Raw genomic sequence first — 576,716 nt, 5'->3', positions numbered from 1 at the left:
CTTTTTTGAAACCAGTCACAAATGTACAGCTGCTCTGGCTTGGAGACCCTACACAGAGCTTCCATGCAATGTTTGTTAAACAGATCTTCAATTAGCTCTAAAATCCCCAGGCTTAGTTCTGGAAACACTCAACTTAGTAGCTGAGTTTTCAGTTCAGTCACCTATCACCTGTACTAATTTTTAAACCCCAATCTTTCCCTAAACTCTTAGCACTAGAGGAGGGTCTCGCTTTCCACATCCACCTTTGCTAAATTGCACAAGTGCATGAGGGACATTTCCTGCTTCCTAAGAGGCCAAAACACTATTTTGTTATAATATTATAGAATCATAGAATGGTGTGGATTTAAAGAGACCGTAAAGATCGTCTAGTTCCAACCACTCTGTCATGCTTTTAATGCTTGCCACTTTCAGGTTCAAGTGAGTTCAGAATCTATGCCTATCCATCGTCTGTCATCTGAGTCATTATATTAGGCCCATCACGGTGATACCAGAGAAATGAGGTCACTTTCCTGGAAGGATACTAACTGCTGATTTATTTAATAAAAAAATATAATCTGTAAGCACAGAAAACTGCATAATGCAGTAGGATAGCATGAGTGCCGCCTCCTGCTTGCTAGATATTCTTCATTTTAAAAGTCAGTGATTACTTTTTTCCCCCAGGAAATCCCTTTTGCTCATTTATTGCTTTTATATGACAAGACTAAAAGGAAAAACTGAGGTTCATATTCGTATATGACTGTACTCAAGATTTGACTGTGTTTTACTGTGTTGCTATGTCCAAGCATAGGTCCTCTCCAGTCCCATGTAAACAGGTCTAATCAATTAAATATGGAGCAGGAATTCAAGCAGTCTGGAAAAAACAAGACTTTTTGGCAGTGTAGAATATTGCAGAGTGTCGAGTGTAAAAGGCAAAGTAGTAAGGTAGTAAAGGAAAAATTGCTGTAAGATATCACTCTTTGAGCTATTTGCTTTCAGAAATGCACGCTGGCAAGTATTTTATTTTGTCATTTAAAAAAAAAAGAAAAAAAAAAGCCTAAAATAGTTTCTACAGCCTACAAACTTGTTTATCTGAGTTGCACAGTCTTTCTAGACATTCTAACCTGCTAATGTTGTTTCCTGCAAACTCCGAGGCTTTAATGGTTCCTCTATCCTATCAAGCAGTAGAAGGATATATAATAATCTGCAAATTTCTAAAGGAAAGCAATATGAAATCACCCTTTGTTACAATGAATATTTTCTTTCTAAGATTCAACATGCTTCCTTCCTCTGCACACATCAATGACTGTGTCCTCATGCTAAGCAGGGTGAAACAGTTGCAGTTCCTGGACAGCAGATCCACACAGCATATGAACGCCATGAGATATCTGGAACATTCAAAGTTTATTTAAAAAAAATATGGGAGTCATCATGAGAAATGTCTGTTTACTTCCCACTGGAGGAATTTGAGACAGTTCTGGGGAAGTAGCACTTAATAACAGTGCAACATTTTTGCAATCACTGTGACATGAACTCAGCTTTCCTTGAGAAGTTGCATAGTCTGGAAAACTATCAATGCAGTGAGAGACGATATATCTTTTCCTGTTCAGAAAATTATGCTTTTTGGTATGGCAGAACTGCTGTATCACAGGGATACTTTAAGAGCAGAAGGGATCTTTTAACAGAATTATAGTGAGGAAAATCGATCTAATTCATCATGGAAAGGGCAACAGTAAACGGAGTCAAACTTTTTAGAACTCTAAAACAAAGTATATTCCATGGGGAAACTTACTTTATTCCCTTTCTTTATCAGTTAAATATAGCCTTGAACACTGTAAAACAGCTTATTACAGAAAAAAACCCAAACATACTTGTAACAACATATTGTCATCTTCATGTCTAGACAGTAATGCAATATATCCATACAACTTGATTCACGATTAACATCTTTGTTGTATTTAAGTAAAGTTCTGGTGGCTTGCAGAAAATTTGCAGACAGAAGATGCCAACCTTGCTGAGTAAGCTGTGGTATGACTTAGTTATTAAGCTCCATTGAAAATATTTATCAGTCTTTTTTATTTAGACATTTTGTTACTTTAGTATCTGAGTGCTTTACATCTTTGTATTTCTTGTCTATACATCTCTGCACAGTATGTTGATTTTCAAAATGAGGAATTAAAACAGAGAGATTGTGGCTTGCCTTTACAGAGAGCTCGGAGGCTACCATGGTCAGCACTGCAGGATCTTATAGGCAGGTGCATTAACTCTTGCAAATAGGAGCCACAATAGTTTTCTGCTACCGAAATTCTCTAGACAATATGTCTGAAATTATTTCAGTGCTATGATGTGGGATCAGTTAATTTCAAAGCCAGTTCACTTGGGTGGGAAGCCACCTAAACTAGCATATAAGGAAAAGCCCTGGAAAGCAGTAAGCTGTAAGTCACATCCAAGCACAACTGACATTAGGGATGGAGAAGGTGCTTTCCTTTATAGCCCTGAGCCTTCTCAGGAAGAGTAGGTACAAATGTGCAGCTGCTCTGGCCTGAAGACTTTACACAGAGTCTTTTCATTCAAACCTGATGATGGGCTACTCTTTCCTGGGAAAGGGCAGCTGGAGGATGGATATGCAGTCACTGTGGTACCTTGTGTCTCTTTGCATACAGTAACCCCTACCTGAGGGGTTTCAAACTCTATCTCCTACTTTCTGTGAGAGTTACTTAATCACCAGTCTATAAACTAACTGTTGGGAAGTGAAAGGGCATCCCAAGCTCTGCTGCAGTAGCTGTTCCACTCTGATTCATCGCTCTAGAGGAAAGGAGATGAAGCAAAGTTCAGACTTCCCAATAGGCTATGGATTGCTTGGGAAAGGAGAACTCTTCGTTCCCCTGCTAGCTGATAGGTTTCTCCTTATACTTTTTATCTAATATAAAATATAATCAGTAAACAGGCAAACAAAGTAAATGTTGATACTCTGCATTTGTATACGTATCTCTGAGCTCAGTGAATCTTGAGTTCTTTGCTATGGACTGGCATAGCTTTGCCAAGAGCATTTTCCTTGTCCTTGGAAAGCTATACACAGCTGGATGATTAAGATACTCTGCTAGGAAGTTGCAGATAAGGGTCAAATGCTGTAGGGCAAACAACAGAATTCAGCTTGGGGTTTCCACATCAAGGGGAAGCTCTAAAGCACTAGAGTCCTGAACTGAAACAATAAGCAGCAGAATTAACAAAATGTGTTTTGCTATAAAATACTACAGCTACACCTTGTCACTATAGTAATTTTAATTCTTCCCATTCTGTTCTGTTGCCTTTCAAAGCAATTCTGAACTTTTTTTGGTACATGCAAATTACCTCCTTTATTTTGACATGTGAATTGGAAATTTTTTAGTGGGATAAATTGATCAGGACTAATCAAATATCAGAACAAGTACTATTTATTTTTCTAGTTTAGAAGATGAGTCACCTTTTTCATTTAATGATCAAGTTGAGTTGTAAAACCCTGACTCATATTAGAGAAATCTGACTTGAGGACAACCTTTTTCCTCATTAAAACTGAGACTCAGCACACAGAAAAATAACTTTTAAAAGTGAATAAATAAATCAGAACAATCAGGTTGATGAACATAATATATTACAAAGCTTGGAAAAGATAACCTCTTCTTAATTATAGGCTGCAAAACATCACCTTGTGGTTATAAAGAAGGGTGACATTTGACCTTGGGTCTGAAGGAATATAGCATCTGCAGAAAGTGTGGTAGGCATCTATTTTTCTTATTTATTTTTATTCACTTTTTCTATGACTAGTAAATCAGATCTTGTTTATTCTCAGGCTTCATTCCTATTCTCTTATTTTTTTAGCAAGTTTTCACTGTCTCTTTCAGCTTCTACAAAATTCCTCAGAGACAATTAGGATTGGCTTGTAACAAATATAGCATCTTAGAATTTATATAGATGTGTGTATATATGTGTGTCTATACACATAATCTGTCTGACTTTGTAATTCTGAATCTCACTTTCGTATTTCCTGAGTAAGGCCAGGCCATTTGTAGACACTGCAGCAGCAATGGAGGGAGAACCATGCAAGCCAAGGGAAGCTTCAGATACTGTGATTTATTAATGCAGTAAGGCTGTCATTAACCACTGTCAGAAGATTTAATTTCAATAGTTGTTTTTACTTTGTGTCAGGAAAGCTTTGGTGATGGGGAAACTCTTAAGTTTTTTCTATTCAGTTGTTGAAAAGAATTTGGTCTGCTAGTGGCCAAAGAACTAAAAATTAGTATCTCAGGAAAGGAATTGGATATGATTATTATCTGTCAGGTAAGAAAAGAAATCCATCTCCCATTGATTCTGGGGCATCTATAAATGGACTTTTGCTATTCTATGTAGTGCTGAGTGTTAACCATTTGAATGTTCACTATGCTGATTGTCAGACTAATATGATATTGCCAGGCTGGTGAACTGGCAGGATCTCACACCATAACTCTACAGTTCAAAAAAGTATTCCAGAAAGTGGAGGAAGGCACAAGATGAAACCAGAATCCCAGGTGCAGAAAACCAGGGGAAGCGGTAAAACATGACCATCAAAGAAAACTTCTGTAACTCAAGAAAACCAAGTGACAGAATTGTATCTTTTTAGAAAACAAAACAGAACAGATTAACCTTTACACTGTAATTAAGAATCTCGGCAGTATGTTTTTGCAGATAAAGCAATCAACAACACAGGCACACTTCTTCATTCAAAGAAAGAGATGACTGAAAATTTAAGTAGGAGGTTGTAGGAGTGGGAAGACCAGTGGAAGCTAGGGAAGGACCAGAAGGAGGGACTACAAGCCTTCCTAGGCATTCTCAACATTGATAAAGTGTCTGGTATTATTTTCCAAACCTCATTAAGAAGGAGAATTTCCCAATGTACTAACAGAGACCACATCTTTCAGTAGGCAGTGCCTTATCTTAGATTTAAGTTACATTGCTGTATATTGATTTGTTGACTCTAATCAGGATGATGTTCTGAGCAATTAAATCTTATTTGAATATGTAGGAGTTGCTGCTTGCCTTTACTAATCATTATTGACTTACAAGATTCCACCACTACTAGACAGAATGTGCTGTGACTGTTCATTTAAATGGACACTGTCTATTGTAAGACGTACGCACTGCCACACAAACTCATACTTTCTGATGTAGTTTCCTGCCTTGAATCATGCTCTGGAGAAACCTGTCCTCCTCCACTGACCGCAGAGGGAACTTGCACTGACTAGTCTCTGATTCTAGCACTTGGTTTGATGTTAGTCATGCCGCTTCTTTTCACCCCTAATCAGACTACCCGGAGCAAGTCCAGATGGACAGGGATGAGAGGGAATCTTTTCTTTCTTTGGCTTCTGGAGCATGGAGGCAATATTATCATTTACATCTCCAAGGCACCAGCAGAACATCAGTACCTTCCCTGGCCAGAGGAAGGGAAGGGAGAAATGGTGACTCAGATGCACATCTGAGTCACAGTCCTCTCAGCAATCATCAGGGTGAGGGTGGTGCCGCTTTCACCACGCTCCTCTCTCAGAGCTGCACTTATGCGCCCAGCCTCACTTGCTCCCTGTCTGCACGAGACTGCTCTCATGAAGGACTGAGGTACCTACCCTTATGTAACAAATTTTAAAATTTGGATGACCTTCTCTAAGCCATGGAATAATGTATCATCATTTCTTTGAAATAAAAAAGAAAGAAGGTACCAAATAAATGCTTCTAAAATATCCAAGTCAGCCCTTAATCTCAGTCTGGCTAGACTTCAGGCACTAAACAAATATTTCTGCATGCCAAATAATCATCTTTCAAATTGGAAAGAGAATGCCACGGAGGAATCTTATCTAAATTTGACAGCAAATCCAAGAACAATACAGAGCTGGAGGTTTCCCAAACTCTTCTTTTCCTTTCTTATATCAGAAGCAGAGAGTGACATAGTGATATTCTTTGACACCAAATAAAGACCAAGCAGGTGGTCATCCTCACACCTTCTGCAATCGCATGTACTACAGCTACCACAGTTTTCATAGTAACTAAAGGCAAGAGCTCTTACAATTACTCATAGAATATTATCTTCTTTTCAGGTTGAGTAAATTACAAGCCATTGAGAAGCTATAGGCTGGGCATGAAGGACATTTATGCTGCCTTAAAAATTGTACTGTTTCTACAGTATCCTTATGAGCAAAGCTGGGAAGGACTTGGACTTGCATCAGACCTCTTAAGGTGAGAATTATGTTTAATGCAAGATGTTCCCATTTGCCATTGAACTCAAGGCTTTCAGACCCCTATGCAGAGGAATTAACTTCCAGCTTTTCCAGAGCCAAAGCAGCCATAAGACCCAGGAGTGAATTTGGGCTTTGTATGAAGATTCAGGATGACAGAAGTAACAATTATTTGAGGGCCTTCTGCAATTCAAAAGCATGGGTGTGGTTCTGGTGTAGTCTGAGGATTAATTTCTGCCTCAGAAGAATTCTCTGTGTATTCTGATATCTGAACAGAAAAAGGAAAACACTTTCATGCGAGCATCTTCACTAGTAATTTTCTCTATTTTAATTGAAATTCCCTTTTGGAATTTACATGATTGTTTTTTTTTTTAATTAGTCAGCTGTCACCGTACCCCCACAGTAAAGTCTGTATTCTCTCACATTTTTAGATAGTTCCTTTCATTCGCTCACATTTTGTGATAGTCTTGAACCAACACAAACAAGAAGTAAATTTAAAATAAAAATTCTGCTAAGATACCAGATATGTATATGTGAAAAAATGCTGTGTTAAATGGAAATTGTTCACTTCATCAAACTATTTTTTTTTTACTTCTTGTGTTGTTGCTGACAAATATTTAAAAGAAATGAGGAAGGAAAGCTTAGGTTTATAAGAATCAATCTGTTGCACCATCATGTTCAGAGTCATGATGTATGGCTTTTCTTTTATACAGTGCAACCACATTTATAGTTAGGTCATCCCTGAAATACGTATTTATTCAGCTGTGCCCCCTTTCTTATTAGAGTAGTATCAGTTCACATACTAGTAAGAATGTGTATTCTGAAAAAGAAGTAGAAACACAACAGATCCATGTTTGGGCCATTTGGACCCAATAGAAAGTGTATTGAAAATGGGACTGCCAACATGTTGGATTTCCAGAGTCATCTGAAGACAATTTTTTAAGTACCTGAAGGGTGATGTGAAATGTTCATCCTACTGAAAGCAAAGGCAACAGCCCTCCAGCCACTTTGGAATTCTGGCTGGTGCAGAGGAGATGCACAACAGTGCTAGTATTGGCTCCAAGTGTGCTGCCTCATGTAGATGTCACCACACGCTGCTGGGTCAGGAGGCTCGCTCATCCTGTGGGCAATGTACCAGCAACAGTGCAGCACAGTTCCATACCCCTGGCACTCTTTGCAGCGGGGCGCTGCCCTGCTGACACAGCTAACTTACTCCAGCTCTGGATACCCATTAGTCAGAGGCAGTTTAGGGGTCTCTGTGGGGCACTCAGCAGGAGGTGGAGACAAGAACCTGGTGCTGCACAGGATTGTCACCATCAACTTAGGCCATATAAGGATTAGGCTTGGGACAACCACTTGAACAGCAGGACCCTTGTCAAGCAACTGATGAGCCAAGATTCAAGACAAGCCATATGGTGGGAGGGGTGGCCAGGCCTAGGAAGTCTGCATCAGATCACATTTGTATCCCTCCTAGTTCAATGTCCTATTTATGACTGCAGGCAGTGCTAGATATTTCAAAAGAAATTCAGCTGTAGACTGTTACAATTTATCCCCAGGGAAAGCCTAGTATTATATTTATGGCTTGTGTCCTGAGCAGAAGATTTATATCTATTTGAAAAAAGAAGCTTGATAAACATTTAGGATTTTGGACAAGACACTTTCCAGTCCCGGGGGAGAAGCATTTTGAAAAGCCCTGGAAGGGGTGATGGGGGCCTCAGACAGGCTGTTTTAGACTCAAGCCTCTGGGGTATGGGAGGTGCTTATGCAAAGCACAGTCACTTCAGGCTTTGCAGGCTTAGGCTAGAAACAGGATCATTTCCAGGGAGATGTGAAATTCACATCTTCTGCCATGTTACAGGAAAGCTTCTTTTTCAGGCAGCATTTACTCCCTTCTGAGTACTCCAAACTGAGCACTGATAACCACCTCTGTTCCCACCAGTGTGAGGTGCTCTGCACTTCCCAGCAAACACCCAGCTGCTCTCCCTAAGCTTGGTTCACCAGTCCATTCCTCTCTCCCCTGCCAAACCCCATCTGCCCCTGTAAAGCAGCAGGTCCATTTAATCCACAGCGGGATGAATGGTGATATGCCTCAGATTAATCCTCTAAACCTGCTTCCTCCTTCAGAATCACTCAGCTAGGTAAAGATTTACTGGATTGTCAGGGGAAAACAAGTCATTCTGGAGACCCTCCTGATCCCATCCTCAATCTCATTAACTTTCTGCTTTCCCATGTGCCCTGGTGGCTGTGTGTTAATGAAGAACTGTAATTGGTAAATGAAATTGATTACACAACTGTTTGAATGAGGCAAATTGTCCATCTCTAGAGAAAAGGTATAATTTTCTACTGCACGTAAATCAAATGCAGGTCTCTTAAAAGCACTAGGTAAGTAGAGAGCATTTCAAATTGTCTACAAAGTGCTGGACAAAGCACTTGGCAGAAGGAAGGGCATGGGCAAAAATGACCTTAGTAGCTCTTTTCTATCTCCAGTTTCTGTGATTCTATGAATTTTAATTTTATGCTGCACAATTTAATTACCACTTGCAAAGAGCTGGAGAAAATGGATAGCCATTTTCTACTGCAGGCAGATCCTTTCTGTCATCTGTTAGCTGTGAGGGTGCTCAATTGTTCGTACAGAAACGTGGACATAAAATTGATTCGTGTCTGTCCAAAGGACTGTACATTAGGGCATCACAGCTAAAAAAATCTGTCAGAGGTAGTCCTAAAAACCCCCAAATCCCTTTTCAGTAAAACAATATGAATCCTGCTGCATTGCAAGGCTACTCAATATCTTGTCATTTAATCATCCTAATATCTTCATACGTCTGGTTTTGAATTGCTTCAGAGTAAAGGAATCAAAAGGGAATCAATTCCTTTACCCACTTACTCCAGTTATAATAGCCATTTTACTAATGCCTAGCTTTTCTTTTTCCTTAGTTAGAAGAGAAATGTGTTTCTAGGCTATTTTTGGAAACCGTGAATGATTCCTTCCTTGTGAGATGCCCTTGCCGCAGCATTAATGTCACACCTTCCACTCTCTACTATCCTTAGAGACATCCTCCAAACCTGGTGTCACTTTTGCTCTGAATAGTCTTCATATTACGCATTTGTTTCTGAAGCTGTGGTGACAATATAGAGACAAAAAAGTCTTAGTGTCTGGCCATAAAAATTCATAAATTATTAGCCTGTGTAGTCACGAGTTCATATAGTTTACAGTTTATTGCCTTTGCATCCCTTTGCATGCCTTTGCATGCCTTTATTGCCTTTGCAAACATTTTGGTTTGCTGCATCACAATTTTCTGATTTTTGGGGTAATTTTTACTGGTTTCAGAGTTTCAGATATTGCTCTTTCCTGTTGCATATGTGGTCAACATCTGCCTGGTACATTCCAGTGCTTCAAACCTGGCGCATTCTAGTGCATGAGCCTGATGTAGTATACGAGCAGAGCTTCCATTCCTAGGCTATCCAACATTTCTGTTACAAGTGACAGGTTTAATGATTCAATATTTCTTGTGCATAAATATGCACCCTATTCTCATGCTACATCTGGGCAGTTTCATACTACAAATTCTCTGTTATTGCAGGAATTAAGGAACTGGTGGCATCTTTGATCTTCCTATGGCAAGTCATACTCTGGAGGTTTGGTCTGTGCATATTGTAAGGTGATGGAGTGCTCTGCAATACGTGACAAATAGTGCTTGGTGATGGATGTTTAGGATGCTATGTTCTTTCATCCCCACTAAACTAAAAGCCTATCGCTTGTGACAGCTGTGAGACAGGTTTTACAGCCCAGATGATACCCCCAATTATTTTCTTATTTTTTCGAAGTGGGGCTATTACTTTTAGATGATTAACCTGTGTTCAGCAACAGCTTCTTATATTGTGCTTCTGTTGACCATTTTTTCTTGATTGCGTTGCATTGATTTGTTTATGTAGTGTTTGACATGTTATAAAACCTAAAATTATCCTAGACATAAAGTCCCTTCATCTTCCAAAATTTCTAAAAATGCCTAAGGATGGCAGGTGTCTAAGATTTTAATTAGTATTATGAGTTTAACCCTATTTGATAATCTCAATAGAAATGATTAATTCAGCATGGTTCATTAGTCCATAAAGGTAACTACCCCACTATACATTATAACATTAATTTAGACAAGAGTATTAGGACCTTAAGTAGCTCAGATTAGCTCACAGGAAGGTAGAGTGAATAGTTTTTTCGATAAGGCAGCAAATAATCATTTGTATTCACATTCTTTCACTTCAAGTAGCCTGATTTATTGCAACACCCTGCGCCAGAAAGTAAAGCACAACATCTGTGAATGTGCTGAATAATGAATTCTCCCTAAAAACCTGGTGTAACAGACAAATACACACTTTAGCCATGGGAAGGCAGCAGCAGAAAGGTGTGGAGACTTGCCTAAAGCCATAAAGGGTGTTAGTGTCAGAGGCCAGATTAGGATTTTGCAAGTCACTCATCAGCAATCTCACTTGACTCGGTATCTGGGAGTTACAAAGAAACTTGGCAAGCTTTACTAGTGCTCCTACCATTGGCACTGTGGTAGGATCTGAGGACAAGTGTGTCTAGGATAAAGATTCTGCCACAGCTCCCTTTCCCTGTAGTGTGTATATGAAGACAAAATGGATCTGCAGAAAGGTGCAAAAACTTTAGGTAGAGGATTGTAGCATATATTCTGTGAGAATGTGTAGTAAATTGTGTTTGTTTGGTACTATGGTTTGCTGAAAAATCACTGTGAGCAGGGAGGTGGCCCTGCAATATGTTACCACCACCACCCAGTTGTTTTGTTTCATTTTTTTGGTCAGAAAATGGATGTCCAGGGTCGATCTGAAAAAGGCAAAGCTCACCATGTGTCACTCACTCAGGATAGGATCCTGAGTTCTACTGGTCTAATAAGTTCCCTGGAGCTAACTAATGACTGCGATCTCAATCTTACCAGTACAGTTCCTGTCTCCTGTACCTCTTTTGTATTTGGGACATCTATGCCCTAGCTGCCTTTCAGGAAGACCCACTGGTCTGGGCTTGCTGAATTGGTTACTTAGTTACTCAGACAATCCCCTCTAACAGAAGGGAACCAAGTGAGTTAACTCTTTTTTTTTTTTTTTTTTTTTTTTTTTCTAGTTACTTTCTTTAAGGATTGTGTGTCAGGTAAAATAATGAAGGTAAGAATTTCTTAAAAGGAGGATCATATCCATGTGCCTTCAGATGCATATACCATACCATTCCTAGAATCCCTGCAGAGAATTACAGATAGGATGTACAGGGATAAAGCAAAACTTTAAGAGTATTTCATAATTCTTGTAACTTCACAGCCTGTGGATTTTGATCAGTATCTCCAAGACAAAAGGCACAGTTTCCTTTTCTGTTCACTCTCCAGCATTTGGTAACAAGTTCAGTACTTGTAGCTGAAGAACATATGTAATTTTTAAAGCCTATTGCAATGTCGTTTTTCTCCCCACACGAGTTTGTTTTCCCTGGCTCCTTGCATGGATGGATGGGCAAGGATGGACAGCAACAGTTAGCATAACTAGTGGCATTACGCACTGTCACACCAGTACAGCTTGTGGTTCATGAGGCACCATTCCAGACACAGGACTTTGAGACCTGCCAGTTTCATGCTGTTCAATGACTGATTTAATTCACAGTAATTGCAACATCTAAAACAATCTTCCCTAACCCAAGTGGAATTCATAACTGGACACAGACGTATTCCCCCAGCTGCACAATTCCTACAAAAGCACTATTTAAAACTAATGGGTCAAAGACATTCTCAGGGTAATTCCACTGAAACTGATGATGTGAATCAATCTGAAATTCAGTAAGTGGCGTCTAAACCCTTTCCAGCTATGGGCATCAAAGCCTGTGGTATGGTACAGCAAGTGGGAAATAGAGGCAGCAATGAGAGTATAAGCAGAAAGTCTAAATGAGGAAAACCTAAGCCTCATCAGCATTTCTCCTTGTCCAGGAAGGTTTGTCACACATGTATCACACATACATATTATGTTTGTATGCATACAATGCAATTATACTGTTGAACATAAATATTTGGAGGAATTTTTCCTTCATTTCAAGGGTTTCCAAAATGCAGACATGGGAAATATTGCAGATATGTCAGGCAGATTAACATTCAAAATCATTGCAAATGCCTTTATGAAACAGGGGTGGGGTTTTTGCTACATTAGATCAAGAGCAATAATGGAGATGTAGACATAGATAATCATAGCACATCTCAAATCACAAACATTTTGTTACCTCTGCTGTGGCACCTATGTGCTTTGACAATATTTAGTTTGTTGGGAACTACATGCATTTTTCTCTGACGGTACCTAGCCTGTGCACTGACACGATGGGCACATGCACACGTGGAAGAGAAAAATGAAGGTGTTTTAACCACTAAAATCCTGATCCAGTGAGAAAAACAGCTGAAGCTCTGGAGCATGTAGAGTTTTGTGATTCATGCCCAGGGACTGACACAAGCAGCAAATGACCCAAAGAGAGATGGTGGGGACTACGGGGAGATGGTGGGGACTTAGAGGGTGCTTTTCCTCAGTCATTCCACATGTGAGGACAAGAAATATCAGCAGCAATTCTTTAATCACTAAAAATCTACTGCCAGCTTTCATAAGACTGAAGCTGGCAAATATATTAATTTTCAATATTACGGAGTATTATGTTTCTATGAATTGCTGTGTATTCATTTTACAAACAATGAGGAGTGTCAGTTGTCACTTATAAGTAGAAATAATGTTTGTACCTACAGCTGGCCAAAACCTGCAGAATATTTTTTAAATTATATTTTGATTTATCATTGTAGGAGCAATTGTCTATTCTTAGAGAGGACGAAAGAAACAAACATATAGTTGCTCAGATGTATGCCAGGTGAATATTTATATTGTTCTTTTACAATTTATTTCTTTTTCTGCTTACAGAAGTTTTCATTGTCTGGCCAGGCAAATTAAGTGCACAACAGAAAGAGATTAACACCAAACACTTAGACACAGTTTTGCAGAGTTTGCTGGTAAGTAGATGCTTAAAAAAATTCTCACATCTTCATTGAACAATTATGAGTGAAAAAAAAAAAGAACTATAAAAAACCAATATGCAAAGGCTGCTTTTGTCCACAAAAACCCACAAGATTTGTGTGCTTCTTTCCAAGATGATTTTGCTCTGCTTCTAATGACTGTAGGGATTCTATGGGGTCAAAGTTATTACGTAACTCTGAGGATATGAATTAGAATTAAGATTCTAAGATGTTTTGTTTTAAGTGCTGCAATGTGTCAGTGACAGTAGTAAGTACAATATCTGCCTCACACAAAGACTCAAAGGATCCTCCCACAATAGTGTCACATAGAAACACAGCATTACTTCTTACCATTATGTTTGCTGTCTGGAATCTTGCCACAGGGAACTGGGTAGACTTGTCATTGCCTTAGCTTTGACCTTAGTAATGAAAGTCACTGCTGTCACATACATGCTCAGTCCTACCAATCAATCAACTGAATTAGGAGCATGCAAGCTACTTAACCAGTTTGGAGTTCCAAGCCTGCACAGCTGCTCCACTGGATTTTTGTTTTTTGTCACACTGTTCATAAAATGATTATAACTTTCACCTGATTTGGAGCTTTCCTGTGCTGGATACTAAGCTTAGCAGTTTTAGCTAAGTTGTATCATTACATTACACTTTGTGTTGAATGCACCAGGGTGTCAGTTCAAACACACATGAGCAGCTACCTGTAGTTCTACCTTAAGGATGACCATTCTTTAGAAGGTTTGTGAAGGCAGATGAGGCACTGTGCTTTGAACTATTTCTTTCTTTTGTAGACTTTTGAGTTTTATGTAACCTACAGTGAAACACCAAGCAAAGCTGAGTCCTGGATAGAATCCTTACAAGCAGAAACTGGAAAATAGTGCCTTTGAACCAAACACGACTTTGCCCTGGTGCATTCAAAACCTACACATAGGTTGGTGTTTTGCTTTGGACTCCTTTTCTTTGTCGATATGGAAACAAAGTCCCAAGTCTACACACTCCAGAGTGTTACCTTTTTCTGACTTCTATTGTTTTTAACTTTGGCTTGTATCTTCAAGACTGGTGTATCATCACGGATTGTTTCCTCTGGGAATTTGGAAGTGGAATAGTTAACTGTGTAGGTAGGTTGGTAGTAGATAGATAGATTGGTTGTCACAGTATTCAAGATGTACTTGAGGAAATAGGGAAGGTTATAAATAAAAACAGCCCAGGACACTTGCCTTAGAGACATATCATGGCTGTAAACTACTCAATTTCCAGTGAATGTAGATTTCTGCCGTTTGGTCCTGTAATCTAGGTCTACCTTGAAAAGAGTTTGCTGTTAGGAAAACTTTCTATCATCAAACTGCTTGATCCTTTTCGTCTTCTCTTTTGCTGCTCCAGTCAAAGTTGGTTTTCATTTAAATGTGGTAAACATAACAAGCCCTTTCAGGAAATGTTAGAGGTCAAGTACACTCCCTGTTTTGTTGAATATATGCTTCTTTCCTTAATTTAAAGTAACAATAGCAAAACCACAAACTGAAACCAAATATCATCAAGCACTGAAAACAAAAGGGTGCTTACAGGATTGGAGTGCTGGAAAAAATATATAATTATTTCCCAAAGCATTCAGAAAAGCTTATTTGATCTAATTTCATTCTTTGGTGCCTGATATTTTAGCCATCCTTCCTGGGTTTAAATCTGTGTGGTCCTACCAGCAAATCTGGCCTCTATTCTTGATTGTACTGTTTACCTGCTCTGTGACATGCACATATCCTTGTGATGCTTAAAAACACCTGCATTTAAAAGGGCTGCAGAGGTGTATTTAAGAATATAGGTTGACACCAAAAGGCTTACACATATAACATTTTTGTTCTGTTCATAGCACCTAAATGGGAGATAAAGTGGGTCCACTTTGTCTCAATTGCAATTTTTTGGGTTTGCTGGAGATGCAAGGTATGTTCTGGGATTGTCCAATGCAAGTTTCTCTGCATCCACCCTTTGATGTTGGATAAAGAGCTGCCTGGATTAAGAGCACCACTTCTGTAGATTCTCCATCAGATGAGACCCCACTCCTACTGCACATGGAAGGCAGAAGGCACCCCCAATGGCACCGAGCTCCTTATACTATCACAGTTACTCAAAGATATTCTGCTCATTCTTTCTTGATTTTTCCATCCTCAATGCCTGAGCTTAGACCTACATTTTGATTAAAGTACTTTATCTGGGGTTCCTTTGCCTTAACCTTCCTCATTTTTAGACTGTATCAGTTTTGGGGGTCCCCTAAATATTTCTGTCTCCAGACATCATCTCACACTTCAAACCATTTATTTTAAAGAATAATTCTAAATAAAATATAAAATACAGGCCCCAGGAGAGGGAAATAAAGAGAAATCCATCCTCCTACACCACTAATTCCTGTCCTTTTCTCGTTCTGTGCTTCATAAGATCTCTCTCATGTCTGGACTCCATGTTCTGTCTTGTGTTTTGTCCTCTCTTAAATATGGCATATTTATTTGTTTGAGTTTTGTCACGCTAATATTTTTGGCAATACTTCTTAATTTATTTTTTTATTTTCTTTTTACAGCCCCCAGTTCTGGAATGTTCTTTGGAACTATTTATGTGGGAAGGACTGCTGGATTGAACTGTTGTCTCACATCAAAACCCTCTAGGAGATATAGTTACTCCATAAATTAATAAAAAAATAGACAAGATGAAAGAGTTTCTGTCATAACTGTTAATTAGCATGATTTACCTTGCTTGATGTTTTATAGTTTTAATTTTTGATGACTCATATGCATTCCTATACTTTATAAATTCAAGGAAGGAACATTTATGGGTTTCTGTAATTTTGTACTTTTTAATAAAAAGACATTAATTCATAAACTTCCATATTTCAAATGTTAAAATACCTTCATTTTAAAAAGATACACTTTCATGGTTTTTAACAGAAGTATATCTTTAAAAAATAGAAGCATTTCAATTATCTGGTATTTTCCTCTATAATTAGCCCTAGAGGCAGTGAGAACATTAAAAGGAAGACATTAAATCTAAGTCAATTTCCGTACTTTGCTTGGTGAATATGTATGTTATATCCACAGAATCAAGAATAATCCAAACTTTTTGAGTTAATAGTAAGGTGGAATTATTCAGCATCATCATAGTTGTAACTGTGAACCATTTCTATATCCTTGCTCAGGTACTGCTTGGTGTGCACCACTGCAGGAAAGAGTTTTAAATTTCTCTTGGAGGGGTAAGCTTAAATAACCAGGAAAGATGAACTGCATCTTGATAAGTTGCAGTGGAGAGATACTAGGTAGCATCAGGGACAGCAAGCCCTTCAGAGAAAAAATAGCAGAGAAAAACAATAGAGAAGAGTTTGTCTGGCCCAGTAAAACAAAGAGAGAGAGGGATTTTATTGTAATTACTAGCTAGAAATATAAAAGGAGCTAGAAGGCTTGCAGGGGGAGAAGAGGTATCGGAGCAAAGGGACAGAAGAATAAATGTTAAAGTATATTTTTAACCATTCAAGTACTTTAACTTTTTACCATGTCCAGTAAAGAAAAGTAGCTGTGAAAAGTGAATTATTTTTGAGCTGGACCATGGCTAATTTAACGTAGAGTATTATATGTAACACAGTTGCTTGCAGTAGCTGCTGGGCCAACATTTCTATAGACTGTGTCTACAAAAAGCTTATAGCTAATAATGAGAAAAGATGTGGAGTTGAATGAAGAAACACCTGAGGAGTCAGGTAAGATGCTAACAGCCAGCTACTTCTCTGTTGTAATCAAGTGTTTCCCATTTAGACTTTTCCTTAGATGACTGCTGTGGAAAAAAAAAAAAAAAAAAGGAAAAGGATCCCTCACAGCCTGGTAATCACAAATTAAGACCAAGAGCACCTTAGTATTCTGCTGTAAAAATATCATAGTATGCCAGTGCTATTTTCCAGTAGCTTCAGTGCCACATTCATGGTGAAACAGTGTTTGTTTAATTTTTACCTACCAGTTCTACTGTGTATCAACTCTTACGTGTGCATATGGTCAAGAGGAGAAAAACCCTGGAGTCCGAGTAGCCAACAGGAAAAGAAAGCCAAAATGATCAAGCAAGAGGGTGCAAACTACTCACTTAGGGTACTGGCATATGCCAGGAGTTACCCTGTAATAAGTACTGAGTCTGGAAAGATGCTTTCTCATGGGGAAGGAGTTGCCTGCAAAGAAATGTTGGCAATAGCAGCTGAAGCATCTGTCAAATCATTTCCAGGAACAAGACTAAAAGACTCACAAAGATTATAGGTCCATTTTTTCCAAGGAAAAAACTACACTATAAAACAACACATTTTTTTAATGCTCTAAGAAATTATATTATAATTTTTGATAACCTAATTTCTTAAGGAAATGAAATGCAATAATATGTATTAGGACTTGCTGAATCTGGCAGCCCAACAAAGGCAAGCCTGTCACAACTCCATGTCTCCATGTCCAGCTGACGACTCCATGTAAGGCTGAGCATTTGTTCCCATTAGGCACACACGCGCACACATGCATGATATAAACATACAGACAAGCACATACACACATATACTGATGGCTGGCCACACAGATCAACACAGACAGCATCCATACAAGTGCAAACAGCACCAATGGCCTCCTCAACTTAGCTGATGGAAAAATTAATAAATAATTAATAAATAGTCTGCTGGAAACACAATACAGTGGAGAGGAAACAGTCTAGGAAGTTCCTGCAGTGTGTGGAAGATAACTTCCTGACACAGCTGGTGAGAAGGTGCCCTGCTGGACCTGTTGTTTGTGAACAGAGAAGGACTTGTGGGTGATATGATGGTTGGTGGCCGTCTTGGGCATAGCAATCATGAAATGATAAAGCTTTTGATTCTCAGAGAAGGAGGGGTGTAGCAGAACCACCACCTTGGACTTCCAGAGGGCAAACTGACCTGTTTAGGGGCCTGGTTGACAAAGCCCTTTGGAAGACAGTCCTGAAGGGCCAAGGGGTCCAGTAAAGGCTGGACATTCCTCAAGAAGGAAGTTTCAAAAGCACAGGAGCAGGCTGTCCCCATGTTCCAAAAGACAAGCTCACAGGGAAGACCAACCTGGGTGAACAGAGAGCTTTGGCTGGAACTCAGGGTAAAAAGGAGAGTTTATAACCTTTGGAAGAAGGGGCAGACTACTCAGGAGGTCTACAAGGATGTTGTGAGGTTATGCAGAGAGAAAATGCAAAGGGTCAAAGCCAAACTAGAACTTAGTGCGGCTACTGCCATAAAAGACAACAAAAAAATATGTTTCTATACATATAATAATAATAAAAAGAGGGCTAAGGAGAATCTCCACCCTTTATTGGATGTGTAGGGAAACAGTGACATAGGATCACAAAAAGGCTGAGGTACTTCATGACTTCTTTGCCTTGGTCTTTATAACGGTAAGACCACATTTTTTCTTTCTTTCTTTCTTTCTTTCTTTCTTTCTTTCTTTCTTTCTTTCTTTCTTTCTTTCTTTCTTTCTTTCTTTCTTTCTTTCTTTCTTTCTTTCTTTCTTTCTTTCTTTCTTCCTTTCTTTCTTTCTTCCTTTCTTCCTTTCTTTCTTTCTTCCTTTCTTTCTTCCTTTCTTTCTTTCTTCCTTTCTTCCTTTCTTTTCTTTCTTTCTTTCTTTCTTTCTTCCTTTCTTTCTTCCTTTCTTTCTTTCTTCCTTTCTTCCTTTCTTTCTTCCTTTCTTTCTTTCTTTCTTTCTTCCTTTCTTTCTTCCTTTCTTTCTTCCTTTCTTTCTTTCTTCCTTATTTTCTTTCTTCCTTTCTTTCTTTCTTCCTTTCTTCCTTTCTTTCTTCCTTTCTTTCTTTCTTCCTTTCTTCCTTTCTTTCTTCCTTCCTTTCTTTCTTTCTTTCTTTCTTCCTTCCTTTCTTTCTTTCTTCCTTATTTTCTTTCTTTCTTTCTTTCTTTCTTTCTTTCTTTCTTTCTTTCTTTCTTTCTTTCTTTCTTTCTTTCTTTCTTTCTTTCTTTCTTTCTTTCTTTCTTTCTTTCTTTCTTTCTTTCTTTCTTTCTTTCTTTCTTTCTTTCTTTCTTTCTTTCTTTCTTTCTTTCTTTCTTTCTTTCTTTCTTTCTTTCTTTCTTTCTTTCTTTCTTTCTTTCCTTCCTGACCTTTCTGCTTCCCCTCTAAACAAAAAACTTTCAAACCCAAGATTAAATCTCAACCATATTTTTCAGAGGACCAGAAATCTCAAAAACGCAAAATCCTGAAACATTTTGTGAAAATGATCTGTTGGTCAGCAGAAAGAGACCCTATTAGTTCTTTACTCAGGGGGAGGATGGAGAATGAGTTAAAACTTTTCTAGCTACAAGAAAATCTGCACCAAGGATCAAGCTTAAAATATAAACCTACGGGAAATTGGATTGTGTTAACTTCATTATAAATAGAATGTCTTTGAGCAAGTTAAAGACTCCTTCACAGATTAGAACATTTCATGCTTTATGCATGAAGTTAGGAGCTCTGGAGCCATTATTGTCATAGGAAGCACCTTTTTTCTTACAACTAGGAATAAGAAACATGAACATAGATAATGTGATAAGTAGCACATTGGCTGGGAATCTCATTGCTTGGGAAGCCTGGGATTGCAGCAAGAAAAGCACAAAAGCTGTAACTGAAAAATGGGATAAAGTAAATGTGTGTGTGTGTAATAATATTAAAGTAAACCTAGGCAGATCTAATAAAAGTATTGAACACTGAAAAGAGAATTAGTAACTTAGTCTGATAACGTTGCATGTGGGCTTCAATGTCACACGACAATAGACCAAATAGCATGTCTCTTACTTGACTTGAATCTACATAAAACAAGTATTGCTTTTAAAACTTAAATTCTGAAATAATCAGTCTAATACTTCAGTCTCCCTTTCAGTTTGTGTAAAATTATGCCTGTGAGTATTTGCGTGTTCATTGATGATAATTATTATAATATACTCTTTTAATTTATATGTCTTCTATGCATTTTCTTTCTTGTTCCATTCACACTGTTTGGAAAGACTGAAGGGAATAGTACAGGATGGCAAAAAGCTGGGGTTTTATTATGCTATTATTTTCTCTGAAGAAGGAAGATTTGCTACAGTAAACAGGATTATAGTAACAGGAATTTAGAATCGAATTCAGGAAGGGTGTGTACAGGTATGCTTTTATGAATTTGATATTTAAATTTGGTACAAGTTCATGTGAAGGTTTATATTGGATTCAAAGCAGTGCTTGCATATCCTCATATTTCAGTGTTACACCACCACCCCGCTACCCCCTGATGTTTTCCTACCACACAGATCTGATAAAAAAAGCTGAATGTGGTTGGAATGTAACAGATGAGAAGAGTAGTTTTTAAAGGCTGCTTACTATATGTTAAGTGGAAAACAGCAGTTTTTCATTTATTCCTTGGTAGATCTGCAGTGAAGATTCCAGGGAAGGATACCGATTTAGCAACAAACAGATGAAGTGGTTGGGACATCTTGGCCTAATGATATTTTGCATTATTTTTTAAGAAAATGGAGGAGCTTATTCCAAATCCTTATCCTAACATTTATTTGTTTAAGCAGTTTCCACAGTACTTGGCTGTTGCAAGCAACAAGAATCTTATAGGGCTGGCATAATGGGCCTGCTCTTGATTTGTAATAATAAATCACATCTTAGATGTCACTTTGCAGTTCCATGTAGCAAACTAATAGCCAGCTGGAGAATATTAACAACATGGTAGTTTACTCTTTTTTTTTTTTTTTTCATACAGTGGCAATGAAATTTCTTTTCAAGGTTGACCAAAACCTAAGACAACATAACAACGTCAATACTGGTTAGCACAAACCAATAGTTTGGGTCCTCATTGTTTCCAGTGTGGAAAACGGCTTATGGAGAACTGTACATCACAGAACTCTTCAAATTACATACACACAGATGCCATATAGTTGGATATCTTTCCAATGTAAGGTTATTCCCTGCTCTTAATTTCCTGAAGCTGTATGAACGTCTTCCCCCAGACTGGCAACAGGCACCAGCTAGAGCTGCCCGGAAGACAAGAATTTCCATTTTAATTAACATCTCGGAGGCTTCAGCATTTGTTTTGTCCTGCTGATTTTGGAAGAAAAAACACACTGGAATAAAAATTGCACTGGAACAAAATTTCTCCCTTAGGAGAAATGCGAAAGGTCAGTGCCATCATGGCAATACATATTGAGGGACAGACAGCACAACTGTGCCATAAAGGGACACTAAGGTTCAGAACCTTGCTTTATCTCCTTTGGCTACCTGGACGACTGCTGTGGCCTCTGGGTACAAAACCATCGTGTTGTCCTCATTAATAGACTTTAAATTATTTATATACTAGCAAAACTCTCTCCATCATTTACCAGCAGTCCTGCTAACTGGGGAGGTCCAGAAGACTGGAGGTTAGCCAAGGTGATGCACACCTACAGGAAGGACAGGAAGGAGGATCCGGGGAACTACAGTCCTGTCAGTCTGACCTCAGTGCCAGGGAAGGTTATGGAGCAGATCATCCTGAGTGCCCTCACACGGCACATGCAGGACAGCCAGGGGATCAGGCCCAGCCATCATGGGTTAATGAAAGTCAGGTCCTGCCTGATGAACCTGATCTCCTTCTACAACAAGGTGACCCACCTAGTGGATGAGGGAAAGGCTGTGGATGTTGTCTACCTGGACTTTAGTAAAGCCTTTGACTCTGTCTCCCACAGCATCCTTCTGGAGAAACTGGCTACTCATGGCATGGACGGGTGTGCTCTATGCTGAGTAAAAAGCTGGCTGGATGTCCAGGCTGCATGAGTGGTAGTGAACGGAATTACATCCAGTTGGCAGCTGGTCACAAGTGGCATTCCCAGGGCTCAGTAACGGGGCCAGTTCTGTTTGATAACTTCTTCAGTGATCTGGACAAGGGGGTTGAGTGCACCCTCAGTAAGTTTGCAGACGAGACCAAGTTGGGTGGGAATATTGATCTGCTTGAGGGCAGGAAGGCTCTCCAGAGGGATCTGGACAGGCTGGACTGATGGGCCAAGGCCAGTTGTATGAGGTTCAACAAGGAGAAGTGCCAGGTCCTGCACTTGGGTCACAACAACCCCACGAAGCACTACAGCCCTGGGAAAGGGTGGTGGGAAAGCTGTCTGGTGGAAAAGGAGATGGGAGTGCTGGTTGATGGCTGACTTGTCATGAGCCAGGAGTGTGCCCAGGTGGCCAAGAAGGCCAACAGCATCCTGGCTTGTGTCAGAAATAGTGTGGCAGCTAACCAGGGCAATGATCTTCCCCCTGTACTTGGCACTGGTGAGGCCGCACCTCAAATCCTGTGTTCAGTTTTGGGCCCCACACAACATGAAAGACCTTGAGGTACTGGAGTGTGTCCAGAGAAGGGCAGAAAAGCTGGTGAAGGGTCTGGAGCACAAGTTTTATGAGGTGCAGCTGAGGGAACTGGGGGTGTTTAGTCTGGAGAGGAGGAGGCTCAGGGGGGACCTTATGGCTCGGTACAGCTCCCTGAAAGGAGACTGTAGTCAGGTTGGGGTAGGTTTTTTTTCTCCCAGATAACAAGTGATAGGATAAAATAAAATGGCCTCAAGTTGCACCAGGGGAGGTTTAGATTGGGTATTAGGAAAAAATTATTCACTGAAAGGGTGGTCAAGCATTGGAATAGGTTCCCCAGGGAGGTAGTGGAATCACAGTCTCTGGAGGTGTTTAAAAAATGCGTAGACATGGTGCTCTAGGGACATAGTTTAGTGATGGACCTAGCAGTCCTGGGTTAATGATTGGACTTGATGATCTCAAAGGTCTTTTTCAACTTAAATGATTATATGATTCTATGAAAACCAACCAAACTAAACATTCTTTGTTGAAGTAATAATTTCCAAACTTACTGGAATACCTCCGCAACCACAGTAATTAGTAGAACCACAGAATCCATGATCCCTGTACTCGTGCATGTAAAATAAGACAAACTTTATCCAATGGAATAAAAGCTACTTAAAAAAATAAACAACTATTTTGCACCACTTTTCAAAAGGTAAAGGATAGGAACATCCACTGACAGAACAATTTTCACTAAATTAGTTGTATTTCTGAGGTGATTTTGCAGGGAAGTACATCTTTAAAATATGCATCTGGAAAACAGACATTTGTTACTCTATTAGATATTAAAACACAATGGCCTGATACAGATATTGGGTTTATAGCTCATTACAATCTTGTCACCCACCTGCTGATCTGTGTCACGTGCATAGCAAAATAACCCTCTCCTCCAAAAAAATTAACAACTCTTTTTCATCTTGATTCAACTAAATTGTCAGTCCAAATGGAATAAATTAATGTGGCGTATTGAGAGAAATATCCACAATTTAAGATCTTTAAAAATCTATATTTAGCTTCAAGTTTCACACTTTAACTGAACTTCTTGTATGATTTTTTTTTTCTCCAGTGGCTTGTTTCTCTTTTCCAACTATGCCTGCGGGACTAAGAATGTACTACATTTCACTGTTACACTTGCTTTTCTTTCTTCCCAGGATATTAGTTACAACATTCCTACTATTAAGTTGTGTTCTTCAAGTTTTTCATTTCAATTTCTGATTGTTAGCAACGAAGGTGAAATCTAGTGTTTGAAGCAGGTTATTCTGTATCATCCTCCTGAAAGGCTCTTGCAAAACTTTTCCATCACTGTTAGTAGTTGCTGTCTCATTTAAGATACCAGAACATGCCACATAACCTTCTTCTATGTAATGCCTTTGTACTTGTTTAAGTAAAATGGTCAAGAAAATCAAATTAAAGCCATCTGCCATTCTGCTACTGATCCAAAGATGCTGTTCTCAGCTGTCTCTCCTCCTCTCACTGCATGTGACGTACTATTGCTTGGAAGGCACCCAGGCAACACCCTGTTGTGATGCTTGCAGGGAGAAAGAGACATCTGCAAGACAGACTGGAAACAGTAGGTCTGTGGATTTTAGCGAGGTGAATGAGAAGGGATGCACTAGAAAAGACTGGCATAAGGAATGCAAACCATGCAGTTTTGTTTATTTTGATGTACAATTCAAAGACAGAGGGAAAGCAGTAGAATTAAACATCAGTAAATTTAAAACTGATATGAGGGAAAGGATATTTCAGCCAAAGTCCAATTCTGCTACCTTTTATCTGTATCTATTTTGCACAGCTAAAAAGAGTGAAAACCAGTAACAGAATACTACATTTTCTTCATGCTAGAACATATATACCCCAGTAGTTGCTATCTTGAGTGAAAATGTATCAGACTTTAAAGCTTACTAAGACAGTTATTAACAGAATCGTTCAATCTTTAAAATACTAATGTATACATATTTAAAAATATATATTGCACAGTTTAAAGTTACTATGAAAGGAGAAGTCTAAATCTAATATAACCTTTGAAGTCACTTGTTTCTGGACATAAAATGTTCAGAATAATGAATAGTCAGGATAATAATCAGTCAAAATAATAGTTTGCATGCACTGATGTGCATATAAGTGGGAATACTGTGAGGAAACAGATTAGGCCGCATTCACTTTAAATGTATTTTAAAAGATTGAAAATTGTGATTTTAAACAATGGTAAAAAAATCACTTGCTCTTTAGTGTAATTGAGATAAAACTAGGCTGTCATAAACTTTAAGAGGCCATCCAGTCCATTCTCCTACCCCAGGCAGGGTTACATATAAGCAAACTTCAGTCTCATAACTCACCTGGCAAATGTTTATCTAAATTGTTCTTTAAATATCTAGTGAAAGACTCCACAGCTTCCTGAAGCAAGCTAATCCACCACTTCACTATCTTACCATTAAAAAGCTTTTTTTGCTGATGCCCAACCTTATTCTGTTGAAGCAATTCAAACACATCATGTCTTGTCCTGTTCATAGTGGCTATTATCATGTCTCTCCACATTCTTCCCTCCCCTAGACTAAACAAACCCAACTCTTTCGGTCTTTTCTCACAAGTTGTGTTTTCTGAACCTCTATTAGTTCTTGTTGTTCATTCACCTCTGGATTCTTGCCAGTTGGTACAGACATTTCTCGAACTGTTATCCGCCCTTAGCTGGACACAGTATCCCAGATGAGGCTTTATTCATATGGTGAAGAGGTATTACTCCCCATACCTTATACAGCATCCCCCTATTTATATAGCCTGTATGAGGATTCCTTTTTAGCAGCAGGATAAATCTGCTGACTCACATGCAAATTGCCTTTTGCAGATCTGCCACCTACTCAATTGTTCCCCACCTTGTATTTGTCCCCATGACTGTTTCTAGCAAAGTACAGCACTTGTCTTTCCTCATATTTTTCTTCGCACCAGGGAATTTCTTTGAATTCTTTTATTAAAAAAAGGAGCACTTTCTGAGTTCAAAAGATGAGATGCTTCAATCCAGAAGAGGAATTGTACGTAGGTTTATAATGATAGAAACACAGGGGAAAAAAATGTTGCCGTATATAAGATTAGATGCAGTTTCACTACTCCACAATTATGACTAATACAGTCTCTAATCTCTTATTATAAATGATGACAGTAAAATGACCTCTGGTACAAATTACTCCATTCTGGCCACCTATGAAAAGGAATCAATAACTTCTTATTTATCATTCATAAATAAAAAGAAAAAAGTATGATCATCAAGCAAATGAATGAGTAGATGGACTTCAGAGAAAGGTGAATGGGTGAGTGGGATTTCCCATGTTGTCTCCAAAATTCAGAGAAAGAACACAGTTTTCTTCAATTTCTGTTAAGTTTTTAGAGTAGAAGATTTCATTCTCTTCAAATGAAAGCATGTGAAAAAGTCTGTATCTACAAAGAAATACTTCAGTCACAAGCCATCTTCTTTCCTAGGAACATGAATTGTTCCATGATCAGCAGAGTGCCTGAAATCTGATGCCCTGGAGCTCCAGGTTTTGTGGTTGAACTCTCCTCTGAATAACAAATTCTGGCCAAAATTTGTTTCCTGACTAGAGCACTAACATTGGCTTGCCGCTCTGTTACCACTCTGGTTTCTGGTATTACATTTAAGCTTCTGTCCAGTTTTTCTCTCACTAAAAAATGGTTTGGACCTTCTGTCCCAACTACCAATTTATTGAAATTTGCTTTCTAGTGTCTCTGAAAACTGAAGCAATCTGTCAGGTCTAGCTGAAATTGAAAAAGGTTATCAAGGTTATGAATAAAGAGGACAGTAACAGACATCAAGCCTAGTTGTTAACATGAGTCATATTTCCATAGGAAATCAAGCTAAAGCCTGCTGCTGTCTGTGCACTACCACATGCCTTCCTACAAAATACAAACTGCTTTGTTCAGGCTTCCTAGAAATAAATGGGACCAAAAAGATGGTCTTGCTATAAAAGAAACTTTTGGAGGATCTGGGTGTGAGATGAAACCGAGAAAAAGGTTCCTGTTGGCCAGAGAGAGTTTGGGTAAAAGTTGTACGAGCACTGGGGCAATGGGTAAAATGAAAACTGAAATTTCATGCTTAATTGCAGCTGGCATCAGTGAAATCCCCCCTCCTAATTCACTCTGCAGCAACAGCAAAGACATTATAGTGACATTACCATTTAAATACCAGTAATAATAATGCATAAGGACAGACACATTAGAATTTGAGCTGGGCAGAGCTTTTAGGTTTTACATTTTAAATAATTTATACATTTCTGTTACTTTCCTCTCTTCATTTAGAGGCATTGGGAATTCTCAGGTGTCAAAAGCAAACTGTGGAAAAACTGTGGAAAACACAATGAAAACTTATGAGATCTCAGCCTAGATGTTTTCTATGGTCACGTAGCTGAAAAGTGAAGCAATAGCCTGCTTGTCAATGTTCAGTTCTGATGTGTTTTCTTTTTCAGAAAGTAAACAAAATCCTGTCCTCCTTTCCTTCCAAACCAAAGTACTGACAGGGTCATAATTACATGTATTTCCACTTAAACATTTATTTCTGAGGAAAAAGATTTGTATAAACACACACAGAGAGAAAATAAACTAGCAAAAGTATCTCTGATCTGTTTTGAACTTGATCATTAAATTGATAATTTTTCCTACCTTCTTGCTTTTCCAAGGTCCCTTCTGTCTTTCCTTCGGAAATTCCTTGCATTGTTTCAACAGCAGTTCCTAGTTCATTAATTCAGACTTAGGCATCCAGTTCTTTTAAACGGGGTTCCCTCAATCATTTTCTAGTCATGCAAGTAACCTTCTTCTCAAATAGTATTTTTTTTCTCTCAAAAGCAAACCCACCAGTATTATATTTCCCTATCAGAGAACAAATATATGAATTACAAATTCTTCCTTCTTCCCCCCCTCAACAGCCCATTGATTTCATGCACACTTTCCCAGAAAATCCAGCAGCTTCACATTCTCCCTGCCCCCAAATCCATCAGGTTTCCCATTCCCACAGTCTACTCCAGCCCCTCTGAACACACTATGCTTCCTATTCCCAAGGACTCAATAAACAGCCCAGAAGCGAGGTGCCTTCTCTGGCAGCTCTTCCGTACAACAGCACCAACGGGACAGTGGCAGCAGATGGGCTGCCTCGCAATCCTGCTAACAGCACAATGTGTCAGACCAGCTTCCCGTGGGGCTCTGCTTTGTGGCTGGTTGGCAGGCTGGGAAGTGGGAGAATCTGACCTCCCTCGCTTCTGTACACTAGGCAGGAAACAAAAGCCTTCCCCTCCCGCGCTGCATTTCGGAGAGAGACAGGCTTAAGACCTTCACATTGTGCAGACAACATAGACTGCCCCATCCTCCTTTACGGAGCTGGAGAAGGTAAACGTTTCCCACTGCTGCATCACCTGCCTTCCCATGGCACGTCAGAAAGGTGTTTACTGCTGTACCCACCCGCCTCTCCTGCTTTCACACCAGAGAAAAAGGACAGATCGCTGTTCCCTTGCCTCAGAGATGAGCATAGTCTGTGTGTGTGCATGCGGGTGTGTTAAAGCTCCTCAAACCTTTTGGAAATACTCTGAACGTAATAGTAATTTCTATCATGATACTTTGACTGCAATTAATTAGTGAATTTCCAAGTATTCTATTTCTTCACATTTTTCACTTGTTCAATTGATTAGGTTCAGCCCTTTAAACATTTACAAATGTTTTTACGTTACTAATGTTATTATATGGAAATCAGTCCAGGGAAGTTCACGCAAGTCAAAGAGAAAAGGTGTTAGGAAACTTGACTGCAAAAATCCAAGGTTATTGTAATGAAGAAGAAGCTCTTTCCTTTACCTACATGGCAGAAACAAAATTAAGATCATAATTTGCAAAGTTACCTTGGGAAAAAACTCCCAAATGCTCTCCTTCAATACTCTTTTAAGGTAATTAAATCACCTAAACATGGCAAATGGAATGCCATAATAAACTCAAAGTGGTTTATTCTGTTAATAAATGTAACTTAATTATAATTTTAATCACAATAACATTAAATACCTGCAACATGAAAAATCATTTTACTTACAGTCATATCCTAAAATAAAAATAACTGATTTATCACAATAATTGATGTATTACAAATAGCAATTTGTTTTTTTCTTTCTCTGCTGTGGAAACACACTCCAGTTCTGAGAAACTGACAGACCATAAAATAGTTACAAGCTAATCCTTGTGGACTGAAAACTCTCAAGATTTCTTGTTCCCCTCCCCCTTGTCAAGAATTAAAGACTTCCTCTTTCACACGGCAAATCTCCTTTTCCCACATATTTGCTGTCAGAGCCGTTTCACTTGGCCTTTTACCTTACAAATCCAAATTCTTTCAGTTCGGGTTTGGTTTTTTTTTTTTGACTGAAATCATATGTACAGGCAATAGGGGTAGTAAGTGTGCACATCTCCGCCTCCTGTCCTCTTCTTTCAAGGCACCCAGCTCTCCAATGTTCGGAGGTAGCTGGTTCCTTTCCTTGCATCCAGTACCACACAGAAGACAACTGACAGCCTTATATTTGTAAGTTCATATGTAACTTGCATATGTATAGGAAAAATGCTGTGATTCCTGTTCAGATTGCTCATCCATGTCACATCTTCCTCCATGGACCATTCACCTCTATTGCTTCCTTGCTGTTAACCCAAGGGAGAACAAGCAGCAAAGAGATGAGTTGCGGAGGCAGCACAGATGTGAAAAAATGTGGGGTGGGGTGTGTTTTGCCCTGATGAAGGAAGCACAGGAAAACCAGCATTATCTCTAGTTTTACATTACTTCATAGCTGCTAGAAACTGCCTTGGTTCCTCAGCTGACATCTCCTTGCATCAGCGAGGCTTCAAACTGTAACTGTCCGCCTTCCACGTGAAATCCATCTGCAAACACTAGTGTTTCTGCATGAACGTAGCTCAGCAGTTTATTTAGAATGGTTCCCATCCTCTTCCCTTGGAAAATATGCTCGTGTGTTACCGCTACCACTGCACATTCACAATTCTCCAACTGCAACCTTTAAGAATCTGATTACGTACAGATCTATGTAGCTGCATTATATGTGGATTCAATACTCCCCTATAAAGTTGATCACAGTGTTCATGATGGATTTGCAAAAGTTTCTGTCAAATTAATGGTACCCTGACTTTTATAGTGTGAATTGTACAGTAATTATTTGTTCCATTACCCACCTCTGTTACCTTTGGTGGGATGAAGCTGGATAGAAGTTGAAAGCTTGCTCCTTCTGCAGCTAGCCTAAAGAGAGGGAGAAAAGTCCTTCCAAAGCAGCTTTCTGAATGGGAGTCATGAGAAGTGTTAAAAGGCGTGTCACAGGTGTCACCTCAGGTAGGAGATGTTACCCTACCTGATTTTAAATGCCAGTCCTAATGTGGAACCAGCCTTGCCTTGAGGCTTTTTTCTGGGCTGCTACTTACCTCTTCAGTAGCACCTTTGAAGAGGATTGACCTGACGTTGAGACTGCACTTCTTTCAGAATGGGTCATCATGTCCAAGGTAACAATGGATTTTGCTGTAAGAAATTGTCTCGTGTCCCACTTTCTGCTTGAAGACCCTCACGACCAGCAGCTTTAGAGCACCTCAAACCTCCTTCTGGCAGCTCTGCCACACCAGGGCTGCTCTGTGGATGTGTCCTGCTACGTGCAAAACATGCTCTATGAACTGTGAGTGAACTCACTCGCTGTAACGTAAAGATGTTGGCAGGGAAAAATCTTCAGTTGCTCTTTCTAAAGCACTATGGCTGTGCCAGAGCAGAAGCCTTAGGATGGACCACACAGTTTAATCTGTCTTTGAAATGTTTGGGTTTAGCCCAGTTGTTTCTTATTAGAAAGCACTTTCATTTCTTCTTGTCCTTCATCAGCACTTTTGTTTGAACACTGTTTAATAGTACACTATGACCATCAATTTAAGACATCGGCCTTTTTGCTATCAAAAAAAAAAATATCTTTCTTTTTTGAAATAAACAGTATGATGTCTGAATCCCGAGGATACATTTTTAAAAGGACCGTTTTGTTTTTATGTTTTTATGTGCCAAAAATGCTTGAAACCCTGATTTACAACATACATATTTATGCATCTGTGTAAGTAAACAGACTCAAACACTAACCTACAGACGTCTACACTGAGTGTTTAATGAGAAGCGTACTCCCCAGCACAGTCCTGGCTCAGGCCAGCTATCCCTGGTGTGGTTCAGGGAAGGTCAGAGCCCAAAACTTGCATCCAATAGGCAGTTTCGATGCAGCCAGCCTGTGTCAGGGAGGAGGGAAGTTCAGGCACATGGACACAGAGCCATGGCACGTGGCCTGTCAGCCCAGTTCGGGGCACCAGTCTGAGGCTGTTTTGTTTAGTAGTACAGAAATCTACATGCCCTGCACCATGTTTTTGATTTGTCTTGCAAATAATATCATATTGAAATAGGTGGCTTTGACTAAAGTACCAATTAAAAAAACCCATAAGTTTTTCCTGTTTTCCTACTCTGTTCTTCTGGCAAATTGTACAACAGATAGGAGCAAGAACGTATGAAAATATCATTTTTCCATTTGGGGGTGAAGAGCTAGCAAGGAAAACCGTTACTAGCATTAAAAACAGAAAAGTTTTTTTCTTTTAATACTAGTATTAAAAATCAAAAATGATCAAATAAAAGTAATCTAGTTATTCAATTATTTTTTCAAATTGAAAAATAATCCCTTAACAACAGGCTGTTGTATGCAAATTATAATGCAGGACAGATGCTAATTATTGATGATTTTTTCCCCATTACTTTTTTGACTTTAGTTATTCCAATATTGAATGGAACCCAAGACCATGCAGTTAATGTTCAATTGATTACATTTTGCCTCTGTTCACTTTTACAGATACTTTTTTTGCAAGAGGCTTTAGCAACATCATCAATCCACCACATTTTCGGAGAATGTGGGCCAAGTTCTGCACTGATTTACACACTGCAGAGCATGGGGTCCATTGGCATCAGCCAGGTTACACAAGATCTCATGGAGAAAGATTTAGAACCAGTATATTCTTACTGCATGCTATCTGTTAGACTTCTTAATGTCCAGAGAAAGAGAATATTCTTTCCTCTAGAACAGTTTTATCTAAGTTTTAAGTAAGTTTTACCTTCAGATTTTCTATAATGCATTTTCTTTCTTGTGTACAATATAAGAGCATTAGAGAATCAATGGTAGTATTAAGCAATATTTCTGGTGTGGGTTTTTTTGTTTGGTTAGGTTTTGGGTTGGTTTTGTTTTTTTTTTTTAAAAAGCACTTAAGACAAAACCTTCTGAATACAAGGCATGACCATATGCTCAGCATTTTCTGCAGGAAAGTACTTTGGAGAAATAATACCCCTGAGTCAAATTGCATGGGTGGCAGGAAAGTCCTTTGGAAATGTGGTAATGACAATTTGTGAGGGCCAGGCTTTCTTTGTTCTCCAGCTTTGTCCCTTGGTCTAATAAAAACATTATCTGTCCCTGCAAGGTTTTCTGCAATTAAAATACTGAGATCACTATAAAAGCAAAGCTGATATACACTGCACACTTTAAGTAAAGACTGCCATTGGCGAATCAATATGATGGCTGAGATAAGAACAATTTAGACTTAACTGAAACTATCCAGTGTCTAAATTTTTGAACCACTAATGGCTTTGAAATAAAAAAGCCAGCTAGTCCTACAAATACATCAGGCAGTGGTCAGTATTTCTACTCCTGGTTTTGATAGGAAACAAATCTAGCAGTGTTCCTGGAGATGCACAAGGCAGCTTTCTCATCAGGAGAAACAGGGTATTAAGGTGATAATGAACTACCCATAAACACATGAAGAATGCATTAAGGACTGAGACAACTTTTGATATTCCTGTGCTCATACCTACTTGTACGTGCTTTTATGGCTTTACTTGAAGGTTTCCTATGATACCAACTTATACATTGCAATGTGTGATGAGTTTAAGTTTTCAGGCTTCATCTGGAAAAGAGTTAAGTTTAGGATGTCAGATAAAGTTCTCTACCAACACTGAAATTTTGAACTCCTCTGAGGATATTTTGTGTGTCACCAAAACCTGTATCAGCCTAAATCAGTGTATCAATGTTTACATGTAGGTATACCTTAGGACCTCTTGTTATCACTAGAAACAAGAAAAATCTTTCAGATTTTCAGCCCCTGCCACACGCTAGGGAATATAAGTGTTTCCTAGATTGAAGTGTTACTTACCTTACTCAGTTTAGCTAACACTCCAGGTAAAAAATACTTTCATTTATCAATTAGCTATGATGTTTATTGCCTAAAAAACCCAACAAAACAAACAAAAACCCACCCAAACACCAACCAAAACAAAAAACAGTATTAGAACAACACCAGTAATTCAGGGCTTTTTACTAGGCAGGTAGGGCTTGATGAAATAAGTTTAAATTTCACTAGTCATCCTTCTGGGATAAGTGTTTGGGTATCCTTCAGATGCTGCTTCTGATTTAGGTTTGGAGACTTCCCCTTTTTTAAAGAAAAACAGAGCAAGCCTGAGTCTGTTCTTAACCCTGTGCTAGATCTCCTTTTCCTCACAGACACACACTGAAGTATATGAACACAGCATTATATGCACTCCTGTGAGTTCTGAGATCGGGTTTTATACCTGCATTCACTGTGGCTCTCTTCTCAGTTTGTCTCAGTGCTTCATACGTAAATCAAAGGCTCATCTTTACGTACAATGACTGCTACCTTCTGCTGACTGGTCCCATAGAGGAACAGAGCACTGACTCTACCACCATTCCCTCCCTTCTTTTCCAATAAAAATCCATAGAGGAATAAAGCAAATAGTGCATGCACTCCTAAAACGTATCCCTTTCACTTTTATGTGGGCTGCCTGTTTTGTGGGATCTCCTCCCTCACTACAGATCTGCCTGAAAATCAAGAAGCATTAAGCATGGTAAAAACAAACCAGTTGACTCCTGCTGCCTGTCCTCCTCCTCCAACATCTCCCTACCTCCTGCTTCATGCTTGTGGCACAGATCTGCCATTTTTGTTGGGATTATGTTTTCTCAACCATGTATCTCAAGCATCAATTGCACATGCCAGATTCCTAAAGGTGCTTGATCAGATAATGTGGATAACTGGCTAGCTGAAAAGGGTCACATAGACATAGTCCAGCTGGCTGGACAAAAATGCACATCGCTCTCAGCTTACCTGAAGTAAAGCAAAAGTTACAAAATAACAGGAAGACTGCGGTGGGAAAAGAATGTTGCAGGTGGGAACAGATAACTACAGAAGAGAAACTAGGGGCGGGCTTGGTAGTTAGGTAACTAACCAATAATGAGCTTAACTTTTGTAATATGTATGAGCTGATTATAACAAGGCACAAAAGGTGACTGTAAGGGACAATAAATGAAGTCTGCTGATCACTCATATTGAGTGACTGTGTCTTCCCTCCGTCGCAACAAGATAATGTATACCCACTTCATGTATTGCTCTCTTAAGTGATATGTATCTTCACTGGTTCAGGTCTCAAAAGTGAGCCAAGAATCCTACAGAAATCCAGACCTTACTCCAATTGCTGTCAAATTAGTAAGGACTTATCTGGATGAGGATCAGGCCACTTTTGCAAACTGGTGCCTAGATTCAGAAGAGTATTATCTAAAGGTATAATTCAGAAAAGATTTTAAACCATGTTTCACTGTACGCGTGTAGGCAGTCTCAAAGAAATCAATGGGTTTATTCATGTACATAAAGTTAAATGCACCCATAAATCTCTCTGAAGCTATGACCCAAGGGTCCAGTCTTGCATTTATCTTCAATATGGATTTTAGTACTAGAGACAATTTCATTGATGACTTAAATATGCTCATACATAGTAGTATGTCATATTCATGGCTGCAGGTATCTGGTTCATCAGGTCCATAGATAACATGTGGAGTGGCCGAAATAATTCTTTTTTTCAGTCTGCTCACTTTTAGTATTGTAGCACCAACCAGCTTTAAATACTTATTTTTCCTTGCGTTTTAACTCTGAAAAGACAGAAAATATTCCTTAATACTAAGTTAATCCATTTCCTCAGTCTTCATCAGGAGTCCTGATGGCCCATGGTTCTTAACTTTAGTTTATAATTAGAGTAGTAGGGATAAATTGGTCTCCCCCTTACCCATGTTTGGAATAGATCATATTTGATTCTTTTATTATGGCTGGTTTAATGCTCCCTTTCATGTAGGAATTTCCTTTGCTTTTAGGATATTTAACAAATATGATTTACCCTCATGTAACTGCTTTATTTTTGACCCTTTGGCACTCATTGATGTATATTCAAGCGTCTTCAATTAAATATAACTGGGCTAAACAGAGGGCTGATTTCCTATTTTTACAGCTGTATCATTATTTCTTCTCCCAAGGACTTCAAGTTGTATTTGCTACTATTCATCACTTCTCATGAAATATATATTAGAAAAATCTTTGTTAAACTTACTATGGACCTCCTGAAGTTTACACTCATCTGGACTAAAATTTTTAAATTTCCACTAAGTTATTAACTACCTATCTTCAAATAATTAATTGGAATATGATCACTCACCTTTGAAGGACTGTTCTTTGAAAATTTTATGTCTTCAACACTCTAATTCTGTAAACAGGAAAGATAATTTTTGCTAATGAGTTTCTTTGTTAATAGTGATTCTCCACTCTGCCATAGAGCTCTACAGACTTCAGTAAAATTACGTTGATATGGAAACGTTGTAAAAGTAGAGGAAAAAACCACATCAATTTAAATCATATGGTTTGGAACCATGATTCTGGTTTTCCTTCATGAGTTCCACAAAAAAATTACATGTATTAACTGAGAGCAGCAGCATTATATTGGTCCAATACCTGTAAAAGATCAGAATCAATCCTTGCATAATATGACCAGACAGATCAAATCTGGAAGAAATGCAATCTTTCAAATTTACAATTATCCACCAATCACTTTACATTGCTGTGAAAAACAGGTAGCAGCTGTAACCTGAATTTAACCAGTTAATAGACCCCTGTATGAGTTTGGACATACAGTGTCCACAATGCTGTAATGCAATGACATATTCTATTCTCAGTTAGCAAACATTGACTTTGGTAACATTACTCATCACTTTTAGTTAATCCTTCCATCTACCAGCCACGTTCTGGGTTTACTCTAGCAAGGAGGTTGCTAGCTATTCTCTCCTGTGAAGGCTGTGCTTGCGCTGCATATGCTGTATTGCAACAATTTGGGGTTGTTGCACAAGAACGTTGATTTCATGTGTTCTAAAATCAGCCCACAGGCTTGCATTTTCCTGATACCTCCTACTTACATGCAAGTGGGTGACAACTGACCCACAGCAATGGTTTCCTGAGGCACAGACTCCAATATAAAACAAAACTCCCTGGATGGTCTACTGCCTTCCTTGCTGGTTGTTTTGGCTCATCTGGGCTCAGCCAAGTGCCCCTGCCATGCCCACTCTGTTCCAGCTTTCCAGCATTTGTTTCAGCTGCTCCAGAGTCCACGTGTCCTTCAGGAGAAGCCACGATAAAACAGTGTAAGTTTGGATGATAAATGTCGAGAAGAAACAAGCTGGAAACAACACTTACAGCAAGCTTATGTGGTGTGTTCCCAGACAGACCACTGCCACGGTAGCGGGATGGTTTGAGGAGATGTGCTGTGTTCACTGGTTCTGGGCCATAAGCAAAACCCTTAGGATGAACGTGCCACATGGAGAAGTGATCTACTCCCATCCTGGACTCTATGTAGATGCATTGCTAGAGGTTTTCCCTTTAGATTGGAGGCATCTAAACAGATGGACCCTGACCCACTTGTTCTGCAGGGCAGCGAGACCCTCTCTCCCTGTGGAGTCAGTGGACAGGAATGGTCACAGTACCTGGGTTAGGAATGGACAGTGGGCAGGCTGGATGCAGTGCCTACATATCTTCAGTGGCTACGCCAGGATATGGGGTAGTTCATGGCCTCCTCCCATGCAGGCCACCCCTGCTGCCCCCGGGTACAGACACCCTGCCTGATGCGGGACCCAGTGCCCACTTTATACACATTTCAGAGTGGCTTCGCTTCAATGAGCTCTAGCCTGGTCCCATGGGCTGAATTTCTATCTGGTATGCATTAGGTATGCTCCTGGACTTTTCCTTCCAAGCTAATTTTATCCAAATGAAAGGCACTTCATGTGCTCAGAGAAAATCCCATGATACAAACCACAGCATGGTATTAAACTTACTGAGGCCAAGAATCTCTAGTACTATTTACCATAATCTGACTTAAGAGAGGGAAAAGACAGGTCCACCTAGAAATCAGAAAATGCCTGTCTTCCTACTGAATGTTTTAGATGCCTTAATTATTGCTAGTTGTGAAGAACAGTATTCCTTTCTGGTTAAAAAAGAAAAAAAGAAATTGAACAAATTGATCAGCGACCAAAGCCCCAACCCTTTACAAATGCACAATTAAGTCTGCTTAGCAGTTCAAATCGCACAGTACAGCAAAACTCCAGCCCACAAAAGCTAGGAAGCTAAGACTGATGGCACGGCTGCAGTTTTGCTGGTCCCAAACAATCTCCTAAAATGCCCAGATGCATGTAACTCTCCCTCAGACTTGGTATTGACCAGACAGTTGGGCGTATGACCACAAAGGAGGGACCTAGCATACAGCACCTTCACTGTGCTAAAGCAAAATTGGTGTTTGAAAAAATGTGGTACACTTTGAGTACATGCTCAAATAAGAGTTACTTACCTGCTCCATTTTAGCACCCTTTCATGCAGGTTTCCATCTTTGCTTCCTCCCAGCTGACAATATTCCTGGTAAAATAACCCCAGGTATCACTACTGAAATGGACACCAATTTAGCATTAAAACACAGTAAACTGAACCTCTTGAAGTACCCATGCACCTGGTGCTTTTCATTCAGTAGCAGTGAGGGGCTGCTAGACGTGATCCCAAATAACCTTCACTCACAATTCAAGCACTGTCAGGGTTTTGCAGCTAATGCTTCCCTTCACCACTGGCCCATTTACACTTAACACAGTGGATGCAACTGGATTATATGTAGGTAGTTTTTAGTAGGAATTGATACCTTCTAGGTTGGAAGAACTGTTACGGTTCAAGGAATAGTTCATGGATATAATATTGCACTCCCTTGTATTCAGAAAGCCTACTTTGAATTAATATAGCTGTTAGGTCCTTAAATTAGTATGAAAGGAAGGAAGGAGTAGGTGTTTATTTTCTTCTTAGGAGAAAAAAAACTTAGGAGAAAGACTGTGGAAGAGACACTAGGATTTAGAAGAAGACACCACGATTTAGGAGAAGGTACCTTTATGCTTGGTTCTGCTGTGGTGTTTTTGTAGTTTGCATCATTTACCTTCAGGGTCACTACAGCCCATCTTCTGCCTGTTATGTCTGCTGCTGACAAAAAAATATAATTTCCATCCCTAACAGCCAGTTCATAGTTCAAGATTTGTTTCAGAATCTCAGTGAAGTAATAACCTGATGAAACAAAATCTCTGAAAACTGTCAATTAAGAAAGAGTCCAGTGTTTCACTTGGTTAATGTCAAGTGCTTATTTCCCAAAATAGTCAGTAGAATCACATTAAGAACTGAATTCATCTCACATAACTTCAGACGTATAGATGTATAACTTCAGACCTATAGGCACTTAGGGCACACTGGCTGCCAAGACTTGTTCTGCAGCTGATGGAGAGGATATCTAAAGAGGCAGCTTATCCCATTTTCCTGGGATGAATGAATATGTTCCTGGAGGTGCTGCTGCTTTAACTACAAGGGGTGCCTAAATATCTATAATTGACTGGATACCTGTAAGGCACCAGTGTGAAATACTGTACAATGTACAGCAGGGGGACTTAAAAAACTTATGAAATGAAATATAGCTAGAAAATGAACCCCCCAAATTTTGATGTTAGAAAGGAACAGGAAAATTGAAGGGTTTTGTCTAGATCTGAAATGTCATGGACTTGCTTAATTTTTAAAAAAATAAATGCTGCATGTTGTTCAGTCAGGTTGCCAGAAATGGTTTTCACAACATTTTTTGGCTAATTATAGTTATAGCCATGTGTGCTGGCTTGACAAAGATCTCTGTTCCTTTGATGCTCAGCATTTGAAGAGTGCCTAGTCCCAGGAGGGCTATTGTCCAGCAGAGTTTGTAGGGCACTCTGGTCAGCCAGACAACGGTAAATAATTTACAAGCTGTGGACTTACAAATTTTATAAGTTCCATGAGAACAAGGTTTACAACATGCAGAAGCTTGCAGACACTGAAGAAACCACTCCCTATGCTCTGTGCAGACTCTATCTTGTGATTTATTTTTACTGCTAAAATGTTACATACTGAACTTCTTAAGCTCTTAAGGACACATTATTATATCCATATTATTTTCATTTTCTCTTTCTTTCCAAGCGTCTAATAATATTTAGTGTTCCACAGCAGGATGCAAATTTTACTTTTCAATTTGCCAATAAATTTCAGAAAGTGTCTTCCATTTGTCAGAGAAAATTTCTATAGCTTAAAAATACTACTGAAATTTTATGTCATTGCTTCTTTAAGCAAGTTTTGGATGCTGTAATGAGCCAGGGAGGCAGATGACTAGAAATTTCAGAAAAAATCTCACATTATGCAAAGTTTTCTGACTCACTGTCTTACTAGACTGTAGTTGAGGTTTAATCTGGTATGCTTGTTTGTCAGGCCAGCTGTATTACTGTTTTAAACAACTATTTCATAAAACTATCTAACACAAATGTCCTATGAATCATTAACAATGTTGTTTGCAAGATCACTTTCAGCTTCCTCATGTTTTGTTCCAGTAAATTTCCACTTTAATACAAGCCACAACTACATCCTTAAGTGGAAATTCATTACCCTTAAGCTGAGTGGAGATACCTGCAAACAGAGCTTAGCTTGTGCACTTGTTAACTGCTAACGTTTAACAGGTTCTGAAAATGTGTTCAGCCAAACGCAAGACAGAACTGAAGACAGCCCTTTGACTCTTCGTGATTAACACAAGTGTCAGTAGCAGCATGTCAATTCAGACAGCTAGGGACAGAACCTGGAGTGATGAGTACCTGTGGACTTCATTCAGATACTGATTCTGCAGGTGACAGGATCCTGCCAGAAGCATGGACAATAAACCCCTTACAGATCACTACTTTCGTGGGTACCTTTCTATAGATCCAAAACGTGAGCAACAGTGTGAGTAAACCTCTTTGATAGCATAGAGGAGGAAAACTGGGATAGGGGCACAACAGGAACAGAGAAGTCTGTGGCTGTGTAGGAACTGACCCGTTGAATTACTGGTTCTGAGGTGGCCGCAGTCGTGTTTTATAGATGCTTGGACTACCAACCATGATTGATGGCTACGCATGAACTGCACAGAGAGTAAGCTATGACTGTGAGCTTTTCATCTAAAAATTTGATGGCTGAAGTCACAGCCATCACAGATAGCTGCTATTGTGTTTTTGCCTACATTGATTCGTCTATCTTTTGCCTGAATCATACCATCCTTTCATTTTACCCTACCGACTGCATTGTAACAGAACACCCAACTTCGACAAGCCCAGTAAAGGCTGAGTGCTCCCATTCTTAACCCTGAAGAAAGATCCTGAACACTGAAAAGAAGAGATGGTGAGAAGAGAAATTGGATATGGCAAGTAAAGGAAATTGTGTTGAGGCCACAGCAATTCTATATTTTTGAAATGTTCACATGTCTTAACAGAGAACAAAGGACATAACATAATGGCAGATAGCTTAAAGCGATGATCAAACTTTGCAATAGGCAAATTTTTCAGGCATTTCTGCAATTTCAATAAAACATGAAATGCAAGCAAATCTGTAATTGGTTAAAAATACTTTCTCCCATTTATTTTTCTGAACTTGAAAAATCAGACAAAATTTAGACAATTTGAAAGTGTTACCAGCTTTCACCAGTACTGTTATTGATGTCCTTATTATTTGTATTACAGCACTAGATAGGAGTTCAAATTATGGGCCAGACCACACTGTGCAAAAACAGCCCTACCCTAGCCCTATTGTTTCTGTGTAACACCAGAGAAAACATCAGTCAAGAAAAACAGGGTGCCACAGGGAAGCAATGCAGCGATGCTGGTTAGGGTAGCAAACAGGTCAGCACGTTAACCACTAACTTCCCTGTAAGCATCACAGCAAAGGAGAGGCTAAAAGGGGGATGTGAAGAAAAGTGGCAGTGTTTTGCTAGAGGTAACTCCACCAAAAGGGAGGAAAGTTTGACAGAAGGGTTATGGATGACTGTCAGCCAAATTTGATTAGTGATTTGTGGAGGCTGGCATAAAGGAGAGATGGAAGAGGAAGCACCTACAAGAAAAGAAGAAAAGAGATTCTGAATGGGAGTAGAGCAAAAAAGGCACTGAAAAAAATTAAATCAGCACCTTACTTAGAAAAACGGGAGATGAAAACAAAGAAACAACATTCTGAAAGCATCTTTTGGGGATTGAGGAGCTCCAGAAAAAGAGCAAAGCCAAGCTCTCCTACAACTCATTCCCCCCCAAAACCCAAGTAACTTAGTGCTATGAGACACGGGGTAAATAAATGACCCAACAGAGTATGTGCACTCGGTGGTTAGTGCGATAAAAAGGGCTGTTTTGCCTTAACCAAATGCATTTATGGAGGGGAACATTTATTACTTCTGAGAGAAGTTCTGGGAAGGGTATCTGACAGCAACCATTTCTTTAAGTTGGATAGCACCTTCCAGGTGTTCGTAGCAGAACCAGACAGGTTGTGAGATGTTTTTTCATAACATCAAGGGGCAGAAAGGAGCACAGGCAATGTAACACTACTGAGCTCAGTTTGTCACGTGGGCTAACAGAGGGATAAGCTGCGTCAGGAGGCTTTACACGCGAGCACATCCACAGCTGCAGATAGCTGAGACCTTCCACCGCTCCAGCGACCACACTGCCAAGCCTGAGGAAAATGTGACGTTCTGACTGGTCTTAGTGTCAGGATCCTGGATGGTGGCTTCACCCTGACATGTGGTTCCACTTTCACCATCACCATTGCTTCTACTCAATGTCAGACACCTAGGTAATGATGTTCCCCCTGCCCCCACTCCCAGTTGCTATTACCCAATATATTTTACTAGTCTAACTGGTTTCAAAGAGCCATTAAAGAAACCCACACACACTTTAACTTGTCTTCTGAGTAGAGCCTTCCTTCTAAGCTGTGTTAGAAAAGTTGACAGTCCCTCTAATTTTATGAGCCACTGCACAGTTGCAACATCATGAGGAAAGTGACAGGCAACACTCAGAAGAATCCCTCAAACTCAAAGGCCCTGACAATCCCTAGTAACCCAGAAAGAGTAATATGAAAACAAAATTTGCAATATACCAAACCTCAGGGAGAAAAAAGATTAACCCTACATGATGGGATATTGTGTGTGGTACTGCTGATTATCCACAGCCACATTATCTCTTTGCCTGCTCACATTTGACTACTTCACTTTCCAACTGTCCTTAGCTTCGTCTTCTTCTTGCTGCCTTTCCGGAAGCAAGGAAGCTTTCTGAACAGCTTCCTTTACCCACCCTCTTTGGCATGCCATTTCAACTTTACTGTTTCATTAAGGTCCTGAATATGCAGAACTGTTTTTAAGTCCTGTCATTCAGTAGAATTTAGAGAGGTGTGATGCTTCAGCATGTTGGATTCATTAGGAATGAATAGAAAATGTATCAGAAAGAAGAACCTAAACCGAAGAGCTCTACTTTACTTCAAACAAGATGTTTTGACAGGAACCCAATCCGGTTCTTAAAAACACATTGTTTAATCATTTATGATATTTTGTAAAAGTTCCCCACAGTCACTTTTCGCACTTCAGCTTGAAAAATTTACCGTGATCATCCGAATGTTTCTTAATCATTTTAAAGTTGTATAGTTATGCAAAATTTTGGCTTCTGCATCTTTCTGTGTAGTTATCATTCTTATCTAAGGGTAAACCAGGTAAAATAAGAACTGTTCCACTTTGCATACACAGGACAGATAGAGGAAGATAAAGTTATGGTCACTGAAGCTGTATAGTTTGGGCTTTTTGGCCAAACAATCATACTTATTATTCTTTTTATCAGTTGCATTCCCTCTTTTTTTTTGCATTCACTTGGCAAGTGTCAGAACAGTGATGCTTCTGCTACACTTGGGAATGATATAATTCTGGGTGAGATCCACATTTATTGCATGCACCATTTTTAGGGTCTTGTGCTGTAATTCTTGTTCACTCCAAGGCTCCATTCACTGCAATGGATAGTTTGACTTTGCAAAGAATTTACTTTCAGGTTATAAGTGTTTAATAACCTACAGCAGAGTGATGACAGGCAGTGGATTCTGCAGTTGCCAGTCACTTCCAAGCTTCAGAACAGCTAAACCACAAACCGTCTGTCATAACCATGTATTTGGGAGTGAATGAAGGATAGATGGTTTTTGCAGGTTTTAAATCTTTGGAGCTGAAATTCTAAAAATATCTAATTTAATCAGAAGACAAAATGATTCCCAGTGGAAAAAAAAAAAAATTAGGAAGAAAAGACAACTTCTTCTCTCTGGTCATGATGTCAATTACTCAATCACGAAGCAAATTAATCAATTAAGTTAGAAGAATCTTTGAAATTTCTTGAATCATTGGCAAATTCCATGTGTTCTTCGGAAGAGGGGAGAACAGAAGGGAAAAAAAAAGTCTCTTTAGTTCCAAACAATGGTTTGAAACTCCGAGGTGTGCAACATTTACTGAAAAAATTAGCTGAAAAACATTATTCTGATGTGTCTCTTGGATGTTCTATAAATTAATATATTTCAGTTAAAAACAATACAGATAACTAACACCCGGATCTGTTTCTTATTCCATGAAAGTATTTTGGTGAATATTTATTACTGAAGCATATATTTGCTGATGTAAATACTTTATAAATACTTCATGAGTGTCCATAAATCAAATCAAGCTAGATATACTTTTTATACTTATTAACAAAAAACCAAAAAACCGGTTATTTTTTCAGTAAATTTGGTAAAAAGAAATGCTACTCCTTCATGCTACTATTTAATAAACAGAAAATTTTAAATCTTTCTTTTGGAAAATCTTTAAAAACCTGTTTCCATATTTCAGAATTTTCTCATGAGGGCCTTAATAATGTTATGTTTCTCTCCAAAGTAATAATAATAAAAAAGACATAAAATTGTAGAAAGAAAATTTTGAATTTAAAATACTTTTAAAAGGCTCTTAACAATTCTACATAGAAAGGTCTGTGTCTGTCAATTTTTAATTTGAGGTGCACTTTTCAGTACTTTTCAGCCAGGGATATTTGTATTCATATAAAACCTGTGTGCCCTGCGTTGAGTTCTACGTAACCTGAAGGATGAGGTGTCAAATTTAGATTTAACATTCAAATGGACCCTGTATAATGGTCTTCTTTTATACTATTTTTTTGTCTAACATTTCTACTCTGAATTTGAATGTAGCATGCCCAGGTTCCCACTTATAATCAAGAAACAATAATAACTGTAGTTTCTGAGATTAAAAGAATTCAGACAAACTTGTAGGATGGGATGGATTCTTTAACTTCTGGTAAGTTCCAGCACTGGTCATTCTCTGTAGGCGAGGATAGGTGTTGGGATAATTTCAGTGGCACTACTTTTAATTTAAAACAGTGGGTAAACAAAGTTTGGTCTCTGTGCAATGACCCACCACAGATGTCATAATGCTTTATCCTGCAATCTGCCTGTTAGGTCAACAGAGTGGTTATTGGCTTCAGTTAAACAAAGAGTCAGAGAGGTCCTTACTGAACTAAAAGCTGTTGAGTGCTGTCCTGGTTTCAGCTGGGGCAGAGTTAATTTTCTTCTTAGTAGCTGGTGCAGTGCTGTGGTTTGGATTTGGTGTGAGAGCAGTGTTGATAGCATACGATGGTTCTGGTTTTTCCCAGGGAATGTTTGTATTGTCAGACTTTTCATTTCTTAGCACCTGCCAGTGAGAGGCTGGACAGGCACAGGGGACTGGGAGGGGACACAGCCACAATGGCTGCCCTGAACTAGCCAAAGGGATATTCCACAGCATAGAGCATCATACTGAGTATGTGAACTGGGAGAAGAAGGAAAGGGGGGACATCTGACATTATGGCGTTTGTCTTCCCAAGTAACTTACACCTGATGGAGCCCTGCTTTCATAGAGATGGCTGAACACCTGCCTGCCTGTGGGAAGTGGTGAACGAATTCCATATTTTGCTTTGCTTGCATGCGTGGCTTTTGTTTTACCCATTACACTATCTTTATCTCAACCCATGAGTTTTTCCCTTCTATTCTTTTGACCCTCTCCCCCATCCCACTGTGGGGGGTGACCCTCTCCCCCATCCCACTGTGGGAGGAGTCAGCGAGCAGCTGCGTGGTGCATAGTCGCTAGCCTGGGTTAAACCATGACAAGTGCTTTTAAGAAAAGCATATGATAGTATTTAATATTACGGAAAACATCATGATAGAAAGAGAGATGAAGAAACATCCAAAACTTTTCGCATGGTAAATTTCTTTCATTCATTCATTCATTTGTTCTTTGTTTTAATGTAGTCCTCCTGCGTTTAATTATTACTTGATTTAAAGGCAAAAACCCACAAATAACCTGCAGCTGAAAGCTATATTTAACCTGGAACTTTATATGAAATTGGTCATGAAACATAAATGAGTATTATTTAATAGTTTTTACAAATCACCAGCTATATCCAATGAGATTACTGTCCTCTCACATTAACTTGTGGTTTGACTATAATCTGGTTCTACTATGAATGTCCAGTGGCTTTGCCCTGAAGGAAATTTTGTTCACTGCCATAGACAGTAAGCCTGAGTCTCCTTGATTTTTTTTTTTCCACAGAAAATTAGAGAAAAATAGAGCCTCTTTTCTCCCTAGTTTCTTATAGCTTGCAATCAGCTTTGGTGTTTGTATTTAAAAATGGGAAAATTATACTTTAAAACCTAATGCTACAGCTTTTGTACATATGAATAGACTAATGTTCATGCAGAGATGAGCACTGAGCCCTGTTCAGCCTGAATATTTGGCCAGAGGTAGTTAAACGGAGAAAGAGAATGGGACACTGACTCAGTACACATAGAGAAATCTCTTCCATAAACTACATCTACCTGCTGAATGGCAGAAGGATTACTTGCATGAGTAAAGGCTACAGTAAATAGACTCTAAATTACATATAAAACATAGGAAAGAAAATAAGAAGAACCTGTTAGGTTCTGGCTAGAAGGGTCCAGGACAATGATAAAGCAGGGACTGAGTGAGTGCACAGTGTGTAGCAGCAAGAAAAGAGACAGCCTGGGCTCCCAGACATATTGCAGGATGCCTCAGCCTCCAGGCATCCAGACTGGCCTCAGCAGATCACAGTCTACAAATAGGATCACCATATTGTTAGCTTGAATGCCTATATATTATATGTTCAAATTAAAATGTTTCCTTGACTACAAAGTCTACACTTCAATTTTAAGAATTGCCTAGTTTTGTTACAAACTGTTATTGTCATGTTTTCACTTCATCCTGGGGGAAACCTGTTTAGGATTAACTCTTCTTGGAAAGTCTGTGTGTGCAGATTATGTGTAACCAATTTTGAGTTCGTTGTGTATAAAGAAAAACTATGGTTTTAATACTGTGCATAGCCTGACAAATTGTTTCTTTGATAACTGCAAGAACATTGAATGTGGAAATATGGAACTGAGCTTGCTTATAGTTCTCAGAGGTATATTCATAACCAAGCTAGAAAAAAACATTGCCTAGGAATTACAAAGTTCTGACTGTTTCAGAGCTATGTGCTGGGTAGTTACAGCAGGAAATGTTATTAAGTTTGAGAATTTGCATTGGAAATACCATTAACAAGAGGTGTTTCCATTCAGCTGAGTGTAAGATGTGGGGATAGTCTGAGGAGGACCTTCTTGGGGTTGTGTATGTTGACTCCAGGAGTCAAAAGCAGAATTTGGGGGGCAGAGTGTTTATCGAGTCAATTAAACATGACGCTCACACAGTAGCACACACATTATACCCAGCTAGAACCATAGCACATGTAGTGCTCCATAAATCACCCAAGGCACCAGAAAGAGAAAACTGTTTCTCAATCCACTTTGGGAAATGAAACTGGCTACTGAAAAAGGACCAGGCTTAAACTGCCAGAGCTTTGAGAGAATGGATGTACTACTCTGAAGTATCAAATTGTAGATAGGAGCTGGCGTCTTCACAACAGACTGACTGGTCCAATCTTTCTTGTCCCAAAAGGCTGGAAGCCCTCAGTGTTTCCTCCAGCTGCCCCGATGTTTGTTTGTGTTCAGAATGACCCTTAGGATGTGCCAAGGTCAGACAATCTCTTTCTGCGAACCAGTACTCTTGTCTTCCTGAAAAAGTAGCTACAACATTTGTTTACTCCTCAAACCCAACTGCCAGCATATAAAGCAAGGGCAAAACAGCTGATTACCCACCATAAATGTATAAAGTTTAACAGCATCACATCACTTCTGATTTTGGAAGTGCTTAGAGCTGCTAGCAGCCCTTTACCATGTTCCCCAGGCACAGTGATGTTGGAATTGCTTTTCAAGTTTTCGGTAAATGTTTTCTTTCTTTCATTGGTGAAAATAAAAACAGGGTGAGGGTGCAGCCAAAGCTAACTCAAAGTTCTTTGTGAGATCAGTTTACCCTGTACTTGCCTTTCACAATGGAGAAGAGCCATAAACCTTACCTAGAAAGCTTGCCTGGGAAGAAAGTTTTCTAAGAATAGTGTTCCCTCACAGCTTCCTCAGGCAAGGCTGGCTGCAGTTTTCCCAGTGGGATGTAAAGTTGTGGTATTGCCAAACAAATAGGACTAATAGTGCTGTGTGTTGCATCGTGTGTCCAGTAAGATTTCTGTTCTGCAAAGTTCAGAGGCTGGATTCTGATTCAGCAGTCACTGGAAAAATGCAACTGATGCCCACAAATGCAAGCAGATTCTGCCTGAAGAGAAAATGGCTTGCTCTGGTTGGATGTGAAAAATTCCAGTCAGCAACAAAATTAATATACTCCAGGGACAACAACAGCAGATATCATAAGGAAACCTGTGTGTCAACCACAACAAATACAATACACCTGAGGGGAAAAATTACTTTTATCAGCTAAAAAAGGTCAATTGGATCACAACAATCCTGGTAGTTGGAGGTGATGATAATGCACATGAAGTCTGAAGTAATAATATGCTTTAATCACTCCTCCGATTCTTTATTGTGTCATTTCAGTTTGGATTGGGTAAGTTAAGTTTCTAATATTGACAGCTTTATAAACTCACTTGACATAAATCATCATAGCCTCACTAACTTCCAAGCAGTGAAGTTGTTTTACACAAACCAAGGTGCTGTCCTAGACTTTTTTAGTGTGTTCACATAACTTTATTCCTGCACGTCTCTGGTTTTTGACTGGTTGTCCATTTTACATACACAATAGCTTTCAAGCCTCCAAATAAAGATTTCTTGAGAGTACCATGGAAAGGTTTATTAACTTAGAGCTTGAATTTGGAAATGGTAACCACAGAGTGCCCCAAAAATGAAATAATCAGTGGAACTACATCAATTTAGAGCAGTGAAAAATCTGACAAGCAGTGACCTCTTTCTTAAAAAAATTCCATTTTCTTTTTTTTCTCCATTGAGAGATCTGTTTGGTTTCTGTTTCTACTTCTTCCTTTAAACATAAATTCCCTGAGGACTGCACAGTAGAGAACTCTGTTATGTTACAGAGATTGACCTTCTTTTTCTTTTCTTTTTTTTTTTTTTTAATTCAAAAGTACAAAGGCCGAAGTGCTAAACTTTATGAAGCCTGTAATCGGTCCTTGGCCTGAAAAATAGTAAAGAATAAAAATAATTGATAATCATCTAATACCAAGCACTTATGTCATGCCTTTCATCTAAGGAAGTCAAGCCACTTTATAAACAGCAATGAATTAATAGAGGAATGTTTTGCCACAGGCAAAAAAGCAAAACAAGAAACTATCCCTCTACTCCCTGCTGCCTCCTGAACTCCACAAAGGCAATAATTCTGCAAGTGAAAATTATACTGCTTTTTAGTGCTTATTTCTTAGCACTTCTGGAAACTTGGATCGTGCTGTTCCTCTACACAAAGTCACTCAGTATGCCAGGAGCCACGTGGCAGGAACGGTTCAAGTAAATGTCAGGTCTCTGTAATTTTCTTTCCCTAGTTTTTCTGCTGTGCCATCGAATACCAGGGAAGGAGATAGAAATCACTGATGCATTGATTTGTTACTCCTTTGTTCCTTTTTTCCCTCTTAGTTACAAATGGGTGAAAATAACTATTTTGTGCTCATGAAAGAATGTGTGGCAACTGAAGACAATCCAGGGTAGAAAAATAAGAACTTGGTGCCTACAAGACACAAAAAGATCAAAAGAGCTGAGGGTGTTCATCCTGGAGAGTAGTAAGGGCAATCACAGCAGCAGCCTTCAAGTGTAAAAAGGTTACTGCAAAAAGACAAACATAACTTGTTCTCCCTGGGCATTGTAACTAGGATTAAAAATAATGGACTTCAGATACAGCCAAGGTAGAACACTATCAAAACAATGATGAGCTGTACGACAGCTAAGCCCTACAACAGACTGCATTTACTGTGAAGTCTGCATTATGGGATGTTTAGGTGGCCTCTTCCAGGACCTGCTTTCTAGGAATCAGCTTTTAGGAGAATTGTGAGTTTTGCTTCCAGGGTTAAATCCACACAAGGACTCTAGAGGTTGTAATCCTCCAATTCCATAGTGCTGAAGTAAATTGGACGATAATCAGATGCCAAGTCATTAGGTGTTTGGGGAGATTTGCACCTTTTCCTTCTGTAAGTGCTTAGAAACAGCAAATGCTATTTTTAAAACATTGAATGAGGTTATATTTATAAAGCAGAGCAGTGCCTAAGTTTTCCAAAACAGACAAGGTTTTTAGTTAATAGTTTAACAGCAAGACTCTGAACATTTTGTGTCTATGCAAATTCCAAGAAACAGTCAGTAGAATGTTCAGCACATTTTGTCCAGTATCCTGGCAAAGACTAATGAGCCAAACCTAGGCAGATGACCAGACTCATGTAATGATGCTTCCTTCTTGCATCGTCACAAAAACAGACACATCGGTTTCACAGAAGTATTGCTCTTGGTTCAGTGAAAGTCAAGTGAGTTTTGCTTAATTATGCCCTCCATGTCTAGTGAGGCTCTTTTAGAGGTGGACAACGATCATCTTAGTAATGATAGATAGTGAAACTTTAGGTGTAGTTTTTGCTTGAGATAATATATATCTAAAGCATTGGAGGCAGCTGATTACACTGTTAGAGTTCACTCAGGTGGTTCTCTTGAAAACAAATATCTAAATTATCCCTAATAAGCCATTTAAATTCTGCTGAAGCTGGGGGGGATGGACATACTGTCTCTTCATTGTACTTGATGTGTGTTAGATACGCCACACAATTTAGAAAATAACAAAAGGAACAGTACAGGGAAGAAAATAGGTTGAGAAATGCTGGACATAGCAAAAAAGCTGTTAAGCTAAATGGGAAAGAAATAGGACATGGTATTATGCTACTTGGGTAAATATACAGGATCCAATCTTCTGACGGAGTCCAGTCCTTTTCCTCCAGTCTGCTTAGAGAAGGGCAATGTGGCAAGAGGGTAACTGAAATTCATCACTGCAGAGTCTGCATATGCTTAACCTGTCAGGCACCAAGAGTCAAATGCATTGTGCACCCGGCATAGAGCAAGGCTCTAATGAAGTACCACTTGTTTCTCCCTAAGCTCTCTGCCTAATGTGGTGGTTTAATCCCGGCCGGCAGCTCAGCCCCACGCAGCCCCACTCACTCCCTGCCACAAGACCGGGGGAGAGAATCAAAGGAGTAAAAGTGAGAAAACTTGTGGGTAGAAATAAAGGCAGTTTAATAGGTAAAGAAAAAGCTGCACACACAAACAAAGCAAAACAAGGAATTCCTTCACCACTTCCCATGGGCAGGCGGATGTTCAGCCATCTCTGGGAGAACCAGGCTCCATCATGTGTGACAGTTACTTGGGAAGACAAACATCATCATGCTGAACGTCCCCTCCTTTCTCCTTCTTTCCCCAGCTTTATATGCTGGGCATGACACCGTATGCTATGGAATATCCCTTTGGTCAGTTGGGGTCAGCCATCCCGGCTGTGTTCCCTCCCAGCTTCTTGTGCACCCCCAGCCTGCTGGGGCAGATTTTTGCCTCCACAAGCCTGGGACACCAAGCTGCTTGCAATGCATGGAACCAAGACTACAATAATGTAACTTGTGTTTTAGGGGGTTTCCAGTCCTGAAATCAGGCCTGCTCTTTTTTGGAGTCTTTTATCAGCTCATAAAAGCAAGAGGAATTTAAAGCTGCATTTACAAAATCTTTTACCTTGCTCAGAAAGGTAAATGTGCTTTCATATTTGCAACTTTGTGCTATGCTGTTTGCCATACACAGACATTTGGGAAACTCCAGATGCAAACCTCAGTGGTATAGAATTTTTTCTGCTTACATGTGAGGAGTACAGCCCTGATCCTTTCACTCAAATAGTAGTTCCTGACATATCAGCTAAAGAAGAACCTTTTTAGACACTGACAGCTCATAGACTGTGAAATGCTACTGAAATATTCTAATTCAACAGTAGATTGCATACATTTTATCTAAATAATTTCCATCTTGTGTAGTTTCTCAGCTCATAGTTTTTTTCTTTGAGTGATTCTAAGAACTTGATTGTGATTTCTAGCACCTTTAATTTCCAGTGCACACATCCCAGCACTTCCTACCAGCCCAGAGACAGTAATGTTTTCAGAAGTGCTTAAAAGTACTTCTAATTATGCTGACACATCCATATTTTCAATAGAAATGGCAATTTTTGATTCCTTCTGCTGTTGCGTGCCTTACACCAGACATGTTAGAGCCCAGCTTTCAAGACGAAGACATGCCTTCAAGACTGCCATTAATTTCCATGAGAATAAAAGGTAGAGTTAATAAGGGAGTTGCTCATGGAAATTAACAAAATGTTCTTTTTTTCAGTATTTAGGGGATTTTCATTTTGTGTAAAAAGTGCATGACAAAAATCTGTCTTGGCAGGCATGGCAAGAACCCCACCTAACCTGAAGTTGAATTCATCTCTACCTTTTTCTTTGAGTGGCCCTGCTGAAAACAGTTAAAAGGATTTTGAGATCTAAACTTCAGTGTTAGCAGAATACATAACTGTATGTATATAAAATCAATTTTTTAATAGCACGGGAAACTCTCTAGATAAGACAAAATCAAAACTTAATTCAATGTGGATAGAAACCATCCATTAGCCAGACTAACGTGTCAGTGTAGGACTAGGAGTCTCTAGAGTCTTGTTCCCTCTTGTAATTGCACATCCTGAACCCTAAAACCCTCTGTACAATTACAGAGCTTTAAGAGAACAGCAAAACCACATTCCTTATAACCTAAATAGTGCCCTTTTCTGAGCTTGCTGGGTTTGAGTCTTTCATGCTGAAGCAGATCTTGGAGACAAGTCTTTGTTCCTTGGGTCAACTTGTCCATGCCACTGCCTTTGGCTGACGTAACGTTTTGAGAAGGGGACATCCACTGCTGTCTGTGTTTGGAAATGTGAGCTGTGGGACCCACACTGTATGTTAACTGGACCTTAGTAGTGCTCTGATGAGGGCCGAGTCCAGGCTGTGGCAACTCCAGCTCCATGCAGACAAGCCATATGCATTGGGGTGTTTAGGAGATTCACACAATTTGGCATCTGAACACCTGCACCCTAAGCTTAAAGTAGTTGTTTTTCATCACAGCCAGATGAGGTCAGACAAACACACAAAGGTATCCCTGCTGATATCACCTTTGTAACCACAGAATATTTCAGTGGTATTTTCTGGCTCTGTGCCCCAAAAACACTCCTCATGCCACAGAAAGATAATTTCATTCTGCCATCAGTAAGATGTGCTTGTGGTTTTTCGTCTTCCAAGAGTACCAAAGCCTACTAATCAGGAAGCTTTGTTCACCTATCCCTCAAGCAGTGAACAGAGGTCAGATCTGAAGCAGAATATATTAGGTACAAGATATCTGTCATTGAAAGACAGCCTTAACATCACCCAGACAGCCAGGATCTTGAATTGACTAAAGATAAAAAGACATTTTACTTCCCCTCTAAATCTCCTTTAAGGCTCTTACTCAGCAAAGCACTGAAGCACGGCAGCAAACTTAGGGTTGTGCTTGATCCCATTGACTTCACTGGGATTAGTCAGGTGCTTAACTCTTTGCTCATGGTTGAGTACTTTGCTGGATTGACAATTAATTCCTTGTAAGCACGTCAAGAGCTCACAAAATTATGTTCCAAACTGGTGGGGAATAGAGTGCAGAAATATCATCTTTTGCATGTTAGCAAAAGTGAAAAGCTTCATAAACTAGTCATGGTGTCCCTGAATAATTTCTCCAGGTTAGTTGCATGGGTTATGAATGGTCCTGTTTAATGAGCTGACTTCCTGGGTTTGTGCTGAGGAAAAAAATAGATTTTGTTTTCCTCTACCTCAAATGATTATTTTTTTTTAAATTTTCCCTTCTCCCTAAAAACCCTGAAACTTGTTTACTTTAGTTAACCTAGCCTGCTCTGTTAATCCTGAAGTAACTGATTTGGCTTCCAGTTTGGATATTTGACCATTTTAAAGGCTAAATTAAAATCAATTTTGAATGAAAAAAGCCTTTAAAAAAGCAAAAATATTTTTTATTTAAAAAAATCTCAGTAACAAACATTTAAAAACAGTATTTAATTTTCTTCACTCAAATCTAGTTATTATGTATTATTGTATTTATATGTTACTATGTACTCTATTTGAAGGAAAAAATCCCTTCTTTGCCCTATTTTTGTGTGTAGTCCTCATTATAAGAACTAGGAATTTCTTTAATGTTATTTTAATTCCATATAAACAAATACATTTCCCCGTACACGTAGATATTTACAAAAAGAGAGGCTGCCATTTATGGTTTTTCTTTTGCCACTGTTTGGATGGCTTCTAGAATTCCATCTGCCACTTCAGTCTCTGCAATAGAATTAAAACCTTTTATTTTTAATAATTATTATGAGATTATTACCTGCCATTCATGGACATTCAGATTAGAATTGTTTTCTTATGAATTTACACTGGCATTTTTTAAACTATAGAATTAATCAGTCTGCAAAATTCCGTTAGTACTACAGATTCAAGACATGTTTTATTGGTTTTTTTGCTCACTTAGGTGATCACATTGAAGCTAGAAGGGACTGCTCATACAAATAAAATTTCACAGCACCTGGCTTTTATGAATAAGGCACATATAAAACTGTAATGCAAAGAACTAGTGAGGTTATTTAAGAAGGTAGGGGAAGACTAGTAATAAGGCTGATCTATCAGAGTTTTTAGGCAATGCCTCACCATGCAATAGTGAGCATGGCTTCCATGGTTTTCCTATAGTGGCAATGAATTAGATCATTTCAATGTAAATTATCAGATACAGAACTTCTTATGCAGATATCTTGACAAGAGAAAGGGTTAAATAAGGTCTAAAAAGTAAAGATGTTTTCAATGTTTTGTCCATGTTTGTCAGAGGTTTTAAAACCACTGGCTTTCATTTTAAATTGAACAAATATTAGTACGTGTTTTCAGAAGTCTAGTTTGTTCAGTGTTTATTTTTTCCTTGATATTTAAAATGCAGTTTTCTAGAAGAGATGTAAAAAAAAACCCCTAAAGCTTTTGAAAATATCTTAAAATTTTTTTTGGTTTTGTTTTCACTTTGTCACACTCCACTGAAAAATAAGTTGGGAAAAAATAGACATAGAACCATAGAATGGTTCAGGTCCGAGGGAATCTTAAAAGATCATCTAGTTCAACCCACCTGCTGTGAGCAGGGAAATCTTTCTAGACAAAGTTGCTCAAAGATCCATCCAATCTTGCCTTGAAGACTTCCAATATTGGGGCATCCACAGCTTCTTGGGGCAACCTGTTCCAGTGTCTCACCACCCTCACCATAAAAAAATTTTTCCTTATGTCCAATCCAAATCTACCCTCTTTCAGTTTGAAACTGTTGCCCTGTCTTTCTTACAAGCCAACTGTATTTTGAAAGGTTGTAATAAGGTCTCCCTGGAGACTCTTCTCCAGGCTGACCAACTCCAACTCTTTCAGCCATTCTGCCTAGGAGAGGTGTTCCAGTCCTCTGACCATATGCATGGCCCTCTAGACCTGCTCCAACAGGTCTATGTCTTTCCTGTGCCAAGGACCCCAGAACTGGATGCAGTACTCCAGCTGGGGACTCATGAGAGCAAAGTAGATCAGGAGAATCACCTCTTCTTTTTTCTGATCACACCTCTTTTTCTGAAGCCCAGGATACGGTTGTCTTTCTGGGCTGCAAGTGCACACTGCCAGCTTGTGTCCAATTTTTTATCCACCAGTACCCCCAAGCCCTTCTCTGCAGGGCTGCTTCAATCCCTTCATCCCCCGACCTGTATTGATATTGGAGATTGCCCTGACCTGGGTGCAGGACCTTGCACTTGGCCTTGTCGAACTTTACAAGATTCACATGGGCCCACTCCTCAAGGCTGTCAGAGTCCCTCTGGATGACATCGCTTCCCTCAGGTGTATCAACTGCACCATTCGGCTTGGTGTCATCTGCAAACTTGCTGAGGGTGCACTCGGTCCCACTAGCTCTGTCATTGATGAAGATATTGCATGTATGCATTGGTCTCAACCAGATCATTCTCCGTAGTCAAACAGTTACAGGAATCCTTACTGTACTGTACAAACCTTCTGTCTGTATCTTGCCCTGTCTTGTGTGTGTGTGTACATATATGCACATGCACACAAATATAATGCACAGGGGAATATGTAGAGAAATGAATAGAAACTCACTCTATTTCTCAGATGTTTTTAGATTTTGTATCAAGTCCCATAGACGCATTGCATATTTCAGCTGCATGTAAAGTCTTACAGACATTTCATAGTTTCCTGAAGGAGTCAAGAGGCATGTGGGTACAGGACGCTACCAGCAGAGTCACTAGTGCTGTGCAATAGGTTCAAAAGTGATCCAGAAGTGAGAAGTTTGAGTGGGAGAAACGTTGAAAGGAAATTTTGGTAAATGCAAAATAATGTACATAGGAAAAATTATATTCAGGAATCAAGGTAGATTCTGACTTGATGTGACTGGTATCCCCTGCTCCTGACCCCAGGCGAGATACCTAGATGACACTGAGGGCATTACCTTGAAAGCATCAGAGGGCACTGAGAAGGAAAGAGAAACTTTATCACGCTGCTGTGCCCACATCTGATACACTGTGCACAGTTCAAGTCACTGCACCTCAGGAGGAACTCCACAAAGACCAGAAGAGAGAAGGGTGGTCAGAGAAACCAAATGGCTTCCACAAGTGTAAAGACTGAACAGACTACAGCCTTCAGCTTGGAGAACAGATCTTAGAAAGGAGCTATGACTGACATCCACAAAGTAATGAATGGGGTGAATAAGGTGACTGGGGGATGATCATTCATTATTTCTTATAGAACAAGAACTCAGGAATACCAGAGGCAGGATTCAAATGAGAAATAGGAAATGGTTTTGCACACAATACACAATCAAATTACAGAATTTATTAGCGCAGCAGATTACATACAACAATTATTTAGACGCACTTAAAAAGCCACAAGAGAAGCTCCTGGAGGCTAGGCAGGTATTAAACACCATCTTATAAAACTACAACCTGCAGATCTGGAAGTTTTTACTTATAACTGTAAAATAATACAGCACCTCAGAGTAAAGATTACTGTACACACCCCTGTACTTAAACGCTTTCCCTGTATATTGGGCCAGATGGATCTTTGGTCCCCCCTAGCACATCGTATCTTATGTTTCATTAATATCTATAATCTACTGTCCATTAGCCAAAATACAACTTCTGGGCATAACTGATGCTTGAAGACTCATTACCTAGTATTAGAGACAGTATATTTTATTTGTTCAGGAATAATCTATATCCTTTTATAGATTTTATGTAATCTTTCAAAAATTCCATGACACCTTATGAAAATCTTATCAGATATATCTTCTTTTCTGATCATGTTTCTGTCATCAGAAGATTTTTAGAGTAGGTTAAATCACCATGCAATAGAAGGACCACTAATATATTTTTATTGCAAGATAAAGTTGTGATTCAGGAAATTGCTTCCTCAATAAATAAAGGTACTATTAACAGTGATACACCAGAAATTAAGTCTACCATTTTCTGGGCTATACCTCAGACAGCAAAAGAAAAGTCATTGCCATGGCAAACCATTAGAAAAAACCCACAAAAATAGCTAGGAATATCTCAAGACAATTAGACTGCAAACTGGAAGACCTGAAGTCAGTTAAAAAGAAATTTCCTAGTATTATCATCCGAAAATAACCTCAAAAGAATTTGTTCCAGACTGAGCAGGAACCCAGTTTTCTGTATGATTGTACTTTGATAAGTGACGTGGCTGGTGCTCAGCATCACTTCCTTTTAAAAGACCCAAGGTAGGCGTAGAAGTAAAGAGTCTAGTAAGAGTATTGCAGCTTCTGATCTGGTTTTATGATCTGGCATTTTCAGTATCATTGTACACAAATGGGGCCGCCACACAATTAAAGATAATAAATCTGTCTAGGAAAACTAACAGCATGGGCTTGCCTAAACAGAACTAGAACTAGGTCTCCTGACAAATTGGGATCTAAGGAAGATCTTCAGCATGTTCGTTACGTGCCTGCAAAAATGCTGTTCTAAACAGCTGCAGGCACAAAACCGCATGTGCAGAAATGTAAAGAAAATTCAGAAGCTTTTAAAAATAAAAAGAAAGATGCTGAGACTGGCTCAGGCCATTTGATGCTCCTAGCACTGTACGAATCATTTTGAACAAGACCCATATTAGTACTGGGAATCTTTGCTGGCATAAAACCAGCATCTTTCAGCTATACCAGAAAGAAAAGAGATGTCTGAGGGAGAGGACAGGCATAGGAAGAAGTTGGTTGCATGTCACATTCTAGGTTTTATGACATGGTTTGGCAGAAATTCCCCAGCTGACCTCTCAAGTCGAGGTGCGTTAGATCTAGCCAAATGCATCAGGAATAAGAAATAAGGCAACAGAAGCTTATGCAAAAACTGGTTCAGATTTCAAGTCAAACCAAGGTCCTTTAAAACCAATGCTTAAAATGTAATTGGAAGTCACAAAAAATAAAAATACATCGAGAAGCAATATACAAAATTAAAAAGGAATTTAACATTTCTTAATGATTGGAATATAATTACTGCTATAAACTATAATTTATTATATATAAAATATATTAGATAAAAATAAATATACAAATAATATATAAATATGGAAATATATATTTCCCAAGCACTCATAATTGTTCAAGGAATGTCACCTCTGCTAACATTTATTCTTTTAGTTTATGAAAGACACATCAAAACATGTCAAATTAGCAGATATGTCCATTTCACACATGCAAAATGTACAGAGCCTTGTGAGCACTTGCACTATGATTTATCTATACCCATACAAGTAATCCTAAGGCGTTTCAGGGAATTACTTTAGGGAATAAAGTTAAGCCCTGTGTGTTTGGATGGGAGAGGCAAGTTTTAAACATCCTGCACACAAGGTAAGATACCATTGTTTATAGCTATTCTTAGCAAAATTGGTAATTTCAATCTTTTTTTCTGAATGTATTCCAGCTGCACAGTATTTAGGCAGATTTACAGAGCTGCAGTTAGATTCTTTTGTTGGTTGCTGGAACCTTGGTTTCTAAATGTACAAAAGAGACAAACTGGCTGGAGTACAGAGGGAAAAAATGTTGATCAAGGGGCTGGAGGAACTGGCACAAAATGAAGAGATAGAGAGCTTAATTAAACAGCTGACTATGGCAGAGGGAATGGCTGCCTGAAAACACAGAATTTACCAAACAGGGAAAAAAGCATAATTCAGGATGCTATAATGGAGGGGATCGTTCCACAGAAACAGATGTCAGTCAAGTTTCCTATTGCTTTGACTGTGTTATTCAGAGGTATCCAAGGTCTTCCAGAGATAAACATTAGATAAATACTTCTTACCCAGTTTTGGTGAAATTTCCTTACAAACAAACTTGCAATGATGTATTGTTTAACTAAGAAGTGAAACCTGTTATATTCTTTGTGACTATCGAAAACACGGTTTTAACAACTAAGTTTCAGATAATTTTCCCTTTTTTCTCTCTGTTTTATATTTTTCCAGCTGCAGTCTGCATCAAAAAATTGCATTTGGGGAGACAAAAAAAACCCACTAAAACAAGGAGAAAAATCTAGGTGATTTTTCTTCAGGTAAACAAAAGTTAGTAAAAACTCTATTTAAACATACACTGTCACATACAAAGAAAAAACAGGAAGTACAAAAAAGCACCAGAAATTATATGTAAAAAACAATGTTTTAATCCTTTCAGTATAATACTTTTGATTTCAATGAGATTTTCTCTTTCCAGTTTCCATGGATTCAGTTTTTGACCTGGCGCAAGCAGAGGTGCAAAGCTGTGACACTACCGGAGCAAGCCGAGAGCAGGTTTGGGCTTTTTAGTCATACTCTGCTCCCAGGTCTCCATCAGCTGTGATGGGAAGAGGACTCAGCACATCATTAACTACCCTGCATGCTGAACTGTATATACTTGCTTCCCAGCGTGCTAGGGAAAGAGAAGCAAAGCTTTGCCTGTACCATATTCCACATGATGTCCAATATCTAGGAAGTGATATAGGTCAGCTGGATCCATTTTCCTTTCCACTCTATGCTGCCCAGCAAGCAGTAAAATATGAAGAGACTGTGGTCATCACATGCAGTGAGTGTCTGATGTTGATACCTGACTTGGTTTATGCAGACCAGCGCTGCATTTGCTCCTGACCATCAGCAGAAGCTGCAACACCAGAAAACAGAGTGACTCAAACCGCTGTAGGAAACCATGGTTCAGCTCTGTTATGAGGTGTAGGCCTATAAGATCAATTCGCTATTCAATACTTTTAAAAACTGTTTGTTCCCTGAAAATCATGTGGACCAGTAATAACTTGGACAACAGCATGCACAACATTAAAAGCAAAAAAAGCAAATAAAGTCTATATAACCAAAATACATTATTAACAAAGGTGTCTTCATTTTTTTGCCTAGAACAGGGGTTGTCAAGCAGTGATTTTATTGTTTTGAAGTATGTAAAGCCTTTTCTTTAAAATGCAATTTATAAAGAGTAATCCAATGTATTTCCAAGGCAGTATTCTCAGCCTCCCTTCCTCCTCAGCCCCCCTCCTCCTGGCTAAATGGATCTTTACAGCTATAGAAGAACTTTGGCTGTTATGTGGTAGGTGATAAGGTTAATGGAAAAATCAAAGCCTGATACATGCCCAGAGGGTACAGTAGTGATGTTGGCCAAAAAGTTCCTCCAGTTGCACACAAGCAATTCAAGCCATAGAAATTCCTCTGTGTGGCTGAACATGAGGATTGAACTCTTCTTCCCTATGTAGCACCTTTGACAAGCCACTAGCTCGATGGCGTGGCACTTTCATTACAGCTTAGCAGCATTTACAGAGTATTTAATTACTTTCCTACACCCTGTCCTGTTTTACAATTTGTTCAATCATTTCTGCCCCTATTTCTAATGAGGATTTCAGTTTCAAAATGGGCTTGAAGCCAGAGATGTAAATGGAAGGCACAATATATTGCTTCCTGAAAGATGACATGGGGTAGAGGGAAGGAAAAGAGGAGAACGCAGTATGAGAAAGGAGGAGGGGTAACATTAGGAAAAAAATGTGTTCTTAAGATTCGCACTAATTGAACACACCAACAGAAGAAGATAAATGATCCTCCTGGGCAATTAGCAGACTAAGCAATATTAATAAAAAGAGTCTCTTAGAGGAGACCTTCAACAGAGATAAAATGGCTCGGGTGGAGGGGCTGAAAAGAAGAGCTCTGGCTAGTGATGTGGGAGGGAAGCGAGATGCACAGAGCAGCCATTAAATCAAAAGAGCTAGACATGCAGCATTACAGTGAAATAAAGAGAAAGGTGATTCTGGACAGACAGGGTGGCCCTTCTGAATGGTACAAGGATGCAATTCAGGAGGGCTTAGCTCTCCTAGAGACGAACAGTTTCTGACATGCTGGGACAAGATACAATGATAATGATAGATGCAGAGTCAGCACTGGGTCTCTTTACCAAGCAGTTCTTCCAGCAGCATTTATGCCAGCCTGTAGCCCACAGGCTGCTGGCACAAATCATCCATCCTACAAGAAAAAATTGGTCAGAGATTGACAGCTAACTTCAACTTCTGGACTAGTTTTTCATCTGGTTGGGGTTTTTTTGTTTGTTTTGGTGGGGTTTTTTTGTTTGTTTGTTTGTTTTGTTTTTGGGTTGTTTTTGGTGGTGGTTTTTTTTTTTTTTTTTTTAAACTCTCAGTTCCCTCTCTTTAGAGCCCTAGGACAGAGAATTGAAAGGGTATTTCCAGGGTCATTGAGCCCTAACTACTGTCTTCTCAGGGAACATCATACCATCCTGGTAACAGACCCACAGAATTTACCTTAAAACCAGCTTGGATTATTGCCTCACCTCCCCTTTGCTCTGCTAAATGTCTGTTGTAAGAAATGGTGTCCCTGAAAACTTATGAATGCTTATCAAATTTTCAGCCTAGATGTGTTCCTACCTAGGTTATACCCATTTGTTCTTGTGCCAACGTTTTCCTTTAGTTTAATCACTCCTCTCCCTCCCTGGTGTTTACTTAATTGCTTTTATCTGTTTGATTTAAGAGCTTGTTGTGAAGTGGGTTTAACTGTCTTTAAGTTTGTCTCTAACTAGACTGTACAATGCCCCAAGGGGTTTGGCAGGGGCTTTCTGTTGTCATAATTCGCTGATTATTCTTAATCCTGTGAGCCATTCCCTTATCAGGGATGGTTTTGAGGTAATTAGAAACAGCACTGTCATAGTATCAGTACTTGGACCAGGTTACTAAACTGTGAATATTCCATTAACCAAACCCCAGACCCATTTACAGCTGTGAAAATTCAGAATGCAGAGTTATTGGGGTATGTGGGGTCCCATCAAAATGATGCTAAAACTTTTTAAATTTAGAGAAATTTAACTACTTGTTGGTCCAAGGAATAATTGGACACTGTTCAAATGGCCAGGGATATCATCCAAATATGACTGGTGTCTAAGTAAAGTGTTAACTTTCAGCAGATATTCTAAGAAATAATAAAATTATTTAATATATTATTTTATAAATATTATATATATACTATAATATATTATAATATATATTCCCACAGCTGTTTAAACATTTATATAAATAAATATACACTTAGATGTCTTAGTGTGTACGAGAACCCCCTGATCTTTTCATTCTCCCGTATATTGCTATTTCTTTACCACGCAGGCTTTGTACTAGAAGATAAATACCGTCCCTCCTGTTGACCCACATTTTGAAATGTAGTTCCTACAGCTAGATGGAGATGACCGTGTCTTTTACACTGCGAGTACCTAAACCCATGGAAGTGTTTTACATGTGGAAAACATCACTCCAGTAACGTGTCTGCAAGAATGATATTATGCATTGAATTGTTAGAGCCGTTCCCCACACAGTAAATCCCTGGTTGCCTCCCCTTTGTTGGGACCCTGCAGCCTGCCTGCACCCAGCTCGGCAGAGTAAGTAGGTGAGAGGTAGCTGCAAGCTTTCCACAGACCTGTTTGCTGCTTCTGAGCCAGCAGACAGCATAGGCATTTGATATATTTAATGAATGGAAGTCTGATTTTAAAGCAGAGGAAATCATCAAAGCATGAATTTCTGGGGTCCCTGAGGTCACCTCACGTGTCAGAAATTAGTGGTGGGAGTTAATGTGGCAGCAGCAAAGATACAAGGAAGAAGTAGTATACCTGCGGGCTTTCCATGGCTCCTGGGTGGAGAGGGAACAGGGCTGAGGCTGCGCCAGCAACAGGAGAGGCTCAGTTGGCAATGGCTTGCAAGCCAGTATCTCCTTGAGTCCAGGATGTTATGACAAGTGAAATGTGGAGACTTGGATAAAACGTCCAGCATGTTCTGACAGCAGCCTGTCCCACTGTTTGGATATAACATGAAAAACTGAGTCATAAAGGACTGAAGCTATACAGTACAACTTTGTGCCCATTTTTGGCTACATCTTGAATTATCAAAATTACAATGACTTCTTAGAAAGGAAAGCCTTGCCTTTCTACTAATACGTTGTAATATTCCTGGAAGGGAGCCAATGTGTCAATTTAAGTACCCTCTCAAAGTGCGAGGGACTGTGATATTTCCAAGTCACAATGCCAGCTCCAGCCTTTCTGGAATGTGTGCCAAAGTCTTTCCACTGAGAAGAATGCCTCACATTAAGCGTATCATCCCTGGGCTGGCCCTCAGCTCCCTCCCCAGCTCTGGAGTCTCAGCTTTAACCTTCATTCCTGTATCCCATTTCTCAGCCCCATGGAAAAAAATGCCATGGAAACACCCCCATCCTCCTTTTACACGTCAGTGTGAAATGAAAAATTCTCATGACTGGCTGTTGAACAAGAACAAGGCAATCCTGCGTGGGGAATTTTAATGCCACATTTTTGTCATAACCTGCATGCTGCTAAGTGTATGAAGATTGTACTCATCAGTACAGCTTATAATTTGTCAGTGGCTAAGGACCCAGCCCTGCAGAGGCATTCATGACTATGCAAAGGTCCAGATTTGAGCTGCCCCGATGGAAAGCACCAGAAGTTTTGTCTGGGTACAACTTGGTTCAGAAAGACTTACTGAGACAGGATATCTCTGTCCACAAGAGCATCTCCAGACTTGTGTTATTTCCATTGATACACCAGGTTTTTAGAAATCCAGATAACCATCATGCACTTCTAGTTTAATGCAAATAAAAGGGCAGCCTGATTAAGGTCTGACTGATTTAAACTCAAGTCCTTAGAAGAATACAACTAGATATATTTTCCAATCAAACCAAAATTTTTATGAGGTCAAGCTCCCAACAACTGATGATTTCTGAGTTGGACATCAAGAAATTTGTTCTACTTTGTATGATTATTTTAATACAGCAGGTTATTATTCTGCATCTTGCCTTCTTTGGGCCTCAAATATTTTCCATGTTCTCAAAAACATTGGAACCAAGGGGGGTGGGGGTGTGTGTGTCAGAATAAAAGGAAAGAAAGCACTAAAGAAACATCTCCTTCAGAGTACACAGCAAGGGTATTTTACACTCATTCTGTAAAAAGAGGAATGGCAATTGCCCTTCCAGATCACAGAGATGAAAAGATGGAAAAGCACAAAGGAAAGAAGCAAAAGCAACCAAATCAAACCACTGTCACAACTGATTTTTCTAAAGCGCCCCAATGCCCAAGCTGATCCTTGGCCACTGTCATTACAGGCATTGCTTATTTCCCTGATTTCAGTTTCATTTTCCCTGACGTTCCAGGTGTCTCTTATAGTAAGAAGATGAATTTGAGAATGCTTTCATTCACAATTAATTTTAGGTGACTTTCTATAGTACTAGAGTGGGAAAAACTCCAAATGAGCTCAAAGAATTAAACAGCAATGACTAAACCCAACAGGTTTTTAAAGGTATACATTTTAACTCAATTTACAATTTAGGGAGCAAGTTTTAAATTATTTTTCTTTGACAGTGCTGCAAGACCAGTAATTACAGAAGAGAAGAAAACCTTAATAATTTTTTATCTAGATTTGTAAAACAGATTTGGGCAGGAAATGACTTTTCCATCCCAACACATCAGTGTGAAAAATGACTAAACAAACAAACAAAAACCAACCAACCAACCAAACAAACAAACCAAACAAACAAAAAACCAACACCCCCTGCCACGCACACACACAAAAACAAACAAAAAAACCCCACCACCACCACCACCACCACCACCACCACCAAAACCAAAGCCCTGAACCCTATTTGGTATTAGGGAAGAAGTTCAGATTTTTCTTGACTAAGGTGAGCTGCATTACTCACTACCTTCTATTTAGAATGCTCATCTGAAAAGCAGGAAACTTCAATATGAAATCTGTGCAACTCCCACACTTCAGGAGGGTCCCCTAACTAATGGGCTCTGGGCTGTATTGCATGTTTTGATAGTATGGATTGCATTTCTGTTAGAGCCTTAAAGATGCCTATCAGTAATCTGCTTTTTTTTTAACTATAAAAAATGAAATGTTCATCATACCTTGCCATTCTAGGCTTTGGCAATGACATTATAAAGAACTCCTGTTTGAAAGTAGAGTACACAGTTGTAGGGTTAAGGTTTCTACGATGCATAGAGAAGCTCCTGTTTCATCAGGCAGTTTCGGCAGACTTGCTGCCAGATTATAGATTTGAAAAAAGTCCAGGATATCACAACTTAATAGCAATGGGAAATTCCCAGGAACTTCACATTGGTGTGAACTTGTTAGATTAATAGAAGTCCTCCAGGAAAATGGGACTAATAATACTAGTCCTGTAAAACTTAATGGTTTAATAACCCGTTTCCCCCCAAGAATGCCCACATACATGCTGTGGTACAGAGCACTTATTTGCAGCTTGAGTTGTATGTGTTCTGAGGTCTGAAAGGTGAGACCCATCACTGCCAGCACCATGATATTTTACCCCATACTTGGCCATCATTTTAAAGGGATATGCCTTGTTCTTTAGTGGTTTGGGGGGGGTGGGGGGGTGGGTTTATTTGGCTTTAAAAAAAAAATTATTAGAGAGAGAAAGACTTAAGTACCCTGGAGCTCCAATGCCACTGTAGTTGTACATCTCAAAGGCAGTGGTTATTTAGGTGAGATGAGGAAAGAGGCAGTTCTTGCTTAGTTCCCAAGTTCCAAACCTTGAATCCTGGTCAGCTAAATCCCACCTAGAAATGCTGTGCTGGGGAAGAGGGGTCTCTGTGGATCTAACCAGTATTTTTTCTTCTCAGATTTTTTTTTTTTTTACATATGGGAAAAAAGCTAATTCTATAGTGGGTTTTGCCCATGCAGCCCAGAAGAACTGATTTCAGGTGTTATGTACAAGATTAACAATGCTAAATCTCATTTAAACACGCACATACCATATAGGCACTGTCACACATCTCACATATTCACTAAACTCACACCACTTTTACCACCTCTCTTGAAAAAGCTGTGAAATCCAGGCAACTTGCATTATTTTTTTCTTTTTTGTTTTGTTATTCAGCCCATTGTTTTTCTTTTAGAATTAACATGGAAAAATCAATTTTCCTCCCTTGTTAGATCTCTGGAGATTTTTGTTTTGTTTGTTTGGGATTTATTTTTTTATTTTTTTTTAATTAAGAGGTACAGTAAAGGAGATCCTTCACTGCTGTAAGCCAGGATAGTGCCAGCAATGTAGAGCCTTTTGAGACTGACTTAGGATCTGTTGTTTAGGGCATGTTTTCTCTTTCAGTTGGATATAGGATACATTAACACAACTAGATTTCTGCAATTGCTTAACCTCACAGAAAGATAATGGAATAGGCTGAGAAAGAATAGATCTCTCTCTCTCTAAGAAGATCTATATACATATATATGATGTAAATGTTATCTATAGGTAATAATTATATTTGTTTTAAATAAATGTAATAAATGATAGTGTAAATACATTATTAATACATCTATGTTTATGTTTGAACTAAGTTATATTAATATTTACATTTATTAGTATCCGTATTCAAAGTATTTACATTAAGAAAGTCGCTTATTTGCTGGGATTTTTAGGACTTAAAAAATAATAATAATAATTTAGGTCAACTTTGTAGTTTTATAGCTGGGAGAAGCTAGCCAGAAGAACACAGATCCAAAAGTGGAAACCCCCATGGGCACAACAGGCTGACCATGAACAACCTTGGACTGCCTTTTGTCAAACTTTCCTTGGGCAAGATCTGTGATCAAGTAATGAAACGGAAAAAAGGTATGTGTTGTCAATGAGAAGTCTTTGCTTAGAGAGAAACAAGTCTTCCGTAATGGCTAACTTGGATCCTTCTTCCTAAGGGAAAAACTGGTGGGGACTCACCCTCCAATGCAACACAGCCCCAGGATCAGGGCCCCTGCAGATGTGTGGCTGGGACAGCCGCTTCTTTGCAAGCAAGAGGAACAAGTTGCCTGAAGCATCCACGGAGAAACTCAGTCCATTTCCCATACGGTTTCTTTGTTCCTATGCTATCTTCAACCTTAGACTGTCACAGACATCTCGCAGTCCCTCCAGGGAGGGTTGAGCTCTCCTCTCAGTTATGCTGGTAAAAATCCAGAGGCTGTTTTGGAAGTATCGTGGGTTTTAATCTTTGTTTGGCTTTGACTACCATGGGAGCTGATCTCGTCAGACTCTGAGTCCTGCTATTAAAATTAAAGGTCTTGGTTGTGATTTTACACGTGCTACTTCTTTACTACTGCAAACCCACTGGTTTCACTGGGGTTGTTCCTGATTTACATGTGCAAGGGACCTTCACACGGCTGGAGTGGCAGCTGAACGAAGTGACCTCGGTGGAGGACTAGGCCTGCTGTTTGTTGATGAGAAACCGATACGGGGATGCAAGTCAGAGCGGCGATTACACCAGTGGCTCGCCTGCTTCAGCTCTGTCCCCTGTGCCAACAACAACAGTATAACGCTCTGGCGGAGTCAAACCTGCTCATGAAAGCTGGGGGTGAAGGAGGCAGCAGTCAATGAGCAGGACTCCTGCCAGCTCCCAGCCAGCGCCGGGGGTTGTTCCTTTTTCATTCATTCAGGAGCCGGATTACACTTGTCTGGTGTTGGGTGCAACTCTGAGGTGCTGCAGGAAACCAGCGGGGATGTTCTGAGAGCTTTGGCACTGTCCCCACTGGCAGCAGAAACCACTAGGTGTTACCTCTGTCCTTTGCTCACCCCCGTGACATTTCCCAGATCCTTCCAGTTCCTAATTTAATTTTACCACTGAATAATGTATTGCAGCTTATTGAACTATGTCTTCACTTTTAACATTGAAATGGTTGAATTTCTTTATCTATATCAATTAATGAACTTGAGACACAGTTATTGTAGGGGGGAAGAGTCAAGAATACAAATAGTACAGACAGTAAAGATAGTATTAAGAATAGTTACCTTTAATATCTAAGTAATTTGTTTTAATATTGAGGGAGAGAGACACACATATATAAGCTACCTGTAAGCACTGTCTAGAGAGATTAACATTTTAAAATACATAAATGCCTGTTGAGGACCATACAACGCTTAGTTCTTCATCAGTGAAATATGTGATAGAAATGGAAATGAACCTTTGAAAATCATTGGGTAATTTATATGCTATACAGCTCACCGTAAAAGAAGACAGAAATCATTACAGTAACAATGAAAAGGAGTTAAGAGGCCAGCATGCTGGAAAAGCAAAGATGATAAAGGCTGCATCCTCACCTGCAATAAATCAATATGTCTTTGATTGAATCAACATTGCTGCTTTAATTCCATGCTCTTCCCTTGAAGTAAATAAGTGTTTCTTTGTAAAATTTTTCCAATACATCCAGGAAAAGGTTAGACAGTTTTTTATTTAGGGAACACAAACAAAAAGGTGTAAATTTTAATGCTATCAATTCTAGTAGGACCACTGAAGCAAAAGAAACAGCTGCTTACACCTGCTGTTGATCTAACACAGCTTAACACCTTTCTTAAACATCTTCTAATGTCTCCAAGCACTCACTTGAGGTTTTGTCATTTTGTTTTAATTAGATAAGCGGGGGAAACGCTCTAGAAAGAGAAAGGGAAAGGTTTAAAGGAACGGAATGCAAAGATCTGTGGGTTAAGAGGAAAAAAGTAAATTAAATTGAGCTTTAAGCAAGGACAAAAAGGCATATACTAAAATCTAACTTGTGATTATACTAAAACTATTCAGAAATTGCAAAACTTTTTAAGTGTAAAACTCCCTAAATCTTTGAAGTAATCCTGAAAGGGGATAAAAATAAATATATGTGGAGAAAGGCATCAGAATTACAACTATTTGTAACATTTTAAGAGAGCATATGATTCTGTAAATGGTATTAATAAGATTTGCTTTACATTTTTGTAAAGGAAAACACTACTCACCATCTCTCATAAATAGAAAACAAAGGCAGATAAATAGCATTTATTATGCTTCAGAGACTATTCAAAACTGAAATTCATGTGCTAATGTTGTGAAAAATGTTTGACCTACATTGAGATAAAAAGCAAAAATGTGACTTTTCCATATATATTTGTCATTTAACTTTCTGACCAAATAGAAATAGTTGCAAGCAAATTATTTGGGAACATATTTCTTTTCAGCTTTCCTCAACACAATCTCCCTTCATTCATGATCTCCTTAGGATTTCTAGGAACTGTGTTTTAAAGTCTTCCTGTCATCATTCTTTTGCAGTCTTGGGTTAAACATCCGTTTCCTGAGATACACTTTGCTCCTCTGATGTCTGTGACTGACATCTTTTAGACCCTGGGGCTAAACGTGATCCATCATGCAATGAGTTTGGCCTGCACAGGGAACTAGTACTGTGAGATAACCTGAGCTGCAGCTCCCAGGAATATTCTAGAAAAAAGAGAGAGTCTGGTTAGTGTGAAACTACCCCAAAAGAAATGAATATGCTTCAAAAATATCTCAGCATAACTAATATCAACCCAAAAAGTGTTTCTTACGTTTATGTTTCCCCCCTCCCCCCCCTCCAGTGCAAAACCAAAAAGTTCAGGGAAAAGTAACGTCCTGCCTAAAAGAAATACAGTAGTTTTCATAGAAACTCAGACAAGTAGTCCAAGGCAGGAGTCCAATTGATACTGCAGTCACGCCTGTATCACTCTGGTAATGAAGAGGAGGTATAACATGAGCAAGAAATTACTTCAGGTTCACCAGGTTTAGTCATTTTCTTTTCAGCTGGATGTAAAGCAATTTTATTCTTAGTGGGTTTTAAACACTTTGACATTACCTTTAGAGGATAAAGAGAGTTTTTGAACTGCCTAAAACCTGATAAAGGGACCATTTTACCTCCCTGCTGGTCACAAAGCAGTTAAAGGATCTGTATACATACTCTGCTTACAAAGCTGGAAGACTTTCATAATCATATCTAGTGGAAGAAAAAGGCCTTTCTGCTTCATGTCTTTCTTCCAACAACACAGACCAAAAGCAAGGACATTTCTCAACAGAACAGCCACCAGCCAGCAAGGGATCACAATGTTTATTAGCCTCCCTGGGGGCTGAAGTGTGCTTTTCTACTCTTGTTATGTTAACCCCTAACAGCAAATGTTAGTCTTGTACTCTTGCCTGCCTTGTGTATGACATTGGCAGGCACAGGGGAGTTAGTTGAAGAAAAAAAATATAATATTTTGGCACTTGACAGCAAAACAACAAAAACAGACTATTTGTGCATACTGTCAGATGCTGTCCTGCAATTGCTAAATATTTTCTGGCTGTGTTGTCTCAGTCATATCCATCCGTAATACAGGAGGTCCAGAACGCAATCTGTGCTTGCAAGGTTGTGGACATTTTGTTTGAATCCTAGCTGTGGAGCATCCCAGAGGAGACTTGTCATTACCATTCTGCTCTTCTACAAGGGGTTGAGGTCAGAACAATCACTGCATAATCCAGCAACCGCCAACTTGACTTTGGTAGAAGTCATTAACAAAATATTCAGGATTTCCAGATTTGTACTGCACTATGCCAGAACAGAGTCATCAAAGGGTGTTAGCAGTTTAATGCAAGCTGGGTGAAAATATATTAATCAAAATATATTTTTTGCAATAAATACATAAAAATAAGGTAAATATTGCAGTAACATGTTGTTCTCATTTATTTTTCCAATTCTTCAGCTTAAAATACTCACTGATCATTTTTGATTATCTGATCCAGATTGTTCTTACTGATAACTTGGTTTATAAGTGGACTTTGAAAATTGAAACCTTTCAAGTACCAATGTTTCAAAACCAAATAATCTTTTAAGTAGAGATTTCCATGTTTTTTTCTAATCAGACATAAACCTATATTTTTTCCTCTGATAAAATGTTAATAGAATGTTTTGGGGAGTTGTTTTTGGTTTTGTTTTTCTTTTCCCCAAAGAAACAAAACTTGTATATTTTTGTTACAATACAGTGATGTAGTGAACATCTCATTTGAAGTCTTGGAAACATTCAGTACCAGCACCAACTGTTCATAATAATCTGGGACCAGTGGTAAAGGACTCTGTTTTCATGTCAGAGCTAGACTCTGGGTGCATTTTTGAGTGTAGAGGATAACTATTCAATGGTAGCTTTTAATAACTGGCCTGAGTAGGCGGCATCGTGAAATAATTGCAAAAGTAATTGTGCCTCAGGCCATTGCAGAAGGAGCAAAGTAATTTCTTACCACCTTCCTCTGCCTGTTGACATGCTTTTGTAGCTTCAATGTGCACAAAGTACTACATTTGTTTCTTTAAATTCCTCTAACCGCAGTTATTCATGTGATTTTCAGTACTATTTATTTTTCCAACTAACTATTCCCTTCTCTTGCCTTCTGGTTTGCCTCCCACTTCCTACACACTACCACTATACTTTGCTTTTTTCATGTAAACCCCAGAATCAGTCTCATGAAAGGGTAGGTGATGTGTTAAGCACTTGGCTGGAACAACAGAGCTCGTGTTATACACACAATCCCACACGTGCAGAGCACAAGGAGGTGAAATTGTCTATAAATAGGCATCAGTGATAGCAGCCTGCACGCTGAACAGCAGTTGCGATGGTAGACCAGCACTCCAGAAAGAAGACACGTTAGGTCGCACAGTATTGGCATATCCAACTCTCCTCTGTTGAGATGTGAAAAAGAGTTCTGAACTGCAAAACAACGAGGAAAATTTAGCCCAAGGCACCAATTATGTGCAGGCTGAAATTCCTAAGTACAGAGTTGCCCCGTACAGACACCTAGATAGACAGACCGTACAACCCCACAGGCATCTGGGCAGTGAGGATCTCTGTTGGCACACAGTAGTACAACTTCTTAATAAATTCACACTTAAGTGCAAACCCCAATCTCTGAATGGTTTTTGTATTTCCCTTTCACAGGACCAGCTTCACTATCTCCTATTTTCCTGTCTTCCCTCCATCACTCTGTGCATCCCACAGAGCAATACACAAGACTGTGACACAAGCATTAATTGCTAACCAAGCTCCACAACAGTAGGGGGTGTTTCAACAGTGTTAGCCATTTATGTGTGAGCAGGGCCTTGTCTACTGCTTTTTAATAAGTAACCCAAGGATAATTCCACAGAGGTTTTGAATGTTCTTCATTTTATTAAGCTGATTCAGAGTATCATCCCTGGGAAAAACACAGTGGAGCATGGAAATTGCCTTAAAGAACTTGAGACGTGACTGCAAGAGAAATGACATGTGGCATTTCTCTCAGTGCAGCATAAGGCATGCTGCATGGTTATTTTTTTCCAAGTGAAACAATTACAACTTGCTGTAGGTATCACATCACAGGACAAAAGCCTGTGTGTGGGGGTAGGGCTTAGAACTGTGTTGCGTGCTAAGAAATGTGTTGGTTCTAGCTGGGCATTTTTAGGAGGATTTTCTGAAATTTACTGACTTGCTCAGTCAGATCCAAAATCTCTTACCTTTTTAGATACAAGGTTTGTTTCTTTCTTGAGATATTACAAAAAAAAAAAAAAAAAAGAAGTTTTCCATGGAAAAATGGACAAGGTTGCATGAAATGAGCTAATCACGGAGGATGTGGAGTTTGGTATGGACAAATTTAAACATGTGATTATTTAACATTCTGGGCCTAGCCCAGTATAGTCAAGTATCCATAAAGTAATCATGGATTCCTAGAGTTTTGCTTTACTGGGGGTTGATGTGAGACAAAATATTTGTCTTTATCAGCATGTTCTGACTGCAACACTGACTAGTGCCTTGCTGCAAGAATTAGCTCTAATTTCAGAGGAACTAGCCATGTAAAAAAGTTGTATTTGCTCTCAGGATGAAAATTTCATCTTATTCACCTCATAATGTTTAGGCAGAGACCATGATAATTAAGGGAAAGCCAAGATGCCTACTTAGACCATAAAGAGTGTCATTAAAATTGTCCTTAATACCATTAGATTGCAACTACATACACACATTTCAAGCCATTGTACAACATAATGATTATATTGAAATCAAAGCCTGCAGGGATAGAGCCTGTCTTTAACAAACACTGCTGGCTACTGAGAGAAGCCACCCATACTGGGGTATTACCTTCAGCAGGAACTTCTCAGCAAAGGAGAAAAAGCACTGAATTAAGTACTAAAGCAAAGACGAAAATCAAACACAGCATGTGTGTTAGAGAACATACATGCAATAACCTCATAACAGTTGTAAAGCTCCATAAAGTTTCCTATTGTTACTTGTGTGATGAAGCTTGCATGACTCATGCTTTAGGCTTTGCCAGTCATGGACGATTGTGTGACCATGCCCATCTTGCTGTAATAAACATTCTCTGTTGTCCTTTGCTCAACACATGGTTTCTTCATTTTCCTTCCTTGCAGGACATTAACCTCAGTTGCTATTCTGGTCCTCGTGCTGCTTGATAAAGAAGTGGCTCAGCTACAGAACTGGAACGAGCCACATGACAGACAACCACCACAGACATGGGTTAAACATTGATGATATTTGGGAACAGAGATTTGCCATGTAGTAGACCATGTAGTAGAACAATATTTGGTATGAACTGCCTTAGAGGCTAGAGAGAAGACTTAGTTATAAATCAGGAACTTAACTAACTTAACGTCAGCCATAGACAGCCTGAAGCAGTATTAACCTCAACCGTCAGTAGTACTATTCAATCAAAAGAACATGCTGGATTTTTCTATTCAGCCTCTTTTTTTCTTCACCTCTCCTCCTCTGATGAGAGATGGGGTCAAAAGCCTAGCAACGCCATGCCATAAAGTCTTCAGACTGGGAACAAATTATAATTTTAAAACCCTTTGTGCCTTTGCTTCTTTCCTTATTCCACTTGATTCCTTACAGGCTGAATTCCTCCTTCCTGTCCTACCAAATAAAAGTGGGGAAGGATGGATTCTGGGCCAAAAAAAAAAATGTCCAGTTACTTAGTCAAAAAAGAGACACATGACAATGAAAAAAAGGGATTCTCTTTCTTTGAATTGAGGTAAAAAAAAGCTCTGAGTGAGCAAAAAACCCTGCTGCCTGTTCACACTGTTCCTAAGGAGTGCTCTTGACTATAAGTGCAGTGCATCCTTGATCCGCTGTCTTCACAGATGTCTCTCAAGCTGCATGCAGACCACCAGCACATACCTTGCCTAAGCTCAGCACTGCACGATGCCTTCAGGCTCTGGTCCTTGGAGCCCCACGTGTTCCAGGGAGTAACCTGTGGCTGCAAGCTTGCTTTCCATGCAGAGAGCCAGTCTGAGTTTGAAAGCAGGCACTGGACTTGTGTGCTCCCACCGCATCCGTGCCACTCGCTCAGTCAGGACTCACCCAATAGTGCACCTTAATGAACTCACATTGGGGTCCTGCTCCTACAGTACATAGAAGACCCTGTCGAAATCACTGCTTACATTTAGTAGTGATAAACTAAGCATTTCTGGGCACTGAGGCCAATGGGCAAGGAGCAGCCCATGTCCATGCTAACAACCTGCCTAAAGAGGGTAGAGGCGCACAGCCTGCCTGCTGGGCACTGGGAACAGGCTGGGAAGGGCTCAGCTGCCAGGCCTGCCTGGCAGCTGCTGGGGACACCAGCATTTGAAACACTCCCAGTTCAAGATGGAGACTTCCTAACAGTTCACTAATTCACAGACAATCACACTGAGGTTAAACGTAATACTATAGACAGATGCATTAAATGTTTTGTCTATAGACCCCGAGAGACTACTTAGGCAGCTAGATGATGTACTGCCTAAGGTTGGGAAATATTTTGTTTTTTTAAGAATGATAGCTTAAGATTGACAGCCTATTTAGCCAGAACTGTTTAAACCCCCTGCCTGTACATCTGCGTTACCTCAAACGGGACCCGCAGTTTCAGGCTGCCTGAAAGCTGAGCCATGCCATGTTTGCTGCCCTGCCCCTCCTCTAGCAGATGTGATTTCCCACTAAGCTTTTAGAGAATTAAAATGTAGAAGCTCAGCCAAATGGGCATCAGCATCCATCAGATAAAAAATGTGAATAAAAATTGCTTTCATACAAATAAAAGTGCCATGTAAGGTCAGAACACACAAATACTAACTACAGGGTATACAAGCTAGTGCTGAGAAATGTCCCACTGACTTCAAAAGCCAACTTCTGCTATTAAACCCACCTCATTGGCTGTATTTTGAATCAATAATTTTTCTGTTCTACAAAACATAATCCCAGAATAAAAAAAAAAGAATCTTAACTAAATTAGTTTATGAAAAAAGTCATTGTCCAATTGTATTCCCATCGTTACCCTAACTTTCATTGTTGCTCGCAAGTGACCGAGCAAGGCTGTGGAGCATTTCTTTTCACAGTGTTTTATTACTTCACTTTCCTTTCTTTGCCTTATTTTCTATTTCTTTCAGTAGCGGAAAATGACAAATGAGGACAGCACCTATATTTGACACCATGACTAGGAATGTAAACACGGAAGTCAGGACATATTTCCCTATGGCTGGAGTATTATCAGATGTATTGCGCGGAACCGTGCCTTTCATTTCAGTGATAGGTTACCTGCTTGAATTTAAAAGACACAGCTGGTGCCATGCTGGAAAACCACCAGCGCTCTGAGGCCCTTCACTTTGGAACTCCTTGACTCGGTGGCAGATTTTTATTTTGTAAAAATTATGATTGTCTTCTCCTTTTCCTTCATTCCCTTTCAACTTGCTTCAGATATTATAGTTCCACTGGACCTCAAAGATACAGATGCATCAGCTCAGGAGAGAAAAACACTACTGAGGTTTACCTCCCTGCTGGGGAAATGTCGGTGTGTTAGTGAGCAGCTCTGATGTCTGTAGCAGTTGATTCCCCCAGTGATTAAGTCCCTTAGTGTCCCAAACCAAGGCATATGGATATCTAAAATTTCACTGGGGGGGTTTCTTCTGAAGCTAGTCAGATTTAAAAGTACATGACATTGCAGAAAATATTTGTTATCAAAGATGATGTAAGACATACAGTCATGGAAAAGATGGGCTGAGAGAGATTACCTAGCCCTTCCCTTGCCCCCGTGCAGGATCAATTAAAGCCTTGTGGGTCCTGACAGATTTCTCTACCCTGTTGATGCAGGCTTTCAAGGAAGCAGATATCACAGCAGCCCCAGGCAACCAGTTCTGGAGCTTGGGCTCTCCAGTTTTTCCTAATGCCTAATCTGAACTCGTCTTGCTGCAATTTATCGGTTCTTGTCCCAGTTAGTCAGGATGTGAGCTGGCCTTTTCTATGCAGGAGCTTTTCATGAGCTTGAAGTATTCGATTATAAAACCTCACAAATTCTCTCTTCTTTGGTAAGCAATTCCAATTTTTCATTTTTCATCATATGTTATATTTTAAACTATATTACACATTTAATCATTGCTTCTGTCATTTTCCAGGTCTTCTCTGGCTTGAACTTGGTCAGAACTGGATCCTACATCCCAGCTGATGCCTTACCAGAGTATCTTATGTGTCTGACAGGTGAGGCACCTCTTTATATGTCCCAGTGTGGAGTTCATCTTCCTTGCAAAAGAATGGCTCTGTGATTCCAGATAGCTTCTTCCTCATCTGGGATCATTAAAAAATGAAGGTTCCTCTTCCCAGTTCCAGCATAAGTACTGGAACCAAACTTCTTAGCATTTATGTAAGTAAGAAATGATTTTATTTTTTTTTTAAATAGTCATGCAAAGTCTCTTCAACTAGTTTGGTAATCATAAGAAATGAGTAGCAGATGAAAGTATGCCTATTGTTTACAAGGAAGGTCTTGTTTGTTTCCCAAAATGGTGCCTATCATCAACTAACCTTGTTCTGCTGCAACCGTTCTTCATTATTCCTGCAATAAAGGGTGTATCTGGCAAAACTGGATACCACCAGAAAAAGTCAAACATACATAACTCCAAAATATATGCTAAACTGGTGACATGTCAGTGTAGTAGAGAGATTTGTAATGATCCATAACTCTATTGCCAAAACATATTTGCAAGTGTAAGTCACCTCTTGTATATTACTTATTATATAGCTTTATTTTTATATAGGAGTACAGATCTCTACATTTCACTAAACAGGGAAACTTTGAAATGTAAAATATTTGTAAAACATTTAAAATTTTTTGGCTGAATACTGCTATATTGTGTGTGTGTGAAATATTTCACGAGCAAGTGCTAGTAGTTGTACTCAGAAGGTAAAAAATAGTCTGTTACTGCTTTCATTAATACTCTATTTATAATCCCATTTAATCTCACTTTGCTAATTCTCAGTCAAGACAATAGGTTTACATGGGGAACTACATAAAAGCTAACTCTGTAAAGTGCATTGCTCTGAAGAACAATGGCTTTCGGGGTGTGACCCTAATTCATGGTTATGGCCCTGCATTTTTTCCATCCTACCTCTTGGCATGTCTGAGGCTCTAGGTACATATTTTTCATCTTTGATCTACCATGTTAAATGTTACGAGCTGTTGTAATTATTTCAGGAATTTATCAGGTTATTTTTTAATGAAAGAGGAAAAGCTGCAGAAGACAACTTTCCAAGAAATGTGTATCAGAACCAATTTTGACCTATTTTGTGATTCTTGTTTGGAATTTCTTCTTAATACTTCTCATTTCTCTAGCCTGGGTGCAAGAATGTAAGGAAAACTCAAATGTGACCGTACACGATGGCTTGAGCTCAGCACTACTGCAAATGTATGGAAGGCCAATGTCAATGATGTTTCAGCAATTCTTTCAGCTCTGAAATAGTACCACTAGTACCCTTAAAATAATATTTAAATAACTTCTGAAATATTTTTTTTTCCAACACCATTCCCAGCAATTAAAGAAAACCATGCCTGAATTCATTTTCATTTTTAACAAAACATTTACAACACATGCCAAGGGAAAAAACATTTACTAGAAATGTTGTCAGATCCTTTATCAAATTTTGGAAATTTGAATAAAAGTGATTTTGTCATTTCAAAGGCGAACAGCCTTGTGAATTGAAGATCTTAGACAGACAAAATGTTCAGAGCTAATCTGCTTCCAGCTCTTCTTTGCCTTCAAAATTATCATCTCATAAATGGAGGACCATACGGATGAAAGCTCTTTCCATCACAGGTAGGTGTGTTTGTGGATGTCTATCAAAACCACCATGGGAACAGCGCGGACTTGCTGAAGTGCACGTGGTGTCCCCACCGACGTTCCCCTTCCAGTATCTGTTCAGGACTTCAACCACAAAGTGGTGCTGTTGCAAAAGTTAACGGTTAATGGGGAACACCAACTCCCTGCTTTGATAGTGACCCAAGGCATGCATTAAACCAAATCAAATTTTCATCTGTTTACTTACTCACTTGCATATCTTCTCTATAAATATTCAATTTTTTAACATCAAACGCAATTACAGTGGCATCTGTTAATATGTAGAGAGAAACACACATCTTCAAAGTATATAAAATGTTACGTATTTTGAAGTCTGATAAAAGTGCCTAATTAATCAGATCAATGCCTAGTAATTATTCAAATTAAAATCCCAAGAATTTAAGGATGCCTTTCTACAGCACGCTTTGAGCAACATTTAAAATTCTTCAAGACAGAACAGAGACTTGTTAAAAGTTGCAGTTTTATTTTTTTTTCCCCCGATCAGAACCTCAGATCTGAAGGTGGCACATAAAATAAGGTGACCATTTAGGAGCTTTATTGTTTCTCATCAAAAATTCAGAAATATGTTTGAAGTGTAAAATAAATCCACTTGTGCTAAGGGTTAGGATTAAAAATAACAATAATAATAAAATCAAAACCAAACCACCTCCAGAGTAACAGATGAAGATGTAAAAATACCTAGAAAAAAAGAGCTTCACAACAACAGAAATGCCTTTAGAGGAAAGGTTGGAAAACTGCAAGGACCCAACACGTCTCCATTTTCTATAGCTGTAAAAACACCCTGTCTACAATGCTTTTTACAGGGCACACATATTTGGCAAGATTAAGGTGTCCCATCTCAAATTACAAGGCTGATTGCCCACAGACCCAGACACAAGCACACAGCAAAACCCCTCAACTGGTGCAAAGGGCCTGGCTGGGACAGCTTTGCCTTCCATCAGCCAGGCAGCCCCTCTGCCTGGGACGCTTACTTGCAGCCCACATTCTTCCATCTTTTTCTGCTGGGCTAGCTGCAAATGCAAAGTTCCCGGGCTAGGGCTGCCTTCAGATGCTTAACCCTTTTCCTACCTCTGGAAAAGCGTTCACCAACCACAGGAAAATTTTCTATTCCTAGCACTGTTTGTCTACTTCAGGAGATTAAAAGCTGAGTCACATTTTAGGCATTTCTCAGATCTGACTACAGGGCTGGGGCTGCATGGGGGACAGGATTTAATTCCGAATCTCGCCTCAGCTGAAAAAGCTCTAAAAAGGATGGAAACTGCATTTAGCCAAATGGTGAAGACAAAAAGGCTCTAGAGTTATTAAAGGTTTGAGTGGTTTTTTTGATTGGCAGAGCAGCAAGTTTTAGTAGAGAATTCTTAGGAGGCAACGGTGGAAGATGACTTTCCTTCTCCATGTGGACAGTTAGAGGGAATAAGTGACTAAATCAGAATTTATGAGACTGATATGATTTGTAGAGTTCCAGGTTCCCTAAATAAGGTTTTTTTTATGGTTGAAAAAAAGTCGGATAAAGGACAATGACAACAAATGACACCAGCCTTCAATTTCAACTACTATTTCAATTCATGATGGAAAATACTTCAGTAAAACTGTCACAACTATCTAGGTAGATTAAAATGTCCTAAAGGAGATGGTACAATGCTTTGACAGCATGAGAGGTCTAATCATCCTCACACAGGGAGGGGAAAGAGGAAAAATTCCTTGGTTAAATAACAAAAGAAAACAACTTCATAAGCTAGAAAAGGAAGTGCTCTTTAAGGAAACAATCTGGCGACTCTTAAGATTCAAAGTGGTGTGTCCTATCTTACATGACCATGTTCTTATGGTTATGACTTTCTCAATCATGCTTGAATCAAATAGAAAAGAAAGATGACTTAAGCATGTAAATTTAGAGGGAGACTTAGAGGCATGCAGCTAAATTTATCAGCCATCTCTGTGAGCAATCACTCTAAATAAAAAGTTTGGAAACTAGTCGCTGCGGGTTGCTGATGAACTTTCCATGTTTTTGGCACTCGCCATCCTTTCCTTAATGGACTAATCTGCAAATCAAAACAGGAGGGATATCTGGACACAAATCCATCCTAAGGTCTGTTCTTAAGCAGTGGATATTTCTCCCAACACTTATTTTTGTGTCATGGAGGGTGATTTGGTTGACAGAAATGCTGGCCGAAGAACTAAATTTGTCTAAGATTTGGAAGGAATAAAAAAAAGGAAAGGGGGAAAAAAAAAAAAAAAAGAAAAAAAGGAGCCAGAGCACGAGGGAGCAGAGGCTTATGGCATTCTAGTTCTGTGTCTCTATTTCACCTGTTTTACATGTCCTATAATGACTTCTGAATATGGGTAAGAATAGCAACACATGCTGGCAGTTTGACCAAAGGGTGCGCGTGTGCATGTGTGTGAGTGTGCATGTGGGAGACAGAGAGAGTATGGGGGGAAGGCGGGGGACGGCGGCTGGGGGGGGGGGGGGTGGGGGGTAGATGGACCATTAGAGTGCAAACACAGAGACATTCCTGCAATAAAATACTTGTCTTCTGAGAATCGCGGTCCGGAAGAGATGGTTATGATTTAACAAAAGAATTCTCTAAAATGTTCCCTGGTGCTAATACTGTTCTTAATAATATGAAAAGATTTTGCCAGGAAGTGGAATAAAACCGTCAATTGGATTAAAAAAACGAAAATAGGCACGTGATGGTTTTTTTTAGAGCACACGGGGGGAAAATGACCTTTATGACAGTTTTGTCGTTTTCAAAAAAATGCCTTGTTCTCTGAAATTCCCCAACGAGGCAAGGTTATTATAAATGGTAGGTAGGGAAAGCAGAGCATGGCAATAAAGGGGTTAATGTGCAGAGCACAGAGCCATCTGGCTGAGCTGGTTTGTTATAATCGAGCAGATTATGTTCACGGGACTCAGAGTTTAAGGCTCCTCTCCCATAGAGCAACTCTGCACAACCCAAGCAGACCAACTTTGGGACTTTGAATGAACATATTTACATCCACCTTTCTCTTCATGTCGACTTTTCTGGAAACATTCACACGGATGCCATGGTTACTCCTACCACGGTAAGGGAAATTTGACGTTTTCTAATAGGGTCCTAAGAGGGCGGGGAGGAGGGGGGGGGAGAGGGGTCCTTTAAAGAAGTATAATGGGGGGGGGGGTGTCTTGTAAGCAGTAGATCTGTCCCAAATGTTGCCTTTCCTATTGTGCCTCCTCCTTCCCCCCCCCCCCCCCCACTTGCCCTATAGCTTGCTTTAGTCCTGAGGTTCCTCTCTCCTCCTGCTCTGCACACTGTTGTTCAGGTCCCTGGCAAGAAAACAGCGGAGGAGAAATATGAGGTGCTAAAAGAATCTGATTTAAGAGGCAAAAGTAAAAGAGACTCTTGGTTTTATTTTAAGAGCGAAACCAGCAACTTCAGATATAACAAAAGGGGTTGCAAATCTTGAGAGTGGATTGCAAGAGCCAGCCTCAGCATACATAGCATGCTTGCCCTCAGGGAAAGTTAGAGCCCATGACAAGCGAAGTCAGAATTCCCAATTTCTAGATCTTGCCTGTCTCAGGTAACTAACTCCACTGGAGCTTTCTTTCCTTTTTTTTTCTTTTTTTTTTTTTTTTTTTTTTTTTCATGTATCAGACACTGGAAACCCTATTCATGAGCTTTGAATCAATCCTCATTCTCCTTAGACCCAAACACTAAATCCTCTGGGAGGAACTGCAGATCAAAGGGTTCCCTGCACATCTGTGTCTAGGTGAAAAAGATACACTCACTCTGTGCTGGGATGGCAGGAAAACTATTCTTACGCTGCAGTTTCCAGCGTTTGGTAAGTGCCTTCTAGGAACGCAGCACACAACTAATCAACACAGATGCACGTATAGAGAGCAAAATAGAAAGCTGTTTCTCATCTAAACAGCTGAAATGCAGCTTAAAGCGTCAGTTACTGGCGAGTCCTTATGGAGACACCAAACTGCTATTAGCCAAGAGGGGAAAAAGTCCTTGAATGGTTTAGATAGTTTTCTGATCAGTTCTTAATCCTTCATTAAAATAAACGGGAAAGCTCTGTGTTGGTTCTATCTCTTGAACTATAAATATGCAGTATCCGGAGAGATGGATATTTTGGATTGAATAAGGCTGCTATGTGCACATTCTCTGGTTCCTATATTGCAAAACCAGTTATTTAGAGATGACTGTGTGTGTGAGGAGGGTTGACTCCCCCCCCCCCCCCCCTTTTTAAATAGACAGAGATATGTGCTACATGGTCCAGTCAATTGTTATGAGCTACAACCTTTCAGAAAGCACTCTTTGCTCTTAGGCTCATGTGATTTGTTGCATGAGGAGTGCAAATGGTATGTAAAGTTTGCCTTTACATTGTGCCTTCAGGAAAATACTCAGACAAATAGGAAAGACATTCTCAGGCATGGAAATACCTGATCTGTGCAAGCCTGTAAGTGGAGAAGGAGTGCAAGAAACATGTATAAATAATAGGAAAATCTAATAATAAAAAAAAAAAAAAGGAAAAAAGAAAAACTCACTTTGTGGCAAGGCAGACAAAAGCAGTACAGAGTGGAAGAGAATTCAGCTACAAGTAAGAGTCCTGGTCTTAGATACACGTGTTAGTACCAGGAGCTCTGTGTGTGAGCATGGCGGGGGAAGGAAAACTAGACAAGATTGCAGGTGGTGGACCCAAAATATGGAGGGAAGAGGATGTACCAGCAAAGTCAAGAGCAGAATGCTTTGTATAAAAGGGTGCTTATATGTTGAAGTATGTAACACGTGTAGGTTTAGGATTTCCAGCCCACCCCCCACCCCCCAGAAAGCTAAACTAAATGGTACATAGAAAGACAGATATAAGGAGTTCGGAGGGAAAGTGTTATATAGTGAAAGTAAACTGCTATGTATTAAGTGTTGTGTATTGGGGTAAATAAGGGCAGGTGAGCCATGCAAAGGTGGTCAGCTTAAAAGGGGAGCTGCTGCAGGTCAACTGGAAAAAGAGGATCTTTGTGGGCGGAAAAAGGTTTAGGAGCTCAGAAGGGGAAGTAACACTTCAGAGGGATGCGGCAAAGGTGCAGACTGGGGGCTGGGTAAGGATGTGAAAGGGATATACAAGGATGTTAGGGTCTGCAAGGGGGAGGCAGGGTATCGAGTGGGAGTGGAGGGAGAAAGGTGAAAGCACAGGGCACAAAGGATGTTTGGAGGAGGAAGAAAAATGTGAACTATTGTCTATTTGGAGAAAGGTATGGAAAATAATCAGCTACATGATGCTTGTGGGAGGCGTCTAAAGGAGACACCTTTGATTCTGTCAAGAAATAGATATGAGGATGTGTTTGCAAGGAAGGTGTTATGAAAGGGAAGGCTTGCATGGTGATGGAAACACATGCCAAGCAGAGGAATGCAGAGGAAAAAATGAGCTGGATGGAAATAGGGTGTGTTGATGGGAAAAGGGTATAGGGACCCATAAAGGTATGTCAGGGGGTAGTCGCTTAGCAAAATTTCAGAGAAGGTTGGAAGCTTGCTGGAGTGTTCTGCCTGGTTTCAAGGGAGAGACAGAACTGGGGGAAAAGCCGTGTGAAGGTGCTGTGAGGAAATGCAAGGTAGTGGAAATCATGGGGGCATAGTGAACTGTGACAGGAATATAAAGATGTTACAAGTCTTGAGGAGCTTGAGAATGGGGGGAAAGTGAGGAACATAGGAAGCATGAGGATGAAATTAAGAGCTAGGTTTTCTCTAAAGATGCCTAGGAAAAAGATGGTTTAGAGGAGCTATAGGGCAAGAGAGCACAGGGTGAGAGGAAACTGGTTTTGTGTTGCTTTGTAGGCAAACAGAGAATGTAATGCAAAGGTGCAGGAGTGGCTTGGCCAGCAGAAAGAGAGGTTTCCTCCTCACTAGGTAGTTGCAATAACATAGGGGAAGAACAGGCAATATGTTAAAGGGGAAGCAATCAAGGAAAATAGTGGAAAGTAAGGAATAATGTGAGGGGTGTGGGAGGAGGAGAACACATACATAAAAAAAAAAAAAGGATTGATTTTCTGTTAAGAGAGATGTAACAAATGTGCTTGTATCTCTGTGGTAGGTACTGGCTAAGTGAAGCAGCAAGAGGCAATGGAACAAATGTGCTAGTGGAGAAAAGACTAAAGACGTAAAGCTTTGGGTGGGAGGAGAAGGAATGGGAAGGGTAACTACCTGGAGAGCCGTATAAGCCACATGGCTGTACTAAGGTCGAAAGTAAAGTGTGAAGTGTGTGGGGAGGCAAGTGGAGTTAGGAGCTGTAGGGCATGAAGTGGAAGTGAATGGGAATGACAGTTCGCGTTACGAGGGGTGAGAAGCTTAGCGTAGGCTGACACACGATGGTGTGTAAGCAAGGAAGGTACCTGCCAGTTTGTGCCTGCTTGTAAGGGCTGTGGAAGGGCAGGTGAAAGGAGTGACAAGTTGTGCCTGATAAGAGAGATTTGTGTACACAGCATGCTCTAAGTAAACGAGGGAAGTACAGGTAAGGATTGCAGACCTGGGTGTGGGGCCTGGGAGAAGGAAAACAGCTTGTGGGGGAGGCAAGAGTGATGAGGAGTGAGAAAAAGTTTATGACGGCTTAAGCGATCTGTAGTTATCTGCCTCTTAGTTTAAGGAAGGCTGGCTAAGTGTGCAAAGGGCCGCACATGCTTGCAGAGCAGCATGAGAGCAGGCTGGGAGTGAAGTACAAGGGGGAGCAGGTAGAAGGCACAGGTAAATGCATATGGTCAGTGATGATAGGTGCATGGATATATGAGATACTGGTTTTGTGTGTGGGACAGAGACAGATGTGTGCAGTGAATGTTGTGCTTACGTGCCTGAGAGTTACAGAGGGAGGCGTGTGATAAGAACGATCCAGCCAGTCTGCAGGAAGAAGCTGAAATCCTTGAGGGGTATGAAAGAGCCCTGGGTTGCTGCTGTAAGGGACGTATGCCCGTGTGGCAGTTACAAACAGGCACTCAGGAAACCATGCTGATACGTAAGATGGCTATTGGAGGCCAACTGGAGAATCACGTGTCCACTGCACTGGTGACACAACGGTCTGTGTCGAAATAAATTATGTAAGACACACAACAGAGGTGAGTTTCGTGAGTGCTAAGGAGCAGTGTTTGCATTGAGAAGGAGGGTAGGGAAAGATGACTAACTGAGAAAATGGTTTGCTGCGTGGGCAGCAATAGTACCAAACATGCACTAGATGTGCCTGCCTTCTGCGTGACATGCACAGCAGGCAGGCTTTCCCTTTGAGATTTTGCAGGCTTTTTCTAAAGAACTACTGAATAATCCTGAGAAAATCCCAGGACGTCTAATTAAAAATACTTAGACCGTCTTTATTTGGAGGCATAGAAATGCACCTTATTTCCATACTTTAAAACTTCAGCATAGTACTTCTGGCACAATATGGCAGAGAGATTTCTCTACAAGTAGTTGACAGGGCTGTTGGATGAACAACCATTGGGTTGAAGTATACACAGGGAGTACAGATGTCAGTCAAAGGAAACAAGAAAGTACTAGCTTTCTCCATGGCTTAGAGGAGTACTGGAGTAATGTGCAGGTGGCGAAAGGCTGAAAACATAGGATACATCTCGGGTGTGAGAGAGAAACACTAAGAATGTCTTTCCCTTCAAAACAATCATAATGTTGTCAACATCTGTTCTTCAAATCTGTTCTATAAACAAATTCAGATTTTCTGGCTTGCTTACGGCTTCGGTGTCTTCTTAAGCGCTGTCCTGCACTGTGTAGAATAGTGCTCATCTCCGTCCGTAAGACTGATGGATCGGAAGACTGAATAATCTCGCAAGGCTTGCACTGGGAGAAGACAGTCTGATCACACTGACCTGCTGGGCTCAAAGGCTGCAGCCTCTGGGCCTAGACCTTACGTAGCATGAGTCACATGGAAGTTGATGGATCCCTTTCCAGTTTACTCCAGGGATTAATTCCTGCCAAAAAGATAAGTAGCCTGTAAAATACTTAGCTAATAGGCAGTTAGTGCTCATGCAGCCATGGGCTGTGTTAGGAACCTGTTGTCCTACTTGATGCACTGGTTTCCCACTGCAGAATCCACTTGGAGCTCCCCAGCTGGATATTTTTTCCTGACAGTGCTTGGAGCCGCTTGCAGTCATCAGAAAACCCCTTTCTCCTCTGATGGCAGTGAACTCCCCACCATGGCAAGTCGCAGGCCGTGGGGACAGTGAAGCGGTTGTCCATGAGGGGGAGACGCATGACCGCAGCCAGTGGTCCCAGCCACTGGGATTCAGATGGGCTGAAACCACAGACAGCATCCTTCTCAGCCCACTGCCACCAGTGCTGCCCGGGATTATGCCCTGGTCTCTGACACCTCCCCTTCCTCCCCACAGAGCCGCTGAAAAAACAGAAAGCAAATGTTGGCATCAACCTGTCAGCTGGCCAGAAAAAGAGAAAGGAGATGATGGGTACAATTAGTCCTAGATTGTTGCAGGAAGAGGATCAAACATGGGGTATTTGTGCCTGCCTGGACTCCTTTTCAGCAATGACACAGCCAGAGAAATGTGTTTGCAAAGGCTGGAACATCTGCATGTCCCTGCAGATGTTTGCCTGTGCAGGGCCATGTGTATGTCTTCTCGTGGTGACTAGGAGCACACAGTGGAAAGAAACAGCCTGTGGGTAGGGATGACAGAGGTGGCTGGCAGCTGTTTCTGTGTGGGAGACGATCATCCCTGTTCATGCATCTGTTGGTGGGGGAGGTGGGGATAAGTTGCTTTCTGAGTGGACAGATGGGATGTGTGTGCAAAGGCAGAAGCAGTAAGCGTGGATATGGAGTAGCTGCAAGATTGTAAAATGAGTCCTATAGGGAATATACAGAGCTATGTTCCTGATTGTATCATGAGCCTTAAGTCCATAGGGGAAGAGGATTCCTCCACAGAAAGCCTCAAGGAAGACTATACTTCCTGAGGAATTAAAAGAAAAACATATCCAAGCATCCAGCTCAGTTACATATCCAAGCATCCAGCTCAGTTAAGACTCTCCTCCTCTCCTTCACATGGTACAAGCATCTTGCTGCATGAGCAAGCTAAGCAAGGTAGCCCATTCCTTCAGGGCAGCAAGTATTTGGAAAGATCAGAACAGTCCATATACTCCTCCGTCTCTTACCTTTCTCTACCTCTCGCTGCTCTCCGCCTCTTCACACATGCACACAAAAGGGTCTTTCCCAGTTTGGCTTCTAAGTTTGTGTCTGCAGATATGTGTGATAAATGTATGTGTGAATGAGGACCGTGGTGTGTCGGGGAAGGTTGTGGGCCTGAAACAAAGTTCGTTGGTAGTCAGCTGGAGCTCAGTGAAGTAACATGTTGGTTGCATTTCAATGCACATGGAAAGGACAGCAGGTAATTCCACATTTCCATCAGGCAGTGCCAGGAAGCCAGCCTGCGTAACTCATCGCCACTCTGCCTGCACTTTAGAGGAAGCCATCACCTACCTAACCAGCTTCCATAGAACAAGCTCCATTTGTATTATCTATTACAAACCTGTGCCAGAGGTGATGGAAACATTTGTGGAGGGTTGCGTCCTACAGGGTAAGATTTGCAGCACTCCTCCAACATTTTCTGTGCTTCAGCTATGCGTGTTACTCATAATGGAACCACAGCAATAAATGTGCTGCTTCTCAGTTGCTCTTTCACACCCTCCAGCAATAAATTCCTTTATTTTAGATTTGTCCCTGCTATAGATTTTACTTGTTTTGTCCTATATTAGCTGAGTTAGCATGTGAGAAAGTGTTAATCTAGTTAACTCAGAAATATATATTTCTGGGCTATGCCCTACAAAAATTTACCCACATTTGCCAGAAGTCTAAATTGATATCGTCAGAGGTAACTGTCAGTTAATTGGAGAATTACAGAAAGAAGTACATTGCTCTCTACATGAATATTTAAAGGCTCATCTACACGTAGAAGTGAATTCAGGTTGTGAGTGTGAAATTGAAATCCAACAGCTGCTTCTGAATAGCTCTGTGCTTAGACAAGTTCTAAGATAGCATCCTCTCCTGTGGCTTCTGCTTCAGCCAGGAGGTGGACAAGCACACTCACAAGACGAAAGCAGCCTTTGTCCCCTTGAGAGATGGGATTTGGATAGTATTTGGTTTCTGCTCAAACCAAGATGAGATGTTATGGCTTTTAGCTATCAAATACAGACCTCATAAATCTGATGGAGATATTTGACCAGTTTGCCCAGTACGCTGTATTTGAGTTAACCTTCAAGTATCTAGATGCTATGATCCGTTATGAGCTTGGTTTCAAAAATACTAAATGATAATGATAAAACAAATGCCTTAGGGGAATATAATAGATAATGTACAGTCAGCTGAGTAAAAAAATTGTTCTTTACATGCAAGGGCTACAGTAGAAATACTTAAGAAATGGTTTTGAAGAATGTGGAAACATGACTCTGTGTGTCCTCTCTTTACAATTCCGCATGCTTTTCTACCCACTTCTAGCACACAAGCGGTATGCATAAAAACAAACTGCAAGGTAGCAGCAAAAATAAATGTCCAGTGACACCATCTTAGAAAAAAAGAAACTTTACTCTCCTCTGGATTAGGTAACAAAACCATGGTCATGTGCTGGGGCCTTTGCTGGATTTGTATATTCAAAAGTTTGAAACGATTTATGCAGGATCTTGTTTTCAGCACCTGAGATAAGTACACAGCTATTTCCTCCACTCATTTCTCACACAATTTGCATGGTCTTCTTTTACATGACCAGCTTTCCAAACAGATGATGCAGACATCTCCTTAAAAATCTTCTGAAAAATCTTCCTGAAAGGATATGGTTGGTTTTGGGGGTTTTGGGGGTTTTTTTAGCTCTTTATTGATATTTGCATGTTCTTCCACTTAGATCCCCCAACATCTTGAGCAATTTTCCTTCCTTGTTACTGTTTCTAAATATACTCTTCCAATACTTGACATGAGCTGTTGTCGCTTAAACCCATTCTTTGTTTTACAGAGTGTATAAGATTCTTTTTTTCTTTAAGCTTTTTTTCCCCACTTTTTTAATTATGATTTTTTCAGTTTTGTAACTTCCCTCAGTTTCATCTACATCTTTGTGGCACCAGAACATCCACAAATAAAGGTGATACTCCTAAAACAGGAGACCTCTTTCATCTCTGTCTGCCTTCTGTAATTATACTGACTTTCTACACTCTCTGGTTTTTTCTTCTCTTTCTCTATTCCACTATGAAAGAACTTCTACGTAATAAATCCAGCATTATTTTATTGTTTAAATTGTGGCTAGCTCATTTGCAGTATTATGCCTTTCCAACTTCCTCCCTGGCGTTTAATATAGGTGCTTTGAATTGATGTTCCTTAGACCTATTACCTTAGGCTTTCCCCCTCTGCCCATTTTCCCAACCCCTTTCTGTCCTTCTATATAACCTTTTTTTTTTTTTTTTTTTTTTTTTTGTCATTTCTATCCTTTCTATCTAGTTTCTGTCCATTCCTTCTCTCCTGTTCTATCTTTCCGCAGCTTTACCCCTTATGCTTTCAGACTGCTCAATGACACAACTGAAAACAGTGTTAGGTCACCAAACACTACCCCAGCCTCGACAGTCATCATTTACCAGTATCGTGTTTTATGGACTGCATCCAGTTTTCAGGCCAGGGGTATTTTGCAGAGGAGATGGGAGACACATATAAGCTGAATGTACATATGTGTGGGGATGGTGCGTGCATGCTTTTGTGCCAATGGAAGAGGAAAGGTCAATGTGTGACCGCACTGCCAGAACACTGCATCCTATTTCTTTGTCCTCCTCCTTCTGGCCTTCCTAGCACTGTCCTTGCCCTCCCTCCAGGCCATGTAATACTGCCATATAATCGCTCTTTGTTGCATTGACCAAGTCATTGTCCCTCTTGGAATTTCTCTACAAACTTGTGCTCGCTTTCCTGTCAGGGAGTCAGGCCTCTTGTCATCACATCGGCGTGCTGAGTAACTCCTTCTCCTCCCCAGCACTGCCACTCACACAAGCAGTATCTGTTCATGGGCTGGGCACCCTCAGGGTGCTCCCACCTCGTCCTTCCTGACCCCCGTGGACACCACCCGCTCACCCTCTACTCTCAATTCTCTTTTTAGCACCAACATCTTTTGTAACACAGGGAAAACAGCTGGAAGAAATGAGATCCCTCTACTTTAGACAAAATAAACTTTTTTTTTTTAAAAAAAAAGGAAAATAGATTTTCATCTGATGAGCAATGCATGTTATTTAAATATCTCCTGTGCACAGGGGTCTACCTAGCAGCTTCTTCAGATGTATATGAAGTTGAAAGCAGCTGTAGTTAAAAACTCCTTGACATTAGTCTCAATGATGGCAATTGCATTTTTAAACTAGCTGGCCCTAAGGCTCAGAAAGCAGGATTTTCAAGAACAGAGTTGACACTTCTTTTCACAAGTGAATAGGAGTTTTAGCACCGATAGTAATAGAAGCACAATTAATCCAATATTATGAGGGTCTGAAAGTCCTACAAACTAGAACACTTAAATATTCTCAGTCTTGTAAACAAGATTATGAATACTTATACTTTACGAGTCTGTGTGTTAAAGAAGAGTCACAGTTTCTGCTCAGGTGTGTGTGGCGAGTACCATATCTGCCAAACAGATCCCTCTGTGTGGCAACTGCACATGAAGCAGCCTACGCGACATGGGCTTTGCACGCCAGTGTTGGACACCGTATCCTGGCCCTGCTTTGTTTGTTAGTACAGGTGCCACCTGAGAGACTGTCTGCTGGTGGTGTAGAGTGGCTGGTGTAGTCTGGCTGCTTCTGTTAGTGGGCGTGATTTGCAACAGACAATTTTATGGAGTAAAACTCTAAGAGGGATGGCAAACAAACCGCTCACCACATTGGAACACCTTTAGGAGGTATTGCCTTAATATGCTTTTCTTCCTGGATGGGCTCTATATGTAATTGGAAAAAATGTTCTATCAATTTAGTAATACCAAAACTAGTCATGAAGCCATCTGTACAGAGACTATTTTTCTGCTGAGGGGCTGAATTTTCTGTATGCAAACTGCCTTTACAGGTTTGAAACACTCAAGAACAATGTCTAGCTTTTATGGTGAAAGAGTAATAATTACAGGCTCTGAAAAAAAAGCAAAACAATTTAAACACTACTACAAAATTAGTTTCTGTTTCTGGTTTGCCGTTTTGGGTTTGTTGGTTTTTTGTTGATTTTTTGTTTGGTTGTTTTTGGTTTTGTTTTTTTTTTTAACAAACCAAACCAAAAACTAACAAAAGATTCATGGAGTTAAATCTTACCCTGGGAAGCTAAAGCTGCTTTTCACATCTGTTAGGATAGGGAGTGGTCTCCCTTGGAAGAGTTAGCATTTTGGGGAAATATGTTTCTAAAGGCCAGTGAAATACTTTGATTTCTCTCATTTTTTCTGTCCTTACTAGGAAATCTTCCTGTTAATTTTACTTTTTTTCTCATAGCTTGTTCTCATTACCTCATTCCTCTGAAATAAAAGCTGGTGACTTTTCAGTGTTCACTATCCTCTGAACTACCTTTAACAAACCTGAGTGGCTTAGTTGCTCTTTGGTGAGTTTGTTTACCATAATGTTTCTCTGGTTCTTTGGTTCACATCATGCCTTTACTGACTCAGCCTCTGACGACAGGTTTGATACAAGCACCTCCACTGAATTCAATGCATTTATTTCTGATTTACACAGAAGCAGGAGTCCCCAGTTGAGCAAACGTGGAAATCTACCTGATTGCAGGCCAAATTTTGACCTCAGTTTCACCCAGGAGATCCTGCTAAAATTAGTGTGACTGTAACCAGACCTTAAATTTGTGTCTTGGTGTTTGTTTTTTTTTTTTTAAAAAACATGGATGCACATCCAAAACATTTTAGTATGTTGAATCAGAGAAGTCTGAGAGAGAAAGAGAATATGCCTATACTAGATAACTGGTATACTTGTTTGGAAAAAAAATATAGCACATCCATTTCTTTGATAGAATTTGCCAGTTCCTCAGAAACAAACCATTCCCGTTTGTTCTACTAAATCTCAAGTAAATTTCACTGGACATCAAAGCTGTTTAAAAACCTGGCAGGTTTCCCCCTTGCACAAAACCCTGTCTCCTTGCTGACCCATCTGTTCACTGCCAGAGACACCAGCCATCCACAGAGCAGGGAACTTGGACTTGCAGCTACAAGGAGAAAGCCAGTGAAGCCTGTTGACAGGGCATGATACTGTCCCCTCACAGAGGACTCTGAAAGCTGCTGAGCTTGGGAGGTCAAGTGGAATTCCTCAGAAATGAAGAAATAAAACCAACAAAATCCATCTCCCATTGAAGTCTAATATCTCCTAATATGGTTTGTGGTCCTAAGATTCTAGCCAGCCAGATAGCATATTCTTCAAAGCTCTGTCATGTCTAATTTTAAATTCATGATGTGATTGGGCTTCCATCACTCCAGTTCAAGTCTTCCTCCCCCATACCACTCGAGTGCCACTCATTACTGCAGTAGTGAGTGCTTTTTCCATGTAAAAGTTGTTCACAACAACACAGTTCTGGGTGGCAGCAGGACAGCTGGCAAATTTAAACTAGAGGTTGGTTTAAATTTTTCTTTTTCATTAGTTAACTTCTAGTGGTCATTTTTTATGATGTTATTCTTTGAGGAAGAAGTAAAAGGTATCATTGCTGAAAATAACAGAAATAATTTGATAAATAATCTGTCCTTGGAGAGCAACTTAGCAGCATCTCCCAAAGATAATTGAGGTATGTATACAGCTTGGCAGCAAGCTGGACAGAGGTCCAGAAATAAACTTTATACAAATTGGCATGCCTACCTAATACAGCATCTTGGTTAAGGAGAGTCTCCTGATCCTCCAATCAATGAACAAAACTGCACCAGGATAACTAGCCTTATTTCTGCCTGGATAGCATTGCAAAGCTCTCCAGAAACAAATTGCCCAAACACACTCTGTATATCGGTGTTAAGACATCCCGATGTGTAAAAAGACTCACCTGGAGTGGAAGAGACAGTACTTTATGAGCCAGCACCCTACAGTGCCTGCAGCATCAGCACAGGCTGTGCCATGCAGGAGATTGCTCTACCATGTCCCTGCAAAGATGCTGAGGCTCCTTTCAGGCATTCAGACTGTTTGATGGGGCACATGAACTAAGCTATAGCCTTTTTCCAGTTCCCTCAGGACAACATCCTCTTTTAGGATGACTGGAGTCAGGAATCTTCTTGGTCTTCTAAGGGAACTGTGCCAAATCAGTGGCAAGAGAAAGGTATGGACAGCTTCTTGCTATTAAAGATATTCAAATGTGTGCACGCATGGGTACTACAGCCTTCCTTCATCCAGGTCCATAAATTCGATTATTTTAATTTTTATCCATAAATATCCCTAGAAACTTGTTTATTCCTATTGCTTTCTGAATTTTCCTCAGATTAACTGGTATTTTTTAGTAACACATGGAAACTTATAGACTAACAAGTAGCATCCAAAATGATTTCCTGGTTAGCTGGCAGATTTCCATTGATGGATTTCACTTTGGTTTTTTTTCTGTCTATTCCCATCCATCAGCTTCTATCATCCTCCTGCTGAATATTCTTGAATAGTCAGTTGCTAGCTTTGCAGATAACTAGCTTAACAGAGGCTTAATTGTGACCCCTCTTACATGGAAGAAGCCCAATGGAACCCCAGGGAATAAGTTCATCTTGAGGCAGTGAAAATTTAGACCTGAGAACTCAACAGAGAAACGGTTGCAAATAACCAGGGAAATGGGAGTGACTGTTTCTGCACAAAACCTTTTCTTAATGTAGAAACAGTTTCCCGAATCTGAACTACCATAATTTCATCTGAAATTCTGCTCTGGCCTGTCTGCTGCTAGATGGCATCAAATGTTATCTGATCACAAGTCTGATACCACTTTGGTTTGTTTGCTGGCTTGCTTGCTTGTTTTGTTTACTCTTTTTTGCAAGTATGTGCTGATGTGATGACTCCAGCACTTGCAGTTTTTCCATCTGTGAATTCCATCCAGATGAATTGTCTCAGGCAGACCTGAAAAATGAAACCTGGCTTTATACCTTTGAACTGAGGCAAATAATTGTAGGTGCCATCACGAGCCTTCCACAGGAATGTGGTCCAGAATAAAGGACTTGAAAAGAATCTCAAAGATCCTTTCTAAAAGCCATGAAATGTTTTAGCAATTTCATTTTTTTCCTTCCTTTTTCTGACTGAAAAGGAACAGATGGGAACAGAAGTAAACTTTGCCATCTGGAAAGACGGAAAGATTAGTATGAAAAGGGCCAGGTGTCAAGTTTGTTCAGCACAAGCCCATCTTTGCCAGTTATCAACAACAAAACCTAGTCTTAAAAAGGGCTAAATTATGCTAAAGATAAATGATTTTTGAAGGCCATTTTTAAAAGTATCTTTTTGTTATCAGTTTGTGCAGCTATCTCGAATACTACACAGTCATGCACAGAAACAAAAAAGAAATTCATCTGAAGTTTTGCCTCTCATATCACAGGAAATTCTCTGCCTTGGTCTTTCCTACTCTACCTTTCACACTGCAGCCTGGATTCCAGTTAAAGACCATTAGCTGTGTCATAATCTTTCAGTATTATGATAATTAAAATTTATTTATGGGTAATTTCAACCTTGCTCTTATAATTTGAAATAGAAATGTAGCACCTGTAAATCTTCTCTGAGTGGGAAATCAGAAGCCTAAAATCTATTATGAGTCTCTAGATAGCATCTGATCTACTGACTTTTCCGCTTTAGATATTGGTATTTACATCTGTACATGTAATATATATATATATTTGTGTGTGTGTTATACATATACACGTCGACATGTGTATATATATATGTGTGTGTGTGTGTGCACTGGCTGTACATAAAACAAGTTGGAAGATGACCTGTTCCTTATTTATATAGATTTTCTATTTGTGTTTTTTTACATTTCAATTATGAGAATTCACAGATACTTTGATTTTAGTCTTTTGATTACATAAGCAGGTATTCTTGCTTTAAACTATCTACTGGACATTTGAGCAAATAATATAACTTCTGCATACTAATGAAATGGGTAATAGAGACCCCAAAAAATACAAAGAAACTACCTATGTCAGCCTAGGTCCAGATCTAAGCTCTGGGAAACCACCATCATTTGAGATGTGAATTCGATTTTTTAAAGCTTTTTTTTGATTGTGTTTCGGTCTCCCTACACTCTTTTTGAGGTAAACATATTGCATTTCTATCTCAATGTTTTCCACTTGTGTATACCTAATTATCTTTAAAAAAATACATACAGTATCTCTTAACTTAAATTTAAGGACAACCTTGGAATAAAACATTGTCACATAACACCATAACATTCTTGATGATTTCCCACTATTCCAAGTTTCTCTTTAACTTGGGTACAACAGGAAAATCTCTAAGTCAGAAAGTTTTAATTTGGTTTGAAGGTAATGTTCCATTTAATAGATGTAGAAAGCTACTCAATAGTTCCAACCAATACTTATTTTCTTCAACCATGCAAAATGCATACACACTGAGTTTCTTGGTAAATACCCTCAGCTCTGTTGTGGCATAATTTGCAGAACAGTCTTGCTTCTTCGTTGCAAAACAATTCTTTACAAAAGCTGGAGCTGCATAAGCTGGTGCTTTTTTCCATGCATAATGCAATCCTTTATGCTTCCTTCACAAGTTGGCTCTGATTGTCTTTTGTAAATTTGTGCTTGTAGTCCTTAATTTTCTCCTGTGTTTGCATGTTCCTATGGGTTCGTGGTTTGGTAACTCAGATGTGGCCTTCTCTTGCTTTCCCTCCAAAACATGCAATTTGTTTTGTTTCTGCTGTGAAACCTGGTACTTTTTCATAGATTTTTTTCTTTTTCTCCCCTAAACCTATATCAGGAGCTGGTAATACTTTGTTTTCTCAGTTTGACACAGTTGTTCCCCATCACCATCTAGGCAGATAGGGTCCACAAGCCCCCCTGAAATTACTTACTTGATTGAAAAAAATTAAAATATGTTTTGTAAAAAGGTTTTATCCCCATTTTTTCTTTCTTTATATGATGCTGATACCTTTCAAAATTTGTCACAGTCGGGTGACTGCCTCCTTCTTCCGAATGCCATGGTATGAAGCAAATCTAGGACCTCTGACCAAGCCCCCAAGACATAATTATTGTTGCTCATGTTCTTTTTCAATAGCTTTCCTTATCTTTGTAAAAAGAAAAATTCTTGTTTGAATCTCTTCTGCTTGACTTCAGGAAAGGTTAGGCTCTTTGAGGACCTTTGGCATCTCTAGTTTTTCATCATCTTCTTTCTGCTCTTGATATTCTGCACATACTCTTCTTTTCCTCATTTTTCTCCTGCTACAATGCACTGTGCCTTGATCATGGTTAGACAGAACTTGAGCAGAAAAAGGAATTAAGGGAAAAGCTATCTTTGCATCCCTCTCTCAGAAAGATAGAAACTAAAAATATCTTTTAATGGTTAAAATGAGTTTTTTAAAAAACTGTTTAGAGACACAGAAAAAGAAAAAAAGAAAAAAGAAAAAGAAAATGAGAAAAAGAAAAAGGCTGTATCAGGCTTCTGGACTACATGTCCACCAATTTCATCTGATGATGACTTAAGTGTTTTGTTTACTTGCCACCCCATTTCCTGAAAGGCTTTTAGTAACTCTGACACTTGCTGTGTTCCCTCCTAGATGTTATTGCTATGCAAATTTAGTGTAATAGTTATGTCTTCACTATAGAATTAGAACAATTATCCACAATCAAAATTTTGCCAGCTTTTCTTCAAACTTGTTCTTGGCAATACCTTTTCCCATAGGGTCAAAGTTCTTGTTTACAAAAAAAAAAAAAAAAAAAAAAAAAAAAAAAAAAAAAAAAGAGAGAGAGAGAAGCAATCTTTATTGTAAAGCCTGAAGTGTGAATTTAAAGCAAGTTACGAATTTACCAGCATATCTATATGTGCATAATCTGAGTCTGGTATAACAGTGTCTGGTTTTGAATTTAACATAACTTATTTTCCAAGTAATAATGACTAAACCAAAACAAGTTGTTTGTTGGCAGTTACGTGAATGAAACCTGTTTTTTTACGCACTTGTGTCCTGTGCCTATACTCCTTCCCTGAGCTTCACTCCTTTGCAGTCTGCAATACCTCAGCTTCCTCCTACTCCTGCTCTCACCTCCCTATCCTGTAAGCACCTACACAGTTTTTTATCTCTTTTCCATGTTCTGTGACTACTAGCTTGGCAGGAGTCAGTGTGTGCTTTAGCAATTTGAGAGCACAGCCTGTGCTCATGCACAGCCTAAAAGCTACTGAACTTGCAACACTTTGCTCTTTGAATGAGACAGTCAGTAACCTAAGTGTCCTGTTCCACCAGTTATCACAAAAATTGTAGGAACTTAGTGCTTTTGAGGATTTTGCACCTCTAGTATATTTGGTTAATATAAACTTGCAAATTTAGAAATTACTTGAAAGGATTAGCAGGTCATGTGATCATGCAAATTTTTTTCCTAAATAAAACAGGCTAAAAAACCACAGTAGGAGTGCATAGGGAAAGCTGCAGTGCAAAACAATACCTATATTGCTAACGAATATTTCTGTTCCACTAAATATTTTTATGTTTATTTTGTGATCCAACATAATTTTTAACAATTATTTAGGAGCAACTCAGGGTCAGTCCAGACTGTCTCTGTGTTGGGAAATTCTGAAAAGCAGTCACTTCAATATTTTTTTGTGTTTTCTGATGGTTACTGACCCCAAAATAATCAAAAAATGGCTTCCTGATGCTGGGTACTGACAGCCCAGTTTGTACAGTTGTCTTATTTAGTGTCCCTGTAAACATAGTGAATTCAAGTGTTTATACTGGTGCTGGGTGTTGCTCTGGGTCCTGGTACTGGAAAAGAAATGTAGTTGTCTGGCTTCCTGATCAGTACAGCCCTTTCAGAGGGATCAGCAGTCCCCAGGAGATCATAATCATGCTACTGGAGAAAACTAGGGCCAAAGCTTTCAGGCTTTTTCACTCACAATAGGTAGGAATCTGCACTAGCACTCAGCTAGAAGTTGGTAAATTCCTTGTATCATGTGACTGTAGAGGGGCATGCACCTGACAAACATCTCACAGGGATGGGTATGCATTTTTTCCCAAATTTGTGCATCCCAAAGAAAAATGTGCTATCTGAGAGGCAGCACAGTGTATATTATAGTGTGAGAACTTGTCATAGGACTTTATCAGTCAAACAAGTGCCAGCCAAGAATCCCTTACAACTGGGTGAGAGGCTTCAGGTCATGGGCTGAAGACACCAGGTTTTTTTTCATGTGTTTTTAACTCCCTAAGTTCTACTTGTATCAGTTCACTGGGATATGTACTTTCATGTTGAACTCTTGCATTACAAATATTTTGGGGTGGGAATTTGTCAGGCAGTGGTCTGCCAATGTCCTATCCATACATATGCATTCACATCCAGCCCAATTTGAATTAATGCTTTAAGGAAGATTTCATGAGCTGTGATTAGTAATATGTTGCTAGAGCATAGGTACTGCATGTTTTAGTGCTCTTCCATTGGCTTTTACTAGTAACACATTAGTAAAACCTAGCACAGACTTCCATCAGTCAGTCATTCTTTTTTCTTTGGGTCAGGTTGATCTCTCTTTTTTTTTTTTAATATACTTTTCCATTATTTTATTATATACTCAGTCTCTGGGGTATAAGCTGATTCACTCAGCTGAACAAAAAAATTTGAGAGATTTCAATTGGAACAGACTTCATCTTTCATATATCAGTCACAATATGCTCTTTGGCCTCCATCCACAAAGTGCCATGAATATAATTTTTGTGGACTTACTGATATGACTCTTTTTGCTTTTTAGATATAAAAATGTCATTTACATTGACCTGTGTAGTTTCAGGTTATAGGTGATGCACCTACTAAATAAATATTTAAATAAATAAATAGATAAGCTAACAAGTACAGTCTGAGGGAATGGAAATATTTTTCTTCTTTACAGAAGAAAAAAAAAGTGTATCAAAATAATTTTGCCAGTGTTCAGTACCCCTTTTTCTTGTGCCTTCCATAATCATTCCTACATAATCATCACTTCTAAAGGAATTTTGGACTTTGAACCCAGAATAGTTATTGCAAATTTGTGAAAATCTGCATGGGGACTTCTTGAAAGTGGCGTGTCTGTTGGGACAAACCCATTCCATATGTGAGTGATGCATCTAGCAGCACAGTTTGACATTTAAGCTGTATATATACAGCCAAATCAAGGGATATGGTCAGCAGGGGCATCACTTCAGAGAGGACCAGAAGGGACATGCTAGAGCTGTTGTCCTTCTCCAAAAGAAGGGCCTGCAGATCTCTGGGGATGCAGGAGTCTTTGCTGGCAGCAGCTGGAAGGAGCCCAAAGAAGAGGGCAGGGAGGGTGAAGTGTTGTCAAAACAGGCTCTGAGGTATCTTGCTGAGACTCTGACCACATGCTTACAACAAACTGTCCAGGAGTGAGTTCCAGCTCAAAAAAAGCAGTCATTTAGTGGAGGTTATTTGGCGTGCCTGCCTGAATAACAAATACACTGGGGTGGGGGCAGGGGTCTCATCATCCACTTAAAACTGATTCTTAAAAGCTGAAGCTCACCTCTTACAGAGAGCCAGCAATGGGCATTTCCACCATATTGATCACATTTATGGTCTGTTCCAAGAGCCAAGCCTGAGCCCAGCCTCCTTACTAGTCCTCTAAAAGTCAGTTTCAGTCAGAAGGAAGAAGGGAAACTCATGGAATATATTCCTTTTTTTGGAATTATTAATTCCATTGTCTACACCTTAACGTTCCGCAATCCCAGTGATATCTGGGCCATGTGTGGTGGTGCCACGAGTATCCAAATTTGTGCAAATAACCATGAAACATGGCTTGTTATGCATAGTTTGGCAGTTCAATGTAGGTAGTCTGCCAAAAGGAGACAGGAGCCTTATCAAGGAGACAGGAAATTCTCAAATAAATTTGGGAGTTGACTTTTGAGTTAGGAGTGTTGACAGGCACAGATCTCTCTGTCTGGCAATTATCAATTCTTCTGCTTATAGCTGCAGAGCAAATCCAAGTGTCTTCAGATTTTGGCTGGGCAGGAGGTGTGTTCAAGTCTTGGTTGTCCAGAGCTGTTGTAGTCCTGCAGTTCTGGTTCTGACTTTGGTCCAAAGGTGCAAGGGTCACATTTCCATGCTCCAGAAGTCTCAAAGCAGCATCTGTTGCTCATGAAAGATTTCCACCCAACATGGTAAAAATTTCAAAGCATATCTGACAAAATTGTGACATTGTCAAACCACAATATAAATTCAACACTAGACTACATTTAATCCAGATCCAGAACGCTGCCTAGGAAGTATTAGAGGTGCTGCTGTAAGTCAGTAGGCTCTTCTTCCTCTCAGGTATCTGTGGGGAGTTTTTTTCTCATCCAGGCATCACTTTCACATAACTAAGTAGCTGTGATCAACTCTAGTTGTGAGGATCCTCATATCTTTGTGTTGGTATCTTGAATGATTGCTTCAGCATCAGACAATACCTGCAGATGCTGGCAGGAGTATGATCAGACACAAGGTAAATGACAGCTTTTCTTGAAGTGGAAAACTTACTCCATTTTCCACTAAATTATTCTGTCCCTATCGGCAGTTTGTTATTTCCACAGACTTGGCTCATAAATATTGGATGTCTGCCTAGCTGGGAAATTGCATTTCCATTTTCAACACCTGCTATGCGCTAGACTTATATGAGAGGTCTAGCTAGTTTTCTGCAAGGATGGGATGCTTACAGTTAGTATTGTTACACATGACTATTGTTAAAAAGTGGTAAATGCTCATGTCAGTTTTACCCTTTCTTGCAAGATTACTTCAGCCTGCTAGCTATTAATTTTGAAATCTGTATGGTATTCTTACTTGACTTTTGCTGTTCTTACAGTGTAACCACGTAACCATATCTCATGCAGACATAAAAGATTCTACGTTCTTCCTTATAAACCCAGGCTATGATTTTTTGGCTGATATCTCCCTCCACACCCAGTCTTTCACAGTGTGTTTGTTAGGGGCTGCTTAGCAAGATGCAAGCATTTGCATTTCATGGCACTGTATGTATAGAGGCTGCAGAGAATTTGGCAGATCTGCTAAAGTGTTGTGTAAACAGATGACATTTTTGATAATTGTCTTATACAGGGTTGTACACAATTCTTCATGGAATCTGAAACCGTTGCTATATATTTTGTTTACCAGGTCTCAATAACCTTTTTAGTTTTAGTAAGACGGGCAGATCCAGGGCTAAATCTATTATCTGTCAGGCTGGCAAACCTGGATTTCTGCCCATACACAGCATGGGTACAGAATCAGTATGATATCTTGGGTTTTTCTTACACAATGATGCATAAATATGTAAATGCTGAACAATTTTCCCCCATCCTTGCCAGAGCACACAGAAGTACAGTGTCCCCTTAGTGCTATACACCACGGACATATCCTTCCCTGCCTCCTACTTACCTTTACCCTAAGGCTGAGACCTGCAATGGCAACAGAGGGTCATTCCTTTACAGTCTCAGTAGCCTCATCTCAATAAACAGATGGACACAGGCAGGTGTTATATCATTAACATGGCAGATAAGTGCATGCCTTGTAGCCTAATGCAGCCCAAGATGCTGTTTTCATTTCCTATAGTTCAGGAAATCAAGCAAACTTAATCTGGTTATTTTGGTTGTTAGGATTGGTTTGGTGGGGTGTTTGTTTTTTGTTGGGTTTTTTTTGTGTATGTTACCTTTTGCTTCACGGTGAGTTTACAAAGACAATGAATTCAGAAATAGACAATTATGCCTAACTTGGAATAACGTATCATAACATATCAACTGTGCAAGTTGTGTCATCTATTAGCCTTAAATTTGCAAACACCTTCTCATACATGAGACACACTCCCCTTGCAGCAGCCGTGGAGTTCTTAAAAATAAAAAGATCCAGTCAAGAAAATCACACAAGTTCATAAACGGACATGAAGAGATCACCATTCTCTTGCTCTTCCCTGTAAATAAATACCTTTATCTATCATGTTCTTGGTGGCCTTTAGTGATGAAAACTGTACATATTTTCTAAGCAATCTACTGCTGTGCTGTAGCATTCACAGCTGTTAGAAGGACATCATGTGCCTGCCTGATCCTTCAGCCCAGCAGTACTGACCTTGCTTCACGGTCACGTAAGAGGGTAAAAAATCTGTTCTGGCAATTTCATCTTAGCATCAGTGGGGGGAACCTACATGGCAAGATCTAGAAAACATGAACTATGAGTTCTCTCATGTAAAATACTTTTTCAGTGTCATATACAAATGCCATCGAACCATAAAGCAAGAAGATTAGATATAGGCTGCTCGTTGCAACCTCACTAGGATTCCTTTGCATGGACAGGCAGGAACAAATTCATTTTTCTGAATGTCTTAAGAGCCGCTTGAGATGGCTGAAACATCCATGCAAAGCTTGTCCAAGTTTACAAAGACCCATGCCCTCCTAGAGCAGTGCGCCTTATTGGAGTCTATGCAGAATTCTTTTGGGCATGTCAAATGGAAATAGACACCTGTGGCCAAACACCTTCTCTCCCTGTGGCAGTTACAAGGCAAATGGTCTTTACTAAACTGTCCTCTGTGTTGAGAGCCTTCTGGAAGTATCTATGCTTATTATCATGTTTTCTTGGCTTATATCTTACTTTTTTCCTCATGAAACAGCCACTTAGAAATACAGGTATAAATACAACTCTTAGCTTGAAGCCAGGTTATATTAGTAACAGAATTTGGCTGGAAAGATATTAAAAAGTTTTCTGGCCAGGTCGTTAATATCTTTTTCTGCATCTTATGAGCTCTTATTCTTAATTGCAACATTCATCTTCATCTTCAGGTATGCACTTGAGGTTCTTCTCCATTTCTCAACACCGTGGTAGTGTTAGTACGAACAGCACTGTGCAAAGCCTCACCTGCTAATTCTCACAGTTGCATCATGTAGGCAAGTCTCCTCATCCATACGGTACAACGGTGGAAAGTAGAGGCACAGAGCTAAAATGACCAACGAGCACAGTGGCAGGAGGTTCCTGTACTTAATCGATTTGTTGCTACAGCCTTCAAGTATGGGTTTAACTTACAGCTGGCAGTAGAATAAAGATGAAAATGCAATTTCCTGCCTCCCAGACTGACTGAAATACACCTGGGAATGAACAGGACTAAAGAACACAATTGTTTGGAGTCCTTGAAATGGAGGCTGGGTGGCACATAAGTCTTGCTGTGGCACTTTCCATAGACCACGTTTATCTGCTGTGTTCATTCCTCTGGACTATGCTAAAGGTTATCACTGTTCTGGCTTTTATACTAGTTTCAAACATTTATGCATTAATCAGAAGAGATATGGCACTGAACTTTTCCTTGGAACTTCTGCATATTTACTGTCTTGCATGACATATGTATATATCATTACTGGATGTTGATAAGAACAAACGAGAAGGAAATATTTAACAGACTCAAACAAGCACTATACTTAGCATATGATTTATAAGTTTGAAATGGAGTCCAAATGCTAGTGGTGAGAGCCTTGTAAACTGCATATGCAGTATTATGTTCTGCATCACCACTTAAAAATGAAAAATTAAACATTGCTTCCATTTAGTTAGGCTACAATGAATATCTTCAGTGCTTTATGAATTACTGAGATGTGCTTTCATGCCAAGCTAAAAGCAATAAATAAAAAATCCAAACACCTACAAGAAAATTCAAGTCTCTCCCCTTCACAAGACTTTTTGAGTCGGAGACCAACATGTGTTTATGCCATCACAGTGTAGTCTGGCCCAAGACAAGACCAAACAAAGCATTGCAGAGTACATGGAAGCAAATTAATTCACTGGGAAAGTCCTTTGCAAGTCACTCCTGGAAGGCAATTTTTTCTATTTTCAGCTGTCTCCAAAATAATCACCTAGGAGCATTTCAGAAGGTCAAGTCAAGTAGTCTCAGTAGGAGATGGAACCAACACTTTCCAATGTCAGATTTCGCTCTATGACAACTAAAAATGGGGGGGCTAATGCAGAATAACAGTGAAGGAGAGGAAAAGTTTTCACATAAAAGGAAAACATAAACAGAAAGAACGTCCTTTCAAAGAAGGCAAAGGAATATTTTTTTTCTTCCCGCCCTTGAAGTGAAAACATCAAAACCCCATAGACCAATCCAAATGAACTTAACGGAGAGATTCCTAATTACTTTGGTGGATCTTGGAGTTATACTGAAATTCTGTGTTTTGCAGACAGGCTGCTGGCATGTGGGTAGGAGGGATCCAGTCCTGCCTGCCTTATTCCAGAAATAATGCGTGCAGTTGATTAGAGACCTATGGGGTCATGCTCTGCTTGTCCCATGGAAAAAAAGAACTAGATAGGCTTTTGTGGTGGTGACAGTTTTCTTCCTCCCTCCCCTTCGCAATGACTGGGAACTGAAAAGCAGGCATGCAAAGCAAGACAACACTGTTGAGGCAGATAGAAATCAAGAGGTAGAACAAACTACACTAGCTGGTGAAGTTATGGCGCTTGGGGAGACATGAAGCATTGCTGAGATGGAGTGTTTACAGAAAAAATCCCACAGCTCATATTTGTATTATGTATTTATAAATTCCTGGAACTCAATTTTATAGGGCTTTTGATTAATGGCTGTACTGCAGTTCAGCTCCAAGCCTATTGAACTTACTGTACTGGAACTGAGCAAAACATACACTAGCCAAATACAAACACTACTACTGGACTGTGATTTTAAGGTGGTTCATTACTCAAAGGCATTGCTGTGGAAGCTCTGCTTATTGAACATGTAGTGATCAAAGCTAAAGGAAGGCCTCTCAAGAAGCGGCCTTAAAATCAGAATCAGATATCTGTTTGTCTTGGATACCTCCATGGCAGAAGAGGTGAAGAACAACGAAAAATGCTGTGGCGATTTCCCCATCACTTCTATAATAAAGTGGGTACAGCTCTTGTTGATGTACGGATTTTCCTAATTATATATTTATGTCACTTCAATCACAGTATCTTCCAGGAGCGTGGCCAAATGCTCGATTTTTTTACGCTAGTGGTGTATGCCAAGTGTTCCCACACTGTGGTATTTGACATTAGTGCTGTTTCTCCCACACTTCAAAGAAGACATCTGTGGTTATGGCTGGCAAATGCCGACTTAATTGTTGATTATCATAATAATATAGTAAAAGCAGTCTCATTCGGTTGAGGTGGGAGTCACTTCATTAAATACAGTCCTTATGGCTATTAAGATTTGTGAGGCGAAATCTGATGCCTGTAATCTTTTGGTGTGCCAAGTGGAGTCAAATGAATGCAATGTAAAAAAAAAAAAAAACAACAAAAAAACAAAAACCAACAAAAGAACACCAAAAAAAAATAACCTGGATGAGAAATCTGAAGATCTGCCAATATTGAGAGACAATTCTACAGTCCCTTGGGTTTTGGTCTTCCCAGACAATGCAGCCTTCAACTGTAAGCTGGAATCACTTTGTAAGGTGCAAACTCTACAAACCCAGAGCTGGTATGTGAGAACAGGATCACTGGGATATTTCACCTACTCGCTTACAATCACTTCTTATGAAAAATAAAACAAAAAAAAATTGATAATCATTGTTGATAATACGAATCTTTAGAAAACAGATGGAACATTTGTACATCCTTTAAAAATGTAGGAGTTAAAACAACTAAATATGTTTCATCTCACATCTTTCTAAGTACAGCACAAAGGTGAAGCTGCACATGAAATTTGGAAACGCTCACACTCTCTCTGCTAAGATAATAGTCTCTTCTTCATACACTCTGTTAAAACAACAGCAAACAAGCAGCTCACACCTCTACACACAGAGTAAATCCTAGAAAACTGAATTGGCAGGCAAAAATTATTACTGAAGAATTGTTTCTAAGAAATATTTTATCTTCTAGTAGTTTGGCTTTGTGTTTTTAAAAACATTGAACAGTCGCAATGATGCTGGCTTATTAAATAACCCCAGTCCAAAAAATAAAGAGGTATAGAGTTGTCAAAATACATTTAATTACACTTTTGCAGCGTATTGGGCTTGACATGAAGGCAAAGCTTAGTCTGTTTTTAATGAAAATGTTACTAGTTGTTATGATTGCTTGCATTTGGATGAATGTCCTTTATTTTTAAATCTAAAATATTATACATAGGTAATTAGCATGATCTCTTTATGGCAGAATTATATCTTTTTTTTTTTTGTCTTGTTTGTACTGGGTTTCTTCAGTACTCATCTTCAATTAACTTCATCTTTACTTAGCTTTTATTTCCTTTGAGCTTTGCAAGGCATAGTGGCTGTCTTTTCTTACCTAGGGCACTATTTTGAAAGATAACTATTTAGACTGACTTGCATGTTTCTTTTTAAAGAAAACTTTCATGCATGTCTGTTGAAAAGTCCTTGGTTTCCAGATGGTTCAAATACAAGGTAGCATTTTTCTTGCTGTGCCACACTGCCTTTTGCACTGCTGTGATGGTTTAGTCAAAACTAATGGCTGTCAAGCACATGAGACGCTGATTTATTATTTCAGAAGTCCCTGCTGCACGATTTAAGGGTGTGAAGTGGGTCAGCCACCAGTCAGACATTGCAGCAGACAGTCAAGCTCTGATAGGAGTGATAGCCAGTCATTAAGGTGCCATTTTAATGGGAGAATACTGGAACAAAAAGTTACAGTCTGAGTATGTTAACTGTGGAGAGGGAAAAAAAAAAAAAAAAAAAAAAGGAAAAAAAAAGTGGTGCTTTAAAAAGGAAAAGCAAAGGCATTAAGAGTGTGTTCATGTATCTATAGACCATCAAGATTTTAGATTCGTATACGTTCCCAGGCGTCCCAGGATTTCAGAGTAGGAATGATGTGAGGTAGTGTCAGTGTATTTGAAAGTACCAGAAATTAGAGCCGAGCCTAAGGATTTCGATGCAGAAGACCATTCACACTGGTTAGTCAACTTATTTACAAACTGGTGGTCCATGCCATCTTGGATGCAGTCATGTCTGGGAGTATCAGGGACCAAAAGGGTGGCGGAGCCATGAGTGACCTCACTCTTGATCTCCCAGAACTAACATCTCTTCGACACAGTACTTAGATGAATGATATAGAGGTGACAGCTCCCTCTGTTTGGTATAGCTGTGAGTATAGTGGATTTAGAGGATAAACTCTGGTCTCCAGTATCCTGACATACTGTATTACTGAAAATACGAAGGATTAGGGAACACCAGAGAGATCATGTATTTTCATCCTGACTCATTAGATAATTTTGAGTAAGTATTCCCAAAGTGTTTCTCACAGCTTTATCAGTCCAATTCCATCTCACCAAAAGGAGACAGACAGACTCCCACTGACTTCTTCTGGAGCTAGATTGGTGCTGAAATGTGCTGCATGCAGTATAGACAGCTATTTGCTTAGAAACCCCAAAATAGCTAAAAGCATATTAACAAAGTGCATGGATGCTCATTAATTAGAATTCTATATGCATAAATCGTATTCATTTTATGGTTCATGTTTTTGGTCATCAGATTATAAACAAATCACCGATACAAAAGTCATAAAAGATAAAAAAAAGCACAGGATCACAGCCTCTGTTAATGTCACATGACCCACTGAAAGGAGAACAAGGATAGTCTGCCTTTGGGATCAGTGAAACTGTGGCCACTTAACACTACTTGTAATCCACTTTTGTATGTCCATTTTTAAGGTGATACCTTTCCTTTTTTTCACTAACATACTTTAGCAACTAGACACCACTTCTATACTTTCTCGTGAATTTAGTGTGAAATTTGGTAGAAAAGGGCTTTCTGAAACATATTCTACACACTAACAAAAATTTGTTTTTTGCAGAACAAAATTATGAGCAGAATGTAGCTCTACACAAACTTCATGTGCTAAATCTCATAGTGCTACAGTTTATCTCCATAGGGAATATCATACTGGGTTCTAGTTTTTATCAATTCCACATTCCAGGAAAGATGCATCTTTGTCAGGCAGATTATCAGGACTTACCCAGATGAAGATGCAGAGCATAGAGGCAGATCACTCATCTCATTAATAGTCCCCAAATATCTGTACTGTTTAATAACATTGAGCCATTTTTCAAAAGCCATCAAAGGGCCAGGGTGGGTCTAAAGTTATTGTCACTTCCCAGAGTGTTACAGAGCACTTTGGTAATCTGTTCTGAGATCTGCAAAAAAACCCAAAACACTTGGCAACTGAAGGAGTGAGACCTTTAAATAGGTTTGAAAATCCTACTAATGGTGCTGGGTTTTCCTCTTTGTTTCCAGAGGCAATGACTCTCTGAAAGGAACTGAACATGTTTGTGCTCTTTCTTGAACTCCTATTTCAGCTAAGTCACCACTGTGAGATTTTACTATGTATAAGAGGTGCAGATCCACCAGAAAACTTCAACGATATTGTGACCACCACAAACATTTTCTTATCAATAACAAAAAGGAGTCAATAAACATTGTTCCCAGTGCTTATACAGAGTCATGTAAACACTGAGAATTAAAACGGACACATATTGATTTAGCTGAACTGGATTCTACATGGCTTTATGTAAAACTGAGTGTCTGGATAACTTTTATAAGCAAAATCAGTGTCATGGTTAACAAACAAGCACAAGGATGTGATCTACCACACCATTAGCAAAAGCCACTGTTAGTATCCTCCCTGGAGGAGGCGAGTGAGTAGGTTCACACCTTTCCTAAGCACTGTTCAGGCTACTCACAGACCATTTGATCACTGTTTACATCAATCATGAGTCTACCAGGTCTGCATCTAGCAATACCATTTACAGCTATATTCATATAAACTTTTATTACAGATATTCTGCAGCTAGGAAAATAGTGGCATGTCACAGCCCTCTCCAAAGTATCAAGCTGCAACAAGGTCTTTTACCATCTCATACCAACACACTCTTCATGCCAGTCCCTCTGCTACCTTCTCATCAACTCATCCAGGGCCTGCTCTTTCTTCTCTTGCTTGTTCCTCAGCTGCTCTCTCTTCATTGGCTCTCAACCACTTAACAGAACCAGCCACAGCTGCACCTTATCTACATTGGCCAACCTGATGCCCCTGAAGCCAGCCCACAGTTGTATATCATCAATGCTAATTAACCCAGCTTCATTCCTCTACAGTGGCAAGCAATAACCTAGCTTTCCCTGAGTTTTATTTTTAGTGTTTGTGACACAGATGAGTGAAATGCGCAGTTGAGAAATAGCTAAATATATTTTTGCCCATACATGAATAAATCCAAGAATCCTTGGCAACAAGAGCTGTCTTCCTCTCCCACAGCAGCTCCTACAACAACTACAGTCAGTTTTTACAGTGCATTCAACGGTATCATTGAGACAAAGCTAATTAGTAGTATCATGCTCCTTTCACAGGTAGAAAAGTAGCTTGAGAAAGCGGCATTCTTCTTTTACTTTAGGACAACTAAATGCACTCTAGCTACTCAAGGTCAAAGCTACAGTGAAGGTGAAACAAACAAAATAGTTCAGCTGTGCTGCTACAAGTCAACTTCAACAAGTACATCTCAGACTAAAACTAGTATGTTTTGTCTTTGTTGGTATAATATTGCGGCAGCTACATGCTCATCAGTAATGCTACAGTGAAAAAATGAAGTTAATTTTAGCGGTGTAAACAAGTCCTTAATGTCTTTCCCAAACTTATAAAGGCAATTCCCTAGGGAGTTAGGAACTGAACAAAGGTTAGGGACCCTAACCACTGGACACTCCTTTCTGACTAGTTGAACACTGAGAAGAAATCCTGCAAAATTTCTGTGAACCATCAGCTTGCAGTTGGCCTCCGACGTACTTGAAAAGTCACGAGCATTTGGAAAGCCACAAATATAGTCTGCACAATGTTGAAACCCTGTTCTGATAAGACCGTAGATGTTCGTTAACATTTTTCTAAAGCTGTATGAAAAGCCACATTTTTAATTTGTTGTACACTATTCAGTTAGTCATGATAGGGTTTTAATCATTATCGCTATTGCAATAACATCTGGAGGCCTTCATCACAATCTGGCCTCACTGCCCCAAGAATGTGTAAGACGCAACTTTTCTGAGTTGTAGTGAATGAGACCCCGCAGACTTCATCGTGTAAGGGGAGAGGAAGTGGGGACATGCTTCTGGCATCTGGGGCTGGCAGGCAACCAAGATGCTCTGGGATTGTCCGATGGGCACATGTCCAGTCAGGAGAAGGGCCATAGCACGAGGCTGCAGCTGAAAATAAAATCTTGTAAGGCTGCTTTCACACACAACCCCATGAGGTGAAATACTCAGCTGCAACACAGGCACATGACATTTCTCCTGCTCCATGACCTCAGTTAATCTAGTGTGTAGGTTCACAGAGCAGGAGAGAGGCCACGGTGGTGGTTGATAAAGACAAGAGGTTTGGCCTTCCCTGCTTGGGAGCAATGGGAGCCTCATGCTTAGTGCTCAGGATCTGACAGAGCTCACATACAGGCACGGAGTAAGATGTCCACCTCCATCCCACAAAGCTCAGGATTTGACAGAAAAGATTTAACGCATAGCTTAAGAAAACAAGGCGGGGAGGGGAAAGGCTGATGAGAAGAGGTATATTTATGTAGGTAGCTGTGCGCTCAATTCACAGACATGCCCTCAGGCACTCTATACCAGCAAACACAACAGTAAGCTGTAGTTGTAAATATATGTTTTTGCTTACTCAAACTGTAAACAGTGATGACAGCTGGGAGAAGAGCAAAAATGGATAGGAGGGAGGAGAGGAGACTTTATATATATATATATATATATATATATATATATATTTCTTATGAAGAAATAAATTTGTCAATCTCAGAACTAGTGAAAAAGTGCATTGGCATCAAACCATAAAACAGTTCCTGCATGACACATGCTGACAGTCCAGGTTTGTTGTTTTTTTTTTTTTTTCACTGAATGATATCGTTTCACAAAGCATTGGAACGTATTTAGTTAAGGCCCAGATCCTCAGAGTCATGCAAACCACAGCAATGACACTAGTCAGTGATACTATACTACAGAAGGTCTGGCCATCTAGGCAAAATTCAGATGCCTGTATTGTCAGGCAAAAAGGACTTCCAAGGCTTTTAAATACTTGTCCCTCAGATCCTTTGGACAATATTGTTAGTTCTTATGAATCCACTGTAATGATATTAACCTTCAGGTCACTGACTTGCTAGTATCTAGCCATCAGATGGGATTCTCACTTTGTAACAACTACATCATACATCTCAGTCTTCCCAAATTCCTGAAAAGGTTTTGAATCAGAAAAGTCCAATCAATTAAATTTAATCCTTGTGGAAGGAAAGCCTATTCACTTCAAACAATTAAACAATTTGTGTTTCTAAACATATTTTTTGTTTATTTCTTTTAAAGTTCAAGTCAAGCAAACTGTTTTGATCTGTTGAACCCAAAACATTTTCAGGTGGTCAACTTGTAAACTTTTTGACATTGAGTCATGTTTTTTCTTGCCAAATTAATGACTTTTAACTCTTTGAGATTCCCTTAGCTTTTGGGATTCCTCTTCTCAATGTTAAGTCATTCTTCAAGCCTCATTTCATTTCATCTTTGTAACTGAAACATGCTCCAGTGATTTAAAGTATTTTTGCTTTTTGAAATCCCAAGATTTAGCTTTAAGAAGAAGTTAACACTTGCTTTGTTTGTCTGTTTTATGTGTTTAATCTTGTTTCTTTCCGTAAGTACAGTTCCACTCAATGTAAGTTCCTACATTCTTCCCATCAGCAGAGTATGCGACTGCACTTTGATTCAGTGGGATTTTTTTTAATTTTCTTGTATTTCTACTCTTCTTGCATATTCTGCTTTTCTTCATATTAAAGAATACTGGTCAGTGAAATAAACTTTTTTTCTGGGTTGAAACAGGCTGACAGGGTGCTGCAGTCTACACAGAAAAGTTAGCATTGCAGTAGATGTTTCCACTGAATGTAAAGAGAGGATTTCTCAGTCCTTCATGAAGGGCTTTGAATTGAATGTCCTATAGAAATGAATCAATATAATGATAAAGAACAGAAAGACCAAAGAAGTAATTTGTGCAGGCTGTGATTATTACATAATTCAAGCTGGAATGAAAGTGCTAAATCAAAGCACAGGGTCTCCATTCCCTGCCATGCTGAGTTCAAAACTGAGATCCTGACATAAACTTTGGCTTTTTGATCTTTATTTATGCCAGACAGCCAATTTGCATTCAAATGCAAGACATACACTATTCCTGAACACTACAGAAGTGGTGCATCTGAAATCATGTTTGAAAGGATGTCTCACTGCCCTCTCATGACCAGAAAAATTCCAATGCAAGTAACTAAGAACCTAACAGCAATTTCTTCTGTACACTTTAAATAACACCATCTCAGCTTTGCATGCTCTAAGTGACTATAGAGCAGCTCAAGAACTGGAGTAGAGGTGTAAACCTCAATTGTTCCCTGCTAATTTGCTTAATTTTCTGCATTCAAAGCCTGGTCTCCTTTTCTCACCTAGGCTAAAGTTTTCAGGAACTTCTCTGGAGTCGGCAAGTACTGGCTTAATAACATGGGAAGGAGGGCCTATGTTTTGCAGCGCCTACCCCTCCCTCTGGAAGCCATTTGCAGGGGTGGCAGAGATGAACATTTTCTACTCTTGCTCAGGACTGTTGGTGGAATAGACATCAGGAGGTTCTGCAGACGCAGCAGAGAGAATGAAATAATAGTTTTGTGCTATAGACACCCAGAGGCTATGGCAATGGTAGTGGGGCAAAACCCAGAAGTGTTTCTCTATGTCTTAGCAACATATAGCCCATCTCACTGAATTTCCAGCGAGCTCTGTAATACAAGAGGCTTATGTAGTGATACAGTCTGTGTGTCTGTTCAGAAATCCCCCTCAATAAGTTTTGAACTTAGTGATTGTTGGGAGAGGATCTTAAGGTGTTTGGCTTTTATGAATTTCGTGGAAACAGGTGGCCAGAAAGAAAAGATGGGAGTGCTGTATTAGTGCTCCCACTGAGGGAAGTCTGGCCAAGAGAGAGAAACTTGGAGTCTTTGGTACCAGAGAATCCACACAGCACAAGAAGTTAAGCACCCCAACTGCTGCAGGAGTTTCAGTTGCAGTTTGATTTTTTAGGAAACCAAAGAATCTAACCACAAGACACTAAGCTACACTAAAACAAACTTCATTACCAGTACTACTGCAGACTGATTATAGCCAGCAAGAGTCCAGTGTGCAGTATCTCAGTAGGTTCAGACCCAGAAGCTGCTCTGGCTACTGCTTATGTTGGCTTGTTTCAGTCCAGCTCTCTCACACCACAGACCTCCTGTGGGCCTCGGGCAGGTCAGCATGTCTCTTTGTCAGGCAGTTTTTCACCTGCAAAACAGGAATAATCAGAGCACAGTTCAGCTTCATGGGAATATTATGAAAATAAATACTATAAAGATACCAAATGACAAGTTTTATGAAGTTGAAGAGAACAGAAGGGGTTGTCTAGAGCCACAGTCCTGCCAGTTGCCTCTGCCAGCAAAGCTCTCTAACGGGATGACAGCACATGACAAGAAAAGGGATTTAGCTACCAACAGGGCCATGCCCTTCCCCAGGCATAAGCTACACAACACTGGGACTTTGTAGCAGCATGTCTGTGTCAGTGCTATACAGGTAGAGCTAGTCTGACAGAGATTTTTATTTTTAAAAACAAAAGGAAAAACTCTGGTGTAGATCCAGTCTGGGCCTACAGGTGAGTGTTTGCCAGGTTGACTCCATCAGCCCAGTCCTCCTCGTAGGCAACAATCACCAGAGGCATAGCCATGTGTAGCTCTAGCTGCCTTCCACAAGCAAAGCAGACTAAAGGAGTAAAAATCCTTTTTTACCAGGACAGGTTCAGAGAGTCTTCTGCCCATATGGTTGTGTCAAAGGCAAGAAAAGAAGTAGTGCAGGCCCTGACTGATCCCGCTATAAAACAGTACGTCTCTGAGATAGGCTCTGTCAAAATTTTGTAGCTGACCTGGTGCAACTTTTCTATGAGGTCCATTTTAAAACCGTTTCTTTGATCCTTTTTCCACCAGTAGAACTAGCGCAAGCTAAACTCATAGCAAGCAGATTAACCCACTGAAAAGATATTGCATCAGGATTATAGATTTGAATATTTGAAGAATATGAATATCAGGAGAAGAGAATCAGAAGGAGAGGGGTCTCCTCCTTTGTCACTCTTGTTTGATTTGCGCAAGTTTAATTGTATCAGCTGCAATGGAGTTTCCCCCAGTCTAAACTAGTGTTAGAGAAAGAAACAAGGCACAGGGAACATCAAGAGTCCACAGTGAGAATTTTTGAATTAACTAGTGAATTGAACAATCTGGACAATTTTTAAGTGTGTACATCTTTTACACAGAAGCCTGATGGGAAAACATAAAGAAAATAATGCTTGTGAAGATGCTAAATGCAATTTATTCTAAGAAAAAATTTCAGAGGAAGTATTTGACCAGGAAGACATTTGTGTTGTATGCAAAACATAGAAAAATACTTGGGAAGCCACTGTTAACAAAATAAATAAATAAATAAATATCCTGTTTGGCATCTACACCAGAGAATAGCAACCAAGAAAAAAGAAGATAATAAGCTTCTGTGTTGCATTACTTTAAAAATTCACTTGAATGAAAGCAAGGAGTATAATAATGACCTGAGTCAGAGAGCACTGTTCAATTAGATGTAGAATTTAAGGGAGTTTATAATAGCAACACTTACAAAGAAAGACTTGGTTGGGATTATTGTTATGGAAAAGGGAAAAAAGTTGTGGTGAGTTAAATGACATTTATAAAATAGAAGAGTCTGATCAAACTGATCCAGATTAGTCCTCCACAGCAGTAAGACCTTAAAATTAGGTCACAGGGATGAAAGGAGAATTTAGTCTAAACCATTTCATACAAAGGCTATGTGACATATGGAACATGTTACCCTAAAGAGTAACTAAAGCAAGGAGCACGAATGCTTTCAAGTATGAAAACGACAGGGAACAGCATAAGGAAATTTCCAACCATGGAAAGAATACAATTCCTATTTATGTATTTATTTAGTGCAGTCAACCATTATCTGTGTTCTGAAGGGCAATTATGATAAGCATTACTTCTCCTTCATTCCTCTTTCCTAACTGCGGTGTTTGTGGGATTCTGTTTGTTTTGTTTTCATTAGAAGGACTGCAATTTTGCCTTCCCAGAACACAAAGGAAAAGAGCTAATAAAATGTTAATGGCTATGTATCTTTTTTCAATGCATAATGGTTTAAAATCTTCATTTTTTTGTATTCTCCTTTGCTTTCACTAGGAGTTTTATGACAGAAGATTTTTTTTAGTACAAAATGAGCACTTCACTTCTTTTTACATATCTGGAAAAACTTCATGTACTGAAAATGTTCTCATGGCTTAGTCTGTCTAGAATTAGACACCAGCCAGCAATCACCAGAACAAGCCATGGGACAATTTGTGGTAGTGCTGCTGGTCCTATCCTGTTATACTTCAGTTTCTTGAACAAGCTCTTACTCAGCCTCCCTGCTAGGTATCTCAGATACTGTCTCCTGTATTACACATTAGGCTGAAGGGGTACAGTGGTTTTTTGATTACTGTACATCGAGCACCAACCTGTTATGCAATGTTTTAAGACAGATGGAAGGACTAAACTAAACAGAAAAAGAGAAAAGCCAAAAAAAGGCCAAAATTGCAGCCTCTCACCTGAACCCTTTCAGCCTGTAGGAGAAACCAGATTTCAATCACAGCCTCAGGATGGACAGTTCATAGTTGTGCACCTCATCTAACACCAAGTATATAATTTAGACATCTCAGCACAGATAAGCAAGATGGGTACTTTCCTTCAGTGTGCACACTGGAAAGATTTAAAGTTAACCCACAGTGATGCAAGGGGTTTAAATCCCTTAACACAACTTAGGGGTTTTGGAACCGAAATAGAAGGAAAATGTTGAAAATTAAGCCAGAACTTAGATTTCAGACTTCAACCTAAAATGTTATTGTAATATGAAAATTTCTTTTCAGTTAGAAACAAATAAAAGAAACCTGAGAGACCGTTGTCTTTATACTGTGAATAAAACTCTCTTTTCCACTGCCAAAAAAATCAGGCTAGGAAGAAGGCAGTGAAATTACAATATACTTTTGTGGAATGATACTTGCATTTTAAGGTATTTCTTTCATTTTAGAGTGTAGACAAACTAGCCTTCTTTCTTGCAGTAATGTTATTTTCTAACTTTCACATAGCTGTAGACTATCTGAACCAGTAAAACAGATGACTCCAAGTTTCACAGCATAGACTGATATTTTCTTTGAATTTGAGGGAAAGAAAAGAATTCAGAGAAATTATGATCTTAGTTTCAGTTTGTTCACAGAACACAGAAAAAAGGACAAGATAGTTTGTTTTACCATCTTGTTGTTCAGAAATTTCCATGTACTTCCTTTCTTCACTTTTGTTAGAGATCTGACATGGAAAGATCTAAACAGAGAGTTGCATTTTCTTCTAACTTGTACCAAGGTAAATCTGAGTAGCAGGACTCAAGTCAATAGAGTTATTTTAAGTCTAAACAAGCAACTTAACAGGAAGAAGCAACATAATTTCTTAAATTCCTCCAATTTATTTGGAATCATGTTGATTGCGTGCATTAACACCTGACCCATTCCCTATTGGATTTCCTCATAACAACTTACCAGTACTGACATTAGCTTAATAGAAAACTGAGCCAGCTCAGACATTATGCCAGATTATGACCTCAGTTACATGCAACTCAGTCTACAGTCACCTGCCTTCTGCATGACCAAAAGCAGAATTTGGCCTCAAGCTTTAATTTTTAAGAGTTGCATATACACAATTGTCTCCAAGCATAATACCATTTAATAATTTAAAATGGAAATAAATGTTCTTTGTAATTTTCCTTCATTTTAACAGTCCCAAAATATGTGTCTTATCTTTTCTAAATAACTCTAGCACAGTATTTTGCTTGAAAATCCAACCTCTGCACATTGAGTCCCATAGCCCAAATCCCCTGGTCAACACCTGCCATGTTCTCTTCTGCTTTCAACTCACCTATATTTTAATTGAAGCTACACTTAAAGTTTGAAATCACAAACTGTACCCCCATATGTATGCTAACAAGAAAAAGGCCTTCGTGACATGGTCAAGGAAGACCTTTCTAAGGCTTGATGTGCTTTCAGCCCAGAGATGTAGGTTTAGGGTGAGATGATGGGAGCATGGGACAGAAAAGAGGTATGTGTGTGCTTTTGCCTTTTTCTGGGATGACACAGGAGATACTTTCTGAGTATGTGTTGTCTTCCCATCAGTACCAGGCACAGGAAAAGTTGCCTTCAACTGGAAAAGCCCTTTACTCCCGCTTGTAGCGCAGTAAAGCTCTTGGTGTTCCTATTGTCAAAAAGGCCTGAGAACTTATCCCCTTTACATCCAATTGTCCCAAGATGTTGACTGACCTCTCACATTCAGTAAAGTTTCCCCATGTGTTTTTCTCCCCAAAGTTCCTAAGGATGTGATTGCTTTGTTTTGCTTTTTTGCAGTGGGCTTCCTTCCATATTTTCTAGTAACAGAGATCAGGTTATGAAGATGCTGGTCTTTCACAGGTTTCAGGGAACATACACCCCCATTTTCCAGTGCTGCTAAATGTCCTGTATCATTTTAACATGGGTCTGTATCTCAGAATCTGTACAGAATACACTTGCTAGGTTAAACTCACCACACATTGCCAGGGCCAGTACCTAGTCAGACAGGAGCATAGTAGGGAGAAGTGTCCTCCCCTCTCACACCAGCTTTGCTCCCACAACTGTTCAAGTTCAGCTTGCTCAATGCCTCTGCCTGCAGCAAGGAGAGTACGGGCTGCTCACCCAATACTCCCTGCTGAGGGGAAGTGGGTGGAGAGAGGGTGTTAAGATGACAGAAGTGCAGAGACCCCAAGCTTCACCCCGCTCCACTTCCTTGCTAGCCAAAGTAGCTGGCTGGGAGCATGGGAGAGTAAACTGCTCCACGAAAAAAAAATGAAAAGAAAAAAAGAAAAAAAGAAAAAAAATGAAGTAATTGACTCATGTAGCAGAGCAAAGGGAGTGTGTGGTGGTGGAGGGAAGATGGGGAGGAACTGTGACTGACTCACAATATATTTGTACTCTGCTCCTGGGGAGATGCAGCTGTGCATCTCCCCTTCTATAGGCTACACTGTAAAGTTACACTGTCGTCCAAAGTAAGCATCCCTAATTCTCCCACTTCCTGAAGCACAACAACATTTGGCTCCTTTTTAATCAGGGATTTCTACTGTGTAAATTGAAGTCTAGGACCAGGCTTTTCCTATGTGCAGAATTAAAAATCTCTCCCTTGATTGCTTTGTTAGTTCCTGGGGAAAACTACTGAACTGTTACAGCCGATTTACATTGGCCTGCTCCTTTTATAAGGCTGATTCCAAGTTATTCTTAATTCCTCAAGGCACCTGAGATCTTCTGCCTGAGCCAGCTATGGACACCTTTGGCAATGTTTTCCACATCCTTTTCCCTCCCTCTGCTTGCTTCCCAGTTACTTCTGACTTCACTAGAGTAAGGACTGTTTCCCTTTTCTACCACTTCAAAAAGAAGAAATAGGGCATGGAAGTACTTCTGATTTTGGCCATCTGACTCAATAGACTATGGTTGGGGCTGACAGAGTGAAGAACCTGAAGGAAAAGGCTGGTCCAGTGGGTAGAACCAACCACAGCCTAGACCTCATGAGAGGAAGGTCTGAATGCCCACTTGACATTGGGCTTGCGTAACCTTGGAAAAGTTGCATAACCTTGGAAAAGTCACATAACCTGTCTGGGCTTTAGTTTCCAAACTGCAAAACAACACCAAAATCACTTGGTCACCAAAGCTATTTTTAATTATGAAAAAAAGCTTAATGCTACAGCATTGCCGTGCCTGCAGCAAGACTGCCAGCAGCCTTCCCTCACTCTCTGCTAGCTCTCATGCACTCACAGCATTGGCTCTTCCAGTGAGGGCTGTGTGTTTAAACATGATTTCTTGCTTCTAATAGCAATGAACACCTGATCTCTTACAAAAGGAGTAAACTCCTGCTGCATCATCTCCATAGCTTGCGTCTAGCCTGTGAGTGAATTATCCAATGATGTAACTAACATTTGTGGTGATCAGATATCTCAGATATCGGTAGGGTTCTTCCATGAAATGCATAAAGTCTGCATATGACAAGAGGTGAACAAAAGTCTGTTAAAAAACCCTACTGTTTCTATTCGTAGCTCCCATAACAAGACAGTTACTTTATTCCTGCCCTTCTATAGATAAAATTTTCCATAACTAGAATTTCTTCAGTAAGAACAAATTTTCTAAAAAGACATACTAGTTATTGACTGTATAAGGAGACTCACAGCCAGCTGCTGTACATGTCTTTTGTTTCCTTCCAATGACCAGTTTAAAACTTGCTTTTCTATCAAATATCTGAGGATCATATGCCTGGCGAGAGACAGCATGTGTTAAAGTACTCCCAGTTCTAAAGTTCTTCTTTCAAAGATTTTTGGCAAGGTGGAGGGGGAAGGCATTGTGTAACAACAGCAAAATGGCATCTGGATAGAAAGATAAGAAAAAACACCGTGGTTTCCAAAAAACTTGGCAGTTTTCAGATGAGGTTTGGACCTGGCAGAGGTGCAGAGCCTGCATTAGCGCGATAGTAGAACAGAGATCGTGCTTTGACTTTGGAAGGGAAGGCTCAATTCTGCAAATTAGCAGACAATTTGGATGCAGTTTAGCAGAGCACTCAGCCATGAGCTTCATGTGTGAGCAATCTACATTGCAGTGAGGCAAGTCACAAGCATGAAAATCATACAGTCTGCTAGGCTGGGACCAGAATACTCTCACCATCCTCGAGCATTAACCCCTAAATATAGTTGAACTCACAGAAAAGTGTTAATGAAAGTTAAAATTAGAAAACTTCCATGTTTCAAGAATTGCATACTGGAAATTTTAGCCACATGAACATTGATGAACTAGGGGACTCACAAACAAAGTTCCACTTCAGGCAAATTTTTACAAGGAAAAAAAATGCAGAGTAGCTAGATTTACTGGAACAGCCTTTACCCTCAGGACAGGCCTGCATGTAAACAATTTGCTATAAAGTAATGCCAATTAGTAGAATTACTTTTTTCTCTAAATGGGCAATGGCTCTTTTAAAGATTCAGATGCCATGGGAAAAAGCATAAGTCTTTCATGGGCACACATTGCATTTGTGAGCTCTTCTCCATGAGAAGGGTTGAGAGAACTCACTGTGCGACTGGGAGCAGTTCTAGGAGAGCCGTCACGGTTTCACAGTGCAAAACTGAGCAAGGTTGGTGGGAGAGGTGATGTTTGATATTAGGCCAGATTATTTAGCTTGTCAGAATATACAAATTTTTAGGCATAAAAGCTCTTTTTAATCTAAAAGCTTACATTTTTTGCAAGGAAATTAACTTCTAACCTTACATTTCCCCAAAAAAAACATTTACCTGTATTTTATCAGAAATACAAGACTCATTTTCTCTGAGAATGACTTTAAAAATACAATTTTATGCTGGTTGTGAGCAAGCTACTGCACCTGTGCAAAGACCGTGGGAAAGGTATTAATTACACACTGCAATGGTATCACTGTGTTCCTGATGAAAACAATTCAGTTGCATGCTACATGTACGAGAAAATAATGATCAAACATCGACTGTCTTTAATCACATTGTCATTCCTCCGCACCCTTTACTGTGCAAAAGTTTTGTCCAATTCATGCTGAATTCAGGGAGGTCCTACTGGTGGTTTTAAGGTATTTGGATCAGTCCTGGAGTCCTGCTCAAGAACTCTACATCAGATACTTTGCACTTGCAAGTCTAACAAGGCTTTTCTATGTGGAGGCCCATGAACCTTTGAGGAACAGGGAGAGGCAATTCAGAAAGCAAACTTTGATTCATGAAGTGGCCAGGGATGTGTTTCTGTAGAGCTTTAAAGAAACCCGGAGTCATGGGCTTTTACAAAGCAAACACAGGTGCAGTTTTGGATGGAATGAAACGGGGCTTGCCCACCAAGCCTCTTGCGCCATGGCTCGCCACAGCCCCAGTCCCCTGGAGCACGGCCGGGGTGGCAGTGTGCTGTGTGTGGAGGGACAGCAAGGCTCCTACCCATCGCTTGGGAGAAACTCTCAAGCCGCAGTGCTGTTCCTTCTAAGTAAATGGTACCCTGAAAATTTGACTGAGCTTTGTCAGAGGCATGGAGCTGACCACCATTTCTGCTCTCAAGGCAAATATCCGTATTCAGTGCTGACAACAGAGCTGTCAGAAAATCAATCAAAGAAATGTTTTTTCCCCCAACAGAAATATCTCAGGTTAACTTCAGGATTTTTTTTTTTATTCTAACCAAACAAAAGCTCATTTCATTTTGACCTAGAATTCCCTATTGCTGTATCTCTGTTTCCTTGTGGGTCTGTGTTCTGTCTGTAGCCATAAACTAGGTTTAAGAATTTTTCATGCTGAGACTAACATTTTTGACACTATAACTCTTATTTTCTTCTGTTGGCTTGCTTGATTTCATAAAAGAAAAAAGAAATTGGAAAGTATTAAAAAATATGGAAGAAGAAATTTTCAGTTTCTAAACTAAAACAAAACAGAAAGCTTTTTGTTTGCAATTTAAAATCCAGCAAAAGAATGATCTTGAAATTCACCATTTGAAACAGCTTTTCTCTTGAGTTTCCTAACATCAGAAAACCCAAAAAATATCAGTTTAAAATTATTATTTTTTTTTACATTTTTTTTTCCTACAAAATGAGTTCTCCTGTGGGAGTGTAAGTATAAAACCATGTCAGACAGTCCCACATTACAGGGTTTTTAGAAGGCTGCTCTATCTCTGCCTAGCAGGTTAGGGACAAAATTCTGATAATCTGAGAGGTGCTTTCCTTTCTCCTCCTGCTACCAAGCTAAACAAAACCCACCCCTGGCATTTAAACATAGAAAGATGAGAGCAGTCTGTTATAAATGTAGACCACTTCACCTTAACCATTTTCAAGGCTTCCCTTGCTCTTTCTAGAAGGTTACACCGAATATAGTCATGCCTTTAATATATCCAGAGACCTGGCTTGACCTCCCCCCCAGAATTGTGGGGAGGTGAAAGAAGTGAGTTTCATCTGGAAGACTGCTCTCAACTTTAATTATGGATAGCTTAAGCCCTTAAAGCATCTCTCTGACGAAAATAAGAGGAACTGCAACTATTGCCTGACTTTAATAGAAAACAAGTAATCTGCCCTGGCTGAGCCAAAGTAGGTCCAGGTTGACTTGAAAGGTTAATGGATCTTCAAACTGTTTTAAAAAAAGACTTAGATGGAGTTTCAGGGCTGCAAGGAAACATGAAACCAGGCTTCTTTGGTGTGGCTTTGGGTTTGTTACAAACATCTTGCAGAACTTGAGAACTGCTTTTGATGATCAGCCTAACTTCCCTTTCCTTAGTTTAATCTCATTTTTCCTGATTGCACTCCTTTGCCCCATCCTAAAGTGAATGCTCTCTTTCACCAATGCTTACGCTTTCCAGATCTTTGCACTGGGTTTTCTGCCATGCCCGTTCTGTCAGCTCATACCAAAGGCTTGCATATTCAAGGCAATTTCCTCAAAGCTCAGTTATACAACCTTTCTACTCATTTTTGTTGCTCTTTCCTAATTTTCTTTTCGTACAATACCTTCCAACTTTCAAGCAGCTCTCCCAATTTTTCTGCTGTGCTGCAAAAAGTGGCAGGTCCTTCCTAGCTCTGCAGTGTAATGCCTCAGCATTTGCATTTATTAAATACTGTGTTTTTCCAAAGTTCTAGATCTTTCCTGAGTCTGATCAGGTATTATTCCTTTCTGAATTCCTTTTCCTGTCTGTATATCATTGCACAATACCACTATTCCCCTAGCAGCTAGCTTGTAATTCCTACTTTGACTTTCATTTTGTAATATTCTGCCAATATTTTATGTCTCCATCTCCCCAGCAGAGACTGTATTTCTCTTTGCTCACTGCTGTTTGCATCCCCTCCAAATTCAGCTGCAAATTTAATTTGTTTGCTGCTTGGCCTTGCCGCTATTAACAAAGAGAAATGAAAAGATTAACTAACACACAAACAGTTTATCAGCTTAAATTATCCACTACCCTGAATTAGTTCCAGTGCTTTCTATTCTTCTGTTTGCAAATGACTTCCAAAAAACAAAACAAAACAAGGCAAGTACAAAGCTTTGGGCAAATCTTCTGGTTTTGTACAGTTAGCACATGTCTAGTCAAGTCATTGGAATTCATTAATTTAGCTAAGGATATGACCTTTATATTTCTTGTTACTTTGGGCAGTTTTCAGAGCTAAGCTGTAAATGATATGTAGAAATACTTCAGCTTTTGTGGAAATTGTTTACCCAACAACGGCTTTAATTCTTTGTCATGACTGAGATGTGGCTGATTGCTCATCTCAGATGGCATTGGTTTTATTTCCTTGCTCTTCATGCTTGTCATTCATCAGCCAGACTTCCATGCAGCATTACAGATAGACTTTCCTGATCTATTTCAACATGAAAACCCCAACTTGCAACAGAGTATCTGTATGACCTTGCAAACATATCTGACTTCGGTATTCCAGTTTCTGCTCTTTAAAATGGGAACAATGGCAGTCCTCCTACTTTGAAAGTATTAACTAAGAGAAAAGCTTATGGAGTGCTCAACTGTAAGTGACGTGAGAATGGTAAAAGAAAACAGAGGATGATTTACACCAAGAACATTTATGGAGATATATTTGTTATGATTCCTTGTTACTCTCAAAACAGACAGGCATCTCCCTTGCAGCATGCAGGGTATCATACTGGAATGCTATTGTGCCTTGTGTGGAGAGAGGAAATCTTTATTGTTGCTCTCAGTAGGGCTAAAACAACCAGATCTTTGAAGGAGAAAGCAAAGGATGTCAGGATATGTATACAGGCTAATAAAACCCCAACGTCATTCCATCAAGTTCCTTACTTTGCGGATGTAGGAAGTAAAGAACAGATTTTTGGACCTGACCAAACTCTTCCAACAAATCAGAGAAATCGGAATCCTAGCCCCAAAGTCTTGTTCTGATCTTCTCAATACACAGATTAATTAGTCAACTGGTTAATGCAAAACTATACCATAGCAATTAGGGCAAAGACAAACAGGTGTAAATAACATGTCACAAAAATGTCAGTGAGGAGAGGAATCAAAACAGAACAAGATCTATCTGTGCCTGAGAAAAGCCTGCCTACTTCTGGAGTTGATTATAGACCTGGGGATGTAGCTAGTACAGTTGATAATGTACCAGACATTATTAATAGTCAGGTCCCTCGGTGGGATTGCTAGAGGATGCTGGGGAGTGTCAAACGCCTCCAGGGGGGTCTCGAGTGCCCTGAACTCCAGACGATGTCGGTGGCGGGGGAGGAAGGTGCAGGGCCAAAACCTAACAGAATTAACTTTGCACAAGGTGTGAGAAGCAGCTGCTGTTCCAAGTAGTGAGGTAAGCACTGAGGAACTGCTCCTGACCTTTCACTTGGAAATGGGCAGGTATATGTAAGGCGATCACATTTTGACCTCCGAAAAGATACATTTCTGGAAAGATCAAATATATACACACTTGCCCTTGCAATCAGCTGTGTCCAATATCGCTGCAGCTCTACACAGCACATTTAATTGATCAGAAAGCAGATAGCTCCTCGCAGCACATGTATTATCACAAAACTGTCCCTCAGAAAGATGTCACCAGTTGGGAAAGCTTTCCTCAATGGCTAGTAGGGTCATGGTCACAGTGATAATCAGAAATAGTATTGCAGATTGGTCCAAAGTGCAGATGAGCTTTTCATACTTGAGTGAACAGCTGCCTTGCTGTGCTTTGCTCAGCCAGTCATTTAAAGAGGAAAAGGAAATGTCAGTGGCTCCGTAGGTTGAACTCTATTTCCATAAGAGATTAGGTATATACCATTCACTGGAGGCTATTGGGGCTCAGCGCTCAGATGTGTCTTCTCTTTTGAAAATGACCTTGAGTAATGCATGACTAAAAGCAACTGACCTGCTGCAGAGATTAAGAAACTTTGGTGGCCTCATCCTCAGAAACGGTGTGTAGCTGCGCTCCCCAGCCCATCTGCAAAAGGAATGCATTAGTTTCAAATTCCTTCACTCTGACTTAAAGTTTGCTTGGCCCTGAGGATGGGAGGGTTAACACTTAAATCTGCCACAACTCAGTCCCACTTGATTTTGTCTCTGAATTCTTCGGCTTCTTAGTGGGTCTGGCGCTTGTGAAAGCTTTAGTTTCAATCCGTATGTGTTGAAATTTCCATATCTTGAGAAGTGGAAATGTTCAGGAGGGTCATAGTGCCTCTTGGGGCATTCAGCACTCCACAGCAATCTACCTTAATAAATCCTTCTACAGGCACATATTGTACAGATAGTCAATTACTATTCTGAAATGCAGTGCAAATTTTCAAAGCCAGTTATTTCACACTCCCATCTTCCAGAATATTCAGTGTGCAGTGGTATTTTTCTTGTTCTGTACCTTTCCACTGTCCCACTAAGCACCGAGGAGAAGGGCTGAATTTCTTCTCAACATAGTTATTAGGATGAGGGAATCAACAGGGCATTCTGCTACTTGTTGCTTTCTGTGAGTTTGTGAAAACAATGCTTAGCAAGCCCTAAGAATAATTACACTGTCGTCTTTGGCAAAAGTCTGAATAAGCTGTCAGCCACCACAAGTGAACGTTCGTTGCTCAGTCTGAAGAACAAAAGCTGCTCTTAAATTTTTCAGAAAGTGCCAAATACTTCAAGCTGACTTACATAAATCATGTCGGGTATTACAATGCTGAATGTAAAATTCACCAGTCACTTTTCCCTCTATTCCAGTTCCTCTTAGCAATGACTTAAAAGTAAATACTTAAGCAGTATCTCACAGTACTAGGATTTCATTATTTTCACAGAACATATTAAATGACACTTCGCTCTTCAGCTGTGTAGGCTGTTCAGAGACTGATCAAAATAAAGCAATACTTTTTTTTTTTTTTTTTTTTTTTTTTTTTAAGTCACCACAAACAAAATGAAACTAAACAAAAGATTTTGAACACTACGGAAAGTGTTGAGTCTGAAAAGAGCAGAAAGTGGTTTGCCAGAGTCTGTTGGGGATTTAATTTATTAATGGAAGCAATGGGTAACCTTATTTACTTCTCCTAACTGTAGGCCTTCACTGAGACACCTAGATTGGACAGCATTAATACCCTGCTAACATCACAGTGAAAGGCAAGAATAAAAATAATTCAGAGTAAAACTAACATATAGTTGAAAGATCAAACAACTTTGCAGTGCATGAGCTTTTCTTTTTCTATTGTGTTTGCTTTTACCTGCTGTGCCACTAATGTCAGCAATCTCTAAGTCAAACATTTTTAGTGCAAATTAACAGTTGACTCTGTATTACCAGGATATGCTGGATTTCCTGCCGTGGTGTGATAACGTGCTCCCACAAACCCTCTGGACCATTCATAATGCCTAATTGTCAGTTCTACTCCTTGTTCCTTTAAGGGTCTTCTTTGCTTCTGTTGCCATGTTTGCAATCACTTTTGAAAGCCAGGGTAGTATCTCTGAATAATGGGGCAGGACTACTATGCAAAGGGATGAACTCAAAGAGACTAAAGGCTTCCTACCTTGATGTCCAGTACTTTTCCAAATTGCACACAGCAGTGTTTTCCAAGCACCATTAATGGCCGATTTGAGAGCCATGTGAGAGCACCCTTTTTAATTACCTCTAGCAAGAGCTCAAAACATCAAACATGTGTCCAGACATCACAAAGGGTACACAGAATAGCACAGCAAGCACACTAGCAGAGCTGGTCCAAAGCTTCTCAGCTGCTCAGGAAGAACAGCTTTCTGGAATATGTCAGCAGCTGTTGCTGAACTTCTAAGATACGGAATAAAAAAGGAATTGGGAGATACAGAAGGAGAGGCACAGAAAACAAGGTGGATATCCCAGCAGCAAGACCATGTGAGGCTGCTAATGCCCATCCTCCGTAGCTGCCTCCTGTCTTTGTGGCACAGTGCACAAAGTGAGACAAGTCGTCTACCATTATGTCCAGCCACTATTGTGTCCCCAGCCAATGATGGGTTTGCCATAAGCTGGTAGGTCAACAAGGGATACCTTTTCGTGTGAATCCAGATAAGGTGCTGGATCAGTTCTTCTGGATTCACACTATGTAAACTAACTGTGTTACAAACCACATGGCTTATAGGACAGGTATGTAGTAGGTACTGCACGGTAAGATGATTATAGGGGTTCAAATGGATGTGTCTATATCCAGTGCATACTGAAGACCTTATTTAAGTCATGTGCTGTCATACATCTGTCACAGCTGACCTGACAGCCCATGGAAATGGAAACCGAGCTCAAGTACCAGTGTTAATACTCATAGCACAATTAGTATCTAATTACTTCAGCTGATACTGGACTAGGGAGCATGCTACTGGGCTGTGCACTTATTCTGGGGTCACCAAGGAAATGCTTTCCTAAGCCTATTTGGGACTCAGACCCAGGCCCCAAATATAGAAATCTAGTCTGTACTGCCCATAGGAGTGTAAATGGTATTGTGTCCATTTCTAGGACCATTCACCACACTTACTTGACTGCAAACAGTCCACAAAGACAGCTAAAATGTAACATTTAAGGGGTTTACAGTTGGAAAATTTCAAGAAGAACCTTGAGGAACAACAAAAAGACCTCACAATCATCAGCTAACTAGAAAAAGGTTGGCTTGAACAAAATTATCTTTCTACCTGAAATGAATAAGTTTAATTTTAAGAATTTTTAATGAAAGAACAGAAAAATTCATGTGAAAGATTAAATTATTGGGTTTTTTTTATACTATTCTCCAAAAAGCTGAAGAAGGAGCTATTGCTACTTGTGCTGGAGTAACTTCTGCTAAGGGCCATACAAGCCTGTGCCCCAGGAGCCTGGAAGTTAGGTCAGTCTTCTCTTAGACAGAATACCTGTGTTGAAATCTTGCCCCTGAATGCAAGTTTCCTCTGTAGATAACTTACTCACTGAGCTATATGAGCAAGCATTTTTTCTGTTTTGTGAATTGCATTGTGTAACTTTTGAAGCATGTCCAGAAACATCAGAATGATTTACTTTGAAAATATGAAAATGTAAACATTTTAATGTTTTGCATTTTCTTCTCCTTTTTATTGATTTAACGACACACACAAAAAGGTACAAATTGAAAATTATCTTCAATTTAGACAGGCACAAAATTCCATTTTGGCAAAGAGCCATTTATCAAAAGCAATGTTGTCAACTCCTACAAACTAATACACATGTAAGGTGTCTCATACTCAAAATAGAGCCAAGGCCATAAATCAGCTGTGGCTTCCCAGTAACATCCCTTTCTCTTAGCTAGAATATTCTGAGGTGCTGGACTTCATGGACAGCTTGACAGTTTTAAGTCATGGACTGGAATTTCTGAACACACCACTTACGAACTTCCTAGGTGAAAATCTTGGAGAAACTCCCTGACAACTGTGATCTTACCAAGGGTTTTCATCTTCTTTCCAAATTTTGCACTCAGATACATTTCAGAAAAATGTAAAGATTGTTTCTGAAACATTTTTACTTTTGTAGCAAGTGATTTCCCAAGCAAACTACAAGTTAAGTTTCAGAGTAGTTAAACACCCTTCCTATCATATCCACAAGACGTTTCATGTTAGGTTCAGAAAAAATACTTTTTAACATTTTTTGCATTAGTGGGGTTCCTCCATGGGAAAGAAAAATAGCTTATTTGAACTGCTCTAATTCTGAGGTCCCTAGCCCTTCCTTTTTGTGTGCAGCATGACATTAAAGAGAATCTGCAGGAACTCCAGCCTTCCCACCTCATCACCTGCTCCAACTTGTGTGTTTTGCTAGTGCCACTTAGTTTTGAAACTAAGCAGACCAGTGATTACATGCAGCTGCATGTTGGCATGAATAACGCTTTCAGCTTCTGAGCTAAGCATTGTCAGAGTTTTGCTCACCATCCTATGGCCTTGTGTGTCATACTGCATGTGGGTTAGCTCTTCTGAGCGCTGCAAGAAATCAGCTGAATTACATCTGCTTTATAATATTTTTACTGGTTTTAAAAGCAAATAATTTACTGAGGGAAGACCAAATTGCACAGGAAGAGGTCTTTTTATACAGCATGGTCTGGGCTCTGAGAGCCATGTACATTAAGTTAGTATTTATTTAGGTATGACAGTAATTGTATGGTAACTGAAAATCTTAGATTTTTTTTTTCCTTTTTTTTCCAAAGCATAACATTGCTGTAAGCAACAGTCTAGATTTAGGTGAACTCATACTGTGACAAACTGAGAATGGAGAAAACACATTTCTTGTCCATAAAAGGGCAGATCACACATCCACAGAGGGTAGCTCTGATTTTGCTGCAGTTCCAAACTATGAAGTGGGGACTCACTGTTGCTAAAAGAAGTTTTACTTAGAGTGGGTAGAGGATTCTCCAGTAAAACTTTTTCCTTTTTTAAAATCCTTCTTAAACAGAAAATGTGACTTTTTTGAAGTAGGAAATTTTCTGTTCAAGAGGTATGATATTTCCACAATTTCTTCTGGGAAAAACAGAGTACCCAGAGTGTCACCAGAAGGTTGAGGGATGGGATACTTCCCCTCAGCTCAGCACTGGTGAGGCTCCATCTGGAGTGCTGTGTCCAGTTCTGGGCTCCCCAGTACAGAAGAGACATGGACCTACAGGGACAAGTCCATGAAGATGATTAAGGGAGTGGGGTGTTTGTCATATGTGGAGAGGCTGAGAGAGGTGGGGCTGTTCAGCTGGAGAAGAGAAGGATCAGGGAGATCTTATCAAAGTGTAGAAATACCTCATGGGAGAAAGTAAAAAAGATGGAACTAGGCTATTCTCAGGGGTGTCCCATGAAAGGACAAGAGGCAATGGGCACGAACTGAGATTTAGGTGATACTATCAAAACATGAGGGGCTTTTTTGGGTTTTTTGTTTGTTTGTTTGTTGGTTTGTTTGTTTTTTTGGTTGTTTGTTTTTTTTTTACTGTGAGGGTGGTTAAATACTGCAACAGGGTGCCTAGAGGGGTTGTGGAGTCTCCATCCGTGGAGATATTGAAACACTGACTGGGTGCAGCCCTGTGCAAGCTGCCCTAGCTGCCGCTGCTTTGAGCAGTGAGATTGGACTAAGTGATCTCCAGAGGGTCCTTCCAACTCCATCCATTCCATGTCCTGTAACTGTGCCTTCATCCCAGAGTGCTAATGGTCTGACACATGGTGGACATGTTTGCAGTGCAGAAGAATCAAGTTCAAGACTTTTCTGAGTCACCTGGGGCAGTACTACAGCCAGGTCTTACCTCACGGTATGAGAGTGCTCTGACATGAGTTTAACATTTTCTCCTTCAATCCAGTACTTGTGCAACAGTTTTATAGAACAGGTGTGTTTTGAATTGTGTGGCTTGCTTCTTTGATTTTGTATTTTACATTGAAAATTATTTATTTATATATATATGTATATAAATGCGAGAGCAAAATATACAGATATCCACAAGGAAAAAAAAACCCCACACCTCCTTAGACAGATGCCCACACTTCTCAACTACACAAACAAGATGACAGAAAGATTTAAAAAGAAATGACAAATGAGCTTCTAGAAGATGCTCAGAAGCTAGAATTACAAAGACACTACAGGAATCCATATAGAGCAGTGCATGGTAAAGTACAATAGAAAGAATAAACACACTTCTACATTTACTTTTCAAAATCTTGATCTTGAGTTCATTTTGATCTTTTTGAACAAGATTCTTCCATTTTTGGGGTGGTGGGGAGAGTGGGGGCATGTGGGAGGAGGAGTGTCCTCCATCTGTTTTTGAATATTTTTAACTACTGTCAGGTTTGTTTCACTTTATACAAATGTAATGAAGGCGCTTAATTAAAAGCAACAAAAAAACCCTAGGCCCTAACCCTGAAAACAAGTGGTACAAAATGATCTGTGGATCCATCTGAATTTCCCACTTGTAGTACAGAGGCCTCACCACTGCTTTCTAAAGTTCAAAATTTATTAAAAAAAACACTTTGCTGCTGGACTGCATCCTTTTCCTTCAAGAGTACTTTCCCTTATAGCACCAGAAAGAGAGTGAGCTATTGAAACACAGTATGTATTTCCCAGTGTATGATGACGCTTTTAGGGTACAGTTCAACACAAGCCATTTGATGGATCCAAGAAATCTCAACTCAAAAACTTGACAAGACTTAGCAAAGTCAGAATTTCATTTTATACCATTAGAGAGATGGCTATTCTGCATAATCTTGCAATTTTGAAACTAAACCACTCTAGAATAGACTCTGTGAAAGAAGCCTGGCCTCTCTCTGCTGCCAAGACCTGGACATGCTAACCCAAGAACTACCTACCTCTGTAGAGAAAGGACCTAAAATTGACATATGCATAAAACACTGTGCATGGTAAAAGGAAAGGTAAGGTCATCCTGAAAAGTGCATGAAATATAGATGAAACACTGGGGAAAAAAAAGTCAGAAAACAGTTGCACTCATTATAAAGTATAATGAAATAGTATCTTCAAAGAAACACATAGCCTATCTGCATCTATAAAGTGCAGATGCTTATAAAAGCAAACCCAAATTTTTGTGTTTACTGCTTCTAGTAATCTTCCTTATTTAATTGTTTTAATGTTAACTTTCTGTTTCTTTGCAGATCTTACAGGTGAACAAGGTGATGTCCATCTTGTTTTATGTGATATTTCTCACTTATCTTCGTGGCATCCAGTCTACCAACATGGATCAAAGGAGTTTGCCAGAAGATTCAATAAATTCTCTTATCATTAAACTCATTCAGGCAGACATTTTGAAAAACAAGCTTTCTAAGCAGATGGTAGATATTAAGGAAAACTATCAAAACACGGTGCAGAAAGCAGACACTCAGCAAGACATGGATGGAGATGAAAATGTGAAATCAGACTTCCAGCCAGTTATCTCAATGGATAGAGACCTCTTAAGGCAGCAGAGACGCTACAACTCTCCCCGCGTCCTCTTGAGTGACAACACGCCGCTGGAACCACCGCCGCTGTACCTCATGGAGGATTATATTGGAAATTCAGTGGTGGTGAACAGAACCTCTCGGCGGAAAAGGTATGCAGAGCACAAGAGCCACCGAGGGGAATATTCCGTTTGTGACAGTGAAAGTTTATGGGTCACGGACAAATCATCTGCGATCGACATTAGAGGACACCAGGTAACTGTTCTGGGAGAAATTAAAACAGGCAACTCTCCAGTTAAGCAATACTTTTATGAAACGAGGTGTAAAGAAGCCAAGCCTGTAAAAAACGGCTGCCGCGGAATCGACGACAAGCACTGGAACTCCCAATGCAAGACATCCCAAACTTATGTTAGAGCACTGACTTCAGAAAACAATAAACTGGTAGGCTGGAGATGGATAAGAATAGACACCTCCTGTGTGTGTGCGTTGTCAAGGAAAATAGGAAGAACATAAATCTGCATCTCTTTGCTATATAAATTATTACTTTAAATTATATGATATGCATGTAGCATATAAATGTTTATATTGTTTTATATATTATAAGTTGACCTTATTTATTAAACTTCAGCAAACCTACAGTATATAAGCTTTCTCTCTCAATAAACAAGAGCAAAGGGTGTGTGCCTCTGCTGTGGGCAACTTCGGGGTTTTTTAGACTATGTTTGTGACACTGCTTGTCGGCAGCATACCATAACCTTACTGTAAAATCTGTGTAAAATCAGTATTTTTCATTCAGTATTGTCAAGCCAGTGACTGTCATTTAGTAAACTTGTTAAAAATCAGATCAATGTCAAGAGTTGTGTACATATTTATATTCCCCATTCTATACATTCACATTTAATTGGATGCAGTGTTGACTCCTCACAGCCAAAAATATAATGGACCAAAATATGTGTTACAGCCTGCAAATGATGTAAGCAGGCATAAAATAACAATTTCTGTGTATTATGACAGCGTTGCCAGTGAAATGACCATTTTCCCTCTGTTAGCATTTCAGAATGACTGCTAATATTCCAGCAACTTTCGTTTATGTTTTTGAAGAACATTTGTTTTGCAACTGTTTTTAATGCTGCCAGTGCGTTGTAGAAAAAATATGAAAACAATCTGAAATATCTGTAGCAGAAACTTACTGAAGCCAAGAACCAATCTAAATGGATCGTTAATATAATACATAAAAGATGATTTATTCAGAATTTACTATTTATTGTGATCAGCCTCTTCCTCCTCACACAATCAATTATTTCTGCTTGCATTGTTGGATCATTCCTCTATGTCTGAGCTTTTAAATTAGAAACAAAGCTGATGGTGTCTTAACCTTTAAAGAGCCCTTGGCTTGCAAATTGTGGTAAAGAAAGATATGATATCCTGGCATGGACATCAAAGCCACACACCCATGTGAAGCCGTTCTTCTCCTCAGCAATCCATTCTTCATTTTTCACAGAAAGAAAAAATAATGTTGAACTGCTCAACAAACCTGGCACCTTTCATAGGCATGTGAAATAATAGAGCTTTTTGAGCAGTATGGTGACTAAAATCCTGGTAGTCCATAGTTATAATGAAGTTCTTCAGTTATACAGGTGAGTTGTTACTTAGGACAGACAAATGTACTAGCATATATATACCTCAAACTCTTCCTTGTATTGTCATGCAGCTCCACTGGGGACAGTAATAATTTCACTGCTTGAAGAGATGGTCTATTATATATTAGCCGTATGATGCCCTGGATGGGATCCCGCTTCCATAAAAGTAAACGAGAGTCTTGCCATGGCTATCAACAGAATTAAGGTTGGACTGCATATGTGTCTAGCTAGACCTTAACACAGTCAGGGATGAGAATCACCAGCCATTCAAAGAGCATTACAGCTGTAGTAGTCTTAGGTTTTTACACTACAGCTTTCACTGTTGTAGCATGTTCAGCATCACAAATGAAAATGAGATCACTCAAAACCATGGGTGCAGGATGCTTTTGTTCATACAGATTTCACTACTGGAGAACCAACCTCAAATCTGCAACAGGTCATCAAAGGCAGAAAATTGCATGGTGTCCCCTAGTCCCTTACAGAGAGTGTTACCATCATAAAACCACCGGAGAACTGGAGAGGTCACTCATGAGGCCAAGCACAGGAATAGCAGTGCCTCTGAGAGCCAGGCTGGAGCATATAGATATAATTCTGCAGGGGAGGCCACAAGCAAAAGTCTTGAGAACCCAGCCAGTTTTCAACATGAGGCCAAGGTATTTATCACACAAGATATACCATCACCTCACAGTACTAAATCCTGATTTTGTTTCAAGCAGTAATAACTTCAGAGGTTCAATACCAAGGCAACTGTTTAAAGGGAAGAAAAGATGTAATGTAGCAAGGAACTCAGTATCTGGTAGATCTGACTAGCATTTTTCCAGCATTCTCCTCCCTGGGCAAACATTTGTATTTTTTTTATCTTTACAGAGCTTTTGCTAGCTTTACTAGTAGGGAAATTTTTGTTTAAACTAAATTTTTCTGCTTGTGGGACAAGCATACTTTTTGGAACCCTGCCCCACTGAATTTTTTTGCAAGCTAAAAGCCTGCTTTAGCACCCTGAATTCACAAATAGAGATCATTTTCAGATACTGTGAGTAATTGAGAGCAGTATTGCCATGGATCATTAACTAGAGATCTCCGTGCTTCAGTATGGTGGATAGGTCTATCTCTGTACAAGAGGAAGTCAGTAAGAAGACTGACTCAGCTTGGTTAAATCACATTAATTGGGAACTACCTTGTTCCTACAGTGTGTATGCCACACTTGTTAACATCATTGTAAATCCAGAGGAATTCTATTGATGATGGCTGAGAAAACGTAGGTTTACAGTAATGTGAACAACATCAGAGTTGATCCTAATGTCTTTGTTTCTGCTCACTGAAGACCAAGGGAGGTTCATTCCTTATAGGTTCAAAGAAAACAAATTTGGTATTTTCCACTGTAAATTCAGCAGAGGAACTGGCCTTTGACTTTCAACTTTACCAATGCAGCAGGTACTTTATAATCAGCCAGCAAAAAAGTATCAGAGTAAGTACAACGCCTGTCATCTGAAACACATTAAATGAGAAAGAAGCATGGTGCATAAGGTTATTAGATTGGCTGCCTCTTTCCCACCCCAGTATAACAATGAACGGAAGTGTTACCCTCTGGATCTGATCCACTTTCCACTAAAGTCAATGGAAAAATTCTCACCTTCTCCAGTGGAAGCTGGATTGGGCCCTGGGTGAAGAAAAACCTGCAGATCTCAACCAGAGAGCGGAGCAATTGCACACATCAGTTACGCGTTCTTGTAAATCCTGTGTACACATTAGATGCTGTATAATTTTGTAACAAGTTTGTAAACAAAGCCTGTAATAAATTTGTTAAGGCCTAATTCTGTTTTCACTGTAGCTGGGGGTGGTTTTATTGTCAACTTTGGTCATAGCACAATGAATTCATAGTTCCTATCCAACTTCTTTGTATGTGTGTTAAGTAATTTAGCAAAATATTCAGCTCGCAACACTAGTTTAATTTAAACATTCTAAAACTCACTCCCATTAGGCAGCTTAGATGCTCTGTCAATATTGTTTTGCCAATAGATCATTATAAACACACATTTTATTTAGCTTTTCTCCCAAACGACCAAATGCTATTCTGAAACTGCCTGTCTCTGTCAAACTGTATTTTCTCCACTTTTTCCCTAGTTTTTTTACAGTCCATTTAGTAACAGTAAAAAATGCTCCACTGAGGTTTTGGGAAACCATCTGCATTTATTTTATCACCTTTGAACATGTGTTCAGGAATGAAGTCTGTGCAGCGAGTTTACTGCTACCAAGAGATTTGTGCGGCTGCACCAGGAAGAAACTTTGACTGGACTATACAGAGTGTGTGCTCAAAACCACTCTGCTCGTACTCTGTTATTTCGATGATTTAGCAATCAGAGTCTTTCTCTCGGCTATACATTGTGTATCTGCAGACAATACCAAACAGAAAACAAATCTGATTGGGAGTTCCAAAATTAAAAATTTTATGATAATGACCTGCTATTTCTGACCTTTCAGCAAACAGATTTGCACAGAGAAGTAAAGCACATAGCCATTCATTTCATTTAATAGAAACATTGTGGCAAAATCAATGGGATTCTGTATTCTCCACGCTTGGTACGAGTATATAATTCATCATGCATGTGGTAGGGGGGCTGAGGAAGGAGGAGGAGGAGGAGGAGGAAGAGGAGGAGGAGAGGATAATAAGCACTACAGCTTGTGAGAAGTAAAAGGCTGTGCTCTGGATTGGAGCATTTTAAAGTGTGGAGGGGTTGTTTTCTGAAATGCTTTGCCTGTATTTTGTTACAGCAGATGGCAGAATGACAAAGCAAGCACAGATGTGGTGTAAAAAAATCAAGCAATATAAGGATAACAGAAAATTTCCTGGGAAAGTCAGCCATTCACTGCCGCTGTAGGTCCATGCAGTTCTATGCAGGTTATTGCTGAGCTCAGCAATGACATTCCTAGCTTAATTATTTTAACTAACCTCTGTAGCAAAAAATTTATTTTTCCTGAAACTTATTACATTCATGAGCTGGATAATTTATTATATATATATATATATAAAATCATTAACTGCTTTGGTACCTCTGATGAACAGCAAATGGTAATGCTTTCCATGAAGGTCCCCAAATACAGATTTCGCCTTTATTTTACTGCTGAGCTTTGAAGCCAACGGCACCTGAAAGCCATACTTTCACTATCGACCTGGCCTTTTGATGTCATGACCTCATGTTTCCAGACATTTTGATCACAAGGACCTATTCTGGAGCCATTAGCCACACAATTAGGTGAGATCATGACCAGGCTGCTTTAAATCACACTTGAGAAGCGGCTGTATACACAGCAGCCAAGGAGCAAAGAGTGAGGCAGCCCTACACCATCTTTACATCCACCTTCTCAGATCGCCTGCTCTGCTTTTGGTCTTGAGCTGCAAGTTGCATGAGCAAGGGCTGCAGAATCAAGGGTTGCTTCCTGCATGTCCAAGGGTTGGGACACCTAAGACCTTTGACAGAAAGACCGTTTTTCGGTTCACATTCTTTGCCTGCCCAGAAGCACGCCTTACGTGGATCTGGATGGACCATCTGTAAAAGGGTGCTGTGGTTCCAGCGTGTCCCCTCTCTAAGACACAGCATGTTGTTACTGTTTATTTGTGTCACAGGGAGGAGAAAGCATTGTTGATAAACCAGCTCCATTATTTGTAAATTGCTTTGAGACCTTTTGAGAGAAAACACTAAGGTGTCCAGGGAAGGCCGCTAAGGAGGAAGGCAGTATGCTTTTTTTTCTCTAAGTAAAAATAGTTCCATGGAGGGTGAGAGAAAAGGGAAGTTAGTGCTGAAAAAAAGGGAGTCATAGCTGCTGGGTGGCAAACATCTTGTAGAGATTTAGGAAAGCAGGGGAGAGAGATTGTTCAGCTCTTAGCTTGGATGAAAGGCTTTTTCCTGCTATGATAAGGGTTAAAGAAATACCATTAGATCATCTGAAACATGAATTCAAAACGAAAATGAACCTCTATTAATTGGGGTCAATCCCACTGCGTTGATTAGGAATTAACTATGCTCACCGAGCAGAGATGATGAAGTCTCTCTCTCAGCCTGCCCTATGCAGCCCCTGTTGTCAGCACTTAGGACTAAGAAGCTGTTAAGTGAGGGCAGAATTTGGCTTAGAAGGTATTAAATCCAAATTGAATGCATAAGGGGGAGCCTGAGCTGAAAGCATTATCCACCACACAAAACAAGCCAAGGTTTTAACATTAGTGTCATAAAAATTGTTCATTACTTTGCCTAGTTCCAGGGATTTAAGTTTAAAATAAATTTTGAACGGTCTGATATAACCAGTACACATATTTAGCAGCAATTTAGAAAAGAAAAAACCCCAAACCTGTAAATGGAAGTATGCAGTAAAATACTGTGTCTAGCACTGTAAATAACTTCTGTTGATTCCTATTTATGTTCACAGTGTCTGAGAAAGGAATTTTAATACAAATCTTGGTTTTGTTTTACACATGGTATTTTGTATAATAAGCACCTCAATTTACTGCTTGTAGATGTCTGTTGTGTGGAATCTTTGTGGATAATGGAGCAGAAATACGGCTCTAAAGTTGCTGGGCAATGTAAAACTTTCAAGTCCCACATTTGTACAGTAGACAGCTAAACAACACGCGTGAAAGTGGCAGAATCTGATTCTCAGGCTCAGAGATTAAATATGTTTTAAAATATCGAATGGCAGCTTTTGTCAAGTTATTACAAATACTTTGAGTCAGATTTGTATGTGACACAGCCCACTGCTCATATGGAGTGTACCGTTTTTAAACTTTGCTATTGCACAAATCTACTAAATGTGATTCCCATTAAGTTCAGAAGATAGAAATTTGCTCATTTCTATGCTGCTGATAGACCATGCATCATAACCCCAATACACGAGCCAAATCACAGGTCAGAGCATGATCCCTGAATTTATGTCCTGAGGAAAAAACTTCCAGGAAGGAAATTTTTCTGTTCTGCTGAGAGTGAGAGCTCAGCTGCCACAGTCAGTGTCTATTCCACGATGTCACAAGGACCTGTATTTGAAGTCTTGAGGAGGCAGAAACTGGGTCGCCAAAGAGCTGAAGGGTAGAAGAAGTTGGATGGGTGGGGCAATAATTATTACATTGGCTCCTTGAAAATTAGACCCCGCAAACACATAAACTAAACTGTACAGCCATCACGATCCTCCTGATCTCAGGACCTGACTCAGAGGCACATATCCCCTAGGTCAATAATCTTGGCCGTCTTGGATTCCTGAGACTTGTCGTCAGGACATGGTACTTGTCCTAGCCAGGGGTGAAGGTGAAAAAAAAAACATTCTCCCACCATAATCAGATAACGGCAATTATGCAAAAGGGAGTTCTCGTGGGAACAGTTTTGTCTCAAACTCCCATGTGTTTTTTCTTGTTAGTTTTTTTTCCACAGAAATGGAATATAGGGGTTCCTGAGAAAGGCATACTGCGTGCATTTTTCTCACAGTGATACGAAGATCCTGGAGAACAGAAGTTAGAAAGAAAGAGAAAAAATCTCCTTTAGTAGAGTCATTCAGTGATGTATTTTCCCTTCAGGTTTCTTCCTGCCACATTGCTGATTCACTACAAGAATATGCAGTGAAGTAGATCCTGTTGCAGGGAGCATTTATACGTGAATGGAAGAGCACAGCAGCACCATGACTGGATAGAGGAGAGGGGCTCAGCAGTCTCTGCGGCTCCTTCCTATCGTTTTCTAAATGCCATGGAGATGGGGCACAAAAATGGACAGCAGTCACGGTATAGCTGCACAACACAGTTCCCCAGCCAGGCAAAGAGAGTGTGAGGTCAACTCCATTGCCTCACAAGCTGATGCTGGGACATCCTTCACCTCCTCCCATGGAATCTTTGAGGAGAAGGATCAAAACTGCCATTTCATAAACCAAGTTTAAAAAATATCAAGGCAACCCTGCAATGTTTTGGGGCTGGTTCACACGAAGTGAAAGACTAAAGAGGAAGGCAAAAGTGGGTGGTGGGTTTTTTTAGCAATATTTGCTCCTGAACAGTTTCACTTGCATCAGGAATGTACAGAAAAAGGCAATCTGAATAGTGGAAAGTGTTCAAGTCATCTGTAGAGTTTTAGGGGGAACCACTGCACATACAACTAATAAATACTTAACTATTCTGATCTCATGCAGGTTTAATGTCTGACTTCAGTAGGATTAGTCCCAGTTTTACTGATACAATAAAGCTGGGAATTAGGCCTGTGACATTTTAAAGCAGGTGGTGAGCTCTGTATTTGATGAACCTCTCAGTTTCTGTACACCACATAGCTGCTGCCTGCGCAGCTACATGATGAATACCAATCAAATTATTTAACGTGACAGGTTACAGGGGGCCTATACTTCTATGGTGTAGCAGCTTTAAACTACATCTGCCCTGCATAGAGGGATATTGTTGTCAGATCTCAGACTGATTCAGTGCAGCTCACCAGGTAAACCCAGGGGCTTTCTATGGCACCAGCTAAACAGCGTTCCCTGAAAACCACCATGCATTCAAAATTAACTTTAATTCTTGCTTCAGATGCAACTTCACTGAGCCTTGCTTTGTTTGAAGAAATGATAAGAAGTGAAAGTCAGATTTGCAGGTACTGGCATTCAGAATTAAATTCTGAAGTCCGTAACTGTTGTCAACACAAGAGACACTGGAAAATTAAAACAGCATGTGCATACTACAAGCTCAGTGAAGATGCTCTTGTTCAGAAACAAACTGCTTTAGACAAGAGCAATCTAACTTCAGCTAAGACAAGGTAACCCATTCCTGATGAACAGAGGTGTCCATGTGAGTTTCTTTTTATTTCACCAGAAACTTCATACTTGGCTTTCTCAAGCATTTTTCAGTAGGCAAATATTGAGTTTAGTTAACATGCTAATTTTACTTCATTGCAAAGACTTCAGAACTGCAATCTGAAATAAACTGAAATGATTCATCCTGGGTAAACCTCACATCCTGAATTTTGTAGCCTTTACCAACCTTCAGTAATGACTCAATTTGCAAACTGGGGCATACAGCTTGACTTTGGGGGCTTGGAAGTTTTCTTTGAGATTTTTCTCTTCATCTACTGTTCCATTAAGCCTTAAAAAATGGCAGAAATTTTACAATCCCTGAACATAATCTGAAGCGTCTGCTTCTGTCAGCCCTAAGGTCATTCATTATTTCATGAAGTGTTTACTAAATATTCCATCGCCCCAAGCAGTGACCTACTCAGTGGGAACAGTGCAGGCTCTGTAAGTGAAGAACTATAGCTCAGGAGGTGTGAATACAGCAAATAACCCAAAAGCTGATACCAAGAAATTCACTGGAAGACCAAAATTGGAATTTAACAAAGACAACAACAGGACAGAGGAGCAAAAGCTGAGAAAAAAAAATAAAAATCCAAGTTTGTAATCTTAGGAAAAAAGATCAGCTGGCCTTTGATAATAGCATTTTTTTTTTTCCTCTCATAAGGTTCATCCCTCTATGATTACTGCCTTGTAAAATCCATTCCTTTCCCATGAAGATAAAATATAATAGCTTTAGCTAAAATTCTGCTGTTAGGGAGATTTTCTTGCTTAAAATGTTTAGTGGATCTCTGCTAATAATCTCTGTGGGAGTAGCTTATAGATTCATTCTTCAAAAAAATACACAGCCAGGATGTACTGAGAGCCAGTTGCATAGCTCAGGCTGCACTTAACTGGATTGAGTTCACTCAGCCTGCTTGCAGAGGTCTTGATCCAAAATAGCCCGTAAGCATATGCCCCATTTTAAAGAGAAAAATAGCTGTCTCAAAGTTGGTAAGATTAACCCTGTGCTTAAAGCAAAGCGCGTGGTCAAATGTTTTTTATGAACCAGGGTAATAATAAGGCTTCTCAGTGATTTTATTACTGGAAATAATAGCAGTTCACTAAAAAAAGCAAACAGAACAAGAATATGAGCAAACCTAGTAGTTCCCAACCCCGTAAATTTTGCTTAAAATTCCCAGGAAAAAAAAGCACAACAGGTAATATGTAAGCATTTAAGACCTGATCCAAGGTCAATGGAAGTTTGTAAAAAGCTCCAAAAATTTCCAGTGGGTCCTGAATTATGTGCTTAATAATTGAACTATGATCAATAAAATACCATGGGTTTATAGGATAAAGAAAAGAACACACCAAATAAAACTATCTTTTTTTTTTTTTAAATCAAAGAACAAAATTAGCAGATAAAGTAATATCTAGAGTGCAGTAAAGCATTTGGCAGTACTTCACAAATTCTTACTTGAAAAAGTCATTCAAATAGACTTGGATATGAATGCAGTCACCTGGACAAGGAGCTGGGGAAACTAATATGAGTTACATGCAACGATAACTGGGAACGTGCTGAACCAGGGGAAGAAGTCACTCACTGTGTAACTGGAAACAGATTTAGATCTGGGGTGAAATTATCAAGACCACCTTACTGACTTAGGTGGCCAAATCACATGTTTGAAGGGAAGGACACTTCCCTTCAAATGATGAGTTTGACAGCAGCACTTTCTAAAAGGTGCTGAAGAAACAGAAAAGAAAATGTTTTGGGTAGTAATTTGAGATTACTTTTTCCTTAACCTAGTGACTCTTATTCACATAGCTACTTAGAAGGTTGCTACAAATGCAGATGAATATTCTGGTCCCATGCCCAAAGAGACTACCCTGCAATTTCTATGCATTTATCCCTCCTACCATTAATATGTCCTATCCAAGACTTAAGCAAGGTGCGACAATAAGGTCCTAAGCCCTTCTGAGTCCCTAGTATATTGTTCCAGCAATTTATGGAAGATTAAAGCAAACACATGGAAAGCTGAGGGATTCCTCCAGCATAAAACACTGCATTAAAACCTACTACGAAGAAGAAAATTATCCCAGCCAAAACCAGAGCACAGTTTCTCACATATGAGGGAATTTTCATGACTATTAAAGTAAATGCAGAGGTCCTTCAATATAGATCCACTGCTATCACCAAGAGGGGGACCCTGGCAAACATGTCCTAGAAACAAGCAGTGGTGTGTCACCATTTGCATTAAAAACTTCTGATGCCAGTTTCCAGTCTTGCTGGCAGCAAGTGCCATGCAGACGATGAGCACAGACTTCTGTGCCCAGTTCTTGCTCAGTCACAGCTCTTGACTGCTGAAAGAGGAACTTATGACCTGCTCTTTAGGAGTTAGAAGGGCAAGTACTTAATGGTGCACTTAAGAGATCTCCTTTCCACCCAGTGTAAAATACTCCGGTACAGACACTACTTCACTGGCAGCAGACGGAGGAAACATGCAAGGAAACTTTTCAAACATTGAACACAGAATTTGGTTAGAACCATGACAAGAGATCCTGGGAGATTCATGGTTTTTATCAGCAAAGGAGACTAGATACTGGGAGAAATGGATGCAGAAACATCCTCTTCTGTCTCGTGTGATCTGACTAGTACTCCAGATGCTTAAACTTCATAGGGATAATGAAGGGGCTGTTTCCTTCTGCATCTTCCCATGTGGCTCCTTCCTGCACTTTTGACTTCAAAGCTGTTTATCCTAGCTGTCAGGATAGGTGAGCATCCTTCACTGTGCAAATCCAGAGGTGTTAAAAGAAAAGGACTAATAGCTGTCACTGAAGCTGACAAATGCTGTTAAGATGGCACTAACACTTGCTTTCACATCTCTCTTCCCTCTACAGTTAATTTCTCCTTCTGGATGGAAGTGTCTGTGTTTACTGGCTGCCTTGGAGGGGCTGGTCAACTGCCACAACTGATATAGGGAAGTCTATGAGGTTGTATGCCACGTAACTGAAGAAAAAGTTACAAGCTAGGACACAAGAAACACTAATTGTCTAAAAAAAGCCAAACGATTCTAAATGACAGTGGAGCTATAGGGTGCTACTCAGGGTAAACAACATTGCTGTTCCTTTTCTTCCTAATTAGTTCTCCAGATTAATTTATTAGCCTGTCACCCACATGTGAGGGACTCTAAGGAAAGGTGGCCAAAACCAGACTGTGAGATTAATTATTTTGCCAGCTGGAAACAGCTTGTATGCTGCAGGCTGGGCATCCCTGTCTTAGGGAGTGATGGATTCCATCAGAGACTTAAAGAGAGACAAAATTAGGAGACATTTCTCTTCTGTCAGGATCACAACCTCATTTGCAGACCAGTTTGATTGTATTCCAGCCCAATGTACACTGACAGATTAAAAGTAGGAACTGCATATGAGCAGAAAGGGGATTGGGCTAATTGAGAGAGATTTTTGGCACTGTCAGAGTCAAGTGCTCAGAAAACGTGAATCTAGCCCATGAAAAAAATTTAGTTTTTTCTTTAAATAGTGAAAGATACAATAGTTCATCACAGGTAAATATACATTTACATGCTTCTTGATTCCCTTTAGCCATTGGTGCTAGACTGACTATGAGATGGCTGTGTTGTGTGTTGTTGCTTTTTTTGTTGTTTTTATTTTTACAGACCTACTGTGCTCTGTAATTTCAGAAGCCTCTCATGGGCTGGAAGACTTGTCCATAGTAAGGTTTACCTACAAATACCAGCTTGGTAAAGGAAAGTGTCATGGACTGAGAAGCACAAGACCAGCATTGTGACTTAAGGTGTTCTGTGAAGAGGAAGTCCCAGGTGTTTTCAGCACGTGTGAGCTCTGAAAATGAAGTTAAAGCTGTCAACACTGACCAAAAATGAAAGGGGTCATGCAACAGTGTATATAGGAGATGGAAATCCCAGGGCAAACAGCTTCAATGAGTGAAAAAAGAGAGGGAGAGGGGGAGAGAGCAAAGGAGGAAAACTTTGGACATTTGGCAGTGGGGACAAAATGCCAGTCCTCAAATAAAAATGTGCTGTTTACAATAGATGTGATGAATTGGGTACGAGGCAGTCAACCATTTCTGGGCTGGGCAGGGGACAGGGTAAAACAGCAAGAAGATTGACTAAGGTTAAGGAATAGTTGTGGCCAAGAAGCTGAAGGCCACCCACGCAGATCAAATGGGAAAGCACTAGTGGGAAAGACATTTTGTGAGTTAAAAATATAACCAATTCCTTAATCTGGGAACACAGAGCTGTAAAATAACAGCTGTACAGCAGGGCAGAACAAAGTTTTCTTCAGTAGTTGAATGAAAGGTGGTTGAATGGAAAGGCACCGTCTGCTTTATCAGAAATAGGCCCTGCCAGGCCCTCAGCCAGGCTGGCTTCTTGTGGAGAAAGGCAGGGTCGCATTCCTCTGAAATGGCAACCCAGCTCTGCCCCACAGGCCAGCGCAGCAGTCTTCAAAGTAACAATGAAATATTAGACGTTTTAAAAGGATTTCCCACTATATTGATGTTGTTCCCATAACGCAAGCCAAGGAGTAGGAAGGCAGCACATCAAAACACATTTGCATGCACTTGGAAACAGGCATCTCTTCTGTACCAGATAATGCTTTCTACTGACTGTAAAGGCAACATTTGGACAGTGAGTCCATGGAAAAATCTTCCTACGGAACCTGCACCAAAGGCAGGATGCTGAGAAAGCAGCCTCCATTGCCAACAGCGTTTGAAGTAATTAACAAAACCCACAGGCACGTTGAACCCCGTAGGGATGGACCCCCTGGTTCTGCCCTAGCATTCAGCCTGACCACTTCCACTGCTCTGAGGGCAACACCTGACCCTTCAGTTTAGGATTGCTGTCACTATGTAGAGCATAGACATGAAATATTCTATGATTCAGACTAACTGCATGGCACTGACATGTGCTTTAGTTCAGAAGTATAACTGGTGCAATGCAGGAAAGGTGTTGTTACGGCTGTGGCGAGGGGTTAGTTATTAATCTCTCAGTGGCACCTCTGCTTAAGAATAAGCACTGATAACACTCAAAGCACCACAGAAGAACCTCAGGTCACAAGATGGAGAAGGCTGCAAGATCAGGAGATGAAAACACTCTTTGCACTTCCCAACCATCAAATTTTGTAACAGCGCAGGCACAGTCATCGATGCTGTCTGCCTCTCCACACTCCTCTTCCTGCCAGCTCGGTGCTCCCCACTACTACAGCTCTTACACTTTTATTTCAAGCTGTGGTAGATGACAAACGCAAAACAGTGACAACTTCTACAGTTTTTCATCTTGCAGTCTTATCTTCCGAAATCCCCTGCAAAACTTGGAAGAGTCACAAAGCAGACAAAGACCATCATCTTGCAGTGTAATGACTGACTGCTTAATGACGTAGCAGCTACTACTCACATACTCCCCTGGCATAAGCTGTTGGCATGCCGGAAAAGCAGGGTAGCTTACTGAGCTTACTTACAAATTTCCTGCAGACTAATCACATTGATATGAAAAGACCATGTAGACCCCTTGCTGCTTCATCAAACGTTAATTTTTAGGCAAGAATGTCAGTTCTTTCTATTAAAACTTCTGAATTGTGATGGAAATCAGGCTTCCAAATTTATTTTCTTATCTTTACAAATACTATATTATTCCAATGTTTTTATTCCAATGTCCTTATTATGCCACTATCTTTATTGTCTCAGTATTATTCCATATTCTTCTTCAGGAGCTACTTGCAAAGCATTCAGTGGCATCCAGATTTTTAGCTGACATAATATGATATATATCAAGGGTGGAAACATTTACTGATACTATTTGGTGAATCAATGCATGATAGAGAGCTGAAAACGGCATCGATTGGCATCTTTTTGAGATGTAGCATATCTTTTAGCTACCATGCTTCTTTATCACGTTCAGCTGCTACCTCTGCCTTTTATTTTCAAATCCAAGAATAATGCACAATGAAATTTACTTATGCAATAAACAGGGGCACCTGTCTTGCACCTGTTTTAAGTGTATACCGATGGCAGTGAAGCACTGGGCTGCCTGAGCTAGAGAGAAAAACAAGAATATTACTTAAAATTGCGAGGGAAAGAGCCTACGAAAGACTGCTTAATCAATGTAATCTGGCAAAGTGCTGCATACTGGAACAGACCCTGCTCTTCAGTACTGGCTAAAGAATAGAGACAATTTTTCAAGGCTATGGACATTTTTTAATACTAGCAAATGATGTGTTACAGCATTTTCTCCATGATCAAACACACAAAAAAAGTCCGACTTACCGCTGGATGAACCTTTTTCAATCACATGTGTGAGATGCAGGGAAAAGAAGGAGAGGGCTGTGGAAGAGCGTAACAGGTACTAACCAGTTAGGAGTCAGAACGGGCACCCAGCAGTCAGCAGTTGCAAAATGGCTACGGTAAGACTGGAGCAGTTCGGCTCTGTAAAACTTAAAGGGCCAGATTTATACAGGCACACCGGGGGAAAAGCCTGTGTAAGAGCATAATTCTCCACTGGGAGAAGGCAGGCCCCAGTGCCGGAAATATTTAAGCATGTCCTTAACTCTAAGCATATGAGTACTCCTATTGACTTCAGTCTGTGTGTTCCTGTACAAACAATTAAGCATGTGTATAAAATTCTGCAGGACTGTGTTTACTGACATACAAAAAGTTACCCAGGAAGGTGATGCTCTAGTGCAATGCTTGTTACAGCTGTATCACAAAAGAAGTAGGGTATGGTCACAGTTACTTCCCCCTCTGGTGAACTACTCTCATCACTGAATCTTAAGATACAGTTTAGAAGTCCAGAAAGAAAATAAAAATAAAACATGATGTAAAATACACTCAAATTGTTGCAACAAACATTGCTCATGTATTCACTCTGATTTTTCTATTTTATTCAGTGTAATACCCATAATAACCCCCCATCTAACTGAAACAATCCAAAAGCACTTTGAACTGGTCACAGTAAGTGAAAGTAACCTTAATTACTGATTTACAGCTCCCCTGTCCTCTATAACCGAATCACAGAAATACAGGCAATAGAGTATCAATATTTTTGAGGAACAGAAACACCTCAATGATAGGGCACCAGGTATCTTTTTAGGCTTACTGTTGGCAAAGCGACCTTGTACATTCCTGTACTCTTGTTCAGTCTTCTGCTCTTTGTCAAAGGAATTACAACATTCTTCTCACCTGCAGCGTTCAGGGACTTTCGTGATTGATAAGGATTTCAAGTGTTAGCATTTAATCTTATCATGACCTAGATGGGAAGGAGATTTTAAAAGCAGAAGACACCAAAGCGGTATCAGGGGGTGGTAGAGAAGGGTTTCCTCTTATCCTTGCTGTCTAAAATCATCACAGTATGGTTACCTAGGACAGCTAGAGCCTCTGCATTGCACCCAGCCCTTTGTACACTACAAAGGCACCCTAAACACCAGTATCTGAGGTTTCTTTGGTGTTTTCACACCAGGTAGCATCATGACTTTGGGACAATAAGTAGGATATTTTTGTGGTTATTGGTACAAATAGTCAACAAATTTGGACCCAGGCTTGTTCTGAAGTGACTGTTCCATATGGCCACAGGGTTGCAGCTGTTGGGTTGCTGATGAGATTTATTTGCTTATATTGAATGATATAACTAGTTAAATGTTGACAGAATTGAAACCCTAGGTTTCTGCATATTTTCCCTCATGATTAGAAGCTAATCTTAGCAGTTTCCCCAATGCCATCATTTTCCTCCTGTCACTGAGTTTACTCTATGCTCTGCTCAGGTTTCCACAAGTATGAAATCAACATTTGAGTCTATTGGAGATATTTTACTTCATAAAATTTCATTAAATTTGTATCACCAAATAAAACTCTGTATATGCAATAACACTGGATTGCACAGAACCCATAAACCACTCATCTTTGATTGCCTCCAGACATAAGAGGCTATGACCTTCTCAAACATCTTAGCACCAGAGGAATTGCTTTGCAAGTTTTATTTTGCTACAGTATGTTTCAGGAAATGTGAGAGTTTTCCCCTCTAATTGAAATGTCCTGAAATGTTGTGATACTCATTCTGCTCTTACTTACACCACTGATTTGTATTATTTCTCAGTCATCTCAATGAGGATGATACCAGGCTCCAGTTGCCTATGCTTATTGCCAGTAGTTCCCACTTCATATTTTGTGTAGCTATGTGGGTTGTAGCTTTTTTACGGTGTGCCATTATCATGATTGATTACATGTTATTAACATGTCATAAAAAACTTGCCAGATATAACTTGAAATTGGAATCTTAATGAATATCTGGGCCTGAATCTGCTTTTTCTTATACTTTGTTCACTCTGGAACAGCAGCTCTGAAGGCAATGTGCATTGGCGTGAGATTAGACGGGATCTGAGGGCTGAATCCTGCACCCAAGAACAACTCTGAAGATAACAGGGTTGGGTGACAGATATTGAGCAGGTGGCAAATGGAACCTGAATTTTGCTTTTAAAATTACACAATGCAAACATTACTAATAGGGTAAGAGTCCATGTATTCTGTAGTCAACTAACTTAATTAGGTTTATCATCTCAAGACTTTTTAATAATAGAAATTCAAAGGCAACCACTTAAGAGGACTTCTTTATTCCCTGCCATTAAAACAAAGCTTCCTTGTAAGGTTTTAATACAGGTGGGAAGAATTTACCATGCAGAGATAAGAAAACTAGGCAGGAAATGTTCCAGTGATTTTTTTTTTTTTTTTCATGTTTCTGAGTGAGGTAGCAGATAAACAGGACTAAAATTTTCAGAGAGTTTGAAACCTTTTGCTTTCTGAGCTAGACTGCCCTTTCCAGAGACGTACACCTAAAAAATCAGGTACCAAAAGATTTATTAGCTGGAGAAGGAAAAAGATTAAAAATATTTCTCTTCATTGCTTTAACATGAAGCAACTCAGAGTGTGCATTCCCCTAGACATGAGGGCAGAATAGGATTATTCCATAATACAGCTATGCTTTGATACAAGTCACTTTATAGCTTGCTATAAAGTTTGGTTTAATTGTTTAAAAGCTGGATTTTTGCTCCCTTGAATATATGTAGACATAAGAATTTGCTTAAGTAAACATATACTTTTTTTTACTATATTGGAGCTTAATTTTTTTTTTTTTTGCCATATCAAATGCAGTCATATCCCACATTAGATGCTTATACCACACATATATATGCTGATGACTTGTGCGCAGCTTCCTGCAGCCAGGGATGTGTCAGGCAATGCTCTACCCAAAATGGAAATGTTATTTAGTATACAATTGTCTTTTTTTTTTTTTTTTTTTTTTTTAGATTATGTGCAATTGCCTCTTCTTGTTTCCAAAAGTAACAAAGGTTTCTGTAAAGGCTGTTGGCTGAAAAGCGTCATGATAAGGAAGATGATAAAGTAGCTGGCAGCAGAAACCTGTTATATTTGCAGAAGGAAAAGTGAGGAAGCAGGAGCAGCAGCCCTGATGGAGAAAAAAAGGGGAGACTATAGAAGAGATTTCCTGTCCAGTGAAGACAATAGGCACTTGCCTGAGAAAGCAGAGTGGAGCAGACAACAGCAGGAGAAATGTTTCCAGTGGTTCTCACAGAATTGGAACACAGAGTTTTCTTTGGCAAATGAATTAGCTGTAAGAGCCAAATGTCTTCAGAAACAGCTTATCCTCTGGTAGCTGTCTTTTTCTTAAACTCTCTAAAAAAGCATCTGTAAAGCACTGTGAAGCATGAAGCCATTCCAAATGCAATCAGTTAGATAAGGCAGTGTCCATTCTGACTCGGACACTTGTTCTAACAAACTTCGTAATTCTAAGCTCTGTGGAGAAGAAACTTCAGGCAGCCTGCTGCACGGCAGGACGTCATGGATTAGGTTATTATATACAGGCCAAGTGGTTTAGCAAGAACTCAGCCAAGATGCAAAGACCAAAGGGAAAATCCTGCTCTTAGATCTGCAGGCCTGATCTCAGATCCCCACGTCTGTGAAATCAGAGTGCAGGTCTACCACTGCACATTTTTTCTCCTGTCTGCATTCCTGGGAGAAAGCACCAAGTGGAGAAACAGCAGTCGCTTGCAAGTTTACCTGCTTGTTTTCTGCGTCTGATGTTTGATGGGAGGAGAGAAGAGGCTGAGGGACAAGAAACCTCAGTCTCTAATGTTCCACAAGGAAGAGCTCTTCAAGGCATACATCAAAGTGCCCATAGTCACATTTTAAACCCATTCCTTACAGGGCAATTATCTGATAGAAAAGGAAAGTCTCCAGGGACACAGTGGCTCATGAGAAGACTTTAATGACTGGCATGCAGCTTATACGCTGCTGGTTATGTCCTCGTTTGTAAGCTACCAGCAATACAAGCAGTTAGGAAAATTCAAGTCCATTTGAAGCCTGGATACTGGTTGCTAGCTTGGCACTAGCCTCCTTGCTGTCAGGTTTTAGTTGACAAAAGACCCAGTTTTAGAGTGACTCAAACGTTTTATCTCTTACATGTTTTACACAAGTTATGAAAGGCACCTGAAACAAACAAACAAAAATTGCTATAATGTCTTTATTATTATCTAAATGGACTTGGGATCAGGGTCATGTATTCTATTTAATTCAGCACTGAAGTATAGTTTCAAGAATTTAAGTGGAAATAAAGGAGAGTCTTCTGAACCGAGATCCTCAGGCTGCCCTTTTATGAAGACTTACACATGTGTTTAGCTTCAAACAGTGCAGAAATGGCAATAGTGTTCAAAGGTTTAAAATGATGCCTGGAGATTTTGTAGGATTAGACCCATCATTTGCTACTTGAAATGGAACTTCTGTAAGAGTGCTTTGTACATTGACGCATAAAAATGAAATACATTTTTAAAATTGTGAGGAATACTACAGTCCCCTAATGAGTAGAAGAAGTCTTTTCAAAGCAGATGAGCAATAAATAATAACTTCCTTATTTTCACATGTATTATACCTTTCTCTGAAATGGAGAAGTGTGAAATTAATTCTCCTTTTTAAGTTAGTGTTTTGCATCTGTTTTATTTCCCCTCTTTTGTCCATCTCTATGATAAGAATTTTTTTCAAATATGAAACACAATTATTTATGCTCTCTTTAAAGATGGAAATCCATGGAAGCTTGTTATTTATTATAAGGAGGCTAGGAACCCACTTGGGATTGATTTATGTATTTTAATTTAGGCCTGCCTAGCATTTCATGGGAAAGAGACAGTGGTATTCTTGTCAGGCAGGGCAAGGAGCTAGCTCAGGATGCAAGGACTGCCCCTCTCTGCACACCTTAGAAAACCACGTTTTCTGCCTTCTCAGCGTGTGCATAGTTATCAGAACAGAAGATGTGTTCCCACTTTGCGTATTCTAACTTTCAGCACTTCAGTTTGATTCCTTTTCCCCTTTCCCCCGGGGACTTATAAAACAATCATGACAATAATCATACATAACTATTGTTTTTGGATACCTCTGTTTCCAAGCCCCGACACTGTTTTGGTATATATTACAGTGTAATTGGAATGACTCCCCTGTAACATCATTGTGGTCAGATTTATTTATTCAGCACAGAAAGTGAGTGTTCAGCTCCTTCTTACCGTGCACAGAGCTGCCAAAGCTATTCCAAAAATAACAGAGGTTATAAGCACCTATATATGTTTCACTTTTAAGGTAAAGATACTCTGTAAAGGCTTTCATTCAGTGTTCTGCTTAATATCCTGTATGTTCTGCCTCTTGGAAATCAAACCAAATATTTAGGCCTGAAAAGAAACAACCGAGTATGCACATCCTGAATCACTGGGCCAGTTCCAGGTAACAGGGAAGTCAATGGAAAGGCTCTCCTCGGCTTTGGTAAGCTATGGGTCCACATGTAAGCCAAGAAAGAGTACAAAGGACTGCCATAACATGTCCTGTCTTCTGATAGCCAAGCTTCAGAGATGGTAAGGGGATTTGTGCAGATCTTTTGGCTTTCCTACTCTGTTAAAGAGTCTATATTTGGCAATGAAAAATAGCCCTATTTAGAGCATTTTGCAAACAATATTAGTTATAGGCAATTATTTTTTTTTCCACTGCCTATACATAGTTATCTGAAGCACTGTTCTGTTCAGGTCAAGAGGCAAAAAGTTATTTAATCTGACTTAGGTTTAATGCCACATTGAACTGCTTTAACTCACCATTGAAGAACAGTTGTACTCTGTGAGCAGTTTTAATGCGTGTGTTCCTACAGCAGTGCTAAGAGCACACCTATTTTACCAAGATCAGATTATCTATCAATAGTCAGCAAACCTAAAAGTGTAGCCCCAGGTACACGCACAGACCACCTTTGAAATACATAATTCCACATCCCCAATAAGCAGGATACAGCTTCATGGGATGCTGACTCTTGGTTAGGTAAGGCATCACAGGAACACCCAGACAGGCTACAAGCATGGTTCATCTTAGAGTACATGATGCTCCCCACTGCTCCTTGCACCTTGCTTGTACATACACAGCCAGGGAGAACACTGATACTTCTTGCAAGATGAGATATACCTTAATCTGTGTAAGGATGCTAGACTTAGTGTTTTCAAATGAAAAATTTTATCCTAAAGCAGATTTCAATGTTTCTGTATTCCACTGTCATGATACACAGTCGGAATTAACCTTGTCTTGTCTCTTATGTGAAAATACATAGAAAAGTCTTTTTAGTCAGTGTGACTTGTTTTCTTCGATCCAACAGGAAATATTTCATATGAATTACCAGGAAAAAAAGGGAAGGCAAGGAAGAACTAGAGCCACAAAACCACCATGGAAAGATATGCACCTGCTTTGGTTTTCATCCCGTATTCAATGAAGTACATACAGCTTTCAGCCAGGATGAGAAAACAAGGGTTCATTACTCCTTTTCCCATCCTAAAAGCATCTCACAGGGAGGGCCATACCCATTAGGTTACAGAATAATGAAGAGAGGAGGCAGTGAAGGGATAACAGTAATCCCTTTCTTAATTCTGTATTAATATTCAGGAGAATTTATGCAAAAAAACCCCAGATTTTTGTGAGCAACAGAGTCACAGCATTTTTGCCTGATTGTATACCGATGCAGTAGGGTGTTTTGGGTGCCATCCTGAAGAGTATAGCTGGGGAATATCTTCTGAATAAGAGAGTTTAATGATTTTTTGAAATCTTTACTCTGGGCAAATGTCCCAGGTGCTAAACACACAATAGCAGCTTCCAAGCAAGAAAATGCAGTTCAATTCCTGTTCTTCTACACCTATTCTGCTTTTCAAGCCAAGTTTTTTGAGAGTTTCTGATGCTAGGTCTCTTTGGTGAACTGCACCTGAATTTGCTGAATACTTCAGGGATTGTGGAACTGTATTTTTCACAACACTGGCTATGCTCAAGAGCAAAACCCCAGTTGTTTGGAGGCTTCTAGTAGAGATTTATATGCATTAATAAAATAATATTTGCTAAGGTTAAGGACCCTTGAATTAGCCAGTAATATAAAATTTTCATCTATGTTGGCCTGTGATACAGTAAACTCTCCTCCTCGCATGAAGTGCAACTGTGGCAAACACTTTCAAGGAGAAGTTCAAGATGTTTTTGTTTCTTTCTAATTTGTCTCTGTGTTTGCTCTGAGCATTGCATGTGTAGATGTCAGGATTTGCTATTTCCTCTCTTGCCTAATTCTGCAGTGGGTTTAAGGTTTACTTAAGGACATACTGAGCAGTTAGAAAAGATTGCTTGAGTTAAATTTTGTCAAGGTGCCCAGAATCTTTTAGAGCCATGGATGCTGGGAGGGGGGGTGGGGGGGTGGGGGTGGGGGGGGGTGGGGGGGTGGAGAAGGGGACACTGTTATCATTTACGCATGCACTCACAGCTCATTTCTGCTATGCCTTCCCTCAGTCTTTCATGTCTGAAATGGGCACACACTCATGGCATATCTTTCCTGGAGTCAACTGGGATGCTTGGCATGTGAGGCTTTAAGATGGACAGTTAGCTTGGACTGAAAACTCCATTGAACTGTGAAGCATGTATGCACATGGAGGATCACACCATCAGTTATAATGATTTGTAATTTAGCTTATGTCTGAATGCATAGCCTACTTCTTTGCACCCTGCCTGTGCAGGTAGTTATTCAGAACTAACCATTGCTCCCATACATGAACCACCCAACGCTCCTGCACTTATCTGCCTGTTAGAGATCTGAAATGTTTTGTACCAACTTCCATTTATGCTGCTGCATCAATCAGAGCAGACTGTTGGCTGAAACTGCAGACATGTTCATCCACACTGAAGCTCCCAATCAGCATGTTTTAAGTATAATAATAGTCAGATCATTGGGAATAGCTGAATCATGGTACTGTCCCTTTCGTGAGCTGGTGTAGAAAAACATAAAGGCAATCAAACAACAGTTTCTTGTAAAAAAAGTCTGAATACAAACCTTTGGAAGCCAGTTCCCCCAAAAAGAAGACACCAAGAGAGATGAGAAAATCCTGCTACCCTTTATCAGGCAGTTCAGCAACACTAAGAAATCCTTATATGCTAACAAAAGCTGCAGCTTTGGACAGGTTTTAAAAAAAGATAAAAGCAGACACAGCCGTATGGAAACACAAATGACATCCGTTCAGAATTAGCTCTGCCCCTTTTATCTTCATAAGAAGGCAAGCTGAACTCCAACCTTTGGATTCTCTCGAGGCATTAGCTTTTCATTATGAATGAATGGCTGATCACATTATGACAGACAAATGATAAGCAGCAGGAGGGTTTACCAACATACCGTGCACTCCCACAGTCACTGAGGGGGAAGTCTAATGAGCAAATAACCTGCTGCAACTTTCTACATATTTCCTGTAATTGAGAACTCTTCTGTACTTCGTCTGGAATGCAGATGCCTGTCAGTCACGGGGTCATAAATAGGATTAGGGGCTGTTTCTGGAAAGGCAGGCAACTAGCTTTAGATGCTCAGTTGAAAATACAGATGTTTTCTGGCTGCATGGCTGTTAGGCAGTGGTATCTCCAAGTCTGTTTAAGCAGGCTTGACTACTAGCTCTTCCCTCAGGCCCCAGTCTTGCAGTTGATGCCGATCCCTACTAATATTTGCTTATGCAATCGGTTGCAAGATCCAAGCATTGAAAGCTATGTTTAGAGGTATACAACACTGAACTGACTTTCTAGCCTCTGTTAAAATGACCACCAACATCTAATGGGCACTGAAATCTTTTTTTCCGTTAAATGATTAATTTCATACCATTGCACAAAAAGGGTTTAAAGTATACTCTCCCCTTAAGGAGAATCCTTAACCCTAAGTTACACTAGGAAACCTGATGAAATAATATAGACTTCTAAGAACCTTAACCTCCTCCATCCCAATTATAGCTGCTGGGTGTGACTGAAATGTCCGAATAATTATTTATCAATATTTAGTTATATTTTTTTTGTGGCACTGGCCAACACCTTTATTTCACCAGTACAGTTACAGAAAGCAAATATTTCAAGAAAAGAAAGGTGTTTGCCAAAAGAAGTGGGTGTTCTGGTTTGGGGTTTTGTGTGTGTGGTGTTTGTGGTTTGTTTTTTTAATACAATGTCTTATTACCAGCTGAACTGCTTGTGCAAAGACTGTGAAACTCGTAAACTTTTGTCAAAGTAACATGAACACTTATGGTAAGCGACAGGCTCTGCCTCACAGCTTTGCTGTTCTTCTGTTTGCCCCTCCACTTCCGTATCTATATTAGAACTTGCTTCTCTGGGTCATAGAAGCTATTTCTGTTGTCAGTAAATGTTATTTTAGGAATGTTACAAAGACCCTAAAGATCCCAACCACAATCAGGGCTGCTTAGCCACTTCACAAGCACACAGAAACAATCCTTGCCTTGAAAAGCACTTCAGATCTCAATAGCCAGGATACAAAATGCATAGGATGAAAGCTACTGCAGTGAAGCAACTTCTTCAGGGTCACACAGGAGATCAGTGACCAGACCAGGAATAAAAACCTTCACCTTCCCGTGCCTCTCTGCTGTACTCTCTTTTTCTATAGGAGTCAGTATTGACGCTTATTGGTTTCATCCAAGGCAGATTCCACTGGATCTCACTATAACGAAGGTAAGGAGAGGGTTTATATCCACTTTAGTCAGTCTACCAAAACTTACAAAACCCTTGCATGGAAAGCAGCTGGGTACAAACCCATCCCATTTCAGCAGCTTTTTCAGGATATGCAAACCAGATGGAATACTATGTATTACATGATTAAATGTCTTCTAGATCAGAAAGGAGCAATCACCAGAATCCTCCAAAGCTCCAAAGAAATGATATGAGAGAGGTCATTGTCTTCCATTCATATATGTTAAGGTCACAAAAGCCTCCACAGAGATAAGTGGATGTGGTCAGTGCCCTGAAAGGCTGACACACTAATTACAGACAGAACAAAGGGGCCAGGGGATAAAGCACAAGCTAGGGTAAAGGAATGACGTGGGGTGATGAGGATAAGGCCACAAGGTTATTCAGCAGAGACATGCTCAACAAGGCTGCCCGTGTCTCCTGCTAATGTTGGGTTGATCCTAGTGCAGACAAGGTTCTGCTTCTTTGAGGATATCATTGTGACGTGATCCCACCCAAATGCACTCTTTTCTCACAGGACACAGAAGAAGATTTCAGAGGAACAGTTCATTCTGCTGAACTGTGTTCCTATATTCTGAGATCACTGCCTATCTCTAAGTCACAGCCAACCTCTCTCACACACGCAGATCCATTACTGCACTTACAGTTAAAAAGATGTTCTACCTCACTTCCAGCCATGCTCGTGGATTTTATTTCCAGACAGCATATCATCCTCAGCACAAAATCATCTTTTTCAGGTAAAACACCCTTAACAAGAACGTTGAGTTAGCAGCTGAAAGAGAAGGTAGGTTTTACCATAAAACTTTTGTATTTTCCCTTATTACATTTTACATTATGAAACACAAAACTATTCAGTTTTGGAATCTGAAACATTTGGAGTTTTATCTTGAAACAACAACAGAAAAAGGCTGACATGCTTGCACGTTTTTTCCCTCACACTGGCTTTTTCCCATTTGTTATACAGATTCATTCAAACCACCATGAAGAATGGCTGTATTTTGTCCTGTAGCTAAGTTAAAAATTCTGTCAAGGATATACCAGTCAGAGCAAGCCTAGTTCAGTTTAATGTGATGTTTCTCTGCCTTCCCCTAATATTACATTTGCCTCAGCAACACCTTGCAACAATGAATTCCACTCGTCATATACACTTGTGCAGGCAAAAGGCACTCATAAATTAGTACAGAACATAAAGTACTTCATACAAAGGGACTTTACCAACCACTGGTCTCCTAGGTGTTTCCAGCACACAACCAACAACAAGCTCTAAGGTCTAAGACATATGAATTATTTTTAAGTTGCCAATAGCAGAATGGGATTGACACCTAGATACCTCAAGTAGGTAATCAGAGGCTTTGAGGCGTACCACAAGATGGGCAGCAGATCAGGCAGGACCATCTCCAGCTTCAGAAGCCCCCAGTCCTCCTTGCCAGATTCTCAAATTTCCCCAAATCTCAACATTTTCTTTTCTTTGCCCAGCTGAACTCTCACAGCCATGAGGATACTGGAAGCCTATTACTTTGGGTATGCCAAAGGCCAGTATCTGTCCCTTTGGTTAGAACATCCGTGGAATAAATATAGGTCATATTTGTCCAGTCACTTTGTGACCACAATAACACCTTGTGATAATGACCAGAAGATCTGTAAAAATATTTTGACACCTAACAACACATGTGTAATTGGCCAAAACTACCAAGTTATCTAAGATCCAGTGCCACAAAAGCCATATTCCTCTGTCCCTGACGAGCCAAATAACTTGAGAAGTTTGACTTAGAAAAAAGTCAAAGAAGATACACCTTGACCCTTGCTGATTTTCAGTCTTGAACAGTGTTTGAGTTCATTAAAAAGAACACACAGAGAATCTTTAATCTCATCAGTTTTGTCCTGTTTATGGAGTATTTGACTATAAGCTTTCTTCCCCCTTATTCTTTCCCTCAGCTTGCTTTATCCCATGTCACAGGTTTTCGATCACCCCTGCCTGTGCACCGCCTGGCTCACACCCACGCTGAACTACATTGACTGAAATCCCATAGGCTTCTCAAATACCCACTCTCCTTCTGGGGGGGCAGTTACCTGAGGAGATGTACTTGGGCAATCATTTAAATACCTCCTTCCATCTCTGCTGTGAAGCCGTATTTGCTGTGGGAGAAGCAGCCCCGCAGAGAATAGGTACTCACCAACCCCATATGTTTCACATCCCCTGTGGCATCAGGTCTGGAAAAAACAGTTTCAAGGGGCTTTTCTCCTTCCTAGCTCCCTCATCTTCCTCTTTTCCCTCTCATCTTATGGCAGAAGCAGCCATTCTGTAACTGCTCACCTGTAATGCAGTAAAATCCAGCTTTGGGCAACACTGTAAAGAAGCCCTCAGCTGACTCAGGCTGCAGAATTTACACCACTGTGCAGATAAAAAAATGGGTGAAAAGGAGAGACCACCGACTTGATTCAGTTGCCTTATCCAAGCATAGCCCAGCTCACTCCCAGCTGTCTTTATGGAAAGGCACAAGTCTCCCACCCAACTTGTGACAAATCAGAAGCCTCATGAGGATGCTTCCAATAGCCCAGAACACCTCCAGGCAGAAGACCTTGGTTGTAGGGTGGCAAGTGTATTGATCATGCAGCAGCTTTCCTCACCTCTCATAAGTTAGGTGTGAACCTGTGCTTCCCATGCCAATGTCTCAGTCGTAAGCCACTAGGCAAAACAAGAGCCCTGGAAAAAGGCTCCTTTAGAAAAGATGTTTTATTTATTTGTGTCAGATAGACAATGGAAATCTAATGAGTCAACCATCAAGAGGGATGGGTAAAGGTAGAAAAGATTGGTGATAGTCACAAAGTGAGTCATGAAAGTACATGAAGGAAAATAAAAGGACAAAGGGAAAATTAATAATTTATATGTTTGAATAGGAACAGGACCCAGGGGCAATGCAGCTCTTTCAGCAGTCCTACACATGTGTTCATGAACTCTCTGTACCAAGAGACTGGCAAATAGTAAATGCATTAAATCTCCAAAGAACTGAAGGTAACATAAACCTCACTGTGTTTCCTGGCCTCCAGGCAACACATTTTCAAAATCAAAAGTGTTGCCTGATGCCAGCCCTGCCTGGCTGTAGGCTCACTTAGCAGCCCATTGAATCCCTTTCACAAGGCTTTTCTGAGTGTGGGTGTGTGCCCTGGAAGTGGGTGACTGCTGTGTTTTCAGCTTTCCTACCTGTGAAGACCAAAACGTCTACCACTACTCTAGAGGCAACTGGGTTATCAAGGACATTTGCAGTCATACTCAGGAGAAGCAGGAAAGTCTTCAGGGAGAAGGGTGAGGGACTTGGAAGGGTATTAGGTGAAGCATGGTCTCTGTCATATCAACAACATGGAGAAAATACGTTTATTAGACTCATCAATGGACAATAATCAGTTTGGGGCTGTATAATTATTTTGAAAGGTCTATATAATAATTTTGGAGAATAATTCTCGCCTCCAGAAGAAAAGTCCATTGAAAAGTCACAGGGCAGCCCAACCACAATATACCATTTTTCAAATTACCGAAGGACAGGAAAAACAGCGAAGAAAGATCATAGACATCATGTTATGCTCTGGCTTCTTGCTAGTCTCTGTAGCTAGGGAAAATATATTGTTATTACATGAAAGAAGCACACTGCTTGTGCTGCCAGTGCAAAATGTGGCTAACATTAGCCTGCTGTTTCCCTAAGAGTTTGGGCCCCTGCCTCAGCCTTTTTCCCTCTAGCAAGCCCCAGCAAGCTCTCTGATTTGCACCACTGTTCTTTAATAAACACAATGTCAGCACCATGCAGACATGGTCTGTTGATCCTAATATCTAAGTGTTTCCATTCAGAGCTGGCTTGGGTACCTTTGCCCACCACTGCACCATATACTTGTACGTACAATTTCCTGTGGGGAAAAAACCTATTGTATTATTATTAATCCCCATTGCTTCTTGGTAGTAAATTCACAACAAGGAATTTATTTGCTTGTGAGCACAACATACTGCTAGGCTAAGATCACTGCTGCCAGAGAAGAAGTGGAAAATTGTCCCAGCAATGGATATGTGAAATATCACTCGGGGATCTCAGCTTCCCTGGTACTAAGATATAAACACTGAAGGCTTCTAAAACAAGTAGTTTTGGAGGAGGCTGAATGAGCTCATGAGAGGTAAAGTGAGCTGATAGAAGGCATGATATTCTACAGTGATGAGCGTTATAGAAGTGTGTAGAGAGGTTAAACATTCTGGAAAACCCAAACCCTAAGACCATTCTAAATGTCTACCTGATAGGGGATTTTTTTGACTATTTATATATATATATATATAAATGGACAGAGGAAGATACTAAGTTCCCCATGCCTTACATCTAAGGTAGCACATTTTACATAGCACTCACAAAATTTTTCTTTCTAGAACTGCAGTGGATATTCAGTTAAGCTCTCTCAAGTGGATGAAAATTGGTGAAGTACCACAGGTGATGAGAATATATCTGGTACTCTTTCAAACTAAGAAGCAGCATGTAATTAGCTACCAGAAAGGAATCAGTGTTCAGCTACTGCTTGTTAATTTTCTGATTAATTAAATATAACACATATTAATATTATCTGTACACTTAGCATCCAGTTAGATTTTGATCTTGGCTGCAGGGTTTCCCACATCTGTACCACTGCCTTTTCTTTTTCTCCCTGCTGTCTGCCTGCTCTAATAGCTGTTTAGAGTTGAAGAGCAGCTCAAAAGTTCCAGGCAGTTCTGTACCATTCTGCCTTTAGCCCTTATAATACTTCATCTCAAAATCCACAGAGGTGACTTTCCTTCCTACTGCCATGAAGGACATTACTAAACCAGAAGCCAAAGCCTGTATTCTTTTATACAAATGGACAATCAAGCGTGCTCTGTCTGGGTGTTTTTCCTGAATCCTGACGCATATGTTTCCCATTTTGTACATATCTTTATCACCTTAGCTCTGTTCTGGTCTTACCAGCGACTGTCACATATTCTAGCCACCTGGCACCTGTTTTCCTCCGTTTAGTTTCAACCTGGGTCACTTTACACAGCCATAATCTGCACGTATCTGGGGGAGGCTGGTGCTTGTGGGCGGCTGGGAGGACAAGACTGTAACTCAGGAGGAGAAAATCTTGCAGTTGTTTGAAGGATGGAAGGGCAGGGCTTTATCCTGCATCAAAGAGGATGGCTTTGAATGGAAACTCAACTTCTCATTTTAAATATTCCTTTGAACTGGAGAATGACACACATAGTCCATTTCTAAGAATAGCATCCTTTTGTATTTTTTTTTTTTTTTTAGTTCTGAAGAAATCTATTTCTGCCCAAGCACGGTATCTCCTTCACTTCTAGCACTGAAAATTATTTATATCAGAAATTCAGATCCAGGAAAGAAAAGGTGGAATTGATCTCATTGAAATGGACTCCTAGATGAATGCATCTACTGATTTATTTCACCCCTTTCATTTCAGTTCTGTGTAGAAGCTCCTGTCCTCATTGTCCTTGCTTGCTGCCCTTTGGTTCACACTGCAGTATGGTCTCACAACACACAAACAGGATTACTTTTGGAGGAAACTAACCTAGAAGAGGCATCCAGAACTATACCTGAAGGGCTCCAGACATTAATAGAATCAGTCCAGAGAACCTGGCTGGAAATAGTCTGTAGGAGCCCACCTCTCAAATGTGTGTAAGATGGACATCTGGACTACAGCACTCACTGTTTCTCTTTAGTAATCTGCTTCCATGGTCTGTACTGCTTGCTCATGTAGGCGTAAGCAGTGTGACATCCCATTCTTACAATATTTTAACATATTCATAACATTACAGACCTAATGTAATGGGTTTGCATGGCTTAATAAGTAGCTTATGGAATCAGATTCAAATTTGCAATAAGAAGTCACATGCAGCCTGTAGCAAGACATGAGAAATTTCTTGACCACAGAAGAAAAATGCTGAAAATGGCCTAACTAGAAAAGTTTCCAGTGGAAATGACTAGATCAACATGCTAGTACCAGTGAAATCTATATATGATAACAACATACAAATGCTTTAAGCATGTTTGTATTAATACAAAATTGTCCAGCTTTTGTGGTATATGAGTGCACTGAATGACCACATGGTCAAAATCTTAAAACTACAGTTTATAATAAATCATCATCCTCTTCACAAACATGTATGCATAAGGGATGCCTATTTTTTCTCATCACTCTGGTATATTTTAAGAAAATATGATGGTTAATTGAAAATAGATATTTTTTCCATATGGCCTGGAACAAAGTTTTGGATAAACAGAAGACTGAACCGTCTGGAAACAACAGATGGCAGTGTTTTAAAGATGAAGAGATGAAAGCTTGGATAACCATTGCTGAACATCAGTAGTAACATATGATGGAGGCAGTACACTTACATCTGGGAATTTAGCTCTGCCATAATTCTACAGGATGGACATGTGGTCAAAGTAGAGATATTTTAAAAAAAAAAAATAAAAGAAGGAAAGTGAGCTACCTGTCATATTCCAGCAGCCAGACACACAGTCTCCTTGCATTTGATTTCAATAGTACCACTTATGACTGTAAGTAAAGTTCCCAGATCAATTGGCAGATGCGGAAGAGTTTATACTACCAGTGCAAAGGCTTTACCTCTTTCTATTATCTGTTTACTTCAAATCCTGAGAGAAACATTAAAAAGAGGACAGGAGCGGGAAATGTAAAACGAACATGGAAAGATTCAAATGCATGTGATAACTATGGTGTGTGATAAAAAGGTAACTGTAAGACAAAGCAGGGCCCAAACATCAGGATTTACAAGGTATTACTACTCAAATGACATTCAGACTTTGCATTAGCATCAACTGTATCTCCTTTTCTCCACTAATTGTGTAATTCATTCAAACGAGCAACCAGATTGGTTTCATCTGTTACATGTTGTATGGACCAAACCCCAGGAAAATATTTCCCTTGGCTCATCCCAACAAAAACATTCACACATGCTGTTTATTTTTATATTCGCAGATACTACTTTTATCTTATGTTTTAGCTAGATATTCCTTTAGACTTACTCTTCTGATTCCTTGTCCCTTTGGTATCTCTTAATTAGACCTGATGACTAATTCAAAAGGAATTATTTAACAAATTTATTTAACAAATTCCACCCTTTCCTATCTCCAAGCATCTACATGCAAACCACTTTTTTTTTTTTCCAAATCAAAATTTACAGGCATTCAGAGCAGTATTCTTGTTCAGTAACTTTCCCCTTGTGCTTCTTTGAGATGTGCCATCGATGCTTTGCTAAAATATGCTCTGCAAGGCAGTGATGCCCAGATGACTGACATGAGTAATTATGCAACAACTTGGAATGGAAAAGGTTGATGTTCAAATGTAGACGCCTCTAAAAATATAGACTAATTAGTTGTGTCAGACATCTCTCTGTTCTTGACTCAAATCTTTTGCTCACTGTTTTGCTCTCCCAGTCCCGGACAGTCGGTATGGTCCTGTACAGTTTGGGAAGGTCTCCATGCAGTTGGTCTTTACAGTGGCAGCCAGCATATCTAAAACGCTGTGTGAGCATGGCCTCCGGGCTCCCTGACACTCTTCCTTCCCTGACACACCACTTCTTGTCACCAGGATGTCTTCTACTGTTACCGAAGGGAAAGAAGGAGGGAGAGAGTTGAGAGCAGAGCTTTGTTTACTCCCTTGTATCAGGTGTCCACACTCGTGTTGTCCCTGTGATGTATGAATGCATATGTGTGCATATCTCCGTATGTACCTGGAGTGTGGGATGGTATATGGGAACATCCCTACAGTTTTCCATTGACTTTCTCATACATCTTGCTCCAGCTGCAGCCGAAGGGGAGAACAGACTTCTTGGCTTTCTCTGTGCTCGTGGTGGATACATGCTGGAGGACCACATCAGACCTCGAGGGTACACCTGGGTGGTTTTGTGGGAGACAAGGGAGACGTTGCCTTTTCCCAGGGTTTTGAACCTGACTGAGGGGAAGAAATCACTACAAAAGCTGACTTTTTTCTTTTTATCAAAAAGAAGAGAAAATAGGAAACCATAAAAACCTGCTGGGGTTACCTGCAGCAGAAAGAACCACTGCTGCCTATAACACATTACAGGCACAGATCCTCCTATGCTGGAGCTGAGCAGGCCTGGCTTCACATGGACGTACATCAATGTATCCATACGGTCACAAATCACAGCCGAGTACCTTGAAGCTGAGGCCACCCTAGAAACATGTCACTGAAAAGAGATGACCAAAGGCTCCCAACAGCACCCCTGACAGCCGTGCAGTTTTACTGCTGGCCCTGGGATAGAAGCCCCAGCACAGGAGCCACGTTTCCACTACTCGTGTGCTCCACCTGAACGGCCAGTCGCAACCTGGCCAGCCGCGGCTTCGAGGCAGCCTTGCAACCAAGGACCAGTGCCAGCGTCTCTTCCCCTTCAGGTCCTCCCATCTAACAAGCATGGGCAGACAAAAAGTCTCTGTCAAAAATGTCTTTTAAAAAAGGGGCAGTTTTAAAGGAGTTTAGCATCTTTGCCATTTTTTTCTCGGGTTTGATTGGTTGGTTTTTTTTTTCCTAGATGATTTTTTAAGAGAATGAACCACAATTTTTAATGTAGTTCCAGAATAGCTTGTTCAACTCAAGTTTAGCAAAGAAACTCAGGAAACTGCAGAAAGATGAAGCTGGAAAGTGAGGTCAAGCTGAACATTGTTCTCAAAAGATTTCTGTGGAAGTTGCGTGGAAAATACTTGCCAGCGGGGATGATGACATAGGGCTTGGAGATTATCACGTATGACTGAATTTCAGTTGTTTTCAGAGTTAGGGGAGAATAAAGAGGAAGAGTGGCTGAGTTCCCCTGCGCCTACAAGAGGAAGGACACCATCCTCCTCACTGTCAGCAGGGGAAGAAGCCACGCTTGCAGATATTCCCCTTTCCCTTAAGCTGGGTGTCACAGACTTCCTGGGCTGGTGATAGGACACAGGCCTCGCGGATGTTGCTGGTCAGCTGCCGGAGGCTTCTGTGATAAATAGGTCTGGTTTAAAAAAATAAAAAAAAAAAAAATCACTGATTCAAGTGAGAGCTCTTCTCATTAATTTCACTAAAACAAGTGTTGTTTCGTTTTTTTTCCTAGAAGATGTTGACTTGGGGGGAAGGGAAAGGAAAAAGAAAGAACAATCATTTAACCCCAAATGAGGAGCTTGGCCTTATTTTGACTCCTGAGGTGCCGCAGCGTCTCCCAGAAGCTCCGGCTCCACTGCCTTGTGCCTGCACAGGGCTTCCAGCCGCCTTTCCTCCGCACGTGATGGCTGCCGCGATGCACGACACCTTTGTAAACACGGTAACGTACAGCACACACAGAGTCAGAAGAGAGAGGCTGTGGAAAATAAGAGGAAGAAGATCATATGGGATACGTAAATCTCGTCTCATGTAATACTTCTTCACAGCATTAGCTTTTGTTGAAGGATTAAGCTGTCCTAATCTCCACTAAATCCAAGAGAATAACAAGCCAGTTATAATTAATCTATTTTCTTGGCTTTGGAGAAAATCCCAAGTAGTTCTTATTCTTCATCTACTAAGCCAATTCCAAGGAAAAACTTCTGTCAGTGTCAGTTATGTGAAAAGTATCTCTGACTGAACTTGAATCCATGGAGAGGCTTTCAGAGTGTTTTCCCCTCTGATGGTTTGAGGCATGTTTTATGAACGTGTGTGCATTTCATGTCCTGCCTCATGAACATGTCCACCTCCTCTGAGTACCCTAGGTATGTGGGATTGTTTTCCTTCTGCTTTCTTGCTCCATCTACTGGAACCGGTTCTACATGGCATTTATATGAACAAATCATATGATGAGTATATTTATTTATCCTTGACAAAAAAAAAATATCCACAAACAAAACCAAAACCTTAATCCAATCTATACAGTTAATTTACTTTGGTTTTATAACAATGTGCACATTTTATAAACTAAATTTCTCCCTCTTTCAGGCTCTTAATCAGAACCCTGACAGCAAGAACACTCTTCTAGTTCAAAATGTTATAGGTTCATGTTCTAACTGACCTTCAGTGTTTACAAACTCTTATGAAAATATGTTATCGTTTCTCAAAAGATTAGATGTAGGGAAACAACAAGACGAAGTGAAATTCCCATCCCAGCATCAACCGAAGGATATTTGTGGAAATAGCTGAGATTTGAATTGTACTAGGCACATGTAAGTGTCTTTTTTAAAATAGTAATTTTTGAAAAAAAGCTTCAGAACAGATGTAAAAGAAGCTAAACCACTAGATTCTAGAGGAAAGTTTATATTGCACCTGTAAGACTCAGGATAAATTTATTGTCATGTTTGTTTGTCCCTTATTTAAAGAAGTGGCTGCTGGAAAAAAAAATCAGAAAATAATCCTGTTAAGAATTGGATCATTAGGACAGGACTAACTTTCTGATTAAATGCTGGGTACAAAATGCTAGAAGTTCTCTGTATTTGTGCAGTTAAAACTCCACAGGTTTTTTTTTTTCTGGAATTTCTGCTCTTTTTGCATAAAAATCAGCAAAGTAGTCAGGACTCACTCAAGAAACAGACTTTATCCTGTGGGTCAGATTCAGGTAGTATTGCAATTTCTTCTTGTAATTTCCCTTTAAGCAGAGAATAGTTTGTTCCCCTGTCTAGAAATGTCAAGTGAAACTATTAAAACTTGTGAAATAGCAGTATTTTTGTCCAGGCTCACCTAGCATTAGCATTAGTAGTCAATGAAAGAATAGCAATTTACACTGAATGGACCAAGACATTTTATGCAGTAAAATTCAGAAACACTAGCACTAGTGAGTCTTCTCCTCTGATCCTATTGTGGCAGTTGGAGCTCCACAAAAGGATGAGGTTATGGACTGGAATATGATATTGGTAAATTCTGAAGCGCACGTGTCTACAAACAAAAAATATGCAGGGACTTTTATTCAAACAAGAACAGTGTTATTCTCACAGCTTCATGCAGCTATTTTCCTACTCTCCCAGTTCCGCCTCCTTCACTAGCTTCTTTCTAGTTTTAAAGGCATGACTTTCATTCCCAGAACAGTCCTTCCCAAAATGCATGGTTCAGCTAGAGGGCTGCAATAGCCTTTCCAAGTTGATGGATGACATTGCTTCCCTGTTTATTCTCTCCTTGAACTAACTTACTGAAATGAAACACTACCGCATGAGATAACAGACACCCTGCCACCAGAAGTTGTGTATCTTGCATAAACTACATAGATTTAACTAGGTTATGGATCAATGTTCCTTATATATTTGAATTCAAGGATCACAGTTTTCGAAAGCGAGTCACAGTTGTGTCTGCCTTAAATCCATGCCACATGGAAGCACAGAGTGATAATCATTCTGAAAATCAAGTTTACTAAAGCCAGCCCTAACAAGACATCAGTATGAATGCAAACAAAATTGCTAGTCAGTTTTGAACAGTGAAATGATCTCAGGAAAATGCAGGGTCAAATCCCAAACTGGTGACTGCCCACATTGTCCATAGCATTGACATAGTGGGACTCACTGAAGACCACAGCAATGGAAGAGTTTGCTGTGGATGCACCTTTTTCACTGCCATCACATTTCACTACCCAACTGGTTGAAAGCTGTACGCAGAGCGGCATAGAAGAAACACTCTCTGATCAAGGGGATGCTGAAACCAAAAGAAAGACTTGCCCTGATTCCAGTGGGGTTTGACTCTGGGGATCTCATCTCAGGTGGCCACATTAGAGACAGACATAATATAATCCTGTGGTAGTAATAATTTTGCTCATTAAAACTGTATCTGTAGAACTAGGACATCAGTGGGAATAGCTTAGAAAGCGCTGTACATGTGAGTGGGAGTCATTGTTAGTGGCTGTCTTAAGAATCAGGAAAAGTAAAGCTGCAGAACTGTGCTGACAAGCAGACTGAAAATACATATAAATAAAAATATTTCATTAAATCATTATGCATGAATAAAATGTATTATCCTGTCTTAGGAGCTGTTACAGAATTTGATTGATTTTAACAATTCCATTGGTGATGTGAAAAAGGTGGTAAGGCAGCCTGTTAATACAGTGATTAATAATTTAATAATCAATTAATAATTGAGCACATTTGCAGATGATGGGTAAAAGATGGGAACTGTAAGGAATATTTAGATTTTTGGTAGTACTGAGGGAATTATGAAGGGCTGAAACACATTTATAAAAATAACTAAGGCAGAACCTTCCTTGAAAAAGTTGCACATAGGTCATAGAGAATCTAGAATAATTTTCTTGCTAAAAATATCCTTCAGCCTCTATTGTCTGTGGGCCTTTCAGGTGAAGCATGTACCAATGTCCTTACCAGGTAAGAGCTGGGAGTTCAAGTGTACATCCTCCTCCTCTCTCTGTACCTCCAAGTGCAATAAAGGCATTCTCTCTTGGTATACCTGAAAATCTTGTGCTACTGGACACATGAGATATTTTAACCAGTATATCGTGTAGAGGAATTCACCTACAAGAATAGGTCACAAACAAAACTGCTTTATATTTTCTTCTCAAAAGCAAAAGAATGAGACCAGACGGGGAATAGGAAGACCATCTGTGCCTAATTAAAGGGTGAGACTGCATAACAGCAACAGATGTTATATTATTGTAGTCAGAAGAGTTTATTGCTAACAGTGGTAAATATTGTGTGTGTTGAGTTGGGTATTTCCAAGCAATAATTTAACAGACATACTTCCACATAGGTTACCCTTTTCTTCCTGGACTACATTTCATTAGCTTTGAGTGTCATGAAAGGTCAAATTGCAGAAGAGGTCTAGATAGCAGTATTTTCTACATACTGAGAATGCTGAGGACTGAAAAGCCAACGACACCCATCACGAAAAAAGGCATATAGTGCTGATGATTTAAAAAATGGGCAAGTCTGCACGAAGAAGACATGACAGGAAAGGGTAGCATTCTTGCAACTTTACTCAGTTCCTGAAAGTGCTCTTTAAAACTAGAGATAACCACCGTGAGAGGGTTCATCTGGCTGTGTGGACTGGATGGATTCTGTAACTGATGGCATTTAGGCACAATGTGACTCAGGAGCAGTGACTTCAATGTGTGTCAGTTGTTTCTCCTGAAAAACTTCTGAAAGCTGTTTGAAACTCCCCTGCACCAGAGCCCAAAAGATAAGCTGTGATAAATGCAGCAGCAAACTCAGTCACCGTGAACTTCAGCTAGCCACAGAGTGGTGGACACACCTTACATTGCCTGATAATTACAAGGTCACACCCAATTATATCTGTGTTAAGGCTTTAAGCAAGCCTCTCTCCTCCCTTTTGTTACCTCCTATTCCCACCGTTCTGATTAGATGTGCAATTATGTACCTTCCTATTAATGCAACTCCACATGAGGCCTGGAGTGGTCGTTTGTGACTAGATGTGGTACTCAGTGTAGTATTAACTACTCACACACAAAGGCATGTGGGTTTTCATTTGTCTGCTTGTTTCTTTTAATTGGGCTTTTCACTTTATAGTTGGAACAGTCCAAAGGACTATGAAATTCTGAACTAAATGTGCAGAAACACCTATGCCATTTCTTCTCTGTTTACTTTATTCCTTTCTTTTGCCGAGATTTTAGCTCATTTTCATTGCTAAAGCAAGGAGTGACAATAGCTCGCGGGTTTTATTACCTCTGTGTTTCTACTTGCATCCCTGTTCTCTTCTTCCCTAGAGAGAGCTTTCCATGCACGTCTCCTGAAACAGTCATTCTCTGCATCTAAGACACAAGTTATGGTAAGGGTAGACTTACAAGTATCATGCTGATAAAAAGGGATCAGATAAAGTTTTGCTTTGTCCAAAAGAGATAAGTTAGAAACTGGGAATGAATGAATGCTGATCAGTGATCTACAGTTACAGGAGCTGATGGGAAGCAGTGTCAGGAGAATCCAGAGGTTGCCATAGAAATGTAACAAAGGATGCAATCCTCAGGGACTACACCTGAATCAAGTACCAAACGTGCAGGAATTCTCAGTGAATGAAACCCTCAAGTTTAAGAGAAAAATAGAAACCATATCGCAGATAAAGATAATTAAGCTGTCTGTCCTGTCTGTGGTATCATGGTAGATCCCATCTGGACGTCAGCCGTGATTGCATCTATGCCGCTTTCCCAGCCTTGTTTGGGTGAAATATATAAACCTCAGGAGAACTTTCAGAGCATCAGTGTACGTCTGCCAGCTTCTCTAGTTCCTTTCGCTAGGAAATCTAGAAACACATTATCATTTTTGGACCACAGCAAGCATTTCAGTTGCTTGTTATGGAAATTCTGTGTAACAACAGCCTAATGCGTTCAACTTTGGGATAACATTTTTCTGACTGTTTTTGAGTGACTCACAGTTTTTAAAAATACAGGATTATATTTCCTGGCTAAAGGGAGGGTGTAGAAAAATTGTTCTATTTTAAGAAGAGCCTTAACTCTGAATATCCTTCATCAAACAAGCCACTGGAAAAGAGGGTGCCATGCAACCTGTAAACCTCTTTCTAAACCCATTTCTGCATGCACTCCCACATACTTGGAAAAAGAAAGGAAGCGTTATGATAATCTAAAGGTCTGACAAGACTGATATTTCTACTCTTTGGAAGCACAGTATTTCTCCCCATCAGAGGCATTTTGGAGTGAAGAAAATATATTGTATTTGAATCAACTAGAGTTGTAAACAACAAACATAGAGAGTTTCAAACCCCCAAATCCACCACCAGAATCCAGTCTAAATGAAGGAATTGATGTCATTCATATTGACTGCCTTATTATGTTAGGCAGTGGAATCCCCAAAGGGGTTTGTCGGTCTTTTGAAAGTAAAATGAGACAATTTCGTTTGGAGGAGATACGGTGCCCTCATTTATATGTTAATCTTAGAGGAGGGAAACCAAGGTTTATGTCTCAGCCCTGTCACAGATTTCCAGCAAGGAAGCAAAATTCTTAAAAAAATATATTCACTCAAGCACCTAGCAAAATTTAAACAAAATAAACCAAGCATGATCAGTCGGGAATCTAGCCGTTGCTAATTCTTTCAGTGATGGAAATACATTAATCACTCTGACTCAGGAGGTTAGGTGCTGGTCTTTTGGAACCTAAAGCCCAAGTGCTCAAGCTAAAAGGCAGACACTGGGGCTCCGGCTCGGGGCATCCTCTGAGGAGACTCATCTGGGCATCTCAGAAAGCAGTGTGGAGATGGGATGAGTAGCTACCTGGCGGTGCCTTTCTCTCTCTGGTGACTGCAGAAGGAACCTACCTGAACTGTAATAGCTATGTTTTGGTAATACAAATTCATCATCTGAGCCTCCCCAAGATGCAACAACAAGACTTTCAGATCTGACAATGATTTAGGTCACACAACCACAGGTGACTGTGAGGTATTTGTACTAATAAAAAGTTTAAATTGTATTTAATAAGACTATTTTCCTATAATTTTCCTATCTACCTCAATGAACTAGAAACACCAAATATATACGCAGTCAAAAATTTATAAACAGTACATTTTGCCAGGAGCTTTTTAAATAGCTTGGTTTAGATATTGTATATATAAAAAGGGGAGAAGCATTGTAATACTACATTTCTGTCTATTTACAAGCTGTATTTGTAGGCTTGAGTGTATATAGCCAAACTGAGATCTGGGCAATATCCCTAGCAAACTGTTATTAATTAAAAAAAACCCCAAACAACAGTTTCAGAAGGGGGAAGAACTCTCTCTGAATTAATTTAAAATTCAGCAAATGAGTTTTGACAGGCAAAAAAAAAAGAAAACATTTGGAGAGGTCAGACTTTTTTCAACGAAGTTAAACATTTACAATTTTATTCAAGTTGATGGTATCATTTAAAATTTTATCTACTGTGTAGAAGGGATAAATAACCCTAAATGAAATATTAAAAATTAATCTCCAAAATGAAATTTTCAATTGCAGCCCATCTTTAAACAGTTTTCTCATTTTCATTTTCTTTAGTCTAGGCATTAAATTAAAAAAAAATAAAATTATTATTTTCACATCTCTCATTAGATTACCAAAAGTTCTCATGGAAAAACATTTTTCCATCTGAGAACAATGAAATTCTTAGGCTTCAGAAATATATAAAATACTGTTATGATGTTTAAAAGCAATCATCTTGTATACAATGCCTGCAACTGCAGCACTTCTTTTGGTTTGTGTTTTTGATGGTTTTGAAAGCATTGTTGAGAAGATAATGAGAAGAAAATCTTTTATCAAGACTGAATATTAAGCCAGGTTAGAGACAGAATTTACAGTAAAAGAAACAGATTTTTTTACGAAAGTTTTATTTTCATTCATAACAGAATAAAGTTATTCATTAAATGCTTGTAGATGAAAGCTTGGTTAGTGAATACGTTTATCTTCCAATGAAACACAGTTCTGCATAATATTTTACTTTACAGTAAATGCACAACAGCAGCGACTTTTGTTACTTTACGTGCAATGTACATGAAAATGCCACATGATTTACAGGGCTCAATTCCGTTCTTACTCATCAGCTCCACACTGGTGCTAATTTAGTGGCATGATTCCTCTGGATACTGGCTGAATTCCCAGTCTAAGTGAGAGGAGGATAAACATGCAGGGTTTTCTTCGTTCAGGACAATGACTAACAACGAGCTTTGTTGGGTCAGTGGCCGACTTGGCAGTGCTGGGTTAACAGTTGGGCTCCATGATCTTAAAGGTCTTTTCCAGCCTAAACTATTCTATTACTATGATTCTAACAGCTTTACTTCATTCTGATGCATATGCTGTGGCCTCTCTGCTCATTAGCACATACGTTCAAGCTCCTGCTAAGCAAAACAATATATTTGTAGGTGAAAGTGCTCAGTGATTCTCATACCTTCTGTTTCCACAGCTCTGTGCCCTTAACAACAGCCCTGCCTGCTCTACAGAGACAGCACCAAGTGGCAGTGTACATTAGGAAGGCACAATGACTCCTGAAGACTCTGCAAGTTTATAAACCATCGACTGGCGGCTACAAGACATGAGGCTGTGCATTGTGTGCAGTTTGCCATGGTCGGTCAGGTCTGCCAAAAGATAGATACTAGAGCAGGAGTGTCCCTTCTGTTCCCTGTGCCCCATGAGGTGTCTGCAGGGAGAGGGACAGTTGTGGTCCTGCAGGGACTCCATGAGCAAGGAGAATGCCTGCATGCCTACCCAACTCACATGCAACACCACAAGGACTAGCTACAGCCACAATACAGCCCTTATCTTGCACTGATAAAGTCTGAAAAAGCTGCAGCCGAGATAACATATAAAATGTAAGGGAGACCCTTGCATAGGGAGTTTCTAAGAGAGCAGAATCAGCCTCCTTTTTGCTCCTTGTCTCTCCCTTGACTGTCTCTCCCTTCCTTGCTCCAGGTTCAGAATCACATCACACGGTAAGCAGCAGAGGTAAGCATGGTATGTTACCCTTCTCTAAGGAGTCACACTTCTGTGTGCTGCGAGCTAAAGGAGGCAAAGCTGCCTTTCTGACTTTGGTTAAACTGGCAGAAGCTGGCAGCCCGGAACCTTTCGCCTTTGGTTCCACTTTTGTGTTCCTGCTTGTCGCGTGTGATAAAGTTTTCAATCAGCTTCAGTTTTTCATGCTCTTCCTTCAGGAAGAAGTCAACAAGCAGGCTCTTCTCCTTTTTGATCTGTTCACTGATGTCCTTGGGGATGTCAGGAATCATCCAGTCAACCAGAACACTGAGGAACATCACCAAGTTCTGCAAACACAGCAACAGATGTCAAGCAAATATGAAAAATCAAAACCACTCACACTAGAGCAAACCCAAACTTTTACTGAAGCTGTGAGTCAGGTATCAAACATATTTCACTGATGTTGTGTGTTATTAAGCATTTGAGTAAGGCCTTAGCTGAAAAAACAGCTCACGCTTGTGCACAGCTCCCCTGTGGTGGAAAGGCTCAGTTAAACACATGCTTCATTTGCAAACTTTGAAATTGGAAAGGACTTGGATTCATCAAATGATTCACAGTCTAAGTAGCTAAACCAACCTTATTCTTTACAGGTGTCCAAAGGTGCTCAGTTCTCAACATCAAATTCAGTGAGACTGAGTTCAGAATCAACTACTATAAGGGCAACATCAGTGGAAGCATCCTCCAATACAATCACATCCATGTGTTTCCAGTGTGGCCTGAGCAGACAGCAGACAACTGTCATGGTCATTCTGTCCTAAAATCCTTCTGTCTGTTGACAAGCAGGATTTTTTTTACACTACCGCAGCATGCAAGCCACATTCCTGAACCTCAGGTGTCAGGGTCATTACAGGTGATGCTCATAACACAGAGGCAGGAAGCAGACTGGGCAAAAAGTTTTGCTTGTTTGTGAAGTGTATAGGTAAATTATGCTTTGGGGTTTATATTAACATGATAATGCTTTGAAAACTGCTGTGTTGTGTAACGCCTCAAAATGTGTGGCAACATTTGCTGACAAGGCTACTAGCATGAACCCTCCGTCCTCATCCGAGACAATGGAGCTAATTAAGCAAGGAATGTACTCTGGCAGAACAGGCAGGCTATTTGAAGCCCAGCATGACCCGTTGGTTTCAAATGTTTTGCACCAGTGGTGGAAAATTACTAAAGTCAGAGCAAAGAAGCAGAAGAGGGCAATATAAACCAGGCAAGACTCTCAGTCACACTTAGAAACATTCGGCAGGTGAGGAGAAGAAACAGGCAGATTTCAGTATGAGGGATGGGACCAGTTTGACTTTAGAGGGATCCCAGATCATGGAGGCGGCTTCTGCCATTCGGAAGGCTAAGCCGTGGTAGCAAATTCCTTGCCAATGAAATCTTCACACTGGGGAGAATTTATTCCATGTATTTGTATAAAGTAGCGAAAGACCTTGGAGGATTTATTACTTCTGTTTATTTCTTTCTTTGGGTATAGAACAGCATTTAACAAGCCTACGCAGCATTTATGTGCTTTTTACAAGTGGTGCCCCTGAGAGTATAAAAGCTGATAAAATCCACTTAACTGAACCATTTGAGAGCCCAGGGTGTTTTGGGGATCACTGCTAGTGCCAGGGCCTAATGCAAGCTGTGGGGCTTCCCTTCCATGAAGGGGGAGGAAAGGTCTCCTGAGGAGCCATGCCGCAGTGCTCCGAAGGGAGAACCTGTGCCGCAGCCCCCTGACACCTCAGCAGGCTCGGTGCGAGCACATCAGGCTGGGTATTTGCAAACAGAAAAGCTCTATTGGACATGGGCTTCTTTGGCACATGCTTTTTCATCCATTTGTTATGATAACTCTATGACTGAAATTGCAGCAACTCAACAGGCTTACCTGAAACAGAATAACAAAAGCCAAGCGAGCGGATAAGACTGCCCAGTACTGCTTAGAAAACTCATACTGATTTGGGGACCAAGGTGGTTCTCTGTAGTCTTTGAACCTGCCGATGGAGACAGCTCAGTTATCACACAGTTCCAGCAATCTCCTTCTGCACCTATTGCCTTGATTTACATGATCTTCCAATAGCAAGACCTAAAGAATCAAATCCTCCAGATGTTCCTACTTCAACCCTTACCATGAAATACAACTCCAGAATTAGAGCTGGACTATCTCCACTAAATTTAGCAAGCTTAGTCTGGTTTTCACGGTTGTAACCAAAATCAGAACATTGTTCTAATGTTGGAAATTTCCAGATTTTCCAGGATTTACAAACATCCCTTTTTTTTGGTTAATGTTAAAATGATCTCAGAGTACAGGGAATAAAGTGTTGAAATCAAAGCAAAGACACAGTCCAAAGCATTTTCAGCCTAAAGGAGACAAGCCTGCATGCATCGCACCTAAACCTTGATTAATTTAGGAAATAGTTCAGCCCACATACAATCCAACTCACAGTTTGGTGGTCCCTCTCTTTACATTAACGACAGGGGGAGCCATGGGAAAGGCACTTCCTAAATTAACTGTCTATCCTTAGACAGGATAAAACAGAGCCTTAGTGGTTTGGTGTAAAGGCTGATGCTTTTAGTATTATCATCAATCACTTGGAAGAAAACAACAGGCTAATAAAAGTCACAGATGCTCCTAAATGGGAAAGTTTTGCAAATAGCAGGAAACACAGAAAGCAATAAGAAACACAGACAGGAAACACAATAAGAATAATCTGGGGAAATGGAAAATAATTAAAACTAAAACAATTGAAGGATCCTTGAGAGGATAGAGTTTGAAAGAAAATGCAATGAAAATAGCCTGGAGCTTACAGTGGCTAGCAAGTTAGCACAAGTTTGAAATATGGCAGTAGGACATTATCACTTCTGGATGTATAAACAAAATGCACGATGGTGCTGGAGGCATTAGCCCTTCTCTGAACAGCTCCGGTAAAGCCACACCTGGAATGCTGCATGCGGTCATTCAGCTGTGGGGATTTCAGAGGGGAAAAAAGGGGGGAGGGGGGGAAAAAAAAAAAAAAAGAAAAGGAAAAATATAGCAACAAATTGAAGGCAGATCAGCTAAACAATCCAGGGGCTGAAGAGACTGACTCACCAGAAAAGATTAAAGAAGAGCACATGTATTGCTCCACTTTGGTAAGTAACAGCCACAGTTGGACATGATAACCATGCACAAATTGTGCCCTTAGGACTGAAAGGGATAATTTAGTGCTGTTCAGTGTTTGACTAGGAGTAATGGGATGAAATTAAGAAAGGGAAAATCTGTTTTGAATACCACAAAACCCTTCCTGACAGTAAGATTCATTAGACTGTGGAAAAGCCTCCATTGGGGGATAATGGAGAAGGTTCATATATAATATCTGTCAGCTTCAGTTCGCAGGTGTGTTTACCAAAATTACCTTCAGGTTCTACTTACATGGGTTTGCATGTTAAATTGTACATTTACAATCCACAAATCCAACCTGCCCCACACACCCCCACCCCCCCAAGAAATCCAGTTCAAAATGCTGGATGTAATTCTGTGCTGCACCTTCTGGAGCAAAGGACACAAGGTACAACCCACGATGGGGAGAGGGAGGAGGAAGAGGAGGAAAAAACTACTTTAAATTGGGGGCTGTATCCATTTATGGAAGCACTGTCTGGTCTGTGTTAGACTCGGGATTATTTTGTTCAGTGGTGCATGCACCGCAGCCGAGCTCTCCGTCCTGTTTTACATGGGATTCCTGTTCGGTCCTGTGCTGTGCCTGCACTGTGCGATTCCCCCTCTGGTACCTTTCCATACAATGTGGACTCCTGCATGTTGCTCAAATCTGTGTATGAGGCTGCAGCCAGGGCCAGAGCCAGTTCCCTTGAATTTTATCTGCTTGAACATCAAAGCCAAGGAAAACCACTGAGTTTGTTGTGGATTTTTCCTAGCGCTATAAATCAACCTCAGTCTTGAAATGGAGCCCAGGTTCACCTGGAAGGGTCACCAACTGTGGTAGGTTTTCCATTTAATGTACTCTGAGCTTCACAAACTATGTAAGTGTTGCAGGACATCAGACCCCATGGAAATATCACCTGGCTCAGCTGGAAATCACGCTGCTTATGATGCCTGAATCTACATTCAGCAGAACACTACCAAATGATTTATGGTGAAGGGAGATGTTATTAGAGCTATAGACAAGGTAGCTGGGCCTCCTCCTCACCTCCCTTTTTAATTATTCTATTAGCACATGGGACCTCAAAGCACAATAACCCGGGCCTTTTCTAACCACTATGTTCTACAGGTAGTTTCTTTTTCAAAAAGACCATCTTTTCCCTCACCTCTTCAGTTCTTCATTCTTAATATATTTGATAGAGCAGGTACACGAAGAGCAGGAAATGACTGGTGCTGCAAGGACTATTGTGTTTCAAAAATAGCAAAGAACCCTAATTCCACTGAAAAAGGACAAGAATTTGAAGTAGTCAATGTACGTTAAGAATAGAGCACAGAAAAGTTTTGAGGGAAAAAAGAAAAATACACACTGAAAGCAGAGAAATGTTGGGGAAGTGAGGATGGATGGAGAAGACCATGAAAGACTTAGATGAAACTGAAGCCAGAGATAAGAGACGTACGCTAATATAGCTCGAAAGTATATTGTGTATATATAAAGTATATTGTGACGGAAAAGAAAGAGTGGTAGAAAAATGAAAATGTGTATCTAGGTGGAATTGCCAATCAGTTTAAATAAACTGATGTGTTTAATTTCCTTTTTCAGCTGGTCTTTGACAAGGTATTGAGGAAAATATGCCTGAATTACTAGGGAGTAGTGTTTCAGCAGTGCAGGAATATTTAGAGAATCATTCAGGGAAAATCATTATGATCTACCACTGATCACCAGGAGCAGATGAGATGAATCCCAGGACATTAATGAATTCATTCAAAGACACTTTATAAATTTGCTGAATATTGGAGCAGAGTTGTGCTAAGGGAAAAGTCTTTTTAATGACTCCCTATCTGCTGCTTTCTTCTTTGCAGTGCCATCAGCATGCTTTCATGTACTCCATTATCATACCATGCTATAAAGATTCAAAGGGCAACACCAATTTTAAAAAAAGTCACATAACTTAGCAAGGTTGGCATTTAACTTGCCTTCAGCTACACAAATGTTGTTTTTCTCTGAAAAAAAAATCATTACAACTAATGCTATGCGTCAGAATGTCGTTACAGCAATGTTTATTTGGAAGCAGTGTCAAAGAGTTCACAGCATTGTAGAAAATGCTGCTCAAAATATTCAAAGAATGTATTCTGGATGTTTGGTGTGAGAGTTGTTTCTGGCTTGTTACGGTTATTTTTAAGATACCTTAATCTCTGGCAATGCCCGTAAGGAGCAAAATGCAGGATTATTGTAACCACATTTATCTCCAGAGGTCACAGAAATCTAAGAATAAGAGAGGTCAGCTTGTTCCCAACATATTTGCCAGAAACAGAAAAACAGATTTTATTTCCAGCTTAAGGGACAGTGTTTGTTGCCTGTCTCTTGGGACACAAGCTAGATACCCCATATTTTATCACAGCCATAGTTTTGTCCAAAGCTGAGATTCTGATAAGATTCAAATGAGGCAGACGATAATGAGAAACAGTGAATGTGGATGCTGGCATCTCTTCCTAATTGTTTCCTGATAACGGAACAGAAATGCTCTCATGGTTGTTTCTCATTCGGACTAGTACATGGTCAAACATTTAGTATATGCTTCTTTTCAATCAATTACTTTTTTTTTTCTTTTTTGCTTGGTTTTTTTCTTTTTTTTCTTGGTGGCATAGGCTTGGTGTTATCAGGCAGGGACCACTTTTATACCTAGTGTGGATTATTCATTTCTCCCTGCATTTTGGCTCTGTTGAATCCATGCTAATCAGAAGAGTGCGTTTAATCACTGTTGTTAATGTACACATTTCCAAATACACTGGCAGTCATACACTATTGATAGAGGCCAGTGCCTGAGACCAGGTAAATAGTAGCAAAGTGAAGGCAGCAAAGTCACAGTGAAGTAGGAGATCCATATGGATCGACATGCTTGTTGAAGGAAAACAGGCTAATTTGGGGATACAAATTAAAAAGTGTTTGGAACTGAGAGCATAAAAGAATTTCATAGATTTACAAGTCTGTCAGAAAGTACAGAGATGCTGCATGCTCTTACATAGAACTTTATACTAAGAAATAACTCCTGGTAACACACTGAAATAGTGAATATAGCAGAGTTTACAGGGAACGATATTTTGAGCAAAGAAAGAGGACAAGCCCCATGTTTAAGGTGCTTTACCCTGTCTGCCACAAGCAGAGCAGCAGGTAGAGCACAGCATGTGGCTTTAAGCTCTGGAGAGCTTTAAGCAGCCTCAGCTCCCACCTGACCTCTTCCCAAGAGGCAGCAGGTCCCTTTAACAAAGTTCCTGACACAGGGACTTGGCTGTGCTGAGTAATATGTTCTCTCTTTACCTGCTTAAAGTTAGCAGTCTTATCTGTGCACTCATCTGCCCTCAGTTATAGTCAGGATAAGAGGGTGGGTGGGTCCCCAAGGGCATCCCACAGGCAGTGCCCGAGTGAGGGACCAGGCTTCTTCTCTCTGCATTCACTGTGCTTCCAGTGAAGGAACTGGGATGCATCACTGTTGTGGGTTGTAGTTGGGTGAGATAAATACCCTGCTTAAAGTCAGCGTGATCCTAAGTATGACTGAAGTTGGCTTGCACAGGAGCAGGAGATAAACATGCACAAACTACATTGAACAATGCCAACTTTAAGACTTCTCTCTTGTAAATAATTACATTATGATATTTAATATATTCTCTAAGATGGGTGTTGATTTGTAGGCCTCATTGAAGAGCGTCTGTCTACCCCTTCTCAAGATATTTGAGCAAAACATCTTATTCCCTGATAAAATCAGAACACAAAATCCCCACTGATTTCATGGGAGATAGGTATATAGCTTACGTGTAGAACTGTGTCGTCATTTAGAAGCAAGGGGAGGTTTTTGGCTACTTCAGGAACCTTGCTAGACTATGATCCCTTAAAGAGTCAGTGAAAAGAAGTGAACTGTCCTGAAGGGCAATTTACAGCACCTGTTACAAGCATAATCACGATGTTATTTTCTCTCTTTACTTTTAAGTGGCTGCCTGTTTCTAAATTAATTTATTTTTTAGAAGGGTAAAATAAGCTAATATTTAAAATTACCTGAATTTTGAGGATTTTCATTTTTAAAAAATCAAAACATTTCATTTATTTGAAATATTTTCTCTTCCCAACTTTAACAGGAAGACAAGGATATTGGTAGGACAAAAATGTGCATCCACTAGGATTACCTTTAGTTACAAGCCTTCTACGTCATGCTGAGAATTGCTCTTGCAAATTTATAGAAGAAACTGATGGTCATAACTTAACAGTAACCCTAAACAAATCTCCATCTGCCTTAGCTATCTCTGTCTACTCTATAAATACAATTTCTTTGAGAAAGTGAATGTCAGATATGCAGAAATGTAGGGATCACTGGAGAAATTTACCTGTTTTGAATACATATGTATCAAGAACAATGATTTCAAGTGAATGGGAGGAAAGAAGAAAGAATTCTGAAGCTCTAACTAGAAAACACTACTCAATATTTACTGTATCTACAATACTAGCAGTATTTTCTGGCTGTATCTGAGAATGCAATAAACCAGAAAAGGCCCATCTGATGATAGATGGTATGTGAATGTCACCTGTAAGATTTGTCTCATCATTCTGCTCTGCTTGGTATCTGATCTTGTGCCCTTGATTTGACACTAATGCTGAGAGAATACGGTGATAGATTTTAAGAATCCTCCCTTTGACACCTTAGCCAACATTTTTTCAGAATAAAACCACAGTACGAAAGCATGAGAGCCAAAACCTGTGTTTGAAAAAGGAGGCTGGGAAAGACAGAGGTGAAACTAGTTTTAGAACTAGGACAGCTTTAGCTGGCAACTTTCAGGAGCTCTAGATTCAAAAACCTTGCCACACATCAGAAAAAGACAGCAAACATATGCAAATATAGTATGCATCAAACCAAGGAAGGCCTCTTAAAGACCTGTGTGTAGTAAAATGCATATAAATGAAGGTTTGCTTCCAAAGAAAATGGAAGAGCAAGATTTGTGATGAATTCTTGCCATCGCAGAAGCTAAGCACAGTGTGATTTCAAAGAAGTCCAAAAGGAAGGTGGGGAAAACACTGACCTGAGGAGCTCAGTTTTGAACAGCCTTGGGTTGTATTGCTTTAAAACAGCTCTTTGAAGTTCTGTATATCTTTATAAAAAAAATCAAGGTTACTTTGAGAGCCCTGGAACTGTGTTAGTGATTTCTCATGCACTGGAACTACTCCATAGGCAGTTGCACTATGGGACCAGTGGACTAGATATCTTGGATGTATTTTACAAGAAGCTGAGCCTCGTTTCCCCAGTCTGAAAAGATTAATCTAAAATATAGGATGTGTAGATGGAGAATGGTGCGAGTTTTAAAGATGGGCAGAATATATTGTAAACTCAGATCTCATCAAGCAAACACTGAACTTAAAGAAAAAGAAAGCCTGGTTCTTAAATAGTGGGTGTCCATTTTTAAAAAAAATCATTGTTTTTAATGAAAGTTATGTATTTCAATAAAGAAAAGGGGTTTTATTTGAGTAAGTCTACCTAAATTGTTTATTTTGCCTTTTAATGCACTGGAAAAGAACCTTCTAACATAATGAGACTACTCTAAGAGCTGTACTCTTACAGCCACCTTTTTAAAGGCACAAATATTATCAGTTCCCACTTGGAAAAAAAAAATTGTCTGACAAAAGACCCAAAGACATTACTTTGACTATACAAACTGTCATTAGAAGTCATTTACCTGCAGAATAAAACATTCTGTGCAAACGGGGAGTTTTCTGGCTGTGTTCCATCCTTGAGATGACTGACATTGAAGTATGACAGCGTGTGATTGATGAAGCCATGCATGGTTCCATTTTGACTGTATGCATATCGATACATAAGGCGTGGAATGAAATCAGATGTGACAGCAATTACAAAAGCCTGAGAAGTGAAAAAAAAACAACCAAAAACCAACCAAACAACATCATCATGAATCTATGTCTAACGTGTTTCAGATTAAGTTAATTCAGGTGACAATTTTCTTGTTCAAGTACATTTGATGAATTGAGAGTTAAATGGCCAGACCTGGTACAGAAAGTATACTTATGTAAATGCACAGTAACCTGCTCTGTCTCCCCAGGGGAAGGTTGTAGTTAGGAAAGAGCAGTATTTCTTTGAGCATAGAGTAGCAAAAGCAGTTAATGTACTGTATATTTCTCTAACTCTTTCCATCCCTGGAGCCATTAAGAAATTTATAACTAGTTTAAAAAAAAAAAAAAAAACCAAACACAAGAACACATAATAGCTAGCTGGTATAATTTGGAGTATAATTCGGTGTAGTTACATGGTGTTATCTGAGATAAACCAGTTGAATGTAAGGTAACCATCCTCCATTTTCCCCTCTGCATCTGGGTTTACACATCTGATATCAGTGGATCTAACACTAGTATAAAACTGGTATAATTGTGAAGTGAATCAGACAGAATTATCTAGATTGTATCAATAAGAATTCATTAGATTCATTTAAAACTTCATTTTGCTAAATAGTTCTGCATCACTATTATCCAGATGGAGACGCAGAACTGGGCATTCAGTGGTTTTCTTTTTTAAAATCGGGTATGCACATATATAAACTTCTGTCAAGAAAAAGTAGCTAACTGATATTTAGTTGAATCACCAGGAATCCCCAGGAAATAAAAATGTCTGACACACAAAATGATCCAGGACATAAATCTGCAAAGTGTATTCAAATAAAACCGAGAGGCTACAGAGTTTTGCTCTTCCAGCACAGGTCAGTGCTGGAAACCTGAAATCTGTGCCTGACAGCAAAATTATGGGTATGTGCAGGGCTACACAGATTTCCTACCTTAAATCCTGCAAACTGCTAAGCCATAAATGAGTAATGCTCCACCCAAGTGAAACAACACTGCTTCTTTGGAGGCATTGTAGTTCTCCCAGTTGTAATGATAGCTTACATACTGCCACAGCATGCTGTTGTGCTGGAAGCTATTGTACTAGGTACATTGCATAACACCTCTGCACAAGTTTCCCCTTCAGTAGTGACAATCAGTTCCCTTTCTAAAGTTCCTTGGTATCTTTGGTATTTTACAGTTGCCCTTGACCTTAAAAGCTTTTTCCAACCTAAATGATTCTACGAGCTTATGATCTGTGGTTCAAAAACCCACTAGATAGTTTTATCATTAAACTCCTAGGACACAAGCCTTTTTTATCTTAAAGCATACACAGGAAAATTTTACTTAAGGAATACATGGAGAACAATAAACATAATATGTCCGTATACCAGACACTCGTGTTCATGTAATTATTCTTGTTCTATGAAAGAATATAATTTTCCATTAAGATTTTGTAGCTTGGGGAGCATGTAGCCCAAATAATAATAATAAAAATATTTTTAAAAACCTACCTTTACAGAAATACTCACTCTGTGAGAGAAATTATATTTAGGGTTATAGCCATAACTGTATATATCAGAACAAACGCTTATGCTATCTAGTCAAAGGACTTTCTGCTCCTGGAATCCAGGACGATGTATTTACATACTTTTCATTCATGAACAGATATCCCAGCAGAATAACAGTAAAAGGCATGGATGTGAATAAGAAGTAGATCTTTAATAGTTATCTGGAGTGTTGCCTGCTTATGTTGCTTTTATTCGTTGTTCTTGTATGAATTAGTCTTCCAGTCCTACATGATATGAGGACAGAGAATTGTTTCTAGTGAAATTGTGCTTTACACTTCCACAAGAATGAACTGGATAATTTAGATTTTATTGTATTTTATAGCAATTGAGAAAGTTAGACTTGACTTTTAAATTATGTCGGAGGGACAATATAAGCTCCCAAGATCATTGTTAGAAACTGGTGTAACCAAATACTTACATTAATGATAACTGAAAGCTTTCCAATACCACTCAAAATGTTATACCAAATTCCTGTAAGTGAAAAACATAACTTATTAAAGGATTTACTATCATTTTACTTCTTTCTTATTGAATTTTTCACTGTAATGTTTTTTCATTGCTTACCTATATCTTTTGCTCTTACTGTGTCTGGCCTCCTCAGTTCAGTAACAAACTTTTTTGCATCAAGCCGGACTTCTATGATGTTGTTCAGGAGAGCAAAGAGCGGTGCCAGGGGGAAGGAGGCAACAAAGAGTGTGACGAAGCCAAACTGGATAACTAGAAGAGAAATATGTAATGTTTTTTAATATCTTCTGAAGGGAGCTGGTAAATGTAGCTGACAGCAAATTGTTAATGAGCTTCATGGGTTACAAAATCCATACAACTCCACAGTTAGGTCCCAGTAATAAATACCACAAAGAAAAACTAGGAGAGAAAGGTTTGTGACTATGCTTTATGAATGTTTCTAATAATACTTCTAGTCTCTAGCACAAGCACAAGCCAAAGTAAATAATAAATCTGATGAAGACAAAGGGTTCGGAGTTTATTCTTCCGCCTTTGTACGTAATTAACTTATTAAGACTATGCTGTTCTTCCCTGTCCTTTTGCCTGTAAGGAAAACGATACACAAGCAAGCAAGAGGAGAAAATCTACAAGGTGTCACTGTTTCTTCCCAACTTCCTCTGGAAAACTTGGTAGCAATCCGTCAAGAGCAGGAACAGAGTAAGTATCTTTGTGCATGCATGAGCCTGTGGTGTCATATAGCATTTTCATCCCTCCTTATGTCACTGATACCCTCCCAAATTAGAAATCTTCCTCTTTAAGTCCTAGCAAAGGAAAATGCTATTGTCACTTTTTTTTTTTTTTTTGTGTGGGGTTTGCAATTTGGGTAGTTTGGGAAAAAGAAAGCACTTGTCCACTGGTTCTAAAGAACAATTAATATTACAATGGAGCACAGACCACCTGGATTGTCCATGCTTGCTAGAACAGATACACAGTAAGCCTGGCTTCTTCCACAGGGGAAAAAAACAAGCAACCAACCACCCAAGCAACCACCTAAAGAAACCGCTCTCACTTTGAAGTGGGTGGGTGGTACGTTTTGTATCATCTTGTTCCCAGTACTAGACTACTAGTATCACAGAGTTCGGCTCAGGACCCATAGTATAATTATATAAACAAAAAAGCCCATATTGTTTTCTGAGTGAATTATGCCTTTTCTAGGGCATAGGCTGACCTGTCTTCATGCAAGTAAAGTATCTTCCAAGCAGCTAAGGAACCAATGTCACCCTGCAAAAGCATAATGCTGACACAACTGTGTTTTTCTGACAAGTAGTGCTCTAGAGATGCTTGGAATAGTGAAGCAGAAAACCAAGTCTCTCCAAGCAAGCTTCTTAGATTTTTCAGTAAGCATAGTATCCTTAATTCCCCCTTCTATCAGTGGTGCTTCAGGATGTACCTCATCTGGGTAAATCTCATTTGGGTACAATTAGAGTCTGAAAAGGCTTGACTTTTTGGGTTGGTTTTTTTTTTTTTGTTTTGTTTTGTTGGTGGTGGTGTTGTTTCTCCTCCAAGGTGCTGAGGAATTAACAAATTCCCTAAAAGGTTGCATCTTCCATGGAAAGCAGGAAGCATAAGTAGTGAATGTTAAAAAACAAGGCTGGATCATTTCTTTGTAAAAATGCTACATTACTTTAGAGTAATACTTCAGGGAAGTGGAACGCTAATGAGGAGTAGAAGAAGAGGAAAGCGTCTGAAAAGCATGCTGCCCAAATGCAAAGGCAGTAATCCAAATAAGATTAAACTGATAAATCTAACTATGATTTACATTTCAGAATTAAATAAACAGTACAGAAAAAGGGTTGGTGTGAATGAGGTCCTATTTTTCATGGCTTCTTTTTTTGGCAAAACCCTATATAAGTTCTCTCTCCACTATGGGAGGAATCTATTGTACTTTTTGTGAAAGCCTGGGGGTTATATGTGGCACAACTGTTTACTTTAAAATAATTTGTTTAGGCACTGTTGTCACAGCCTACAACTAACTGATAGAACAGGGTTCTCCACGATCTTCTCTTGCATGCATCTTTTTTTGTGTGCAGATTTGCAAGTTTCTGACTGACATTCCTGCTCTTTTCTTCTCAGTGACAATACATTTGCACAGTAAAGTGTTATCTCTCTATTATATATATATGGCTTTTTGATTTTCATTGTCGTTGTTTGCTTTGAGATACAGAGTATATCCTAACACACACTAAGATGGAGCTTTTTCAGAGCATACAAACATCTTATCCTTGAAATCAAACTTTCCTGAATATTTTATGTTCAGAGTCAGGAAAAGGAATTAACAAGGAAATAAAAACAGATGTTAGAGTAACGTCCCAAAAAACTGTGAAATGCTTAGAAAAAAACATAGCACCAAAATATGCCTTATTTGGCTTTAAGTGAATTTAGCAGGAATAGAGCTGGGAGGATTCTGTAAAAAGAGAGAGAGAGAGAGATTTGCAATGCTTTAAGTATGAACCACACACACATTTGCTTTGATGTTGTTTGCAGACCCTTTATTCTTTGCCTGGGAAAATGAAATTTAATTTTTTTTCAAGTTCATGAAAGAATGTTCAAGGTATGCAAAGGACTTCTGGACAATTATATAAATATGTCTTCACAGAAAACTCTCTGCCAGAAGTGTTTGTGTGGCCATCTTGAAATCTCTTCAGTCTTCTAGCCTCCCTTTTATAAAAGTGTGAATGACGCAAAAAGCAGGTAAAAAACCCCCTGAAAACAAAACCAAGCACGCTCCGATTTAGATGGTCTTGTGTAGTAAACTAGCAAACAATCATTCAAAACAAGCAGTCTGTGAACAGCCTCAGCAGCTTAAAGGTGTTTGTTTAATTTGGTCAGTATTTGTAGAAAAAAAATATGTCAACAAAGCTGCATGGATTAAAAAGAGAAGAATCCCTGCTCGGGTCCCAGAATCAATGTGGTCACAGCATCTTGGAGTTCTGTGGATGCCTGTCCAATCACAGTGGAAACATCTACAGTACTTTTTAGGGACTCACAAAGACTGTTCCAACAGGGACAGTTGATGCCGAGACATCCTATTTTTGGCTAGAGGACTTGATGGCAACCCTGGAATATCCTTTTTACCTTCACACTTCCGCCACAAGGTCTCCATACAAAATGACTTTAGTGGTCACGTACAAACCCCTATGACCCCACATAGAGCCCTGCCTGATGGGGCACGGCTATTCTTCTGGGCTTTCAGGCAAAAAGCTAGAGAGACCTGTGCCAGCAGTCAGACCTCCGGACATCCAGCATCTTTCATAGATTTCTTACTTGCCTAGTAGGCCAGCCTGGAGGCAACAGAGATGAACGTCACCCAGCCTCATGGCACAAGCTAGCAAACATATTCATTGAAGGCTGTGTATCAGGGGAAGTCAAGGACACGGTGAATAACATCTTCTCCTGGGGCATCAAAGCAGGAGACTAGCTGTGCTGTCAGTGACTTTATTTCTGATGAGAGAAAAAACCCAAACCACATGCTATGGGTGCTCAGGACAAGCCACCTTTACTGTCTGACTGAAGCAGGAAAGAGACAAAGGCCTCAGAGCCAGCCCAAAAGGTTCACACCACCTCATGCCACATCTGCAACATCTTATCCAGGCTTAGGCTGCCTGGGCCCTGAGACAAAAACTATAAAAGACAAACAGCATCGAGAGAAGGCTCAGAAGTCTGCTTTTCATGGAAGCTGTTTCCCTGTGCACAGGGCCTGAACAGAACCCAGCCCCAACAACACCACGGCACATGCTGTCCCTCTAGCTGTGGCCTCCAAATTATAATTAAGAGCACAGATCAAGGCTTTTAAAGTATGGATTTGGAAGAGTGCTGGCTAGTGTTCTTGTGTAAGGCATACAGAATCAGTCCCCAGCATAAAACCCTCCATGGTAAATAACACACAGGTTGTAGATTTACACACTGAGCAGTACGAGTAACCCGGGTACCTTTTACATCAAAACCTAACCTAGAAGAAAGTTTTTTTTTGTTTTGGGGGTTTTTTTTATTATTATTCTGGGTTTTTTTTCTTACTTCTGTATCAATAATATCTGTGATGGGTTCATGTGTAACTGGAAGTAAACAACGGAACAATCACTCCTTTACAAAGCCACTTTTCCAAGTCCTAAGAAGAAACCTTTCAATACACAGCCAAGCCTGGCTGAGAAACTAAGGAAAAGGTGTAATTTACCACCCTATGGTGATAAACATATGCAACAAGCCTACACACAACAGGCTGAGTTGGTATTTTCAAATCCATCCTCATTATAGAGATTATAGAAAAATGCAGGTTTCTCTTCAATTATTCTCCCTCCCCCCCCCCCTCCCCCACTGCTGCCTCACACATTGCCTTTTTGACGGCTTTTCCTGCTTTAGGGGAAATTCTTCCAAACCTCCAAGATTAATCCTTATGGTAGTCGGTAGCTACAGACATTGGATCTAATAATTTTCTTCTTAAAATTCAAAAGGGAGTTTTGCCATTGATTTTTAACGGAATTTGGATGATGAAACCCTTTATTATTGCTTTTCTTCGAGAAAAAAAAAAAAGATTTAATTAATTACCACATGAACCTTGGACTCTTAGCAGTGTTAGATTGGAGAAGGGAAGACAAAATTAAATAAGAATCTAAAAGTAATTGCTGATGTCAGCTTCTTCTCAAGAAAACAGCAGTGGTAGAAATTTCACATGTTGACATGCATAATTTATCTGGTTTTGGAGCAAATTTCATAAAGCTTGTTTCATTAGAAATATCAATTTCAATATCAATAACATCAATTTCTTACCAACTCCCATCACTGCAGGGTAGTTACACATGATGCAAACTTGCTACAAGCTGGAAAAGGAAACTGCTATATATGCTGCCTGCTTCAGGAATGCGTGTGGTCTGGTATATTGGGCTGCATCAAAAATCATTGCACATTTTTGGAAACAGGAAGGACTGATGACAAATTTGATACATGTTAACAGTGACAATTTATGTTTCAGAGTTCCATCAGCAAAATTTTCTGATCACTCAGGAACATTAAGAGTGTCTCTGCTGCAGAGTGTCTGCTAAAAAATACAACTATATATCTGTTAATAATATCAAAATAAACAGTTATCAGAAATTTCACTGGTGCAAATCAAAACTATGTGCAGACAAGCTATTGGCTGACAAGGCCTGTTCGAGAAAGAAGTTCAGCGTAGCCCACTGGCTGTAATCAGATTCAGAATTTCTCTCACTGACAAAATAAATCACAAAAGTTTTCCCAAAGGAAAACTTGGAGTGTATTTGTGATGGTGAAGTATTGGCCTCTCCCTCCCATACTGCCAGTATCTGTAAAACACACTGAAGTCAATGGATGTCTACCTGACTTGTAGACTAGGTTTTACCCTCTTATGTTTCCTTTTTATTTTTAGATTTATATGTGACTTCTACCTTCAAACTAAATCATAGAATCACAGAATCATAGAATGGTTTGGGTTGGAAGGGACCCTTAAAGGTCACCTAGTCCAACTCCCCTGCAACAAGCAGGGACATCTTCAACTAGGTCAAGTTGCTCAGAGCCCTGTCCAACCTGACCTTAAATGTTTCCAAGTATGACGTATCCACCGCCTCTCTGGGCAACCTGTTCCAGTGTTTCACCACCCTCATTGTAAAAAGTTTCTTTCTTATAGATATGTTTAAATCTTTGCTCTTGTAGTTTAAAACCATTACCCCTTGTCCTGTTGCAACAGTCTCTACCAAAAAGTCTGTCTCCATGTTTCTTATAAGCCCACTTTTAAGTACTGAAAGGCTGCAATAAGGTCTCCCCAGAGCCTTCTCTTCTCCAGGCTGAATGACCCCAGCTCTCCCAGCATGTCTTCATAGGAAAGGTATTCCATGCCTCTGATCATTTTTGTTGCCCTTCTCTGGGCCCACTCCAGTCCTGTGTTGAGGACTCCAGAGCTGGATGCAGTACTCCAGTCTCACCAGAGCAGAGGGGCAGAATCACCTCCCTTGACCTGCTGCCCATACTTCTTTGATGCAGCCCAGGATATGGTTGGCCTTCTGGGCTGCAAGCGCACACTGCCAGCTCACATTCAGTTTTCCTTCCACCAGTACCCCCAAGTCCTTCTCTGCAGGGCTGCTTCAATCCCTTTGTCTCTCAACTGGTACTGATATTATTGCCCTCACCCAGGTGAAGGACATTGCACTTGGCCTCATTGAAGCTCATGAGGTTCACATGGGGCCACTTCTCAAGCTTGTCCAGGTCCCTCTGGATGCCATCCTGTCCCTCAGGTGTGTCAGCTGCACCACTCAGCTTGGCATCATCTGCAAACTTGCTGAGGGTGCACTTGATCCCACTGTCTATGTCATTGTGAAGATACTAAACAGTACTGCTCCCAATATAGACCTCTGAGGGACACTGCTTGTCACCAGTCTCCATCTGGACATGGAGCCATTGACCACTACCCTCTGGATGTAACCATCCAACCAATTCCTACTCCATTGAGCAGTCCACCCACCAAATCCAAATGTCTTCACTTTAGAAAGAAGGATGTTGTGGGGGACTTTGTCAAAGGTCTTACAGAAGTCAATAGACAACATCCGTAGCTCTTCCCTTGTCTACTGATGTAGTCACTCCATCACTGAAGGCTGGTCAAGCAGGAATTGCCTTTGGTAATGTCATGCTGTCTGTCTTAAATCATTTCCCTGCCCTCCATGTGCTTTAACATAGCTTCTAGAAGGATCTATTCCATGGTATTCCCAGGCACAGAGGTGAGGCTGACAGGCTGGTCATTCCCTGTGTCCTGTTCTCCACCCTTTTTAAAAATGGGTGCAGTGTTTCCATTTTTGTAGTCACTGGGGACTTCACCTGACCACCATGAATTTTCAGATATCATGGGGAGTAGTTTGGCAGCTACATTAGCCAATTCTCTCAGGACTCTGGGAGGCATCTTGTCAGATCCCATAGACTTATGTGTTCCTCAGAGGGCCACAAACTGGATCTTCTTTTACAGTGGGAAGGGCTTAGCTCTCCCAGTTCCTGCCTTGTGGTTCATCCACTCAAGAGGTGTGGGAAGAGAGATTGCCAGTGAAGACTGAGGCAAAAAAGTTACTCAGTACCTCAGCCTTCTCCTCGTCTGTTGTTACCAGTTTATAATCATTGCTCATTGTGAGGGGTACACTCCCTTTGATCTTCTTTTTCTTGCTCTCCAAGGCTTCAGGCTTCCTAGTATAAGCAATCAGAACAAAAGGAAATCCCAGCAGCTTTGAAATGGCTATTCCAAAATTCAAGTGGGATAGTTATCACCAAAAACTCCTTTACCTGTGTCATATTGTACTGAAAAACACATCCTGAGATTGTTCCAAACACTATGCAAGAACTGACTGTGATTAGGGTACAGCTTAGCAAATAGCAAACCTGGAGTCAAGACTCTTAGTTTGGGGAAAGGTTCTCTGTGTAGTCTTAGAGATGTCCGTAAAATACCCATCCTTAAAAATAGGAGCATCCTGGCAGAACAAACCTGAATGTAGTGAATATTCACACACCAATACGTTGTCTGTCCATGCCTGTTTCTGCATGAAAACCCATCCATCATCTGGATTGGGGACCCCAAAGGCTACATTAAGCCCAGTCTACAGTTTCTTATTCAGCTGCTTCATTCCTGGTTGAGCAGATAGCCGCTGAGACCAATGGGAGCTTGCCTGAGTAAATCAGTGGAAAATTAAGAACCAAGCCGTGAATCATCAGTCAGATTTCTTTCTTCTCCTTAGTATCACCTCTTCTTAAATCCCAGTTATTCTGCCTCTTTAAGCAACTCGGGGCGGGGGGGGGGGGGGGGGGGAAGCTTCCTCTGCCTTGCTGCATTGTTTCCTTTCCCTCCCCCTCTCAAATCAAATTTAGAAAGACAGGTAAATAAGCTGTGTAACTGCCTCTTGCCTCGCCATTCCAGCTTGATGCCCTTCACAGCAGTCCCAGCTGACAGGTTCACTGCTGAGCTGCACAAAGTTCTTCCTGTCGGCGTGGGTGGTCTGAGTCACTCCGCAGTGAATCTGACAGCTGAGCACCGTGATATGGACCCGGGGCAACGAGCGGGCTGGGGAGGTGCAGCTTGGGTTTCATCTGCTGCGCATTCGTCTTGAATCCCACGGGCAGGGCATAGCTCGCTGTGGCACACCGCAAGGCTCAGTGAGCCAGTCTCTTCACTTGAGAAGCTAATTCTCCTGCTGTAAGCAAATGTTTAGATTAGTATTTCACCCATTCATTTGCGGGGCATCTATCTAATTATCCCTGAGTGACTGCAGGATGAGACACCCCACATTGTTTATGATCTAGGCACAAGGGACTAATCTAAAACACAGGCTTAGTGTCCCGTGATTTATAACATCAATAGCTTAGACCCTGATACTACAGGTTATTCCAATAAGACAGACCTTTGCATATAAGTGGTGTCCTTATCAGTCAAGTCAATCAAGGGTGATATCCTACACAGACATCTTGAATCAGGGTGATGGGATCATCTCAGATGCAATGGGAGTTTGCCACAGGTAACAGAGAGTGGAAAGATTTTCCTTCCAAACCTGGGCACTTTACATTAGGTCCAACTACAATTAGGGGAAAGCACCAATATGTAATGTTTGGAAACTGGGATATTCTAGTTCCTAACACACTCAAGGCTCCATCCTGCTTCTGTATCAGCCAGCCACACTTCTTGGTTGTCACAAAGCGTACTCAGCAGCCTCTGGCCCACTATAACTGGGAAGAAGTCTGGCTCCTCCTCACCTTGCCAGGGGCTTTTGCTGTAGTGGGCCATTCATTCTGCAACCAGTCGCTTGCTGTAGCTCTCAGAATGAATAAGATGACCTACCACAGTTGTGCAAGAACAAGAAATTAAATATTTATAAACAGTTGCATTTATTCTGTTTGTTTATTACCAATAACTTGAAGTCCTTGTCCTTAGAGAGAGCTAGCTAACCAGAAAGTTTTGGATGTTAAAGTGTACCATTTCTGAGTTATGCCTAAGCATAAAAACATATGAAAATGTTTACAAGGGAAAATGTCTATATTTTTTTCACCATTGTTTAACTTAAACATTGCAAATAAGTTTGCTAAAAGTTTCCACGAGGAAAAATCATCTTGGGTTGAAGTAATGAGTGGAAAAAAGCAGTCCTAAAGGAGAATTTTTCAGCAATGTATCATCATGTACAGAGAGGGATAGAGGAGGTAGTAGAGGCTGCAACACACAGCCAGATGCTAAGGTGAATTGAAACAACTGTGAGGCAGATGATGGCAGGTGAGGGCTTCTTTATGTCAACTTAATGGCATGACAGAAGGCAAGGTTCAGATCCATAAACACATCCATAAAAGAGATCCCCAAATCTGCCATTATATGAAATACCTCACATACACTTATGTATTTATATATTACATAAATCCATCGTTATATAAAATCCCATATACGGATTTATAAATATATTATACATTATATCTATAAATCAATATAGCTATTTCTATACAGAGAGATAAACCATACATGGTACTATTTTTTTTGTCATAAAATGCATTCTGTTTCAGATGTTTTGAGAATAGTGGCTTGTGAAAACAGGAGTTGTCACATACAATATTTAACAGATGCCTGGGTTTAGACAACATGCCCATTGACAAGCTGTGGTTCTCTCCTGAATACTTTTATGCCCTAAAGCTTAGGTTTGCCTAGATTATTTCTCTCCTTCCCCACCCACACCATTTCTCCTTTCTCCTTCCCTGCCTCTCCAGGGTCTACCCATGAGGCAGCTACAGGGCTGAGGGGTACCCTGCATTTGTGGTTTGTATCCAGTGTGAAGAGCCTGGTTTCGTACTTACTCCCTAGCATCCCTGTGTGCTGCTTCCTCTCAGGTTCATTTCCCTGAGGACAGCTGAAGTTGGACTGTGCCCCAGGGCCGCAGGACTGAGTTATTTGGTGAATAGTTGCACCTTTGTCTTCCTGGGTCCTGTTGAGTCATAGAGATCCTCCTTGGAGTTTATAACACACTTTAGAATGAGAAAGAGGTCATGTATACATATCTTTTTGGAATTCTCTATCAGATGCTTGATATATGTCCTTGACTAACTCATCTGTAGTGTGCTCCTTTCTCCCAGTGTTTGAACTGCTCCTTTTGGAGCAGTGGCTGAGTCTAAGTGGATGCATGGACATGTATGTGATCCTGGATTCCACCTGGCAGAAAACAGGAACTGCTGTCCCCCTGATGTGATAGTGTGGTTACCAAACATATAACTGGTGGCACATTGCCACTTCAAGAAAGAATTGCTCCCAGTCCCACCTGGGTTTCCACCAACATACTTATCTAATGTGGAAAAGCAATCCGTGGAGAAACCTTGAAAAAGTACTGATCTCTGCCACAGCTTAGCAGCAATTTAAGTTATTGTGAAAAACAGCAAGCATGTATGAAGACAGATTATATACACATGGTGGGCACCAGCTTTACAAAATTAGAATACTATTGACTTTAATAGAGTTGCTCCTACTTTACAGGGGTTTGAAAGATGACCAGATGTCTGGTAGTGCACCCCACTAGTGATGTCAGCCACTCCAGCAGGGTGGTGCATGCCAAGGAAGTACTCACATGCTATTTAAAAAACCTGGAGAATGTGTTGGTTAAAGACCTGTCCTGAAAGGTGGGACACTGAGAAATAATTCCCAGGTGCACCCTAGATTTCCTTAGAAAGTGTGGCCCATGCAATACCTGCAGACTGCAGCTTTCCATAAGAAAAATAGGAATAACAATTCTCCATTCCACTGTTTCTTTCAGCTGACTGACAAGCTCTTATAGGCTGAAGGTTCTCTCCTGTTGTATATGCATGTGGATTTTAATTTAAGCATAGCTGGGAATGCTGTGTACATGATTCAATGTCACGTAACATTCAGTCATGAACTAAAGTAATTTCAAAAGATATTCCTACAGTTCTCTTTTGTAAAGTTTTCTGTTACTTCTACAAGAAAATGCACATTTGTATTTTGGAAGTTACATATTTCTGCTACATTTGAAACATTAAGGAGCTATTTTAATTTTGGGAGGAGTTATACCGATGTTTGTGCTGCCGTTGAGAAGGACCTCAACAGGCTGGATAAACGGTCCAAGAGGAATCTCACAAAGTTCAGCAAAGGAAAATGCAAAGTCTTGCACCAGGTGAGGAATAACCCCAAGTACCAGTAGACACCAGGAACTGACCAGCTGGGAAGCAAATTGGCAAAAAATGGTCTGCACATATGGTGAACAGCATGTTAAACAAGAATGAGCAATATTCCATATCTACAAAGAAGGCAAAAGTCCTTCTGGGGTGCATTAGGAAAAGCATTGCCATCAGGTCAAGAGAAGGGATCCTTTCCCTCTACTCAGCACTACTGTGACCACAGCTGTAGTGCTATTTCCAGTTCTAGGCTCCCCAGTAGAAGACAGACATGGACATATTGCAGTGCATCCAGAGAAGACCACTAAGACAATTAAGGAATTGGAGGACCTGATGTACAAGGAGAAGCTAAAAGAGCTGGGATTGTTGTACCACAAGAAGAGAAGGCTCAGGAGGATCTTGCAAATATGTTGAGTGGATTAAAGAAGACAGAACTAGACTCTTCTCAGGGGTGTCCAGTGAAAGGACAAGAGGCAATGGACTCTAACTAAAATATAGGAAATGCTATTTAGGATATATTTTTTTTTTTTTACTGTAAGTGTGATCAAATACTGGTACAGGTTACAAAGAGAGAGGGTAAAGGCTCCATCTCTGGAAATATTCAAAACCCAACTGGACAAGTCCTTGAGCAGCCTGCTCTAGCTGACCCTGATTTGTTCAAAGGAGTTGGACTAGATTATCTCCAGAGGTCCATTCCAACTTTAACTATTCTGGTTTTCTGTGGCTGAATGGTTTCTATGCACTTTTCTCAGCTGGGAACAGTGGACTCTCACAGTACAAGTATTAACAGATACTAGGACTCATCATTATTGCTATGCTGATAATGTGGTAGACTCATAGGCCTGCTGTCTTGCATGTAATTTCTGCAAACTACAAGTGTTTTGGTTTTTTTCCCCATTAATCATGCCAATTTATGACATACAGTCATATGATATACAGTGATTGGTCCTATGTAAAGCTATGGTTATTGCAGAAAGGGAATTCAGAAAACTTACTCATTTCCATGTATTCTGGAGTCAGCCCAGTGAAAGGTTCCAAGATGTAGTCAAGATCCCATTGCTGATGGTCCTTTGATTGGTTGGTGTCCATTTCCTTTGGCTCAGTTCTTTCATCCTTCAGCTTCCTGAAGAACTTCTTTAGCTTCCTGAGGAATAAAAGTTTGGATTGAACCAAGTCGTCTTTTTTTTTTTTCTTTCTTTCTTTTTTTTCCCTAATGATTTGGCCTAGGTTTTGCACAGCCACACAAAATAGATATATCGTGTTACTTTGATGCCCATAGGCTTAGTTTACGCCATGCTCTGAAGTTCTGATGCTGGTTATTGCCAGGTGACAGGTGGCTGGGGGCAGCAGTTCCTGTGTTCTTCTGTCAAGAGGAAAGTTACAACAGCATAACACTGTTAAAGTGGAGTTGAAACCAATACTTTTTCATAATTGTTTCTCTCTGGATATGTGTTGAATGGACATCTTCCAGAAGTTCAAGCACCTTGGACCTAAATAATACCAGTAATAAGTAATAGTCTCAAAAACAACACACTGAGCACCTCTGCCTTAAGAAAGAAAGAAAGAAACGAAATATCAGGAAGTAGTGTGATACCTCCATACCACATATCTAGCACAGGTGCACTTTCCTCTCACCATGAAACTTGGGAACTTCCAATATAGTATACTTTTAAGGTCAAAATGACTGGACATATTGCCAAAAAAAAAGAGGGTGCAAAAGCGTACTGATTCCTAAACCTGATGGACTTGTGAACATTTTAGCAGCAAAACTACCTGTTGTTCACAGTAAAAGGAAATGAACGCCTCTGCTAATAAACCTGCAGCACCAGAAAAAGAAGCGTCTCCAAGATACTGATATGTCCAAAGCCATTTTGGACTCCGAAAATTATTATTGACTTAAAGCCAGTCCTGTGACCACCAGAAAACACCTGCAGTTCTTCAGGTTCCAGTGCTTTCTTATCACTAGCACATATACCTGACTTTATCTAAGTAGACAAAAAAAGATGCTGCTTGTGGAACCTTAAAGGGGAAGCACTCTTTCCTTTAACCAAAAGGATGCTACAATTAATGAAAATAATAAAATACATACCTATGAAATGTTAAGTGTAAGCATTGTCTTAATTTTATTAATAGTCTTTCATCACAGAGAAACACAATTCCCTTTTTCTATTTGGCATACAAACAGGGCTCCAAGTAATGGAGAGAATCAGATTCATAGAGTTTCAGCAAGGTAAGCAGAATTTGGTCTCAGAGAGGTGTATCATTCCTGTCATGCACAGACAGAAATCCTACCTTTGTCACTTTGGGTTCAGTAACAAATTATTGCTAGAAAAGTGTCACTTGGGATATATGCAGAAACAGCCTCTTCAGTTCCCCACAATGCACCCCCTACTGGAACTCACTGCGGAAGAACTGGAACTCACTGGAACTTCTCTACAAGTTTATTCCTAAGTCACTGGAAAATATAGAATTCTATAACTACTAACATCAAAATTGAAACATTTATTGAATGCTTATGTGAAAAATACATATTTCTCAACCAATTATTTTTTTTCTGAGAGTTTACCAATCATGTATAAGGCAAAGTATGCAGATCTGTGTGGACCCTAAAAAACTTCACCAGGAGTTAGATGCTTTATGTACTTGCACAACTACATAATCTTCTTTCAGAGATTTTTCATAAGAGTTTTAAAGGTTCTGAATTTTCCTTCAGATATGCCACAGTGTATGCTAGTGCACAAACACTGTTATGGTGAGACTTGGAAATTCCTGATTTCAATCAGGAAATATTTGTGCTACCTGAAAAGTATGTGTCTTGCAATATCAACTATTCTGGTGAGTTTTCATTGCCTCTGAAGCAGAAAAGCAAAAAACCATTTCTCATCATTTCTTAGGTAAACACAGATTAGTTATGTCTCCCAGCTCCCACAGATCAGAAGAGGTTGTATCAGAGGTTCTAATTTTGATCACGTTTTACAATAACATTGTCCATTTTGGCCAGACTATAAATTACTCACATGGGTGAACAATTATTTGTGTTAAGTATTTCTTTGGACCTCAGTACGAGTATTAATATCAATTACTGTCCCACTGAGATGGGACACAAATTTCATAACACTAACAAATACATAAAATTCAGAAGTAGTATAATCCCAGAGTGAAATGAATCCATCTCTAAGAGCGAAGTATTCCCCATGCCCTCCACAGATGACATTTTAAATGCATATGCATCAATATTTTCATGCTATTTTACACATGGAGAAATTCCCATGGAAAAATGCAATAGAATGAGATATTTCTTCAAAATCAAGGAAGTGAAATACAGTTGAATTAACCTAAAACATTAAGATTTATACTTATGGTATGTCTTTCTTTTGTAGATTAAATTTATCTTTCACAAGTATGCATGACATTATTTTATAGCTCTTCACATATGTGCTGTATGAGTGAAAATCCAGATTAATTCCAGTGATGTTTTGCCAGTAGTGTAAGCAGGGCTCTCACACAAACGCTTCCCCCACAGCTTGCGATAAATCCTTTGAACTAGAGGTGTGTGGCCTGGCGACGGGAGTGTATGGGGAAATGGTAGTGGTTTTTGTTTGTACCTCCAGTTAAGCAGAACCGCTTTCTCAGACCCTAACTCAAGTAGCAGGGCAAGGGTTGCTGGCAAACACACTGAAGGCTTTGCTGGGTGGGTTTATTGCCTTGTTCCTGAATGTGCCTGAATGTGCACTGAGCCACACAGGAACACTGTGTCACCACAGAGCACAAGGTTTTATATATATATATGTATCAGCCTGGAAATGACTACAGTGGCTACAGGATTTCTGCACCAACCAGTGTTTACAGGGCCCATTCAATTTTATCACCAGTACAGAGGAAATGGGGGTTGGCAGGCACTCTTAAAAAAGATCTAGATTGCATCAGGCCCTGTCAGTCCCAGGATCACAAAGCTGCAAAAATCAACGGATCAGCTGCAGCTTTTTTTCCAGGTGCAGCTAAGACATAGCTCATAAGTCTGCTGTTAACATCCTCAGTACTTTGGCAATATCCAGATATATGGAAGGTAACTGAATACTTCTGGTACCCAGAACATACAGTTTACACAGTTTTAATTAAAGGGTGGGGAGATTTAAAATGCTCCACATGAAAGAATTAGATGGATCCTTACAAAGACATTTACCTCCTACATCATGCAAACTCAGCCATTTGAAGACACTAAAATTTCCTTTTCCCGCCTCTGCTTTTATAGCAACCAAGGGAACTTGTCTGTGACAGAGGTGATGTAGTATTCAGAGGGTAGGAGACTGGGGGCAGGATTTAAAACAATCAAAGAATTCCCAGGACACTCTTCCAGCATATCCTAATTAATTTCCTAATGTAAGGGGCTCTCAGAGGACAGTGAACAATAAGTTCAAGACAGTGCAGATTTCTGTTCCAATAAAATCATATGAGCTATAAATGTCCCTCGTATTTCCACGGGCAGATGAGATTGAAGAGCATCTCACTGTCACTGTGCAGCAGCTGAGATAAAATTTGGGTGTGTTTAGATGTGAAGTCTGTACATGTGTGATCTAATCCTCTGGTTATAGCACCACCGAGTCAAGTTATGGAGTTTAATGCATACACATAACTCCCCTGAGGATCCAGTAACTAAAACAATAGTTGTTGTTTTTAATGTTTATTTGGGAATACACTAAATCCAGGGCTCAGTTACTCAGAATAATTTTTAATTTTTCATCTGGCTATCTATAAACCAGGCATGAGGAGTGGCATCTTCAACCTTTTTGACTTCAGCTTTGAAGAGTCTTCTTATTTTTATTTTTATGGAATTTTTTAAAGGATCAACTAACTGAATGCAAGCCAAACTAATTCTTTCAAATTTTCCACAAAAAATGTACCTTTGTGTCATATCCAAGCATGTGAAGTTTGAGACCAAACAGAAATGTGTCAGAAAGTTAAAGGAACAGAGAACAGGGATTTGCACTGTTTTTCTCCAGCTATACAGCAGTAGAGCAATGCAAATTAGTTTTGCAGAACTCTATAGCTGCACATATGATTGTGATATTAAACCCGAGTAAGCTTTTTAAATGCACTTGTGTGTAACCTGTTTTTTAATTACTCAGATCAACATTTTCAAACAAAGCTGACAGACAGTGATAATCAAGAGCTATTTTAGCTTCTGATTTCTGCATGCCAGGCAGCTCCACCAGTAAGAAAGAAGTAAAATTTGCCCATTCAGGATGAGTGTCCAAGAAGGTTGGGCTGAAGAGGCACTGAAGAAGTCTCATGACCCCACTAGTAGCCACATGAATCTGGACAAACAGAGAAAACATTAGAACAGTAGAATAGCCATTATTTCTGGTCCTTTGGGCAGTGAATATCAAAAAGCAAAATACATTCTTAAGGAGACTGAATAGCACTAAATAAGAATGAATGTAGGATCAGGGAGAAAATAAATCAAGAACAGGTTTTTGTCAGAAGGCTACATCTAGAGTCATTAAAAATGATGCTGCAGTTTCTTACAGGGGATTGACACCAAACTGTTCTGTTAGATAAGAGGTGGGAACATGGTTTAATTATGCTGTTCATAATTCCTAATATAACCAATAAACATCACATTGTGCAAGATAATCAGCACATTTATGAAGACAGCATAAAATCACTACAGAAAAATGCCCCACCCCTGAAGAACCCACAAGCTTTTGTGAAAAAAAGATGAGGAAAAGAAGAGAGAGATCAAAACCAAAGTGATCCTGGCTGGGATGCAAGCACATGCTGTACTTACACGAAGTCTCTTAAAAAAAACCAGACGGATGACTCAACAGTTGCTCTATTTATACCTTAAAAAGGAGTAGGAGGATTTGGGGGATATAGGGGAAGACACAATGATGACTTGGGAAAAATAAGAAATTTGTGGAGTGAGACAGAGTGGAACAAATGGAGCCTGGAGAGGCAGGGCAGCTTGGGGCCAGGCTGAAATAAGACAGATGCAGGGAAATTATTTTGTTGGTGCAAGTCTTCAGTGTCTTCGGGGGCCGTGCAATCCTCCTGATGCGTGTCCACCAGAGCCTGACAGAAAAATTGAAGCCGAGGATCAGTTCACCAGTTTCTCAAGATTCTCAGTTAACAAATGTCCTTGGATAACTGCAAAGGCAGATCACCTGTGACAGTCATCAAGAACTTGATTAGAAGTATTGCAAGGCAGTGCTTGCTAGACTCTACATGAAAAGACAGAAAACCCCTAGAATACAGCTGCCATGGGTGAATGATTATTTATATCAGGTGGGTTTTAAGGTTATCCTTAAATAGTTTATTATTTTTTTCCTTTGTAGCATGGAAAAGTGTACAGGGAGAGCGCTAGACAGCAAAGACTATTAGGCTGAGTAGCTGGAGCACTTACGCATAGAGAAAAGGAAGGGCAGTGACTCAGACTCTTGTGTCCTTGCCTGCAATTTTGTTTGCTGCTTTGGGGAAGGAGCACTGAAGGTCCAGGCTTTTCTTCAGTCATATTCCTACAGTCTGCCCACATGAGGAGAGACCTTCTCATCTTCACAGGTAGGGGGTACAAGAAGGAGGCAGGGGAAGAACAGAAGGACTTTAATCTCTCATTCTGTTCCACAAATTTATGGTGTAGCCACATTTCCTTGGCACATTCAGACCTCTGAATTCTATGGACGTTTCAGTTGTGTTTGAGATGTATTGATTTCTCAAATAAAAGAAAACAATAAACAGAAACAGGAAAGAAAAAAATAAAAGGCACATCCCCCCCAACATTAAGAATAATGTATTAAAGCTGACAAGCTACATAAAAGATAATAGCTATGAAAGAATGTGTTTAAATTGATTTTACTAACTCTTAGTATTCTCATCCAGCACAGTTAAGTGTATTTTGAAGTAAGTGGTGGAAACTGATGTTGAATAAAAAAGCCAAAATCATGGCTCCACTAAAGTCAGTGGAAGTTTTGCCATTGACTTCAATAGGGCCAGGATTTCACCCTAAGGGTTTGTCACCAAGGTCAAAGACAGAGAGTAATAAAATAACCACACAGTTTTTTTTCAATAAGTTCAGAAAAACAGAACTGAAGAAAAGGAGTCTGAAAGGAACTCTAAGTTAAGGCTCTCAAGCCCTGCAGCCTTTTAGGGTCAATTCCTGTGGCAACAGTAAAAGAATTATGGTATGTGACACATCTGAGTGAACTGTGGCAGATTTACATCTGTTAAACTTGTGAATTCCAGTCTCACAGAACACACGTTTCAATTGAAGTACGCTTAGTTTTCCATAATTCAAGTATTGTTGCACTTACCTAGTGTTCTGATATTTGCGGGTGCAGAAACTGAAAAAGAAATCGCAGAAAGGTTTAGAAAACCAGCAAGTCACATCTGTTGTAGCTGTGCAGCAGACACAAGGCTGCCATCTGAAGTTTAAGTCCATAATTCCTCAGCCAGCACTGACCGCGGGTAAGCCAGAATGAAGAAATGGAATGATGGTTCCCAATTGTGGCAAAATTTGGGGCGCTAGAAACATAATGGATGGATGTTGTCTATAAAGTCAGTCTACCACCTACTTAGTAGCATTTTTTTAAGGGAAAGAGACAGCAAATGAGAGCAAGCTTTGTGATCTTCTGCAAAGCAATTAAAATGCCTTGGGGTTTATGGTGAATGAGATCAAAAGGTTTTCTGAAAATAATCCTGAAATCCTGAGATTTCAATAAGGAAGAAAACTCTGGATCTGGTCATCATATAACTTAGCAGAGAGATACTTCCACGTTACAGACATGTAAAGGACAGTTCCAGATTCTGAAGAGCAAATCACCATTTATGATAGTCCCTTCTGCCTTTCCATATGGGTAAGGTTCATTGCACCACTTGTACTCCACCCTCATGGGAAATTACAGGGAGCCAGTGGAACAAGCTGTGTAATTCACTCTGTCATTCCCTCCGAACAGGCACAAAGCAAGGGGGGTGGGGGGTGGGGGGCGGGGGGGGGGAATGCTGCTGCTGAAACTGGGGATAGAAAAAGTCGATCTGCCTTTCTGCCAGAGGAGGACTGTTCGCCACGGTGTGTAGCCTGTACAAAAGCAGACACCACAAAACAGAACAAGGGCTCGATGAAGACAGAGATCTCCTGGGAAGGAAAATAAAAAAACTATTGGTAGAAAAAGGACGATCTAACAGAGGAGGTGAGCTGATTGTTAGAGATTACCAAGGAATACAGGTAGCAGAACGGCAAGAACAGGATACAGTAGGAAGCCAGAGAAGAAGGCGGGAGGGCAGGGAGCAGGGATATATTCATCTATACATCTGTCACATCTAACAACAGTATGTATAGACCCAGTACACTAAGTGTGAGACACAGGTATGCCAGAACCACTACTTGTACAACACATGAGTGTCTCAAGTCCCTTTTGGTCTGGCTTTATCTGTGTGCAGCAGACCTGTGCACAGCCCTCTGAAGACTCACACTCACAGTGTGCCCGTGCGCCCGCGTCCTGGGGCAGGTGAGGTAGAATAGAGTATCGCTAACTCCAAACCAGTGGAGTGGTCTATGCAGAAATAGAAAGCTAACTCTTATTTAATTAAGTGTTCAGCAAAACACTGTGCTTCTGGTACAAACAGGTCCAGTCAGAAGGGCCGAGCCCTTACAGATATACACGTAATTTTCTTGAGAATGCAGACAAGCGAAGGGAAACCAGATGTGCTTATTTCAAGGTGACAAGATAGCATTGTGACTGAAATGAGGTATTTCTCTGGGAAGGAGAAGATGAAAGGAAGGAGAGGATTAAAGTTTGTTTGTTTTTAAACAGTTATTCAGTTTTCAAAATGGAGGCTGCCATTGGGTTGTTGGCAGAAGGCTGGGGGAGCAGAAATGAGGGAGAAAAATGGGATGAAACTGTCACATTCTTGCACCAAGAGTTGTAGTGCGGGAACTGAGAAATAATTTGACAGCGATTTTCTGTTTGGACTGGATCAGCCTCTGCTTTCATGAGTCAAAAATAATAAATGCTCTATTTCTAACATCATAAAACTCCCATTAAGAAAGTCCAGTAGCAATAAGTTTTTGGAAGACAGGGAAAAAAAATCAGACCAGGTTTACACTGAGAAAGCTTTAAGTCTTCAATGTGTCAGATATTTTGGGAATGATTTACCACACTTTCCTCAAAATAAACTGTAAACTCAATAAGAAGTAGACAGAAAACAGGCCTCCCTATTGAACTTTGACACAAGAATAATGAAACTCTCCATAACCCACATTTGATTTGTTTGGAATTTTTTTTTCTTTCTGTTTATATAAATTACTTTTTAAAAAAAATGTTCTTGCTAAGAAAAAGGAGGAAAAGAGCTCATTTAAAAAAATATTTCATAATCTTTTAAGCATCACTCATATTGGTGTTTCTAGTTAGCATCTTCAAGGCCTTCCTTGGGGATGTGATCTCAAAGCTACTGACACCAGTGTTGAAAGATTCTAACTTCAGTGGCGTTGAGACTTTTATCTAAGCCAGACTCTTCATCTAACACATTTCACAGACCAGTGCCACCAGCAAGGATGATTCAGTTAACAGAAATAAGAGCAAACCTCCCAGGAGGCAGAAGCAGGACACTATCAGTGGATTCTCAGTGCCTGAAGATCCCCTTGACATTGGAGGCAGACAAGAGAGACTTCTGGCTGTATTTGGAGCAGAGGACACAAGCATCCTTGTGGCAGGCAGTCACTGATGCAGCACGTCAGCATCTCTCCCATAATTCTAGCTCCTGCGTCATACGGTAACATACTGGCATACATGTGCCTTAGAAATGTGTGTCGTTCATCCGTAAGCCCGTAAAATAGTCATAGATCAAGCAATACATTTTAACGGCTTTTATGAGCTATTGCTTTTCTTCACACCATCTCTCCTCCACTTTATACTAATTTGTATTCAATACTGCTACCCTGAAAGCTTCTGTAAAACTTCCCAAGAGATCTATCATACCTTGCCTGTTTTCCCAGGTTTCTAAAATTAATTTAGATCAATTATTTAATATATTCAATCACTTTCTCCAAGCCATTTACTGCAGATATAGCCAATTATTCAACATAAAATACAGCCAGATCATTTCAGCACAACTGAAAATGTGATTTATCATCACATTCAATTAGAACCCACTGAAGGCAGCGGCAAAAATGGCATTTGGCTGAATAAGGATCAAGTCTTTAATTTACTGTGTCACAGGAGTAACCGTGGTAATGAAGAAGGCTAGGATACATACGGGATTCCAATTTCAAACAGATTGTTTTGAATCAGTTGTTTTCCAAGCATAATGATGCTCAGCTGAATACAGAGTTCCATCAAACAGCCTCCTGGAGCACACTGTAATTAAACAAAACCATAGAGTGTGAAGGGATTAAGAGAATTAATTTAAAAGCACCCACCTGGGAGAGCTAATGATGTCTATACGTGCTCATCGCCCCTGCCACCAATTTGTGCAGCACAGAGCTCATCGATCATTGCAATTCTATGCTTAACAAGGTATTTCATCTCCACTCATAAAACTGCATTATGGAAAATATGCAGAGCTCTGAAATAACTTACTGTGCCCTGGGGCTACTATATTTCCTTTTAAAATATTTACTATATAATCAATGTAATAAACATAATGCAGTATCACCAACCTGATGTCTCCCAAGGGGGAAGAAAGTCTTCAATCTTGTAAAGACTTATGTGCAAGCTTTATTGTAAAACCCTGAGTACATCTATCGATTTTCAAGGGAATACCCGCAGCAGTTAAAAGGAATTTTGGAAAAAAATTAAATGTTTACAGGTTTAGCACAAAATGGCTATAACTTTCTGATCTATTAAAATTGTTAGGCTTCCAGTGATCTACAGAATGATAAGCCAGAATCAGTTCTGGCTCTGCTATAGGTTCCCCAAAGGCATAAGTCATATTAAGGAATGTTTGTGCCTTAGTGTCCAGTAAAGCATAGAAATGGTGAAGCTTCACCTAAGAAAGACCATGAAGTGCTCAAAACTGCAGAAAGAAAGAAAATACAAGTGCCTCAGATGGAAAACTTGGGTTTTGACTATTTATGTCAAAGATTTAACATCTTGGCTTAACATGTTTTCTATTTTTCCTGTATTGTCTATATTCCACTGAAATGCCTGTACATGTATCTCTTTTTGTTAAGGTTTTTTTCATTTGAATTTCATATGCACTTACCTCTTCCATTCGATAACCATCAAATACATATACATAATGACCAGGACGGCCAACAAATCTGAAAGCAACAACAATATATGAAATGATACAAAAATAGGAAAAAAGTTAACTTCAAAAACATTACGTAGTTCATTCATATCAGCTAAAGTATTTCAGAACTAGCTACCTCATCATGAATTTTAAGACTGGAGAGCTATTCAACTTTGATTATTTCAAATTATTTCAAAGCAGTAGACCTCTACAAATATTTTTCTACTACACCTTTACAAAATAATTTTAATAAAGTATTTCTCTGTGATAAAAACATATAATAATCTCCCTCCTTTGACCAATGATCACAAACAAAACTGGGAACATGTATCCTAACTCACATGCTCTTGCATCTGAGTAAAGCCCTGAATGGAAATATTTACATATCTATACAGTAATTAGCACAGTAAAGGTTCTCCTGACTACAAGGGAAGAAAAGGAGAGGTGACTTTACTAAACCATGAAATGCAAAAATATGGTTAAAAAATAAAGGAATTGTGATATTTTTCATCGATGTCTTACAATATTTACAACTGCTGGTAAAATTTATCATTAATTCTTAAACCAATGATGCTGAATAGGATTAGTGAAGAGTACAGATTAATAAACTTTACAGCCCCCAAAAGGAGCAGAAAAATGGTATGAAATAGAATCCAGAGGATGTTTTAAACATTTTTTCCAAAGTTTTAGCAAACAATCATTTTAAGCTTCCCATTCAAAAGCATGAGTTATACTGTGGGTAACTGGGTCCCAAAAGACAATGATCCTGAATCCATAGGAAGTCACACTTATTCAGCAGTACAGCTGAATTAGCTTTTTCGTCAATCAGTTTATTTGCCAAAACATGCAACTTCTAGTTGACTATAACTATTTCTTAATTTAACTTGATACGGGCAAATAGTGCAAAATGTTGAGAAAGTAATAGAGAAAGTAGTTCTGTAATTTTAAATGAAACCAGAAAAACTTTCCTTGCTAAATGATGCTTTAAGTAAAATGTGGAAAATTAAGACCTGTAAGCACCACTATTCACTCAAAAATGCAACACCTTTTTTTAACTAAAGAGAGTTATTTTCTGAGGTGTAGATTATTCTTATTTTAGAACACAAACAAAAATGGTTGCATTTCAGAACAATGCTCTACGTAGAAGAGAGACAGGAAAGTACTCAACTTCATGCCCTGCCACATGAAAGCAAGCTTTATACAAACAACCCTCTTTATGTTATTTTTTAATTGCTGGTGAAAGTGGCCAGAGCCAGAACTTAGTTTGGTAGCCCTTGTGCCCATTTTTAAAAAACAGATCCACTAATATAGATACACACATAAATATATATATACATGCATATCTATATCTAAAGGACAATTATCCTACCTTCCTTTAAAAAACGCAACATAAAAAATTGGTGCATAAGAATTCACGAACTTCAGCAGGAATGCCTTCAAAACCAATCTCTCCTCAAAGGTTTTCTCTGTTTTTGGTACCTCTGAGCAGGGAGGGAGGAAAAAGCAAAAAGCAAACCAGAAACATCAGTTAGTAAATACGTAAACATTCCTGATATCCCCAAATACAAAACCAAACTGCAAACTTTGAGCTCATACTGGTTTTTCTTTTGTACTTTTCATTTGCACCAATGCACACCAGGTCTGTCACCAACTCCTGATTTCCAGAGCGTCTTTCTGAATTTCCAGATGGAAACGGAATATTCTTTGATAGAAACACTAATAATGACAACGAAATTAACCTGATTCTGTGACAGGCCTCTGACAGCTTATCCCAAGTTGCTTTTGGCTGTCTATCCAATACTCTGGAGGCAAAAACCCCAACAGATCCTGACACCTGGCCTGGACCTGACAATGCCCCACTTTTCCAGTCTCTTCCATTGCCTTGCTGAGAGACCTGGGCAGACCACATCACCTTCCTGTGCTTCAGGCCACATCTGTGAAACCTTAGCACAGTCGTCCACTGCCATTTACTCTGATATCTATTATATGATTCAATATATAATATCATCAAATATATTTTATTAACATAATATTTGTTATTTTTAATAATAGGATAAATAATTGTTACATATTTACGTGGTTCTCCATCTAGCTATCTGGAGTTTGAAGAAAAAAAAATTGGATCTTGATATTCAATTGCATAAAGATACAGTAGTATAAATGGCTTTAATGTATATAAGCATATGTTTATTCACATACATAAGTGTATCAGTTACACAGCTGAAATAAAAAAACATTCATATTCTCAATGTATGAATGATGAAAGCAAAGTACAAAGACTTTCATCCACCAAAAAAACCCCAACCTTAAAAGCTTTCTTAACTTTGTGTGCACAACCCTTTTTTTTTTTTTCTAATGGGACTGTTAATGTGCTTAAAGCTAAACACAAGACTAAGTACCGTTCTGAATAAGGCATTAAGTGAATTGTTAATTGCCATGCAAAATAAATGCACATTTTTGCTAACGCTTCTCCATTCATTTTATATATCTTACATTACTAGACTGTTCTAGATAACTTGTAAAAATGTGTCTTAAACATTTCCAGTATTCATTACTCTATTCCCAGATTTATGTCCAATTCCCATGGAAATTTTCTAGCAGCAGAACACATTGGTGCAAGACCAAGGCTTTTCAAACTGACAGTAGGATCTTCTTTTAAAAATTCTGTATGGGTTAAACCCTTGTGTTGCCATGCTCATCCTGAGCTGTTAACTAGTGTGAGAGCAGATAATTTTACTGTGGTCTATTCTTGACTGAATAGCATGTAGCTGAGATGTGTGAAATAATAAGGTAGATCCAGAGCTCTGGCTTTAAGGACTTGATTAAAAATATTGCTGTACTTGTACAGCTTTGTTTTGGAACACAGTCTGGGTGTTTTGGTTCCTTTAGTTGTTTTTTTTTCTTAGAAATAAAGCATCGTGTGATTTGAGCACTAAAGGAATAACAAAACTCTGAGTCCCCACTGCCCAGCTCTATTTGTGGTACTTTCAACAATATTTTCATAAAAGATCAACACACAATCTGTTGAGCCTTAAGTCATCATTCACCTATACGTATAAAAAAGCTTAAACCTTCAAATTATTTCAAAAATTTGCAGGTGATTCCATATGCTGGATAAATACTCAGGATAACAGATCACAGCAGCAGGAATATCGAATAACAGAGGTGCAGCTTTTAATTTGAGGGAGCAAACCCCTAGCCTTTGCCTTACGGAGAACCCCTCCAAAGATGATCTCAGCCCCTGGATGAGAATTTGCACACCATATATGGTTCCAGAGACTCACCCAGCACTTCACTCCCTCCCCGCACTCAGATACACTATACCATACCGACAGAGGCATGCATAGAATTCGTCCTTTAGCTAGTGGAGTCTGCTGCATGAGAAATGCATCCAGCCAGAATAGATGCATTAGTAAGAGAGAAAACTTCCCCCTTCCCCCCCCCTCCCCCCCCACCCCCCCCCCCAAATGATACACTCATAGCATATGGCTGGTTGTGCAGTATGTTACACCAAAACTGGGCAGCTGAAACTTTCCAGGTAGAGAACGAGCTGATACATGGGTGCACGGGACGTAGCTCACTGAAGGAGTTGCTGCCTTTATAAGGCACAAACACAAGTCATTTTGATTTTGTCCCCATTTGACTGATTCTTCCTTGACCTGAATGAAGTTACAAGTGAGTAAATAAGTCGTAAGCCAAGCCTGACACCACCTGATCACTGAAGATGACCTGTTCAACCTGACAACACCAGGATATAACCTGCACTTTTGTTGGTTGGATCTGTGACCATGTGGCATCAGCACCCCGCTTTGCTGGGTCCACTAGAAGCACATGGAGTCTTGGTGCATCTTGTACAATCTCTCTGTATTGATTACAGCAAAACTATTACTTTCCCCCACCCCCCAAGCACTGATTCAGCAGATATTGAGGCAGATCCATTACTTTGTTCCTGTGACAAATGCAATTGCTGGTTCTATTCTTGTGCTTACAGATGCATTTTTTCACTTGTACAAAGATTGAAGTGTTTGCAATAGAATATAGGTTGCAATAGCAACCTATAGTGCCATGAGCTGTGCCTCCAGCCCCAAAAGTGTGTTTCTCAGCTTGTCGATTAACTGCAGTGTGGAAAGAGAATTGTTTTGCTCTGCTCAGCAAAATGAAAGTTCACAAGGTAAAGAGCATTTATCAGCGTGAATGAATTGTAATTTTTAAAAACATTTTGATTACATTTGGCATCTGAGCCTAGCACTGGAGAAAGCTGCCTGAATGAACTTTCTAACTTATGTAATTTGTAGCACTAGAGGTTATTCAGACTGGATCCTTCTTAAACAAAACATCTGATGGCTAATTAGGAATGCTGCCTAAATAAAGATAGCTGGATTAGAATTAAATGCAAAGTGGCAGGGGGACAATAATCAGCAAGTAAGAAATCCTTGTTTCTTTGACGGTTCAGAGTGGAGCACTTTTCAAAGGGAGAGATTTTCCTTCTGTGCTTTCCCCAGAGAGGCAATGGCAGTGGCTTGTGTTCCCCAGCTCTTGCCTAGAAACTGCCACGGAGGAGAAACCTCACCTTCATCTCTTCCTACTCTTTCCACAAAGTACTATCATGCCTTAACAGTTGTGCCTTTCCTTACCTGGGAAGGTGCAGGGGACAGAATTCACCAGGTCACACACAGTTAGCAGCTTGTTAGTTACATGAAAGCTGAAAATCTGGGTACAGTTTTGGCCAGGACAGTAAGCCTGAGATTTTTTATGCCACTAGAACAGAGTTAATTTGTATAACCCTGCTACATTCTGCCCAAAGCAGAAACGAACAAACAAATTAACCCCACATGGTGGCCTTTTGTGAAAATGAATTGCTCTGTCTTCATTTCTTTCAAATATATTGCAAATTTAATCTAAGTTATCAGCTGTCCTTGCTGGTAAAGCTACAGGACCATATTTCAAAACAGCAGGATTAGACGTCTATTATGACAGCTACAAAACTTCAGTTTATGTTCTTCAAAAAAATAAGACTAAAAGAGATGTTTTCACTTGTGACTTTAAAAGTGTCCTGAGAAAGTGAGAGTAGGAAACACAACTATTAAAAGTTCCTAAGATATTAATCCGAAGTCTGCTAGTTCCAGCCAGCTTCACATCACTGTAGGGTTTACAGGGAATTCCAATTTCAAATGACTGAGTCATGCTCCAAGTGTCAAAAAGTTTCTAACTTGGATGCCTAAATTTAGATGCCCAAAATTGGCAGGTTTCAGTTGCTACAGTTAAAGGTACCTGTGATTGCTGAGTTATTTTCAGTGTTATGAATAATTGACTTTATGTTCCTAGACTTCGAAGCATCTAGAATTAGAGGTGATGTATAAAAATGTGGGAAACAAGACTTAATGAAAGCTATAAGGAGGTCATGTTAGGGCCCTGCCAGTAAACATGTTTGGCCTAATTTATATTAAAAAACAAAACCCCAGCCTAAATCCATGTTAATAATCAAAGGAAAGTCTCACCTTTAAAAGACTTAAATACATTGCCAGGCTTGTAACAACAGAATGACATTAAAAAGAACAATCCAAACTCTAACTGAAGTAGATATTATTATTAAAAAAAAGTGCAGCCCAGATATGTCCCCAGAATGGCAAAAAAACCCTTTGATTTGTAAGGACCTAGTGAAAATCAAATTAGCAAAATAATGTGGTAAGCAATTGCCAGGGTAGCTTTGCCAGAGCCAGCAACATCTTTGAAACAACCCAATGATTTTCAGCAAACCAAGCTCCTGGAGGTAAAGATACATATCAAAATACACACCAGGTCAAAAATTCTCAACCAGCTCTAGATAAGTGGATCTGGGTGGATCTTGGCATAGATCCAGTGCAATGCAGAAATACCAGCTGAGATCCTGGAAATAGCACAGCTGCCTTAACATGGCATTATGTCCAGGCTAATTAGTCCTATTAGTGGCACACTGCATGTTGCGGCTTAGACCCCTCGTTCACAGAGGCATGTCTGAGCATCTTACCCCATAGGCCTGAATATTTTCACTGGCACTCTGCAGTGGGAAATCTTCCTCTTAGAACCCCCTTGCATACTCTCATGTCAATACATGTAATGTACTAATGAGGAATGTGGTGAGATACTTTTACCAATTTCTGTCAGCCATTTGGCAACAGCTCCGTAAATTTCATCAAGCACAAGTATCACAATGAGGTTAATGATGACAGCAGTTGCAGTCACAGTCACTCGAACGTTTGACTTGGTTATCTCATTTGTGCTGAATGACAAAGCTGCTGCTGTAGTGATTCGGTACACAATCACACCAAACACTGCTGAAAATGTCAGCATAATCTGCAAAGAGATGTACAGATAGATTAGTTCAAGTTTGATAAGTTTGATACCAGCATTTAAACAGAAGCCTTGACTGATATGTTGGGTTTGTTCCATGAATTGTCATTGTGTGATTTCTTATTTCCACAATAATACAAGGATAGTCGAATTAAAATGTGAGAATTCAAAACTCTCTGACAGGGACGTAATGAAGAAAATGGATGGAAAACTGAACTGGAACAATACTTGAAGATGTGTATGTCCTCTCTAATTAAAACATCACACATTTTTCATGCAGTACTGGCAAAACTCAGGCAGTTTGGATTCAAATGCAGGTATTAAGCAAAGTCTTTTATCTGGCAATAGGTTCAGATGGCTTGGACTGAAGGGCGTACATGCATGTGCAGTCCAGTAAATGGGTTTTACTGGCTGAAAAAGCTTCACCTCTGCACAGCTGAAGTGGCACCTTACTCTCCAGTTGTGTTTGCTCAATTGTTGCCATGAATTAAAAAAAAAAAAAAAAATTAAAAAAATGTTTCCCTTGTTATTTTTTCTTTTAAGACTGACCTAAACAGGGACATTAGGGCTTCACTTTACATTTCTGTCCCAGAAATCAATTGGTATCCTGGCATCCTTCATGGGCTGGCTTTGACCCACGAGATGAGGAAAGTCAGCCCTGATACTTAAGGTCAAGTTCCCACAAGAAGAATTTTAATTTCACAAGGCTGTGGTATCCTGGCTTCAATAAAGACCTACCCCACAATGAAAAAAAAATCAATAAAATAACAATAAAAAATAGCAAATTTTCATAGCCATAGCATGAAAGGGGGAGAGGATGCATTTTCTTCTTTCATTTTTGCCTTTGGCAAGAATTCCAATGTACATTCATTATTTTAGGTAAAACATCTTGAGATCCTCAGATGAAAGAGACTACCTAAATGTGAAAGATTAGACTATTGCAATTATTTCAATGAGCCTACGGGCCCGGATTCACAACACAGGTTTAAGGAAATTTAACAGTTCATTTTAATGACCTAGCAATAGTTTATTGAATTCCTGTATACAGAGGAAGGGCGTCTCATGAAAAAGCACTATTGCAGAAGAATCAGAACAAGAATCAGAGCTGTATTAAAGGTTGGAGATGAAAACAGGGCACATTTTGTTTTAATGGAGAACTAGTAAACATACTAAAAAATAATGATTTGGAGAAACTTTTGGAGATACCAGATGAAATTCACAAGTATGTTTTGTGAGAAAATGATAACAAAATATTTGATCTAGTAAAACATCCATTTTTTACGTTTTAAATAGATGTTTCATTTACTTTAAAATGAAGTGTAGTTAAGCAATGAATTTTTGCTTCATGCTCATACTTTTCATTCAAATACCAGTCTAAAGAAAAAAAGTCTAAATATAAAATACTTTAAATGACAACACTTCAAATGTCATAAAATATTATTTCCTTTCCTTTTGTAGTTTTCATTGTGTTGAGAAAACAGGTCTAACTTTTCTGCCAATTTTTTTCTTTTTTCCTTTGACTTACCTACCAAACATGTAGACAACAATCTGATTCATGTTGAACAATCTGCTCCACTCTTACTATGGCAGAAGTAGTTCATGAACACAAAGATCAGAACTTTTTCCTAACTTGCCCATTGCTGAAGCAGTTACTATGGTAGAAAGTAATATCCCCAATAAAGAGAGAAAACAAAACAGCACCACTTGGCAGTAATCTATTTTTTATAATTTTACATTTAAAATTTACATTTAAAATTTAAAACATAATTTTAATATGGACAAGAAAAAACAGCAAAGTAAACTTGTATGGATCGTTCTGGAGATGAGCTCTCTGGTCCTCCATGGACCCCTATCTCCATGACAAGGTTCCGCTTAGAAATGATATCTCAACAGTACAGGAGGAAGAATCATCAAGGACAGTCGTCACTAAATAGAGAAAGGAAATTTCAGGCCATGGAAGTTGAATAGCAAACTCTCAAACCTGACCAAAGGATTTAAGGGATCCATGGCAATGACGAAGATGACTAAAGGATGAGATACTGTCAGAGGTTTGCATTACTGCAGGCTTTTCAATTCATGCAGTGCCATAGTAAGATATACGAAGTTACCAAACAAATACATTTTATTTGTTTAAAGAACAAAGATATTTGTTTTGCAAAAGCACCAGGGCTTCAGAAACTCCTTGGTTGCCCAGCTGTTTTTAAACATCTGCTTAGACACAGATGGAAAAACATTCCTTTAGGAGTCTTCCTTATATGTGCATCCAGCAACAAGAGAAAATTGAGGAGGGCTTGCAAGACTGCACAATAACTGAGAGCATAGTTCTCACTCCCCAGATGGCCACTCAGAGGGAATGGTTCCTGTATCTTCACAGCATTTCTCCCACTCCTGAAAACACCTCTTTTACCCAATTTCGCATCAGACAATCACCTTTCAGGTGACCTACTTAGGTTCTGGTACCTAATTTGGGCTTTGTTGTTATTGTCAACATTTCATCTGGCCAGTTCTATCCTCTACTATGGCAGACAGTTTCTTCACTGAATATCTAAACTAGTCTGTCAAGGACTGAATTGTTTAGAAACAGATGTGAAAATTGGCTGCAGAAAAGGTCACCTACTGAGCCTGGTATGAATGAAGACAAACAGGAAAGCATACGAGATCTGAGAAGGAAGCTATAAAACCCCATGGGCTAGACTGCTACCTTCATCCAAGTAGGATAACAATTTAATGTCCAAATAGTTCTTTGGCTCCCCAGTAGAGCTATTCTAGTCAAGTATTATGCCACATGAGTAAGAATAGGGCAATAGGGTTTAAAAGAAGGAATGGGCTGAACTCCTGCACCATGACACTGATAGGTTTTCTTCCTTGCTCTGAGCCAAACACAATGAATACCAAGAAAGGCTCCAGTGATGGCATTGCTCTATGCCACCCTGCTCTCTCCCAGCAGCTCCCAGTGTTTTCATCACATACTCAGAAATCTTTGCCATAACATGTACCTCCTAAAAGTGGAGTTTCTAAACAGTGACATATGTCATAACTAATCCCACACAAGCCAAACTTGTATATGCCCAGCTAAGCCTAGATCTCCTGCTACCACCAGTCTTACTAGGCAACAATAAGACTTGTGAACTTCTTTTCTAAAATCCCTGCAAAAGGCATTGCTTGAATCAAGGTTGGATCTTCTGCTCCTTCTGCAGTCAAGTGAGGCTTTGTGTACCACAAAAGAACTGCAACCAGATTTTAAAGCATCCGTAAATGTGCAAAACAATCCTTGAAATTATTTGGTGGTGTGAAACACCAAGACCAATTGGGCAAGAGAGCCAAACCCAACATTTTTTCCAACTTGCACTTTCAAAGAAACAAACAGCATGCCTAGCTTAAGAAAGATGGAAGAAAAGCCAGAAAGAAAAAGAAAGCAAAATAGAACATGGTTCTTGAAAGAGGATTTACGAAAGTGAGGTACACAAAAGAAGTACACAAATGAAAAATGAAAAAAGGATTTACAATAAGAAAGCCATTAGCAGCTTCAAGAATCATCAGGGGAAGTATGGCATGTAAAGCTGCAGGAAGGAGGGTCAGAACACAACAGCATCATTCTATAGCCATGTAGACATCTTCATGGAAAATTCATGTGGGTTTGTGCTGCCAGACCCTTTGGACCTGGAAAAAGTAGTATCAAAAATTCATCACTTCTGCAGCACTAGAAACTGCAGCACATGTGTGTGCATATCTGTGTCTGAGTCTTCTATGTCTGTGGCTGTATATGTGCACATGCACATACACACAAGATTTCAGCATCTATTACGTATGCAGTGCTTACTGCAGACTAAAAAAATCAGTCTGTGTGAATAATAACAGAGGTAGATGAGACTGATTTAGTTTCCCCAGTGCAATTCTATTGCACAGACTGACAGCAAACTTTAGTCTGGTGTTTCCAATACCTGTTTAACTAATTAGCAGAAAAGAAAGAAACATCATGTACAGTAAAGAGCAGACTGCAATCTCCATGTAGGAAAGCAGAGCTGGCTCTCCCTCATCAAGAGCTGACTTGAATTTCACGCATGGTTTGTAAGTTGTCGCCTGTAGGCGCTTACGTCTTACTAATGCTCAAAATATTCTAAAAAAAAATCATTGTGGCCACTTCTCCAAATGGTGACGCCAGCATAGTTCCACTAGTCACTAACAGAAGCTCAAGAATCTGAGCGCTACAATTTACCTTTATAAATCTCCCTGAGAGGTTAAAGTGAGCAGGGAGTGTCATACGTAGGCTATGACTCGGGAAAGCACGTGAAGCACATACTTAAAGGAGATTTAAACATGTGGTTAAAGTCAAGAGCACATGTAAGCACCTTGTCTGCAAAAGAATGACTTGTAAAAGCTAAATTGGGGCTATATGCTTAGTCACACTCAACATACCCCGCTTTAAGCAAAGTCCCAACTGATGCCAGTTAGAGGTTCTGTCTAAAAAGCGAATGCTTGGCATGGCCTCAGGACAATAAACTCACTCAAAATGTTGTAAGTACATACATACATGTATATATGTCTGAATGGCACACTTAACACGTACAGAAAATATACTTAATATACTATATCTTCATAAATATATACATGTATATTTATAAAAACGCAGACATTAATTTGACCTCAACATGAATGTAAAATGTTTTTGATTGTCAGGAAAAGAAATGAAATCTTCAAGGGACATCTATTGCAGTATATGCAAACTCAATTAAATTAGAAATACACTGATGTATTTTAAAATATTTTAGCCCCTAAGTAAATTTCCCATGTTAGATGCTCCTGTGGTGTAAACCAGCATATTCCATTACCATTTCACACCATCTCTAGATGTGAATATATGCTTTCATTCAGGAGTTTCTGTAAGCAGAGGGATAATGGGATCCTTGACAAAGTAATTTAAGGTTTGTTAGCCAGGCTTTCCTATTGCTGTTCACAAAGTTTAGCAGCTTGATGATGTGTTTATGGTCTCTTGGAAATTTCACTAGGACAGTGGTGTCCACACTTTACAGTTGGCTGACCTGCATACCTTACTCTTGTTCTCAAGTGAGGATTGTATACCGTGGTCTTCCTTGACTACAGTATAGTCCGTCCCTGAATGCGTGTTCTACAAATACTTCCCAGCAACAGATTTATTTCACCTGTACGTCACCTGTTCGGTAGGCTCAACACTTCTGAATGTCCTTCTGACAGAGCACACACAATACTGTGCACACAAGCAAATACATAGTGGGCTTGCCTTCATCAGGTGATGGAGGATGGAGCAGCAACCCTGTGGGAGATACAGCATCTAACAACAAGCTTCTGTCATTACAGCAAATCACCCAGCCAACAGCCCTCTTATAAGAAGTCTTTGGAAAGGAGAGTAAAGCTAAAGGCAGGCACTGAGCTCTACCAGTCATCCTAGTAGGATGTAGAAGAATGAAGGCAGTGGGTTGATTAGTATTGATAGCATGCAGCTGTGGCCTTGCCTTGAAACGCAGTGGTTTGATTTGCAGGGATGATGTGCAGGTGTAGTTTGTTCCTGCTCAGTGGTTAAATAGCCCTGAGGAATGTGGGTGGGGTGGTTGGATGGAGGAGGAGTGTGGTCTTGCCTTGCCTCTGGAGGAAGGAGAAACAGCATGGATGGTAGAACCTGACCTGTGGTAAGAGTCTTGTTGAAGCCTGCTAGTTTGTTTGTGCTGCAGTAATGGGTGCCCAACACAGCTGAGACAAGCAGGAGAACCTGCAACCCATAGCAGACACTGTGAGAGGTGAGCCATTGACAACTAATTGGTATGGGTGTATTGCAATATTTGTTGTCCATCTTAAATTGCAACTGTAGGACATGTATTTCTCACAAACTGTATATTATAACCCTGGATTTCTTTGGATTTTTAGCATCTTTGAGAACACTAATTCAGGATTCTGCTCAAGAAGCTTGTTGCAAAGCTTCTCACACCTAGTAAATCTGCAGAAATGCAGATTATGTTACCATAAATAGAATCAATCCGAAGTTTGCTGCATATCCAGGCATACGGTCACTGCATGTCAGCTTCTCCTGGTCATCCTGTGACAAAACACAAAGATAAAATAATGGACATTATAGAACTGTACAATAGCAAATATTAATAAGACCTGTTATGGAAAAACATTCTCAATTTCCCTAGTCCTGTTGTAATTTTGAAGATTATTATAATATTTAGGCCACAGATATTTTAAAGTAGACTTTAATTTGAGAGAAAAGAGGATAAATTAAACATAGAAAATGTCTGCAAAAATCAGAAAATCATATGCAACTATGGTTTTAACATTTGAAAAAATGTATTCAGGTCTTACTGAATTTCATAATATTAGGAGAAAGCCCTGAGACTCACCTCAATTTACATTTAGGCAATGCAAGAGTTAGCCATTTATTTTTAATTGCTTCTTGTAAACCTTCAGAAGAATAGTGTTTGGGATGGAAATCATGAAAAGAATACTTATTACAACTGAACCCTTATTTTTTGTTTAATGGTTAACTTAGCCAAATGTGGCCCCTAAGATAATTCTTGCAGACAACCCAATCTTTCTCCTGGTGCTTGGTCTACAGTAGAGAGAAACTACGAAGGCAATCCCCCTCTGTGATCTCTGCTGCTGACCCTGGCTTTTTCATGTGCGAACAGCATCCCTTGCTTCATTGCGTAATTTAAAGCAACTGTGATCAATGAAATCTAGTATGCTTTTACTCTCCCCACACAAACTCAACTCCATCTCTAGCAATGTGTACATCTAAAGAAGACATTTGAAGATAGATTGATATAAGAAATTTGATTCCCTCCTTTCAAAATAGGTTTCTTAAAATAATAATGTCATTACTTTAAGTTAAACTGAAACTATGTAATCAAATTAACTAAGGACACAGAGCCAGCTGCTTTTTGCTTTTCTGTGAACCACCCTTGCTATCCCATGGACTAGGACGTCACTTACATTGGAGTTAACCCAGAGTTATTCTAAATTTGAATGATTCAAATCAGATTAGAATTTGGGTCAAAGGTTTCAAATAAATGATTTCTAAGGCATGATTGTCCTCAGATAAAAATAAAAATCTGGGAGTATTATGCCTCTGCAAAAGGCTTTCCCTAGGCAGCACTAGGAAATCAATGTATATTCCAAGTGCAGAAATGCAGCCATGAGTTTTCTCATGGAGTTTACTGGGATGTGGACTTAGATCTAAGACATGATCATGCCTACACATCCATTGCCATTGTGGTGGTGCCTCAAGCGCTGTGGGAAGTAGTATTACTCAGCATCCCCTCTTCTCAGCTCAGCTGTTCAAACAGACAAGTTAAGCACGTTTCCTTTGGGAGAATGCTGGCAGGACTGGGTCATAGCAAACCCAAGCAGAAGCACAAATAATTTGGCCCAATATATGTACATAAATACTCCATACAGTACATAAATGGAGTCCATCATTTAGCTGGAAGGCTACTTTAAAAAGCATTTCTGTGAAAGCACAGATGCATTTAATTTCATTTTGGCTTTTACCACTCAGTAATTATACAGGACATAAAGAAGGCCTAAGTGATTATACTCCAAGAAGACCTGAAGGACACCATGTCTAACAATTTCACTAGGGGGAAAACACTAAAGAAGTAAACCAGTGGAATGAGTTAATACTAGCCAAAGCAGCTAAAGGGAAGAACAAAATAATTTGTAACCGTACTGAGATGGAAAGAGAAAACTGATTTACATGAAAGGGCTAGGAAGAGGCAAAAAATACTGGGAACAGTACTTCAAAAATGTCTGTAGCAGTAAGAATTTTGGAAAATAAGAAATAATAGTATCAAGATTAAACTTTCACATATCATGCATGAACCGTGCCTGCCAAATCCTGAGTACAAAGTGATTAAGGTTTTTCACATTTGGGTTTTTTTTTGGTCAATATTTCTGGTGATGTAAGACATTTACTGTATTTTGAAACATCAGCCCGGATTCTGGCATGATCTACCGGCTTTCCAAGTCAAGAAAAAAATCACATGCTGGGTGACTTTTGGTAACACCTCAACACTTTACAAAACTGAAAATTCGGGAAATACCTTAAGCAACATATGTCCATTATGAAAAATAAATAGCTATTTGCCACGTTTGCCCTACTCGTTTGATTTGATTTGTGTTCAGTTTTTTAGTAAAATAAAACTGAATAGCTACAGGAAAGAAGAAAAACTGGGAAATTTGAGCAGTGATTGACATGTACTTTTAGTGATTAATATCAGAAGCTAAGGTATGCCTAAGCCTACAATTTTAGGCATTAAGAGACATTAGGATTAATCCATTTAAGGGTCCCAACTTCAGGATACTTGAAGGATTGAAGTTATTAGTGTTTTCCTCCTTTAATCTCAGCACGTGCATTAGAATGCAGAGGTATCTAGCATCACCAGTCATTTAGGAAACCCTAGCTTTAGCACCTGAATACTTGTTTTACGTAAACTATTGCTTTTCAAAAGCACTTTATGCCTGATGGGTTCAATAAAAATAAGTTCTTGGAATAAAGATTTAGAAGTAGAACTGATTATTAAAATTTAAATTTATTACTAAGAATAACTAAATGAAATACAGACTGCCTCAAAAAAAAATTACCTTGCTAAACAGGATAAAAATAGTCCTTTCTGTTGTGGTGGGCTGACCTTGGCTGGCTGCCAGTTGCCCACCCAGCTGCTCTCTCACTCTCCCTCCTCAACAGGATGCAGGGAGAAAATAAAATGAAAAAGCTTGTGGGTTGAGGTAAAGACAGAAAGGTAACTTACCAATTGCTATCACAGACAAACTAGACTTGATTTGGGGAAAATTAATTTAATTTATCACTATGTAAAATAGTTCTGGAGGATGAGATATAAAAACAAAACTAAAAACTCCTTCCACGTCACCTCTCTCCCAGCTTCCCCCCAGAGCCAAGTTCAGTCCTTCATTCCTGACGACTCTACTTCCCTCCCCCAGTGGTGCGGGAGGATGGGGAATGGTGGGTTATGGAGTCAGTCTGTAACAGCTCCTCTGTGTCACTCCTTCCTCCTTACACTGTTGCCCAGCTCCAGCATGGGTCCTTCCATGGGCTGCAGTCCTTCAGGGTAAATCTGCTCCACTGTGGACTCTCCAGGAGCTGCAGTTCCTTCAGGAAACACCCACTTGCTCTGGCATGGGGTCCTCCACAGGCTGCAATGTGGGTACCTGCTCCATGGTGGCCCTCTCCACAGGGTACAGGGAAATACCTGCTCCACCACAGCCTCTCCAGGGGCTATAGGGCAATCTCTGTTCTGGCACCCTGAGCACCTCCTCTTCTCCTCCTGCTCTCACCTCGATGCTCACAGGGCTGTTTCTCACACCTTTTCCCCTCTCTCCTTGCTTTAGCCTTTCTTGCACACACTTTCCCAGAGATGCCACCACCTTGCCAAGGGGCTCAGCTGGGGTCCACTGGAGTGGCCTTGGCCTCTCCCCACAGATGCCACCCCTGCAGCCACCACTGCCACTCGGTACATCTATGGCACTAGTGGAACGGTGTAAGGAAAATGACATTTGGGTTTGAACACTGAACAAGGCAATGCAGGTTGAACAGATGCTCCAGCAGTGCTTTCCCAGTCTCTTCTCGCAATGAATGACAGAAAGGAGGAAATTCAGAAGAGGGAGGAGAGGGTGCACATGGGAAGGACAAGTGGATAAAGGAAGGACGATCAACATGCCATTTATTCAGCTTTTTCTTGCATGTGCTTCCATTAACCTTACGTGCCTTTGCCATGAGTTTGCCGTTCTCTGTAGCACTTAGCCAAAGGGAGCTCTGAACAACGTGCCTGAGTTGCTATGCCATTATGAGAAGGAAAAGCTGGGTGGCAATATTATTGAGTGAGTTAGCACACATGGCACAAACCAAGTTCTGAAATATAAATCGGGCACGGTAAGCAGCTGAGAGCTACTTTCTGTAGCTGCTCTTGCTAAGCGAACCAGCTCTGCGCAGTCGCTTGGTGTTTTCTAGCGCACCCAGACCTACTCTCTGGCAGCAGCGCCATCTAGGGGCCGCAAGCCTGTACTGTGGGGTGTAAAGACCACCTCGGCCGTGGTAACACGCTACGCTGCACGCTGCCGCGAGGGTGGTGGTTCTGAGTTAGTGGAATTCATTCATAGACTCAGACGGCACACAGCCCGTTCTAATCAATAACCTGCATTCCAGGGCATTGCCTAGATTTTAGGCAGGGGTAAGAAACGCTTTTCTGAAGGTTGATGAAAACTTAGCCAAGCGGGCAGGGAATCTATATGCAGTAGTCCAAGAGGTGTATGCATTTATTGATGTTACAAGATGAAACTGATCATCTGAAGAATAGTCTCAGTGACAGATATGTTACACTGTGGAGTATTCCCCAAGACAAACTATTGTAGGGAAATATTTATATGCAGACAAAAAAACTCATAGAGGTTATATTTTTGTGGTGAGCAAGACAACTAGAAGATATATTTCAGAATCTTTCTTTCAGTTTCTTTAAATACAGTGATATATTTGCAATTGTATTGGAGCAAAAAAATAGTTGTGATTCTGGGTGTAGTGATGCATTCCTGTTTTAATGTTTACTGTGGTGTTGATTGTGTTCCTTGCAGGAACACAATTTTTTCTTACTAGAAAATAAATAGATATAAAAAAAAAATAATCAGAAAAGAAAAAAAAACTTAAGCACCATCTAAGTTTTGCCTTATGAGTTACCTAGCATGGTAAAGATCCCACATTTGGAGCTCTGCATCCTCAGGTGGGCCTCTGAGCTGTGAAAACCTGGAAATATACTGCACTTGGACAGCACCAAGTGGCTTTGTGAAAACAGTTCTATGTTTCTCTGTAAATTAAACCGCAGCCAGTTTGCTCAGATCACAAGAATTTAAGTTATTTATTTATATTATCCCACAAAAGAACACCTTCTCAAAGCAGGTGTTTCTAACCATGAGCCATGCCAGCTCAGCCTGCACTTGGGAGTAAAGCCACATGCTTTCTCTCTTCTGCATCCTGCTTTGTAACTCCAGTTCTGAAATTCAGGCTTTTCAGTGTGGTTGCACCTGGGCAACCCCAATGACTTCACTGGAGTTGCATAGAGCTGCAATAAACGACTGGAACTTAGCGAGAGATGCTCAGGGAGGAACAGAGTCCAAGACCCCTCTCTCACCTTTCTAAGGTCTTGCACGCCTAACAACAGCAAAAAGCTGCAAAATTATATTTCTGATGACAAAATTTAGAAGTTGATCTCTAAGTGTGCCCAGAAAACATCAAACAAGTAAATGGCACTTTTATAAGTGCACTTTTCTTAGTAGAAACAAAACCTTTAATGTGTTTAAACTGCACTGTCCAAATGAGCATCTAAACCCAAGAATTATGATGTCAAATACAGCTCTTCTGTGTCTGCGTAACACCCAAAATACTGCATGTGTATTCAGGCTCAAGACAACAAATGAAATTAGCTTCTTTTGAAATATAGGTTCCCTATAATTTTACTTTGGACATGAAATGAGATAAAGGCAAGGAGAAAAGGATTTATCCTGTTTATCCCTGGAGGGTTTTTGTTGTTGTTTTTTGTTTGTTTGGGTTTTTTTATATAAATAAATATCCTGTGTTTATCCCAGCCTGAATCTGTCCCTGGGAGTTCTACCTTCACACTCTCACAGAATTTGAAAGGGCTTTTGGTTTAAGACTCATTAAAATAGAGAACAACATTTTCTGTTCTTCTCACTTAGAAAGCAGTAAGGGTATTTTAATAGCAGAGATGGGTCTGTTTTGCAAGCAATATTCCGTTTCAGGCTCACACATGGAAAACAAACTGCCTAGACTCATTTGAAGACAGCTAAAGGAATGCAAAACCTTTAATTAAAAACTTTTTGCTGTCTTTGAAACATGCAGAATAGCACAGACACTCTGATAGCTTTCAGTGGAGCTTAATGGACACACTAAATCATTTGCGGGAGCTGTGAGAAGTGTGTGCAAGGCTCAGTACCAGGATCATGGAATTTAGTGGAATTTAAGGCTAAGCAACATTATCGTTAACCATCCAGTGTCGGTCTTGTAACCACAGAACTTCCCTGAGATGATTTTTGCTATAAGGATAATAGATGTGTTTTAACAATACTTTTTTTTTTTACAGAAACTCTAATCACAGCTTCAGCATTTCTGTGATGAAATGCTTATTAAGTCTTATTAAGTCATTCCAATTGCTAATTATCCCAGCTGTCAAAAATGTATGGCTTATTTCCAAGCTGAATTTGCCTGTCTGCATCTTCCAGCCTGCAGCTTCCCCAGTTAAGAGCATCTACTAGCAGATTTGAGGTTTGGCTGTAGGTTCTTACAAACTGTGATCGGGCCACCTCTTGGCTTTTCTGCCAGCTTTGACCACTCAAAATGGAAACAGTCAAGCCCACAGCTGTGTTTCTTCCCCTGCAATGGGACTGGAAACAAATCTCCTACAGTCTACAGACCCAACACAGGCCAGTCACTTGGCCTTTGATATAACGTGGCTTATGAAAGCTTGTGTGAATAGCCAAGTCCCTGTGCCTCAAGACACATACATGCACATCCCTTCCACAGGACCAGACATATGATGCGATGGTTACTATGTTAGGCGGGGGCTATACTTCCAGTCATTGACCACAAGGAAGACTGGTGGAAAAGATGACACCAGCCTCTTCTCCATCAACAGATGTGCCGGAAGAATAGAGGAAAGGATCCGCTAATCCAAGTACTTGCTAATTCTTACCAGTTTTAACACTGTATTCTGAACTTTCTCGAAGCATATATGTGTGTGTGCATGTATATATAGACACACCCACCCCTAGATGTGTATGTATATGTATATCACATGCACACAATTAATACCTTGACAAAAACTAGCTCTGATTATTAAATTAGAACTGTGATTTGAGCTACAGTTCATAGATTAAATCTATTATCAAAGATCTCCAGCGCATGGTGAATGTGGCCATTTGCCCAACCATGCCAGTACTGCTGAAAAAAGGGTAAACTGCAACATGCAAACTAGATTTCCTACTGATTTTCCATCTGCAGCAACAGCATGTACCTAGGCTATAACAGGAGATAACTATTAGCTGTAGGGTATGTAGACAGGTAGGGTCAGAAGATCTCAAAATCACATATACATATGATAATGTTACTGAAAATTCTATCTATTTCAAAGATAAAAAAAATAATGCTCCTTGAAGTAGTTTCAGGGAAGCATTTCAGGCTGCTTCCTTCACTTAGAAATAATGACAAAAGGTGAGAGCTCTGCTATCACTGTAATTTAAATTTTAAGGCTAGACTTGTTTTATTCAGAAATAAAAATTGTTCCTTTTCCTGCTTTATTTAAAATTTATTTTGCCTTTGATACATATATTAATGCATCTAGTACATTGTCACATGTTGCAATCTTTATTGTGTAAATGGCATTAAGGTGCTTAGTCTTTATATCACTGTTTAAAATCAACTTCTTGATATTTACATATGGTTTAAGTGAAAACTGGCGGCACTTCGTTTTTTTACAATGACAGTTTAACATATGGCTTTACAAGTATGAATTATTTATGTAAACTTGAAGCCATTCAGAACATTACCAGAAAACCACTATAATTTACACAAACAATAGGGTTACATCTGTAGCATAAATATTCATTGTTTACCAATGCTTTTTGCAGATGATTAATAAATCATAATGAGTCTGATCCTGAGAAGGCAAAGGGCCAGATGTACAAATGCACTTAGACATCTGGTGGGATTTCCAATGCAAACTGACTGACAGTGGTAGCCCAGTCTATCACAGGAGGGAAGATGGTAGCGGAATGCCACAATTTAAGTTCATGGCATGAAGGGATATCCTGTCACCTGCCCAGTTTTTGGTTTTTAGTGTAACTCCTGAACTTTTTCAAACAAGTAATAAAAAATGCCACACATGGCTTTAAAATATGCTTATATATATAATAATGATGCATGAGGAAGACAGATTCTGAAAGAGACAAATGCCTAATTCAATTTACATGATTAGATCAATTTAATATACTTTGTTGTTGACTACGCACAGACCTATCTGACACTTTAAACAAAGGGAGAATAAAGTGAGTTTGGAAGAATAGCTTCTGAAAAAGATCAATTATCAGCAATATTCTACCTTACATTGTCCCGGATTTAACTGGATTTTCAACCACTTTGTACCCTGAAATCCAGAGCACCGTTACTCTAATAGTCAATCTGGTTTCACGCTTTCTCATGTAAACTGTGAACATCCGATGGAGTTAATGGAATAATACATGCAGCACATTTTAAAACAGTTTATCCAGTATAATTTTTCAGCAACAAACTGACCTTTTATTAGTTCCCATAATTCAGTACTGTTTTAATACTGGCAGTGATTTTAAAAGTTTTTCTCTGTAAATAATTTTAAGTATTGGACTATCTTCTTTGTGTAAGTTTAAAAGGTGTCGGTCAAATAATCAGACACCCAGCTAGTCGTAGTATCTCTCCCTAGAACATAAAAGGGTCTAAAATTATATTAGCTTTTGTAACTTCAAGTTATCTATTTGCCTCAGATAGATAACAGTCTACCTGAAATTTATCTGTAAAGTCACTCATTCAGTCACCATTATGCACTTTAATGTAAGCAACTTGGGCCCAGTGGAACTAAGCCAGCTGGCAATTTTGCAATTTGCAGAGTTCAAATTACAGTTCTTTATGTGGGAGTCTCTTAGCAACATTTAACAGCTTTGTTATTTTTCTAAACTGCATGTATTAGTTCCCTGAATGTGGAGGGAACACAATTAAAAAATTTAACTGAGCATATGATTTCAGTTCTGGATTAGACGCATTTAGTGCTAGACTTTGAGGAAATATGTCCTTTCTATGTTTTCTCAAAGCTTGTCTGGCCCAACTCTGGTCCAGTGTCCTAGCTTAGAAGAATCTAGGCTGAAATTCTTGCTCCTGTGAAATCAATCACAAAATTCCCAGTGACTTCAATGAAGCAGAATCTCACCCCAAGGCTTTGTCATTGCACACTTAAAACCAGATTCTCCATTGCCGTACACCATGTGAAGTCACTCATGTCCGCACAAAGCAGGAGAAAAAGGCGTGCAACATGTTACCAGTTTCCTTTTGTTGCAATTGCAAATTCAGCTTACACAAACTGTGAATGATCACACCAACAGCAGAGAGAGAAGTGGTGTAAATTTTAGTAACATTTCTGAGTTGGTAATGAAATGAAATGAAGCAGTGAAAGAATTTAAAGGGGATGTGGCTATGGCAGATTCTTTCCCTGACTCGAGACAATTTATTACCAGCTGTAAAATGTTAACTAAGTTTGTATTCTAACATTTGAATATGCTATAAAAATTGACACTTGACTGCAGAACACAATCTACAATGGCAAACTTTTGCCAATAATATATTGATGACAGCAGAGAAGAGTTCTGGGTAAACAGGCAACAAATGGAAGACTGGAAGGATGGGGAACGGCACAAGAGCAAAGCAGCCTTCAGCCCTCTCCACATTTGCTCTAAAAAGGGCACGTTGCAGAGGTACAAGAGTCCTGTCCACGCGTTTTCTCCAGCCAAGCCATTCTACGTGACTGTTTAAAGCCAGACAGTGAAATTTCTTGGAGCATTTCAGCGTCATCTCTTTAACTAATGCTAGATATGCATCACCACTCCATGAGCACACAAAATGAACGAGGACTGGGAGGTGGGAACCAGAGACACCAGCTGTGCTCCATGGACAGCAGTAGTATGAGGGCAGAAGGGGCTCAAAAGCTTTGCTTCGGTACAGCAGGAGTAATTGTTACCGAAGCCTCTGCAGTCAGCGCAGAAAGAGACACTTCCAGAGGGAAGAGTCAGAGTCCAACCTGGCTCTTGGTCCAAGCCCATGTCTAGGAATAATATCATACACACACACAAAGCCTACCACTGAAACCCAATACCAGAGTGGAAAAATCCAGACTAGTCAGAGATGTCAATGAAACACTGGAAGGCACAGACAAAAATCAGAGATTAATGGAACTGGAAGAGTAAGAAGACACAGCCATTATGGTACTATTAGCGTTATCTTTAGACTTTTGAGATCTGTGATTCCAGGGTATTACAACCATCAGAGTTTGTATGAATTTTCATTTTTCCAAAATGTAAATACAATAATAAAATTATTTTTATAAATCATATACATTTTTGACATTATAAAATTGGCAGTCACTTCTCATGGAGTACAATACTTTCCAGTGCTCCCAAAGCTGGAGTTCCAAACCACCAAATCACAATGCCTGGCCATTTCATTTTTTGGCAGAGTCTTGTGGGGGTTTTTTTTCAGTACGAGGGGGTAGAGATATTAGGCCAAAGTTGACAGACAGGCACATTTTAACTGCTTTCCACCAAGCCAACAACTTCATATAAAGTTGTTTAGATCTCCAAGATCTAAATATAAGATGGAAAACAAAAGTTCCTAGCACTTTAATTCCAAATCCTTTCTGCTTTCCAAACAGGGAAATAATAACTACCCATACGCTAGGCTGTACTAGGTAAACATTTATTCAAGTTATAGATACGTGCTAAAGCTGTAGAGAAAACACACAAAGACCTGCTGAGAGCTCCTTCCCACCAGCATCCCAGATAATTTACCTTTTTTTTTTTTTTTTTCTTTAAGAAATAGTTGTGTTGGTACTTGGCAGTAAAATATAGATTTATTGAAAGTTGCCTTGAAATGCCCTCGTTGGATTTAACATAAAACAAAATGGCAAAATTGAAAACAGTGGGAATCAGTGTTTCACATTTCATTCTCTTGAAAATGGTTGTCTGATTCTTTCTTATCATTAACAGAAATGGAGTAGGTATATCAATAAAATAAATTTCTGTAGCCCCGTACCACAAAAATGTTTGAAATAGTGACAACCTGTACATAAAACTGTGATGTAGTATCTAGTCAGAGATCAGTATACTGATATACGTACATTAACATAGCAATGACTCTGAAAATCATGTCCGTTCAATTTGTAGATGTAACTGAATTAGGAGAGGTTGAGAATAGTAAAGAGGACAGAGACTGAAATTCTGGGCTGTTAGGAAGTCAGAAAACAAGCATGAAATAGAATGAGATTCAAGTAGGACAAATTAAGGCTGATACTGCTAGGAAAATAAATAGAAATAACAATAATGCTCAGCAAAGAAAGAAGTGGTATTAAATACATTCTTGGAGAGCAATGAGTGACTGCATGAAAATTAATCTGGAGAGAATAGAAATGATGCTAATTTATACTTGGGTCATCCCAATAGGTAGTGAAGAGATGAATGTTTCAAAGCATGCACAAACTGCATGGGAATAAATTCAACATCCTTAATTTCCACAAAATGAACGGAGTGGCATGCAAAAAATCAGCCTTCTAATTAATTGGGTTGCAAACCCTCTGCATTCACATACAGCAAGGGATGAGGATGCATTTATAGCAGCTGTTTACACATGGGAGAGAGCAAGAATAGTATGGGTACATAAATACTACTGGGTGAGAACAAACCTGAGCCGACGCTACCGGTCCTATTTCTAGAACTAGAGAAAGGATCCCCAAGCTGACTGGATAGGAGGCCACCGAGAGGACTCCGGAAAGTGTCATGAATCAAATAAGGAAATTTGGGATGCTCTATTTTCCCTCAGAGACTTGCTCAAAGTCCCCGTACCATGCTGAAGATTTTCTGAAATTCCGGTGTTGTCACAGAAAGTGGACAAGATCTTGTTACTAAAATTGTTCATAAACTAGGTCATTTAGCTACGTTGTGGGAACAGGGACAGAAAAACTTCAGAGAAATATGTACCTTCCAGTGAGAGGCAAGGCTACAAGGGAGGCCTCTTGTGCAGCACTTTATTGACATGCACCTTCTGTGGTTTTACACTACTGAAATGGCTTTTACATCCTGAGGCATCACCACCCACTGCACCAGCCTGTGCAGAAGACTCAGAGCCCCTACTGCAGAGCACAGAAGAACGTAACAGTGCCACACAAACAGTGCTCATCCACATCTCTTCCTATTCCGACACTGTCACAACTACATCCCAAGGACCACAAAGCATTTACAGTGATACTGAATCTTGCATTTAAACCCTATGTTATAACCAAATTTCAACAAAAGTTAAGAAAAAGAGTTTCTTCTGGAGAACGGTTTTCAGTGTGAGGTCATCCATGTAGTATTTCCTCAAAGTTACCAGAAATATGCAGACTGATCCTCTCATTTGCTGCAACTACATTGCACTGGATTGCTGGAAGATTTTCAAGGTAGACTCTCTCCAAGGGAAAATTGCAGGGATTTGTTGGGAATCCTCTGTTGACACAGATCTGATAAAAAAGCTTCTATTACATGTCCCTTTCCTCTGACTAGCATATGATATGTGGCTGAAATGAAAGTGACAGATATTGCCCAGGCCACCTACATTGCTAGTTTGTCTTTAGACGAAGTTTCAGCTAAGTGGCCTGTGATTTGGGCAGCCAGACCTCTGACAGGCATCCGCTGAAATGTCAGAGATTCATATATCCTTACGTACACACACATGAAACAGGCATGTTCCCCAATGGGACAAAATTGTACCAAAATAAACAGTCTCTCCAAACTGTCTCATTGCGTAGCACAGTCAGTCTCTGAACTTCCCATTCAACCATGAGTTAACGGGAGGAAAGACAATATAGGGCAGAGAGAACTCATGGAGAGACCTCAAATTCATGTTTCGGTCTATGTGTCTGACCTCTTTCAAAGGCAAAGGGCATGTTTGTTTTTCACCCCTGATAGAACATGCATTGTTCACGCTTGTACACCTGCAGAGACAAGGGAAGGAGGAAAAAAGGCCTTTGAAACCTAGATTAACTGAGGAATTCTCCATTATTTGCAATTTTGAAATCAAGACCATATGCTTTTCTATAATTTTCTAATTTTTTTTTAGTTCGATAGCTTGTTACACATTTGTTGCAGGATTCATTTAGTGAAATTCTATAAAGGGTAATAGAGGAATTCAGATTATATGAAAATTATAGCAAAAAGGTAATTAAAAAAATTATGTGAAGTAAATAGATGAGTAGTCTTCATGTCTATTGCTGATACGGGTAAAAAGTAGGTAGGGGCTTAAATTACTACCAGGAAGACTTAGACTGAACATTAAGAAAATCCTTGGGATAGTAAATCCTTCAGTCCTTCAAACAGGCATAGGTAAGGCCTGGGACAAATTCCCTAAGGAGGCTGTGGCATCTGCATTACTGAAGATTTTTAAGAACAGGTTAAAGAACCATCTGGCAGACATGACGCCAGGTATAGCTGGTTCTACTTTGGAGCACAGTGAGGGAATGTGATGTTTTCACAGGTTCCCTTCTAAGCATAATTGCTGCATTAATTTTTTTTTTTTTTCTGGGATGCCTATGACCTTTGTGGTCTTAAAATCATTTGAACTACAGAGAACTTTTTCTATTTCTTTTTCCTCAGGAAAATAAAAAATACTGATAAATATCATGTATTTTCCTCAAATTACCAGTAAATGAAATTAAAAATTGAAGTGGTCACCAGTGGTTACTGATAGGATGTGAGCAGAGGTACTAAAACACATAAATGATTCTTTCATCAGGTATCCACACACTAACTCATGTGAGCAAATCTTACACCATTTCAGAGGAACACTGCCCACTGAAGACATGCTCCTGACTAAATGAAAGAGGGTACTTATTATATGATGATTACCTCACAGAAATCCATACCCAAAATATAAGCAGGAAATTTGGATAGACCAGACCAATGACTTCACGGCAACCAGCACCTTGGCACAAAGCCAAGGAGCAAGAGAGACAAGCTGGGCCAGCACCTCACAAAAGGAGTTTGACCTGTCCATAGCAGGGCGATCCAGCAGAGGTGCCAACCCACACAGTCCCAGCAAAATCTTCTATCTTCACATGACATAACTGGCAAACCCAGGAGTGGCCTTTCCCTTGACCTCCAACTGGGAAGTGTGACTTCCTGAGTCAACTTGTGTCCTTGACACCAACAGACAAAGCAAGGAAGGCTGACATGTAGACCTTACAGGCAAGCAAATATGCCTTCCAATAAGCCAAGATTCTGAATCAATGATCTAAAGCATCCTGTCACTTGGTATCAGGCCAAACCCCAGAAGTGCTAGGTCTACAAAGTTTTGCAACATAGAGACCACTCTAACAAAACGATTGCTCAGGAGCCTCAGAGGTCCATGTCCTAAACACAACCATGACTACCCGGAGGTTCAGACCTATTAATACCAGCCCAACAAGCTACAGTCCATCCAAATCAGCAAGCTCACAAAACTCTGTTTTCTGGCATTGGCTGAGGGAATAAAGGAAATGTCTGATGTCTCAGACACCAGCTCCTACTTTAGGAATTCTGTTTGCTGAGTAAGTTTCCCCTCCTTCTTCTTCTGAGGGAGCTGAATTCTCCCTTCATCCCACAGTTTTTCAGCAGTGCATGACTCCTCAGGAACTGCAGGACAGAGATGCTGAAAGTGATGATGCTCACCTAGAGGGTTTATGAGCATGAAGCCCTCCCATTGAGCCCTACACATGAAATATACACACACACAAGTCATTGAGTTTAATTAGAAGGCTCTGGTTTTAGATTGGAAATGTATTCTTTCCAACTTTTGGAGCTTGTTCTCGGATCTTTTTATGCAAGAAAATGTAGTATCCTTGCCCCAGATACATCTGATAACTAAAGCTGAATCTGCTACTACAATTAATTCAAGTTCCCTGAAGTCCTGAGGGCTTCATGTGCTCATTTTTTTCTTTTCTGTGAAATTGTGCTACTACCAGTTTCCACAGTTCATGGGATCAGCACTGTGCAAAATTCACCAACTGCAAATAGATGGAGGTATTATAATTGCATCACCTACTGCTTAAAATGCATTGATGCTGTTTTTCTCATGTTTATAGAAATGCTTATAATGCATCAATGACATTTTTCTCATATTTGTCAAAATATCTAACTGAATCTATAGGAGTGTAACAGAGCTATGTCTATATATTCATGTGAATAATAAGGTGGCATTGTTCCTTCAGAAATAATAAGTCCAGATAAGAATGAACAAATTAGTAACAGATTAAGCATCTGGAACCTTTTAAATAATTTGACTAAATGTGGAGGATTATTGAGAAAAGATGTTTTCTTCTATTGGGATTTATGTCTAATATTTATTTCACCACAGATGAGCTTCATCAGACAGCAGGAGAAACAGCCAAAAGAAAACAGTTTGCTTGTTTGCTCAATAAATGAACTATTTGTTCTGTGTTTTAAAGAAGGTGAAAACTAACACTGTGCTAATCCTGCCAGGCATGGCCTGTGTGTGGTTGGTCAACTGAACCCTGAAATCTGGGTTACATAGTTCTGGAAGTGATACATCACTGATGGGTTCAAAGGACACTAGTGAGCTCAGTGAACTCCAACTTCTAAGTCCAAATTTCTAACATTACATTTTGGGGTTTTCAGAGGCCCAGCAAGGAATTTCAGCTCCTACTTTCCTACTACTATCCCAAGACATGGAACTTGGCATATCTAAATTAGATCATCTTCAGGGAAATTACATGAACACCACCCACACCTACCCCTTTCTCTTTTGCTGAATTCTTCTGTTGTCAGTACCTCCAGGGATGCCAGGTGGCTACTTTTCATGCAAAACAAGTTAAGATGCTATTCAATATGGATTGCCAGTCTTTGAATCCAGAATGTCCTCTGGGGACAATAAGTGGGTGGGATGTTTCCCCAGCAATTACAAAAGGAGCCCTGTTACTATTTCAAGCCCTGTGGATTTCTGCTACTCTAGAAATAACCTAGGCGCCATAAGGCCCCTCTGTCACAGAACCTCTGGAGTGCACATTTTTCTATTCTTGCCTTATTCTTTAGCAAGACAGATATTTCCTCTGCTTGGTCTCCCACCAGAAGACTTCTCTGGAGTGAGCAGCAGGCATACAGGGATGCCTCCCAGAAAATCTATCAACGACCTTGTCTACATTATTCCTTTCTCAGAATTCTTCTTCTGGTCCCGTTTTTCCATATATATTATGCGGTCTCACCTTAAAGAACCTCCAACACATGCCTCACTCTTCTTTATCAATTCCTACTTCATTTGGAGACATCAGCCTCTGACTCTCTTTGCAAAGGTGTCTGCCTTTGATCCCTCTTTTGCCCAGTCTTCCTACTCTATTTGCAGACAGGAATTCTGCTCCTATTTCTTTCTTACTGCTTCTTTCCACATGTCCGTGTTGTTCGCCTTCTCTCTTCAAGCATTCATCCTAGACTGCAATCCCTCATTGATAGGGATGGTATTTTGGCATAGAGTTCTTTAAAATACTCTGTTTGTTTCCAAAATGTCTGTTAAAATGAATCTTAATGATGATTAGCAAAACTATCCCTTTTCTTTTCCTGTAACCTGCGTTGAGATCATAAGGATAAAAATAATGAAGAAGATGGACCAGAGAGTCAATCTCAATCTAAAAAAGAAGTCAAAAGATCTGTTCTGAACAGGTGGCAATGAAAAGTTAGGATTCATAGGCGCTTAAGCAAGCTAAAGAGGGCAATAAGTGATTTATTTTTTTCTCTAATGAACGTTTTATAACATTTCAGGAAAAGAAAAAATGAGGGAGATATGTCTCAAATTAGGATGAAAAGCTGAAGTGTTTGTTTTCAAAAGTGTTTTTAATTACTGTCAACCAAATGTTTTACGTCAACAACTTAAAATATTTTGTTTTGATTTATGCTATTTTTAAAAACCGTCTAACATAAACTGCATTTTGAAAAAGCCATTTAATAACAGCAGTTGGAAACTTCTTGCTCTATAAAAGTTGAACTAAGATATTTCATTAAAATCAAAACATGCTTTACAAAAAAATAGCTTCAGTAAACAATATTTTCCAGTGGAGAAGGGTTTTAATTCAATTTCATTTTTTTTAGCAGTTCTGCACTCAGTTTTCTTCCAACACAGTACCAACAGGTGTCTATAGAAGGAAAATGTCACAGGGGGATTTCTGGAGTTTCATGCTCTGTGAATACCCTGCTGTTAATGCTTGTCATGCATGCCGTGTGTTACCATGTCAAATGACTCCTACTGGTAACGGTAAGATTCTACATAGTGTATACTTGCTGGGATTGTAGACACTAAAAGCTGCTTCAGCTCGCTTTGACGCTGCAAGAAATGCTTGGCAGACCTGCAGTCTGTGCCTTCTTGCATGCAGACATACTGCACTCGACACACTCCATCTGCTTCCACAGCTGCTGATGAAATAACCACTGCAAAAATCAGTGAGGAACTGTGAGGACCGCTACATCCAAGGGGGTTCCTACCTGAATCCCAGCTCAAAACTCACTGGTGCAGCCCTGTGTCCCCTCATAGCCTGCAGCTTTGTGCAAGACTGCCTTGCCCTTGGCTAGGTCTCCCAAACGTAGAGGTAGTATGGCCCTGAGTTGTATTAATTTTGATGTTTATATCTGGATAGAAGAGTGATGAGATATTCTGGAATGGTGTTCAGATGTATCAATTGCTTCCTGATGTCTCTTTGCCTTGAAGAGACTGTTTGGTAAGCAGAGAATGGGGTAAGAGGAAGGGAAGGAAGATTTGCAAAGGCTTTCCCCCAAACCGGTTCATGTACGGGGACAACATACTGAGCAAAAAATCAGCATTTGAAAATACAGACATACTTTCTCAGAAGATCTTTTTCAATTTTTATCAGAATAGAAAAGTATTCTCTGCACCACCACAACATACGTCCGTATTTGTATAGAGAAGCTTGAGAGAAAAACAGCAAAAAGTCTACCTCATGCGATAGTAGTGAAAGACCAAGTATTATGTTTTTATTATAACTATATAAAGAAGAAACACCTTGCCAAATGCTTGTGATTACAGAGAGAAGGAAAATACAGTGATAAAGGCTATCTTTAAGTTCTGTGGATTCAAAGTCTATGTACATTAAAAATGGTACTGCGAAGGCCCCACTCTGGCTGAAATTCCTTATTGTGCTCTTGAATAGAGTTGTCCAGTCATTACATTTAAATTCCAAGCAATAGCATTGTTTTGCAAGAACTGGAACTTAACTTCAGTTGTTTTAAATTGGTAGCTGTTCCATGTAACATGCACTATTTAATAATTCAGCACTATCGTTCGGTTAATGCAAGTTCTAATTAAACTCAGAGAGTCCTGAACATTCAGTAGTTTACTCAAGATAAAGTTATTTTCAATGACACTGATACAACTCAGAAGGAGTACATTGGGACAAACCCTTTACCTGCAGAGGCACATCATACTATTCCATAAGCAGATACGCAGAAAACTCATTTGTGCCACAGTCATATTCCTCCCCGTGTTACAGTCTCTAAAAGCAGAACGACACAGCAATTCATCCAGCTGGTGCTTTCATTCTCTTCCACACTTGGTATCGGATCCTGTTCTGCTGCTGTCTGTGGGATATGGACTCCTATTTGGACTCCCCACATACGCAGACTTTGCCTAGTCTCTGCTCACCATTTGGCCATTATTTAGACAGATAGCCACAGAATAAAGCTACTCATCTGAAAGCATCTCCTTAATTTTTTAAATGTTTTCATAATTAGCAGAATCTGTAGCCTAAAGTAACAATTAACCGTCTGAAGAACCTCTGCTGTGGATCTCATACATATCACAATAATTGATACATTTCATGACCTTTTGGAAAGAGCACTGTGAACTATGATATCATACCTCTTCTGAAGGAAATCTTTAGTCCATGCTTAATAGTTTGATAACACTTGTATTAATAATGTACCTTATGCCTAATGCTTGACGTAGGAAAGGTGTAGAGTCAGCAAAATGTTAATTGTAATAATAAGTCTCTCTTCACAGTATCAGCTAGTTGCTCATCAATCTGCCTAATCATTACACTTCTCAATTGTACCAGATTTGTTTCTGCTTTTTCCATACAGGACTACATAAAAGCTAAGTGCTAGGTCACAAGTGAGAATACTTGGGCTGTTTAACACCTATGCAGAAATATTTGCATTAGCCGAAGAAACACGCCGAGTGCTCAAGCACAGGAGCAGCCTCCACAGCAGCATCACACGCTTGGGGAAGAGGCAAGAAACTGATACAGGGGGGTTAGAGTTGGGGCCTTATAAAGAAATGACCATGATACAGGAATTTAAGCATAATGAAGCAAGTGCCAGATAGCCACCTTCAGGATTGTCATTCACAGATCTTATCAGCTGCAGGCAAGTGTTTACTGAGGCAGTTAAACAAGGATGTAGAACTGCATATGAGGGCAGCAAGGAAGACCAGCAACTAGTACAGAAATGTAATATTAAAAAAAAAAACCCACAAATTTTCAAAACTTTCAAGTCAATTTTCCTAAGCACTACGAAATTTTGGTTTTATCACTTTCTGGTTTTACTTTCCTTCTGGGTTTTGAGCCATCACTATTTTTCCCATTTTATTCTGTATCAGGATATCTAAAAGTAACAATTTCAGAAAATAACACAATGTTTCTTATCTATTCACCTGGCTTCAGGAAACAGGGGTTTTGAAAAGTATTAGCTATTCTGAAGTGTGTAATAAAATTTCAAGAGTTCATAAACCTGGAAATTTATTGAAGGATTTTAAAGACGCTCATCATTCATGGGCAGAAGATTAGAGTATGCTTGGGTCCAGTGTTGCTGCTGACCCAGCAGCTCATTTCACCATACTGTCCTTAACAGCATGTAGGTCATATGAATGCTACAGGTGAGTTAATACTGGAATGTCTAACACACTGTTCTCTTCCTTCAAAGCTTGAACATGGGCTATGACTCTTATAGATGCTGAAGTCCTGGGAATGGAGCAAGGTCACTGGAGTACATCCTTTCCAGCCCAAAGTCTGGAACAGAAAACTATTTTTGTGAATGCGTTTTGTTGCTGTACTGGTGCTACTGAGCTTTATATGTCAATTTGATTTTTGCCTAATGTTTCAGATGGTACTGTTAAAAGGCTTCGTTACAAATGACTGAGCCTGGCTAATGAGATGGTCCTCACTGAGATGAACTGCAAGGAAAATGACACAGAGGTCCCTTGTGCACAGGAATGTAGATGAAGGAATTATAGCTGTCACCTAAAATCAGAGTTGAAGAGCAGGGAAAGTTTCCTTCTAGTTTCTCTCTCACTCTGCATTCATACACTTGGGCAAAACAGAAATTAGCTCACTGGAACTCTAGCTCCTTGGACTTCCAGTTCAATACTCAGATTACTACATGCTCCCCTGGATTATGGACAATGGGAAAAGACTTCTGACACTTTTCCACATGTGGGCCCAAGGGAGACACTATGCTTTTAAATACACATAAATTTGTTCTGAATATGTTCACTTTTTCTACTTTTATAGAGGAGAAGAGCACACCAGAAATTCAAATTATTCTTTAACATTCCTTTCCTGAATAAAAAAAATCTGGGCCATGCATGCTGTTTTCTCTATCTTTCTTCTAATTTGCCAAAGTCTGCTGTCAAAATCTTTGTTATCTTTGTTGCTGCAAGAGCCAGCTACTCCAAGTAAAGCATCTACAATTGGTTTACATTTTCTTTCTGAATATATAGCAACAGAGAATAGAAAATGTCTTTTGGCATTTGAATGTTATTTTCATGCCAAAATGTACAGTTTAATAATATTCATTTGTTTTTTTAATGCATCAGGGCTTGGGAGGAAATTTGAATTATTCCAACTTATTATAAGCGTAAGTTTGGTTTGGCTAAGTGCTGAAACTGATGCTGAATGCTGCTGAATATGGAGTTAAGAGTTGTTTGTGCTTTTCCTTGATATTTGAAAGCAGTACTGAAAGTGAAAACATAATTATAATTAGAATAAAAGAAGGTCCTTGGTGCTCAAACCTATTTTATCCTGCTTGGGAAAAAATAATACTTTACAAAAAAATCATCTTTAAAGCAGATGTATGTATATTCTTATGCTGACAGTAATGGGCGTATCTCTATAGACCTCTAAAGGCAAAACCTGTTTCTGACCCTTGAAATTCCATTCCATTGATTATAAATTAAGAGAAAGAAATTGTGATTCTCCCCAAGAACAATGCCATGAGGAAAAAGCCAGGGCAAGACGCTCTGGGACAACAGGGATGGAACATCAAAATAGCAGTTACCTAAAATAGGAACCTCCCAGTGTAACAGTGACAAGGAGTTGCTTAATAGTACTAGAAATCTCAGTCCCACAGTTCAGATATGATACTTGCTATGAAAAGTTTTGCAAGTAGATCTTTTTTGTATAATACAGAGACATCAATGATACTCTTCCTCTCAAATGAGGAGGCGTAGCACAGAGAACGCTCCCCAGCAGAATGACTCTGCAACAGCAGGATCACATCAAAACATAAGTTATTCAGGAGGTCCAGGAACCCTGCAAAGATCTGGGTGTCTGATCTAATGCTGCAGCCACATCAGGCCGTTAACAGTACAAAGGGATCAGCAATATCAGACCTTTTTATACATATAAGATCACAGAAATAGAGTTCCAAATCAAACAGTGGATCCTCTCTTGCAATGAAGCAAAGGGCATGATTTCAGGATACATATAGTTGCTGTCACTGAAAATAAAAAAAACGTCACTGTCAATGATCATCTTTTACTGTATTGTGTGACATTGATTTTCAGTGTATCATATTTCAGAAATGTAGATATATGCTAATATCTATCAATGTATATACCTACTCCTTGACTTTCATTGCTATAACCAAATAAAACAAAATCCAATTTTATTTAAAAACACATCCTGGTACAAGAAAGACACAAGGGGCTACCACATAATCAGGTAGACTGGGGACTGTCATCTGCTAGTAAGTGTGCTGTATCTGGTACAGTTAACCAAACATATTTACTTGTTTTATAAGAACACGAGAAAAGCATACCCAACGCACAAATTGAACCACAGCAGCTAGCTAGAAAAATGCACTACAGAACTAACCAGTGCACGTTTCTGAGCTGACCCCTTCTGTCTGAGCTGCTCATATGATTCAAAATTGATGGAATAATCTTGTATTGGAGGAATCACCTCTGCACAGCAGAGATTTCTCTCTGAAGATTCCTTATGCTTCAGAGAAGCATATTATGTTTTTATTCTTATATTATTCAGGCAGCTGTTTTAAGAAATGGTTAGCAATCTGATATTCCTCTGCCTAAGTAATACAGAATAGTCTGGGCATCAACGCCGTATTTTATTCTCATACACCTCTCCTATCTTAATTTAATGAATTAAGAAACAGTTATTAAAGTGGCATAATTTTCTAACTTTCCAGGATTATGTATGACAATCTTGTCTCTGTTTAATAGAGAATTACTGACATATATGTATTCCGGCAAATGCCTGCTAGTTTGACCCAAACGTAAAATGTATCATTAAAACATACCATGCAAATAGGAACATCTTTTGTGGAGCTCTGGACTAGCAACAGCATAACTTGCTAACTTGACTGGATTTTTATTAATGAAAAAGCTGATATGGATGATATCCATTTAATTGAGAAATAAAATAATGTTTAATTCAAGCTATTCAAATATGCTAACAAGATATCATAATTTAAAATCTTCACTCCCACATGTATAAACAGTTCTGGAAATTCAGAACCATGAGGGTGTTTATTTGGTTTTGACTTTTTATAAAGAAAACTCTTCCCCCAGAATATGAAAACTGAAGAATATAAGGCATAAAATGCAAAGTTCTTATGGGAAAAAAATCTTCATCATACACTGATAATTTTGTTTGGTTTGCTTTCTTTTCTTATACTGCAACATATGCAGTGGGTCAGATTTTTATTTCAGTTCCACGTATGTAAATTAGAAGGACTTTCAATTAGGCCTCATGAAGTACTGCAGATTTATACTAGTTTAACAGAGATTAAGGTCTTGTTCAGAAATGGTGGCTTGTATCAGTCAGGAACAGGCTGGGACAATTACAATTGATGAGACAAATACAGTTTGCATGCACATATATTAAGTATGATGACAGGAACCTGCAATTTCAGGAAAGCCAGTATATTCCTCATGTAATTTTAACCTTCATTACTACCGGAGTTTATGTTCGGTGGAGAACTCTGCAGTGGAACGATCACAGCTTTGACTAGCAGAGTGAGGCTAATGGCATGCACAAAAGGCTTAAACAGAAACAGAAGTATGAGCTTGAATATGTGTAAAATACAAACTCCATTTGCCAGAAACGCCGATCTGGAGACAGCATCTAGATTCAGACCATCACATGTAGTCCTGCTACAACAGCAGGGGTTGTCTTAACTTCTGGGAAACAAATGAGTATTTAAAAAAGAGGATCTTCTGCCAACTCTTTTTTTTTAGGCAAGAACCATCGTAAAACTGCACATCCCTCTCCTGCAAACACATACCCATGCACAAACATGTTGACACATGAGCACATATGCACAAGAGTATATTTCTAAGGATATCCCAGTGCTGTTTAGATGTGGCAGCAATGCTCTTTTTAAATCAGGTTTTTCATGCAGAGTAAAAAAACATTTCAACGATGGGGGAATTTTCTATACACAGTTTCTCTAGTGATGACATTCATAAGATAGCACAGTAGAGCAATTTTGCTTATATCTTCTACCAGTGAATAAAGGGTGTCTGACACTGTAGGCAGTCATGGTCAGCAGTTATCTCATATGTATTTCCAAGAGCAAGAAAAGGTCAAAGAGCAGGCCAGCAGCAGGTTTCCAGAAAGGTGGGAGTTTTGTTCTTGCTGTTTGGGGAAGGCAATGTGAACACTATTCCTATTCACAATATAGTCAAGGCTATACAAGCAACTGTTATTATCTTCCCCTTACCTGTCAATGAAAATATAGCTGTAAGCTTATTAATAGCCATTTCTATGACAAATTACACTTTGCCTGGAAGAGCTTTGGGGCATTAAAATTATTTCTATAGTTGCAATTTGACACTAGACAATTTGTTATGACTTTCATTGCAATAGATTATACTTCTCCTAGATCTGAGCTGTGTCTATCAAATTTTTATTTTACTATATATTCCTTGCAAAATAAGTAAGTTTACTCCAGCTACCAGGCATGACATAGCACAAAAAAAAGTCTGGAACGCTTGCCACTTGAGGGTCATCTCACACTGAAATTGTGTGAAATGGACCTTAAGGAGATTACAAGGGAGTGTCTCCCTCAATGTTAAATAAAAACTTTCTTCTTATAGAAACTTACAGAAAGTAAAAGGCAGATTAAGTAATGAATGGGATTCCTCCTATTTTCGTCATCATTTCTCTATTGTTAAATTCACAATAACACAAGTAAATTAGAGCTGTATGAAAGCACACTGTTGTTTCTGAAAATGACATCTTGAAGTTACACCTGACTACAGGTTTGTTTATGGCTCATTTATACCTTGTCTTTCAATCTTGCTATCATCACCACTAGCTATAAGCCAAATTCATCTTGTTCTTGCCTCTGATACAATTATTGCATATATCTCCACGTCTTATTCTAATTTTTATGATTCCTGTAGCTATAGCCTCCCCAAGTCCCTGTACTTTAAATCACAAACAAATCCATGTCCTGATCTGGGTTGGAATAGAGATGATTTTCTTCTTAGTAGCTTTCCATGCCCTACCAACAAGCAGGTGCACAAGAAGCCAGGAGGGAGCAGAGCCAAGACAGCTGACCCGAACTAGCCAAAGAGATATTCCATACCATAGAACCTTATGTTCAGTGTATAAATTGGGGGGAATTGGCCCAGAGCCACTAATTGCTGCTCAGGGACTGCCTGGGCATCGGTCAGTGGGTGGTGAGCAACTGTATTGTGCATCACTTGGGTTTTTTCTCCTTGGGTTTTATTCTCTCCCTTTCCTCTTCATTGCAACTATTATTGTTACTGTTGTTGTTGTTATTTTTTGTTGGGTTTTTTTTTCTTTATTTTAATTATTAAACTATTCTTACCTCAACCCACAAGTTTTACCTTTTCCTGATTCTCCTCCCCATCCCACTGGGGTGGGGGACAGTCAGGGAGCAAGCGGGCTGCTCTGTGGTACTTAGTTGCTGGCTGGGGTTAAACCACAACAGCCCTTCCTGGGCCCAATGCGGGGCTCAAATGGACTCCACCATTCTTATTTGTGCCACACCACTCAAAAGTACCACCAGGATCTGTATTGTAGATGCTGTTTTCCTCAGGATAATCTTTGCTCGATCTACATAGGCAAAGTTACACCTCCTAGTACTCAGAAGTTGTACTGAAGTCAGTGGGAGGCAGTAATACTCCCTTTACAATATGAATTCCATGATGTAAAATAGATTAGTTGAACCTGAACATTAACATGTTACCTAATTTCCTTCATGGTCTTGGCAGGAATATCAGAAAAAAACCCCAAAAACCACAGTCTACATTGACTTCATATTAATACCATGCTAATAAATATGGTAGGTTTTGTTTTTAAACTGGTGGCTGTCTTCTCAGCTAACTAGCATATAATATCTTAGGTAAGAAGCAAGGGATTTTTTGTGAATTCAGTCATAAAACCCTTTCCTAGCCAAAACAGTTCTCTTGAGTGTATAAGGCAAATAATATGAAACCTTTTGGTAAATGTTTACAGAAGAAACAAATCACCTAGCTTTCTTGCAATCTTCACCACAAGTCTACCTAGAGTCTGAAATATTTAACCAACATATGAAGAAAATGTTCCAACTGTAACTTGTAGGGTTCTTATGAGACAAAATAAACTTTTGCAAATATGCAAGTGTAAATATGCAAACCAGTTTACTATGAGCCCATGAAGGTAAAGCATTTATTTAGCACTGAGACACAAAGATGCATTGGGTGTTCCAGAAAAGAGTAGATACACATTAGTAATGTTTTTATATTTTGTAAAGCAATATATTCAGCTTTACTAAATGTGCATTTAATTATTCAGCCCTAGAATACAGTATAAATCCACATTACTTTAAATTTCTGGGGCCCTGACATAGCTTTTAAGCATGGATTGTGCAGCCATTCAGTGAGAGAATGTCAATGCTGTCTTGCATTAACACTGCCTAACCTTTCCAATAGTAGAATCATCTAAAGGAGATTTCAGCACAGAAATGGAAAACAAGACTCATTATGACATTAGGCATTACTTGGCTTCTTTTTAGTGTTCACTTGTATGAACTAGATGGAATATGATCCTTACAAACTTGTTCGCTAATGTTCACGTACAGAAAAAGGTAATTATGCACTTTAACTCCAAGATAATTCACTGCCAACACATTTTTAATATGAAATCTTTTAACATACAGACATAAAGTACTAATAAGAAGAACTATTCCTTCCCTTCCACTTCTGAAAAATTCCACATTCTCAGAAAGTCGCATAAAGGAAGGCCACAGAGTAAAAAGCTTACTTATCTAACTTTTAAAGGAAAATCTGAAATCAATACATTTGAAATCAAATGCATATTGATTTTGCCATTTTCCTCTTAAAAAATAAACTGATTCAATAAATTACGTGAAGCTCTGAAGACTTGACACAATCCTTAAGACTCACAGATCAAATTCCTTCTATATCTAGTTAATTTTACTGCTGTCACTAGTCACCAGTTAGCAAGATTGGTTCTGGTGGTAAAATCATGCACATGCAACCATCATCCCTAACGACCTGAGTCAAAGTCAGGTGAAATGAAACAATATCTCCTTATTTTGATGGACCTTAGTTATGGAGTAATTCCTACTGAACAATTAAAGTAAAGCCTGTAACTTCTAATATATGGATAATGGTGGGTTTAATACCCTGAAAACTCTTTATAAATATCTAATTTTAACACTGTGATAAATATAGATGCTATGTGTCTGCTTTCTAGGATAAAGCTTTCCTTAATGCTCTCTCATGCCAGGACCTTGTCTAGAAGCTTTCCATTTGTAGCTCTCCCTTTGACTTCAGCAAGAGCACTGGAGTAAGGAATAGCATAATCAAGCCCTTAATCAAATTTATTAAAATCCTGGTGATATACAACCCAATTAAGGAATACCTCTCCATTTCATAAGAGCTTTTTACATTCCCTATAAAACATTTTCTTCCTCACCACATAAAACTTACTGCATACATTGCCGACTGTCAGTATGAAGTACTAGCCTTAGAAATGAAAATGGGGTAATTAAATCTCCCAGCTATTGCTGATTTAATAATAAAAAGATAATGCTAATTGACGGAAGAACTTTCAGGCAACTTTCTATCATGCTATTAGCCACATTGTGAAAACCACAGCAATATTGTGATATGCCAGTTTCTAAAAGTAGCATCTTCCTTATCTCATTGGCTGGTACAGTACTTCCCTCAAGCGGTAGATGTATTTCTGCCAGTTTTGAAGTTTCCTGTATGATATCAAACAGTAAAAATGCATACCATGTTTCCTAATCATCTCACATTCTGTGTTATTATAGAGTCAACCTTTTTCTTCCCTGCTAGTTCGGGCTGCAACTGCTTCATTTCAGACACAAGACCTTTGAATTCTCACAGTTCCACACAGTGAACATTATCAGCACATCTGTCTCTCAAATGTATATGACACATTTCACAGCACAACATCCTTGCCTCTCTTAAGCTGAACCTCACAAGAGGAAGCTTGCCAGTTCTGACATGATCCCTAAATCCATGCCTCAAGCCACCTCCTGAACACCTGAATTCAAGACTGGATGATCCAGCGAAAATTCTGCAAGTTTGTGATAGAGCTGTGTTTCCATGGGGTGGGATGGGGGGGACGTTGCTTAACAGTTCAGCTTTGCAAAGTTAGAAATTTCAGATTTTCCATATTGATGTAGCCTACACTCTTCGTAAGCACACCTCTCATCTACGATCTTTTATTTTTCAGTTTTCAGCCAGACCACTTCTGCAGCTTTAAGTAAGTACCAATCAGATATGACTCAAAATGTATTCCCTCTCATGGAAATTATCCTGAGTGAAAGAATAATTCAATGTTTTCACAAACTGATTTACATATCTCTTAAACTTGTTTCCTCTTGTGGCACTGGGTTTTCCACTGCTTTGTATCTGATTGGAAATGTGTGAGCAGAAAAATACTATGAAAACACTAGCAAGGTGCAGTTTCTCTACCGATGTGTATTTGTAAAAATAGAGGTAAAAGGAAAAGGAAAAATGTGCTTCTAAGCCCTAGTCATCTAAGCTCTAGTCATCCATACAAAGTCTCCTTCAATAGTTCAGAGACTTCTCTAGAGAAAGACATCTTGTCTTATAATGAATGTAAAATTCTACCAGCAATCTTTATTAGGAACTCCACCAGTAACTTCCATTCAATAAAACCTTCAATGTAGAGGAATGAAGGCAGTGGGTTCGTTAGCATTGATAACATGCAGCTGTGGCCTTGCCTCAGCGGGAGCGGGTTGATTGACAAGGATGATGTGCAGGTGTAGCTCGCTCCTGCTGAGTGGTTAAATAGCCCCGAGGATTATGAGAGAGGGTGTCAGATGGAGGAGTAGCAGTGTGGTTTGACTTCTGGAGGAAGAAGGAAACAGCATGGATGGTAGAATCTGACCTGTGGTAAAGCATTGTTGCCGCCTGCTAGTTTCTTTGTGCTGCAACAATTGGTGCCCCAGGTGAGGCTGACTGAGTTGGACTCAGACTACAATGCTTCAATATACTCATACATGTCACTATTTCTCCAGAGATGTTCAGTATTGTACTCTCCCATGCAGCATCCTATCAGATTCAGGTATGTGATTCCTCTCAGACTTTGTTTCCGAATGTTCTGTTTTCAGCAGCAGATACCACATATGTCTGGCATAATCTGCTTAAGTTAATGAATTATTTATTCATTTTCTCTTTTAATTTTGTATATTTGATTATCAACATCTTAAATTTGCTTTACATCTAGGAATAACTGGCAGCCTGGGTAACTCCTGACACTCAGGGTATGTGTGTTTTGTGCTTGTGTGTTTGGGGGGGGGTAGGAGCTGGAAGAGAGTGGGGAGAGGTGGTTAACAGCTGTATAATAAGTTTTGACACAGTTATTGCAACTAGTTCTTATGGGATGTGTGACTAGGGACCGTGTCGTAAAGCTCTTTGAGTTTAGCTTCCTCCTCAGTTGTAGAATTTCCTCCATTAGCAGCCATCCTCTGTTTGCTCCTAATTCAGTTTTTTCACAACCAAGTAAACCACCACAGGATATATCTATATAGAGATATATCCCACAGTATCTTTATAGTCAAACTGGGCAGATATGGACTGATTAAGTAAATAAGGTGGGTCAAAATTGGAATGAATTGCTGGCTCAAAGTGTTGGAATCGGTATTACAAAGTCCAGCTGGCAGTGTTCTTCAAAGGCTGATACTCAGGCAAATACAGTTGAATGCATTCATTAACAGCCTGGATGTTGGGATTCTTCACAAGTTTGCTGATTATAACAAATTAGATGGTGATTCCCACCCTGAAGAGTGGGATTGCTATTCAGTAAGACCTCTAGGAGACTGTAGAAGTGCATTGATAGAAACTCATTAAGTGCTGCAAATGAAAAAGTGAAATCCTGTACTTGGATGGAATGCAATGGTACAGCCCGTGGTCCAAATGATAGAAAGCAGTTTTGGCAATAAAGATCTGGTGGTCCCCCAGGATGACAATTTGAGCACAACTCAGCAGTGCACTCTTGCTGCAAAGAAGGCCAACCATATAGCGTGCTGAATTGGCAAAAGACTAGCCAGCAGGTTGAGGAAAGTAATTGTCCCACTCTATTTAGCTCTTCTGAGACTGTATCTAAAGACCTATGTCTGGTTTTGGACTTCTCAGTACAAGAAAGGCATTTATATACTGGGAGAAGGTGAGCATAAAGCCATCAGGATGGTTATGGGGATACAGCTGTTACATAGGATGAAAGGCTGAAAGAGATGGACTTGTTCAGTCTTAATTAGCGAAGGCTAAAGATGTTATTGCTGTAGACAGCTGCCTAGATGGAGGGTATAAGAAAGAGTCGGTGTCTTCTTGGAGGTGCAGAGTGATAACAGACACAGATAGCAGAAGCAACAGACACAAGTTGCAACAAGGGAAACTCCGATCAGAGAAAAGCTCTTCACAATGGGATCGGTCAAACGTTACAGCAGATTCTGTAGAAAGGCTGGAAATGTCCATCTTTGGGCATTTTCAAAACTTGACTAAACAAGGCCTTAAGCAAACTGTTCTGAAGCTGGCCTTGCTTTGAGCAGAGGGGTGGACTGGAAGATTTCCAGAGATCCTGTCTAACCTATATCATCCTACAACTGTGTTTAATTTTAATACCATAACTAGATTATCTTTAATACCAGCACTGCGGAACAGTGCCCACGCTTCATTCCTTTTTCTTTTTGGTATATGTGTACCTACAATTCTTTGGGGGTTGTTGTCAAATTTTGCAAGGGAAATCTAAAAAAAAAAAAACTAACTCAAGCAGGACTTTTGGCAATTCTTGTTTACTCCTGTGTTTTCTGTCTCCCAAGATATGGTACTCTTTGAACAATCCATTTTCCTCCATTGCTTTTTAATATTCGGATTGCTTTCAAAATCCTCCCTAAGGGAAAACATTCAGTTATCTCAGTAATCTTTTTCAGTAATTCATAAAGTTTTTCTATACAAGTGTTTTCTGTATGATTTTATAAATTTAAATTCAAGAAAACTGAAGGTTTGCCCACCTCTTAGTTCATGATCACTTCAGACTACTTAGTTTTGGAAAAAAATTTCCTAAATTTCTCAGTATTGCTACTAAAATTAAAAACTTCAGCTATAGCCTGAGGAAAGTTTTGCCTACCATTTAACTTAAGGCAAAACAACTCAGAATTATTTGATCCAACCTTATCAACTTGTTTTAAAAGTTTTGCTACAACTAACGTAACCAGTTATTTCAGCTGTGGATATGCACTTCAGTTTGAGATTTGTTTCTAAGATAGTGACTTAAAAAAGCAGAGGGACACAAAAAAGGACCAGAAGTAGGGAAGTGAAAGCTTCCCTAGCCAGGTAAGCAAAAAATGGCAGGTTTGCCAGGTGAACAACAGTAGCAACTGTCCAATAAGTAAAGATAAGTTAAAAAAACCAAAACACAAAAAAAAACAAAGAATAAAAAGATTTCTGTAACTTGAATGATCTTAGATGACTATCAGCATTACTAGTTACTGGTTTATTACAGACAACAGGTGGTTGCTAAAGTTCTTTTCCCACTTAATAGTTTCTTTTCCCAGAATCTGCCTTGGATAATGCTGTCAAATTGTGACAAAGACATAGTTGTGTGATGGATGCCTAGAGGGGCACTAATCCTTTTTTCCTTCATTTAGACGGCGTCCTCTCCCTTTTCCAAAGCATCAGACTATGTAGTTCCTGATGCTGTCTATACTTTTGAAGGCATATATAACCCTTCAGCTGTGTATTTACTTTTTGCAAAGATGTAATGCCTGCCATCAGGCTTGGATCATACCAATCCTTTCATCAGGTTACCTCAGTTCCTTTTAGAGAAAAATGTCTTATTTTGCTGTTTCAAAAATCTGAGCTGATATATTTTCAGGGAAAAATAGAATTCCAGAAACTTTCATTGACAAATCTTGACAAACTAGTACTTGTTCCTTGATACAGTTTTCTACCTTTTTCTAGCTAAACATTATGAAGTGCATCATACTTATTTAAACAAAGCTAAGGAGTAATCTGCTGTCCAACCTTTTCCATAAGCAAATCACTTCATAATTTAGAACAAAAGAGAACTACCTGACTTCAGGAAAGCAAAAACAGAATAGCCTGTTAGGATGATTGGGCTGTTTTGAACATGCTTATAGAATATTGTATTTGGGAAGTCTTTCTATGCAGATGACAGTGCAAGAGAAAGCAAACAGTAAAGAGTTTATAAAGGTCTTATCAAGCCATTGTGAAGCTGAGCAGCATTGCTGGTATCACTGGGCTTTGCTTTAAGTTCTAGTTGGTCTGATTTACCTCTTCTTACAAAGTTCCTTATTCATTCACTGAAAGGTCAAAATGCAAGCGGATTTTTTTTTTCCAAAATACCAAAAAAAATCCCTTTCCTCCTAGCCGTGCTAGCTTGGCATGCTTTTTTCTGAAGTTAGCAGTCACCAAATGATAAGATAAAACAAAAGCAAAATCTAGCAGCTCATAATTTCAAAAGGAAAAAAGAAATCCCCAAAATGCACCAACCATGTTTATGGGCTTCCTTTCTCCTGTGAATTATCGTTTGCCTGCTGCTGTGGTGGTGCGCTGCTTTGACTGTTCATTATTAGTTCTCCATCAGAAGGTGTTACGGCACCAGTGTCCAGCTTCAAACAAAGCAGAACAAAAGAAGCAGAGCACAGTAGTTGGGAGAAGGGATAAATATTCTTTACACTAGCCAATTAAAAACAAAAGACAATATAAATCCTACTCTCAGGAACCATCAATAAGGCAAATCCACACAGAGGACTGCATCTAAAATGTGAGGCATTCTTCTGCAAATATAATCAAGATGTTCAAGACTCAACAGAAAACTATCAAAGTATTTTTTTTAATCTGGATTCTCATTAGCTGAGTTATCTGCAGCAGCAGTTTCTCAGCAGATCTGAGGGAAGATGCATAACCACAGACAGAAGAAGAGCAGGGAGTAAGAAGCTTTGTCACAGCCAAGATATTTTGATACTGCAGTTATGGCAGCTAGGATGTGCATCTACATAGCACAAGACTTCATGAATTCCTAATCTCCATCTGGAACACAACACCTAGTGCAAATTTGAGAAGGGAGGGAAGGTATCAAGCCCTAGGTGTTCCCTGTTAGTTATTTGCCATTCCTTCATATCTGCCTCCTGTCTGATAATCCAAAGTAGTTATTCACTTTGAACACTTGCACTTTCTATCAGACTCTTAAAGCAAGAGATGAAAACAAAAAAATATATACCAGGGCTGGTACTGCTGGGCAGCATCTCATGTTAGACCTCACATTTCTCCAGGGTCGGGTGGAGTGTTAATACTTGCTGCTTGGTCCCTGTGTTATCTACAGTCAAATAGCTCTTCAGACAGTGCTCCCTAGGTTGTCTCTCAAAGGAAATATTTTTTTCTTTTGTTTGAGGTGTCTAAGGCAGAGAAACAACATAGCCAGCCTTCCTCCCTCCTTTTGTTTCTATAGAGAGGAGCACTCAACCCCATAGTTTATCTTCCCTGTATGGTCTTAGTGGAAATAACAGAACCCTGAAATAGGGCTGGAAGGGCTACATTGAGGTATTTCATGTGAGCTTTGAACACTACTTACCTATGGGCACAGGAGAGCTGATACTTCATCCCTGGAAATATCCCAACCACCTTTCCTCAATGGCTCTGGAGCCTGTCAGTGATGTGTGTATGTCTTCACCTCACAGGGCCATAATCACTGGCCAGACAAAAGAAAGGCCAGTGATCAAAAATGATCCTGCTCCAGTTGTAGCCTCTCAGGTCTAAGTTTTTGAGAACTTGTTCTTTCAGTCCTTGCAAAAAAACCCCAAAAACCTTTAAAGGTGCTTTTTGAGAAGGCGCAGCTGGCCAGATTTTCAAAAGTGCTCAGCTCCCAACAGCTTTCACCATTCTCAGTGGGAGCTATCAACTGTTAAGCTCTTTTGAAAGCACAGCCATATATAAAATTAAACTGAATTGAATTTAATTTATTCTCTGGCCTGCATTCCAACAGCTGTGCTTAGTGTTATACCTCAAGCTTGTGGATCAGTAAGCATTATGCCTCCCATCCCCAACCTAAATGCAGACCTTCCTAGTCTGTAGGAAGAATGTGCTCCACAACAGCTCATCTCTTAGCAGCCACCTCTGCTGAGTACCTGGGCTCCGCCAGTGCATCTGGTAGTGACTCAAGGTTTCTCTTCCTTATAAAACTGCAGCCCAACGCACTTGGCTGGCTTGGCAGTGAAATGCTTTGGCATGCTGCATGAACTCCAATTATTTTTCAGCTGAAATAGAGCATAATCCTTAGTGAGTTTCATTGCATACTGCTAAATCATCGCACTGGGCCACTCTTAAGGACTGTTTCACATTTAGCTTGAGTGCATGCAGAACAGCACTGTGTTGGTACAAAACTCCAAGAGAAAAATGGGAAACCTGGAGAAACTTGCTTGCTGTAGACTTGGGACTCTCCAGATTTTCAGGCTAGGCTTGCCAGGGTTCCTTGGTTAAGTTTCATCTGGTTGGATGGTTTTTATTTTGCTTGCCTGAAATTTCTACCTCTTATACTTTCACCAAAAGCCATCCAGGGATTTAAAGTACTCTCCTAAACTCAATATGGTCGTTTTCCCTACCAAACACTTCTGAATGCAGCTGGCTGACCTGTTTCTCATTGGAAATGGTCTTGCCATTAGGCATGACATGAAAGATGATAGCTCTCCTTGCCAACAGTCAGCAGTTTCTCACAGTCCTCGTGGCTCTCTGAAACATCAAAATGAGGAGCTGTGCTAATGCCTTGTACTCTTTTGGGCATACCTTTATGTGAATATCGGGTAGAACAGCTGGGTACCACTAACAATTTGACCACCTAAGACCTTTCTGCCTTGGAATTCTTCTAGGGTGTCACAACTGTTCTTCCACAAAACAAAATATTTAGACAAATACAAGTGACTAATCACATCAGTCCAGCTAACACTGTAGGCAATGCAGCTGCACATTCATTTGAAATGTATTTAACCACATATCCCATTGCCTTTGTTTTCCTGCGATGATTGCCCCCAAACTCAGTCATAACTGACTCTAGAGAGGGGCAGCAGGATGGTCGGAATTAGACCAGAACGAGGGTTTAACATGTGCTTCTAAGCCCATCAGAAGACCTTAAAACACCTAATAATTACACAAATATTAGCCCTAAATTACACTACCACACTGAAATTGTAACATTCTGTGAGACACAGCTTTTGAAAACAATATTTCAATGAAGTGTTTATTTGCCCACTAGCAAGAAACAAGAATCTGAATTAGGCATTTAAGACAGTAATTAATAATGAGCAGATACAATCAGTGCTGTTGAAATTTGCCAGAGAATGAAATGTTCAGCTCTAACAATTCAAACCTACACAAATTGTTCTAAGACTCCTGTTTGTACTGAGTGGCCACACTAGGATCTAGTAGAAGAAACAGATTTGTCTCTTAATAGTTGGTAATGTCTTAGGGACAAAAAACCTTGGTCAAATGTTAAATACTATTGAAATGTTTGGAACTGCAGTTAGCTGTACTGGAATTGCAATGATAGCTTCATTTTTCATCAGTGTACAAGCTAGAACTGCATTTTATGATAGTTCTTTCTATTTTGTAGCCCCTATAAACTTTATGAAACAAAAAAATTTGTCCCACGCTGTTCAAAGACATGGCAAACACAGGCCAGTACCAGCCCATGTTGCAGCAACAGTGAAAATAGAATGAAGGTGAACTTCTGCCCTATAAGAATTAGGGAGTAGGAAAAGACTCAGCATATGCATTTTTAGGACTGAGATGTTTTCGCATAAACAGCTTTGATGCTTGTGTCCAATGGATTACATCAAAAAGTATGCTGAAGTTGAGAATTTGGACATTCAGAGGTTGGGAATTCCAAAATCTAGTCAGAAACTCATGACAGAAAATTCTCATCTGAAGAGTTATCGTTTTATACATCTGTAAACTACTGGAAACAAAAATTTACTAGACCCAACATTAGAAATGCCACCTATAACTAATGGCTAAAATACAATGGGAAAGAAATATCTAGAAGAAATGCACATACCTTTCATATGAGTAGGTTGAATTTTTTTTTGTTGCTTACAACTTGTATTTGCTTGCTTGTCAATGTATACATTATGCAATACCCAGATATTATTTAGTGCTTTAATTCTGAAGACAGTTAAGTGTTACTTTTAGCTTCACTGGTTAGTTAATTTTGACTCTACACAAAAGCAAAGGAAATGGCAGAAACTCTAAACACTGCTTAGCCAAACTAATACCAAAATCTGTATTTCATATATAGAACCTCTTAGGTCCAGGGGGTGTTTTCATCTCTGCAACCAGTGATGTTTATCTTCTCTATCAACTGCACTGCTTCATATCAGAATATCCCTGCAGGTCAGTGGTTTTATATAATTTGTATTGAATTCTTACATTTTAAAGAGCAGCACGTAAGCAGTCGTCCCAAAAGGTCTGTAATTACAATCTTTCTACCAGATCCAAGAGAAACTGTAGTAAGTTTTAACACTCTTTCAGTGCTTTCTGAACGAAGACCAAGCATGTAGCTCTTTCTAAACCAGGTTCCGTAAGAGTTTATGTACATGCATAAGATTTCAGGCATGCATAACTGCTTTTAAGGCAGATATTAGTCACATAGAATGGGAAAGGATGAAGGAACACATCATGCACTCACCAATGAAAAAGTAAATCCAAGACAGAAAGGAAGTGTTTATTCCTAGTGACTATGTTAGAACCCCATTACCAAAAAATACAAAGTGTGTGAGGAGAGGTGGAGTATAACATGAGAGTCTCACAACAAAACAGCTCTTAGGCAAAGCTCTGGTTTGGCACTATTAGTCAAGACAAAATATATGTATTATTCTGCTGTTGTGACAATGCATCAGGACCTGCATCAGCAGGCAATGCTGACAAAATCAGCGAACAAGGTGGTTTTTTTATTAGTTCAGTCTTCCCCTCTGCCACACCACCTACAAGTGTTTTGGGTTTTTTCTCCCTTACAAAAAAAAAAGCTGGCACTAGGAGATGGGGTGGAGAATGTTAGAGCAGGTTTTGTTCACTTTTCACTACTGACACAGCTATAGGTTCTGAACAGTTCAATCTACATTGCTTTTGGCCTTATATTTCCTAAATGAGTATCAATTAAGTTGTGTAAGTTGTTTGTAATTACTTTTCTCCTCAAAAGCCTGTGATAGTTTTTATTCTTTCATGATATCCTTTTCTCTCCTTAGATTTTAGCCTTTCTTCTAACTCTGCACTTTAATTACACAGGCTGGTAATGCTTCAACTTGATGCAAACACATTTAGACTATCTCTTATCACATAGTACAAAACTAGGAACATACAATTCTGTAAAAATCCAAATACAGTTTTTAATTTATGCTTAAATGTACACTTTATTATTTATTCAATATTAAGCATTCTGGAAGTTAGCCAAAACAGCAATTTTCTGCTTGCTTTCATCTACAATCTGTTAAAAAATCTATCCAAATTTCTGCTTTACTTCAGTTTTCTGCTTCAGTTTTTGTCACTGTGAATCTGCTCTAGGTTTCCAATTTCGTAAGGAGAAAGCAAACCAGAAAAGTGGTCTTAAACATCTGTGATATTCCCTGGCTTGGCACTTCGGTGAAAAGGGGCCTCATTTTCATCAATAGTAATTTTATACTGGAATAAATGAACAGATGAAAACTTGGCTTTTTAATATGTGAGCCTTCTAAACCCTGAAGAACAGAATGGCAGAACCCAGCCATGCTGTGCTTATTTCTGTAACTGAACTAACCTGGAGTAGGAATAGTTATAAAAAAAAAGTAAATTTGTTTCTTAGATCCATTGGGAAACAAAATCTGTTAAGAACAGGACTTACCTACATTCTAAAGCTTTAGACCCTCAAAAAATTTTAAAATTATCAGATCACTTGATTTCCCACATTCTCCACATTAGCTTTCTTCAAGCAAGCTATTCCCAACTCCATAGCACCTTTAAGTCCCTTTAAAGACACAGAGCAGGGAAGATGCATGTTGAAGTTCATCAGACATATTCAGCAGGACACTTTTTTCACTACTGCGTAGCCTGATACTTTATCTCATTTCACCTGAATGAACCAAGTATGCACTTAAACACATGGAAAGATGAAGCACAGAGCAAAAGAAGCCATGCCACACACAGCGAACCTCAGCTGCAGGTTTGTGTGTAAAAGGAGACTGGGGGGGGGGGGGGTGTATGTGTGCAAGAAATATGAGGATCAGAAGGAGCAAGCAGCAATGATAAAGGGGGGAAAGCCCTATGGTATACCACCTGAAATACAGTGAAAAAGCAATCACAGAAATAAATTAGAGAAGACCAAATGAACATGACCTGAGTTCTAGCCCCATGTCTTTCACAGGCGGTTCTGTACACTTTTAAAAACAATGAGAAATCTCCTCTTGCCCTGCAGCGATAATGATGTGCAATGAACTCCTTGTCCTGTGCCAGAAACGAAGGCTGTGTAGGAAGGCATGCAGAGCGTGTAGGACTCCCTCTTTGCCAGGTACACAGAGAGCTGCCTTTCTCTCTCCTTGGACTGGGTAAGCAGCTGCCCTCCTTACATCACACTGTGCTCTACATGTGGTTAATTAACAAAAGGAGTATGGAAAATCATCACACGAAGAACAGCAGAAAAGAATGAGGCACAAAGCAGCAAACAGCAGTGGCGAGAAGGCACTGTAACTCTATTGCCAAATCAACCATTTTAAAATCAGATTTTCTTTAAAATTTTAATAACCATTTTCCAGTCACTTCCAGTGAAATATATTGACTTATAACCTGTTAAATATGTGATACTACCCTTGTGGCACAACACTGTGTGGGTTTACTGAAGTACAGCTTCCCTGCCTTAGAAAATCAATTATATCACTAAAGAGACACCAGTTTGGATGGCAGGGCTGTTAATCTGCCTTTAGTAAACCCGTATTACATTTTGTCCTATTCCTCAAGTACTTCTAGTAAAGCTCCAATTACATTTTCTTTCAAAAGGTACTTGTTGTGGTCAAACCAATCTGTCTGCACTGGCCTGGATCATTTCTGTCCTGCATTTCACAGATTTGCACAACAGCTGCAGTTGGAAGGGACCTCTGGATAGCATCTTAGTTCAATACTTTATGCTTATAGGTATTATATATATATATCTTATAATACCAATGCTTGAATCGGGGTCGGTAAGAGCAGGTTTCTCAGGCCTTTGTCCAGTTAGGCTTTAATTATCTCTAGGGATGGAGACTCCACAAACTATCTCAGCACCTTGTTCCTGTTTGACCACTGACAGTTAAGAGAGTTTTTATTACATTTAAATTGGAACTTCCTGTACTTCAGTTGGTGCCCGCTACCTCTTGTCCTTCTACTGGACATCCATGATAGGAGCCCAGTTCCATCATCTTTAATCCCTCCCATTCAGGTAGTTGAACACATTGATAAGATCCTACTGAGCCCTCTCTTCCTGAGGTTCAACAATTTCAGCTCTCAGCCTTTCAATGCTCCAATACTTTAATCAACTTAGTGACTCTTCACTGCACTCACTGCAGCATGCACATGTTTCTCTTGTACATGGAGGTGCAGAATTGGGAACAGCACTCCAGTATTCCTATGCACCAGGAATGAAGAGAGAGGAAGGATGCCCTGTCTCTATCTGCTGGCAGCACACTTTGTAACACATCCTAGGAGGCTGTGAGCCTTTGCTGCAAGGGCATGTTGCTGGCTCGTGTTCCACTTGTTCACCAGAGCACCCAAATCCTTTTTTAGCAAAGCTGTTTTCCAGTCAGTCATCCCCTAGCCTGCACTGGCACAAATCTAAATACAGATTATACAGCTGATATCCTCCCATTCCTTTTTTCTAATTAGATTCCTGCCTTTGTCTCTTGTGCTAAAATCATTATCATCCTATAGAAAAAGTATTATCTTTGGCAACTAAAATCTTTTTTACTGCATAGATGTATTAGTTTGGAGGGAGTGGCATGGGGTGGTGTTATCATTACATTTAAAGACTTTTCAAGTATTTTTAACTTCCTTTTTAAAAGCCTAATTAAGAATTCCTTTTTACAACTTTTTATTTCAACTTTACAGCTACAAAAAATCTTTCTTAATTACTGTGTGCTGTCTTCTGATATCTGATGTGTTTTTTGAAGTGATTAGGGCTAATTATGTCTGGAGTACTTTCCTATTTATTTTTTTTTATGCATGCTTTGGATGCAAAGTCACAATAACTTTTAAAACTTTGAAATATTAAGCTTCTTCCATGTTCAACTTCCAAAGCTCTTCAATCCAACATACTTCACTAACTGACACCTTTCTTTTCTCAAAGATTACCTTAGTGCACTAAAAAACTTTATTTACAGACTATTTTTTATTTATGGGATAAGGCATATTTGCTGTCAGTATAGTTTGAAAAATAGCAGACCATTTCAAGAAATCTGAAACAGTCTTTTATCTAGAGTTTTGCTGGTTTGCTTTATAATGCCTGGTGATATGACTCACAAGGATGTAAGGACACTTCCACAAACATAGTCCACTTTGCTTTGTATGTACCAGTTAGTTGACAATGGAACCAGTGAAACGAAAAATTAAATCAATATTTTTGTTAAGTGTTTATAGAAAGAAGAGTTCTTTGAAACTCTTGTTTGCTTTATCTGCAAATTAAGAACATTCATTCCTCATGTCTCTATTTGATAGTCTTTCCCCTTTAAATAATGCCCCAGAAGATCACATTAATTTTAATTTTCTTGTTATTCAGCATCAGTTTTGTCAAGACAGTCTTTTCCATATAAAGGATGGTTTGCATAGTGTTTGGAAGATATCCATTAGACAAGCATAACTAAACACAATAAGCTATTTAAAATAATAATTTACAGTAAATAAAAGCACAGGTTTTCTGTGTTAGCAGTCATGTGGAAGGATGCGTAAGGTAGTACCTTATGATTGTCCCAAATCCACTGTCCCAAAAGGCCTTGTAAAATCTCCCTGTTGATCTACCTAAGTATAAGTTGCATACACAAGGACAACAAGTAAAATAACAGTAATGATGAGTATTTGCTTCACAACAAATTCAAGTAGCAAAAGGCTCTTTACTTACACAGTGTGTTTGGGAACATCTCAAACCTGAAATTTCAACAATATATTGCATTATGAATCAGAGAAACTGGATTAAATTCTTCCTCAGAGTTTCATTAGATCACTGGCCTTGGTAAAATTACACCTAAAAGCATTAAGAGCCAGTTAACTGAGCCCTTCTAGGGAACTTATGGATAGGCTGGATTTCCTCTATGAGAATTTTAGGATAATTTTACCATTATCACCATACTTAGCTTTAGAGAAGGCAAGGGACGTGCTAGGCCCCCCCTGTACATAGCGCACAGCTAGTCTGCAGGCTGCAGAGGAATCAAACTAGATCCTACCAGAAATGAAAGCAGTCACAGGACTGCCTAACCCACGCCACCCAGGAGCACTCGGTTCTTTCTCTTGATTTAAAACCAACAGCTCACAGTGAAAGATCTTGCCTCTTTTGTGAAGATTCTCTACTTTTGATTTTAGGTTGTGTTAACATTCAGCTAATGAGAGCTGACAACTGAGTCTGCATATTTCAACTTTAAAGTGTAAGCTTTCAGCGAGCTGTATCTGAACTGAGAACTGGTAGTCAGTGATTCCCCGGTAATTAAAGATGGGATCTCTTCCTCCTTCACCACATAGCCACTGCACCTTGCTGTACTGTGGGTAAAGGCACTAAGGTAAAACAGACAAAAAATATAGGTAGTGGTGTGAAACTACAAAATGCAAAATAAGGAAGGACAAATAAAGATGTATCTTTGGAGGTGGAGTAAAAGAGAAGAATCTGGGAAAGGAGGGGAATAAAACTAGAAGATACCATGACAGCAGCTGCAGAAAACAGGAATTGCTAGGAAGGAAGGAAGGAAAGGCTGAAACCAAGCAGTGTGGAAGTGACAGTAGAGGAGGAAAGAGATGTAATGCATGGGCCAGAATTCCGGGGGAGAGTCACCTGACTAAAGGATGTTTTTTGTAATGCATTTGGCAGGAAGACAGAACTGAAACTGTATTATTGATACAGCGTTTGTAAACAAAGCAGTCTGAGATATTAAATATTTTCAAATATTACACTAGGTTAATTTTTAAATATCTATTTGAAATGTGAGAGACAAATATCAACACTTTCAAAATGGTATTTAAGTTGTTTCAAGGAATGAGGTCCAAACTATTTTCCAGGCAATTAATGTCAGTAAGAAAATCAAGCACAGAACACGAAAATCAGATCCAAAAGAAGCAGAACACAGTGTAGCACTTGGTCTGCTGTTATCTGTGCTTTCTCTAAGCCACTGTACTTTGTTATGCAAGAAAGGATGGCAACTGGTGTCTATGGGTTAGGGAAGGTTTTCAAAGAACCATCCCATTTTAAAGCCACCAGGATGATCTTCACTGTTGTTTAGGAAAGAGGGCTTTGTAGGGGAAGGGATTACACAGACTGCCATGCCAGAAAACTGCCCATTTTAAACATCAGACTGATTTTAATCACAGGATTTTAGCTAAATTTGGCAATAGGGCTAAGGATAGAAATAAATTTTAAAACTGTTATTGTACTCTGACATTAAACAGTTGTAAAAGCTTTGTAGCATCCTACTTGATTTTCAGGTTTGAATTCATGGAACTTTAAGAAAGAAGAAAACCACGTGGAGGGTTGAATTTTGAATAATTATAGTTACCTACAAAGCAATAGGTAAAGGCACATACATACCACTCCGTAATCTTTCAGTGCACTCCTTAACAGAAGAGAAGATTCACTAGAGGTTTCTATTCAATGTTTAAAAAGGTAATAGTCCACCTTTATTTATATCATTAGCTATGCGCCAGTCTCTGAGGCTAGAGTTGAAGTATGCCATTAGAAGCTGTAGTAGTCTATGCATGCAAGCAAGCTTTACATTCTAAATACGTGAACAATAGATATTGAAAGAAGCAGTGAATCTGGCATTGTGTATTAGTCACTAAAAGCCTACTCTCACTAAATTCAGTTGTACAATACCCAGATAATATCAACAGGAGAAAAACTTGACTTGACTAACCTGGTAAGAAATCAAGTTTATCTATTATGTGAAATACCATGGTGTGAAGGAGCTTTCAAACATAATGCCATCTTATCCCTAAATTAAGTGTATCATGAAAATCAGCAGAGCAGCAGAGAGCGGTTTTTCAATTAAACATGGTAATAGCTGCAGAAGTTGAGCAGTTCAACCTGACTTCTTCAGCTCTTTAAGCTTGGAGTATGTGGAATTTCAATCTTCATGGGATGGATGCCCAAAGGAATATAATGTAAATGCAGTTTGTTTCTTTAGATTTGCAGACAGCATTGCAGTATGCATCAAATAAAAAATTCTTGGCAACTAGCTTTACTGACTGTTGTTTCCACAGCCAATTTGTGTAAATTTTGTCCCAAATCTGGGCTTCTGTTTTGACCTTGGAGATTAATAGAATGAAATTTGCCCTATAAATATGCTCAACAGAAGGTAAAAAAATATACTCCAAGATACAGGAGTTTGTCACCAGCACACAAGAAAGGGAAAACACTCTCGTTTTTCTTAAGTTGAAGTATCTGCATTAAATTAAAACCCAGAAGACTTTGGGAAATTTATTCTTCAACTTGAGATTTTACTGTAACCCTCGAACCTGTTATTACACTCTTTGACTGGGTACAAAGTGATAGTAAGTAATCTGCAGTAACTGCAGACTTAAGGACTAATACTTTATTATCGGGCAGAACTCCTATTAATTTCAAGTACTGATGAATAGGACCTGCAGGAATGAGTCTTCCCATTCAGTTTAATAGCAAAGAGACCTGCATCATCTTTAATGTCATCAATAAGAAGCTTAGACCTCAATTTAAAAAAGCATTTAATTGTATCTGTGTTCAGGATGCGAAGGCATGTGCTTAACTTTAATCATACGCTTAAGTCTCGGTTATATGATTAAACAATGCAAGCTGTAGTACTGCCCTAGAAAGAATGCTTCCTTGAGCCAAAATCTAAACAAGTAACACAAATAAGACCAACAAACAGCAGCCCTGCTTTCTCTTGTTTCTGGGTTCAAAGCTTTCTTCTGAAAAAGACCACCAATTTTTATTTTGGCAGAAAGAGCATCACAAGCGTAAGATACCTTTTTCTTAAAATCCTGGCTCTTATTTGCACTGTTCATCCTCCAACAGCTGCACAAAAAAGCATCCGGTATTCCTAGATAAGCACCATTTTGATGTCTAGACAGAAAAATGTTGATTTATTCCTTTAAAAAAGATAAGGAGTGATTTTGTTTACCTGTAACTTTGCAAAAGTGGAATGGAAGCTGGAGGAGCAGGCTGATGTTATTGCAAGGCTGATTTCTGTCACCTCTGGAAGGATGCTGAGATCAGGGAAGGGCCCTGACAACCACAGAAAGAACAGTTTTGTATCCATCTTCACAAAAAGGACAAAAGGATAATCAAGGCGTCAGCCCCACTTTGGTCTCTTGGAAACGCATTTCTGAGCACATGAAGTAGGTGACTGCCAGCAGTCATTAGGGATTTACCAAAGGTGAATAATGCCACAGGATCTGATGGCTTTCTGTGAGAAAATAACTAGACTTGTGGAAGAGAGGAGATTTGTCAGTGCCATTTGCCTTGACTTCAGCAAAATACAAGTTCAAAGGACTGGTTCAGAGGGTATTATCTAATGAGTGATACTCTACCTGGAGATGTGTAACAGCTGGAGTACTGCTGGGGTCTATGCTAGGACCACCCTTTTTAATGCCTTTAAGGAAGGATCTGGAGGAGGAGAGCTCATCAGGTTTGCAGATGACATCAGACTGGGGAGAGATCAGTTAATATGCTCAAGTACACGGCTGCCAATCAGAGGTGCCTAGACAGGCTGAAGGAACATGTCTATACAAACCTCATCAACTTCAACAAGGAGACATGTGAAGACTTGTCTTTGAAACGGAAAACTCCTCGCAGTAGTACAGACTACAGAAAAGGCCCTTTGGTGTCTGCACAGACAGCAAGCCGAACATAAGCCAGGAGTGTGCCCTGGTACCAAAGGCCAACAGCACCCTGGGCTGTATTAACCAGTGCTTAACCAGTGGATCCAGGGAAATTATTACCATTGCTTCTCAGCACTCATTGGCCTGCCTCTGAGACACTGTGCCCAGCTGAGGGCCCTCCAGTAGAAAAAATAAATCACTCGACTCATGGGAGTCCAGCACAGGGCCCTGGAGCACTTGTGCAGTGAAGAGAGGCTGAGGAACAAGGCTTGCTTAGCTTGATTAAGGAGGTCATCAAGAAGACAGAGCCAGGCTGTTCACAGTGGTGCATGCTGTGAGGATGAGAGACAACTGGCATAAGTTGAAACAAGAGATGTTCAGGCCGGAGGTGATGAGAAGCTTTTACACCATGAGGAAAGTCAGGCAGTGTCCAGAAAGGTTTTACCATTTCCATCCTTGGAGGTTTTTAAGACCCGACTGGAAAATACCGTGAGCAACATGGTTTGGTATCATAGCTGACAGTCTTTTGGGTGGGAGTTTGGACTAGAGAAAATCCTGAGGAGCTTTCCAACTTGAATTATTCTATGGTAGTGTATTTCTAAGTATTTTCTCTCTTCATATCAAGAGTATTGGAAGACCTACCTCCTCCTGAAGGCTGACTGGAATAGAATGCTAAATATTGGAGCACAGAACCGTGGCTAAACATTGGGTTCATTTATTTGATACAAATGAGAAAATCCCACCTATTTTCAGAGACGGGGAGCAAGTGGGACACTTTTAGCTGCATTTTTTACACAACTCAAAGGTAACCGAACTCCAAGACAACAGTAGAGATGCAGTTTGAAAACACATCGTACACCATATAGTGAAAGAACCCATACATCTAAATAAGAACACACTGAAAGACCAAGTCAACATATCTTTTTGATACAAATACTGCTTGTGAATACTCTGGTATAAAAACTGTACAACCCAGAACTCAAATATTAAAATAATCAGAATTATAACATTTACCCTTCAAATGTGACTTGATCCAATTAGCCAAACAAATATTGGTACAAAGAGAATGAGATTTCTCTCTAAGATTGTAATCATAAGTGTCCTCATTCTTCTTCACTCATTCCCCATTTTCATTTTCAAGTTAGTGATACAATAAATAAGTTGAAAAGAAAATAAAAATATCATTTATTATGTATTCCTTTTACCATCCCATATGCTTGGAAAATTACTCATTAAAGTAAAACAACGAAAGAGGCTGGAAAGACATGGGCCAATTTAAGACAGTGGATCAAAAGTGATGCTTTTATCACATTAATAATAAGGTCCAATAAATGCTAAAAAAATATTTTATCAGCATTAGTTCTTTAGGAACTCTGGGTTTACTCACAGTTCTACAGTTCTGATTAATCAAATTTTGACCAACTATCTTGGTTTCTTCTACAGACTTACAGCTAATATATAAAAAAGGTGTATTTTTTCTTTAGTTAATTTTATCAAAGACTTGCTTAATAAAGAGGTGGACTCTAACACCTACAGTGTTTCTTAGGCCCCGTGGGAAATTTGCTTATGCAAAACTGGGTAAGGAACCAACTAGTAGCAAGAATTACTATTTCATGTTTCAAAATGTTGAAATTTTTTAAAATATACAGTATTCATCAGCAATGTACAATTCTACTTTATATTTGCCTGTATCATCCTTTCATCAGAGACCTTCCTCTTCAAACCAGCTTGCTTTAATTTGGTTTTTAACCAAAACAATGCTTTGCAAATAAATATTTCTTTTGTTTCAATTACCAGCTGAATTAACAATTTAAATAACTTATTCTGCCACTTTCATATTTAAAATGAATTAAAGGCAAGATAGAATGCCAGATTCTATTATTCCCAGGGTTTGCTCCAAGGAAGGACATGAGCCAGGAGACAAGCTCTTTTTTTCTATAAAGAAAATTTTCCTTGAGAAATATGTAGAATGAGTTACTCTGTTTCCTGCCAAATAGGAAAGATAAGAATATATATGATGTTGCATCATGTTTGACAGATCAGCTGGACATTTAATGAAAGGGAGTCAGGGCCTGATCCATCTCTCCCAGAAATGACTGGAAGGCTTTCTTTCCATCAACTCCAGTGAGAGTTGGATCTAACCCCATCTGCATGTTTTTGGGCACAAGACCAATTTTCATTTCCTGATCTGTGCGTATTTCTATTGAGAACATTACTATTACACAGAGGGAGGAACAACTTATCAGAAGATTACAAATATCCAACACCCTTTTTAGCTAACATTCTGCAGATACAGTAACTTTACCCTGTTGGTTAAATATTTCTATCCACATCTTCAATATTGTATTAATAAGATTATTAATATTAAATAAGAACAACAAAAATTATGGATTGTTTTTTTACAAAAATTGCATCTGTCATAGTTGCATGAATGTATTATCAGACACATGCATTCAGGCAGACATACATAAGCTTTCATGCCTGCTGCAAAGACAGAGCCTTTTCACATGAATCAAGAATCTGTATATTGTGCAAGCCTTTAGTTGTGTGACTGCAAAGATTCAGATAGTGCTGCTGATCATAAGCCAGTTCACTGCAGGTTTCCAGGATGAGTCCCTTAGATTTTTTTAAAAATTTAAAAAAAATCCCTTGTCATTTTTTTAAATTAATGTCATAATTCATAAAGACTGTTTGTTTATGCATTTACTACTTAACCTGAGGCATTTCCTGTAAATGTTTCAACTCCTTTATCTTTAAATTAATTCTCTTCCGAAATAGTAGAACCTTCAGGTGTTATTGTATGACTAACTTCACACCAATCTTTTTTGAAGTTCTCTGAGCCCTCTTAGTTCCTTTCCCATTTTCAAAATAACCAATAAAATATTTATTAAAACAGCCTGAACCACGCAGGGTGGTGTAGGCTGAAATTTTGTTCTTTGCTGATTACAGTAGCGCAACTACCATAAGTAGTATTTGCATGAAGGCATATTCTATAACAGAAACCCCACTGGACAAGAAATACATTAGATCTGTAATACTTTCTATTGCCATATTCTATAACAGAAACCCCATTGGGCAAGAAATACATTAGATCTGTAATACTTTCTATTGCCATATTCTATAACAGAAACCCCATTGGGCAAGAAATACATTAGATCTGTAATACTTTCTATTGCCAGTCTCATCAAGATGATTTGGAATTTGTTGCCTGGGTAAAGTGACTCATATGTTTACTGGCCCTGACAGGTGTTGGGCATCTTCCATACTCATTAAAGTTAATGACTTCAACAGTAGACAGGGAAAAGTGCATGTTGAAGTAGGTTTCCTCTTAACGGGTATTCCCAAGTTATCATTTAAAGGAGTATGTAAGCAGTGTTGATTTTCTTCTGCAATCACAAAACCAGCCCATAACTAAACCCCTATCCGTTCGTTGCAAAAATAAGCCAATTAGCTTCACAGGGACTCCTTGTTGAAATAAGGCAAGGAAAAAACCAGCACTGTACACAAAGCTTTTCACATAAAAGCTCAGTTTCTTGCCATAAAACTAGTCACATCCTCACCGGAACAGAGGAATTAACATACTGGAAAGGAGCCAGTAATTTTATAGAAATATATGCCTTTACGTAAGCTCTAAATCAGTATTCTCACAATAGCCACAGCTCTGGCATCATTTCTATCCCAACAAGCCACAGCTGCTGAACTGGAGACTTTAGACTTCATTTTAGGTAAGTAATGAAAAGTTTTAGGCAGCGGTGCCAGAGCCTGTCCTTTGATATCTGCACAACACACTACAGTTGTTGACCAGCTACACACAAAAGATATGCCTTTAAATTACACTAGTTAGCTAAAAATATTCAGGCAAGAACTTCACAGAGACTTACGCCATGACATTAGACTGTCAACCAAGGTATGATGAGACTGAGACCTCACAGGCATCTGTGTATTCATACAAAACCAAGAAATTAAGAGGACTGAATCTTTGACTACAGAGAGACCTCTACTTTGATGCCTGTCCAGACACTAGATCTGCACTATTAAAACAACAAAGTCCTGTACCTTGGCTTCCACCCAACAAGACAGAAGTACTGAGCCAGAGACCTCACAGAAACCTGTGCCTTAATATTAACCTGCCATGCAAAAGCTCCTGAGCTAATAGTCTTGCAATGAGTGTAACATAAAGCCATCTGAAGGAGGAAAAAGAAAACATTAAAACCTCTAAAAAATAGGCAGATGAACTATTGCAGTCTTAAATACTCTTCACTTTTAATGTCTAACTTTCAGGATCTTCCAAAGCAAAATGTAACTACATTTCCACAGCTACGTTGAAGAGAACAGTTCATTTAAAGAACTGGCCTTTTTCCTCTTCAGTAGGTCTCACAGAAACGTTTCTTGCCCTTATAATATCATAAGACATTGAGGTACAAACCACTGAGCAACACATCTTCCAAACCCAGACAAATGTGCTGTTTGCTGGAAAGAATTTGAGGTAGATCAAAAAAGTGATTGCAACATATTTAGTAAGCAAAACGTTGACTGATGGAAAACTGCTTTGAAGTTTGGAATATATTTCAGTAATTTGGGGAGACGTGGTAGTTAGTAAGTTGCAGGATGAATGCATTCATTAGAATTTTACCTTAATCAATCCAAATGAAAAATTCTGACATATGAATAGCTGTTTGCTCCCTATCAGTAACTGTTTGATGGCAAATATCACAGTACTTTAATTTTTAATGAAGTTTAGAAAAGAGATTGAGATGACTCTGAGATTCCAGAAAATACTTCAATGACATAATGAACTAAAATATATATTTTTTTTAAATTGGTTCAGAATTAAATATTACTAAAAATCAGGAGGTTTGGAGTTCAAAATGCCTACATCAATTTCTAGAATAGGATTTTGTCTCCTTTAAGGACATTGGAGAAAATCTGCATACAGATGCTGCAAAAATTTGCCGTAAATATTTTCTTTCAGAGTGCTATTTTTCCATCCATATTGGCACAAAAAGTAACTGGAGAAAAAGTATTCCAGGAAAGCCTTTCCCTTCCTGATGTCTGAAAGGAGACCTTCCCGTTTTTGTAGTGCTGGATCTTTACATTGTTATTAGTTTCCACCTACACTCTTAACACTTTCATTGCTTTCTTTTACCTTAAATTAATTTCTGTTTCAATGCTGTGATTTCTGTGTCTCATTTAAGCAAGATAATTATCTAACTCTGCCTCATGACTACAAAAGTCAAATATTCTACAGCACCAATTGCTGACTTGTTTCCAGATTTCACTTACTTTAAGTCAGAACAAGCTGAACAGCAGCAGCTGCTTTATCCATCCTTTACAGTCTTTGATCCTCACTTGAAAGGCCTGTTTAACGTGTAAGGGAAGACCTCTCCATACTGCTGTGTGAGACCCCCTGCTCATATTGGGCAAGATCCAAAGCCTATTAAAGTAATTGAGAATCTTCCCGTTGTCTTCTGTGGAGTTTGGTTGGGCTCAACAGGTGAAATGCAGCCTCACCGAGAGCGAAAGATTCACTGGAAACGGTTCACAATCTTGACAGTGATCAGCAGAACAAAAGGGATAATTAATTTCTTTAATAAGCTGCAGAGCTAAATTTGTTGGACTAAACCTGAAATATGGAGTATTCTCCACTTCATATACTCAATGATTAAACAAATTAAACTCTTTCCTTTTACCTGGAAACTGGGCATGGTTTTGGAACGCTTTGGCTTTGCTTGCGCATGTGGCATGCAGGGAATAAGCAACAGTTAACCAGGCCTAATGGATCAGGTCTACAGGGACTTATGAGTGCTTAGGAAATAGACCTCAATCAATTTTACAAGAGGAGACTGAGAAAAAAATGTTTACTCTTAGGTTTGAAATAGCCATAGAAAGCCTAAACACACATCAATGTAAAAATGATATACCAATTATTATTTTTCCATTTATACTGGAAATGCTATCAAAACTTCACAACTGTAACTGTGACATGATTAAAGATGCCAATGGTACCTATGCAAATGAAACCACTATAGTAAAAGCTCTTTTCTTTATTGTACACAAAGTTCTGAAATTCTAGGTCATTGCTATAAGAATTCCTGTGGTGATTATTGTCCTAATCATTCATCACTCTACAGATTAGATCCTGAACCACCCATCAACCATATTCCTATGCTAATTGCTTTACTTTGCAGAGCTAACAAAGTAATGACCTCAAAGCCGCTCAATGGCACTGCAGGACTGCATAACACCAGACCTCTAGCAAGCAACTTACAAGACTGATTAAAAGCACCAAAAAGTACCTTTTGCAAACTATCCATCAGAGACAGACAGAAAGATAATCACAATATGACAAAACACAAATCCAATGTAAGTGAAAAGACTAAGTTGCATCTTACTGTATTTGAATTTTCTGTGGTGATGGTTTTATTTTTCAGCTTTTTCTGCAGCAGTTTGGTTTCATACTCTGGTCTGGCATGCTCCTGAAAAAGAAGAAAAAACAAACAAACAAACAAAAAACCAAAAAACATTAAGTGTGTGATTATGATTAAGAGCAAAGAAAAAAAAAAAAGTAATTTCTGTCACTTATGCATGATGCAGATCATAAAAATGATTCAGCACCAAAGCACCTTTCAGACTAGGGTGATCACTGCCTAGATGTATGGGATGCAGGGGAGGAGCATTTAGGGCTAGAATCTTAGGGGAGGAACCAAAGGTGGGGAAGGGAGGGAACTAGGTCACTTGGAATCTAGGTCATTTGGAGAGAAACAACTGTGGAGAAATAGAGGAATAAGGGGATAATAAGGGCTGGTCCCATGTAAATAGTTAGCTGGTCTGTATGGGGGTCTGACCACCAGCACCTGGAGCAAGTGCAGGTGTGCCACTTGCGTCACGTACTTGTGAGTATGTGAGCACTAGTGGAGATCAAGCTGAAGTAGCTGGCAAGTAGATGAAGTGCCTGGGACCCAGGGAGGTGTGAGTCTCTAAGGGTAAGACCATGTTGGAACTGGCTATCAGAGGGACCAGGGGAGTCCCAGCCAACTGCCAGAGACCACAGGGTCTGTAGGTCTCTAGGAGTGTGACCCAGTGCAGTGTGTGTGTGTGCGTGCATCTTCAAGGCCAAAAGCAGGGTGCTTCAGCTGCCAGGGAGGCCCCAGCCAGCTCTGGGTGAGTAGTATGTACGTGTGAGTGAGCAAATGGAGAGGGGCTGTAGTGTTGCAGGCTTGTATCTCTCTGGGTGCCAGCAACTGAGAGACTGGGGGCCAGGGGCAGCTACTGGGCAGACCAAGTGAGCCCAACTGCTGGGAGGACCCACACTGTACATATGTGCATATGTCCATCCAGCTCAGCCAGGGAGAGGAGCAGGATAAGTGCTGCCAGTGTTTGTGTGCCTGCTGCATGTCTGTCTGTGTGATCTGTGTGGCTGGCCATGTATATACACACATATGTGGGGTCTGTGTGTGCTCTGTGCACCTGTGACTACCGGGAATACATGCTTAGCCTCACTTCAGGTTGGACCTAGGGTCATGGAGCTGTGGCTGTCACCTCTCGTGGGCTATTGGATCTGGCCCAGTTTCCCCTATCAATAACCTTTTAATGTTTCCTTGCAAATTGTATTTTTCTTTTCCAAATTAGAGAATAAATTAAGCATGGTGGCACAAACTTACCAGGATTTTAAAGAAAGCAGCTCATGAAAAAGACAAATGCCACATATCTCACCATTTCCACCATGTTCTGAATTCATTCAGACCCTGGAATTTGGATTTGATGCCTCCCACAAAAAGGTTATTCCTAAAGCATTGGTCATACCATCCATCCTTATGACAATTAGAACATATGCCGATCAGCCCGATCACAAAATTGACTTTCTAACACTTTTTAATGAATCTGATAGCCACAAACAGAGTAAAAACCATTTCTAAAAAAATTATTTAATCCTAATGGCTAACAGAACAGGGGTTGCATGGAACTTCTGCAGTCTTCCTTGGAGGGCACGTGCTGTTCATCTTCTGTTATCTGTAACATTTTCACTACATCAGACAACATCCTGAGCATCCTCTGTTGCACACCAGTACATAAACACAGTGAGCCTTCCACTGTATTGTTTATTCTGATCATGAGATTTTCTTCATGCATTCATTTAAATATCATTTAACTAACTGCCTTTAAATTAATATTTCCTTATCTTTTTTAACTCCGTGAATAAGTCATATGTGTGTCTGCCCTAATGGTAGTCCCACGAATGATACGTGCATTCTGCTGCTCCCAGGGAGTCTGGTACTAACATGGGAAGCTTGAGGGAACTTTTTTACTCTAAAGCTCAAGTATGACTATGTCGCTGAAACTCTACCGCTACAATGCTATACCAAACAATTGAACCCTCCAGCATGACAACCTGTTTTACAGTTGTAATTTCATGTACTATTAAAATTAATAAAGCATGTTCTAAGGGTGCAAATATGACACTTTCTGCATCACAGAGTTCTTTTACATTACTTATGCCTCACATAAAAATCAGTGCCACAATAAGTTCAGAAATCACTGCAGCACTTCATGCCACAAGGGTCATTGTTGTTATTACTTACAATGTGCTATGAGTGTATGTGGAACTCCAAGAAATAATGAGGCAGGGATAATCTCTGTCATTACTGAAGTTGATTAGCAGCAAAAATGGTGGTGAACAGGATGGGAAAAGCAAAGACAAAGATACAGCTAAGTATTGAAAGATGTCATGGTCAATGCATGTGTCTTGAAGTTTTGTAAGTTTTCAATAGCTTGTTGATTTGCATTAATTTGTATCATGCTTCCTTAGGTAAGGTTCAGAGGTCAGATGGACGAAACATCTTTAGACTTAAATGAAGAAAGGATGAGGGCATCAGGCATGGAAGGCTACATGAGAGGAGACAGCTTGATGAAAGTGGGGAAATGAGATAAATGAAGCTGTAAGAAACTGAGGAGATGTAATCACACCATAGGAGCACCTGCAGAGCTGAATTGGCTTACTTCCTTTTTTTCTTATTTTCTGCTAAGCAAAGCATCCTGGGACACCAGGGGCAGCTGCCAGAGGTCAAAGCAGCTTTTGAAAATTGGCTTGAAAGGAAACAGTGAGAAAATAAAATGCCAAGCAAAACATTGTACTGTAACAATTTTTTGCTATTAAGAATTTTGCTTTGAGTGCATATTCTGTTCAAATTTGGTCAAGTTATGTTTAGTTTTCCTAGTAAGACATTTCAATGTCCTTTTAACTGTCTTTCATACACCTATATCTGGATTGAAAAATTAGTTGATCTGTCCTTGCTGAATCTGCCAAGTCATCTTACCATTGACTGAGCAGACCACGGTGCCTCCTGGAAGGTGTGTATCTATATATTCTTTTCTATGAGTACATTGCATGAAACATTTCTTTACAGTACAGATTTAGAGATATTTGATCCTGATCATGTCTACATGGATGTGAAGGAACAATTCCACTCTGCTGTAAAAAGAGTGTGATTCAGAATCAATTCTTTGTCTGAAAATGGGAAGAGTTCTACACTTAGGACAATAAGCTAGAAATAGTTGTGATGACTTGAAGGCAGCCAAATGTCCATGTAGGGATAAATATGAATCCCATGATGCTGGAAGTTTGCCAGTACAGCTGCCAGACACTTATTGAAAACCATGTGAGCCAAGGTACTTTGAGGCCAAATGAGTGCTCAGAGTAGAAAACGATAATTCCCATCCCGAAAACAAAAGAGTCAAATCATGAAATTTTTACTCAGACAAAACTCATATTGACGTCAGTGGGAATTTTCCTTGAGAATGATCTCCAGGATTTGCCTCAAACATACAACATGTGTATCCACTATACATTGCAAATTAAGGCTGTATAGGTAATGATCCAATTTGATAAGAATATATAACATGAACCTATCTCTCCTAATTTCTCTTTGATTTAGGAAGAAAGTGGTAATGGAATTTTACAAGGCATTAATGACAAACACTTCTAGATTGCTAAGAAAAAAATAGAAACTTAGAAATTATCCCAGATTAATAGACCAAAGGAGTTATCAGCAAAATATCAGACAACCTACTGCTTCATTTTTACACTTTTAAGAGAGTCACAGAAACACTGTGAATTCATTGAACAGCCTTATCCTAATATGCTGAACACGAGCAGAGCAGCAAAGCTGTACGCACTGGTAGGAAGGAAGGTTTCCACAAATGAGAAGTGGAATGGCCCAGGTGCTGCCCCAAATCGAGATGGAATCTTGGAATGAACAGAACAGAGAGTACAGCTGTTCTCTGCTGCAGGGGGGTTAATTATTACAAATCAAGGACTAAACCCCTTGGTTTCTTGTGATGATGACACAGTGGGGAGGGAAAGAAAGAAGTCTAAAGAACAGACATTCACACCAATAATCTCTTTAGACTGTCCCAGTAATCCCATGCTCATCCAAGAAAAAGTACTTTCATATCTCAGCATGTATGAAGGGATCACTCATAGATGTTCACGATCTTTTTAGTCCAGATCACTTGCATAATAAATGCAATTTACATAAAATTAAAACAAAAACTTGAATAAGTCATCTAACATTATTACAGGTTTAGGAGTATTAAAAGACAAAAACTACTGTACGAGTACATATGAACTCAACTATCAAAGGTGTTCTAAACCAACAGAAAACTGAAGTAGTTAAAACAAAAGAACCCATAAGGTGTATTATGGAAATATATTTGCCAGATAGATAGACCTTTATTTACTCCTTTTGAGCAAGAAATGTAGTAATGCTTTGGAAGATTACCTGCATAACTAAACTTTGAAATATAGCCTCAGATTTTTAAGCACCCTTAAGCTAGGACCAAACAACCAAATGCTGCCATTGCAATGTCAAGATACCATATTTTGTGAGGTGGCATCATTTATTCTTGTTGATTATTCAATTCAAATCCAACCCATTTAAATATTCCTACATTGGTAAGTGGAATTGTGCAAAGCCCTATGTCCCTTGAAGCATGGTATTGAAAATGTTGCTTAAAACTATTTTTTCTACTGCATGATAAGCCGTTGCTGAAACAAATGAACTGACAGACACAAAGAAGAAATGCAGCTGTAAAGCTGGATACCAGCCCATTAAAATGGGGCATCACCCAGCTTGTCAGGGGTGATACTTCCAGCTTACCTTATTGCTCTAACTTTGATAAAATATTAGCTTGACTCTAGAAAATTCAAAATGTCTGTGCACGGCACAGTTATATTTTTTTTAGTTGTCCTATGGCAGTATCAAGTACTTACAGTCATGAACTAGGACCTTCATTTTAGCCACATTATAAGCATAGAACCACTTCTACATAACATGTACTTAAAGGATGGATTTTTGCCCCCTTGGGCATCTTTGTCATCTTTGGTTTTGTCTGTTAATGTGTAGCAGTGGGAACACTTGGCTGTGGAGGCACTCTTTAGGGGAGCACGATTATGGAAATTTTTCTCTGTCAATATTTAAGATTGAGTATACTTTAAATGGATTACAAATTTGTAGCTCTCACAAAAAGAAATACAATAAACACTGCAAAATCCTTTAAATTTGATCTAAAATAGCTGTTTCACAAATCATAACATTATGGTCTCAAGATAAAAGACCTTACAAATTAACAAGGTTAGAATTCAACAGTTTCCTCCAACTAAAATAAAGTATTTTTCTTCTAAGATGAAAATGGCTGGGCCATTGAACTTGTCATTGGTCCAAGCCAACACTGCATATCATGCACCACAGTAATCCCAAGAAACTCAGAAGTTTAAAACAGACAATCACTGATGCATGAGAAAGGCAGATGTATTGTAGATTCATCCTGTTACAGCTGGTCAGAGGTCATAGATTTTAGATCTATGATTGAGTGGGCAAGTAGCTGTCAAAGTTGAATGCTAAATCAAACTTATAACATAGTACTTATATCAATCCTATGGATAGAACTACTGCAAATATCATTAATTTCCTTCTTTAGCAGAGATAAGTGAATATAAGGTAAGAACGTTTCTAGCAGGCCAGACCTCAAAGTCTCTATCAGTCTCCTCCATTTTAATAAGGATGCCTCATAAATCGACATTTTTCTGCCACACATGCAACTCTTTTCCAGATAATATTAGATAGGATTTTTGTTTATGAAATAATATTTTCTCAGCACTGGCTATATATGATATTTCTGGGTTTTCATTTCCCTGGAGTTTACTTCTTTTCAGCTTCTGTGCATGCGGAGCCCATGGCTCACAGGCAGCCTGCCTTCCTAGGTTAAAGCAATGGGACTCTATACAACATTCTAAGGTATACTTCCTAAAACATCTTAAAGCACATATATCAGAGACAAGCTACCAAAAGCTATATAATATCCAGAATTATCTGGTTCCAGAAGGCATATGTTCTGACCAACCACTGTCTTTCCAAAGCTTTGTGAACTTTTCAGGTTGAATGATGATCCAGATTAGAGCATTGACTCATCTCTAATGTGCAGAAATACAGATACTTAAGCTAATCCCAACTAAAAGATCTCTTTGACAATAAATAATTGTTCAGTCTTTATTAATTTGTTTCAGCCATACCAGTGCCTCTTTTAATTGTTTCCTATAAATGTACTAATGACTGGATTTACAGCCAGGGTTACTTGTAGCAAACACGAATGCTGAATTTGTATCAAAAGCTTTTATAATTGAGACTTGAGTTTAACGGCTTGAGTTTCATAGCAGCATAAGCCGATCTAACCCTGGATTCCCATGCTCTCAGATTTAATTGCACCTTGCACTAGCCACACGTATCCATTTCTGTCCTTGCACCGATACCAGTCTATACACAGCTGCACGGTATGACCAGGATAAAAATTCCTGCCCCTCGTACCCCTGGCTACCCTCCAGCTGCATCAACAGCCTGAACAGTTCACCACTCAGCTGTATGATTGCCAGCATTCATGTAAGGGAAGAACAAGATGACATGGCTGGGATAGAAGCACCAAAACAGTGTGGAGTTAGATTGGCTTAAGCTGCTATGCAGTTGCAACCTATGAAGTAGCATGCTACGGATGAGCTAATTTAATGACTCAACACTGCTAAAAGGGTCTTCCTAACCCACACATTCTTCTCTTCCCCCACCCAATGCCCTGATTGTGTTATGTGAAAACTTATCTGATTAATTGGTCCCCTCCATCACAAACACTCTGCACTTCATTTCTGGAATTACTTCTCCACAGGTTTAATCAGTAGGTTCAGGTGATGGACAAGATGCTAGAATTAGTAGTATAAAAGTAAGGAGGGGAACTGTACATAGTGGTATCAGTGAACTATCAAGACATTTTGTGCAGCTGTACCCTGTGAGCCTAGAGCTTCCAAACAAAGAGTTTAGAGAATAACAAGACCAATACATTGCGTAGGGGTGGGGGTGGGGGTGTGTGTACGTGTGTGTGGCACAAAACAAAACAAAATCTAGCCTCTTAATTTTGTAAACTGAGGTAAATAAATACATAGATAGTCATCTCAGCAAAAGTCATCAATTTTAGAAAAGAGAGAATCACAAACACCATTAAAATGAGAGGACAGGTTTTGATTTTCATCTAGAAACAGCACCACATAGTTCAAGTGCCTGAATATATATTTTGGCTGCATTTGATCTGTTAGGTCTAAATAGGCTTATCATCCACCTTCTTACGGAAGAGCCAATGGAATCTGGATGTCTAACTTCCAGACTCCTTTGAAAAACTTTCCTCAAGAAGTCTATCTTAATGCACTCATATTTGAAAATGCTGTGATAGGCATACGTTCAGAAATAGTGACAATTTCTTTATTGTGTAATGAACTATTAATGGACAAGCTGCAAATCAGAAGCTACACATAAAAGTGGCAAAAACTTTCTACACTGCCTAGAAGATATTTAATCTTGCAGTAGAAGTAGCAGAGTAGGATGGAAGCAGGAAGATGAAATCTGAAAAGTCAGTGGTATTTTACTGATCTGAATTTGAGATTGAGAACTCTAGAAAGGGCTCATATTTTCCAAGGGTTAGAATTATTTCTATAGCTCTGACCCAGAGAGGTATGGATAAGTCTAGAAAAAACAACAAAAAAACCCCAAAAAAACAAAACAAACAAACAAACAAAAAAAAAAAAAAAACAGAAAACAAACCCCACACTTAAAAGCTTTTGGAAAGTAATGAAGAAAGAAAGGCCATTTGAAACTTGTATCAATGAAACGTCTCACACCACATAATCACATATTTGATGGAAGTGTAATGAGGGAGAGTTTTTAAAACATGAGTTTGCAACAACATTGCACTACTCAAGTGTCCATATGCAAGTGAATATTAGGAAATTTAACAAAAATTAAAAGCCTAAAGCAAAATGAAAGAATAGGAATCAATTTTGCTGAAAGATGATGAGTTCTGAAACTCTGCATTCATTTTAAACGATTGGAAATTTTGCCTGTCATTAAACAATATTAGAAAGTATTGTTCTTAAATTTTAAAAGCCTTTCCCAAGTTCAAAAGTACTTTAGAAATAACTTCAACTTGATTTAGTACTTTGTGCAGATTGACAGAAAAGCTACTTCTCCTTTCATCTTATTTCAGTATTGATTAATCATCCTGTGTCAATGACAATTCATGGGAAAAATCACAGAATAAATAACCATGACCTAGCAATAAAAGACTTTACAGAAGAATAAATGACATTTAGGCCCTTTTATTATATTTCATTAAAATAAGAGTTTCTTAACACATTTCCATGTTATTTACATATGCAGTTGGGGTTAAAAAAATGGCAGCCTCCATTCATACACAGAGTAAATGCGAAATGCATTTTAAATTTAAAAGAAAAAATTCATTTCCTTAAAAATAAAGTCTTTGCCCGCACAAGAGAATACATAGTGATGTGGTGCTGAGGTTCCTGGAGCAACTGTGTGAACTAGGACCTGATTCTGATCTCCTTGTTAATGCCAATAGCAGGTTAATCTTGGAGGCTTTCATCGTATCTAATTTACCTAGTACTGAACCAACTCCAGAAAACTTCAGAGCACAGGAAAAACTGATTTTGTTAGGTGCAACCGAGGAGGACAGAAAGGAAGAAAAGTGGGGCTGAGAAAAACCGATGGTGTCTGAGAGATCTTTGTATAACGAACTGGGAGGGGGAGTACTGTGTCTTCAGGGGACTTGAAAAAGGAAGACAGGGTTTGTGAGACTGGGGGAGGGGAACGTCCCTCTCCACCTCCTCATAGCTGTCTCCCTTGGAACACACGCTCCCTTGCCAAATAAACTCCCCTACTTATATCTCCATATATAATTATATATAAACTCCATATCTTGCCAGTTCTTCAAGAAACACATTGCTGGCAAACCCTGCTTAGCCACCTCGATCTCCTAGGTCACTGGGAAGGAGGAGAGGAAGAAGGAAAAGCCTAGAGATGGTCCCTGTTCCTAGAGGAGCAGTGCTGGATAAAGACGCAGTAGGTCAAGGCAGCGAACTACTGGAAAGTAGGACTTCCCTTCCCTGTTGATCCTCTCCTCTATTCAGTAGCTCATTTTCCATCGTTCATGCCATGCCCATGCCCTGAGTAACAACAGCTGCAGTAGAAAGCTGCACTGCACAGGCTGGAAAAGCCCGTTCCAGATCCTCCTCCATAGCTTCACACTCCAAGCAACTGCCCACCAGAGAACGTGAAGATGTGAGCCTCCTCTCTGAACTCAGAGGACTGCAGGAGGAAAGAATACATGCCAGCCCGGGTGGCCCTGCTTCTGAGTTGCCCATCACAGCATCCTGAGGCATGAAGACTACCTCTTAAGGAATCAAACAGCTTGGAGGTTTGTAGACAATTCAGTCCGGGAAAGGACACAGGAGGTCAGTATAATGGAAAAGAAATAAAAGAAAGGAAACAAAAGCATGTTGCTCTGTCTGGTAGAAGGGAAGTAAAAGAGGAAAATTAATAGAGCCCCAGGATATTGTGGTGCATCTCTGAATCTGTGGAGTCTTGGAGTGAAAAAAATGTAATCATATATCTTTACACACTTCTTGGCAAGCAAAGGAATTATCATCTGCTTTGGTTCTTATAGTTTATGAATTAAAACATGTTTAAAGTCTGCCTTCATGTGTAATTTTTTTAATGGAGCAACAGCTGGTAATAAATAGTTTCCCTTAAGGCCTGAGGGATAACATCCACTTTTCAACATTCCTTCCTCAACTATCCTAACAAAACTCATCCTCCTAAACATAGCACTTAAATCTAATGTTGAAAGAACTTGTTCAGAAGATCAGGGCTATCCTAGGATCATTAAATACTTTGTGGTTACAGGAGCTTAATGAAGGTGAAAGAAGATTCACTGGAAGGAGTGATGAAACCCAGGAAAAGGTAGTAAAACACAATACAAAGACATCAAAAATATTTGGAAAATGGACACAACAAAGGAATTAGAATAGGCATGAGAAAAATGTAAGATAGTGCATCTGGGGAAAACAACTCAAACCAAAGATCTCATTGGCACGACTGATCTGTGGATGTATAGGGAACGAAGGAGACATTTGAGACAACACAAAATAGTGTACCTGCACATTCCCCTTTTACCATTACTGAGAATTTCTTTTTTTCCCAAAAGGGCTAAGCTGTGAATACATGTTTTTTCTATTAAAGTCTGATTCTCACTCCTCCATTTTTTAAGCACACAAAAATGTCTTATACTGCCTGTTTCACTAGACATTTCAGAATTTCAGAAACTTAGAATTTCAGAAAAGTTACTTCTCTTATTTGCAAGGTGGAAGACAAGGTGAAAACATCAAATTAATCATATCACAACAAATTTTGAAAATGTAGTAGAGAAGATCAAGTTAAACCAAGATCAAGTTAGGAGAAAATGGGATACATCTGTAAGCATATTTAATGCCACCAAGTCTGCTTGCTATTTAATTCTCTCTTACCCAATCTACCTTCCTAATTATTTTATCTTAACTCATCAATAATCCACAGGGTACCTTAAAATCTTCCCTTAAGGGTTCAGTATTTTTTTTTTTTTTTTTAAGTCATCAACTAGCAAAAGTAGGAACAAGACCTTGGGAATTAGTTCCAAAAAAAGTTTGCAAACATTTTACAGAGCGCAGGATTTTAACTTAAAATTGTAACTTACCAAACAAGTTTCTAATGAAGACAGACATCTAAGTTCCTCCTTGTTGCATTGAAATAGTATAGCAGCTTGACTATTTGAACAATGACAAGACCTCCACTCATTGGCATTTCAGTTAGCATGGACTTTTTGTCCATTTGTTCTTCCAAGTTCTGCTCCAGATTCTAAGATTTCACCTTTTATAATTGCATTTCGGTTTCAGACACAGGATTGTTAGCAAAGAAAGGTAAAATCTCTTCCACCCAGAAAACCTGAAGCAGGAACATCCTGGGTTCTAGAAATGTAATTTCTGAAGACTCGTGGGAGGTCCATAGTTTCTGCCCACATCATTAATTAGAGTCCCGCAGTATTTCTTCACCAGCTCCTTCACAAGCAGAAGAGGGTATGGATTTTCCCATCTCTATCCCTGCTTTATTGATGGCTATAATATTACACTATCTGAGAAACAAATAAATGCATAACCTGTTTGATTGGTTTACACAACACACATCTGCAGCATGACAAGCTGAGTGATTATTTATGGTATTTCCAAGATTTTGTCTGTTTTCATGGTTCTGGTCTGGGTTTTTTCTTTTCTTTCCCTCTCCCATTTAGTTACCAGTTGCTCAATTCCTTTTCAACATAATTATCTATTTTACAGCTAATACCCAATGCTACCTATTATTTTTGCAAATTTCAAATGTACAAACGCAAACCCTCTAAGTCTGTATAGCTGCCAGCTGCAAATATGCATGCAAGCCTTAGGGAGTCTGCTTTCTCAGACTGCCGTTGCCAAGTTATTTACAAATAAATGGACTAAATTAATCTCTCGTGTGACTCTTTTGAAGCAAAAGATTTGGCCCAGTGTGTTTAAAGAAAGTAATTTTACTGAAAATGTTATAGTTAAGAGTCCACAAAAGTTACACAGGAGGAATTTATTTCAATATAATTCTCACAATGTACTTCTCAGCTCTTCAACTTTTATGGTTGTTTTCCTCCCTGTTTTGGTTCAGTGGCTTCCTTTTCTAAAGAAATTGATAATAATAAAAAACTTAACCCCATCTAGTCTTAAAACTGTTAATCCTTCTGAACTTCTTCCTTGTCTTTCTCCTCCTTGCTCTGTTAAGTGATCCTCTGCATTCCACTTCTAGTTCCTTCTGGCCTAACCTGATCAGACACAATTTTCCATTTTCCAACATAATTTTCAATACAAGTAAAGACTTCATCACCACTGAAACATGGTGCCAGTACCTGTCCTACAGACAAATTTATTCTCATCTTTATGAATCTAATGGATAAAAGGTGAACAAAACCTGATCTAACTTTTACATTTTTGCTGAAGCATCAAGAGCTGACAGAAGATGATACAGTGCATGTCATTTTGCTTAAGATGTCAGGTCAAGAGACACATCCATTTTAAGAAAGAGCTGGATCAACTAGCAAATATCCAGAAGGGAACAAGAATAAAGAGATATCTAGAAAATTATTTAAGAGCAAAGACTGAAAGAGCTGATGTTAGTTCATCTAAAAAATATAGAGTGACAGAGAGATATGATATTATGTTGAATTTTGCTGAAAACATTCAGAGGTAATTTCTTCGCTTTATCTTTGAAAGAATGAACAAGAAAAAAAAAATAGCAAGGAGAATTAAGCTAAACTCTAGAAAAACCTTATTAGCAGTACGGATAGCTAAGTATTAGAATAGGTTGCCAAGGGAGGAAGTGAAATCTCCACTGCTGGATTTATTTAGGAACAAATTAGACAAACATCTTTTCATAATTATTTAAGTAGAGTTGATCCTACCATGCACAAGAGATGGCCCCTCAAGGTCCATTCCAGCTTTATTTTTATGATTCTATGTTCCTAATTCTTCAACTTGTGCTGAGATGTGTCTGGCACTCCTTCACTTGTCGTAAACAAAGGATTCTTGCTGATCCCACAGTTTCTGTCCACAAACTTATACCACTTCGGAGCTCTTCATCACCGGACCTCACAAATCTATAGATTCTTTCACAGCATTTTGCAAATACTAAGCTAAACCTTAGGATTTTGTACTAAAAGTCATGAACTTAAAATTCATTGAAATCTGGTGAGTTCATCAAATATGCTGCAGAGCCAAAAGTTTGCTCTCCAGCTTCTGTTTGTACTGTAATTAATACAAAATTGCTGTTCTCCCAGGAAGCAGTATGACATCCCACATAGAACAAGCAGTAATCTCTGATGTGCTTATGCACTTGATTCACATCACAACTTACAGACTGTGAGTACTGGCTTATACTCTGATCATCACCTATATCATAACTGGATAGAGAGTAGTGAAAAAACTGAGAAACCAGAGGTAAAATAGAGGAGTCTGTAGTCAAGTCATCAGTGAAAGAATACTTGGAAGGCAGTACTAAAGACATTGCTAAAGGCTGCATTATGGGATAGTGATGGAAGACAAAAACTGGAGTCTGCTGTCTGTGCTGCAGGTTTTTTTCATTTTATTCAATGATTCTTATCTGAGGAGCAAAATGGAATAACACCATCACCATGCTACCTCATGAAATGCATGTTGTCAGCTTACTTTTCTTCTAGGTTATTTGCACTCGACATCCTGTTTGAGCTGAGCTCAGCAGGGCTGGAGGTTTGCTGTTGCTTTTTGTTTAAGGAACTGTGCTGGAACATGAAGAAATGGATTTGAATCTTTCCATCAAACCAAGGCACACTTAACAATTCTCGTTCCAGGAACCTGACCACATTTTATTAAGCCAATGAAAAGAGCAAGGCACACTAAATTGTTCCATACAAGTATTCAGCTCACCATCAGCAATAAAAGAGAACCTAATTGCTGTGTTCCTGAATTAATGAATGTGACCCTATTCCAGACCCATGTCAGCATCTATTGCTAGGGGATACGTAACGGAAGGTCCGAAGTATACCCCTTCTTAGTATGATATTTACGGCTAGTACTGCACTCTTTTTAGTCAGAGTTAGAAATTAATCCTCTGGTGAGGTTCAGTAATTTAAACAGACCATAGGCCATGACAGGTGAAGCAATGCCCAAGAACAGAACTAAAAACAAGTTCAGGGACATTGTAAACACTGATAAGCCCATATGTCTCACTTTTCAGTCAAGTCAGGTCCAGCTAGAAGCCCCATGGGCTCATTGCGAAGCACTTAAAAACTGTTCTCAAGGAACCAACCCCATCTGTTGTTGGCAACAACTCTGTGGGTGAGTACCTAGAACTCAGGATCTTGTACCTAAGGCATCATAGGTGCAGCACAGACCTGGACACAAATATTATTTATGGTACCCTAACATGTTACAATCATTGTCACAGAGAATTTTTGTTATAAAAAATGAACTATCATCTATATGATGAAGTATTTATTCTGTATCATTCTGTTACTGCACTTTGTACAATCGTATATGGGCATTCTAAGCAATTAATGATCTGGTTTTACCTTTATAATCCTTTTCAACATTAATTATTAGAGTACTGACCAGTAAGATAGAGGTGATGATATCTTTAATGATACCTTAGTACTCAAAATTGTATCAGTTATAGTCATTTAGAAAAATATGGCTGTGAACTCCTTTGGGCTGGAAAACACTCAGGAGAAATCTAATTATCAATGCATATCTTCAGATATAGAATAATCTATGCAGTAAACTAACACAGGGAGAGGAAACTTACCTCTTCTTCCTCCAGTCCAGTTAGATCCCAAAAGTAACTCAATCTCATCTGCAAACGCTTCCACTGTTCAAGGAACATAGTAGCTTTAAAAAAAATAAAAGCATTTAAAAATTTTAAGTCCAATACACTATGGTGAATATTTATGTTACTTGAAAACCCCAACTGATACTTGAATCCCATTACGTTAGACCCCTTATAAATAAGCACTAAAAATAGCCCAAGGCCCAATTTTAAAGACAGAACACAAGCAAAGGATGGGAACAAGAATTACTGTATTTTTACAAATAAATTACAGAAACATGGGTTGCCCAAAGGCACTGGTAAATTCTTGTCAGAGAATGGAACTGAACCCATGGCTGCTGATATTCACCCCAAGAACATAATCTCTCTTAGTTTACCATGAGTCATTCTGTAATTCCTGAGTACAAAATGTGTATTGAAACAAAATCTAGTTGTAAATATTGATCTGTAACACTCTAACTGGCCAAGTGGATTTTGCTGTTTCGGTGTTCCTAATCAGTCAGAAACTGAAGATGGGTGCAGCCTGCTACTGAAATAAATCACTGATACCTCTATATAAACTAAGACCCTCAGTAATATGTAGAAAATAATGTTCTTTTGAAATATATTATAGTGATACAGTTGAATGTTTTTGTCCTGCATAGACACAGTGGTTTTGTTCTCAAGGACTGGCCAGTAGTTCAGCCTCCTGCTTTTCCTTTTCCATTAATATGAAGGAACAGATGTTGTACCGGTGTCTTCTATTTACAGTCTCCTGACCTTCCTCTCGTAATTGCTGTTTGCTCTAGATATCCCTTTGCCTAGCTGCTCATGATTTATGGACTTAAGGATTTATTAGAAATAGCACTTCTTACTCTTGACTTGCGGACATCTATTTTCACATGACTATATCAATACTAAACCTGTATATACCCATTAAAACACCCACTGTACCAATACAAGCCACTCCTATAAAGAACTGAGAGCACTGTTTTCCATTTTCTTATGCTTCACTTCACATTTTAGCTGGTGAAGAGGGGATTATTAAAAAGTCATTAGATCACAGTAGTATTTACAACACTTTGAACATCTCGTAGATAGCTCCACAAGACACAGCAGTGGAGAATTAGATCTAGCTTCCATTGACTGCACCTATACTTGGTGTAAGCTGTAAGATAGCACTGGGAAAAGTTAGACTGCTATTAAAATAACCTTACTTTTACAAAACAGAACCTATTCCAACAGTTAGCTGCAAATATTTCCTGCACATATACTCCCATAATGTAAGAAATAAATATCATTTAAACACAGGACTGGCAGTACAATGAAAGAAAATTCAGAAATTAAGCGATTAAGTTGCTAATTCTGCTCCTTCCTTACAGAGGAGAGGAAATATAAAAGCTACATTTAGCGTGTTTGAAAACTCAAGGCTTTTTAGATATTCTAAATAAAAAAAAAACCAAACATTTGGTTATTTTATAGGATGCTATTACTCATTCTATTTTTTCCTGTTATTCAAAATGTCAATTCCACATTTAGCTCTGTAAGAACTTATCTGGCTAGATGCAGTAGCTGTTCTGAAATCAGCAAGTTTGCACTGACTTACACGAGCAGAAAAAACATTCCTGATATGTTCAACTGCCTTTCTAATAAATGCACCTGACAGCTGAAATTCAGCATCCCAGAACACCAGTGACATTAAGCACAATTACCCAGACACTAGTCTGTATTTTGTAAATATGGTCATTTGCAAACAGTATAGCTGGAATCACAAAGATACTTTAAGAAGCACCAGCTCAGCTAGTAAAAGCATGATTTCTTTCAAGATATTAACCATAGTAAGTCATCTGCCTTTTACAGAATGAGCAAAGGCAAGCAGGAGGAAAGACTTCTTGTGCCAAACACCGTCACAAAATAAAGCCAGCTCAAATTACCACACTTTACTCTTTTAAGCACACAGTCGTAAGTCACACAACATGGCAGTTCCCACATCGCTGTACTATATTCTACCAAAAAGCATTCAGGCAACAAGACACTGTGAGGCAAGCTGATCAGGTGTGTGAATGAGATTTGTCATTCAGCAGGTTGAGCTCTAGACATAACCAGCACAGTCTCCTAGTAGTAAGGCAGCAAAATTTGGTGTAATGTAATACTTAATAGGCAAGCTGGGCAGAGTTAGTAAAGGATACTTTATTTCACTTTGCTGTTCTTTGTATATGACGGCTGTATTTTCTTGCTCTGACAAGCTCAGTATCATGGCCCCAAGAACAGACTTTTCCAATCTGTGGGATTTTTTTTTATTTTTTTTTGGGGGGGGGGGGCTGTTACAGCTCAAAGAATTTCGTTATTCTTACATGCCTTTTCTTTTAAAGCAATCCATATGGAAAAATTTGTTTCTTTCTATTCCTGTACAGATTCTAATTTATCTTAGTGAAAGGATGTATCATCATTTTGCTTTGTGCATTGCATTGTTGATACTAAAATATAATTGTTTAAAATATAATTGATTGTTTTCAATGAGGCTGCATGGATATGAACATTTGCATGGGGGCAAATTTATAGTACAGCTTCTCTGTCAGGAAAATTCTGTTTACCTATGAAAGAGTAAATAAACTACCATTCATACATATGCTGCTCAAACAGCTACACTGAAACTTGGACAAGGCAGCCTATTATGTGCTTCAAGGCAGCAGGTAAACTGTGACACCTTATCTGCCAGTCTAATCTGTAATTGGCAATGATCTGAAGTAGTAAAATAAGTTATTGTGAGAGTCTATAAATTCATCATCTTTTGCCATTTCTCTCAGTTACCGTGCTTACATATTCCCTAACTTCTGCTGAAGGGTTTTCCAGGAACTGGTAAAAAAAAAAATCTCTTACTTCCATGACCTGTTCTGTCTGCATGTTCCTTAAAAACCATGTGCTATCCATACCCAACACCAAGCTAACAACTAGTCATTTCTAAACCAAGCTGTAAGATTTTAATAGGGTTGCAAAATATTACACACTGATTGCTGAGGGATGGCTCTAATACAGTGATATATTTGCCCAATTTCATATTAAGAATGAAAAATTCATTTTGTGAACATTGAATAGGGAAACAAAAAATCATTTTACAGTAGCAATAACACCTTTAACGTTCACAATAAACAAGATCTAGAGTGACTGAGAGCATAGCAGCAGCAATAATACACGCAAGCACAGTACACACACCTTCCAGGGCAGAGGTGAGGCCAGAAACAATAAGAATAATACTACAATGCATTCATTAGTGTTTATGAAGTGTTTTGATATCCTCTAGCGAGACAGGGTATATTTGCCATTAAAAAACCCCAAGCTTGTTTAAATGGAATACTTTAGAACATATTATAATTAAAACGATAATAGTCCCGTTGTTCTTGGAATCCCATAAAGTTTTGATAGAATTATGTGACTAAGTTGGCCCACTTGGAAGTGCATTCTGTGCTCAAATTAAACCCTTTCAGCTGCCTGCACCATACCGATCCCCAAATACATTCTGGCCCCAAAGATTAGAAGTGCCATTAAACAAGGCAGTAGAGGGAGAAATGACCCATTTTTCTTCCCTGAACTGCCCAATTCTTCTCCATTGACTTCAAAGATTTTTGTTGACAGGGGAAAGGCCTATAATATTGCTTTCTTCAGTCTCAGCACATACAGCCCCTCACTGGCCTTCTGAGGCTTGCCAGCTTCATAAAGTCGTAGGTATCACATTCAATCTAAGAGCACGTTATTATATGTAAGGCTAGGATATGTTCTACTACTGGGCATTGCAGCTTTCGTTTGTCAGGAGTCAAAAGATTAACCACCACTGTTAACATGCAAAGTGATACTCACCCCAGAGAGCCATAAAGATGGAGAAGAAGACTGTAGCAGGGTTGTCAAACAAGTGGCTAGCTCGAGCAGTAGCACAAGCAGAGCTAAGGTTCCAGTAGTCACAGAACTTGTCACACAGGGGGCACATGGTGAAGGCATTGTGTTGGTCGCACATTTCTTTACTATGAATGACAAGTACAAAGCTCAAGCATCCTTGCCAGGATTGTGAGCAAAGGGAAGACTTGCAACATTGCTTCATGAGTAGCTGGCATACCCTGACTACGATGGTTCCCATATTGACCAACATTAAATAGCATTTTTTCTATGACTTCAAAAGAAAAAAGAACTATTCAAACTGTAATATCAATATGTTGAATATTATATCATTTGAAAGGTATACAGCTGTTTCCAGCTATCATATTGTTAAAGTAATGCTCTCTGCTATTTCAAAGAGCAGTAGAGGGTGCTGCAGATACATCTTAGCCATAAATCTCACTTAAGTTTAAACGTTAACACACAATGTTCCCACAGACAAGCACAACTCATCAACATTCATTCAGATCAAACTAAGAAAACAAACCCTAACACAGATGCCTTGTTATTCATCATTTACCTATCACTAATCATGTCCTACTGCAGTGATCCACTTTAAAAGTTGCCAATTCATTTGAGAGAATGCAGGAACTGCCACAACAAGTGGGACCAGCAGTATAAGTAATCCAGTATCTTATCTGGACCAGAGTCAGACACTGATAACAAAAGGGAAGTGTCCTTTTTCTTCACTGGGAAGCAGACATTAACATCACTGTGTGAATTTGGCAGGTTTTATTTAGTACAACACCCTCAGGGGACACAGCAAGAAACTCAATGTTTTTTTGTAACTGTCAAGGAGAATCCTGTGGATACCAAATATGCTAAGTCTGCCAGCTATTCTTCATCTTCCTTGTGCAAATAGCCTGATTTTACTAAGAATAACAAAGTAATCCAAGACTACTGGACAGTGTATTTGCATTAACTTCAGTGAGTTTTGCATGATGTCTTTCTGGGTGAGTGTGAAGATATGTGAATTCATAAAAAGCAAAGGAACATCATAAAAAAGAATTTACGATAATGCAGTAGACTCACTGAACGTTTCTGTTTCAGGAGCTGCAAAGACTGAACAGCCAAATAAATATGTGTCACTCAAAAGTCTTATCTCTTCAATGCATGTGTGTTTTCTGATGCCTACAGAGTTGTTAATGATACATCAGACATGTTAAAAGGAAATATTATCAGTAAGGATTACAAACAAAAAGCACAGTTTTACAATTTTCAAGTAACAAATTATTGATCACAGAAAGCTTACCTAGGAATGTCACTCTCAATGGTTATGCATCCGTAAAGAAATACAACAATCCCGACTACTGAAGATGGAATGAGGAATTCTGTATATAAACCCAGCCATGCAAAATAAAGTCCTATCTTTTCTCCAAAATACTTTCTGAAAAAGAAAAGAGGAAAAAAAAAAACCAACCAAATAAAAATATGTTGTCAAGGTTATAATTTTCAAATGTGTTTTACAATTTCTTACCAATCCCTTAAAGTTAAAATACTGATTTTCAAAGACATGGATGAAAATCCTGAGTATCTTGAAGTAAAACGAAGGGGGTCATTTGGGCAGTTTGATGTTCTTCATTCTGAGAAGTTAAAGAAGTCCTGTAACATTATAATACGTACTCAATATCTGCTCAGGGAAGACTGCAGCTTTTCCGTCTCTTAAATGAAGTCAGTGAAATACCCCTCGCTCCCATCAAGAGTAGCAGGATTTCAACCAAATATTTATCAGGAAACACTGGAAAGTATTTGCTCTCTGAAAAGTATCTAGATATGCCATCATTCTTTGCCTCTGTAGTCCTCCTGGATTCAATTGCTGAGAGTCATGGAAATGACATCTGTGGGAACATGCTAACACCCTCTGATATCTTAAAAGACTACTGATCTTGAATTGCTGTTAAAGAAGGAAGGTTTACTTGCACACTTAACACTGGCTTTTAAAAAAAAATATTTTTGACAAATTAACAGTCTCTGAACAGCTGGTTTGAAAAAACAGTTTCTGCTCTGAGGAAGAGTTCACTGTAGATGTTGATAAATATGTGCTAGTACTTATGAATCACACTGCAAGAAGTAAGCTAAACATAGATGAAACTCACTGATCACTCCAAAGTACTGTTAGGAGTGATTACAAATTCTGAAAAACACCAAGAGCTTCAGAGAGCTCAAGAACTCACCATAACTAAAATGAGACCAAATTTAGATAGAAAACAACACAGAAACATTTCACAAGCCAGAGAATAAGGTGGAGAAATGCTGGGCAGAAAGCAGCTTTGGAGAGAGCACTCAGGGCACGACACTGCGTTTGAATCAGTGAGACATTCACACTGTGGTGGCAGAAAGAACAAAAATTTCAAGATAACATGTCTAATAAACAAAAGGCAAGACTTGCTTCTCATAAAGGCAGAGTGCAATCCCACTTTGAGATTGATGCTGAACTCACTCACACTAGGAAAGTTACACCCAAGTTTAGTACCCCGGATTAATTTTTTTCCTAATGGAAATGGTTAAATGAGATTTTTGGAGGCCCAGGATTTCTTTTAACAGATACAGTTCAATTCTGACAGAACTTAATGACAAACCTGTATGCCTGTAAAGCTGAGTCCTTTCAGCGGCACAAGCAAAACTGGAATTTTTACTCCAGAATCTAGGTCTCAGGGCCAGGCTGCTCCTGCCACAGGAGAGACAGGGGCAGGAGTGCGACCAGGGCGGAGAGCCATGGGACACGCTGACGAGCCTCCACAGTCATTTCCAGCTCAGATGAAAGGAGTAAGGGTAGCAACACTGACAGGAGGTTTATTATTACAGTTCCTACTGTTCTTACACCATCACAGCTGCAGCTAACTTCACGTTCCTGGGCTCTCACATAGGGAAGCGGGCAGTGCCGTCATGCCTACTGCAGTGTTGCCTTACCTGAGTGCCTATATTTGCTTATATCTAACCAACATCACTCATCCTTTTAGAAAGGGCATGTGTAATCATCAAAGGGAAAAGAGAACAAAAGCACTCTAAGGTGATACACAGACAACATTATCATCTGTATAAGGGGATGCCATAACCTGGAGAACAAGCCCAAAAGCAGGGAAATTTTCAGGAATCTTCTAGGAAAGGAGTACAGCCCTACAACCGATACTTGCAAGGCTATCACAAGCAACACTGCGTGAAGTATCAAACAACGCAGGTGGAATCATGATAGGATGACTCAAATGGCAATAACTTCATCAGCTGTATAATTCTTTTATTGTTTTGGAAAGACAATTTGCAGAAGTCAGAATGGGAATACTATCTGCAGTATCCAGTCTTTAAACAGCATATATCAGCTTAGTAGCTCTTCATAACATTCGCACCACTATATGGTTTTTATGCACCATGGGACAACAGATTATCACTAGTGCACAGAAAATAAGGAAATATGATATTATATGATACACTATAGTTTATAAAATGATAAAGGTAAATATCTATGATGCAAATATAATCTGGATACTGTGGGACTACCCTGTAACTTAGCAAATGCCAGGTAATTTTGGAGGTAATTTTTAGGAGGTAGTTTTTCTTTATTTTCACATTTTTTGGTTTTGTTTTTTGTTTTTATTTAATATGAAATGAGGGAGGAAATACTTGATTAAAATATAGAAATAATCAGATGGCCTATAGCTTTTCTTCAAGCCTTCTATGTGAGTCTGCATACAGCAGCAATGGTCTTGGAGCAGCACAGAATAGAGGGAGAAGACGACTTAATTTGCTCTCAGGTTTCCTCCTGACTGGAAAGTGGCACACCTTGTGTTTGACAGTAAGGCAAACATCACTGAACACATCCTAACAACATGGAACAGGGAGGAAAGGGGAATTATTCTGATTTTCTGTCTTCTTACAGCTTCCTTATTGGTAGAATTGAGCAACATGCAGAGCTAAAGAGCTCCAAATAGGTCAAAGCAGACATGAAAAATAGTCCACAATCTGAGCTGTTCTAAACTGTCCATTGTTTTGATAAAAGGCCACAAATCAGCACAGAAAGTGTTCAAATCCCAGAAGCATGAGAGTGAAGAGCAGCTGACCAGGGTCAATGAAGTTGAAGCCTATATCTTATGAGGCTTTGTCTAGAATTTTTAAGCCTTCCAGCAATAGATGTGATCTGTAACCTACAAAGCAAAGGGTTACTACTTGCATCCATGCCACCAGAAAGTGAGAAGAGGTCAACAATGTTCTGGCAGTATGGAAAAAAAACAGTTGCCAAGAAGAAAACTACAATGTTCTGTGGCTTAACTGTTATGAAAAAGAAAAATAATTAAGACTGTTGTGCCCAAGTTCACCAATGTGCCAGAATATGAAATGATCTAAGAAGCAGCAATAACTGCTTGGAAGCATGATGATAAATGTAAATCTGTGTTTATCAAGCTAGAAACACACAGGACATGGACATGTCCTTCCTTTCTCGACATGTCCCAGAAACTGTCCTCCCAGTGCTCTGAATAGGAGTCAAACCTCTGAAAACACCTGTGACCACCTGTGATAAAAACTACTGCCTCCACAGCTGGATGCAGTGGGTTTTGGCTGAGACCTTAAGAATACCATGAGGTGAGTTTCTTTCTAGCATCCAACTAAAAATCTCTTAAACAAAGGCACACTGGCATAGTTTTGCAAAGTTTGAAAGCATTCCACTCCTACTCAAGTCAACAGTTACATGTTAGCAAACTGCAATGCTATTTCATTTTGAAAGCAGAATAAGGTTTCTCAAATGAGGACATACTAGCCCCTCTACATTCTCACACTAAAAGGAAAAAAAATCTTGGATTGATTGTAGTGAAGAGAGAAAAATAAAGTCTTCTTCAAGGGTAGAGTAAGATGTATGTAAAGAAAATGAATTTTTAGAAGTTTTTGTATATTCACACCAAGAACTTGGCATTTCTCTCATTTACATTGGGATAAAACCAGTCTTACTTTATTATACTCAAGCAATTACCCATGATTTATGCTGGCATAGAAAAAGAGAAATGAGATGAGAATTTTTCTCTCCCTCAGTAGCTAACTCACATCCAGTTCACGTATATCCAGACAAAGCTAAGGACTAATGCTTTCCAAAGTATGCTCATGGATGGCTCACTGCAGAGTGCCACAAAAAAAAGTATGCCCTCTGCGTTGTATGAGCTTTATTTCCTCTGTATTATTATTAGCTGTATTCTAATGTAAAGAAATGTCCCTTTATATACACATATGCAATGAGGACAGCAGTTCTCATCCAATGCAAAGGGCAAATGGCTTTGATAATGAGCATGTACTGCTCCTACCAGAAGCAGCAGCCAAGCATTTTGTTCTGTGGGTTGTTACAATATAAGGCAAAATTTTATGCCTTTCACTTTGGAAGACCTTTTGAATGCTAGTAAAATGGCCACCTACCAAGCACTAAGTTCCCTTGAGTAAGAATCATGTCTTTAAGGAGACATTTGTCAAAGTCATCCGTAATTCCTTCCAAAACTGAACAAAACTTGGAGATCAAGCAAAAGATCAGAAACAGCATTTAAAAACTGCAGCAACAACCGCGACCTGTAGAAAGTGTGTCCCCTCTCACGGCACAGTTAGAATAAAAAGGACTGAGAAGGACACAGTGAAAAAGTTTATTCAGTTCCCTCTGCTTAGCCCGTATAACACTTGAACCAGACATCTGCAGTGCACTTCTGTCTGTCTGGCTGCCAAACCAACATCAAAAAGAGTAACTGATAATTAAACTCTATGCTCTCATGTTGGTCACAGTGCTCCCGTGCCAAGCTGTGTGATTTATAAATAGGCTAAGAGTTGGGGCAGGGGGTGGAAAGAAAGAAGGAGAAAAACCCTTCGGTTTTAACTTTGTGAAAACAAGTGTGGGATACCTGGAATGTGGATAAAGCATGTGGCGTGTGATACACGCTGGAAAGAACTCTGGAGTCATTCAGGAACAAAGTTAAAAAAGCAAGGAAAAGATGCTGTGGACACTGAGTCACCTAACTGGGAAATCTGTTCAGAACTCTTCAGTATTTTAATTTCCATACCCCGTTCTAGGCCAGCTGTTATTTCATGTTTGCCACAATTCATTTCACCACCCCTACAGTGATGGAATAGTTTCTATGCAAAACTAAACTGATTTACAGCTACTTATTGGGTAGGCTTTTCTCTGTGCAAATGGTCAAACTAGTTACATCTATTACTTATGCCTTCAAAATAAAGCTATTCACACAGATTGTGGGCAAGATTCTGGTGTTTCAACTGCTGGGAGAAAGGACAAGCAGTCCTCTCAAAGCACAGTTTCATGTCAGAACATCTCTGCTACCAGAGCCAGTTCAAAAACTTTCTTCCCTCCCCATATTCCAGGCCAGGCGCACGTTCCCTTTGTGACCCACGGCAAGGCAGCTCGCCGTGTAAGCCTGTGAACAGCTGTGACAGACCAGCACAAAAAATGACAACTTCTTGCAGAGGGTCAGGAACACAATTAATTCCTTCATAGAGCTTTGTCAACAGAAGAAAATGTACCTTTAAACTGAAGGTAGAACAACGACTAGCCTTACAAACACAGAAGCAATTTGTAGCACGTATTAAGATCAGAACAGAGATTTTTCCTTGTTTCTGAGACAATAGGTCCCATCAAATCGAAGTGCCCATCTCAAAACAGTAAAGCTATTTCAGAAAAACTGCTGAAGTACAGAAAAAGCCCAGTCACTCTAACAGAATCAGGAAGAAGACATAATATACTTCTATATCCCACCATTTCACTCCAGGTAGAGTTGCTTACGTCAAAAATTTTCTGGATTTGTCATTTTGTCTTCACTTGAAAATTTTCTCAGGACAGGATTCAAGCATTTATTATAACCATCTGGGACACCTGGGGGGAATTACCGCTCAGCAGCGGCACTGAGGCTGCTGTGCATCCAGAGATCCTAGAGATTTCTACCATGTTTGTGCCTGACAGCATATATGCACATATTCTGTCCAGACAGTCCTAAGAAGAAATGTGTCAGTGCTAGATCCAGATATACAGAGAGTACACCAAATGGAGCAACATGGAAACCAAGAAAGGCTCCTGGCAGAAGACAACTCCCCTTGGAACAATTTGTCAAGAGTCTGAAAAAAAAAATTATTAAAATTTTAAGAGGGCAAAAAACCCACAACTACAGAACCTCAGATAAACTACAATGCAGCTGAGTCTGAGGCAGGAAGGAAAAAGCCCATTAGAAAGGGCAACTGGTTCTGCATACAGAAAACAAAGAAAAAAGCCTCTGTCCAAGGTAAGGGCACATGGCTTTCCCTAAACTGGATATAAAGATAAAGGTTATCTGATAAGCCCATGCAAGAACCCTAAAATAAACCCTAAATGCTGAAAGCTAGCTCTAATGTTCATGTTTGTTTCCACATCTGCAAATGTCCTTCATTCACTTTGGAACACTTGGTACCAGACCAGTCAGACCTGGAAACAAGTTCAGAGGCACAGCCTGCTTTTGTTTTCTATAAAAGACTTCATACCCTGTGTATTTTCTCTAACAAGTGATGCACCGAGTCATCTACAGTGCTTCTGACCAAAAGCATTCACCAAAAACCAACACAGAAACTACAAATCTGACTCCTTTTTTCCTGCAAGTAGAACAAAGCAAGATGCCACAAGAGCCATTTAATCAAGCACCTTTAGTTAAAGTTCTTATTTGGAAATATTAGTTAACAAGCATCTGCTATGTCCTCAAATGGTACCTGAAGCCAGAGCTAAACCTGCCTAAATTACAGATTATTCCAGCCACAGATACTTTTTCTTCCAAGGCACTGTGAAATATTACTTGTGATCCGTTACAGAACAAGAAACCAAACCAAACCAAACCAAACCAAACAAACAAAACCAAAAAAAACCCCACTGTCAAAATACTGCAACTCCTTAGTGAACAGAAATTTTGGAATTCACAAAGATGTAAACCAATGTTTTTCCCTAGTCTCTTGGCTCTTAGGAAATGAGTCCTATCCAATACAGTAACAGGGTGCTGTTTAGGGAGATGATGACGTGTGTGGAGGAAGAGAATATTCAAGTTCTCGAATTCTAATGCATAAAAAAAAAAGGAAAAATATCTAGAATAAAACCCACAGAATTTGTATATTAACTGCAATTTAAAACAGCAAAAAATCAAACCTTACCCCATAAAGGAACAAAACCAGGACAAGCCACTCACTGACCTTCAGAGATGCACAAACCCTATTGCTTCAATTTCAAGAAATTGTCAGAATGCAACTGAAAGGGCATACTTTGTGGTGATGGATTATAAAATGAAAAAAGCCTTTAATTAGTGATTGTAATGCAAAGAACAGCAGAGGCATAATAAGGAGACAAGTAATGTGACTGAGAGAGAAATTAAGGCTGACTACCTACCAGCTGTATAAGCAAGCAACGTGGTGCTGGTTAGTCAAAAGCACTGTAACTGCATTCTCCCCTCTGTTGTGGGAGAATATGAAGCTTCAATGCTTCTACAGAGCATTTTTTTCATTTCTGCATGGTCTTTGTAAAGTGTTCAGATCCCCCCAGTTAAAGAAAACTCTTATCAGAGAGCTAGATAGAAATGTGATAGAATGTGATTTGCAGGAACGTAAAAATAATAATGTACTCATACATAGATAACACCTTAGGTGCAGTAATAGCTGTCCTTAACCTTATGTAGTGTTTGAAAGTATTAAGTGCCTGATGACATTATTCTGTTGATGTCTGGATTTGCCTGTCATGTTCTTTGCCTACAAAAGTTCTACGTGTCTCTGAGGCTGCAGCAGCCACAGCACGTCTTGCTAAAGAGAGAGACATTTTCAGCAAGAGTAGTAATGCAGTGTTTGTCCTGTCACTTTTAAGAACTCATGCATAAGACAATCCACGTACACAGAAGTGTCTGTCTTGAGCTTGCTTTCTTTTATTCTCTAGCATACTTTAGCATTCAAAAATGTCAGTAACCCTCCAAACCTGGCAAATTAAAAATCCACAGCAGGTAGCCTGGATGCCTGAGGCTGTCAATACTAATGCAAGTCAATAGAGGTTGCCTATGAGGAAGGCAGTACAGTTCCAATCCATAAACACCTCAGCACACCAAGTGAACCTCTAATTAAGAAACAAGTAATTCATTCGGGTTTGCATATCACATTTTATCTCATAATAAACTCTACAAGCTCCTACAAATAAGGAGTAACCTATTTAATATGATAGAGTGAATCAGCCTTTTTTTTAGACTGGCAGGGAGGTTACCTAGTCCTTTTCTTCCTATTTTTAAATACCTAGTATTACTTCTTTTTCTGGGTTCCCTTAATTTGCAAATTAGATGTTTCCCCATGTTTTTGCTTTGAACAAATGTGAGGTCACTGATATGTATCACTTACCTAATCTTCAGTTTTCACAAGATGATTTGCACAATTTTCATCATCTAAATTAACAGTTTGAAGCTGAAGTACTGACTTCTTTTCATAAATAATTGATTTATAATAACTAATATTTCATGAAAACTCTCTTGCTTTTCAAATTATTATAGTTAAGTGTTACTACAGAATCTGGATTAATTTCGTCTATTTGCTTTAATAGGTACTTGTAAATACTTGCACCGTACGTATTACTGCTGTCAGATAGACACCATCTAGTGGCTAATAAACAGATGTGTAATTTCCAATAAAAGACAAGTATAATCAATCCTTTTTTAGTCACAGTATTACTGCACACCTTGAGACAGCAAGGCTTGCCCCTTGTCATTTTTAGACAATAAGAGAGTTACAGAAATTTCTTGTTTAACTAAAATTTAAACTGCTAGTCCTCAGATTTCCGAGACTGTGACAAATGGAAAGGCAAACAGAACACATTCAAATGCATCCTGCAAGTTAAAAGCATGCAAGATGTTTCATTATCTTCCAGGCCTTCAGGATTCCCCGGTCCCAGACATCGGGGGGAAGGCTGGAGCAAGGTAAGTATAGCCTTGGTGGAAGAGGATCGGGTCAGGGTATACTTAAGCAAATTGGACAATTGGACAAGTCCATGGGCCCTGATGAGATGCACCCACAAGTGCTGAGGGAGCTGGCAGATGGCGTTGTAAGGCCACTCTCAATAATCTTTGATCCATGATGGCAACTAGGAGAAGTGCCCGAAGACTGGAGGAAAATAAATGTCACCACATAGTCAAGAAGGACAAGAAGGAGAACCTAGAGAACTACAGGCCAATCTGCCTCACTTTAGTCCCAGGGAAGATGATAGAGCAGCTAATCCTGGAAACCATTTCCAGACATATTATAAACGAGAAAATCATTAGGACTAGTCAGCATAGCTTTACCAAGGGGAAGTCATGCTTGACCAACTTGATAAACTCCTATGATGAAGTGACCAGCCTGATAGATGAGGGGAGAATAGTGAATATTGTCTATTTGGACTTCAGTAAGGGTTTTGACACTGTCTCCCATAAGATCCTCATAGAGCAGCTGTTGATGTATGGGCTGGATGAGCAGCCAGAGAGGGGCATTGGAAACTGGCTGAATGGCCAGGCCAGAGGGTCGGGGTCAGTGGCACAAAGTCTAGCTGGAAGCCAGTAACTGGCAGTGTACCCCAGGGGTCAATACTGGGTCCAGTCCTGTTCAATATCTTTGTTAATGATCTGTGGCAGAGCATACCCTCAGCAAGCTTGCAGATGACAAAAAACTGGCAGGAGTGGCTGATATGCCAGGGGGTCATGCTGCCACCCAGAGGGACCTAAACAGGCTGCGGAAAGGAGCTGTTAGGAATGTCATGAAGCTCAGCAAAGCGGAGTGCAAAGTCCTGCACCTGGGGAAGAAAAACCGCATGCAGCAATGTTTGTTGGGGGCCATCCAGCTGGAAAGCAGCTTGGCAGCAAAAAAACAAAACAAAAAAAAAAAAACAAAACCACAACTGAGAGCTGAGAGGCTTGGTGCCCACCAGATTGAACAAGAGCCAGCAATGTGCCCTCGCTGCGGGGAAGGTGAATGGTATCCTCGGCTGCTTGACACAAGGTATTGCCAGCAGGGCAAGGGAGGTGATCCTTCCCCTCTGCTCAGCACTGGCAAGGCCACGGTGGGAGTACTGTGTCCAGTACTGGGCTCCTCAGCACAAGAAGGACATGCATAAACCAGAGACAGTCTAGTGAAGGGGCACAAGGATGATTAAGGGACTGGAGCACCTCACATATGAGGAAAAGTTGAGAGAGCTAATACTGTTTTGTCTGGAGAAGAGAAGGCTCAAGAAGGATCCTATTAATGTATGTAAATAGCTCAAGGGACAGTGCAATGAGGACAGAGCCAGGCTCTTCTATGTTATGGCCAGTGACAGGACAAGAGGCAAAGGGCACAAACAGAAAAACAGGAGGCTCCCTCTGAACATCAAGAAATCCTTCTTTACTGAGCATGTGACTGAGCACTGCTGGAACAAGTTGTCCAGGGAAGTTGTGGAGTCTCCCTTCTTAGAAATATTCAAAAAGCATCTAGTCTCAGTCCTGGGAAACTGCCTCTAGACAGCCCTGTGAGCAGGGGTTTGGACCAGATGACCTCCCGAGGTCCCTGCCAACCTCAACCATTCTTCGATTCTGTGATCTCTGAGCACTTCAATTGCAGCTATTCCACCAAGACAGCAATGCACAACAGCAATAATCACCTGCTCAATATGGCATTAAAATGTTGATTTTTCTGCTCCAGTCTGTACTGACTGTGGAAGTCCAGAGATTTACCATGTTGGAAAACTTCTTTATGTGGGTATTTTCTGGGGATAGTTGTTACATGGCGCCCAGTTCTTAATCTCTGCCCTTGTCATCTTGGTTTTGTCCACTGTCAGAGACAGGTTACTGGATCAGACAAAGCTATGGTCTGTCCTAATGTAACTTACGTGCAGAGAGAGATAGGATCCTCATGCAAAGCATCTTATTATTCAGGTATACCTTTAAATCAGATGACAAATGTTGGTCTTAATCCCTGATCAGTGCTCAAGGAGTTAGAAAAGGACTTCCTCTCACCCCAGCATGTCATAGCCAGAAATTTCTACAGTGTTTAAGAAGTCAAGTGCAGTTTTACAAGAAAAATAACAGAACTAACCACCCAAATGCAGCAATGTTTTCTATTCCCTGCTGCAGTTACTAGCCATACGCACCTCTAGATGCCTACAAATATTTGTATGCTTGTACATAAGAATGTGCAGGACTTGCTCTTTTCTTTCCAAATCTGGCTTCCACTTCTGGCTTTTGCATCTCCAGTTTAAAAGAACTTTAATTTCCTATCAAAAAACACTAATATCATCTCCAAAGATACTTGTTGGATTGGGAATAATTCAATGGACTCAAGTCCATTAAGAAATATGTTTCTGGCTATGAAGTTCAAGGATCATACAGGCACTATGGAACTTAGCCTGTCTGTTCTGCACACAGATAAAAATGAACTCTAGCTGCCTACAAAACTACACAATCCAAGGTGGGGAGGATGGTGGCGGTTGGGGTGGGGGGTGTTGGGGGGGAGGGTGGGCACCAAAAATCTTTATAACTTCAGTCTTCAGAGCCTTGGGTTTGCGTAAGTCCTGATGCAAATATGCATATCCTTTGCTGGATGTAGCTTTTGAAAAGCCCACCAAAGGAGTGAGGAATCTGGATGGTAATGAGGATTTAGTTCTCAGACAGTGACCTGAAGCCTGGGAATTATGTTTATCAGAAAGCAGGGATCTGGTTTTCCTCACCACTGCAATACAAGCCTACTACTGGTTTAAAATTCTCTCTCTCATACAAGCACCAATAAATAAGGCCAAGCTCTTGCCAAAACAGAGAGAGAGAGAGACACTTCCTACAGGACTGTCAAAGTATATGAAATGCAGAGCTGTAAGTAAATCATCTCACTCCAGTCACAGGCCTGCATCCAGCAAAATAATTCAATACAAATTCTTCAGTGATTTATGCACCACGAGCAAAAACCCTCTGCTTTGCAATAAACACAGGCTGGAGCACTCATGTAAGCCCTGTGATGAGAAGTTGCAGGCATGGAAGGGAAACTCCCTACAACTTCAGATGAAAAACGCTGTCCTAGCATCGAGCATCGGATATGCAGTCCATTTAATGGATGTATGGCATGATACAAAAGTCAACTTTTAAATAAACTGGGGTCATGAGGGGTAATGAGGTCACATAGACACTGGAAAGGTGAAAGAATTGCAGTGATGGAGAAAACATTCCTTTCTCAACAGCTAGACCATGCTCCCGGGTCCCACCTGCTTCTGGCTCCCTCCAGGAAGATCTCTGCTGTAAAAACTGGAACAAAGGACAACATCAAGGCTGAGTGGATGCTGGAATAGTACTTCCCACTGTACCTAGTGCTTTAATGATGATGAACTGTAAGTTGAATGTGCCCCATGTTGGGAATGAATATTTGTTGTAGAGTTCCTTGGAACTATAAAAAGATGTTGGACTCCAAGTGTAAAAGGGTTATAGCAAGAAGATATGTTCAGATTATTGCCTCAGGCACGTTCTCAGCAGAGGTTTGGAAGGAAGCTATATGGACTACTGCCAAAGTTACTGGTGGAGCTCATGGGCATTTTTCTACTTAAATGCTATGTTTGTTCGATTACTGCATTTTCCCAGGCTTAAAGCTGCTTTTTCTTTTTCCTAAAAAAGAAGTCATTGCATATAGCTTCAGCATCTTGTGAATGTTGAAGATATGCCTGCTAAAGACAGTCAGAGAAAAACTGCATAGTGTTCCCATATTTCTGTGTGGGAACTGAGTCATTTAGTGATTTACCAAGAACTGGTTTTTACTGTCGTTACCCACCTGGCATAAGGGGACCCTCTCCGGGATTCCATGAATCACTGTTCTCAGAAGAATAATTCACTAGACTAAGGGGGAAAGCACAACACTTTCAACCCACTGACCACTAATATCCAGAAAGAAAGTAAACTCCCTCCTCCCTCAAAATGAAAGGGAACCCCGAAAAACGAGGAGCACCCCACTGACACACAGTACAGAAATGGGGCTATGAAAGGAAAGAATCAGTGGGTAAGCCTGAAACGTAATTGGTTTCCACTGAAAGGGCATTTCTCTTAAAAAAGGAATCAAACTGTCAGGTAGAGGAACGTTCCTCGTTGTAATAGTGTACAGACCCCACGCCGTACGTGAAGTCTTAGAAGGTAGTAAATAACCACCTGACTTAGTAGGTGCTTTAGCAGAGAGAAAAGTTTATAACATCACTATTCTCCAAGCATCAGGAACTGGATATTACCCTGCACATCTTCCATGGTGGAGTTTTCTCTCTGCAGCCCTATGGAAGCTGGTGATCATCAGGTGAGCCCTGCAGAGGGAGGGTATGAAGGGAGCTCACTGCTCTCAGCTGGCTGTACATGGGAGGCAGCCCTCACCATTCCTGCTCTGGAACCTGGCTTTCAAAAAAGATATAGGTGTGGGTTGTGACTGTGGGAAGTGTAAGTGACCTGCTGGGTCAGCCAGCCCACCACAGTGTGGGGCACTGTACATATATCTCTCCTAAAATATTAGTCTGGACTGATTAGGTTTAGCTCTAAGGCAAGCATTAGAGTGGGTTGTTCAGTCCCTGTGAGATAACCACATATTACACGGTTGTTTTCTGCCACAGTGGTTACACTGCATAAAAAATAAAGATCAGATGTTTGATTAGGTTAATTCACAAGAACAGAAGAGTGACAAGGAAGCAGAGGAATTAAAACATACAGGAGAATCTGCATTTTGAGGACCACTAACCCCAAAGTCTGCATAAACAATGATTGAAGAACAATTGAGCATACCTCTGGAATTAGGAAGGGCACTGCCAACCTTTATTTTCAAGTTCTGAGAGCTCTAGACAGTATGTGGAGACAAGTGTTCTCTCTCAGGAGATGAAAATGTGGCTACAAAGCACAGTAATGAAAGAAGCAGCTATTTGCTAATGTATTAAGTGGTTAGATGGCCACAGTTAGGGGAATGCTATACCAGAAATGGATCATAACTACACTTTTTCTAAGGAAGAAATGCTTTTCTCTAAAGTCAGTAAAAACACCATTTCAGCAGAACGCCCCTTTTCTTATTTTAGAGCTCCTTTAAAACTACCCTATCCAAGTAGGGTAAACAGATATACCCATTTTTGGGTTTTGTTTTGAAGATTAATGAAAGAAGAAAAAAGGTAAAAAGGCAAACCAGTAATAACACTTCTGGGTCCTGACTGCTTTCACTGTATGCTGCACCACACAGGTCCCAAGGCACTGAAAGTGAAGACAACAGTAGCCAGAGCTGAAACAATCAAACTTCTGAACATCATAGATCTGTCATTGTTTTAAAAACTGCCTGGAAGAGAAAGCTACAGGCTGCTGTTCTTTAGGAAGACAACATTCAAATCCAGGAGCAGGGGGGAACTGGTGACTGTTCAGTCAAGAGCAGGTTCAACACGGGCACACTGCAACGAGGGGCCAGAATTCATCACACATGAAGTTGAAACAATTTTCCATACCAAATAAAAACATAGTTAAAAATAGGAAGGAGGAGATATATTAGGCAGACAGTTTGAGTAACAGAAACTCCCAAGTTTTGATTTACATGCTATACACTATAAATAATATTCTGGTTAACACACTTTTCCACCTACTACTGCAAAAAGAGTTATTGTGCACACAGTTTTAATCTTTCCATTGTCTTCCCAGTTTTAGGCTTTACAGCAAGATAAGCATATGCGGGCACATGGAGCTTTGAAAGTAATCATGCTATACATAATGTAGCCTGTTATTAAAAAGTTAGGTGAGGTCCTAGCAACAGGAAATATAAATAGAAACATGAAAAATGAGATGGGTTAGAAGGAGCTGATGACTTGACCTAGGACCTTTTAGAGCACTGATATTAAAATAAACTCCACCACAATTAAAAATGAGGTGTCTACTTGACTTCCCTAGAGTGAAATAATCTTATATTAGTAACAAGATAACAAAAGGGGACCTCCCCTTTATGATGATAGTCCCATATCCAGAATTCCAGTTCATACATCAGTTCCCATCTGCAGGTGCTTCAAGATGTCCATTAAGAAGACAACTTGCCTATTTTCCAGGACTCTGTCTAAGAAGGATAACCACCTCTTTTTTATATCAGTAACCTTAGCATAGTTACTTAATCTGTCATTTAGAACTCCTAAGTGATAAAGGTTGCATTCAACCAAAAATATAATATTTATAAATTCTATTGTATTTCTTATACTCACTGTATTTTTTCTTGACTTGCTATAACTGATTAGAGGTGTACTGCTAAAAGACAAGAGGTAATGGCTGCAAGTTGTACCAAGAAATATTTGGTCTTGACAAGAGAAAAATGCCTTCCCCCTGAGAGTGGTGCAGTGCCAGAAAGGTTGCCCAGAGAAGCTGTGTGACCTCCATCCTGAGATTTCAAAACTCATTAGCAATTTAATCTGGCTTTCAAGTCAGCCCTGCTTTGAGCAGAGGGTCGGTCTAAAGACAGCCTATTAATTCTAGAATCACATTGTTAAAACTTTGATTAACATACTATAACATTTATTTAAAAAATCATTAAACCTATGTTCTTTATGCAGGTTCATAAAACTCCTAAGAAGCACTCTCCCATCTCTGAATCAACAATAGTATTACCCCTTAGGAAACTAATAAATGCATTAACTGCAGAAGTTGATAAAACTGAGGTTTAACTCATCTTCATTTGAGAAAAGAACATCAGCAAAATGGAAAAGAATCACTGAACCACAGATGTTTTTACAGCACCTTTTATATTACATTACAAGGTTTGAGAGAAACTACTTTGATAAGTGCATTCCTACGAGAAAGCTACACCAGAGAAATTCCTCTCTAGTATAAAGCAATACTTAAATTAGAATAAAAAAAAAAGTATATTATAACAGACTGACCTCTAGAGCCTTGCATGTCCTAGAACTGAAGCTTTCATTCTCTAGTTGTTAATATATCACCCATGCATTCCAAGCCTAAGGGTGACTGAAAAGAGGAGGTAAATGGTTTTTAGTACTTTCTAGCCTAGGATATCTGTTAACAAAAAATTTTTAATTTCCCTCTCAAAAAATGTTTATCATCCTCTTCATCTGAGTTGGAAATAGGCACATATGAAAGGTAAAAATGGAATTTGTATGGCTATTTTTGCAAATTCATATGCTTTTGAAAATAAAGCATTGCATCAGCCAGGCTTTGTTTTAAGCAACGTTAATTAATATCTGGATGAGCACTGAGAGATACGGTATTACATACATTTTACAAATCAACCCTCAGTACACACGCTGTACTATCTGCATGAGCTGCACTATATATTACCTTAAAGTTTTGAAGTGAAATTGTTTGGCTGTAGAATAGAAATTTGTAACACCCACCATGTTCTCATTTGACTAAATCCTCCTCACTCACAACTGCATTTCCTAATTTACAAAAGAAATTAGCTTTTCCCTATAGCCCAAAGAGGTGCATTAAAGCCAGAGCAGAATACACAGAGGTGTAAGACACAGAGGTGAAGGGAACTCTCAGCAAATATCGTAATGGGCCTTCATTTGGGTTTGTGTTATAAATTACTTGAAAATATTCTAAGACTGATTATGAAGTTTGGTGCTCACTCAGGATATCAGACCTTAGAGAAGAGACCTCAGAGAATCCCCCGTGCCAAGACTTGAGCATAACACATATGTGGTCCCTAGCTCAGGCGTGCAATCACTTGGGAACTGGCAACAACTGCAATGGCCAGAAGTACAGCTGAGGCACCACGAATGATTTCTAATAATTCCACAGTGCCATACCGACTCTGCTAGCGTAGATATTTTGGTTAAAGAATGATTTTCAATGTGCATTCTTAATGAATAAAGGTGAAAACAGGAATAGTTAAAAAGATTTACACTGTTGTAATAAAAATTAGACTAAAAAGTCTAAATAATGTGAGGATATGAATATTATTTAAGCAATGTATTTCAACAGAGTTAATATATTTAATAACATCAGTCACAACAGGCTCTAAGTACAAAGCAAAATAAATGCTGTTTCTTCTGTCCATCAAAGCCTGGATGTAAACTTGTTAAGTTACACAGTGCTTCCATAAGCAAAAGAAAAAAAAAATGTTGGGTATAATTTAATCAGTCCAAGAAAGAAGGATGACAGTAAATTCTCAGAATCCATGAAGTGTGGCTAATATTTGCCATGGGAATAAATATCCACATTGAGACTGAGCTCAAATACCCCCCACGGTACAGAAGTGCAAAAATCTATTTCAGTTGCAGAAAGAAGAGGGTGGTAATTCTTCAGGTATATATACTCTAAAGCTCTAACATTACCCAGAAAATAAAAACCACATTTATTTTAGTGGTAACAGTCAAACTTGCAGTCAAGCAAAGTACGGAAGATAAAAGCAAGAAAAATCATTTCTGAGAACAGAGAATCAATTGCACATGTCTGGTCCTTATTTTTCTTTCTCAGAGAAGTTTAAACCACAGAATTTCTATGAAATCATATCGCTATAGTGAAATATTATAATGGACACAGCAAAACACAAATGAAGATTGAGTGTAAGCAGATGTACCACTATTTTTAATTCAGCTGAGCTGCCAGGTCTTGTAAAACTTGATAATTCCTCTAGCCAGCCACAGTTTAACTTAACATTTGTAATATTTACTAACATACCAAGTGTTGTAACCTCATTCTGAGTTTACCTATTTCATACAGTAGCCTGGCCTGGAATAACTGGTATTCAAAAAGTACATAAATCTTGAACAAAAACATTGAGGCAGAAAAAAGGAAATTTCAAAGTCTTGCAGGACCTCAATAAGATTTGATGGTCACACTACAATTTGAAAATTTGAAACATCTCACTCCCAACAAAGAGCAATTCTGCTCATGTTACAAGTTAGTGGTTAAGTCTTTGAAAAACTATATGCACTATTTCAACTTTAACTCAAAACACAATAAATACATTTTACAAAGGTTATTGATTATCCATTTTACTAACACCAGCTTTAGCAGGTAATCACGTAGAAGCAGATCGTATAATAAAATCTAGTTGGAGTTTGATTATTCGAAAGATAAATGTTAACAAATGTCATCTTTCTTATGTATACAAATTATCCAGAAACAGATTTGGGGTTTTTTCCCCCTATTGTTTGTTCGTTAATATCACAGTTCATTTATTCCTAGACAGATATCTAGCAATATTTCAAGTCAACAGTTTTCACAAACATTTCCTTTTCCTTACTCAGTATTTATAGTATACAACAAAAATTGTTTTATTTTTGTTTGACTTTCTTGCAGAGATATTGTGGAAATATCTTTAAAAACATGGTTGTTTTGTCTTATTTTAAGACCAACTTCTTCTGTGTTTGTAATGTAAAAATGCAAAATTTTTGAAAAACACTGGGAACACATATGGATGTGTTCAGATGAATAAAACTTGTAAAACCAGGAGTAAAAAGAATCGAATGAATTTCAGAACTGTTAAATACTTTCACACTGATTCATGATGTGAACACCAGCTTCTGATTATTCAACAGATTTTGTGACCGTACTCCCCAATAAAAATTCACCAGTGTAAATGGCAATTACTCTTTTTTTGAAGGAATTAATACTTTCAAACAAAAATATCTGAAGTATGACATTCTTCCAGGGAGAAACACTATACAAAAACATCTTCCGAGGATAAACACTATACAAAAACAAAGGTACATTACTGTTCACCGTATTTTTGTTACAGTAAAATATCACCAGAGCTATAGAAAAGCAGTGAGTGCATTTCTAAATGCTCTGATCAATCCAAGTTTTCATTTTCTGAAGTAATTGTAAGTTAATTAGTCTGCATCAGCTAAGAACCAGGTCCCTTAGTATTTTATAGAAGTCCGTATTACCTTATGAGGTCGACAGGCTGAAACTTGTAAAATACCCCATATCTTGCCCATTCTCGATACAGCAACTAAAAAAAGAAACCACAACAAACAAAAACAAAAAAGAAAATTAACTTGTAACACGTGATCCCATCTGTTTTTACAAACATCTTCTAAGAGTTACAAATATATGTACCAAAACAAGCAATTTCCCGTGCTTCAATGCAAACCAAGTACATTTTTCAGATGGTTATGGCAGACTCCAACCAAGCCAGCAATACAAGGATGGTATACATACATCTTTCTCCACATACCTACCCGCTCCTCACCCGACGTATTAGATAGTAATGTTAAACACAAAGGCTCAAAACAAAAGAGGCTGTAGTCTCGTGGAAGTCTCTGGAAAGATACTAGAAATAGTCCTACCTCCAGTGTGACACTCTTCTGTGATTTAATTTATTTAATGTGTGGAATCATACCATAGATAAGTATTGACCAGTGTTTCTAGGTCCAAGGTGAAGTGAACTGAGGTAAGAGTTCCAGACTGGTAAACTGGTATGTAAAAACATACCAAGAATTAATAAATATGTCAAAACCAGCCTGCTTTCCTGCTCAGCTCCTGAGGCTACTACACCCAGCAAAGCCTGTGTAAAAGCCCCTTCTCTCTCCATGCTGCACACGGACACACGAGTTCACATTTACTGTTGTAAAAGCAAACTCACCCACAGCTTATAGACAGCTTAAAGGAAGGCACAGATCCTACGGAAACATCTTACAATGGGAGGAATCCAGCGGGAACAGTCAGGGATAAAAGGAAACTTATTAACCACAGTCCACTCAACTGCAACAGACACGGGACTTGGGATAGTCTTCCTCATTCCCTCTTTCATGCTGTGTCATATAGATCACACCTTTGTTGAACTTTCAAAAAAAAAAAAAAAAAGAAACCTATGACACTTTTTTACAAGAGCTGCAAAGGAAACTGGTAATTACGGTGTGAAAGACATCACACTGTTCTGGAACAAAAGCCAGCTGCTGCACAGAAATTACCATGCAATTAACAATTTGGTAAAAGAGTTAATTTGATAGCAGTATGTTTTATAACTGTGTGTGAATCTATTAATAATCTAGAAAGGATATTAAAAAATGAAGCCTTCCAGAATTATGTGAAAACCTAAAGAAGCTCAGAGGAAATATCAGCACGATCTTTTGATACATGATTGTTCACCATATTTTATATTTAGAGGAAAATAAAAATCAGGGCAGTTGCATGCAAAACAGTAAGGCATTCCAGTGGAACCACTGGAGTTGTTCATATTCCTTTCACAGTTTTCAGCTGTGAAAGGACTGCAGACAGTCTAAACCAACATGCTCATTGAAAACTATTTCTTGAAGTACAGAGGGCATCAAAATAATAAAAAATAACCAAATATGATGATAAATACAACTAAATTAACCACATAACTCTTTATAGATTATAAAAGTGTATCATCCAAAAAGACAGCTGTTAAGCCTTTTGTCCCTCTTTTCAAAAAAGAAGAGGAGGGCGTCCAGAAAAAGAGTAGCATAGGAGAGGTCAGCTCCTTTAAAATAAGGCACCACGTTATTCCTAGTAAAACTGGAGTAGTGATGAACCTGTGTTTTGAGAATAAGCTTCTGTGTGGAATGTCTGCTGGCTCCAAGAGACATTATCATACTTCAGTTCCTCCTTTGCTGTGAGCACTAATTGATTGTCTTTTGCCTGTCTCATGGAAATTGTAGTAAATGGGAAGCAGTGTAATTGCTGAGTTGCTACCTTTGAGCCTTTTATTCCTCTCTAAACTGGCTGGGATTGGACAATAAATTGTAAGGCTGCTGGGGAGGACAACACAAACCAAGAACCGCATGCACACAAGTACACAACAAGCAAGAACTGGAGAGGGTGTTGGTAACAAAGTATGTACAGTTTCTGCAATTATCAGTAGTTGCATCTGTCAAATGGCCCATTTTGACAGCTAGCAGCATGCTACATGATCTTATGAAATTAACAGCACAATTAAAATAAATGTGGAGAAATTTCAGATACTGTAACTGCAGAGTTATCTTGACATCTTTTGAGGTTTCCAATCATATTTTTCTACTGTTTATAATGCCTCTCCTCCTGTGGATGCTATATGAAAGAACTAAATAAATACCAAGTGAGCAAGTAAGACTTGGATCCTGCAGACACACACCTGATGAAGTATTATTGTTCAGAATATGGAAACTGGCTTGCAACCATTTGAGTGAACAGAGCTATGCCATTGCATACTTATTAAAGATAAAGTGTAAAGTATTTTTTGTTCATAGATCAGGTAGTAAACACTAAACTGCTGAAGCAATTGGGAATTCAGCAATGAGATTCCAGGGGTGTGGAGTCTTGGCTTTTAGTATATTGCTCTCACAGAGCACACTCAAAATATTTTGCACTTGTGGAAAGAAATGATGATACTAGGTTTGAGTTTATTTGGCTTCAACAGCAGTTGAAGAGGATCTCCCTGGCTGCCATATTGATATTTTCATATGAATGCTTGTGGTTACCTATTCAAAATCACCCCTTTACATTGTCTCACAGCATTAGCTACAATTTCATTTATTTCCATAAATAATTGTACTAATAAACACATTCTGAAATATACAAACCAAGACAGTTAAAGCTATTATCCTTAAAATTACTTAAAGGCTGTTTTGAATGTAGCTACAGAATAGAATCTGAAAAGCAGAAGACAGCTCTTTCTAAAATTGCACTCAGTTCAGGGACAGGCTGCTATGACAATATGTCAGACTACAGAATCACACTGGTTACTCTGGTTCCAAAAGCCATAGCACTGAAGGTGAGTTTATGGCATGAATATTTTCCATTCACGTGTGTTGCCCACACTAAACCTCAGTCTCAGCACTGCAATTTTACAAGATTAAGCTTAATCTGGAAGCTGGAATGTGCTTCCTTTCATGATATTTATTAAATTGAAAGGAATTCTAGGAAGAGTTTTGTAATATAGTTTATTGTATTTTATCAGCTTCATTTAAAAGCAGTACTTTCTGTAAGTTTAAAATAACACTTTCCAATCTGCTTCTAATATTCTAGGGATGTTGTACTATATAATGACAACAGTGTATTTCCCAGATAGGTAACAAAGCCCTTATGTATTTCTCAATGTCAAACATATTGCTAGCAACAAAAGGTTACAAGTTGCCAGTGGGCTAGAAGCTTAAAGAAGACCCAGTCAGTGTTTATACTCCTGGCAAATTAATACCATGCTGCTGTGCAACAGCTTTCTTAAAAAGATCTTTTTCTAGAGCAGAAGTCACACTAAAACAGGGAAATTCCTTTACTCCAATCAACAGTCTTCGGAAAAGAGTGGGTTTCATTGCCTGCAGATTTCTTATTCTCATAGGATGTGGCAAAAGTATTGTTTCACTGTGCATTTCTCCAAGGAAATCCTGAAGAGAGTTAACAAGGATTAACCTTTATATTATGAACTGGTACATAAACCTTCATTACTTGTGCTTCCTTATTGGCATATGTACCCAGACAGGCTCCATTCATCATTGCTTGGGCTTATACAGCAGACAATTGAAATGGGAGATACGGATAAGTTAAAATGGACAAAATAAAAGGGGGCAGAGGAGAAAAAAAAAAAACAAAAAAAACAACAACAAAACCAACTCAAAAATGCCCCCCTTTCTTTTAAACCTGATCGGGGCTTTTCAGGAAATTAAACACTGAGACTATTAGATTCAGATAGAAAACAGATGATGTTATGCATAGAAATACTACAGCAGATTCAATGGCTGGGCAGCAGAGACATATGTGAATAATCAATGAAGTATTTCTGGAAAGAACCTTTTATGTTTTTAATACTTAACACTTCATAACTGAACCTAATAGGCAGAATAAAAAGAAGGCAGCACAAAATACAACTAGTAGGGTGAATATTTTTCCAGACACTAGACCTTTTAGGCCCTCTTCCCCCTATTTCACAGTACCCAATATCCCCTCCCTCACTGATTAATGTTCATTTACTTTTCTTTAAAAATTTTGCTAGCCTTGTAAGTAAGTAAACTATGTAGCTGACTTTCAGAGTCTATTACTGTATCACAATTACTTATTCAGAGAAAATTCTGCAAGTGCAGAGTATACAATTTCTTCATGAACAGAAAGTTCATAATAACCGACATAAATATACAAGTTTCTTCATAGTTCATTTTCCAGCTTTGCCTCATTTGCTTACCGCAGTTCATATAATAAATTAAATTGTACATGGCACATGAAGACATCTAGTGGCTGAATGTTGACACTATTTGCCTAAAACTACAAAGATTACATTTTCAAATTTTTATAAACCCAGCACTTGAAAAATCAGATTTATTTGTATGACCTATGAACTCAGTCTTCATTTTAAATCATCAAATAATCATCTGTAGCAATTACACTCTTGAGAACTACACTGTGTTTTGCCAAATTAATTGCATTTTCTTACCTCTCCTTCAAGCAACAGATGGCACATACCAACATATAATACCACCATAGAGTTAAACACATCTATGAAATAATTTACAAGTCACCAAGAATATATTCAATTTAATTTCTAGTATAGTAAATAATTTAGGCTTCCAAACATTCTCTTTTTCTTCATTCTTCCTTCCCCCTCTTTCCCTCCCCACAATTTTCCCTTTCTTCATTTCCTATCCTATTGTTTGTATATAAAGGAAAAAGATGAGCAAAGAGAACAATATTGAATGGATCTTAATGAATTACAGTAATTAAATGGCTTGGCTCATTTCTGATAGTAAGCATATGTATTAAATAAATCTGAATTCACAGTGTTTGATTATGCATCCATTTATCTTGTGCAGATAGTAGGTGATATATTTTCAAAAGTCTTGATAGCTAGAAACTTTTTATTTACAAAATAATTGGAGGCAGAGTTTTAGAAATTTAATTAAATTCAACTGAATGCACAATCAAATGAAAAATGCAACTATGTTTTAGTCTAGTAACCATTGTTCTGTAGTACTATCTGGTTACAGAAAAAAATAATTATATAAGTTATTCAACAACATTTGCTTCTGGACAGGTTGAAAAAATCTTGTCTATGCAACAAAACTTGGAGCATTTCAAGATGTAAATATCAAATTAAATTTGCTGAAATACTTCAGAAGAAGACTTTAAAAAAAGTCTTGTTAAAAGAATTTTATATGCAGAAGTAGAGGAAAAAAGTAATGCAAAAAATATACACATTTGTAAAAAAACATTTACTTGACTGAACACTGGCTAATGCTTTACAATAGCATTTAGAACATTAATTCATATCTACCACATTAAAAGTAATATGAAATTAATTTTGCAATTTATTTTACCTTTCTGTCATTCATGTCACCATTTTGGCCTTCATATTCACCCTAGAGAACAAAAATAATTTAATAACTGATGTAAAAAACTATAAAATCCAATAAAAGATTGCTCAGCTGTTCCTACATTGTTTATTTTACTTTTAGGTCACAACTTTAAATGTACTTATGTAAGTGTTTTCATATTAGAATAGACTATATTTAGAACTTAAAATATATTTTCATTGTCACAGGCAATAAACATTAATGTCTATGCACATCTAAATGATACAGAGAACTAGACCTTCAGTAGTATATACATACATCATGAAGTGGGTATGCTGCATCATAAACATTGTTTGCTATTAATGTGCCAATACCTAAAAGAAAAAAAAAAAAAAAAGATGGTTAATAGGTGAGCACGGTTAAATAGAAAACATTACTACAGATTTCACTTCATGACATTACAGAGGGAACTGAGCTGCATTACTTAAAACATTCAAAATCATGTCAAGATGAGTATATACCAACCTAGAAGTACCTGGCTATGGAAAACATGTTGCCACCGAAAGGCTCATTTCCATATGATGTTTTTCTTGAGCAAACCAGTACGATACAAAGATTGTTTTAACCACTTTCTCATCCTGATAGCAAAGAGGCACGTGTCTGAGGAGGAAAGTACCTGGGAAGTCCTTCTTGAAGCTTGACAATGATCAGAACCATGTATCCCCAGTGACAGACCCAAACAAAACAAAAAAAACCACTTTGACAGAAGTTTGTGATTGAAGTAACTCTTACTATCTATTGACTAATATCAGATCAGGTCTCATTTTCACTGAACCAAGTGCTTTGTTTTCTACCCTTCCTCATATCAATACATAAGGCCAGCCTTTTGAATTTGAAACAACTCCTGTTTGCGGGGGTTAGATCAGTTTGTGCTCACCAAATTCATGGTTACACTGGAAAGCTGGATGCACCAGGACAAAAACTGCTGAGTCCTGAAGATTGCAAAGAGGAAGCCTAGTCAAAGGTACAGGAAGATACAGGGACATGGCACTATCCAAGTGACCACATGCTACAAGGGATTTAGCAACCAAATCCCCAGCTAATGACTACAGCACCTGTAGATGTACACAAGGCCACTACTGACTTTCAAGACCCATGACTTTATAGCCATTCTGTCGTCAATCTCTGCAGGTAAAAACAAACACTCCATAAGATGACAATTAAAGCTAGGATTAGTAGTTTATTCCAGATCTCTTTGCTTTCAATGGCCAGTAAAAGTAACCAGCTAGCTTGTCTTTGGGGATGAAAAAAAATTCCATACTCAGATTGCACAACTATCATTCTGAAATGATTGGGAAAAAAAACCACCTCTGGTCAGAGATGCTAGATAGAAATTACCAATAAATTTCTTCCTTCGTACAAAGGCAAATACCCGTATCACTACATGCATTAATAGAATCAGGAAATCTTCATGTTTGGATGATGTCAAGTCTTCCACCAAAACCATTCCATGTTTGGAAAGTTTGCAATGGTTCAGAGTTATGCTAGAGGAAAATATGCATTCCTTGTATAATGTCATAGAAGTGGCATCAGATTCAACCTCGCTCAGATGTAAATACCAACCAGCAAATGTGTTTCAAGTGTTGTTATTATTTTATGAAGCATAAGTTTATGAAAACCAAAGACTGCTATAAGTACTTCCAACATCACTGTCCTACCTCTTATGCACAATGAGCAATGAAATAATGAAGAAAAGAAAAAAAAAAAAAAACCACAAAAAAACCCAACACGGTAAACCAAAGACGTTTAAAGAAATCTTTTAAACCATTCATGGTGAGTCATTCTAAGTCTTCAGACCAGTGAGATGGGAAAACCTTAGTGACATATGAAGCATAAGACTTTGGGGGGAGGATCTCAGAAGTCCAAAACAATTAATGAATGTAGGTCAAATGCAATGCATAATTGTGTTTTGGCTATGGGCCAGGAAGATGGGAAGGACAGGAGGATTAAAATGCTTCATATCCAATGGGATCTTGAGCTGACTTGAGCTTGAAGTGGATTAGCCTGTATTTTCACCTTAGAGTAAAAAAAAAAAAAAAAAAAGCCTGAAAAATCACTACTAGTGATTTATCTCTAATGGTGGCTTGCATTACACTCATAAACCAGAACAAGCTATTAAAATAGAGAAAACTTTAAGTAAGAGGCAAAAAAAAAAAAAAAAAATCCTTAGGAAAGTGCTGTTTTTCTTCCTACTGTGTCCTTGTAGGACAAATTCCTTATTGCTTCTTTCAAGCTTTTTCTCAGCCCAACAGCTTGCAAAGTCTTAAGAGCTTCAACAGGTTCTACACAGTCTGTCTGGATCCCCTGGAAAAGTGTCAGTTCTGGGGGCTGTTTTTTATCTCAACAGGCCTAGTGACCCTGCTGTACTTCAGGCTTCTTGTTTTATGTACCTTACACTGCCTTTTGTCTAAAATCCTGCACTCTGGAGACATGTACCTGCACAGGCTCTGCAGCTCCCAGGGAAAGCATGGTCTCCCCAGTCACCGAGAGAGTTCCCTGGATGCCAGCTGGAGCAACCCAGCAAGACAGCATTCATCTCTACTGCCCCACTAGAGTTTTTTTGAGCTGATCAAAACAGAACAACACAGAGCAAACAGTGAACAGACACCAAGTGAACAACGTTTTAGAAATGAAGAGTGCCTGACGTTTTCTCAACTATCTTTTCAGTTTTTTAAAGGAAACAGTGTAATAATCATAAATTTAAATGTTTGTACTGACAAAACCAAGTATTTCTGATTGAAAAAGAGTAAGTATTTTGTTTGGTTGGTTGGTATATATATATATATATATATATATATATATATACTTTGATTTTAAAAAATTGCCACTATTTCAGGGAAACTTAAATTAATCTATTTTCCACTCCAGATGCTGTACCAAAGAAGTCTGCTACTGCAGCTTCACTGCACAAAGTTACACCAAGGCTGTGCAGGAATCTGTTGCTACAGCACACTTATTCTTTGCAGGCACATTACCCTAGGATGCTGTGATCTGCACATAAGTGGCCAAGCTTACAGAAGGACTTCCAGAAAACATGCCAGACAAGGAGCACTATCACTTCTTCACCACTGGAGAAATACGTGCCATGATATCACATTGGATGAAAGAAAAAGAGTAGAGAAAAGAGAATAAGTACACTTGTATATGTTCTGAACCTCAAGAAAACAAAAGCTCCAAATATTTCAGGGTTACCCCAAAAGTATCATACGGTATTTTCAAGACAGTCTTCATTAAGTCATATATTTCACTATGCAATTCATGGACATAGTTTTTAAAGCTGCAGTGATAAAAATAACCTGGAAAAATGTATTATTCTATTGAAATGGCAAGAAAACTATGTTCTTGGTAGAAATAATACAACATATACTAGCTGACATCTGAATTTTCAAAAGTAGACCATATAATGATCAAATCCAATTTTATAATAACTCATGAAATGCAAGTTATGTGCCAAATCCTGCACCTGTAGAAATGGAAAGCAAGCTCCCATTACCATGTCCTATTCAAATCATGGACCAGAAAGTCTGATTTTATTCCTCAGAAAATGCATTGATTTCAATCTCTACTTTTTGTGAAAATATGCCAGCATACTTTTGTGTTCTGCTAGAAAAATAATCTGTAAAATACCTAAACAATCCCTTTCAAAACAACATATACCATTATCTTCCCTCCTTTCTTACCCATGCTGTTTCTGGCCTTTGTAGGTGTGCGCTTCAAAATTTCATGTACCTATAGAAAAGAACAGTCATATAACACACAAATTAGCATTATTTTCATCACGGAGCTAGCAATAAAACAAAACTTTAAAAGAAGAGGCTTTGGAAGCATGCATTTGCACATACATTTAAATCATACGTTTCACTCATATATAAATGCATGACTTGAGGAACTAGTTAACACTTAAAAATGCTATGGCAAGTCTTACTAGTGGTTTACCTGCCCTAACTTTTGTAGGTTAAATCCTGCTGTGTCACATCCTTTATAAAACTATTTGAAATATAAGGACTTCAGTTAAAATGAGAATTTTACATCAAAGAAAATCACATTAAAAAATGACTTAGTAAAACCACATTAGCTTTCACGTTTGGAAGTATAACATCAAGATGCACATGAAGTGATCAGTAAATATGCTACATCTATGAAACCCATGTATGGGTGAATATAGCATGTTAGGGAGGAGTTGGCATTGCCTATGTAATGAGAAATCTTGCCTCACCAACTCGCTGGAGATCTAGCAGAATCTCAGGAACACGGCACCAGGTTTCTCACCAAAAACTGCTGAAGCTAAGTTACTGTAGGATTGTAGAGGAGGTCCTTTCATGAAATAAAATCTAGCTAAAGATTAGGAAGTATGGCTTAATAACAGCTTTGAACAATGGAGATGAATCAGTAGCTGTGTTTCTCTACATAACATCTCCTACTCCTGGACCACTGGGCAGCTCCAGAAGAGTATTTCTTACATACTTATGAGTGCTTAGTGTTTTCCAGGAACACAGAAATGTGTAAACCAATGAAATCAGCAAAGTAGTTACCAACACTCACTATTAAAGCAAATACCATTCAGCACAAGTAATGATATGAAAATGAACTTTTGTTCACTTACTATTCGACTGCGGGTAGCATTATCAAAAAAGGTGTCTTTGTCTTTAATGTTATACCTAAAACATTGAGAGAAAAGAAAAATCAGTTATGTTTTTAGACATGGTAGTTATAAGTAAGATAACATGCAAGATTCTGATTTAGAATTCATTTAGAAACCACAGCAAGTAAGAAAAACAGATGTTTAAAGGGAATATAGATGAAATAGAGCAGCATAATAGACTGAGCTATTTAAGACCTAGTCATTCAGCTTTATACCTGGATGACAATGATGGTGGACATAAAAACGCAAAAGTATTAACTAATGTAAAATACCTTTTGGGTAAGAAAAGCTTCCTGTTATTTACACACTATGACCTTCTAGTTTCTTCCTTAAAACGTACTCTCACCACTATAATATTCTGAGGTTATATTATTAAGTTTCAGCTAGTGTAATGCAGATGTTCATTGCTCTTTTCCAGGCAACTAACCAGTCAACATTTCACTTGCATTCAAATAACTGGTCCACGGAAATTATTCACTCCCTTAAACCTTAAGATCATCATATGTGAAATTAGCTTCCCAGTTTACTTCCCTCGATCAATTTGACTTGTATTCAGTATTAATTAAAATTGTCAGGACAATAAATGATGTGGTGGATCATTTATTACTGGTTTTTATTTATCAGACATAAATACAAATACACACCCATGAGGAAAAAAAGGAGTGTTTAATGTCACACTGGGCCCAGCAGTATTATCCTGAGTGAAAGGTCAGGTGTCAAGAATTCCTTATCAGCATATTATTAGCCAAGTTTTCATTACTATAATAAATCTATCAAGAGGAAAAATATTATCAGATTTCTACTAGCTTTTTTTTTTTTTTTTTTTCCAAAACAGGCAGTAATATCCTTAACCAAATAATCAGAAATTTGGTGGTAGGATTTTTACAATTCAAGCCAAAAAGAAGGATATTTTATTTGTTGCACTGCTTCCAATGCCTTATCCATCAGAAGGAAGTTGACACTGAAAGTCTCTGCAACTTAGATTTCTGTTAATCCACTGAAACTTTACTCAGAGCCAATGCATGTTCATTTACTTTAGATCTATTTACTTGTCCTTCAATAAATTTAGTTTTATGCAGACATATGCTTTTATCACGTGGAAATATTACATAGGAATAAACTGTCAACTTGGATATTTCCTCAGGATTTCCAGAAATACTCAATGAATTTCTGAATTTTGATTGAAATATTGATAGAAAAAATGACACCACTACAATAATAAGTTATATATTTCTTCATTGTTTATCACAATTTTAAGTACTCACAAATATATTTTCTCTCTGGAAAATGGGTAAGACAGGCTTTTCATGTTGGTATTTTCTTGTCGTGGCACCTGGGGTTGCAGAGGTTCAGTCAATTTGCACCATATTTCATTTAACTTTTTGAGTATCCCTCCTTCTTCTGTTATTTCATACATCTGAGTAAATAAAATATTGTAGATTAGCTTGGCACTTCCAAAAATCCACTGCAATGGCCAAAAAAGATAGAGTTTGCTGTACATCTGTGTTTAAATCTGTACTTAAAATAAATGCCTTCCCTGAAGATACATTCCACATAACAGCAAGCACCTGATTCCATAAGGTTTTCAGTACTAAAAAGTTCCTGTCCTTCACAAGCTACTTCCAGAAGAAAACTCAGTGCAGAATTGTTAATAACAAGAAACATCCCTACTAACTACAACAGAAGCTGCAGGGAGATGACAGAAAGGCAGAGTAATTAATTTGACTGTGTAACTGGGAATAGAGGGAGCAGACAAAGCAGGAAGGGCCTTTACCTGCTACCAGTTGTACTTCCCCAGCAGAATAAATTATTCCTGGATAATAATTGCTAGTATGGTTTGGCAGCACATCACATTCCATTAGAAGCGAGGATGGCTATGTGTTTAGTTTGAAGGGCAAGCACCCACAGCTTTTGCTGATTCAGATTGCTGTGAAGTGCTAGGGAGCTTCTCAAGGATATGAAGGTATTTTTTCCTGAAACACAGACAATCTTACCAAACGTGAGTTTATGTCCTCGTCACAGGATGTTCCTTTCAGCATTTTCACCAGCTTCGTTGCCCTTGTCTAGATGTATTCAAGGACCTTAACACCCTTCTTCTATTGTGGGGCCCAGAACTGCACACAGTGCTCAAGGTGAGGCTGCACCAGAGCTGAATACAGCAGGATGATCACCGCTCTTGGACCAGCTGGTTATACGGGGATGCACCTCAGGAAGCGGTTTGCCCTCTTGGCTGCCAGGGCACACTGCCAATTCATGGTGAGCTTGCCATCCACCAGCACCCTCAGGTCCCTCTCTGCAGCACTGTTCTTCAGCCACTCCTCTCCCAATTTATATTTGTGCCTGGCACTACTCCGTACCAGATGCAGAATCCAGCATTTGTACTTGTTAATTTTCATGCCATTGATTATTGCCCAATACTCCAGCCTACCTAGGTCTCTGCAAGGCCTCTTGTCCCTCCAGACAGTCAACAGCACAGTTTAGTATCATCAGCAAACTTGCTAATGGTGAATTCAAGCCCTGCATTCAGATTGTTGATAAATATATTGAACAGAACTGGCCATATGATTGAGCCCTGAGGAACACCACTGGTGACGGGTCACCAGCCAGTTGTAGCCCCGCTCGCTACAACCCTTTGAGCCCCGCTGTTCAACCAGTTCTTCACCCAGCACATCATGTACCTGCTCATCTCACAGCTGGACAACTTGTCCAGAAGGATACTGTGAAGGACACTATCAAAAACTAAAATCCAGAAAAAAATAAATCTACTACCTTCTCATCATCTACTGGGCAGGAAATATCATAGAAGGATATAAAATATTAGCCAGGACTTCCCATTTGTGAAACCATATTGACTGCCTGATGATTGCATTGTCCTTTAACTGCCTTTCAGTAGCACCTGGTATGATCTCGATAATTACTCCACGTACTGAGGTCAGACTAACAGGTCTATAGTTTTCTGGGTCTTATCTCTCACCCTTCTTGTAAACTGTAAGAACACTGACTAACTTCTAGTCAGTGGGGACCTCTCCAGACTCCCAACTTTAGGAGGAGACTCCAGACTTTAGGAGATGATTGAAAGGGGTCCTGCTGTAACATCTTCTAACTCTGGGATGAATCCTATAAGTCCCCATGAACTCATAAACATTCAGCTAATACAGATAGTCCCTTAAAAATTCAGTGACCACAAATGGAAAGATACTTTTCCCACAGTTGTGGTCCTCCAAGTCAGAGGACCAGGCAACCCAAGGTCTATCATTAATATTAAAGCCTGAGGCCAAAAAATTATTGAAGGTCTCCACTTTTTATTCATCCCTATTTCTCAGGTGACCATCTTCAACAAGTGTTGGTCCAACATTTTCCTTAGACCTCCTCTTCCTGTTAACACATATTAAAAAGTCTTTTTGTTGTCTCACACAACAAACTGGCCAGTTTCAGCTCTAGCTGAGCTTTGACCTGTCATGTTCTCTCCCCGAATGTGTGAACCACAGCCCTATAATCTTCCTGTGAAACATGACTTTGCTTCCAGAGATGATACAATTTATTTTTCTTCTTGAGCTCCATAAGGACTTCTCTGTTCAGCCAAGCTGGTCTTCTGCCCCACTTGTTTGACTTACAACATGCTGGAATTGCTTGCTCCTGTGCTTTTAAAAGATGGTTCTTAAAAACTGACCAGCACTCATGAACCCCTAAGGTCTCAAAAGCAGATTCCCAGGAGACCCTGCTAACTCACTGAGTAGCTTAAAATTTGCTCTCTTGAAATCTAGAGTAACAACTCTGCTGACCTTTTTTCTCATTACATTGAAAATTTTAAATTCAACAATTTTGTGATCACCGTATCCAAGATGGCCACCTAACATCACATCTCCCACAATTCCTTCTCTGTTCACAAACGGCAAGTCTAGGGGGGCATCTTTCCTAGTTGGCTCACTGAATACTTGTGACAAGATATCTTCAACACACTTCAGGAATTTCTCAGACTTGCTTGTCACAGCAGTATGGTATTCCCAGTTAATGTCTGGGAAGTCGAAATCTCCCATAAGGACAAAGGCTAACTGATCCAGAAATTTCTCCTAATTGCCTGTAGAATAATTCATTGGTCCTATCATCCTGGCTGGGCAACCAATAGTAGACACCCACAATGACATCTGCGTTGTTTTCCATACCCCTAATCCTAAACAGAGGCTCTCAACCATAACATATCTGACTGCAAGGGTTGTACAGTCAAACTTCTCTCTTAGACACAGTGCATGTCTTCCGCTTCGCCCACCCTGCCTATCGCTCCTGAGCAGACTGTAGCCCTCCATCCCAGCACTCCAGTCATGGGACTCATTCCACCAAGTCTCACTAATACCCAAGCCACCATAGCTCTGGGAATGGACCAACGTTTCCTGTTTGTTTCTCATATTTGAGTGTTGCCCATTCTCACTCACCAAAAGTAAGTGTATTGTCATATCCAGAAGTATATGTACAGTTAAAATTGCTGGAAAAGTACCTTTTTCCTGCATGTTATTTGTCCTGAAAGATAATTTAACTGAACATTTGGGGGGAAAAAATTTGCAATTAATTCATCGTGTTTAGAGGTGGATAAATACTTTCCACTGAAAATGTTTTCTTTATGGTTTCATTGGACATTTGAATAACTAAAAATAGCATCACAGAAAAGACCTAATGTGTCTTGAAAACAAAGTTTTGTTTCTCTGAACCAAAATAGAATTTTGGTTTTAGTGGTTGCTGGCTGAACTTTTCAGCCTGTATTGCCAAATCCCCAAAACACAAGATTTCAGTTTTCCAAAGTGGATTTTTGTGGTTTGGGTTTTTTTGTTTGTTTTTGGTTGTTTTTTTTTTTTTTTTGTCGTAAATTCCTCTCCCAACTGTCTTTAATTGCAAAAAACATAAGACATGAACATAGTTTTCCTGTCACACTTGCTTTCTGGTAGTGCACTGGTAGTGCTCCATTTCTACAGCTGAGGTAATAGAAAAATAATGCAGTCAACAAGAATTGTCAGCAAACTTCTTAAAAATGTTGTATCACTTTTAAGTTATATAAAAATGTATTACTCTAGAGTGAATTTTCAGGAAATTTGAGATCTGCTTTCCTTGTTGGTAGACATATTTCATTTCATCTTCTACACACCAAAACAAATTAAAAGTTCAAACCTGAATGCTTTTTTCACAGCTGCCTAATCAATGACTGCACATTCATTTGCTCTTTGAATATTTGTCATACTGTTCAATGTATGTCAGTTATATGACAATCTCATTCAACATGCGTGCACAGACTTGATTTGTTCATTGAAATCTGTTGCTTTAAAGGAAAGAGTGCTATAAATAATGTATGATATATAGTCGTTACATGATGTAATCTGTCAATATTTTTAGATGTCTTTTCCCCAGATAATTCTGTCTTTAAGGCCTTTTGATGTGCTGTGCAGGTTTTTTCTCCTATTCAGAGGAGAGAAGAGGATGCAGAACTGTTCATGAATGACTAGGGCAGCCACTAGAGACTACCAGCTCCTGGACAGGCCTTTAACTCAATAACAATGTGGTGGCAATATTCGTCACTTAAAATGCTGTAGAATTTGCTTCAGTGCATCTGCAAAAATCTAGGAGAGGAAAATTCCTATGAAGGAAGAAGGAGGGAGAAATGAACAAGGACTAAAAATTCACAAAAGGAATGAAGCTGCGAAGGGTTCAGAGACAGAAGTTGAATATGTAGGTCCATTTCAGGAAGAGCCTACACATCCATCAATATGCTAGAAAGGACAGAAGTGCTACAGATGTCCAAAACCTACTCATTTTCAAAGATTGATTAGAAGTAACCAGATTTTTTTTATTTTATTTTTTCCTCAGGGATGCAAACACAGCACAGTAAGAGCATGCAAGATTGGCTTGGCCAAGCTTTTGACAGTGACAGTAACACCATGAAATGCGAACAACACTGAAGCTTTTGCTGGGTGAAATATGAAAAAAACAAAAGAAAAATAGCCCTGTGGAAAAAAAAAAAAAATTGGTCTGTCCTTTAATTCTAATGACAATGTAATGAAGTAAATGTTCAGTGCAACTGAGGAGTATCACTAACTGAAAGTGCAAGGCAGTTCCACTGACTTCAATGGAGTTGTTAGCAAACATGCTAAAACATTGCAGGACCACAAACTTTGGGATGTACAATGTTTGCCAGCAACTTTGCTGAAAGCAGACTCTAAAGAAGATAGGAGCCAAAGTTTTAATGACAATAGGCAAGTCTGAAGTCTCCAACTTGTTGATGCCACCAAAACAGTCTCTCGGCACCCCAGACTGGAGAAACCTTGAGGCAACGACCAGCTATCATGCTATCTCCTGTACTGCATCTCACCTTGAGGAAAGTTCCTTGATGAAAATCCCAACAGCTGCTGCCTTCTCAGCTTCCAAAGCCCTCCTTAAAATTCAACTCTGTCATCACTCTTCTGACTGCAGACTGCCAGCCAGCTGCCTCTGCAGCCTTTGAGAACCCCCTTGAAAATCCCATCTTAAATATGATTCTGAATACTAAATCATCACAAAATAATCAGTAATGTGAAAGAATAAGCCTTGCAGTTCATTTGCTCTGATTTTGAAATAAAGTCATTCTATAGGCTTCTGTGCATTTAACTACCATTCTGATCCCCCCTCCTCCAGGCATGCAACTAGTTAAACAATGGAAGATACTTACCTTTTTGGTGGGCATTTTTATTTTAAGTAATTCCGCTTCTCGACTAAGGACTTGCCAAGGTGCATGTATGCGGACAAAACTCAATCCTTGGCTCTTATTCTGAAACATAAAATGGTGAAAACCATGTATTTCAACATTATTGATCATTATACAGTAACAAGGTTTGAAGATTTCAGCTCCAACTAAATCATGCAACAGGAGGCAACCACAGTGAATAACCAGCTTCTGTTACAACTGGGCTTAAAAGTCACCTTTTATTTAAAAGCTGCATCTCCCAACACTCTAAAATCCATCAATCTACTGCCTACAGTGTAGCTGTGTATGCACCATGAAGACAGAAAGCTACAGTTCCAGATTTTGGAACCATGTGAACCAGAAACCTCCAGCTACAGCTTCTACACTCAGGTATTTTGTAAGTCACCTGACTGCATTAGTGGGCTTTTGTGCCCATCTGAACCAAAACAGAAAAAAATAATATTTATTGTGGAAATGAAGGGAATAAAAGTTAGGAGGGAGATTAGAAAGAGGATAGGAGGACATATTTTGGGAAGGACATGGAAGTGGACAGGGAGAGACTTTAAAGGCTTGATTAATCCTAAGATTAATGAACTTTGTGTAGCTCTGTGTGTGTTGGGGTTTTGGTGCTAGGGCATACTGGTACTTCACATTTTCCCACCCATATGTGTGTAAGGTTCAGGACAGTCCCCTCCCTTCAAGGGAGCATGAACTTATATCTGCAGTCCCTCATATATCCTGAAATTTAGAAGCAAGACAAGAAAACTGAAGCAAGGTGTCCAACTTGATGAGAAAGAGAGCTATGTTGCATGTTGGGTTTAAATGCAAAACTCAGGTGCCACACCTGTGAGTAGTTGCCTGGTTATAAGTACAAGCAGTTGCACAGAGAAAGGATGTTAATGGACATAGCTTAATGTCACTATAATCAACAAGTAGCATAATTCTACAAAACTGGGAACATAGGCCATAGCCATGGAAATGCAGCATCTTCTGTGGGAAATTGATTCCAAGAGAATTCTCTTTCTCAAAAGCTTTCAGTTAAGAAAAGTTTTAAACAGATATGTGAACTGCCATCTAAACTTAGGTATAGATCTAAGAGAATATTATAGCACATTTACCTTAGAAAAGCCTCTCACAGCCACAGTGATATTTTTCTTGTTTTGCATATAATTTGTTTCCAAACAAAGCTGTATCATATCACATTAGAATATCACCTATTTAGAAACTGATATTAAATCTTTTCAAAGTGTATAAATGCTTACAACTTCATGTAAACACCAAACATGCATTTGCTGAATGTTTCATAATTTGCCCTAATTTTTAAAAAAAAGTTAGATGGAAATCCCACTATTCTTATTGCAATCATTTTTCTCTTATTCCCCCTATAGCTGCAACATGGACTACAAAGATCACTAATCACTTTCAGCTAACGTTTCTTCAGTGGACCAATGTTATTTTAAAGAGCAGAATGAGCTGCAGAATGTCTCTTTCATCAGTCCACTGGGGAAGTCAGCTTTAAGAGAAGGAAGTAAAAATTTACTGGGCATCAGCAGATGTTCTGGTAATCATTTGCTGAAAACAGATTAATAACAGATGAGAGTTTAAATTTCAGTGGGTGAAGATCAGGAGGCTTCTTCTAGCTTTTGGCTAAAATCAAGCATGTGTCCTCTGTCTGGGGGACTATATTCCACACTGGTAAGAGGACGGACAGTCTGATCTAATTGGTTGTTTCCAGCTCAGGCTTATATGACTCCACAGATTGCAAATAAAATCAGTCAGATAATTTGAGAGAAAAGACCAGATGAAGAATACGACCTTTGCATATTTGAACAAAAATATGTTGGAAAGTTGTGCTGTTCATGAAGTGATATCAGATGCTGAGGAATCAGAGCCTTAAAAATCTTTAAAAGCCCTAAAAAACACCCCAAAATGGGCAACTGAGATCATTTTAATAAAGACTAATGCAAAGTAAATAGAGAAAACAGGACCAGGTGATTCCTGTTGTATGATAAACAAAAAATGCAGAACAATAAACCATTGAATATTTAGCTTGGGATTAAAAAACTATGCTTCCCACATCTTCCTATATTTTTTCCAACATTAAAATTAATCAAAGAAATTTAAAATACATTTAAAAAAATTAATCTCATATCATATCTTAAGGGGTAAACCATCTACCTAGTTTTCTGTTGAGCCACCAAAATAAAAACCTATACCAGCTATTCCACTGGTAAGGCTCCTTTCCCCACTTTTCAAGCCCTCACCTGCATTGCTTCCAGTTGTCTGGCAAAGACTGTTCAACTAACTTATTCCCAGAGTGCTTATTGTATTGCAAACATTACTACAAGCTAGAACTTGTTTTTCTCATTGCCAGGGTGGATTTATAACTGTCTACTGGAGACATCCACTAAATGGTGACTTTTGGTTAATCACCTGAAATGATCAATGTACATGCTTTCATGAATACAGTTTAATATTTGCTCTAATGAAATGTTGTCAGTCTTCTATTTTGGAGATTCAGTCACTATTGCTTATTCTTGTACTCTAGATGCATCACTAAAGCTAACATGTTGTGCTGGCTGAAGTTATTTTTGTCTGACCATTAATTTGTTATTTAATACAGCCACCATTAATCAAGTCCTTTTTCTCTTACAGCTGATGTCCCACAGGATTTTATTCTTGGCCCTGCATTGTTCTATGTCTGTATCATTGTACTCCTTGATTATATTACTCAAATGACTAAGTACTGCTATGCAGATGACAAACAGATTTGTTGCTCCCATGATCCTTTTTTCATCAAATCTATATTCCATATTACAGAGTTCTTCCATTAAGTTCCAAGAGTGGAAGTTTTTTAATAAGTTGGTTCTGGATTATTCAAGATATCTTTATATCTTGGCCTCTTTTCTATTTTATAAAGTCGAATTGGGCTTTCCCATTTCAACAGGAAAACTCAGCATTAAAGTCAAATGGAAGAAAATCTGGAAGGTCTCATTTGTTTTTCAATCAGCACATGAAGAGAAATATATTAGATATTTCTTTCAGTCTATTATATGTTCCTAGTAGTTTCAAGGAGGACTTTACTTAAAGCAGTCTATATTGCATTTTTTTTTCTGACATAGGGAAAATGTATAGGCTGAAAAAAATCAGATTTCTCCAAGGAGATTTCTTGTCTTTCATGCCTAAAAAGCAAAATGCATTAGCACTTGCATCAATTGCAAGTCTAATACTTCTTGTAAACTTAACAAAGCCATAGCAGAAAAAAAAGTATAAGTATGAAAACTCTCATATAGATATATATAAAGAATGTACTCCTATTGATTATCATTTGACTAGTGAAAGCTCAAAAAGTTATTATCCTTTTTAACTAAAAGCTGAATGTTCTGAAACATGGCTAGACAAGCATAACAGGCTAGACTAAGTAGCAAAGCACTCTCTGCCCCAAAATTCAGATTTTTCATTGAACTTAGTTTTCTACAAAACTCAGATTTCAAGTGAGAATTTTGCCATTCTAAAGTTAGTGGTATATCGGTGTTTCTCACCCACTTTGACAGTTACTGTTGCCCAGCTGTAACATGGAATATTTTTGAACCACTATAACACAGCTAGAATGTTTTTATTAATCTCTTCTAGCTCACAGCTTCTCAGTTCCAGCCCTTGCAGGGACAAGCCACAGACTGAGGGGATGCACCACGAAGCATTCCTATTGCAGAGGAGTTTGTGGAGAAGTCCTGTTGCTCTGTAAGAGCACGGCATGTAAAAGGTGGAGTTTTGTGTGTCCAGCTCAAAGATTTCTCATAGTACCATTATTTTGCCAGGCCAATTTGACTCCCACCTTACCTCATTCAGACAACCTGTTTGTCCTGTGTCAGCCGTGTCACCTCAAGGTGATATGTTCTCAACAGTTTATTTAGACACCTCTAATATCAGCTAAAGCATAAGATGCTAAAGGTATCATATTTGTCAGTCACAGTCAACGCAATAAAAAGGACAAAACCAATAAATTATACTCTGGGAGAGCCTTGGAATTGTGGTTTGCATATTGCTCCTAGCAACTCTGCAAATAAAGAATGCTACATTTTACTAAGTCTTTCTCATTGCTTCCTTGTCATGAAATCACTCATTGATCATCCTATATTAAAGTAATACAGCTACATATAGCATACATATTAAAGAAAATAAGTTATTTTAAAATCCTTGTTCAAAGAAATAGATTTCTGCTGTGTATCTTAATAGGGAGAAAAAAGAAACACTGAAAAGTAGAAAAAAAGCCTAACAGAAGTGTAACTACTGTCAAAGGGAGTCCAAGGGAACTGCTGATCTTTCTTATGATTTAAAAAAATGTACGTAGGAAATGGAAAGGCATAAATTATAAAACCTGAAGCATATAAACTTCCTTCTTAAAAAGGACAAACTATCCGGGCCTTAAACTTTTTATCCTTCTGTGATTATTAAATAGACAGAAAAATACCAGACATATACAGACAGCAAGTTTCTAATGGCTTCAGTTAATATAATCAGACATCTTTTGCTGACACTGGTAATACCAGCCACACCAGGAAAGCAACAGTGAGACAGTTTGTAGAGAGGAAAAAGAAGACAGGTCCTAGTAGCTCAGTAAAAGTAATCATCTTCTCATTTATTGCGTCACCAAATGGATCAGTCACGCCTGCAAATGCAATTGTTCAAAATTGTCTGCTCTCCTGATACCAGCCCTGGAAATGAAGGCAAATAACAAAGTGATGTGACAGTGCAAATAGAACACAATTTCTTGTTACTATCACAGAACTCTGGTCACATACATTTCATGACAGCTGAGCCAAACACTGAGCTGTTGGCCCCCTGGCACAGGTACACAGGACAGAATGACACCGCATTGCCAGATTCAGACAGTGGCTGTAGAAGGGTCTATATTTTTTGCCAAAGGTATTGAATCTTTATCTGTAGAAGGATCAGCATTTTGCTGCTCTTAATATTTTGTATCCAAGATAGAAAATCAGTTTATCGCAAAGTATGCGTATCAAAGCGTGTGTCGGTTACATTATGAAAAGGAAGGGCAGCATACTAGTCTGGGTGAGATGTCAAGACCCAGAGTGTCTCAACATGGAGATGTCAGTCCAGAGCAATTCCCTGCTCGCGTCATCTATATAATTATAGGCAAGTAATATAATTCTTTCTGTCACTGATTAAATGAAGATAATGGAACTTCCCTCTATAAAAAGACATTTGTGAAGACAAATATGTTACAGATTGCGAGGTGCTCAAATAATACAGTAAACAAAGTGTATGGCTGCATACAGTAGCCATACTACGCATCTTATAATTTTTACATTTTCCTTCAAAAACTGTAGTCCCTCTACCTTTCGCCAAACTTCCCCTTTTCTATTTTCATTATTTCTCTGGGGTACAGCTGCGCCTTACTGTACGGCTGTATGGTGCCTCACATCATAAGACTCTCATTAATGCCTGCAGATTCCTTTGCAACGGTGTTACAAATAACTAGCAGCGATCCCTGACTGCTCCAAGAAGTTATCGCACTCCTGACAGAAAATTAGTCACACATTGCACAAGTGTAAAGATGCAAAGCACAGACCTGTTCACTGATGGCAAAGGTAAACTCCATCTAGCTCACAGAGCTATGTTTATTTTTAGCTGCTCAACAATATATGAAGCAGAAATGCTCAAGTCCAAATTTCAGACCTTAAGAAAAGCTGCAATAATTTATGCATCTTGACAGTTTGCCTCTCACTTTTCCCATTTCTACCAACAGTGATGGTGTTAATGTCCTGTTTATTTTACTCTGCTACTCTCTCCTCTGAACATAAACAGTTAAAAAAATGTGCTATTGTGTATAAGCAAAGAACATAACACCTTGAAATGAAAAATCTGGCTAAAACACTTTAAAAGAAACTGTAGAACCTTAATTCCTTAGATAAAGCACTGTGGAATGAAACAGTTGACTTTGCACATCCTTTGCAATGTTTCTTCATGGAGTTGCTACGTTTCCAACCAAAATCTTCCCACTCATCTACAGACAGAAAGTGTCCCTGAATGGAAGATGATACAGGAAGCCTAAAAACACAGGCGTGCTTCCCCTGAAAAAGATGGAAATATTTAATGGCACACAACATAATGAAAATGAGCTGTTAGAAACTCAAGCACAAATGTAGAATAGATTGTTAAGTCTGCCAAATATAAAAAAAGGCACAGACCTCTACATTACTGCAGTACTCAATGAAGAACCTATATGGACGTGAGTTAAAAATATGTCAGGATTGTCACTCAGTTTCAATTCTTTCTGAATGCAAATTTTGGAGTTAAAAGTTAGTGCATTTTCTGGTTATTACTACAGCATGAAAAATGTGACTTTCAAATGTAAGGCAAAAGTATCCCTATTTGTTTAGAATAACTTTATCAGCAAATTTCTCCTATGTCAATGACACAAATTTCTTGCTACAAAAGCATATCACAATTTCAATACATCTTCTGAAACTAAAGAAAACCAGAAATAATAATAAAATGCAAAATTGGAAAAAAACCCATCCAAATCAGACTTCCTCAAAAAGGAAGGCAGGAGTGTGTCTATGCTACCACCTCCTATATTTTGGCAGTGTCAATGGAAAAACACATAATCAGCTGGCCTGGTTACATTCAGTGCCAAATTAGCTAGCAAATAAGCCAATATTCTGCAAAATACATCATTTCAAACTTGATTATCAATAATAAAATCAACAAACTCTTGAGGCCAAAGAGTTAACATTAAAAAGGGCAAAATGTAATTCCTCTTGAGGGAATGAGACACACTAATCTGCACAGAGATTTATACCCTAAATAATTTTCCAGATGAAGCAGCAAGATCACGGAAGTCAATCTTTAGGCCAGATAACAAGCATGTTACCAGTAGGGGGATTAATGAGATAGAGACTGAACCCCCAGTCCAGCAGGCTCAAATTTGAAGAGGAAGGGGGGGGGGGCAGAAACCAAAAACACCCACTAGTAGTTAGGATACCAAACTGAAAATCAGAGAAATGGCACCTTAAAATATTAAAATATTGCTTCATCATCCAATGCTTGATCTGGGACGTTAGCAAACAAGAGTATAAAAGGATGATTTAATTTTGTGTTGAAAGATTTAAATTTCAATTCATTCCTAGAAAAAAATATTTTGGAGGGTTTACTTTAATTTAAAAGTGTTAACAGATGGTAAAAATGTATTTCGTTTACTAAGCATGTTCTCCTATTCATGTGCCACAAGCCTTTCCAGGGTAGTGTCTCCCTTAGAGGTCTCTCACGAAAGATCAGTAGCAGTAAAAGGAAGGTTGCCTGTATTTGCAGTGGCTTGACTGGGAGAGGATTAAGATTAAGATAATCAAAGTGTTCTGGTTGGCTTGTTTGCTGGCAGAGAATTCAAAACCTCCCTGGACAGTTACAGCCTCGGTGTAAGCAGGGAGGTGTAAGAAGGGGAAGAAGCACTGGCAGTCGCACAGTAACATCACATGACACATTTTGGATAAGGCAACAGGTCCAAGGGGTGGATGAATAATTGGTTAAACAACAGGAAACTGGGTAAGAGGAGATCCTGCACTGTTGGAAAAAAAAGTCACCAAAGGGGATTTCCAGAGTCAGCACTGTACAGCATCATCATAAGTGGCCTGGTAAAAGAGATAAGCACCAAGAAGACAAGCTGTGCTGATGAAGTTTTTCAGGGTAGCAAGCATAAGGCAGACTAAGAAAAATTGTAGAAAAGCTTAAATGTAACTAAATATAAAACAATATATGTGGATTAAAACCATTTTCATATATAACATACGCACATATAATAGGCTCTGAATTGGCCTATACCAGTCAGTAATGACATCTTGGGGTTGCAACAGAAAGTTCCTTGAAAATAACAGCTCAACATTTTGTAATACTCAAGAAATAAAGTAAACATTATGTTCCGCTAGGAAATGAATAGAAACTAAGAAAAAAATATTAACACATAGCAGTCCATGCTGTATCCCCATCTTGAACTCAATGTGCAGTCCCTGTCTTCTCACCTCCTAAGAAATAAATTAGACCACAAATGGGATCAGAGGCGGCCAACAACCACCCTAAAAGCCTTGTTATGACAGCCATATAGGAATCACTCAGTAGACTGAGACCATTCTGGAAAAGAGCAATCTTAAGGAAAACATTGTAGAAGTCTATAAAATCATGTGTGGTAAGGAGAGGGGGTGTGGATGGACTGACTGCTGTTTCTTTCAGGGCAAGCACTAAGGGGCCTCAGACAAAGCCAATCTACGCTGTTGGGAGCCAGACTCAAAATAAACAAGACACAGATATTAATGCAGTGGGTAGTACCTCTGTCTTGCCAAAAGACTTTGTGGGTACAAAAATTGTATTACGTTTCAAGAAGAAACTATACCAGTTGGAGTAGAGACCCACAGCAGGTTACTAGATAGACAGACTACAGGCAGTGGGGGAAATTAGCTGCACTGAAAGTAGCTGTCATCAGGAGACCATCAAAGTAAAAGTGTCATAAAAGTTTGTACCATTCCTATTTTTTCCTAAACATTTTACCATTGTAGCTGTTAGATACACAATACTGCGTTGACGGACTGTCTCAAACAACAGGACCATTTTATTGTTATTATGCCAAATCTAATAAGAGGGACTTTAGGCCTTTCTTTCTCCCCAGTATCTGTCCTCCTACTTCCTATATCATCTCTTCAATTAACTGCATAGCCAAATAATACACGGCAAGTAACATAACTGCCTCACCCTCGGACAGATTATAGACTGCTATATGTGACTATTGTCATGGGGGTCACCTCCATACCGGTTACAAAAGGGGCTGGTTGGCAGGTCTCTGTTCAGTGGTGCAGTGGAACCTGGTTGATGAAGATCTCTCAGTAGGTGCTCACACCATGCCTGAGTTCCCTGCCATATCACACACTGCAGCACCTCTGTTCTAGAGTAATGGAGACTCAAGAGCTGTCATTAGTTCATAATCTCACCACTGACCAGTACCTTTTTCTTCAGATTATGCTACAATCTAGTGATTAGTTTATAATAAATAATACAGATTATGATGCAATTGCTTTCCTTCTGATGTTTTAATGAGACTACCATGCCAGGCTCTCAGATGATGTAATTTGGCACAGCTACACCAAGTTAACAGAGCTATTTAGATTTGCATCATTAAAGGTTATGACCTGAAAGTTGAACACAGTAGAGTCTGGACTCATGCTGGTTTATCAGCAAGGAGAAAAGATCAAAGTTAATTTGGAATCTGCGACCACTGACTGAAGGAGGAACAAATCCAGACAGAACTTAACACAAGGAAAAGAATGTAAATTTATTTTATTCTTGAGACTTAAGGGCCAGAAATATTTTCATCTTCATCAATCAACCAAAGGAAAGCTAATGTTGTTTTGCTATGTGTCCCAATACTCTGGTTACTTGAGAAAAAACTTCATCTCTTATTGCATAGTACAAGGGAAATTGTTCTTTTCTCAGTAGCTCTCAACAGGAATAAGTAGCAACAAGACTGAAGTACAGCATACTCCATGGCTGCTTTGGAAAGTTGTTTCTCTTTTGAACCAAAAGATCTCAGACTGGGTGAGTCAAGATACATCAATGCTCAAAAACTGATTTGAAGGCTACAAAGTCTAGACAGCTGTTGTCTATAGGTGGGATTAGAAAACATGGGATTTAACTTTAGATGGGGAAAATGGTGCTGGAAAAGGTCACTGTCAGTATATCTCCCTTTCCTACACTTTGGCACTAAAAAAATCACAACATTAAGTATAAAAAATAACCTTTCCTATGTTGACAATGTTACAACTTAAACTTCTTCAAAGCAAGTGTTTTCTAAGGGACCCCATCCCATCTCCAGACAGTACTTGACTGCTCTTAGTTGCAACGATGATGTTTTTGATTCTTGTTAAATTGTATTTCCAATCCTGGTATTATTCATTTTAAGTGTCAGGAAGGGCTAAAACAGATTGTAAAAGAGTACAATGGCATTTCTTGTACTTCTTCAGCAAACAAGACAGCTAAATTCAGGTAGGAACGTCTCTTTTGTGCTTCTAAACACACCTAATGCAAAGAACCAGATTGCACTTCCAACGACCCAGCACCAGCAGCGGTATAAAAGAGCTACATTGATGCTGGGACTAATTCCCTATATCCAAGGGCTTCCTAGAGAAGCAGTTGCCAGCCAGTGAGGCACAAGCCTGCTTTAGATGAAGTGTGGAGGCCAAGCTGATAAGCTCTGCTGGATGCTTGCAGGCCCTGCAGGCGATTAGAAGGCAGCAACAGCAGCAGCAGCCCTACAATCTGAACAAACCATCAAACAAAGAAAAATAATTGCTTAAAACATTGCAGCTGAGCCTAACATGAGAAGCTTGGCAAACAGGCTGGGAATTGGTGTCCAAGAAATACCTCGTTCATAGATGGAAAGTGCAGTATTATACTATTTCTAGAGCTCTACGAGATCCAGCTCTCCCAGCTAATGTGGTATCTAGGATGGAAATAATATCCTCCCACAGGGGCATGACAATCACTACTGAAATCAACCAGTAAATGGACAATATGAGATTTTCTGCAATGTTACTTAGCCAGCACTTTCTAATGATCTCTGTAGAATGCAATGAATTATCAATAGTTTTGAAAATCAGACCTCAATACAGTCTATCACCACATCAGGTATCTCTCCTGTCTATACTGCTAGTCTCAGCCCCCCAAAATTATGATCCAAAAGATAATCACCCAGTAGATATCAGAAGAACACCTATTGCAACACATACTGCATTCATCCATGCTAGCAGTACTGCTTTGTATGTGCCATAACCTTTGTTGGCCCGATTTATCTTTCATCTCTATCACCATAAATTGGGAAATCACTCCACAAAAAAAAAAAAAAGGCGGTAGCTAGTCAGGATTTACAAGTGCCAGTTTGCTCCTTTGTAACACAAAAATTAGAGAGGGATTAGCCACCAACTACATATCTTATTTGACCAGCTGTCTGTCAGGTAAAAAAAAAAAAAAAAAAAAAAAAAATTAAAAAAGACAGCTGAGAAATCATTGTAAATCAAGTGTGAGTTTCAATTTCTTTTACAATTCTAAGAACAAACTATCAGCAAATGTTACTACCACAATGTTTGGTAAAGCTTGACACAATATGAAGTTGTCGGTTCTCCAATACATTTCACGACTGCATTCAACAAAAACACATTTTAGTAAAATTTTTTTTGGGGTGGGGGTTGACATTGAAACATGAAGATTTAGGTAGAAAGTTGAACAAATCGCTTCTGGAGATGTAAGGGTCAAGTGGGCCTACACCTTTGAAGTATGAAAAAGATACTGAGCAGATACAATATAGAATATGAATATTAACCTGATACAATGCCAAATTTTTTTGTGCCTTGAGGGAAATGAATTAGTGAAGCAAAAATGTAAGATTTGTTATTCCAAACCTGGTAGTATTATACAAATTTAAATTTACAGGAAATCACTACCAGATTTTTTAATAAATATGGTGCTATACACTGATAGCAGTAAGTACCTTCATCCATGTCTTAAAATTCATTTTATGCCTCATTGGAAGTACTCATTTTTATCATTTTCATAAATCTTCTTGCTTATTTTACATCAGCAGCACTCAAAGAAAATCACATCGTGCCTCCTAGACAGTCTTTTTAAAATGTAGATATATATATTGCATCACCTTGAACATCTGTGTACCTTTGTGTCGGTATGTTTCTGCCATATTTTTCCTATACTTCTGCCATACTGAATAGTATTAGCACTATTATTTTCTGATAAAAATTTAATTTAAAACTATTCTTTTCTGATAAATATTTGAAGTTCATACACATACACACTATGCTAGGCTGTGATTTAATAATGGGAAGATACACTGAGCAACAGAACACCCGAATGTGTGGCTAAAGCCATCCACTCTCCGGAGAGGTCTGTGAGATCTGCCTGCTGCTCAGTCTAAGGATGCTCAAGCCAAATCTTTCCTGTAGGTTGGGCACTGCAGTTCTTAGACATGCCCTGTAATGCATTTACTCTCCAATGTATTTCCTTCTATACATCAGGATAGTTACTCATGAATACTAAGTCAAAGCTTTCTCAAATCAATGGGGAAAAAATTCTCAGTATACTAGTGTTATTAATGCCTGCAGAATCTAGCTATCATTTTTAAAGCCCTGATAGTGTCACACGCTTCAGCTTGCATCTTAAGTGGGTACATGTACTGAACATACAAGAATTCATTCCTGTAACAAAAACTCACATTATGCTGAGTTTTGAGTGCCTCAGTAGGGTATTCTCCTAAGGACTTCAGTGACTGCTTGCTTGATAAAGAACCTCAGGACACAGTCTCATAACAGAAACTGCTACAGCATTCACTGTCCTCACATGTCTGGCATAGTTCAGTAAGTGTTAACATATATGAAGAGTTCAGAGGTGAGCACATGTCAAGTGATATCATCAAGTCTAAATTTGTCGGAGAGAATATATCGGGACTGAGATTAAAAGAAAAAAAGAGAGGGTAGTTTGCTTTGCCTCTTTTTTTTTTTTTTTTTAGCTTGTTTTGGCAGTCTTCAGTAAACATAGCCATCTCAAGCAAAACTCCAGGGGACATCACCAAAGCAATCTAATACTGGGTTTTGTTTAACACAAGTTTTTTGTGATCTTTTGTTCTTGGCATGCAGTAGGCAGAGTATTCTGAGATGAGAGACTCAGAGTTATTCTGCAAAATGGGGAGCAAGAAAAACAAACAAGCAACCAAAAAATATTAGCAGATTTAAGCAGTAATTGGCAAACTATAAGAAATGAGCAGACTAAGGCTTGTAAGTTAGTTAACTGCATATTTTGGTTTACTAAAGAAACAATAGAGAAAATCACGTCTTTGCCTTCCATTACTACATAACCTCACTGTCACTTATATTGCACAAATATTGCATTTTTGGTGAAGGATAATTTAAATGCATTGTAATGTCTTTAGCCATAAAGTTCTTCAGTCAGATCAAGATCTTATTTACCAAAGTTTGAGAGGATAGCACATATTACTGATTGTATTCCCACTGCAATTTTTCTTGGCAACTTTGTTCTATTTCCATACATTCAAATGATAATCTTGGTAATTCAGGAACCATCTTTTTCATCTGTGTTTATTCAGAACACACTGGATTCTCATCTGTCGTGCGCCCTAACAGTAGTATAAATAGCAGTAACAAGACAGATCCAGATCTGGTTATATAGCTTCTGCACACAATGTTAAAACATTAAAAATATAACTTTATCATTCACTATTAAAAATATTGAGTGGGGGTTTTGCCAAAAAATTCACACATCAATCACAGATAACTGAACAGATGTTTTGGCTGAAACAGGCTTCAACTGGAATATTCACACATACACAAAATGACCTCTTAATACTGGTAGGAAATTATGATTGTAGAGCTTTCTCAAATTTCATTTCAACAAAGACCGTTAACTAAATATTTGCAACACGTGTTAGCTCTTTTCAAATATTTATAGAGATAACTAAAGAAAAAAAAAACAAAACCCAACTAATTGCAATCCTTCCTTTTGACTGAAAGCACAAACAGGCATACACAAGTTTATATAACTCTGAAAGTCTAAAAAGTGCCTTAATTCCCCTTAAGTCTACACGTTAGTATAGATATACACATGCATACTATACATACACAGTTTTTTATATATACACAAATTAGAAACCCCTGCTTGAACTGTGACTCCAGGCAAGGGAGATTGCCTTGGTATTCAAACCTTCTCCCCCTGCCCCTACCAAAGGGGAAAGCAGCATTTGGGCTTCCCACTGAGCAGTATGCAACTACAGAGAGTAGCACTGAGAGTGCGTTCTGAGCAGGATCATCATGCTTTGTTATCCTCTAAGGCAGCCTCGCTGGTCCCCTCTGAACCATCTGAGCACCCCAGCTGCAGGCTCACTGGTGCAGGCACTTGGTAGGTTGCCATTTCACATTAATTCAGGCTGGCATAAGTTACAGAAGTTGTGGTCCCAAATTCCCCCCTGCCCCTGGCTGTGTGGCTACTCACCCCCTCCCCACCCCCCTGAGCCAGTGGTCACATTTATATAAGTGGACAGTGAGTTTCTTTAGCCAGATCAATTCCCTGAAAACTAAATCCTAGTTTTAAAGAGCAGTTAATTTTCAACTGGATCCACACTTCGAGTGATCAACTCCTGGCAGCACTGCAAGACAGAAGAATGTGCAAGATACATTCCTCGGGGCAGGAAAGAAGCGGACAGATACACAGAAACCCTAACTCAGATCAGCCTGTCCTGTGCCTTCAGAATGCTTGCAAAAATGAAAACAATAGCCACAAGAAAACCTGTTGTTTGACTCAAATTTAATGTCCTATTTTTTTCGCTTATCTTTTAATTTTTTTAGTATCTAGTTTTGAATAACATTCAGGGAAATCTCCTCTTGAAAGAGCATTTTGAAACAGATGAGAAATGCAGTTTATAAAAAAAGATAAAGCAAACTGTTTTCTGAAACTTTGGGGGGTTCTCCCTCAAATTAATCATTCAGTTGGTATAAATCCCAAAATAATTTTCATCAATCATAATCATATTTTCTATTTAAATCTCACTCTAGTACACTTTGCCAACCTGCAGTTAACAGGTATAAATCAATGTCTCATCATGATATGTTTGCCAAACTCAGCTTTTTAGAGAAAAGTAATATTAAATTTGCAGTAGTGTACCTTTTGCCATCAACTGAACAAATCAGAAATGTCGATAAGCAACATTTAATAACTATAAATTTATAAATAATTTAACTGGCATTTATTTTATGATTAATAGCTGGCATTTTATAATTTAGAAAAATTAGTCTATAATAAATACAGCTGTTTGTGTTACAGGCAAGTAGCAGAATAAAGGCATAAAATCACTGAGAGGAAGAAAAGCTGAAGAAGTACAGAATGTATATGCGGGTAAAAAACCCAAACACATATTAAGAACAGAAGCTGTGGGAAGTCTGTTTTCAGTTGTGAGAACTGACTGTAAAGATTAGTACAGACCCGCTGCTAGGAGACAACTTCCCATTTTCCATTCTCATTCTCCTTCACATGAATGCTTTCACACATTTGAAAAGCTGTTTGCTAGTGAAAAGAGCTAGCATTCACCTAATTCTCACCTTCACTTTTCTGTTGCTTTCTGTTCAACAATAAAGGACGTGAAAACTGGAAACCAGAACTATAAGGAACCCCGACAGTATGCCAGGGAACACAGAGACAGGAGGTGCCATCCACACCGATATCTTCAGACACACAATAGCTTTTGGCTAGTTCTGTTCTATTCTTGTCTCTATCCTTAGGTGTTTAATGACATGGGAATAGTATTTACTTTAAGTTCTACTTCTAAAAGTCTTACATTTCACAGCAGTTCTGGCATTGACAAGGAGAAAGACACTGGTACGAATCTTGCCAAATTTTCAGCTTAGCAGTCAGTCTTCAGAAGACAAGTGCTACTACTTTGGGGAACCAAAATGAGGGAAGCTGCAGCTCCTCAAACTCCTGCTCCTCCTCTGGAGGAGGTGATGGGCCTGGGCAGGCAGCTGACAGCCAAGATGAACTTTGTCCTTCAAAGTTGCCTACCCCTTTATACTGATTCTATGAGCAGGTATCCAAATACGTGCACTCACCTTAGATATGGGGAGTATTAGGCAATACGAATTTACCCTGTTTCTACTTGACAGAGCACGTAGGTTTGTACTAAGGAAATGACCTTCTTGCTTTTGCATCTCTGCCACCTTCCCATCTATTTTCAAGGGTCCAGGTAGCAGGAAGATGCCCACTGACTCACTTCCTGGATTTGGCTTACAGATTTTGATGTATATTTCCTTGGCTACACTTATTATTGTGATTTTAATTACACTGGAGTGCTCCGTAATTATATGGCAATTATTTTCTTTGATAATTACCATTGGCATGTACAAGTGAAGGAATATATCTAAAAGCTACCTATTAGTTTCTTGTGGTACATAAATTTCTACATTAACAAAATGGCTTTTACATTATAATTACATTTACATCTTTTATGAACTAATGGAAAACAAGAATTAATTACAAGGAGCACAGTACATTACTACAGATTAGCTATACTGATATCAGGAGCGTTACCAATCACCATATTATAAACTACACCTACTTTTTAATACTAAGATGAGCTGTCTTCAATAACGTAATCTGGCAGGTCTCCTGATACGTGGGTTTCATCCTGCCAAGGGTGAGACTGATATTGCTAGTAGAGCATTATGAAGATCTGGAAATTAACAACAACTTTCAGTTGGATCTTGGAGCATTTAAAAATATTCTTTGTGCGGACTTTTCTGTCAAGAGACTTGCCAGTTGGTGGCCAGATGTGACATAATGCCCCTAAACCACGAAATAGTTTCCAGGAGAGTCGCTTGTGAACTGTGGCTCACAGGTGAAAAACAAACTGGGATCCCGTGTGGTGCAAGCTGTCTTATGTGTTACCATGGTGCTCTCAAATGCCTCCTGCAACAGATCAGTTGAAAAGCACAAGTCTTCTAATGAGCAAACCTCGGTGCCTAACTGAAGATGAGCTTTGCCAGCTCTAGGTGAGCAGTTTCCTAGGGACAGCATTGCTTTAAAACAGGAGGGACTAAGGGAGAAACAATACTTTGCGTAGAAGTATTTGAGAGAGAAGCAGTCACGAAGTATGGATTCCTCCTGTGTGTAGCAGTGCCCAGATTTTCACAGAGGAGCACCCATCTTGGACATTATGACTTCAGGGCAGGCCTGTGACTGACTGATTGTAACTGATGGACAGCAGGGAAGGGTGAAGGACTGACTTCATGTAGACCAAAGATACACAGTCGTACCGAGGAGTGGCAGGATCTCTGCAGGTATAGGATATGGAGATGAAAGAGCATCATGGACAGAATTGGAGAGTCCTGGAAAGGGCAGTGGGCTGTGGTGGATAGGTGAGCAGTCCTGCAGAAGACTGTGGATGGTGAGATGGTGCAGAGGTGAATACACAGATAGGTGAGCAGGTCAAGCACTGGTGAGCTGAAGCAGTTAGCATACACTGACCTGTGAAAGCTGAGTGGTGCCACTGGAGGCAGAGAGTAACCATTACCCAGTGAACTCACAGAGACCTGTGACAAGCAAGCAGGCTTGCCAGAAGCACAGAGCACTGCAGCATATTGACCTGTCCTGCAAAAGCCTGAAAGTACACCTATGTTACAAAGAATATCATATGAAATTTCCTAGGTTCCATCAACCAGAGTGTGGACAATGAAAGGATGCAAGGTCCAAAGACCTTCCATAGATACACAGTCTTTAGGATGCTACTTTGCCTTGATTACCTAACAGGTTTCTGTGACTGTTGAACATCTGTAAATGTTAAAAGGCAAGCAAAGAACAATATTCAAAGCCTGTAAAATGAAGTATGGAATATAAGAGTTGAAGAAAGAGCAGGAACACCAGATGTTTTCAAGACAGGCAACAGGGATTTGCAGCTCCCAAAAAAGTGAGGATAATGGGGGGTAAGTCGAGAAAAGGATAAAAACACATGAATCCAGAAAAGGTAAAGGCAGCCTATACAACCTGCGCTGGAGCTGAAACTTTGTTTCAAAGCATTACAAAAGAGAATTATCTTTCACATCCTGTGGCCAATTTCAATGGGAGCAGAGTTAGGCCTCTTGAGTGATTTGGAAAAAATTCCTAAGCATAGGATGGGCAGGGATATCCTTCCCCATTTTGAAGGGATTAAGGAAAAATAACAGTAGTTTGAACTAGCACTTTGGAGGTGCCATCTTGGAGTTCTCCTTAAGAATTTGTAAGACCTTGAATATATTTTCTATCTCTGAGATGCTAAATTTTCTTTGTATTACTAAATTACTCTGAGTAAACCATGACTGAGTTTGGTGAACATGTAGACAGAGCCTGCAGACAAATTCCCCATCTCCCAGTTGGTAAAGTGATGCCATGACCAAGGGAAATGCACTGTGCTCTTCTGGCAGAGAAAGTCATTGGTATTCTTCTAGTGTACTTAATGTTGGCATTGACCTACAAAAAGTAATGGCCACCTCTACATTTTCAGGGGTGCACTTTAAGTAGCGTCTTTGTGTTCCCCCTTGAAAGGTTGCTGTTTCCAAAGATGAGAAGGAGTATCGTCTACATGGCTTCATTTTTTTTTCCCCCTAACTACTGGATGCTAATCCTCTTTCAAATACACATGGTTCATTTGGTTTACCACTAGACATCTTATGAAATTCCAAGGTCATCTACCTAACTCCACCTGAAAAATTTCCTTTAAAGTATAATATATAGGTCTCAAACCTTTCAGTGAATTCAGTAAGACTCTAAAATGAATGCAGAGATCAAGGAATTGAAGGGAAAAGTGACCAGTGAACTGATGAATTAATTCCTAGATGACAGAGCTTGAGTATGGAGCTAAAGCAAACATATCTGCCATCTCCATAGACAAAAAAAAAAAAAAAAAAAGCCCCACAAAAGCAACAAATAAAAACCCATACAGCTGTTCAAAATAAATAATTTTGTCCAATTGTTTTGTTTCAGGTGATGAAATCATTGTTACATTAATGATAACCTAGAATAAGCACACAGAAATCAGTATCTAGCTCTTACAGGTTTTTTTCATTGGTCTATCACCATCAGCACATATCTGTACACATAAGGGAGACTTAACTAGTGTGAAGACAGTTATTAGTCCTGTGTATCAAGGAAAGAATTCACTCCAAAGGGTATATTTTCCATGCTGTGCATGAGGATTTCATCACCAAGCTCCCATTAACTTTCATGGGAATTGTGCAGCCTGATGCCACCCTGCTATTTTTTTTTTCCTTGTTGCTGTATTCAGGCCAAAGTAATTGCTGATCTGGAACAATAGGACGTGATGCAGTTTTGAATTATTTGACTTGTCCTATGACTTAAAAGACCTTACAATGAACTGGCAAAGATAATTCTAGCTGAAAACAATCTGATTACAACCTTCAATATGGCTTATGTACCACAGTTTCCTTTTTCCAAGATGCAGGCATTAGAAGAACCACATTTTATAAAATGAACCAATCCCAGTTTGACTAAGCTGTAGCTGAAGGTCTTTTCTCCTACAGAAGTCCCAATCTGTGGTATGCTAAATGCTTACCAAGCCAAGCCCCTTTGAGGGATGGTTTGCTACAGTACGTAGCCCAGACACCACTGGAGAGACAGAAATTACCTTGGTGCTTGCAGAACCAGAAGAGCCCTGCCTTCATCTAAATAGACCTGCCAGGTTATTGTGGAAAGGAGAGAGGAACTTCTGTGAGCAGTTTCCTCAGCATATGTAACATAACAATCACAATATTGCAGCAATGCAGATGCCATCATGGTGGCTACAAATTATGGCAGCATATTGAATTTTTTCTATTTGTTCTTAAAAATGGAAAACATAAACACATCTCTTACCAGATTGAAAAGGCAGCTTCTTCAAATTATTTTTAGCAACATGAAGTGCTGCCATATTCCTAGGTGCTATGCATCCAACAGTTCCCACTGCTAAGAGAAACTAGATGCACAATATTTTTGAAATTATAACAGTATTCAGAAGCTGCCACTCAAGTACCATCAAACATGTTCACTTTTACATTGAAGCAAAATACGTCAGGGTCTTCAAAAAACAGTGCGGCTTCAGATTTCTCCTGTTTCCCCTTGAATGTCACCGTTGCTCTACAAATCCATTCATTAAAATTGGATCATGCAGACCAACCCTCACTCCTTTTCACTGAAAAAGTTAAGTGAGACAGTATTTGGTTCCATAATGCTATTTCTGGTGATACAAATAGGTGGAGATCTCAGGTACCATGGTGTTTGCACAGTAACCTTGTGCCATACTTGAAAGGGACCAGAAAACTGGACCAGAGTTCACTGGAGAAGAGGTGTATTTCTGCAGGTTCCAGTGGCCAGAACAGATCTTTTGAGGGCTGGAAAATAATAGAGCATCCCCAAGCTACAGAAGCTGTAGATGACCCTAGCCACCATCAGCAAAGTCCAAATATAAGCCAGACCTGTAGTCCTTGTCAGTTCCCATACACATCCAGCGCACACAGCAATGAAACACACTCATCACTTCTCCCTCCATCTATATATACATACATAAATCTTTAGATTCTTGTCATCTTGCAGTAAAAACAGAACAGGTAACTAATCTTTCCCTCTACGACAGCTTTCCCCCACTAAAGCTGTGCTCATCCACACAAACTACTACTGGGTTGTTGGAGCTCAGCCCCTTCTTAGAACTTAGGCCTACAAAGGATTAAAGAAATAATTTGTGTTGGAAAGGACATTCTGATTTCTAAGGGACAATTACTTTTTTTTTTTTTTCTTTAAAAGAGCCTTGTATTATCCATGCTGAACAGCTTGAATATGAATGCACTTTTCATTCCAAAATGCCTTCCTTTCATATACAATACAACATTTTAAAATGTACACACCACAAGATGTCTAGTTGAGCATCTGGAAGGGAATAATTCCTTCCCTATAGTGGCTTTCTTCCTGGAGAAATACGCTTGGCTGTGTAGTCATAATGTCATGAGCAACAGACCTTTCAATAACTTAAATTTGGACAGAATGAAACACACATCCATTAGAGTCACCAGTAAAGCAAGGAGACCTTAAAAGAGTCCAAAATATATGAAAAGAATCCCACAAGCCTGATTCATTACTTATGTTACCTGTCCCTGGATCTGCTAAAGGATAACCCTCACTCTGCACATATACAAACAGTGGTTTTTTTCTCCTAAGACAATTCTGTCCTTCAAAGACTGATTTCCATGGTGGGATACACCCCAGTCTTCTCTCTGCTGGAATCCATTCCTGAATCTGAGATGGCAGAAGCTGGTGAGTGCCACCTTATGGTCTTCCCTTCGCACATGTGCCACTGTACTGTTGGTTAATTGAGTGAGTGAATGGATTTTTCTTTCCTTTTCATTTTCTTGCAGGTATTTTTATTATTTTTTTCTCTCTCTCTGACATTCCAGTTTTAATTTCTAACTCCTCTATCCTCGCCCCCAGCTAAGCCATTCAAGAGTATTTATTGTCACTTCCGTAAAAATGGACTGGATATTGCTCTGATTTGTGAGATGAGGGGGGGGGGGGGGGGGGAAAAAAAGCACCGGACTGCTGCTTACTCTGGCAATCCAGAAGCTCTTGACAGTGGAGGCTTTTCCATAGCCACTGTCATCAGAGGCCAAAACAGAAGTAGCAAAGCCAGAAAGATCTCTTTCTGAAAAACCATTCACTGCTTCACTTGAAACTGGTCTTTTCCCCTGCAGTGAGAAGACACGGCACCTCTGCTTTGTTCTCCCTGGCTCTGGAAGAGAACGCTATCTCTCCTCACTGGAAGATGTGCTCCGCTCTCATCTTCCATAGAAAAAAAATGACTCAAAACCAAATCCCATTTCCTCCCTATTCTTTCCATCAATATAAGCAAAATCAATTTGTCTCTCATTTTTCTCCTTGTTTGTCAGTCTTTGTCTCTGACACAGAGTTTTCAGACAGAGAATGCCTTTTATTTAATCTGGTTTTGTACAAGACAAAAACCATGAGGGAAGAACAGAGGTGCATATCTTAGATCTTTTATAACAACAACATAAAACAGTACATAAATGAATGTATATGTGTAAAAAAACAATGTATTAAAAACAGGGAGCACTTATCTACAGTGTTACATTCACTCCCAGGTGGAATTCTCAATGTCTCTTACTTACGCAAAGAAGTTGCAAGCAGTCCTCCCTGCTTTCCTTTGCACTAGATGTGAAGTCATGACTAAGAAGCAACGCCTCCAAAAAATTACAAAATCATACAGCAACTCAAGCAGCAGAAATGCAGAAGTGATCACTCCTTTGGTATCACAGATCTGTAGGGCTGTTTGCTGCTGTAGACAAAGCAGGCAATTGCTTGGGGACAGCAAAGCAAAGCAAGTCCCATTTCCCCTACAAAAGAATCTTTGAAATTCAGGATTTCTTCTTCTGCCAAAGAGTAGGTTCAGATGCATTGGGCAGCAGGTTCTGCTGCTGGGGCAGTCCTCACCCAGCACCTGTAGGAGCTGAATCCTCACCCCAATCAACAGCAGCACAATTTCTGTCTTTTAAATGGTCAGAAAAACAACAAAGCACAGGACCAAAATCCCCAAACTATGTTATATTTTACTACTTTGTTTTCGTGAAACTACTATTTAAGCTGCACTGGCCTAAGCAGTTTACAGAAATTATCACCACTTCAGCCTCCAAGTCTCCTCTGCAGGCATTCTGGCTACTGCAGCGTCATCAGTGCACTGTAGCATCCCTCAGGGCTTCCTGTATTGGTCTTCAAATTGTCTCCATGGATTTAATTTGCAGATTAAAACTTCTGCTGCAAACAAGACCATTGATAATTAAAAAAATGTTTTCATGGATTTATCTGTGAACAAGCCAAGCAGATGATTTTGCCACTTTTCATCCCCTATCCTACAAGGGCCTAGTTCTTTCCCTGCTATGCCCTAGAAAAGATTTATAAGTCATTCCTGTGGGTTTCTTATGTACCTAGCAACTTGTAGAAATGGAAGTAGTTCCTCCAGCAGGCAGCAGAACTCAGCAGGTAGGACACAGTGAAAGACACACACAAATTCAGGAGCCTATTTGCCATTTCTGCCTGGCAAGTCTGATAGAATCAGCATTATGTAAAAATAGGATGCTTCTTGTGCAATTTCCATTGTACATATCACCAGAACGCACACCCCAAATGTACCAGCATTTGAAATTCAAGATATTGATGTCTCCGTTTCCCAGCCTGCAGAGAGTTGATGAGATTTATCATTGCTGACAGAAGAGCTCCATAAATGTTGTTGATAACATACAGGCCCTGTTTTGCACATTCCTTCAATTTTCTCTAAAACCCTTGGAAGCTGTTTTGACTACAGTACCTAATAACTGAGCATTAAGTGTCTGGATGTTAATTAAAAAACAGGAATCATAGTATTGACTTTTCAACTTTGACAGCACAGCCATTCTACCTAGCCACCCGTTATCAAGGATCATTATTTTAATACTGACTGAAGCACACCTAACTCCCATGGGGTTACTCCAAAATCCTCTCTAAAATGGAGACATAATTTCCTCTTAAATAGTTAATCAACTTGCCAATATTTTCATCACGTCCATTTCACTATCACTGAAAACCTCGCCTTGCCTGTTCAACTTTAATTTTATAAGAGCTGTGTATTACATTTCAGCCCCATATAAGTAACATACAGGAGGAGAACATGTTTTAGCTAATTAATGCTTCTGTAACTAGAGTTGAAAAATAACCATCAAATATTTATATAATTGTTACACTAAGAGGCCCCCAAAGAAGTATTGTCTTCTTCTGAGTGCTGTACTAAGAGAGAGTGAAACACAAAGTCCTAAGACCTAGAGGACAAAAGACCCCAGTCTCTTTCCAATACTATATTACTCTGGTATGCATTCTCACTGGCTTCGGGAGATGTTCATTAACATGGATAAAGGTCTTGGACTCCTATTAAATTTCCCTATCCTTTTAAAATTAATGTTATCTACTAATAAGCTTTCCACTGCACTTTAGAAGAATGAATATTTTGAGACAACTATGACATTCACACTGAGTACCTGCAAGATGTCTCATATGTGCTAAGGGCATGAGATACTTCTATTGGAATTATCCACAAATCATATTGATAGATTTTGGAAAAAGACATCACTTTTTCAGGCTCTTAAATACTACTAAATTAAGCAATATCCATAACCTTTTAACTAAAAGTCAAAATATTCTATATAAAAAAAAAATGTTTTGGCAAGAAAAAAAAGGTCTACCCAAATATATTGAACTCTTGGCCATTGGAATTCCACTTTTTCACAATGAAAAGTATTAACATTAAAATAAGCTACATATGACATAAATGTGATGCTAGGGAATATAGCAGACCCAAGAAAACAGCTCATATAGCAAGAATGTTGATGGCACTGCTCAACAGAAACCTCCTCAGCTACAGGTAGGGATAGGAAGAAACAGGAAAAGAAAAAGACCCTCTGCATTGAATAATTTATCATGATATTATTTTGGCTACTCTGATCTTTTACAGCTGAGAGAAGATAAAATTCTTCTTCCACTGGCAAACAGGGAGCACCTTAGTGCCACAAAACAGTGCAATTCAATCCCATAGATAAAATCTAGCTGCAGCTTATCTTTAGTTCAGGATCGGGTGGTGGGAGGTGGGGATGTTGATTAATCAGTTGGTTCATTGGTTGGGGGGTGGAGGTTGTTTGGGTTTGCCTTTTTTAGGGGGAAGTTTGTTTGATTTATTAGGGTTTAATTTGGGGTTTTGGTTGGTTGTTGTGGGATTTTTCCCGCAAAAATTCAAAAACATGCCTTGCAATATTAAGCAGAAAAATCCAGTCACAACCAGTCATCACTACTGTTGTTATCAACAGCACTGCACAAGCTGATACACTGAGGACCTTAAGGACTTCCTTGCCTCAAAGCCTAATGTTAGCCAACAGAGTTTAATGAGACATCCTTAAAATTATGCTAGCTCTAAAATTCAAGTTAGATGAGTTTCTTGGAGGGTAGTTTACAATTGGTTTTAAAATTGTTATCATCTTCCCCTTAAAAGATATTTTTCCTCTTCTAAATGCTATTTAGCAAAGTACATTTCATTTCCAATGTGCTCAAAAATGATCCTACTTTGTCAGAATGCCAAGATGCATCTCCAACGTCATCTTATTCTATTCCTATTATGCTTTGCCATACATAATACTAATTGAATACAGTACAAGTTGCATTTGCAGTCATTAAAGCAGCAGTACAACTCAAATTTAAGCGAACTACTGTTGCTCCACATTAGGTGAAACACAACAGTATGGTATTTATTACCCTTCCTGGGAACTGAGGTGGAATATTTGAGGGTACTCTTAAGGTGACCTATCTCAGCGATTCTTTGTGTATCTTATGCAAAATTTGACTTGTGCCACTAGTGTTAAATAGAGTTTATTTAAAGAGGATTGTCATGGCTCTGACAGCTAGCTCACAAGGGTAAATGTGACCTGCTGGCATTCCATCACAGTTTACAAAGACATGCCAAAGAATCTGGTTTCTGGCATGGACATCTTGGAAAAATAGTTTTACTGCACTTTTAACTGTGTTTCTTTGAAGCAGAGGAAGCAAATCCTGCAAATGCTTAACACTATGCAGATTAGCAGAAGTGTTTACAGGATCTGTATTAGTAGGGTCTATATTAATCACTATGTGATATTGTGAAACACAAGGTAGTTAATTCTACATACACATGCAAGAGTATATTTTATCTAACTTCATAGACTGGTCAAACAGGCCAGTCACAGATAGAAACGTTATTTTTACTCATAGCAAACTATGCAAACCAGTAGTTCTGCGTTGCTAAGCTGCTGTCATCAGATGTGAATAGGGAGTTTCCTCTTCTGTTCTATTCTTTCCACCAAATATCACTTCCACACAACCCTAATTTAGGCTAATTCAATTGTTTTCATGGGCATAGGCTACACTGGACCACCCAAATGTTTTGATTTGAAAAGAAGGTAACCAGCCAAAGTGCTCCTTGAACTTGATCTGCCATTTGTCATCTCTGACACATGGAACATCACGTCTGAAAGTTGACAGTGGCAGTATTTGGTGTAACATGTGAATACATGCTATGGATCAGGTATGACTTTACCAGGGAGCATAGTAAGAAGGCTGTCAAATATTACAACCACCCATCATTATGGGTACTCAATTTGACACTAAAGAGGAAAGAGTTGTAACCTTCAACTTCGTGCACATTGCCTTCATTGTGCACGTTTTCTTGGATATGCAAAATAATATCTCGGTTTAAAAACAGGAAAACAAAACCCCCCAAAAAACCACAAAAAAACCTAAAAGGGTTATATTGAGAACAATGTTTCTCTGCAGGACAGCAATAACAATTGATAGAAAGTTATAAGGAAGTTGGAAACTAGTCAAAAATTCCTAATTCACAAATAATAACTGGGTAGATATGGAGACAGACCATAATCTTGCCTATTATCCATATATTCAAAAAAGAGTAATACTTCCCTCTCCACATACACATTATATATCTTCATATATTTTCTTGTCTATATTCTTTTAAACAAAGAATTGACAATACAAATTAGAAAGGTGTTTGTCCCTAGTTACTCAGCATATAGCAACCATAGTAACATCATATGTTAACAAACTAACATCACGGAAATTCCTACTTCTTCAAAGAGACAGTTGGAGAAACAAAGATTTTTAAATTGTCATAATGCTCTCCTGTGTTCCTAGAGATGAACTTCCTGATCTTTAAATAGCTGTAGCCTACAAAAGCAGCTTCTAGAGGAACTCCAGTACCCTGTGAGTTTAGTAGACTGAGCATCCCGATGTGAAAGATGCTGTGCTTAATTCATTTAGGCTAAGCTTGATTAGACAACTTGTGTGTTGGGAGAGCAGGATTGAATACATATACATACACACATACAGGTACAGAAGTGATGAGATTGCATTTTTTTAAAAATTTTCAAAATCAATTAATTTTTCTTATAAAAGAACTGGTCACAAAATAATTTCCTCAGAACATTTCCAGTTCATTTACAAAAAGCCTTTTCCTCTTCAGAAGGAAAACCGTGACAAAAAAATTTGTTCTTTGACCAGCTCTCTATGACATCATTTATTACTTTGTATATTATTTAAGGGTGCACATCATCACTTGGAAGGGGTCTGAACCAGAATTCAAATCCAGCTGGACTTTGCATAAGTAATGAGTCAAAAAATCAAATCCAAATCTCCTGCTAGACTTTTCAGGTTCTGATGAAATTCATAACTGAAAGAGGTCTCCAAAAACAGTTGTTCTCATGGGGTTTATGCAATTTGTATTAAAATCATAGCAGTAAGATTGTCATGTGTTAGCAGTATTGAAACCTAACCTCAATGCTTAGTATAAAAGAATCAGGATCTGAGATCACTTTTTTTCTGTCCAGTGCAAGGATGGTTCAGTCAGGCTGTGCAGTGAAATACAACCCATAGCCACCTGCAACTTAGCAAACTGAGCAAGGAAAACGTTAAGAGCCAAAAGGCTTTTCTAATTCTTTCTATTCCTGCCAATGATTTAATGTGTATACACTATGCCAGGTCAGCTAGACTCAAATTTTCAGATGCAATCTGTGATTTGGTCCATGTTCTGGAAGTGTTGACTGGTTGCACTGAAAGCAATATGAGCTGTAAGTTCTCAGCACCTCTGAAAAGAAGCCCTAAGTTTCTTAAATTTGGTGTCAAAACCAATAGAACACCTAAAACTAGAACACAGCAGGGACTTGACTTCAACAGAAATAAATATCCGTGGCTTTCGAAGAGGTCCAGAGGAATAGCACAGAGCTCAGTGCATCAACATGGGGTTTGGAAGACACGTGCTCAATTGACCGACTACCTGCAGTCAAGTAACCTAACCACAGCTCCCAGCTGATATTACCATAACACTATCCAACATCATGCACATATGGGGAGAATAAATACATTAAAGGCTGGGAGGTTCTCCTGTTGCAGCATAGGAGCTGTTCATTTTGTGGGTAGCGTGAAGAAATGACAACATTTGCGCATGGCTGAGGAAAGCTAAGAGTCGCACTGAAAATCACCAGGTTATTCTGAGGAAATATGAAATGCCTCAACAGTGCTTTGTATTCCATCAAATTACTTAAGAGAGCCTTTCTTCATTTTAACAATACTAAAATGTAAAAACTATTTTTTTTTGTAAGAAAAGTGTGTTCATCGCACGCCATAAGAACATTTAGATGAATGCGTTTTCTACTGAAAATTGGAATTGCTACTCAATAGTGCCCTAATCAACAATAACAACCACATATTTCCCAGGCAGTAGGAACCAAGCAACACAGAAACACCCCCATCATCTTCTCCTTGGCTTTACACCATATTTTAGGCATGCATAAAGTAGCTCGTACAACATATTTCTGCAGTACCCTAATTAGGGGTTGCAGTGGTGGCAGGGTTTGACCCATGGATGCTGAGTACTGAACTACTGTTGAGCAGTAACAAGCTGTCTTCAGGATTAGCCCCTCAAGCTGGCCATGAGACAGACCTCCGGCACATCCTACCCTTGTGCAGCTGCAGAAGCAGCCGTGGGGGAGTCAGTGAGGCTGTAAAGTGGCACTTATTTGTAAAAGATGGCACAGGTGTGATTTGCCTCTCAGTTAACATTGATGCAGGGCAGGAATGAAGGCAGGCCGGGCCCGGCCCTCACGCATGGCCACAGCTGGGCTGCTGGCCTCCCCACCAGAGGAGAGGGGGCAGCCATGCTCTGGGCACCCAGTCACCCCGCACAGCCGGCCACGGTCACGGCCTGTACGTAGCCACCTCCGACACCCAGGTGGCCGTTACCCATCGGGACACCCAGTGCGAGAAGCAAGTCTCTCCCTCTTACCTCAGGGTCTTTCTCTATCTCCAGCCCCGCTTGCACCAGGTTGTGTTCATATTCCTCCCGCTGCATCCGCTTCTCCTCCTCCAGGGTGTCCAGCGGGCTGAGCTCGATCACCTCCACCCCTGGTGGCCCCGGCAGGGCACACTGGCCACCGTCCTGCTGCTGTGGCTCAGCACGGCCCTTCCCAGTCCCTCCATTCGAAACCAGGGCCAAGGGGGCAGATCCGCGTGTAGGCTCTGGTGAGCCCGCGCCGGGCAGGTGCCGAGCAAGGCGTTTTCGGTAGTGGTAGGCTAACACGTAGTCGACCTTTCTCTTGCTGTGCCTGAATAGCGTGCCGTCCGGGGACGCCTGGTCCGCGGCCCCTCCTTGCGTCCCATCCAGGTAATTGTTTATAATCTGGGAGAGAAACACACGAGTCTCACAGACAAGAAAGCCAAAAAGCCCAGGAAGCTGGCAGGCGCAGGGTCTGCCTCCACACAAGGATGTAAAGCTGCACAGAGTCAAAATGGGAGGTCAGCCAGGGTAGGTATGACCTACAAACATGCACCAGCCAGATTGCCACCCTGACCTCTTCCAACTGTAAACAAACGATAGTGGCTAAAGATAACAGCCTTATCTCAACACGTGGGATACCTACCTGACCGGCAGGCAGGGGGCACGCGCCAACGCTGTCTCTGCCCTGCACATACACAGACCGTATAGGAGAAGACACCCACGTTTTGAAATGGGATGGAGCAGTGAGAATAAGAATCACATTGCAGACCGGGATATGGGAAAGGATGTTCTGTGGAACAAAGCTGCACAGGGGAAGGAAGGAAGGAAGGAAGGAAGGAAGGAAAAAAACTGTGTGTGGGAAGAAACTGATCTGAACTAGAACAGGAGCAATATCCTTGGTGCACTAAAAGGGCAAGAAGGGTAGAGCTGGACAGAAACGTTTGGAAAATACCAGGTATTAGAGAGGATATGCCCCATGGATGGCTAAATGATGATAGCTGACCTGTATTTTAACGTCTGATGAAAACACTATGTGATTGGATAGTAACATTGCAAGTTGGAATCAATGACTGATATCATTCACATCACCTATGTTGTACTCAGTCACCTGCCTCCTCGTCTCCGCTCTACAAACCTTTCTGGGATGAAGATGACCCAGTACTAACCCCTGCCCATCGCACCCCACCCTGGACAGCAGTTCTGCATCACCCATATTGAACGCCGATACCAAATGTAAGGTATTCACTTTCACTTCTCATTCACTAAGATATCCCATACCTTTCCAAAACTGTTACCATCCACCATTTCCAGCTCAATGCTGTAGCTGAAAGCCCTTCACAGAGCTATCTACAATGTCATTCATTAGCGTGACACCAGCCCTCCAGTAACTGGGGAACAAGATACAAGCAAATAAATAGGGTCAACCTGATCCAAAGCAATCAGCCCATAACTTAATTCCAGACATTTATGGTTCCCATAGGTGGCTATACAACCAAAATCTTGACAGGTACCAATTACAGATTTCTTTCTCTCCTTGTCTCCCTTTCCATTACTGGTAGTCCTGAATGCAAAGTTAACCAAGCATGCTGTACAGCAATTTTCTTGTTTGTTAACACAACGTGAATTTTTGAAAGTATTATATAAATGTGCATATTATTATATACCCCAGCATCTCCCAAATTCTTGTTTTTCACTACTTTGCTTGACTTAGTTTCCCACAAAGTAGTTTCAATCACCATATCACTAAATAAATCTTGGTTTTATATGCATGTCACATCCTTCATTCTTCCACAAAATTATCACCAAATAATCTGTTCTGCACATTACACTTATCACACACTTTATGTGTAAAGTGTATGTATAGTCCCTTTAGGCATATATAAACTTACACTCAGCACTACGTTCTGGCAGAATATAAAACTGCTTGGGAGACAGCATCTTATTGCAATTCCTCATTTCCTAGTTAGATACATTTTCATGTAGTACTCACAGGCAGTCCATGCAAACCTCCTGGATCCATCTCTGCCACAGTGAAGAAAAACCCGTTGCAGATTTCTACTCTCCTTTCCAGAGAGTTTTACGCTATACAGCACAGAAGTAATGATGTCACCACCACCAGGTCACTGGCACAACAAAATGCATTAGCTGACTCTAAAGAAGACGAGCTTTAAGCATCCTCTCCTCCCTGACTGGAAAGTGCGGACAGAAATGAGAAGCACAAACAAAAGGCAGGAGAGGGAGCAAGGAGGTTGGAGAACATGAAAAGTCACAAACAGCTTTTCCTGTTTATTACTGTCCGTAGCCAGCTGCCACATCCCAGCCACCCGAGAGAGCACCATAGCAACATTTGATGTTGCTGGAGTTACACAGAATAATAGCTAAGGAGATACAACGACATCTCGCTCTCCCTCCCTGTTGACATTTTTCTCACTCTTAGCAGTAAAGTGCCATCCCCATTATTGTGGGCATCTAGTGCATAGAAAACAAATCAAAATTCCCAAAGATTTTAGTAAGGACATTTTCCGGCCCTAAATTTGCACTGCTTTCCTCACTGTATGATATTCTGGCACAAGAAGACCTTGTTAGGGAGGAACACAAATAAGTTACAACTTCCAAAATGCCACTGAAGGAACTATCAAGATTTTTCTCCCCTCCTCTCACAGCCATTGTGTCACTTTTAGTCAGAATCAGTGATTTAAATTACCATCTTCAGTCCCACATCGCTTCTTGACGCTTCCAAGACAAGTAGCCAGCACACCAAGCATTAAAAATAGGAAGGTAGAATTGGCATGTCATGACAATTTTATTCTAGTCCTTGAATAACCAACATATCACTACAAACATATCCTAGGAGGTATCTCCTCTAACAACAGCTCTGCCCTGCAGACCACAGCCACACTACACTTAACACCTTCCAATCCAGCCTACACTAACACCTGGGCACATGCTGGCCCAGGGTTTGCACAGGGATAGCCAATTTAGTCATCAGCCTGCAGACCTTTTCCTATGCTAGGGTTAATAATAGCAACCCTCCTGTTACTGCTCTGAAGGATTTTGGCTGAAGTAAATTATTAAGAAAAGCTTGGTGAAACTTTTATGGTAGCAATTAGTTCCTACTGTACACTAAGAAAGTCTCCTGAACTACTTAAGGTTGTAGTATCAGTTTACTTGCATAGTCACTTTTCCCAGTGTGGATTTGCCTAACCCACAGGAAGAGGGCACCATGCTCTGCTGACTCTCTTCAAAGCCTCTTCTTCATCCCAAAGATGTTAGTCATAAATCAATGAACATAAAATTCTGCTTACAGAACTGCTGAAGGATCCCGTACAGCTCGGTGCTTCAAAAGCTCCGTTGATCCTGCTGCCGTGCAAGGAAGACTGGTTTTGAGGGACTGTGAGGTATTTGCTGTTGTATGTTGAAAAACAGTTCCTTGCTGATTTTGCTGTCTTCTGTCCATTCAGAGTTGGGTGTGAGGAGGCTAGAGGAAAGTCTGAGAATAAGAGATAAGTACTGTTATATAAAACAGGTTTTGTGCAGGCAGTTTCCTAAAGGAATGGGAAATACTGCAGTTAATAGATACCATCCAATTTCAGATGCTGCGCCTTGCGGGGTGCATACAACTCCAGACAGGTACTTACCTGCGTGAACTGCTGGGAAAGGGGAACCATGATACAATTCTGCACTTAGCTCAGCACTGCCCTGGTTGATCAATAGCGTTTGTACTCCTGCACTTCAGTCATGAGGTTAGAAGCTGGAAAGTCTGTGCTTTTCTGCTAGGTAAGCAACCCAAGGACATGAGCAACTGGGTGTCCTCAGCACCTGCGCCCTGGTTCTCTGGGTGCAGCGTTCACACCAGGTGGAAGCCAAATGACCTCAAACAAACCGAGTCACTTTTGCTTACGGCTTACAACTAGATCTGAAATGGAGCGTGTTTCAGTTCTAGTGTGATGTAAACTAATGTAGCAGCATCAGGTACAGGTACAAACTTCTGGCTAACGGTCTTTCTCCCCTAAGAACTCTTAACTTTTGGATATCTCATGGTGTGATATTCTCATAAAGCACAATGAGTTTATACCTCATGTTTTGGCTTGAAAGACTAATGTCTTGAACCCGTTAGTTTTAGATGTGTTCCCTGTCTCTTGTATTGACAAATTATACGGTGCCAATGCAGCGTAGTGGAGGGTCTGGAGGGGGTAGGCAGTGACATGACACTCCCTGTTCCCTGCCACCACTGGTAAGCTGTATCTGTGCCATAGAGCAGGGTACAGCAACAGAAGAATATGAGACGAATGCTCGGTCACGGGTAGGAAACGCAGAAAGTCAGTCCCATACAGGCAGTAGCGCAGCGAAAAAAATGATGATAAAAAGTAATGGGTACAGAAACTGTGTTGACATACAAATGTTTCATACTCTTTCCCCCTCTAGTGGTGCCGTAACTGAAATGGGGTTGATTGATCTTTACCCATAGTTTCTTTGAAATGCTTGTTGAGGTGAAAAATAGTGGCTTGGTCCTTCAAGCATTAGTGTTTTCTACCAGGGAGAAGACATAGGTGTAGCAGACCCATCTGCCCATATAGTTAGCCCCACTACCACTGAAGAGATGAAGCACCATGGCTCTCCAGCCAGAGCTTATTTCTTCCCTAGGAAGAAAAGGTAACTGGAACATTCATAAGCTCCCACATATTCAGGGAGATATTAAATCCATCATATCTCTTCTTGCCTCCTTACTTGGCAATCCTAGTAACGCTGCAGTTCTTTTGCCCCACCTTCACCTTCTGTCTAAGGAAACGAGAAGCTTCAACAGCATGGTATAGTTACTTTCCAGTCTGGGAGGAACTGCCTTACGGGATTTGCTGTACTTTATTATAAGAAAGCAATCTCATTGTTCTCTGCCACAAGAAAGCACTGGGAAATCTGATCAGTTTCTTCTACACCTCCCTTATGGTGATGGAGACAGGGGAAGAGAGAAGGCAGCAATAGCTGTGTCTCTTGCTCAGTGTTCATGCGACTGGAGTGTGTTTCTCCCACTTTGCTGGAACAGCCAACTGGTGGCACAAATACCTTGCATTGCCTCTCCGAAGATGGAGCACTGAAGGAGGTGGCTGTATGCAGGAAGCCTATGGAGTTGAACAGTGATCATCATCTCCAAATAATTAAAGGAAAATCTGAAAGGATCCATTCTTATAGATTGTGATAGCAAAATTTGTCTCTCTGCCTTTTCTTTTTTTGGGGGGCTGGGGTTATGTATTGCTAAAATCTGGAAGCATATTTTCTATTTATTTAATTGAATCCCTTCTTTTTTTCTTTCAAGAGTCTAAGGCAGATGCTGTGTCCTACTGCTAATCTTCTGTGCCCTCTACAGGGACTGATTTTTCTTACCCGCAATCATGAGCTAAAAGAGCAGCCAGCAAAATGCTAAGGAAGGAAATGCTTGGGGAGGGGGAGACCTGACCTCTAAATGTTATGATTATTCTTGTGTTTTTTATGAATAATAGATTAAGGTCCTGCAACGCTTGAACAGTACAGTAGATTGACTCACCAGTCTTCCTTTTCTGATCTCTCGAGGAGACTTACACTTGGTTTACTTTAATGAAGCGCATAATGATGCCACAAGGGAAACTCCAAGGAAAATAAGTAATAAGTGAAGGTTTCGTTCCCAAAGGCTACACACTATGTTTCTCCAGTATTTTCAAACTAAGCCTGGGATATCTCACAAGACCTTCACACAGTCAATTAAAGACCTTTTTTTCTTCCAGTCCTTTTAACTAGGCCTAGGGAAAAAATCTGCAGTCCATTTATAATAAAATGATTTAATTTCCATTACGCTTCCAAACCTTCAGGAACTGTGTCACAACCCTGAGGTTAACACTGGTAAGCTGGTGAGGCAGTCAGGGACTTCCAGTCAGTATAAGTTTTTTGATGGAAATAAAATTTCCATACCTGAATTTGGAGGACTTCTGTTCTCCCAAAAGCTTTTCATCTTCCCAGATCAAACTGACTGAACCAAAATGTTATGTTCTGAATGACTTCCACATTTGACAGTGCTTGCCTGTGGTACTGCAGCGCCTCAGGGGCTTCTGCTTCAGATGCTGCCTGACCTCAATCTACCCTGTAAGTCTTTACGACATCTGGCCTTACATGTTCTCATTCTGTAAATATTCTAGAGGAATTATTATCAATAGAAACAAGCTGTGTGTGTGTGTATGTATGTGCATATATATATTTTTTACACATGCACACATGCATAGCTTTGGTACATACATATATCTCCCCAGAGAACAGCAGCAGAGTGAATCTTGAATTCAACGCAGAAAGCAAATATTCAAGAACTACACTCATTCTAGAAAAATAACCTGGGAGCCATCCCTCCAGTCAAACTTCATTAAGTTGTAAATGGCTTCCAAGGACAAGGTACCTCCAGGACAGAGATCGATGACCAGCTCTCGTTCCAGTGCCAATTCACAGGCAGTAATCATCTACACACTCACTCAGTCTCTCAACACTCCTTTGCTTCGGCTTTTTGTAAACATAAAGGTTGGCTGTATGTGCACCAACTGACCTCACCACTGGACTCGCCAGTTTCTTGTCTGAAGTGCAATGATGAAGCAGCTGCACATACTGCCAAAAGTGGAAGGACTGAGGGAGTGTATTAAAAGACCACACTGCTTGTGAAATCTGCAGTAAGCAAGTCTGCCTAATTAGGAGCTCTGTATTAAATCCCGAGTAACAGCCAGTTACCCAGTCTGAGCGGTCCAGATGATCAGATTATCATAGGCACAACTACTTGCAGAATGCATTGTAAATGGTTTGGCCACCCAGGGCACAGACACTGGCCTTTCATTTATCTTCCTCTCTTTCTACCGAAGTATCAGAAATGGACTGCGCTTCTGAAAGACACCGCAGGCAGAAGTATACCTTGCACAGGCTGCTCTGGAAGGTTGTTCAAAACATCTGCGATTCAGGAGCATTGTTTGGCAAACTTGTCATTTCGTCCACCCTCCAAGTAGGTAGGAAAAAGAACTACTTGAGTTCACTGTTTCTATGTAGCTTGACTTAAACATATCTTCTTTAAAGGAAATATGTATAAATAAGAATACGTACCATGGTTTTACACGTGTTCTTTAGGTCCCCTCCAAGCTAATGACTTCCCAGTTCTGAACATAGAATCACAGAATGGTTTGTGTTGGAAGGGACCTTAAACATCATCTAGTTCCGACCCCGCTGCCACCTAGAGTTGCAGATTTCAATACAGCCAGTCATGTCCGTGTAAGTGCACAAGTATTTTCATTGCACTGCATTTTTTCTTTTTTAAGCTGCCACCCCTTGTCTTTCAAAATACTGCTTGTTATTTAATATTTCAGTTAAGAGTTTCAGACACAAGGGAATGCATGTTAATTAAATAAGCTTTGGTCAAGCTTAAAGGAAACAAGCCATCAAAGGAAATGTTTAGGAATAAATTTTTACGTAGGAAATCCATTCTTCATTCAATATTACTTGAAGGAAAAGGTCCAGCAGGTTTCACCAAAGATAACTTGTATTACTGCAGTGTTCTCAAACTCCTGATTTGAATAAAAGAAGAATAGCATTTGACCATTAAATTTCAGACATCTGATATTTTTTTCTTCAGGACGGTTTAAGAACTAGTTAGCTCTTTAGTCCCCTCCTACTTAACTGTTTTAGCTAAAATCAGTCCCATAACTAAACTTAGCAGTAGGCAGTTCTCTCTATAATGAGTCTTTTTCCTCCAGTTGTATTCTGGGGGCTGGAAAGGAAAGAAGAAGCTGTGTTATGTACAGCCAAATGCTAAGGGGCGACACTGAGATACTGATTCCTACCCAGAGATTCTCCTTGCTGACTGTCCTGGGGGCTCAGGATGTGGCGTTTCAAATGATGTTGGAAGAGGGTCCAGACAGGCAGGTGTACCCAGGCTGGCAAAGGCATTAGGCAGGACGTGTCAGAGGCAGTTTTGCCCTTCCCATCTGCAGTCTGAGAGGTACCGTATGAGCCCTCAAACAGCAGGCTGCAAATTTGGATCTCATGTCTCTTGGTGGAAACTCAGCAGTGGGAGAACAGGTAGGAAGTGGCAAACCTGAAAAATTCTGTTTTCTGCTTCTAGCTCAACTTCTTCTACCCTTCGGTTGCATTCCCAATTTCATTGCCCAGGACGTCTGCCAGCCCAGGGTATATGGCTGGGACAATGTGATAAAGATAGAAAGCAGTGAGGGAATTGTGTGGGACTGTGCTGTCTACCTTAAGTCTTAGCAGGACTGTTCCATCTCTGATCTTATCTTAACACTTCTTATCCTCCAAGCCACACCTATGCTTCCATTTCTCAGAAGCTTCCTCTTAAGTTCCTCTTCTTCATGGTAGGCTTCATAGCCTCTTACCTGAAATTTGCTGTAATTTGTACCATGCTGCATTAGAGAGCATTAGAGACAAACCAAAAAGCCTTGTCTGTCTTTAATTCCTATGATGCTTAAAAGGCACTAATGGTAGTCTTGAGGACTCGGTGGAGGAAATCACTCTCAGCTGTAGCTGTGTTGGGTTTGGTGGAGCTGTGCACAAGAAGTGATTCTGGCAGAAGCTGAGCTTCTTTCCATATCACCATGCACTTTGTTTACTGTATATTAGCAGCTTCCCTGAGTCATTATAGTTTCAAAGTGACTTGTCCATAACCTTCCGGCCCTTTGTCAGTGAATGTGTGTTCACCGATTCTTAGAAGTGTTACTGACAGAATGGATAATAACAATTCTCTTGCAGTTCTTTTAGAGGGGAGGTGGCCTATGGCCATCTGCTCCACCAGGGAAGGTGAGCCTGGAGCAGAGCATGACAGGGCAGAGCAGTGAGTGACCCTGCTGACAGGGAGCCCAGGTGCAGAGCAGCAAGCCCAGGTCAGGGTCAGGGGGAGACAGTGATGAGGGCCAGGCGCAGCGCAGTGACACCCCAGCAAGGCAGCGGTGATGGGGCTGGTCCCAGTCAAGCTGGGAAGCAGAGCTTCGGGGTCTGTCAGGGCCAAACCGGCAAAGGTGAGAGACCAGGTGCAGACACAGCTTAGCTGCAGTGGAGCACAGGCAGGGGCGAGGGGTAAAGCCTCAGCTTAAAAGCAGTTCCCAGGGGAAAGGGAGGCGTGCTCTCACTTCCAGCTTTCCTCACAACAGCTCTGGCTGCTGAAGGAGCTGGGCTTGGACTCAGCCAGCTAAACTCTAACATGGCCACCTAAATGCCTAGAAGGGGGTTGTGCTCTGGGCCCTGACAGTCCGCCCCTGAACTGCTGCCAGAAACAGCATTGCAGCACCTGAAACAGGCAAGGGCAGGCAAGGGGGAGCACAGCTCCTAGCTAGTTTTGACTGGCCTGAATAGTTACAGTCACAGACGCAAATGTAAAGCCTGTGGTTGTGCTCCTTTGGTAGCCCCTAGCCCCAGGAGCCCTCACCTCTGGCGTCAGGAGCAGGAAGAACATACGTGAGCTAATGGAGATGCTCCCTCGCCCCTGGTACACGCCATGAGCCAGAGGGTCTCTTGAGGAGTGGAAGGTTATGAATCTGAATGATCAAGAATGAAGGAAACAGAGTAGACCTGTAGATATAGATGTGGGAACTGCCCTGAGCTGCCTTAATGTTTGCATTGCCCAAAGACTTAATGGAGCTATATCTGCATAATACAACTGTGACTGTGTGTATAACTTTACAGACTCCCCTCCTGTTATTTTTTTAATTCTACTTTACATGCAAAGGTTACAGAAATTACCTGTGTTTTCTGACATAATTTATATATCAGGACTAACTCCAATAGTGAAAGACCTGAGTTGGAAAAAGGACACTGGAATAACTCAACAAAGATCAGCAGTAGGCATTAAATCTAATGGCTCTTTGTACACTATTGTCTGCTATACAAATAATTTTAGGAAGGCGACTGGATGGGAGGGCACAGAAATTGCACCATTTTGTGACCTGTGTGATAGTTCGGAGTTCACAGCAGAGTTACAGCCCCAGAAACAATGAGATGAAGTGGAAACAACCACAGGGCTTTTGACTGTAGCAGTAAAGTAATAGTGACACTATCAGCAGTGAACAATATTCTACACTCGTACACTGGGAACTCAAACACAAAGGTTTTATGCGCTGAGCAAATTTGTTCCTTGTGCATGGGTACTGAAAGCTCACTGCTGCACAGTCTTCTGAAAAAGGGTACTGCTTGCTCCCCCCAATTGCATTGCAATAAGGCAAATGCAGATGGAAGGAGCAGAAGCCCAGCACAAGGCATTTGCCCAATGATTGTCTTTTCCACATGCATCACAACACTGACCCACAGCTGCATTCCTGAGGCTTCGGAAAAAAGAACTATCTCTGAGCTGTATGTATGTAACCTGGGCCACAGATTTTTCTTTTTTTCATTTTTTTTTTTAAATGTCCTCAAAGAAGACAGAGAAGTTCTTTCAAAGTATTCCTGTCTTTGTTCCCCACCCTCTTTCCACCTATTTAACTTCACAGTCAGCAATTAACAATGAAGCAGAAAATAAACTTACCGGACGTGTGTGTTTCCATGTTGCCTGGAGGTCTGGCTGGAAGTTGTGTCAGTGCTAATAGGATGTGGCTATGCTGATTGTGTGCACAATCTGCTTCTGCACTGGCTTAAGCAGTGAACAGCACTAGCAGCTATTTCCATCCTGGCTTGATCCTGCTTTAAGCAAACCACGAACTGAAGCTAATTAGCAAGACCTTCTGTTTTGGTGATTATCGTCACGGAGGAAAGAGAGGGAAAAAGACAAAACTTTCATGACTTGGGAGGCCATGGCGATTCCCTGCTGAAACTTCAGTATCTTGTCTCCATGCTCCATAATGCCTCAACAACCAACATAACAATAGGCATATTTTGTCCTAACTCCCCAGAATGCAGTGGAGAGGGAGTGGAGGAGAGGAAGAAAAAAAGCTAATGCAAAACCAGGGCTCTACAACAGAGCCAGCGCTGTCAAAAAACCCATTATTCAAGGATTAGGCTATCTTGGAGGTGGTTTCTGTGGGGAAGAGTGTCTTTATATCTGCAAAGCTTTACAGTGCTTCCAGGTAGTAGGTAAGTGCAGAAACCTTTTTGTAAGGCTTATCTCAAATACTCAAGTTACCTTACTGCCTGGATGCAGCACTGTCATTCCTGCATGAAATATTCAGGGGATTATCTTGTAATCAACTGTCTAATCAGAACAGGTGATGGATCCTGCTTAGTCTTCAAACTTACCATTTAAACAATGTATTGGGAAGAAAAGTCATTGATGACTATTGCCATATGAGAAGGAGCTTTTATTTCCTAATCATTTGGAGTTCAAATCTTTTCCTTCATTTAGCCTGTTTATGACACTATGACAGTTTCTCCAGTGTGAGAGGGGAAACTGATTTATTCAGTGACTGAATACAGTACTTTTACTAGCTTGTGAATTAAGATCATGCGTTGTGTCGTGACCAGCAAGAATAGCAGTTGTCTATATCACAGAGAGAGGTACTGAAGCACTGTGGCTATGCTAACAGATACTGGGTTTATACAGGGAGTGTGTTGCTGTTGTGTCCCAAAACTTGGGCTTGGTGCTGTAATACTTTTCCAGCAAGGCTAAGGAATGCACACACTGCTTTAAACTCTGGGAAAATTGCCACTAGGTAGTTGTCCTTTTTATGAAAGAGATTTAGGCAGACCAAAGAGAATGAGATTAAATTAGATGACTGTGTTCATCTGTTTACTTCAGCTCAACTGAAGTGACGCGTGAGGAATTTTAGGTGTAACCTACACTAATATTATATATCTGATTTTACTTAAAAGGGAGAGGGGTCAGGAACCCTGACTCCATCTTGAACAGCTTTATACAGGTTAGTCAAACTTTTCTGCACTCCGATTTACCCCTGCCAAAAGGGTAAAAGTAATGATTAGGGTCTTTGTGCATAAAGGGAAGATGAGTAAATTAAAAGTTGCAGATCACTTTAACACTCGCTTTAGTATTTACATAAAATAATGTCTTCAGATAGAAAAAGTTATGTAGCTTTACTCTTCTTAGCCCCTCCTTTGGAATGACATTTCTTAATTTCTAAGTAATGTATCAACAGGTATCGAATACTTATTCTTCTTACCCTTCCAGTATCTTACGTTAATCTCAGAGCTTCATTTAGAAACTGCCTGCAGTTACAAAACAGGGAACAAACTGGACGCCACAGCTTCTGGACTGACTAATCTAAAAAATTATTAGACTGCAGAAATTTTGGGGGAAAAAGTAAATAAAAGAAAGGTGTTCTCAGCTGCAGTGTGTAAAGTCTCACTAGCTCACCAGCAGGTGGGATGCTACCTCATACAGGCTTTTGTTTGTACACTAGTCCATGTATACAAGTTTTGAGGTGGTGTGCCTGTAATTTTTTTTGACTGCAAAACCACCTCACCCATTTGAACAAATTAGCTGCTCTTTGCTTGATAGCTTTGCTCCACAGCTGCGCAGATCTCAGTGTAGTTCATGCTTGCTTGGTACAGTACAATGGTGCAACCACATTAAGCTCCTGGTAACTTTTTGCTAACAAAGTGAAAACAGAGAATACACCAAGGGAAGCAATTGTTGAAGTACTTTTCCCCTTTATTTTTTATAACCAATTAATTTGCTTCCTGGATAAATAGCAATCGTACTGCTTTGTATACAATTATCTCTGGGAGAGGGGAATGAAAATTTGTGGGGAAAATATGCAATTTTATATCCACATTATATGCTGCATCAACTAGATGCTAAAACAGAAAGGCATACCCACTAACTTTGGAATAATACAGGTATGTGGAGCCAGAATCCCTGTGGACACAAAACTGCCTGCACAGGTTCAAACTACTAGCTCCTATAAGCCATAAGGATGGGTCCGTTACAGGCAATACAGTTAGCTCAGGTAATAAATAATATACACAGGAAGCAATACGATAGAAAGCAATATCCAGCTGGTTAAAATGGAACTGGGTCTGTAGTCTATTTTTAAGGACACTTTCCAATGGAGAAAATCATATCTTGATATCACTGTGTTTCCTGAGGTACCTGGCTATGGTGTTAGTTGATAATGCAGAGCTGTGACAAATAATACCAATATACCAGATTGTGTTTCACCTGCTGTAGAGGAGTGGTGCTTGCAAGTCTATAAAAGTTAGCAGAGAGATTATACGCTTTTAATAATTAAGAAGTTATATAAGACTCCTCCCCAAATCCATTTAATGTTCCTGTAAATCTATCCTGTAGCATGCTCAATGATCCAGCCAGTCTTCTGAAGTGTTGGGATGCATTCCGAACCACTGGCAGAAAGACAAAGGCTGAGCTAGCTCAAAACCATCAAGACTCAGAAGCAGTATGTACAAGTTGAAAAACAACGTTCCTCAAAGCCTGGATTCTGCTGGTGAATGCGAACGGAGCAGTCTGATGTACAGGGCTGTCTGATGTGCTGGCACATTACTGCTCTTAGAGTAACCAGCTCTCTACTAAGCAGGTACTTGATCATAGGCTTGATTAAGTTCTTCACTTCTGCCAGGAAAGAATGCTTCTGAAAACAGTAGAGTTGCACTAATTGGAACTGGGCTGCATGAAAGACAATTAAGACCTGCCCAGAGGAAGTCGGAGCCCATTCCGTCCTGGCACCACTAGAGCCTCAGAAGAAAGACAGCTCTTTTGGGGCAGACTGCCTGAAAAAGTTTGATTCTCATGTCAGCAGGTCAAGGCCAATAATGTATGTGCCTTCTCAGTCTGTTAAGGGAGATGCTATAATGTTCCCTTGCTCTTGCTCTTTCTCACTTGTCTGTGTCTATGACAGGATTTCCAAGGAAGAAGCTCCTTCTGGTCTTGGGTGCAACAGGCCTTTGTCTTTGTTTGGAATATGTAAGCACTAGCCAGGCCTGAACAATAACATATTGATCATAGGGAAGTCCACAGAACCCAGTTCTGTAAGAAAAACCAATGAATTCTCATGGGATGCATTGCACACCTGCTTTAGTCCATACACAGGCACGGATGCCTGAAAGCAAAACTGCAACCAAGGAAGGTGAAAAGCCACATAGTATGGGATATATTCTTGAATTAGTGTAAAGTCTTAATACAGTTCTGTTTATCCAATTACGCTGAGCTACCTCTGCTACGAGCTTGGTCCTACAACCAAGCAATATTCCCTTAAATAATCTGGAGCTCCCTAAGAAAAAATAATACTTGCTTTAGTCTGAAAACAAATATCTTTATTTTAGTCTGTTTGTCTCTGGAGACACTCAGATCCGCAAGATTTTTCTTGTTAATTGAGGTAGAAGTGATGACAGCAGGAATGCTTGCCTGTTTGTTGAACAGATCTGACCATCCACTTTGTTGCTGGTGGAAAATACTAGCCGTGCATGTCTCCTTTTCAGAAGTTCAAAACAAGTGTGGATCTGCCTCTGTGCATCTTTCCCATGCCAATAAGGTGGTGCCTGCCACATATGATTATCTGATTAGAAGACCTGTCTGCAGCCGTGAAGCCTTAGGCTGCAATCCTGTCAGCTTTCACGAACTAAGAAGGTCAGTTTGGGTGAGGGCACCGATGGAAACAAAGGGGCAGTCCAGTGATAGTAAGGGGAAGAGGAAGACATTGCCTTTTACCCCCTAACCGCTCCTTTTCTCTAATCCTCCCTGAAACTGCAGGCTGCTGTTCCAAGAGTTGCTTATTTGCAGCTTCAGATGAGCTGCTGTGCAGTTGATCACCTGGGTGACCGAAATCCATCTGTTGGGGAGCTTAATATCTGAAGCCAGACACAAGGAACTAGTGTGTGGATGGAGGAAAACTAGTGGCAGGGATCTACTGCATTAAGTGGTGCTGGTGCCAATTAAAATTTGGGTTGTCTCCCTGGGGTTATTGTGCATAACCATAGCAGAAGAACTAGAGAAGCATAAAAGGCCTGCACTTCTCCTAGCACTGTCCAGCAACAGAGGATGTCTTGAATGAATAATAAAGGAAAAAAGGGCCTACAGTTCAGTATGTGTTGAATCCACAGCTGAATGGCAGAAAAGAAGCAGGGATCTGCCTGGTTCCTCTCAAAAAGGAACACAACTTGCCTTTTTAGTTGAAAGCACAGAGGGAGGTTTTGTTTGCTCCCAAAGGGAGCCATTCATGCAGATGGGGAAGTGTTTTGACCCGTTCAATCATGTGACATTGGCATTCGTGTGAGGAGCAATAGCTTTTCATCTCAAAATTTTCATCCCTGTGACCTAGGGGCAATGGTGAAAATGTCCTCTGAAATGCCTTCCATTTCTACAGATGCCAACCTTAAAATTGCATGAGGTAACCTGACTTCCTGATCTTTTCTTCTAGACTTCTTAGGAGCACTCTTACCCTTCAGGACCTCTATATATGCTTTTCACTACTTTGAGAACACTTCTGCTAGAGCTGGAGAAACTACGCTTTTTTTCTCACCCATAACCTATTAATAAGCCTTAGTGATTCCATCAAAAACATATGGAAAGTTTGGGGGTGCTTTTTTTTTTTTTTTTTTTTTTTTAATAAAACACCTCCTATCTCTATTTACATATATTAATTTTTTAAAAGTTAATTCAATTAGAAGTTTAAATATTCCTTATCTTTCAAAACTGCAAATTGAATGAACTATTTTCCCCCTCTCAAATTTTTAACAAACTAGTACTTCCCAGTGAAACTGCTTGACTGGCACTAGATTCCACTGGGATCAACAACTCTCTGGAAAATTTTCTGTCTTCCATGGCCTGACTAGACCAAGTGGAATTTAGTTACTGCTGCCAGGGATAAATTTAGCAGGATTTAACTCAAACCTGGCACCGACAATCCTGCGTTTGAAAGAACTCTAACTTCTGTAGTTAATGCAACAGATGAAGCTGTGGTACCTGGCAATAAGTGAGATTGCTCATGAGCTTCCTCTTCAAGTTGGTCTGTAGAAGTGCTGAAGTGAACAGATAAGAGCTGTCGCTCCGCCCCACTCACAAGTACTGAGGACTTGCAGAAGTTATGCAGCCTGCCCTCAGCACACAACTTCTTTACATTCAGCTTCAGGAGAAAGATGTATATGCATTGCAGAAAGATACTCGACTGGCTGAGCCACAACCAATATTGTTATAACCGTAACCAGCCGTGGCTATATTATTATAGCCATAACTGTCATTCTCATACTATGAAGTCTAAAGACATAATTACCGTACTCCCTGACTGGAGGGGGAAAAGACAAAAACCCTAAAAGTCCACAGTGTGTCACTAAGGTCTGAAGTAGGGAATGAAAGTGTGATGTCTGGAGACAATGCTAAATACTTTGGGATATGCTCTTTAAGTAGAAGCAACTGTTTCTCTTACTGTGTTGTGGGTTTGCTTTTTTTTTTTTTTTTTTTTAATGATGTTGATTACTTTCCATGGGGAAGATGAAGAATACCATCTGCAATATCTCTTCTATAAACCACCCAAAGAATAATCAGAAAATGCTCTGTTGTGCTAGTAAGTTTTATTGTTTACTATGTTGATACAACGAGTTAGTTAGGATTCTACTGGATAAAATGGTCTATAGAGAGAAAATGAGGCTTGCACTGTAAAGTCCTGTCATTGCAAAACTTGAGATTAAACAAGTGGGCTTCTTGGAAATATTCAGTCTGTACACTTCCGAGTATGGCACTCACACTGCGAGGCAGACGGGATGTAATGCTGCACCACTGTCCCGTTGGCACAGCGGACGGGGACTGTGACTGTGGTGGTTTGAGTGGCTGTACAGCAGCTACACAGGTCTTCCCATTTCCCTGTCTCAACAGAGTATCTGGTATTGCTTCTGCACTTGCCCTAAATGGAAAAAAGAGACACCAAGTTTGAACAGTGCGATTGGAAACCAGGTTCTTCCCTTTGAAACATCCATAGACAACTTTGCCTGGAGTTCAGTCCACTGCTGTAAAACACGAACACAGAAACAGGCATCTGATTCCAGAGTGTGGGGTGTTGGTCAGAAAGTAATGTCTTATGAGCATAAGCATAGCAAAGGAGAGGTGAAGAAACTGGTCACACAAAAAAAAGTCTATAATTTCAAATATCACAGGTGATGTCCAGAGCTATTGTGTTGGCTTCTAAGCACGTATGATTATCAGCTGCATAAAATCATGCATTCAGAAAGCGCTTTATCCCAAATGATGCAAACCATACATCCATTTGTCCTGCTGGTTGCTGTTTTTCCTTGTTCTACTTGTCTGGACACTTCATTAATTTAGACTGAGCTGTAAATGCCTGTAGCTATAAATTTTCATGATGTAAAAACAAATGCCCCCACATCAACCTCTGTTAGAGTACATTTCTTTTTGTGGCCTTGTGCACTTCTTTCTGAGATTAATACAAAAAAAAAAAAATTGCATAGCATCATCAGGGAGGACTTTAGAAAAAACGTACTCAATACCAGCTATAGGAGTATTTAGTTTACTCAATATATAGCCAGATTCATAATATAAAATCTGTAATTTTGGAGGGGAAATTTCAATATATATGGCTTTTTGGCTAAACACCTTAACATTGACTCTGTGGACAGGACAAGAAGTCAAGATTTTTTTTTAATACTTTTATGTATATATTTTTTTTATGAAAGGTAAGTGGTTTTGTTGTTGTTAAAGCTTCCACTCTTATTAAGACTTGTGTAGCAAATGAAGGTCCTTTGCCTCGTAGCTATCTGAGAAACCCAGGTATGTATGCCCTTAATACCTCTCCTTACTGTTCCCATTCTTTTCCCAGTAGTCATGGGAAAGAGACTTATTTTGCTTACTGCCTTAACTAAAGAGAATGCTCAAGGGGCTGGGTGCAAGCCATCTTCTTGACTGCTGCCCTTGTATGCTATAGTTTGGATCGTATGAAGCTTGGTCATCTCACAGCACCTGTCCTGCTACAGTCCAGTCTGGGAAGAGAATGTCATCTTTGGTTCCCAGTCTCAGAGAGATAGAAACATCCAGAAGGGAAGCCATGCTCCTGTTTCAAATGGAAGTTGCCCTAGAAGTTGTAAGCAATGATGTGCAGGAAATTAAAACTTTTGATCTAATTATTGAATAAATGCACAAGACATGTAGAACACAACAGCTTAGTGCTCAGGCTAATAGAGTAGTCACAGAGCTTGTTAGAGCATGGTAGTCAAGTCATAGCACTCAAGTTTAAATGCCTTTTAAAGTATCATGTACCTAAATACCTATTTACACTCTCGTAAATCAGCTTCAAAGCCTGAAGAGGGATATGTGTGCTTAACTGTAGAGTCAGATCTGAAAACCATCTTCACCAATATTAAGATGAATTTATTTATTTATTTTTAATGTAGAAAGGACTAACAAAGGCACTTCACAGTCATTGGTTTCTGATGAGTGATACAAACAAAGCCTTTATGTCTAACATATGCACCTTTTTTTACACTGCCTTTAATAGGGAAAATTCAGCATCATGAAATTACTTTAAGAAGTAAGTGCCAATGAGGTTTACACTGAGTGAATGAATGAGAAGGACAGAAGCTGATGCTTGACTTACTGAAGTGAAGCCATAGGGGAGGCAAAGGTTTCCTTTGTGGAAGGCAGAAAGGGGACAGGGGCAAGTCTTGGGGTAGGGGGGGTTGCTTTTGTTATTTACCTCACAATGGGCAATGGGCACTTCCTTTTCAGCCACACATCCGTTCATATTCCTATACTGCAGTCTTGTACTTACTGGTCGACATTCCACTTCCACACCTGCAAAGGTTTTTTTTTGTTTAAAAAAACAAACAAACAAACAAAAAAACAACAACGTTTGATGCTGGTGACAATTGCTTTTTTTAACTCTTCCCCTTATTATTGAAATTGCTGTTAGTGAGATATCATTACTGGTAAGATCCCTAGCAAGAGAATTAGGTGTGGCTGCCTAGAGTAATTAATGTAGAGCTGTATGACTATATCACACTACAGCCCTAAAATTCCACTAGAAAGCAACATTTCCCTTGTGTTTCTTTTCAATTGACTGCTTTGATTTAAAAGTCAACTTGCCACCTAACATCTGCCTTCTACCTGTTGGCTTCTGTGTTAAATAACTTTCCTTTTAAATATAGGTCAATGGTACACTGGGCAAGCAGGTGCACAGGAAAAAGATGATGTACATGGGAACCCCAACAATCAAACCAGAGAAACAGAGCACCGTGACCTGGCTATTCCTGGGGCTGTTACAGGAGACAGATCCCATTGTTTTGGGATGATGCCCTTCAAGATGAGTCAGTGGGAGCAGCTCACCAGATCACTTTACAGACTGAGGTGGGTCACTGCCTTCAAGACTGTGTGGGACTCCTTACACGATGCTAGGGAAGAACATTTTGGGATTCTACAAGACTCACTTATTGTGGGATTTTTAGAGCCAGAACCAAAGGTGGGGGAAGAGAGGTATTAAGGTGGTTTGGTGAGGAACACGCATGCAAAAATGGATAGATAAAGGCATAAAGGGTGCTGGTTGCATGTTAAACAGCTGCTGGTCCAAACCTGTCTGACCTGGCACTACGTTTTATCACTGCAGTCTGTCCTGTCTTCTTAAAATCCATTTCTAACTACTTCTTCTGTGTGATGGACCCCCAGTTCTGTGCAGATGTGTATCAAGGCATAAGTGCCAGCAACTGGAATTGGACCACAGGTTATAGGGCCTGTGAGTCTAGATTGGCAGGGATGCAGGACCAGTTACTGGACAGAGTGAGTGCCTAACACCACTAAGGACCTTCATCCTGCTCAGCCAGAGGGGAGAGTAGGATAACCATGTGGGTGGTTTTTGCGTTTGCCAGAGTACTGAGTGTTTGTGTGTACACAGAGAATGTGTGTGTGCGTGTTGTATGCATGCATTTGTGTGTGTGCCTACTGAGATACATGCTCAGCTTCACTGTTACCTGGACCTGGGGACATGGAGCTTTGGCAGCCTCACCTCTGTCAGGCTCCTAGATATGACAGCTCCTAACAGTCCTTACTCATGTGCCAAAAAAAAAAAAAAAAAAAAAAAAAAAAGGGAAAAATATAAAATTAGAAAACTAATTCTGTGAAAATCTAAATTTGGGTCAATTGGAACTTTGCCACTGCACTGTCTTCAGTAAGTCATTCTTATACTTGTTTTCCAATACTTTCTGCTCTTAGTGTTAGGTAAATTCTCCCTGGTTCTCTCCATCTAACAAGAAATCCACACAAGAGGCAGTAGGTCTGGATTTGTTACGTGCAAGCTCAGGAAACCTGCAATCTCTCTCCATGAAGTGAGGTTGATTTAATTATGATCTGATAACTGCAGTAGTCAACAGTGACTCTGCTCCTCCACTTCTGAAGGGAACCTCTCCACTGACATGCTCGGACACAGATTAATCCAGAATATTTTGTTTTAGACACTCTTGTCTGTTTTGGTCCACATCTAAAGACTCGTGAATGAGCTAATGCTTTTTTAAGGGGATATTTTACACACTGCAAACAGCAGCTCTTTGTAGTGTTAATGCAGTTCTATGCCTTTGTGTAAAGACAGGTTCCTGCTTTTCCTCTTTTCTAGCTAACCAATGGAATTTCTGTATTTACCAGAATAGTGGACTATCTTTAACATACTACACAACACTTCAGAGAGCTGAAGGAATTCAGCTGGCCAACTGCGCAACTAAGTAAATACACAAATTGAAATGTATCCATCTTCCTAGGAGCAAACATAGCTTGCAATACCTTTTCGGTGGGAATGTTAGCACTAAATTGGCTCTGTGCCTTGCTAAGGTTTTGCATTTCATAAAAAAAAAAAAAAAACACAAAACCAAAAAAAAAGGCAACACACCCAAAAAACCTTCAAAAGCATTTCTGGCTCAAGAGCTGGAACTACCAGTTTTCTTTTAATGATTTAATCACTTCATTCGATAAAATTTGTCCACCTGGAAGGAATACACAATTGTGTTCACACAACTGAAAAGCTCAAATGAAATCGTTGTCATCAGACTCCATACAGCTTCATCACATCTTTGATCCTGATTTACCAACTTATTCTCCAGTTACTTACTGCTCTCATTTACTTTTTTTCTAAACTGTGCCTACTTTGCAAAGGCAAGTGCTTGTAACTTAACATGACACATGCAGCTAAGATCAACAAGATGTAAGAAGCAGAGATGCAACTTCTTTGTTAAGTGGGAAAATAAGGAATATCCTTTGCAAACAATCAAGTCCTTTGCTAGTACCACAAAAAACTAATTAGAAAATAAGCCTGTTCATTTATGTGCTCCTACATTCTTAAAACAATGCCTTCAGACACGCTAATGAACGCAAATTGCCAAGGCATAACATAGAAAGGGAAACTGTCAGCTTAAACAACCTCTGCCTAAAGCCACATGGAACTCTACTGAACCAAAGGCATCACCCTGAACTGTGCTTTGAACTTGAGAGAACAATCTTTGCCCAATTCTTTATGGTACTGAGGTATCTGAAAGACCTGGGAAGGCAAAGTAACCTATATCTGAGTGAGTTACTATATCTAAGTATCTGTGTCCATGAGAAACCGGTTATTCTCTTATCTGACTTTTAAAAATAATTAAATTACTCTGGTTTTATAGTAGCTTTGCCAAGCCTTCATGTTCTCTACAGAGTATGTAACACACTGCATGTTGCTATTGAGTTCCCTGGCGGAAAGATGTCAATACAGAGGAGAAAGAGAGTTTGAGCTTGGCATCTGGAAGTATCTGTGTGATTCAAAGTTATGTGTTAATCACTGTTCTTCATTTGGTAACCCATGGTTAGCTGGCTGGATGTGGCGTGTTGGCTTTTTCCTTATAAAGAGCCCCGAATAAACAACCAGGAATAGGATTGCACTGTAATATGGGACTTTCCAGTTTTCAGTTATATCTAATTGAACATCAGTGGGAATAAGGATCTGAAGGCCCATACAATATGGGTAGTTTTAGGCACACAGTATTTCGTTTAGATCAGTTTGCTTGTGCTGCTGCAAGGGAGGTATTTCTTTTAAATCACTCTAACTGTTAAATGCATATATGCATCGAGCCGTGCTCATTTGGAACTGGGTTTTTCCTCTCCCCAGTTGCAGTGATAAGGCATTCTCAATTAGTAGAGTCTGCCAACCACCCTGTCTTTCAAACCTTAAAATCTGTGTTTGTTCATAAATAATTTTCAGAATCCCTTACTTAAAGCCTGGTAGATTAATGCTCTCTTACCTGTCTGACCTGTTTGATGACAGTCTATCTCAATAGCTCTCTATTTCTCAAGCTGGAACTCAGTGATTCTACAGACGCAACAACTGCAAACTCTGGGAGTTAACATCCTTCATCAGGGGTATTATTACAGCAGTTACTGTGCCAGTGTGGTGATGGGCTGCTATGCTGCCCATCTTTTATTTATTAGCCCATGCATGGGAGGTGGGGGGGAAGAGAGAACAGAACACAGGCAAGATGTTGATATTCTGACCCTAGGAAAGAATATCAATCTTTTGTTGTTTTTTATTTTATATGAGCTACAGTATTATTAATGTTCTACTTACAAAGGAGAAAACTGAGAAGTTGCCTGTTCACAAAAACATCAGATTCATTTTAGAAATGAGAAGCCAACCCTGCAATCCTTCCTCATGTAAGGAAACCCTTCTTACACTCACAGCCTGATTGACATTTTGGATTATCTACACAATGATGCATGAAATTAAGAGCTACAGGACTGAGTCCTAAACTGCCACATTTAAGATGCAGTCAGGCTGTTCAATAGGAATGCCCCTTTGACAAGCATTTCCCCTACCATTTTTTAGTCATTACGTTATCGAAAACCAAACAAAATTACACTACTGCCACCAGGGTTTTTTTGCTAAATTAATTTTAAGTTGATTGATTATTCATGAAGTGGTTGCCTCACATATTCAGTATCAGGTTATGTGACTTGTCAACCTGTGTATGCAATACTGTTCCTGTTATCCTTAGATGAACAATAAAATAAAACATTCATAATTAACATCTGCATAAAACGTGGAGCGTATCTCTTTCTTTCTAAGCACTTGTGAATACTGTCAAAACACATGTTCTAGGGAACAAACATGACAGCAGTATCCCAGTCAAAGGGCAGACTTATGTGATGGTCTATTTTAACAACCTTGCTTAGCTTTCTTTCATTAAACTGCATCTTATGTAAAATGTAGCTCTGGAACCAGTAGTTTCAACTCTCTGCGATGTCCATAGAAAATGTTCGGCTTATTTACTTACATGTGTCACAGCAGGTATTGCCAATTTTTGTAATTCTGCCCTAGAACAATATAAAAAGAAAAAATTCTATTTTAGCACAAGTAATACACATTTTTTCTGTTAGAGGAACAGAAAGGGACATTTAAAACAGGGTGTTAAGCAAGAAAATTGTATTTCTATATTCTACAAAATTATAAATCTACATTAGCAATCATTTCTTTATCCATTTTAAGGTTTTGAACTTGTGATTGTATTTGTTGATAGCTGATTGGAAATAATTGACCATATTAGCAAGTTCAACACCTAAAAATATTGCTTTCACCCTATATTAGAAGCTTTCTAAAGTAAAGACATTGACTACAAATAAATTTCTGGGAACCAGAGTGACAAAACCAACAGCGCTCAAGTCTTATGTCTGTGTAACAAAGGAAGTTAAACAGTCCCTCTTGACTTTTTTAGCAAATAGGTGAAAGCATGCCTATTCCGCAACAGCTGAGAATGTACAGGCAAATCATCATAGGATATCACACCTGTCAGACAAGTTTTAACAGCCAAAAAGTTTGGCTTTCTTGTTTCATTACTACCATGTAGAAAATAATTCTCAGAAATATATGTATGGTGGAAAAATCAATAAAAACCAATAGTGAAAGGAAAAAATGGAGAAATATTTATACTGCAGGGTGATGCCACTGTTGCACTAAAAACTGAACTTAAATGCAAAAGTTTGGAGGCTTTTTTAATTAAAAAAAACTAAATTTCCCTCCTCTAACTAGATGAAATACACTAATTTTATAGCTTAACTAGTTCATATTTTTTGGATGGGAGGAGAATACATGCAGTTTGGGAAGTTCTGATTAAAAAATAAACTATTCTTCATTGATTTTCAATGAAGATTTTTAGAATACAATAATAACCCCAAGCCTGTAACATAAGCCGGTGTTTTTCTAAATCTTTGTTGGTATAACAGAACTGAGTAGTATAGTGATTTCACAAAGTGAGAAATGCACTATAGAAGCCTCATTCTTCCTGCATTATACATATCAAATCCTTCATTAGTTTGATGTGAATGTAGAAAGAGGTTTGGGCACAAGCTTTGGCAAATATTTCCTGCTTCCTTCTGTGCCCAAGAAAATGGGGACAGGTGACATAAACACCTGTGTGATGCTAGATGAGCAAAAGCAGGACCCCATGTGCTACACCCCAACCTGCACTCTGTTCCTCAGTGGATGGCTAACCTCAAGCCTCAGGAAAGATGGATGGACATGTTGAGCAGGGGTTTTATTATACCGTTATACCAAACAACTGCAAATGTGGAAGTTTGAGCTCTTCCTATTGTGAAGATTCCTTCCTTAACTTCATACTAGGGTGAAATAAAAATGTTTTAGCATTTCATATGCATATTCATAGGAAAAAAGGGGATGATCTCTCAGCTTGCATAATTAGCCATGTAGTTGTGCTCTGGATACCCAACTGAAAACATTGGTAGAACAATTGTTTTCTATTTTTTGCTGCTTCACAGAGAACAGAATTATCACAAGCTCAGCATCTCCCCTGCAATATAGTCCTGCATAAAACCAGTGTATAATTTAAATAAAGAAAACTTATATTTTTCAGAATTTGAAAGAAAGTTCAAATTGAGGTTGACAAATGAGGTGCTGGGAGAGGCCTAATACAAATAAGATACCTATATACAGATCCATAAACAGGACAGTCTATTAGGACCCTGGAAACAGGACCCATTTCACTACTTACTCCTTCAGCCAAACATCTTCTGGAATCAAATGGAGGACAGCCAGTGATTCTCCTTTCCCAGACAAATTCCCCTTTCTCACTTACTTTACAGGAGTGACTATCACAGCCATCCTGGAGTGTTTCATTTGGCTGTAAAGATTTAAGGGCTGTTAGCTCTACACAGAACACAGAAACAACACAAGACAGTAAGCTTTGAGGATACAACCTGACTATTCCTTTACTGATATTTCAATTAATGTACCATGGTGGTGAAGTTTATAAAACATGGACATCATTAGTAAACCAAATTGTTTATCAACAAGTCATTATCTTCTGCTTACTTCCATAGCGATATTGATTACAGGTCAGTCAAGACTGCCAAAACCTCACATTTTTCAGCTCTAAACAGGGAAGAAATTTTCATTAACTTAAGAATTGTCTAAGTGAGAAACTTGGGAGTTTGGCCTATGCATTGTCTTTTAAAGAGACATGTGAACATCCGACTTGTTGCTGAGTTGGGAGCTTCTTTAAAAAAATACATAAAACCACGCACCCACACAGTGTCATAGAACCATTTTGGTTGGAAAAGACCGTTAAGATCATTGAGTTCAACTGTAAACCTAACACTGCCAAATGTACCACTAAACTATGTCCCTAAGCTCCACATCTACACAACTTTTAAATACCTGCAGGGATTGACACTCAACCACTTCCCTGGGCAACCTGTTCCAGTACTTGACAACTCTTGGTGAAGAAATTTTTCCTAATATCCAATCTAAACCTCCCCTAGTGCAACTTGAGTCAGTTCCTTCTCATCTTATCACTTGTTACTTGGGAAAAGAGGCTGATACCCACCTTGCTACAACCTCCTTTCAGGTGTTGTAGAGAGTGACAAGGTTCTTCCCTAAGCTTCTTTTTCTCCAAACTAAACCCCAGTTCCCTCAGCCACTTCTCAAAAGTCTTCTTCTCTAGACCCCTCACCAGCTTTGTTGCTCTTCCCATACTCTCCCCATCTAAGACAGCTCAGCAATAGAATAAAATAAAATATTACATGCTTCTTCTTGTGATAACCTGATAGGTTTTAACCAGAAAAAACATCCACTCCTGTTTAAGAACCTATCATGCTGGAGATATTTTTCAAAATTCACAATTTCCAACTTAAATTATCCATTTCTCATTTAACATTCGATTTTAAATTTCCTCTAAGTAGAAGTCTGAGCTCATACTCATATTTGATCTCATATTTATAATATTCATGCTTGCTATAATGTTCCTCTAGAATTTTGCACTGTGGTTTGAGGTGTCCTTTTTTTGCACTTATAAACAAGAAAAAAAAAAAAAAAAAACAAAAACAAAAAAAACCCCAAAACACTTTCTTGAAAAACCATTCTGAAATATAAAAGGCACCAGTAACGCCACATTCCTTAACCAAAAAGGAGGAAAAGAAATGCATTTTCCTTGGGTTCACCAGAAGTCTGTGCTACATTTACATTTACCCATATACAAAAGAAAAGAGCACTTAAAACTCACCTGAAGGTATTTAAGCCTTCCATCTCTCAGCCTGATGCTACATGAAGTTGGCACACATTTTCCACAGCAAGACCCAGGGATTTCCTCCTTTCTGTAATTCTAGAAGGTAAAGGACATTTTTCTGGGTTTATTTTAAGTATGCTTCCTACAGTTATACGTAGAGGGTTGTTGTTGAGCTTTTTTTAAAATTAACTGGACAAAGTGATAGCTAGCAAAATGCTTTTATAAACAGCAGAACTAAACTAGTTTAATCTAATTAGTTGCACACTTTGGGTTTTCTGTTGGGTTTTTTTGCCTTTTTTTTTTTTTTTAAAAAAGCTATCATTAATCCTTGTATTGATTTATCATACAATAGGGAGAGAAGTTTATTTACAAGTACAAAGCCTCCTGTGACCACTATTATTTGACTGTAACAGTTGCAAGACCAGGTCCACTAAAAAACACATGACAGTAAGAGAGGGTAAGAAATGTTTTGAGTGACACACAGTTTGAATTTGTGCTGTGCAGGAGCTTCTCTGTAAAGCAAATAAATACGACCCATTGCAACCTCAAAAAGTAAAGTGTTTAAACAGTGGGCAGGGAAAGGGAAGAATAAGGCTAAGGCGGGAAATGTGGACTATGGAAAGAAAAAGAAAATGATCTGATAAAACAAGAAGGTAAAAAAAGCATCAGAGAGGATATGTTGTAATAAAACTAAAAAGGAAGGAAAGAGAGAAAGATAGAAAAGGCAAAAAGAAAAAGAGAGAGGGGGAAAGGAAGAAAGGGAAAGAGGAAAAATGGAGCCCCATAAATGGCACAGAAAGGAAAAAACAGTGGCAGGGAAAGGAGCATGGGAGAATGAGCAGCACTAGATGGAGAGGAAGAAAGGTATACAGTGGATAAGGAGGGGGGGGAGCAACCAGAAAGGAACTGAGTTAACACATGAAGTGTCCCACAGTAATGTCTCCAGCTGCTACACATAACCAACAGCTGCTTGTGATGAGCTGAACATTTTTTAGACAACAAACACTTTCTGGTTGAGTGAAGGCATGCATATTATCCATATGTTTTTTATAGAAAAAGAATTTGGGGAGGGTGGGGGTTTGCTATTAAATCATTGGAAGAAAACGTAGTTCATTGTTAGTTAGGTGGATTTGCTCTACTAGCAAAAATTTAAGCACCTAAAGTAGGTCATAAAATGACAAATAAAAAAAAGATGACCCTGATGAGCAGAATAATCTGCACTTGGCTGCACTTCAATTACCAGAGCATTTACTTTCACAGCTTCAGCATCCAGTAGAAAGCAGGTGCTCCTGAGACAGCATATACTCTTAACCCATGATTTTATCCATTATGAAGGAATTGCGTTTAATCTGGGTATACCACGAAATCAATGACTCTGGGACAGGAAAGATCCCAAGTATGTATGTGAATCTCACTGGCCTTAGGGGAATGAAGACATTCTGTATCTTATTTGATAGTTTTTCCCCTCCAGCTCCACAGATTCATTACAATGGCTACAAAGGGATATGTACACCTAGACCTGCAACCTCCCTTGGGTAGCTGCACATCTCCTAAACACAAGTTGTTCACAGTGCTTAATAAGCCCAACTGGAAATTACCCTTTCTTCAGAGTATTTTGTTTAGTCTGTACTTTTGGGTCAGGTAGGGGAAAAAAGCTGTTTGGGAATTGTGTGGGTGGCGAAAGAAGCAGGAGAGGAATGTTTCCCCATTTTTTTACCATGTATTTTATTGATTCCTCTACCTTTAAATTCTACAGCTGGCTTCTTGCATTGAAAACAAGATTTGATGTTTGTGTATTTTTGTGTGGGAACATACATACGCACATATGTTTCTGGCCACAGATTCATTCTAGCGTGTCTGGGTTTTTTTCATTGATCTGCCAGGTTATTTCTGTGGAGGTGAGGAAGATGCTCAGCACTGAGCTTGGTCATTTATTTTCCTTTCAGAGGCTTATGTCTATAATCATACCTCACAGGAGGGGTGATATTAGGGTCTAGAACCACACAAAGTATTCCAGATTCTCCTTTTTGTCACAGGCTACACTCACATCAGCAGATAAAGAGGGTCAAGGCCAGTTTTCTGGCCCTGCAGACAAGGGGAATATGTATGTCTAAACTGTATTCTCCCCACAAAACAGGCTGGCCTTGGGTTGTCCTAACTACTGACCTGTGCCCAGACATTATTTGGAAGTTTTCTAGTTAGAAAAGGCCAGTTTGGACACTGCTGACAATTCTTCAGGATGTTGCAGGACATAATTGGAGCCTGCAGTCTCTGCAGTCTTGCTCTGTTTAGTTTATTAGTACAGATGAAACCCCAGAAACTTGACTTACTACACTGTCCTTTCTAGTTCTACTTCAGGACTGAAAAGTGGACTCATCCAGAACTCTGCCCCTCTTTTTTGCAGGGACTCTGTCAATGTATGCCCCTCCTAGATAACAGCCTGGAATCCCATATGATCACATTGGAGATATGGCTTTTTGGTGCAACAGCCAGTGCTTGTGCAGGCCCTAGGTCTGTTTGGGCCTGTTGGGCTCCATCTCTTATCCAGAGAAAGGCAGAAGAAGGGGCATTTAAGCCTTTTCCTACGAAACTTAGCTGCTGCTTTGTGCTGTTCAGACAAGGGAAGACCTAAGCCAGCCTCTGCAACTTGCTTAGGTCTCCTTCTACTTGAGGTATTGGCGCTAAGAGAGAAAATTGCATGACTGAGCAGGACTAGTCAGGCACTCTGGTCACACTGTTGGTCAGTGGAGCAAAAACAGGAGCTATGTGCCTCTGGCTTTCCCAGCCAAGCTCATTCCTTGCAGATGACGGCAGCAAAGACTTCAAAAAGACCAGTGGAACTTACGGGGACAATCACCTCAAATCACCTAAGGCATGGCTGGGAACCAGACAATTATTGAGCCCAGCTATTAGACAGTTTGAAATAGTCATAGAAAAACCCCTAAGGATGGAGACCTGACTGAGCTGCTGGTCCCTGGAGGGACAGATAATACTGTAGGAAAGGAGACACAGCAGTTTCTGTTGCAAATGATTTGCCAAACCTTATTTTGCCCTAAAGGTAAGTAGTCTAAAATACACAATAAAATGTGCCTGTGGACCTGAGTACTCCAAAAAGTTACCTTTCTTACACTCTGGGTTTAGATCAAATTTGCTATATTTCATCTAATTCAGAGAAAGAAAAACATGGGACCATGACTTCTCAGAAAAACTTAAAAGAGAGGCAACAGGTCCCCGAGATGTACAAAACAAACTGCTGTATACAATGAAGAACAAGATGTTTTCATCAGACACATTCTTAACCAGAACATCCAGACCACTTGCACTTACTATTGGACATGGTTCACAGCTTATTTTTGTACATGTCAGAGTATATCTCTGAGAAGATATTGACTGGAGGGAGCAACGACATGTCGTGCATCGATCCACCATCAGGCTTCTCCATGGCTGAAACATTAGAACCAGTTTGTAAGTCAGCAGTGTCTCCTCAGCAAAAGTCAAATAAACAAGCAATTTTATTGAGGTTAAATCTCTTTCATTAAATCTTGCATTGCGATACTTTGCAAGAGAAAACAGAAAACCAAAGCCCCCACTTTCCAGAAACCCAAATTTTTGCATCTGTAATTCTACAACAAGCAGCATAGCATGAGGCTATTTTTCAAGTAAGCCCTTTATAATTCCTTAATCTGTAAAGTGGCATTGACATTTCTTTCTCGGTTGCTTACAAAGCTAGCAAGAAAGAAAGCAATCCTTGAAAGTGATGAGGAAGATTTTGTCATGAGCTATCCTAACTATCTATTACGTAGTTGCCACCACTTCATTTTTCCCAAGTGTAGTGAATTAGTTTGCCAATAAGTTTTTATTCTTGATCCATTGCAGCCCGCAGATCATGGGTATTTGTTATTGTTCTTGTAATACCACCTAGAATCTCTAGAGTTATAAAAGCTCAAAATTGAGAAAGGAGAAAGAAAAACAAAAACAGAATTACTGAGTGAAGAACTGGACTTGACCATAGTTACAAGCACATCAGTGGCTGAGCTGGCACACAATTCAAATTCCCTGAGCACTTGCCCAGAACCTTGTTTGCTCGATCTCATCACCTTTTCAAAGCAAGTAAACACAGCACTTAAAATGTAGAGCAAAAATGCCGAACTATTAAAAGGGAAACAAAAGGATGTGAAGTTACTAACTGGATTGCTAGTACTGAAAGGAATTCTAAATACAAAGTCTTTGTGCCTCCTAAGTACACAGCCTTTCATTTCAACACCAAAATAACAAATCCCTATGGTTGAAGGGACAAAATGGGAGAGGTCTATTCAAGATTTTCACAAAGAACTTCTATAACCTAATAAATAAGTAATAAATAAACAGACACTAAATATTGCTAAATTATAAAAACTTTGAGTTGTGCTTTGAAAGTCAATGGAATGTCATTGTTGACTTAATTTGGAAAAGGAATTTCCCATGCTACATATTATGCATATCCTCAAATCCTTTTTTTCTTGTTCCATACTAGTAAACACTCAGGGAACAAATGGAGCAAAACCAAGAAGCTGGCCAGAGTAACAGTGTAAAGGTACTGTGTTTATGGGTAGTACAGGGCCAATACACTGGCATATACACTGGAGGACAAATGTTCTGATTAAAGAATTTAGATTACATTTTTAATCTGCACCCCAGCACAACAGAGGTCCTCAGGTGTCAGTGGTTTTCTATAACGCACCAGCAATAGCTATTACTTCTTTTTGTTTTGTGATCTAGAAAAAAGATCCTCCACCTACAACATGATGGAGATGGTAATACCAATAGGGAGATCCCTGCCTTTTGACACCTTAGCTTGAGACCTTGACATGGGACTCCAGCTTTCTTGGTTTAAACTTTTATAGTGAGTATCAGGTCATTAATCTGGAGGGTTCAAAGACTTTAATGGATGCAGGCATAAGGGCACACTCATAACATCTTCTTATGGGAGAGGGACAGATAGCAAATGTCATATGAAACTCCGTAGTTCTTGTTTACTGTCAACATTGGAAAGCATTCAGACACCACAGTGACAGTTCTAGTACAGACTACATGGCCTCACAAGGGCATTGGACCCACTGACACTGGTATTGCTCTACTGGTTAGTAGCTCCACATACATATGTGCAAATACACACAAAAGCCTTGCAAATCTGCAAGATGTCCTCGTCATGTTGACCTGTTTCAAAATATATTTGGATTTGTTCTCTTTACTCTCACAATTATACTTAATTCAGGCCCTCTAGAAGTAAATCCTTATCACAGAATGCCTCAGTAGCTCTAGGCTTTCGCATCATGAAGAAGGGGTCTATAAAGCCACAACTGATATTACGATTGATATCCTCAGTGGATCTTTTAATAGTTCTAACATTCCAATTGAATACAAAAAAAAAAAAAAGATAGATAAAGTTGAGTTTATATTAAAATCACTGTTATGGGCAGGAACATAGGGCTTACTAGAGACATGTTGAAACAAAATCTTCACACACAAGTGCCTTGAAGTTTTGGGAGAAGGTTTTACCTTGATCCGAAGTTTGCATCACAGCTTAGTTCTATGATATTTATTTAATGTATTTAAAGGGATCAGCATGCAAATGGCTTTAACAATGGCTTTCTGTGAATAAGCACAGCTTGGCATGACAGATCTGAATGAAATAATGGATTGATACATCTTTTTCACTTTATATAATACACATATCACATGTTTTCTTGGCTCACTTAAGACTGAAATGTCAACATCTGCTAACCCAGTGTTAGTCCGTGCAACCAAAATAACCTGCATAAAGCCCAAATCTACTCAGATCTCCTTCAAAAATGCCACTCAGTAAAAGCCTGGGAAAACAGATGAGTGATATAGATAATCCTTTTGGTAAATACAGCCACCTGCTTGGAAGTCTGCAGTTAAAGCCCACAGCATTGTTAAGAACAGCAGAATGAATGCAATACACCAAATTACTGGAATATAATATTGGTAACCAGATACAAGGCAAAAATGTAAAGGGATTAAGGACACAGTCAGTTAACAGAACTGCAGTAAAAGACTCAAAACTTGGAACTATTCAGTGAATGAGTTAATGGAGCAAAGTTTTCCCTTGATATAAAATGAAACTTGAAACCTATTCTTAAAAGACCCAGAATAAAGGTTTTGAAATCCAGGAAGTATAAACTTCTGTGGACATCACATCTTCCTTCCTGACCAGAACTCTGGAACAGTCATTGAAGCAGAGAATAGTGTAAGACAAAGCTGTAGTAATGCCAGCTGCTCAAAAGCCTTCAGACATATAGTTAATTAGCTTACAATGTCATTAAATGAAGCTAGTTTAATTTAAAACATTTTAATATAAGCTCTAATTTTATTTTATTATTTTACTTAAAACGGCCACTTCATTTAGAAATCTTCCAAGATTATATCTCAACTCGAATTTCACACTCTCCATCCTGAGAAAGTATTTTGCTAACTGCGTTGTTGAATGCAAACTTCAGTAACGCTTGAAATTTGCGCCAGCAAGAGCACAGAAGTAATGTAACAGCTGGGGCCTACCTACACCCCAAAATCTTGCACAGGCAGCGTTTGATAAGGCAGCCAATTGTCAGGAAGAACAATAATACATTTTAAAAGCTGTGCTAAAAGAGAAGAAAAGAAAAGCAGTTGAGGAGACAGCTTTAATGGATAGCCAAATAGCAAATAAGAATGAGTCAAAAATGTAGTTTCAAAATGTCAGCTGAAACACTTCATGAATTATACCAATTTTGGAAAATTTTGTTAAGATCAGATTTTTTTTTCACTTTTGTAAAAGCTGAAATATTTTAAGTCTTCAAAAAACTGATACTTCTCATTTTGCTCTCAACATGACATTTTGTTTCAGAATTTTCTGATGCTTAATTTTTCAAAGTGTTCTGAAGTATTTTAAAACGCTTGAAAGCAGAAGAAAGACTTGACTTTACAGATCAGGTAAACATTTTGTTGGAAGAGAAAAAAATTAGTTGTTCATGAAAGAACAGCATGCAACTTCTTTTTTAACAGAATATGTATATATACACACATGCAGATCCTATATAACAGAAGGTGGCAGGAGCTAGCAGTTGCTATACTGCATGACATTTCCTACAAGTATGGGCTTTAGAAAATGCCACAACTAGTTTTGACAATATACCCTAGAGGAGACAAACAGACGAATCAAAGAGAAAGCAGATTATTTCAGATTTTACCACTTTAAAACCCTTCTCCCAGTGTTCTGACAAGAAAGGCAAAGTTATTCCTTGGATTTAATTCTACAGGGAAGTAATCCCCACACAGAATGATGGATGCTTGATGACAGGGCTTTAGCTCTAACAAACGGATAAACTTATGTCTATTGCCTATCAAAACCCCATCAAACCAGAAGAAATAGATGGAGAAAGGTTCTTTCTGCCATACCTCAAAAATCTAAATAGATTTGGGTAAATATACCTTTCAAATAAAGGAAAAAGACAGGCATACGTTGACAGTGCAGGAATACATAGGTTAAAAGTTAGGTTAAATGACTAAAGAGGACCTGTTTCCCTGGGGGATGATGAGAATATTCAGAGCTCTTTGACACCAGAGGTGCTGCCAGAATATGGATTTAGGGAAACAATGGACAATTGACAGAGCTCTCCAAAGATAAATTCGGCATAAATGAGATCAGATGCTTAACTCCCATCATTCCCACTGTCATGGGCTGGGTTAAACATATCTTAATCTATCCATTAAATATGCAGTTGAGAAAAAATTTCCTCTGAGGGCATATCAGCAGGGATCTTGAAAGGGAAAAGAGGTCAAACAGTGAGGAAGCTCAGCTTTCCTGTTCCTGCTAATAGCCAAGGAGGGATACCGCTCCTTCCACACAGGTGGAGCAAGAGTCTCCATCCTTTTTTAATCTGCCTTATCCTCTAGGTAGAATACGGGAAGTTTTTGCTTCCCCAAAGTGGGCAAGGATCATTTTTGAGATTATCCCTTGCAGATAGTTTCCTGTGTGTTTGGTAGCCTGCAAGTCATTACACAACACAGGTTACTACAGTTTCTAAGCACTTTTCTCAAGCATCCTTTCAAGATAAGGAAACATTACGGTCCCCATTTTGCAAAGATATTCATTGTCATATAGAAAGTGTCAGGGTCATGAATTGGACATACACACGCTGTCCCCTTTGTCATTGCCTTTACCCTAAGGTCTCACTTGCAGAGATTCTATCTGAACAAAGCTGCCCTATATGCTTATGTGTATTCTGGCAAGTTTGTGTCCTTCAAAAGCTCATTCATATATTTAAATGTCTTGCCATCACAGCAAATAAAAGGAAGTGTGTCTTACCCCAATAACAGTACCATTCAAAGGACAACCATCCAGGGGTACTGAAAAAAAAATAATATTCCTTTTAGCATTATCATTATCATGACATTACCAAGAGATAATAAACCACAGGTATGCTTTTTGACTTATTAGAGTCCCAACTGAGGACATTTAGACCTAGTTCACTGTAAAGAGGCATAATTGAGCCGTCTTACATTATACCTTGAAAGGCAGCAATTTCTCAGTTATCCTGAATTCCACCTCTAAATATTTCTTGCTGAGCTGTTTTTTAACAAGTACATAGCACAACAGAAATCTTCCCCTCCAAGCCTCACACTCTCAGAAGATGCATTCAGTTTTTCTGCAACTTACAGCGTGTATTTCCCCTTCTCTCCCACTGCTAGCTCCTCACCCTGTTGTTGCATATATACTTGCCAATTAAACATGACTCGGAGTCTTCCCAGACTGAGGCCAATTAGCCAAATCTCCTGATCTGGACTTTTGCCCCAGGCCTATGCTAGGAAATGGCCACAGCCACAATGCTTAGAGACATTCAGAAGACATCAAGGCTGCATGCAAACTCCAAGTTCATAGCAGGCACTGAGGAGAGCGCTGAATCTTCCTAGGCCAGAAACATATCAAGACCCCTTGTAAATGTTTAACAATGCAGGCTAGAGCTGTAGAAACATAGCCTGGTATGCCTCTTTGAAGCAATGCAAAATACCTTCAACAGTAAGTAGTTCAAGAGGAGACAGTGAACATCAGTTGGAAAGAGAAAGTAATAGCAGCAGGATCTATTGTACTAAATGTCTAAATTATAAGGAGAGCTTAAAGAAGTACTATGCTTGCATAACATACACTTTTGAAATTGCTGTTAAGAGGCAGGAGATCAACACATGAGATGATTCATTCTCTAGTGATTCCATTTGTCATACACCAAAGCTTACCACATCTGCAGGAAGGACAGCAGTCTATTATTTGGTCACAACGTAGTTCAGTACCCTCTGGACAGTCAGGCACATCCATTTGAGAGCAAGAAACATTCTTTTGCTGTACAAAAACCTCATTGTTCACCCGGACACACTCATTGATAACACAACGGTTGAAGGGGGATCGCCACTCTGTGCCAACCTGATGGGAAATTGTAAAAGGATTAAATATAGGCAGCTGTATTTGTGCCACTGGATAGATGGAAGACCATCACAGTCAACATGCTGGTTTGCAAAGAGCACATTTACTGCATGAGGAACAGTCTGTCACCCAATTCTCCTAAAATCCTGACAGCTACAATCAGTTTATAGAACAGTCTGCTGCTTGGTTTGTGAAGTGTAGGAGTTACAGAAGTTTCCTTAAGTGAAAAATAAAGGGGCAGATGAAATAGCATGTGAAAAAGAAAAAGCACTCTTAAGTGGATTTAAATCTACGTTTGTTACCCAGCCGCTGGCTGCACTGCATTGCACTGTAGCCAAGCTGGCCCTCTTTCTGCAGGAACCTGCTGCACACCAGCTCTGCTAAGCCCAAAGGAGGCTTTGGCAATAGGCTCCAGACCTGGAAATACTTGCTTGCAGATGTAGAAGTGACCAGATTCTGTTGACAGCCTTACTGATTACAATCACCCGTGGGGCAGACAAGGCAGGAACTTCAGGAGCTATTATGGGAAGTATCACCACAGGCCAGAAAGAAGATGCTGTCACAGTTCAGCACTGGGAGGAGCTGATCACTGCTTTGAAGCTGTATGCTTCTTCCACTGTGAACACTCTTCGAATGCACTTCAAGAACAGTGAAAGTGAAAATCAGATCCCCAGCTCCAGTAAATTCAAACATCTTTGCTCAGAAAATTAGGGAATACTTTTCTCTCACGTGTTACATATTTACTTCTTTGTTACTGACAGGAGAGTTGAAAAACGACATAGCAAGAAAAAGACCCCAGAGTACAAGGATCTATTACTCCATTAGGACAACAGAAATCAGTAAGATACAGTGCGACATTAAAATAGGCCTTCTGCAGGCTTGTTTTATGAAGCAGAGAAGAATATTGATCCACATTAAGACATGCTCTTGGTAAAATCAGGGAAGGGGCAAAGCTGCAAAATGATACATTAAGATTTTTTTTTTAAAAAAAAAAAGCAGACTGCTTTTGTAAAAGAAGCAATTAAAAATACTAAATATGTGAACAAAATATGAAAATGCAGACACATCATAAAGCACAACACTTAGAGAAGAAAAGATGGGGAAAAGGTGTATTATTTTAAACATATTTAACTTACTTTTCCTGCCTTTGTTGAATCCAAAGCTCTGCATAGGATTAAGCAATTTAATGCTACTAGTGCATGCAAAGACTTGCCAGGGGTGGTTGGGTTAGGGAAAGAACAAAGCAAGCAGCCTGAAGGAATTAAAAACATAGGCAAGAAAAGAAACAAATATTCATATAGCTTTCCCAAACGGTAAGGTATCTGCAGTGCATTTTAAATGGTTATTGCATGCACTCATTTCCCATTGGGTCTTTGAATCCTAAGGGAAGAGGCACACTGCTGAAAATAAATTGATATTTTGAACAGAAAACAAATGTGGCCTGGACCATGGTGGTCTGATCTGACATGCAGCAATCTTGCAGTCACAGAATAATTAATATTATTATCCTCTTTACTTCCTAATATGTCAGTGTATACCAAATAGGATATCCTATCTGAATAGAACTATGAAATTCAAGTAATCCACTACCCTGTCTACCTGCTCCTCATACAATAATACAAATTAATTGGGATAATTTAAACAAATAGCCTACTGCCAGAGAAGCATCTTGCCCTATCGACATTCTTTTGAGCTACCATTTGTGAAATTAATAATTTTACACAAAAATATTGCTTCCTTAGAGCCCAAAAACAGTGTGGAGGATTTTCTTGTTAGGACCAAGTAAGTCACATGCCCCAGAAAACATTGTTTTTCAGCACTGTTTGATGTACAGAAGAAACAGCTCACATTTTCTTCACCTCCTTCCACGGAGAACAAAATAATTTCAGGGAACTTCTGCTAGAAGAGGAAGGGTCCACGCTACCACCACCTCACCTCATGCAAACGAGAGTCTGCATCACCCCGAGACCAGAACAGTTGCTCTTCACAGGCAGTCTTCTGGCATTTCCCACAACACTCCCCTTCTTGGACAATATACTTGTAACCCTGTAGAAGAAAAGAAAAGGACTGACTGATCCAGGAATATGATACAAATGAGGAGATTAATCCTCAAAGAAAGCACCGGGATAAATGTTTAATATTAGCAACTATTTACATAAAGGGGAGTTTGAAAACAGAATTTTAAGGCCATGTGCTGCTATTACAGAACAAACAAGTGGTCCACCCAGCTCAGCATCCTGTTAAATGGTTAACATCACCTGTCAGAAAAAATAAATTAAAATGCATGCAACATTAGGAGCAGAAATTCTTATCTCATTAGTTACTGCTTAATATATATTTTGAAGACATATTCACTTCAGCTACATGGACTAACTAGGTAATATCCTTGCTCAGGTCATGCCAATCAACTAATGGGCCTTTTGAGGGTATCAGCTTCTCTAGCACGGTATGGAGCACCACTTCTTGAGCACAGAAAAGGCTGAAGGTGCCTAATAATAATAATAAAAAAAAAAATCACCCTGAAAGATATTCCTTTTGCTAGGATCTGCTCAAATACGTAAGAGCACAGAGATATGCCACAAGACAGAAAAAACCAATGACATAAACAGGCAGAAATGGAAAGGGAAGAGGTAAAAGAGAAATGCTTTCAGACGACCCTGAGCTATGTCAACAGCATTTAGCAGCAGTCATTTCCAAATGTCAGTTTATTGTATGCCAGCATTTTCTTTCATGCATTAGCACGTTGTAAAGACCAAGTCTTTCCAATAATATGGCCCTACAGAGTGCAAAAGGAAGAAGTACATCCACTTCCAAGGGTGATTATCAAAATTGCTGCTATTTGGTAGATTTTGAGAGAAAACTGTATGTGAATGTTAAGAATACAGTTTTTAAAAAATCAGTACCTCAAATGGCCTCTCTTTTCATATATGAGTCATACATAATTATGAGAACTTTTATTGGGTATTTTAAAAATCATTAAGAGAGAGATATATAAAATACTATTTTACAGCAGAAAAAGAAATTCTAGGAGCATCTTGGATGTTAATCAGCACTAACATGTCCCCTTTCCACCCCTGAGGATTCAGCCTGAGCACATTCAGACACCTGACTGCCCTGTGCTGAAACAGAGGGAAGGGCTGGTCAGACAAGTAGTCCAGGGACCAGTTTTGACTGAACATTTCATCTTTCCATCTCCTGAAGCAACTAGCCAAATATTCAACCACTGGAATATCTAACTGAAAGCAAGGAGCTGTAATCAAATTTAGAAATAATATATTCCACGTTTAATAGCTAGGCAGTCTCTAAGGGGCAAAATGTAAAAATGTAACTCTGATTTCAATACAGAGTTGAAGGAAAGATGTTCTGTCAAAGAAAATATTGTTCATGTGAAAAATGTCCATGAAAATAAGCATCACTTTATTCTGGTCAGCCCCTTTGAACTGAAATGCTGAAGTATTCCCAAATGTTCCCTCCCCCTTCATGAACTGTCCTTGATTCGCAATATGAAGCACATTAGCAAACCTTGATAATCAGCAGACTTTCATATGGAAGTGCATTTTGTATAATGTCATAAAATGTAATACCAGAGTTTGACCTAGCTTTGCAGAAAAAGTTGTGCCATTGAGCATTTCATTTTATATGACTTTTATCTGCTAAATACATATCTGAAGTATCTGAAATATGGGATACAACTTATTTCTGCGGCAAACTCAGAGAAGTAAAACTCCATGAGGTTTTTATGCCCAGAATAAAGCAAAATCCAGCTGCAGAACTCGGATTTCACTAAGTTGGTTTGAACACAGCCCGCTAAAGTGCAAACAAAAAGGTGCTATGCGGCAGACTCCAGGGGTGATTTGCACCCCTAAGGCACTGACAAAGATGTTGGTTTTGAACAGTTCAACCTGCCTGTGTGGCCCGTTTGGTGCTTAGTGCGTTCACAGTATGGGGGCTCTGACTCCTAAGGGGAAGAAACACTGGAGATCACAGCTCCTGACCTCAGCACCTGCTGAGATTCTCCTAACACAACCCCTGAACCACCACAGACTACAAACCCATCTCAGAAAACAAACCTGCAGACTGCAGTAGTCTACAAGCTCCTCAAAAAGCCGACCACCCATCTGTACTTGAGCAGTAAGGCCAACAGTGATTGCCTGCTGTCACAGATACTTCACAGCACGGCAAACATTTCACCATCAGAAAACGCACCTTCTTTTTACCTTACACCATGGAAATTTGGGTCCAGAGGAAAAAAAAAAAAAAAAAGCTTTACGTTTAATTCTAAAGGTGGTCATTTTTAAGGTTGCATCTAAGAAAAGGATAATGTAGTGTTCATTTTGAGGCTGACGAGGTGGGGGTGTCCCAGTTAGATGACTTATGTACAAAGAGTATATGTTACCGGGATTATTCCTGAGCTGTACCATCTATGAACATGAACATCTGACAAGTCTCGTATACTGTGCTGTTGAAGGTTAACATTAGACTGAACTAGGCAGAGTAAGCAGTATCCATCTCTTCTTTCATTGTTTTTCATTTTCTGGCATATAGAGATGCCAGTGTTTGCCATAGTTTGTTCAAGGATCCACTTACAGTCAATATTCTGTTGTTCCCTACTTTTATTGGACTGGATCCGCTGCTTTATTCTCCTCCACGTTGTGATGACTTTTTTATTTATTTTTTTTTCCCCAAGCACAGACTTCAAACAGGGAATTAAAATTCAGAAGCCCTCAGTAAGTGTACGACTGCCCATCAAACTGAAAGGCAGATTGCTGTCCTCAGGACTAAAAAAATGCCCTGGGAGGTAAGGGATAAGGCAACACAAGGCAGCCCTTGCATTTGAACAGGTGCATGTGGGTGACTTGAGAGCGATAATCAGCAGCTGTGACAGAGAACCTAACAAGTGCTCAGTTATGCTGCCAGATCAGGCTGTTTAATCAAACACAAATGCAGAGATAAAGCTCATCTCCCGTGCAGAGGGTGAAAGCATATGGATTAAGACCTTTGCGGGGGGATGGATTTTGTGTGCTTTTGAACTGGAGCTTAGCTTGTGACAAACAAAAGAGGAATGCAGATTAATTCTGTAGCATTCAGAGAATGCACATTTTTCATTGCCTACTCAAGGCTACTAGAGGGATCCACACAGACTATGGCTTGGCATATTTGTGCACTCCCTCTTTTGTTTTAGGGTTTCTCAGGATACGTAGTTCATCTTTTCACAGGTGCTAAGGTTTTGGCCAGAAAATTCTGTCAGCTGCCTTTTGGCCACAAAGCAAGCAAGAAAGGACAGAAATCATTCCTCAATGTAGTATTCTTAAGAAGGCTTCAGTATCTGCCTTATACATATTGAGGTGACAGTACCTAGAGAGGGTAGGAGGAACCAAAGAGAATGAAAATTACAAGAGTAGACTGAGGAAAACCCAGTAGGAACGATATAAATCAACTTGAAATGATGAAAGCAAAATCTTCAGTGGTGAAGAATCAGCACAATTCTAGAGATTTCCCTGGAGCTGCATTCATTTACCCCAGGAGAGGACTGAATTCTCTGTTTGCAAGTCTCTAGAACATTAAAGTATCATTTCCTAATTTCCATAAAAAATTATGCTTAAAGTGCAAGTACTATGTTTGAAATTACCTCCCAACAAGACTTTCACAGTTTTTAAATGAGATCCTGAACATTTAATATCCAAACAACATTCTTCCTTTTACTTTAGTTTCTTTGACCCCCTTAATATAGATTACTAAGCCACTTACTACCATGCATTACATGCTACTTCAAAGGAAAATATCCATTTGAAATATTGAAGATTAAAGCCACAGCTTTTGTAGTCAGAATCTATTACAACCATAATTCACTATGCCTTTGCACATAGGCTACAAATGTTCTTTATTTTAATTTAATTAATCAAGAGGTTTGAAAATCTAACATAACTAATTTACACACACTTAGCCAAATGGCTTTGTCTTAAACACTTATGCCAGAAAATTATGCTTCGTTCTTCTCATAATCATCTAATACTTTAAATTATCCAGTACTTTAAATCACACTCCTTTATAGCACTTACAAAGTGCCTAACTCCAAGAACACTGACAGAAATTAAGCAAAGCAAGTGCTTCCTTCACTACTACTGATCTTAAGGTGCTTTAAAAGCTGTTACCCTGTTTATCACCATGACTCTCTGAAGGGATGTAGTCTGATACACTCTCAGAGAAATAATTTCACTGCCGTCACTCCTCCCTGTGGCACATGCAATAACTGCAGCAATCACCTGCTTGCTTTCTCACAACTTTGGTAAGGGAAAGATAGTACAGAAAAAGTGAGGGGACTATGGCATACAATGAAGCAAATCCACACCTGGTTTGCTAGTGAGAAGTCTGTGTTTGCTGTTATAACCTCCTTAGAGAACTGTGGGATTGGTTCATTTCAATGAAACATCCACTCTTTTTCCATATCGTTTCTTGCTAAAACTACAGATACAATTTGAGTTTAGTTTTATCATACTCAGGAGAACAGTAGCACCATTCATTCATCAGGGTGAAGGAGTTAGTATATTCATTACTTTGGGGTTTTTTCTCTCTTTTTGTGTAGCTAGATAAAAACCTGTAAGCTGTTTTCCCAGCAGTCAGCTGACATAGACAACAATGATACTGCACAACTTTAGGACCAGGCAATGGAATTAATAACCCTGAGCAGCAGAGAGTTTGGACATCATCTTAGTAATGATCGATGATTAAAGCATGTCTTTAATGTCAATACGACTTTCAATGACATCCAATCTAAACTGAAAAATAAGCTTTAAGGCCAATTCAAACCGGATAACAGAACTTCTTTAGTCCTTAATATGTATATCCACTGAATCAGGAATAAGCAGAGGAAAAAAAAAAATTGAGCTCTCCAGGTTCTCCAACAGCTATGGTTTTGGTTGTACAACTCTGATAACCATTAAATGAGCAGAAGAAATGGCAGATTCCCAAAAAGAACTGGCATGGCTTCCACCAAGGCTGTTTTGTTTGTTTTAAAGAAAGGTTTTTGACACTGCAATGGTTACAGCCGATTTGCCAAGAAACTGCAGCTTAGCATTAATAATACTTTATTAGAATAATAAATTATTGATGAAGCTATGGCTATCAACCAAAACACAGCCAGATACTTTAGATCTCTTATTTCATAGTAATTCATAGTAATTTCATAGTAATTGCCATACTAGAAACAAGTCCCTTCTATAAATGGAAATTGAAGGAATTGTCTTGCAACAGCTGAAAGCTCTCACATCTGCGCTCATGGTTTTCACTGCATTGAGCATCCTCAAGCTTTCTCACCAAACCTTACTTTGCAGAAAGAGCACTAGCTGGATTTTGTAATTTTGTAATGGATTGGGGGTTTTGCTTTGGTTAATATAGTCAAATTTCAGTGCATGATTTACTGTTTTAAAATACATGTTAGTGTAAATTCAAATAAGAATTTAAAACAAGTCAGGCAGTGTAGGGTTCCTACAGCAACATTAATTCAGCCATGAGGTAAGGCACATATATGCTCTATGCCCATGGTCAGTCTTTGACTCCCAGGCACATTATTAATGACGTCTTTCCAAAAGCAAAAGGAACAGCTCTAACTTCTCATAGCTGTATATACAAGGTTTGCTAATGAAGAGCTTTCTTCCAAATGTAACTGAACAAAAGCAAGGATGAAGAACACATATTGTGTCGATTTTTCTTAGCCTCTGTTCTGAATGCAACTGCACCAAAGGGACTCACAAAAAAAAAAAAAAAAAAAAAAAAAAAAAAGCAGACTTCTTAAAACTGGTTAAAAGGTTTGGGAATAACAGTGGGAAATGGGCTGCAAAGATTTGGAGACTTGGCAGAGGAGGGAAATGTGTATGCCATATTTGTTTGGAGATTCACTGTATTTCCAGCAAGAAGGAAAAAACCTACTCCCGAAGCAGAAGAAAACCAAGTGAATTTTGTCTCACATGCAGCACTAGATAACCCAGAACATCACAGCAGCATCCCAGTCAGCCTAGTGAATCAAACACAGAAGGAGCACCTGTCCCTTCAGATAGTTAAAGGTTTTGCAGTTATTGCTGTAGTATGCCCTTCTTTGCACTTCCCACTGACAAATTCCAGCTGGTCACCTCTAATGACACCAGGGCAGTCTGTTGAGTCACAGGCCAACATGCAGACTTTTATCAGCTACAGGACCACTGAAAGCACTGATAATACAAGACATATTTGGAAATGCTTGGTGCTTAGCCAACTGTTTGAATTTTGTGTGGCCTAATGCAATATATAGCCCAACATGAACATTTAAAAAGCAACTTGGAAATCTGAATAGCATTAACTAGTTCATCTTTGCTTCTTCACTGAGGCAAAAAACCAAATTAGCTTATTCTGGGCTTCACTTCACGGTTCAGGGAAGATTAAACCCATGGGGAAAATTCATGGGTCAGCAAAAGGCCTGCAGAGAATATTCTGAGTCCCAGACAGCCACATCTGGTTGCTCGACATGGACCTTGTGTCCCGTGCAGCTTACTCAACTTGCAGATCGTGAACATACCAGACCACAGAATAAGGAGGAGATGCTTCAAGTCAGATGTGTCTTTTCCTGAATGGAATTGGCTAATACCATGAAGAACTATCTCAGTTAATCCATGTATATACTGAAAGCTTTAAAAAGTGGCAAAATGTTTTTGATATTTGCAACACAACTTCTCCGGCCATGGCAGTTGGCAAGGAGTGTGGGTTGTCAGCATTTGGCTGGGCAACATCATCTGCCACCTGCTTTTTCTGCAGACCCAAGCTGTGTATTTCCACTGTCCTCACTGACTGACCCAACCACGTTAACCTCACAAAGCAAGGACATGAGAAGGCTCAGGGACTATGGGTACAAGGTACTAGATACCAGAGTAAAACGCAGCTCTAGGGCACCACATTTAATTTTACAGTGATTTTTTACTTCCTTGATCTCCACATTATGCTAGGGTGAGGAATGTTAGGGATGTAAATTGGGTAGTTTAAAGTATAAAAACCATTTTGAACTTTTCTTTGCACAAATCATTTTATTGTCAAAGTCTTCCAATCTATGACATGGCAAGTCTTGCTGACTTTTAACCAAATTCCTTTGACCCTTTTAGAATTCTTCTACCAACTTTTAGTACCAAGTATCTGTCGTCTCCTACCGGACCAGCTATGTCAATATAATAAAGCAGTTCATACTTCCTTTGTGGGCTTCCAAAAGTAGACCACATAATTTTATAGCATCTAGCAGATGTCTGAGCATAATAAAGGCCACAGCATGTGGTGTTATTACTGCTGTAATGGGCAGTGCTGAGCAATAGATGAATCTGAAACTCTTCAGAAAGCGAACTTCAGCTACGAGTCATTTGAAATTGAACTTCAGACACCATGAGTATTTATTGTGCAAGTGGTGTAAATGATAGATACTTCAGGATGCAGTTCTTTTATTTAAATATAAAATAAACTTGTCACTGATTTCCTTGGCAGCAGGATATATAATCCTAAAACAATAACCCTAATATAAAGTCAGTAATGCTCAGGCCCTCTTAGACTCTGTTCCCAAGATAATTCGTTGCTACAACACTTATTTTCTATTTTTCTCAGGTTTCTCTAAACACACAGGTTTAAAACTAATCATTTCAGATCCCCATCAGGGCTCTGCTGGCTAAGGTACTGGTTTAAATGTTACTCACCCGAGAGCAGAACGAGTTACATGCTTTGTCATGACACTCCATCATCTGAAGTCCTGTAACATCATCCCTCATACTAGTGCAAGAGCATTCCCTGCAACCATCTTCCCAGGTTGTCCCAATGGAGTAGACTATGTTGTTGTGCACGCACATCTATTGAATGCAAAAATTAACAAATAAAAGAGTACAGTGGTGCTGTAAGGGCACACTGCTGGCTCCAAAAAGCTGCTTTTTAAGATGTGAAACCTACCATAAATTTTATGGAATACTTTGAACCCAGTAGAAATAGTACAGGTCTTAAAATTGTGGCCACTCTGTTAAGGAAAGGAAAATAAGGGCAACCAAAGCTGTTGTTTTATAAAGAAAAAATTGGAGCATTTTATCTGCAGTCAGTGGAATTGCCCAAGGTCTGACTCAGTTTCCCTGGAAGTATAACGTGACCCAATATGTAGAGACAAGAAACAGTGGGTCCTGTAGAAGGTGCTGTGCAAGTAAAATCTTTTCCAGCTAAATCAGCTGATCTGAAAAGATCCTACTTTGTACTACAAGCATTCATTCTCTTTTACCCTTAGGCCATCACAGCCACCACAAAAGTAGTGCCATCTCTTATACTGCACTTTCTATTAGTAAATTTTACAGCATGTTATTAGAGATGAACATCATTTAATTTTATAGATATAGCAAGTAAGTCACAGAGACATAAAATTACTTATGCAAGGTCATGAACTACTTAGCAACAGAAAATAAAGGCTAGATCTCCTGAGCTGCAAGACACTGTAACCCTATGTTAAGCTATTAGGTAAGGCTGCTTCAATGAAAAGGTTACATTGCACCGCAACCTCACCTCTAAGCAACCTTATCTTAAAGGTTAACATAAGAACTTAATAAAAGGTTGGAAAAATAAAGAAAAATATATCCTGGTGAAGCTTTAACAGATTCAGGTATTAATTTGCCAAAAAGTGTTAAATAAGGTAACAGGTGTCCCAAATATTTCAATAAAGCTAGTATAGGAATGAAAGAATATATAGTAACTGCACGGATCCAAAATCATGTACCTCTGTTATTAGAAAAAATTTATTTTTTTTTAAATTACCTCTGAAATTCCTAATGCTTGAATGACCTTAAAGTTTTAAATGTTTTTGGTGGGCGTATGTATATATACATATTAAATTTGATTAGTATGTATATATATACATATGTATATACATGTGTGTATGTATATATATATATATACAGGCATATAAACAATATTTATATAATATAAAAAAATCTGATTCTCCGGAAGTCATAAAAAATGGGTTGATTATGTCAGCATAAATGACTATAATAACACAAGCAACAGTGTGATGCCACAGTATATTTCTCTCAGACGCATGTAAATTAAAAATACCCTGGCATCATTAGCTGGTGGTCTCATTGGGGGTTGTTAACACCTAGCTACCCGCTTACTTTGGTGGTGTTACTCCATGTATAAAAGATGCTCTCATCTGTGGAAATGACACTTCATTCCCCTTACCCTGCCGGGAACACAGGTGGTAGATACACAGCCGCAGTCGTTGGTGAGAGATCTGGAGAGATATCCCAGAGGGCAGCTCACTGTGGAGTTTGTACAGCTGCAGGTACACTCGTATTCATCACAGCACTCCGTCTTCTTAACAGTCAGCTCTCGATATGGTGGGCAGGAAGGTCTTTGAACTAAGCTGCATGCTTCTCTGTTACACGCTGGCAGAAAAAGGTAGGTACCACGTCAAGCACACAGCATTTCAGAGCGCTGCGAGCAAACAAGACAGTTCTCTGGCAGCAAGGCACTAATTAGTACCGCAAACTGTTATAAATCTACTTAAAGACTAAGTAGTAATGCAGATATAAAAGACCAAGGTCAAAGATTGTGCTGCAGGTTCAGGAGAAGTTCCTACCCTGCCAAAATTTCCTTGTCTCACATACAATCAAAAAGATTTATAAAATAAGCATAAGGGTCGGAGCACACACTTCCAAGAGTAAAGTGCTTCTCTTTTCCTTAATTCAAAAGTATACTCAGAAAGTGTCAACAATACCCTTCTTCCAAGTCTGTGAAATCTTTATGTGTCCATTGGCTCCAAAATTAAACCTTTCAGAGGGAAAAAATGTCTAAAGGAAGTTGTTGTGAGTGTTGCTCAAATGCAATGTTCCAGGGTCACTCCCTGCTAAAAAAAAAAATATAAAAAAATATAAAATCTTACCACATGTGTAATTTGGTCTGCATTCTCCAGGGTTGGTCAGAGCAAGCTGCAGGCCAAATTCACAGACAGGGGCAGGAGGCAAATCACAGGAAACCAGATCACAGACTAAGAGAAATTGAGAGAGTGTTTAAGACCACGCCTGACTAGTCAGTCCTCAAGAAAGGACACACACGCACATCCCCATTAAACTTTTTTTCCTTATGCTCAATTGCTATCCTAAAATATGAAGTACATTAAGAGTTCAGCAGGTCAGAGTTTGTTTTCAAAATAACTTAGGGGACAGTTCAAGCTTGGGTTATGAGGATTACTGTTCTAATGTTATATTTAATGTGCAAATATAGGCTATGCAAAAATAGATACTTGAAAAAAGACCATCCTAATGTCATTTAGACAAAAACAAATTGCTCCATTCCTTTCCTCATCTCTTACAGAAAGAGGGACACAGTCAAATTGGAAGTGAATGGGTATTCACGTTCCCAGGAGTTGTTTATTTTTCCACACAGATGATTGCACAGTAGTTTCAAAAATAGAGCATTGCATTAAATCAAAAAAGGCCTTGTATACCTTTAAAGCATCTAGTAAAAACAGGGACGAAGAAGATTCCAACAGTTTATGAGAACCTACCACACTCGTACTCAGGGCAGCACTGGCTGGGGTCCCTGCGCAGACGAGGGACTTCACAGGGACCACAGAGAACAGCTGGAGTAAGAAGAGAACATTCATAAAGTAAGTTTGGATAAGAACTAGAAAACTAGGTAACAAAAACATCAATTCACATCCAATCATACTCAGAGCTAAATGAATTTACGTTTGGCAGTAGGGCAAGGTTGGACCATGCAGTTTACTTTCTGGTTATCAAGACACGTGCAGATCTTGCAAGGCTCATTGGCGGGAATCCATGTTTCCATGTGCTGTATGAAAAACAAACGAGAAAACAAACAACAGATTGTTAGAAAGAAATCAAATATTCTGGTCACTGGTATGTTAGCAATGGGAGTGGGTAAGGGTGAGTAACATTAATTTGGAAAATCAGAATACTATGCAGGATTGTTTGGTTGCTCTGTTAACCGTAAGAACCTAAGGAGATACATAATTCTGAAATGACTGTAGTGTACCAATTTAGCAAAAGATGTAAAGAAGGCATGAATGGGATGAGGAATCACTATTGTTTTAAGCATGAAAAATGCCTGGATGCTATAAACACAATTGCAGGCTATTGTGAGTAACAGTGGACTCCTGCAACTACATACCATGATTGGATGTTCAGTGATAATAAGGGAAACAACAATATTTTAGGAAATACCTAGAAGCGGTTGCTTTCCCAGATTAGTACTATTTAAACACAGAGAAGTAAACAGTGCGTATTTTTTAATAAGAATATGTAGGGTGTCATCCCTTGACTTCCCAGCGGACTGAGGACTGGAAAAGCACTATAACAACACCAGATCTGAAACCATCACTGCGGTGATTACCTGGAGGTAATAAGCGCGTTCAGCAACTGCCAGTAAAGTGTATCACTATTCAACCACTGCCCCTCCTCATGAGAGAGAGGAAAATCATTGATGTTAAAGATGTATTTACCTATAAAAAGCTATCCACGCTTAACAGCCATGTGAATAGGGCGGTAAGAGTGAAAAGATACACTATGAGACAATAACAATTTGCACAATCGATCCAGGTTCTGGGTGAGAACATGTAGAGCAGGTTAGGAAGTTACAAAGGGAAAAATCATCATCCAAAAAACTCTGGAGTACAGTTTAAAAATGGTCTACTGAGACCTTTAATAAGAGGAAGAAAGAAAGAAAATATCTAAGCATACTGTCACCCGTACCCAGACACATCTATGTATTGTAAGCCATCACAGGAGTCTGAAAAGACAGTTTACTTTCAAAGGTTAAAGCATGGCAAGGATAAGACACCAGCCATGCTCGAACAAGCCAATCAGCCAAACATAGCTTAGGTACCAAATCGCATAGGGTCAGTTAATCCATAGGAAATCTATTTTAGTCAAAGAATACCAGCAATACATCGATGCAAGCTAAGGACATTAACTCAGGGCTTAGCAAAACAACTCTGAGCCCTCTGACAGAGCATTCACTGGCCTCGGGGTTAAAAAGTCCTGAGAAGGCAGCTGACAGAGGATGCCTACATTTGCAGGTGATGATGTGAAAAGCACGTGGACATTTCAAGACACAGAGAAAGAGAATCACAACGTTTACTCCAACACTTTCAACAGCCTTGATTTTCACACAGGTTTTCTTCAGCATAAGTAGAAGTCTCTTTCTAATACCAGAAGGAATGACAAGAGAGCAAGGTGTTAATAGAGCTCTATATGGGCATTGGTACTGAGAAACCCATAAGCCCAAACATGATCTTGGGTAGAAAGGAACAGAGGAACGAACACCAGAGGGAAAGAAGGGGGTTAAGGAAATCATAACCCACCACCAGTCGCACTGCCTGTTGTAGTGCTCACACAGCTAATCCTGCAATGGTGGAGACGCAAACCGGCCGTGTGAGCCGATCCTCCCCGGCCCTCCACCTCCCCATCCACACAGCAGCTGCATCTAAGCCCTGCCATTGGGGTACAGACGAGAGGTTTTCAGTTAAAACTCCATTAAGGGGCATGCAACAACTCACGAATTTTAGAACTTCAGCAGAAACAAGTAGATATCACTGCAAACATTATTCCCAAGACATGCGCTAGGCTTTTCTCCATCCACAAGGGCTTGGAACAATTATTTAAATGGAAAATGCACTGCATTGCCCAAGGATTCAAGGATTTAAGGCACACAGATCCATGACTTTAATCTGCATTTGCAACAACTATTTCATATAGAATCAAAATACAATAACTAGAGTTATCAGGGTCACTGAGAGTTGTGCACAATTGTACTATGTTTAGGGCAGCGATTACATACATTGCAAGATATTTTTTCTTTCAAAAGAAATGATTTTTTTTTTTATTCCCTTTATTACAAAAATTACTGGATATTTTTTCCTTCCATTTTACCAACTCTACAAGCACAACACAAATCCAGTGATACTGTATTTGAAACAAAGATCCAAAAGAGAACACAGAAAAAAAATGTGGCCCTGTGTATGGAGATACTGCAACCCTAAAGGAAAAGCTAACAGAAGGTGCATGTGCTCAATCCTTCAGAAAACTCGAACTTTTTGTTTTGAAAAGCATCATTATGATAATGCCATTGTGGAACAAATGCAGTTTCCCTACGTCTTCCCTTTTGCTGCCAAAATCCATAGGGTATGTACACCTGAGGCTCCTGCACCAGCCCCTCAGCCCAGCAGTAGGAAACCCTCGAAATGGTATTTAGTGAAGGCTTTTGCAGTGTGCTGCAGTTTGACAGTACCAGCAGGCTGCACCAAGGCACAAGCCATGGCAAAGTGGGGTCCTTGGACCAGCGGGGACCTGTCCTGTGTGCGGGCAGGCTGTGGGACTCTTAGTGCAGACCCGCCATCAGTACACGTCCTGCTCTCGCAAAGCGCTTCCTTCACTAAGTCAAGTGCATTGGTCACTGGTACCCTGCCACCTAAAGCAAGGTGCTTGCTTTTTTAAGTTTGATTTTTGTCATTGTGTTAATCAGTGCAAACAGTACTTAAAACAGGTGTTTCAGCCACAAATAGTCTTTGCTTCCTTGCAATTTAACTGTAAATGTTTATAACACATTTCTCACTGAACAAAATGTGAGTCTAAATTTGCACATTCAAATTAAGTAATTCAGAGAACATATATTCATTTCCTTTTTTAAATCTATCTTTTTACTTAAAGAATAGACTATACACACACAGATACTTCTGTTATTTACAGAAGTTCTGTTACAAAAACATTTATGTCTTTCACAGCAGGTTTGGTGAATATAAGACCATTCAAAAATCTCATTAAGAATCTAAAGCCCATAAAACACTGAAATTAAAGTCCTTCTCTTTAAAGTCCCATAACAAAACTGCAGATTTAAGAAGAGGATTGGCTGACTTAGGTGAAAACTCCCAGAGTTGAGTAGCTGGGGGTGAAGAGTAACAACCCCTGTTACTTGGAACAGGGGATGCAGGGAGGAGTTTGCACACCCACTGTGTGATGCTGAAATGGAAATCAACAGTCTTTTTCACTGCAGTCTGGCAGCCAGCACCCATAGCTCTTCCCAATCCAATTCTGCCATAGAGAGATCTGACTTAACTGAGGAAAGTGGATTTTCAGTAAAACTAAAATGATGAATTTCATCAAAGTAATATTCTTATCAAAAAAAGGGGTGTAAACTAATACAACTCGACATAAGGTCATCTCAGTCTCACTGTTCCACACCAACCACTGAAAACCTTTCAATAAGCTTTGCAAAGACAATACAATACTTTTTAAGTAAAGGTTACAGATTTATGATTTAATTGTCATTACTGGTAAAAGCCTGCTGAATGGAGGTGTTTATCTTGGTAAATGTTGACTTATGCCATCCTCCTCTCTTCCTCTAGACCTCCCTTCACACAAATTTGTCATGCATTTCCGGGTCTGCACAGTCCCAGCTGTGAATTTTATATCCATCCCAGCCAATTTCACACTAGGGGAGCTACATGGGGCTGACAGCCGGCCAGTTATGAGGAACTGAGCTAGAAAATAAAGTATCCAAAGGGGAAAACAGACTTATAAGACAGATTTACTCGCAAAAGCATGAACCCAAACCATTCACAAAGGTAAGCTGCTCAGTATATGGTTACCTGATGGTGTGTGCCATCTTCACCGATGCATTGTGTGCAGACTTCTTCATCAACACAGCTGTCATTTAAAATCACCTGTCCATCTGGACAGAAGCAGCCTTCTGTGGGATAATCCTTGCAGACACTGAGTTTGGTACTATTCTCACAGTGCTTTACGCAGGCTTTGTGGCAGTGATCATATGTCAAATATGTGAGACATTTCATTGCTGAGGAAGACAGAAAAAAACTCTTTAGATAAAGAGATCTGAAATGCAGATAAATGTTTCCACTCACATTTTCTTAACAATTCTGTTCAGGTTTTTGAAAGCCATCATCTGTGAACATATTTTGTCCTCTGCAGCCACTAACTGAAAATATGTTTTTAAAACTAACAAAATCCACAGTGGAAAGTGATTGAAGGCAACTGCTTAAGTTACAGTCCATGCAGAAATCATCAAGCCACATTTTTAGGCCATAGGAATCAGTGAAGTATGACTTACCCTACAAATGACACAATACAATGGCTTACATGAGCTGACCATCCTGCCTAATTTTGTTTTCAACACTAGGCAAGAGACAGAAGAATTTAGAACCACCTTGACATGTATTAGAGAAGCACTGGTACCCGTGCATGGTTAGGAGATACCCAGGACAGACTAAAGCACTGAACAAAGATATTTTTTTTTTTACAATCTGATAGGCAGAAGTGTTCCCAAGCAACTAAAGAAAGCTAACAAACAGAACATTTTGGTACTTCAAAACTGAACCTGCTGGATTTCCGCACCTTATTAACTGAATGCCTTATTAACATAATTAACTAAATCAAGGAAAGTTGCATTCCCTCCTAAGCCAATACATAATTTTTTTACTGATGAGTGCCCCAGACTGAGGTATTGTCTTTAAAAGCAAACACAAAACTAAGGCTACAGCTATTCAAGAAACCTGTGGACACAGCTTCCATACTGTGTGCTCCCTTAAGCCTTTTTTATTTTTCTCTACAGCTTCAATTAGGAAAGTGTTTCTTATTTCCCTATTTGTGACTGCTGTGAGGTTTATGAAACTTCTTTTCAGTCCCCTGACAAAAAACACTGAAATAAAATTACTGAATGAAGACCTGAGCTCCCAACCAAACAAGCATTCATCAGCTGAACTGTCTACACACACCCTTCTTAGCAGCCAAAAGAAGCAGAAAATAGATGTCTTTAATGTTAACCCTTTTTGGTTTCAAGCTGTGCTAAATCCAGTTATTTCTAGTGTGTTGGAATCTGTGGTTGTATGTGTAGACAGCCATCGTAGTTCAGCAGATGCAGAGGAACTTGAAAAGGCACAGGAGTTTGATGGGGTGTCCCGTCCCACCATGAAATGCTTTGGCTGGATTCTGAAAACCTGTACTAATGATCAGCTACCTAGACTACACCATGTTTTCCAGAACTCATTTCCAGAAACAGTTCTGTAAACACAGAGTGTAAACACCAGTGCTTACTGCCTCTGATGGTCTCACGTCAGCTCTAATAAATATCTGAAAATACATCCGCAGCACCTATTAAGGTAGCATGTCATTTCCTTTTATTCCAGAGTGAGTAAATATACTCACCACACTGGCTTTCATCTTGCTTACCTACTGCTAGATCTGCTTTAGGGCTAGTGAACTTTCTCTGTACAAAATTAGATTTATTTTTGAGTTTAATGCTGATGCCCATCAGCACAGAACCTGGACAGCTCTCAAGCAGAATGAGTACCAATGCTAAAGTCTCTAATGTACTTCATGTAACATAGCCCCTTCTCCTTCCTCCTCTTTGGCTGGCATTAACGAGTCAGGCATGTGAAAAATGCAATGAAGGACTGTGCTCCAGACTCCAGATGTGCTACCAAAAGGCCTATGTGCCTGTGTAGAATGGCAATGCTTTCTGAAGGAAGGGAGAAACTAGGTGGTTGTTTTGCAAAAGAAATATACATGAGATCACATGAATGCCTTTGTTTTGAAGTCACCTCTGTCCTTCACAGTATGGGAATGAGATGTACGTAAGCAGTGTCAAAAGATGGGATACACTCCACCAACGTCCAGAAAAATCACCCTAACCATCCCTTTCACCCTACTGGAATAATGAGAACCCGGTGATTGCAGAAAGCCACCTCAGACACACTACTGCCCTTACGCTGCAGAGATTTGGCCAGGTCCTACTTGACATACACATAATTGCTTTTGGTATGGAAACTTCTGCCAGAGGTATGGAATGTGAGCAGGCATGAAGGACTCCCCACGCTCAGCCTCAGAAACAAGTATTTCAACAAGCCACCCTCCTGGGTGGCTACTTCAGTGCTCACCTCAAATGCCTGTTGCTTCTGAATGAAAAGGAAAAGACTGCAGCTAGCAGCAAAAGGTGAAAATAAGACTGAAAACTATGTAATAGAAGAGCAATTTTTTCCCAAATTAGTTTCAAAAGAAATCTACCTCAAATACTAGCCTGTATGATGCTACTATGATCATGGATTGATATTTGTTCTGTTTGTGGGCTCCATTAAAAGATGACCTCTTTTTTCAAAGAGGGAGTAGTAAAAGAAAAGCTGGGGGGGGGGGGGGGGGGGGGGGGCGGGGAAACGGTACCGTAAACGTATGATTTCAAAGGGTCATCTGGCACATTTAAGTATTGGCATTTCTTTGGCTGCTTATTTTTCTTTTACATTACAGTAGCTATTCCTAGTAGCTACTGGTTGGGAGAAAATAACATCTATAAGGATCCACAGAAGGTGTATACTCCATCAAAATAAAATAAGCCATTTAACTAATTCAGAGTGAGAGACCCAGCAACAGTTTGCACCGGTATTAACTCTGACTTTGTGGCTCAAACACACAAGAGCGAGCATCCTTGGTTAAAGTACTAAATTGGTATTTAGGGGAGGGGTGCTTTTCAAGCCTGTGATGCATGAAGAAAGGCATACATCCTTTCAGGCAGCAATGCCACTCTTTCTTAGCAGCAGTATAACCTAGCACAAGTTCAGTAGCTCGCTAGCTCACTCCTGAGGTCACATACTGCTGACCTGCCTTTTGCCTCACTGTCCTGTCATGTGCAGCCAAAAGGACAGCTAAAATGCCAGTGCTGATGAAGATGCAGTGAATAATATTACAGGGCCAGTAGCTCCCCACCTTGCTCAGGCACAGTTTTCTTAAACCCCCCACCCCCACCCCCCCACCCCCCATAACTGTCATCTTTACCCAAAGAAATATGTTTAGAAGGGTTTTTCCAATGTTCTTGGGAGTTGTTTCAAGGCCACATTAAACGAACTGAGGTCAGTGCTGCCATCAAAAGCAGCAGTCCACTCTTTTCCCTTATCTCCTCACTCAGCTGCTTTTTTCTGCTGGCACTTTTTCCCCTTTTACAGCTAGTTTTCACAGCTCACCAAACTGCATGTGAGGACTACTGCCAGCACAGCAAAAGGAGTGGGAAGGCATGGCTGGAGGTGGAAGAGGAAGAGAAAAATTGTCCCAGATCAGCTGAAGACAGTCAGAAAGCCACCCCCATACTGCTGATTTCCAAGTCATGGTTTAAATCCTTCAGCTGTTATGGTCCTCATCAGCACGCCTTGCTTACACAGTGAGCACCCAGCCGCGGATAATCTCAGTGTAGTTCCACTACACAAATGCTTCACTAGCAGAGGTGGTTTAAAGGGGTTTTGTATCCCATTGTTTTCTCTCCTCCTCCTCCACCTCTTGAATCTCGTTCTTGCTTCTCTGCCAGATGTCACTGCCCCTCAGCTGAGCAGGCACAACCTGTTATGCATTTGCTTTCTAACCTGGGCCTGCAAAACAACCCAACGAAAGACAAAATATAAAACCTTCCGACAACCAGAATGGCTCATGAAAAATGCTGTTTTCAAGCAAAATATTTTTGCAGGAATCTCTACAGCTCCTGAGAGCCACCAGCATGTTCCTCAGAAAACCACAGCTCTACTGAGTAGTACCAACTACTGTTTGCTTCCTACACCATGCAGGCATCAACTACCTATCTAAATTTAATTCATCTGCAAGCTACTATGAGCAAGTACCTAGAGGGCATGTCCACATTGCATACAAATGAGCTTGAAGAGCTGCTGAGAAGCACTTATGGAAACATCAGCATATGAAGATTAACAACTGCTACTGCTGCTGCTGTCATTTATCTTCTCGGTATTTCTGCTTTCTGAGCAAAATTTGCTGACTGCTACTGTTATTTGAACTACACAGTTCAAAGCTGACTTCATCACCTCCACATGAGCTGTTATTTCTTTTATAACTGCAGAATTAATATATCTCAGTTCATTCATTAATCACTATACAAGCAATCCTATTCCCAGGTGAATAAAGCTTCCTCTTCACGCAAAACTGAATCCCAACATGTGTCAATATTAGTAACACAGTGATTTTTTAGAAATCCCTATGATCTTCACATTAAGATAGAGCCCGTGCTGTCACTGAAGTGGAAACCCTATTCAACAGTCATTCACTGTGAGGATATTCTACACCTCAGGGTTACATGGCTATCAGTGGAAAATCCAGGCTGCTGCAACTGAGGTCTACTAAGTGTGAGGTCAGGGGGAGCGGCAGGGAGGGAAAAATTAAAAAAAAATAAAATTAAAAACATCTTCTTCACTATGCACTCCCACCTTGGAGTAGAGTTTCCTTCCATCCATTGACACAAAGCTGGAGTCTACCAGTTACCACTCAACACATCCATCCTCCCAAAAAGGACTACGGAATGCTCAGGCAGTGGAACTGAACAAACAGGATGGAGAACAGGCCCTGCCTCTATCCGATATTCCAGCGAGTATATTCACCCATCCAGGCAATGCAGTCAGGAAGGACTTGTACTGCTTGAAATGTCCTAATATGCACTGACAACATCCCAAATCAAACTCTACCAAAATGACAGGGATTTAATGGAGTTGGAGGGAGGGAAGCAAGGTATCCCAGACCATGTCATTGCTACTAACATTGTTGTAGAGTGATTAAGCTGCACTGCCTATTTAGTCATTAATGTAGCCTGTATAATGCCCGTGTAATTGGCAATTTAATTTTTGGCAGCTGCACACATGCACCTGATTGAAGGAAGATGATGATGCTGTTGTTAGGACACTAAGGACTGTTTCATGCAACTAGTGTTAAAATGGGCAACTCTTTCTCTATCCTTGTATACACTATCTAACAAGATGGGAATTTCAAAACTGCAAAGCGTTATTAAGTTACTCCACTGACGTTCAGCCTTGGACATTATAATTTGCAAAGTCTGACTGAAGCACCAGATTTGGAAAATAGCAATACTCTGTCTTCCCGGACTATGCTCCAAACAGACTGTGCTGTTTCTTAAAAGATTCAGCCTGCGACAGTAACGTGTTCTTCAATAACCTGTCCTGGAAAGACATTTAAGACACTAACCAGAGGCTCAGGCCAAATTCACATTCACATTCTTGACTTCCTATCCCATCATTCCCTCAGTCTGAGTTTAAAACATGAACAAAACTAAAACATGTACTGAATTTTTGTGGTATCATGCCATTAGGATGTTAGTTCTCCAATTCTGAAATGAAAAGTATCTGGGCAGCAAGAGGGAAAGAAAGCAAGGCAATGAGAACTGACTAAACTGGAGAGGCAGAAGATGTGAAAAAAACCTAGAATATCAAGACACTATATGAGGGGCTAGCTGGGAAAGAAAATGCCTACAAACATACACATCTCACATGCCTGATTAAATCAGAAACATCAAGTGAATATCTCAATATCTGTAACCCTCACTGCAGACAGACTAACAGGAAAAGGTACAGAATACACCTCCTCAAGAGTTATTTATTTGTACTTACCTATATGTTGCATTTTTGTCAGATCTTTAGGTATGCCTCACAACAGCACCGTAAGGAGAAAAGCAAAAAAAAACCCCCAAAAACAACACACCACCAAACAAACAAACAAAAAAAACCAACCAGGAAGATAGGGCAGAACTACTTATCTCTATAAGAATTTAGGGGAGCAGGTATTCAAAGTGACAACCCCCTGAATTTATCAGTAGCATTCTTGTCCTGCATCCCTTGGGCTCTGGGCAATCTGCAAGACTCACATCCCGATATACTGCTTTCTCACAGCAAACTCTTCACCCGCAAAACACAAGCAAAACACAGCCAGAAGGAGAACCAGATTTGCAAAGCAAATTACAGCTGGTTTGATCAGTGCAGCTTTCATGTGCTAGCAAGAAAAGGCACCATGGAGAGGGGCCATTTCCCCATTTTTCACTGCGGTAGAAACTTAAAAACACTCTGGCTCTTCCGTCACTGTCTGAAAGGTATAGGCTTTGGTTGGAAAGGGGAATTTGTGAAACTATTACAGAGAAACATCTTATTCTGTGCCACTATGTGCAGCTACAACAGTGACAGGCTGGGAAGCAGTTCCACTAGTCCAAATTATGAGTTTCCCTGTCTGCCTTGTACAGATCCTCCAATGTCTGCACCAAAGCACGAATATCTGCAGCTAAAACTGCCTGGCAGAATCAGAGCAGATTCTCACTCCAGACCTGGCCCCACGATGGTTTGTGGCTGCAAAGTCAGGTACTATCACAAAGCTGTGTTTACCTGTGCACAGCTTTCACTGTATTTTTATGTCATGGGTTATCCTTCTAGCCTTGCATAACTAGCTTGCATTTTATTAGTTAGGTATTTACCAAGAAACACTTTTTCCATAATACGCAACTTAGTGGATGACAAACAAGTTATCAGATCCGCAATATGTATGCAAGAAGTATGGTAAACTTGGTCTGGAACTTCTGTCCCATTACATGGCATTCAAAAATTAATATTACAATGACAAGCGTATGGCCATTGTCACCACCATCACCAAATAACACAGTTTCCATATCAGTTTTCACATAGAGTAAAGCCCTTACGACAAAACTCGGGCGTTCTCCAGTCTACGCAGATGCCGTTTTCCCTGCAGATGTGAGCGTAGGAAGTTATCATCTCGCAGGCTTCGTCCTCATAGCAGCTGGTCTCTGTGCAGGCCTCATAGAACATGTTGGGGGAGATCACCCTATGACACTCTGCAAACTGATCGGAGAGCAGAAGGCGGCAGTGGCTCGTTGCGTGCTCAGAGCATCTCTCTTCTCTGTGGAATTCACAGATCTTCCCCAGCTCTTTCACTGTCCAGTCTTGGATAAAAACACTGCTGTCAGTTGTGACAGAGCCATCACGTAACGTGAAGTCATTGACGTGGTTCTGGTCACACAACCCTATGAGGGTAAGTAAAAGGAAAAGAAAAAGTCTGAATACAGTCAACAAAAAAATAAACTTAGAGAAAACAGGCACAGGACAAGACAGAGCTGGCTGGGGCCACTCCGTGAATGCCAAGGGGAAGGGGAATGAACGATATTCCTTACAGCTATTATCAACAGAGGCATAAAAACCCTGGGTCTTGTTTCCCCTTCCCTTATTACAGGAGATAGAGGCTATGCAACAGATTATGCCATTGAAGATACCATACAATTAATTCTCCCAGGTAGTAGTACCCCTTACAGACCTTTCACCTTCACTGCAAGCATAGGTTGTCGCTCTCACATATATGTCTATGTAAGAACCTAAAGCTAAACCCCCATAAAAAACTAATCTCCTTGAAAAGGTAGCGTGAAATACGTGAAATAAGTAAAACATGTCTATCCTGTTCTTTCTAAGGTATTACTAGGAGTCAATGAGCTCTTATATCGATGGGCACAGTAGAAAAATCTACATGGCTTAGCAATGTGCCAGCAACAGGGGATCAGTTCAGCCAGAGATTTTACAGGTTCAGGGCCACACAAATTACATATATAGCAATTCAAGCCCAAGTATGAAGCTGTGAGAATTACTAGCTTTCAAACTTACCACAAAGCCCTCGTGTTCCTGAAGAAAAGCTCTTTGAATTCAGTTTAAGAATAAATTCATTGTTTATTGGAGTAAATGTGAGATTATGTCCGAGATGGGAGAACTTGATTTCATGCATTATTGCTCCATAGACAGTGACTTCAAACAAACTGCTAGAATAGGGTATATGAACCCTTTCACCATCAACAGTCACCTGTTTTCAAAAAAGGCAACATCATTATATCAGTTCTAGGAAGTAGCTAAGATCAATCCAATCTTAGAATTGAAATACATTTTGACTTCACAAGTACTTGAAGATCCAACTGAACGTTGACATGAGCCAATTTTGCAAGCTGTTTGCACATCAATTTGAAAAATATACAGAACTAATTGACCTTCATACCGTGCATTACATGAACTTCTCTGTCAACGTTCTCCCATATGAGTGCATTTCTTCAGCATCACATACTAATAGACTAGCAATCTAATGTCATGAAGCTAAAATGCTGCCTACAGACCCTGATTACCAATGAACCTCAGTGAAAGTCAAGGCTGCCCACCACCATTCAGAACTTGGTGCAGGTGTTTTGGTGCATCCTGTTTTGCTACACATGTCAGAAGAGATCACCTTTGCTGGCTAACCAGTTCCTGCATGTCTGAGAAACCCAGAGATTGACTAATGTGTCGTATTGAATTTGAATACTTATCTGCCTATTAAAAAGATGTAATGCATACTAAGTTGGCCTTTCTTCTAATGCTGAGGTCCATCTACACAAAGGAAAGAACCAACTACTTTGTTCTTCAACTAGCCAGTCATGTATAAATTTGTGAAGAATAGACTCCCCTCCCATGTACCAAATGTTAACATTGTGTAAAGGACCTCTGCCAAAAGAGAAGAATCAGAGTGCAGTATGTCCTGTCTATAATCCCTGCCTTTCTGGCAGCAGTGTCAGGGAGATATTGCCAAATTCCATGTTCTTGACATTGTCACATGAGCACAATGGGGAAAGCAAGAGGAGAAATGTGTCTGGGTCATTATGTGAACATAGACTGTATCATGAAATTGAAATGAGGCATTTGCTCAGAAGCCTAAGAATAGGCTGCAAGGGGAACAGAAACTAGATAAAGGGTACAAATTTGGCCTCGTAACCTGAATTTTATAGCAAGAGCAGACAATGCACAGATCATTTCATTGCATTTAGCTTACTGTCATGTCACTGAAGAGCTGAACAGATACACCATGATGTTTCACTTCAATGGAGTCCATACAGTTAATCTTTGGTGTTGCTCTGCATGGTCCTTCATGGAGGAGAACTTCAACATCACGTTGCATGTCTTGAAACAAGGTGTAGGAGCAATTGCCGGTCAGCTTAAAATTCAGCCCATCAAAAGTGACAATATGTCGAGATGAACTTCCCATACAGACACCTGCAAATCAATGAAGAAAAAAAAAAAAAAGACATTTGCTTTTATTCAAATGTGATTGTTTCTTTACAATCATTATGGATATGTGGAACCAATTAATTGAGAAAGCTAGGAAGGTAATGAATTGCAAATGCTGCAAGAAGTCATTGACAAGAAACTTTGGTAAATACTTCACTTCCCTCCCCCCCCCCTGCCCCCCCCAAGTATCTTCATCTGGAGCCATTAGTATTACAAAAGGTTTGGATAAACTCATAGAAAATCCTTTTGCAGGAAATTCACTCACATTTAATGCAATTTATTAATAAATTTTATATGAAAAATAAAAGCAGGGAAAACCCCTTCCCTATTTGTAGGAAAAAAAAACCCGTATGTTACAGTCTACGTTTTGCATTGCATTTGTACCATGGTATTGCATTTTATTCTGTGCAGTATTACATTAAAAACAAAATAAGACTACTTCATGCTTATCAAACACATATCATGTTGAAACTAGGGGACTCTACCTTTTTTTTTTTTTTTCCAGATATGAAACAGGAAAAGGGCAGAGAGATAATGTGCACAGAATAAACTAATGGCCAACTGACAGCTCAGTGTCCTGGTCATTAGATCATAAACAGTTACTTGTCTTCTTTAACTGGAAAACAAGGATTACAATCTCACAAATACCAAAACAAAACTTAAGTAAAAGGATGCTTCCGACTCATGCATTTTCAAATCTTTTACTTAAAGATAATAAGGACAATAAAAACAATGTCAGTTAAACAGGTAGTTAGAAAATTCTCATTGTGAATAATTCAGCTACCTGGCTTCTACTTGAAATCTGAGAATAATCTGTTACAAAGAGCAACCTGCGCTTAACCAAAAAAAAGCAAAACAAAAAAGCAAGCAAGCAAGCTCCCTTTGGAGCAGTCGTGTATCTTCAGATATTTTGCTCTACCTGCTTATAAAGTTCACATATAAACAATAATGAAATAAGTTAGAAATAAAATACTATTTCTCAACCATTTTTTTGTTCATGGACATCTAAACAAATTCCAAGGATAATGGAATCCTTTTAAATTTCTCCTAGGTGTTCTGTAGCACAAAATGTATTGATGCAATCCATTTAAACGGCGTCCAAAATCACCCAATAGCCATGAATCACATGTTGCAAATCATGTTACTATAAAATTTGTAACTAGTTCAGCAAAGGAATACCTTTATGGTATAGCTCCTGATCTGTTCTCTGAACTCAGTTATATGATATAAGAACACTTTTTCAAGTACTTCCTCCTTGCAAAAGCATTTGTCATATCATCCATACTGTCAAGCAATCACCCGAAAGCGTGCTTTAGCTCTCTGAATAACTGCATACGGCTTCACTGAGTCAGGAGAGTCAATTAACTATGCACTGCTGTGCTCCTGCAGCACAGATTTAACCAGCCTCCACCCTGAACAACAAAGAGATGCTGAAGAAGAACAGTGACCTCCTACTAAGCACCTACTTTGCTATGTCCATCTCTAAAGTTTACTGGTTGCTGTGAGTTTGGGCTCTGACTTCAGCATCCAAATCCGCCTTCCTGTCTGCTACAGATGGGCAGACATTGCTTTAGTTGACACAGCATCACCCTGGTTTCACTAAGCTGTCATTTAAAGAAGGGTGCTTTACCTGTGGGGTTTTGATCAGCTAGGTGGGGTTGGGGATTTTTTTATCCCCTCCTTCTATAATACATGAAAACTTACTACTTTTCCCTCACAAGCTGTACCACCTTGGGGGAAAAAAAAAAGTAAAATCTTGGGTATCATGGCTCATTACATTTGCAGAGTTAAACAATTGTTAGCTCATGTTAAACAGGAGCAATCTCAAGTTAACTATAGGTCTTTTCATGATAATCAGCTTAACAGTAGAAATGGTAATTTTCATTTCATCCTTTCAGAAATTCTTTATGAAGACACGTTTTGAATGCCCAAAGTAATGCCTTCATGTGGCTGTCAATGCATTTAGGATCCAGAAAATCATTACAGATGCATTTTCTATGGGTAGATATCACCAAAACTATCTTTTAAACACTTTAAAATATTTGTTATTACTCCACTAAAACCTTTCTACTTTTTTGAAATACTTACATCAAAACAGAAATGTTAGCTTTAAAGGGTTTGGATAATCAAATGGGCTTTTAGGAAATGCTAAAACTTGAGGTGTTAAAATTTTGGATATCTAAAGGGATTGGTGGCCCTGAACTTGCAAATAGCGTTCCACATTCCAGGCACCAGTGAGACTCTCACGCTCCTAGATGTTTAACCAGTGTACAGCATCAAGTCCTCCCACCCCAGTCATCTCTGATGTGTACAGCTGAGCAGCTCCATTCAGCAATACTTCTCTGTTACACATTTCAAGTGGTGGGGAGGGAGAGGCACGCATGCAAAGATAGATACTCACATGGACACATCCATCGGCAACCACAAGTTTCTTCAATCTTAACTGCAGGAAGATTGCTGTGACATACTGGCTTTGGCATCCTCTCACAGTTAATTTGGTGACTCTCCAGAACTGTGTAATCTCCTGGAAAGCATGTCACAGTGTGGCACTGGTCTGCTAATGTCCATTTATCACCAGGCTAGATAGGGAGACAACAATTGAAAAGAACATGGGCAGAGGGGAGAAAAATACAACATTTGGCTGCTGCCACTATCCTACAGCTAGCAAGTAAAGTGACACTGGCAGCAGTGCTACTCAAATTAGCCTTGGACAATTAAATAATAGAAGGCAGTGTATTAAGGACTTCAAGAGGATGAGAAAGTTTAAATTATCAACGCTGTAGGAAATAGACTCTGAAATTCCAAGCAAAAGATAATAATCTAGAACAGGAGATGTTTTTTTTTACAGCAGAATGAAGTATCTGGTACTCCATCTATTGTTAGTTTAGCCATCCTACAGCATGCATGAATAGCATAGTCAACAAAGAATTCCCCTTAGCTTTTCTTTAAATGTCAAAGCCTTTAGTTTTCATAAGCCATAAAATTATTTTAGAAAGAGCTCTGAGCACAGATGGTTATGGCACAGCAGGAATTAACAATATTTGTTCCAAGCTAGAAAGGTGTGTAATACTCTAGTTATTTTATCCACAACTCCAAAACTTTAAAACGGTTCCTCCCTTCCCAAAGGGAAATTGTTCCTTTACCAGATTAATGTTATTAGATATACATAGTGGTTTTGTAAAATTAAAAATAAAATACAAAATATGTTCTCATCTTCTAAAGGACAGTAATTTTTAAGGCAGTCTAAATTTTAAGGCACCAAGATTACATACTAATAAATGACAGAGAAATAGATGTGCTTACAATCTGGAATATCTCAAGATTCATATCTGCAAAAAGCTGAGCTCTCTGGCCCCCGTCCCACAGAGCTCTAAAGTCCATAAATAGGGTCAAAGAATTTCAAAACAGTGTTCATCCCTGAGGTCTGCATTCCCAAGAATATCCCCAAATGTAGGAAACAGCCTGTTCCAGACCTGTCCCTACAGAGGTGAGTCCAGAAGCACTAGTAACAAGTGAGACAGTGGTTCTGTGAACTGGATAACATTTCTTGATATTCACAGGCAGAAACATGTGGGGAAGAAAAGACGGTTGCTACTGGGCAAGGTCATCTCCCATCCTCTCCTTTTCAGCTTTTCATCATTCCCATGAAAGAGAAGACCAAAGTGATGAAATACCTAGGTAACCACAATGTAATTCACAGACTGCTCTTGCCACTAATGTGCAAACCAAGAACAGTGATATGAAAGTATTGCTTTATATCTCTGAGCTATATGATACCATCAAGTCTAAAAGAGCCCTGCCAGATTTGCAGCCATAAAAAATTACATATTAAATATGAGTTAATTTACTGGACCTTCTTTGTATGTTTCAGAACTTTGAGAAAGCAACTTGTCCTGAAAGTGGCTTAATACTTTTCAGGCTTCTGAGCCCAGAGGAAGCTGTTAAAAAGTAACGTGAAGGTCTTTAAGCATGGAAAAAATAGGAAAAAGTACTTAGATATGAAGAAATGGAATGTTTTTTAATTACAGTTGTCTCGCCTAAAACTCACTGAAAGTGGAGCACCTGGAAGGGTACAATATACAGCTGTGCAAGCCTGGCAAAGGACTCTCTGGCATCCATACATGTTTAATTATTTTTATTTCACTCCTTAACAGGACATCTATTGGAAAACATCTAAGCTGGAGAAGAAAAGCAAAGCACAGCCCATTAAAATAAAAATATCAGTTGAAGGATCCAAAAAAGCCAAGAATCCTGGTGCAGAGGAAAACGCAGGGACTCTGAAGACAAAGAAAGCCTAAATCTCAATTGATATGAAATCATACGAGTAAAGATAGGACAGTAAGGAAAGCAAAAGCAGAGGTTTCTAAATAGTGAAGGATAAGTCTGCTGAAACCTGCCAGCACACTGGAGGAAGCCTCAGACTTCCTCTCTGAGGGAGCTCTGAACCTGCAGACCTGGGCTCGCACACTCCTCCTCTTACTGTGCATCTGCAGGAGAGCGTGCCAAGTACCTTGACCAGCTTCATCAGATGACACCTTTTAATTTGGTCAGGGTTTTGTTTGTTTGTGCTTCTCTAAACCAAGTGCTGAACGATACTAGGAAAGTCATGTTACGGAAACTGCTTGTTTGGGGATGTGGTTCTTACTGCCATACGTAGATTAGAAATGTTGAAGATCACCACGCAGATCACTTCATGATGAAGTACTAACATTGTAAGTACCTATACTTCTATTATCACCCTTATGCCTGCATAAAAGCATCAAAACAAAATTACTGATGAAAAATAACTACAATAAAAAAAAAAACCAACAATCTATCATAATGATTCACATATTCTGCTGGCAAGATCAATATTAAAACAGTAGTTCTTTACACAGCCTGTATTTAGCACTATTGGGACTCCTTGCCACTGGATATGTTGAGTTCTACAAACTTACACGGATGGCTTCAAAGAATGACTGAAGAAATTAATGGACGTGAAAATTATTGAGCACTGTCAAACACGAAAAGGTGCCACTTGCAGCTCAGGGTGTGCCTGAGTCACAGATTGTTCAAGGCTAGGACACTTCAGGGAATTTTTATATACACTTACCTACATTCTTCCCCTACTTCTATTTTTGGCCACATAATACAGGGGGTTGGATAGATTTTTAGCCTGATCTAGCACATTTGATCTTCCATCCTTCTGCTGCTAACAGTGGCCTTAGCCATGAATCTTCCTTCAACAGACATTTCCAGGGTAGAGGTAATCACAAAAAAAAAAAAAAAATCCGTAACAAATGGTATCACTCACAATACTGATAGGATTTAGGCTGAGATTTTTGATCCTCAGAACTCTGATTTCCTTGCAAACTACAAGGGATCAGTCAGTTCCCACAATTTCCAGGTGCATGACAGACATCCCGCTTGGGGAACTGAGCCTCCTGCAGTAACTCTCTGAGTAACTCCTGAAAAATTATGGATTCAATGTAAGAGCCTGTGTTTTCTCTATTAGGAAAGAGCCTTGATTCTTCATCCCTGTGGATTTGTGGACTACACTGGAAGAGGGTAAGAGGGCAATGGTGGCACACTGTTCCCAGTGAGGCAGCAGAGGAGTTCACAGTGTGGGTGCTGAACACCAGAGGCAGAACGCTCCCACTGTCCTCACCACAGGATGCTCGACAGCCTCCTCCAAAAGGCAAGGGCTACTACCATGGTGGCAGTGTCTTCTAAAACCCATTTTTTTCTGACTGACTGAAGAGGTAACACAAAATCCCCCTGAAGGCTACCATTTGAAAGTGTGGTTCATTTTTACATGGACTGGAGCCTGGCCTGTTTTCTTCCAAAAGCATTTTAGCCAGAACGGAAATTGTGTTTTAGGTTTATCACCAAAAAAATGAAACCTGACATGGCTGAAATTCAAGTTGAGCCTTCCCAGCACTTATCTACATGTACCTGTGTCTGCTCCTAGGAGCCCAGACATCTGGACACATGCAATTCAAATGACTAAACCACAAGAATCTGATTTTTTTGTTGTTTTTAATTATGAAAGTTTTTCAAGTTTAGGTTTTGTTTATTGTTTTTTCTTAATTAGGTTGCCAACCTCAAAGCCACCAGGTTAAACTTGGTGTCTGATCTAACTAAAGCCTTTCTGTGTTCTGACCAGCTGACCGAGGCCAACTGTGTAAAGCAACTTCGATAGTATGTTTCCTGTGTTTAGACAATTCATAAGCATTTCCTTATTAGCCACATCCTTCCTTACAGTCATGTCTTCACAAGGGAAAAATCGAAGTATTTTTAATGTACTGGAAATTCAAGATAAATCCTAGGGCAGAACTCATAACTGACCCCTACTAGAAAACATGTAACAAGCTTATTCTAATATTTTTAAATGCATGAAGTATCATATACCCTCAAAAATCTTGACATTTCACCTGAGACGAAGGAACTGAACCATTTATAACTTCTGCATCATTCCTTTCTTAGGGCAGGTCACTTTCGAGAGATCAGACAGGTTTACTAACATATCTGAGCATTTTCTTAGGATTATAAAAACTTTTCTGCAAATGAACACCAAGAACTTTGATTTCATTACTTAAGAGATGATTTTCTCTAGAGAGATAACTACCACACAATAATTGTCTTCCTAGAAAATTTTCATAGGGACAAGGTACTTGTATTTTTAGCAGGAGAGGGTCTGGACAACGACATTGCCTCGCCCTATACATGTGTCTTTATTTTGGCCATGTTTAGCTTTCCCAGAACTTCTTTCAACAGGAGACGGAAGTACATTTTGTCAGGGAAGACACACACTGTCACAAGTTTTAGCTGTGCACTGCTTTCAATAGTATTCAACACACTACAAGAGCAGGTGTTGTTAGAGAAAGTCTCCTTTGGGTCCAAAGTTATCCCATCAGTTCAAAAGCCAATGTTTTCCTCCTCCAAGATAATTCTTAACACTTAATATTGTCCAACATTTTTATTTCAGAATATCTATGAAGCTATTCACGGTCCTGCAGGAACTTTGTAACATGAAAGCCAAATGGATGACCCACGCAATATACTTACTTTCTTTTTGTTTCCATCCTCATCTATACATTCTCTGACAGATTCTGAAAGAGAAACAGACATCTTTAAGCCATTTCACTCCCTTAACCAGCCTTCTAAGTGGTGGTCACCAAAACACAGATTGCTTACTTAACATGACATAGGCTGTAAGAAGGGGTGGGGGGTGGGGGGTGGGGGGTGTTAGAATGTGAGAATTCCTACCTGAAGACTACAGGCATTTGTCCAACATGTACAAAAGTCAAAGACTGCATAAACTTTGCTGCTACTAGGATTACCTGACCTCGGCAATGACATTGGTCCCAAAATACCCTGTAAGCAAGAGGTAAGCTGCAATTCTACAGCACTCCTTGCATGTTTGACATACAGCTCTGCCCAGATGGTGCTTCAAAACCATGGCTTTAGCTCTGAGGTGGGGTCCAGCCTTACTTCTGAACCTTGTGATGAACTGAGAGTATTTCTTATAACTAGCAGGTAACGAGAACTTACACACCTATGCACACACATTTCTTAAATGCAGAAAGATAAATACAGCGAGTAACCCCAAAACAAGATTTGTCAGCAACTAGCGTAAGTATGCAAATAGCTGCAGTAAGAATACTCAAATTCAGCTTCCATACATTCAGGTATTACTGTGATGGGTAATTCTTTTATGCAGTTAGATGGTCACAAGGCACCCGCTGAATTGCAGTTTCTGTTTATGTGCTCTCATAACACACCTACAGATATATGGAAAGTAATTTCATGTAAGTACTATGGCATGACAATGTGATAAGCACGTGTCTAGCAAATTAAAATACTGACTAGCAAACTCTTTGTATAATAATATATTATGCTAGCATATATATGCTATATGCTCTGTCTTTTCCATGACAAGTAATGTATTTTGAAAGCATTTAGGAAATCTTTTAAACCTTTTTAATAGTATTATTTTTGGTACACTTCCATACATAAAGTAAGACTCCCTCCGTACAAGAAATCCAACTGTATGAGTCTGGAGGGGAAAATAATACTTTACAGATTGTAAGAAACTTAAATAAAACAAAACAAAAGAAAACAAAAGATCATTTCCCACCCCATAGCAAAGGCTTTACCATCAGCAAAAGGGAGAGCTAGATTTTTTGGATTTAGGTGTCTAATATAAGATATCTATCATTCAAGTTTTTAAGTATATGCCTTGTGCTGTTGGAAAAGCTTTCATAAAAATACAGAGCTTTCACTTCTAGTGCCAATAAGTTATAGCACAGACTGCAATAAGAAAATAGTTGGTGGTTTCAAATTCTTGCTCCCCATTCTATATTTTGGATCAATGTAATTTACGGCAAGAAAATTACATATTTTACAATGTAAGGAGAGGAAATGCATCTTTAAAAGCTTATTTTAAAAGAAAAGAAAGAAAATGGCAGCTGTTTAAATCTAGAAAATGGCAGCTGTTTGATGCTCTGGAGAGACTTTAAAATGCCAGAAGTGATCCCAGTGGAGACTGATCGGATATCTCTAAGCTGGACTGTGCACACTCTGCAACTTCCTCATTCTTAGTGGTACTTGGCTCCACAAAAAAAGTCCACTTACTTTAATGGAGACATAACTAAGTCCTATTAATGCTGGTAAAAACCTGTGCAATGACTAACACAATGAGACACCGGTTTGCAGAGAGGACATGTAGATGATATTACAATAGAAATGACAACAACAATATGAGTAACAAACATCTATATACACACAGACCAAGGAGGCAAAAGAAGTAAAAAACTGGCCAGAACCGAAGCAAGTTTTCTGAGATGGGGGGGCATTGCTATCTACAAATAATGAATGTTTCTTTAAAATGTTTTACACTTTTTTTCCAGTATTTGTTTTCCTGGAATAGTTACTGTTTTAAAATTTTTCTATTATTATTATTTTTACAATTTGACTGAATTATTTGCAGACACACACATAACAATGCTTAGGTCTGTGCAGAAAAACATGTAATTTGAAATCTTTACTCACGACATGCCCCCATTTATTCATGACAGCTTCAGCTTTCCTGTTGTCCTTCAGTTAATGACCAGCCATGATTATTAAGATGATGATAGCTGGAAAGTTCAGGCCTAAACAGCTTTTAAAATCTTACTGAAAGTCGGTTGATTTTCTAATGTAGCAGTTGGCTACACACTGAAAGAGCTGATTTTGTTCTACACCTAAGTGATGGTGGTGGTCTAGGTTAGCATTTGTGGTGATTGTCAGTTAAGCACTAACAAAGGAGCATTGGACTGACCTCAAATCAAGAAAAATCATTCTGGTTTTGGCATTTCAGTTTTGGGGTTTTGCCCCAGCTATGAAGCTACAACTATATTGGACTTACCCATGCACACTTTCTTGATAAATTCACTATTCAGTGTGATCATAGTGGATAAGTCTTCAAAATTCTGAAGCTTCATAATTCTGTTAGTAGCTGATGGCCCAGCCAGGGTCCTTAGTTGCTCTTCATCATAGCTGTTCCCAACTCCAACTGGAAACAAGGATACTCCTAGGAAAAGAGAATAAAAGGTTTTAAATGGGCAACACACAGCAGAAGGAAGTCTTTGCTGTTGTACTTTTTTCATTTGTTTCTTAAAAAAACAGGTTTTTCTCAACAGTTAATTTTCATGTATTACTTGCATGACTCCTTCCACATCAGCTAAAGGCAGTTAATGGCACAAACTGTGATGCTCTAATCACAGTGTTAGCTAAGGTGAGCTCTCTATTAGTCCCAAGCATAATATGATCATGTATAGTCAACAAAATGCAGCTGCAGACTTAATGACATCATCTTCGCTTTTTTTTCCAAATGTAAAAAAAAATCATTATGTTGTTTTCTTTCTTCGGTTACATGGCAATTGCGTTATTTGCAAACCATTTGATTAAAAAATAATACTTGGTAGTTGTTATTTAGTCCATGACTTATTCAATAACTCCTAAAGCAACCTGCAAAGGAAGTCAATGTTCCTCAGCTGAACACCTGAGAAGCTGAGGTACAGAGACTGTAGCCAGAAAACTTGAAAAAACGCAATGCAGCATACATTGATAGCAAAAGCGTATTCCTGTGTAGGTCAGTCAGAATCTGATCAAACCCTCTCTCTATTTATTATTATTACAGTGACCCATTCAAGAGTCACCATACTAGAAAAGTATTGAGTTTATAAAATAAATCACATTTCTGTCATCCCTGTCTATCCACAGGACCTCAGAAAATTAAATGCCACTAATTTGTGAAGCCTATGGAAGCTGTTTGGTTTAAATTACAGACTGGGCCTGAATTTACCAGTAATTCAAAGCCATCCTCATCAAGTACCTTTTGTTCAGGCCTTTTTCTTACCAGAACATTACACACAGTAAGTCCTGTATGGCTTACCAGTGCCTTAATTTTCCACCCTTTGTTCTAGTGCACTAGACTCTGCTTTAAAATAGTGACAGTAAAATGTGATTTACTGTTCATTCTTGCAGAAAGTGCAGCAGGTTCCACAGTGTCTTCTGATCTCCCCGACACAATGACTACTGCGACCTTTGATGCGCTGGGTCTCCCTCCATGTGATTCCGACATTGCATTCTGAACTACAAAATCAATGGCCTTTCCTAAGAAGGAATTAAGAGATAAATGAGAGATATGATAGACAACTCATAGGAGGCTATAAAACTAAATCTTACTTTGTATTAGTAGGTTATACAGTACTGGAAAATACTTATTCTTAAAGGACTTTTAATGTTGCCTTTCATGCTGCTACATGCAAGATCTCAGCTATTAAGAACCTACCAGTACCATTAATACATCCCACCGAGCAGGACCATCCTTAGCTCCCCAGTCTCTGAAGTAATGGGAATTTTACTGTCTTTCCTTAACCACAAGGATAAACTTATGCTCCTCACTTTAGTAGTTACCTTTTCTGGAAACATTACCATTGCCTCACACAAAAGGAAAGAAGATATTGTAGAATAGGTACTTATTTCCCCAATTGCAGAACAACAGTGACATCCAGTGGCTATCTGATCTACAACCCCACAGAATCCCGCCCTGTACACGCAAGTTGCTCAGCTTCCAGACAAAATTTAGTCCTTCCCTAATTTGGTCAACTTTTTCTACAGGTGTGAAATGCGTATCTTGCCTCCCTACTACCAGCAACTTCACTGAAATCTAGGTGCAGAGTAACCCAGAATAACTGGGCAACCCATATTAAAAACCAAACCAAACAAAAAAATGAAACAACAAACCAAACCCCATCAAATCCCACACGACACATGAAGAAATTCTGCCTTAGCTACCAAATCACAAACTGGCTTAAATGGGTAGCTGTTGCTCTTGCATTTAACATCTGTGAACACTCAGGCAAATTTTTGTTCAAAAGCATGACCTCAGCAAGAGAGCACTTCGCTAGTGCTTGGATTTAGATATGTATTTGCACAAATATTTATACTGGGAATCACGGTATGCAGCTTTCTTAAAAGCTCATTTGGGCTTGGAAGTTATCAGGTTAGGAAGTAGAAATGATACCATGGCGACTGATGTGACAATCAGGGCAAATAATAAATACTTGAAAGACTAGTTTCTCTGAGTAATCTGCAATAGCCGTGGAGCAGAGATATGTTTGCCAGTGGAATTCACTGAAAAATTTTAAATGATTCACACATTTGTAAAACACTGGAAGTCAGATCACAGATAATTCACCAGCACACCCCAGAATACCTTAGCACACCTGAACACTTTGCACTTCATGACTTCGCTCATCATGTCACCCACCCTTTTTCACTGGTAGAAGCAAAGACCCTTTTCCCAAGCTGCTGCAAGCACAGCCAGCCTCTAGAAAGGTCACCCAGTACACCGACTGTTCATAAAGTGGCAACAGCAACTGGATATTCTACAAGGCTTTAATCAGGGTTGCAGGAAGAATTTACCCCTCGGAAGAATCTAGCCTAGAACAAGTATCTGGAAAAAGCCCAGAGTTTTCCTTTGGCACAGGACTAGTTTAGAGGTGACATTCCCTTCCCAAATACTGTTGCTTTCCCCATCCTTTCCTGCTGTCTCATGCACCTTACATTACAGTCCCTGATTGACAGCCACATATCCCCTTCCCACCTTAACCAGCCACCTCTTCTTCCCGTTGGCCCATTGTCACTATTTCCTCCCCAGAGCCGTAGCCTCATCTCCATGTGTCATCTCTCTACACAGATGCCCACAACTAAAGAAGAGAGCTGGGACCCACCAGGAACTGCTGCCAGGCTCTGTCGGATCTACTGCAGGAATAGGATCCAGATCAGTTTCTCCTCCTATAAATTTCTACCTATCATGCGCCATTACCTCCACTGGAAATCTCTGTCTAGAGAGGGCCATTTTCCCCAAGCACTAATTTGCAAATATAAAGATGTATGTTTGTTTAAATCAATATACTTTTTGGAAACGCCGATTACGATTAGAAGGGGGAAAAAAAAAAAAAAAAGAGAAAAATCAACAGAAAGCTTTCAACAGTACTTAAGAACAAAATGGGATGTTTCTTTGCTGTTTCTTGCTATGCAATGATTATCTTCTGTTTAGCTCTTCCAACTGTGTAGATTAATTTTATAGATACAATCTGGTTTTCATGCTTGCTATAATTCTGAATTATATTTTACATATGAAATGAAACACTTCAGAGTTTCTGTTCAGTGAAATCCTCAAAATTTTGGATGTTTTTCTACTTGCAACAAAACACATTTTAAAACATCATTATTAGTTGGTTGATGGCAATTCCATTTCCCAAGCTACTATTCCTGACCAGAAAAATTAACTAACCCCAGGTATTAACTCCTATACAGCTGTCTCACAATCATTGCTACAAATGGTTTTGTTGTCCAGCAGTTACTCTATATAGATGTCAGCATCTACCTCCATATGTCTGTAGAGGTAGATGTTAGATGCAGAATGGCATGTTAACTATAACTAACTAAGGGATAAAACAAAATACAGAAAATTAAGATGACTATATTCCAATTCTTAAGATTTTTTCAGGATGGTCACTGTGCCAGCAAATTGACCGTTTCCCTTTTGTTCTATAAATAATTACTAGAAAAGTATTTCAAGTTTTAACTTTCAAATGTTTTAGGTTAAACTTTTGCACAGTAAGATAATTTTTCATTCATTTGTGAAAAATATTTGGAATGTTGTCTGTCTTTGGAGTGTTGGTCTTTCTTTTAATGACACTGACTTTTGTGTGGTTTGCCTGGTCACCAGCTGCTCCAGATGCATTTTTCTTCCTCCCATTGATTCTAAAAATTTTCAGAAACTTCCATACATATCTGTAAACTGGAAAATCCATTATTTTTATCATTTCTAATAAAGAAATCAATTGTAACAGAACCAGGGACTGTTTCAAAGTCCCAAAAAAAACAATTACTCAATTGAAGCATGGAAAGTTTGTTTTAGTCTACTAAAAACTCCGGATTTCTCCCTTTATTTTGAAGCCAGCTCTAGAGAAAAGAGCCAGGTGTCTGAAGACATGATCAAATGAACACTTTTGCCCTGCTAGAGGGATTCAGAAAGCCACCATCCCAAGCTGGAAGCTGTTAATTCTCAGCTGTTTGTCTCTACATCTCACCAGGGAGGGAAATACCAAACTCCTCAGAGGCCATAATAAAAAAGATGGGTAATAAACCAACCAACTTGAACATCTTACTACTAGATTGCAACATAACAGCAATCTGCCATTTTCATACCAATAAAGGAAATTTTAAAATGTTTGCAATGAAATGAATATAACCAAGCACAAAGCTATATTAAGACTGGAAAGAGCATGCACAGCATCTTGGACATAATTAAACTAACTTTAAAATGACTAGGTCCAAGCTACACAGGCTTCAGCGTTTATGAGACCACCTTGTGTCTTGTACACCTCTTCAGCAGCTGACATCTGGGCCGCTGCTGCTGCTGGCTCTGCTCCAGCTTGCTCTGACATATTCACACACATTGCAAATGCATCTCGGGCTGCATTAGAGCCGTAGCAAGCTGCTGGCAGAAGGAAGGGTCCACTCCTCCAGGTGCACCAGCTGGGCATGCCCTCCCAGTCCCCCACAGTCAGCACTGCTGCCCACCTGGTCAGGCAGCCAGCTGCCTCGGGCAACTCACCACGACTGAAACACAACCCTTCTAAAAAAGTGCGTTGGTTTCAGTCATTTTGGCCCTTCCTTCAGCTCGCTGAAGGCCCAGTGCACATCCCACAGAAGGAAGGCAGTGCAAGTGTGCAGCACTGAGGTGTCAGGTGGCTGGGACCAAGCTCTTCTGCAGTAGCTGGCTCTTAAATCTGTTTAGCTGAACGAGAACAACCATCAGCTATTTATTTCAGTGATGGACCCTAGGGAAAGTCAAAACACTAATAGAAAATACCCTAAATCCTGCTCCATAGAACAACAAAACATTTTTTATGTCTTTAAAGAAAATCTGACAATGCCCAAAATATCATTTGCTAGCATTGATAAGGGGTATCATATAAGCCCCAGTGAAGTGAATGGGAGGTTTGCTATGGACTGTAAGTTATACATTTTTAAGGATTTTCTCTGTGTGTGCAAATGACCCTACGCCCAGACTAGCAGTCAATATGTTCCCACATACGGAACATAAGAGTAAATTATGTTAGTCTCGTGTTATTGTTACAGTTTCTGTTTCTCACATATACAATGTGCTATCAAGAAAAAAACAAACAAAGAAAAAAAAAAGGCAACAATGGGCTTCGGAAGCAGAATAATTTGTATACTCACATGTATTTTAAGTATCAGATATACAACGCATAAGAAACCAAGATGGAAGTCTCAAAGCCAAGAGCCTTCATTGCATACAGGAGAACAACAGAGCTGAGAGCAGCAGGACACACAGTACAAAAAATCTGATCCAAAAGGCAGTGGATGTGACGGGGAACATGTGTCTGTCCCTGACCTCCTGCCCCTTCTTCTCCTAGTGCCTTCTAACAAGTTACACTTATGCTGGTCCTGACACATAATGGCCACAGTTAATTTCACACATGCAAACACATTACCTTCCCAAATTTGAACATCTAAATATTTATCCGTCCAACCAAACAAAAAGGCCAACCTTGACAGAACACTGAGCCCCCAGCAGCCTTTCAGCTCAGTCAGTAGAGCATGATTGTTAGTTACTGGGCATGTCCAGGCGAAAAATACAAATAAATAAAAAGAAAAAAGAACAAAAAAAATTGATCTATATGGGCTACTTTAGAATGGGTGGGTCAGTCATTCCAAAGGTTGCCACCACAGCACAGCACTTTCTCCCCATCCTTCAGTGCTGATACACTCCTAACTACACCACAGAGTATAAAGAAAAAATCATGTTTGGAATAACCATTAGAACAAAATAGAAGATACCCTACAAAGACAGGGGGGAAATGGAGAAGGGATGGCATCAATGCAGTCTTCTCCTCTCAGCTAAGACTATGGATATTTGATGATGAACTTTTGACAGTCAGAATAGGCTTCATAAGAACTTTCTTCTGGTTGCCTTGAAGAAGACTACTTAATGAGGTCTAATTAGTTGAATATTATTTTTTTTAATTGTCTGATGCATATTCAAGCCAGAGTCATATTCTGAAGTAATAATTCAGAATGGTTCGTGCAGAGGTTCCTGAAAAGACTGAAAGCTGATTAAATTGACATAAACAAGCTTTAAGGACAAAAGACAATCTGTTGAGTAGGGTCGGAGGTGTTTACTGAGAGCCTACAGGGAATTACACTAGATTCTGCCTTATTGAATAATTTCATTAATGATTTGGATAAAGGAGGAAAAGTGTGTAGAAAGGCATGCTAATCTGAATCACAGATATTAGATTGGGAGCAATTATGAACGTCACAGAATGAACTGAAAGAGCACAAGGTGCCCTAGACACATTTGAAAAGCATCCAAGAAATAAAAAACAAGATTCATCCCAGAATAAGCCAATCTGGAGGAAAATAAAGCAATGCACAGACATTTAATGGTTTGGTGGTTGCCTCGGGGAAAGCAGAAACTTCCTAAAAGCAACTTTTGCAGTTATTTTCTTTAATTTTGTCTGAAATGAGGAATAAAACATAAAGCCCCCGTGAGGGTCTATACAGTTGTGACAGACAGGGGATTCCAGTAGATGGAGGTTCCTGCCGGGAACTTTTGAATCAGCGCCTTGAGTGGCCTCAGTGGTTTTGCTAACACTTCTGCAACATCTCAACCAAATAAGAAAAAGTACTACAAGAGGTCTTAATCACCCACAAGTACTGAAAGCTGCCTGAGAAAGAAGTGAAAAAGAAATGGTTCCTCAACACTTGACGAGGTACAGAAAAAGCCAAGGCTATCTGGACTGTAGATAGCCCAGATTGCATCTATTTAACCAAGGACTTGTCTAATCAGAAACAACCCCCCATGACAATAACCCTGAAGCTGGTCTTTGTATGTTAGTTTAGGGTCTTGATACTGAATTGGCCTTTTTAAACTGAAAATAGCAGATTATTTTAATTTTCAAACAAATTAGCTATTGCAAACTGATCCCACAGATTGCTTCTTTAAAGGGTCAATTCTTAGCACATTGATATTCTGGCATTAACATGTGCCAATTAACAGAATGGCTGAACTCTTCATGAACAGCACGGTTCTGTCAGTCCAACAGCCCACCACCACTGAAAGGAGCAGGCTACGAGGCCCCAGACCCTCTCCTCTGCTTTCCTGGCTCTGCAGGTCACAAATCCTGCGTTTCTCTTACCACCAAGGGGTTCTGATGATCCTGGGTTCCACCAGGATTACATTCAAGGGACAAACCTTCTAAGAAAGGAACTAAAAAGAACAAGCAAGCAAACAAAAAAACCTGCCAGGACTGTGAATTAAAAGAGTTCAGGGAAGAGACAGGCACCCAAAGCTGGCTTCAGAAAGGAGCTGACACCACACCACCAATTCAGAAACAGTACTGGGGGAGCAAGTGAGGAAGACCTCTGCTTTTCAGCAGGTGGGATCAGGGCAGCTGCTGGCAAAACCACAGTCTTGTGTGGGTGATGAGGGGCAAGATTTTGAAAATTCTGCATAGACCACATCACTCAGGGCAGAGACCTGAATAAAGAAAAGTTCTGCGGTGGACCTTTGCTTCCTATACCGCAGTGAGGGTTTAGAAAGGAAACGTTTATACTTTCTTAATCATGACAGGCAAAGCTCAATGCTGCTATTCAAATATTTTAGTATCTATAGAAAGTTTCAGTTAAAATACTTCAGATTTTTTTTCTTGGGTGGGGGGGGAGCAGGGGAGGGGAGAAGAACACACATTTCTTTCCCTAACAATACTTTTAATACAGTTGAGGCACATAAATCATACTTCCTCCAAATTTTGAGTCTGACGCAGGCAGTGGGCATGGAAAACATCAGCCTAAATGAGCTACTTTTAGTAAAGGTATAAGCAAGCAAAATCATGTTTTTATAAAGTGTTAAGCAGTATTTACTGCAGGGATTGCTCAATGTGCTCCCTATGACTCTCCTAAATACCCATGAATGCTGAACAGAGGCATGTTTATGTGATGCTCAGTTCTCTTGCATAGATTGCTCTTTTAGCTGAATGAAGGCTTATATAGTCAGCTCTTGCTTGCAGTTAGTTTTCTTTTTTATTTCCCCCAGTTATTTCTTACGTGAAGTTGTACACAATTTCATCATGTCTGAATATTCCCCAGAGCTTCTTCTCAATAGGTAACTTAAGGCAAAATTTGCCTGATGTTATCTTATTGAAGAAACATGGGAAAGCTTTGTGGTACAGGCTGCTCTTTTTTTTTTTTTCTTTTTTTTTTTCTGCCTATGCACTCAAATACTCTGTAGTTTTTCACTATTCCTTACCAATAAAATGTATCTCTCCCCTGCAGTTTCCTCATGGTTAAATGAAACAGAAAGGCAAACGCTTTCTGCAGCAAGACTTCTGCATTGATGGCAACAGATCCCACAGTTGCTCTCTACACATACAGCTTTTTGACCGAAACAGGATGATTTGGATCAGCTAAGACTGAATAAGGATTACTACACAGGATTGTGTTTTTACCATAGGGAAGCCAGCACAAATAAGAAGAAACAGTGCTGGCCTGATAGTAACGATATTTTTGATAGGCAAATCCTGATCAAGCCTTCCATATGACAGAAAAGATCCCCAAAGCTACCTAGGGAACTGCAACATCCAGACTCATCCATCTACACTTTTTTTAAGCAGCCTCTGCATTTCCAGAGGCCCGAGCACAGACAGAAAGACATGAATGACCGTGCGTTTCCCATGGATGCTGACTCCCCTACATAGTCAGCCCAATTCACACACATTACAAGGTGCAGAACAGGACCACAGTGACTTATTTTCATTACTTCATTTGGGAGGAACTACTTCTACTCTATTCCATTTTGGTTCATTATACCACATCCCTCATCATGGTCTCTGAGCATTTTCCAATGAGACATAAACAAATCACTAACGAGTATGTCATGTGGCTGCCTCTCCCATTTCATTTCCCAAAGGCCGTGTTTTCTCTGTTTATCCTGTAGTTCAGTGTGGCTTACTATACACATTACATGGAAGGCTTCATGAAACTTATCTATTTGTACGTAACAATTTATCCCACAACGAGCCTATAGAAGTCTCATCAGCCATCTGGTATTTTTATTTCTCCAGGCTGAGAAAGCAATCATGGCTAATCCTCCTGCGAACTATGGAAGTCAGGTTTTATTTCTCACTTTTCTGTACCAATAACTCTTTACAGTCTGAAGTAGGCCAAAGACCCCAAAAATCTGTGTACTCCCTCAACTCTTATAGGACCCTAATGCTAGGCGGCTGCCAGAGCAAATGTGGTTCCAGTCCAGAAGAACAAAATTCTCAGGATATCTGGTGAAAGATCAGATATGCTGTAGGAGAATCATTTTTTGCTGAACCCTACAACTGATACATGTGTGTGTACTGAATTTCCACAGACCCAGCGGGAAATCTGTGTTATATTTTAGCACGTGAAAATGAAGTGGACATGTTTTTCAGGATGCGGTCGTCTGGAACAGAAGATATTTCGTAAGTAACCCTTTAGCTAAGCTAAGGTGCTGCCTTAGGCCATCCTTGCTCCCTGGCACCATCCCCAGCCTTCTGCCAATCCGAATCCTTGTGGGATCAGCACAGCAACTTGAATGAGGGAACTGAAACACCCAGAATATAACTACTGTTTTGTGAAGTTATTTTTCAAGCAGATCAGTTACACTGGCTCAGCACAGAGTAACAAACATCTGGCAAAGGCAGCTATTGAAGTCAGCATAAGCAGTTCTACTGCTAAACGTCTAATCAACTAATCTATGCTGAAAGGTTGATGATCAAAGTCTTTAATACTTAGTTATGTTTTGCTTGCTAGAAAGATAATGGATGCAAATCCTGAGAATTACTTCAAGGTTAAAAAAAAAAAGTCTTCTTCTTTCCAAAACACCTTAAGATACACCCTAATTCAACTAACCTATGAATACAATTTAATAGAGAACATTGAACCTTTACCAAAAAATGTATGTATAGTAAAGACATAAGTAAACTAAAAAGACTGAGAGTCCTGCTGCAGAACACTACCACAACAGCACTGGCTTAAATTGGTAACTGGGACCAGGCTATATTTAGCATTTCTGCTTTTTTTTTTTTTCCCCTCCTCTTGTTTAAACATCAATATCCACATAATCACTCACCTAGTCTGGTAGGACCTTGCTCCCTTTGTTGAATTGAGTGCACCATCTCTACAAGCTTTTCGGTCTCTTGAGGCATGTTCCATGAAATTTCTAGATTATTTTCCCTGGCATACTGGAGGACTGACACATGAATTGAAGTATTGCCTGAAGCAGAAAGCAGAAAATAAACATTTTAAGCAATGCATACAAATGTCTTAAAATAAATCTAAAGGATACATTATGGTTGTGTTTTACATTAAGCACAACTAGACAGTGATTTTCCATCAGTGTGAAAGCTGCATTTTCAATCAAATGATTAAAACTGAACTATTCCCAGGTGAAAAAATATGCAAGAACTGCTAGAAACGGTTTGCTTTTTTGTCAAGAATGAGCATGCAGTCTTTTACCTCAGATCAATTTGACCATGACTAGCAAACCTCACTTTATTGATCTCCAAATATTGTTCCTTTTCCACTTTAAAATTTTCTAAACATTTTTTTTATAACGTCTATATTGTCTTGCAAGAGCAGTAGTTTGGTGCCCCATTTGTCTCATAAGCCAAGCTCCTCAGATGACTACATTTCATGCAGATTTCCCTCTGCCATACATCACTTGAGTGACATGCATCAGGCTGCAGCATGGGACATAGTGCACCCCGGGAATGTGACCTGCAATGGTGAATGAAGAGAAATTCCAAGTTCTGCTATTCTCAGACATCCTAGTTCTGCCTATACATTACATAAGTATGAATGAAACTATTAACAGAGGGTTGATGCAGACAGTTAATATATATATCAGACTTGCAGAACTGAACTGGGCAATACATTGTTTATAATCATCGGCTGTACCTCTCTCTTCATGGTCTTAGAAGGACTTCTACTGTATACTGAAGATACTTTTGTATATAGCATATTATTCTTTATCAATGCTTTGTAAAATATTTAAGATTGAAGTTAATAATAACTGTGATTTCATGTACTCACCATACTTTTACAATTTTTCTGCAGTTGTCTTTAAAATTTTAAAGTCAAGGCTGTAGTGAGAAGCCATTTCATAGCTACATTATTATTGTCCTGCTGTTAATGATGTAACATTTGCTGTTACAGGCTTCAAGGATAAGGAAAACAGCTAGGCTAAAAGAAATTGTTGATTTATTGTCTGTGTTTATTTCACTTGGCTTGCTTCTCTATAGCGTGCATGTACACAGTTTTCAGAAACAGTGTCTTCCATGTATAATCTCTAAAAAATCTAAGTTATTGTAGACATACAGAAATGCTATACTTTTCCTCTATGAGCTCTCTATTTAGTACAAGTGCTGGTAATCAACTCTTTTGAAAGCACAGGTATAATACAAAAGGTCAACGCCAGTGGGAAACACTAGCAGCAACAGCACTTGCTCCATGGAAATGGTTTAAAGCTGAATTGAAGTACAACTCTCATAGAAAAACCCTTGTTTGTTAAAACAAATGCGACTGGGAAAGCACAGGATCCTGTGCAGCCCCTGCCATGCAGATGGACTTGGTGCAAGTGCACGAGATGTCCTAACTTACTACATGTGCCACAGGGTCCCTTCATGTATGTGCAGGACAGTATGGCATTCTGCCAGGGTGGCTGCGCTGATATCTTTGCTGAGTGACGTAACTGGAGGTGTACCTCCTACCAGCACATACTGTGCAAGCAGAGTGAGTCTAGCACTCCCAAAAAGTGTCTGTCATTCAACACGGGTCAGGAAATAAACTGTAAAAAGTCAGTTCCAGCAGCCTTGGTTAGCCAAAAAGGGGTGGTCAGAACCAGAAATGCCTGCTCCAAAGACCAGAACCTTGCAGTTGGACCAAACCTGAACCAAAACCCCTCTGAATTATCTATTCTTACTTGGACCAGATCTGAATTCGAACTATTAATTTCCAGTTTGTTGAACCTGATCCAGAACTGAACTGAAAACAAGAATGTATTCCTGCTTTTCTGTCACAGAGTAACAGTTCAGCTAAATTTCCACCACCTCCGTGCCTGTTTGGCACACATACTTCTTATGTCCAGTGCAGTATAAAGGGCAGCGCTCACGAAAGCTGCTGTCCAAGTTATTCCTCATCACACGATTCGCTGAATTGGATGTCAAACCTTTATTCACCTGAACCAGAACAGCTTGGATTGGGAGGAAACTGAACTGCATCTGAACCAAGAGCTTTACTAGACTGATTTTCCCAGTATAAACTTAAATTTTTTTGAAGGATTGGAGTAAGTAATTTAAAAATAAAAATTAAAAAACCTTTACTGAGCAGCTGTTTTGTCCTGTATAAGCAAAAGAATACAAAATGTCTTTATGTGTTTGAGTTAACAGACAGATACGTACCAATCTCAACCCTTTCAATAAAAGCCCGTACAAAGTTTTTCATTTCCTCAAACTCTGATGCTCCAATATTGGAACTTCCATCCAGAAGAAACATGACATCCATTGGTTTGTTGCACAACTCTAAGGAAGGAGGATGGGGGGAGGTTATTTATGCATGATAACCAGAAGTAACATCTGCTAATTTACTGGTAGGAGCAGAAAGGGCAGAGATACCTGCATTTTGGGAAAGCAAAGCAGGATAACGATCAGTTGAAGCCATAAGTGATGCCTCTTTAGGGAAAACCTTGAGATTTATATTCAGTGGGATACATGGGTATTTCAATTCCTGCTTTTCTACTAATGCTATTTTACTCTCAGGAGACTAAAACAAAACCAACAGCAAACAAAAAATCCCAAACAAAACCAAACCAAACCAATACAAAAAAAACCAAAAAAACAAAACAAAAAAAAAAAAACCAACCTACAAAATACACACCACATCACCACCACTACCAGGGAAAAAACTAAAAAAAGCAACAAAACAAAACACAACAAACACAAAAAATGAAGTTTCTTCAGGAAAAAGGAAGTATAATTTCACTTGCTTGAGGCAGGCAGATGAGAATAACTTTTTTTTGTCTGTAACCCTCCAACCTATCTGAAAGTTACTGTACTTTACTAAGCAATGGAGCCAAGGACTGCTGAACCTGCAGAAGGCTGGCTGCAGGTCCGTGCTTGGTACTGCTGAACTGGGGCAGCATTCTCAGCCTCCAGTGAAGATAAATGCTCTTTTCTTGGCATTTGGACAACAAAACACCAAATGAGATATGGGAACCCTTCAAATTTCAGTGATGTGAGGGGGAAACGGAGGAGACAGGACAGAGGAAAAAGCAAATTACACAGAAAATGCATCCAACTTTACCTGGAATTTCTGTCCAAAGTTTACGAGAGCAGCACGACTGCAGCACTAATTCAGGTGCTTCTTCAATAAGTGTACTATAACTATGCAAGATAATTGGGTTATTAGGCTGGCTGATCTTTCTGAGCTCTTGAATATTGGCATTGGGGGTTATGCCTATGGGAATAACATTTATGCTGCTGGGAGGTCGTGTGATAACATCAGTGGAAGGACTGGATGACACCATATACACCAAGTGAGGAACATCTTGCCTGCCCCCATTCACTGCTGTAAATGTGTGTTTGGAAATATAATCGAGGGCATTCCCAGTGTTAGTAGCCTTCCCTCCTTGATAGGGTATGCTCCTCACCTTCTCAATAATACTTTCCTTTGACTGTATTTCCCTGAAGGAATACTCCAGAGTCACAGTCTCTGAATACTGCATGACTGTAACATGAATATCTTCCTGTCCCACATTCATTCTTGTGACCACCCTCTCGAGGAACTTTTTGACAATCTTGAAATTTTCCTCCCCTACATTGTCAGATCCTTCCACAATAAAAGCAATGTCCAACCTTTTGCGAGTGGGCTTTTCTGAAAAGGGGGGTGGTGCTGTGAGTCCCCACGTGGGAGCTAGGACACTGGATATTGTTGGAAGAGATGTAGCTTGTAACAGAGAACTTTCTTCAGGTCCAAGATCACATAGATGATCAATGAGGAGATCCTGATTTTCCATCAGCTCTAACATGTTGTTCAGTAGGAAGGCTCTATTAGCTGGTGACTGTTTTTCAATGAACCTGATTTGCTCCACATTAACATACGGTCCAATCCCCACAGGTATTACTGCAATGTTTTTATTCTTCAAAGCTGTCAGGAGGCTGCGGAGTTTTCCTGGAGATTTGCTTGCTATAAATAGCACTACAATTCTGGCAGCATTGGTCCTTTCTGCTTTTCCAAACACGTGAAACACAGTGTATTTAAGGCCTTCAGCAGCGGACGCTACTTCATCACCTGTGTATTTTATGCTTTGGACAATTTTTCTCATCTGGGACTTTGTTTTGATATCTTTAAGGCCAAGATAGATTGTAGGGCCAGCCCTATACACTAGAACTGACACTCGGATTTTCTTTTGGGAGATGTGGAGTTTCTTCATCATGCCAGTTATGAAAGTCTTCAGCTGTTCAAAGTCCTCCTCTGACAGCTTGTTAGAGCCATCCATTAGAAAGGCCAAGTCCATCATCTTGCTACATGAGTATTCACTGGGTGGTAGTTCAATGTCCTCCTCTGGAGCAGGTGTTGTCGGTATTAGGGTGTCGTCCCCTGGCTCACATGGTACACAGGTTAAGTTCTTCCCTTCACACAGACTACAAAAATCACCAAATTTAAGTGGAAAAAAATCAATGCTTATAATAAACATCACCCACATATAATAAAATAATGTCCATACGGAAACTGTTAAACATCTCAAAAACACAACAAAACCAAAACATGATGTGAAGGATGTTTTCCCCATCCCATTTCCCCACAACTCCCCACAAGGTATTGTGCAGCTAAACCCTGTATGTTAACGCATGTTTGTTTAGATCAGGAAACGTGACATACTATGACTTGTTTGTCAGAGGAAACTCCTTACAAGAGCCTTTGGCAGAATATGTACAATCTGTGTCTGGAAACTGTCTAGAAACCCACTAAGCTTCAGCAACACAGCTGCCTACAAGCCACTGGTGGACTGAACTGGCAGATCTGGTTTGCTTCATAAGAAAGCAAAACATGAGGCAAACTGGAGGCAGCTAACACAAAGTAAAATCCCAGAGTAGGAAAGACACTTTTAGCTCTGATACGACTTAACAGACTCCATAAGGAGGTCTTTGTTTCTACCTCTACAGTGCTCTATGTTCCTCTTCTTTTTCCTGATATTATTTTAATTTGGACACAGCTTTGGCACACATTCATCCTCCATTTTTTTTTATGTCTCTCTTATCTTACTTTTATTTACCATGTCCTCTTTTTCAGTCCCTCTTCTCATATTAAATGTCGTATTTCACCTATAGCTTTTTAGTCCTATGTCTTCCCTCACCATTTCTACTCACCTCTCTTACTAAATTTTTTTCTTCCCCTTTCCATTTCAGCTCTCATTTTTCTTTTTCCTCCATCTCTGCCTTTTCCACTATTCGTCCTTCTGTACCACCATGAGATTTTTCACCTCTGCCACACTCCACCTTTTAGGGACTTGTTTATAATTCATCTCTTTCTATCTACAGTAAGGCTTTAACACTTCTGCCCTTCTAATTCCTAGTTGCATGACCCTCTTCACTTATCAGAGCAAAGAACGTGACTGTACTTATGCACAGGGTGATACAGACTCAGTCAGTATATTTTCCTTGTTGTACTGGACAGTCCAAGAAACAGAACAGGAAAAGTTTATGAAAGGGCAAGGACCAAAAAATGCTTGTTTTCACTGCCAGAGAAAACCAAGAGTGTACAAATTAAGCAAGTCAATACTGGAAGAAGCTGCCCTTTTTCCAAGAAAAGACTCCACTTTACACGTAGCACCTTAGTTTAAGTACCGTGTTCTTTCCAAGCTGCTTTTAGTGTATTCCTAATTGAAGAACACACAGCTACTTTTGGCATTAAGGTATAGCAACAGAAGATTTATTATTTTAATCCTAATATGAATGAACCTCTTCTAGTTTCCAATTTCCTTTGGATATTTGCTATAAAATTCATTTTTGTGCAATATTTTCTATTGTTTGTACAGATGGTGTAGGCATCTAAATTAGGTGACAGATATGCAAAAGGATGTTTCCCTAGTGAGGTAAGTTTTCCTAATGTTCTGAAATCTTTTGTGAGCAGCAGCCAGTGTATCAACATTTAAGATAAATTATTATTAAGGATTACAAAAATTAAGGAACAGAGACTCATTTGTGAAGGCTCTTTTTTGACCTTTTGATGGAATTCAAGGCTCTTCGTGTATACAATTAAAATACATATATATATATATTTAATTGATTAGCCTAACAGTCTTATACCCTGGGTTTATAGACAGACATACGCCAGCCCTGGCAAGAGGCCAGGAATTCAAAGTTCATACCCATTCAGAGCTTCTGTGAGGTTCAGAGCACTTGGAGCTAAGGCGTTAGTCTAGGCTAATAGCTGCTGCAGTTTTACAACTCAGTTTCTATTAAATACGGTCAAAATAGAAGATGGAAAAACCCCTTGTAATTCACAGCACTGTGACTACTGAAAGTATCCATAAAGGGTCTAGACATCTGGAGAATGCCAGACTTCCCGATACTCCAGGCCATGGCGTAATACGCCACTGGGCAGTGTACAGAATGAAAATCAGTCTGTGCCCCATTGCAGCTGAAGGCCTTCATCCTGCATGGTGCACAGCATGGTGCACCCTGCCCTTAATTTCATCGTATTTGAAATGCATGCATGCAGGACCAGGCCATGGGAGATCATCTTAAAATCTTGAGGAAATTGGTTTTCCAACAATAGTACACAATTCCAACTGCTAATAATCTCAGCAAGTTCTAGACTGAGTGCACATTCAGATCTTGTACTATATGTAGGATTTTTTTAGTACTGGCAGAAGAGAAGAGTCTGATGGCTTTACCGCTGTTGAATCACACCTTACACAAAAAGAAATGGAATATCTGAAGCCAGCAGGGCCACCTACACATGGGAAAAGGCCTTTTTTGAAATAAATTTATGAACTTTACTTGCTTAAATTCAGCTGACATCCTATAACCCCTATTGTCACTGAAAAACTTCAGCTTCAGCTTGTATGTGAATATGTATGTGAATCACATTGTATGTGATTGCATGTGAATAAATATTATTTCTTGACATAAAAGATGGTTTCCAAGCTTCATCTTCAGTAGTACATTAAAAGTCACGTCCAAAAACGTGTTCACGTGGATGTGCTTCATCTCCCTCCCTTCATCCTACTGAACAGCATGCTGTTTCACTGCATAATCCCATCATACCAAGATTGACAGTGCTGTGGATCCTCTCTGTTCAAAACTATTCTCCTTCCATGCGGGACCTTGACATCTCCAACTGCACACATGGGACAGTCTTCAGAACTGACACAATCCAGGGACAGTTCATCAAGTATTTTCCCTGTTTCAAAACAGCACGGTAGTATAAAGATGCCAGGTTTTCTGAATTGCAAAACTAATCATTTACCCTACTATGAAAAACATAAGGCTTCAGAGTTGTGCTCAAGTGTTCTGAATACTGTGCTGTGTTACGGCCACTGCCAGATTGACACAGGGTAATATTTCCTTTCTTCATAACCACTTTTATTTAGATATTGGAAGTGCTTAACTCAGTGCATAACCTGCAATTGCCAGTACCATACAGAAGGGGAATATGTCTTTAGAAGAAAGCATTGAAGAGGACAGGAGAAAATGGCATTTTTTCTTTTTACATATGTATTATTTATTTCTCCCAGTATCCCCTACCATACTCTAATCAGAGATACCAGGGCCCAAAATAGCTATTTTGGGTCTTAAAATACCTACTTTCTTTGCCTTCATGCCTCCTCATTCTGCCCTTAGGAGCTATTTATTCATCTGAGTTTTCACTCTCCTTTTGGATCTCACTTGTCTTTCACTCTTTCCCTTTCTGTTTGTCTTTCTTCTCTCTCATGCCGTATTTCCCATATTATTCCCTTGCACCTTTCAACGAGATTGTTGTCAGGAACAGTTAAACTGGAAACCCAAGCTCACAGAAGGATGCCTGCTAGGCTCTCTCAGCAGCACGAGAGCCTTGGAGATAGTAAGCAGGTCAAGACAACATGTTTCTGCTACTGCAGTAGTTACACTGAAGGTGAGCACTTATGAGCATTCAACACAAATTCGTACCCTACTTTAACTACAGTCAACAACCTCTGTTGCTACACAGCCCCTCATCCTCCTGTCTTCCTTTCTTATCACCCCATTCTTATCTGCTCTTGTTTTTGCTGGTAGTATTTCATTCTCCTTTTCTAGGCACCGTTTCATGCCCTTCACCTGGCATGCACAGCACACTGTGCTCAGTTCACAAACTCAGTCCAGGGTGCCTAACGGCCTTCCTCCTTATGCAGTAAGAAACTGCAGTGAAAACATGTCAGTAAGCCTGTTAAGGAATTAACTGCTACATCTAAGTATTTTGCAACCTCCAGCCTTACAAATCTGTGAATCTTTCTGGACTGTAAGACCTCTTTTCATGCAATAGGAACACTTAGGGATAAAAAAATCCAAAAAACTCTACAGCAATACCAACAAATACCAGAAGCATAGCAGAAAAAAGGTAAGTAATTCCTTAAAGGAAAAGATGGACTTACCTGCAGGACAGTGTACGTGGCATCCTTCCACACACTGCAGAGGACACTCCAAAGGCTGCGGGTGCTGGCACGTTATAGGACAAGCAGGTCCACAGGTATTATATCGCCATTCACATTGATAATCTAATTCCTGTTTATTCAGGTCCTCACAGCTTTGTGCTATGGCAGTAAAAGAATCAGAGGAAAAAATAATCAAAGCAGAGTGTATTCACCATGCCTCTCATTCGTGATGCCTCTCAGAACTACACCACCAAATCCAGTCTAAGGGGGACCACACATATACAGAAAAAGAGATTTCCATCTTTAAATTTATTTATTTATTTTGCTATATTATTTTTTACTACATCCAGGGTAGGCCACTTCTTCACACCTGCATCTTTTTTCAAATAATGAAATACTTGCTCTAACCAGAGATACTTGGGTTTGATGAAAAAAATTGAAAAAAAAAAACAACTAACTTTAAGCTTTAATTAAAAAAATATATGTATATTACAGAAACCATTTCCTCCTCTAGATTTGTTTGCACCACAGACTACTATATCTCCTAATTGAGGGAATGTTTTTTCCAGGTATGCCTCTGAACATAAACAGAAAAGGGACTGGAAATGTCAGTGTGAGCTGCTAGTGCAGTCCCACTAGAGTGAACTTCTCTGGACATAAGTGGGAGCAAAGCTGGATGAGAACAGTCTATCTGAGCCAACAACTTACTGATTAAAAGCTTGAACCTTTTCACCCAATACTTCCTCATCTACCCTGTACTTACGACACAGAGCTGGTGATCTCCAGTGAACAGCAACACCTTTTTGTGCACAGGCATGTGCATAGGCCGCTATAGTGTCACAGAAGCAAGCACAGTCCCCAATAGATTCACAAGCACAAGTGTCATACATGCAAATATCTATGTAGGGCTCAGGATTCACCTACAAAAGAGAAATACGAGGTACAGTACACTCAATGATTCCCTTCATCTCCTTCTTGTAGACATATAACCTTCAGATGATTTGGCTGCTCCATTTGCCAGGAGTTGAAGTGCCAGATAAATCAGTGCAGATCTTTCTGCTAATGCCAGCAAGGACTCAGACTGGGCCATGTTCTCAAAGCTGCTATAGACACCATAGTTTATTGTCCCTTAATATTCCTCATATGGAGTAACTTTATACGATTTTGGGCCGTGTCCCCATACCCTCTTGTGCAGCAGTTTGGGTAGAATGCAGTCTGAATGCCATTACATTAGTTCAGCTACCCCTCCCCTCAAATCTCATCCCTTGTGCTTGACTTCATGTGCCAGTCTCTGGGGACTTGAGCAAAATTTCCCTCAAGCAAAAGTTATTCTGTAGCTTACTACTAGGTGGTATCCTGCATTTTCCCATGAAGCACCAACTACACGACAGGGTCAGAGATGAGAACACCAACTAGTCAGCCTCCCCTAAGTCCTGTATGCTGTCAGCACAACCTTATTTTTCCCCTCAGCTGTCATTAGTGTCAGCACAGATCGTGCAGAATTGAAGAATGTGAAACACACGACACAATACTCACAAGTTTTTTGCATTCTTCAAAGAGATCCCCAGACAAAATGCTGCACGACGTTTCCACCATCACCTGCTTCACTATGTTTCCATTACACAGTGGAGGCATCAAGGTCTGTTCCCGGTTGGGCTTAATATTTTAAAAGACAAGTACACATTGCATTAGCCTTGCCTTCAGGAACTCAGGACTCTTCAGAGTGAAGTAACAGACTCACTAGCCCTAGACAATTTTTCATGACAAAGGAAATTGCTTCTTTGAGTAAAGTTTCAGCCTGTTGTATGACAGGCATAGATCCTGCCACAGCAGAACGCAAAGTAGGTCACCTCCTACATTTTCTCCAGCTCTACCTTGTGTGCTGCAGTTTTAACATAGGCATTTTGATTACACGAAGTCCCGTTGTACCAAATATCCATCCTGAAAAATGATCATTCACAGCTCTACAGAAGGCCGTCGAGATTCTCAAATATGACCAGTTCTTCAGCAGACAATACCCAAGGCCACTGCTGAATAAGACTGGCTCAGTAGTCTCTCCTTCTCCCATTGAATTTATCTAAGAACAAGGAGCAGTAGTATTGACACAGCACTTATCACAAAGACAGTCTGCAGGTTCCGTCCTACAGCTATTACACTGAAATGAGAAGTTGCTCATTCCCAGTCATACCCTGCAGTCTCACTCCACATTATCACAACTTCTGTGCTCCAATCAAGTTGTATCAAAAAAGTGATATTCAGCAAGACAATACTGTGGCTATGTCACACTTGCCCATAACTAGCGAGCTAACACAAAAGATTTCATGTGATCAAAAATAAATCATTTGGTTTATGTTCTGATAATGTACATATCTTAAGGAAAGGTCTGAAATAGGCCTTTTTTCCCCCTCTCTGAAAATTTAGCTGAATATTCAAGAGAAAGTTTTCTGTCTTAAAAGCATCATCTGAATAAAATGCTTCATTTTACAAATGTCAAAACAAGTTGCCTTCCAGTTCTTTCCTCTCACCTTTTGGTTTGGAAATACTTTTGCCCAGAATTATCTGTCAGCTCAAGACAAATTTATTATTCAATTTCATTTTTTTAGAACTCTGCATTCGGAAAAGAAGTATACTCTCACATGTAGCATAACTAGTACCCCGTGAAATCCCCTGATCTCTGGCACCAGGGCACAGATAACACTTTCGGATAGCACGTAACCTCCTCTAAAGTCAGAAGCAGTGGCAATATGGTCTTATACGCCCTCCTGTATCTTGCTTTTTCTGTTCAAGCCTCTCCAATCTGAAAGTAATAACTGAATGCTCTTTAAAATAGATCAAGAAGCATATAGAAAGAAATTAATCTGTGCATCCAGTGGTTCATAAACAGACAGACTAAGATTCAGGATACAGAAATTTGGATAGGAAAATACAATTTTTTTATCTGAACTCCCCCTGTCTGGAAATTACAGCTGTTTGGGGTTTTTTTAGATTAAGCTCTAAAATGAGATTTCCAGTTATACCTGGATTTCATGCATCTGGGCTGGCAAACTCTATGAACAGCCTTTACCGTACAGATTGGCTATTTTAACATTCAACTGAAGCCAGGCAGCGCAGAGGCCTTAAGTGAGTTAATTGATCTTTTATCAGATTTCAAGAAATAGTATTATTTGGCAAAAATGTAGGGGAAGGGGTTCATTTCTCCTTATTTTTATCCTTTCAAACCTCTTTGCCCACTCTTGAGTGATACTGTAACCGGTATTAATTAGTTTTCACAGTCCATTTGCAATTACCTTTTCAACATCAGCACAGTATGGATTAACTTTCCAAGAATTCCCAAAGTCAACTGGATCTACTTCAAGATGTTCATTGCTGCTGGTCAAATCATTGTTTTGGATTCCATCAAAATTTCCACACAGACCACACACTTGATCCTTGCAGGGAAAGAAACACAAAATATATAAATCTTACATCTGTAGACTGGCTTAGGGTTTTGTTAAGGCTTTTTAGCCTAGTGTTTTAATGGCACGAGGCTTAAAAACTGAATTATCCTTGGCCTTGCCAAGTTCACTAAGATAGACATAGTCTCTCTCAGAGAACATTTAGCTCCTATTCCCATTCTGTTTAGCTGAAAGTAGGACCATACTTTCTCCAAGGACTTCAGGAAGCGAGATGACAGTTCTGATCAGTGGTGCCTGTTGGCTCTATTTGGAGTGCGTGCCCAAATCCCATTTTATTTCTGGAGATGACTGTCCTATTGCCATCATGACTAAATCTGGCTCCTTAGACTGCTCTTCTGGAATACAGAAGAAATCACTCAAGGCATAGCTATTCTGAGGCACCACACATTCATCCCTTCTGTTATAGCTCATCTCCAGTGACCCAGAATTTACCCCTTACAGTTGAACTACGGGGAAAGTAAGCAACCCTTACGGTATTACTAAAAAAAAAAAGCCTTTGTTTTCACGCAAGTACCTAATATTCCATGGAAATCTATCAGCATGTCTGCATAAAAAATGTTATTCCCCAGAGACAGGGTAAAGTCTCTTCTTTAGTGAGAATAAGAAGTAAAGCAAAAAACACTTACTTTGAAATTGCCTTTTAAGATAACTGAGACTCCCATGGCCAGATCCCAGGTCACACTGATGCTTTTGCCCAGTAGAATGATGTAATAACGGCCAGACTTTATGACTTCTAAATCATTGTCATCTTTAGGAGGTATCTTGATGTTTACCTGAACAAAAAAAACCACATTGTGCTATTGACCATGTCTCTAATTGCTATTTCATGTAGGTCACTTACCCAAGTGGGACATGTGCTCATAGGTTAACAGCTATTTCCGAATGTGCTCTTCTTCAAAGAACAGATAATTCCCATACGCTATACAGATGCTCCAGAGCACTTGCTGTAAGCCAGGTATGGGTAAGGGACCGAATACAGGATTGTCTTACACTGAAAAGTTGCTGTGGATAAATTATTGCCTTAGAAACAACACTTCTGAACAGAAAATTTGAATACAAGTATGGTATTTCCATCTCATTGCATTTCTGTAATTTTGAATGTGGGAAAGTCCCTCGGACTCCCAGGGCATAACATACACTCACCACAAATGCTGATACATAAATCAATGACTGCTAAACAGAAGGAAGGCTGATAAAGAGGACAATTTATATAATATAATATTTAATTTTATATTTTATATATTTATAATATATTATATATATTTATATTATAATTTATTATTATATATATAAGTACTCCCCATTAATGATCAGTTCAGTAATTGGTCAATGGTTCACTGAATAATTATGTTTTATTTTTATTTCATCTTTTTAGGAAACTAATAATTCTGTGCTCCTGAGGAAGGTAGCAACAAAAGGGCTGGCTAGGTTTTAAGTGTAAAATGAGCTGGGCGAACCACATGCATCAGTGACCTCTGAAGGACAAGAGCCTGATCCTGAAGTCAGGAAGGACCTTCTTCCCAACCCAGCTACACCAACAGGAAAAATCTTGACAGATTCCTTTCAGTGTCTTTTCGTTTTTCCATCACTTTCATTGCCCCTGTGTGCCTCTTTCTCTTTCCATCTGGCTGCAAATTCACCGCCTCCAGCTACTAAGAAGGTAAGAGATTAATTTAAAATGCTTTCTTTCACACCATAATCCCCTTTCAATGGAAACTCTAATAGGATTATTAACAACATTTGGAGAGAAAGGTCTGGCACGGCTGTTACTTTAAGCACTATTAATGCATTAACTGAAAACTGCTTACTTGTGGAAGAGGCAGGTGAAAACTTTCAATCAGTACAAATAGCGATTAAAGCAAGAGCAAAAGAGAAGCCCAAAAATCACTCACCCACTCCCTAGTTTGAGAGCAAAATATTTCCTCATCCCACTATTCTTTCTTCCTCAACTCAGTAAAAGCTTAGCACTTTAATTCAATTCTCTTCATCTCTGGTTTATTATCAGAAACCTTTATCCCGAGAGAAGACAGTTCACATCCTACAGGGATTTCCTAAAGAGGGCCTTAGAGCCTTCAGTGTCTTTAGGAAAGAATATATTAAAACATATTTTAGAAACTGAAAGCTTTTTCATCTTCTCCTATGCCCATATTACTATGCAGTCTCGTCACACTCGAACACTTAACTTCTAAATATAGTAGTTACTGTCTTCCCAAACTGAGGCAAAAATCAGAGAAAAAAGCTGAACTGGGAGGTTGACCTAAAATACAGAATCTCTATGTTTATGGAGGCTTTTTGCCCAACCATGAAGTCATAAACTTTGACCTTGCAAACTGGCAAATTTATTTGCTTCAAAAAAAGCAAAAATGATTTTGTGATATTTTTTTTTTAACATGAGCCAGAACTGTAACATGCAGATACTTCAATTAAGTCCCCATTTACTTAAAAGCTGCTCTCAAAAAAGTAACATCTTAAAAGACTACTGCTTGAAAACATTTTAATGGCAAAAAAAGACTTGATTCTCCAGCTTGCTTCTAAGGATTCTTGTGGGAAAGGAGTGTAGGAAGTCAGGACTGGGTAAGAATTTGCCTAAGGGTCTTCAAATATATTTTTTTTTTCCTTGAACTCTCCTTCAGTTGCTGTTATTTCTAAGAAAACCTGCTCTAGATATGACACTGAGCCTTAAACTCTCTAGAAAGACAGCTACAAATTGTCAAGGATTAGCTCTTGCAGACTTAGCTCTTGCAAGGACATACTCTTCTCAGGAACCAATGTGCTTTGTTGCTGGAGTTGCTGGACTCCTAATCACCGCCTGTCTTTTCTGGCCCTTCTTTAGGTGTCCAAATGCAATCACAGCTTTTCTGAAAGTCTGTCACCTAAAGATTTCAGACAAAGCCTGGCTCTATGGAATGATCCCTGCACTCCTATTCACCCTCACCCAGGCAGGGGATTCTTTACCAGCAGAAATGAAGAATTCATTTGGGCAACCAATATGTCCTATGTTCAATTCTTCCAGCAACCAAAAGCCTACATGGACCATATGCTGTCAAGATGCCCTGCACAGACACCGAATAATGATCATGTTTTAAGTGTTCCTGTCAAGTGTCAGTGGCACCCAGCAATTTGCAGGCTACACAAAACCTGGTACAGCTTTGTCTGCTGCAGAACAAGGCAAACGTAGAGCGGTTTTTTGCAAATCTCTGGTCCAGATGCCAGTTCAGAGCACAGTACTCCTGAAAACGAAGCGATTGAAACACTATGATCCACTGTAGCTCTGTAATGTTTGAACACACAGACGGTCTTAATTGTTACAGTCCTCAAGGCAAAACCTGAACTCTGCTCTTCGGAAAGCTTTTTTCCTGCCATGAAGGGAGACATGGGAAGTGGGAGTGAATCTTGGTCAATTCTTCAAGTGTTTCTTGGTTGGAAAGGGAGAAAAAAGAAGAATCCTGTCATCTAGATTTTCCATCTGACAATTTAACAAGGGAAAGGACAGTTGATATTTGCTTCTGCAGTATCAGCTTGTTAGAGCCATGACTTCTTTTTTTCCTGTGTGGTCAGTCCTTCAGATGGCTAAATTAACTCTCAAGTTTTACTAGTCATAGGACAGTCACTTCTTAGCTCTTCCTTGCACTTAAAGTAGCTTGAAATAGATTTAGACCTCCCATGTTTAGAAAGGACATTCCTCATATGAGCTGACATTGAAGAGCCATCTTATCTGAGATAAATTTGTTGGCATCAAGCAGAAATACCAAAATGGCATTATACCTCTGGGAGCAAAGTGGATAATTATAATCCTGCTCATCTGTTCATTTTATGATTAAGAACCACTGAGCATGAGGTCATTCATGCCTCATCTTACTAAGCAACATCAAATTCTTTTCCCAAAAAAAAAGGGGGGGGGGGGGGGGGAAGATAACAGAAGCATACGTACATTTCCATTAAACAACTCTATTTCCCCACTTTCATACAGAATAATAACCCTTTTGGTGCACTTTTCTCCAGTGAAGCCACAGCCTTCATTTGAAATTAGTATCCGGAATGTTCCAGAATCATCCTTGCAGAAATCCTATCAGATGAAAATAAATGAATGAGTCATTAATGTGGAACATTTGAAAAACACATACAGCTCTATGGAGAAAAAGCATAGGATATATGTTGGCATGCCAATTGTTCCTATACTGATTTATTTTGCGCTTAGTGTTGACACTCATGTGGTCCACCCCTTAAAAAGTGAGCCACACTGCCAGTGACACACACACACATATGCATATTTTGCAGGGTATCTTTTGGCAGGGAGAATCCATGCTATTACAGTTTCTGTGATATTTTAAAGATGTACAATATGCACAGCATACATTTCAATACACAGATATTGGTTGATTTAACAGTGGAAAACAAGAGTCTGAAGCTTTAATGATAAAACAAATATATCACCTTAGAAGGTTAGGTTAGAAAGAAACTTGCTGCACAGTCCTGAGCAAAAAGTTTTATGCCCATGTTTTCCCACCTGTACATGAATAATAATTACAATGATGTCAACCTATTTCTTGGGGAGCAATTATATAGTTTAATGTATTGATTTTCTTTTAAGTCAAATATTTCTGAGATGCATGGAGAGTTAGTAATATATTTATATGACTCATGACTCTCAGGCCTTTCAGTTTTTTGGCAGGTTGTTTGAGGTTTTTTCACTACACGCCTTTAAGAAAAAGATTCTGTCTGTAGGTTGTGTTTGTTATTTGAGGAAAACAGATCTCATTTTCGTTTTAAGTAGTTTTGTAGTACTGTATGCTATTACTGCCCATAAGACTTTTACACAGAGCTCTCACGAGTGTCAGAGTGATCATTCCTCTAAGATAATCCAGCTGGCATCAAGGTGGGAGCATATTTCAAAGACCTAGCCAGAGACAGGTTTATCACACTTTCCTGCCCCAGGAATTCCTCCTCTGCAAGGAGGAATGTGCCTATGAAAACAGTCTGCGGGAAAAATAGTAGCCCACCCAAGAAACATGTCATTGTAACTGCAGAACACTGTTCTGTGGATCCATCTAGGGTTAGCCCAAATTTTCAGGTAAATCCTTCTTCTTTTGCACACAGATTTTTAAATACATGATGATTTGCATCTGTAGATAAGCCTTAACCTTATTTAACTCTAAATTTCTGACTGCTCCCACAAATTGCAGGTTGATATTAGTGTACTGTGCCTTTATCCACCTCTCTTCTTTGCTGGGAAGAAAATCAATATTACCAATGCACTCTACACAGGTTGGTGCATGGAACAGGACAATGACTTTGCCAAAATGAACAAGCAGAGTGTGTTCTGAATGCATTTAGGGAAGGTTCACCAAGCACTCCTTGTCTCAGTCAGACAGTAAGCTATCACTACAGGATAAAGAGGCTAGTGGAGAAGAGGAAAGACTGATTTATGGATATCTATAATCCCTTATTAGAGATGAGATTCAGACAGCTCCCCCCTATACCATGCTGCTATCATATGATTTATGACTGCCAGTTAGACACATGACAACTTAACTCATTTCTATAGAGCACAATGTAACCTTAAAGTTCTCAAGGCATCTTTGAAGTCATTAACAAGCTCTGATCTCCCCTACCACACATCTGGCTTAGTAATTAAGAACATCTTGCTGTGATTTATCCAAATGCTGGACTTCTCTCCTCATGTAAAACACCTTATACATTATCAGACAGCATTGGCATTTGACATGTTCTTACCTGAACTAATACATATTGACAATTTCCTGGAAACTTGTATTTCAATCCATCAAATGTCAAATAATGAGCTGTACCAATAACAGTGCAGGTGCCATCACATGTATTTTTGGTGCATTCCCACTTTCGACCACGGCACACACTGTAACAGAGAAAATGAGTCAGTGACAGCTATCATTATTTCCAATGTATACAATAAGCAAGGGAATGCAAGGTACTTTAGGTGAAGCAAAAGAGAAAAAGTTTCTGCCTCCAGGAGCTCATGATCTGAAGATTGTCCAAAAGACACACAAGTGGCGAAAAGCTACTATTTTGCCTTTTTTCTGGCCTGGGTCAGGGAGTGACCAACTGCAGACCAAACAGGAGCATTGCTCCCCTGTGTGTCTTAACCCAGAGAGCGGCTGCAGCCCTGCAAGGAACCTCTGCAGTTGTCCGTGTGGCTGCCCAGCCTCAGGCATGTCCCCAGCAGATCCCCTCTGTGTTTGGCCTTGAGAAGATACTCACAGAGGGTCCCATGCCTGGGCTGCTGGAATCCTTCTTTAGATAGACTTCCATAACTATGGTACTGTACACTACTGTGCACCAGATTACACCCTCATTAACATAAATTAGCATACATTAGCATTGGGTGCATAAATAGATAGAGAGTACATTAACATGTTAAGTGAATAAGGAATGTGTTTCCCTTTTCCTTACAAGCTGCATGCAGGAATATGTGCTTTTTGAACTTCCCTATTAACAAAAAGAGGCTTGGACAGAACCTGCTAGAATATTTCAATATACTGTTAGTATTTTATTTTGGATAGCTGCTCTGCTCTGAGTAACCTTTCAGAAAAACAGATTAAGTACCCTCTAAGGACCATTACAGGTTAAGTATGAAGTATAATATCATCAACCCTGGTTTTATTTGCAATGCTGTCCATTCTTCCCTCATTAAAAGCCAAAATAGTAGTAATTTTAATATCCAACTAATGCCAAAGGACATGCGTTGACTCTAATGATCAACTTTTGGGACCAAGTAACCAGAACCATAATTCAGTCTGCCCAGTGGCTTTTATTCAGATTATATACTAAAGTACAATACCACCCTTCTCCAAAGAGGTGTCTCTGTTCTTAAATTAAATTAATTCTTCAAGATAGTTTATCTGACCTGGCAGTTGGAGACCTTACCTCACAGTGTGACAACACACATATTATTAGAACTATCTCTTTTTCCGTACATAGGTACACATACACTCTCTGAGGAATGTCCTCAGGTGTGATACCCTGAGGTTCCTGTTGTGATCAAACCAGAACATCTCCCTTGCAGACGAATCCAAGTTTGGCAGTATAGAAATAGGACTCCATCTTACACATCTTATGCAACAGGAGATGCAATAAGGCTCCTGATCGTGAAAGGAGACACACCAGGGGTTCTCTGCCCATATAGCTTGCAAGGGATGTTGTCAAGGTCACCTCTTAGACTTCCTCACAAGGACAGAATATGCAAGAAAAAAAAAAAAAGGGACATCCCGACATGCAGAGCAAAACAAGATGGTAACTTGCTTTTTCAGGCGGAGGGGAATTCTGAAGAGCAATCAGGTACAGCATTAAGGCCTTGACACCATTATACTCACACTGCTGTAGCAGCTGTACTACACTGGCATTATTGTACAAAATCAGTGATGCCACGAAGAAAGGGACAGGATTCCTTTTTTATTATTATTTCACTCCTTTTGCACTTTTTTGCCTGTTGTTTTGTTTTGTTGCTTTAGATTTCGAATTATTAAAAAAAAAAACCAAACCCACAGAACAAAACAAAAAAAAAACCCAAATGGTGACCATCTGAGTGGATATTCAAAATGCAAAGAAAGTCAATCCTCATCTTGGTGTAACTCAGTTGGGTTTAGTGTAACTATACTAGTGTAACAGACAGCAGAAGAAATAGCAGGGCTCCTATCTTTGTGATGACACCAAACCTGCCATATTTGACACCAATTGTTATTAAATTTCTGAGAGTTTCCAAGAACATTTGATCCTTTCATTGCTGTGAATCATAATGATCTCTTACATGGCACCCTGATAAATAAGGCTCAAGGAGGTAAATATACTCATGTTAAAATGAAGGAAAGAGGAAAATTTAGAACTAACGATGAAAAGAGGCTTCAGAGTACACACCCCATCCTCTTGCCCTTTTCCAGAGGTATCCTGGAAAGCCCCAAGCCTTGCTACAGAAGCTGCAGTTATGAAAGGGGATATTTGCCTTGGCATCCATGAAATCAATTGATTTGCTAACTAGCAAGAAACCAAGCAATCAAAATAAAAAACAAGGTCAATAGACCATAAACTCTGCTCACTCTTTTGTTTGTTATTAATTTCAAGAAGTTCGAATAGCATCTTACACCATATCTATAATCTAATAATAATCATCATCATCATCTAGTAAGCAATATCTTGCTTGATGTTGGACAAACATTCATGTACTAAATGCTGTATGAATGCAGATGGACACCATCACGGCCCCAGGAATTTTCTAATCAAACTCTATAAGGGCAGGGAAAGGGGAATTCTATCCCTTCTTTACAGATGTAAAAACTCAGGGATAAAAAAACTGAAATACTTTCCCAAGATCAAATTGCTAACCAAAGAAAAACCGGGCACTGAACGAAGTTCTCTAGTAATGCCTTAACCCAAGTGTAAGCATTGTTTAATCTTGATAACACTTCACAGCATAATAATATTGTGCAATACATTTTCTTCAAAGGATGACATTTCAGTAACATGAAACTTATTGCACCCTCTGCTATTAAATCTCTGCTAATAGGTAGAGCAAAACCAAGATTTTGTATATATGTGCACGGACAGATTATAAAGTATGTGGTGTAGCAAAATTCAGATTAGCAAATTTTTGCTGTGTACTGCTTCCTAAATGTTATTCCAAACTTTTCCCTGAGTTCTACAATGAATTCCCAATGCATAGCATAACAAAAGTTTTGCCACTGGCTGAGTCTTGGAGACATTCCGTTGTTCATGAATTAGGGTCTCCCATATGTCAAGTTGAATGTAAACGCCAAATCTGACACCTCTGGCTCATATATTGCGTTTGCAGGTGTTCACATCTGGCTAAGAACAAGTGAGAATGAGAACTCCTGCAACAGCAGTACAAAAAGCAAAAACAAAAGAAAAGGAAGATCTGACCTCCAAAATGCAGACTCTCATTTCTTATTAATTCTCAAAGCAATAGTAATTTCCTATATCACTTTCTAAATGACATTTGACTTGAGATTTGCTGAGAACTACCATGAAACTTTTCGAAGTCACATAGTTCAAAAAAGCCCTAGTGACATTTTTTAAGGGACCTTATTTCCATTTTTACTTTCACAATCAAGAAAAGTGCCTAAAATGAGAGGAAGACTTTTTATCAATGATAAAAAACATGATTTATAACATTTTCTTGACCCTGATATTGAAGAAAATTCTGTGTATTAGAGGAAATGTCACTTACAATGGCATTGCCAGAAGCAAAGGGGCAGTTACAAGAATGAAGCAGCATGGTTATGACTATTTTAAGACTGAAGATTGTAAGAATGACTGAAAATAAAAAGACTGTGCATAGTTGCTATGAAGAATCTTGCAAATTTCACAATCACACCTAGGAGTTTTACACCTTAATGTTCTTTTTTCAATAAAGTTTTCATTGTCTGTTTTTCAGCTGAGTCATTTTTACCTCGATGCAATGTAAGCAGGTTATAGCGTATGTATCTATATAAAAATATCAACTTCATCTTCCTCCCTTCAAACCTACTTTCCCCACATCTAATTATAGTACATGATCCACAATGTAATGTGTAGCTGCAAAGGGAAAAAAAACAGGAAACAAAACACTGGAAGGTCAATATTTCCATAAAAACCCATAAAATCTTATATCCAAGTCTAACTTACACTATTAGGAGCAGTCCCACTAATTTAAAAATACAACACTTGCAACCACTGTTGCTCAGAGATCAATGCACCAAACAAAAACCAAACCAAATGACTCTTTAATGTTGCCAGTTCTCAGATCCAACTCCACCCAGTCACACAGAGAATAACAGAAACGCTGCTTCTTGGGGTGCCGCAGAGCTGGCCAGGGACATTCCGGGTAAAAGGAACAAAAGATTCTGAAGTCTAAGTTCAAAGAGAACACAGTTTCCACACTGCTGGTGGCTGGATTTCCTATACCTTGGACTCTTGGAGCTCTGCAGGAAAAAGCCACCATTCCCTCTACATGCACACATGGAGTGCAAAGCACCTCCAGTGCAGCAAGCGTGCTGGGCAGGCAGAAGCCAAGAATTGTCCAGCAGGCGAACACCCTATACCTTATACAAGGCTGTGCTGAGGGCTTCCCTCCACGCAAATCTCGCAGCCCCGCACTTTCTTTTGAACTTAACAGTTCTTTTTCAAGAACCAAACAAGATAGATAGGGATGTGGGTGAAAGACACAGGGCACTTACTCTTTTCTTCTACGAAGATATCACCAACTCCCTCTTTCTGCTCTTTCTCTCTCTTTTGTATTTTTTAAAAGATATCAATTGACTGAGCTCTCATTTGAGATATAAGAGGTCAACTTTCTTTCCGCCTGATTCTTCAACATTTTCCTGAAGAGCTCCTGTCATATGATAGCTGCCATATCACACCCCTTCTGCTGATGCATGCTTCTGGCTGAAAAGAACTGATCTGAAGAGCCCCAGACAGCAAAAAAAAGAAGCATGTCAGCAGAGCTTAGTGACAAAGCGCAGGCTCCATTCCTCCCACTGCAGAGGGGCTTCTATATTGTGATTTTGTGTTGCAAAATCAAGGCACAAATCCACTTGCTAGTGCCCACAGATGACCTGCACATACTACCTATTTATAAGGTGCCAGGTACAGTTTGCCCAGTATTGTGCTGGTCTTTATGCAATATGGAAAGGGACTACGCTGGTCTTCGCAATGTGTGTTACTACACTGCAAAACCTGATTTTATATAAAATAGATCTGTTAAATAATTAATTCTTGGTTTTATTAGAAACATGTTCAGTGCCCTAGAGAAAAACGGAAAAATGCCATTCCAGTGGCTCACCAGGTGTTGCAGTCATTAGTCACCATCTCTCCCTTGGCATATTCTCTTCCGTTGTGAAAACAAGGGCATCTCTCAGGAGCAACACACTTGCTTTCATGCCGCACCTACAAAACATACAGTTTGTCAGCATGCATGTCTGTCAGTATGTGCCAGTACGCAGAGAAGTAAGCACAAGAGCATGTGGATAAAGGATAAAGGAAAGGATAGAAGAAATGCTTCAAGCCTACCTATGCTAAGAAAGCTACGGCATCGCTAACATTTTCCCCATTAACACAAATAGGTCTATGGGTACCTAAATCACAGTCTTGCTTCAGGAGCTGAACATCAGCTGAAGATGCTGAGAAAACAGATTAGATTATAGAAGAATGTCATGATGAGAAAGTCCAATTTGACTAAAACCACGATGCGGTGAAGATAAGATAGGCTAACCTGAATATGAAGAGCAGGTGAATAGCACTTGCTTCTCACACACAACAAACTGACAGATGGCCTACCAGAAAAGCAACCCAATGCAGGGCTCAGCCAGTCTAAAAACTGAAATACGAACACTGACGAGAAGACAAGGAGCCACAGTGCCAGAAGAACCCAAGAGCAAATGCAAATTCTGTGTTATAGGCAACAGCCCCCGCACCCCAAACAGCCCCCCTGCCTGTCAACTCCCCTCTGAAAAATGCAGCAGTCACTCATTTTCTTTCAAATTCCTACTTATTGCCTAGAAAGCAGGATAAATATCAGTTCACCTGAGATATTATTCCACTCTCAAAGACTCTGTTGCTGGGAAATGGGTCATTATGTTCTGCCTATGTTTTTTTCTTTTTCAGTTTTACCCTACAGATCTTCGTTTCTCTTTGTATAACAAGAAAACATTTGTCCTGCTTAAACAAACAAAAAAACCCCAAGTAATGCCTTTAGACTATTAAGGGATTTTTTTTCTATTCTTTTCCTCTATTTTTCCCTGTGATTACTCCCTTTCCATTTTGAAGACAGCCAGTTTTAGAGGATCAAACAAAACCAAGGCTGGCTATGCTGTTTTTCACTTGGTCATGGTTCTGCAAAGCCAGAGGTAGATTTGGCTCTGGTTTCATGGAATACCAAAATGGAGAGTGCTTCTCCTCCCTCTCATTCAAAAGTCACAAAATATCACCTTCCCACTTTAAACTCTTCCTGTAAATTCATTAAAATAGTTTCTTTTTTACCATTACATACGGGCCAATGAGATCAATGTAGTCTGAACGCCAGGTTAATAAAGTAGAACAGCTCTGCCTTTTCCTATGGGGACCTAGAACTGCCACAGGGAACTACAAAAAAAAAAAAAAAAAAAAGGATTTCACAGCCCAGAGACTCTTCATTCTTATGCAGCTCCGCATGCTCTGGGGCTTATGGAGAGCTACATTATGCCAAATAAACTCACACCGATAGAAGCAAGATGGAAACAAAGAAATGTGTTTCTAGATGATAGAGCTGGGGCTCTGCCTCAGACTTAATGTCCACAAATGACTGGGAGAAAACAGGCCAGGGAAGACCATATGTTTCCAAGGGTGTTTAATTCCTTCCTTCCTTCCTGGTGGCATTCTAGAAAAAAAGCAATGTATGATTTCACACTCATGGCTGCATTTCTGAAGTTTTCCACTGTGTTCAGCAAGACAGTTCACAAGAGACTTGAGGGCTAGCCTCTAGATACAAAACTTGGGATTAGACATGTGGTTAGTAAAAGAAGGATTAGGGCCTCTCCTACTTGCTTCCTCACACATTGACATGAAGGTAGTCACAGCCTACCCCCAACTCTAGAAACTTAATAGACTGGTATTAGTATTTTCATCACAAACGTATGGCCACCATGAAGCTACAGTGCAACAACTGTTAATCCACTGACAAAGAGAGAAGACTGCCTTGTCTGAACGCCGCAGAGTGGGTGGGTAGGTGGGATTTAGAAAGCTGGACATAAATACCCAAAGTGGACTTTGACCAGAAGATTAATTATTTTTCCTGAAAACCTCAACGGGTTATGATTTTGCTAATTTTAACGCACAATCTACTGGTCATATTGACACCACTTCCAAAAGCAGGTATATCTGGCAGCCTGGTGCCACGCTGTGTTACAAGTCTGTTGAGCACAGTACTATGTGGTACTACGAGGCCAGTGGCATTATTCACAAACAGCTGGACTTTCTTTGGAAATCTCTCAATCCATCAATAGAGAGCACTTAATCCAGGAGACCTAACAGTCCTGAGTGCCGGAGGTGATTGGAGGCATCAGTGCTGGGGAGGCAACGACAAGAAAAGACACAGGTCTGTAATGAGAACAGCTGCTGTTTGCACCACCTCACACACTTGTGATGATGCTCCTGAGGGTGCATCCTTGGGATGTGGTTGATTAGATGATGATCCCCCCCACGTGGAGATATGACAGAAGTGTCCATCATTTCCTTGCTCTGTCTTATCAATTGTTAAGGAAGAACAATATTATAGGTTTCAGAATCTTTAAGATTCTTCTTCCCCAAACTCTGCCTTGATGAGGCTGAATTTTAATCTCTCTTGGTCAACACAACTTTGGTGAGTATCTCACCGTCAAGGAAAGCTCAGATTTTCACTCCATTCCTTCTGATACACCTGAGGGTATCAGCAGAAAGCCAGCCAAAGGTATGAAGGAGTGTGGGATTAAGTAAAGGAAGTGTGTCAGATTAGAACCCAATAGCCGATATGTTTTAACTGAAACAGCCTGTCACCATTTCTGTGCAGACAAATCAAAAACGTGTTAGGACAGACCACTCAAAGAGTGCTGGTTTAAACTTGATTTTTCTTTCCTGTATTAGCTGTATGCTTCTTATATTTGTTTTATGAAGCACTATCCTTGGGCAGATGCACATACCAGAAAGCTGGTACCCACCTCCTTGTGAAGACTCTGTCGTGTTCTAATATAGGATAAGCCCACACTGAAAAATATACAACAGGAAAATCCTAACAGCATATTAAACTTCTGTTGAAAAAGGTTTGGAAGAAAAAAACCTTCCAAACTTCTCTGATTAAAAGATCAAGGGTTTGGGTAGGGCTGGGGTTTTTTTTCCTCGTTTTTCTACTAACATACCATACTTTTAGAAATAGTTTTATTCCAGCAGTCAGAATACAATAAAATTTTCTGGTTTAATTTTAAACCTCAATTTTGCTTCAGTTGTTGGAAATTGAAAGAAATAATTTTCTAGTTTTGGAGTGTCTGGGTTTTGCGCTTTCTGATTGTTCTGCTTCTCTTTTTCCCCAGAAAGGTGGTTAACACTCCATTTGTATATTTATTAATATTTTCCAATGGGAAAAGCCTGGAGTGCAGTAAACTAATCTGAGAAAGCATATTTTTCCCCACACTTCTGCACATATGTTATGATTTATCTTTTCTGCTTTGCAAAAGGGTGACAAGTATGGAGTATTCCCACCCTCCAGATGATCAAAGACAGAAAAAGAAGAACTAATTTTCATGAAATATTGAACTTTTTTATTTTAAAGAAATCAAAACAATGTAAAATATTAAGTCAAGAGGAACTGGAAAACTTGTTTTTCAGTTGAAAGAAATAAGGGGGTTTCTGCATTTTCTGACAGGAAATAATCAATTGATTAATTAGTAATTTCTCACCCCAGCAAGTTTTCCAATTCAAAACTAGCCAACTGCATCATGTTCACCAGCAATCCTTGATCTGTTTCTTTGTAATTACTTTTCAGATGTGTAATTCAAAACTGGCAGGCCATTTGCGCACAAAAATCTTAGACTACGGATTCCTCTGTTTAAGAATGATAGCTAAATGATCTGCAGACATCTCTCCATATACATAGAGATAACATTGCACCTAATTACATATTATCTGCTATATATACTTACAAATTGTACTGGAGAGTTTTTTATGTCAACTATTCATCTTTGACTGTTTCCTGATGGTATGAACCATTTTGGAAAAGCAAGAAGATATTTTTTTTTCCTACTAAGTTATCCATGGCCATTCATAATTTTTATATACTACTGTACCACAGAAGAAAAAAAAATCTTCACTAAAAAGGCACAGTTTCTTCCAGAGTGAAGATATGTGCAAATATTTATTCCTATAAATGTTCAGTAATCTCTTACTTCCCACAGACATTATTACAAACAGTAGCTCACCTCCCTGAGTGCTTGTAAATTAAGCAGAATTACAGAACACTAATGAGGGAGGCGGACCAGTAAAATAAATACCTTTTTCTGGACCCTTTATTATTCAGCCTTGTGGGCGCAAGTCTGGATAACACAGTGTTTGTGATTTTGCAGAGCTTTCCCTTAGCGTGCCCAGAGTCTTTATGGTAGAGAGAGGCAGGATGGAAAGGAGAACCTGGTCACCACCTCAAATCCTTCAGTCTTTGGCAAATAATACAGGGAGCAAAAAGGCTGAATGCAGAAATAAGGAAAATGCCTCTTCCAAACCATCCTGGTTAGGTACCTATTGGTGATGAGGAGGGAACAGCGCTTTGACAAGAAGCTGGCAGGTCCCGTTGAGCCAGGAATCTAACAAGGCAAAGGGCACCCCCGTAACGAATGCACAGAGCTTGATCCTGTCCTTGCATGGCTGTGGTTACAACCAGATCATCTACGCACTGGCTTCTCCCATCATGGCTTTGACAAATGTGCATCTCACAATTTCTATTCCTTGCCAGACAGAAAGGCAACAAGCAAGCGTAGACTTTTACTGGAAGGTTGAACCATACTGTCATCTAGTGGACAAAGGACTTATTTTACTAGTTTTTTAAAAAAATACTGGGCCCAATTATTCTATCTAAAACTTGGCAAACCATCTTGTTGAATTCAGTGTTTCACGTCACTGCAAAGCCAACTGAAGTTTCCAATTCCAAAACACTAAAGACTGCTTCTCCTGGCAAGAATTTTATGAAACTTGGAATGATAATGCCAACCTACTGAAAAGGAATACAGAATTCAATACTAAATGTGAAGGTTAATTACTAGGAAGTTGATTTTAGGGAGGTTTCTTTGGGGGTCTCCCCCCCCCCCCTTTTCTTTTTTTTCTTTTGAGTGGTTCTCATAATTTGTTTTCCATTATTCTGTCTAAAGTATACCATTACCATATCCCAGAACCGAAACCAAATCTCAAGCCCCTTCACCAAATCAAAGAGCTCTGATTGTTATGTACAGAGAAAGACTTATGTGCACTGGAGCTCTTGGAACTTTACAGCTACACAAGCTTTTGTACATTTACTTACCATACTACTATTTAGTAATATTCTTCCCTAAAAGGAAAGGCATTTAGAAACTGAAATGTGAAAAGAAGCAACACTTTTTTTAAAAAAAGTGCGCTGAAAATTTGCTCAATGTTGATATGGATGCCTTCAAATTCTGTTCGGTATTTTTCACCTTGTACCTACAAGACACTTCACAAGCCTGAGCTTTTGCCTACAGCTGGCATTTTATTCTGGAGTAGCATCAATTTACTATATTTACATCTATTTATGATTACACACTACAAATGTCTGTTTATCAGCAAAATACGGGAACAACATTCATAAAATACATTAATATTAATGCCAGAAATTACTGTATTATGATAACTGGGGGGGCGGGGGGAGGCTTCTGTTAAGACAGTGGAATTAATTTGGAGGGAGAAAATACCTGTACTTATCTAGAAGAGGAAAAAACAATGTACTTTTATAAAAATACATGGTTCCAAGTACAGTTAATTGTTTTTTTAAATGGAATTTGAAGTAGTGGTTGAAGTAAATTCATTAGAGCTGAAGCCTAAACATAAATATGCATCTCAACCCCAGAAGTAATAACTCACATCTTCATTTGCCATTAATGTCCAGTGCATATTAATCTGAGCCTGAACCTTCAGCAGGTATAAAAGATTTTTTTAAAATAGAAGTAATATTTTGCACATCTAGACTTCATGGTTTGCAGTATTTGAAAATATCTTGCTTTACCATATGCCTCTCTGGGTCAGAAAACCGTACCAGCAATGTCTCTAAGTATCACAGGTATCAAATAAAGTCCCAAAATTGTAGCGTATTTTAGCCCTCAAAATAAAGACACAACCTCAACTCTCTTTTTCCAACTTCAACTGCATATGTTGATCTGCATTTCATGCACTGAACGTCACAGCCTTCTTAATCTCATCAGTTTTCCTGGACAGAGAACTCAAAAGTGCCATTTACTTAACTTCATAATAGGTGTACCATGTGCTCTGCCTTTACCCTATTCACATGATGCCTGAGAGTATACCCCCAGCCCGGGGTGAGATCCTGGGCATGACTCTTCACCTGCCCCCACAGCATTACACAGTGCTGAACAATGATGTTTTTTTCTATTGCTCAGAGAACAGCAGCAGCAATCTGCTGTCTATGCTACTCGGTCTGCTTTTCATCAGGGCTCTAAGTTGACATTGAGTTCACAGTCACTGGCTAAGCAAGTAACTATTCGCTATATGCTCTATTTAAAAAATGAATAAACTAATGGTTAAATTTGAGGATTGCAGGAGGGCATAACCCCGGAGTCCAGAAAGCATCAGTGAGAAAAGCATGCTCAGCACACCATCTGCAACTGCAGAAGACCCTCTGGCATCATCTTAGCAAGTTCCATGTCCCACATTCCTTCTCATGGGGAGCTCTCAGTTTGACACAACACACAGGGAAGCAGCAGTAGAGATGGAGACTTGACAAGAAAATAACTAGTATCATCAGGATGTGGAATGCTATTTATGATGTGGGTGTCTGTGTACTTCTGTCTCTCTGACTAGGGAAGTTCAGCAAGACTGAGGAGGAGTTTGGGAGAAGAGTTGAAGGAAAACATAAATTGGTCTTTAAAAAAAGTGAGTTTGGGCTTTTTTATTATCAATTCTTACTATACACATATACTATGCTATTACAATTAGAAGCTAAACTTCAACTTCTATGCAGATATACTAATATACATAATTTAAACCAGCCACAATTTGACAGTCAATACTTTACAATCACATATTGCCAAGCTGCAGGAAGATTTCTGGTAGGAAAGGAAGAAGGCAAGAAAGCAATGAGGATCCGCCTCTCTTTGTTGCAGTTAAACCTACTTACCATCCCTTTTGGACAGAGGCATCCAGATATGCAGCCATGGCTGATGCACTCCAAGTCGTAGTTCTGGCAAGTCTTGGCACACTCCAACCCTTCAGCTCTTGGGTTGTTTGCAGGACAGATAAAGCTTTCCATGGGGGATCTGCATGTCAAGCTCCTTTTTACTTTAAAAAATAAATTTACAAAAATTGCAATTAGAACTTAAGTATTGTTAGTACAGTATTTTTCTAAAGGATAGATCAAGATTTTAAATAGAAAACTAATCTAGGATATAGACTGGAAAAATGCCACTACACCCCTATGCATGACATTGTAAAGGCAACAGCCCCCACTTCCCATGAAGTGACCTCAGTTATGTTATCATAAAAGTACGTATTGTAATACAGAAGCAAAAAAGCTGCACTAAGCTAAGTACCATTTTAACAACAAAAATCATGCAATTCGAGATTGCACTAGGGCTATAAGCAGTTTAGCATGAAACAGGTATTTCAACCTGTAGGCAGTGTACACTAGCAATGGTAGCACTAAATTGATATTCTATAAGAAGCAACAGCATCATATACTATTGTACTTAGAACCACTTCCAACACTGAGTATAACCACACTGGTGACTGTTAATAACAACGCCCTTATCTTAAATACAAGTTCTAAAACTCTTTGAGACTTCAGGTTCTGACAGATCAAAATGTCCCAGGAAACTCCAGGTTATTATTTCAAGCAGTGCTAGCAATATGCCTCTGAGGTTTTCTAAGTCTTAACACCCTAATATCAGGAAAATTGTATCTTAACAGCATTAAGGTAAGAGTTTGGTGAGATATACAACTAGAAAGCTACACCTGAAGAACAGTGGGGGCCAACCAGTGACATTGTTACTGGTGGTCTACCAAGCAACATTAATCACATCACCGACCAGTCATATATATGGTGTTTTCCACTGGAAGCTTGGCAGTAAGATGCCTGGTAGTTTATCAGAAGATGCAAAAGCAAGTAACAACTCTTTGGCTCCAAGGCACTGGTAAATACCACCAAAATTTTTCTCCAAACACCTTGAACGGGTACACTTGGCAGTGTGCCATGGACGACACTGTGTTTGGGGTTACTCCTGGTATTTGCATAGGGAGATTCCTGGGCCTCACCAAATCCCCACTAGCCCTGTCCCCTCTGAGATGCATCCAAGCTCAAAACTCCTCCCCGTCACAATCCTGTAAGCTCCATCCATGTATCAGTGGGGAACCTCAAACCGTCCCAGACTGATGCTGTCCTGCTCTCCAACGCAGTGCCTAGCTCTGCAAGGCAGTTGTCAGTCTCCAGGAGGTTTTATAGCAAGATGCCTGGTGGCTTTAAAAAGCTTCGTTTACACCAGAAAGGAGAGCTTGCAACTAAGCAGTCGGAAGCAGAAGGTATAAAGCTGGCTGGTTACTGATGAGGCATGATCCTCAAATAGCAACCGGGGGCCTCAGATCACTGCCAAGAGACCCCTTAACATCTTCAACGAAAGAGAGACTGTAGTGGCTAACTATCATTTTGAGAGGTGGCATTCAATGATCTCTGCATCCTCCCGTGCAAATATTTGGTTTCTATTCTGTAATAAATAAATAAATAAAAGTTTAAAAAATTAGAAAGAGACTCATAACATCACCAGCCACTGCAACCTCTGGTACTTCTTCCCTGTCCTAATTACCAAAAGATTGATAAGGGGGGGAGGGGGGGGAAGAAAGAAAAAAAAAGAAAAATCAGAAAAAATGTAATTTTTATTTAAGGCATACTAACTTCTGGCAGATGGTCTCTCATCAGCAAAAACATCTGGCAGGAAGGCACCAGGAACTCTGTTTGTACTGCAGTGCATGAAACCATTTTCACAATAGCTAAGAAAAACAAATAGAGCTTATATTTAACAAAGTGACATTTAGCTTTCACTCACACTGTTTTTTACAGACAGGCCTGCAGGGAACTTGTCAGCGTATCAAAATTACACCTCACATTGGGGCTGATCTGTTGCTCTCCATCTACTGCGCTTATCAACCTTAAGAGCAAACCTTCCTTAAAATAGTTGATGTGATATACTAGCATGGTAACCCAGCTGTATGCTAGCCCTGTCCTGCTGAATTCAATGCATCTGCTCAGGCATAAAGCTGGGCAAGATAATAGGTCTCCTGTGGTAAAGAGGTAAGGGACCACTTCGTTCCTGCAACTCATGACTTCTGTTGTAGAGGAGAAAAGGAGAAGACACTGTTCCCAAAACTGGGCTTGCCAGGAGCTGCCCAGCAATTACATTCCTACTGTCAGTGTACTGCTACTCAATTTAAAAATAAGAAATGCTTTTTAATATTTGCATCTTTGATAGAGGTAATTAGGTTTTAACGTTTAAGAAATGTATCTCAGTACATTAAAGTGACATTTTAAAAGCCTACGAAGTAGCTGTTGTCAGTAATTAAACTCCATTTCAAACTGGCAGAAACTATTCATGGAACAGGGCTTAATACTGTGTTCTGACTAAGGTGACATTTGAAATTATATGGATAGAGATGCAACAGGAAAACTCACCGTTTGGTTTGTTGGAGGCAAAATCTTGCCCTTTTTTAAACTCCTTTCAGTGGAGGTAAAGGAACTGAGGAACTGAAGCAGTTAATCATTCAGGCTATCCAAAAATTTGAGTCACAGCATGCAGGGATGAATTACGAACATTGCACTTACCACATGGTGTAATGATCTGAAAAGACGTCCTCTGGCTGGAAGATCTCACCATCATAATAACAAGAGCAGTGGGACTTTGGCACGCACTGCTCACGCTCATCAAGGTAGTGCCCAGGGGGACAGTAGCATCCTTCTACACAGAGTTCATCACAGTCCTCGTCTGGGTAGGACAGAGATCTGCAGGTCTGGTTGCATGGCATCCCACACTGCCGGTACACTTGGCCTTCAGGACAGGTCATTGCTGTTGAACGATGTGCACATCAGGGAGACTGGCATTTGATCCAAAGCCAACTAAAGGAAAAGCTGCCTAAACTAGACCGGGAAGCTGGGAATTAAAATGTATTTACACAATCTACTCATCAGTGCAGGCCCGTATTACTGTCTCCTTAAGTCTGCAGCACCAGTGAAGCCTACGGCACTGCTTATACATACACAAGCAAAACTTTACTACGTGCCGTTCCCAGTAAAGGTCAGGATTGGATTGCGATCCCTGCAATCAAAATCCATCCACAAAATTTCATTCAGAATGAAAAACACAGGCTCTGTCCAACCTCTGTTATTACTGAGACCTGCAGGTTAGGAGCTTTAGAAGTGTCATGTACACATTCACACTTTTCTTCCTTTGCAACCCAGTTAGGGACAATTTGGTCAAAATAAGAAGTAGGGTAGGGTTCTGCCTTGGTAAGCAGGTGCTACAATACTTAAAAGCCTCACATCCCAGCAGCTCTCGGTGATTTCTATGGAAACAAGTGCAAATAAAGAAGTAATTTAGTGATTATGGAGCCAAACCTTAGGTACTAACGACTTTCCATGATTGATTGATTTTTATGGAGAGCTAATTAGGGTCTTTGGAGCTATTTTGGTTGCTTTGTTTATAAAACTTCGACGAAGTTCTACAGCACTGATTTTGAGGCAATCTCCTCTGCATACATCAGCATCGGCACCAGGTGGCAGCTACGACAACACATTGCAGAAGATGAGAAAACAAGTTAGTATTATCAAGGGCTTTTAACAGGCCCCTGACCAGCTTACAAAACCTGTCGTTTGCATCAACCTTCCAAAGCAAACGGCTGGAGTTGTGCAGTGATGAGGTAGGATGTTCAGTGGAGCAAGGGATGCAGCTGCAAATAAAAGCTGACACATTTGCACTGTGCTAAAACCAAGATGAAGGGGTTACAGAGAAAGCTCTTCCCCTTGTCATCACAGCAGAATGATTCAATAATCCCTACCCTCTCTTCTGTAAGCACACATCCCTGGGAACCGTAGCAGCAATGACAGTTAAAAAAAAAAAAACCCAAACAAAAAACAAAAATAAAAAACCCCACACCAAAAAACAACTATAGCAAGGCTACTGCCCTGCAGCCTCACCCAGCTGTTAGCAGGGCTGAACTGACACTAACAAAGCAAGCCCTACATGCTAACTAACATCTAATGCTTACCTTCACAAAATTCCTCTGAAATAGTTACTTCTACTTACTGAAGACAGGCATGGCTGCACCAACATCTCCCCAACTTCTGTTGAGGCACCTGAAGTCCCATACATGGGACCATAAGCCCTTAACCTAAGGATCCAGCCCAGACGCATCTAAGGTGACATGAAGCATTCTGCAGAGCAAAGATCTCCCATGTTTGGGACCTGGGCCCAAACTATTTAACAAGAAATTTACATGTGCTCATCAACACAGTAGGCCAAGTAAATACCTCGTAACTCAGAAGTAGGTGATAGATTCACTCACAGTTAAAGGAGTCTTTGGCAGCTATTCACAGAACAGTGCTTCTAATTTACATAAACAAGATCTTTGCAGTAAATCAAATATTGAAAAGGCACAGCCCTGGGCTGAGGACAATTTTAAAAGTAACTTTCATCACTAAAGGCATGTACAAGCAGGATAACCATGAAGTCTCAGCCAAAAATATGATTTGCTACATAGGAACCTCTGGAAATAAGGAACTGGTTTGGCAGATTTCAGGCGGGTACACCAGTTTACCAGAGTTTTAAGGTTCAAAAAGGATGGGATAACTAAGCCAAACATCCTGCTCTGCTTTCTAGTCAGTGGTACCACTCCCTGCCCACAGGGACAACTTTGCAGTGGATCCCTTTCTTAGCTAAAGCTTTGTAACTCATCCATGCACTTCCTACAATTTTAGAAACATCCCCCATTTTTCCAGTTATGCTACTCAATGTCATGTTCACACTCCAAGTCCCAATGCTGTCCTCCATCACCTTCCAGCAACATCTGTTTTTAACACCAAAAGGCAAGACCTGACCTGGGAGCAGACTGTTGTCTGCACACTTTGTAATACAGTCACTAAAAAAAAAAACACATCCCATTATTGCCAGGAAAATGAGAGGAAAAGGCGAGGTGCACCTACTCTGTACGGATGCCTATTACAAAACCAAAACAGCTCAACGATGTGCGCTGAAGATCAGCCTTTCTCAGGAATAAGATGGAAAATAGTGGAAAAAGCACTGGGAAAATGTGTATCCAATTAGATAATTCATCCAGCTTCTTGTGGGTGGGTTTTCAACCCAGAGTGAAAAAGGCATAAATCCTGACCAGTTTCTTGGGTAGCACAAGGTGAAAACACAATCACATCTAGGTCAGATGTTCTGGGTCAAGACGTACCCTGTGAGGACTAGATTGAACACAGCTGCTCTACCAGCACCAGCCAGCATGTTGAGCCCCACCATGTAAAGCAGCCACCCTCAAATGCTGCTCAGAGTCTGCCCTTAATTCCCTACTCCTCACTCCAGCGCTCTTGGATTTATCCCATACAAATCCTCTTACAGAAGCCATTCAAAGACAAAAAACTATCCCAGCACCACCACATTATCAACAGGACCTAAAACCTGAAGAAAGATTTAGGAATCTGTTGACCGATTCCCCTTTGCTACAAAACAACACATACATACATATATACACACACGAGACACAGAATCATTTAGGTTGGAAAAAAAATCTTTATGATCATCGACTCCAACCATTAAACTAACACTACCAAGTGCACCACTAAACCATGTCCTTACTCTCCACATCTACGCAACTTTTAAATGCCTTCAGGGATTTACACTCAACCACTTCCCTGGGCAGCCTGTTCCAGTACTTGACAACTCTTTTGGCGAAGAAATTTTTCCTAATATCCAATCTACACCTTCCCTGGTGCAACTTCAGGCCATTCCCTCTCATCCTATCACTTGTTACTTGGGAAAAGAGACCGACATCCACCTCACTACAGCCTCCTTTCAGGTACTTGTATAGAGTGATATGATCTCCCTTGAGCCTCCTTCTCTCCAGAGTAAACCACCCTTGTTCCTTCAGCTGCTTCTCCTAAATCTTGTTCTCTAGACCCTTCACCAGCTTCATTGCTCTTCTTTGGAAGCACCTCAATGCCTTTCATGCAGTGAGGGGCCCAGAACTCAACACGGTATTCAGAGTGTGGCCTCACCAGTACAGGGGACAGTCACTTCCCTGGTCCTGCTGGCCACATTCTTTCTGATACAAACCAGGATGCTGTTGGCCTTCTTGGCCACCTGGACGCACTGGCACTTCACATTCAGCCAACTGTTGACCAGCACCCCCAGGTCCTTTTCTGCCAGGCAGCTTTCCCGCCACCCTTCCCCAAGCCTGCACCTTTGCAGGGGTTGTTGTGACCCAGGTGCAGGACCTGGCACTTCTCCTTGTTGAACCTCATACAATTGGCCCCGGCTTATCAGTCCAGCCTGTCCAGATCCCTCTGCAGAGCCTTCCTGCCCTCAACAGATCAACACTTCCACCCAATTTGGTGTCATCTGCAAACTTACTGAGGGTGCACTCAACCCCCTCGTCCAGATCATTGATAAAAATATTAAATAAAACCAGCTCCAATACTGAGCCCTGGGGAACACCACTTGTGACCAGCCACCAGCTGGATTTAACTCCATTCACCACCGCTCTTTGGGCCTGGCCATCCAGGCAGGTTTTTTACTGAGTTTTTTACATGCATGTACATGAGAGCCTGCCCTTCACAGTATGGCCTATCTGCTCCTTTCATGCAGCATGAAGGGAGTGGCTCTGTTGCTTATTCATGACAAGCTACAAGGGTACAAGTCAGCTCTTAAACAATCAAACTGCAACTAAAATAATTTCCAAGACTTGGGAGATTAATGTGCTTGTTAGCTTGACACCCAGCAGAAGTGCTGTGCTACACTAATGACTTGCCTCCCTGCCACTTATCCACTTCAGATCAACCAAACCGGTTCTGTCAAGTCATTTCCCAAGAAACTGAATCTCCGTTGACCAAGGCAGGCACCGAGTATGTGTGCAGTGCACTGGGCCATCAGCACAAATTACACAACCTGCACATTCACCTCTCAAGCCCATTAAAAGAGGGATTTTTCTCCTTCATGTGACAGGAGATGTCTAGGGCACCAGGATTATTTAATGGGGGCTGATGGATCTGCAATCAGGGAAATCGTCACTTTACGAGCACATAAAGCGCTCTGTAATGCACAGAAAGGAAGAAGCAGCTCTGTGCTATTAAAGATTAATTGTGAAAATTGACTTGTTCAATTACAGAAAGAACGATGGTGCATTATTGCTGCTCTTTCTTTCAGCCTCCAGACCTGCACAGTTTTAAAAGGATTTTTATTACATTACTGTTCCACTATCTGAACATTTACATAAATTAGGTAAAATATTATGAAACCATGCAGCAGTTTAACATAAACTGGTTTTGCTCTCATTCGCAGTAAATACCCTCCAGCCTGCAGAAGCTGTAGTTGCTGACCTTACAGGTACAGACCCTACCAGGTGGAAGGCCAGTGACCTCTCCTTCTCTTTTGTCCAGTTTCTACACACTCAGATCATAAATGTTTTTCCCATGCACTGTTTGGGAAGAAGTAACAGAACAGATCTGGACAGCTGCCAAGCATACATGCTTTCCCCCCAAAATTTTCAATTGTCTTCTTTCCTCAATAGTAAACTTACTCAGGAAAATGGAAAAACCTCAATTTCACAAATATTTATAGGGAAAATTGTGTCCATCTTCAATCAAAATTCCATTGCAATGAATTTTTTCCTACCACATTGACCTAACAGAGAAAGAAAATAAATAAAATACGTTGGCTTCTTCTGCTCCAGCTTCTTAACAGTTTGGCTATTAATCTTGCAAAAACATCCTATTCTCTCTGTTAACCCCACCTCGGTAACCCAAAGCTGCAGCCTGAATTTTTGTTCTATCCTCTCGTAACATCTCATCTTTTAGACTGCAAGCTTTTGAATGAGCACTGCCATTTATTACAAGTAGCATTCTGCAAACAGTCCTCAGGGGAATTAAAAACTCAACCTTTACTGACTCTCATAGGAGTTAAATGTCTACACAAAAAAAACACAGACAAAAAACCCCACTATTTTGCTAGCTCAGTGGTGCCACCCATGGCCTGTTGATCAATGTTCAAGATCTCATCTTGAACCAGCTGCCACATCATACTAGAATTTACACAGAGCAGAAGGAAAGGAGCTCATATGTGGTTAGAAAAATTATATCCACCCGCTAGCTGAATGGCGTACACAAAATGAGATCTGACACAGATCTCAGACTGCTGCACTGACAGGGTGATTATCAAAGTGCTAAGAGAGATACATATCAGAGAGTTTGCAGGATCTCCATCCTTGGAGATACTCAGAACTTGTCTGGACAAGCCACCTGGCAATCCGCTGTTGTTTACTCTGCTATGAGCAGGGTTGGTACCAGTGGTCCATTCTGATACAAGTTTGTCTACACTGGTATGATTCTGTTCTGTGACCAAGTACCTGCCTTTGTGCTTCCTCTATTCCTTCAACTTTGGGTAATGTCAGAGGTCACAGATCAACCAGGTCAGGACCTGGGAAGCTTGGGCCTCAAAAGAAGGACATACCAAAAAAAATTCATGCATCACTACAAATCACTTGGAGATTTCTACCCTGGGATATTTAAAAAGTTTTCAGGTGAGTAGCTAAAACTTAAGTGTAGCAGAAAATGGAAATCCAGTCAAAAGCTCTGCTGAGGTATGTCAGGTGACTGCTTCTCTCCCCCAGTGCTGAGCAGTCTCTGTGAACTGTTTTTGCATCCTTGCTTTGCATCGTTTGTCGTATGAAATATTTGGCACCTTGCTGAAATTATCTCATTCTAAGTTTTTCACCTGACATTGCTGTGAAATTTCTTCCAGACAGGAAAACAAGTGGAGTTTAGGAGTGTTTCACTTACGGCAGAAGTCGGGTTCTCTCCACTGGACCAGGATGTTCTTCCTAGCACAAGCTGCTGCATAATTAGCAATAGCAGAGCACAGACAATCCTTGCCATTGGAGCAGGAGCAAACATCAAAGCGGCAGTTCTTCACATAAGGAGTGGGACTGACTTCATGGTGACAGGGTTCAAATGCAGAAGACATCAGAACTGAGCAGGAGTCCTCAGCATATTTGGCTAAAAAGAGAAAAATTACATGCTTCCACTGAATCAATCAGCAGCTTTCAAGAAAATCTAGTGGAGGCACAGCAAATATTCTTTTTTCTTTTGGGAAAAAAAAAAAACCACACAGAAGACTAAAATAGGATCAAGTAGGCATAGATAGCATCATAGCTTATATGTCATGAGCTCCACTGAAAGAATAATGTTTCACTAGTAAAACAAATCAAGGAAAAATAATACTTTTATATTCTGTTACCACTATTTCTGGTGCTGTACTTCCTCTTACAGGGCCTCTGCTTTCTGCTGCTTTTTATATTTGCAAAATTAAACCTTCTAGGCTGCACTATACTTGCAAATTACCAGCATTTGCCCTAATCTACAGCCATAGAATTTTCTGTGTGCTTGCTCCCCCCCAAAATCAGAGGTTGCTGTAACACTTGGGACAAGAAAACTGCTCTGAGAATTTCTCTCGGTGTCCAACCTGGACAGCCAAGCAGTATGGAGGGAAAGAGGAAGGCTGTTTGTTGGCATGCAGTAAAAAGAAGGGAGACAAGGCATCAGGAAAAGTGCATAAGGAGCAAGGACAGAGGGGTGAAGATGACAGGTGTTTTGTCCACCCAGAGGATAAACATAGTATTGTTATCGCTTGTAAAAGTAGTTTCAGGGTCGCGAGTTTGTGCTGTGACTGTGATGGTCTAACTCTGTGGTTCAAACTGAACAGTCGCATAATCCCACATTACTGATTTTTGTTGTCAGTTTTCACAAAAAATTACATTTGCCTTAGGAAGACTGCGTCGATCAGCACCTCCCTTTGTTTGTTTCTCTTTTGGTTGGTTGGTTTTGGGTTTTGGGGTTTTTAGCAGTGATTACAGTTACCTCGCTGGTAATGTAAGCAAAACCAGCTTTCTACTCTTTTCCCTTATTTTTCTTTTTTTTTATTATTGTTATGTAAAACGGAAGATCACAGTTTGCAGCACATGTTAATTTTGGATGGAGTTCAGTACCTAAACGAGGATTGAGATTGCAGGGGTCACTGTCTTGTTTTAACAAGTCTTGGCAGCCTGGATTGAGCTTCCAGGAGTTTCCAAAATCTTCCAGAAGAGCTTCTACCATGCCCGAAGGTGTAAGAAAATCATCCCCTTGGTTACCATTGTAATTTCCACATAGCCCGCACATCTTTTCGGAATAGACTGGAGACAGCTAAGGAAGACAACATTAGCCTGATCATCCTCCAGAACAGGTCACCACTGCATAGCAAGATTTTCTAAAGAATGAACAATACACAATTTAACAATCAAGGAAAGTCTCAAATACACATTAAAAGACTATAGATACAATTGCATTGTACTACGTTTTTAAACTTCTAACAAAAATGCTACTATTAGCAGCAGGACAATTTTTGGATGGCACAGTAACAATTTCAAGATGGTAACTGAGGGTAAGTATGAGAAAAATGGCTTATTTTTATGCTTTGATCAGCCCTCCAGTTTAGTCCTTCCCTGTTTTTCCCCTTCCTTCCTGTAAATGAACAGGGCAACAGTGGAGGTTGCATTTTTAAACATAATTAGATGATTATCTTTCCAATGGTAATTTGGGAAAAGGTACTGCACTTGAAACCATTTCACATTTCAACAAAACAGTGAAGATTAAGAAAATTTGAACAGATCGGTTTTGTCACAAAACAGAGGCAATGTTGGAGGAGTTGTTTGCCTCACCATTAAGGACCATTAATAAAGTAAGGAAGAGAGTACTACCGCTAAAGCTACATTACCTCACATCAGAGCCTCCTCCTGCCTAGAGAAAATTATGACGCGCTACAAGCAGCATTGCAAACAACCCACATAGCAGACACACTTTTCCACTTTGTCACACTCTTGCTGCAAATGAAGGGATAGCTTTTCCACTTTGTCATACTCTTGCTGCAAACGAAGGGACAGCTGAAATGGGACCCTAAACTTAGAGGTAAGCAAGGGGAAATCTCCTAAGCAACATCTGCAACACAAAGGCACCAATATTTATTCGAGTAGGAAATGTCAGTTTCTATCAGAAGTAAAGATCTGGTGTACCACAAGTACTACCAACTGTCCTCGGGAGCTGACTTAGTGCTTTAATGCTACAGTAGTTCTCTGTATTCATTTAGTAGAGTGCTACTAGTTAGACTGGCAGGAGTAACCAGTGAAAACAGAACCAAGAAAGCCAGAAAAACATTTTTAAAGAAAACTGCTTTTCTGTAAAATTAAAAATAAAAACATCCTCCAAAATACAACCTAATACTACCTTCCCTTCAGACACAGTGGCCAGTGTGCAAATATGGGCCACCAGAAAGAACAACCATGAATTACTAAAGGATACATATTCTTATTGCTCCGATGGCCAAGGAAGCTACTCTTTCACGTACTCTGCAGATGGACAGTGACTCATACAACCCCAATTTCTGACATATTTTCAAGTGGAACCTTGAATCACAAATGCCAATTGGTGACCACAAATGGTCACAGAAAGGGGAGCCTTCTTGAGGAACATCGAAAGAATTTTTACCAGAAGTCTGGCCAAGGTAATGGAAGTGTATCACTTCCCCCAATTGTCAGAAATACTTGGCAACAAGTTAGTCTACAAATCCAGCATAAATTAAGTCTCCAAAAGCAATTAAAAAGATGCTTTAGATACTCAGTGAGGGAAAGAGCTTGGACCAGAACTGAATAAATACAGACAATTGGAGAAACTTCCACTGCTTTTATGGGTAGAGGATCTGGAGCAGAAAATTAGATTTGTTTTAACTGTAAGAAAGAATTTGCCAGGCTATACGGGTCTCTGACCAGGCAGAAAAATACTTTGAACACTGAGGAAAGCCAAAACTTCTGAGATGTGCCAAGGGACTGAACTGAATTATGCTCAGCCCAGAAACAACTTCTAGGACCCTCAGAGCACAGACATACAGGCTAGATTGAAACAACAACAAAACCATAGATGCTTTCTGAAGTTATTCTTGACCTTTCTTTTCTGTTGTCTTTTCGGCTCCTGTACTCACTTCTGAACCAGCTTTTGTGAACCTTTACACTGTGCCAGATCTGACATTTAAGGGGGGCAGGCAAGGAGAGTGCAAAAGCAATGCCATGGTTCAGAGAGGGCAGTGCCCACTGCTCAGTAGAAAACCCCAGTAAAACCGGCTTGCTTGGCCAAATTCTCAGTGAGCAAAACCACCCCACACAGTGCCCAGCTGCAGATCTCCTGCCGCAAGTGGGGCTCAAAGGCAGCAGAGCTGTGGCTAAGCACCCATCCACGTAGACGCAGCAGGAGCATGTAGGTCCATAGCCACGCAGCATCACAGGAGAGCATATCACTGTGACTTAGCATCTGTAGCCCACAGGTCATGACACCAGGAAACAACACTACAGAAGGAGTCATGTTCCTGAGGGAGCAAATACACCCTCAAGGACAACACCTGCAGTCCCTAAGACCTACCAACTGAAAGAAAACAGCCTCTTGTAGGAGCAAAGAGGGCAACAGATAGCTTAGCTGGAGAAGCTGTGATGGGTTATCAGCTGTCTGGAGATCATTCCACAGTAAATAATCTTCCCCCCTTCTCCCACAGGCTTTTCTGCACTGCAAATCATTCTGCAGCTTATAACACACACACATACAAAAAGTGGTTTAGGTGAAGCATTCTGTTGTTGCAGCTAAACTGCTTCCCTTACAGCTCATTTCTTTTAAACTGGGCTTGGGTATTTCTACACTCCACTGCAGTCTGCAGCACAGACGAACCCTAATTGTTAATCAAGGGTGACTTTAAACATTCTTCACAGTAGAAGGAGCATGCAACATATCTTCTGTTGAGTTAATTGATTTTTCCTGGAAATTATGAATAACTTTGTCCCTGGAGCCATATTCTTCCCTTATTTTAAGTCATACAAATCCATTACTTTAGACAGGACAGTCAAAGCAAATTAAAGGAAAATCCTGTTTGGACAGTATCTGCTGAACAAAACACAAAACTGTTCATGGTTAATAATGGCTGTTATTGCACACACACACACACACAAAAAAGGGGGGGGGAGAAGATGCCAAGCTGCTGTAGGATGAAAACATTTGTTTCTGGAATACAAAAGGACCTGTATATAACTCTGGGGGTAGCAAAAGAGAATGGAATTTCTAACATGCAACACAAAGCAATTTCTCACTACAGACAAGAAAATCTTTGTACATGTTTGGGTGGGACGAGAGAGGGAGCAAAAAGGCAGAAATAAAACAGAAAGAAAGAGTACCTTCACTAGGAGTTCACCATGACCATCCCAGTCAATCTGCAAATCTTCTCCATAGGTAAGGTGAACTGAAGTCCTCACTGTGCGCTGGATACGGAGGGCACCTTAAGATAACCACAAAGCATCAGTCAACCAAGCCAGGCTGCAGTGTTTCCTTGCCCGGGACTGCTGTGTCACACTGAACAGGCCAACAGAGCAGCTGCCACAGAGCAGGGGGCATGCAGGTCTGCCAAAGTCTGGGAGGCCACACTTCCCAAGTTTCGTGCCTGCTCAGCAGTTTACATCTGCATGAACGTGTGCATAGGCACACTTCAAGGCACTCAGGAGCTCTAGAAGAGGATATATATGCATTCTGCCAAACCTTAGACATTAACTGTGACATTTTACAAGATAACAGGAGGGATTTCAAGCTTCTGGATGAAAAATTATAATAATTTAAAAAAGCACAGACCAACAGTGGTTTTCAAGATCACATATCACAAATCCAGACCAGCTTAACTCTCCTGATTTTAGAGGAGGTCAGCAAAGGTGTGTCAGCTGCATGGAGAGAAGCTGAAATGGCAGGGCTTCTAGAAGAAGTGAGAATTTGGTACTGAAAGCACTTTTTGCTTGAACTGGGCTAAGGCATGCCAGAGAACACTAGTAAGTAGGACCCCTTCAAAGGCTGGCCAGAGTTAGCCCATGCAACACACCTTGTAGCAAAGGGATCTGTACGTCTTGTCCATTCAGTGAAATTCCTCCTCCATGTTTCATTTTAATGAGGCTGTTGTCCATATCCCGGATTCGGACAGAAGCTGAGCGAGTGCACACAGCATCAGGATCATCTGCACACTACAGAAAGGGGAAAATTTGCCTCAAACCTCGAGCTTTCACTTTATTGGTGACTTAGCCCTATGCCCCCCAGAAAGCATTTTGTTATCTAATTTGGGAGGTGTTAAGTGTCTCCATGGTTTTATGGATTTTGTTTCTGCATCCCACAAACACCAGGCTGGTGGCCTTTCTTCCATTACCCTGTTAATCACGCAGCAGGGAGCTGAGCTGCCTGCAGCTCCCTGTCTCCAAGCCTGGAAAGCAGTCGGCAGGGGTTCCAGCAGACTGCCGGGAGCAGCCTGTGCTGGTGCCCAGTGGTGGCCAGACCCTGCAGGAAGGGCACGCTGCCCTGCACAGCCCATCCGCCTGGGAAACAGCAGCATGGTTCACAGAGCCCGAGACTTGTGCTGTTATTTTTTCCTGGCTGTGGGTTACGCAGATGAGGAACAGGGATTGCAAGCCCCTGGGTCTCCTCCCTGGTTTCGAAAGGGAAGTTTCAGTCAAAACTCGTTCTGCAAGTTCCCACACACAGATGGCCTCAGAGCTGCGCTATCAGAGCTTTCTAGTGCAGGATACAGACGCAGATGATGCACAGTCACACCCTGTTTCTCCAAACCCTGCGACTTCTCTGTTGCTGGTGCCCTGCAAGGCAGGCTGCTGCTCCCCTTCACCCAGTCAGTCTGCTGATTCCATCGTACCTCTCCCTGCCTTCCACTTCTCTGTCCTCTTTCTTCCCTTCTGCTTTATTCAGCATCCTTTTTAGTTTCCAGGTTAGCTCACCTATTCCCACCTGGTCGATTAATTTCACGACTGGGTTAACCTCCCTGTGACACCCCCTCCAGGGTCTCCCTCCCTCCCCGCACCAGACTGGCTCTCTTTCCTGCCTCTCTCCAGCCATCTCTGCCCGCTGACCTCCAGCTGCCTCTCTCACAGCCCTCAGGGGAGGCAAAGAAAGCCAGCAGCTGCTGACCAGCTAGCGAGCAACAGAAATCACCCACCAATATGACGTAATGGAAAGCAACTCAAGGCACTGCTCTGCCTGGGCACCCTACTCGGCTTCCAAGGAAAAGTCCTTTCCCCAGACATCAAGGAGGCACCATCCCTCAGGGTGCTCCGCCAGAGATGCCCTCTGCTCAGCTGGCACAGGGGCAGCCAGGGCTCCTTCCCCAGACCTCCTGACAAACCTCAGCCTCCAGGCAGGCTCCTGGGAGTGGCCACCAGGAGAAGCTAAACGCTTATTATCTAAGGAGAAAGACTGCATCTGTTATTTAAACTAATTATTTCATAGGAAAATTACTTTTGTTGGCCTGTGCCTCTGCAATTTGTATCACGCTCCCGCAGCCCTTCCCGCTCCCTCAGGAGCACACGCAGGGGCCCACAGGCACCGGCCAAGGCTGCCGTTACCTGCACGGTCTCGATGATCACAGAAAAGGAATTTTCCACGCAGTCTTTGGCAAATAAGTACTGACAGATCCCACTGAAGGTGAAATACTTGTTGTCAAAGCTTTTGAAATGGGACTGGCCAGTGACGGAGCATTCTCCTGAAAAATGCAGAGTGCCATGAATCACCCCAGTGCCAGCTGTGAGCAGAATCCCCCCCCATCCCCCCACAAGCCGCTGAGGGGGAAGAGAAGCCCAGCAGAGCAGGTTGCACAAGGCCCGAGTTCCCTGCAGACCAGAAAGCACCGGCGAGATGCTTATCTCACTGTTTATTCCTGTAAGTCATTACCAGTAGTAACACAGGCACCAACAAAAGCTGGGGAATATGGTATAAATCGCACTCAGCAGCTGAAATTCACATCTACGGAAAAGCCTATATAATGTTACAAACAAGGGTCATGAGGACGTCAGCAAATGGCTCAGCTCTCTGCACTGAAGTGGATTTGATTCTTCCTCAGTGGCCCTGGAAATTCAGCTCAGTCACTCAAGCTCTCCGCAGGCTGTCATACCTCGGACCTAAGTGATGGGTGCTGGTGGCACTGACCAATCTTAAACAGCCATTCATGCTGTCTTTTATGCAGGAACTAAGTTTCCCTCTATACAATGGGGAAACAGGCACGGAGAATGGAAGTATTAATGCCTAAGACAGGCAGAGCTGGGAAAGACACTCAGGATTACCCAGCATTAGTCACACACACCATACGCCGGGACGTGTTGCTCCTTTAACCCTATGCAGATGCTTGCAGCATCCCGACATGACACATTTTAAATACACTTTTACTTAGCTCAGTGGAGCACATCGGCATCCATGGAGCTGGCTGCAGAATACAGGCAGTTTTTAAGTTGAAAATCAAAATTTGCAATGAGACTTGTTGCACTCTCACTGCTGTTCTGCTCTTCTGCCGCAGAGACATCTCATTCTCAGTCTGTGTTTCACAGTTGAGTCTGGGCAGATTGTGAGCTCCCCTTTTTTGTGTCTGTACTGATAGTTTTTGAGTATTGCAGTAAGGTTTTATAAAGGAAACAGTGTCTGAAAACTTTCTTCACAACGGCCTCCTTGAATGCAACCCCCCAAAACTGTTGATTCCTTTGTTTGGCTGCCTTGAATACCCATAAGTAATTATAACATGAAAGTAAAAATACCTTATCAAAATGAAGAGCTGGAAAATAATTAGTGTTGGAGTTCTTCCAAGGGCAGAATTTATGCTGGACTTGACTCTGAACCATTGTCTTAATTAACTAGCATAAAGTTGAAAATAATTCCATAGTTACAATAGCTACATCTAAAATCCTTACAGAGTAATGTGAAAGTCTGGCTTGCCCACCCTTCTACTACAAAAAGAGGCTATGTAAGCATATCAGCATCTTAAAATGTTTTGGTAAGTTGTGGTTCTTCATTTCCAGGAAGGCAGTATTCATGTGCCACAACTGGGATTTATTACCCTGTTATGCTAGCGTCTCTGCAAAGACCTCCACAGAGCTTGCAAAGAAATTCTTTCATATGTGAAGATTATCACACTTATGAGATGGCCCCATGGCAAACAAGGTGGGCAGAGACCTCCTTGTCCAAAACAAAATTCAGATGCTGGGCCTACAGCAGCAATCCACTGTCAGAGGATGGAGCAAGGTTAAATGTTACAATCTGGCAGATGAACCCCATGAGTTATCCTCTCTTCACTGCCTTTGAGTCTCACATAAGATCTGTCTATGAACATCAAAGTGCAAACTTCCCTCTTCAACATTCAGTGTTAACCATCTTAAACCAGCCTGTGCTAAAGCACCTCACAGATCCTGAGGATTCTCAGTCTTGCACAGCTCTGGTTTTCCCTAAGAAAAGTCCAGCACCCACTGGATGTTTGTCATCCCCTGCAGAGTAAGGGGGCTTGTTATTTACTAGTTCACCCTGGAAATCCTACTTTCTGTTCTGTCCAATTAAACTTGCACAAAGGTAAAACAAATGTTATTCTACTCAACTTCAGAGTCAACTAACTGGCTATCAGATGTGGAGAACAGATTTTAAAAAACTAGGCATAACCCACCATATTATGCACAGTTTGATTTCCAGGGCGTTCTTTGCAACCAGGAACCAAGAGGACAGGTTTGCAGCATGGAGAGCTAGGGACCGCTACCCAAGGCAAGTCCCAGCCCTTTGTCATCGCTCCTGGAAGGAAAATTTCTTTCCTGCGGCAAAGTCTCTTCTTATGGGTCCCTCTATCTACTCCATTTGGTGTAATGCGTCCCATGAGATTTCCTGAAACCTACTGCCTTTATAATTAATTTACAATATCAGCTTGAGAGCTTCTCGGTAGTGCTAGCCAGCTACTGCCTTCTGAAGCACTCTCTCCAGCTGGGTACCCAGCTTTATCACCAAACTTACAGGTAGGAAATTCATTCCTACAATATAAAGAAACCTTTCCTGACAAACAGGTTGGCAAAAAAAAAAAAAAAAAAAAAATGGAACTACCTTGGAACTTAGGTGAGTCTAAGTACATAAACCTTCTGTGACACATGATTTCAGAAATATTTGTTGAAAAAATAACCAACCAACAATAAAAAATTGCGGCACTATTGCTTCAAATAGAGACAAAACAGAACAGGTAAACAACATAAACTTGGCTACTACTCCGATGAAGGACTGCTGCTTTGGAAGGCTTTGCTGCCCTTCCATACTGTCTCAGTACAGTTTGTAGATGTTAGCAGGTACGTGTAAAACAGCTGCACCTTCAGTCTTGCACAAACCTAGCTGAAAAGTGACTTGGATGTATTGCTGGTAGCTATAAAAATAAGCTGCCTTTCTTTTTGACTTCTGGTCATTCGGCACAGCTTCTCAACTCGGAAAAAGGCAGCAATGTTATATTCCCTCTTGCATGAGGCTGCATATCAACATCTGCCAGCAAGTCTCAATGCCAAGCTTATCTTCATTTCTATAATCACTAAGAAGAAAACATGGCTGGAATTGACGATAAAAATTTGGCCCACATTCATCATAGCCCAGAAAGCAAGGCCATCAAGAGGTATAACTTAGGTAAAAACTGAAAAAAAATAAATATTTTTTGTTCATCAGCATGTTGCTACCCATTAGCTAAAAGACGTAACAAATCAGCTAGGGCTTGTGTCCTTGATTCTGCATTTTAGACAGTGAGATTCCCTGCACTTGGAGAAATCTTTAGTGAACACCTCAAGCATATTTCTATTTTGAACATTTGCATACTTCCCCTTCATTGTGTTGGGTTTTTTACTGCTGACACCTCAGGGAAAATGCTTTTTCAGTCTAAAGCAGGAGAAAACAGAGCATTGGTGGGTCGGGTAAGCTTAATGTTAATAGAAGGACAGACTTTTTGATAGCCATTTTAAGACTGATGTAATTCTCCTAATTTGTGAGGATTGCACGGTCTCATCTCAACAAAACAAACCAAAACCACCAAACCCAAAAAACCTGCTCTCTCTTTTCCTGTCCTGCCATAACCCCAGTCTCCTCATCCCTCCCATTCTCAGCTCCCAAAAGCAAGGAGAACAAAACCATAAAGAGACATGCTGTCTCCCTGCAGACTTCTGTGCACAACGCAAGCAGAGTCAAATGTTGTTCCAGGTCAAGCAGGCTGAACATAGTGCAGGAACTGAGGCGATGGGCTACAGAACTAGCAGAAGAAAACAAGGAAGGAGGCACTTTGCTGGCCAATGCACAGCATGAAGTCACATTCCCCATGTAGGCAAAAAAACGTGACAGCAGCCACCAGTACCAGTGAGCCTGGGAAGCAGAGTAGGAGAAATAGGAGCAAGAACATCTGCAGAGCTACCTCTCCAATCTGCCACCACCAGTGGAAGGCAGGGCAGCCATCCTCTCCCTGAGGTTGTAGCTCCTTAACCTGTAATATGACCATTAGGTTCCAAGCTCATGGAGTATTACAAGTGGTCCAGTCTACTCCTTGTACTTCAAACTGTCCCATCAACAAAAGTATGCTGATTCAAGCAATCAAATAAGGAATGGTACCTGGTCAAAGAACCCCAGTAGTGTTCCTCTACCTGAAAGCCAATCCTCTGAACATTCAGACCCTTTTATCTTGGTAAACTAAGTAATCAAAAGAGGACCGCTCTTCTCACCAGACAGGATTTTTCATTGGTACACATAAACAATACAGTACAATGTCTGGCTTGTCTCACGAGAAGAACTTAGAAATATGATCCCATCTGGATTGCACTGGAGCAAGCAAGTAAGAACAAAGACAGATTCACTTCTTCTGTGGAAAAAATACAAATGGGATGTAAGTGGGAGGGATGTAGGCAAGGCTTGCATGTCAAAACCTGAAAAGAATACAGCCAACATACCTGGGCATTCCCCATTGCTGCAGATCCAGGTGCCACGTCGACAAATGCTAGGAAACATATCATGACAATTTAGGCAAGAGTACACTAATTCAAATCTTCTGTTGCAACCTTCTCCCAAATAATTGCAACATGAACTTCTGTTTCAGGGAAATTAGACCAGTCCCCAACATCCTTTTCCTCTCCCATAACCTCATTTCTTAATATATCCATCCCTTCTTACCATCATTCAACAGAAACTGCTGGTAATATAAGGTGGAACGGCTGCATAACTCAAGAAGTCATGTTTTCCCCCACCAAGGCTCTGTGTTTAACAGAGTTTTCAACCACATTCCACTGAAATGGAATGAGTTTTAAATACACTTCTCAAGGTACGTCTATTAACACAACAGAATCATAGGAGAAAAAAAGTTGGAAGTGACCTCCTGAAAAATCATATACCACAACCCCCAACTCAGAGAAGGAAACTTCAAAGTTAGATCAGGTGGGCAAGTTCTACGTCCATCTGAGTTTGGAGATCTCCAGGATGAGGTCCCACGGCCTCTTTAGGCAGCTATCGCAGGGCTGCACCATTTCAAGGGGAATCATTTTTTTCTTGTGTCTAAACAGAATTGCTCCTGCTGCAACTTGTGTCCATTGCTTCGTGTTCTTTCGCTGTTCACCTCTGAGAAGAGTTTGGCCCTGTTTTCTTTACAACCCCACTTTAGGCAGTGAAAGTTCCCCCATTAGCCTTCAAATAAATCTATTTCCCTTTGATTCTCCTCATGTCATAAAATCCCTTGCTGTGATCATCTCCAGCGTCCTCCACAAGACTCTCTCCAGTCCGTAATCCTCTCTCTCACAGTGGGGGCCCAGCACTGGCCACAATACTCTGGTCACAGCCTCATGAGTTTGTCACAAGAGAGCAATGATCCCTTTCCTTCACTGGCCAGCTAGGCTTCTTCTACAGCAGACCTTCATCACTCTGACAGCACACTGCTGACTCAAGCTCCTTCTGCTTGGTTTCTCTTTCTGTGCAAGTTGCAAGGAGGTGGATTGTCTCTGCTTTAATGGTTTTGGGTGGTGGATTTAGCACCATGCCCCATAGGCCCTACTAGTAACCAGCAACATGCACTGATAGCGATTGAGATGGCTGTCATTCCTGGGCCTGTGGCATATACCAGGCCAGACAATCCTAGAATCGCCAAAATCAATTTTCAAGAGGTGCTAGGTATTTCTTACTCCTTTCATTATCCCAGCCCTTGAAAACCATTTGTTGGGAGTCAGTTTATTGAGGATGGTAAATGAAAAGCCCACGGAATGATGTTCTCTACAGCAGTCTCAAATTTGAATAACAGGAAGCATTTTCTAACAGTCTATCAGGCAGCACTGATCTCCCAAGAGCACCTAAGGTTGAACAATGTGCCCAAGCTTAAAGCTACAGACAGCTCCAGGGAAAAAGAAAAAATTCTAATGTCACGGTTATGGTTCATATTCTGTGACACACAGTGCAGGTAATTAAAACCTTCTGGTTAATAGTTATGATGCATAGGCAGTTTTTCTTCTGCATATGGTGGCCTTCATTAAGTCCTTCTTCTGTACTCTAATTGGAAACATTTGGGCACAGAGATGTCTGAACCCCTTCCACAAATGTCCACACTGACACAAAACCAGATCAGGAATGCATTACTCATTCCCCTTTCCTTTCTTTAGACAGCTAGCCTCCCCCTTCAGGCTGGCATTTATAAGCAAAATAAAAATCATGAGCCATGCAGCTGGGTTCATTAGCTTTGCAAGAAGTTCCAAGGACATGCCTGAGCTAACTCCTCTTGGAAAGAAATGGGGTTAGAGGTTAAATAAATGTAGGAAGTCAAAACAAAGACACCACCGCTGACACTAACCAGACATGGGAACCTGCCGGTCTGTCTTATCCACAGGAAACAGGTAGTTCTCTACTGTTGAAGGACTATGACCCTCACATTGTTCTATCAGATCAAATATCCCTTCAGAAGCGGAGCTCGTTTTGTCTTTGTGAACAGCTCATTTCTTGGAAGGGGCTAGCATTTCCAATAAGAAAGCAGGTCTTTGCCAATGTAAGAAAAAAATTTAGATGTAGAGAGATTTCCAGAAAGATCATCTAAAACAGTCACTAACCAGTGTGCAGTACTTATCTAGAGCAACATCAACCACACAAGAGCAACACGGAGTTTACCATGAGTTGCAGTCCTGGGAGATGGTGAAGCCAGGAGGATAATGTTTTCCAGAGTGGATGCAGGAGCAGTCGGAGCTTTCAATGCAATGTTCACCATCAAGGAGCTCCCCCTCTGCATAGACCAGGTAGCGGCAGATGCACATGCCACACACAGACAGGGACACAAACATAAATACGATTAGCTTTTCTAGTTCTTCATATACTTTGGCAAGACTTCATATGCATTATTATCCATAGTTAGTCACAGACAGCCATAATAAAAAAGAATGAGGCTTGCCAAAAAGCCTCACGGGGCTGGTGTCTACTTTCCTTCTATTGCTGCCTCTTCCTCAGGACGTGCTGAACAGAGCATTTCTGGTGCTCCCAGAAGAGCCCTTTGCTTAGCAAATCCCCAAGTCCAAAACACAAACATTGGAACGTATACGAGTCAAACATAGGGAACACGATCAAGGTTGATCAGAGCTGGTCTAGTAACTTAACTGTTGGAAAAACACATGCACTTCACTGACTGCAGTAAAGGGTATCTAGACAGGTTTTGTATTTGTTGTAAGAGGACAGAAGACAAAGTAGGGAATGAAAAAACAAAGTTGGACACCATAGAAGTCTAGCAGACAGGGTCTGAGAGAAAGAAATACTATCATGTGGAGCTGTGGTTTCTCATCTCAACTTCTGCAGAAGCAAAAAGTGAAAGGGCCAGCTTCCCAACTTGGATTCAGCTGCTGAGGTTTCCATATTACACAACTATAATTACCTATTCTATATATAGAGTATTTTATCTTACAAAGATAAACGGAGGCACAGAAGAGTTACAAGACTTATCCAAGATTGCACTATAAACTAGCAATAGAAGAAAGGTCAAATTTCTTTCTCTTAGATCCCCATGTTGAGAGGTAGTTGATATTCCTCCCTTTTTAAAAGAGTTGCTGTAGCCAAACATTTCGTTTGTTGAAAACCCCTCTCCCTCCTCTTTGAGGGACTCCTTCCAATTGCCTGCAGAGACTTTGGCCCTTTTCCCTGGCAGCAGCAGCCACCACTGACAGTGAGACACAGGTAAGTTCCCTTTCTCCTATTCTTCCCACAGAGCTGCCTGGAAAGATCGTTGTTGTTGAGAAAATCCTTCTAGTGAGAGACATTCAAAATAAGATCTGAGCATTTAAGAGTGGTGTGGCTTTCCAGGGAGCACAAGAAAGCAGAACATCCGCTTTTTTTCTTGGCAATAGGAATTCCATTTACAGCAATTCAAGGAACTGTGTGGTGCATTTAAGGGGAAAAAAATAAAAACACCAAACAAACCCCAAAACCACATTCATTAATGTATCCTTTTTAGTCTCAGAGCACTGGAGGGAAGCTAAGCGAGGGTATAATCCTCATCCTAAATTCTAAATTCCACTATGCATCTGTCAGATCCTCCTGAGTTCTCTATAGAACTCAAATCAAAGTTCTTCCCTACTTGACCATGCAACAATAGTAGAAGTTTTGAACTGCTGATAATTATTTCTTTTCATGCAGCTCCTTCTGCTCATCTACTCATGCAGTACCCTTTCTGCTGAACTCCTGTTCCTCTGCTCTTCAGTTCCTGTCCTCTTAGACCTTTCCTATGCTGAACTGACCAGTGCAGCTACCAAAAGGAGAATATAGCAAAAGTCCTTGTGCAGCCAGTGGATTCATCTCTTTCAGCTTTTCCCAACACCCCCAGGACTGCACAAATATAATAGCTAGATCCTTCACAACAGAATAAGCTCCTGTGTCTAGTTACATCACCTGTCACCCTTCATGTGCACCTTCCCAGGTCCTGCCACAGAGTGACAGCTTCAAACCTCCAGTAAGAGACTGGCAGCTAAATGAGAAACTACTAAGCTTTGAATGCAATAACAAAGACTCAAACAAGGTTGACATTGTCATTACTGCCTTGTTTTGGAAACCAAATCATGTTCTCATTAAACCTCCATCACACTTGGTACCTTGTACAGGGGGGCAGTAAATACCTCTGTGCATTCACAGAGAGTCCAGATTTGAAGGCTGAAATGCAGATATAGTCCTTTTAAAAGCATGCAAACAAACAAAAACCACCACAACCAAAACCAGCTAGAAATGGGAGCATATGAAGCTTTGCAGCCAGGAACAAAACCCTTCTCCTGCAGTTGTTGGGCTGCCCCCTTTTAAGCCAATCAAATCTCCTGTATGAGTGATGCAGTAATAAGTGAAATTGTTCATCTAAAAACATGAAGATCTTTGGAATTATAGCGTGAGCTCTACACATACTGTTTTTCTGTAAGAAACTCCATCAGTCTATTCTCTGTTCTTTCTTCCTCTAACTGGATGCTTCTAACCAAAAGCAATTCAGAATGAATCTAGATACAGCAATGGTAAGCGGTCCCTCACCAAGAAAGAAAGGCAATCCTAGAGTATTGGACGGTGCTGGCTTTCACAGAAACATTTACTTTTTAGTTGGGTCTGAAAAATGGCCCTTTCATGAAGTGAGCATACAGGCATTATAGAAATTGGTTTATTGTAGGGCATGGTCCCAGAAAAAGAGAAGTGTTTCTGATTTCAGGAAAATCTAAGAGAAGACACAGCTTCCCTTCTTCTAATAAAATAGGTAGCATCACTGCCAAATGTTTCTCCCTAAATAACCCAGTAAATAAATTACCAGGGCAGCTGCAGCCATCAACACATTGTCCGTGACACACTTCATTGATATTCAGGCTCTGGCAGGTTTTGGCACAAGGGGATACACATTCCTTATACTCCATGCCAACTGGACATCTTGGCCCTGAAAAAATTAAAAGAAATTAGAAATGCAAATTCCTCAATAACTCTTAAATAAATAAATCCCTAATTATCAAAGGCTTAACCACGGAGACACCAAAAAGGTCATGTCCTCTCCAATCAATGATTCCCTTTTCAGATGCACAACATTTAAGAGACGCTTGATTTTCAGTTTGCTGCAACATCATCATCTGTCAGGTTGTGCAGTAAATACTTAAGAGGTTAAAGCCAATTTGTTTTCTAATAAATTCAGCCTTAGTAACTAAAGCCAAGTGCATTAAGAACAATGCAAGATGGGGAGATGTTTTGCCGTAATATCTACTTTGGATAGAGAAGCATGTTCTGTAGCTTTAAGCTATGCAGTTACTCCACTCATTTGTGAAATTATACTGTTCCATGTTTCCAGAGAGAACCAGGAGACAGTTAAGACTCTGAAATCCCATCCTTCTCTTTCCAGAGAACTGCCAGCACAGGATAACACCCATGCTGTGGTACCTTCACTGCTGTCATTATGTAAGCTATGCCATTAGGCAAGTGCACATTATAGCCATTCCTTCATTCTGATGCATATACATACCCAGCAAGACTGCGTGGGCATGGAGTGGGAAGGAAAGATCAGAGCCTGCCCTTTCCCAGCAGATCCTCTATGGAAGGAGGTGGGAGGGTAACGAAGGAGTGGTCTTGCTCTCTGTGCTGCCGGAGCTTGGGCATCAGCTTGTACTAGTACAGTGTGCCCAGCACTACAGGCCTTCCAACACAGCAGAGCGTTTCATGCCTCCAATGCAACTACCATCATCACCATCTCCTGAGAAAGCATCATACACAAGTGAGGGTGATGGAAAATTAAGCTCCAGATGTGGCAGCAGGCCACTTCTTTTTCCTGACTCTAAGAAAATATGGTTTGTGGAGTCAAGGGTTAGACGTGAGCTCTGTAATTCCTGGGAACAGAGAGGGATTCATTTCACTCACGTCTCTAGTTAGACTTACAGACAGCCCTAGCAAAAATGGGTTCTCTGGCTTGCACCCTGAGCAAGGAGAAAAATTTTCATCAGATCCCTTTTATGTCCCAATGGAAAGGTAAAATATTACTGCTAGAAATAAGACTCCCTGGTCCTCCATTGAACAAGTGGTTGGCAGTATCTTCCTGCCCTAACCATAACCTGAAGGCACGGTTTTCTGCAGTGGTTGCCAACAACAGAGTATCTTTACCAGAGAAGAAAGTGTTGTTGGTACAAATCAGTCAGTTACCCCATGAAATCAATTTACATCCTAAGACCTTCCTGTGTAATGTAAAAACATGAGAAAAATCATTGAGAATATGATATTAGAGGATTGATATTTTTTTATTATTATTATTCACTTGTGTGTTTATGTATTTAACCAGAGTTCTCCAGTGGAGGTATATGTGTATATCAATGGTGGGTGCAAATATGACCTTTCCTCTATAAACGTAATCTATCCCAGTCAACATATACACTTCCTTGTTGCAAAATCTTGGCAGAGATGCAATCAGGACTTCTGACCTCAGTAAAACTGGGCTAAGTAAAGGCAGCATTTCAAGATACAATCAGGATCTCTAACCTAGACAAAATTTGGCTTAATAAAGATAACATCTCAATTTCACGGTAATCAGTTCAAGCAAACAAAGGATGAAACAATTGTCTTTACAAAAAAATGTTAAGGAGAGCCTTTCACTAGGACACTGACAAATACAGGCTGGATAATATCATATATCTGAACCATATGTGAAATAGCTCCTAAACATCCAGGTCTATGTATCAAATAAGTCTTCAATGACTTTGTATACCAAGGTGGGACCTGTAACAGCTCAGGATCTTCTTCATATATGGTTCAAACCAACCTGCCTTAGGGACAACAACTTCTAGCAAAAAGTGGGTGATGGAGAGCTGAAAGGGAGAGTGAGCAAAGGCACTTTACATAAATGGAAGTGACAGGCACTTCAGATTTTAAGCTGCCATGCCTGAATCAACATCCTGAAAAAGCACCAGTTGCGTTTAGCTGCAGCATATAAATCTGCAAGGCAGGAATGATCTCATGTGGGATAAGCAGCCTAAGAATAATCCTGTCAGCTTACTGCATGAGCTCTCTTCGGGCCACCCATCCAAAATCACTCCTTCGTGAGCGCAGCTTCTTGCATAATCGAGGAACACGGAGCAGTGACAGTCCATGCCCTGGGTACAGGCACAGATGTCTCTCTCACAGAGATCAAGGTACGGCTCTGGATCAACCTTGTGGTGGCACCGGGAGAAGGTCAAAGATGTTCTTAGCAGCTGGCAAGTTTCTATGACACCCTGCACAAACAATTGAGGAGCAAGGTAGAAAGAGAGAGAAAGAGGCGAAATTAGTTACTGTAGTCTCAGGAAGAAGGGAAAAGCCCCAACTTTTCCAAACACAGTCACTACTGTTGTTAAATAACATCATGATATTACATAATTGTAATACCACCATGTTTTTAAATAACATCATAGTCAAGAGCTAGTAGGGAGCCACATCCACATATACACAAAGGTACATTAATATGCTGATTATTACAGTGTCATATAAGGATATTTCACACAGAAATATGTCAGTGAGGAAATGGAGAGAAACAAAGAACTGCTTCCTACCCAGCGAAGAACCAGATGGTGTCTGGAGTACCAGGAAGACACACACAGCAGGGGAGAGTAACTTACAACTAAGGTACTTAGGAAGAAAAATGCCCAGACCACCTTTTGGATAATGAGGGAACAGAGTAAGTTTCAGAGTGAACGATGGAGTCTGACTGGAATCTGAGCAATCAAATTTGTTTCCCACTTCTGGCCACATGTTCCTGTCATTCCTGCTGGCTTGTCCCATGCACGACAGGTCAGTTTAGCTCAGATAAATAGCACGAAAATAACCCAGGGGGAAAAAAGCAATTTTTTATGCTCTTCTCCTGAATTAAATCAGCATGGTGACAGCTAGTGTGAGGAGGAGAGGACTGCATGGTGAGATGGGGTAGCAACAAGAGGAAACTTAGCTGTACGTCAAACAAAACCTAAGGAAACCTTAGTTTATGGCTAACAATTCTCCCAAATCCCAAATAGACTTTCTCTTATATATGCTTTATTTCACAGTTCAGTGAGTCTGAGGTCCTCAGTGGAGCTTTCTAAAGGGATGAGAGAGTTTAGATAAGTGGGAAAACAATTTTCTGATACAACCCTACCACAAACAGTTGAAGCACAACTTTCTCCTACTTATTTGTCACCGGTTCATATAAGCAGATGTAACCATGCTGTATATTTCAGGTGTTATATAGGGGGGGAGCGGGGCGGGGCACAGTCTTCAGAGTCTTTCATATTAACAGTGCATTATTCCAGAATACCTTAACAAGTGCCTGAAGTGACAGCACATACAAGTTGTTGTGCTAAAAAAATAATAATTGGGGGAGAGATGAAAAATGGGGAACAAAAAACCCCACAGAGTTAAGCAGACATCAAGATGTCTTCTCTGAAAGGCAGATAGTACACCTGTATGGGAAAACTGCTGAGTAGAAAAGACCGTTTTTGCTAAAGGGTGTTTTGTCCAGGTGATCAGCAAAAACCAGTACATGTCTGAACCAGGAGAGAACTCTTGCTTACGAAAACAAATCAACCAGAAATGTCTTGCCCATTAGGAATACATTCAGAGTTTAGCAAATGCTCAGTGAACAACCACATAAACAAAAGGGGTTTGAGCTTTCTGAGAAAGGCCTCAGGGAGCTTAAACCTATGCTAACTAAGCACCATTAGAAAGCTGAACATTACTGTCCTGCAGAAAATCAGCCCCAGCCTGAAACAATTCTGATGCCCACCATGCTGAACCAGCTGGAAAAAGAGACTAGAAGGAAGGGAGCTGGAACAGCATAAATGGTGGTTGGTGCTGCTCTAAGACTACACAGAAGTATGAGAAAGCTGAAAAAGTGCCCTAAGGGTAGAAGTAACAACAACAGAAGCAGCCAAAAAAGCTATTAAAGCAGCGCTTCAAGATGAAACTGATATAACTGAGAGTGAGCTCAGAGCCATTCGGAGGATGAGCAGTGCAGCAACTCCCGGATCAAAACCTTGATCCAGATACTATCACACGCAACAGAAAACCAGTACATGCAATCAGCCCATTTAGGGGCTGTGTTAATAAGTTTTCTTAATAAGGTAATAGCCTTGTTAAAAAGGTAATACAACTCAACTGTTATGTTACAACAGAACTTAGACTTCGTCTGTTCCACTGAACAGTAAAAGTAGTAGAACTCTTTTAGGACCATGTTTATTACATACCAGTAAACGCTGATGTGAAAGTCACTTCAAAAATAGAGATTCCACACAGAAAAGATTTAAAATTAAACCCTCCCCCTTTTTTTCCCCCTGTAGTATTCTTTGGTCTTGTTCAGTAGCAACATACCTAATGACAGAGCTCTAGCTGATTATCAAGAAACCAAGCGATACATGTTAGAAAGCAACAATTTTCTCTTGACAATCAACTTGCTTCAGATTTGCTGGTGGCTTTATACAAGAAAATATTGCTGATTTTTTCCCATCTTTTAGACATCTCTCAACTATTGTGATGAATTAATGGACATAAGCTGAAATATGGGTAAATCCAAATAGATACAAAACAAACAAAAAAAAAAAAAAAAAAAAAAAAAGCACCTGTTCACCGTAAGAGTGGTCAAAGACTGAAACAAATGTCCAGAGAGGCTGTGGAACCATCACCCTGGGAGATATTTGAAATACGAGTGGACAAGGACCTGAGCAACTTGATCTAGGATGTCCCTGTTGCAAGAAGGGGGTAGGACTAGGTGGCCTCCAACCATCCCTTCCAACTTCAACCATTCTGCAAGTTGTTTTTATTTTCTCTCCTTTCTTTCTTTAAAACTCATATCGGGCTGAACTAAGAGAGGCCCTTGTTCTTTAGCTTAGGTGACAATATATATATGCCATAAGCACCAGATATTGTCAGTCTCAGCTGCTGCTGCAGTGCTCCTGCTCATGGAGCTACAGTTCTGGAAGTGGCTCCACACAAAGAATTAGTTAAAAGCAACAGACCAGGGAGTGAAGCCTCAGGCTGAAACAGTGCTTAGAGTACAGGTGGCTGCAAGATTAAAAGTAGCAGAACTGACTGCACTATCTGAAACACAGGTGAAGGGCTTGAAACTTCTCCCTTGACTTCTGCATGATTTCTGCTTTCACTGTTTCTTTAAATGGGTTAGCAGTGTCCTGGCACTGACAACCCTTAACAACCATAAATTTGCTGACCTTCTTTCTGCCCCAGTCCCACCACACAGAGCTGTAGGTGGAATTTTGTACATTCTTCCAATTTCTGTGGCATTGCCTTCTGCTGCTGCATGAACTGCATTTGTCTGTTGCCTAAGAATGGCCATTAAAGAGATATAATCTAAAAAGCAGTAGAAGAAAGCAGAGACACCCTCTCATTCCTTTGAATTTAAACTATGGTATATAGATACACAGAAGTATTTCTACAGATCTTTCAGGAAGCGTATATTTTGGTGCCGTAATTGGGTATAGTTTTCGGAATACACCTTCTTTTGGCTCACTCAAAGGAAGAATGATTTAGCCTCCCCTCTTTCCAAGCAAAAAAGCATCCAAAGCCAACATGTTTAGTAGACCAAATGCTGGCTGTACATTTGAGCAAACATAGTAGCAACTCACAGAAATCACTTCACTTGAATGCCGATTGAGCTAACCCCTGTATTTCAGAAGCAGAAAGATGAGGTTTTAGATACAGTGGGTCTCATTTTCACACCTAATATGTATTATAGTATTGTATATCCATGTCTTTGCTGGACCTGCTTGTGACCTCTACCATTACAAATTACAGTCAAAAAGCTGAGAACCTCTCCCACTTGCTTTCAGATCTGAGGATCAAAGCTGTTTCTTTATTGCATATGGGAGTGGGACTATTTCTTACCAATTGCAGAAAAAGCTGAATTTCAGCAAAAGCAGAAATGAATTGAATTTTAATTTCAGTCATTTTCACACCTAACACGTTATAGGTATAGTTTCCTAATAAAAAAGGAAAAAAAAAAAAACAGAAAAAAAGAAAAAACTAATAGTGCACTTTGGCCTCCACGCACTACTTCTATTAGAGGTGAAATCTAGAAAATAAAGGTAGCATCTAAGAGCACCTAAGTCAATCGCAATGCTTTAAAACTTTTTTTTTTTCAAGGCTGCCCCATTACCACAGTTATCCACATCACTCCATTTTATACTTCAAGATCCAAATTACCCATGCTGTTAGTCATCTGAAAGGCAATTAGACACTGAACAGGTAGCCTAAACGATCGCATCTGAGCAGTCAAGAAATGGATCTGACAACACAGAGCAGCTCTTTCTTTTCAGTTCCTATTTAAACAGCAGCTGGAGAGGGCAGGGCATGGTAGGGAGGCAGTAGCTCCCTCCCTCCAACGCTAGCCAGTTTGGCATGCTCTCTAGGCCACAAGACGAGGCGGCCAGCTAGCAGCTCCACCATGCAGATGCCAAGCTGCATCCAGCCCTGTAAGGGGAATACATGTATCTGAGAATAAACCATATCTGCAGACCTCTCTGCAGTCAAACATGTATGTGAGCATGGGGGGTGTTTTGGAGGTGGAGGGCAGGGAAAAGCCCTGAGCAACAGTAGGGTAAGAGTGTGAGCTGGCTCAAGACCTTCAGCTGATACATGGAGCAATTAATCAAGGCAAGAGCTCTTCCTTATTAAAGAACATGAAATAGCCTGTGTTTTCTATGATCCGAAGATAAAAGCAACAGGGCTTTCTGGCTTCAGTGCATCTTGCAAAGGAGTTCAGAAGCCACCACTCCAAGGATGCTGGGGAGAGGGCAAAGAAAACTGCAGCTCTACCCCGAGTGGGGGGACAGGGTGGGAGGGACGCACTGAACCAGAGCTGTTGTTTTCCTCACCTAGCAGCTGACCGCCTGGTGGGGAGGGAGGCTGGGAGACTGAGATTTACATTCCTGAAGCTGAAGCAAGCAAACAAAGCACACTATTAAAAACATTCTTCAGCAGGCACTCGTTTTGCTGGACTTCTATTAATAGCGCTGTGTTTATTCTTGCCCAGTGAATAAATTAAGCCAATGTTAAATTCTCTGAGCTCATGAACTCACTTGAGAGAGAAGATAATTTCACCCAGTTTGTGGGAGAGCAAACTTTTATCCCACAAAGCATCAGTATTTAAGATGATCTGTATAAAACTCAGCATTAGTTGCAGTCTACCCATCAGACAGGATTTTGCCCTGCATGCCACTCCCTGTCCTCAGTTGCAATGTTGACATTTTCTAAACATTAAACTTGCCTGAATAGATAAAATTCCAGCAGCCACTACTAGTCACAAGACCTAGCCCTGCTCTAGAGCTGTAACTGGGTTTAAAATGCAGTCCTGACCCTCAAAAGACATCTCAGCCAGGTTGAAACCTCTCACGCTTTGGTCGCACCCTTAGCACCATGCACCATTGCTCAAGCCAGGTGTTCAATCAGTCCTGACCATGACAGAAATGCCCCTTGCACACAGCAGCTCAGCTCAAGCAAGAAACATAGGCTGGAGATTTTGAACCTGAAATCACTGCTGTATTTCCTTAGCCAAGTTTGTAGGCTGCAAGATTGAAGCTATAATGCCAAGGGGCACGAGCATGCATCACTGAATTTCAGGATGTGTCTAACACAAGCATCTCCATCCAAAAGCTTAGTGGAAGTATAAATAGTCAGAACTTTGCAAGCTTGTCTGAATCAGCATTTTCCAGGTAACTAGGAAAACAGCACCCAAAGTAGCTGTAGAGCAGATGTGTTCCAGGAAGTGCTACTACTATTGAGAAATTATTTGAGCCTAGTTTAACAAGTATAGGCCTGCAGGATTTGTATAGCTAGAAACTGATGGCTAAATTTTGGCTGTAAACCTAAACCTGGCACCCACCAGATCATTCTGATTTACAACAGGGTACATGAAATCAGATGAAAACCCTCAATGGATGACAGTTCAATACACCATGACAGTCATAACCTGTAATGCCACATGCGGTCAGTATATATTCAAAGCTACTTTCCTCCCTGAGCTGGTGACCATCTGCATGTGTTCACCTTGTGTCTAAGGGAAACAAGGAACATGTTTATACTTATAAAAGAGGAGAAGAAAAAGGATGATGCAGCAAAGGGGGTCACAGAGTTGGCTGAGACAAGCAGTTCTGTGTTTCTTCAGTAATCAGAGCTACTATCTATGTGTATAGCTGAAGGAATCTCCTCCTCCTTCTGGCAAGGGAAATAGTAGCACAGAGCCTTTGCAACACCTACAGAGAACATCTCCTCTGTTAAAAACAGCCTGGCTAAAGAACCTCCCTGCTCAGGTGACCCCCAGGTCTGCAATACATTTACAAATACTATTTGTGGTGGTGACACCCACAGAGGCTTCAGAACTTCCCTGTTGGCAAGATCAGAAAGGGAATTAACTACCTCTTTCTACAGGCACCACATATACACACCTTTCTCAAGTAATACCAAAGTGTCTGGCAGCAGCTCACACTACAGGCTCAAATGAGCTGTTGGCTTCTTTGTTTATCTGTTTGATGTTTGTGCGTTGGGTCTTGTGGCATGGGGGAGAGGAAGGGAGGGTATACATGCACTGCAGTTTTAGAAAGAATGGCAACAGGCAGAGTACAGTAAGAGGGCAGAATTGCATTCACTAAGTAGTGAGTAAATTGTTCCTTTCTCAACACTGTAAGTAAATAAGACATTGGTCATAACATGCAGCCTCCAATGCCACTTCTCTACAGCACTGGGCAGCCCAGTGCAGAAATCCTCCTGCTAGCACCAGCCAGAGCCTGCAGGGAGGGCATATAGTTACAGCTCAGGAACTGCAAGCACACAGCTGCATGCTGCATCCTGCATCCAGCCCCACGCTGGCTCACAGGGAGGCTGAGAACTTCCACAGACAGCACAGACCTGTGCCATGGATGTGTCACTTCCACCTTCTGTCTGCACCTGGCTTCATTGCACCACAGCAAGGACTTATATATGGCCACTGCCAGCCCTGTGGTTAACTCCAGGAACCATGCACCTTGTTCCAGTGCAGCAGCAAGATGAGTGCCCAGTATAACTACCTCAGACCACACTACACCTCAGAAACTCAAAACAGGTATCTCCTGCACTTCACATCCTACCCGCTTGCTGAAGGAGGACCACGTTAGGTACAGACATGGATTCAAGGAAGCATTTGTGTTCTGCTAAAGGGCAGGCAAGCTGTCTGCAGGTAGAGAGGGGACAAAACCAAAATGGTATTCCTGCAGCACCAACCTTCTCTGCAATATCAGATGAAATGTTGCAGGTGTTGCTTGGAGTCTGCACTCTCTTGCACCACTTGTTTTCACTGTGCAAAGCCCAGGAGTTTGCAAAATCGTAACTGTTTCCCACAAGGGTCCCTGTGAATGAAGAAGAGGAGAAGCACATGGATATTAAGGGGTTTGAGCAACAAGTGGTCATCATTGGCTAGTATCAATGTCACAGTCTGCTGAAAGCTGTTTTTAAAAAATAAAACCTATTGTATCACATTAATTTATATTCCAAATAGAATGACCGTAGAAACACCACTTTAAGTGATCTGGGCTGTCTGCCTCCTGCAGAGGACCTCTCTGAGCTCAAGAATAGACTAAAGTCTGCAGAAAGCAGCTCCCAGCACTTCTCATACCTGCATGAATGTGGTAGGAATTATTTGCTGGTCAGCTATAATCTGCAGAAGCCTAAGCATGCCTACACATTCTCCTACTATTTAAAAGCTGTCAGTAAAACACAAGACCTATTAGAGAGGCAAGAAAAATGAAGCTGCTCTCCCTAACCGAAGAAAGTATTAGTATTCCTGATCCCAGCTAGCCTTGACTTTCTCCTTCTATCTGACACTAAATCTTGGGTGCAAAGAAATGTAATATATACCATAACTGGTTGGCTCCCCAGTCTTACTGTGTAAGCTATCCTGAAACATGCTCTGTCCTATTACCAGCAGCTCCTGGCACAGGCTTGGCAAGACTTGCACCCACTTGGCGTGAAAACCAAATTGAAGGAGTTAATCCCTATGGCTGCTGCTTCCCAGGAGATGGAGGTCACCTCTCAGCTACTCTTGCTTCCATCCTTCTGATAAGGGGGACCCTCCCGGAAAGGGAATGTTCCCTCCTCCCACGGCCTGACCGATCCCAGGACTACCTCTGCTTCCTTCTGTGGGCACATGCTACAAAACAGTTAATGTCATGGCTCTCGGGTCTGTAACTTTAAAACTTTAACTCTTTAAAACCCTGCTGTGTTGCCTGAAAGTATCAGTTGCCACCATTAATACATTCCCAAGACTTTATGCAAAGACTATGTTGAAATATGATGTGAAACAAAAGAAATGCTTCCCAAGTATTTCTATATAATATTTTTATATTTATAATAATAGATATGTACATACAATAACAATTTCCTTGAGCTACCTACTTTATATTAAGTGCAAACACAGAATATACTAAATACTAAAACTGTTCCTAAACTAAAACGTAATCATGAAAACTATACTGGGAATTCTAAGGCAGATGTAATAAAGCCAGTAGCCTTTAGTGGAGTTTTTTTGTAAACTAGAAATTAGGGTCTTATAAACGTAGCATATGTTAGGGCCACAGCAGATGTCAAAGGAGGAAGGCTCCAAGGAAAGAATGACAGGGAGAGGTGGTAAAAAGAATGCAATTTTCATCTATGCAGCCAAAGCTCAGCACAGAAAAAGACAAACCTCCAACAAGAACGCAAGCCTTCAGAATTACCACAGATTGTAAAGATTAGAGTAATAGCAAAATCCAGTCTGATGAGAAGCAAGGTGCTAAATTAAATACGTCCCCTTTTATTTGCACTAATGCAGCCTTATGGTAACCGATATATAATAGGAGATGGGCTCCGCTCTGAAACAGTGCTCCTCTGGCTCTGAACGCACGGTCAAGTTGGGCTTCCCACTGGCAGGTACCACCAGGTCCTCACCGACCCACAAGTTAAGATTTGAAGGTTGGGACAGCTGTTGGCCCTGAAATGCTTGTCATCTGGTTTTTTTTATTTCTCTACCTCCTTTACATTTTTTTCTTGTGATGCTTGTAAATTTATACCTCTTATGTAGTTCTTTTATGAAACATTTGAATAATACTATTTTAACTCTTCTTCTCCATTCTATGATTAATACCTTCAAGTAAATTTTTTTCAAAATTACTGTTTCAGAAGTTTTGTAGGATTGTTTGGGGTTTTTTGGAACCTGCTGTTCAAACTCTTGTTGCCAACACCTGTCAGTACATTAGCAGACCATTCTACAGGCACGAGTGATTTGTCAACAACTTGCCAGAGCAGTTCTTCCTCCTTACAAAGTCCTGGGGCCCTTAAACTAAACTACAAGTTGTTTGGAACAGGCAATACTTGAACAATTTGGGGTTGCTCAATAGCTTAGAGTCCCGCCTCAGGTAAGCCTCCTCAATGTACGACAGTACAAATCTGGGATGATAATGAATTAAGAGAGATCAGCTGACCGTGTATTTTTACTGCAATTTGTCCAGTGTAACCTGAAGTGACCCATGGCAACAGCTGGAGAGGCACTATGACTCTAAAATGAGAGTGCTGCGTGCCTGTTTGCCAGCCCACTTTCCCCCAGAAGCTTTGTCCTCAGTGCTAAACAACGCAGTCACTAAAGATGCACAGTATTTCACTGAATATTGTTAGTTATTACTTCTAATAATACAGATTCAATAGAACCTGCATTTTCAGAGTACCTGTATTTCTGCTGAACAAGTAGCTTTACAAACACACAGGAAGATGCAATCCATACTCCCGGAAAGGTGAAAAGCAGCTGGACAAGAAGGTTTCGCTGTCCATCTGAAGAGCTCTAATGTGAAGCTATGAAGTGAGTCGGGGGCTGCTGAGCTGCTTAACAAATTGGGGTCATGGGGATAAACTGCTTCTGCAGAGGCTAGCTTTGGAGAGGACTTCAAACCCCACTCTGGTTGATGTGCCCTGTTGATCAGTGTGGTGATTCTCAAATACTTCACCTAATTGATGAGGCTCGGGGAAGAAAATCGGGAAGGGAGAATTGTCCCCAGTACATCTGACCGCTCCAGGCAGAGGGAAGAGCAGCTGCCACTGCTGCTGCCTTTCACGTGACACCTCCATTTCCTTCTGCTGAAGGACTCAAGGGGGTAGGAAAGGCAGTGGAAGGGGCAACGCAACAAAACCACCCTAAACAACCTGGGGTTTCTTAAGCACGCAGGTGACACCACTAACAGAGCAGCCAGGCAGCTCAGGTACCTACTCAAGTACTGCATCTCAACCATGCAGTGTGACTGCCTCTCCTACACAGCAGTTTTGTTTTCCTTCTGTTTCTTCTGTGTTCGGATTTTCTTCTTTCTTAAGCAGCCAAGATTCTGGAGAAATAACTCCCGGCCAGGGCTCATCAGAGCAATACACCCAGAAACCTTCCATATCGCCAGGGTGGGATTTTTGCTAAAGCACTTGTTTTGTCCAAGTCTCACAGGAAGTGGGTTGAAAATAGATGCTGTCACAAAATGTAATGAAAACAAAGTATTTGGATGCAAAACAGGTGTTTGGAGAACCAATGCCTGATGTGGACCACAGTACAGACTGATACCAGCATGCAAACTGGCTGCGCAACAGGTGAGAACCCCAGGCAGCTAGTTAGTGTGCAGTCTTCTCTTAGGATGCAAGGCAGGTTCAGGAGGTAGCTGTTAAAGCACAACCCAAATTTCACTTTTACTGTGCTGCAGAAACATCCCACCACTTTGGTGACCCTGGTAAGGTCTTCCAAGAGAGGGCCACATACCAACCACCTGAGCAGCAGGTAGGATCTCCAGGGGCATTCGGGTGGACTATTAGTGCTGTAATTGCTGCCCTCATGTCTCTGTCTCTTTGGAGAGAAAAAAAAAAAACAAACACAAACAAAAAAAAAAAAAACACAACCAAAACCACACACCACACTGACATGTTTTCCACGAGGCTTCCTCCTCCCCCCCTTTTTTTTTTTGGTCAGAACAGTTGCTTTCACTTATCTGATTTTCAGATAGACTGTGTTCACTCTTGACTGGAAAAATCAGTGTTCACTATAATATCTGGGTCTCAAAATCACCAGTTCCTTTTGAAATCTGAAACTGGTATGCTGCTTGTTTACTTTCAGCCTGACAGTCAGGCAAGGCAAAGCATTAGCAATAATGACCTGGCACTCAAGGCACTTGAGTGGGAGGCAGGAACCCTGACCTCCTTCCCTGGACCTCCTGCAGCTTTGCCATATGGCCATAGGCCCATGGGGGTAACTCTCCCCGGGTCTGTTAACTCATCTGTAAAGCATATACAAGAATTCGTTCAAGACACTGCAATACTACAATAGGTTGAGTAGAGGTGCATAAACCTTCACACGCTGGTTATTTAGCAAGCAATGAGGCGGTGGGTTTGTTGGGTTTGGGTGGGTTTTTTTGAGGGGGTGTTGTTTGGGTTTTGGTTTTGCTTTGGTTTCTTTTAAACACAGTTTTACATGGTTTAGTACAGGGTTCCAGACAAGCAAAACTATTGGCAAGGTTGACCAAAAATTTATCCGTAGTTTGAACCGAATTAATGATACGAAATATTGAAGTCATGGGCTATAAAGTCTTTCCTGTCCTTTCTGGTTCACTGAATATAAAATTAATAATATTAAACAAAAGAGAGGGAAAGAGCCATCTCCAAAACTCTACAGCCCCGTGATGAAGGCACACTCCTCAACAGAAATGTCTAAATTTCATTCCAAAGTCTGAACAAGTAGAGTTGGTTATGAATGCAGGTTTCTGACATCTTAGACAAGTGCCATATCATGAAGACACAGGTACAAGGCAAGTCATCTTCATCTGTGCTGTTTGTAAATGACAGCTAAATTCCTTTGTGAATCTATCCCTTTCTACTTTCAAATTAACATGCAAGAAAAAACGAGATTATTTACTTAGGCCAAACAAAAACTTCTGAGTTTGCCTAAAATAAAATTACTGATAACCTTTAATATGCCAAGGAATCTGGATTTCAGAATGACCAAAACTTTTATTTTTTTAGGGGAAAAATAAAAATAATCTGCACTACCATCACTGTGAGTTTGGAACACACATTAAAAGCTTCTAGTAACAGGTACCACACACAAAGAAGTTGCATATTCAGTCATATGCATTTATACTACTTCTGGAACAAAAATACTACCTGAAACATCAAATTTTTCTTTGCAGACAGTCTGTTTCTACGTGTTTAGCCTATATTCACTTTCCAGTGGTATCATATATTCTGTATTTTCAGCAGCTTAGAAGGCTGGAATATGGTGCTGACAGCTGAAGCAGGTTCAGAATATCAAGCCGTCATCCAAAATTAGCCATGGGTATTGTTTTATCATTAATGTCTTTGTAATTTGGTGACAGATTCCCAGAAACACACTTCCTGCAAGTGCCAAGAAAAGCCTAAGGGGGCACTGGACTCATCTGTGTTAATATTTTTTTTTTCCTTCCATGATTCTAAGAATGTGTAACATGCACAAATAAAAAAAAATATGAATTAATTTTATCTGTGTTGGACTTGAATGAGCTCTTTAACACAAATAAACTTTAACGATGACCTAGAAATCCAAGCACCTATTGCAGCAGTATCACCGTGAGACAGCCCAATAGGAATATAAGGCAAAGGCTGAGGCTACAGGCACACAAATAAGCTCCGTGAACTTGCGCTGCAGCCTCTCTTATTAGGAAGAAATTACCTTACACTTTCTGCTAGGTAAGAGCACACCCTTTGACCACTGACATTCTGCAAGACCATGGGGTTTTGGTGACTTGCTCATATGTGCATGCCCTGAGGGGATTTCAGGATCCAGTTCCCCATGGTGCGCCAGATTTCCTCTGTAGTATCACGTAAATCATCTTTTCTGGCCCGTGCTTTGGATCCCCAGTTGTAAAATGCTCATGACAATGATCATGAGACACAAAAGCCATGGGCTGAAGGCTGCTACATATATAGCTGAGCATCTGGTAAGGACTCAACTTCATGTTTCTGATTATAAGCAAAGACTAGCAACCAGTTTAGAAGTGCATGACGATGTCAGAAAGCAGAGCCTGTTCAATCACCCAGTCTTGGAAGTGTTCGCAGGATGGCTACAGAGGACCAGAGCCTAGCTGACAAGAAAAAGCAGATAAATTAACTCCTCCATTAGAACCTAGGGGAAAAACAACCAACCACCAAACCCTGGAAAGCTTACGAGAACTTTTTATATATATATATATATATATTTTAGTTATGTTTAAAGTGCAAAAACAAACTCTCAAGGGGCAGCTGGCTTGCTTTGACTGCCATGTCCAATAAACAAGCAACTATATATGAGATAATCAATCTTGGGTTTAAGCCTCGACACAACATGAGCAATTCTCTGCAGGATGAACTAGTTTAGTAACCAATTTATGTCAATGAGGGTGCCTCGGCACTCCATTCCCTGCCCGAATGACAGTGTCTGTCTGCAACTGACACCGACTAACCTACTGGGGAGACCTTTTTCCTTTTTTTTTTTTTTAGGTTCAAAAGCTACTGAGTAAGGCTACTACCTTCAAAGCTGCGTCCTACTAATGTTCATTTTCTAGGGTATTGCAGCTTGAATCCCATGACTTAGACCTCCAGAACCTCAAAACCTGGGAATCAGAAGTGTACACAGAAGCAATGTGTGTTATCTTCTCATCAGACTACCAGTTCTCAGTTTCCACACCAAAACACAAATGGAGGAGACAAAATGCCATGAAATGGCACATAATTGGATAGATTATAGAACATGAGCATAAATATATCAAGAGAAAAGAAAACAATTACACAAAGTTCACTAAGTTTAAACACCTTTCCCTTCACTCCTGCTTTATTTACTTGCATTAAGTGGTAATGTCCAGTAATACAGCATGTGCTTCACCTTTCATTTCACCACCACCTCAAAACAATTCAAATATGATTAATGAAGTTACATATCATAACCCACTTTCTTAGGAGCAAATTCCAACCAAACCAGCCCTCTGTATTATTAAACCACTTTTTTTTCCCCTAAAATATGGAAAAATCATGTTTTCATATGTTTTCAACATAAACATTGCCATTTTGTTGAAACTGTGACAAAACGGGTGATGCTACATGAAAGAGAGCATTTACAAGCTAGATTCTACCCATGACAACTCTGACTGCACAAGTTTGTGGTCTGGTCCTCTGGTGCCACAGAGACCACCTAGAAATGGGCCATCACATCACATGAGTTTCCTCCTATGCAGGCAAATACAAAGATGATATCAAAGTACTGCCTTAGCTTTTAAACCGTGTGAGCTACAGCCTGTGAGAGACAGAAGAAAACATTTCAGCTGCAGACCTCTTTCCATCACAGTGGTTCTTACAGGCTTCCCTCCTATCAGTCAAGGGCTATCAGCAACCCAACATGTTACGATTTCAGTGTAAATCAAAGCAGTTTAAAGGCTAGTACACCTGCAGGTGCCTGCCCAGCCTTTAAAAAACCTGGAGGAAGGTTTAACGCATCTCAGCTACCTGACAAGCGCATCGGCTATAGCACAACACCTGATGCATAACCTAGAGCGTAATTTCTCTTCCTTTGCCTCTGACATTCTGATCTGCATAGTGCTCCCCAGGGGTTTCCAGATGGGAGCCCATAATCTTGGCAACATTAGATCATTGTCTTTTCCCTTTGCACACTGTGCATCCATCGCATATTATTCTGAAGCTCAAAGATCCTATTGTATCTATTCTCAATACAAATCCAGCTCAGAAATAAGATCTAATTGATGAGCACTGTGGACCCCATCTGATAAACCAAATATGCCCGGGTTTTAACAAGAAGCAATGGGCACCTTAACAGGTGAGTTCAGTCTACTGGCAACCTTAAGGTAACCCTTCGGTGCCCCCAGATCGCTAATTCATTACACCAGGCTCACATCCTGGCTTGGGCTGACCTTTGAGATCTAATTCAGCTATAAGGAGAGCAAATAAAAACTGCAGCGGAAAGAAAAGGGTGAACTGCTTCTTAGGCTATCAATAGGCTGCCTAGATCTTTCATTTAAAGAATATTACCTCTCTGCGCTGCTTGTGTTGCCCCTCACCTGGAAGTTAGCTTCAACAGCTTAAAAAACACAATGGTCTGAATTAATGAAAAGCTGGTTTTGCTTGGAGCAATTTAAAAAATGCTTGTGTGAACCACCCCACCAGCAGAGCTGCCAAGGAGACAAACAACATGTGGGCATAGTGACGTCCCTCACTGACACAACAAACTCAAACATAATTCTAATTCCTTCTAAATTAGTTTAAATGAAAGGTCTGTTGTATCAGTGAAAGACTGGCAGAATTGCTGCGATACGATTCTGTTCTTCAGGCTAAAATCACAGATCTGTATGTCCACGCAGGTTACAGAAGTCAGGGCCTTCCTCATACAGTAAGAGCCACACAGGTTCTCTTGTCACCTTCTCTTTTACTTTTCAGTTATTCTAAGCAGCGACCCTGTCATGTACTTCATTACATTGGGAAATCTGTGGTTGTGAAAGCACTGCTTTTTTTAAGAGGGAGGATACAGTCTCTGGCATGCTAAATAAATACAGCATGAAACACATTGAAACATGAGCAGCAGGAGAGAATCACCCACATTTGAACGGTTCAAGGAAATACAGTCTCCTTTTCTGCTCCTGCTTTTCATAACAGCCTCACTCCTACTTACTGTCTCAAGGAAAAGATGTAAACTTCAGATCTCAACACGTGCAGATATCAAGCTATCCAAGCCCTCCCAAGTAAGTGTGTGAGCTGAGTTTGTTTTTTATTATTTACGTTGCTGAAGGACTGGTCCATCATTTTAACATAGTATGCAATCAGTTTTTTTCTTGTACTTTGAAGCTATGCTTATATATCCCAAGTGTCAGTAAGACCCATCTCTGGAGCACTGCCAGCCTTTTCTCCAAGTTGCTTTGTCTCCCTTTCTATTTTCTGTATAATTCATTTTTAATGCATACTTTACATTATCAATTTAACATATTAACCTATTAGCTAACTTTACTCTAAACCTTTCCTTTTCAGGTAAGTGCTAAGAAATAAAAGACACTCTTGAAACACCACAAACAAGATCAGTCCTTCAAAGTCACATTCAGGACTTTTCCAAAGCTCTTAGTCTTTACCCATACTGGCAGGCTTTGCATAAAAGCCTATAGAGCTGCAAAAGCAGTCTTGTCACTCCCTGTCATTAGGAATTGCTGTCATGGAAGTGCACCTCCAATCCAACAGTCCATACAGACAGGGAAGTGTCATTCAAAGGTGACCACTTTATAGAACAGCATCCCGTGCAAAATCCAAGTACAAACCTGCCAGTAGCAAGCCCTAGGATTTAATATTCTGCTATTGCAACACTATCTATTCTTGCTCTCACTTGTATAACTCATGAAAAATTAGAAGTTGAATCAACAAGTATTCCTCACGTCTTTTTTGCCAGGTCTTCTCCTAGTCGTTCTCTCCACACGCCATATTGTACATTGTTTAGCCCATAGCTTTATCTCTGTATTTCAAGATTCAAGGCTTCTAAAAGTGTTAAAATTCAGACTTCTGAGCTTTGCTCAGGAATGAGATGTGACAGCAATTTCCTTTCAGGACAAACGAAGATGAAAGAACTTAGTCAGGAAACTTTTCAGCACATCAAGATGAGGTACCTGACAGGTTTTGTAGAAACATTTTGCTGGATCAGCAAAATCTTTGTTGAATTACCCATCAGGAAAAGTGTACAGTACATTAAAATAAAGTTAGTCATAGTCTTACCTTCCTGAGTTCTGAAGTCATCTTCAGCAAATTTATTAAAGTTGCCACACAACCCACAGGTCTTATTATAGTGCTTTTCTTGAAGGAGTATCTGAATATTCCCACTGATATCAATCTTCACCACAAAGCCATGCTCATCACTGGATATTTTATAATAACCTGCCTCCTTCTCTATAAATATGCCACTGGAGGCAAAAGGTATGGAAACCCTGTGAAGAAAAATAGGAATTTCTCAGAATATGACACACAAAAAACATTGGTTTTTTTCTGCTGGAATACTTGTTCCCACAGGTACCTTTTGTCTTCCTGCATCACACCTCCATCTAAAGAGAAGCGAAGATTGAAATATTCTCCAAGATACACAGAGAAACCAATTTTCTTGCCATCCTGGTAGTCACCTGAAGAGACATAAACAAATATTGTTAGTTCTGGGACTCAGGAGGACAACTTTTAAGTACACACTGCAGGATTGGGAGCATATCATCTAACATTTTCAAGAGCCATCCATTTATTTCATCCCTTTGTTGTTTAATACAAAATGGACAGACAGTCCCAGGATGAAGGCTGGTATCAACCACTGGCAGATGCGTGACCTGGCACTGGCTGTGGACCCACGTTCTCCCTGTTAACTGCCAGTGAAGTCTCCATCCTACCATGCACACTGGTTTCCACAGGAGATGTGCCCAACGATCTGCCTTGCTCTTTCCCTTCCTTCTTACACCAAATCCAAAACATGGCACTGCACCAGCTACAAAGAAGAAAATTAACTCTGTCCCAGACAAAGCCAGGATGTTTCCTCCTAAGAACAGCCCATAGCTCAGTGGTAAGAGACAGGGGTTGAATCCATTGAACTGCTGGAAGCGCTAAGCCTGGCTGTCTTGGTTCTTGATAAGCCCTTTAACTGTCTCAACTGGTCTTTAAGGGGTTGATGCCCATATTGGCTATCCAGCTGTGGGGAAGCAACTCACTCTGAGTTTTTCAAGAGGGGAAGCACATAGAGATGGAGACAACTTCCTTAGGATCTGAGAGAGAAGAGGGTGGGCAGATCAGACACCGTCCTTTCTCTTCTTTTGCCTGTTGTCCAGCTTTGACTTTACCGCAGCTCCTTGTGCAACGTGCTGCCCGTTCTGGGTCTCCTGCTCTGGGGTAGCCAGCTCTACCCAGACCTAGATGCTTTACTCAGCAACACAGGCTGCACTTCACAGCCAGGTATCCAAAACCCAAACAAACCCACACACGTATACTAAGATAGAAATCAAAAATAGATTATGCCATGCTTATGTGCCAAATATAAACATAAATTGTCCGCTCATGGGTTGTTTTGATGGATTTTTTTAAGATTTAATTGATCACATAAAATACTACAATCAATTTGTACTTCACATATGCTGGTGGATTATTCTACATACACAAAAATTTGTACCGAGTTGTTCAAGTTGAACAAGGAAATCACTTAAATTAGCACATCGTTCCTTTTCAGAGTGACGGGATCAGTTTACTTCAATTTACTTGTAGTCAGTAAAAAGTCATCTTGAACTATGACTAATAAAGAACAGTTAATAATGAATATAAGAATATCTACCAAGTAACATACAGTTTTGGTTCTCATATCAGCTCTTGCCCATCCCAAGAATAACACTGGCTCATGCTAATTCAAAGGCCTTTTGTCCTTCAGGATGGGATTTTTCTTACCAGGGGGATTTAGCCTACAGGTAAAATTAGTTCTATTCCCATACTCAGCTTTAACAGCCATATTCCCCTAGCAAACTCAAAATAAAAAAAGAGAAGGTCTCACTTTCCCTCTTTAGAAGAGCCAGTAAGAAAATCTCTGTTTCTTGGCAGCTTAGTTATGTGTGAGCTATATTACCACGGGATAACAGAAACCAAAATGACACAATTTCTTTAGAAGTAATCCTACTTTTAATTAAAAAAAAAACAAAAACCACCACACCTTTTATGTAGTGGTCCATCCTATCTGACAAAGGGCAGCTATTTGTCTTTTCTTAGTGATGGAACCTGGTGGCAATACATCCCTACAACATTTTGCATTTGCAGTTCTTGGTTTCTTGCTCAGACTTACCCAAGAGTGTGAAGGAGTGCTTGTGACAGTCACCAGCAAGGAGGTAACTGCAGTCTCCAGCAAAATTGTAGAAAGAACCATCAAAAGTTTTGATGTGATCATTCCCAAAAAGGCTGCAACGGGAAACAGATGACTCCTGAAGCAAAGAACCTCGTGATCCTGGATATCAAAACACAACATAACTTGCAATGTAAATCAATCATTTTGTAGATAAGGAATTTATCTGCTGGAATTTATCACCATTGATCACTGCATGTCCTGGACATTTAGCTGGTAGCTTCTAGGCAGACTGTATGCCTGGCCATAGGATCAAGTACAGATTTTTTTTGTTATATGCTTTAGTGAAATGGTTTTTTTTTGCTTTAACCCTACTGGCCCAAACCTTGAATGGCTAATTTCAGTCCTGATCCTTCGAGGAATGCTATGCATTCATTCATTCATGCCTGCCTGCAATCCCATTAAAATCAATAAGGCAGTAGCAAAGCCCCATAGTTTGTGCCGCCAAACATCACTGACTTCAGGGAGTCTTTATGACTCAACACAGTGCTTGCGGCAAGGTTAAGGAGCCAAAAGGAGTAACTTTATCGACGTCTCCATCATGATGAGAATATTGCCTGAGCCAGGATTGCAGGATTAGATGGGCAAAACAGAGGTAGTGGGGGAGCCTCACAGAAGAAACTGAAAACATAACATAATTCCCAGACATCAGAAAACAATCCTGTTTTCCTACCTGATATTACAGTGGCCAGCAGTAGGTTTGTTAGCAGCACTTCCAAGAGGAGCATCTGTCAAAAAATCAAGAAACAGAGAGAGATTACAGTATTCTTAGTTTGGGGGATTTAGTTTGTTTCACAACTCACCATTTTCTAGCCTTTCTTTATAAAGTCATTTTTGAGGTTCTACAACATCTCAGAAAGCCAGAATGCATGCAGACTTACACAGTAATTCAGTTACCCACCCACACTTCTTTAAATAGGTAGTCTAGGAGAATAATTATTCTTTGTTCCTATTTTCACTAACCACTGCAGGGAAATGTGGGCTACCTCTACAGGAAATGCAACCCAGCATACACACATATATCTGGTTTACCCGATTTAATACCTTGCACACACAAAGCCCTTCAGTACAAATTACTATTTATCAGGCAACTTGACATGAAGAAGCACACTGGACTGGATCAGCCAACTTGGCTCCAGTAGAAATCACCTCTGCTGCACAGGATTTGCATCCTGTCCAAACATCCACGAAAGGAAAGAACATATAGAAAGAACATCCAGCAGGTCTGGACGGCAGACCATTATAACCACATGCTTATAATCCACTGACTTCAGGCTAATAATATGCTTGAGAACAGGGGCAAAAAGTAAAGGAAGGAAATTGTGCAGAGATTAGAGCGCCAGGGTGAAACCTTCCATTCATTAAAATCAGTTTTAACGTTGCCTCTTGCTTTCTACAACCAAAATATCAGCCTTTGTTCTCTATGCATCTATAATCCACCTCCTGTATTGCCAGGCATTTAAAACTAATTATAGGATATAAGTGTCATGCAGATGGTGAACTACAGATGCATTCTGTGATAAAAGACATTAGCAGTTAATGGATGAAAACTATAGGGAGCTCCATCTAAGTGAGTTAATTTCAGTGATCATATAAACAAGTAGAGAGGCTTAAATATACCATACTTAATATATTAATGCCAGGAGACCAGACAGCTTTCCCTAAAATAACCCTCCAATTAGAGACTAGAATACATTTTGCAAAGATAAATTCTGATTTCAGTGTCCAGACACACACTTCTTATTGATGTCAATGATGTAGGTCCAATTCACAGCCATGTAAATAAATGCTGAACTTGCCTTATTTACAGAAGATGGGAAAAGAAAGATCTATCATAAAACTCAGTCTAATATAAAATGCTGCAAATGCCAATCTCACATAAGGCTGTCACAGCTGCAAGACAGCTAAGAAGCGGCAACTGCATGGGAATGCAGCTACAAAGTAATGGTAAAGAAAACAATAGGCATTATTCTCAGATTACACACTCACTAGTGTATTTTTAGTGCATGGACTGTGTTATTGTGACTGAACCAGATACTGCTTTTCTTTGTTAATCCTTCAGTTTTAAAAAGCAGGCAAAGTAAAAAGACAGGGTATAAAACCCTTCTCTTCAGCCTCCTTCCACCTCCCAGTCTATTCTAAGCCACAGGCTTGGTTTCCTCCAGTTCTAATAGAGCAGGTGCCACTAACAAATCAGAATACAATCAAGTAAGAGCTGCCAGTGTTTAACCCTCTATAATTTTATCACTGGCTTAATTAGAAATGAATGTACCTTCTTCTGTGCGAGATTCCTCTTGCACATGAACACGAAGCTCCTCCAGTTGCCACCTATAGCCTATACCACCATTGTTTCTGCGTCCCTTCAGAAGACAGGACTGGAATGGCTTTGGTCCGAAATGTCTTGTTTTTGTACAAGCCAGGAACTCTTGTTCATTTAAAAGGAAAGATAAAGACCTAACGTCACATCCGTCTGATTCTCAAGACAATAGATTAAATTGCTATCGTGTAAATCAGTACCCTTAATTGCCAGAAAGTTACAATGAGGGGAAATGGGTTTAAAAACTTACATGACAGATAAGTCTTTGAAATATATTTTGCATGTGTATGTGTGACAAATCTCACTGGCTGAGCCAATAGGCAGCATATTTATTTGAAAGACTATTGTTAAAGAGGAATAGTAGGATGCTCCATACCTCAAAGACCACAGAGCCATGTAGTATTTTTTTCCTGTGAACAAGTGCTTTAAAGGGCAAAGAAGAAAAAAATTCAGAGCTAGTAATGACCTGATTTTGTTCCCCAGGTACAAACACATTTGAACTCTGTCACAGTCTATTAGATCAACACATTTGGTCCTTGCATTTGCAAATGTTTATAGAGGTACCCTCTGGAACAACACATGGTAACAAGTTAATCATGTACCTACTTGTTTCCAGAGGTGGGCACAAGCTTTATGGGCGTATGTACAGCACTGGGAAAAAAAATGCAGAGCAGATGACATCTGACTTTATTTTCAGTGTTCCACGCTTCATAGTTTCAATAGCTAGTAATAACAAAGGGGTCAGGAGCCAACACTTCTCCCCGTAATTCATATTTTGCCACAAGTTCACAGAATGAGGTCCTTCCTTTAAATGAAGGAAAACAATGCAAAACAACAAAAATATGTCTCCTGAGAGTCCCCAGCAGGCGTCTGTCTTGGGCATAAGCAATTCTGAGAATGAGCACTGTTCCTAGAAATCCCTGCACACTGCTCCTAGAAAACAAAAAGAAAAAAAAATTATAACAACCCTACATTGTAATAGCATGATTTCTTACTGCAGGGAACTTCCTTAAGATTTCTACAGATGACTAGGTTGATGCTTGCACAAAGGCAATGGATTCTTCTTGAAACAATTTAGGTGTCCACCCAGGTTGAGGAGTTACAAATAAATCATTAGCCATACTTACTTTGTCTTGTATGAACTTTGCATGACACCTGCGTGTTAAAATGCTATAAGGCTGCGCTACAGCTACTGACTGACAGAAAGAAACACAGATCAAACTGTTTCTTTCCACATGAAAAACCAGAGAACAAGATTTTAAAACAAATGCTTTCCATCACGATCTCAGCCAGATGCTCCTGCCTTTTCGCCAGCAGCAGTAAGGTTTGCCCCACTCATGTTCACAGCAATGGAGGTTCTGATGCTGCTGAAATCTGCAGGCCAGGGGTTTATCCAGTCTAAACCTGACCTGACCCTACGGAGGAAGGAAAAAAAGTCTTTCACGTGAAACTGCCTTCAAGGCTGAAGTTACAGGTGAATAATAAGCAGAAACGGGGCAACAGAGACAACAGGCAAAATGCCTCTTGTTTTTCTCTTAGTCTCACTTCTGTGCTGGTTTCACACGAAGAGAGAGGAATAGTATTGGCTGGGAATCGTTCTCTCCTCTTGGATCCAGCTGCCAGCTCTCAGCAGGTCCTTCATAACTCTGAGTGCCTGGGCATTAGTGATCAGAGAGATGTTCTCAAAACCTTTCATTATGGGAAACCCAGCACTATTCATGATATGGGAAATAAGATCACCTATCACGATGGTCTTTTGTCTTCTCAGTTTTAATCCTTTCAGTGCATGAGCCCCAAATAAGTCACTTCATTTGGTAACCCTCTTGCAAATCTAAATCTAACAGGTAGCTTTGATTCATGCTTTTTCATCTGGCACATACGGAAGATAGAGTGAAAGTCCCTTAAAATATTCCTTAAACATAGAAGCATTGCTGGGTTTGTTCCACAGTGGTTTCTTTATTGTCATTATAAAACAGGGCCAGTTCTTCAACAATACAGGATTGTTTAGTCTGTAACTGTGATGGATGGTCGAAGTCTTCCTTTATTAGCTTTTGCACCGCTGCCTTCACACCCTGACAACCTTTATCTGGAGTACCAGCGAGGGGGTGCAAACTGCACAGAAGTCTGAGCCCATCGAAAGGTGTTTCAGAGAGCAGCTGGCTCAGGCGGGCAGGTTACTGACCTTGGGCTGAGCCTCTGAAGTCCACAAGCGCTTGTCTGCGTGATCAGAGCCTTGGTCTGCACCGGACAGCACTCACATTGCCAACATTTAATAGATGGTTCAGATTAGCCAGGCATCATGACACCTCCTAAGTGTCTTAGGGACCTTGGGGACATAGAAAAAATTAATTGAGATACACACCCAAAGAACAAATTCCTGTTTCCCTCGTGGCTCTGTTTTCTCCCAAAAAAAAGGAAATGGTAATTAAGGAGCGCATTATATCAGCTCTTGCACATTGTTCCAATACAAAGCTTAGTGATGCTGGGGTAGATCTGACATGTAATTTTACAGATAATACATCTGAGACATAGGAGGAAATATATAAAGGAGTATGCAGTATTGCTGGAAAGCCCCCTAGAGCCAGTTTCTGGAACAGATTAGGAAGGACTTCTGAGGAAAATTATCCATATCGCTTTTCATTGCTTTGTTCAAATAGTACCTCACATGCAACAAGTCCTATGTTTCCTAAGTTATAGAATAACATGTACTGAAGCACTAGATAGCATGTCACATTTATCATAGAGTTTGTCACGCAAATACTTCTGCAAAGTGCTTGTGTGATGAAACTCGCAATGCTGACTGTAGGAACAGTGATGAAACATACAGGGCCTGAATAACAAAAAATAGCCAAAATACCTTGATGTAGAGAAACTGGGAAACTAAAGCCTAGCAATACTGAATTTTGATTCCATGCTTAGGAACTGGAAAATTAGATTAGGCTATGGAAGCAACACAGGATGTCACTTCACGACTATTACAGCAGATGCTTGCATCTTTCAAAGAGAAATTAATCTTTCTTAAGGAAATTATACCAACGAGGTTCAGTAACTAAGATTTCTCTAAAATTATTTTTTAAGAGGGAAACAAGCCAATCTAGCATGTCAACACATAGATCTTAATAGAGCCAATATGAAGGCTTCAGCCTGATTCTGGCCCTGCTGTAAGCATGCTGAAGTACTCTATTCTGGACAAAGTTTGTTTCCATAAGCATCATTTAATTTCCACAGGCAAAGGTATTGATTGCTTTTCTGAGGTCTAAAAAGTGTTCTTAGCATCTTGAGTACACTGAAATTCCAAATACCACATCCTCAGATGGCACACAAAAATCCCGTGAAGGCTGGCATGCTTAGAAATGTAGGAAATGTTGAATCAGAAACCATGCCTCATGAATCAGCAGAAAGTTCTTAAGCAGAGACTCGTGGGGAAGGAAAACATGCTGCTTCATTGCTCAGAAGTGGTTTAAAAAGTGGAAGAATTACAGGAAATGGGTAAGGAAAAAAACAACACACACACACACCAAAACATCATTGTGCCACCATAAATACAAAATACACTTTAATCTTCAATATTGACTGTGCTTTTGGCCAGTCTCCCCCCAAAACAGTGAAATTCTTAAGGACAGAAAAAGAAAAGATAAAATGATGATTAGATTAGAGGCAGGAAGCAACTTCTCTGCCAGGGGAGGAAACTTCCAGTCTTGGAAAAAAATCAGAGAAGGAAAGCATGAAGAGCATCTACCATATCATAAGTGACACAGAGAAGGGAAATAGGAAATAAAAATTCACCATTTCTGCCAGTGTAAAGGCTAGGAGAATTCTCAAGGAGCTGCCTTTAAAGCACATAACTGGAAGGCCTCAACACAGGTCACTGTGTCAAAAAGGAGTCAAATAAATGAAGGACTGCCCCATCACATGTATGCCTCAAACCATGGGGATCAAATGATGAATCAGACAGAGCTTGTGGCTTAGAAAGTCTTTACCCTGTTGAGTGTTGGAAACAGGAAATCCCATCCTTTAATGTTACACTTCATTTCTTATAGCTCTTCCCTAAGCAACAGGTATTTGCCACCAGAATCCTACTTTTTGGTCCAAATAAACCCAAGACAGCACTCTTGATCCCAGTCTGTTGGAAAGGATGCCTCAGTGGTTTTTCACAACTGAGGTTCATATTAACTTTTCCATTAGCGACACAACAGTGAAACTCAGCATAACAACAAATAAGCTAAAATAAGAATAATTGCAAATAGTTCTGAAAATAAGAGCATCCCATGACAGTTCCTGAAAGCCCAGAACAGCAGGCCAGAAGAAGCACAGGACACAGTCTTAGCAAAGTTACTTCTACATCCCCTCCTACCTTCACCATGCCCAAGGAAAAAAAAAGAGAAAAAAAAAAAAAAACGCTACAAAAATACCTCAGAAAACCCCACAAATCTAAAAATATCAGCTGGCAAAGTCCACATAACCCTGTATTCAAACCCTTTCTTTGGAATATTTAAGCTACTGTACTCCTTTGAGGAAAAAGCCAAGGTAGATGAACAAAGTATGCTAGTACTGAAATCGAACATTGACATTCCCCATGCAGAAAGTCCTTAAACGAGGTTTATTTTACACAATTTTCACTGACACATTTTAAGGGCATAAGTAAGGGTAAGGAAAATAAAGCCAGTTACAGATATTCTTGAGGAAGGACAACATGCAGACAGCTGTAATGGCCAAAACAGCAAACTAGACATGCACTAGCAGCACAGTACAGTGCCAGAAGTAAAGGATACTCATCAGGGCTGCCCAGAAGGCTGCCCCGTGTCCCTGAGCAGTGCCTGCTTGCTCTTGGAACGGCACATCACCCCTCCGCTGTTCCTCTGTCATACTGAGGGACTCCTCAGCAAGGCAAGACGGATGGCTAACCTGCATCGCAACAAGAAAGCCAGAGCCACGATCTCCCCCCATGGCAGCTGCCTGAACAGGATTGTATTTGTTGTACACAGAATTGTAAAATACATTTCAGCAAGTAGTAGCAGAATACGTTTCTCTGAAATGCCCCAACAGCCTATTTGGAAAACAAAACAGTGCCATCGGCTCTAGACCCATATGAATTGCAGCGACTTCGGTGCATTTTTGGGGTCATCAGTGCTCAGTTCCTTCTGGCACAGTAAGTGATAGACAGTTTAAAAAAAGACACTTCACAGAGAGGATGGGACGCACCAACCGCTGACATTTTGTATGTGTAACCCCTCAGCCTCCAGACATCTTTCCACATGCTAGGAAGTTCACAGGGCAAAACGAACACTGGGGCATTCTCCCTACTAACTATGCAACCCACCAGAGAAGGGCGTTATTAAAGACAATCCTTCTTACTACCAGCTGAACTCCTTCCCTAATAGCAAGTTCACAGGATTTCCAATTTCACAGCCTTCCCTGGGGTTATCTTTTGAGTGATCCAAGCTTAAAGGACCTTGGGCTGTAGCAAGTGCGCCAAGGCTCTTTGGTGCTACCCTGTACGCAGCACTTCAGCATAGCTGCCAGGCCACCAGACTACAAGCCTGCCATGTAGCAGCCTGTCACGGGGGCTTACGAGCCAAGGTACATGCTGTAAGCCCAGCGACCTGCAGCACAGTGCCAAAGCAAAATATTCCCCCTCCCGCACAATTGCCCTATAGTCTCTCTAAGGAATAACAATACTATAGCTGAAGGACGATATCTTCAGCTGATGCCAACTGGTACTGCTCTGCTGAAGTCAGTGGCACTACTCTAGTCTGTGCTAGCTGAAGAGCCAAAAGCCTCATAAATTTGCATTACATTACAAAGCGTTACTAGGAAATGAATGAAAGGGTAGGGGAGAGATTATTTTTCTCATGGTTTATGGACAATTTATCCCTTATGTAAGTTAGGTGTATATCCTCAGGGTGATACCTGACTAGACACTAATGCAAGTCTCAGCATTCCCAAGAAGGGGACACTGCTACGGCAGAATCACACAGCCTGGGAGGGGATTGCTTGTTTTCAGTCCCCTCCTGTAAGAGTCTCGAAGCAGTTGCTCACTGCTTTTTCTTTTTTTGCTTTTTTTTTTGCTTTTGCTTTTTTTTTGCTTTTTTTTTGTTTTTCTGCTTGTTAATGTCATAAACTTCCATCCCTGGGTTGAAATTCCCTACATACAGGGAGTCAGCCAAAGCAAATTCAACAATATCCCATTCCCCCATCCTGGAATTCTGGTTTTCATATTCCCTTTTTTTTTTTTTTTCCCCAACTAGTCAAAACTCTACCTTTATAGTTCTACGCAGTGTACTTACAGGCATAAGATCTTCTAAGCAGCGTACTCAATGCCTATATGCTATTCATTTTACAAAGTCCACAGTTACCCTGTGGGATGCTTTCTATTCACCTAGCCTGTTCCAGATAAAAAAACATTTCGGCATCCTCATCATACCTTAACATCAGCACTGACATCAGACGCTAACCAGACAATCACAACATCACCATTAGGCTGCTGAAGAAAAAAACAAAACAACAAAACAACCATACAAGGTGAGGGAATCTTTCCATTAAGATAATAAGAGAAAAAGAGAGTCTGAATTCTGTCATCCTGCCAGTTTTCAAAAAACATGCTTTGAAAGCAGTTAATCCCTCCCTCTGGGATTAAATTTGTCCAAATGCCTTGCTGCTAAAATGCCTTTAAATGAAACCATGAAGAATATGACTAGCTAACACTTCTGGTCCTGGGACCATGGAACAGTTGCAGTAACAATTCACCTTACAACATCATATATGCAGTAGAGTAATTCATTACTAAATTAGCCAAAGTCACCCTTAGATACACACCAAGATCTCCAAATCTCATATGGAAAATATCCTCAGTTGGTCATTTAACTGCAATATCTAGGGTTTGGAAAGCTTCTAAGATTTAGAGTTTAAAAAGAAAAAAAAAAGGTCACCCTTGATTGATGATCCTGGAGCAAAGGCAGGAGGAGGTCAACAGAAATGTAGCTCTGAGCGGACATCAGACAAAATAACCCCCCCACTATGCTCTCCACTCAGGCAGGAAGGGGTGGAATCAAAGTCTTAATTAATAATAATTAACCCCAAAGTGATTAAGGACCATGATTGCATGCATGTATAAATACACATTGATGTATGCACCCACTTGCACATATCCACCGATTACATCTGCTCTGACAGGAAAACATTAGTGTACTGAGAAAGGAGCAGAAGCAAACAGGTATGGCCAAAAGACAGGACCCTCTTAGGGTGGGTAGACAGATGGAGAGAAAAAAATAAATAAAGGAAAGCCACCTTTCTCACGTGTGTGTTCTTACAACTAATATCTTGATTTGTTATTCTTACAGAAAATATCTATTTTGAATCACCGATCTTGTGTCATGCTTTTGTTTCTAAAAACCAGTTGCCTGTCAGTATAAATCCACTTATTTCAGCAGTTATGAAATTAGAAACAAAAGCCATCGTTCGCCAGATGAGATTTAAATAGTGTAAGTGGTTATTTTTGCAGACTGAGGACTTGCCATTACAGAATGGAGCAAAGATGCTGTGCTGCTGCTGCACAGTTTGAGAAGCAGTTTCATCCCTGTCCCCTTCTGTACTAAGATAGAAACAATACATTCTGTATTTGCATCACGAGTGTGTAAGCAAGGATAAATCAAATGACATCTTCTGCCAGACACAGGGCTGGTCTAAGGTCCGAGAAGGTTTACTAAGGATGGTGTTTACTAATGACAGACTTCCTGCAAGAGCACAAGTTTCCATCCCGGGTCGCAACTGTTAAACACCTTCCTTCCCACTGCCCAACTGAGACAGCATCCAGAGCCAGCTGAAGCTTGTGTTCAAGGCTGACCCCTGTAGGATTGTCCTAAATTAATTATTGTTCAAACTAGAATTACCACCAGGGTTCATTTAACGTTTCAACCCAATACAACTGTTAGTAAACTCTTCCAACAGTTAATGCCACACCATGTTAAAATACATGCTCTAACCTGGGTCTCAGCTAGCCCAGATGCAGTCTTCAGACAGTGGATTATATGAAAGCTTAAGAAACATCTGTTCTCATGTTTTCTCCATGTACCTGCCTGAACAGAGAGTTCAAGCCAGTTCCCCACCATCCACTTAGTAAGTTAAATCAGCTGAGCTCCCAGATTTTTTCCCTAAAGAACAATTCTCCCCATTTTAAATGGTTTTCACGGCTCATCTCTGTCTCCAGAGACCAGAACTAAAGCCAAGTTTAACCCTAACTGCTGCTAGCCCTACGAATACGGCATTGCCCTTCTGGCCTGTGTGCCTCCCTCCCCTCACCAGCATCTTCTACCAGCTCACCACGTTACATAGCATAAGGCAGAGTCCTGACAGCTTCCATCTCTACCAGAAACAAACCTTCTCACGAGGGTGACTATCATTTGGCCACACACAACCACGTGTGATGAGATGAGCACTCTGTTGTTGGGTTTGTTTGGGTTTTTTGCATGATTCCAGGTTTTCTAGTCACCCAAGTGATGTTATCGCAAATCTTAAAGGTGCCTAAATACGTTGTATTAATACTATCTGCCGAAGCTGTGATTTCATCAAAGATTTATACGGTTTGTTAGACATGATCTGGTTTTCATAAAACCACCAAAATGCACAAAAACCTAAAGCAGCATAACGTAACTACTAATCTATCCAACTCCTTCCTATAATTTATAAATAATATAAATTATTTGGCCTTATTGGTTTAAAATATCTGACTTGCATTTACAATGACATTTAGCAAGAGAATGCTAGCTGTTAGCTGCCCTTGTAAGTAATGAACAACAAAAAAAATATTCACTTTATAATTTCCTAATGAAAGAAAAAAAATCACATCATAATTTCCTAATGAAAACTCTTCATATTCAGTACAAGTTATTTTGACATAAAACCAGCTTATATTAGTGCTGTCAAAGTACAGGTGACCAGAAATACCGATCAGCAAGGGGCACCTTATCCATTAAAACATTTTTTTTCCATTAATTTCAATTTTGCTGGGACTTCAACTTTCATATCTCTACCAGAGATTCAATGCCTATATTCATATTAGCCTTCACTTCATAAAATATTTATACATGCTTTCAGTCCCATTGACTTAGATTCTCTTCTGAATATGGACTACAAACAGGAGATTTCTCTGACTAAATGCTGCTATACCCTTCCTAGTGTCAGGAAACTTCCGCCACAAAACATTTCCAAAAGATGAGCAAGGGTGTTATGAATTAAACCAAACTGCACAGAGATGCCAGTTCCCATTGAAGAAGAGGGAGTTTCTGAAGGTCTCCACCAGGAAAAGTAGTCCCAAAATGGAAGTCTTGGTCCATGAAAGTTCATTACACTGCACTAAGTAAAGCCGGGATTTTACCTGAAATGCTTATTCCTGTTTTTTTTTTTTTTTTAAATCACTTTTGAAAGAGAAAGGCTGTGCATGGATGTGACTTCTATTTAGCTCTTTTTTATAATGCCAAGCAAGAAACAACTCTAAGAACAAGCAGATAGTTAAGACGAAGTCACGTGTTTCTCTTTCTGAAACACTGATTTACCCTAGTACAAGACAGAGCATGTTACTCATTGTGGAGGACAATTAAGTCGCAGAAACATTCACTGCTCCCTGGGAACAATTGGCACCATTATGTGATCAACAAATCTGTTTTATGCGCATTCCCCACCACCACCCTTTTTTTCCTGCAGTCATCTAACATAAGCACAGGGGATGGAAAAAAAACCCACACCACTACAATCTCAGATTGTCAAATTTCCCTCTAGCTTCTGTTTTTTCTTCTCCTACTAGGATACAGGACATATCCAAAAATCAAAAAAATACAAGAACTATGAAATTCTGCAAAAATACTTAGTTCTTACTCATACGCCTTGCTGATTTTTTTCTAACATCCAAGATTAGCATTTACAGGATTTTCTTCAGAAACACGAAGGTTAGAGATTTACTTCAAGATGAAAACCACAGCTGAGATATTCAAAAGAGCTCTCAATCCCTGTATTTGGCAAAATTAGGGAAATTATCTAAACTGCATTAAACATTAAAAACTAAAAATACCCTCAAATTAACCTGAGCACTTTGTTTTAACAAAAAGACATGGGTCAAGCAGTCTAATTTTTTCCATTTGACTGCGACAAAATTGTGCAAAAATTACATTCTAATAAAAGTTTAGTTTTTAAACAGCCTCAAAGTTGAGAGCTACCTTGGGCTCACTATTTTGCAAGCTCTTTTCCAATGATTTTATCTTTACAACAAGAACAACAAAGACTGCATCTTGCTTATCCATTTTTTGATTGCTTGACATAATACTAGCCATAAATTGGTCTGAAAACACGAAACAGTTAAAAATTATGCTTACTTTCTGTATCAAACAAAATTAATAAGAATATATTCTTTTTTCCTTCCCTTGATTAGCAGAAAAATGCACGGTATTTAGAGAAACAGTGCCTGAGGATTTATGTAAGCACAGATACATCTGTAATTTTTTGTTTATTTGCTTTTTACTTTTGTTCACATTCTTCTTCTGTTTAGTTTTCCCTGTTCACAGCACAGGCTCAGCACCCTCCTTGCTGGTTTCGAAGACATGTGTGGGAACAGTTCTGGAAATACTCAGGTCCTAACGTACATACAAAAGTGAAGTACTGATCCCAGCAGCCTGACAAGCTTTCTGGAAGGTGAGATCAAGCATGGATATATAGAGATATCAGGAAGGTTAGGGCAGGTTTTACAGCATATAGGAAATGGGCAAAAGTCAAGTTTAATTTGAACCTAGTGGGCTGAGAGAAGACAACATCCACCGCTCAGTCTCGGTGTTCAGGTTGATTACCACAACGCTTGCAGTGTCTTTCTCACACTTTCCCATTTCACCTTTCAACACAGGGCATCATATCTTCTTCCCTCAATTTTCAATCACAAAAGGAACACCAAAGGTTTCCAAAAGTTAACTCAACTTCGGCCGTTTTACTTTAATAGAGACTATTTAATTAGCATGCTGTGACATCCATTCTTTTACGTACATTCAACCTTCTATGTATTACTCTCATTATTTTTTCTCCTTCTTCCCCCGGTTATGAGAAACACAACCCAGGTCACGTCATCGCTCTCAGACCCTGAGGAGGGCAGGAAAGCAGAGATGTGCAGTAGGTATCGTAACAGGTGCCACTGCTAATTGCACAAAAATAATTTTATAGCAATTACAGCGATGGCAGAAGTGCCAAAACTGATACCAGAGAGGTTTTTTCCTCATTTATAAGCAGTAAACATTCAGTATTTTAATTAACACCACAAGCCAAATAAAATAATTGCTGCTTTAATGTGTAGAACTATCAATTACTCTATACAGGATAGTGGCAAAAAGGCAGAACTTCTCTGTTAGTAGAAAGATTTGAAAATGGTTTTGACTATTATAAGACATAGTATACACTTCTCTTAGGGTGAACAAAGAAAAGGGTACCTTTAAATTATCTAAACCACTGCATTTTAAATCAGGAGCACAGCTACATCTCATTTATTAAAAGACAATATGAAACTTAGTTCTTATAATCACACACGGATTTGCTTCCAGACTCAAAAGCATTGAGCCAATTACACGTAACTAGAAGTAGAAACACGTCCCACAGCAAGTGTTTTATTTATAAAGACAAAAGGGAAAGACTTCCATTATAGACCCCCTAGGAGCATCTACGAGACCACTCACAGACCAGTGTCCCATTATGTTAAGTGATGTACAAACACAGGACAAAACACTCTGCCCAAACCTGAAGCATCAGTCGGAAGACCACAGCACGAATGCTTGCACAGGGTAGTTATGCTTTTTTTACAGATCATTGAGCAGACCTTCGCATAGTTCGGGATTTACTAGTTTTACAAGTAAATTAAGCTTTAAATATTTTAACAGTACTTTTGGTTATTTCTAGCATCATAGTCTAATATTTGTAACTCAACTCAGAGCAAAAAGGCCTGTTCAGAGAAGACGAACAAAGTAAGCATTCCTCAAAGAAAAGCTGAAAAGCACTGAAACCTGATTTTCCAATAACTAGCACTAGCAAGAATAAGACTAGCACCAGTAACTGCAAAATTACAAACATGGGCTAAAACTCACCTAAAGTCCCTCTGGAGACTTAAGATGAAAAACAGCCAGCTGCCACATTTGTTAAGCAACAGAAAGCAACCTGTACACCACGTTCATACTGCTCCCCTGTTGTGGACAGGCTTTTTAGTATATATATATATTTATATAAATAAATATATATTTAGCATATAGTGACAGGACAAATAGTGATGGTTTTAAACCGAAAGAGGGTAGATTTACATTAAATATTAGGAAGAAATTCTTTACTGCGCAGGTGGCGAGGCACTGGCACAGGTTGCCCAGAGGAGCTGTAGATGCCTGATCCCTGGGAGTGTTCAAGGCCAGGTTGGATGGGGCTTGGGACCAGGCAATCTTTAGGGTCCTTTCCAACCCAAACCATTCTATGATTCTATGACTGGTACAAAGCTCTTTGTTACAATTAAACTACAGAAGGGCTCTGTCCTGAAGCAGTGGTTCTAAGGTACTGAACTGAAGTTCGTGATGGGACCAGGCTCTTCCAAATCTCTTGGCCTCTAGTTGATGGCTGGGGATTAACAGCACTGGAAACGAAAATTCAAAATTTCCTAGAGGGATGTACTTTAAGCCTGATTATCAGCCTGATTTAAACTGTATTTATATACTTATTTTAATATACATTTATGGCCAGTTTTAACCAAATTGTGTTCTTACGTGTCTAATGAGTATCAGCAGCCTCACACGGCAGGGGTCAAATATTGTCCCCAGCAAAGGAAAAACCAAGCACCCGCTCCACAGTTACCAGCATTCCCTCAACTACAAACCAGCCGATGCTTTTCCCTGATGGCAGCAGTGAACACAGGAGGGAGTGGGAAGTCCATGCTCTGCAGGGTGGCTTAGGTGACAGCAGGAGGGGCAACACGTGGAGGTCAGAGAAGGGAGAGGGAGGGAGAGAAGCTTGGAAGAAGACGCAGGGGCAGAGGCTACAGATCTGTAGGGCATTTAACTCTCACTATTCCCAAAATTATTTCTATATGTATAGACTTTTTTTTTTTTTTTTTTATGTTCCATCTGGATAATCTGATGTGGGATTTGCAAAGTTCCTGTCCTGCCTCCTGATTGAAAGGACAGGCATTTCCAGGCTTTGAGCTTCTGCACTGTTAGACCTGCAAAAATTCACAGTCTGGGGATGTCTGAGGTAACTGGGAAACAACATTTTTGCCATTTAGAAGATTTTTCATTTCCAAAATGCTTTCATCCCAATTTGGGAGGCTTCCTAGATGCCTTAGATCTCCCTGCTCCACAACAGCCTAATCAAGCAGTATGCTGAAAACCAAGGGAATTGGCCAAGGGGAGAGATTGATACCTAAACCAAAGGTGCCACAGGTATAACATATCTTCCAATGAACTAGGATTTTCCAAAGACAATGGTAGAAGACCTCTGATCAGCTGTACTGAAAACTCAGGAACCACAGCTCCCGTCAAACAGTACTGTTACTGCCTCTCCTCATCAATTAATTTGCTTAGTGGGTAATGCAGCAGGAGAACAAGGAGGCTGTTTGAAGGACTCTCAGTGGGGACAAAAGAAGGCTTGTGACCTTACCCAGAAATGTCACTCGGCCACACAGGAAGATAAATCTGATGAAGACGTTCTGGGCAGAATAATGCTCAAAACAGTTTGCAGTCTGGATTTATCTGGTTGTTGCCGAGCAGTACAGTGGCATAAAAGAATGTATGTACTACTCACATAATTTATCCCAATACAGTGAAAAAGTGTGATGGCAGGCTGATCTGCTACAGACCACCATCTTATCAGATGCCCATACGGAGCAGAACAGGACCTTGATGGTGGCTTGGCTGTAGGAACTGCCAAGGGCATGACCAAGGATGCTGACCAATACTGTTCACTATTTTTTATGCTACCTCTGTCTACAGGTAACTTTTTTTTCATCTTTTACTTACGCTGTAAATTATCTGAAGCTTGCACCTCGTTCCTATTCGCAATTTGTACAGCACTTAGCAAAATGGAGATGGGGCCCACCACTCTGCATTACAAATAGCATCAGCACCACACTGGGGGTGGGGTGGTATAAAAAAAACCAACAAATATAAATCAAAACTGAGCTCTACCAAATGCACTGAACTTGTCGAGTTTAATCCCATGGAATGGAGGGAAGGTAAAGCCTTTGCAAGTGATGAAAGACACATTCATACCTAGGCTAGAGTTTACAGCAATCAAGGAGCTAATCACACAACTGACATAAATCCTAGTCTAGACAAAGCTTTGTACACTGAAAGGGGTAAAAACACAGTGCAATGGCATGGAAGACAGCTTCACACCCTTCCGTAATGAGGGCTGAGATCATTTCAGCTAAGGTTAGAGATTTTGAGCACCAGAAATTCATGCTGACTTCCACTGTCTTAACAGTTTACTGTGCCTTTAAAGCACACAGTCTAAGTTCAAAGCCCCTCAGATACAGATCTACCAGACCCACACCAGTTATTTACAACAGTCATTTTGCATATTTGGGTCCGAACTGATGCCAGCATTTGTTAGCTACCGTGTGACAGTGAGAACATGCTGGTCCTCAACCCTATTTTCTAGAAGTCCTTCACAACCTTATGCACCAGGTCAGCCAGTCCCCTGCTAATTGCTCCCTCCAACCATTTTAATGAATATGCACATCCTATGATGTCTCATGTGGAAAACAGCAGAAACGGTGTTGCACTAGGTGAGAAGTAGATTAGGATGCACTAGCAGAGTAGGAGATTAAGAGACAGGGAAAGAACAAGCATGCAGCCAAGGCAGTGTGTGCCCCACACAGTCACCAGAGGAACCAGAGACTCCAAAATCTTCAGCCAGTGTTAAACGAGCATCCTGAAATTTTTTTTTAAATAATGTGCACATCTGTAGAAAAAAAAAATAAAGTAATTTTTAAAATTATTCATTGAAAGATAAAGATGTGCAGCAATAACTTGCTCCCAGGGCTAACTCTGGTTAAAGAAATCTCCAGAAACCAGCGACTAACACAAGGTTAGGCAGTATAAATGCAAACTGCTGAGAAGTGAGAAATGCAGAGTTAAAGACTGCTTTGTGAGGAGGTGGGTATCTTAAATCCATCCTGCTCAACGCGAGGCAGGAATAAATCTAAACTTGTATTGCTGCTGTTATACAGGCTGCCTAGCAATTATTTCTGGCCTCCAGAATAGACCATTTCTACCACAGTAAGAGAGGAGCACGGGGCAGGAGGCAGCACTGCAAGTCCAGCCCCAAGCTCCCCAGAATGCTGGGTCCAGCTGTACTCACCAGCAGAGGGAATAATGAGGAGGCTGGCAAGGAGGAACAATAGGTTGTGTATCTTCCAAAATGCAAACACACTGTGTTTCCATAGGGAGTTACATTCTGAGGGCTTTCATCTGTCAGATGCCATGACTATCCTCCCTGCCTCCTTGTCTTTCCTACCCCTCAGCCTGTATTACTCTTCTGCAACTTCTGCTGCCATAGACCCAGTCTTGCTGTGGTAAGTATCTCAGCAGACCTTCAGATGCAAGGAAAACATCCTTTCTGACAGGCACAAGCCCTACGATATCATGAGGCCACATACAGCAAGGGCAGGATTAAATCCGAAGTTTATTAATACCGATTTTGGGCAAAGCCTCTACCCATATACAATGATAACTTTTCCAGCTCAGGATGTGTCAGAGTAGGGTTGCTCTAAAGCACAACTATATTTGCTGTATATCTGGTATGATCAGATGCCAGTGTACTAAAATAAAAATGTCTTCAAACTTTAAAATTTAATTTTCCTAGATTTATTTTTGGTACTGATTCACCACTGATACTAGCATCACTGTGATGAAAGATGGCAAGTTACATTATTCTAACTGCGCAAATACAGTTCAAACTGTTTGTCTCTGGGAATTATTTTTTTTAATGCACTTTTAAGTATGAAGACTCAAAATGACAAGAACACACCTGGATTTCCATCCAGCAGGAAAGTACCTACTGAGCTGCTTCTGTCTGTGCTGAGAAGCCCTTGAAATGAAAACAAACGAACCACAAATCACACTAATGGGACGGCTGTCACTTCTGGATTCAACCATAGAAATGAAATATAATAGGGGGGAAAAAATATTGGCTTTATTCCCAGACACAAAAAGTAAATCATCTGCGGAGAGAATGACATTCCTCTCCTCCCCTTCATCCCAAACCAGACATCAGATCTATGGAAGTGAGTATACAGAAACTTTCCCACCTTTTGACAATCCAACATAAAAAAGGAAAGAAAAGAGAAAACAAACAAACAAACAAAAAAAAAAACCCAACAAAATAGCTGTAAATGCTTTGGAGACTACACATATCTATTAAATATATGATAAAATCATCTGCAAAATTGAGCGGCTTCCTGAAGTTAAACAGCAAAACATGTAACCTCCGCAATACCAGGAATCTCAGTTCAGCTGTAAATTTCCACAGGTTCCTTGGAGAAACTAGGGGGGTCCACATAGAAGGCTTTTTGTGAAAATATGTATTCTGTACACACAGACACAGCTGAGGACTGCAGTATTCTCAGTTTCCTGACCTGGTATCTCAAGCTGGACACCTAAAACAATATTAAGATACATGACCTCTTAAGTCCCTCCCTGGGCTCCGCAGCACCTTGGGAAGCACGGTCCCACCTCCGTCCCCCTGACTGACCCAGGTCACAGCAGCCAAGGCAAGGCAAAGAGTTGCCCCCTCTCAGACGTGTGGCCACAGACTTTTAAAGGACCAGAATGTATTAAATGGCAAATAAACTAGTAATAATATCCATCACAAATATCATATCATTATGGTTTTTTTAGCCTTCTATTTGTACTGTCTAATCCCAGGCTTGAGCCCATGTCCTGTGAAGCCTAGGTAGAATCAAGCACTTAAACACGACATATATGCAAGTGTCCATTCCTATTTAGACACCAAAATGACCTCGAATTAGCAGCAGAGACTTTTTGAAATATGCATTTCTAATCCAGGTACTCAAACGGGATGTGGGACTTCCCCAACAGCTTTGCTACCAAGTGGCAGCTGAGCCATGGAAAACCCAGCTTGCACATGGTTGTTACCTCTGCCGTCAGAAAAGAACAGTTGTGTACTTGGCGCTCTCAGCCTTCTGAAAAATATATTCCAGTCCTTCAGAGCTCTGGTATCTGGCAGATTTTCAGTATCACATACTTGCTGACTGTCCTAGTGTGCTGCAGGATAATGCTGAATTATGAACCTAGCCCTTTCCACAAGGTATTCCCGTATTCTTTTCAAAAGATTTCCCTCCTCCACCCAGAAAGTTAAAGAAACCTCGCTATGGAAATACCAAGTTCATGTTTTAGCTAAAAGGAGTGCAAAGCAGGGAGAGTAGTGGTTTAAGGAGAGAAAAGGGACACGCCAGCAGCCCTGATGAGAAGTCAGAGCAGGGAGGGTGGTGAGGCCACATGGAAAAAAGCTGTGCCTCTCATCCTTCCCATGAAAAGAACTGAGCAAAGGGATCAGGAAACCCCAGTGCTCAGGTCAGAGGTGAGCAAGAGAAGCATGAGTCTGGAGGAAGCAAAAGAGCTCAAGGTAAGCAAGTACACAACAAGTAGGTTTAAAAAAAATAGTAAAAAACCAAAATGGATCAAAAATCAGATGGACATTTACTGTAGCACTGCCTCTTACAGGCTGAGTGATAGTTCCTATGCCCTAAACATTAACAGCTTGGGATGAACACAGGGGACATTTTTTTTAAAACTCAAGATAACCTGGTAGCCACCTGCTACTGGGCTGGCCCATTCTTCTCTGGCAGCTCTGCACAGGAGAGAATTTAAGGGATGCAATGGGTGGTTAAGTCAAGAACGGGAGCAAGAAAAGTTTTTCCTAAGGAAATTACACAGCTGGAAGGGAGAGGGGGGCAGCCCTCTGCAAGCCCCCCCAGTCCTTGCAGGCCAGGCGCCTGCTGCTGGCATGCGACACAGCGGTGTCCTGCACAGCACCAGGCCATTCCTGCAGGATTAAAGGGTGCCATCCTGCAGCATACATAGTGGTACATAGGTGGTCTCTTCAGTTCAAAGCTGAGTCCTGGTAATCCCAGTGTTCATGCCACACATGACAGAGCAGCAAGCAATCTCCGTTGCTGTCTGTCTAGCATCTTCTACGATTGTTGAAGCCACAAAGGTAATTTTAAAGAAGACCAAGCACCCCTTTCTGATTATTTTCTGCAAATTGCTTTGGAATAAAGATATGTGGCAAAATCTCCAAGCTTAGCAATTTCAGTTAAGCACTTAATTCCAAGTTAGAGACTTAGATACAGATACCCACACACCTGACTCACTGCTGAGCATTTATACAGAGACTCATTTTTCATGAGAACAAAGCCCTGGGAGCTGAGGACACCGAGAACCATCTGAGAATTACAGATTAAGTCAATACTAGACTGTGAGAATGAGAAAAAAAAAAAAAAAAAAAACAACAAAAAAAAAACAAACCAACCCTTTCTTGCTTTATATACAGCTGACTGGTTAGCAATTCCAGCCAACCTTTTCCTCAAATTTCCATGATGAGTTATACCAACCATCAGTTAGCTTCTTGGCAACAAGTTTGTATGCAAGTAAGGGAAGGTAAAAATGAAATTATTTTTAAAAAATGCAAATCTGCAGTATTTATGTGAGATCTGTATCCACACTTAATATTAACTAGACATGGCAGATTTTATATCACATTAGAGAGCATACCTAGACAAGCAGAACTGAGCTTTATTTCATGTATAGTTGTGTTCAGGTTCAGATACACAATAGGTTATTAGCAACTTTTAGGAACAAGTTGACTTACTATAAATCAAACTCTGATATCAGTGCAGCTAGCAAGGAACCGTACAAATTACACAAGTACAAAGTAAGATCATAGTATTCTATTAAGGTGATTTATTGCTTGGCATTTCTGGAAGTTTTGGGGCCATCAGTAGACGAGATTCGCGTGCCAGTTTTGAGACACACCTCACAGTCTGCCTCTGCCTACTAGCATTTGAAGACTTGTTGGTAACGTTTATAACTTTACTTTTTCCTCTGAGACACTCTGAAAGGTCTAGTACTTCTGGGTTTTTTTCCTAGCTATATATCATCCAGGTTTGGGTTTACTTCAGTCCCCTGATCTCCATGTAGTCTGGAGAGACTACCCCTCCTTCCTCCAGAAGGAGTCCTCACAGGCTTTATTAAGCAGCTATAACCTTTTGAAAAAACAAGAATACTTACTCTAGTCCTGAGAAAGCACACCTTCAGGTATCTCAAAAGATTTCAGAAGAGCGTTTAATTCACCGCTAGCTTAATTATGCTGATTATTAACACTTTCTCTCTTCAGTTTGGAGTCAAAATCAATTGCCTTCTGAAAGGGCTTATCCAGAGCCAGATCTTCTTTATACAGTTTGGCTTTAGGGAACTCAACTTGAAACTCCTAAAAGAGGTTACAACTCTTTTAGCAACACTCACTGCTTACTCTAAGATCCAGGCACCATCACAGTGATTTGGAGATGACCTTGTTCATTCCCTCACACCTCCACACCACAAGGTTAATGCTAAAGAAACCCAGGAGTGCTTTAAAGCGTGAAAGCCACAAAGCTGCTTGATCAACTGCAAAACTGAAGTCACCTGTTATCCTGAGCTAAGGCAACGAGTTCCTCACACAGGAGAAAAATTTGTATTACTTACTATCTCAAAAGGATCAGCCAAAGCTATAGATCCAACACATATTTTGAGCAGTAATACCTTATGTTACATTTATACACAGTACAAATATAAATTCAAATTTAGTAGTGAGCTGAATAAGATATCATCTTAAATCAAAACCAAAGGATTTTAATTATGTCAGTGCAAAACAAATCAAGATAATACAATGATCCTTATTTACCATGTCTTTTAACTTCTCAGATGGAGATTAATTTCAGAAAATGTTACATAAAGAAGACTTAAAATACAGAGAATCTAACTCTGCCTCTGAGAAGTATGCAGCATATCAAAAAATGCACATACTAAGCCCCATTTCTAAGACCACATGCAATCCTTATTTAATGATTTGATAGGTATGGAAGAGCTAATTTTCCGTTACACTCTGTCTTGATCCTTGGTTTCATCTGCTGGTTTCATCTGAGGTTTCATCAAAGTAGGCTATAGTACTGGCTAAGAGAAGCTACAATTGTTAGTAGCCAGCGAAGTTAAATTCACCTATGGGCTGATCAAGCAAGCCATCATAAGACCTATGGTTTTGCTCCCCTACGAGAAAGTTCCACAAGTTACATCAACGTAAGTAGAGTAACGGCTATGCCTTTAAAGAAAGCTTTTCAGTTTAATGTAACATGAGCTGAAGTTGGGATGGAAAGAAATACACCACCATGGCTTTAAAAACATACCTTAGTCTTCAAAAACGTAGCCTTCCTATGTAAACCAGCCTTTCTGCGTGACACCACGGGGCATGTGCCAGCCCAGATTTCCTCAGGAGGGTTTGATCAATCATCATTTAATTAATGTTAATTTGAGGAGCAGCTGGAAAAATGTGCGCCCATCAGTTCAAGGCTGTGTGATTCACAGGATGAAATGAGGAGAATAGTTGTAAGACAAGAAAAATAGTGCTCCATGACTTTCCCCAGCACCTCTTGACTTTGATGAGAGGACATTCCCTAGCCCCTAACGGTATCTTATGGAAAAGGGAAGGCATGTTCAGCAACCTGTTCACACCAAAAACCTTGCTTTGCTTCTGGATTTAACGTAAACACACCTCTGTTTGGGCACTCACTGAAAAAAGACAAGGCAATCAGCTCACATTTGGTGTGACCTTGCCCTTCTAAATTGAATCACAACACCCAGAGTTCCCCCATCCTGGCTTTTTGCCTTTTACCTATTCTAAAGAGCAGGCCCATATATGATGCATACCTTTACTGTGCTATTTTATAAACTCTAATATTTTTTTTTTCCAAGAAAGGCATTGTTTTCATTTTGCAGTGCTTGAAATGCATGGGCAGACTGTAGCACCCTTATTTCTTACTCCTCCTCTTGAAGATACAGATTGGTTTGCCTCAAGTAGGTCTATGATGATGGATGCTTCTCTGTTTCTATCACTGAAATAAATTAATAAATGTCCAGGTAAGCACAAGCACCAAAATAATCCAAGCAGATAAATTTCAGCTCCCAAAAAGACATCTATCACCTGTAAAAAGTCTCCTGCAACAGCTTCCCAGCTGATTCATGTTTGACAGCAGCAATTGAGAGTGGTCAAACACTCTGAACTGCTGAAGGCAGGGAGGTTATCCATCATGTCATGCTTTTCAGTAGCAGCTGTAGCAAAATAAATTACATAATGTGTTGCATATGCTACCTAGATGCCTGCCCACCATACTCTGTCCTCCACTCTCACAATATTACAAAAAAATAATAAAATGGCAACGCTGCATGATGCTGGTGTTATTTTCCAAAGCCTGAGAAAATACTCACGTACCTCCTGATAATTTCAGAAACAAAGGCTGATCTGTGCTTTAAAAGCTGGGTCCACTAGAAGCACGTTTCATGTCCTGTCATTTGTCAGCACTTAATGTAAAGTAGGTGACATGGCTAGATGCCTTCCTTATGTAAAAAGATAAGCTGCAACCAACACCACATTGGCGATTAAATTCCTGTTAAGAGTTTTCCTACAAATGATAATAATAGGCCCCCTGTGACGTCGGCTGGGATGACCTGTACACTGTGGTAGAAAGCAGTTCCCACCTGAGGAACCTGAACATTGTTCCAGGTCTGCAGGAAAGATTTTGTGAAGTAGGAAAAAAAAAAAAAAAAAAAAAGGAAAGAATAATAAAAAAAAAAAGAGATGTTGGTGGAAAGGGGAAGCAATATTTCACAGGCCTTCCAAGCTATGAAGCAATCTGTGGTGTGATCAGTAGGAAATGACCACAGGCCTCATGACGGCACGGAGAGCCTGTAACCAGAAGTATTTCAGAAACCCTATTCTTGCTCATTTGATCATCTCACAGTAACTATTAAAGTCAATGACTTCACTAGAATGGAAAAAATAAACAGTTCATTTTTAAATATAGTTCCTCCATAATGCTTTTTTTCAGAGACCTCAAATGACTTCTTCAGAGCTGACAGGTTCAAAGGAGCAATATTCACCACTGCTGCAACTTCTATTCCACACTCTTTTCTCCTCAGTCCTCAAGTCAGAAGAAACTGTTAGTTAGAAGGGAGAAAAGGAAAAAAAAAAAAAAAACCCCAAGAAAATGAGAAATTGAGACTGAATTGGAATGGGGAGGGGAGAATAAGGAATAAGAGAGAGGTAACACATTCACAGAGTAAAACATAACTCACAATCCTAGAAACAGCTTTTTTTGATCCATGCACTCAAAGCTATACATAATTGCTTTAATTATCAAAGAGTGATTTCCAAGCCTAAAATCAAGTGTCTGCAAATTAAAGTTGAGATCTTTACTGGAAAACAGTCAGCCTTATTTAGTCCATCACTAATAAAACCTGCACTGGAATATCTGTTTAGATCAGCTCCCTCAGATGTGTGCTACTTCAGAATTAAAAAAGAAAATTTAACTTCACCTTCAAGTGCTGTGTAGTGTCCCAGAAATAAAACCCTCTCCCTTTCAAACAGAGTGCTTAAGTATGCGGTTACTTTGCAGCAGCTGATCTGGAATAGCCACGACAAAGTTAAATCATGGTAATTTTCAGTGAGAACAGAGCTTACGGAGCCTTTTTGTGTGCTACAACAGTTTGCAATAATAAATCTCTACTGCAAAAATTGAAGGGCATCTTCTGACATTTTTTATTATTTTCGTTTCTGATGTTTTTGTTGTTGGTTTGGATACTTTTTTTTTCTTCTTGGCACTTGCATAAAGAAAGCTTATTTCCTTTCTGAAAAGACAGTGGGAAGAATCTCTTGGAACACTTCTGCATAACTGAAAAATCAAGGAAAAACATTCCCACTTTCTCCATTGTTAAAACATGACTTTTCCTGCTTTCTTAAACTGAATGAAAGTTTAAAACACAGCATTTTAAAGCTCAGCCACGTAACTCTAGTTGGGTGTGAAGAATATTTATACATACAAAAGGATTTATAAACATGGTTAATTGAGATTCTGCCAGAGTGTTCAGACTGCTTTGCAAAATAAATTTTAATTGTGAAATTCTTAATGTAACAATGAATCTCAGATTAAAAATAATGTCCTGATAATTTCCCGGTCGGCCACCTAGCAGCACAGAGAAGAAAAGCCCAAGTATCTCCCTAACCTGTGCTGTGTGGATCCATGGGTTGGGTCATGCGTGACACTGGGACTGCCAGGGGAATTTGGGGAAAACATCTGGAAATCCACCTCTGTCTGCCCCAGCAGATGATCCCTGCAGCCCTGCCATGGAGCAGATGTGGGGGAAACCCAGGCGGATTTGCATCACAGGATGCACCATGCCAACACCTAGGAAAGGGGCAGAAAGGAAGAATGGCAAGAAAGGAAGAAGCATAGGGAGCATGGGGACTGGCCGACCCAACAACAGTGTTGGGAGCCCTACATGGCCAAATGTGAACCAAACACCTTCTCCGTGGCACTGCCGCTGCCTCCCAGTTCCTCATGCCCTGAACTTTCTCCTCTCAACTTGGTCAAACAAATAGATGCAGCCAACATATGCAGCTCAAGCCAAGCAGATGCAGTGAACATGTTGACTACCACAAAGAGACCCATAAAAGATTATGGAGCCTGTCACGGGACAGAATAAAGACCAGAAATATTTTCAGAATTGGGACCGTAGCTAGTATTCATGTTTAAGAGGCATCTGGACAATGCCCTTAATACCATGCTTTAACTTTTGGTCAGCGCTGAAGTGGTCAAGTGGTCAGGCAGTTGGACTAGATGATCGTTGTCCCCTCCAACTGAACTATTACATTCTGTCCTCATCACTTTATTTTGAAGGGGGGTGTGGGGGTGTTTGGGGGGGTGTGTGTGAAGCCTCCAGAAAGACTATTAAATACAGGCAACTGTTAGCTCTTGGTCAAGCACTAGTCTGATTAGCCATGACATGGGGGCTGCTGCACAGTACTGAATAAACCACTTTCTGTTCCATTCTGCTAATAGTCTGTCTGAGACACACACTAGTACCTGACACATAGAGCAGCGTTCACATTTTAACTAAACTACTATTAAACGTATGCAGGTAGTTCCTCATCACTCCAGCAGAGTAGCCCCAGGGCAGCAGCACTTGGAAGAAATCCCAGATGTTTTATAAGCTGCATGTATATGACTTATTTCTTCCACTGGACATACAGATGAAAACCAGGGAGAGCTCAGTGTGAAGTACAGAATAAAAATGCAAGAGTGGGTATCACCAGTTTATGTCAGCCACTTACACCAGGGGACACTTTTCTGTTTAGAGCAACAATTTATTTTATTCTAAATGGCACCTTGTCAGACTTCCAGTCAAGGGGTACGATTTAGAGTCAATCACCTTTGGTGGACATTGGCATCTGCCCATCAGAATAAAGAGAAAACGCACCATGGCCTTTGTTTTCTTGGCTACGAGCCACAGACCTCGAGCCATTTCACTCTTTTCTGATGCTACCTGTGTTTCTCACTCATACACTTGAAAAGCTAGGATTTTTTCCCCAGTTTGTTCCACAAAGCCCTACACGACAGGATGTCAAGGTTTTCCCTAGGTCACCACACACACTACAGTGCTGTATTACAGAGCAAGGGAGATGTGGCACATCACGGGTCCCTGTGCTGAAGAACTCATCTAACTGCATGCACCTCAACAGCAGCTGCAGCCCATGGCCCCACTTCTGTCCTCTGGTCTTAAAATAACCTCACCTATACCAAGAGGATAGCCTCACCTATACCAAGAGGTCTGACACATATAGACATCAAAATAGTAGTTAGATGAATTGCACTCGGAGCTGCATTTGTGTTACAGTCATGATTTCCAAAGCGGCATTTTGCAGCCCTTCATAGCCACAGCATTTGTCACCGCCAACAGCCCGGTGTTTATTAAAGCTCTGGGCTCCCACCCTACAGACACGAGACTGCTCGTATATTGAAAGCCAGACACAAGTCCTGCTGTCCGCAGCGTGACGGTCTTACACAGTAATTTGACTTGAAATTAAACTAAAGGCTACATATTCAGTGGTGTCAAACTGTTTCTGTGAAAACTTCAGGGACATCAAGACTCTTTTTTGTATTCCATGACAATTAAAAAAGCAGGTGCGTTTTCTTTTCCCAAAGTAAAACTATGACATTTTCCACATCCTTCCTTCTTGAAATGACCTACTTTCACCATTGGTAGTAGTAAAAGAGGGTGGGAATTATTTGGAACTGATTCTTATATTTTGACTAGAAGTTTAAATTTAAACAACTAAGAACAAGATATTTTTGCATTTTATCCCATGCATTTTATCTCAGAGTCTGAAAACTATAACCAATTATGAAGCAATTTTGTAAGGGTTCCTAAGTTCACATTGAGATTTTCCAGTTGCTCTACTGACATTATCAGTCGTAATGTATTGTACACAAAGCTCTTATGCCAAATATTTGCAAGGATGTGCCTACATCTCTCCTCATCTTCAAATCTCAGTTTAAAAAAGTGAATTAAAAACATAGAAAATTAAGAGGTGTGGCTTCAGGGCTTTACTTCCAGCTACACTTCCAGTTACAGAGGAAAACCTAGTTACTAGTTAAATCCTACAGGGCTTTGCAGATCCTTCAAAGCTTCTCTCACCGCAGGAAGCAGACAAACTTCCAGGATGCACAGATTTACTCACAGCAGGAGGTCTTCCAATATTTATCTGTTATGGATACCAAACACCAAACACTTTCCCTCCAGCACTGGAAAAAGGCCAGTGCCTTTGACACAGTGTTATCAGTGTGACTGATCCTATGAGTCATTCTTCGCAATGGAATGAAAATCTGGACTCTCCAGCTCCAAGACCAGCCTCTCCCTCGCAGCCCCAGATGCAAAAGCCAGCAGGAATCACTTAGCCATCATGGCTCCCTCCTGTACGTCACGCCATTCCCAATTATTGCTGCATTTAAAAGAACCAAAGTAAGTACTTGTAAAATGTGCTTAAAAAGGTTAGGCTAGAAGAAGTAAGGCACTTAACCTGAAGTTTCACGGATGCACTTGGGGATGGATTTTGAGAGGTAAGAGGAAATAAGAAGCCACAGACCCTGCACCGGTGTCACCTGGGTCATCCTAAACTCTCAGCTCCCTGCCAGCAGAGAAACAATGTGGTCATACAGCCCCCTGCCTCACCAGACGGACGGATCCAGCCCCACCAGAGTCGCCACTTACACAGCAAAAAAAAACAATCACTGAAGCTAAAAAGCAAGCCAGACAACCTTTTGGGTGGGTTTTTTTGTTTGTTTGGTTGGGTTTTTTACTTTTGTGACTGGCTTGTACAGTCAGAGCTGTTACTTCTCTATAAAGAAGAGAATTGTTATTATTTTTCCCCTCTAATCTTCTTCTTAAGAAACTCTGTTAATCCCTATCCGTCCCTGGGAAAAGCTTTGTACTTTATCTCTCTGCCGTTCAAATAGTTTATGCCTGGCTGTTTAATGGAGCTGAAAGAAATATTTTAAAAGACCTGAAATTGTTTGTGCAAAGAAGGCTAAAGGCACCAAGCTAGCTGACGTTAGTCCTTCTGCATATTCATAAAGGTAGAGATATGGGGCAAATGGGCCAAGGAGGCTGTGAACCTCCGTACTTCTGCGGTACCTGCCAGTGGTTCCCATCGGGCTGTAACAGTTAGGAGAGAAACACCCGCCCTCCTTCGCCTTGCTCTATTATTAATCAAAGGATACAGGTCCTTTGGATACGCAGGCTGATGGAAAACCCCTTCCTGGTGAGAAGCAAACAATTCACTATCAGCCCAAACGAAACATTTAGTTTCACATTAAAACAGGAGAAAATAATCCAGCCTATCTGTATATGAAGACTAAGTCAGTCTTGTGTCTAGATGATCAAAAACTTGGATTTCTTCTTACCAGCAATATCCCAAGTTTGCTCTTCTCTGTTACAGCAGGACAATATAATGCTTTAACCATCCAGTGCAATTTTAAGTGCAGATAATAAATATTTCATGCAAAATATTTTGGCCTATTATCCCATGTAAATACAAGGTTTTAAAATAATAAATCATTCTGAAGTACTTCTACAAAGGTCATGAATTTCCATTAGTGATTTCTATTATGCAGAAAATCAGTTGATTACTATCTCGTTCCAATGGTCAGAGAAGTTCAGGTCTGGTCAGAGAGATGCATTGCCCAGATCATCAGACTCTCAAAGACTGGAACACAAATGTTCTCTCCTTCATATGGAGTGAAAAAAAGACCCCACATAAACAAAATTTCTGACTATTTTCATTCCATATTCTTGAGAACGCTAAAAATGCCCAAATGGCTTTCACTTCACAAAATAATTTGTTGGATGAATGAGGAGAGTTTAAAGTACAAACTCAGAGGAGGTTTTGATCCAACAGGTCCGTTTCTTGACTCTGATCAAAAGGCTACCGCCCATGAGTTTTAATGGCAGTTGCTCTAACACAGCGTACGCATGAAAAGCTTAATAATACAAGGGTGGGAGGGGGGGTATCCAAAGTTTTTCTTTTATCCTTATCTTTAGAAAGTTAAGGAAAGCCATATTGCCGATATTAACTAACAGACATAAATTCTTAATGACAAAGTTACTGAAAAAAACATCCTAAAAGCCATGCAGAAAATCAGTCCCAGCTCAGGAGGGAGACACGGGACGTTGTCAGTTTGCAGTTACCACAAGAGTTCAGTCACATGTACGTACCGCTGCCAGCCTTGCTGGATGTATATGGTTGCGGCCAGCCTCCATCCTTCCGGTTCCCTTCCCTGACATATATAACAAACCCAAACGCTTGAGGCAGGGCTTGCTTCGAGTGAAGGGCTGTGTGCCCTCTTCTCTGAGGCCAAGCTCATCTACCGGCTGCCCGTTTAGAGACCCCAAACTACAAGCAGCACAAAAACTTCTGATGGCCTCATGTAATGTGCTGCAGCTCCCCACTCTTCTGCTTTTGGACCCTCGGAACCTCGGGCCACTTGGATGCTCGGCTCCAGCCAGACATGGCTCGCAGACAGCACGGCAGCGGCCAGCCGCCCTTCCCAAAGCCTCCTTTTCCATGGCTGCCTGTGGGACGGCAGCAGCAGCCTCTCGGTTTGGCAACACTTGTGCTCTCACACTCGCCTTTGCGCTTTTCCCCGCTCTTCATTTTCCAGCCTTGCTTTCTAGGGGAGATGCATTGATGTTTTGCCACGCGCTCTGGGAAGCAGCAGCCCAGCTCAGCATCTCCTCCGCTGTATTCGCTCTGGAATGTGCTCTATCTTATCATTTATTTTGGCAACAAGAACTCCCAACGTGTTTTTATTTGCGTTTCAGTGAGTCTTTTCTGTGCTTTCTGTTCTGCCTGGGGTGGTTTTTTGACTCTTGGCAACCGCTGAATTGCTACTCACACTGTATCGAAGACAAAATTAAGGTGCAAGCCCTGTTGTTTCTGAACTTCCCACCCAAATCAAAGGACAATTCTGCACTGGAGGTGCCCCAGGGGTGCGCTGGCAGCCAGCCACACGCACCAGCCGGCGGGCTGAGACCCACCCCACCCGTTTTTCTAAAAACTCTTACACGCTCATAACTCTGCCCGGGGGTATCTGAGGGACTGACGCAGTTAAACGATGCTGCGAGCTGGTCTCGTACGGAAAACCCACCCCTTTAAAGCCAGACCGACGCATTCACGTCAAACTAAACCCGTGCCCGAGCGGGCGGCGCGCACCCAGCGGCTGCAGCCCCGGGACCGGCCCCGGGACGGCGGCAGCCGGGCACAGGACGCGGCCCCCCCTCGCCCCCGCGCGCCGCCGCCGCCCGCTCCCCGCGGGGCCGTGGGGACAGGACCCCCGCGCGGGGCTCGGCGACGGGGCGGGCCGGGGCGGCGGCAGGTGCGGGCGGTGGGGCCCGGCCATTGGGCGGGCGGGGCGGGGCGGGGCGCGGCCCGGGGGCGGGGCGGGGCGGGGCGGGGGGAGCCCGCGGGAGGCGGGGGGAGCCGCATTTAAGGACGGGCGCCCAGCCGAGGTGCGTTCAGCGCCGCCGCCCCTGCCGCCAGCGTTCCGCCGCCATGAAGGGAGGCACCAAGTGCATCAAGTACCTGCTCTTTGGCTTCAACTTCATTTTCTGGGTGAGGGACCCCGCCGCGGGGCTGTGCCCCTCGCTCGCCGCCTGCCCGGGGGGAGCCCGCGGGAGGGGGCAAAGTTCCGCGAGCGCAGGTCGCTTTGCAGCGTTGTTGTTTGCTTTTGCTTCTTTTTATTTATTTTTCCCCCCCTTACTTTTTGCCGCCCCCGCGCCGCCCGGGAGGAGGGGGGTGAGCACCCGGCCCGGCGCCCCCCCCTTCCCTCAGGCTGCGGGGGCTCCCCCGGGGGGGCGGCGGTACCGGGGCGGGGGCGGCCCCGGGCCGGCGCCTGTTCCCCCGCGGGGCGCGGAGCCGGCGGGCGGACGGGGGCGGCGCGCGGTTACCTGCTGCGGCGGTGAACGCGCTGAGCGCCCCGCACTCGGCGGGGCACGGCGGAGCCAGCAGCCCCTCGGCCGCCGCTCTATGGCCTGCGTCCGCTGCCCCCGGGAGCGCCGGCAGCGCCGTGTCCCGCCCGCCGCGTGTGCGGGGGCAGCGTCCTGCCGGTGCCCCGTGCGGGTTGTGCCCTTGGCGGGTAGCTGCGGCGGGGTGGCGAGCCCCTTCCTCGCCAGCCAGGTGGCCGCGACCATCGCGCGTGTGAGCCCACCCCGGCGGGGGTCCCGGCTGAGGCTGCGCCTCCCGCTGCCTGGGCAGCGTCTGCTGAAGGCAAACGCTAGGGCGGCAGGGTCCGCGGGAGCACAGCGCTGCTGCAAGGGGAAACCGTGTTCCCAGTGCCGCCTCTGGCACTGCTGCCCCTGCTTCACCGGGAAGCAGGGCTGAACCGAGGGGTTATAGCAGCCTTTTCTGGAGTACGCGGTCCAGGGACACCTGAATTCAGCATCCTCTACCTTATGGAAAAATACCCAGGGAATACATGCCTAATGTGTAGGTGTGAAGTGTGAGGTTAAAAAAAGAAAAGTTTTTTCTCTTGGCTGGCGACAACAGTGGAGAAATGCGTGTGTGACTCCTTTTTCACCCTCTGACGTGGAGAAATTAAGTCAGAGCTTGTGGAAAGAAACCACTTCTGGAGTAAGTTACAGTATTGCACGTGGGATGGCTGGAAGACGCAATGCTAACGGATAAAGTACTTGTGATCTCTCTACTCAAAAGTGGGTTGCAGCAAAGTAAGAAAACGGGTCTGGGCTGCAGTTGAGGGAGGTTGTGCAGAGGAACCTTACGCGGGCACAGGAAATCCTGTATTGCTGCCGGAGGCTCACCGGGAGGGTGAGCAGCGGGGTCCTAATCGGAGGGTTATAGCTGGTAGGAAGAAAGTCAAGCAATGCACAAGCTGAAGCCTCTGGGACAGTGAGGTGCTAAGCCGCCTGTTGAAACAGGAGGAAACAGTCGTGGTTTGCTTTGTGGGGCATTCTTTTATTTTTTGAAAGCTACAGACTTTCTACAAACTGTTCTATAGCACAAGAATGCTTGTTGGGGCAAAGGAATTGCCTCAAAGGTGCTCTTTGTGTGAGCATCGCAGGTTTGCTGTCTGGGGCCCAGGGCTGAGAATAGGGAGTGTATTTTTGTTTAGCTTGGGGGTGTTACGGTAACAAGGCTCCAAAGCTTTACTTGCACATTCTGGTGCCCGGTAAGCATGGACACAGGCTTGACTGGTTAACAGGGTGGAGGGGAGGGGGCTGTACCCTGTGTAGGCTGGCAGAGTTGCTGCCCAGAGGAGCCATGAGGACGCAGCTCTTCAGGTGGCCTTCTTGGGTCCAGCTAGGATGTGGGAAAAGGGAGAGAAGGAGTGAGAAAAAAATAATTGAAGGGATACGAATGCTGCTTCTCAGAGTATCCCAATAAGTGGCTAGAAGCACCAAGAGGCAGTGAATAAGAGTGGCTTGGGTTAGCCAGAGGTCGGTGTTTGTAGACCAGCTGGAATAGCCCTTGGCTTTCAGGGCTCACTGCATGTATCTGTGCCCTTAACAAAACTGTTGGAGTTCCAGGTATGGTGTTGGTGAACCTCATGTCCTCTATGGGGGAGTGAAGTAGCAGTACTTGGGGCACAGACTGTTAGGCCTTAATGAAAAGTGTAAAAAAAAAAAGTCTTGGGGCAGGAACAACCCTAATGAGAAAGAAGACTTTAGCATTTCCTATCTCATTGCAGATGTAAGAAGTCTTAAGTAATGGAAATGAGCAAGTGTTGTGCCCGAGTGCAATTCTGATCCTAAAATTAATATCACAATCAGTGACAGGCCTTGTGGCCTTGGGACACCCTCCCCATCCCCAAGAGGAGGAACAAGCCTTTGCTTGATTCTGAGTTGTCCATGGGTGTGGGGTCCTATTGCTCAAGTGCTGCCTGGGAATTGTGACAGTGATGTAGTTAGATTTAATGAACCTCCTGGAGCAGGAGGAGCTAAAATGTCCTGTGAAGCTGTGATCGTATTCACACAGTACCCCTGTCTTAAAATAAGTTGCTGCAAAAGGACAGGTGAGGAATTCAAATGGTCTGCAGCAAACCTGCAGGTATGTGTTAGGTCGCATGTGTTTGCCTTCATCAGACAAGTGAGGGCAAGAGGAAGCAGAAAAAGCTTACTTGATATAGGAGGCTATTAAAAGTAGGGAAACCAGCAAAGTTGAAGCTGTGTCCAAAGGAAGGAGATAATGTTTATAAGCACTGGCAGGTCAAATAAAAGAAAACAATAAGGCTAGCCAAAAGAAAGCTTTAGGAGTAACTTGCAAAAGGAAACCCAACTAACCTATCCCTCTTGAGACTCACTAGGACCAGGGAGCTTCCCAGGAGGTCCTTAGAGTTGTCAGTCGGTCCAGGTGTAAAAGCATGTTGAGTGATGTTCTACAAGACTTTCTCTTACCGGGAGTGCTTGGGGGCATTTTGTGCTGTAACCTGTCTTTGACTCCGAATCCCTCACATGTTTGAATTGACTCCTGTGTGAAAAGGTTGTGAAACAACAACAGCAAATGCTAATTAACAACTTTCCAGGGTCATGTAGTAGTTACTTTGGAACTATAAATGCATTGTGATTGGGTAAAACCTCCTGCTCAACCACCCACCTCTGTGCCAGGGGGCTGGAATGTGGTGAATTTGAGGCTGGTTTTTTTGTTACTCTGGGTTATGCAGAGTGACAAATGAAGTGCCTCTGGGAAGAATCTTTAAAAACAAAAAGTTTGTGTACACACGGAGGAGATGTGACATTGGAGAAGAGAGAATAGTTACTGCAAGGGGAAGCTGGGCTTCATGAAGCTGTTAAATTGAAGTCTTTGAAAGCCTGCATCTGGGAGGGAGCAAGGGCTGGCTGGTCTTAGTTCAGTTGTCCGGTGTCTCCTGGAAGTCTCAGAGCTCTTGGGGAAGCTAAGCAGCCCTGGAGTAAGGTCCTGGCAGGGGTGAAATTGCTTGCTGAGCAGAGGCAGGGCTGAGATGAAGTGGAGCTGTCTTGCAGTGGAGAGAACAAGCAGAGCTGGCATGCAGGAGCGAGCTGCGTGGTGGTTGATACAGTCCCATGTAATCTGGAGAAGGATTTGAAGTAACAGTTCAGTGCTTGAGTAGCATCCAGTACTCAGTGATGAAGATGAGTGCATGCTGACATAGCAGGCTATGTGACAGTGTGATGCTTGCGAAAGGCAGGTGTCAATGTGTGTGGGTGGCAGGAGCAGGGAGTCACGAACTAGCTGATTCAGAGGCAACTGCTGCCACAGAGCAATGAAGTCTTGGGATAAAAGGGTCTATGATGGCTTCACAAAAGCACCAAGAGGGTCCTCCGCAACAACAAAGGAGAACCAGCTTCAAAAGTGAAGGACCTAGAGAAGAAAGATGGTACCACTCCATAAATCCATGGTGTGCTGGTGTCCTGCGGTGCTGTGGGCTGCTCTGCTCTTCTGCCTACCTCAAGGAGAACATAGTGGAGCTTGGTAAGGTTTGGGAGAGGAAGAGGAGGGGGTTTCAGCTGTTGGGTACTGTGAGTGAATGAGGATTCTTCAGCCTGGAAATAGACAAAGCAAATGTGTTAGAGGTCTGTAGGATCACAACTGACCTGGTAGTAGGTAGGACCTGGCTGTATTGAAAGAGTCAGTGAGCAAGGACTGAGGGGTGTTAAGCCTGAAAATAAGTTTCAGAAGAAGATGGTATGGCTGTGGGGATGGTGGTAGTGCTTTCTCCCCAGCAGGTGTTGTGGAGTATGTGGTTTGTGGGGTACCCGGTTAACATCATGTTCAGCAGCCTTCAGTTAATTTTTCCTTCTCAGAATGTGCTGTCTGTGTCCTTGCTCAACATGTAAACTGGGAGGCTAATCCTGGGAAATGCAAGTGTCTGCCCTGTTCTGATGACCCTTCCTGAGAAGCCCCCTTGTAGGATGCTGTGCTAGGTGATAACTGGTCTGATGGCTTTTCTCCAGTTGGTAAGGCCAGGCATATATGTTGCTAGCATGATGTTCTCTGAAACTTTTGGGATTCCAGACCTTTGGTTAAAATGAGCTTGTGGCCTGAAGGGAAGGTAGGGGTGTGGGGACACTCTGAAGTCTGGTAACCACTGGATTTGTACAGAATGCTTTTTGCTGTTGTGTTTGAATTGATCTGTAAGGTGATGCAATCGCCTCTCAGAGGTATGGGAATGGGGGGTGGCTGTGTTTTCCCTTTGGTTCAAGTATTGCTGCAGACACCAGGCTCCTTGCAGCTGTTGGGCTGGTGTACTCCCACCTGGATTTGCACACAGCTCTTGTGTCTCAGCATCACTGGTGCTGGCCCGGTCATCTTTGGGTCTGGTCTGTAATGAAAGCTGTACCAGGTCTTTGGAAGTTTGGGGTTTGATTTGGGGTGGGGGATGGAAGTGTTGAGGTTGATACAGAGCTAATATATTTTTTCCACCAGGCTGGCTTGAGCTTGGCAAGAAGTCAGTGGAAACATCACATTATGTGGATATGGATTGGTCTTACCAAAGCTGGTTTTGAACAACCTTAGTGCGAGCACATGCTTGAGTTGTGTAATGAGTGACTACCTGTAGCTTAGCTCCCTTGACTCCTGGGGTTTGCTTAGGCTTGTTGGCCCTGGTGACAGAATCTTTCCCTAAGAACTGTGGGCTCCTCCAAGCAGCTCAGTGCGCGTTGTGCAAGTGCCTGGCATGGCCGCACATAGAGCATGTGCCTGCCTGTTCTCCCACTGGCTTTCTGCTACCGAAGAAAAGCAAGGGCTTTTTTGCATCTTTAAACTTAAATGCTGGGGTTTTCCCTTGTATGTTTTGTGGAATACAAAGACATTTACTAACACTTATAACTTATTATAGGCAATACAGTCAGAGTTCACATTGAGTCTTTGAGCAATTTTCTTGTTCCTCTACAAGGCAACAGTCTCCTGGCTTTTTAGAGCGTTTTATGTTATATAAACTAACCAGTCCATGGGAGTGCCTGCTGAAGTGCCGTTAGCACGATCAGGCCTGGAGGGCTCTTCTTTCTGTAACTTGAAGGTACCTGTGACTCCATTCAGAACCATAATGTCATCTGCTTGTGCTGCACCAGGGGCAGCTGGTAGCAGTTCAGTGCTCAGACTTCTGGAGAGGGTCTTCCTGGCTGAAATGGAAAAGAGGACTTGCAGGATGGTCAGGGAAATATGCACACATACAAAAGGAACATAAATAAGTTGCTTTTGCTTTCTGTAATCAACTGATCTGGTCGCTGACTGCAGCAAATGAATCAAAATGCTGTTTAGGCTCAGTTCAATCTATTTTACCTCTATCAAGTGCTGTGAAGTCAAGAATGGAGTTGGAGGGCGTTGCCTTGAAAAGTCTGATGTGAAGCTACTTGTACTTAGTTTTAGCAGTCCTACCTCCTATTTGCGATTTAAATTGCAAATATAGTAGACTGGCTTCTGAATAGGAACTTGTATGAAATGGGCACTGATCTTGGCAATGATTCAGGAATTCTGTAATGCTGTTCCTCCTGTACTAGAGCACCATTTTATTGCAATAAATTCTGTGACATTAACTTAGTCCACAACATTCTTGAAACTAACCTAAGCAGAAAGAAAATACTTCCTTTCCAATCTACTTTTTTTTTCCAGAGGAGTTTGGAAATAGCTGTAGTTTCTTATATAACTGCTGGCACTCATTGCACATCTGTTAAGAAAGCTTTTTTCCCAGAAGTTTGAAAACCTGTGCTTGTGTGGATAACACTTAATGCTGTAATTAAGGATTTAGAGTGATGTTGAGCCTCATCTCTATGTACTTTATGGGGTTTTATTTATAGAGTACCAGCAAGTAACAGGACAGAAACAGTTCATTACTGCTCCTGGTGTTCCCAGTTTCTTTGCCTGGGTGTTTCACAACATTATGTGTTTTGTCCTGGCTTTGTTAATGTGCTGTCTTGCACAATGAGGGAAGAGTTAGCTGTCTGTCTCATGCAGAGGAAGCTCAAAGTCAGATTTCTAGCTGAAGTGTCACACACTGCCATATCGTGGGATACGCTAACAAAAAATGGGAGTTTCTAGTTTGAAAAGCTCAAGCTTTTAATGTGTATTACACCAGTATCATTAAATCAAATGATTCCCTGTGCAAGCTTTCTGCTAGGAGACCATGTCTGTGAAACCTCTAGATGTTAAAAGGAGGTTGGGGGGGGGGCGGAATGGAGTGGAAATTGCTTGATAGCATGCCTCAGCACTTGGTGCTCCAAGTTCATGCTGAAGTTAGCTAACTATGGTGGAGGGAGGAAGGCAAAGCGGTCTGGCTTCTGCCTCCATGGAGATGGGTCGTGGCATGGTAAAAGAAAGCAGGGTGTCAAAGATAAATACTGTGGTACGTGCTTAATATGGGTACATGCTTAATATGCCTAGTGGCGAGACCATGTGGTTTGCAAGGGGGAAACCAGGGAAATGGAAAGGGCTGACTGTAGAAGGCACTTGTCAGCATGTAGGGCTGGGTGGGCCAGAGGGAAGTCCTGCACAGAGGCTCACTAGAGAAGGTGCAGGGCTGTGAAGGAAGGCAGACCAAAAAAGCTGGTTTTGTTTGCTGCAACAGGCCGAAAGATGCATGTGGGAATAAAGCCTTTGAAGCAATGGGGGTATATTTGCATGTGATGCAAAAAAAATCAGAAAACCACTTAAGGAACCTCCACAGGACTAGAGAGGAATGATGAGGTATTTTTATCTTTAAGCATATGTCTGTTGCACTGTAGAATGGAGATAAGTCTAACAGAAATGAGCTGGGAGTTGTAAGATGCTTAGTGGCTAGGGGAAACACAAGGAAGCCTTGTTAGGATGTCAGTAGCATACTTGTGCCAGGACATGCTGTTACTGGAGAGTGGCTGCCACAAACTTTTCCAGTACAGTGAGTGAGTAGTACCCCTTTAACTTCACATTTTGGTCAGATTGCTTAAAAAAAACCCCAACTTTCTGAGTTCCCTTTCCTATACTTGTTACTACAGAAACATAGTACTTACAGAACTGCTGCTCTTAGTTTTGTATGCTCATGAAACATGTAAGTTTTTGCACACAAAGTGAGTAACTTCAGGAAAACAGATGCTTTTTTTTCTTATTCTGTTAAATTTCTTTTTCAGCACAGGATAGAGCTTGGAAATATCCTGTATTACTCAACTCCTATGACAAAACAGGTCTGTTGGGTTGGGAAAAGACATGGATTAAAAACCCAACAACCAGCTCATCGGGGGAGCTGCTTCCATGCAGCCTAGGTGGGGGGGGCTGCCTTGCACCCCTTTGCCAGGGAGGAAAAACACAGCTACCAAAACAACAAACACAGTTGTCCAAACCCACTGGCATAGTGTGCATGAGCAGAGCCGGCCCTGCAGCAGCCTCTGGCGATTGCCAGGTTGGTCTGAGACGCTGCCAAGTGCTGTGGGTGCCCATGGGGCTGTGCTTGCCTCTCCCACCAAGGCTGGTGGTGGTGCCCTTGTCTCTTCTTGTTTTGATGAAGACTTTAAGCTTCAAATGACTTTCTTGCTTTCTGCTTTAAAACTGACTTTTTTTAGTTCACTGTGGGTAGGAAGAACACAAACTGAGAACACAAGTCTGCTTTCCTTAAACTGAGACAAAAAGTCACTTTTTCTTGCAAGAATGACCTGTGTGTTTTTTCTAGTCCACCATGGAGAGAATTATCACTTTATTTAATCCTTCCTTTTTTTAGTGTTGTGGAGCAGTTCACTGGCATAAAGTATTATTACTGTTCTGTGATCCCATAAGTTTTTTGCTTCCTTATGATCATATTTGTTCACAAGATGACTGTTTCCCAAGGAGAAAACATACCACTTAACCCTTCCCCACCGCTACCCAAAGTTTGTGTTTTGAGAGGAGCCATGTTAAGTATGTCAGCTCTCCCTGATGTTAACCAGTCAGTTTCTGAAGAGATCATTAACTGAGCCTTCTGCTGTGCTTGGGCTTGTAAGATTACCTACACAGTTGTAGTATGGCTTAGTTTCCTCACACTTTGGGTACTCTGGCCTTACAGGTCTGTTTGGGGGATCAGCTCTGGGGTTTGGTTTTACAGCCCCTGTTCCATTTGCCCCAGAGCTCGCAAGCGCTGGGCCTTGTCAAACAACAAACATGGGTAGGTGCAGGCAGCTGGGTGTGCTCTGGCTTCTGGCTTTGCAATTCAGGAGTTCCTAGCAAAACAAGCGGAGGCTGTAGGTTTCTTCTCCTAATGCTACAGATCTGGATGCCTATAAAAGCTGAAGACTGTTTGACCCAGGAAAGCGAGCATCAGAGTAGTATTAAATACCGAGTGACCTAACTGGAGGCTAGAAACAGTCTTTTCCATCGCCAAGCCTGTCTGGTTTTTGAACGGAGGTACTGAAGTGAGATGAGATTGTGAAGTCTGTGAGTGATGCTCTAGCTGTGAGTGGGGGCAGAGCAGCGACCCTTCTCTGCCAGCCCACCTGCTGCACCTCTCCCTTCCCCTGCGGTGCTGCGGCACAGCGCATTGACATGATACTCTCGTGGCATGCAGTGTGCTACCAAGGTTGTTCTGCATAACTTAAAATTATTTTGCCAGCATAGCCCTAACAAGGAAGGTGGCAGGTATGCGCAGGCTTTCTCCCTGCACTTTGTGAGTAAGCCTGTGCGCCCATGACACCAACAAAGTGCCTTTTGCGTAGGTCTGGAAGCCTGCATTTGGGTTTGGCTCTTTGCATTGTGTATCGCTTCATCTCTTTTCCTGGCTAAAACCCTGCAGCTCCTCATTGAGGCAGGCTTGGGAGTCAGGTGCCTGCCATACAAGAAATGCCGGTTTTCCTGGAGCAGCTGGCCTCTTGCTTTTTGGTTTTTTCCACTGATACCTGAGCCCTTTCACACTTCAGTTGGAATGCTTCCTGCTGAGAAGCTACCAGGGGTGTACCTGCCCTTAAACCCTTACTTGACTCCATCCTCCTAGTCTTGTGTGAACCTTCAAAGCTCGCCCAACTTTCCTGGGAAGAGCAAGCCAAAGAGGTCACAGGAGACAGCCATGGGCAGCAAAACTGCACCTGCCTTTGCATGTAAACACTCCTATAGCTGGGAGAAAGGGCTCTCCGGCTCCCCATGGGGAGAGCGTGAGGCTGAGGAGTTGGGCTCTGTCTGGAAGGAGTGTACCCACGGATGCTCTCTGTGGGAATGCCTTCCAAATTCCCACTGAAAATTGACATAAACACTTCAGTTTCTTGGAGGTGAATCAAGAATGTCATTCCCTTCTTCTAGAAGGAACTTCTTATCAGAAATAAGGCTTTGGGATTTTTCTCTTCATGCAGGGCTTTGGTTAGGTGAAGCATGGACTTTAAGCTTATTGCTCACTCTGAAGTTTAAATTTTTAATGTCTGCTGCAGTGTGTGTTATTTCTGTCCTCACCTCACTTTTGTAGATCTTTTTTGGTGGTTAAATGGTCTTCAAAGGAGAGAAGGAAGAACTGAGAAGCACACTCTCCAGCTTTCTAGTTTGTCTTTGGGGTCAACTTACATGCAAAAAAAGTTTTATTCCCCTTTAAAAGTGGGTGGGCTCTGTCCGTTCACAGCAAACAGCTAGTGTTTGCCTTACCAGAGTGCAGTTCCCTCTTTCTTGCTGTTTCTCCAATGCCTTCTGCCAGATGTATAAATTAGCTTCTGGATGAAACATGCAATTCGCAACAAGCACAGGCACCAATGTTAAGAGGAACCTGGAGGCACAGTCAGAGAATGGTAATAAAATAAAACTAAATATCATCTAAAATTTGATTGTGGTGTTCCAGATCAACACACAGTGATGTTGCTATTTCAACAGCCTGCATTTTCCTCTTCCTGTCAGTGCAGTAGCTTATTGGATTGGTTTTATCCTGTTTTGCCAGAAAGAATACTCTTTCTAAACTCTTTACTGTAGTACTGAACTCCTGGCAGTCTGTTTAAAATGCTGAAATGTTTAGCTGGCCTTAAAGGCACTTTCTTGTGGTACACGTGTCCTTCAGTGTGAAGATTTAAGATCACTAAGCCATGTGGTGTCACTGCAGTCACCCAGAATAAAACAGTGAGTGGGGAGGGGTCACTGGAAATACTGACATTTAGCACTTCGGTAAACCTTGGGTATTTTCAGTGAAGAAAAATGGCATTGTTCTTGTGTGGCATTGTAGTTTTAATATGTAAACACATCTGTCAGTGAGGTGCCTCACATCAGGACCCAAGTTTGTTCTTGGGTTTGGTATCCCCATCCTCTTACGCTGGTTCTTTGTCACAAGCTCTTTGAGCTGTATCCTGTTTACTTCTGATGTTGTTACTAATGCAGGGGTGAATGCATTAACTGACATTATTTAACAAGCCTTATTTGTTCTTACAGCTTGCAGGGACAGCAGTTCTTGCAATTGGACTATGGCTTCGATTTGATTCGCAGACCAAAAACATCTTTGAACTGGAATCCAACAACACAACATTTTACACTGGTAAGCTGGGAGATGGCTTTGGGTGATAGATCTTACTTTTGCACCCCGATTTCCAGAATGCTTAGAAACCTTCATCTTTCTCAAAGGCTAAAGACAAAACAATCCTAAACAGCCCTGATGGGGCAGAGAGCAGTTCCCCTTGGCTGGTGCGTGGGGCAATCTCTGAGCTCTCGTGCAGAAAGCAGCAGCAGCCTTATGCTAGAGGTTTCTTGGTTCTTCGTGCTGTATATCACTATCTTACCCCCCCCCAGCTTAAGCCCTGCAGTTGCTCTTTGTGTGCTGCTGGTAACAGTTTTGTAACCCCCCAGGGGCTCCTGGTAGACGTGGAGGGTGCTTCTTCATGATCCTTCTCAGTGTGGGTCCTTAAAGTTTTGCTCTAAACTAGGTAGTTGCAGATTACACTAATGTGTTTTTTTATTCCAAAGTAACCAACCTAAGCTACCCAAAACCATAACTCTGTTCTCTCATCACTCAGAGCATATGTACTATTGTCTAACTCTTGCAGCCCTGTGTATGCAAACCTACACTGAACTAATGGAAAGGATGCACAAATACAGTGGCTTAAATGAGCAACCTAGATCAAGGTAGTCTTAGGCCAGGTGGAAGTTATTCTTTGATGTATTGTCTTGCAAGATAATGAATTAGGGGATAGACATGCAGGTTTTCAGTTTGTTATTCTGATGTTGTAGGAGTCTGTAACTGGATAGGATTTTATCCCAACTGTAAGATTTTGATCTCTACAGTCACTTCAGGGTTGGGCAGAGGAACACCAGCTTCTTTGGTGGTTGTCACATGGATGCACTCAAACCTTTTTTGAAACCAAGTAGCTGAGTTGAAGACCTCTTAATGCAGAAGAAAGCAAATTCAAATATGTACCTTTCTAACATATGTCTGTCTGATTTGGATGATCCTTGTGCATATGTATTTTGCATCCCTGTAGCATCTGGATTTGCAGTGTCCCACGTGGCATTACTTGTTGGCCTTTCTCTTGCCGAGAAAATTGGCTCCTGTGGTGAGCTGCTCAACCTGTCACAGAGACACTTAGAGTCTTTACTGACCCAAACTGGTGTCTGAAGGGTCAGTAAAGACTCTGTAAGGGAGGTACACCTCATGCTGCAGCCTTATAGTACCAAGGTAGTCTGTGCCTACAAGGAGTACTGTTAAGAATGATGAGTTAAGCCTGTTAGAGGCTTAGTTGGGAGTGTTGAAATGCTTTGTGCAACTTCGTGAAGAGGCCACAGGTGTGCAGACAGCTTATCTGTGAGAGGCCTTGTATTTCTCCCTTGATAATGCTGGCATGGTAGCAAACTGGGTTCTTGCAGCTGCCAGTAAGATTTCCAGATGCTTTTAACTGGACTCTGGAAAAGGAACAGAAATCTAAACTTAGCCTTTGAGTTGAATATTTAACAAGTCTTACGTTGGGTAGTCTGAAACAACTCTTTCACCTCCTGAAACATAAAAGTTTTATGATGTGATATTTCAGCTACTGGCAGGATGCAGCCAGTGTAGCCTACTTGAAATTTCTGTAGGTTAAACTGAGTTCTAAAAAAGTTTAGTAGGAATTACTGCTAACATATTTTCTGGGAGTAGTTACTGACTGCAGCTTCCAATAGGAAATGGAAAGATTCTGTCGATTGGCACAGAGTAACAAAGCAAGTTACTTCAAAAGCTTCCTATGCTACTGAGATGAGAGGTTCGGGGGGACTCCTGCGAAATGGAAAGTTAAAGCTGGGGTAAAATCGGTGCCAGAATTTCATGCTGATAAGTAATGTCAGGCTTAGTCATCTGCATATGCTTAATCAAGTAGATGTTTATTCTGGCAGCTAATATGACTGGTTTGTATCTAGAAAATCTCATTTGCAAATGCTTGGGTGTGGCTTTCTTTAAATAGTATCGACTGGGTTTTGGAAGGCCAGCATTCCATAGCGATAGAAATGTCATACTAATTTTATGTGCTTTGTGCTGATTCTTTGTGTTTCATCACCCCAGTAATACTTTCCTGCCATCCTATGGGAGTTGCTTTGCTTGTTACCCCTTGCTGTGCTCACCAGCTAGCAGCTGTAATGCTTAAGCTGGCAGTTCCCAAGCTTGGGGGAGGATGGGGCATAAATGGAGTCTTTTAGCTCAGAAGCATTTGCCCTTTATGCTCCCAACACACTTGCTACCTAATTTCTGGGCAGAATGGTCTACAGGCTGAGCCACTTGATGCTGTTGTTGAAGTACCTGCTTTCACAGAAGCAGAAAATGCCAAATTTCTTAGTTAGAAGGGCTGTCAAGTTAAGACAGCTGAAGTATAGACTTGTATTACCATGACTGGTAGAACAATTTGGTGTTTCCTGATGGAAAAGCAGGGTAGGAAAGCATTTAAAGCCTTATGGCAGTGATTATAATGCCTTTTAATAACCAATCTCCTAGAGGTAGCATGCCTCAAGAACTCTTGGATGTTGATACATCACTAGTTCCAGCTGTCTCTAACTGCAGCACACTTCATCTGAAGATAAGTTGACACCTCTGGCTCTGAGCCAGTTTTAAAGTATGTCTTGCAGTTTGTCTTAGATGGCTTTATCTTGCCCATTTTCTAAAACTTGTGAAACTGCAGTAGTGGTGCACATTAATTGTTAACAAGTTGAATTTTTTATTTATCAATGCATTTCACTACAAGTTTTGAAGTTGTGTTTGCTTTGAAAATTAAGCACAGCCACCTTCTTGCTTGGAACAGTAAAGAAACAATAAATCTTGGCAAAAGCTACAAATGCTGTTTGTGGAGCAACTGATTTTTATACCTTGCTGCTGAGGTCAACTAGCCTGTGTACATGTCTTTCTCCTCCCTAGGAGTTTACATCCTTATTGGAGCTGGTGCACTTATGATGCTGGTTGGTTTCTTGGGATGCTGTGGCGCATTGCAGGAATCTCAATGTATGCTTGGCCTGGTAAGTGTTCAGAGTGGTGTTTAAATTATTAGCAGCACAATGAGAAAGGAAGGAAAACATCGCTGTTCAGTTAAAGGGCAGTAGATACTGATTGTTCTAACTCCAACATTTAAATTTATGGTTACCCATGCAGTGCCAAAACACTAAATAAATAGCTCACACTTCTGGCCCTAAATCAAAATGTCCATGTTGTATTTGAATATAAGAGGACTTCAGGAGTTAGTGACTTATTCAGACATTTGAGTATCAAGCTTAGGAGTATGTGTGAGCACAGAACTAAATGTAGATAAGAGTGGTGCTGTTTAATAAACAGTTTGTCCTGAGCTGTCAAAGCTGTGCAATCTTTCATGTTTGAGACCAGAACTGTTAGTTGATCCTCGAAACAACAAGCCTCTACTGTTCATAAGAACAGGATGAGCTAGTCTAGTTGAAAACTGCTTTGCAAGCCAATTATTGGAGAGCAACCTCATTGTTTTCAGACTGGAGGGACCAGTAGAGCTTACTGGGTTCATGCACATCTGTACACTTGTGGAACTACTCATCCAAATAACCAGAAGACTTAGTTAATAAAAGACTACTACTGTAGCTGGTGAAAGAACAATTCTCCTTCTGTGTCATGGAAGTACATTTCATACACATGTTGTGAAATGATGCCTCTAGCCCTTTGCTGTTAACTCTGAGCATCTCTTTAAAAGTGCCTTTAAATGGTGTGGTGTTCTGGACCTGGAAGTCAATTAAACATAGAGATGACACTTTTTTATTTATATTATGGAATACACAACAAAGAAGTGACTATTAGCTCTCTGGGAGTTGGTGGCAACTAGGTATTAAGTAATGACTCCTAAAGCAATAAGAGAGACAAATCGGAGAAAAGAATTGGTGTCAGCTATTGTGACGTGTCTGACCTGGGCAACTTCAAGGTCTGAGTTAAGAGATGATTGGTTTTAATTAACAGTGATCAAAAAGGAAGACTTCTGCTTGGAAAACACTGCTAGGCTTTCTGACGCTCCTGGGAAGAACTGCTGACCCAGTGCAGTGTGCCCTCTTTCCTGGCCTTAACAGTGGTTCAGACCTCCAACTGGAACCTGGCTGAGTGATGGTTCCCACAAGGCTGGATGCTGGGGATTGGACAAGCTTGCAGTATATATGTGATTGTGTTTTGTGATGATGTGGTTTTAATGATGTGCTCTGTCTCTTCTAGTTCTTCCTCTTCCTTTTTGTGATTTTTGCCCTTGAAATTGCTGCTGCAATCTGGGGATTTGCAAATAAAGAAAAGGTAGGTTGCTCTGAAATGTTGGTGGGGTAGTGGGATGCTGGAGCAGGTTGCCCAGAGGTTGTGGATGCTCTGTCATTGGAGGTGTTCAAGGTCAGGTTGGATGGCTTTGAGCAACCTGATCTAGTAGGAGGTGTCCCTGCCCATGGTCAGCTACTGGCCGAATGTTTCTGTATCCAAAACATGACTGATTTGGACTGTCCCCTCACAAGCAGTCCAGGTTCTGTCTTGTGTCAAAATAAGATGCTTGGTGACCAGGGTTGCTTTTCTACCTGTATGATACAACTGGGGAATATAGCAACTTCTGGGGTACAGAAGTTAATAGGGAATATTTGTATGTAACCAGCGGGCAAAGACTTGACTCTGGCACTCCTCCTAGAAACTCAGAGCTTTGGAAGAGAAACAATCTTATCCGTTAGGTGTGGCTTTTAAGGTGAGTGTACCAGTTACGCTCACCTGTCCAGGTGATAAATACTGTCCGCCCTCTGTTTCTACATGTCAAAAAGATGGGTTCTGTAAGCTGCAGAATTTCTGATGACTGACTTACTCGAAACACGTTTTCCATAATTATTAAGGTAGGATAATAATACAGGACTCTTTGCTATCCTGTAGGTTATTGAAGAGTTAAAGGACTTCTACATGGAAACATATCAAAAGCGATCTGAAGCAGTGTCCAGAGAGACCCTGAAAGCATTTCAGTTAGCTGTAAGTACACAGTCCTATTGAAACTAGGTAATAATGCAGCTTGTTAACACTGTTCTCCATGTCTAGTACCTCACTAACTAGAAGAAACCAAAGGAGTATTAAGAACAAACTGCAAAGAATATTTTTTTTGTACAGTATCAGTGAATTCAGTATACTTTTTTGTTTCTCTGAACCTTTGAAATGCGTGGAACTGTGTTTTCCTAAACAAACAAGCTGGGAAGCTCTAGCTCTGTGGTATTGATCTAGAGGCACCATAGTGTCCATACCTGCGCATCTATGAGTTCATCCTCATGTCTGTAAGGAGTGTAAGCTGTCACCAAAGTTCATGTGTGTATACTGAATGAGATCTAGCTCTTCCTTTCAGAATCTTGTCCTTTAATAAAGACTTTCTCGCATTAGATTTATAGCAGTCACATTGGCAGGGCTTCTAAGCAGATTTGCACAAGGTCTGTAATAAAACCTAATGTAATCTATTTCTCCTTTTTACCAAATACAGAGCAAAAATATGAAGTATTTAACCTGTTCCTCTTTTTCCTGTTTTCTTTTGTAGCTAGACTGCTGTGGTATTACAGGAGCTCTTGAGCAGCAGTTCATGGACACCTGTCCAAAGAAGCCCGTGGTTGAGTCGCTTACAGTAATGGTAAAGCATGACTTAATTCATCAACAGCTCTGCCCAATGAGTAGAATGAGAAACATGTCTGAGTAAACCCTTCCAGTCCATGGGAAATTGCTACATCATGCTTGCTTAGCAACAGATTGCTATAATCAGTCTGGTTTTGGAAAACGAATGTACTGTTACAGTGGAAAGAACAAGCAGGGTCAGCAGGAAATCTGAACTTGCACAGGAAACACGCAGTCTGTGTGTCACTAGAACCACTGGCATGATGGACAGCATAAGACCAGAAGTCCCCCCAAAAAATACACTAGAGAGCTCTTCTCCTCACTGCAGCTACTGCCGGAGCACCTTCCTAGTGCTGCACAGGAGCTGTTGCCTCCTCTCTTGGTTAGGAAGAAGTAGAGCATGGAGTGGGAGCAGGTCTGAGGTTTTGGTGAGGAAAAGGAGAGGGGTGCAGTGCGCTGGTGGCCTGTTTGGGCGAGTATGGCACTGAAGTCAACTGTCTCGGATTCCCCTGTTGAAATACTGCTGCAAAGGTACCTATATGCCACAGATACAGGAGAGACATCTTGTATAATTCTTAACTACCCCTTTTCCTCTTTTTACAACTGTCTTGTGCTCTTGCTTCATACTCCAAGACAGCCTGTATGAGCCTCCCATAGAAAATAAGGTTCTTGCAATGCAGGAATTCAGTTAATGACTTGGTGGTCTTGTTGCATGTGCTCTTCCTTTCACTACACCTGATCTTGTGTGTTCAAATATCTGACCACATGAGACATTTCAATCTCTATTTAGACTGTATCTTTAGTCCTGTCCATACAGTCTGAGTTAGACTATATGGGAGTAGCTGAGACAGTGTGCAGGTTTTATTGTTTGTTTTTATTCTGCTTGGTGTGTTTTAGCTTCATCTGTTGACTTCATCTTTTGATGTGTTTATGGCCTAGTCCCAACTAGAAAAGCAGTAGATAGACTACAGGATTAAAGGGATGTAATGGTGTGGCCAATGCGTGCCTTTAAGCAGTGGTGCTGTATTGATACTCTGATGTAACTGATTAATTCTTGCCAGTATATTCCTTTAATCCTTGATGCAGCCTTTCCTACTAGATAAGGAACAACTAAAGAAAAATGTTTTCAGCGGTTCACTAGTCTGCTGCTGGAATAAGAAGGACAGGATTTGGAATGTGACTTTGACCAGCTATCAGGCTCTCGCAGACTTAAACATCTGTAAAAGTTCAGTGTTGTTCTTGGCTACTGTGCATCTTTGCTGGGGAAAGGATTGTCCTTTTTTTTATTACAATGATAATGCATTGTCTTGGATGCTTCAAACTGGCACCTCTGAATCTACCCACGTATGCATGCAGCTCAAGAAATCCTGCCATTCCCACGTACTGTGTGTTTGTAAGGTGTCTGCAAATATACAGTAGCAATTGGAAATGCAAAGAGTGGCTTCAGATCCGTTTTGAGAAGGGATGAGCAATACAGCAGCCTAAATGCTGACAGCCATTAGTAACAAGCAAAGTCTGATGCAACTGCTGTTGGTTCTGACCAACTGTAGGTGTTGAGAGGGGAATCCTGCTATAGCCATGACACAGTTAAGAGGTGTAAGTACTTGAGTAATTTAAACTTCTCCATCAGCTTTTTGTTAGGACACTCCTGGCTGTCTCTGAAGATGTGAAAATAAAGGCCAGTTCAGAGCAGCTTTCAGAAGATGAGTCTTCATCTCTAGTGCAAGCAGGCTTGGTCCAAAGCGTAGCATGAATTGGCAGACCTGAGCTTAAACAAGAGAGCAGAAACAGACCTTTTGTACCTATGAAACACTAATGAAGAGTCTTGTTTCTTTCAGTCGTGCCCTGCTGCCATCGATGATGTCTTCAATTCAAAACTGAATGTGATTGGAGCAGTTGGCCTTGGCATTGCTGTAATAATGGTGAGTTTCCAGGGGTAGCCACACAGCTGAAGGGTGCTTACAGCAGAAGTATGTCGAACAGGACCTGGCATCGCACTCTACGAGCCCGTTCCACTAGTGGCAAGCTGTGGCAGGATCAGGGTGTGTGCTGCAGAGCCCTGAGGCGGTGTAGAGGTGGGGTGTCTTGGACCTCCCAGCTCCTTCTGTGGATTAGGATCTGCCTCCTTGTAGCTTTAGCAGGGGCGAAGTTGTATCAGTAGGGTGTGCGCATACAGGGCAAAGATGTATTGGTCGTGTTGCTAGCCCGCTTCGTAATCCTAATACCTCTTGGTGATCCTTGCTTTTGTTTGCTTCTAACAATTGAAGACTCTTCTGGAGAACTGAAATAACAGTGCTAGTACTTTGCACTCTTGTTTGATTTCTATGGAGGAAAGTATGACATGGATGCAAATAATATTGGGATGATCAAAGATTTCTTGCAAGATATGGCAGGAGTTTATAGCTGTTGAAGTATTGGGTGTGAAGGGGATTCATGAGAATGGACTGAAATTTGGGAGTGGAGGTGCAGGGATATGAATTGCAGAATAAAGTTAATAGGGCTGGGCTGGGAGGTGCAGCTGTATTTGTCCCCATGTTGATAGAGGAATGTGCTTTTGTCCCTGACTTCTAATGAATTTGCTTTCTTTTTACAGATTTTCGGCATGATATTCAGTATGGTTCTCTGCTGTGCTATCCGCAAAAACAGAGAAATGGTCTAACAGCTAAAAACCCAAGACTGCTGCACTATAAAATCTTTGTCATTAACTTCAGCGTTCTGAAAGCATTTCTAAAGTTATATATTTGTTACCTTTTTAATGCTTTATTTGGTACTGATGTAGGTTTGCTTTTTGTTATAGGTTAAAATGAGAAAGGTATATCTGACTCAAGACAAATATATTGTACATAAAATATCTGACTTTCTTGAAACTTACATAATTTGGATGTAATTTATGTTGGAGACAATTTGATACTTAATAAAGAGTAAGATATATGTTTGTGGGGGAGAGGAGATCTTACTATGCTTATTAATCGTACTGTTTGATGCATAGCATGGTGTTGAACTTGCATAACAATGTTAAGTGTTAAATCACTATGGCTTTAGTATAAAGCAGGAAATAACTCCTGTGCCAGTGCTGTATTTGAAGGGAATTCCAAGGAATGGAAGACAACTGTCAGAACATGTTAGGGAAGCTGTTGTCATTCCTTGGTGCGTATGTGAGAACAAAAGCAGTTCTTAGTTGTATTCTTAAAATGTTACTGCTGTAACACTTTTACTGTCGTCTTCATACAGGGTGGCAGAGGATCACTGTTGTACTGGTGACATGTAGGCAGTGGTACTTTGATGCAAACAGGCTGGGCTTTACCCTGGAGCCAGCTGGGCTGTTTTGTATCAGCCTGTCTGCTGATGTTCCTCTGTCCCCTGGCATCTAATACGGCCTCAGTCCCCTGGCAAGGCTTATTCCCCCAGTGTATGCTCAGGATTTTTCTCAGTGGCTGGTTTAGCTTTTTCTCCAAAGCCAGCAAAGTACAATCTCAAGGGCTTAGAGTATGTGTGCCAAATCTCAGGTTTCTAAGTGGAAAAAAACCAAAAGTTGCATGAGAAGCTACTGTACAGCTCTGCAGTTGCCACTTGCAGAAGTGGCTAGAGCTGTGGCTGTCCTGTTTCAGCAAAAATGAGTAAGGGAGGGAGCAGAGATGTTAATGTGGAACCCTAACGAATTACCATTTTGTCCTGTACTTCTACTCTAAATGGCTTTGAGGTTTTAGGGTTTTTTTCTCTAAAATACTTTGTGGAGGCTACCTTTGGACTTGGATCCTTACCAGCAAGTTGATCTGCTATACCTGTGTCTGGTGTTCCCCCTACTGTCTCAGCTGTGTTCGTAGGAGCTTCTGGTCTTTGTCCTCTAGTACCACAAATGTCTCTTAGTCCTTGTTCCCACCTTTCTCTTGAAAGGAGGCTGGTATTTATTCTGAGAAATTATCAGAATTGTTGGGGGTCAGGCTCTGGCTGTACTGTGGACTAATGCATGAATGTATTGCCCACCTTTTGTTACACCTTGTCACTTGTCTGAGGGGTCATGCAAACTACAGCGCTCCCCTGTAACGCGTTGCACTATTCTGTGTTAATGGGGCCTTCTTAAAAAAAAGTCTGGATTTCAAAAAAAAAATGGTAATCTTGCTTTTGTGTGTTTTACAGAGACTGGAATGACTCTGGAAAGGAGTTGATGTAATTTTCCTCCTTGGATATATGAGAGCCTGGAGGGAAAAAAATCTGATCTTGAATGGGAATTTGAGACCTGCCCTGTCTCTGAGCTCTGGCAGAACTGAGCAGCAGCATTTGTCAGCTGTGCCATTCTGAGCACAAGACTGAACCTGGCACCTGAAGGAGCTGGGGTGAATTGTCAACTGTAATGAAAGTTCACTCCTGACTTCAACTGCCCTGGGCTTTATTGCTCCACGTTGGTGCGTGTGTTCAGGTTGCCAACATCAAACGTGGCTGTAGTCCACAGTTGCAGTGGGTTGTAACTAGGGTGGTGAGAGCTAAGCTGTAGGCTCGGCACCTCAGCTGATGAAATGGGTTTAGGTGACTGCTATGGGGGGAAGCTCTCAAGCTGACATCCAGGTCAACTGAATGTCCAGAAGACTTATGCCTTCCACTGTTGTCACCTTCTACAAGAGCTGGATGGGGGCTTCCCGTGAGGTTGGTTTTACCTTGCAATGCTCCGTGCCTCTGTGATGCCTGCCTCCTTCCCCCCCCCCCCACGTTTTCTGAAGTCCTACAGCCTGGTCTTTGGCCCTTCGTTTGAACATCCTATGTGTGTAGGTTGATGTTTTCTCAATAGATGGGTAAGTCTTTTATCAAAGAAGAAAGCTACTGTTCATTACTTGCATTCTTGCCAGAAGGAAAGCAGTAAAACCTAGTTGCAGTCATCTGTAAGCTAGCCTGGAATGAATGCTTCTCAGTAATGACTATCGATGAGCTATATGATGCTTTACTTTAGAAGTAGCAGTTGTGACGGAATTTCCTGGAGAATCTGGTTCTAAGCAATGGCAGCCCTAAAAGTCCATAGCGCTGACTGTCCAAGCAGGGAGAGAGCTTTCCATCAAGTGAGGTCAGGATTGTCTTGAAGCTGGAGCAGAATGTGACTTACAAAGTAATACATCGAGGCTTGGGTGTACAAAAGTAGTAACTTTTTTCTGGGAAGCAGGTATAAGACGATTACAATAATGAAGAGGAAACGCTGGGCCATTGGGGTGAGATTTTTTTTTTTCCATTCATGTGCTTGTGGCAGAAGTGACTAACGGTGGCGTAATGCTTGTGAAGGGAGGGAGAGCGCAGTGAGTCAGGGGACAGCAAGATCCCTGCTAGGGATGGCTCTGTCCTCATTCGGTTGGTCAGCAGAGAAGCAAATACTGAGTCTTGGAAAAAAAAAGAGTAGAGGTGGGATGTAATACCTGTTGGGGAGGAATAGACAGGATGAAGGAAAACGTACAAAAGTAAAATACTTTTCTATGCTATCTTAGCATCCCCATCAGTAAACAGAAAGGTATAACTACATTAAGACCTTAAAGCCTGCCTGGAATGTGAGAAACCAGAAAGGACAAGGGCTTAAGCAGCTTTATTTACAGACACAAGCAGGTTTCTTCATTAAATACAGGTGCTGCTAATCCTTTGCACTAAATTTGTTTAGTATAGCTATGTTTTATGGCCAGACACGACCTGATATATTGTAAATCTACAGGGGTTGCTTGTGGATAGCAAAGAGCTGTGGGATCAGAGCAGTCCTGGTCTAGATATTATGTTAATTTGCAATAAAGGAATGATAACTGGTAGTGGGAATAAGTCCAGTGTTGGGCACTAACATAAAACAGTGCCTGTAATGCTGTTAAACTAGGTTATGCAAAGAGGTATGAGCTGATGTGCATGGCGGAGCACAGGTTGCTGCTGGGTTTTGGCTTGTGTAAGTGGGGAAATACTGGTGGGCTGTGCACCATACCGCTCCGAGGCTGCTGTCGGCTGTGCCCCTTGTCTGCTGCTGTGAGGAAAACAAGGGAGGGTAAAGCCAAACCACTAAAAGCTACGGCTATTTATATGTTGTAAGCTAGCCAAGGACAGGGGAAAAACAATAGAGCACAGGGCAGAATGTGGGAATTTGCACAAGGAAACAGTGTATCTGTTGTTGAAAACTTGAGAAAATAAATGTTTGACTAAGGGGCAAGGACTTCACTGTATAAAGTTCTAAGGAAGGCTGGATTTGGCAATCTAGAAGGTAATTATGCAGAAAGTTTTTTAGACTGATTTTAGAAAATTGGAATTTGCCTGCTTGAGGAACAGTCTGAAGCCAGCTGTGTGGTCAGCAGTGGCAGGAAAAGGTCTGTTGGGGCATGGAGAGCCAGGTTTTCCATGGGGACAGGGTTTATTGCTAGGAAATAGCATTCTTTACAGTGGAGCTGGGGAAGTAGTCTCTTTTTTTTTTTGGGGGGGGTGGGGGGGACACAGCACATTGTTATGGTGCTGCTGTTGTTTTACAGGAGTCCTAGCAAAAAGTACAAGGGAAAATGAAATGTGGAAAGGGTGCGGGGATGTGGGAGGAAGCTGGTAGTAGTGGAAAGAGGTGTGAGCCTCCCTGTGGAGGGAGTAAAGCTTACCCTCTCAGATGCTTTAAAAATTTAAATCTGTCATACCACATTCTGACAACATTTCGGCGATTACTAAGCTTATTCATAAAGGGTGTTGAGAAGATGTATTTGCAGAAGGGGAGGATGTAGTTACTTGCAGTGTGACTTAAAGTGGCTCCTAAAGGAATTGCTCCAGTGAGCAGAAAAGCCTGGATTTATTTTGGCAGGCTATGCTAGTCTGGACAATAGTTCACCCTCTCCACCCTTCAGGAGAAAAGAATATGAATTGTACAGGCACTTCCTAAATCCAGCTGAAAAACAAAAATAGTGGAGATGTTTGTGAGATTTTATAAGCCCAAGCAAACTTTACAGGAAAGCGGCTCAGAGCAATTGCTCTGCAGGGTGGGGCGAGGGGGACTAAAATCCCGGTGCTAAATGTGAGTCATGCAGTTTTCGTGGGGAATGTGCTGGGAAGTTCAGGCTGAGCCCTGCCCTGTCTCCTTGGAAGCTCTGAAGGCAGGAGCTTGCAAGCCTTCAGCTGTAGGCAACAATACAAGCATTGCAGGGATTGTATCTACTACAGCATGGCGTTTTCATCCCATTTTCTTGTTTTTTCAGTGCCAGGAGGCTGGTAACATGAAGGCAAGCAGGGGTCTGAGCACCCTGGGAGGGTGTGGGTGTGCTGTGCAGCTGGGGAGCTGTGCCAGGGGCTTTGCAGCACAGTAAACAAGTCCAGGCAGCCGCTGGTGGTGCGGCCCATGTGGGACAGCCCGTGGCCCCCAGGGGTCTGGGGGATGCTGTCCCTGGGTGAGAGTTGATGCTCCAGCGAAGGAGCATGAGCACAGCTTGTGCTCCTCAGCATAGCCCAAGCTGGGTTTGTTGGGTTTCTATGTTTAGGGGGTGGTTTATGCCTATGGCCTCTGTGTAATTATGACTATTATAAAATAGCCACCTCTTCAGTCTCTGCCTGTTGGCAGCTCTGAGGAAACGACCTAATTTGAACTGCCAGCAAGTGAGGACCTTGAACCCTATCAAAGTCACTTTTAAATGAACCTAGAACATCTAGACACTTGCCAGACTTCGCTGGCAATGGTAAAAATAGGTTAGTGAGGATTTTTCCACTGCTGGACACAGGCTTCCACATGCATGGCTCCTACAAAATGAATCCACAAGGCAGCCATTCATGGCATGTTGAATGCTTCTCTTCTCTGGCTGCCTATTTGACGTTCAATAGATATTCAGGCTGTGGCTGAGAAGTAACCTTTTATGCTTTATTCTTAACACTGGCATTTAGTCCCTAACTCGTCATGCACTGGGCTACTGCAGTTCTGTCGCACCAGTGGAACTGCTCCCTTTGAAATGCGAACATGGCAGGTCCTGCTGGATAAAAGGAGTTTGTGTCTGAAGATGCTGCTCCGTGGCTGTGTACGGGCAAGGAATAGGGTGGAGGGGAGCTGGGGAAATTACACCACAGGACAGGTTTTTCGGCTGATACAGCCTGATACGAGCTGCACCTTCAGCTTACGCTGGTACCACCCCCGCTGACAGAAAGATGGGAGAGAGCTCAGCAGCCCCTTCCAAACCCACAGTCTCACCCTAGCGTGGCGTTTGTAATTAAAAGAACAGCTTTAAATATCCTTGGTGCAGCTCTGCTGCTGGGGTTTCTTGGTCCTTCTCCTTTCTCAGTACCCTAGCGGGTGGTTATCCTTGCAGTGGAGGCGCAGGGCAGGGCGAGTTCCCAGGAGGGAGATGGACTTTTCAGTATTTTGGGTTACATCCCACCATCAGCAACAGAACAGAGGCAGAAGGGAGACAGGGCCAGCGTTCAGCAGACGTGATTCATGACTTGGTCTGCTTGCAGGCTATTCAGGGCACAGTGTGAATGCAGACAGATGTTAAAAGTGGCCGTGGGTGTTCAATAAAGTTACTGTTTTGCCTCTTCTTGTATGGGACCAGCCCCTCCTTGGCAGTTCTCTGTGACTTTATTCTGCACGACAGTGAAGACAGGAAAATCTGTGTTGGTCAGGGATGCCGGTGGGGTCTGTCTCTGTTTTCAGATGGAGCCCGGTCCTGTAAAGCCACGCAGCCATGCTGTGCTGTGGGGCCGGTTTGCTGCTCCATGCCACTGGGGCTGCCTTTGCCAGGCGTGTGAGTCCATGTCAGCCACTACCGTGTGCCTTTCCTTGCCTGGCTTTATTAGCGTGGTGAATTCACAAACATTTTTGTATCTCTGGGTGAGCTGGGACCTATCTCATGCTTCAACAGCCAAGATGAAAAACTCAGCTGCCCTTCTGCATCCAGTCACACTTTCTCTGCAGCCATCGTCGTATCTATTTTAGATGAGAAATCGCTGTATTTACAGTGTGAGTCCCAAGAGCAGCTTCTCGTCCTGCTTTCCGGTGCCATGAGGCAGCCCCCAGGAACCTCTGCTCTTACAGGGTGGCTGCTTTGTGTCATGGGAACACCGGGATTTGTAGACCCTCAACCATTAACATCAGCAAACCACCAACTGAATAAAATTATTTTCATTGTGGTTTTACTTCTGTTTTCCTCCTCGACATTTTCCTAGAAGCCATGTAAGCATTCAGCTGTTATATGTGGCACAGAAGGGGACTTTTTCCCCTTTCTCTTACAGTCTGTGGCTGTAGCCTTTGTCTTCTGCACCAAACTGGAGGTTTTTGCATGCTCTTGAAAAGAAACCAGGGTGACAAATAGGGTGTAAATATATGGGAGAGAGAAGACTGCATCAAGTACCACCCTCCTGATCACGCAAGTTGTGCTTTAATGGCAAGTGTGTGCGGTGAATGAGGGAGGCCTTTCCCTGTAGAAGCTGAGAGGATGACACGCTGCTTGCTTTAATTTTTACACCAGAGGCTGTAAAAATCTCCAGGATGTGAGGACAGAGAATTCTCTTAAAGAGAATTAGGATCATAGGATCACAGAACAGTGCGATTTGGAAGGAACCTCAGGAGCAGGGTCAGCCATGAGGTTAGACCAGGTTACTCAGGGCTTTACCTAACCTGGTCCTGAAACCCTCCAAGGATGGTGTCATGGTTTAACGCCAGCTGCCAAGTAAGTACCATGCAGCTGCTCTCTCTCACACCCACATGCTGGTGGCATGGGGAGGAGAATCAGAAAAAAAGGTAAAACCCATGGGTTGAGATAAGAACAGCTTACTAGTTGAAATGGAATGAAATATTATAATATTATACTAATAATTGTAATGAAAGTGAGACAACAAAAAGAGGAATGAAACCTAAGACAGACAAGTGGTGCACAATACAGTTGCTCACCACCTGCTGACTGATGCCCAGCCAGTCCCCAAGCAGCGACTGGCCCCTCCTGGGCAACTCCCCCAGTCTATACACTGAGCATGACATTCTGTGGTATGGAATATCCCTTTGGCTAGTTCAGGTCAGCTGTCCCGGCTCTGCTCCCTCCCGGCTTCTTGTGCACCTGCTCACTGGCAGAGCGTGGGAAGCTGAAAAGTCCCTGACTTGGAGTACGCACTGCTCAGCAACAGCTAAAAAGATCAGTGTGCTATCAGCAATATTCTCATATTAAATCAGAAAACCACAGCACGGTACCAGCTACCAGCAAGAAAATTATCTGTATCCCAGCCAAAACTAGGACAGATGGGAACTGCGCGGTCTCTTAGGGTGACATGTTCCACTGCTGGGCTGGTGTCCTGATGAGAAAGTTTTTGCTTATGAGTTTGAACTTCTCTTGTTTTAACCTATGCCTGGTTTCTCACCACACACCATGGTGAGGAGCCCAACTCTTGTCTTTTTGGTCATCTCCTCAGAAATACTGGCAGGCTGCCGTTAGCCTCCCACCACAGGTTTCTCTTCTCCAGGTCAAACAGCCCTGTAACCCCAGCATCTTCTCACAGGGCACATGCTCCATCCAGCAGGCTGACCAGCTTGGTTGTCCTCCACCAACCTTGCTCCAGTTTGTCGGTGCCTTTCTGATACTGAGAGGGACACAAAACTGTGCGCAGCGTGTTGGATGCTCTCTAATGAGTGCTGAGAACCTGGGGGCAATCACTTCCCCTGACCCATTGATTAGGCTTCTGTTACTGCAGCCCAGGATGCTGTTGGCCTTCATCACTGCCGGGACACACTCCCAGCTCATCCTCAGCTTGCCGCCTGCACAGCCCCCACCCCAGCTCCCCCCAAGGACCTTTTCAGCAGAGCTGCTCCCCAGCCTGGCAGTCCCCACCCTGTACTGTTGCTGTGGGGTTATTCCTTCCCAGATGCAGGGTTTCACAATAATCTGTGTTGAATTTCATAAAGTCTCTGTTGGCCCATCCCTCTGGCCTGCCTAGCTCTCTGGATGACAGCTCTGCTCTCAAGCACACGGAGCGGTCCCCCTGCAAAGGTGAGGAGAGTGCACTCCATCGCTTCCATGGGATCATTGGTAAAGTTGTTGCACAGGCCAGTTCCCTGCAGATGCCTGCAGTGCCCCACTCACTACTGGCCTCCTGTCAAATGAGCATCCGTTTCACATCTGGAAACTTGTCCTGGTTGTGGGCTACCCGAAGGTCTGTTTCTGACAGAAGCAAGTACACTAAAGGCAGGGAAAATACTTCACCACTGTTGTGGGAAAATCTTCATGACTCATCTTCCACATAGAGCAGTTGCCTGGAAAAAAAAAGTCATTACAGCCATGGCTTTTGTTCTGCTGCTTTCTGGGAAGAGTGTCCCTTGGGACACCCGGGCCCATTAGTAGCCAAGGTTAGAGCCACACTGATGAAGAACAATAAGCAGTTTCTTTGGTACTTTTGGGCTTTGTGAAGGACAGCGTGTCCATGCTCAGGGACTTTATTGTGGAAAAAAGAAACAAAACTGGTGGTGGAAGTGGGGCAGAAAGCTGAGCAACTAGTAAACGTGTCACTTGACAAGTTCGCATCAAGGACTGCTAATCCCACGTGTCAAGGTCCTCTAGAAGGCCAGCTTTGCTCCACCCTTGACTTGGCACTGCAATCACAGCTGATTTTTGCTGACAGCAATTCCCCTTCCTGAGCCTGTCAGCGTATCTAGTAAGCTGCTTCCTTTGCTTTTACAGCCATGTGGACACAAACAACTGCTTTCCTTCCCAGAGCAGCCAGTCCCTTGCTTCCTGCTGATGGCATCTCACCGTACCGTGAGAGGGCCTCTCCTCCCTCTGGCTGGGTGGCAAAAGTCCCATCTTACTCCTGGGGAAGATTTCTATTAAAAAGTTTCGGTTTCCCTTTGATAAGCATTTTGTTTTGCAATGCATGTCGCATTTATCGGTAAAATTAGCCTTGCAGCTGGTACGAGCTACTCCTCCATGCTTTTTGTGATCGACCCCTGTTATCAGCACCTTATCGTTGCCAGAGTTCAAGTGTCTGGGCTAAAACTTTCTGTGCCGCCTGCCTCAAGCTGAATGGGGTTTTTGTATGTCCTGAAGTATCAGCAAACAGGGTTCAGTTATTGCCAACAATGAGCTTAGAGGAAAAAATGTTGTTTTGCCAATTTAAAAAAAAATAAAGAAAATCTAGCAACCATTTAACTGAAGGACATCTGCTGTTTTGGAGGCAGTGCTTGGGTGTTGTGGATAGTTTCTGCTTTTTGTTAGAGAGGTGTGTATGGCTTTTTAGAAAGGAAAAGAGCACCAAAGTGTAAGCTTCTTGGAGACATCTTCATCTGTATAGTTCTGCTAGACCTGGAGGTGCAGATGCCAAAATCCTTGGGCACCTAAGTGCATCCCCGGGACTAACCATGCAAAGGTTGCAAGCTTCACCTACACTTACCCCACACGCACCTAAAATCTGTAGATAGTCATCAGGCTTTTCCTGGGAAAAAGAGCTGTGCCATAATGCAAACCAAATTTTCTCAGCCTGGTCAGAGCTGAGTTGGGTGGATCCTGCCTCCCACCTCAGGCTGCCCCGGGGAGGAGGGAGCCTCACCTGCCCTCCTGGCATGGTCTCTTCTCTGTGAGAAGGTCTTTCCTAGATGCTTATGGACATTTATGGTGCACCTGAAGGATGTGACATGGTGTAAATACTCCAGAGGTAAATTTTCTCAAGGACACAGCAGGAGGAAGGGCCCTTTTATAAAACAGGCTCCCCCAGGAGCCCCTTCTTTGCCCGGGGAATGCAAACCATCCTCCACACCCATCTCTAGGTAAGTGCCCAAATTACTTCTTCATGTGCTATCAGTTGCACGCTGGGTGGAGGACACCAGGCTTTCTCAGCCCTCTAGAGGCTCTGGTTCACCCCAGCCCACGGCACGCCTCTGTTATGAGCTTCACGCGGGAGGAACCCGTACTCTTTTGGAGGGAAACCACGATAAGCTAAAACCTGAAAGCATTAGACCTGGCACTGCCGACCTGTAGGCTGCCACAAAGCACCCAGGTTACTGAAACGTGTCCCGAGGTACCAGTCTTTCAGGCACACCTGCAGACAGCCCTCTGCTCCGGTTTGCTGCCTCTGGCGGGACAACACCCTGCAAACTCGCTGCTTTAATGCAGATTCACCCAGTCTTCTCCCCGGCCACCCCCAGGCTTCACAACGAAACACAAACAGTAGGTATCTAGCAAGACTTACAGCAAGGCTTGTCCTCAGCCAAGGTTGCAAGTGAAGAAAAGATAAAAGACAGCCCTGGGGGGGAAGGGTTAACCTGCCTTAACCTCCCCCAGTGCTCCCAGCCTCTCCTGGCTGGAAGTCACCCAGTGCCCAGGCACTGCCCCAGCCCAGGCTGCTTTGCTCTGGGGTCTTTCGGAGCTGGGCCATCAAGGAGACAGGCTTCTTGGATCCTTACTGGCATCCCCAGCATCCAGCTATTCATCTCGGGTGTATCTGCTGTGTAAAACCTATTGATCTAGTTTCGGGTGCCCTGGTAGGCAGCCTTGAAGTTTTATCTCTGGTCTGCCCTCCTGGTTAACTGGTTTATATTAATTCTCTCAGCTTGATACTAAATACTCCGTGGCAGACTGCACAGGACCGCACTGTAAAACTCGCTGTCTTGGGTGTGTTGCCAGGTTCCTGTAGAAACTGCAAATGACACAACAGCGAGATGTGCCAGACGATGCAGAAACATCTTGCTGTGCTGCAGCTATGAGAGCAGGTTTTCTCATGCCCACACCTTCATTGCTGTCCTGTGTTGCAATATGCAGGACAGCTTGATGCTTGGCCAGATGCATGGCTTTGAAGCTCAGTGGTTGTGGAACTTCTTAGAGCTGGGAGGAGAGAGAGCAGTTCCAAAAGTGTCTGTGCATTTTACACTATGACCTCTTTTATAAAGAAATACTCAGCACAGCCTGGCCTCTGCATCCCCAGGGTGGCACAGGGACAGTTATGCTCCACCCTTTGAGACCTTTTTGATTTTCCTTGGTTTTTTTCAGCAGAAAAGTGTAAAATCCCAGAGTAGCCAGTGCCCACCTTCTTTGTGCCAGTCCTCAAAGCTACCAGGCAGCAATGGAGCTGGAGGCAATTCCCCAAAATCCTGGGGGACAGTACCAGGCACTGGAACCCTGAGTGGGTGAGTAGGGGCTAAGGACACCACGTTCTCCTTCCACCCCTGCTCCCCTCTCTCGCATCATTTCAAAATAAAGTAGTAAATCACTCCCCATGTCTGCTAGAGGCAGCGTGGAAAGCTTCCCCCTGGAGTCACGTGCTGTGACCTGGAGCAGGATGATGGCAGCGCAGAGAACTAGGTGAGACTTGCATCAGGGGAAGCGAGGCTGAAGAGAGGGGCTGGGAAAGTAAGGGAAGGGAGAAAAACTAGGGATGGAGGAAAGGGTCAGCACTAGAAACAGAGTGGGGAAGGCAAATGCAGGGCACAGGTATAAGGATAATGATGAGCAAGAAGAAATAGTTGTGGGGAATGTCAGGAACTGGTAGTATCTGGGAGAAAATGTAATAGCCTGGGTACACAGGAGATCAGACTGAAAGATGTAGAGGGCTCTTCTAGCTTGGGATGCTGGCTCTACAAATAGTCTGTCAGCTGGCTCTTTAGCTCAAACGATGAAATCAAATACTCCAACCTTCTGATGATCATTACGTGGCGGTATGACCTCACAGCATGAACTGTCGCTTTTACCATTTATTTAACCACAACAGAAAGAACAACCAAGAGCAGAGAATAAATGACATTGACTGCAATCTGGGTCATGCTAGTATGAAAAGCATGGAGGAAACCTCTAACTCATGTGCACACACATCACCATATAGATCTGCAGGATCTGTGCAGGAGCTTAGAGGCTCTAATGAACTGGAACTCAATGAAGAGACAGAATGGTCTTGGGATGAAGATACATCAATGTTGTCCTGCTTCAGGTTTAAGGTGATGTTGGGCAAGTCACACAGCTGGGCTCTTTCTGTATTCCTGATTTTCTGACTTTACTAGGTAAACTCCAGAGCAAATGCTCTGAAAACCAGCTTTCACTAAGGCCAATTCTGCCGAAGAGGTCACCGCCAAAAGCAGCAAAAGGATCCTCCAAATCCCTGTAGGAATTGGTGACCTTCCCCTGGGCTGGAGGGAAGCACCTTACTTCTGGTGTAGTTCATTTTTCGCAGATGTAAATAAAAGTACTTTTATTTTTTGCTGAGGTGCTGGGTCCACATGGCAACTGCTGAAGTCTGTAAAAGCCATGGACTACAAACCCAAGATTTTGCCTCCTGAAGGATGATGCCTCTACTGTCTCAGTCCATTGCCAGTACCTGTTTCTGAACCTAAACATTTTGTGCCTGAGCACCCAAGCTGTAAACCAAGGATGTAGAAGAGAATTGTAATAATGCCTTCTGTTCCTGCAGGGTGTTATGTGAATACTGCCATGCTTGTACTGGCAAACGATACTGATGAACATCATCAAAATGCCACATGGAAATTATTAACTACTCAGCGAAGAATTAAGATTATATGAAGTAAATATGGTCTCAGTCACACACTGGCTGAAAAGACTAAAAAAATCCAAATTACTACCTACCTACTCACTGGCTGAGACAGAGGCTCTGAGCTAAAAATAGTTTTTAATTACAAGATCACATACGCATAGGCACAAAAGAGGCTAAATAAAAGTTGCACCTTCCTAGCAGCATTTCCTAATTTTTGAATGCTCAGCTCTTATCAACTGAAAAAAATTCTGCATTTTTTCAGGTGAAACATTTACACTCTTTAAAGTGCTGTTCTACCCACTAAGAAGTGGCTGTGCAATGCTCTGTTACTCCTGTCCCTCACTGGCTGCACATCAGCTACGCTCTGTGTAAAGGCTCAAAGCTGGGTTTTGTTTCCCGCCTGCCAGCTCTGTTTCAAGCAGGATGTTTTCCATTTTGTATGCAATTGCCAGTAAAAAAGTCCTGGAGAATTCCACGCGTGCCTCTGCACCCTCTCCAGATAGCAGCTCCTTTTTATGTCAGTGAAAATATGTTGTGGCTAATTTTGTGCAAATAGCTTTGAGGGCAAAAGGTGCTCCTGAACCAGGAACTTGATTTAGCTGATGATGCGTGGGCTCAGAGTGCCTTGCTCCTTTTCCCCTGGCTAGGTTGGGTTTTACAGAGCCAAGAAGTTAAACAGAAACCACTCTTAGATTTTATTTGGCAGCATCGCATTTATATTGTCACATTCCAGCGCAGAACAGGGAGTTCTCCCTTCTCCTCCTCCTCTTTATTTTAATTATTACCTGTCCTTGCAGTCCCTCAGCCTGGGCGGGATGGAGGGAGGGCGTTGCTCTAGATCGGATCCAGCTCGCTTATTTACCAGGAACTTTACCGACGGGAGGAGTCTTGCCCACCAGACTGGAACCCGCTCAGGCACCAGAGCAAATGCTCTGAAAACCAGCTTTCACTAAGGCCAATTCTGCCGAATAGGTCACCGCCAAAAGCAGCAAAAGGATCCTCCAAATCCCTGTAGGAATTGGCGACCTTCCTCTGGGCTGGAGGGAAGCACCTGACTTCTGGTGTAGCTCATTTTTCACAGATGTCATCACCTTCCTCTCGAAAAGGCCAGCAATATTGCCAGAGACCCTCTACTTTAAAACAGCCAAGGGCATCTACCAGTAGAGGAACGATGCTGCTGTATCTCCCACGGAGTCTGCACCCGCACCCACGGGTGCCCTGTCCCCAACCAGGCTGGCTCAGGCTTGGGGCAGAAGCTATTTCATTTCAGACGGAACCAAGTCAGAAAGGAATGAAGCCTGTTTCTCACTGCACTCCTCATCTGTAGCCACTTTGACCAGGAGGTGCTGCAGAGGGATGCAGCTGGGCTTGCAGAGCGGGCACCGACAGCAACGCGGGGGTCCCGCCAGCTCTCCCCCTGCTCACCAGCGTCCTACTACATGTTAGAGCAAGCAGCGCTGGCGCCCTTCCTGCGCCTCCTCCCTGTCTCTTCCCGCTTCACTGTCTCTTTTCCACCTTTAGTCAGTTGCTTTGCAGCCACTGGAGATGCACGTTCCCGCAAGTATTACTCACTCGCCCCCCATGCAGAGGCTTTCCTGTGGGGGCAGCCCGCGCTGCAGGGCAAGCCTCCTCCTCTACAGGGAGATGGGGATTCCCTTTCCCTTTCCTTCCTTTGTGTAGGCAAACTTTAAAATAGTGTTTTAAATCACTGGAATGACTCAGTAGAGCAGCTCTGGCAGGGTGGGGAGCCAAGTTTTGGGGGTGAAAAAAGAAAAAAAAAAAAAAAAAGGCATTGACTTTTGCTTTATGATATATGGGCTGCTATTCAGTCTTCAGTACACAAAGGGCTTTTCTTCCCGAGCCATTAACTAAATGAATCAGCAGAGGACATCCCTCCAGATGCGTGCTGGGCAGTGTTTCTCTGGAGTCACACCTCACTCGTACTCCACAGGCTGGGAGGTCACGTATTCCTCTGCCTCTACAGGAA

The 576,716-nt window shown here is 40.2% G+C and overlaps 4 protein-coding genes and 1 long non-coding RNA gene across 8 annotated transcripts; 2 read left to right on the top strand and 3 right to left on the bottom strand.

Moving 5' to 3' along the window:
• Positions 1-28,581: 28,581 nt before the first annotated feature.
• Positions 28,582-44,261, bottom strand: LOC119149222. 3 transcript variants are annotated; one of them, XR_005104620.1, is made up of 5 exons: positions 44,173-44,261; positions 37,358-37,422; positions 35,937-36,134; positions 35,186-35,233; positions 28,582-30,154 (listed from the first exon to the last, which is right to left on the bottom strand). It is a non-coding gene; the product is annotated as an uncharacterized LOC119149222 (long non-coding RNA). The 3 variants fall into 3 exon arrangements; XR_005104619.1 differs by lacking the exon at positions 35,937-36,134 and having other exon boundaries at positions 28,582-29,363; positions 29,818-30,154; XR_005104618.1 differs by lacking the exon at positions 35,937-36,134.
• Positions 44,262-80,776: 36,515 nt separating this feature from the next.
• On the top strand, positions 80,777-135,369 carry NTF3 (neurotrophin 3). Its single transcript, XM_037390235.1, has 2 exons — positions 80,777-80,950; positions 131,637-135,369. Exons 1-2 carry the CDS (start codon positions 80,933-80,935, stop codon positions 132,429-132,431), a joined length of 813 nt encoding a protein of 270 aa, XP_037246132.1. The 5' UTR covers positions 80,777-80,932; the 3' UTR covers positions 132,432-135,369.
• Positions 135,370-172,434: 37,065 nt separating this feature from the next.
• ANO2 (anoctamin 2) lies at positions 172,435-364,665 on the bottom strand. 2 transcript variants are annotated; one of them, XM_037390413.1, is made up of 25 exons: positions 364,593-364,665; positions 357,373-357,557; positions 354,077-354,469; positions 325,549-325,647; positions 320,126-320,277; positions 318,822-318,876; positions 317,899-317,947; positions 314,477-314,532; positions 314,183-314,224; positions 308,825-308,889; positions 290,237-290,371; positions 288,913-289,073; positions 285,058-285,140; positions 270,676-270,759; positions 219,572-219,646; positions 213,381-213,582; positions 208,619-208,730; positions 207,220-207,277; positions 206,272-206,372; positions 197,019-197,167; positions 184,948-185,100; positions 184,802-184,854; positions 182,662-182,843; positions 175,699-175,804; positions 172,435-174,124 (listed from the first exon to the last, which is right to left on the bottom strand). In XM_037390413.1, the coding sequence occupies exons 1-25, from the start codon at positions 364,609-364,611 to the stop codon at positions 173,843-173,845; spliced, it is 3,051 nt and encodes a 1,016-aa protein (XP_037246310.1). In that variant the 5' UTR covers positions 364,612-364,665; the 3' UTR covers positions 172,435-173,842. The 2 variants fall into 2 exon arrangements, with proteins under 2 accessions (XP_037246310.1, XP_037246311.1); XM_037390414.1 differs by lacking the exons at positions 357,373-357,557; positions 364,593-364,665 and adding an exon at positions 356,058-356,306 and having other exon boundaries at positions 172,436-174,124.
• A 5,853-nt stretch (positions 364,666-370,518) lies between these two features.
• On the bottom strand, positions 370,519-515,963 carry VWF (von Willebrand factor). The gene is made up of 54 exons (XM_037389450.1): positions 515,873-515,963; positions 514,297-514,623; positions 513,646-513,798; positions 512,047-512,101; positions 511,317-511,475; positions 509,532-509,634; positions 509,237-509,445; positions 499,697-499,821; positions 492,480-492,696; positions 490,266-490,388; positions 487,616-487,727; positions 485,428-485,474; positions 481,066-481,202; positions 479,544-479,682; positions 478,855-478,955; positions 475,597-475,792; positions 474,392-474,607; positions 468,167-468,407; positions 467,243-467,337; positions 465,476-465,636; positions 458,402-458,505; positions 453,328-453,466; positions 451,526-451,660; positions 448,221-448,367; positions 447,427-447,567; positions 445,676-445,795; positions 444,903-445,059; positions 444,140-444,298; positions 442,797-442,932; positions 438,829-440,168; positions 437,928-438,047; positions 435,599-435,742; positions 426,367-426,510; positions 425,261-425,425; positions 422,920-422,963; positions 418,274-418,451; positions 415,637-415,857; positions 414,451-414,643; positions 413,481-413,822; positions 406,597-406,802; positions 402,680-402,782; positions 402,496-402,570; positions 401,872-401,976; positions 401,169-401,374; positions 399,656-399,805; positions 391,890-392,000; positions 389,771-389,954; positions 388,845-388,885; positions 383,828-383,944; positions 380,498-380,596; positions 378,989-379,117; positions 377,258-377,297; positions 372,673-372,770; positions 370,519-370,869 (listed from the first exon to the last, which is right to left on the bottom strand). The coding sequence occupies exons 3-54, from the start codon at positions 513,673-513,675 to the stop codon at positions 370,681-370,683; spliced, it is 8,448 nt and encodes a 2,815-aa protein (XP_037245347.1). The 5' UTR covers positions 513,676-513,798; positions 514,297-514,623; positions 515,873-515,963; the 3' UTR covers positions 370,519-370,680.
• Positions 515,964-542,839: 26,876 nt separating this feature from the next.
• Positions 542,840-562,258, top strand: CD9 (CD9 molecule). Its single transcript, XM_037389108.1, has 8 exons — positions 542,840-542,967; positions 553,678-553,780; positions 556,613-556,710; positions 557,912-557,986; positions 558,596-558,688; positions 559,239-559,328; positions 561,148-561,231; positions 561,903-562,258. Exons 1-8 carry the CDS (start codon positions 542,908-542,910, stop codon positions 561,966-561,968), a joined length of 669 nt encoding a protein of 222 aa, XP_037245005.1. The 5' UTR covers positions 542,840-542,907; the 3' UTR covers positions 561,969-562,258.
• The last annotated feature ends 14,458 nt before the right edge of the window (positions 562,259-576,716 follow it).

The sequence above is a fragment of the Falco rusticolus genome, chromosome 5, assembly GCF_015220075.1.
Source record: "Falco rusticolus isolate bFalRus1 chromosome 5, bFalRus1.pri, whole genome shotgun sequence".
NCBI lineage: Eukaryota > Metazoa > Chordata > Aves > Falconiformes > Falconidae > Falco > Falco rusticolus.
Note: the sequence above shows the minus strand (reverse complement) of the source record. Positions and strands in the feature narration are given on the sequence as shown.

Excerpts from the sequence above, each read along its gene's own strand:
- ANO2 (XM_037390413.1), bottom strand. Across the intron at positions 208,731-213,380 it reads CAAATGGCTGACAGAAATTG|AGGTACCAAAAACAGAGAAA; the intron begins GTAAAAGTATCT and ends CTCCCTGCTCAG. Across the intron at positions 174,125-175,698 it reads CTTTTGTTATTCTGTTTCAG|AACTTGGTGATGTTCCTCAG; the intron begins GTAAGCCTGTTG and ends CTGTGTTTGCAG.
- VWF (XM_037389450.1), bottom strand. The coding sequence starts at position 513,675 with ATGTGCAAGAGGAATCTCGCACAGAAGAAG. Across the intron at positions 468,408-474,391 it reads GAGAGAACCCGACTTCTGCC|CAATGACCTGTCCTGAAGGC; the intron begins GTAAGTGAAACA and ends ATCGTTCAACAG. Across the intron at positions 389,955-391,889 it reads CAGACTCTCGTTTGCATGAG|GTTGGCACAGAGTGGCGATC; the intron begins GTGAGGTGGTGG and ends ATTTCCCATCAG.
- CD9 (XM_037389108.1), top strand. The coding sequence starts at position 542,908 with ATGAAGGGAGGCACCAAGTGCATCAAGTACCTGCTCTTTGGCTTCAAC. Across the intron at positions 553,781-556,612 it reads CAACACAACATTTTACACTG|GAGTTTACATCCTTATTGGA; the intron begins GTAAGCTGGGAG and ends TCTCCTCCCTAG. Across the intron at positions 556,711-557,911 it reads CTCAATGTATGCTTGGCCTG|TTCTTCCTCTTCCTTTTTGT; the intron begins GTAAGTGTTCAG and ends TGTCTCTTCTAG.